This window comes from Schistocerca nitens, chromosome 1 (genome assembly GCF_023898315.1).
Source record: "Schistocerca nitens isolate TAMUIC-IGC-003100 chromosome 1, iqSchNite1.1, whole genome shotgun sequence".
Taxonomy (NCBI): Eukaryota; Metazoa; Arthropoda; class Insecta; order Orthoptera; family Acrididae; genus Schistocerca; species Schistocerca nitens.
Window position 1 is genome coordinate 250,509,658 of NC_064614.1, and position 576,716 is coordinate 251,086,373.

Below are 576,716 nucleotides of genomic sequence, written 5' to 3' on the forward strand. Positions count from 1 at the left end.
CACGCCGCTGCCGAAATCCCACACGTCAAAGAAAGATTCCAGGATCTGGCAAGGGCTTTCTGTGAGAGCTCTTCCAGATCTGGAAATAACCTCATCCACTCCTTGGTCGGTATGTCATGTCCAGCGATAAGCACAAACGCCCAATGACAATCTTCGACGACTAAGTTGAATAGAAAAATCCCAAAAATCTCCAGATCCTAACACTATTCCTTAATCCTTAAAATACCAAACATCTCGCCAACCTCAGGCAAGTACTAGACACCGCCAGAACACCAACACAACACACAGACAGCAAACACAGTCAAAGGCAATCACACATTCACAACACACATTGTGGTGTCAAAGCCAACAGGCTACAAACTCCTCTCTCTATATACTTCCCAAAGGAGGGGAAAGTAAAAGGTGAGAGAGAGTGAACCCGACACTTCGCCTAAAGATGGCAAGTAAGAAACTTGCTGAAACGTTGCTGGAGAACAACGCATTGACTCGTCTGTCAACCCGAGAAGATTTTATCAACTGAATGAGTTGAAAATAAATAAATCGCCAGGTCCAGATGTACTCCCAAATTGGCTTTACAAAGAGTAGTCTACGGCATTGGCCCCTTACTTACAAGGGGAGGCCGCCAATTGTGAAATTCAGATTCGATTCATACTGCGCATAATAAAAGCTCATGGCCAGAGGTGTAATGTGGCAAAGCACCAAGATGCACTTCTCAGCCGTTGTCGAGAAAATCGACAGTTAAAAGAAACCGTAGCTGTGAAATACTCTCTACGATTAATGATTTTCTACAGCGTCGTGGCGCAGCGGTAAGCGCTGGAGTTCGTAATCCGAAGGTCGCCGGATCGAATCTCGCGTCATGCAATTTTTTTTATTATTATTTTTTTGTAATTGAATATTAATGAATTGCTTATGCATGTTGGTGAAGGCGGATCGCTCTCCAATCGTACCGCCTCCATTTTTCCGTTTGTTTAACAGGGTGTACGAAAGCTCTCCCGTCCGCACTGATTTTCGACGATGTTATAAGTTGCGCTAGGGACCGCATCTACCTTCTTTCGAAGTTAGCACGCAACTACGCTGTTATGCGGCGGCTCGTTTCGGCCCATTCAACATCTGTCCTTCAAGTGTAACGAGCGAGTAACGGAGTTTATATTTCATACCTGCCACAGCAAGTTTGTGTTCGTGGGGTCTCTATTCTAATTCGAACGTTTGACTTACGCTATACGTATTCGTTTCGGAATATCGTTTCTACGTTCTCCGTTAACTATACGTGGTTAACATTATGAAGAAAATTAATAACATTTGTGAAATACAACTTTGTTTGCGGAAAACATAATGATGTTCGAACTCGCCAGTTTTTCCACACTAACGACTTTCAACAACTTATTATATGCATAATTGTTGCAACTGATTGCCCGGAATTATATATATATATATATATATATATATATATATATATATATATATATATATATATGTGTGTGTGTGTGTGTGTGTGTGTGTATACACACATTTGAATTACAAAAAACAAATACTAAATAAAAAAAAGTTTGAATGGCGCGAGATTCGATCCGGCGACCTTCGGATTACGAACTCCAGCACTTACCGCTGCACCACGACGCTGTAGAAAATTACTAATCGTAGAGAGTATTGCACCGCAACGGTTTCTTTTAACTGTCGATTTTCTCGACAACGGCTGAAAAGTGCATCTTGGTGCTTTGTCACATTACACCTCTGGCCATGAGCTTTTATTATGCGCAGTATGAATCGAATCTGAATTTCACAATTGGCGGCCTCCCCTTGTTAGCTTGCATTTATAGAAAATCTCTCACCCAATGTAAAGTCCCAAGTGATTGGCAAAAAGCTCAGAAGGGCAAAAGAACGGACGCACAAAATTACAGATTAATATTCTTAACATCAGTTACCTGCAGAATTCTAGAACGTATTTTCAGATTGAATACATTAAATTCCCTAGAGACGGAAAAGCTTATATCCAAGAATCAGCGCGGTTTTAGAAATCACCGCTCATGTGAGACTCAACTCATCCTTTTCTCACATGATATACTGCGAACTATGGACGAAGAGCAACAGGCAGAGTCCATATTTCTAGATTTCCGACAAGTATTTGACACGGTGCCCCACTGCAGACTGTTAACGAAGGTACGAGCGTACGGAACAGGTTCCCAGATATGTGAGTGGCTCGGAGACTTTTGAAGTAAGAGAACCCAGTAAGATTTCTTCAACGGTGAGTATTCCTCAGAAATAAGGGTATCGTCAGGAGTGCCCCAGGGAAGTGCGATAGGATCGCTATTACCTCCTGTCTAGATAAACGATCTGGTCGACAGGGCGGGCACCAATCTGCGGTTGTTTGCTGATGATGTTGTGGTATACGGGATGGTGTCGAAGTTGAGTGGCTGTAGGAGGATACAAAATGACTTAGACAATATTTCTTGTTGGTACTATGATTGGCAACTGGTTATAAATGTAGAAAAATGTAAGTTAATGCGAATGAGTAGGACAAACAAACCCCTAATGTTCAGATACACCGTCAGTAATGTTCTGTGTGACACAGCCACGTCAAGGGCTTATTTTAGTAGTGGTACAAGTCCATTTTTGTTCATTCTAAGATACAGAGTCCTAAAGTTAAATGAGCGCTGAAAAATCTGCAGTTGAGATACTAGAAATATTCAAGCATATAGCTTCCTGCTAGAGATGAACCTTTCTTTCTGTTTGTTTGGATCATTAATTTCAGAAGCATTATAGGCAGAGAAGTGGAGGTAATGGACTTGTGCCACTATTGAAATAAGCCCTTCATATGCAGATGTAGATGTAGAGATGTTATGAAAACCAAATGGCTGCCTACGCTTTCTTGGTGGCTTTAAATCAACTACAAATGTACAGTCATGGATTGATGTCTACTCCATTCCAGGACCAAAAGCGCTCATCTCAAGACTATAGGTGGACATTACTTCTCTAAAATTGATGAATCTGATGCTTATTTTCAATTGCCACTAGATGAACAGTCCCACCAATTCGTGGTCATCAACACTCCATTTGGGTTGTACAGATACTATGGACTGAGCTTAGGAATTACTAGTGCACCAGTAATTTTCCAACGGGTTTTGGAACACAAGACTCAAAACATTCCGTGCACAGTCAATTATCTGGACCATTTGTTAACGAAGTGGCGCTTCAGGAGAGCAACATGTGTCGAACTTACGTCTACTGTTCCGGACACTACAAAAATGCACTATAAAACAACCTACAAAGCTGCAAATTCTTTCAGGAGTAAACTGAGTACTTAGACCAAATATTGAGTCATAAAGGACTTCAACCGACTCAGCAACACATGCCAGCCATTGAAAAAATCCACATTCCTGCGAACTTAAATGTTCTTTAGTCACTTCTCGGCAAAATAATTTATCTCGAAAAGTTTATATCAAATGCCGCCCAGATCGCCAGACTCACTAATACTCTAAGAAAGAAAGGTGTAAAATATGAATGATCATAACAGTGTCAGAAGACTTCTCCCAAGTGGCGATCTATAGCCCATGGAAACGTCTCATCCTAGCCACCAACATATTGGGGTCGTTCTTTCTCACAAACGTTGTAATGAGTATGAACAACTCATACAAGACAAACTATTAATTTCCTTCTTCGGTCCTAAGAACGACGTCCAGAAAAGCAGCGTAATGACTACAACACTAGGTCATCTCCCCCAGCAGTTACAATTGTTCAGTTCAGTATCACCCGACAGCCCAACATGCTAACTTCAGTGACCTGCCGGACTACTTAAGAGGGTGATTCTGCATTTGACTCACAGAAAACATTGTGCAGCTGAGGACATTATTCTCAAACAAGTTACGAAATACATTCGCCCAAGTTGGACAGAGCGCCTCTCTCTCTATTCCCTACCAGAACTTAGCAAATATTTTCTCTAAAACACAAGATCCAGATGGTACAGAGAATACTGATGCTGATCGGACGACAGCAATTGCTGGGTGTTCGTCCCACCATCACTGTATTGGCATGTATTGAACCTGCAGCACGTTCACCAATGGGGGATGACATGCATGAAGGCGAAGGCTCTCGCAAGGCGGCACGACTATTGGCATCTTGCAGGACATCAAGATGAGGGCCTACTCCTGTGAGACCTTTGCGTCAACCCAGTCAGCAGCCCTGCAATGGTTCCAGGCCTGGCCAGTGCTGCAGTGCCCATGTGAGCATGTCCACGTGGAACCTGCTAGCTCTTTCCTCAGGGAGACCTGGCTCATCATCATAGATTCTTTTTCCAAGTTACCTCATGTCAAATACCACAGCAAATATTGGTCGATCATAGTAAGGGCTTCAGAACCAATCATTTCGGTCAGTGGCCCTCAGTTATCATCCATAATCTTTCAGGATTTCTGCGCTGGAATGACATAACGCTCCTGACAATGGCGCCGTTCCATCCAATCTCGAATGCTGAAGCCGACTGGTCTATCCACAAATTTGAGATGCAGATGGAGAAGGTTCTGTCAGCCACAACCAAGGCCAACTTCCTGATCCGTTCCTGGCCTCCTACAGAACCATATGATAAAGGGGCGCACTCCAGTGAAACTGGGGCCTTTTGAGCCCTACTACTTGCCCATTCATGCGCAACCATCGCTGGGCACAGAGGGTTTGGCTCACAGCTTCAGGAGTGTCGCAGGATGATACCAGGTGTCACCAGAGCCATCTGGTGGACGACAAATGTTCACAATGGACGCCAATTGCACCATGCTGGTATGACATGCCAACCAGCTCCGCCCACTTTCAGGTGTTTCCACGGCCTCTGAGGCTCGATACTACTTCAAATGATTCCCTAATCTACATTCCCAGATTCGGCGCCATCAGAGCTAGTCCTCATGTAATGAGACCCTTTTGCACCTCTAGCATCACTGGCTTCCAGCACGGACCCAGAAATTCGAACGCCAGCTCTTGCCGACTCTGTCATGAGCACCGCGGGCCCACTGTAAGCAGAGGACACAACAATACCAGATGTCGAGATGGACTGTGACCCTTTAGCCATCTTGCCCACCCACGCCTACCCCTTATCAGTACAGTGTGATACCGACAGGGACAATTCCGGCGCTATACGCTGATTGGAGGGGGGGGGGGGGGGTAGAATGCTGCATATCTGTTATCCGACAGCCAGGTCGATAGCCAGTGGCGTCCGCTATCAACGACTCTGCCAGCTGCCAGTATGAGGCGCCAGCGGATCTTCACTTGGGCCTAGCCACTAACATCAAGCCGAAGATAAGCCTGGTCACTGGATGGCTGCAAGACACTTCGAATTGTACTGTGCTAAAGCCTCTACTTCACTTACACCTTACTTTCATGATCTGGCTGTATGCTGCATTTCAGCTATTCTGTTCTATGGATTATTCATGGATTTGTTTGACCCTGGACTATCCAGATTATTGTATTGGTATGTTTCTGTTAGAGCTTTAAGAAACCTTGCGTAGAATTTATCTTGAAATTGAGTTGCCGGATTATGCATGTATTTCCGGCAATCGAATTAATAAGACAGCCACCGTGCCAGGTGACCTCCGCCTTCCCACTACACGTGTGGTTATGAAACATTCTCCTCTGACAGTGCCCACCAAAAAAAGTCACTTCGCTGAAATCGTTTCCTTCGGGTCATAAATTTCGCAGCTGGGCTTTTAATTTTCCGGTTGGCGCATTATGGTCTGCTGTATTCTGTTTCCAGTCACCAATAACGACAATAACTGCCCAGTCTCTTCCTTCAGGCACACTAAGACTCTGAGGGCGCGCTCAGACTTTTATTACCTGGCGAGATGTTTCCTTCCCTATCTTTTGATCTTCCCCTAACTTTTGAGCCTCCCCAATGCAGATACATCACACTGATCCTTTTAGGTAGCCCTGAACCTTCACGAGCCGGTATGATGAGGCCCTGTTCTGTTGGAAAACAAAACGCTGTCCATTCTCCCTCGCTATCCTGTGATAGCGCTCTCGGCGACGAGAAAAAAGTCTAAATGCACGTAGTTTACACGAAATCCATAGTACGCTTACATTTTTCGCTACAACGTTAGACCTAGTGACAGTATGGAATATTTAGCAATAACAGATTGAGTTATTGTCTTAAAGAAAGTCATTTTCCTGTATAGATTATTCTTTATATTTTAAATAAACACTTCCCCTATTTCGTCCCTTGGAATGTTTCACAATAAAAATTGTTATGCTTGCAGTATTCTATATTCCACACATCACTCTAAAGAAAAGTAACATATTTTGATGGCGGCCCTAATAAGAGATTCGCACAAGTATAGAAGGTATGCACAAAACTACCCCAGATATAAAATGGAAAACATGCAGCCCTTAATTTAAGAGTAGGCCACTCCGTGCGTCTTTTCACTTCAATAATGACTCTAACGTATTTTAATTTCTTATGATGCTTCCATAGTGACAAATCCTACATAATGATTGCTCTTTTTCCATTTTCTGGTATACATAACTCTTGTCAACTGTACGAAGCAAAATGTTTCGTAAAAATTAGTGGTAAGAATGTGCTTCGTGTGAGGATTAAGATTGTGTGCACAAAGCAGGCCGAAGATCATTCAACACTGAGTCACCTTGTTGAAAACTCTCTGTCAGTTTCTGAGAAACTACTGTCACTATTCTTCTTTCAAGCACTTTTTTTATATACATCATTCCATTCAATATATTTATTTCATTGTCTTGATAGCCGTAGCTGTACGAATATGAAGCACGCAGCAAAAGACAGACCAGCCGTTTTGCCTAAAACTGCGTGTTGGAAACATCCCTCCGATATCTTAAACCGTTTATAGAATATTAATGAGGTCCATGTTACCTGCAGCTTCCTGTATACGGAGTTCTACACGAGGAACCGGGCATACGTTAAGATTTTGACAGTATAAAGGGAAAACATCAAGTATGCCCTCACTGTATTGTCAACGGTTTCCGAGATACAGACGTTTCAAATTCGTCGTAGTACTCTCTCTCTCTTTTATTAAAAAAAAATCGACGCCCCTAGAGGTGCAAATTGGTCACAAATTGATATTCATGCAGGTATCCAAGGAAAATGCAAAACTGTAAACTTTGGCAACCGATGAATGAATGTGTGACGCTGCAGCGCAATTTCATCGCGTAGCTGGCAAGGATAGCAAACAGGGGTCATACCGATACCAGGGCATAAAGGTTTTGCGAGTTTCATTCTGTGTACTTAGTTTGACAGTAACTACGCCTCGCTGACAGGCGCATCAACAATATCGCAGATATCAGCATCTGAGAGAGGACGTGTAGTTGGGCTCAGAGAAGCCGGTTGGAGTAATCGGCGAACCGCTCAACATTTGAATAGGAGCGACGCCACTATTCGACGATGTTGATAGGTCCGGGTGAATCATGGCCAAACACTACGTCAAGGAGCCGGCCGGAGTGGCCGAGCGGTTCTAGGCGCTTCAGTCTGGAACAGCGCGACGGCTACGGTCGCAGGTTCGAATCCTGCCTCGGGCATGGATGTGTGTGATGTCCTTAGGTTAGTTAGGTTTAAGTAGTTCTAAGTTCTAGGGGACCAATGATCTTAGAAGTTAGTCCCATAGTGCTCAGAGCCAGTTTTTGGACCCATCGCGTTATTGACTTGCTCAATTTGTGAAGTTCTTTCTCTTGAATAAATCATCTAATTTTTCCAAAATTGTAATCATTTGTCTGCCTGTACTTGTACATCCCATCTACTGATTTCCGTCCCATTCGGATAATTTCTTCGTGATGAGTCTTTTTTTTCCTGAATGGGCAGAATCGGCATATTACTAGCACAATTATGCGTCACAACGCCAATCGTACTGTGGACAGCTATTTGCATAGTCGTTCCTCAGTTAACGGGCGGTGTACTGTTACTGATGAAGAAGTGATTGAGTAGCAAATCATCATAACGATTAACTGGTATCTGGATTTTTTTTTTTTACAGAAACAGTTGTTAGAGTATATGGACATGGTTCTTTTGGCACTAAGAACTGAAATGCTTCTGCAACGGGATGGAGCCGCTGCACAATCCTAACCACCAGTGGTACGGCACTTTGATTGAGAGTATTGGGGTGTTGGATCGCTTTTGATAGTTTTGAAGTGCCCATCAAGGTCACCTGATCTTTCTCCTTCGTGTGTTATGTTAAAAAGAGAAACGAACGGTCCGAAAATGAAAAACAAAACAAGGAATTTGTTGTCTCTTCACGTTTTAAATGCTTTTATCTTCTTAAAAAATGCTACATTACCTCAAATGAATACCACAACATCTATCTACACGAACTGCGAAAACCACTGACATTTAAGAAGGTACTCATAAATACACTCCTGGAAATTGAAATAAGAACACCGTGAATTCATTGTCCCAGGAAGGGGAAACTTTACTGACACATTCCTGGGGTCAGATACATCACATGATCACACTGACAGAACCACAGGCACATAGACACAGGCAACAGAGCATGCACAATGTCGGCACTAGTACAGTGTATATCCACCTTTCGCAGCAATGCAGGCTGCTATTCTCCCATGGAGACGATCGTAGAGATGCTGGATGTAGTCCTGTGGAACGGCTTGCCATGCCATTTCCACCTGGCGCCTCAGTTGGACCAGCGTTCGTGCTGGACGTGCAGACCGCGTGAGACGACGCTTCATCCAGTCCCAAACATGCTCAATGGGGGACAGATCCGGAGATCTTGCTGGCCAGGGTAGTTGACTTACACCTTCTAGAGCACGTTGGGTGGCACGGGATACATGCGGACGTGCATTGTCCTGTTGGAACAGCAAGTTCCCTTGCCAGTCTAGGAATGGTAGAACGATGGGTTCGATGACGGTTTGGATGTACCGTGCACTATTCAGTGTCCCCTCGACGATCACCAGTGGTGTACGGCCAGTGTAGGAGATCGCTCCCCACACCATGATGCCGGGTGTTGGCCCTGTGTGCCTCGGTCGTATGCAGTCCTGATTGTGGCGCTCACCTGCACGGCGCCAAACACGCATACGACCATCATTGGCACCAAGGCAGAAGCGACTCTCATCGCTGAAGACGACACGTCTCCATTCGTCCCTCCATTCACGCCTGTCGCGACACCACTGGAGGCGGGCTGCACGATGTTGGGGCGTGAGCGGAAGACGGCCTAACGGTGTGCGGGACCGTAGCCCAGCTTCATGGAGACGGTTGCGAATGGTCCTCGCCGATACCCCAGGAGCAACAGTGTCCCTAATTTGCTGGGAAGTGGCGGTGCGGTCCCCTACGGCACTGCGTAGGATCCTACGGTCTTGGCGTGCATCCGTGCGTCGCTGCGGTCCGGTCCCAGGTCGACGGGCACGTGCACCTACCGCCGACCACTGGCGACAACATCGATGTACTGTGGAGACCTCACGCCCCACGTGTTGAGCAATTCGGCGGTACGTCCACCCGGCCTCCCGCATGCCCACTATACGCCCTCGCTCAAAGTCCGTCAACTGCACATACGGTTCACGTCCACGCTGTCGCGGCATGCTACCAGTGTTAAAGACTGCGACGGAGCTCCGTATGCCACGGCAAACTGGCTGACACTGACGGCGGCGGTGCACAAATGCTGCGCAGCTAGCGCCATTCGACGGCCAGCACCGCGGTTCCTGGTGTGTCCGCTGTGCCGTGCGTGTGATCATTGCTTGTACAGCCCTCTCGCAGTGTCCGGAGCAAGTATGGTGGGTCTGACACACCGGTGTCAATGTGTTCTTTTTTCCATTTCCAGGAGTGTACATGCTGTAAGTAGTGATTTATAGTAAAATACTATAAGTAATGATCTTTTAATTATGGTTTCCCCTGCATCTCTTCAATTTCAATGTTCATAAAAATACACTCTCTGACAAAAGAAAGTGAAGCACCCGGAAGACATTGTTGTATGTCAGTGCAACTTTGCGCATGTGCACATCATTGGCGGGCATGTAAATGATTAGAGCTGCAATTCTCTGTGACAGATAGACTGGCCACTAGAGTGTATTAGTGTAGCTTGTTTTTAGTGTTGTTACCAGGACTAGCAGGGAATATAAAGGGAATGAACAGCGTCAGATGTTGTGTAATCACTGCGAAAGACGTGGAAATGCCGCGTACTCGTGTGAGGCAGTGTTATCAGCACCTGACAGGGCTTGAAAGAGGTGTCATTGTGGGTTTCCATTTAGCCGGCTGTTCTAATCGTGCAAATCCAGATTTGTGAGGTATTCGGATGTGACAGTGGCCCAGTATTGGACTGCATGAGAACCTGAGAGTTTGCAAACTCATCGTAAAGATTCTGGTCGACTATGTTAGAACATAGAGGTCCCTGTATTGTGCACCAAGCGCATCGTAACTCCTTCCCATCTGCGCGCGTCATCCGAGAACAAGTAATGGGCTCCGTGCAACACTCTGTATCCTTCCGCACAACTGGTTTAAAATCAGCCAGCTGGGCGAGCAAATTATCGCCCCACGCGTAGACCGCCGTTAAAACCACAACACAAGCGAATGGGTTTGGAGTTTCGCCATGACTGGGAAGCATGGACTACTGAAGAATGGCGTCGCATTGAGTTCAGCGATGAATCACGGTTCTATACTATGCCGTCAGTTAGAACCTTTACGACCAGAGGAGAAATATCATTCTTCCAATACTTTGGAGAGGCACAGTGTTATTAGGCTACTCCTGGCGTCATGGTAGGTTGAGCCATCGGATATGACTTCGGAACGCCGCTGGTGGTGACTGAGGGGCCTCTGACGGCACAGCAGTACGTCACAGACATTCTGCATCCTCATGCAACAGTTTTTCAACGAGACTACGGTCGTCCACACATGGCATGGATCTTTACAAACCGACTGTGTTGTGTTAACGTACTCACGTGGCCAGCAAGGTTCCCAGATATGTTCCCTGTAGAACGTGTGTGGGATCAGCTTGGACTTGTACTCCGTCCCAGCTATACCCAGGATATCAAGAACCAGTTACAACACATGTGGGCCACTTTGCCTATGGAGAGGGTACAATGGTTTTGTAACGCCCCTCCCGACCGAATCAGCGCATGAATCCAGGCCACAGGAAGTATGACGTCATACTACAAGTCGGTTCATACTGCCTAGCTCTTCGTAAATATCACTCGATTTTGTAACTACGGAAGTAACATCATTTCGTTTTCTCCTCCACTTCTGGGCACTTCACTTTCTTTGTCAGGCAGTATATATTTAAGGTTCTCCTTTCAGCAAAATAAATTGCTTCTTGTTCACTATTTCCCACACACATTTAGGTTTTTTTGGCCCTCTTTTCAACTTCTGTTTTACAGCAAAACGTACGTTACACCAGAGAAATAAATACATAAAGGAGGGGTCATGAGTACCACTGACATTTTTTTTACAAGTCATGGAATTTAGCAGGACGTTTGGTTGCTAATTTTGCTTTCCGCTTGCTCTGTTACAGGTGATATTTCAAAAAATTTGTCATCTGCACCTAATAATGGTGTTATATTTTTTGTTTGCCTTACCTCCTGTGAAACGGAACAACATAGGCTTACAATGGAGTTACTGGAACTTGAACATATTTTTCTAAATTTTGTGAGTATTTCTTCTGCCAAAGTGCTGTTTTAATTTCATTTACTTCTTCAAATGTTTTGCTAAGATACAGGGGACCCAGAAAGCCATTAACATTTGAAAATGCACTAATTCACGAAATAATGCAGGTGGAGAGGTAAAACTTGACACACATGTCTGCAATGACATACGGTTTTATTGAAATCAAAAATGAGTGTAAAAACATGCCAACTAACGGCGCTGGATAGCAACGCATCAATGATTCCGCCTGAGAATCATGAATGAAATGAGCTTTAGGAAGAGAGGGAGCCAGCAATCGCGATATGTTGTTTTTACCGGAAAAGAGACTGTTAGTAAAGCATTACTATAGGAATCTAGAGTCCGTTACCGCAGATTTACGATCCTGTCGCCATAAGAAGGGTACTCGAATGGGTAGAACTCCTGTAACAAGTGTCACTATGAAGAAAATGACCACCAAGTCTGAAGCCACAGGTTGTTTAGAGGATCGGTCCATAGTGGGCATCAGACACAAGTCCTACTGCTACTTGGACACTTCAGAGCGAAATGGAGACAGCGGGTTCATCTCTGTATGGTGAAATCAGCACTCGTGAAGTCACATGTCGCACAGGCATTCCACGGACTACTGTTTGGACAGTACTAAGGCATACTAAAAATCCAGTGCCATCATGAACTACTAGCCACCGATTTCGTTACGCGGAGAGCACTTGCGGTGTGGGCATTTCCAGAAATGGGGGAAGATGAAGGTTGGTTGTGGAAAGTGTTGTGGACCGACGAAGTCCATTCCACATTCCGACGGTTTGTCAACACCCTCAATCAGAATTTGAGCTACCGAAAACCATAAAAATGTCGTGGAAATCCCGTTGCTTGATGAGAAAGTCACGGTGTGGTGTGGATTTTCCATATCAGTCGTGATCGGACCCTTTTTCGTCGAGGAAATGTGGGATGCTGCTTTTCAAACTGGCAGCGTGACAGGTGCGAGGTACGCCCATATGTTACAGAATAGCATCATCGCTAGTCTGACTGATAAACACATGCTGGAAGGTATGACTCATATGAGGATCGCGCTTCACCCGATATTGCCACACGTGTGAGAGATCTCTTGCACACATCGTTTGTCGAGGATCGCGTGCTGAGCCGCCACTTCCGTCACGCTTGGCCTCCCAGGTCCCAAGAACTCAGTCACGTGGTTACTGGTTGTCTGCAACTACATCTATATCTGCATGGTTGCTCTGTAATTCACACTTAAGTGCCTGGCAGTGGTCAATCTACTATTGTCCCAGCTCTTTAGGTATGCTAAAAGAAACATCCGACGGCAATATCTTACCTTAGCCACTGATATATTGTACAGTACTTTTCACACCATAGTCCATCGACTACTGGTATTGGTGATGAATGACGGCCGACATGTTGAGCATATGTTATGAAGAACATCGCCTTTGCTAAAAATCAGATGTTATGCTTATTACTGCTTTTGTATCACATGAAGCGTCATCTGTTGGTCATTTTGTGTACTTCTTTTGGTTTCAACAAAACCCCATGTCATTTCAAGCATCTGTGTCAGTTTTTACTTACCTACCTACATTATTCCGTGAAGTACTGAATTTTCAAATGTTAACGAACTTTTGGGTTACACTGTATAAGCTTTATAAAATTTATTAGTAAAACTGATGACCATAATCTCAACTGTATGTTTTTGTTTGTCCAATATTACTTATCTTTTCGGAAAAGAAATTAGTGGTACCCAACGAATAGCGTGTGGAAATATTAACAAGCAGAAATTGTGTTTTTCTTGAAGAGGAATCCTGGTCTGAGGAACATTCCCACTCCTGTAAACCAGGTTCTTGACATTTTCGCCCACCGAGGATTCCGTACGAACTTATTTGTGTATATAGATAGTTCACCCATCCCGGGGATCGAGAACTTCGAAGATTTTCGCCTGTTGTCGATGTCGATACTGGCAAGATATGCAAAAAAAGGAGTCTTAACAGACAGACGGACAGACAGACAGTCGGATAACAAAAGACAAAAAAATGTTTTTTTTTCGTGTGATATAATTGCAGATTATTAATAATCTGATTTTTTCCCTCACTTGTTTCTGTGAAACCTTCCTCCTGCGTTAATTTCATGATTATAGGTCAACGGGAATTACTCTATATGTTTTGATTAGTGAGTTTGTGAGTATAAAAATGTTTCACATTAATGGCCGTATCTTTTGATTACATTGACTTTAAATTTCTTACACCGCCAAGAGACCGCAGACCTAATCATGTGACAAAAGTTTCAACTAGATTTGTCCACCTGTTCCTGAGAAAACAGGTGTTTAATAGTTTGACAAACAAACAGACTGACTGACGGACCACAACGCTATCCTATAAGGGTCCCATTTTTACCGATTGACATACGGATCCCTTTAAAAGTATCCTTTACTGAGTGATATAAAAAGGCGAACAAGCGAGATAACTCATTTTATGAATCTTTGAATTTAAATATATTTCATAGCACTGGCTGGCAATGTACATCTAAGGCATTACTCACCATTGTATTCCAGGCAACTGAGTACCCGGAGAAAAGGATGTGGATAAGATGACGGCCATGCAGAATAGACACGGAATGCCATGATGCAACCTCCACAGCCAGCAGTTATTTTTAAAGAATGAAAATTAATACCATATTATAAAAAAATGAGTTGTTGCTTTGTTTCTGAATGCGCCTGGCGGCTATTGATTCCGTCAACCTAGAATTACATTTATTTACTGCTTTATATTCTGAAGATTGTGTAATGCATGCGGCACTGTGTTAGTGCCCGTAATTTAGAATATATCAACTGTTCACTTTCATACAGTCTTTGCATTTTAAGAAGTGTGACCTAATTGAAGATAAACGTGTGCTTTCAACATGTATTTTTCCTTTGGAACAATGCAAAGTTTTAAATGAAGATTCTTAATTGACGCTTACAAGCTAGGATCCTTTCTAATTTCAATTTTTAATTCAGTTGTTTGAGGAGAGACTCGGCTAGGTGGAACATTAACACTACGTTTTCAGATGTTTATTTAGGATTCCAATAACATACTTTGTGGTGGTAAAAATAGGTTTTCCGGGGGGATTTTTTTTTTTTTTTTTTTTTTTTGGACGAGCAGTTGAACAGAATTCATAGTGTACGAAAAGAGATTATAAGATGAACTGAGGAAATGGAAATTAGATTAGGAAATAACCTTCTAAACGTAGAAGATGCGTTTTGCGATTTCGGCAGCAAAATAACTGCTGATGGTCGAACTACGGAGGATATAAAATGCACGCTTGCAACGTCGCCAAAAGCATTTCTGAAAAAGAGAAATTTGTTAAAATCTAACATCAGTTTGAGTTTTAGGGAGTGTTTTCTGAAAGTATTTGTCTGTATTGCAGACTTATGGACGATCATTTAGAAATAAAAAGTATACCGAGAATATTTACAAATTAGCTATCGATCTTAGGTATTTCGTAACAAAAGATGATCCTAAATTTTACATACGGTGAAAATCGATTTCCATCAGCGACATAAATCGAATAATGAACCCTATCTCTGACATAGAAATCGATATTACAGTAGTCATGTACGAATATGACGAAACAAAAGTAACTCATAAGAGAAAATGTAATTTAAGATCTTATAATGTAAGTAAAAATTATACATAAAACACGAAATTCTACATTTGTATGTATACATTAATAGATATAGTTGGTGTGGAAAACTTAACGACAAAAGTAACTATTGCATGGAACGTCACTGCCAAGTAAAACAGCTCGATGAAACTTGGACCGTACATAGAAAGAACAGCTAGTGTGTGGTACTAAGGTTACTGAAAGAAATACGTAATGAGACAGGCAGAAATGACATCTTTATTCAAAGATAATAATTGCACTGAAATCACTGCAATTTATGATGATCCCGTGGACAATAAAAAAGGCACGGTGTGCCTCTTAATAGGATGTGAGATCACCAGGACCGGTAATGCGTGCCCTGCAACTTGATCTCAAGGTGGCCACAATGTTGGTAAGCAGTTTTTGTGGCAGGGCGTTCCATTCTTCAAAAATGGTTCAAATGGCTCTGAGTACTACGGGACTTAACTTCTGAGGTCATCAGTCCCCTAGAACTTAGAACTACTTAAACCTAACTACCCTAAGGACATCACACACATCCATGCCCGAGGCAGGATTCGAACCTGCGACCGTAGCGGTCTCGCGGTTCCAGACTGTAGCGCCTAGAACCGCACGGCCACTCCGGCCGGCGTTCCATTCTTCCACCAGCGCGGTTGAAAACTGTTGGATGGTCGTTGGTACATTTAACAATTTCGCTGTCCACATAATAGAGTCTTTAAATAGTAAAATGTCATCAATAGGAATTTTCTGTGACTTGTCCAAAGTATTTGATTGAGGAACCATGACATTATGTTACAGAAATTACAAAAAAAATCGAGTAGCATACGAGTGCTTTTAGTCATACCTACAGAACAGGAAGCGAAAAGTTTCCTTATGTGGGTCAAGTGATTTAAATAAGTTTGCCACTTCATCTAACTGGAGTGAAATTACATTAGGTGTTCCACAGGGTTCAATCATGGGTCCCCTTCTGTACTTGATATATGTGAACGACCTCCCTTCCAATCTGAAACAGGAAGCTGAACTGTTTGTTGATGATACAAGCGTCATTATTAATCCAGTAAAAGACAGTTGAAAATGATAAAACATCAACAGAAGTCAGTAGACAGGGTAGACCATACTAAGCTTTTGGGTGTACATATAGATGAGAATCTTAATTGGAAAATTCATATTTTGGATCTTCTAAAGCGACTAGGTTCAGCAACTTTGGCAATCAGAATAATAGCCAATTTTTAGCATATAGAAATTAGTAAGCTAACATACTTTGCATACTTTCACGCTCTGATGTCATACGGAACAATATTTTGGGCTAACTCAACATTTAGACAAAAAGTATTCACTGCTCAAAAGAACGTGGTTAGAATAATGTGTGGGGTTCGTAGTCGCACATCTTGAAGGCATCTTTTTAAAAGATTGGAAATTCTTACAACAGCCTCACAGTACCTTTATTCACTAATAAAATTTGTTCTCAACAACATGGACCAGGTTAAAAACAACAGTGACATTCATGATTATAATACCAGAAGAGAGAAAGACTTACACTATCCTTTACTCAACCTATCTTTGGCACAGATAGCGGTAAAATATTCTGCGATAAAAATTTTCGACAAATTACCAGATGAAATAAAATGTCTGACAGACAGCAGTAATAGCTTCAAAAATAAATTGAAATTATATCTCCTTGACAACTCCTTCTATACCATAGATGAATTCTTGAATAGGAATAAATAAATCTATAAATATAGTATATGCATTTTGTGCCATTTAAGGGAATGGGGTAAATAATAGAAATATTAATCTTTAACTCTGTATTGTAATATATATATATATATATATATACACATTAAAAAAGCTTGTTTCATATGTGTATCATTTCTTGTGCACTTGACACGTTCCACATCATAACGGCTACCGTAGCGTGCGATTGATCAATGGAACACGCCACCAACTAACTAATTAACATTTATACGTGCTATAATACGTCTCCCCAATGTGTCAAACACGTGCTCGATCGGATTTATGTCATGGGAAAGGGTAGGCCAGTTCATTCACCGAATAACTTCTCATTCCAAGAGCTCCTCCGTCTGCGTTTTTCGATGTGTTGACGAGTGAATGTACCGTGTTCAAAGATTTGGAGATCAGTACGCCCCTGTAACATTATGCTTCCCTATACCATAATACCTGGACCAACAATAAATCATGTTCAACAATGTTCCTGGATGCATTACGTGCCGAGATATGGGAACAGGTAATGCATCCAGGAACACTGTCGAACACGATAGTTTTGGTGGTCCAGGTGTTATGGCATGGGGAGGCATAATGTTGCACGGGCGCATTGGTCTCCAAATCTTTAAACACGGTACACTCAAGAGTCGACGTTGTTTTGACACTGCACTTCTGCCCCATGTGCATCTTTTCAGGGGTGCATTTGTTCCTGATTTCATTTTCATGAATGACAATACCGGATCACATCGAAGAACACAGGTGGAGTAGCTTTTGGAACGAGAGGATGCTCCGGGAATGAACTGACCCGCCCGGCACCCCCCCCCCCCCCCCGGCCCCATTTAAGTCCCATCGTGAACACGTGGGATGCGTTGATGAGACGTATTGCGGCACATCGACATACACCAGCGACCTTTCAGTAGATGTCAACCGCGCTGGTGCAGGAATGGAACGCCCTGCCGCAAGAACTTCTTAATAACCTTGTGGCCAGCATGGGAGCACGTTGCACTTTTATCCTAGGTCATTACACAACCTATTAAGATCTATATTCCGCCTTTTTAATGTCCGGAGGATCATCATGAATGCAATGACTTCAGTGTAACTATTGTCGTTGAATTAAGGTCCCATTTCTGTTCGTTTCATTGGGTGTTTCTTTTACATTACCTTCTGTATCATACTGTGGCAGTTATGTCTCTGTATGCTCCAAGTTTCATCGAGCTATTTTATTTGGCAGTGGCACATTATGCGAAAGCTATTTTCGTCCTTAATGGCAGATGTAGGGCAAAAGTGAGAAAAAAATTCGTATTTTTTATTGCGTAATTTATTAGATTGCTTCGTTAAGAATAGCATCGCCACGTTCCCTAAACGAATTCTGGCTAGAAACATGTTTCAAAAAGTTTGTTTGTTTGGGCATCTGCACCTGCCACATTCCCTCTTTCCATGCTGTGATCCACACCTTCTCTACGCTAGAAACTTTTTGTGCTTTAATTTTCCGTTCACATAATCTAAATGAACTACAGATGAGTCTAGAAGGCTATGAGAAAGATTGTCTTTGCTTGTTCCTTTGTGTACAACGTCGTTTTTTTCAATAGTACGTGCTACAAATTTATTTCAGTTTTTAGAGCTGCATTTATCAACCTGTTTTTGCCTGAAACGGGTCGTAACAGAGGGCACATATTCAAAGAAATGAGGAAATATCGAATTTCACGTGTAAAAGGTACAGGAATTTAAATAAGTTTTACAGATGCTGCTCCTAAGTATCAAGAACAATTTTCGACAAACCCACTGAGTTCATCGAAGAATAAAACTAGTGAAGCAATTGATAACGCTGTGTACAGTTCCAAAGACGAGTTATCCAGTGGATTTAGGCTAACTGACTTAGAAGTTCATGCGCATGTGGTTCTTGTCGGTCAAGGGTCTTAGACTGTATGATGACAATGACAGAATTGACATTGTAAATAATATATATATTTGTTGTAAAGTTTGATATTATGATGTTCAGTTCAAGACAATAATTTCCTCCAGCACTACTTCAGACATTAGTCGGGTCCATGCCACGTCGTGTTGCGGCACTTTTGCATGCTCGCGGGGGCCCTACACGATATTAGGTAGGTGTATCAATTTCTTTCGCTCTTCAGTGTGTAATGTACTTTTTCTCAGGACTTATAAAACCTATCATCCTGAAATTTGGCCGGTGTACCAGTTTCTTTGTCTCTTTTTGCCCTACGTCTGTCCTTAAAATTTGCGCACCACTGTATATGCTGGAACAGCTTGATTGTATCTAGGTACAGCTTGAGAAAGAGGGATCGTTCGAAATCGGAATGGGCAAATACAATTAAAAATAGTAGCTCTCGTGGGTTATTATTATTATTGTTATTATGACAGTATACATTTCACGCCGAGAATAGAAGTTTTTGAAATGTGATGGTGTAGAAGAATGCTGAACATTAGAAGGGTGGATCGTGTGACGAATGAGATGTACTGAATAGAATTATAGAAGATAGAAGTTTATGACACAACTTGAATGAAAGAAGGGATATGTTGATAGGAAACATCTTGAGATATCAGGGAACTGTCAGTTTGGTAGTGGAAGGAATTGTGGGGGTCAAGACTGTAGAAGGAGACCAAGGCTTAAATCAAGTAAGCGTCAAATAAATGTAAGTTGCAATAGTTATGGAGAGATGAAGACGCTGTCAGAGGATAGACTAGTACGGGGAGCTGCATCAAACAAGACTTCAGACTGAAGCCTCCAACAACAACCTATAAAAGCGGTGGTCAAAACAAGCAGAATAAGACAGGTCGACATACACTACTGGCCATTAAAATTGCTACACGACGAAGATGACGTGCTACAGACGCGAAATTAAACCGACAGGAAGAAGATGCTGTGATATGCAAATGATTAGCTTTTCAGAGCATTCACACAAGGTTGGCGCCAAGGCGACACCTACAAAATGCTGACATGAGGAAACTTTCCAACCCATTTCTCATACACTAACATCAGTTGACCGGCGTTGCCTGGTGAAACGTTGATGTGATGCCTCGTGTAAGGAGGAGAAATGCGTACCATCACGTTTCCGACTTTCATAAAGATCGGATTGTAGCCTATAGCGATTGCGGTCTATCGTATCGCGACATTGGTGCTCGCGTCGGTCGAGATCCAATGACTGTTAGCAGAATATGGAATCGGTGGGTTCAGGAGGGTAATACGGAACGCCGTGCTGGATCCCAACGGCCTCGTATCACTGGCAGCCGATTGACAGGCATCTTATCCACATGGCTGTAACGGATCGTGCAGCCACGTCTCGATCCCTGAGTCAACAGATGGGGACGTGTGCAAGACAACAACCATCTGCACGAACAGTTCGATGACGTTTGCAGCAGCATGGACTACCAGCTCGGAGACCATGGCTGCGGTTACCCTTGACGCTGCATCACAGACAGGAGCGCATGCGATGGTGTACCCAACGACGAACCTGGGTGCACGAATGGCAAAACGTCATTTTTTCGGATGAATCCAGGTTCTGTTTACAGTATCATGATGGTCGCATCCGTGTTTGGCGACATCGCGGTGAACGCGCATTGGAAGCGTGTATTCGTCATCGCCATACTGGCGTTTCACCCGGCGTGATGGTATGGGGTGCCATTGGTTACAGGTCTCGGTCACCTCTTGTTCGCATTGACTGCACTTTGAACAGTGGACGTTACATTTCAGATGTGTTACGACCCGTGGCTCTACCCTTCATTCGATCCCTGAGAAACCCTACATTTCAGCAGGATAATGCACGACCGCATCATGCAGGTCCTGTACGGGCCTTTCTGAATGCAGAAAATGTTCGACTGCTGCCCTGGCCAGCAAATTCTCCAGATCTCTCACCAACTGAAAACGTCTGGTCAATGGTCGCCGAGCAACTGGCTCGTCACAATACGCCAGTCACTACTCTTGATGAACTATGGTATGGTGTTGAAGCTGCATTGGCAGCTGTACCTGTACACGCCATCCAAGCTCTGTTTGACTCAATGCCCAGACGTATCAAGCCCGTTATTACGGCCAGAGGTGGTTGTTCTGGGTACTGATTTCTCAGGATCTATGCACCCAAATTGCGTGAAAATGTAATCACATGTCAGTTCTAGTGTAACATATTTGTCCAATGAATACCCGTTTATCATCTGCATTTCTTCTTTGTGTAGCAGTTTTAATGGCCAGTAGTGTATGTTTCGTTCCGAATATTGTCGCTCGGAATAAAGGCTATGTACATCATTGAGCTAGAAATAGGGAACAACCTGACAGATGTGTCCAAGATAATTCTATTGATGCATTCTTGTTCCGTGTACTTTGTGCTGCAATGGTACGCCTCTAAGCAAAAGAACTTCCCAATCCCTAGCTTACGTCCACTGGATGTCATGCCGAGAGAAGTGAGCAGTCGTCAGCCTAGCCTCACGTCGCTGGTGACAGCGACAGCGGAGGGCGGCGACAGTTCGGGCGCGCTCGACAGCTTCCGCCGGCTTCCGGGCGGCGGTCGGCGGCTGCGTCGCGCGGCGTCGCGGCGCCGCCGGCAGACAGCAACACCTGCAGCGACCGCGGCCGCGACAGGACCTGCTGCACCCCTTCCGGTGAGTCCACGTGGCGGCCACGCCGCGCGCTAGCTCCAGCCGCGCCTAACACACGTCTCTTTCCACCGCCTCGTAACGCCTGCGTCGTCTGTATTAACGCGCCGATACAACATTACTCCGCTGTTGTGGAGGGATCTCTCGACACGTTATCCGAACAACGAATACGCTGTAGTCAGATGCTGAGGTTGCTGTCTTCGGCTATTGACAACCCTGTACGTTTCAACTCTCCCGTACAATTTTGCAACAGTTCTTGTTCCAGAAGACAGCGCAGCTGAGTGATAGTACTCTTTGGCCGCGGATGGACTAAATTTCCGATTTCATTCACATGACAATATTTCATGAAGCACGTGCGGGAGTTAATCGACCAGAGTATGCGAGAAGTCGGGATTTTCAGTCGACCTACCCCCGAAACATTTAAAACATTGTGCGAGGACAGTACACTATCGAGTATCCTTATGATTTGGAGGCAGTATTCTTATATGATAAGCTGTTCAGGCTTCTGCTAGAACCTGTCTCCAGAACAATTATTTACTTCTGGCCACACTGATGTTAGATATCAGCAATCCTGTTGGAACACTAGAAACGCCTTTCCCTTCTGCTTGCAGAAAAGCATGTGTGACCTTCGTCAATAAAAAATTCAAGGGCACTCTATAAATATTTGCTTGTAGACCTAATTGAAACCAGAGCGAGAACCTACGTGACACTTTTATTCTTAAGCGTCTTTACAAGTTTTTTTCTGAAATGTCATCCTACTAGGAAGATTACTTTTCATTTTTCTCCCCCAATAGTACTCCTTTGGTGAACCTTGTACCTCAGTTGACGTGTACTGGGAGGAATTGAGGCAGCCGTGATAGATGCTTTCAAGGCAATCGTAAACTACCTACTACAGTCACTCATGAAGATGATTAAATATTAATACGAAGCGATCAGAAATTCAGACTAGAGTTTCTTAAGTAACTAAGAGACATAAGATATCCCTGAAGCCAGGATGCAGTAACTAGTTACTAGACTTCACTTTCTAAGATCGACAAGTTCTCATATAAAATGTTGCGGAAGCTGTGTTACAGAGTCGTTCCAGCTCTTAATAATAATGGCGTACAGCAAGTGGGGAAGCACAGCGATAAGAACTATCAGTCGTATTCACGAAGAGCTACCTTAAGATCCCTATTCGACCTCCTGATTCAAATTATTTGGATGAATGCCGATAAGATTCATTGTCCAATGCCTATTTCTTCTTCCAAAACTTCACTACTAATTCGAATGACATCAATTTCAACGGAACATCTCTCCTTCTTTTACTTTCCTAATATTCTAATCATGCAACTGCCGCAACTTTTTGTCACTGATGGAGTCATTAGGACTGTAATATGGTATTTCTGTCTTCGTATAACCACAATGACGAGAGGATAACTGTAGGACCTGCATCGCGAACGAGTATTTTCTCAAATCTGTAACAAAATATCTATAAAATCACGTAATTCCTTCACGTATTGTATCCGCAGAATATGTGTGGCACAGGACATGCCATCCGTACTCGATCACCTCTTAGGTCTAAGTTCCATCGTGCTAAATCTTTCTCCTCCCAATAACTGACATCAATTTTCTTTGTGCTAGATAACAACTAGGAAGAACTAGCTGTTATCGACGAGATGGTCTTATTGACAGATCCACACTCAGTGTAAATTTTGATGCATGATGAGTTATGAGGCACTTAAGATAAGATATGCTGATGGATCCAATCGTCCAACATCTCAAATTAAATTTTTTATGAAGTTGCTACAACTGTCGTACTGGCAGAACTCAGTTTTCACGGGAAACTAACCTCTTCGTCACACCCACGTAAGGGATAGCTGTAATTTGTGACTGTGGGTGATCCGTTAGGTGCCTCCGCATAGTGGGAAAACAATACTACCCCATGTTTCGAGGTGTCACTACTGCTTTAAAACTAATATTGAACTGAAAAGTTAGCAGTAGATAGAATTGGGCAAATTTTCATGGACGAGGACGCAGGTCGTAGCAAATTCAGCGTCTGGTGTAGAATGAGGAAGAATAGATGATTTCCTAGCCATCATACAAAGAAATGATGTAGTTTATAAGGTCAGTAACCCTCGGACAATGTTATACGTAAAAATTCCTAGATTCTGCAATAAGAAGGAAAAAGGAAGACTAGAGTTTAATATCCCGTCGACAGCGTGATCATTAGAGACGGAGCACAAGCTTGCATTACGAAAGGAAATCGGCCGCGTCCTTTTCAAAGGAACCACCCCGACTTTTGTGTGGAGCGATGTAGGGAAGTCACAGAAAACCCAAATCTGGATTGCCGGAAGGTGATCTGAATCGTCGTCCTCAGTAAGTTAACTACTGCGCCACCTCGCCCGGTGGTACTCTAAGAAGACGTACAGAATGTTAATGTTTATAACAAAGATTCGCACCTGAACATCAATAAGTAAATTAAAAGATCTGGTTGTGATACACTGCAGAACTCGTGATAAACCACGGAAGTCAGTCACACAAGTAATATACTTCGCAGTGACAGGTCGAAGAAATATAAGGTGGAAGCACTTCGCAAGTATTGTTAGTGGGGAAAGGAAGCTTTAGACTCTTAAGTCAGCGGACGAAATCTGAGGTAGTAGGTCATCTGTGAAAAAGGAATAAAATAGATCTCTCTGGAGACTTAAACTTGATCACACTGGGATTTTCACCAAATACAATTGACTGAATAGATACTAAATGTTCAAAGAAGAACTGCATAATATTTGTAGGTCTCAGCTTTGTTTTTTTTTTTTTCCACAGAAGAGCGTCAAAGACTGCCTCTGGAGTAGGACTAACGAAAGAAAGCACAACCAAGTCGTTATGTGCATCGCAACAAATGGTATCGAAAACAGAGCCATAGAATGTATTTCTATGCTGAAAATCTTCATCGTTTAAGGATCACGTTGGTACCGTTACAGAAGTTCGTTGCTCTTCAGGATTGAAAGCACGGTCTTCCTCCCCACACACTATCCAAGAATGAAATAGGAAGGGAAATAATTAAGACTGGTCTGCCACGTACCTTCCATTGTATGATGACCTCAGGGATAATTAAGTAAATTTAAATGGATAAGGTGATACCTCACTATATGACTGACGGACTCTCACAGCGAGCTGGAGAGCTGGACGAGGACAAGACACTGGCCGTTTAATTCCTCTGGAGTAGGACTAAGCTGAGGCAATTAACAACCCTGTTCCTGGAATAGAAAATAGGCCCAAAACAAAACAGGAGAAACACTACAAGTCACCCTGGCAAAGCTCCGAGGCTCCGTAAAGAGATCCATTTGAAAAGTGAGCTATTTATGAAGAGACGGACCCGGCCGTTTAAATCACCGGCGCCACCACTGGCGCCCTCAGTTTGTCTCCAGCGACGCGTGTCGGGCTGGACGTGAGAGTGTGAACTCGGTGCCGGAGTTTCGGTGGCGCCACGCCGCGCACAACTTCTCACGGCTGTCCCTGGTAAACGACAGCTGACTGCTTTTGTGTGCGCGGCGCGCGCCGCGCCATGCCAAGAATTCGCGCTCCGGCTTTAAATACCTCCGGGGCGGTTCGCGAGGGGCTCTTCTCTTGTTGCCGCGCGCAGTTCAATGCCCATGCGAAGCAGCCAGACTCGAGAATACGTTCAACGAACGATGGTACTTCTCCGCGACGGTTACAAGACATCTCGAAGAACTCTCGATATGCTCTCGTCTTCTTGAGAAAGTAACTTTAATAATTTTCCAACTGTAAATTACGAAAAGTAAATGACGGAAATAAAAGCACGAATCATTAGACAACAATCAGAAAATATTGAGTGCTACTGCCTAGCAAAAAATTCTACATTATCGCATCGCGACAACCTTGAAGGAGCTGGTTAGTTGCAAAACAAGACCTGGAAATTGTATGTATAGATGATACAAAACATTAGGATCGCAGCCCAGTGGAAGATTGAAAGGTACACTACGGGCCAATAAAATTGCTACACAAAGAAGAAATGCAGATGATAAACGGGTATTCATTGGACAAATATGTTATACTAGAACTGACATGTGATTACATTTTCACGCAATTTGGGTGCATAGATCCTGAGAAATCAGTACCCAGAACAACCACCTCTGGCCGTAATAACGGGCTTGATACGCCTGGGCATTGAGTCAAACAGAGCTTGGATGGCGTGTACAGGTACAGCTGGCAATGCAGCTTCAACACCATACCACATTTCATTAAGATTAGTGACTGGCGTATTGTAACGAGCCAGTTGATCGGCGACCATTGACCAGACGTTTTCAGTTAGTGAGAGATCTGGAGAATTTGCTGGCCAGGGCAGCAGTCGAACATTTTCTGCATCCAGAGAGGCCCGTACAGGATCTGCAACATGCGGTCGTGCATTACCCTGCTGAAATGTAGGGTTTCTCAGGGATCGAATGAAGGGTAGAGCCACTGGTCGTAACACATCTGAAATGTAACGTCCACTGTTCAAAGTGCCGTCAGTACGAACAAGAGGTGACCGAGACGTGTAACCAATGGCACCCCATACCATCACGCCGGGTGAAACGCCAGTATGGCGATGACGAATACACGCTTCCAATGTGCGTTCACCGCGATGTCGCGAAACACGGATGTGACCATCATGATGCGGTGAACAGAACCTGGATTCATCCGAAAAAATGAAGTTTTGCTATTCGTGCACCCAGGTTCATCGTTGAGCGCTCCTGTCTGTGATGCAGCGTCAAGGCTAACCGCAGCCATGGTCTCCAAGCTGCACGATCCGTTACAGCCATGTGGATAAGATGCCTGTCATCTCGACTGCTAGTGATACGAGGCCGTTGGGCTCACGGCGTTCCGTATTACTCTCCTGAACCCACCGATTCCATATTCTGCTAACAGTCATTGGATCTCGACCAACGCGAGCAGCAATATCTCAATAAAATAATCCGCAATCGCGATAGGCTACAATCCGAACTTTATCAAAGTTAGAAACGTGAAGGTACGCATTTCTCCTCCTTAGACGAGGCATCACAACAACGTTTCACCAGGCAACGCCGGTCAACTGCTGTTTGTGTATGAGAAATCGGTTGGAAACTTCCCTCATGTCAGCAAGTTGTAGGAGTCACCACCGGCGCCAACCTTGTGTGAATGCTCTGAAAAGCTAATCATTTGCATATCACAGCATCTTCTCCCTGCCGGTTAAATTTCGCGTCTGTAGCACGTCATCTTCGTGATGTAGCAATTTTAATGGCCAGTAGTATACGTTTTGTAGCTGAGGGCGCGTGACGGGGTAAGGAAGTTTTAGCCTACAACAGCAGCAGAGACGAATGGGGAATCATCCAGCGAAGATACGAGCCACAAGAGGGGAAATCCACAAACGTATGCGACTTTGAAACGAGCAGACTGTTACGACTTTTCGCCTGCGAACGAGCATCTCGGAAACGGCGATATTAGTTGGTTCTTCATAAGCAAATTTCTACGGAAAGTGGTTGAAGGAGGGTCAGACCACGAGTAGGTGACAAGGTGCTGGACGTCCACGTACTAGCACAGAACGTGGAGGTCGGACGCTTGCCCTCTTTGTGAGGCAGGATTTGAGGCACTCTGTGGCAGATCTGAGGACAGTATAATGCTGATGCCAGTCAAGAGGTGGAAAACTTTCCAGACTAATAGCCGATGAACGTAATGCAGAATCAACACGAACGACAGCGACAGCAGGAGACCCTTGACCTGCTTGAAAATCAACATCAGTCAATTCAAAATCATCACAGCCTCCACGAAACACTGATGGACCAAGTAGTATATCAATAATCCTAGCGGTATCAACATTCGTAATATATTGTCTCCACATATGAAACAGTTTTTAAAAACACTGAGGGATAGAATTGCAACACCAAAGAATAATTAACGTAGAGTCTAGGTAACATATTTAAGTGATTAACATTGCAAGGTCACAAGTTAATGTAACCGCAAGAGAAGTCATTGAAATTGTGAAATGCTCGTTGATTAATAACCGCGGTCATGCATAGTGTTGTACCAGTGAAACTTCGTGGCAGATTAAAACTGTGTGCCGGACCGAGACTCGAACTCGGGACCTTTGCCTTTCGCGGGCACGTGCTCTACCATCTGACATACCCAAGCACGACTCACGCCCCGTCGTCACAGCTTTACTTACAATATCCTTTCTTTCAGGAGTGCTAGTTCAGCAAGGCTCGCAGGAGAGCTTCTGTAAAGTTTGGAAGGTAGGAGACGAGGTACTGACAGAAGTAAAGCTGCGAGGACGGGGCGTGAGTCGTGCTTGTGTAGTTCAGATGATAGAGCACTTGCCCACGCAAGGCAAAGGTCCCGAGTTCGAGTCTCGGTCCGGCACACAGTTTTAATCTGCCAGGAAGTTTCAAATCAGAGCACACTCCTCTGCGGAGTGAAAATCTCATTCTGTTGTAGCAATGCCGGATGTCCGTTTCTGGGATGGAGTTCCATGCCAGTTGCACTTGGTCGTTCAATACACGAACGGTTAACGTTGATTGTGGATGACGCTGGAGGTTTCGTCTGATGATGTGCCACCAAGTGCTGGATACAAGACAGCTATGGTGATCGAGCAGGCCAAGGCAACATTCAACACGCTGTAGAGCAAGTTGGATTACAACAGCGGTATGTGGGCGATCGTTATCCTGTTGGAAAACACCCCTGAAATGCTGTTCATGAATAGAAGATCAACTGGTAGAACCACCAGACTGATGCTCCAATGTCAAGTCAGGATGCGTGAGATAGCCACGAGAGTGCTCCTGCTGTCATACGAAATCGCACCCCAGACTATAACTCCTGCTGTAGGCCCAATGTGTTTAATACGCTGGAAGGTTGGTTGCAGATCTGCAACTAGCCTCCTTCTAATCAACACACAGCCATCACTGGCACCGAGTCAGAATCAGCGTTCATCAGAAAACACAACAGACCTCCACCCTGAAATGGCCGGAGTGGCCGAGCGGTTCTAGGCGCTTCAGTCTGGAACCGCGCGACCACTACGGTCGCAGGTTCGAATCTTGCATGGATGTGTGTGATGTCCTTAGGTTAGTTAGGTTTAAGTAGTTCTAAGTTCTAGGGGACTGATGACCTCAGATGATAAGTCCCACAGTGCTCAGAGCCATTTTTGAACCTCCACCCTGCCTTCCTATGAGCTCTCGCTTGAAACCATTGAAGACGCAAATGGCGGTGGTTTGACGTCAGTGGAATGCACGCTATAGGGCGTCTGGCTCGGAGCTGTACTCGAAGTAACCGATTTGTAACTATCGTGTCACTGTGGTGCCAACTGCTGCTCACACTGTTGCTGTAGACGCAGTACGATACGCCAGAGCCATACGCGAAACAATGGTGCTCTCCCCTCTCGGTAGTGCCACGTGACCGACCGTAGCCCCGGATATTCTCGTGACCGCCGCTGGCAGCAATCATGTGCGATGGCTACATTCCTGCCGGGTATTTCTGCTGTACTGCAGAAGGAAATCCAGCCTCTCGTAGACTTTCATACGATCTCGTTCAGGCTCAGTAAAGTATTGATAATAGCTTTTTTGTCGCCTTAGAGGCTTTCTTCACGAACATTGACTCGCCACATCCAGTCTCAAAGGTAACTGTACTTAAAGCAAACCTGATTTATTTCCTCATAGTGGCGCTATTAGCGCCACTCTTATGCAGCTAATGTGAAATTTGCATAGACATCATCTCTCGGACATAGACTCCTTGGTGTTGCATTTTTTTTCCTGTCAGTATGGTTGGACGCCAACGAAACACACAATGCACACGACGACGAGGCATCTCGGCGAATGAGTAACAGCAAAGTGCAAACATAACGTAATAGATAACAGACTTCTTGGGAAGAGGGCAGTGATGTGGATCTAGAACTCCAGCTGTTTGAATGTGATGCTCGTTTTTAGTTTCCTGCCTAATTACAGCATGCCTGTCACGAAATATTACGAGATCGTAAAATGAAGATACTTTTTCGACTCTATTCCCACATCAGCATATTCATCGCATATTAATATATAGTTCAAAGCCAGAAATAAGTAAAGAATTCCTTATACGTATAGACCGGCAGAATTTATTTTGCCCAGTTGGAAGGCGGACTACGGGGGAGACAAGAAACTGCAGGCACGTCAAAGATCCATGTCTGAGATCAAGAATCTTCTTTCAGGTAGTATAAAGATCACTGGAAGAGAGTGTTTCAGTATATTCTTCGACAAAGTATGGAATGTTATATAATGGGTGGCCTGGCGATGTAGTTCGTTGATGGAATAGTGTGTTGAGATTTTTTTAAGCAGTTATATTTGTATGATGTCCTCGGTGCTGGAAAATCCACTGTGAATGAGAGAATAATTAAGTATGATAAGTATTCTATGAATACCTACCAGCATCATTACTGTTGCTGTTGAGAACTTGCGTGAATATCATGAGGTAATATTATTGGGAACACACCATTCAGCGCACTATGTTGACCAAAGGACTTCGCATCAGTGAAATTATCGAGTTTGGTCTGTGGATCATTAAAACTTGTCGCCTAGTCGAATGAATCGTGTTTCTAATTACAACAACCCGATGAGCGTGTCCGGCTAATCCGTCATACGAGCGAATGATTGCTTTGAACACGCATCACCCCGCCGATGCAGGCCAGTATTGTGTTATGGGCGACATCCATTTATGTCCCACGGGACATGTGGTAGTAATTGCAGGCACCATGCCCTCTTTGGACTACGTGTACATTACTACAGACCACCTGCACACATTCATAATTTATGTCTTTCTCGACAGCGACGGCATTTTCCAACAGCATAGCTATACGCGTTTCAAGGCCAGAATCACGCTGCAATGGTTTGAGGAGAGTGAAAGTGAACTCACAATGATGTTTCGGCCTCATCCGAATCCCGATGGAACGCATATGATAAGCTATCAGGCGCCAGATCCGCGTCCACATGACCTGTGCATAGCCATCTGGTGCCGCACACCTCCGCAAACCTACAAAGGACTCGTTGAATGGAGCCTAAAACTCGCTGCTGTACTGCGTTCCATTGGTGGAGCAGCACGCTATAAGCATGTGGTCGTAATGTTTTGGCTCATCAATGCGTACACTCCGCAATTCATTGTACAGTGCGTGGTGGACGATACATCGAACCATATTATCGATTATCTTCCCTATTCCATTCTCGTATTCACTGAGGGAAAATGACTGTCCAAACGCCTTTGTATGTTTTCTAGCCTCTCTTACCTTATTTTCATGCCCCTGTGCAATATTTTGGTAGTATTAGGGCCGCACAGCCTCCTTCGAATGTCCGCCCTCCGTAGCTAAGAGGTCACCACCGCTGACTGCCATGCGGAGGCCATGTTTTCGATTCCCGGTACTGCCAGGGATTTTCCTTGATGGGAGGACTGGAGCACGATGCAGTCAGTCTCGTGAGACCAGATGAGGAGCTACGTGACCGAGCAGTAGCATCTCCAGTTCACGAAAACAGACAACTGGTGTGCTGACACGACGCCCCTCCACACCGCATTCATTGCCGCCATAGGCGTGGGGCGACATGGAGGTCGGTCAGTGCCTGTGGTGTTAGTTCGTTAGTCAGTCAGTCTACTTCGAACGCATGTTCTCCTATGAAACTTCCTGGCAGATTAAAGCTGAATGCAGGACCGAGATTCGAGATCGCATGCAAGTGCCCTACCGAGGCAAAGATCCCAATTTCGAGTCTCGGTCCGGCACACAGTTTCAATCTGCCAGAAGTTTCATATCAGCTCACACTCCACCGCAGAGTGAAAATTTCATTCTATAAGTACTCCTAATTTACCCAACGTGGTTTCGCTATAACTACATCATTCTCTAAAATATTTCCACTCAAGCGCTACTGGTATTTTTGCAACACTTTCGTATCGGCTGCATTGACATGATAATACCGTAGCGGCCCATCTCTAAATTCGTTCGCTATCCAGCCTACTTCTTAAGGGTTCTCAACACTGGAACAGTATCCTAGAATAGGTCACACTAGAGCCCTGTATGCAACTTCCTTTACAAATACGTTGCATTTTCCGAGAACTCTTCTACAAATCTTTTACTCGCCTTCTCTAACACTGATTTTACTTGTTCAGTGCAACACCAAGACGCACTGGATCGTAACCGAAGAAACAATGAGAAGAAATAGCGACATTAGGCTGTGGATAAACCAATAACTTTTTTTAGTGAAAGAGTTCAGAATAATAAATTATTTTGAACCAAGAAAGATTTAAATTTAACGCCTCGTCGACGTTTGATCATCATCGGCTGGGTACTACCTCGGTAGGACAAGTATCATAACGGCATTCGCCTGAGTTAATCTGTGGGAACCGAAATATGCCTATCGTAGGATGGACGAAGAGGAATTTCAACCATATTGTTTCCTAACCTCTGGGCTACCGGTCTCAGTAGACTTTTTCAGTTACTTTAATGACTTATAATTCTGTAACAAGCCTTCCTCTTCTTATGTACAGCCAAGGAAGGTCGGAGCGGAGGGAAAAGACAACAGCAACCTCAGAGGAGAAATAAATTTAGAAGATGTAAATGTGGAGGTAACTTCAGACATAGGAAAATGGGCAAGATAAATTCATACCATAAAAAACGGTTGACTGGACATTTGGAAAAACAAAAGTTGTGACCATTCTATGGTAGTAGAGTTGTTAGTTCAAAAATGTGTGTGAAATCTTATGGGACTTAACTGCTAAGGTCATCAGTCCCTAAGCTTACACACTACTTAACCTACACACACACCCATGCCCGATGGAGGACTCGAACCTCCGCCGGGATCAGCCGCACAGTCCATGACTGTAGCGCCCTAGACCGCTCGGCAGAGTTGTTTGTGATTGCGGCCGATAATTAACTTAAAGAACTGTTTTGAGAACGGTTTCGACCACTCAGTGCTGTATTTTCATGTGACATAAACAGCTGCATGAAAGTAATTTGACGGTGTTGTACTTCAACACAGAAATGGATAAACGAAAGTGTGGGAGAACGTCTTAAGCTGGATAAAATCCGCGCCAGCATCTGAAATTCGAAGCTTTTTAGACCCAATAGCGAACAGAAAAATGTCGACAGCATTAAGACAGTCCTCTTACTGCAAAGCGCAAAAATTGTGTAACAAGAAAGTAGCGTTGTTATTAGCATTTATTTTGGAAATTTGTGGTAAGGTCTTAAGAGGCCAAACAACTGAGGTCATAGGTCCCTAAGCTTACACACTACGTAATCTAACTTAAACTGACTTACGCTAAGGACAACACACACACACCCATGCCCGAGGGAGGACTCGAACATCCGACGGGGGGAGCCGCGCGGGACGTGACAAGGCGCCCAAGACCGCTCGGCTACCCCGCGCGGCCTAACATTTATCATAACTTTTGCGTGACGTCCCTAAATCTGCTGTCTCGTTTCGTGTTATAGCTGGTCCTGCAACACAAGATACTGTAAAGACGACTTACATCTAGTAAAACTGTGAGATAGTCTCTGTCTCATCAATCTGGATGAACTGACATTCAGAGACATATATTACCCTCTTTGACGTAATATGCCACTGGAGTGAATATTTCTGACAAGTTTAACTTACGCGCTCTTGCCCTGACTTGACGGCGTAAAGAAGGGAAGTACAGCGTTTAACGTACAGAGAAAGTCGTCTGATGTCAAGCACAAGCTCATGGACAGTAAAAAAAAGGTAGAAATCAGTTGTGGCCTTTTCAAAGGAACCATCCCTACTTTCGCTACAAGTGAATTATGTAAACTGAGAAAACGCAAAATCTAGACTGGCTGGACAGGGATTTGCATCCCGCTAGTTCTGGATATAAGTCCAATGTTCCAACCACTGCGACAACTAGCTCAGCAAAAGAGCAGCAAAACTTTTGGGACTACAGAAGAGGATACTGACCCATGGTTACAAACTGATGGAACGAGGATAGGAAGCTCTAATATTAAACATTTGTTTTCTTTAATTTTTTTTGTACTTGGCAGCTAAGCTTAGGCAAAAAATGAATTAGAGAGCACATTTCCGGGATGTTACAGGAATAGAATGATCTGAACGACACCCTGAGTAAATTATACACAGTTCAGTATTCCCTCGACAAACATCAAAGGTAATTACCCACGGTAGACTGTGACAGTTCGCCGCGCGTTCTGCCACGGTTCGCGCGGCTTCCCTCCCCCTTCCCCCCCCCCCCCTCTCCTTGTCCGACGGAGGTTCGAGTCCTCCCTCGGGCATGGATGTGTGTGTTGTCCTTAGCGTAAGTTAGTTCAAGTTAGATTACGTAGTGTGTAAGCGTAGGGGCCGATGACCTCATCAGTTTGGTCCCATAGGAAGTTACCAGAAATTTCCAGTTTCTATGACTGATCGTGCCTTCCTGATCCACTCACATGGTTCGCATGCTGATAGACACGGCACTCATAGTAGATCATCATTGACTCCAACGAAGAATCTTTCATCGTTACGTATAATCTTAGACATGGTGCTTCCAGCTGTGTTTTCCACTTGGGTAACGGCTGCCGTCTCGGGTTGATGATGCGAGGAAAGAAACATGGTGGGTGGACCCCTTGATTGCAGCCTAGCTTCCAGAAAACGGTATCGGATGGTCCCACTTGACATTAGGGCGCAACATGAGTGGTAAATAGTGCTGTGGATGCCATATAAGCAGCAATGGTTGCTCCTCTGTTGCCGTGATCTTGCTATTAGTTTGTATACGAGTCAACTGAAACCAGATCGAGAAAGTGCTTCTCTCTTGGGCTACCGGCCCAGCGCATTCGCAGCGCTTTGTCATTTCCAATATGTCGGGCTATTCCTCGGAGGGATCATCCGATATTCCACATGCTTCGCTGAAATTAAGTTAAGAGCACATATTCTGCTCATAGACGACGTCCCAGCCTGAGTATAAATTAGGCCATAAATATGCTCCAGTCGAAACAGAAAGAGCATTACTGAGCAAAAGAGTGAGTTGCTAACGTACTGAGCAGTGTTGTGTGAGAGAACTGAAACAATGATAATAAGATTCTGATTATCTTCTGTGTGACTCTCTACGACACACATCTGGTGTTGCAGCATTCGGAAGACAACCAGGTGGAAAATCTGTGTGTTTCGGCTGCAGCTAGAATCCGAGCTATAAGATCTTTACCTTTTCATAAGTGATTAAAAAGCAACGTCTCTGAAGAAGAGGGAGAATCGCAGCGAGCCTTAGTCTGGCAATCTTGAAGATTTTCATTATCCTCATCCCGAATACTTTTTCTGGATAAGGGTCAGAAATGCAACAGTGTATCATACGTACTGGAAATACATATCTCGGTGGACATTTAAACACTATCATAACCGTGTTATTTGTCTTATTTGTCCCGGCGAACCATTATGGAACACAAGGATTGGAATTATTTTCCCCATTGATATTAAGCTATACCATTTTAGAAACGTGTCTGGCTAAATACCTGTACGAGACATTGCTGCTGTGACTTGTGGAGTAAGGGCGTAATGTGTCCTCTGAAAGTGAATTTGAAATCTACCGTCTCTCTTGTTGCGCATCGAATCTAGTTTCTTCTGGAAGTCTTCAAGCTTAATATAAAACATTTCCCAAATAAGGCTCGTTAGGACCGCTCAATTTATCAACATCTGTAAACATTCATTCAGATAGAGCTTTATTACGTAAGGATAATGGTCACCTATACTAGTATACTGTTCAGAATGTTGGGATCCGTATGGACTTGATTTGAGACCGAAGCAGTTCATAAACAGGCCACTAAAAGTTTAACCGGTAGAATTAGTTAATACCATGGTATCAAGAAGATTTTCTGAAAACTGTGTAGAATATATGGAGGAAAGATTGCGAGATCGACTGTTAAAACGGCTGTTGTCTCTACGTTACGGTTCACGTAAGAACCATAAAAAAGCAAGAACGTACATGGAGGTATACTAGCGGTTATATTTCTGTCTCTGCATCCGCGAGTGGGACAGGGAAAGGAACGGATCGTATGTAAAACGAGCTTCCCTGCATTATACCTTACGGATTACTTGTTATAACGGACGAAGTGGACATTAAGAATGAACAATAACAATCTAATTCGCAATTTTCTCTTAAAGGTTCTTCATATCTGACGAGGCAATAGTGGAAGAAATTTTAGAAAAATGTTGGAACGTTAACTATTTGTTTGGTGTAAGAGTAACTAAAAATTAATAAATCTACAAATAATTTGTCTAAATCGCTCTTTTTTAATCATCTTAACGTAAACATGGAGAAAATTCGTCTATCTGCAAATTGTATCAATTTTCTACATAGTGATTTAGAAAGTTCCTATTTATTCTTGTATAAACCAGATTGCTGACGTTCCAACAAGTTGCCAAAAGTAGACTATGTTCTCACTATAGTGTTACTCTCCCCATTTCTAATCAGATTATAGCAATACAGAGAGACAAGTGTTGCGGACAGGCGAACTTACCGTTTTGCCTTTATATCTGTGGCGACAGCGGAGGCAAGCTTCAGATTTCAATACACATTGATCTTCCTCTTTTCTAAAATTGATGCTGTCGGATGTATAGAGTTTCTCTCTGCCTAGATACTCCTAACGTTAAAGGTAGTTCTCTCCTTGCTTTTATCGGCGAGGTTTCGATGTTTTAAGTGCCTTCTAGGTGGATTCCTGACGTCAAAACATGGTCTTCGTGTAAATCTGGAGAAACGTCGTATTCATTTACCTGCAAACTGTATCTCTCTCCGTTACGAAATTGTTATGCTTATTATGCATGTGTGTGATTGAAGAGGCTATATGAGTACGGAAAACAGCCTAAAACCGCTTCTCGTCATCTACTGGTCAGTTCCACATTACATAGATGGGTCCGGATACGTTTGATCAGCTAGTGTATATCCCCTTCTTAGTAGAGTGTTTGATATCGATAAATTTGCCCTTCTCGCACGAATACATAGTCAAAATAAACGATGCACTCCTAACTGCACTCGTCTCCGTAGCCAAGGGCTCTAATGCGAGCCTATGCGACAGCGCTCGACTCGGAGGTAGCCTGATCGAACGCTCGTGGCAGGCGAAATATTCACAACCAGCATTTGTTCGACAAGAAGAGGAATGGTTGTGGAGTAAAGTTCCTAATCTGCAGACTTTGCACCATTGGCCTGTATTAAATTTCAACCGATCCACAGTGTCTCATGAAGTGAGGGCACATGACACTGTTCATGGTGATCCATCTGCCGGATGTCGACATGGCGCTCACACGGACCTCTTGGTGCTATTCGAGGTATTAGAGGGTGGGCGTGGAGGTCATACTCCTGAAACCAATTCTACCTGTGTCTCCGGGAGGGCTTTAGTGTTGCCTAGCATTCACTGCTGAGGAAGGATGTTCCTCACCCAGGATCGGCACATGTAGTCTGTCAACACAGAGGTGGCTGCGAAGTCGCTGACCATACTGTCCACTGGCCTGCGTCCGACTTTGGCGTGGCCTGATTCTGTCCTGGCACTGCACTGCTGATTCTGTTGTATTTCTTGTGACGCGAGGAACTGCTCATTCCTTTTCCACGCACAAAAGCTACCACCTGCCCATTTTACACTTCGACTTAGTGTCTCAAAGATTCCATGTTGCCTTAAGTGCAATGACCTCGCTACGGAGACAAGCGAATACTTACCGCGTCACGACAGTCCCACCTCGTTCCAAAGACTGATAACTACGTACTGTCCGAAACAGTGGTCTAGTATTTGGAAGGGTCGTTGTTAAATTCCCCACGTAGCCATCATGATTAAGATTTTCAGTGTTTTCGTTGGCGAATGTCCGAATGGTGTCGTGAAACAATTAACTCCCCAAACGATTTACTGCTCTCTCTGTAACGACCTCTATGTCGACGGTAGATTAAAATGAATCCCTTTCCCTTCTTTTGTACTGGAGACTATAACACAAGAAGTTTTTGAAGGTTGTTGACATCGCCTGCTGTAGATCATCTGTTACAGTTTCTTTTGGACATACTCCAATGAAATGAGGGTCATTTAACATGATGCTTAGCACATCTGGCCAATTGGCACAAGTGCTGACATTCCTCTTATACTAATTTAGAATCTAAGAGCTACCCAAGAAAAACAACCTTACAAATTATCGCGTAGATTTATTTCAAAATATTGTCATTTAAATTGGAGATAAGCAGTTACACAGTTTATTATTACAGTCAAAACTGTGTAGTATTTTCGTCGTGCGGAATACTTCACAAACATTTAAACGCTCGAAATAACCAGACAGACTAGTCAGTAGGGCCGTCTTTGAAGCGCCTCGCTCTAAAGACGCCGATGTGGCTTGCAATCAATTATACTTAATATAAATTGCGTGCATTGGCGTGATTCGATATAAATACTAGGGAGTGATTTATAGTGCATTACAAGTTATAATATATATATATATATATATATATATATATATGTATATATATATGTTCAAACGTGTGTGAAGTCTTATGGGACTTAACTGCTAAGCTCATCAGTCCCTAAACTTACACACTACTTAACCTAAATTATCCTAAGGACAAACACACACATCCATGCCAGAGGGAGGATTCGAACCTCCGCCGGGACCAGCCGCACAGTCCAGGACTGCAGCGCCTGAGACCGCTCGGCTAATCCCGCGCGGCTACAAGTTATCAACGTACAATTCGTATACGTGGTGTTCTCTACGAAACATTGTCTTCTCTAGCTGACTGCAGTAGTGTGCCGGCCGGAGTGGCCGAGCGTTTCTAGGCGCTACAGTCTGGAACCGCGCGAACGCTACGGTCGCAGGTTCGAATCCTGCCTCGGGCATGGGTGTGTGTGATGTCCTTAGGTTACTTAGGTTTAAGTAGTTCTAAGTTCTAGGGGACTGATGACCTCAGAAGTTAAGTTCCATAGTGCTCAGAGCCATTTGCAGATAGTGTACTGCGTACATGAACACCGTGCCGGAATGGAGTTTGGTGTTATTTGGCATATCCGTTTTATGAATGAAAACACATTTTCATTGATCAGATGCCTTCCGCTATGACACAGCACGCGCCCGTGTCCCCTGTTCACGATTGCGAACAGACCGGTGATGCGGACCCGTCCACTGTATTAGAATCCGGCTGTATTATTCTATGACTTACCGCCTTTTAGCGGTATTCTGAAGGACGAGTTTTGGGTACAAAGGTTCCGAGCTTTTCAGCTGTAATGTGTTAGTTATATGTTCACTGAAGATGTGGCTTTTAGTGCATCTGAAACATGTGGTAATCCAATACTAAAGGAACCGGCTTATTAATACCCAAGATGACTATTCATAGTTGGCGTTGCCCTATCTACAAGGTTGTCTGCATAGTCATTATCAGTGCACTACCACAAGAGGTGCCAACATGCCAGAGAATAAATTTGTGTCAAATGTCACGAGCCTTTACATGACAGCCTCGTGATGACTGGGTGTTCTGTGATGTCCTTAGGTTAGTTACGTTTAAGTAGTTCTAAGTTCTAGGGGACTGATGACCATAGATGTTAAGTCCCATAGTGCTCAGAGCCTTTACATGACAGAAACTAAACTGAATGTGCTAGTGTTATTTGTCACAAGTTTATGCTCTGACATGTTGGCACATGACTCGTCTGGTAACGCACCAATGATGACCAGGCTATAGCCAAAATGTAGATCTGAAGTAAATTACGGATTCTTGAGAGTGTCTGCTGTCCTCTAAATTTGAATGTACAACGGTCACTGTGGCACACAAGCGTCCAACGGATTCCAGTTTAGTTAAAATACGTAAGTTAGTTAGTTATTCAACTTCTTTACGTTGGGTTCCATTGCCGTAAACTACCACTTGATAGGTAACAGCAGTTTTGCGCCAAGGCTGTCGACTTTATTCAGAAACGAGGGAAATGATATGTTGTGCTCAGCTTAAGATTATTATGGTATGCGATACATGTGACAGTTACTTCTAAACGGTATAAAAACGGGAACAGGAACGTGTTTTTATATTCTTTACGATGTAGTTCATCTGAGATGAATGTGGTTAAAAGTCAAATTAAAAACGTATAAAATACAAGCTCACTTAAAATCACAGTGTGTCCGATATTCACTCACCTTAGATGTTTCTGGCATACCCACTCTTGCAGAATGTAAAATTTTCAACTTCGTAATTGTTAAGATTCTAACTGATCTATAGAATAAAAGTATGGTTGGCTGATTACTTACAACGCTGGAAGAGTCAGCCATCGTGACGACACTTTGAACCCTTCTCCCTAATACATTAGGGAGCAAATAAAATATATCACAAATTTAAGGTGCACCACATTGTTATCATCATTTGCTTAAAGAGATGACAAATCACCTGATAAACTAGTCTCTGGGCTCTGTTCTGAATGTAAAACACATACTTTTAAAATGTGACGTACTGAAATCCGCGCGCCACAACCACTGCACATTGGAGGGTTCTCCCTTCGGGGCAAGAAGTGTTGCGTCATCAAATTGTGCGCAGTCGGTAATCGACCGAGAAGTACTTCATTTCACTTCAGGGGCTGGAATGAGGTTCGAAATGGGCGAGTACTTGATTTTCTCAAGCGTAGCATATTATCAGTTGATTCCAACAACCGTTCTTACTACCGGCTCTTGACACTGTAAATCAACAGCAACGCGCGTTGAAGAGGAATGGCGATATGAACTAGGAAATTTTGAGTACACGTTACCTGAGCTGCTACATTCGGTAATTCACTTCACTGAATTCCCGTGTGCCAGCCGAACGACAGCTCCTTTTCCAGCCTTTTAGGAATGCGTTTGACACACATGAACATGAGTATGTGTGTGCATATGTGGGTGTCACTTGAAAAGAGATTCTGCGATCGAAACTAGCCAGAGATACTACAGCAAAACTCGAAGTATTTGAAAACTTGCACAACCTCGTCGGGAAAATTGTTTTATCATTTAAAAAGTAGTTATTATTAACATTAATAATTTGGACATTTGCAGTGAATTTGTTCATGACCATCTCAGGCTTACCGCATAATGCTATAGAAGAAACCATTACAGTGTTATTTGTGTAATGAACTACTAAGTGCAGCGAAACGTGATTGCACTCATCGTTTGAATATAGCAAAGGTTTTCGCCGCTGCTTACGTACGATACTAGACTGATGTGTCAAATGGTTCAAATGGCTCTAAGCACTATGGGACTTAATATCTGAGGTCATCAGTCCCCTAGACTTAGAACTACTTAAACGTAACTAACCTAAGGACATCACACACATCCATGCCCGAGGCAGGTTTCGAACCTGCGACCGTAGCAGCAGTGCGGTTCCGGACTGAAGCGCCTAGAACCGCTCGGCCACAGCGGCCGGCCATTCCTGTGTCAGCTGTGAATCTGTATCGTCTGCATGACAATGAAAATGTGATTTTGGTTAATGGATTGCCATTGAAATGTGGGGAATATCCAGGAAAGTGAAAGGAAAGGAGAAGGCACGTCCGACAGAACAGATGCCACTCAAATATACACATTTCTATAAGAACGCGACGGCTCCTTGACGTTTGTTTCAATGCGGATGCACTAATACCGTCCGAACTCCTACGGTAATCAATAAATCTGCATTACAGCGTGCGATAAGTTGGAAATTTGAGCCGGTCAGGGACTGTGTCCGTATAGCTCAGTAGTTCCCAAGCTGGGGGTAACTGCCCCCTGAGGGATAAAACGAAATTTTCTGAGGGATAAAAACTAAATGATTTGATTTCGTTTCATAAAAGGATACATTATACATTGTAGGTTGTATTGTGCTTTATTGAACTCGTGCTGTTAGCTTATTTTGGCAGTGAGCTATTATCAAGCACATCTGCTACGTCATGTATTACATATCGTGCTCATTACACGATGCACCACGAATTCCTTCGTCATTCATTCTAACACACACACACACATACACACACACACACACACACACACACACACACACACACACAGGCGAGCTATATATCATTCACCTTTCATCATTTTGAACATGAAAGTGTCTCAAGAATAGTATTTCATTCTATACATTAGTTAGGTGCAAAAGTTGGTGGTAATGTAGGGGAGGGGGCAACAGACGGCAGTGGGGGGGGGGGGGGGGGGGGGGAACTAGCTAACGTCTAATAGCACTCAGGAGTAAAGGTCTAACAAAGGTTGGGAGCCACTGCTAGAGATGGAACGGGCCGGCACGGTATCTCAGCGTGTTCGGTCAGGGGGCTGTCTGCCCTCTGTGATAAAAAAATTGAGTGAGTTGTTCAACGATGAACTTAAATGGGGGTCAAGTGACGTCTGTCCAGACCAAATGATGAGGGAAAAAAAGACACACAAGGCAAACGCTCATGAGAAATGGTAAATCCGAGTTCGAATTCCGGTTCGGCACAAATTTTCAACTTTCGCCGTTGAATTATAGTCTGTCGGTAAACTGAAGAGCGAGCGAGCGAGTCCCCTCTCTGCCTACCCAGCTACGTCACAAGGCGCTTCTACAGGCTGTTTCACAACGTAGTACCGGCCCTGCCGCGGCGCGCGCTTTGAATCTGTGGCGACGCCGTGTACAGATACGTCTCGGCTGCGTTCATTTTTAGACAAATGCATTAAGACCATAAGGAATACAAAAAACTATAGCTTCTTCCGAAACACAATATTATAGAATAAATAATCTTAGGATAAGAATGGAAGTCGGGATTATACTACAAACATAGAACCGAATGCCTGTTTACGTGAATGTATTGTATGTCCCTCTATTGCTATTCGTAAAACGAACCCCATATAATGCAATCAGCCTGTAGAATTTAAGGCTTGTTCTTACTTTGTGTTTCTACTAAAAGGTACAAGTTTTCTTTGAAGGTCTTGCAACACGAAGAGTTTTAAAAGGTAAGTAGAAATTTATAATTTTGTGTGCTGTATTAGTCCGATTTGCACTACTTTTTTGTCACTTTCTTTGTAAACATGTCTCAAACGTATGTGTACAATGTTATGCATATTGTCAGCTGTCAAAAAGTTTACATGTATTTTGGTAGCATCAATGATTACTTGTTTTGTATAAAAACAGATTACAGACATAGAGATTTAGTGTTCTATTAGCATCAAAGGTTTTGCGTGATTTTGAAACTGTCTATAACGATAGGTTTCCTCCCAAGATTATTAGTTTTCCTTCGTGGCAATTCCACTAAACCATGCGGCTTATTTTCGCGTTCGTTCCTTATGCGTCCTATTGGACGAGGCTGACGTTTGCATAAATTGCAGCCGTCTGGTTAGGACTGCTAGTAATAGCCAACAGTTCTTTTTGGGCCGCCTCTTTAATAGACGCTGTAATAACATTAGAGACGATCTAACGCTCGTTACTCCGCAAATACCTCCTCTCCCTAGTATTCTGCACATTTTCTTGCAATGCTAGACGATTATCCATCACTTCCGGAATCGAAATACACTAGTAAGTATAGAAAGTTAACTGACACGGGCAACTAAGATCCCAGGAACAGAAACGACGTATATCACTGCACGCTGATCTGCACCGCTAGACAGGTAACGGGCAACACATTCTGGGTGCCCCTGTAGGTCGGTGGCTGCGTTCTTCCGGGAAAGGTCGCTTCCCCTACCAAAAGCGCTGCTCGCTCTTGAGTTTACAGACAGACTATAGCACAATGTCCTGTGACTCTAGATGTCAGGAACTCTCACTCAGCCCTTTCCTTTCTTTCCCATTCTCTGTTTCATAAAAACACATACAAATTCGTAAAATAAGTGCACAAGTAACTAATCGGGAGTTTTACGCAAAAATTTTTTTTGCTTGACGAAAAAAATCTGCTAACGAAAACAGGTTTAGAAGCAAAGGTTGGAAGATTAGTGAAAGAAGAAGCACTAACGGGATTTCAGTACATCATGGATTCAACAGCTTAAATCGGAAAAGTTATTGTTAATCGAATCCGTTAGGCAATTTTTCTAATGAATGTCTTGTCAACTTCGAGGTCATTAGAGGCAGAAACAGAATTCAGACCAGCCGCCCCCTCGACAGACAATACCACATCATGCAGTATGGAAACTTTGGTCAAGGACAGTAGTTTTCATAGTAAAAACGAGAGGCTGTACCAGTGTAATGTTCTTTCAAATTAACTGTCTCCATAGGCTTTATAGCAGAAAGTCGTCGAGTATGATTAATAAGAATTACTGGCGTATTTGCAGCAATTTATGAATTCTAAGTAACATTACCGTCCCATGAAGGGCTCCAGTGACCGGTACGCTGCCAGTAAATACTGCAGCAGTGTGCGGTCTTTACAGCTTTCGTTAACGCAGTGAAATAAATTTTCGTGGTTCATTAGCTGCGCCAGCCGGTTTTTCTGGAAATAGCAACAGGAAATGCTGCAGAAGCGGACAGCGGCCAACGGCAGACGGGCTCTTTCGCGGGGTGGTGTTGGCGGCGACCGCCCACGGTGGACATCTGCACGACCGACCGCGCCGCACTGTATTTAGGGCGCGCGCCTGGACGTCGTTCAAGCCGGCCTCTCTTCTGTTCTGAACAGACAACAAACACGTGGGGGCGTCCGGCGTGCGCTGCCAGCAGCCGAGTCACCAGCCTACTCATACTTAACCCGCGAAGCCTCGGCCGTACCCCTCTCACCCACACCGCCCACTGGCTTCCCTCTCCTCTCATGCCCTTCTCCTTCCGTAGAGGTACACTCACAGAGCACTCATCTCCGTAACCGACGTCGCTAAAGTACGCTCGTACGACTGTGCTCGTCCTAAATATATTCTTCTTCTGCTTCTTATTCTTCTTGTTCACCCTTGCCTCGTCCCATTCCACTACGAGGTAGCCATTGTTATTTGAGTTGAAGCAATCTTAGTGAAAGTGGATGGCCGGTTGCCCTTCCTGACACCCCCTTGAGAACCAGCTTGGTATCTACCTTGTTGTATGTGGAAAACCGCCTGAAAACGATACACAGTTTGGCCTGCACGCAGACCGTCAACGTTAATCCCACTGACGGATTCCATCCGAGATCGGCGAGTCTCTCCGAATCCCGAAGCGGCGCGTTAACGCTCTAGGCCAGGCTCATCCAAGAATTGCGCCAGGCGGGCGCGCCCGCGCCCCGAGGGCTCCAGGCAGTGTAGTTCAGCGCCCCGCCGCGACCGTGTGTCGCTAGTGTCGCCATAGGAGCTGCGGAGCGAGTGAGACCGCACAACACCGCTCTGCGGTGGACTGTCCCGCGATCAGATCTAACGTAAACAAAATATTCTATTTTAGAATTAATTTTATGTAAGGGATGTAGAGTCTCATTCTTACTGTTAGTAGTTACAAGTAAGTATTTTTTTGTTATACTTCGTGCTACAATTTTTTGTATCCCTTTTCAGAATTTAGAAATCGGATCCTTAGTTTGCTGTTTTGTACGTAATAATTTTAACTGACCAAGTTTGAAAACTTATTAAAATAGAAATAAGGTTAGAAAGCTCTTTAATTCTTACAGTCAACATTGTTAAAGAAGACAATTAACGTTTTACACGTTTTTCTTTTTCGAGGAAACGATTTTGTCTAGGCTTGATACAATATTCCGTGGGACTGCTAACGTCAAAGAATTGGTCAAATTTTTATCGCCAAGGAATGAACGGTTCTTAGTTTTAGCAAGCTTTGAAAGAGAGAAAAAGCGCTCACAAATATACGTGAAACCAAACATTGAGAGAACTTTGGCCGCGTGCTTGTGCAATAGAGGGCATTTCTCTCGTGGAAGACAGCTGTAAAAGTCATCCAAAGTTTTAAACTTAAGAAAGCGGTCCTTCAGGCGGATATGGCACTGTAGGTCAATCAGCTCTAGTTGAAGCATTTGTGAGACGTCCTCTGCCCGAAGGGAAAACGGGTGAACAAATATGTCTATCGGCTGGCGTTCGGGCCGTCCGCACGGCCAGCTAAGCGGCACGGCTTGGCCACTGCAGCAACATAGGAATTCGCCCGGGGCGCTGGCCGCGGGCGATCGCGGGCGCTAGCGCCCCAGGGGCACAATTTGGACGAGCCTGCTCTAGGCTATCCGGGCGGGCCAGTTCGACCTCAGTGTATACTGCAGCCCATTAAATCCCAACATCGGAAACGGCTGCATGTAACATAATTTTACTTATTGGGCTTATATAGTAGGAGAGAGTGTTGTACCTGGAGGACAGTGTACCTAGGACATCTGGAGTGCCCCAGGGAGGTGTGGTAGGTCCGCTGTTGTTTTCTATATACATAAATGATTTTTTGGATAGGGTGGATAGCAATGTGCGGCTGTTTGCTGATGATGCTGTGGTGTACGGGAAGGTGTCGTCGTTGAGTCACTGTAGGAGGATACAAGATTACTCGGACAGGATTTGTGATTGGTGTAAAGAATGGCAGCTAACTCTAAATGTAGATAAATGTAAATTAATGCAGATGAATAGGAAAAAGAATCCCGTAATGTTTGAATACTCCATTAGTAGTGTAGCGCTTGTCACAGTCACGTCGATTAAATATTTGGACGTAACATTGCAGAGCGATATGAAGTGGGACAAGCATGTAATGGCAGTTGTGGGGAAGGCGGATAGTCGTCTTTGGTCCATTGGTAGAATTTTGGGAAGATGTGGTTCATCTGTAAAGGAGACCGCTTATAAAACACTAATACGACCTATTCTTGAGTACTGCTCGAGCGTTTGGGATCCCTATCAGGTCGGATTGAGGGAGGACATAGAAGCAATTCAGAGGCGGGCTGCTAGATTTGTTACTGGTAGGTTTGACCATCACTCGAGTGTTACGAAAATGCTTCAGGAACTCGGGTGGGTGTCTCTAGAGGAAAGGAGGCGTTCTTTTCGTGACTCGCTACTGAGGAGATATTGAGAACCAGCATTTAAGGCTGACTGCAGTACAATTTTACTGCCGCCAACTTATATTTTGCGGAAAGACCACAAAGATAAGATAAGAGAGATTAGGGCTCTTACAAAGGCATATAGGCAGTCATTTTTCCCTCGTTCTTTTTGGGAGTGGAACAGGGAGATAAGATGCTAGTTGTGGTACGAGGTACCCTCCGCCACGCACCGTATGGTGGATTGCGGAGTATGTATGTAGATGTAGGAACACATTATGTTTCCTCGTCGATGTTTCAGTGGAGATTAATTTCAATAAAGCGTTTATCAACTGGTTCTCTTCTTTTCCCTGCTACAGCCAGCGGTGCTGCATGTATAAAACGCATTCGACAAGTATTTATATACCTCGAACATTTCAATACTTCGACACATATAAACAACGAATAAGTATGCTTAATGTAAAGTTATACAAAATCATTACTTTACATTTTTTGGATACTTTGCTCGTCCACTGCAATTCATTGCAAACTCCCGGCTTATAATTTGTATCATAAAAGAGTAAAAATATTATTAGAAATATTTTACTGACTTTGCAGTCTTTCGAGTTATAAATAATTTTTGACAGTCATTTTAAGTTATTTTCAGGCATGTTAAGACCATTTTTAGCCCACTTTTTGTCACTACAGAACCACTTTTACTATATTAGTTCAGGCGTGAAGGGAACATTATACAGAAACAGCGAGTCATAAAACTTCGTTGGTGAAAACAAGGTCTAAGGCGCTGCAGTCATGGACTGTGCGGATGGTCTCGGCGGAGGTTCGAGTCCTCCCTCGGGCATGGGTGTGTGTATTTGTCCTTAGGATGTTTTAGGTTAAGTAGTGTGTAAGCTTAGGGACTGATGACCTTAGCAGTTGAGTCCCGTAGGATTTCACACACATTCGAAAACATGGTGACTAAAAATATAGTTTGGTGATCTCAGAACGCTTTCGATGACCCTAGAACCGTTTGCAACGCGTTCATACGTCAGGTAAAACTGCATTTACTCCTCAAACCGGAAATTACGAGCGTAAGTACGCCCTCTGGATCTCGGTAACGGATAACGATACTGAAAAAAGTTTCGAAGTTCCCCGAGAATATCATCTTAGGATACACGGTAAAAATTTCGAAGATATGACATGAATAGAAATTATAGAGGTGACCATAGCCACAGATGGTACTTTTCGTGCCCAAAAACCACGGTTTTTCAACGTTTTCTCAGAAAGCACCCACGAACAATTCGTGATTTTATAAGCTGCCTAAGGTCCAACCAAGGATACACTTAATACAAAAGATCCGATCGATTTGCTTAATTTGCCTGGGCAGGAGGAAGAACGTAATGTTGAAACTTTGACCCAGTACACTCGCTCTTCCGGTAGGTATACGTAGGATACACAGGATGTAAAATTCCGTCTGAGGCCTGCGATCATTTTTATGTTAATAATTGGCAACCAGTGCTGTATAATCGCAATAAAGTCATGAGATTTTCAATTGATTCTTTTATTAGAACAAGTTACGCATTTCGGGGTTACACCCATCTTCAGACATCACAAACTTCAACTCCTTCCTATCCAACCAGGCGTACGGCCTTGACAACTCAAAGAAAGTGTCGAATAACATATGACTGCGACACAAGCAGTCTTGAAGCAGAGCGTATTATTTATTTTATATTGACATATGGTTTGAGTTGTGCTTAGTGCCACTACTAGAAAAAAACTAACCAACCACTCAGCAAAAAACCTAGCCTATCATAACGGTACGTTCACAGAACAACACCAGCTCCAATAAAATACACTATCATACTTCTCATGAGGGGATAATAGACGCCAACGCTATGCTTCAAGACTGCTTGTTTCGCAGTCATATGTTATTCGACACTTTCTTTGAGTTGTCAAGGCTGTACGCCTGGTTGGTTAGGAAGTAGTTGAAGTTTGTGATGTCCGAAGATGGTTGTAATCCCGAAACGCGTAACTTGTTCTAATAAAAGAGTCAATTGAACATCTCGTGACTTTATTGCTGTTGTACAGCACTGGTTGCCAATTATTTAGGTATACGTAGGGCAGCTAGGCCACGGGCTATCCAAAACATTTGATCCCTTATCTCTGTGATCAACAGAACGCGAGATATGACCCCCTGAAAACTTTTTGCGCGGACCGACTGTTCGCAGTTTTCTATTCGTTCTATTGGAAGTCCCTCCCTCTTCCCCAACGGTGAGTTCACAACCACTGTATTTGACTCAATGAAAGACTGATCTCTTGTTTCGAGTATTGTGATAGGTTAGTAAACATTTTAGTCACGACAAGACTGCGACGCCGAGAACAGTCGGCGCAATTGACTGATCCTCAGCTGGGTGACACTGTAGCCCTGCTAAGGCGTGGCTCGCTCTTCTGAAGATTTCCCCAAGCAGCTGGGCGTGACCTATCGCCTGAGCATCACCGTTGGAACGCCGTGGCAATGAACTGCACAGGTTATTCTGCCTTGCTTGTGAAAGGCAGTGGCGTAATACTCATGCCTGGAAATCCTCATCACACTGCTGAGCATATCGCGGCTGCGGCACAAATTACAAACCATGCTGCATCAAGCATATGGGTTAGAACCATCAGAAATCTTTTGCAGGAAGCTGTTCTATGAGCAAGGCCTCTGCACAGCATAATTCTTCTAAACCTCATCAGCCGGCCGAAGTGGCCGTGCGGTTAAAGGCGCTGCAGTCTGGAACCGCAAGACCGCTACGGTCGCAGGTTCGAATCCTGCCTCGGGCATGGATGTTTGTGATGTCCTTAGGTTAGTTAGGTTTAACTAGTTCTAAGTTCTAGGGAACTAATGACCTCAGCAGTTGAGTCCCATAGTGCTCAGAGCCATTTGAACCATTTGAACCAAACCTCATCACCGCGCAGTAAAGCTTGAAGGTGACGTGTAGGAAATTCGTTGAAACTTTCCCTCAAAATAGCTTTGAATCTGGGCTGATAATTCAAAACGATTACGCCCATGAAATTTACCGAAAACGCCTGCGTACTTACACTGAAATTGTTGTTACAGACACACTGTTCTTGTACAACCTTGTGATTATGATGGTATACTATTTACGATCAGGTAATACATTTGTTAAATTTTACTCATAGGGGACAAGTGCTTCTACATATCCCTTTTATTAGTTCCTTTGCTTTATTTGCGATAGCATCACGGGTGGCAGAGGTAAGTGCCGTAATTCATAACGAATGGTGCAAAATTCGTTCAGGAGAGTTAGCTTGTTCGATTGCCGCATTTACGATGTTCGCTAACGTTCGAGGGAGTAGGCTGTCAATACCCCAGACGGATGCGTGTCTTCTGGCCTCGGCAGGTGTGGATTTCCAGCGCTAGCCGCAGTGACTCACACGACTGTCACTGCGTTCAGAAGGAAAGCCTTGAGCGACCTCCGAGCTGTGGCGGCATTAGTACCTTCGAGACTAGCATCCCTGTGTCTACTTTGAAGTCTAGCTGCCAAACTCCGGCCGGTGTGGCCGAGTGGTTCTAGGCGCTTCAGTCTGGAGCCGCGCGACCGCTACGGTCGCAAGTTCGAATCCTGCTTCGGGCATGGATGTGTGTGATGTCCTTAGGTTAGTTAGGTTTAAGTAATTCTAAGTTCTAGGGGACTGATGACCTCAGATGTTAAGTCCCATAGTGCTCAGAGCCATTTGAACCATTTTGCCAAACTCCTTATCTGGCATCTCGAAGTGAAGTGCCGCACTAGGATGATCTCTCTTATGGCATTCTGCAAAGAATTCTATGGACGCGTCCATGGACCTGACTGGTCAACTTATGTTCTTCTTCTTCTTGGTATTCAGCTTATTTAACACTAACTTTCATAGTTGCTGAGTGCCGTACTCTTTTCCCAGATTAAAAAGACCACACACACACACACACACACACACACACACACACACACATACACACACACACACACACGCACACACACAATTGGTAATAAAGTTTTTCCCTAATGGTATCGTTTCGTTATGACAAGCTGCGTTTTCTCCGATAGCCGGCCTCTGGTGGCCGAGCGGTTCTAGGCGCTTCAGTGTGGAACCGCGCGACCGCTACGGTCGCAGGTTCGAATCCTGCCTCGGGCATGGATGTGTGTGATGTTCTTAGGTTAGTTAGATTTAAGTAGTTCTTAGATCTAGGGGACTGATATCCTGAGATGTTGAGTCCCATAGTGCTCAGAGCCATTTGAACCATTTTTTTTTCTCCAATACGTGCAAATTACGAGTGCTTCAGTAGTCGTCCAAACACGATTTGGGCGCGTCTCTGTCGCATCCAGTCCCATTATGACACTTGGTGACCAACCCACCTGTGGCAACTTATACGGGCTACAGCCACCAGCCTCCAACCCACTGAGGAAGGAAGTTTAGGGTTTAACGTCCCGTCGACATCGAGGTCATTAGAGACGGAACCCACGCTCGGAATGTTTCAAGGGAGAGGAAAGATAATCGATCGTGCTCTTTGAAAGAAACCATCCCTGAAGTTTTCTGGAGCGATTCAGGGAAACCACGGAAAACCTAAATCTGGATGACCGGATTCGGATTTGAACCGCCGTCCTCCCAAAGGCAAGTCCAATTTGCGAACAGCCGCGCCACCTCGCTCTGTCCCAGCCCACTGTGTCTGAGGGTGATAGTCCTCTCGTCTGTTTCCTGAAACTCCGTTTGGCGGGAACGTTAAACATCGATGCTACAGATTCCAAATCACTTTATTCTCCCTTTACACGGAAAACTGAAATTCATGTAACATATGAAAATTTTGTGGCATTGCCATCGTAACTACAGTAATACAGGATACATCTCTATGTATTCGTACAAGAATATGTAATTGGCTTTAGGATATTCTGACTGGACTTACTTCTAATTTACTACGGATTCTGAGATATCCTCATTTCCCAAACCCCTTAGCTGGTTCACCCTAACTAAATTTCTCTCTCCCTCAGAACTCATTACACTATAAAATATCACTTTTGCACACTTATTATTGGCATTGGTAGTAGTACCGCTAGAAGTAACAAAATATTTTCAAATAGTGTAGGCCCACTTCAATGTATTTAGAGAGCGGCATCAATAAACCACCAGAAGCTGCTGTAATGCGTATTTACGAGTGCTTACGGACAACCGCCACGAATTAACATTACGTGAGGAGGAAGATTTCTTGGCGCAAGTATACAACTACTATCGGTTGTAGTATCTGTCAGTTATACATAATTATTATCAGTTGCAGCATCTGTCGTTTATCTACAGAAATGGTGTAGTACAAGATACTCACTGATCTGAAGAATATTATACGAATATTAAATATTAATATATATTAATAACATAATATAATATTAGTATATATTAATAATAAATATTAACTAGCATTAAAGTTGTTAGTTCTTACTACTGTTATTCACACTGTCATTAGACACCTTCAATTAATTTTTAATAATGTTAATACCACTGTATTACCATATTTTTCAACTGAACTGAAATCTACATTTATAACTCTGTAAAACTGATCGTGTCCGTCTCTCTGCATGTTTGAACACACTTCTCCAAAACTACTAGATGAATTTTCGTGGCGTTTACACAGGTAAATAGAGCATAGCTTGTGGCACCTTACAGGCTTTATTTAATCAAAAAAGGAACACGAAAAAACAGATACCGTGATTTAAAGTTTCATCTAAAACGGTCGTATCTGTCTGCCTGTTTAAACACGGTAATCTCTTCCATGGGGTTTTCGCAGGCAATTTGAACATATCTTGGAGCCCCATACAGGCTTTATTTCATCAAAATCGTATAACGGACGAAAAAAGCTGTCGTAAATGAAAGTTTCATCCTTAGACTAACGATACTATATGTGCGAAAGTAACTCAGTGAGTTACGTTTTTACGAGTAACCTGCCGAATCGATTTCGATAAAATTTGATATGAAGATAGCTTGAACCCTGAGGACGAACAAAGACTACTTCAGAAAGCGTGTAGTACAAGATACTTGCTGATCTGAAGAATATTACACGAATTAGAGACAAATATTTTCTCTTTGAAAAAGCTATTGACCCTTGGTTTTTTATCTTTATCATTTTTGTGAAAATGTTTTCATTGATTGATATGTGCTACATTATATGAGTAAAACTAATGAATGCAATGCATATCCCCTTTTCAATGTGTTTAATCTACACTTCCACACTAATTGTTGCATCATTTACACGTTGTATAATGTATAGCTACATCAATAGCACGATGAGCGTTCCTGCCCGTGAGGGCTACTTATGTTGTTCCACATATGGTAGCTTACCTACACACCATCACACGCCATAACAAAACTACTGATATGTGATTGCAGTCGTAAATAACAGCCGTTAAGAAGTAAATATGATTTCAGTAATTGTCAGATTTTTGTTTCCACACTCTCGTGTGGTAAAGTGTTCCCTTCAAATGCTCTTTCACCCTTCTCTTGAGATTAAGCTCTAAATACATTTGGATAACGTGACATAAAACAGTCGTGCTTTTTCATATTTCTGCAGGTTTTCTGTGTGTTATGTTCTTCATCTCTTGTAGGGCGCTAATATGCTGCTATCTCGGTCGTTTCCATTCGATATTTCTGAAAAGACTATTTACCTCGTCCGTCTGTTATCCTAAGCTATTTGTACACTCCTCATGTAAAAATAAACTTAGTGTTTAACGTGTTTTGTACTCTGAGTTCAAATTATGTCCGAGTAACCTGTATGTGACGTAAGGAACCTGAACATAGAAAGACCTTCGGCCGTTTAATCGCTTCGATAGGCGATAAACAGGAGACTTCTATAAGAAATTAGTTACGCGAGCTGGCTAGTAATATAAGTTATGTTGTAGTAGAAATGTCCGATGTCGAAAAGTCATTTTTGGTCAGTCTTTGTTCATGAGTTTATAATCACCCTACGAGGCGCATAAGCGACGTTCCAGCGAGTATAATTACAAACACGGGGCAAGAAGTGTGCCTGGGTTGCGATCGAGCCTATAATGGAGGGTAGCTTCCTGTGTCCAATTTCATGTACATCGTACTGTGGACTTTATGATATGTGTCTACAGGTATTAACTTTTGTGGACTTCATATTTTCAGAACACTCATCGCATCATATCTCCAAATGCAAAACTTAGCTCAGTGAATGGCAGGCATAACAGCACGAAGAGACTTACCTGCAACATATTAGCCCTTTTACTGCGGCTTACCTTTTACGTCCACAAAGGGAGCATTATTATGGCGTAATATACAATTATAAGATGACGAGGTAAGTGGTGCAGTGGTTGGACGTTTGATTCACATTAGGAAGGACGGCGGTTCGAATCCCCGTCCGGCTATCTTGAGTTAGGTGTTCAGTGGTTTCGCTAGATCGTTTGAAATAAAGATCTCGATGGTTCCGTTACTTAAGCTGCGTCTCTGATGACCTCGTCGTCGTCGACAGACGTTAATCCCACTTCCTCTACCTGCCGACATATACTGGCGACAAACGAATATAATGAACTTCAAAAAATGTAAGCTAACTTAGTATAAAAGTGAATTCAATAGTTGACTTTATATGATTATCAGTAAATAGATGTAGCGTCTATACAGTCGTATATGCTGTTATAAGCTAAACAGCCAGTTGAGGAAGCAGAAATTTAGCAACGAAAGTATTGAAACTTTATGCTGTTATATTTGTTACTCTTATGTCTCGACATGATATGGGTGAATAAAAGGCACATTTCACGCAGAAGCAGTAAACTTTTACAGTAGCTTAATCCAAAATTAAAATGGTTCAAATGGCTCGGAGCACTATGGGACTTAACATCTATGGTCATCAGTCCCCTAGAACTGAGAACTACTTAAATCTAACTAACCTAAGGACATCACACAACACCCAGCCATCACGAGGCAGAGAAAATCCCTGACCCCGCCGGGAATCGAACCCGGGAACCCGGGCGTGGGAAGCGAGAACGCTACCGCACGACCACGAGATGCGGGCACTTAATCCAATTTAAGAATGTGTTTTACTGGTTCAGGTTATTTGCTAGAACAGTCTTATTTCACTCATTAATTACAAGTTTTGTTTCCTCTTGTGGGGCGGCTGGTGGAATTTAATTGCTGTTAAAATTTTTGTAGAATGTAGAAATATTTCATTTCCCGGCCGATGCACCATATGTGGGGCGGCTGGTGGAAAATTTACTGTTGTATAAAAATTTTGTAGAATGTACAAACACTGCATTTCCCGGCCGATTAACCATATGTGCGGCGGCGGGTGGAATTATTGTTGTTAAATGTTCCTATTATTTATGCTGTCTTTTGCCGTTCTCAACACTGGCTCTCTAACTACAATATTGGCAACCAGAAAGTGATTAGCAAAACGTGAAGCCTGTAATTAGAATTCCTAGTGCCCACTTCATCTGAGAAACACACTTAGAGCTGCAGCTTATAGCTCTGAGAAATTAGGAGATTGTCTGGGATTCATAATCAAAAACGATCGTGAAAAAAAAAACTTTCTCTTTATTCTGAAAGTCACAGATGAAAAAAAAAAAAAAGAATCCACACAATCTGACTAACAGAGCAGTTCAGAGTCTAATGCGCTGATGCCACTATAACTGTCCAAATTAAATGTTTAAGTGAATGCTCGCCATAATTTGATGATTAGGTTCATCAAACGCCACGCTAAATAATGGTAGAATGTTTGTCCCGCGACGGCACGTGAAAATACGACATACGCAAACTGAAGATAGATTAACATTTCACTCGAAAATGATTTCATGGTTACGCGTATCCCGAGTAACTTAATACGGCATCCGAGGCTGTTTATAGCAATGATACCGACGCGACGCGACTCCCGACACAGATTGTGTGCTATTCAGCATCTGGAGAGAACTGGGGCCCTTCTTCCTCTTGCAGCGTTCTTATATATAAAGCCGCAGTGCGGACGGCTAAGGGAACGCCTGATCAAATGGGCTCTCCCGACTAGCCGCGGTATGCACCACTTTAAGTTACCGAATAAATCATAGCTTCTTTTGCTGATGGCCGATGAAACTCTCAATTTAAATGTGCATTCAGCATACAGGTAAGTAATCATAATAAAAGTTTGACGTGGCTAAGTTAAATATTTTGGGCGAGAGAATTAATTTAATTACACTGCACGCAGTAGACGAGCTCTGAACTTGCCCTTTGGAGAAACGCCATCGCTATAGTTTTATAGTTATTCAAATGAAACTTCTCACATCTTTATGGTTATAGCGGATCTCCATTCTACTTAGATATAAACATCCTAGCCTTATTTATTAGCCTACTTAATCTATCTTGCTTCCTTAATTTTTAAGACAAAAACCAGAAAATTATGAATTTCAACTAAAATCTTAATTTGTGAGATCCAAAGTACTGTTTCTATTAAATTATTATGGAAAAGGAATCTAAATATAAATTTTTAAATCTCTAGCTCTTTTCTGTTGCGCCAATGATTTTTACAGAAAAACGTCCAAATTTCGAAAATGGTTAAAGTTATCGAACTGATATTCAACACATATTAATTTAGTATTACTCCTGACATGCTATAACCGTTTCAGGTTATTCACTTGATTTTTAAAGTATTGCGCAACATTTATGACGTCAGAGCTAGTTACAGCGGACTAGGCTGGCACACAATGTGAATTTACTACGGCGTGAGTAGGCTGCTTCCCTACACTCTCTTGCAACCAGTAACCAATCGAAATGCAATTCGCATGGAATTCGACCAATTTAGCTAATTAATCAGGTAGTAACATGCTGCCGTACTACATCCCTTCAGGCTCAAATTTCATAATTTGACCTTAAAATAAATACACTACACTCTAATAAAAATGGCTCCCACTCTCTCTGTTTAATGTTTTCAACCACTGTCTATGTTTTCAGATTGCTTGTGCTTAGAATACGGCCTTTATCAGTTGAAATAGTTATTGATTTTTCCTTCATGGAGGACCACAGTCTTGTAGAACATTTTGAAAAAAAAAACTCTCGCCGTTTGACTTTAAATTACTATTCATTTATTTCAAACAGTTATGACTTCGACTTTTTAGCCATTCTCAGGCGCTAGTTGAACTGAAAATCAATAAAACGTACAGATCATACAGTGCAGGTATAGTTATAGCTTTACTTGAGCTGTTGTCCTTTCTGGCAGCTAGGTAACAACATCACGCAAACATTTACCTCAGATACCTCGATAAACTGAAGAAAAAAAACTGTCTTTCTCTTGTAGCCCGTAGCAAAAGAAATGTGGCGTCTGATTCTCAGGAAGAAAACACAAACAGTCATAACATTCTTGGCTCCTGACACTGTTCGAAAATATCTTTCTAGGGCGCTTATCTAGGTCAAACCCGCTTGATTTGCTTACTATACCGAAAGGCAGCGATCCCAAGTCCATAAAGAATTCTTTTTTAGAACAAAAAAGGCCACGATCTTATGTGAGATGATTTGCTGTTCTCTTCTGCAGCAAAAAAATAGCGATCATCCATTACTCATTTTACCTTCTCTCAATCTTTGAAGTAGTAAGAGAAATTTCGCTGCATTTCTCTGGTTGAAACATCAAACGTATTATCACTGTCATTTCTTACGTGTTTCGAAAGTCTCTTTTCGCTAACATATAAAGTGGAAACCTGCAGAGGTTGTTTCAAGTGATCAGCTCGATTCATAAGATTACATTGGTAGAATCTCGATACCGAGGACATCTACTCAAGAATAACCCACTTCCTTAGCCGAGATCGCCAATATGTGTTGGATCAGTGGTGCTCCGTCCAAAGGTTGCGTTTGGAACCTGTAAGTGGATGACAAGTGAGTGCGGTATTATCCTTGATCACCACGAGCGCCTGGATAACTGAAACACAGTTGCTGAATTTTCGTAAACTCCTACATACGGTGGACCCATATACTTAGTACTTCTTGGCCTTATGCAAAAAAAAAAAAAAATGGCTCTGAGCACAATGGTACTTAACATCTGTGGTCATCAGTCCCCTAGAACTTAGAACTACTTAAACCTAACTAACCTAAGGACATCACACACATCCATGCCCGAGGCAGGATTCGAACCTGCGACCGTAGCAGTCGCGCGGTTCCGGACTGGGCGCCTAGGGCCTTATGCAGTTGCACTTGAAATATACCAGTATCTACGCAAGTAATAATACCAACATAAATATTTGAAAATTTTTGGGCAAGTGATTTTCTGTTTTCCAGAGGCAGGCTGACACTTATGCTGAGACTACACGACTGGAATGTCGGCACAGTGGAGGCACTGTGTTGATAAGAAATTGGGAATAGTTCTAATTAATACTCCCCAATTCCTTTCATTTTATAATGCTTTACAAATGAGTGAATTTTGTAAGAATACTAAATCGAAAGCTGACACACGCACCGACACACAAATACGCACATAAATGCCAGAGTTATATTATATCCGACTCTGGAATAACTTCTCGCATACTATTAGAGAGCTGAATAATATCTCCAGCTTCAGAAGACAGTTAATGATACATGTACTAAAGCAACAATAATGATTACTATTGTCCCTGTACGTACTTGTTACCCTTGCGCATTCTTCTTTCCAACCACATGTTCTTCATTTCCTAGTATTTTTAGTTGGTGGAGCCACCTTAAATTTCCCTTCTCCAGAACTCGCTATAACAGAAAACGTTTTTAATATCTGCCTTTATCATTATTGTTATTATTGTCATTATTATCGTCATTAGTATTATTATCACTATCGCTGTCCGCCCCCGGTAGCTGAGTGGTCAGCGCGACAGAATGTCAATCCTAAGGGCTCGGATTCGATTCCCGGCTGGGTCGGAGATTTTCTCCGCTCAGGGACTGGGTGTTGTGTTGTCCTAATCATCATCAATTCATCCCAATTGACGCGCAAGTCACCGAAGTGGCGTCAAATCGAAAGACTTGCACGCGGCGAACGGTCTACCCGACGGCAGGCCCTAGTCACACGACCTTTACATTTACATTACTATCGCTAAGAATGGTAGAGCAGTTCTAGAATAATTACTGCCAGTATTAACTTTACAAGTTCATAGTGAGTATTACTTACTCACATTGTCACTATAGACACTCACGTCATTTTAATACTAATTGTCACATTAAAATTGTTATTTCTTAGGTAATTATGATGTGAAAAAGGTACTATATGTGTGAAACCCTGGTCCGCTGTAAGAGAGGGCCTAATGGCCCTAATCAGATCGCTTCCATGGTATTCTGAGGGGGTTGCGCTTTGACTGTGCAGCAGCCCGACTTGAACATATATCAAGTGACAAACTTCAACAATTAGAGAAGTTTTTGAGATATGAGAAACTGCCATGAGGGATTCCTACTTCCCAGGTTGGTGAAAGACCGTGAATATACAGTTGGGCACGTTTCGAGGCCTACGGTAGTTTAACAACCCTAGTGCGAGTGTACGTAAAACGTATTCGCGGTTGCGAATATGGACAACCATCAGCTTTATAATGGAATGACGACAGTGAAAATTTGTGCCAGACCGGGACTTGACCCCGGATTTCCGCCTTATGGCGAGGGGTCGTCTTACCATTAGGCTATCCGAGTAAGACTCACGAACAGACTCAAGCTTCCATCTGTTGTCATTCATATGTCTACAACCTGCGCTCTTGGATTCATTATGTTTATTCCCATAGGGGAGATAGTTGGATTGAAAGTCGAAGTCCAAAGGAACACTGCATCGTATTTCTGAACATCACAGGCACTGTAATATCGTACCTAGTGACGGTGGGTGGCTTAATGCCGTTCCTGTCCCTACCGACGGAATTCGTGCAGCCCTGCTGCCTGCGTCTAGAGTACAGAACATATTCCAATGTGATATCACTTTTTAAATTTCTGTGCACCGCGTATCTGTGGCAGGACGTTGAAATGAGCCTGGTTTTTACTTTGTGGATGAGAGAAATTGCCTAAAAAATCACATCCAGGCTGGGCGGCACACCGATCCTCGTTGTTAACCCGCCGGGAGGACTCGAAGCAGGGGCTGAGCACCTCCCCGAATCTCGGAAGCGACGAGTTAACGCGCTCGGCTATCCTGGCGGGTGCAGCGCGCACTCGGTTGTAGAGGGAAAATTAATATTTACTTTTCAGATATACACTCCTGGAAATTGAAATAAGAACACCGTGAATTCATTGTCCCAGGAAGGGGAAACTTTATTGACACATTCCTGGGGTCAGATACATCACATGATCACACTGACAGAACCACAGGCACATAGACACAGGTAACAGAGCATGCACAATGTCGGCACTAGTACAGTGTATATCCACCTTTCGCAGCAATGCAGGCTGCTATTCTCCCATGGAGACGATCGTAGAGATGCTGGATGTAGTCCTGTGGAACGGCTTGCCATGCCATTTCCACCTGGCGCCTCAGTTGGACCAGCGTTCGTGCTGGACGTGCAGACCGCGTGAGACGACGCTTCATCCAGTCCCAAACATGCTCAATGGGGGACAGATCCGGAGATCTTGCTGGCCAGGGTAGTTGACTTACACCTTCTAGAGCACATTGGGTGGCACGGGATACATGCGGACGTGCATTGTCCTGTTGGAACAGCAAGTTCCCTTGCCGGTCTAGGAATGGTAGAACGATGGGTTCGATGACGGTTTGGATGTACCGTGCACTATTCAGTGTCCCCTCGACGATCACCAGTGGTGTACGGCCAGTGTAGGAGATCGCTCCCCACACCATGATGCCGGGTGTTGGCCCTGTGTGCCTCGGTCGTATGCAGTCCTGATTGTGGCGCTCACCTGCACGGCGCCAAACACGCATACGACCATCATTGGCACCAAGGCAGAAGCGACTCTCATCGCTGAAGACGACACGTCTCCATTCGTCCCTCCATTCACGCCTGTCGCGACACCACTGGAGGCGGGCTGCACGATGTTGGGGCGTGAGCGGAAGACGGCCTAACGGTGTGCGGGACCGTAGCCCAGCTTCATGGATACGGTTGCGAATGGTCCTCGCCGATACCCCAGGAGCAACAGTGTCCCTAATTTGCTGGGAAGTGGCGGTGCGGTCCCCTACGGCACTGCGTAGGATCCTACGGTCTTGGCGTGCATCCGTGCGTCGCTGCGGTCCGGTCCCAGGTCGACGGGCACGTGCACCTTCCGCCGACCACTGGCGACAACATCGATGTACTGTGGAGACCTCACGCCCCACGTGTTGAGCAATTCGGCGGTACGTCCACCCGGCCTCCCGCATGCCCACTATACGCCCTCGCTCAAAGTCCGTCAACTGCACATACGGTTCACGTCCACGCTGTCGCGGCATGCTACCAGTGTTAAAGACTGCGATGGAGCTCCGTATGCCACGGCAAACTGGCTGACACTGACGGCGGCGGTGCACAAATGCTGCGCAGCTAGCGCCATTCGACGGCCAACACCGCGGTTCCTGGTGTGTCCGCTGTGCCGTGCGTGTGCTCATTGCTTGTACAGCCCTCTCGCAGTGTCCGGAGCAAGTATGGTGGGTCTGACACACCGGTGTCAATGTGTTCTTTTTTCCATTTCCAGGAGTGTATTTACCTTCGTGAAAAGAACAGTAAATGCCATATTGTTTCTTAGAAATGGTCCAACGATGAAATTATTTATTAACTGTTGGCCCTCCAATGATATCGAAGTGAAATCACATCCTGTACGTTTTATGTGAATATTTGATGATTATTATTTTTCAAATGTCCATTGTCTGTGCGTCACTGCTAGGGTTTGTCATGAACAGTTTTGTAGGAGCGCTCGTCTGTTTATGAAAGCTTATCAGAGCATCAACAAACAGGAGTGCTGGAAGTCATTCCCGGATCCTTAAATACCGGGTCCGTCACCTTTAGCTTGCACGTGTCAAAACGTGGCGAGCTGCCAAGAGAAATGAGGCGCGCCGCCTGAGGCGAGCGTTTCCGCGGTCTGCTCAGCTGACAGCGGCCGATGCTTCCTGCCTCCTAATGGGGGCGAGACGCGTCACAATACTCCCACAGTCACGAATGTTTATCTGCCACTCGGCGCCACTAAAACTGACGCGGCGCAGGTCTGAAACCAAAGTTAGACAGGAGGGAGGCAGTGGAAGATTGGAGCTGTTCGGGCTCTTAGGATGGCTCGGTTAGTAAGAGATTCACACACAAAACCAAATTTTTCGAGTCCCCGTTTGCCACAAAGTAATAATCTTACGAGAATTTTCATTAAATCTGACACTCCACTGGAGAACTATATACTATTTCTGGAAATATTAAATACGGTTCTTAGACAAGGGCTTCTGCGAATGACATTTATAGCTCGATAGCGTTTTCCGATGAACACCTACTTTACGAACAGCCACGTAAGTTCAAAGGGGACTTAACTTATGAGGTCATCAGTCCCCTAGAACTTAGAACTACTTAAACCTAACTAACCTAAGGACATCACACACATCCATGCCCGAGGCAGGATTCGAACCTGCGACCGTAGCGGTCTCGCGGTTCCAGACTGAAGCGCCTAGAACCGCTCGACCACTCCGGCCGGCAATCACGGTAGTCTCACTCTGATAAACGTTAAGTCATGCTCAATAATTAAATTGAGATTTAAGAACAAAGGGCCTTAAGCATTTTGAATCACACTATTTTCAAATAAGATAAAGTCACTGTCTCCTCCAGTGTCGACAGAGGCTCAACTACTCGCTTTACTTTCCACGTTGCTCAATGCCTGGTGGACACCGTTTCGGCATTTCAAATGTCTAACGTGTAGTATCGAAATTATGCTAACAATAATGTTTTAGGTGTTTCAGCTCTTCTCATTTTCCGTGCTTGCTAAGACGATCTGGAGAGGAATTCCGCCTTATGCAAGACACCGTTATAAAGTTTTTTTATTAACCAAACATATTTCGGATCTTTATGTACTATATTAAGTGCGATTTTTGTTTATTTTCTTTGTTACATAACGCTATTATAAAACTACCAGCATACACAACTAACAGCGTGATCTGGGAAAGAAAATAAACAAAAATCACATTGAAGGTAGCACAAAAAATGCTGAAACATCTTTGGGCAGTAACAAAGCTGTGTAAACGTCGCTTGCGCAAGACAGAAAAAAAGGGCTCTGAGCACTGTGGGACTTAACATCTATGGTCATCAGTCCCCTAGAACTGAGAACTACTTAAACCTAACTAACCTAAGGACATCACACAACACCCAGCCATCACGAGGCAGAGAAAATCCCTGACCCCGCCGGGAATCGAACCCGGGAACCCGGGCGTGGGAAGCGAGAACGCTACCGCACGACCACGAGATGCGGGCCGCAAGACAGAATTCCTCTACAATGTGAGTAGCGCGTAGTGTCGTCTTTATGTTGTCGACAATCATGAGGCAGGAGGGAGATGGTGAAATCCCGTACAGGTATGTAGCCTCCACGTTTCGGACAGTACCAAGGAGTCAAGTGAAGTTAACGTTCCAATCTGACGGACGGATCACAGTCAAGAGCATCACATGCACGCACTCCATGGGAAACTGCGAAGAACTTTTCCGTTTAGCCGTAGCCGATGTGATTAACGCGTGGAAGGGGGGGGGGGGTTCAGTAGGTGATGCAACACATTCTTTCTCGGCTAATTTCGATTGGAAAAATGCAAAATTTGTTGTAGGATATCGTGGAACATCACTGCTTCAGTGCGTATATTTTCTGGAAGTTCCTTTAGGTGGCAGCCATATATGTATAGTCTCCAAAATGGCGTCTGTAATGAAGTTGCGGTCCAAGCAAAAAGCTGTTATTGAGTTTCTTTTGAAGGAAAACCAGAGCATCGCAGATATTCATACGCGCTTGCACAGTGTGTGTTCAAATGTTCAAATGTGTGTGAATTCCTAAGGGACCAAACTGCTGACGTCATCGGTCACTGGACTTACACACTGCTTAAACTAACTTATGCTATGAACAACACACACCCATGACAGAGGGAGGACTCGAATCTCCGGCGGGAGAGGCTGCGCAATCCATGACATGGCTCCTCTAACTGCGCGGCCTCTTCGTGCGGCTGCGCAATATCTGTGGAGACCTGGAAGTCAACAAAAGCACGGTGAGTCGTTGGGTGGTACGTCTGTCATCCTCGCGCTTTGTTCGCGCAAACCTGCCCGATCTTCTGCTTGCCAGCCTGCCGCGCACAACTGTGACTCCTGCAATGTTGGAACGTGCGGACACTCTCATTCGAGGTGATAGATAGATCATAGCCAAACACTTCGCTGCTCAACTGGACTTCTCTGTTGGTACTGCTGATAAACTTGTCCACCATTTAGGATACTCAAAGGTATGTGCCCGCTGGGTTCCTCGCCGCTTAACAGAAAACGGTAAAGAGCAACAAAGGACCATCTGCACGGAAGTGCTTGCGCATTAAGAGGCTGATCGTGAAATTTTTCTGTCGAACATCGTCACGGGCAACGAATCAAGGGCTTCATCACTTCGAACCGGAAACAAAACAGCAATCCATGCAGTATCGACGCACCACCTCTCCTCCGAAGAAAAAGCACAAAGCCGCATCCTCAACCGGTGAAGTCAAGGCGACTGTCTTCTGGGACTCTGAGGAGGTTATTCTGTGTGATGTCCTCCGTCATGGTGCAACTATCAACTGCGAAGTGTATTGTGCTACCCTCAAGAAACTGAAGAAAAGACTTCAGCGTGTTCGTCGCCTCAAAAACGCAAACGAACTTCTCCTTCTCCATGACAGGGCAAAGCCTAACACAAGTCTGCGCGCCCGAAAGGAGCTCACAAAACTTCATCGGACTGTTCACTTTCATCCATCCAATGTTCCGGATCTCGCACCTTACGACTTCCATCTGTACGGCCCAGTGAAGGATGCACTCCTTGGGAAGCGCAGTATGTGGATGATGGGGAGGTTTGTATTGTATGTTAACCGGGGACCTAGAAACGACAAAGAGGCTCCGTCCTCGCACAGCCGCAGTGGTCCACAACCCCACAACGACTACCGCAGTCCACTTCACCCCTCCGCCGTCCCAGACCGAACCCAGGGTTATTGAGCGGTTCGGCCCCCGGTGTACCCCCCAGGGAACGTCTCACACCAGATGAGTGTAACCCCTATGTTTGCGTGGTAGAGTAATGGTGGTGTACGCGTACGTGGAGAACTTGTTTGTGCAGCAATCGCCGACATAGTGTAACTGAGGCGGAATAAGGGGAACCAACCCGCATTCGCCGAGGCAGACGGAAAACCGCCTAAAAACCATCCACAGACTGGCCGGTTCACCGGACCTCGACACAAATCCGCCGGGCGGATTCGTGCCGGGGACCAGGCGCTCCTTTCCGCCCGGAAAGCCGTGAATTAGACCGCACGGCCAACCGGGCGGGCACATGGGGAGCTTACTGATGCACCAAGACGTTGGCTCCGACCTCGACCAGTAGAGTAGCGCCATGCGGGCTTACAGCCCCTCCCAGTAAGATGGCGTAAGCCCTTCGCATTGAGTGGAATTGAAGTTGGAAAATAGGATATTGTTGCCAAAAGAGTGGGGAATAATACGGTGTATTGGAATCGTTAATAAAACCAACCAGCTTTCAGAAACAAGGGGCGCATTATTTATTGATCGCCTCTCGTACTTCTCGTGAATTTACCCTTTATTGCATTCAAATATTGTCAGCGAGCACATAATTGATTGCTTCAGGATAGAAGCTCTTTGGTCTTATAACGTAAATTTACAATAAGAAATCCTCGCCATATAGTTTAGCATACACTTCTGACTACTTTCTTCTAATTTCTTGTGGATTTTAATTATTTTATATTACATTTATTTAATCAAACATGTCAAAATATAACTCAGGTTTTAACTTTTTAATTCCTTTTATTGATTGTTTACATATGCTGACAATCAAAACCCTCATTTATTCACAGCGATATAATGGGTTTTGTAAGGGTCCGCTTTCATGACCCAGTCCCACTAAACGACGCGAAAGCCCTGTAGTAGTTGGTATTAGTTACTTTTAGAGCTTTATGAAATAACTGAGCTATGTCAGTCGAACAGGAGGTTTAAAAACCCCAGTTCATAGACTTGTTTCTTAACCGAGTTGATGTTTTAATTAATAAGTCCTAATTTGAAATATTAATATGAAAACTCTGGTTATTTTTCGCTGACGCTGCGTGGAAAATATTCGATTGCAAATTCTGAGTACAAAAGAAAATTAGAGAAAATCAGCAGAAATGATATTAATAACTTACCAGTAGGGCTCATACCCTGTATATGATTTTAGCTATGTTAGTTAACTAAATGGGAACCGATATCAACGTTTAATAAAATGTGGGGTATCCCGAACCTAAAGACATAGCATAAAGGGCGCCACGGCACAGCAGATAGCTCTGTGTAAGTGTTCCTATAATCTGCACACTCTCACGAAAACAATAAGCGCCGCTCAGTAATTCACTTTGTCCGTGAATCTTATAAACTCCAAACAGCAGACCGAGTTCCCAGGCCAATTAGAATACCCGTGGAAGACCAAAGCACAGTCAACTTACTATACTCCCACGTGCATGTCAGCAGGATATGGAACGCTTAGTCTATAAGTATATTGTCACTCCTATATGTATGCGTCTGAATACTAACGTATGTACAAATACGTACAGATGTAAGACCCAAATCTGGTTCCTACATACTGTTCTCATGTTCTGTTTAGACAGCTCTTATAGATCCGCACAAATATTCAATTCTCTGTCCTCTGCTTTTGAAACAATATTTACAGGACATACGAAAAGACACTTTATTGTTGATTTAGATACGTAGTTATTATTATGGATTGAATTAAGAATATCCCAAACGTATTCCAATGGTGATTTATTATTTCTTATCTTGTTACCAGTATACTACCTCTATGAATCCTGCGTTACATTCGTACCGTTCTCTCGTTCAGCATACTGTGGATGTGAACATTTACTTTATGTCGGCATCTGTCCTTTGTTAAGCCTATGTATCAATGTATTCTGAATTGTGAAAAACGGACTGCAGGATGATATGTCTAGTGTCGAGTCCACCAAATCCAAACAACATGCTTTTCGCGAGTGTAAATTAGTAGAATTAAGCATCACACCCAGCTGCTCAAGGTGGTCTTCAACTGACATGTCTCACATAACTGCTTTCCGGTATCGCTTCTTAAAAAACAGTATCCTTTAGTGCAGTAGCTTTCGTTAAATATGCGCGGTGTTCTACGAATTTGTGCTTCGGTTGCTTCTACGGCAAATACCATCCGGAAGTCTGTTCTAGCACAGCAAGCGATGCAAGTGACAGCGGGAAAGACGATTCTATAGTCTATTCTGCAACAAACAGGATACACAGTTTACGAAAGTTCGTTGTAATGATGTATGTATTAATTAAATTACTACGGCGAAAATGATTATTTTAATTAATTTTCCGTGATATATACTACTGTATTTAATGGTATTCTGTACGATGGAATTGGAAAAAAATATACAGGCAGGGTTTGAGCCCCTACCTCCAGCGTGGTTCCCATAAAACTTTACCAGTGCGCTACGCTCACTTATTCGTAACGTGAATAACGTTAATGGTATTGGCGGCACGTATGAGATTCTACATCGATTTTTCTCGTGAAGTAGGGCGGCCGCATGAAATGCCCCTACTCAGCTACTCAGGACCGCTCCCTCTACAACACACCTGATCCGTGATTAGCAGGTCTGAAGGTCGCCTGGTGAGAGAGAGCTCACGGGCATCGCCGGCGCGGTAGAGCGCGCTCATGCCCTCTGGCGGGACGCGGAAGAGGTGGCTGCTTAGCTACACAGGGAAGTAGAGTATATCGCACTTCCGATTTCACGTCGAATCGCGCACGGGTCATTTGCTTTAATTTTTATTTTTATGATGAAATACTAAATGTTGCCACAAAAACGTCTATTAGTTTGTCAGTCGTACTTTCTTGTGTGATAAATACCATCAGATTTGAATTGCAAATAACTACGATACTAATGGTGTGTAAACAGTGGTTGAGCTCAAAACGGATATATCAAGTCTTTTAAGTGTGTATCGCACAGTATTTGTTTTGCCCGTGGCGGCATCGTACCCTTGTAGGCGCATGCGTGTGATTGTCACGAATTACCTTTGAGTGAATATATAAATTGGTGTAGTGTGGAAATGTGTTTAGATGGGACATTGATTCGATTATCGTTGTGAAGAGTTCGCGGAGCACTATTAGGACCTACAGCGCAACAATAAAAACGTCGACCGGAATACAAGTGAAAATCGGTATTAAACTGAAAATTACAAAATAATTAAAGATGTCGTCTCATATGATTCGTAAATATGCCCAGAATTATAGAAAAGACAAGTCAGAGGAAAGTTCGTGTCGAAAGTTGTTGTGACCAGATAGAACTACTTCCGTCTGGCCGTAACTGTGGGTTCTTTGACTGCTCAGGGACAAGGCTCATCAAACTAGAACACATGAAATACTAGTTCACTTTATTACATAAATGAAAAAAAAAAGATTTACCTGACTTTGACAAATTTCTTGTGTTGTGCAATTTATAACTGTCATTAACTAGCAAAGTGTCACTTGATGCACTCACTAACAAACTTTTCTCTTGCAATTCAAATTGGAGGGAGCATTTACGGAAGTATATTTCATCAGAAACTTTAAGAACAGTCGCACGGCCGAAATGGCAGAGCGCTTCTAGGCGCTTCAGTCTGGAACCGCGCGACCGCTACGGTCGCAGGTTCGAATCCTGCCTCGGGCATGGATGTGTGTGATGTCCTTAGGTTAGTTAGGTTTAAGTAGTTCTAAGTTCTAGGGGACTGATGACCTAAGATGTTAAGTCCCATAGTGCTCAGAGCCATTTGAACCATTTTAAGAACTGTCACCGTCCTGCATGATGATGTTGACTGCCGTATCTGAGGTTTCAACCTGGGCTTAGCTCTTGCTTACTCGACACTATATTGACCTGAACGTGAGGGCGCCGCTGTGCTGCGAGAGAGGAGTGGTCTTCTGGAGTGCCTTCCATTGGTTGTTACGGACTGTAGTGAGCCCTCGCTAATGTCTGTACTATCGATTCGCGTTGCCGACTTTGGTGTTACAGTGCAATCTCTGAATAATACCATAAAAGGGAGCCAAAAATACTAAAAACTGCAGTACCGAAATGGGGGCTTTGGCAGCGTCGAAATGGAAATGAAGAAACGGTGAAAAGCTATTACGTAGATGGCTCGTCCGGCTTACAGCGGCCAGCGACAGTTCTAACTCGTGATTTGCCCATTCTGTGACCATTATACTACTCTGAGTGACCATTGTACTAAAGAAATTGATAATTCAGTTATATATTATTTCGAAACAGTTGTTATGATTTTATACCGACATTTTCACGAAAAATGAGACCTGAAATGCGCACACGCAAGGAGTTTTTTAAATATATTTTTAACGCCCAATCTGTTTACTATCTTATATTTTACTCGCAACAAGTACGAAGTTTAAAGTCTTTATCTTCCACATAAATTCGAAAATTTACTGTACAGGGTGATTTTTTCCGCCGTGTGCAAACTCTAGAGATTGATCGATGAGAGGATACGGAACAAAAAAGGTCTAATGAACTTATGTCCGGAAATGCATGGTTTCCATTCTAGAGACAATTTATTCAAGGATACTTTGTTACAGAGACAGCGGTCTGTTACGCGCTGTACCATGCAGCCACAGTTACATTATGCGTGGTTTCCTCCTAGAGGGTGATGCTGCTCCTCAAATGTCTTGCCCTAGCGCCCGCTCCTGCCTTAGTAACAGATAATGTTATGTCCGATTCCCTTCTCTTCCTGACTCACCTTGTATTGGATGTGATACAGCGTTATACACAATGGTTCCGTATTCGAATAGAGAGTTTGCCGACGTATTGTTTACTTACGGAAAGGCAGATGGCAACGAACGGCGGGCAGCAAGGTTGTGTCAGGACATCTATCCCCGCCGACAACAACCACGGCATTCAATGTTTGCAACATTGTTTCGCCGGTTGTCTGAGACAGCATCGTTTCAGAAAGCAGGAAATCATAAAGGACGTATTCGAAGTATTCGGACACCAGACTTGGAGGAAAATGTGATTAACACTGTGGAACGCGACCGCCGTGTCAGTACCAGGCAGTTGGCCCGCAGTACAGGGTCTTACAGCGTACTAGCAACACATCGGGATCAATTTCTCGTTGGTTTCTTCACCAGATAACCACTATTCCGGGATTTGTGTCATCCATCCTATTCACAGATGAAGCCACAATTGCGCGGAGTCGTATCTTCATTTTCCATCTGTGGGATAGTATGCAGAACCGCCATGGTATGCTGACAGTGAATCATCAACATCGGTGCAACAGGTATGTATGAACCGGGATAACTGGCCACCGTATTTTGGGACCAGTCTTCCTTCTACGTCGTCTAACAGGCCGGAACTATTGGCGTTTCTTGCGGATGACTTTCCTTCCCTACTGGAACAAGTGCCATTGATGATTCGAAGGGTTAGGTGACTGCTACATGATAGTGCTCCAGCCCACTTCGCCATCGTGTCCTCCCTAGTCAATGGATCGGACGACGGGGTCCAGTTACTTGGCCTACTCGTTCATCGGATTTCAACTCGTGCCATTTCTGGCTATGAGGTCATCTCAAAGGTATCGTGTATGCAGAAACTATTCCAGATGTGGAGACACTGGAGCAGCGTATTCATGCCGTCTTTGACACTGTTGGAATGCAGCCTGGCCGATATGAACGTGTGAGACAGGACATGATACGGCGCGTACACGCATGCGTTGAGGCACATGGAAACCGTTTTCAACACATACTGTATCTGTGGCTGCATGGTACAGCGCGCATAAGACCGCAGTCTCTGTAACAATGTATGATTGAATAGATGGTCTCTGCATGGAAACCATGGATTTCCGGACGTGAGTTCACTAGATCTTTTTTGTTCCGTATCCTCTCATCGATCAATCCCTACAGCTTGTACACGGTAGAAAAAATTACCCTGACATCTCTTCCGTGTCTCCTAGCGTGTTACCAGTCGGTTCTGGGATCAGTGTGACTTTTTTCCTAGGAATAGGCGAAATTTTCGGTCGGGAAACGTTTCGTGCTTGAGAACTGGCAGGCGTAATGCTTTGTGCAGCGGAAGAGGGAACATAGTGCGAGCTGGTACTGCCATCCTGGTGATTGGGAGACGGGAGCTGTACAGCGCTCCAGCTGTCAAATGACAGTTATACTATATGATCAAAAGTATCCGAACACCCCAAAAACATACGTTTTTCATATTAGGTGCATTATGCTGCACCTACTGCCAGGTACTCATATCAGCGACCTCAGTAGTAATTACACATCGTGAGAGAGCGGAATGAGGCGCTCTACGGAACTCACGGACTTCGAACGTGGTCAGGTGATTGGGTGTCACTTGTGTCATATGTCTGTACGCGAGATTTCCACACTCCTAAACATCCCTAGGTCCAGTGTTTCCGATGTGATAGTGAAGTGGAACCGTGAAGGGATACGTACAGCACAAAAGCGTACAGACCTACCTCGTCTGTTGACCGACAGAGACTGCCGACAGTTTAAGAGGGTCGTAATGTGTAATAGGCAGACATTTATCCAGACCATCACACAGGAATTCCAAACTGCATAAAGATCCACTACAAGTACTATGACAGTTAGGCGAGAGGTGAGAAAACTTGGATTTCATAGTCGAGCAGCTGCTCATAAGCCACACATCACACCGGTAAATGCCAAACGACGCCTCGCTTGGTGTAAGGAGCGTAAACATTGGACGATTGAACAGTGGAAAAACGTTGTGTGGAGTGAGGAATCACTTTACGCAATGTGGCAATCCGATGACAGGATGTGCGTATTGCGAATTCCCGGTGAACGTTATCTGCCAGCGTGTGTAGTGTCAACAGTAAAATTCGGAGGCGGTGGTGTTACGGTGTGGTCATATTTTTCATGGAGGAGACTTGCACCCTTCGTTGTTTCGCGTGGCGCTATCACAGCACAGGCCTACATTGATGCTTTGAGCACCTTCTTGATTCCCACTGTTGAAGAGCAATTCGGGGATGACGATTGCATCTTTCAACACGATCGGGCACCTGCTCATAATGCACGGACTGTGGTGGAGTGGTTACACGACAATAATATCCCTGTAATGGACTGGCCTGCTCAGAGACCTGACCTAGATCCTATAGAATACCTTTGGGATGTTTTGGAACGCTGATTTCGTGCTAGGCCTCACCGACCGACATCGATACCTCACTTCAGCGCAGCACTTTGTGAAGAAGGGGTTGCCATTCCGCAAGAAACGTTCCAGCACCTGACTGAACGTATGCTTGCGAGAGTGGAAGCTGTCATAAGGGTAAGAGTGGGCCAACACTATGTTGAATTCAGCATTATCGATGGAGTGCGCCACGAACTTTTAAGTCTTTTTCGGCCAGGTGTCCGCATACTTTTAGTCACATGTTGTTGTTGTTGTTGTTGTTGTGGTCTTCAGTCCTGAGAGAGGTTTGATGCAGCTCTCCATTCTACTCTATCCTGTGCAAGCTCCTTCATCTCCCAGTACCTACTGCAACCTACATCCTTCTGAATCTGCTTAGTGTATTCATCTCTTGGTCTCCCTCTACAATTTTTACTCTCCACGCTGACCTCCAATGCTAAATTTGTGATCCCTTGATGCCTCAGAACATGTCCTACCAAGCGATCCCTTCTTCTAGTCAAGTTGTGCCACAAACTTCTCTTCTCCTCAATTCTATTCAATACCTCATCATTAGTTACGTTATCTACCCACCTAATCTTCAACATTCTTCTGTAGCACCACATTTCGAAAGCTTCTATTCTCTTCTTGTCCAAACTATTTATCGTCCATGCTTCACTTCCATACATGGCTACACTCCAGACATGAATTCCTGACACTTAAATCTATACTCGATGTTAACAAATTTCTCTTCTTCAGAAACGCTTTCCTTGCCATTGCCGGTCTACATTTTATATCCTCTCTACTTCGACCATCATCGGTTATTTTGCTCCCCAAATAGCAAAACTCCTTTACTACTTTAAGTATCTCATTTCCTAACCTAATTCCCTCAGCATCACCCGAGTTAATTCGACTACATTCCATTATCCTCGTTTTGCTTTTGTTGATGTTCATCTTATATCCTCCTTTCAAGACACCGTCCATTCCGTTCAGCTGCTCTTCCAAGTCCTTTGCTGTCTCTGACAGAATTAGAATGTCATCGGCGAACCTCAAAGTTTTTATTTCTTCTTCATGGATTTTACGAGGGCAGTTCAATAAGTAATGCAACACATTTTTTTTTCTCGGCCAATTTTGGTTGAAAAAACCGGAAATTTCTTGTGGAATATTTTCAAACATTCCCGCTTCGTCTCGTATAGTTTCATTGACTTCCGACAGGTGGCAGCGCTGTACGAGCTGTTAAAATGGCGTCTGTAACGGATGTGCGTTGCAAACAACGGGCAGTGATCGAGTTTCTTTTGGCGGAAAACCAGGGTATCTCAGATATTCATAGGCGCTTGCAGAATGTCTACGGTGATCTGGCAGTGGACAAAAGCACGGTGAGTCGTTGGGCAAAGCGTGTGTCATCATCGCCGCAAGGTCAAGCAACACTGTCTGATCTCCCGCGTGCGGGCCGGCCGTGCACAGCTGTGACTCCTGCAATGGCGGAGCGTGCGAACACACTCGTTCGAGATGATCGACGGATCACCATCAAACAACTCAGTGCTCAACTTAACATCTCTGTTGGTAGTGCTGTCACAATTGTTCACCAGTTGGGATATTCAAAGGTTTGTTCCCGCTGGGTCCCTCGTTGTCTAACCGAACACCATAAAGAGCAAAGGAGAACCATCTGTGCGGAATTGCTTGCTCGTCATGTGGCTGAGGGTGACAATTTCTTGTCAAAGATTGTTACAGGCGATGAAACATGGGTTCATCACTTCGAACCTGAAACAAAACGGCAATCAATGGAGTGGCGCCACACCCACTCCCCTACCAAGAAAAAGTTTAAAGCCATACCCTCAGCCGGTAAAGTCATGGTTACAGTCTTCTGGGACGCTGAAGGGGTTATTCTGTTCGATGTCCTTCCCCATGGTCAAACGATCAACTCTGAAGTGTATTGTGCTACTCTTCAGAAATTGAAGAAACGACTTCAGCGTGTTCCTAGGCACAAAAATCAGAACGAACTTCTCCTTCTTCATGACAACGCAAGACCTCACACAAGTCTTCGCACCCGAGAGGAGCTCACAAAACTTCAGTGGAATGTTCTTCCTCATGCACCCTACAGCCCCGATCTCGCACCGTCGGATTTCCATATGTTTGGCCCAATGAAGGACGCAATCCGTGGGACGCACTACGCGGATGATGAAGAAGTTATTGATGCAGTACGACGTTGGCTCCGACATCGACCAGTGGAATGGTACCGTGCAGGCATACAGGCCCTCATTTCAAGGTGGCGTGAGGCCGTAGCACTGAATGGAGATTACGTTGAAAAATAGTGTTGTGTAGCTAAAAGATTGGGGAATAACCTGGTGTATTTCAATGCTGAATAAAACAACCCCTGTTTCAGAAAAAAAATGTGTTGCATTACTTATCGAACTGCCCTCGTAATACCTACTCTAAACTTTTCTTTTGTTTCCTTTATTGCTTGCTCAATATAGAGATTGAATAACATCGGGGATAGGCTACAACCCTGTCTCACTCCCTTCCCAACCACTGCTTCCCTTTCATGCCCCTCCACTCTTATAACTGCCATCTGGTTTCTGTACAAATTGTAAATAGCCTTTCGCTCCCTGTATTTTACCCCTGCCAACTTCAGAATTTGAAAGAGAGTATTTCAGTCAACATTGTCAAAAGCTTTCTCTAAGTCTACAAATGCTAGAAACGTAGGTTTGCCTTTTCTTAATCTTTCTTCTAAGATAAGTCGTAAGGTTAGTATTGCCTCACGTGTTCCAACATTTCTATGGAATACAAACTGATCTTCCCCGAGGTCGGCTTCTACTAGTTTTTTCATTCGTCTGTAAAGAATTGGCGTTAGTTTTTGCAGCTGTGACTTATTAAACTGATAGTTCGGTAATTTTCACATCTGTCTACCTTGCTTTGTTTGGGATTGGAATTATTATATTCTTCTTGAAGTCTGAGGGTATTTCGCCTGTCTCATACATCGTGCTCACCAGATGGTAGAGTTTTGTCATGAATGGCTCTCCCAAGGCTGTCAGTAGTTCTAATGGAATGTTGTCTACTCCGGGGGCCTTGTTTCGACTCAGGTCTTTCAGTACTCTGTCGAACTCTTCACGCATAATTGGATCTCGCATTTCATCTTCATCTACATCCTCTTCCATTTCCATAATATTGTCCTCAAGTACATCGCCCTTGTATAGACCCTCTATATACTCCTTCCACCTTCCTGCTTTTCCTTCTTTGCTTAGAACTGGGTTTCCATCTGAGCTCTTGATATTCATACAAGTGGTTCTCTTTTCTCCAAAGGTCTATTTAATGTTCCTGTAGGCAGTATCTATCTTACCCCTAGTGAGATAAGCCTCTACATCCGTAATTTGTCCTCTAGCCATCCCTGCTCAGCCATTTTGCACTTCCTGTCGATCTCATTTTTGAGACGTTTGTATTCCTTTTTGCCTGCTTCACTTGCTGCATTTTTGTATATTCTCCTTTCATCAATTAAATTCAGTATCTCTTCTGTTACCCAAGGATTTCTACTAGCCCTCGTCTTTTTACCTACTTGATCCTCTGCTGCCTTCACTATTACATTCCTCAAAGCTACCCATTCTTCTTCTACTGTATTTCTTTCCCCCATTCCTGTCAATTGTTCCCTTATGCTCTCCCTGAAACTCTGTACAACTTCTGGTTTAGTCAGTATAACGTATCAGTATAACCTTTTTTTTTTTCTAGAAATAAGCGAAATTTTCGGGTCGGGGGAAGTTTAGTGCTTGAGAACTGGCAGGTGTAATGCTTTGTATAGCGGAAGTGGGAACGTAGTGTTAGCCGGTACAGCCATCCTGGTGTATTGGATACGGTAGCTGTGCAGCGCTGCAGCTGTCAAATGACAGCTACTTTAAAGCGAACAACGGTCATTAGCTGTTCTGATTGCTTTCCTTTATTCACCCCCTCGCATTTTTGCGTTCCTTGTTTCTTCGATAAGCTGGAGTAATTTTTCAGTTTCTGGATAGGCTCGAATGCCTGTCCAGTAACAACTGTCGCGGAAATAGACTTGCGCCGAGTGCCACGCCCTTGGGGCCGCGCCGCCGCTGGCAGCGGTGTGGCGCGCCCACGGCACGCCGGCCATCCGTCTGGTCGCCATCTGCTTATTGTCGCGCCGCTCGCCGCGCTCGCATGCCGATACGCCTCGGCGCTGGGGGGGCTGACGCTACTGCTCGAGAGGAGGGCGCAGTTTGGCGACGGGGATCAAATACTATTTTAATCTGGTGAGCGGCCACCGCGGCCGGGCCACACACCACTCACCAGTCGTGCGGCCGACGCCACACGGACGGCACGGCTCACGTGAGTTACTGCCCGCTAGCTGCTACTCTGGCTACTACTCTACTGCTGGCTGTTGTTCCGTCTGTCTGTCTCTCTCTGTGTGTGTGAGTCAGTGGCGTCAGACGTGTCCAGCGTAGGAGCGAATTCCTTCCTGACTGAGAACCGCAGTTTTGTTGGACCAACTTTCACGTCCTTCGTCAGACATCCTTTAAACACGAGCACATATATTGTTATTTTTGGCAATCTGGGAAGGAGCGACGAAATAATTTTTGTTGAGTAATTAAATCTTGCTATTGCTGTCGGGCGTTACTTAGCCTGCGAGGAGACCACAGAGCAATCACAGTTTTGTATTTTTTAGGGTTCCACATCTCAGTCAGTAAAAAGGGAACCATTATAGGATAACTTTATTGTCCTCGTGCCTTCTCTCTGTCCGTCTGTCTGACTATTTAAAACCAATTCTTTCAGCAATGGATGGACGTATCAAAAAAGTCAATCTTCTAAGTGAATAGCTCAAATGGCTCTGAGCACTATGGGACTTAACATCTGAGGTCATCAGTCCCCTAGACTTATAACTACTTAAACCTAACTAACCTAAGTACATCACACACATCCATGACCGAGGCAGGATTCGAACCTGCGACCGTAGCAGTCGCGCGGTTCCTGACTGAGCGCCTAGAACCGCTAGACCACCGCGGCCGGCCGGCCGTTGTGGACGAGCGGTTCTAGGCCCTTCAGTCCGGAACCGCGCGATCGCTACGGTCGCAGGTTCGAATCCCGACTCGGACATGGATGTGTGTGATGTCCTTAGGTTAGTTAGGTTTAAGTTCAAATGGTTCAAATGGCTCTGAGCTCTATGGGAATTAACTTCTGAGGTCATCAGTCCCCTAGAACTTAGAACTACTTAAAGCTAACTAACCTAAGGGCATCACACACATCCATGCCCGATGCAGGATTCGAACCTGCGACAGTAGCGGTCACGCGGTTCCAGACTGTAGCGCCTAGAACCGCTCGGCCACTCCGGCCGCCTAGTTTTAAGTAGTTCTAAGTTCTAGGGGGCTGATGACCTCAGATGTTAAGTCGCATAGTGCTCAGAGCGATTAGAACTATTTTTTGCTTTCCGTTGACCTAGAAGTTTGCCAACAAGTAAGATTTCGCAGTACTACCAAAGAAAAACATCGAAAAATTGGTAATTTCTAATTAATCACACGACAAAAATTTTTCTTTTGTCATTTGTTATCCGAGTTCAAACTTGAAATTAAAACGTTCTCGAAAATCTTGGAGTTCCTGGAACCTATATCTTGCCAGTATCAATGTCGATAATAGACAAAAACTTCGAAATCCTCAGTTCCGGGAATGGATGAACTGTGTGTATAAATTATTAAGTTTTTACAGTGCGCGAGTCCTGCTCGCACTTGGCCTTTTCATGGTACATGAGTGTCGGAGCTCAAACATCAATCTACCAAAGCAGTTCCATGTAACGCTTAAAAATTCTCGACAAATTCGACTTTGAACTTTTCCAATCGGCTTTAACACCCTAAAAAGATTTCGTTTCCCGATAGGCCGTATGGACGTGTGGCAGAATGCTCGTCTGCTAGGGGGGGTGGGCTCGGTTCGATTTCCAGCTGTGGTAAATTTTTAAACAAAGATTCATGTTCCGTGAGCATTTCTGTGGAGCGTAAAATATACAAAGACGAAAAAAATGTAATATTGTTTCAATAAAAATATTTATTAACAATCTTTTATAAATATCGGTAATTAAGAATTTATATTTGCAATGAGAATTGGATTTTTGTGTGAAATGTGTGATTAGAAATAAGAAGACCCGGATTTTCCATAAAATGTCAGTTACATCTTAATTAGCATATATTTGTTCCATTTTATATTTAGAAATGAACGGAAAAAAACGGAAAAGATAATGACCGTAACAAGATTCGAAACAGTGATCCAGCGATTACCAGTCTCGAGGGCTACTATTTTTTTCCAACTTTATGTGTATTACACTTTAGGTTAATGCTCATAGGGCAGGCATTTTGTTTAAAAATTGGCTTCGGCCAGAAATCGAAACTACGGTCCCAATATAGTAACCAAGCTGCCTGTCGAAAAATCGACTGTAATTTAGATTATTAAAGACGCTCGAAAAACTTCAAAGTCATTTTTGTCGAGAGTTTTTGAGCGTTGCATTGATCTACTTTGGTTTGAGTTCTGATCTTCACGTAATATAAATACAGAAAATTACAAAAATCCAATTACCTTGTGGTCTCCTTGTTTGTTCCAATAAACTTGAGAATATAGGACGTTGCAGAAAGATCCATGCGATTACACAAGAGTACACCTTCTGCATGTATGAAGAGAGAAACTTGGGATGAATTTTAACTCACACATTGAAACTAAAGCTTTACCTTGGCGCCAGCTATAAGTGGCCTGTGCAGTTAACTCGCTTACTCGTTTCTTAATCAGTGTCCGTCTGGTCGAGATGACGATAACAAAGTGATAAAAGGAGTTTCGCATTCTCCATTTCGGCAGATATAATTCAGTTACAACAGTGTGCTGTGTTTTCGTAGACAGCACTGTACAGCACCTACTACAGATCAAGACGTTCAACGATGACACCAATTAAGAAACAGATGTTATGAAGAGGAAATCCACAGGTCGCCCCCGTAGAGCGCATTCGATTGAGTTTTACAAGTAGTCCGCAGAAGTCATGACAGTTGAGGGCTGTTCCTCATACGTCTTTCTAGCGTGTTTTACGGAGGTCTTTGCGTTTCAGATTCGCCGGAAGTGCTGAAAATTTCATTTTCAGGAGGCTGGAGTACCTCCGCGCTGGCACTTACATGTAAGAGCATTTCTCAACATCGCGTTGCGTCACCGATCGATGAGCACTAAGGGACCTGCGGGTCTTGCATTACGTTATTGACCTCCATGGTTGCCTGCTCTCACAACGTGTGATTTATTTTTTGTAGCGGTTTATCAAAGACTTAATCTGAAAGTTTCGTCTTCCAACAACTATATACGAACGGGCGTAGCAACAACAGTCAATGTAATAACTTCCAAACACTCTCAGAAAAGTATGGAACGAGTTTGACTATCGTCTGGATGTTTATTGTGCCTCCGTTGGAGAGTACACTGAATATTTGTGAAAGGTAAACAAAAGTCTGACCGAAACGTAATTGTAAAAGATACTCCAGAATTGTCTGTGTTTGCGTCCAAAAGATACTTCTTTCTAAAATCGGATGGTTGCTTTGAAAATAAAAACGCTGTAATCCGGTGCGTAAGTTAAAATTCACCCCTAGTTTTTGTTTTCATTCGTGTAGATGACATAGTCGTGAAATCGCATGACTCTTTATGAAACACTCGGTATTTAAAGGAACACCCCACACGTCATCTTCAAGTGGCGACGCTGACGTAGTCGAATCAACAGTCTTCATCAATACCTGAAGTTCAGAAACACGTGACTGGCAAAGATTCAGCGATACTACATGACCTAAAGGCTAAAGGCACCACGAATGACACACAGATCAACAAGCGAGCATAGCCTCTTTGAAGGAATCAGCTCGGTTTTAACCTGAAACACCGCAACAAAATGCACCTCGATGGCCGGATTGTCGTATCCTGCCCACTCGTCTAATATAGGATGCCTAGGAAGCTGTTTTCTCGGATAGCTAGACAAAATTTCAAGCAAATCTTATTTATGGGTTTTATTACAGAAAGTTAAATTGACAATACTTAACTTTGCGTTTTCACAAAGAGGTGTCGCAGGTAGTTGGGGACATGCGAATAATCAATGTCCCTTGGTATATACAATTTCAGTGCAAGCAAAACACAACAGTTCATAAGTCATGGCTATTTTAACTTTCACAGACTGGAAAACAAGGTAATTTTTATAAAACGCTGTTCGACGGGCAGTATACTGGACTCAATCGTCCGACTGTATTACAATTGCGTGTCAGGCTTAACCTCGAACCGAAATCTTTACCTTCCTCACTAATCCCTTTAGCAGAATGATTGTGAGGGAAGATTAGGTCCACGTTAGAGCTTCTGTGGCCCAAAATTTTAAATAATCAGAAACGTACAGGATGACTTTCCATTCTCATAAAAACATCAAAATCACGAAAACAGCGGGCCTCTTACGACGATAGAATTGCTAGGAAAGGCGGAGAGCGATTGATGACAACAATTTACGAACTGCATAAAGATAATCTGTCAACCTCCTGACACAGACACTTCACCAGTAACAAATTTCAAGAGGTAAGTGCAGAAAACGCCACACCTGGGCGTCTGCGTAATAGTTGAGTCGTTCAATGGGAGACGCGTAGCTTTTCCTTTCGCACTGATGACAATCACAACTCTTAGAGGACCTACATCTCGTACAATAGGTAGATATAGCCAGTAGCAATATTCTCTTCAATGAGACTGGCGGAAATGGTGATAAAGGCATTTGCTTCCGTTTTGGAAACACTCCAGATGTGATCAACACAAGAATGGTGACTGAGGGACCAAGCCCGTATCCTCATATTTGTGGACCGAGCGAGAGGGCACATTTGTTAAGACACTGGAATCTCATTCGATGGGCGGCAGTTCAGATCTTCGTCCGATCATTCATATTTACGTTTTCCATGATTTGCATAACTCGCCGGAGACAAATGTCGGGATGAAAAGAATAAGGCAACTTTCCCTTGCCATCTTTCTCCAGTCTGAGCTTGTCCTCTGTTGCTAAAGATTTGTCGTAAGTGGGGCGTTAGGCTACAATCTTCTCTCCCTGTTTTTCATTTTTGCAGAACGTTTGTCAAACGTTGAAATATAATTCAGTAGCAACGAAGCGTCATACCTGTCTTGGTGACTGTACAGTTGGTCAGTGGACTACTATTTTTTTAATTTGTTGGCTTTTGAGTCGTCCCCATACAGCCAGCTAAATAGCTGAATTTCAATTTTGACGATACGGGACGTAAGGACAGCACAACACCCACTCCCGAACGGAGAAAATCTCCGACCAGGCCGGGAATCCCCTCCGGGCCGGAATGCTATTTATGAACAAAGTGGAGCACGTGATATCATGCACAGCCCTATTTCGACAACCTATGGGGATGGGGCGATGGCGGACATTCTTGGTTCTCATTTCATCCCTCCCAGGCGTTTCCATTAAGAGGATGCCACCACAAAACTTGAAAAGTACCTGCTTTTCGCAGCACTCTTACCGTGCCATTTTTATGTACAATTATGAACTGAGGTTCAATATTTCGGGTGATATTTCTCCACAGTCCAAGAGATCGGTGGTGTGCTGTGCGCAGAAAGGCTGTGTCCTGCGAAGTATGTTTAGCAGAGTAGTTCGTGTGGGAAGTTGGTTCTTGTAAGCCAGCGTCTAGGAATGGATGTTGGTGACATTGATGCTCGTTTATTGTCAAGCACTGAGTTGATGGGCGTTTTGCTGCTCTGTGATCCATCTATCGGCTGTGATTACGTAAGCTATCTGACGATGGCTCTTGCAATCCACTTGTTGTTGAAACTACAGTAGAAACTCTCGCCGTGTGCGGGCGGGCATTAACTTGCTGAAATATAAGCCTAGTATGACTTGCCGTGAAAGGCAATAATACGGGATGTAGACTGTCGTCGACATACCCATGTGCTGTAAGGGGGCCGCCGATGACAACCAAATGAATCCTGCTATGATTTGAAACGGCACCGAAGACCATTACTCCTCCACATACGTCTTCGGCCTGGAATATCATTGACTAGAGAAGAATTGTCTTCATTGTTGTGTCCCGCTTCGGATTGAGCCCCAATGACCCTGTGTGCATCTTGCAATATTTCGGATCCTACCTGTACAGTCATCTTCAAGGTGAGTCAGTGGTTTAGAAGACCGCTTAACGCAATGACATACCGCGGAATAAATGCAACCAAAAGATGATAGAGTCTTTGATGTCAGTGAGAAATTGGCGTTTCAAAAGGGTAGTGCCTTCAATGATTGAGTGTCCTATGCTTCTAATCACTGATCGTTCCCATTGCGAAACTCTGTCTTGTCCTTACTCCACGTTACCGTCAATCAGAGGGTCAGTGGAAGTTGTACCGACACCAGCGCCACCAGAACTGTTCCATTCGTTGAGGCAACAGGCGATATAGCTCTAACAACATAGCGACTACTTCTAAAATATACTGAAGAGCCAAGGAAACTGGTATACCTGCCTAATATCGTGTAGGGCCCCCGCGAGTATGCAGAAGCGCCACAACACTACGTGGCATAGACCCGACGGATCTCTGATGTACTACTGGAGGAAACTGACACCATGAATCATGCTGGGCTGTCCATAAATCCGTAAGAGTAAGAGGGGTGGAGATCTCTTCCGAAAAGCACGTTGCAAGGCATCCCAGATATGCTCAATAATGTTCATGTCCAGGGAGTTTGACGGCTATCGGAAGTGTTTAAACTCAGAAGAGTGTTCCTGAAGCCACTCTGTAGTAATTCGTGGGTTGTCGCTGGAACTGCCCAAGTCCATTGGAATGCACATTAGACATGAAGGGATGCAGGTGATCAGACAGGATGCTTACGTACGTTTCACTTGTCAGAGTCATATCTAGACGTATCAGGGGTTCCATATCACTCCAACTGCACACGCCCCACACCATTACAGAACCTTCACCAACTTGAACAGTCCCCTGCCTACATGCAGGGTCCATGAATTCATGAGGTTGTCTCCATACCCGTTGCCGAACAGGCAACATGTTTCCAGTCATCAACAGTCCAATGTCGATGTTGACGGGCCCAGGGGAGGCGGAAAGCTTTGTGTCGTGGTGTCATCAAGGGTGCACGAGTGGGCCTTCGGCTCCGAAAGCCCATATCGATGTGTTTCGTTGAATGGTTCGCACGCTGACACTTGTTGATGGCCCAGCATTGAAATCAGCAGCAATTTGCGGAAGGGTTGTACTTCTGCCATGTTGAACGATTCTTTTCAGTCGTCGTTGGTCCCGTTCTTGCAGGATCTTTCTCCGGCCGCAACGATGTCGTAGATTTGATGTTTTACCAGATTTCTGATATTCAAGGTACACTCGTGAAACGGTCGTATGGGAAAATCCCCACTTCATAGCTACCTCGGAGATGCTGTGTCCCATCGCTGGTGCGTCGACTATAACAGCACGTTCAAACTCACTTAAATCTTGATAACTTGCCGTTGTAGCAGCAGTAACGGATCTAAAACTGCACCAGACACTTGCCTTATTTAGGCGTTGCCAACCTCAGCACAGCATTCTGCCTGTTTACATATACACTACTGGCCATTAAAATTGCTACACCACGAAGATGAGGTGCTACAGACGTGAAATTTAACCGACAGGAAGAAGATGCTGTGATATGCAAATGATTAGCTTTTCAGAGCATTCACACAAGGTTGGGGCCGGTGGCGACACGTACAACGTGCTGACATGAGGAAAGTTTCCAACCGACTACTCATACACAAACAGCAGTTGACCGGCGTTGCCTGGTGAAACGCTGTTGTGATGCCTCGTGTAAGGAGAAGAAATACGTACCATCACGTTTCCGACTTTGATAAAGATCGGATTGTAGCCTATCGCGACTGCGGTATATCGTATCGCGACATTGCTGCTCGCGTTGGTCGAGATCCAGTGACTGTTAGCAGAATATGGAATCGGTGGGTTCAGGAGGGTAATACGGAACGCCTTGCTGGATCGCAACGGCCTCGGATCACTGTCGAGATGACAGGCATCTTATCCGCATGGCTGTAACGGATCGTCCAGCCACGTCCCGATCCCTGAGACAACAGATGGGGACGTCTCGAAGACGACAACCATCTGCACAAACAGTTAGGCGACGTTTGCAGCAGCATGGACTATCAGCTCGGAGACCATGGCTGCGGTTACCCTTGACGCTGCGTCACAGACAGGAGCGCCTGCGATGGTGTACTCAACGACGAATCTGGGTGAACGAATGGCAAAACTTCATTTTTTCGGATGAATCCAGGTTCTGTTTACAGCATCATGATGGTCGCATCCGTGTTTGGCGACATCGCGGTGAACGCACTTTGGACTCGTGTATTCGTCATCGCCGTACTGGCGTATCACCTGGCGTGATGGTATGGGGTGCCATTGGTTACACGTCTCGGTCACCTCTTGTTCGCATTGACGGCACTTTGAACAGTGGATGTTACATTTCAGATGTGTTACGACCCGTGGCTATACCCTTCATTCGATCCCTGCGAAACCGTACATTTGAGCAGGTAATGCACGACAGCATATTGCAGGTCCTGTACGGGCCTTTCTGGATACAGAAAATGTTCGACTGCTGCCCTGGCCAGCACATTCTCCAGATCTCTCATCAATTGAAAACGTCTGATCAATGGTGTCCGAGCAAGTAGCTCGTCACAATACGCCAGTCACTACTCTTGATGAACTGTGGTATCGTTTTGAAGCTGCATGGGCAGGTGTACCTGTAAACGCCATCCACGCTCTGTTTGACTCAATGCCCAGGCGTATCAAGGCCGTTTATTACGGTCAGAGGTGGTTGTTGTGGGTACTGATTTCTCAGGATCTATGCACCCAAATTGCGTGAAAATGTAATTACATGTCAGTTCTAATATAATATATTTGTCCAATGAATACCCGTTTATCATCTGCATTTCTTCTTGGTGTAGCACTTTTTTGCCAGTAGTGTATCTGTAATTGAATACGCATGCCTATACCAGTTTCTTTGGTGCCTCAGTTTATATGCTCATCTCTCACTCCCCTCCCCCCCTCTCTCTCTCTTTATGTGTGTGTTTGTTTTTGTGTGTGTGCGTGTGTGTGCGCGCTTATGCATATGACATGGGAAAATGCTTTTGTGCGTTCATGAGTCCATACATATATAGTAGCGCGCTTGTTTCAGTTCACTACGCGCACAGTTGCTTTTATTTGATTATAAGCGTGCATATGCAGTGTATGTGTGCGTTTGGAAACGAATTTCTTTCACACCTCTTACGCACCAGTGACGCAACGATGAGATGATGCAGCAAGTGTCAAGTTTCCGCTAAAACATCGGCGCAGCTGTCACACGCTGCCGTAACTGTGAACACTGGCGGCGTTCCAAAGACGCATCGGGACGCTCACAGATCACTGGCCCTGGAAGGGGGCTGGCGGGCTGGCGACTGCTCACGTCCCCAGTCTTCCTCCTCTTACATTGTGTCTCTCAGCATCAGTTTGATAAATTGATTTATTAAACATAAATTGCTCATTAACGCACTTGAAATGTACTGGGTGGTTATAGTTAAGGTGCAGCTACTTACGTAGCTCCGGTGTAGGCTGTAATTATCGTCTGGCAGCAAAACTTGGCTTATACGATAATGCGTTAACGCGGAACCGATTTACGCTGAAAAAAAAAAATCTCAATTTTGGCACGAGGGGCAAATCTGGCGCAGGCATCTCGTCGATGTCTCCGATGCTCATATTGAACAAATTGTGTAAGCAGCGGTTAATAAGAAAATAACATTATGTCTTTCTCACTTAACCATATAAAGTTGATATTCCTGAGAAATACTGAGTCTCGCCTTGATCTACGATAGTAGGGTAGGCCGAAGCAATGAATTAAAAATTGTACCAGCGCCGGAATTCTTACTCAATTGTTTAAGCTGTTCTGCCCACATCCCGTTCCTAATCCTTTACATATCGCAACATTTCTACACGTCTTTCTTGCATTCAGAAAGCTAGATTTGCGCATGATGGTTAAAAATGGAATTAATATTTTTACAGCGTAAATCGGTTCCGCATTAACGAATTACAGTATCCGTCAAGTTTCGCTGGCCATACAATAATTACAACCCACACTGGACTTCTGTGAATAGCTGCACTTTAATTATAACGTCTAGTATAGTTATTCAGTGAACATGTCTCACGCGTAATAACGGAAAAATCGTGCCTTGCTTACAGTCTGAGTATCACTGCACTAACCGTCTTTCCACCAGAGAAAGACTCTGGCTTCCGTATTCGAAGACAGCGTTATAGTATAGTAAGGCAGCCTACTGGATTATCACTGTTGTGACGTTCATGCCTCGACCAGTCATGTCAGATTGACCATAAGTTCATAAAAAATCTCGTGTCAAATCTCTTTTGCCGGAATATAAAATAATATTTTTTACGTCTAATGTCTATACAATTAGCAAAAAAGGACAATAGTGTTCAGAATACGAAGGTAAGTGCAACATTCAAAGTTGCCTACCTCGGTTGTCTGTTTTGAGTCTGTTATACGATCTCTATTACTTGCATCGTTTCCCTTTCCTCCCTCATCTGACTACACTTCCCAGAATGCCAAATTTCAGTATCAGTGTTTAGCCGCCATATCACGGTCTCAAGCACCTGTAATAAGATTCTAAAAGTTCAAAACATGTAGGTTCTCTATGATACCACATGCAATGGCTCTACACCATGTAAGTCTATGTTGTATATGAAATGAAATGATCGTGTGGCATTGTTGGCCGAGAGGCCCCATTCGGGGAAGTTCGGCCGCCAAGGTCGTGTGAGAATTCCTAAGGGATCACACCGCTGAGGTCATCGGTCCCTAGACTTACACACCACTTAAATTAACTTAAACTAACTTATGCTAAGAACGACACATACCCATGCCCGAGGGAAGACTCGAACATCCGAAAGGGAGCGGCCGCGCAGTCCGTGACATGGCGTCTCCTACCGCGCGGCCACCCCCGCTGCAAAGCCGCCAAGTGCAAGTCTTATTTCAGTCGACGCCACGACTTGCACTCCGGTGATGAGGATGAAATGATGATGAGAGCAACACCCATCCACGAGCGGAGAAAATCGCCAACTCGGCCGGGAATCGAACCCTAGACCGCTGCGTGGGAGGTAAGCACGTTACCACTCAGCTAAACAGGCGGACTGTGTTATACATGCTATGGGGTCAACAATAGACGACGCATTGCAACTCGAGATCTCAACCCAGGTTTCAGTAACCTCTTCCCGACGATATGTAGTGACACTCTGTCTGGAGTTTAGCTACTCTTATCGTCTATTCTTCATAGCCAGTCGAAGAATCCTACGATGTTCTCGTGGTGTTGGCTCAAATGGCTCTGAGCGCTATGGGACTCAACATCGTAGGTCATAAGTCCCCTAGAACTTAGAACTACTTAAACCTAACTAACCTAAGGACATCACACACACCCATGCCCGAGGCAGGATTCGAACCTGCGACCGTAGCAGTCCCGCGGTTCCGGACTGCAGCGCCAGAACCGCACGGCCGCCGCGGCCGGCTCGTGGTGTTGTCCTGCTGAAAAGAATCTTGATCGCTCTTCTTGCTAGACTATCGCCCGACCACCTCTGCGAAGTCGATGATGATGGTATGAAGCACGTGATGAGGTCAGTCTCAACGGTACTGCATTCACGGAATGTACAGATGCTTTATTTCCTAGTAGGAACAAACGCTCTACCTCCCAAGAGCAGTACGGACACTTTGAATTATTATGTAACTAATGAAGTATGTTATAGTAAGTGAAAGCTATAATTGTTTCAACAATATAGTAAACGGAGCGAACCACACTCTATCACACCGTAATATAATTAAATCAGAGCAATGCTATAACGCAAGATAGTTGGGAGGAAAGAAACTGACAAGCCATAAGAACAGCGATGCGCCATTACTCAAAAAACAAACCAGAGTAAGATACGTTCATGAGCCAAAACATGATGACCAATGCCAGCGCGACACTGAATGATGCCTGGTGATGTTGGTGGCACGTGACAACGGGGTAAGAAAGTATATAAGCGGGTCAGAGCTGACTGGGGAATTATTCTAGCGACAATACGGATTGCAGACAGAGAAATCAACTGACATAATGAGTTTGACAAACGACAGATTCTTAAGATGCGGCACCTGGGAACGAGCATCTCCCAAATGGCGAAGCTTCTCGGTTGCGCGCGTGCTACTGTCGTGAGAACCTGCACTTCTCATAGCAGAAGGTCGAGGTCGGAGGCTTTCCCGCTCTGTAAAGCAGGATAAGCAGCGATCGGTGACAAATCTGACGACAAAGTGCAATACAGGGAAATACATTATTGAACATAGAGCTCCGCAGTAGGTCATCCATATGTGCTTCTATGTTGGCTCAAAATATCATACATTTCAATTGCAGTGGGCACGATAGCATCGAAAGTGGACCGTGAATCAATGGAAAAGTACCGCCTGGTCGAATTAACAGTGTTTCTTGGTATATCTGGTCGATGCCCGTGACCGTGTACGCTGTTAACCAGGCGAACAGCTGTTCGAAATATGGACCGTGTCATGAATGCAGGCCGGCGGGGGCTGGATTGTGATATGGCGACATTCGCTAGTGCTTCCGTAGGACCTGTGGTACTTACCGAAGGCACCGCGACAGCTGCGGATTGCATGAACATTATTGGGAACTGCTTCATCCCTCCATGCTTCATGCCTTTTCCGACGACAGTCACACCTTCCAGGGGACAATAGTTCACGTTGCAAGGCCAAGTGACGCTACTGGCGTTTGATGAAAATGATAGTGAACTTACGTTGATGACCTGGCCACCAAATTTAACAGATCCGAACCCGATGGACCACATCTAGGGTGCTCACAAAGCACAGGCTGGTTATTTGACGGAATTAATGTGACCAATGCATAGACATCTAGTGTCGAATGCCTCCTTACACCAACTAAGGAACAGTCGAATCTATGCTATGAAGAATCGCTGCTGTACTGCGTTCCAGAAGTGGGACAACAGATCATATTGTTTTCGCTCATTAGTATACGTCGCAGCTACGATTCTGAACAAGGGACATGTTTACAGGACGTTTTATTAGAACAGCTAGAAGAATGTACATGAGTGATCAGTCAAAAGAATTCTGTTTTCACGACAAATTATAGGAGGCCGCCATGGATACGACAAACACTCGAACTCATTACATACATCAAAAAAAGTTTTGCATCACCTCAGTTCCCAGAACTCCTGAAGATAGACGTTGACTGTGGATACTGTATCATAGACACAGTCCATTTCACTGTTCAGAGATGTCACTAAACCCGCCCAAAGATGTGAACAACCATGCATGAGCAGCGCCTATTAGACGGAGGGGGTCCGACAGCCGATCAGTTCCAATCACTCCACCAGGAAGCAGGAACACGGCCCATGTTGTCTGTAGTTCAACCACGCCTAGACGGTCAATACCGCGGTTCGATCGCGTACGCATTGTTACTTTGTGCCAGGAACGGCTCTCAACAGGGTAGTGAACCAAAGCGATGTTGTTCGGACATTGAGGAGATACAGAGAGACGGGAACTGTCGGTGACGTGTCTCGTCCAGGCCGCCCAAAGGCTACTACTGCAGTGGATGACCGCTACCTACGGATTATGGCTCGGAGGAACCCTGACAGCAACGCCACCATGTTGAATAATGCTTTTCGTGCAGCCACAGGATGACGTGTTGTGACTTAAACTGTGCGCAATAGGCTGCATGATGCGCAACTTCACTCCAGACGTCCATGGCGAGGTCCATCTTTGCAACCATGACACCATGCAGCGGTACAGATGGGCCCAACAACATGCCGAATGGACCGCTCAGGCCGCCGTGGTGGCCGAGCGGTTCTAGGCGCTTCAGTCTGGAACCGCGCGACCGCTACGTCGCAGGTTCGACTCCTGCCTCGGGCATGAATGTGTGTGATGTCCTTAGGTTAGTTAGGTTTAAGTAATTCTACGTTCTAGGGGACTAATGACCTCAGATGTTAAGTCCCATAGTGCTCAGAGCCATTTGAACCATTTTTTTGGACCGCTCAGGATTGGTATCACGTTCTCTTCACCGATGAGTGTCGCATATGCCTTCAACCAGACAATCGTCGGAGACGTGTTTGGAGGCAACCCGCTCAGGCTGAACGCCTAAGGTACACTGTCCAACAAGTGAAACAAGGTGGTGGTTCCCTGCTGTTCTTTGGTGGCATTATGTGGGGCCGACATATGCCGCTGGTGGTCATGGAATGCGCCGTAACGGCTGTACGTTGCATGATTGCCATCCTCTAACAGATAGTGCAATCATATCGGCAGCATATTGCGAGACATTGGTCTTCATGTTCGACAATTCGCGCCCCCATCTTGTGAATGAATTTCTTTAGGATAACGACATCGCTCAACTAGAGTGGTCAGCATCTTCTCCAGACATGAATCCTAACGAACATGCCTGGGACAGATTGAAAAGGGCTGTTTATGAACGACGTGACCCACCAACCACTCTGAAGGATCTACACCGAATCGCCGTTGAGAGTGGGACAATCTGGACCAACAGTGCCTTGGTGAACTCGTGGGTAGTATGCCACGACGAATACAGGCATGCACCAATGCAAGAGGACGCGTTACTGGGTATTAAAAGTACCTGTGTACAGCAATCTGGACCACCACCTCTGAAGGTCTCGCTGTATGCAATGTGTGGTTTTCATGAGCAATACAAAGGGCGGAAATGCTGCTTATGTTGATCTTTATTCCAGTTTTCTGTACAGGTTCCGGAATTCTCGGGACGGAGGTGATGCAAAACTTTTTTTGATGCGCGTACTTGTTAGAAGCTAATTCTGTCAGCGAGGTGAAACCGAGCTCAATGTGCGCGATTTACGGTTTTGCCAGGAACATGTTGCAAGGTGACGTCCTATCTGGGCCATGGACTGCAGGTACAAGGGCCACGATATCGGCCTATTTGCATTTTTATTACTGAATTGAAGATTCCCATGGCAACCAGCGAAGTGCACAGATCAAGTTAGGGTTCTCCACGCATAATTATAACTACCACACGCCTATTAAAACGCACAATGAGCACAAGGTGCACTGCATTTAAAATGACGTATTATGAAGAACTTTCCCGCGGCAGAGTTCTCTACCGGAAACCGCTGCAAGTGGGATCGGTGCTGAGCATTCGGGGGGAGATTTTATAACACCCACAGAGTGGGCCGCCCAAGTCGGCATCCTGTGCAGAAGCTTCCCTTTGATCTTACCTTGGACCCGACGCCCGTACCAGACAACGGCGGCGCCTTCCGCGAATTCTGGAAGCGGCGCCGGTGTGGTGCTCTGATGACTGACCGCAGCCAACGGGTGCCTACCGAAAGTAACACTGATTGGACAGCCCCTGGGCATCCACACAGCGATCGGGAATGACGGTGACTGGGTAGTTCGTAAGAAAATTATTAGTCTCGGACGGCCCCTGGCGCCAACTCCTTCTGATACCTACAGAAATTAAGTACTCCCGTTTTGGCTTCGAAGGGAAGCGTAGCCTTTGCTCCGGTCCGTGCAGCGAAGTTTTGGTTTTTCGCCCGGCAGCCCGTACATTAGTTTTGCACATAAGCGATCATCACAGCTGTTCCACATCTCGACACCACGAGGTGGCCACCTGCTGTGGTTTCGACGTTCAGAGAACGTCACAGGGCATATATCTGCAGCTCCGGCCGTATTCAAATCTCTCTTGCCGCGAAGGGCTTGTTGTGAGCCATATATGCAGTTCTGTGCATGCTCAAAGTATAGTTTCCTTCTGTATGTCAACCTTCACGTTGATAGGTAAATCAACTAGAATCTCGTGCTCTCTGTCAGTGATAGAAAAGGTGCCAATCCGTACTGAAAAATGGAAAAAATTAGTACTTTTGTGTTAGTTCTCATTTTTATCTATGCACACTGTGCCACTGTGCACACTGAGGCATTACCTCATCATGCATATTGAGTTGATAATGTGAATACCTAGTAGTAATAAAAATTTCTTTAATTTTCCACAATATTCCTGGCTTTCAGTTAAAAATTGCCTGCCAGTCTCCTCAACCCAGTCATTATTTTCGGAGATTATTCTTGTGTTTTTATTAAATTGGTTCAAATGGTTCTGAGCACATTGGGACTTAACTTCTAAGGTCATCAGTCCCCTAGAACTTACAACTACTTAAACCTAACTAACCTAAGGACATCACCCCTAGCCAGGATTCGAACCTGCGACCGTAGCGGTCGCGCGGTTCCAGACTGTAGCGCCTAGAACCGCTCGGTCACCCAGGCCGGCTTTATTAAATTGATTCTTATTATGTGTGCGGTGTGCTTCCTCACCTAGCATGATTCTTCAACAGGGGCAAGGGATTAAATGTCAGATATTGAGTATAGGAGTCATGTCAGAGGGATTCTTTGTAGAATTCCGAGTTCGCATAATGTACCATCTGTATACTGCCTCACGCTGAAATATACTCGGAGGACGCCTCCCAGTGTATAACAGAATTTTTTTCTAAACCTCTGCGTCTCCAATTTGGACCAAGTGCTCGGCATCTCTTAAGCTCCAAATGATTTACGCCGAGCCACGGTTTGTTGCCTCAGTTCTGACGTCCACACGGATCCCTGTCATCTGTTAGTGGCCAACAAGAGGCAGAAGCGCGGTGTGTGTATTTCCATTTGTCATCCGCTCATGCGACTGTGCAGACTCACAGGTAATAGTCGCTATGATGGAAGGCGTGCAGGTGCGGGTCGTATCAATATAACGTCAATGTGTTCATTAGTACTTCCCGGATATCTGCATACCATCACAGAATTGTTTCGCAAATGGGAACGCTGTAGTGAGGTTTGGAAGACAAAGCTAAGGGAGAGGTACTGGAAGATTGAAATTTTGGCTTAGGATATGCAACGTTGTCGTAGGGCACAGACAATAAGTGTTCCGGGACGTCACATAGTTTTAGTAGCAGAGAACAATTGTTTCCATAAAATTAGCGGAATTCTGCACTGACGATAGTAGTTACGTTTGAACAATGATAAATAACGCGGGAAGAGGACGCAGATGAAGATGATACGGGAGATATGGTACTGAAAGAAGAATTTTATAGAGCAGTAAAACAGCTAACTCGAAACAAGGCCCCGGGAGTAGTCGACATTAAGTCAGGACTACTGACAGTCTTGGGAGAGCCAGACAAGAAAAAACTCTTCCATCTGATGTCCAAGATGTATGTGACATGCGAAATACCTTCAGACTTCAAGAAGAATATATTAATTCGAATAACAAAGGAAGCAGGCGCTGACAGATGCGAAAATTACCTAACAATCAGTCTCATAAGTGATGACTGCAAAATATTAATACGAATTCTTTACAGAAGAATGGAAAAACTGGCAGAAACCAACATCGGAGAAGATCAGTTCGGATTCCGGGGAAATGTAGGAATCCGTGAGGCAATACTGACCCTACAACTTATCTTGCAAGATGGATTAACGCAGTACAAACGTGCTTTTATATCATTTGTAGACTTAAAGAAAGCTTTTGACAATGTTAACGAAGTACCCTGAAATCAGTGAGCGAAATACAGTGAGCGAAAGGCTATTTACAACTTCTACAGAAACCAGTCGAATCGAGGGTGACAAAAGGGAAGCAATGGTTACAGAAGGGACTCCGACAGGGTTGTAGGCTATCCTCGACGTCATTCAGTCTGTAGACTGAGGAAGCAATAAGGAGACCAAAGAAAAATCTGCAGTAGGAATTAAAGTTCAGGGAGAAGAAACAGAAACTTTGAGTTTTTCCGATGGCACTATAATTCTGCCAGAGACACCAAAGGACATCAACGGAAGAAAAACGAGGATAATGGACTGCATTCGAATTAAATCAGGTGATTGTGAGGGAATTAGGTTAAATAACGCGACACTTAATATAGTGGATGAGTTTTGTTATTTCGGCAGCAAAATAACTGATATAACTGATGACGGGCGGAGCAGAGGAGAATATAAAATGTAGACTGGTAGCAACAAGAAAAGCCAAAAACATATGGCTCAAAATTTTAGACGAACAGTTGGTAACAGGTAGGTTTTTTTAAATTAAAATACAGAACGTAGGTACATTTGAACATTTTATTTCTGTTGTTCCAATACATGTACCTTCGTGAACTTATCATTTCTGAGAACGCATGCTGTTGATTGCGTGATTACCTGTAAATACCACATTAATGCAATAAATGCTCAAAATTATGTCCGTCAACCTCAATGCATTTGGCAGTAAGTGTAACGATATTCCTCTCAACAGCGAGTAGTTCGCCTTCCGTAATGTTCGCAAATGCATTGACAATGCGCTGACGCATGTTGTCAGGCGTTGTCGGTGGATCACGATAGCAAATATCCCTCAACTTTCCCCACAGAAAGAAATCCGGAAACGTCAGATCCGCTGAACGTGCTGGTCATGGTATGGTGCTACGACGACCAATCCACCTGTCATGAAATATGCTATTCAGTACCGCTTCAACAGCACGCGAGCTATGTGCCGGACATCCATCATGTAGGAAGTACATCCCCATTCTGTCATGCAGTGAAACATCTTGTAGCAACATCGGTAGAACATTACGTAGGAAATCAGCATACATTGCACCATTTAGATTGCCATCGATAAAATGTGGGCCAGTTATCCTTCCTCCCATAATGCCGCACCATACATTAACCAGCTAATGTCGCTGATGTTCCACTTGTCGCAGCCATCGTGGATTTTCCGTTGCCCAATAGTGCATATTATGCCGGTTTACGGTACCGCTGTTGGTGAATGACGCTTCGTCGCCAAAATAGAGCGCGTGCAAAAAATCTGTCATCGTCCCGTAATTTCTCTTGTGCCCAGTGGCAGAACTGTACACGACGCTCAAAGTCGTCGCCATGCAGTTCCTGGGGCACAGAAATATGGTACGGGTGCAATCGATGTTGATGTAGCATTCTCAACATCGAAATATAAATATATAATATATAATATAAATATTATATTTCAACCTTAAATTATTGTTAAAATGAAAAGTATCATTCTTTGTAAATGTTGTAGATAAAACAAAGGGAAAGAAAACTGTAAAAAGATGAAAAACGAAAATTGTAAGCTGTACGACCTGTTTGAAACTTCAGGTAACAGGTCTATAATTTGGCAATAAATAAATAAATAAATAAATAAATAAAATTCTCAACACCGACGTTTTTGAGATACCCGATTCTCGCGCAATTTGTCTGCTACTGATGTGCGGATTATCCAAGGGCAGCAGCTAAAACAGCTACTTGGGCATCATCATTTGTTGCAGGTCGTGGCTGACGTTTCACATGTGGCTGAACACTTCCTGTTTCCTTAAATATCGTAACTATCCGGCGAACGGTCCGGACACTTGGATGATGTCGTCCAGGATACCGAGCAGCATACACAGCACACGCTCGTTGGGCATTTTGATCACAATAGCCATACATCAACACGATATCGACCTTTTCCGCAGTTGGTAAACGGTCCATTTTAACACGGGTAATGTATCACAAAGCAAATACCGCCCGCACTGGAGGAATGTTACGTGATACCACGTACTTATACCTTTGTGACTATTACAGCGCCATCTGTCACAAAGCGAAAAAAGTGGTCCAACTAAAACATTCCTATTTCTTTACGTACTACACGAATATGTAATAAAATGGGGGTTCTTCTTTAAAGAAACGCAGCTGATATCCGTTTGACCTATGGCAGCGTCATCTAGCGGGCCAACCATAGCGCCATCTTGTTTCCCCCTTCAAGCTAGACGAGTTTCGTTCTTTGTAGTTTTTTCGTTTGATACTTATTTCGTGAGATATTTGGCCCGGTCACTATCAATGGACCACCCTGTATACAGGGTGTTACAAAAAGGTACGGCCAAACTTTCAGGAAACATTCCTCACACACGAATAAAGAAAAGATGTTATGTGGACATGTGTCCGGAAACGCTTAATTTCCATGTTAGAGCTCATTTTACTTTCGTCAGTATGTACTGTACTTCTTCGATTCACCGCCAGTTAGCCCAACTGAAGGAAGGTAATGTTGACTTCGGTGGTTGTGTTGGCATGCGACTCATTGCTCTGTGAACTTTTGGGCAGGCATTGTTGGTGATGTCTTGATAGGGCCCCATGTTCTTCCACCTACGCTCAATGGAACACGTTATCATGATTTCATACGGGATACTCTACCTGTGCTGCTAGAACATGTGCCTTTACAAGTACGACACAACATGTGGTTCATGCACGATGGAGCTCCTGCACATTTCAGTCGAAGTGTTCGTACGCTTCTCAACAACAGATTCGGTGACCGATGGATTGGTAGAGGCGGACCAATTCCATGGCCTCCACGCTCTCCTGACCTCAACCCTCTTGACTTTCATTTATGGGGGCATTTGAAAGCTCTTGTCTACGCAACCCCGGTACCAAATGTAGAGACTCTTCGTGCTCGTATTGTGGACAGCTGTGATACAATACGCCATTCTCCAGGGCTGCATCAGCGCATCAGGGATTCCATGCGACGGAGGGTGGATGCATGTATCCTCGCTAACGGAGGACATTTTGAACATTTCCTGTAACAAAGTGTTCGAAGTCACGCTGGTACGTTCTGTTGCTGTGTGTTTCCATTCCATGATTAATGTGATTTGAAGAGAAGTAATAAAATGAGCTCTAACATGGAAAGTAAGCGTTTCCGGACACATGTCCACATAACATATTTTCTTTCTTTGTGTGTGAGGAATGTTTCCTGAAAGTTTGGCCGTACCTTTTTGTAACACCCCGTATACGTCTTTCTTGGACACACAAGGCCAGATTTACACCTGGTGGCCAGAGTTGGAACTATTTTTTTCAGCATAAATTGGTTCTGCGTTAACACATTAGAATGTCTACCAAGTATCGCTGCCACACGATAATTACAGCCGTCATTGGACCTCCGCTGCAATTTAATTATAATTACCTGGTAATAATAATATGGTTATATTGTCATCCGTTCGGAGAGTGGCATTAGAAGTTCTCGCTGGTCACGGGTCTTAATGGGCTCGGAGTACCGATGGGCAATCACACGGTGGGAGGTGTGGGGGCGTGCGAACTAGGTCGTAGCGAAGCTGTTGGGCCAGTGCGCCGGTGCACAAATAACCTGGCAGCGGCGGAGCGGCCGCGTCCGCTGGCGCCAGCGACAAGTGCGCGCTGTCCGGTCCGCGGCGCGCCATGGCGCGCGAGGTGCTGGGCGCGCTCTCCGAGGTTATGCAGCGCCTGCAGGGCGTACAGGTTAGTCGCTGCACATGCCTGCAACCCCACTGGCCAGACGCGTCTCGCCAGTCCCGTGTCTGCTAGCTTGGAGTGGCGCCACTCGTCTGTTTTCACGCTGTCTTGCTTACCATAACAAAAGGCCGCATGCACTATTGCCTCGAGGCTTGGCAGCCTGTCAACAGTAAAGTCAAGGGACGATTTACCACCAGTTTTTCTTAGATTAGCTTAAGGTACAACGAACAGCGGACGTAATGTTGAGTGTTTCCCATGGAAAAACACTAGGACCACACCAGTTCGAATTTTACGTATTTATCCCAATACGTCACAACCCAGAAGCATGTCTGCGTTTGTGCCAAGTGTCTGATCATAAACTACGTAGATGTAACAATACGCACACATGTGCTCTGGCATCATCTGAAACCGCAATCAGCAAGGTAGACTCATTTTAACAGGTACCGAGATGGCTGTTTACCGACTAAAATGACATAGCGTTTAAGACACTGAATTCTCATTTATGGAGAGAGAACTTCAAATTTCCATTTAGCAACCCTCATTACTTTTTCTGTAGTTTCACTAAATCACTTTAGGCGAATGTTTCGAGATGGTTTCTTTTCCGAAAAGGCCACATAGTGATCGCTGCTACATCATTGCTCAACGAGTGACTTCGAAATCGATGAGATCCTAATCTCTGACCTCACAATAGTTTTACAGAAAACAACCGTTCCTATACGTTAACGAAACTTAAATCACTGAGAGTCACACAGTTGAGAGAAAGCTACAGACTTCGTGTCTGTTGCTGTGACACTCACGTAAGTATAGCCAGATCCAACAGTATAAGAGCTTTGGCGCCATTCGTGAGCAACAAAAAGAAGACACTGCAATCATCTAGACTGTGTATTTCACGCTACAGGCTTCTGTGATGACACATGTTGACAGGTCAAAACTGGGGTCGAGACGTAACTCGCACCCTGACCAATGCCTTTCATGCAAAATGCTCTTACCATCTGGGCTTTCGAACTAAATCTCACATTTAGCCTGTGCTGCTATCGATAACAGCGTAGCATCGTGTCGAGCAAAGCATTACAATGAGTAACAGAGCCTCCTGTTTTTGAAATCTGTCGAGCACCGTGAAAATTTACAACATAAATGGCGGCTGTGCACAGTACGACAGAAGCAATTTAGTATTGTTAGAAACGCTTTCATGTTCTTCCAGTTTCATTCACAATAAAACATTGAAGATTAAAATTAGTATGCATCATCGTGAACCAGCGTCGATGAGTTACACTTATAAGGCAGTCATAAAATATATTTACGTAGCTGTCATTCATAAAAAAATTTCAAAGCAAAATTGTTAGGACTAGAGCGCGTAGAACTCCACCTTTAGCGTTTTCGTAACAATTCTGAGTAGTTTCAGCAGTTCGAAAGTTATACTCGTTGCAATTCGGTAAGTTTATTGCTCATCTGAGCCTCTGGTTTTTAACTGTAGCCACGAAAGCGTTGCGGATTGCAACCAAACAGCAAACATATGCCACACGTTTTTGCTCTGGTTATATCATTGCCAAAGCAACGAAGCATGTTCCAAAAATAATTTTGCGTTTCGCCACTAGCGATTGACTGTGGGAAGGCTGCCAATAGCTGTTTGTGAGAGCAGCTTGAATGTCTGTTAAAAGAGCAGTCTGTTATAAAGGAGACTGCGCAGCCTTCGTTCTTTCTCGAATAACTCCAGTGATGAATAAAAAATAACTCCCGTGAGCTTCATCTTAGCTGTCCAATCTTTACCCAAAATGCATACTGGAGAACGTGTATATTCCTGGAAACCCTACCGCTAATAGAGTCAAGAACCAATTCCAATGACTTATTACGAAATTTCCAACGTCATTACTTCCAAATTCATTGTAAATTTGTATCCTAGAACGTAGATAGCATAAACTATGTTATTTTTCAGATTTCGTATACATGGTGTACAGCTGTAAGTGTCAAAAGTCATGAGATGCTTACCTCATGCCTTTTAAAACACACTTAACACCGTTCACGAGCGGCATTTCAGACTCGCTATCTCTCTCTTTCTCTATCTATCTGTCTCTGTTTCCCTTTATGTCTACGGACGTCTTTCAAACGTACGTTTGATTAAGTCAACTTTGCAGGTCCCCAAGAGCGCGTTTACTACAGGCCAAAAAATTTTGACTTGGGTGCCATCTATGGCTATATTCCAGAGGTGCTCAGCTGATTTCATGTGTGGTGATCTGAACTCACATCAGTTGTTGAAATTGTTCACAGTGATTTATAAATAAATAATGAAAAATTTTGCTGCAGCACTATGCAATATTGTCATCCTGAGCATGGGCTTCATTGATGGGATATCTTAAATCTTTCGAAGGAAGCTGAACGAAGGGTTTCCATTTGATAAATAATTCAGTTTAACAAGAAAATGCAAATCACACATCAAACTACGTCCATACCATTACCAAGTCTTGATGAGAATTGAGATCCTTAGTTCCACGTGAGCCTGAACACTGCAAGGTTACCATGAAATCGCGATACGTTTCCTATCAAGTACGGGTAGGCAGGGCACCAACGTAGGCCTTCCACTTGATCATCCTCGCGTCATTCTGAAATATCTCTTTCGTCGCTCGCTGGACACTGTGACGCCTGCCTGTGAATGCGGATGATTCAGTTGAAATGATAGTGGTCAGAGCCACTACGGAGATTTACTCGTTCGCTATGCTGTCTGTGAGAGAGGAGTAGGATTAAAATCCCCATCTGACTACCCCTTTTCAGGTCTCTTGTCGCTTCCCCAAATCATTCTAGGCGCATTCCCAGATCGTGCTTCCAAAATGTCATGCCCAATTCCTTCTCCCATTCTTGTACATTTGTAGTTAGCCGGCCGCCTTTACTGATCTTGATGTCGATAGACAGTGAAATTTCAACCTTCCTTCCTGCTGCTAAATGGCACCGATGTTAATGTGCGTGCAGTCCTAATGCAGAAACACATGATTGCCTACAAATCGAACCTAGCGATTCCCGCTTACCGTGGTAGAATAAGTTTCACCAGAGGGCTAAAGTCGCGAAAGTTTGCCCGTGCCAATACTGAGTACCTGTATTCTTTACAGCGTCCTACAGCCAGCTAGGTGCTTTGTGACTCGGGGTCCTATACTCTCAGTGACCTTCGGTAACATAGCAACAACTAGCGCAGTGATTCACCTAACCAGACTAAGTTTCTAGCTTAAAATACGATCGCCAGTTTCACGCACGAAAAGGAAGATGCTGGTTTCGAAGCATGCTACACCCGAAAGCATATTGGCGTCTATGTTCCGCTGCCATTAGCGCACTGATCTAGGCGTCAAATATCTCTTACATCTCACTTTCGATGTGCGTTTAACGCGACATCAAGCCGCTCCCATGAAAGCACACGGATGTTCGTCAGACTTCGGTGGAAAGAGATAATTGCAGCGCTGTCCATGATGGTACATGATTCCTCTGAGAATGTACTTTCATTGTTAAATTGCAGTATTACTTTGGCCATGGTATGAGGCTAAGACCTTGCCCCTGCAGAAGTCCCTCATCCTAATTGAGACAATTCTCTTTGTGATCCCATAAACACGTCAGGTAACACTTCTGGAGCACGAAACACTATGCATTTTATGCTCTTACATGCGATGCTAGCACCACTTGACAATATTCATATTACTGTCACAAAACTCTCGGCACTTTATTGTATACACTAAGCTCTAAGACTAATCTTATTATTTACTGCGTGCAGTATTTCCAGAGGCTATAAATACTCTATTCAGATTTCAAGAAAGCTTTCTGACTAAAGCCATACCTCCATATACAGTACAAACAGCTAGTATATTACGGAAGGAGTATGAACCAAGTGCAAGAGGAAATCGGACCTTAGGATAATGTTGCCAGTTTATCGTATGCATATGGCGGTACGTCGACAAATTCATACAACTAGTGGACCATCGGTTATTTCACGAGAAATCCTGCTAAAATTCTGGTACCTATTACTATTAGGTGTTGCAGTTCTCGTAATTCCACTCAGGAAGGTAAGCTCCTCGGACAAAATGTTACACACACCACTAAAAGAGCACATTGTTCTCCTTGGAGAGCTTTAGATGGTGTCAAACTGGGCCAGCCAGCGTGGCCGAGCGGTTCTAGGCGCTACAGTTTGGAACCGCGCGACCGCTACGGTCGCAGGTTCGAATCCTGCCTCGGGCATGGATGTGTGTGATGTCCTTAGGTTAGTTAGGTTTAAGTAGTTCTAAGTTCTAGGGGACTGATGACCTCAGACGTTAAGTCCCATAGTGCTCAGAGCCATTTGAACCATTTTTTGGTGTCAAACTGGTCCCAAGCTGTCAGGAGTATGGAATCAGCGCCTTTGGATGGGACGACGTGGATGTGACAGAATGGCAGAGTACGCCTATCGTGTTTGGAAGTGCCCAGGACCACTGAATGAATGTTAATCAATTTGATGGTGTATCAAAGCGGGCTGTCAAACATGTCTACGAGGAATAGTACACCGCTCGCACCCAATTAAGCGGTCTAAGGCTTCATCCTGTCAGTCGTTGACCAGTATGGTGTGGCAGTAGAAGACAGCATAAGGAAAGCTGATGTTTTAAATATCGCGTTTAAGAAATCGTTTGCGCAGGAGAACAGTACAAACATACCGCTGTTCGACCAGTGCACAGACTCTCGAATATACGACGCACTAATGGGCAATCCTGGCGTAGAGAAACAATTCAAAGAATTGAAAACAAGTAAGTCTCTAGGTATGGTTGAAAGCCCAGTTCGGTTTTACAAAGAGTACTCTATGGCACTGGCTCCTTACTTGCCCACATTTATCGCAAATCTGTCGCCCTGCGCAAAGTTCCAAGCCACTGGTAAAAAGCTCAGGTGACTACTGTATATAGGAAGGGTAAAAGAACAGATCCGCAAAATTACAGACCAATATATTTAACATGGGTTTGCTACAATATTCTTGAATATATTTTGAGTCTGAATGTAATAAATTTCCTTGAGACGGAAAAGCTTCTGTCCACGAATCAACATGATTTTTGAAAGTGTCGCGCGTGTGAAACTCGGCGTGCCCTTTCCTTACACGATGTACTGCGAACTATGGATGAAGGGCAACAGGAGACGCCATATTTCCAGATTTCCGGAAAACCATTTGACACGATGGCCCACTGCACACTGTTAACGGAGAGGTACGAGCATTCAGAATAGGTTCCCAGGTAACTGAGTGGCCCGAAGACTTCTTAATTAATAGAGCCGATTACGTTGTCCTTGACAGGGAGTGTGCATCACAGACAAGGGTATCTTCAGGAGTGTCCCAGGGAAATGAGACAGGACCACCATTATTTCCTGTACTCATAACTGATCTGGTGGACAGTGTGGGCAGCAATGTGCGGTTGTTTGCTGAAGATACCGTGGTGCACGGGAAGGTGTCGATGTTCAGTGACTGTAGAAGGATACAAGATCATTTAGACAAGATTTCTAGTTGGTGTGATGAATGGAAGCTAGCTCTAAATGTAGAAAAATGTAATTTAATGAGAAGAGTATGAAAAACAAACCCATAATATTCGAATACAGCGTTAGTAGTGTCCTGCTTGACACAGTCACGTCGTTTAAATATCTGGACGTGGCGTTGCTAAGCGATATGAAATGAAACAAGCATGTGAAGATTGTGCCAGGGAAGGCGATTTGTCGACTTCGGTTTATTGGGAAACTTCTAGGAAAGTGTGGTTCATTTGTAAATATTGACCTATTCTTGAGTACTGCTCGAGAGTACCGGATCCATGGAGGAGAAGGAGGAGATTTAGTGTTTAACGTCCCGTCGACATCGACGTCATTGCCCTTCCGAAGGAACCACCCCGGCATTTGCCTTAAGCTATTTAGGGAAATCACAGAAAACTTAAATCTGGAGGACAGGACGCGGGTTTGCACCGTCGTCCTCCCGAATGCGAGACCAGTGCGCTAACCACTGCGCCACCTCGCTTTCGGATACGCACCGGATCGGATTAATGGAAGACATCGAAGCAGTTCAGAGGTGGACTGTTGGATTTGTTACCGGTAGCTTCGAACAAGCAAGTATTACGGAGATGCTTCAGGAATTAAAATGGGAACCCTGGAGAGAAGACGACGATCTTTTCGAGGAACAGTATTGAGAAAAGTTAGAGAACTGGCATTTGAAGCCGAATGCAGAACGATTATGCTGCCGCAACGTACATTTCACGTAAGGATCACGAAGATAATACGAGAAATTACGGCCCTACGGAGGCATGTAGACAATCGTTTTTCCCTCACTCTATTTGCGAGTGGAACACTGTAAGGAAATGACGAGTAGTGGTACAGGACACCATCCGCCACGCACCGAATGTTATCTTTGGCAAGATGTACAAAGATGTAGATGTAGAAGTATCACGGTGTAAGGACGATATTCGTAAAAGAACCCTAACCAGCAGCGGCCAGAGGTGAGTATCACGCCCTGTCAATGGCAATCGGTTTCACTCCCGACTAGAATTCGCTGCTGTCAGCGAATGCAGGTCCACCTCAACTATTTTCCGACTTAAAACAGCGAAGGGAAGTGGACAACTGGAGTCAGATGCCACCCAAAAGGCCATAGCTCACAGCGGCACGTGAATGGAACGTCTTTAAAAGGCCAAACAACACAGTGGTCGAGTAGAGTTGTGTACAGTCGTCCGACAGGTCACGATTTTGCTTCTTTTTTTAAATTATGCAAGGAATAGAGTGAGATTATGGGCCAATGAGGCGATAAACCTGCGGTGTGTGGAGGGTGTAATTCAAGCCAGAGGCTGTGTGTAATGTTTGGGGGGGGGGGGGGGTGTTTTTGGTATGGTGACTTGGACCCATTAATACTGATTAACATGAACACGAGCAAGGATGTTTGTTTTTCCATCCTCGGTGACCACTTTTTGCCCTTTACTGTACATCTTTTTGATGAGTATGCTGTAGATACTTCCGTCTTCCAAGATCACAACAGCTTGTTCACAGGATTAACGCATACGATCCCGGTTTGACGAAGACTCAGGCACTCCTTGTTTTTCCTGGCTAAATCAACTGAACGTAATCCCACAGAAGATGTCTGGGACTATTTGGAACGGCGGCTGAAGCGTAGCAGTCAACATCCCCACGTTTTGTAGGAGTACGAGATGTGATCATCCGTAAGTAGCTTCAGCCCCTTAGCATGATCTCCCTAGGATTGATTACTTTGTTGTTGGGCATATATATAAGTACAAAAACCACGCACACAATTTTTATATTATCTTGTTTGCTGTGCACTAACTATTATCCCCATAGAAAAAAATGAACAGGACCCAGGACCATTCGGTGGGAAATTTAAGTTAGTTAAATTTTGTACTGGATTACGTTTTTTACTGGAGGCCACAGTTTTCGACTCATTAAAAAAAATCTCGTTCGAAGGAACTTTTGTACGTTTTTCTTGAACAATTCGAAAACTACGGTCTCTAGCGAAAACGTATCCCAGTACAAAATGCAACTACATTAAATCTCCTACAAAAAGGCCTTGTTCATAATTTTTGTAGGACTAATAGTTTGCGTGTAGCTAGCGAGAGACTATGAAAATTTTATGCATGATATCTGAAGGTGTTGCGGGTTACATAAAAGCCATCGGTAGGTGCAATTGTATCGCCCTGTACAAGCGGCATTCGCTGCGTTACTTCCTTTAAATGAACAACACGTCTTGCCGACTATTGCGCTTCAGAAGCAGCAGTGGCAGCAGCCAACACACCAATGCAAGTCAGCGACGCTGCGCTTCCTGGGGCGTCAATCGTCTCGTCTGGCATCAAAGTGTGTGAGGCTGCGAGCAGTTGGAGCCCGTCACATGTAAACACTCAAAGCTTTCATCCGTCCGCTCTGTGGCAACCGGTTTCAGGCACCCGTTGGACGCACGTTTTGTGTCTGCCTCTCTCGCCAGTCTCGAAATAAGCACAAATCGCTTTCTTCTTTGAACGCGGATGCAGTACAGCTGGCATTTTATCGTATTGCTTGATCCATTTGTAAAGGGCCAAACACAAAGCACAGCGCTGTTCGGACACATCGGGCACGTAGTGTTAAAGACGCCACACTGTCTTACGTTTCCATCATAATGTTGTCGGATTTGATTCGTATTGTCAAAGAAAAAAAATTTCAGAGGTCATCTTAATTGAAACAGTACGCTCCAGAATTAGTTCTCCTACTACAGCCTGAAACACTTTAACAACTCATCTGCTGAAAAAAGAGAAGCCTTATGCAGAATGAAGTGCACCTCGTAGTCAACGGATGTTACGTTTCTCGCACAAACGTGATAAAATATTTGCTTCTGTCCCTTTCTTTTCGATATGAATGCTGAAACACTTCCAGTAGTAAATTAATAGTGGGGTACCTGATAGCGTCGAATATTAGGGTAAATACTGAACGAAGCATTCTCATCCTCATTCTAGCGGCATAATATCGCGGTTACGTTCCACATATCGTCAAAAACTGAGCTGCCTTTCTTTCAGTTTTGTCGATGTCCTCCGTCAATCCTACTGAGTAAGAATCCCATACCGTACAGCAATACTCCACAGGAGACGGACAAGCATAGTGTAGGTAATCTCATTAGCAAATATAGGGCATTTTCTGAGTGAGAATGTTCTGCATACTTGTCGTATCTCACTCTAACAGAGTTTGCGCCGGACGTTCTCAGGGGAATTGATACTCAGGAGAAGCCGCACATTCGTAATTTGTAAACCACATTGAGGTCGAAATGTAACACTATATCTCCATGATATCTGAATGAGCTCGAAAAAAGTGTCCCAGAAAAATTCAGTTTGTGCATTGGCGTCCATAGCGAGCATACTCCTAACAGACTTGTTGGCAGGATTAAGAACCCTAGAAACGGTCTGATTTGTCTCATCTGATATCAGGTTTGACGCGTTGGGTCCCAGTATAGTCGTGTGTCTAAGCCACTGGGCTACCCAAATAATGTCCCCCGGACATTGGATGGCTGAGAAGATTAAAGCGATTGGAGCGACCCTCCACCAGTTCTCCCTGTTGGTTATCGTGTGTGTAAGTCAGTAGCTCAAAAGGCTGCAGCATGGGTAGTGGCAGGAGCTGAGAAACAGCCCTGTGCCTCTCCCCTCTCGCAAGCCTTTTGCTACTCATTGCCAGAATCCTGTCACTCAAATGTTCAAATGTGTGTGAAATATTATGAGACTTAACAGCTAAGGTCATCAGCCCCTAAGCTTACACACTACTTAACTGAATTATTCTAATGACAAACACACACACCCATGCCCGAGGGAGGACTCGAACCTCCGCCGGGACCAGCCGTACAGTCCATGACTGCAGCGCCCTAGACCGCTCGGCTAATCCCGCGCGGCCAATCCTGTCACGTCTGCATTTCCGTGCTTCGTGGCTGTTTTCCGTTCCGTTCTCCCTTCTCTCGCCGTGTGCAATGATTGCGGTGATTGAGTGCTGAGAAGGATTAAGTGCCTTTGGTACCAGCTCAACCCTCAGAATCACAAGAGACATACGAAATAAACGGACATAGCTTTATTAGAGATAAATCGGAAAATGAAACTGACAGTGTCTTTGTGGGATTTGAAAAACAAACTGGAAAACTGCACTGTTGCTGCCAATGGCACACAGGTGACTGTACTCTCTTGGTCGCGCATCGTGCGTGTAAGTACATAAATATGCGTCTACATGGTGTGATGAATGGCAGGTTATTCTAAAGGTAAAAAAATGTAAATGTCGTGTGACTAGGGCCTCCGTCGGGTAGACCGTTCGACGGGTGCAAGTCTTTCGATTTGACGCCACTTAGGTGACTTGCGCGTCGATGGGGATGAAATGATGATGATTAGTACAACACAACACCCAGTCCCCGAGCGGAGAAAATCTCCGACCCAGCCCCGAATCGAACCCGGGCCCTTAGGATTAACATTCTGTCTCGCTGAGCACTCAGCTACCGGGGGCGGACTGTTCTAAAGATAGAACATTGTGATAATGCAGATGAGTAGGAAAACCTGTTCCATAATGTTCCAATACAGCATTAGTAGTGCGCTACATGACGGAGTCCAGTCGTTTAAATATCTAGGCGTAACGTCGCGAAGCGATATGAAATGGAACGGGCACGTCAGATTGATACCACTGAAGGCGACGGTCGACTTCGGTTTATTGCGAGAATTTTAAGAAAGTGTGCTTCATCTATAAAGGAGACCGCGTATAGAACACTAGTGCGACCCATTCTTGAATACTGCTCGAGTATTTGAGGTTAAAGGAAGACATCGAAGCAATTCAGAGCCGTGTTGCAAGATTTGTTACCAGTAGGTTCAATCCACATGCGAGTATTACAGAGATGCTTCATGAAACTCAAATAGGAATCGAGGAGGGAAGACGACGATGTTTGGTTTGTGGGGCGCTCAACTGTGCGGTCATCAGCGCCCGTACAAAGTTCCAGTTTTCACGCAGTCCAGTTTTTTCACAATCCAATCTAACCACTCTGACGAATGATGAAGGCAATGACGAAATGATGAGGACGACACAAGTATCCAGTCCCTGGCTGAGAAAATCCCCAACCCGGCCAGGAATCGAACCCTGGACCCCGTGATCCAGAGGCAGCAACGCTAGCCACTAGACCACGAGCTGCGGACTGGAGGGGAGACGACGGGCTTTCCGTGGAACACAACTGAGAAAAATTTAGAGAAACGGTATTTGAAGCTGACAGCAAATTTATTCTACTGTCGCGTAAGGACGACATCACGAAGATAAGAAAAGTCAGCGCTCACACAGACAAATATAGGCCGTAATTTTTCCCTCGCTCTGTTGCAAATGGAACAGGAAAGGAACTGACTGTACCGGCACAAGTTACCCTCCACCACGCACCAACGGTGGCTTGCGGAGTATGTATGTAGATGCAGATAACTAGTTGCAATATCAAATTTCTTTTCCAGGATTCCAATAATAATGACAATAAAAAGAACTATAAAAATGTTTGGTATTCAGAATTTTTTTAAGTTCCTCCCAGACGGCAAACAAAAGGTTTAAATATGAGGTATGTCCAGAATTTTCCCGGTTTCTGGTAATCCCCTTCACACAGAATGCTCAACGTGAAAAGCATGTCATCTTAGGAAAATAGTGACGTGACAATGACTCACTTTAAGATATGAACAGCTTTTTTCGTTTTCGTGCAAAATGAGACAACACTGTGTAATTAGTTGATCGTGATTCAAAATGAATGAATTTCTTAACTGTCTGTCACGTTTGCGGTGCGACGGCAAGTAAACTTGAAAATAACATTAAATCAAAATTAATGCAGCAACAAAAAATCTTGCCGGCCGAAGTGGCCGTGCGGTTAAAGGCGCTGCAGTCTGGAACCGCAAGACCGCTACGGTCGCAGGTTCGAATCCTGCCTCGGGCATGGATGTTTGTGATGTCCTTAGGTTAGTTAGGTTTAACTAGTTCTAAGTTCTAGGGGACTAATGACCTCAGCAGTTGAGTCCCATAGTGCTCAGAGCCATTTGAACAAAAAATCTTAGGTTCATTACAATCCTTTTCATTAAAAACATGGAAGGACATGAAACATTATACTTGCGACAAAGAACTGATGGCAGTAGGGCCTACTCTCTGTTACGTGCTTGCGATGAAACAGAAACTTGAGAACAGTCTGCCCAACGATGTCTCCAATGATATTATGTCCGACAAATAGGTTTAGAGGAGTTCAGGGTAATATTTTTTTATTATTGTACGATACTGTAGCTTTCGCTTTTGTTGTTGTCCTGTCTTGCACCTTGCAGAAGAATTCTGCAGTATGATACAGATTAATTAGGCACATTTGCTACACTATGTGATCAAAAGTATTCGGACATACCCTTAGCCTTGATGACAGATTCCACTCTCGCAAGTATACGTTCAATCACGTCTGGAAGATTTCTTGGGGAATGGCAGCCCGTTCTTCACGGAGTGCTGCACTGCGGAGAGGTATCGATGTCGGTCGCTGAGGCCTGACACGAAGTTGGCGTTCCAAAACATCCCAGAGGTATTCTATAGGATTCAGGTCAGGGCTCTGTGCAGGCCAGTCCATTACAAGGAGGTTATTGTCGTGTAACCGCTCCGCCACAGGCCGTGCATTATGAACAGGTGCTCGATCGTGTTTAAAGAGGCAATCGCCATTCCCGAATTGCTCTTCAACAGTGGGAAGCAAGAAGGTGCTTAAAGTATCAATGTAGGCCTGTGCTGTGATAGTGCCACGCAAAACAACAAGGGGTGCAAGCCCCTCCATGAGAAACACGACCACACCATAACACCACCGCCTCCGAATTTTAGTGCTGGCACTACACACGCTGGCAGATGACGTTCACCGGGCATTCGCCATACCCACACCCTGCCATCGGATCGCACATTGTGCACCGCAATTCGTCACTCCACACAACATTTTTCCATTGTTTAATCGGCCAACGTTTACGCTCCTTACACCAAGCGAGCCGTCGTTTGGCATTTACCGGCGTGATGTGTGGATTATGAGCACCCGCTCAGCCATGAAATCCAAGTTTTCTCACCTCCCGCCTAACTGTCATAATACTTGCAGTGGATCATGATGCAGTTTGGAATTCCTGTGTGATGGTCTGGATAGATGTCTGCCTATTACACATTACGACTCTCTTTAACTGTTGACGGTCTCTTGTCAGTCAACAGACGAGGTCGACCTGTACCCTTTTCCGCTGTATGTGTCCTTTCACGTTTCCACTTCACTATCACATCAGAAAAAGTGGACCTAGGGATGTTTACAAGCGTGGAAATCTCGCGTAAAGACGTATGACACAAGTGACACCCAATCAGCTGACCACGTTCGAAATATGTGAGTTCCGCGGAGTGCCCCATTCTACTCTCTCACAATGTCTAATGACTACTGAGGTCGCTGATATTGAGTACCTGGCAGTAGGTGGCAGCACAATGCACCTAATATGAAAAAAGTATGTTTTTGGGGTCGTCCGGATACTTTTGTTCACATAGTGTACATATTCATGACTTGTTTTGATATACAAGTCAGTTCTCATGTTAACAAAAAATCACAGCACAGTGTATGCTTATTTCTCAGCAGTTGTCAAACAGTGTAAATCGATAGCCGCAGATAGACTGCAAAAAAAACTTTCTATGATAAAACTGGAAGAGAGCTTAATTACTACGTCAACAATGTATAAATGAATCGGCCTTGTGTAGTGTATGTGAGGTAAAGAAGTGCCACACTTTCTCTCCTTCACGTTCCTAGTCCAGATTTACGTGTGTGTGTTTTCTCTTCCTTATGCCTGTCCATCGTCAGCTACAACTCTCTCCCATTTCCGTGTGTGCAAGCGGCGTGAGTGTTGGCGAGCGGCGTGTGCTCTGCTGGTAAGACGAGGAGTGACGGCCGCCGTGTGCTTGCGTGTTGCAGGCCGTGCTGCAGCTTCGGACCCAGACGCCCCCTGAGCACCTCCAGCAACGCCCCACAACAAGGTAACAGACTCCAGAAAATGCCGTTATTACTACTTTACGCCTCTCGCAAGTGTGAAATCAACCTAATAGCGTGACCCCTGTCTACAAGTCTTGACAACAGCTACAGTTCGCTTGGGAGGAATATTTTTTTTGTTTTGTTTAGGGCGCTCAACTACTAAGGTCATTAGCGCCCAGTCACAAACGTTAGTGCACTAATAGCGTAGAAAAACGCAAGGGGGCAACGACAGAAATTACGTACAAAGACGCAGATAAGGAAAATAAAAGAGTTAGATCTTTTTGGACAAGTCCGTCAGTGTAATAAAACTAAGGACACGAGCAGCTGCTCGAGCGCCATCAGCGAAAAGTTCCTATAAGGCAGACGGCAGACACAGGACAACACGAGAGTGAATAAAACGGGGATAGGACAATAAACATGGTGCACCGTCAATGGATGACCACAGGGGTACTGCGGGGTGGGGTCACCGGACAACAGGTAGCTAAATCGGCAATGCCCAATCCTCAACCTGGCCAAAATGACCTCCTCTCGCCGGGAGGGATCGGTTTGATGGCCCTAAGCTTATTTTCATTGAGAGAGGACCAAGCCTCATGCCACAATGAGGAAACACGCCGACAAAGAACCCCACTAACATCAGTTGATGGGACACAAAAGGAAGCTGTCCGAGGCAGGAGGACAGCAGCCTTGGCTGCAGCATCAGCAGCTTCGTTCCCAGGCACACCAACGTGGCCAGGAATCCACAAAAAAATTACGCGACCGCCGGTATCAGCTAGCGACTGAAGGGACAGTTGAATTCGTTGCACGAGAGGGTGGTCCGAATACGGGACACGGAGACTCTGCATGGCGCTCAAAGAATCAGAGCAGATGGCATAGCGAGAATGACGATGGCGGCGGATATACTGAACAGCCTGATAGAGAGCAAAAAGCTCAGCTGTAAAGCTTGAACACTGGTCAAGGAGCCGGTATTGAAAGGCATCATCTACAACGACAAAGGCACATCCGACGGCAGCAGTAGTCTTGGAGCCGTCTGTGTAAATAAAGACGTTATTAGCGAGCCTCGAACGAAGTTCGACAAACCCCGAGCGGTAGATCGAAACCGCGGTCCTCTCCTTTGGGAGCGAGCTGAGTTCGAGGTGAACGCGAACCTGAGCCTGGAGCCAAGGTGGCGTCGGGCTCTCACCCACTCGAAAAGTCTTAGGGAGGGTAAAATCAAGTTGCTGAATCAGGCGACAAAAGCGAACACCAGGAGGTAACAGGGCAGAAACATACAGCCCGCATTGGCGGTCGAGAGAGTCGTCAAAGAAGGAGAAATATGACGAGTGGTCGGGCACTGACATCTGTCGGCAGGCGTACCGACAAAGCAACATATCGCGCCGGTAGTTTAGCGGTAATTCGGCAGCTTCGGCATACAGACTCTCAACAGGGCTGGTGTAGAATGCTCCAGTCGCCAGACGTAATCCCCGATGGTGGATAGAGTTTAGACGGCGTAAGATGGACGGCCGGGCAGAATGTGTCAGAGAAGCAGGAAACAATAGTGCGGAATGTACAGTTGTTAATTAAATTTCACGTTTAAGAAATTGTTTACGCACGAGGACCGTAAAACGTACCGTCGTTTGACCGTCGCACGGACTCCCGTAAAGAGAACATACACTTATTAATATGCTTCCCTGGCGCAGACAAGCAACTGAAAGAATTGAAAACAAGTAAGTTGCCACGTCCGGATGGTATCTCAGTTCTGTTCTACAAAGAGCAGTCTGCAATACTGGTCCCTTACGTAGTTTATATCTATCGCGAATCTCTCGCTCAGTGCAAAGTCCCAAGTGACTCGAAAAAATATGCAGCTGCCTCCTTTATATAAGAAGGTTAAAAGAACGGACCCACAGAGTTACAGACGAATATCCCCGACGTCGGTTTGCTGAAAAATTTTGAACATATTCTCAATTCGGATACAGCAAATTTCCTTGAGAAGGAAAAGCTTCTGTCCACAAATCAGCAAGGACTTGCTCGTGCGATTACTCTGTGCCGTTTTCTCGTGTGATGGAGGGCAACAGGCAAATTCCATATCCCTCGATTCACACAGCGCCCCACTGCAGACAATTAACGAAGATACGAACATACGGTAAGGTTCCCATACACGTGACTGATTCAAAGATATATTTAGTAATACAACTAAGTACGTTGTACTCAATGTTTCTCCTACTATCTAAATAGTTCATTAGATTTTTTTGAAGGAGGGTTCTTGGTCCTGACAGTAAATATCAGTTTTGGTCAAATTCCCATTAAAAAGTAAAAACTTATATTTGACTAAAAATGAATTTTCCATTCGAAATAAAGAAAAAGAACGCTACAAATTTTCACAAAATCTTATTATTTGTCTGCCATTTCTGTGAAATAACAAGAGAAAGGAAGTTGTGCAAAAGTTATAAATTAAAAACTTAGCATTTCGTTCATAGTTTTTAATGAAAATAGAAAGTAATTGATATGCTGTCAGTGTGTACGTAATACGACTTTATTTTCTTGTAACCCTTGGAAACAGACAATTTAACATGATCATAACGGCCAAGTAGTCGTACTATCCTCGATTACAAAGCAATTTTTTTAGCAGAGTATCAGTTAGAGAATACTGATGAATTTTTTGTAGTATCCAAGTCCACATCACTTCTTGAGCAAAGCAGCGATGCTGAACAGATTATGTTTGCTTTTATTTACCTATTTTACTTGGTATTTTGATTCTGTGCGACTCGAGACATATACTGCAAAAGTCGGAGGAAATCTTACAATTTTTCAAATTTTCTTCGATCTCTAGACTTATTGCTGGAAATAAATACTATCAAAAACAGAAAATCGGTTTTTTCTGAAACCGGTTATTTTCAGCAGATTTTAAAGTCAGGTAGAACTGGAGATGGAAAAACTGGTATAATCGAAAACCGGTTGTTTCAGCGATAATCGCCATCGCTATGTGGTGCGAATTCTGTGTTGAGCATTGTCGGATGCGCAGTTGTTGCGCCTCTTTCTGCTGCCGCGACAAGGGAAACTGCAGCATAGGTCGCCGTGCTGAATAAATATTAAGTGGAGTGCCTTCACTCCCAAACTTGCATGGGGACCATTCAAAAGATCTACTGTCACCTCTGCTTTGGTTAGTATCTAGAAAGAATTTCGCTGAAAATGCAGCAAAAGCAGCGATTTTATTTTCGCCTGGCTTGTTAACCATTTGTAGTTTTCAGAGAAGTGTCACGAGTCGCGAATTTTATGTGAAACCTACATTTCTCTTGTTGCCGTGTTAAAATTTGGTTCCTTTTCCAAAATACAGACGAGTTTACACAATGTCACCTCACTAACATGTTGTGCAGATGCCACAGAGAGAGAATTTAGAAAGTGTGGTTTATTGAGTTTATTCAGTGACATAATTAGGAAAAGTAAAGTCAGTTGCTTATGAAGAAGAACATCCTTGGTAGAAAAATAAACGTCTAATGTCTTCAGTTATGTCATTCCAAGACCCGCAGAATTTCTCGTTTCGCCAGCTACCAATGGCCCTTAAAAATTACGTTCTTTCATCCAAAAAGTCTGTAGTTAGTGGAATAAAATTGAAGATAATGAGGTTTTTGCATAATAACCATACGGCAAAATACTCTCCTATTTGCGAGCTATCATTTTCCAAAATTTCACTTCGATATCTCAGACCATTTATGAAATATGAGGAATATAAATATTTCATTCTAGCTTTATCGCTGGCGCGCGTGCTCGCAAATGATTGTGCTACATCAGATCAGTTTTCTAGGTATTGGTGACAGATAGAGACCTCCATTCCAGTCTAAAGAAAAATTCAATATGTTAGCTGAATTTCATATGCGGTAACATATTATGTAATATACACCAAACGCAAGATCATAGTGACCCCTATTTTTCATTGGAAACTTTTTCGAATTTCACGCAATGTCTCACTTAAATCCAAATATCACGAAATAAAGGGATTTATGTGAAATCGTTTAAGAAAGACTGCAGCGTATGCGTTTCGATTCTGTCATCGTGGCGGATCGAAAACGGCCGAAAGTGGGTAAACAATGTAGGCCTCCCCTTCGAACAAAAGAATGAAATCGCCCAGTGCTTTGGACGAAAATTGATCACTGGGCATCGGCCAGCGTATACTGTGCTGTATCCGTGTGAATACCTGTCTTGCTGCCAACGAGCCCATTTCCAGACGCAAGACACATGACATGGCAGTACGATCCCGTACAGCGAGTATACATCTGTCATCTAGGGCGTTACTAACGCGTGGCTGTTGAGAGCTTGTGTGGTGTTGAGTAAGGCCCTCCTGGATCCATCGATTCCATTTCACATGTTTTAATATCCCGACCAACGCAATGTCGAGGAACAATAAACCGCAATCTTGACAGGCTACGATTCTGCCGCTGTTGGTGCCCGACACTGGTAGACATTTGTTTTTCTTACATGAAGTATAACAAGGTCTCCTCGCAAACGACTAAGGTTCACAGGCGATATCCGTGAAAAATGAAAACACCGTAATCTGTTCTTGTATACGGAATGTAGATGAACTCACTCCTACCAAATATTTGCGACTGCGGTTTTTTTAATCATTAGCTTATCCAGTCATGGGAAACACATTAAGCCAAATTGAAGTTTGTTACGCCGCGTTCATCGTGTTGCAGTTTTAACGGCCAGTAGTTTACTACCGTTACCACTCGGGCAGGGTGGCCAAATACCGTGGATCCCGTCCAGGATGTTTGTCGCGTAATTACGGTCCGTCTCAGCGATTTTTCGTGGGTATCAAATTTAGGATTTTTGCCAGTTGGAACTGACGTGTAATTGCTCTCGAACTTTGATCAAGCCAAAAATTCATAGTTTTAGCACGGGACATCTAAAAATTGCCAGATTGGTACATATTGCTCGTAGTGTAATGTCCATCTATAAATTGACCGACAAAGGCCATACCTTAGTTGTCCGTCAACTCGATATTATCTTCCAGTTTCAAGACGCCCTCACACTGCCAACAGTCCGATTTGTCTCTCGAGTCATGAGCTTAAGAGTTGTTCGGGTCGACCGAGCAGCGAAGCTATCTACGGGTGCATTGCGAGGTGTCAGCTGTGCGTAACTTCTCAACATTGAGGCATCCCTAAGCAGCTGATTACGAAGGCTTCATTCGGGGGTGGGGTCCAGAATAGCGAAAGTCATAAAATGTGAACAGTAGCTGTGCGTTATAAAACGTAAACTTCCACGTCCGGTATTATCACGCTTATTAAAATACTAGCTCTTCAAACGCGGTTTCGCCCGCGTAAGAGTGTATCGCATAAATCTCATTCTCTACTGTTTTACACCATACGACACCGGAGAGGTCGTTACATTTATCTGTGGTATTCAGCCGTGTAGTGTGATCCTTTCCATCTATATCCGTGCTCCACAAGACACCTAACGGTATGTGGCGAAAGGTGCTTTTTGAACAACAACTGATGCCCCTTCCCTGTTCCATACACGAATGGCGAGTGGGAAGAAAGATTGTCGGAAACCCTCTGCATCAGCTGTAATTTCTCGAATTTTCTCGATGAGGTCATTTAGGGAGACGTATGTGGGAGGAAGTAGTATGTTGTCCGACTCTTGGCTCAAATGGTTCAAATGGCTATGAGCACTATGGGACTTAACTGCTGAGGTCATCAGTCCCCCAGAACTCAGAACTACTTAAACCTAACTAACCTAAGGATATCACACACATCTATGCCCGAGGCAGGATTCGGACCTTCGACCGTAGCGGTCGCGCGGTTCCAGACTGTAGCGCCTACAACCGCTCGGCCACGCCTTTCCGACTCTTCCCGGTGCATACTCTTTCGGAGTTACAACAGTAAACCACTTCGTGATGCGCAACGCTTCTCTTCTAGCGACTGCAACTAGAGTTTGTTGAGCATCTCTGTAATGCTCTCGCGCCGGCTGAACGATCCTGTCACGAAATGTACTGCTGTTCGTCGGAACTTCTCTGTCTCTTCTAGTATTCATACGTGGTAAAGGTCCCAAAGTGATGAGCAATACTCAAGAATCGGCAAGCACCTGTTTTGTAAGCCACGTCTGTAGTGGCTCAGTTACATTTCCTTAATATTATTCCTATGAACCTCTGTATAGCATTTGCTTTTGTTACTATGTATTTTATGTGGTCATTCCACTTAAAACCCTCCGGATTGTTTCTCCTTGATATATTCCTCTGGATACTCTTTTAAGCAACTTGTTATCAATGTAGTTGTACAGAAGTGAATTTCTTTCCCTATGTATGCTCAATATATTATATTTATTTACGTTCAGGGTCAACTGCCATAGCCTGCACCAATACTCTGCGGTCCTTTTGCAAATCACTACAGTCTTCTGACGTTGTTACCTTCTTGCAGACAACCATCATCTGCGAATAAACCCATGAATCTGTCAGCTTTTTCTACTAGATCATTTTTACATAATGCAACCGGTTACGCTCCTATCACACTCCCTTGGGTACTGTTCAAAATTACCTTTACATTTGCCGATTTTGTTACGTTAAGAGCGACGTGTTGAGTTCTATCGGCTAGGAAGTCTTAAATCCAGTCGCAAACCTGGTCCGATACTCCACAAGCTTGTATTTTTTTTTCACTAAACATCAGTGCGGAACGGTATCAAAGGCCTTCTTGAAGTCGAGGACACGAAATCAGCCTGACCGGCGTTTTCTACGGTGCTATGGATCTGAGGGAGCTGAGAGTCGCAAGATCTCTATTTGTGGAATCCATGTGCATTTTTATAGAGGAGATTTTCGTTCTCGAATAACTTCATAGTTCTTGAGCATTAAACATGTTCCCTAATTCCACAACATAGTAGCGTCAGCGATATAGGTCTATAATAATGTGCATCGGTCATACGATCCTTCTTGAAAACGGGAATGACTTGCGCTTTTTTCCAGTAACCAGGCAACGTTCGCTGCTCCAGCAAACTACGATAAACTGCTGCTAGTAGAGAGGCAGGTTCTTTCGAATAATCTCTGTAGAAACTTACAGGTATCTCATCTGGTCCTGATGCCTTTCCGCTCCTAAGCGATTGTAGTTACTCTTATACTCCGCAGATATCTGTCACTTCGATGTTCGTACGACGATTGAACAGAGGAACTGTATTACGATCTGTCATGCTGAAATAACTTCGGAAGACCGAGTTCAGCACTTCGGGCTTCCGTTTCCCTGAGTGACTGAGCAGATGATTTAGTTCCGCCTATTGATTCTAAGTAAGGCCGAAACCTCTTAGGGTTTTTCATCACATAGGTTGGCAAAATTTTATTTTCAGTTACTAAACGCTTCTCTCATTACCCTCCTTACGCTCATTTTCACTTCGTTAAGTTCTTATTTGTCAGCTAGGTTTTGACTTCTCTTGAATCTGTGACGAAGCTCTCTTTGTACATGCAGTAGTTTTCTAACATGGTTATTTAACCACAGAGGGTCTTTTCTTAAGACCTATCTCGGAAGATACTTGTCTAGAGTATACTGAACGATGCTTTTGAATTTTTTTCCATTTTTTCTCCACATTTTCGTCCTCACAGTTAATCTCGGAAATGTCTTAGGTCCGAAACACGTTGACAAAATTGCTGACTCGCTACGTCTACATCTGTATCATACTCTGCAAATAGCTGTGAAGTAGATGTCAAAGGGTACGTCCCACGTTACTAGTTATCAGAGCTTTTTCCCGTTCCATTCACATACATAGCACATAACATGTTCGATAAGTCTACAACAGATTGACGTGCTGTACTTAGCCTGATCCAGTCCTCATAGTCCTGAGGGAGAAATATGTAAGAGGTTGTCTGCTCATGTTCAGAAAAAACAGAACACCTTGAACGACTAGAGATAGGACGTTCATGTTCACAGGACATGTACATTAGTATGTTCTGCAGAAATGATCAGCATTTCAGTCACCTCGGTTCAGCATGTGTCCTGTTGCCTACTAGGCACAGGGTTCACCATGGATGGCATCGACGCTTATAAAGCGCGAATGGCGTCCTGTGGTGTAGCCTCGAAGCCGCATTCACGTGGTTTCAAAGTTCACCTGTGGTGGTTGGTATTGGGTCACAGCGCTACACCCGTCGTTTCACCATATCCCACACATTTTCGATTGGCAACAAGTCTGGTGATCTGGCGGGTCAGGGCAAAAGGCTGACATGCTGTGACACCAAAAAGACACGTCTTTGTGCAGCAATATCTGGTTGTGCGTTGTCGTGCTGAAAAATGGTGTCTGGGGTGTTGTGCAGAAAGGGTATGGCTACAGGCTACAGGATGTCATTCATGTGGGTCACACTGGTCACAACGTCCTGGACATGCACCAAGTGTGATTTGTGGTTTTACCAAACAGCACCTCACACCATAAGGCCTTGAGTTGTCGCTGTACGTCTTTTTAGAATGCAGTCAGTGATACTGCTACCCTCTCTGCGGCGAAACAAAAAGCGGCCATTGTTTTCAAACAAACAGAACCTGGATTCACCCGAAAACATTATCTGATGTTATTCCTGTCCCCAGTGACGTTGTTCCATATACCATTGCCATCTAGCATGTTTCTGCACATTCGACAAAGGTTGTAGACGCAGACAGAAGCGGACGACGCGCACGACGGACGCAGATCTGTCCTGCAATGCCATTCGGATGAGGAGTCGATCTTCTCGGGGGGGGGGGGGGGGGGGGGGGCTGTCGGTCTGAGTGGTGCGACTTGACCGATCTCGTTGTTTTCTACGACTTGATCCATATGGCCGTGTTCTACGGCCTTCCGTGAATCATTCTGCACACACCCGTTGCACTGCCGAAACACTTCGTCCCACACTAGCAGCAATTTTCCGGAAAAATCTATGATATTCTCTCATGCCAATAACGCGCCCTTTTTAAGATTCACTGATTTTACGGTACCCATAGTACATAAGTCTACGAGGCACCCTGCACGTCTGCTCAAGTCAGACTGATCCATTACCTTCAGTTTATAGCGACAACGAGAGCCGCTGGCACATTTTACTGGAAGATAGTGTTCCGCCGCGTGCCGGAATGGTTCAAACGGTAATTATTTCTGCAGAACATACTAATGAACATTTCCTCTAGTCGTTCAAGGTGTTCTGTTTTACCTGAACATGAGTTTGCATATTCCTAGAGTCATCATTTAAAGCCTGTTTTCGAAATTTTGTTAGTAGACTTTGTCGGGACAGTGTCCGTCTACCTTCAAGAGTCTGCCAGTCCAGTTCTTAGAACGTCTCTGTGACAGTCCCCCGCGGATCAAACAAACCTGTGACCATTCGTGTTGCCCTTCTCTGTATACGTTCAGTAAACCCTGCTAGTCCTGTTTGGTACGGGTCCATCATCCTTGGCCAGATTTCTAGGTTTGGTGCACTAAGCACTTGTAAGCAATCGCCTTTGTAGACTAACTGCATTTACCTGTTCATTCTCGCGCCCTGGTTGACACAATGAGCAGCACACGTAAAAGACAAATTGCACTTCACGCTTTTAATACGTTCCAATTCAACAAGATACAGGAAATAAATACCAACAGATCGTTTCAGAATATTTTCACTTCTCACCTCCTTCTCATCCCCGTCCCTAGGGGTAGTAGGAGTATCTTACACAGTACTATTACGCAAAAAAAAGACTCACGTATGTACCATATTTGGTTCAAATTTCTCCAGGTGTCTCTGAGTTACGCTTTTATGTCACCCCTTTTCACCCTCCTCACCCAACCTCAGCCGTAGGGGTACCAGAGGGACTTACTGTCATTTTTTTGGAGGTTGAAAGTCTTTGTAGTTTATACCCTCATCACCATCTCCAGACACACACACGCGTAGGGGCGCAACGTCATCAGGACCGTCGCCAATGAGCCTAAGCCTTTTGTGGCTCACCTTGCGTAAAGGGCAGTCAGATGAAAACGAGACAGGTGGAAAAAAGTAATCGTCAAACTGTTAAAACATTTATCCCACTGTGAGACAAGACGGTCAATACCACAATATGTTTCAAATGGCTCTGAGCACTATGGGACTTAACATCTGAGGTCATCAGTCCTCTAGAACTTAGAACTACTTAAACCTAACTAACCTAAGGACATCACACACCTCCATGCCCGAGGCAGGATTCGAACCTGCGACCGTAGCGGTCGTGCGGTTCCAGACTGAAGCGCCTAGAACCGCTCTGCCACATCGGCCGGCCCGGTCAGTACCTTCATGGAAAAAATGTTTACGTTTGTCTACGGAACTATGATTTTACCCAGGCGTGCACCTCTTCGTCCGAAGCAAATCGACGACCGAGAACGTCTTTTTTCAGCGCTCCAAAAAGTGTAAACCGCACGGGGAGGGATCGAAACTGTCTGGAGATGTGCAAGGGCTTCCAAGCGAAACTTCTGTAAAACTTCTACGGGCCAACATGCTGCCAAGGTTGCTTCAACTACGCTGCAGAAGTTTCGCTGGGAAGCTCTTACCCTTTACAATCCCGACCTCTCCCCATGCGATTTCCTTTCCTTTTTTTTTTTTTCTTCAGCCCTGAGGATTTGTTTCGGACGAAGAGGTGCATGCCTGGGTACAGTAGGCAACGGCGAACATTTCTTGGAGAAACCTACTTGCGGAGGTCATCATCAAAGGGGAATTGTAACGCCTATGCAGGTCCGCTAGTGACGGAAGTAAATTTACGTTTTCTGCGCTCCTGCGCAGAGGCTTAACGTCACATGGTTTGAAAATTAAAGAGCAATTTGGGTGTTGTCGGTTTCTGGTGTCCACTATATTGTTATCACTCTACGGTTGAAGACTGATACACAAGTTTTTTCAGCATCGGAATCCAGATACCATTCAGTTTCACACACTCCTCCTTCTGATTAAAATTATCGGCCTATTTAAAAATATACAATCGTTTCTCTGGGTAGCCTATCTCAGTATTGATCGACCCATTTCTCCTCTTCTACAGTTTCCCTTGTGCTCTTTTAGTCGGTCTTCCAACATTCTTTCTGTAGTATCCTCTCACTCGTCTTCTCTTCTTCGTCTTACTCGTGTTCGTTTAGTCGAATGTCTACCGTTATTTTCGTGGTAGCAGCTTACTCCTCTCCACAATACCCGGTATTCTGCAAATTCCTTCTTTCTCCAGCGGTTTGGGACTTTAAGTGTTCCTGTATCTTTCGGATGGATTTGTAAAACAACGGCGATATTTCGTTCCTTCAAGATTCCCCCTACGCGGTCAGTAACATCTTTAACGATCCCTAGGAGAGACTTTGATTTCGCAGACGATTATATATCACTATCTTTACGTGTCGGTCTTAACGCTCTTTTTTATTTCCGCCGAGGATTACTCGTTCCTAAGCAATATGATGGTGAAATATTTCAATGCTGCGTCAAGCAGCCCCAGTTGACAAAAGTTCCTCGTTCTACCCTCTATCGCTTTTGTTAACATTGTGCTCTGCCGTGGATGGTGATTTGAATATCGTCGTAGGTACCTGTTCGTGTGTGTGGGTTTTGTGTATAACGCCTGGCCCAAACTATTATATCCAGAAAATGCAATCTCCCATCGACGTCCTCCTCCATGGTGAATTGAATCTTCCGATTAATCGTGCTGAGGTGTTCATGAATACGACCTAGTTCCTCTGTGTCATGTCTTCTCAAAAATGTATCGTCCATATAACGAAACAAGATGTTCGTTTTCTTCTTTTATTTAGTGGAGGAAGTAAAGAACAGATCACAACTTTTGGAGGCGCTAGTCTTCAAGGAAGAAGATGATAACTTGGGTAAAGTCAATCATATTAAGTTCCGGCATAAAGTTGCTTAGAAGCTCTGCGAGTATAAGGTAAATTGTGAGCACTGGCTATACACTGTGTAATAGGTCGCTTAATGACAATCGTTCCCTTGCTTCTAAAAAAAAATTATATTGCCGTAGTATTCGAGCTTAGTCCATTCTCATAACGTCAAACAAAATGCCTTCATACATAGTGCAGTGTCACATGTACACAGGGTGAATCACCTGAAACTTGCTCCTCAAATATTGAGGAAATGAAAAGCGCTATTGACGTGCGGTTTTCACAGAACGGATTGATAGCCAGGGGCTCGTATTTTTAACCAATACTTAGAAAGCGTATTTTCCGTGAAAACATATACTTTTTTTTAATTGGAACAGTGCCTACTGATATTAACAAATTAAAAGTAGGTTAAATTAGAATGTCAGTAGTGTTTGTTGCAGGACTCTGGTGATAGTCGCTTATATCGTATTTTGAAAAGTTCCCACAGTGAAACTTGTACAATACCTGTGGTAGCACACACTAAGGAGTAATACAAGTCCGTACACTAGTTACTTGGATTCTGAACAGTAACGAGACAATTGACTGTCATAGGTTGTGTTCAAAATGACCACCGGCAGCGGCAGTACACGGTTCCGCGCTTCCAGTTTGGTACGGGACGACTGCTGCACACGTGCTAGCATTTCAGCGGAGATGTCCAAACAGGCTGCAGTAATACGTCGTTGCGTATCATTGAGTGCACTTGGTATGTATTGGCAGACAGCGTCTTTAAGCTTTCCCCACAGAAAAAAAGACTGCAGCAGACAAATCCAGGGATAGGGACGGCCAAGGTCCTCTGCGTCCAGTCCAGCGATCTGCAAACAATTCGTGAAGGCAGGCCGCAATACTTCGTGCACTGTGGGATGGATGGCCATCGTGTTGGTACCACAGGTTCCGCCTAGTCTTCAGAGGAACGTCTTCTAGCATTAGTGGAAGGTGGTCTGTTGAGAGGCTGCGATACTTGTGCGTATCCAGTGTTCCGTCTATGAAAAACGGAAATATGAGCTGATGGTTCACTGTCCCACACAACATATTTACATTCCATAGAAGCTGAGATTCCACCTGACAAAGCTAACTAGGATTGTCAAGAGACCAAAAGTGGATATTTCGGCGGTTTACCTGGCCATGATTGGTAACAGTGGCCTCATCACTGAACAAGAGCCGCGCTTTATTAGCCGAGCGGTCTGAGGCGCTACAGTCATGGACTGTGCGGATGGTCTCGGCGGAGGTTCGAGTACTCCCTCGGGCATGAGTGTGTATGTTTGTCCTTAGGATAATTTAGGTTAAGTAGTCTGTAAGCTTAGGGACTGATGACCTTAGCAGTCAAGTCCCATAAGATTTCACACACATTTGAACATTTTGAACTAAACAAGATACGTGATACATTTGGAGTATCATGTCTTAATCCCCATGTACAGAAGTTAACGGAGTCTCATAATCAGTTCCATGCAGCATTCAATGTACCAACTGCAATAGCTGCAATAACATTACAGGGTGTTTATAAATGAATATCTGGGCTTTAACGCTTTATAATATTTATTATATTAAACTCACAGTTATAAAATGATATGTTAAATGAAAGAGCAACTCAAACATTTTTACCAAGAACCTTACAAATGTTAAATGCGAGCACCATTTGTCACACGGCACACATCAAGTCCATAGCCGAGTTCTTCCCAAACGTTGATAAGTGTGTCTTCAGTGATTGTAGCAACAGCTAATTTAGGGAGGTCTATTGGTAGCGGAGGCATGTACACGCGATCCTCGATGAATCCCCAAAGGAAAAATCGCATGGTGTTAGGTCGGCTGAACGTGGAGGCCATGCAAAGCAAGCCCTGTCATTGAGCCCCTTGCGGCCTATCCAGCGCTTGGGTACTGTGAAGTTCAACCAATCGCGTACTTCGCTATGACAGTGCACACACTGAACATTTATAAGGTTCTTGGTAAAACTGTTTGAGTTGTTCTTTCATTTGACATATCATTTATAACTGCAAGTTTAATGTAATAAATATTATAAAGCGTTAAACCCCCGATATTCATTTATAAAAACCCTGTACTTTCTCCATCTTCTGTCGACACTTGTTGCCTTGTGTTAGGTTGTTAGGCGCTCAGTCCGGAACCGCACGACTGCTACGGTCGCAGGTTCGAATCCTGCCTCGGGCATGGATGTGTGTGATGTCCGTAGGTTAGTTAGGTTTAAGTAGTTCTAAGTTCTAGGGGACTGATGACCTCAGAAGTTGAGTCCCATAGTGCTCAGAGCCATTTGAACCTACACTCTCCATACGCCATGAGCATGTCCGCTTTTTCTCGTAAATCCCGTCGTCCACTCACGACTTACTGCTTGGACTGTCACGCTCCAACTGACTAGTAAGATGCAACGCACCCAAGGAACACACAAACACACTGTAACCAAACATAACAATGTTGTAGCTATCAACGAAGCACTCTTAATGGCACAAATAGGTGTCGGTGTAGAAACTTTTCAAAGTACGATAATCTCGTAAATGACTTGCACTAGATTGCGGCAACAAATACCATTGACATTCTAATTAGCCCTACCTTTTGTTCGTTATTGTCAATAGGCTTTGTTCCATTTACAAAGGACATGTTTGGACAAAAACTACACTTTCTAAGTATTTTTTCAATCTGGTTATTTGCTAACAATACGAACCCCTTACTACCAATACACGAGGGTCAGTCAAATGAAAATCTTAAATATTTTTTAAAAAATTTTATTTGTTGGGCAGAGGTGGTTCAAAGCTGTATCACTTTTCAACATAATCTCCCCCACGCTCAATACAAGTCCTCCAGCGTTTACAAAGTGCATAAATTCCTTTAGAAAAAAAATCTTTTTGTAGTCCGCACAACCATTCATGCACCGCGTGGCGTACCTCGTCATCCGAACGAAACTTCTTTACTCCCATTGCGTCTTTGAGTGATCCAAACATATGGAAATCACTTGGGACAAGGTCTGGTGAGTATGGTGGATGAAGAAGACACTCAAAATGCAGGTCTGAGATTGCTACAACTGTTGTACGGTCAGTGTGGGGCCTTGCATTGTCATGTTGCAAAAGGACATCTGCTGACAGCAATCCACGTCACTTTGACTTGATTGCAGGCCGCAGATGATTTTTTAGGAGATCTGTGTATGATTCACTGGTGACAGTGGTCCCTCTAGGAATGTAATGTTCCAAAATGACGCCTTTTTCGTCCCAAAAGAAAGTCAGCATAACCTTCCCTGCTGATGGTTCTGTTCGAAACTTCTTTGGTTTTGGTGATGAAGAATGGCGCCATTCCTTGCTCGCTCTCTTCGTTTCTGGTTGGTGGAAGTGAACCCAGGTTTCGTCCCCAGTAACGATTCTGGCAAGGAAGCCATCACCTTCTCGTTTAAAGCGCCGAAGAAGTTCTTCACAAGCATCAACACGTCGTTCTCTCATTTCAGGAGTCAGTTGCCGTGGCACCCATCTTGCAGACACTTTGTGAAACTGGAGCACATAATGCACAATGTGGTGTGCTAACCCATGACTAATCAATAAACTTGCTGCAGTGTCATTCAGTGTCACTCTCCGGTTTTCCTTCACTATGGCTTCAACTGCTGCAATGTTCTGTGGAGTCACAATTCGTTGTGCGTGAGCTGGACGAGGAGCATCTTCCACTGAAGTCACACCATTTGCGAACTTCCTACTCAATTCGTAGACTTGTTGCTGTGACAAACACGCATCACCGTACTGAACCTTCACTCGTCGATAAATTTCAATAGGTTTCACACCTTCACTACGTAAAAACAGAATAACAGAACGCTGTTCTTCCCTGGTGCAAGTCGGAAGTGGGGCGGCCATCTTTATACTGATACTGCGACGGTATGTGTGCATCTGCACTATGCTGCCACCTACAGGCGATTCTGCACGCTGTTTGTAGCACGCTTGCCAACTTACAGGATAACGGCGCGAAATTTCGATTTGTTATTACAAGCTTAAGGTTTTCATTTGACTCACCCTCGTAACACATTCCGTTTCCGCAATTTCTGTGGTACAAGTTTTAAGTGAATCATCCTGTATATTCTCAATACTGGTGCTCAGACACAGACTCCAGGAAGGCCGGTCCATTTCAGGAATGTTATTGTCAACAAACCATTCCATCACAGGTGCTGCTTTATGACAGGAAACGTTGACAGGCTGATACACACATTCATTCTCTCCAACATGTTCCTCTACTATAGACAGTATACAAGGCTCTAAAATGTGTTCATATCCTTTCGCTCTTAGCGGTTTCTTAAGCACCACAAGGAGACTAGACCTAAACCACGAGGAAGATCCCCCATACCGTAACACTAGCTTGTTCATTTTCCTTGTTGGCACTACACATGACGGCAGGTAACGTTCTCCAGGAATTCGCCAAACTCAAACCCTTCCATCGGATTGCCACAGTGTATAGCGCGATCTGTTATTCCAAATCACTCGTTCCAGTCATTGGCATTCTTTTTAACTCACGAGTGATTCTTTCCGCTGACTTCACACTAATTAATACGACCATCCTCCGCAATGAAACTTCCTGGAAGGTTAAAACTGTGTGTCGGACCGAGACTCGAACTCGGGACCTTTGCCTTTCGCGGGCAAGTGCTCTACCAACTGAGCTACCCAAGCAAGACTCACGACCCGTCCTCACGGCTTTAAATCCGCCAGTACCGCGTCTGCCAGGAAGTTTCATACCAACGCACACTCCGTTGCAGAGTGAAAAAAAAGAAAATTTCATTCTGGAAACATCCCCCAGGCTGTGGCTAAGCCATGTCTCCGCAATATACTTTCTTCCAGGAGTGCTAGTTCTGCAAGGTATGCAGGAGAACTTCTGCGAAGTTTGGAAGGTAGTAGACGCGGTACTGGCGGAATTAAAGCTGTGAGGACGGGTCGTGAGTCGTGCTTGGGTAGCCCAGTTGGTAGAGTACTTGCCCGCGAAATGTAAAGGTCCCGAGTTCGAGTCTCGGTCCGATACACAGTTTTAATCTGACAGGAAGTTTCATATCAGAGCACACTCCGCTGCAGAGTGAAAATTTCATCCTCTGCAATGCTCGGCGGTTCCTCTAGGTCAGTACCTCAGTTCTGCATGGTTTCGGATTAGCTGCGGCTGTCCTCGTTTCCATGACATAATCACAATAGTCGACTTGTGTAGCTTCTGAAAGATTGAAATTTCCCTGACGGATCTATTAGGGAAGTGACACCAAATGACAAGTTCACGTTCGAAGTCACTGAGATCTCGCCGTTCTGCTGTTAAAGCTTCTCTGCTGACAACAAAGTATACTGGCGGGTCGGTCTCTCGTGATATCTAGTGGCCAAATCCGCATTACACCGGACTGTCCGGAAACTTGGATCAGATAATGTAGCATCGCCTCATCGTACAGATGAGCTACTTTCAGAGGTAGGTCAAACTTTCGTTGTGGAGTACTTACAGTTTTGCTGATAACAGCGAAACTTTTCCCCTATGTTACGTGTAGAAAAGTGTGGCTTTTCAGTGATGCGCCGTTTGTGTAGCAGTCGTTGCTGAACCTGGAGGTTTACACTGTGTTCGCGGATTAAGGCTCGACGCGTCTGGCCACGATGTCTTCTCCTATGCCATACTCTTCATATTAGAGAAGCAATTCACCCAACTTCCGCAGTTATTTGTTGGAGATATTCCAATTCACGTTTACGCTTCCCTCTAGCACCATCGCAGTTATTTCCTGAAGTCATAACACAGTCCTGTCATCCTGTTCTTTCTTCTTGTTAGTATATTTCTTTCCTCGCCAACTCTACGAAGAATCTTCATATTTATTATCGAATCAGTCCAATGAGTTTTCTACATTCTTCTGTAGCACTATATCTTTTCTTTGCTGGTTTTACAGCAGAGGATGCTTCGCTTTCATACAATTCTGTGCTTTAGACTCACACTCTCAGACACTTCTTGATGTGTCGGCAGCTGGGCCAACACCTTGTAGATCGAAGTGGCTGAAAGTGCACGCTAAACTAACGCAGACGGGCGCGAAGTACTGGAACATGAGACTTATTAATGAATAAGAAGAAAAGTACGTAGCTGGAATAAGATACTTAACTTTATTCTCTTGTTGGAATACATCTCTTGAATAGTAGTAAGCTATAAGCACTGATACAAATGGCGCCTTGCTAGGTAGTAGCTATGGAATAAGCTGAAGGCTATTCTATCAGTCTCTCGGCAAATGAGAGGAAGACTTGGTAGGTCTGGTCGCAAGCTATGTCGTCCGTACAACTGGGGCGAGGTCATGTCCGTGTCTTGTGACCTGCCATGTGGTGGCGCTAGGTTTGCGATTACACAGTGGCGACACTCGGGTCCGACATGTACTACAGGACCGCGGCCGATTTAAGTTACCACCTAGCAAGTGTGGTGTCTAGCGGTGACACCACACTTCTTACTCAAATTAAGGTCTACGTTTAATACTAGTGGACTTCCTGTAGCGCTGAGAGCCACTCTTGCCTGTGCTACTCTGCTTCTTATATTCGTCTTACACCACCAGTCATGTGTTATCTTGCTCCCAGTGTGGCAAATTTCCTTAACTTCGTCAACTGCGTGGTCCCCAAATTTGGTGTTAGGTTTATCGTTAATCTCATTTAAGCTACTCTCCATTACTGACGTCTTTCTTTGTTTTACTCTCAGTTCAAATGGTTCAAATGGCTCTGAGCACTATGGGACTCAACTGCTGTGGTCATCAGTCCCCTAGAACTTAGAACTACTTAAACCTAACTAACCTAAGGACATCACACACATCCATGCCCGAGGCAGGATTCGAACCTGCGACCGTAGCGGTCGTGCGGTTCCAGACTGTAGCGCCTTTAACCGCTCGGCCACTCCGGCCGGCACTCTCAGTCTAAACTCTGTGGTCATTAGCCTGTTCATTTCATACAAGAAGTCCTGTAATTGTGTTTCACTTCCACTCAGCATAGCAATGTCTTCAGTGAATCTTATCACTGATATCCTTTCACACTCAATTCTAATCCCGTTCCTGAACCTTTATTTTATTTCCGTCGTTGCTTCTTCGATGTACAGGTTAAACAGTAGGGCAGAAAGTCTGCAACCTTGCGTTACAACTTTTTTAATCGTAGCACTTCTCTCTAGTTTTCTCTTCATGTTGTTCCCTTTTGGTGTTTGTACAGATTGTGTAGGGGCAGTCAACTGAAGACGAAATGTGAGAAAATATAAATAAACTGTTTATTATTACAAAAGTAGTAGCCATAACTATTGATACATTTATCCTATTGTGAGACAAGACGCTCAAACCGTTCACGAAAAAATGGTTTCGGTTGCCTACGGAACCACGGTTGTACCCAGACGTGCACTTTGAAGCAAATCGACGGCCTCGGATGTCTTTCTTCATGGGTCCAAAAATACACTGAAGAGCCGAACAAACTGTACACCTGACTAATATCAGGTAGAGCCCCCGCGAACATGCAGAAGTGCCGCAACACGACGTGGCATGGACTCGATAATGTCTAAAATAGTGCTGGAGGGAATTGACACCGTGAATCCTGCAGGGCTATCCATAAATCCGTAAGTGAACGAGGGGTGAAGAACTCTTCTGGACAGCGCGTTGCAAGGCATCCCAAATATGCTCAATAATGTTCATGTCTGGGGAGTTTGGTGGCCAGCGCAAGTGTTTAAACTCAGAAGAGTGTTCCTGGAGGCACTCTGTAGCATTTCTTGGCATGTGGGGTGTCGCATTGTCCTGATGGAATTGCCGAAGTCCGTCCGAATACACAATGGACATGAATAGATGCAGGTGATCAGACAGGATCTTACGCACGTGTCACCTGTTGTAGAGTCCTATCTAGACGTATCAGGGGTCCCATACCAATCCAACTGCACACGCCCCACACAATTACAGAGCTTCCAGCAGCTTTAACAGTCCCCTGCTAACATTCAGGGTCCATGGATTCATGAGGTTTTCTCCATCCCTTTCACGTCTATCCGCTCGATACAATTTGGAACGTAACTCGTCCGACCAGGCAACGTGTTTCCAGTCATCAACAGTCCAGTGTCGGTGTTGACAGGTCCAGGCGAGGCGTAAAGCTTTGTGTCGTGGAGTCATCAAGGGTACACGAGTTGGCCTTCGGCTCCGAAAGCCCATATCGACGAAGTTTCGTTGAATGGTTCGCAGGCTGACACTTGTTGACAGCCCAGCATTTAAATCTGCAGCAATTTGCGGAAGGGTTGCACTTCTATCACTTTGAACGATTTTCTTCAATCGTCGTTGGTCCCGTTCTCGTAGGATCTTTTTCCGGCCGCAGCGATGTCGGAGAGATTTGATGTTTTACCGGATTCCTGATGTTCACTGTACACTTATGAAATGGTCGTACGGGAAAATCCCCGCTTCATCGCTACCTCGGAGATGCTCCGTCCCATCGCTCGTGCGCCGACTATAATACCACGTTCAAACTCACTTAAATCTTGATAGCCTGCCATGTAGCAGCAGTAACCGATGTAACTAATGCGCCAGACACTTGTTTTATACAGGCGTTACCGGCCGCAGCCCGTATCCTGCCTTGTTACATATTTCTGTATTTGAATATGCATGCCTATACCAGTTTGTTTGGAGCTTCAGTGTATGAAATTCGCATTGGGAGACATTGAGACTGTATGGAGGATTTGTATAGGTTTCCTAGCGAAACTTCTGCGGGCCACTTCTTGCACGGTTGTTAGACTACGCTGCTGAAGTTAAGCTGGGCCCACATGTTGCCAAGACTGTTTGAATTACGCTGCAGAAGTTTCGTTGGGAAGCCTTTAACATCCTCCGTACCATCCCGATCTATCCTCATGCAATTTCCATATTTTTGGTGCTCTAAAGAAAGACATTCACGGCGGTTAATTTGCTCCGAATGAAGAGCTGCACGCCTGGTTACGTCATGGTCCCGTAGGCAGTCGCAAACAGTTTTGCATGGAGGGGTCGCAGGTTCGAATCCTGCCTCGGGCATGGATGTGTGTGATGTCCTTCGGTTAGTTAAGTTTAAGTAGTTCTAAGTTCTAGGGGAATGACGACCTCAGAAGTTAAGTCTCATAGTGCTCAGAGCTATTTTTTTTCCATAGAGGCATTGACCTTCCTGTCTGACAGTGGGATAAATGTATTAGTATTACTTCTGAAATAATTAACAGTTTACTTACTTTTTTCCGTCTGTCTCGTTTTCATTTCACTGTCCCTTATATATTACCCTTCCTTCCCTATCACTTATATCTATTTTTCTGTAAAACTCCAACATCTTGCTGCACTTTACTTTGTCGAACGCTTTTTCTAGGCCGCAAATCCTATGAGAGTGTTACGATATTTTAAAAGTTTTGACTCCTTTATCGAGCGGAATGCCTGAACTGCCCCTCTGGTGCCCTTACGTTTTCTAAATCCAATTTCATAGTCATATAACAGAACGTTTGCTTTCTTTTCCATTATTCTTGTAAAGTATTCGGATAAATGAGATGTTAAGTTGATTGTACCATAGTTTGCGCATTTATCTCCCTTTGGTATGCCAGAGAGTCTACGGATGAAATATTTCCGAAAGTCGGACGGTATATCCTCAGTCTCATAGACTCGCGGATAGCTTTCCAAATATTTATTCTGTATGACTGCTGGGTGGTGGTTGGCAGTGGGGGACAGGGGGGGGGGGGGGGGGTACATGGAGGAGCTGCGGTTTGTGTAGACGTTGCAGAGGCTTTGCCGCCGCCATCCGCTCTGCTTGCCTTATGAGTGTTGGGCTCTGGGTGTCGTCGCATAGGCGGTCGCACACAGCCAGAGGTGGCGCGCCGCTGCTGTAGGGAACACCCAGTCGTAAATAACCCGTCCGGCGCGGCTATTTCGGCAGCACAGCCACCGTCCGGGCTGCGGGACCGTTGCGATCCTTGTCTCCGCACAGAGGAGCTGCTGCTGAGCCCAAAACCGTTATGCCTCCGCGATTAACAGTCAGTACCAAGTTCAAAAGCTCATATGAAAAATAGTGTGGCTAGGTTGATGTCACACACGATATGATGGAGTAAGTGACACGATTTCTAGCAACATTTCCAGGCAGAAATAACCAAATCGATTTAGTTTGGTCCCACGTGACTACAACAGCCAACTTTCGTCAAAAAGGTTCAGTAAATTTACCCACCTGCTTTTCGGCAGAAGCTATTTTTCCGAAGATTCGCCATTCAAGTTCCCTGAGCATCTGTGACACCATTTCGTAGGGATGTACTGAAATATTAGGCTCCTGACAGTGTGTTTCTAAATTATTTCGATGTGTGCTCTACTGCCTGCAGGGTAAGGACTCGGAACGCTAAAGCAGAACTCTAGAATTGGTTCCCCTAGCGTCACGCGTACACCGTCCATCACAGATACCGTTTTATAGGAGATAAAATTATTCAAAACTTCATCTTCTCCAGAAAAGCTAGCCATACGTACGAAATAAAATAACCACCCATTAGCGCGATAGGGAATCAAGAGACGTGCGCACTGGGCTAATATCCGAGAGAAGTGGGGTTAAAATCCCCGTCCGACAATCCTAAATGAGATTCGATGCAATTTCTCTAAACCATTTCACGGGTCTGGTGCTCAAAGAAACTGTCGCCGCTTGTATTTGCATGGAAATGGCTGGAGAGATGGCGCAACGTTCCTCAAATTCACATATTCTGAGTTTGGCTGTCAAACTTTCCCACAATGTCCCATGGAATGAGGAAATGCGAATCGATATCCCTCTGTCAAATGGGAGACCAAGTTCGGCTTCCCTCTGGTGCTGTGCGGGAAAAGTAGGCGATGTGTCTGTACCTCAATTCACTTGCATCCCCTCTACACCTTTGTCATCAAAAAACCAACACGGCACTACGTTCTTCACGTTCTCTACACAGTGGCATACATGAAGAACGCACACGCGCGAGCCAGCTTCACACTTTAATTTAAATATATGGATATGAATAAAGAAAACTTTTCGATTAAGCGCCTCAAGTCTGGGAGTAATGTCGTGCACCTTCGTTGGGATAATTTCCGGCTTCCTGCAATAAGGCCGCAGCAGACTTCCTTACCTATCCTTGTCTAAGTTAACTCCTGGTTCGTTTCTAGCGACAGCTATGACGACGAAGCTCTAAACTGTAACCTTACTTCGAATGCGACACTTAGAAGAATTGTACACTTGGTTTAAGTAAACAAACATCAGTATGGATGCCAAAATCAGACAACAATAACAGATAGAACCTTATACGCTACGCGTGAAACGTTATTTACGTAGACTCTCACTGTTTGTCCACTGCACAGACTCTCAGATGGATATGCATAAATTAGAAATGCTGTTACTTGAGTCGCATAAAACGCCATGCCTTGTTGTAGTTCCTGTTAGATTTTACAATAACTGCAGTGTGCATTAGCCACTGTTCTTGATCATACTTATCTCCAGTTTCACGAAGGTTATAAGGCAAAACATGGAGTACTTTCGAAACAATAGGTATATTGATCATGTCAGTGACAGACAGTACACGCTTACCACTGTTCTTGATCATACTTATCTCCAGTTTCACGAAGGTTATAAGGCAAAACATGGAGTACTTTCGAAACAATAGGTATATTGACCATGTCAGTGACAGACAGTACACACCTCATAAAGGAAAATCGCACCCAAATAACACTGAAACTGATCTCAACGTACTAAGAGACAGAATCTCTTACCAAAAGCTCACAACCGAGGAGAATTTCCAAACACGAAAACCAATAATACAAGACAAGAAAGAATTGAACGAATACACAACACTGCAGAAAAACGCTATTTACGATACTTAATTAATTATACAAAGTCACTTCCTTAAAGACACCCTAGCATTCAGATACTTCCTATTACCCAGAAACATCTTATTCTCAGCCCTGCTCCTCTACCTCCTACACCGAGCGAGGTGGCGCAGTGGTTAGCAAACTGCACTCGCATTCGGAAGGACGACGGTAAATCCCGTGTCCGGCCATCCTGATTTAGGTCCTCCGTGATTTCCCTAAACCGTTCCAGGCTAATTCCGGGATGGTTCCTTTGAAAGGGCACGGCCGACTTCCTTCGCTGTCTTTCCCTAATCCGATGAGACCGATGACCTCACTGTTTGATCTCCTCCCCCAAAAACAACCCTCTCCCTCTTCTCTCTCTCTCTCTCTCTCTCTCTCTCTCTCTCTCTCTCTCTCACACACACACACACACACACACACACACACACACACACACACGAATCAGGTAAGTTCTCCCTTATTTCCTATACCACAAAAAATCACATTCAACATTCGAAAATTAGCGCCACAAATCAATGAACAAGTGAGCGGCGACCATAACATTGCATCTCTCGAAGAGACTGCTCACATAAACTATTCCTAAATCTCATATTCGTATAAGAAAATTTGTGAACTTTGGTGAGGCTCAAGTGAAAGACTGTATGTAATTATAATTGACAACCAAGGCAATAAAGATCTACAATACTTCGGACAACAGAAAACACAACCAGTACTACTGTCACCCTTGTAAAAAGAATTCAAAAGAAATTTCTATTTGAACAAAGAAACAAATTCTTCTATTTACTTTACAAATGACATGCTGTCAAACCATGAACATTCCTAAAATCAACCCAACCTCTGCATTTGCATCTTCGCAATTAATGTACTTTCAGATGCGCAATCATAAAATATTAAAAAGTGCACACGTTATAGTTGTTAGGCATAAAACAGAAAACCAACCAACAGAAAACCAACCACTAACTCCGTATAATAATTTTACAGACATACAACCCACTGAAGATGATCCGTGTGTGTCTAAACATGTTTGATGAGTGGTTCAAATGACTCTAAGAACTATGGGACTTAACATCTGAGGTCATCAGTCCCCTAGACTTAGAACTACTTAAATCTAACTAACCTATGGACAACACACACATCCATGCCCGAGGCAGGATTCGAACCTGCGACCCTAGCAGCAGCGCGGTTCCGAACTGAAGCGCCTAGAACCGCTCGGCTACACCGGCCGGCAAACATGTTTCAGTAATGAAATAAACTCTGTTTGGCAGAAGGTTGAGTTTTAAAAATCCAAAATCCTGTCGTTCGCTTACGATGCTGTTGTCTGATGGTTGGTGTCGTCGGTGGATAATTGTAAGGAATCCAGAATAACGAATTAAATGCGCTGTCTGACAAAAAAGTGAAACATGTAGAAGACATTGTCGGACATCAATGGAAATTTACATACGTTCACACCATCGGCAAGGATGTAAATCATTTCGGTTTAGCCCGCAGCTCGTGGTCGTGTGGTAGCGTTCTCGCTTCCCGCGCCCGGGTTCCCGGGTTCGATTCCCGGCGGGGTCAGGGATTTTCTCTGCCTCGTGATGGCTGGGTGTTGTGTGATGTCCTTAGGTTAGTTAGGTTTAAGTAGTTCTAAGTTCTAGGGGACTGATGACCATAGATGTTAAGTCCCATAGTGCTCAGAGCCATTTGAACCATTTCGGTTTAAATTCTCTGTGATAGGTAGAACGGCCACCACAGTTCATTAGTATTGTTACCAGCCCTGTTGTCTTCATTTGACCAGGTGGTCTAATTGTGTAGTATCCGTATTTGTGGGGCATTCGTATGTGGCAGTCGCCCGAAGTTAAAGTGAATGGAACCGTGAGGACACGCATACGCATTGTCAAGGTTTCGGTCGACCACGTCTTATCATAGGAAGGGAACATCACCGTATTGTACACTGAGCACATAGCAACCAATCCACAACTGTATCTGCCATCTGAGAACAAGCAGCGAAATCCTGCAGCGTTCTGTGTCTGCCTGCAGTCAACAACAGCGGCACTAGGGAATTAACGTCCTACGCGTATGTTACCGTTGACACCACAGCAGAAACGGCTGCGTTTGGAGTGGTACCGTGATAGGGAAGCATGGACTGTTGATAAATGGCGTCGCATTGTGTTCAGCGACGAATCGCGGTTCTGCGCTACCCCAAATTACCATCGTCGAAGAGTGTGTCGGCAGTCATGGGAGAGGTCCCATTTTTCCAATGGAGGCTCAGCGCTGTTACTCCTGACATTGTGGTATGGGCTACGATTTCACCTCTCGGGTGGTAGGGACTGAGGGAAATTTGGCGGCACAACGGTACGTCACTGACATGCTACATCCTCATGTCTTACTTTCCAAGTATTGTGGTGCCATTTTGCAACAAGGCAGTACTCGTACACACGAGACACAGTTCTCTATGAACTGCTTGCTTGATGCTGAATACTCCAGTGTCCAGCCAGGTCCCCGTATCTGTCGCAGAGCGAGGACGTCAGCTCCGTCCCGATCACACCACCACCATGGATAACAAGGACCAGTTACAACAGTTGTGGGCCAACTGCCTCAGAAGATAATACAGCAACTTTATAAGCCCTTTCAGGCCGAGTCAATCCATGCAACCAAGCTGCAAAGAGTGCAACGTCGTAGTGATAAATAGGCCCACTGCAAGCTCGTTGTAAATTTGACTCGATTTTGTAATCATTGAAATAACATTGCAAACACTCTCAACCAGAAAAGTTTCGTTTAGTTTAGCGAATGAAAGGTTGTCACAAAGGTGGAGGATTGTAAAGGCACGTCCATTTTATCTATGTATTTATTTTTTCTTTGAGTTGTCAGTCTTCTGACTGGCTTGATGAGGTCCGTCACGAATTCCTCTCCTGTGCCAACCTCTTCATCTCAGAGTATCAAATGCAACCTACGTCCTCAATTATTTGCTGAATATATTCCAGTTTCTGTCTTCCACTACAGTTTTTACCCCATACAGCTGCTTCTAGTACCACGGAAGTTATTCTCTGATGTCTTAACAGAAGTCCTATCATCCTGTCCCTTCTTCTTTTCAGTTTTTTTCATATATTCCTTTCCTCGCCGATTCTGCACAGAACCTCCTCATACCTTACCTTACCAGTCCACCTAATTTTTAACACTCTTCTGTAGCATCACGTGTCAAATTCTTCGCTTCTCTTCTTTTCCGGTTTTCCCATAGTCCATATTTCACTACCGTACAATGCCGTGCTCCAAAGGTACATTCTCAGAAATTTCTTCTTCAAATTAAAGCCTATGTTTGATACTAGAAGGTTTCTCTTGGTCACGAAGGTACTTTTCGCCATTGCTAGTCTGCTTTTGATGTCCACCTTGCTCCATCAGTCATCGGTTATTTTGCTGCCTAGGTAGCAGGATTCTTTAACTTCGTCTACTTCGTGATCAGAACTCCTGATGTTAAGTTCAAATAGTTCAAATGGCTCTGAGCACTATGAGAGCGCAGTGGTTAGCACACTGGACTCGCATTCGGGAGGACGACGGTTCAATCCCGTCTCCGGCCATCCTGATTTAGGTTTTCCGTGATTTCCCTAAATCGTTTCAGGCAAATGCCGGGATGGTTCCTTTCAAAGGGCACGGCCGATTTCCTTCCCAATCCTTCCCTACCCCGAGCCTGCGCTCCGTCTCTAATGACCTCGTTGTCGACGGGACGTTAAACACTAACTACCACCACCACGAGACTTAACATCTGAGGTCATCAGTCCCCTAGGACTTAGAACTACTTAAACCTAACTAGCCTATGGACATCACACACATCCATGCCCGAGGCAGGATTCGAACCTGCGACCCTAGCGGTCGCGCAGCTCCAGACTGAAGCGCCTAGAACCGCTCGGTCACACCAGCCGGCTGATGTTAAATTCCTCGCCGTTCTCATTTCTGCTACTTGTCATTAGTTTCGTCTTTCTCTGATTTACTCTCAGTCCATATCCTGCACTCATTAGAATGTTCATTTCATTCAGCAGATCCTGTAATTCTTCTTTACTTTCACAGAGGATAGCAATGTCATCAGCGAATCTTATCATTCATATTCTTTCACCTTGAATTTTGATTCCACTCTTGAACGTTCCATTTCCATCATTGCTTCTTCGATATATGGATTAAACAATAGTGGCGAAACACTACATCCCTGTCTTACACCCCTTTTAATTCGAGCATAATGTTCTTGGTCTTCCAGTCTTATCGTTCCTCTTGCGTCTTACACGTATTGTGTATTACCCGTCTATCCCTATACCCTACTCCTATCTTTCTCAGAATTTCGGACATCTTGCACGACTTTACATTGTCGAACGCTTTTTCAAGGTCAACAAATCCATGACTGTGTCTTGATTTTGCTTTAGTCTTGCTTCCATTATCAAAGCAACGTCAGAGCTGCCCTTCTGGTGCCTTTATCTTTCCTAAAGCCAAATTGATCGTCATCTAAAACATCTACGATTTTGTTTTCCATTCTTTTGTATATTATTCTTGTCAGTAGCTTGGATGCATAAGCTGTTAAGTTGATTGTGTGACAATTCTCGCACTTGTCAGCTCTTGCAGTCTTCGGAATTGAGTGGATGATGTTTTCATGAAAATCAGATAGTATATCGCCAGCCTCATAAATTCTACACACCAACTTGAATAGTCGTTTTGTTGCCATTTACCCCAATAATTTTAGAAATTCAGATGGAGTATTATCTATCCCCTCTGCCTTATTCGATTTTAAGTCTTCCAAAGCTCTTTTAAATTCTAATTCTAATACTCCTTTGTATCCATGTTTTTCTTTCAAACTTCTGTAATTACCATTTTTAGAGATGTCCATTACTCCTCAAATGAACTGTCTACTGAGCCATTCATTACGGCTGTATCTATAACCCTAGAGAACTTCAAGATTATCTCTTCATTCCTGTACGTAACAAAATGTTAAGCTCTTTCGCAGGAAAGGATGCTAGTTTTCAGGTCTTTTTTTCATTGAAACGTTCACAGAGAGAAGTAACACTAATCACATTTAGCACTTTGACGTAACCGTCTGCAAAGTAAACATAAGTCGCAGAACGACATTTGAACAGCGGAAGACATAGAACCTGCGGCTACTTCTGTCACTGAAAGAAGTGTGAGTAGAATATAGAACATCAAAGCAAGCAAAGAAGCCACTCAGCACAGGGGAAGTCGGAAACGAGCGCTAGGAGATGTGAGCTGCACCAGAATAGATAATATGAGGCAGCACGAAAGGAAGTATTGGAGGAAAAACGAATCGTTCATTCTACAGTTAAGCAGGTAGAAATGCCTTCATAACGGTCAACCAAAACCATGATGTCGAAAAGGGCATAAAATGTGCTCGACTTGTATAGTGGGACCTTGCATCAGTTTTAGCAGATTTTCTCAAATTTCCTATCACCGGCAACAGTGACAGACCATTCCTGTTCTTGAAAGCACTCTAACTGGGTGTCATGTTGGTACTTCGGTTCACAACCTATGGGAATACAGGCGGTTACAAAATGTATTTAGCGCATTTTCCACCATTATAATGTAAAGTGACAGCAAAATGTTATTCAAACTTTTTTCACGTAGAACGGTCGTGACATACAGGGGTAATCTTATTCAAAAGCCTCAGAACGACAAACGAATTTTGCAGGCAGCAGTGTCACTATCGGTAAAGTCTCCAAATGTCAACTCGGACCCAGTTCTGTCTATACCCAGTTTGCAAATGCAGCATCGCTGCTGTTGACTAGCATTTATGGCGTACGCTGTTAACCGAAAAGGAGCTCTAGACACTCGAATGATCCACTCAGTTTCTATCTAGCCCATCACTAGCCCATGTCACTCACTTCTGCTAGTGCGGAGGCGATCATCCAGAGGTATAGCCCGTCAGAAACCCGACTGTGGCGGGAAAGTTTCATTATTATTATGCACTCTGTTGGCCGCTTCCGTAGCTGTGTGGTCAGCGCGGCGGACTCCGATGCGCCGGCACGGAACTCAGCGTGTACGGTCAGTGGGTTAGCTGCCCTCTGTAATTAAAAAAAACTGAGTAAATGGATAAACGATGAACTTCAATGGGTGTCATGGGACATACGCCCCGAACAAACGCAACGAACGATACCGAACAAAATGAGATTTAAAAAAAAAAAAAATGATTCAAGGGGCCGGGGTTCGATTCGTGGCCGCGATGGAAATTTTACCCGCTCGTGGACTGGGTGTTGTGTTCATGATTATTGACACGCAAATTGCCGAAGTGTCGTCAAATAAAAACACTTGCACTAGGTGGCCGAATTATCCTAGCTGGGGTCTTCCGCCCAATAATTCCATACAATCATTTCATTTTTTGCCCCCTATTGTGCGTTAATATTCAGTGTTATGTCTCAGAACTCTTCACTGTGTATTTCAGAGTGAAAGAGTGTGACACTGCTACGGGCAACAATGAAAATGAAATTGCGTTTATGCGGCAGCGTCCTCTGGCTGGATTTTAAGAGAATTATCAAATATTACATTTTTTAATTGCGCTTCCTTATAGCCATCAAGATAAGAAAGAGTGAATATTTCGGTCATGTTTTGAGACACAACGAGAGGTACTCCCCTCTCGAGGTATTGCACGTGAACTCTGTCCGAAGAGGCCTCGGAAGGCCCAACGGTACAGACCGACCGCCGTGTCATCCTCAGACGACAGGCGTCCTGGATGCGGAAGTAGAGGACCATTTGGTCAGCACGCCGCTCTCCCGAACGATGTCAGTTTTCGTGACCAGAGCCGCTAACTCACAGTGAAGCAGCTCCTCAATTGGCCTCGCAACGGCAGAGGGCACCCGGCTTGCTGACAGCGCTTGGTAGGTCCGTGTACGGTCACCTATCCAAGTGCTAGCCATGCCTGACATCACATTACTTCGATAATCTGAGGAGAACCGGTTAACCACTGCGGCAAGACCGTTGGTAATGCTGAACTTGGTATAAGAAAAATATCCTTAATAGTCAACGTAAAACATTTGATGAAAGACATCTCATTTGACATAATCTTTCAATAGAAATTATATTTCCAATGATATTGTCATTTTGTATAAAATTGAAAGTAGTCATGTTCACATTGATAAATTATAAAATCTGGTACTTAAATTGTTTTATATTGGCTTCGGTGCCCTCTCCGGGCTACGACTGCTGGGACAAGCTTTGTAAGCTACAAAGTTCTGCTTTGAATATCGTAAATAGTAAGGGTTGCCATAACTTACTGTCTTCTGGATTTTTTAAGGTATATAAGCAAACTGTTTCACAATGACAAACCAACATTCACAGAAATACGACTCCCTGCTACCGCACAATCACGTCCCTCTCTTACAACAGTCCAAACAGGTCTCTTCGTTGCCTCTGACTCTTTAAGAGGCACCCTTACAACGACTCATCTCGCCAAATGCGAGGTAGAAGGACAGAGATACTACAGCTGTAAATAAAGAGTCCTAGCATTTATATAGCTGTCGGTGAAAGTATTTACATTTTCATCACAAAACTCAGTCGCAACATTGTTGTAAATAACTGTGTAAAATTAATGTATGTACTTTTTTGTTAATTAACTACAAAACTGTTCAATTCATGCCTAATGAAAGCAGTAGTTTACAAGGTATACCGCTCACATAGAAACCGATTTATACAAAGTTATTATTTTTTAGAAATTGAGTGATCGAGACCCGGTAGGATTCCTAATATCTATTAGCCTTGATTACATTGCATATCTTTTCAAGGCAGCAGAGGATAAAAACCGGCCGGCCGCGGTGGTCTAGCGGTTCTGGCGCTGCAGTCCGGAACCGCGGGACTGCTACGGTCGCAGGTTCGAATCCTGCCTCGGGCATGGGTGTGTGTGATGTCCTTGGGTTAGTTAGGTTTAAGTAGTTCTAAGTTCTAGGGGACTTATGACCTAAGATGTTGAGTCCCATAGTGCTCAGAGCCATTTGAACCATTTGATAAAAACCGTTTTGGCACCTCGGTAGACAACACGCAGTACTTTTGAAAAAGCGCAAAAAGGAGAACTCCATTAGATTGATTTAAGAATTTACCTATGTTTGTGAAATAATTGTTTTTTCGCCGTTGCAGGTTAAAGTCATCGTGGAAGGTTTCTCTAACTACTTGAAATAGGACAGGTACAAAAACTGAAAGATGTAAACTGAAACCTGATGATTTATTTCAATTTCCTTACCAACTGAATCCTATTTTAGACCAAACATCTGCCTTCCAGCATCTATCAACACCCAGTCAAACTTAACATGTCTCTGTATAAAAGTGAATGCTGCTCCTCTGTTGGACCCGACTTCTTTGAAAATATGAAATTGACACACACACTCATGAGCAGTCGCGCCTGTCTATGTGTGTGTGTGTGTGTGTGTGTGTGTGTGTGTGTGTGTGTATGAGTGAGTGTAAAAAGGATCGAGACAGTCCAAAGAAGAAAATAGAAAATGCTAATAAATTTCTCACTTGTCACTTTTAATTTCTACCAGCACTGTTTAATTTCTACCAGCACTGTTTAAGTAAGCAGAGTAGCCCCTAACAAATATTTGCATATTGTGTCATAAAATATAGTTAATGCTGTAACGAATTCTTTTATCAATTTGGATGCGTTTTTTGTAGATCAAATGAACAATACCTCATTCTGATTCCCAAAATGTTAGTCAGATCACAAAAAACTCGTTTGTCAATGTTTATATGTATGAATGCTGATCATTGACGTTAGTATTCTGAATATATATATATATATATATATATATATATATATATATATATATATATATATATATATATAAATTAAATTTGTCACACACTTTATACTATTGTCTATTTAAATATTCGTTTATGCAGCAGACAATGTTATGAATTACACAGGTGTCTTTGCATCAAACCACTGGAGGTGATAGATCATGCCATGCGAAGCAACTTTTGTGTAGAGACAAAATCTTCGCTGATGCTTCCCAGCGACGTTAGAAGTGCTTTAGTCATCGCCGGCCCTGGGACGACGGGGTCTCACCAAAGTAGCAGGGTCTGCTTACCAGGTGTGTTGCATAATACCGAGCCCAAAAATTGCTAGAGTGATTTTCATCAAAAAAAACCTTGAGAATGCAAGGTATTTTAGAAGCGAACCAGGAACTTCAATTTTACTCGACTTTCGTCCTTTCACGAGAAGTAGATGACTGGATTATGGGCAACACGTATTGCAGATACATGCAGCAAGTGCCCACGCTCTGCTGCCACTCAGGGGCACAACCAACGCAAAAGAACACCTAGCGTCACGGAACATTTTGTCTCTAACAAAAGTTGTTACCTATGCCGTGATTCATCACCCCTAGGAGTTTTTTGCGAACATTTTGAACATCCTGTATTTCGCATGTATATGATTTCAATTTGAGTGTTGTCATCTTTGGATGTCAGATTCTTAACTCAGTGTGCGTTATCTTAAATCTTATTATGACATACTCATGAATTTAAAATTCGCTTCAAAAGAGAATTAATGCACGACTGTTTGTGTTACAGCAGGTTCCTGAACGAGAGAAAACCAGAAAGCAGTGACAAAATGGAAGTAACTCCCACAGGAAACGTCGTCTCTCGGGAACATTCCTCCAGCATGGAAGCTTCCTCTTCGGAGGTAAGATATCAAATGAGAGGTGGGAGTGCACTGACAAATATTTACGAGCATCTCCTACTCGAGGAACGAGCGGCAGGTAAACATAGACGTGGATGCAAAGATTGAGAGATTTCTCAAGTGCAAACAAATAATTCTCTGCACACTTGTTCCCGTTCATGCAGCAGTCTCGTTCATGGGCGATTGCGCATATCTTAACAGAAAATTTAGTATTGCACCATCTGCAGAGATGTGTTGTCCCTGTCTACACGGAATTAACATCTTGCTTATCACTTTTAAATAAAACATTATTTAATCTGAAGTTAAAATAAACTGATGTCTTCAGAATCTAAATTATGCACACACTCCGCAAAGCCACTGTACAGCATAGGGCAGAGAGTGCTTCACTGCGGTATTAGCGGTTTCCTGCCCTGTTGCATACGCGTACTGAGCGAAGACAAATTACTGTTTATTCATATCCGCAGGCGGTGTAATTTTTCTAATCTAGTTCTGACGATCGCTACGCGAGAAGTACGATGGAAGTGGTAGAGCTGTTCATACTCTGAAGTTCAGAACAGAAAAGTGGAATAAGTTAAAATGAGTTTTCCCAAAAGACTGGAAGTCCACATTTCTTCAAATAACAACCATCAGCTTTCATTACCTGAGTGTGCTGCATGTATGTTAATAGGGGAAATATAGGTTTGAGGCACGTTAGTGGTCTTCCTGTACACTGATTTCATTCCGTTCTACGATAGCCATTATGCGCCTCCAAAAGCACGCCAGAAGAGACAGAAAACAACTCAGTTAATGCTCCATGTGGTTGACCGCTGTTCTGTCACTTTCATTGCTAACAATAGAGTAGAAAAGACACAGTCTATATTTTTACTTTAACTCTTACTCTGTCGCGGTATGTTTGCGTATGTTCACAACCAACAGAGTAAAACTATGCGCTACCAGAGATTCGAAACTACTCCTTTGTCTTCCATGTACACTAAGCGCCTCACAGCCCACATCATTGACCCAAAATGACCATTCTTCTGCAAGTTTCTGCAGCTGTTACGGCTATCACGCAGAAGAGACGTCAAAAGTTTAGTAACCGTACGATTAAATCCTTTATATACAATAATTTGTGCTATGACATGAAATTGTAATTTTTTTTAAAAAAGAATGTCTGATACCCAATAGATACTATGTACCAAAGACGTGTGAAAGGGACTTCTGGTGGCGTAAAGTACGGCTAGTCTGCTGAATCCGTAGAATTACATTTAAAGTGTTAGTTGTTGCTAGCCTGTGATAAAGCATTTATAACAAATTCCTAACCTCTGATTGACGTCGTTAGCTTTAAAATGCGAGCGTGCGAACTAACGTGAGAAATACTTTTCAAGGGAGTCATTGCAAAAGTTACCGCTCACAAAATTTGCAGTCATTTTCTCTGGAAATGACTGAATATATATTTTTTAAAAGTGAATAATACGTTTTTTAAGTAGTACGGTCAAACATTTGGAAGAATGTAATTTACGCATGGTATTGTAATGGTATACAAAATTTACTGTTGAAATTATCCTCTATGAAGCACTATATTAAATGATCATACAATGAAGGCTTGCGTGACCGGTTGTCTCAGTTGCTGGTGAATTTTCCGGGTTATATGGTCACTGTCCATTAAATTTCTTCGTTCCTGGCGTTAGGACCAGAGCTGCTTTGGATACCTTCAGAGGTGCTCCTGGTTCCTCTGCGTATTGCCACCTGACGAGTCAGAGGTCAGACAGCGACACGAATACTGTGGAAAGGGGACTAGGTAGAAACTTACACGTGATCGGCAGAGGCAATCCAAACTGTCGTCTGTCAAAGATAAAACTTATGTATCGATTCTTTGGAGATACTGTCCATATATCAGGAAGTGCTCTCCGACATTTGATCCGTCAATAGGCAAGAGTCAGCGGAACCAGGTGCACATCTGCAGATAACTTCAGGAACGATAAAGTTGCGTGGGACACGATCACACAGCCCGGAAGATTCACGAGCAACTACATTGAATATAAACGCATGTGGCTGTTTTCAACTTCAAACTGAGAAGAGCTTTAATCCAATAAATCGTATAAACAATATTTTAACGATTCTAAAAACTGTCACCACGTACAAAAGCGGTATGAGCGAGGAATGACTGTCGTCCATTGACAAAATCAGAAGTTCTTAAAAGCTATCCAGAAGAATTTATTACTCTGGGTGAGTTAGAACGTCTACTTCGATCAGGGCCCAGCGTCCAACATCACTGAATTATCTGGCTTAGGCTCTTGAGGAAAAATGGGGTGCCATTCCCGCACAGACGTTCAGACACCTCATTGAAAGTGTCCCCAATAGAGTTCAGGCCGTGATAAAGGCTGTCCGCTAATAGGCGTCCGTATACTTTTGATCAGATATTGTAGATATTACTGCTCGACCAGAAGCACAACATCTGACAAAATGTGTCAAACGACGTTATTGTTGCTCACGCTTAAAATGCCCGTATCAGAGGCTGACGTCGGCACGTTTCGTTCCAGGAGCGCCGCGAGGTGGGCGGCCGGAAGATCCTGGAGAAGAAGAGCAGCGTGGAGCAGAGCGAGAGCTCGCACGTGGTGGAGGCGAGCAGCTCCACGCGCCGCCTCGAGAGCTCCAGCGTCATCCAGTCGTCCGTGTCCAGCGTCTCCTCCTCCGTGTCCTCCCAGAAGGTGGTCTCCTCCTCCTCCGTGGGCATCGAGTCCAGCCAGGTAAAGAGGATCGAATTCTGAGCGGTGCGGCGGAAGAGGCGACCACCGACACCTGCCGCAGCTGACTTCTGTTTCCTCCACCTCACCGTGCTCAGGTGTCAACTAGCTGTAGCGATTTCGTCTTGTTTAAATTCTTCTCATATTTTTCATTCTCTTTGCACAGGCTTCACACTCATCAAGTATATGCTCCGATCGTAACGCACACAACTACCACCCTCTCTTCTATTTTTTTGCGAATGTAGAGAGCCAAATATGGCCACTGGGAAAAATATCGTTGTCTCGGAATTGGATGTACTCATTATAAAACGACATTTTGGCATGAATATGTGACTCAGATGTACGAAACAGATTGAGAAATGACAATACCGCCATATTTCCTAATCCAGTATTGGTAGGAATAAACGAGATACTTAACCAATCGCGTAGATCACTCTTGTAATGCTGACTTTCAATGCTTTTTCGTGATGTGCTTGACATTAACATCACTATCGCGACTCTTTCGAGTAACGTCATAATTGAGCAAACTCTTGAACACTGCACACAATGGCTTTTTTGAATTTTTTTGTTTATGTTGTATGAACCGTGTTGAGTTGCTTTTTTTGAGTTCCCATACCCAAAGACATCTTTTTAAAAGACATGAACCTTGTGATGTACCACTGTGTGAGATTTTTGTGATTGTTTTTGTCCGATTATTAATCTAACAATAATCGATTTGTAGAGAAAAGAGTTGCAACTTGTACTCATTAGTTTATTGCACAGAACTGGAGCTCTGCAACGCGTGTCTTTTTTTTACGAGTGTAATATGTTGGTTGAACATCAAACCTGTGTTCATTTCCCTTGCGTCTTATCGTGTTGACTCGTGTTTCGTGAAATACTTTAGGGTTATACAGACCTTCATGTGTGGTAAATCATTTTTTTCGTGCTAATTCTATACTTCTCTGAAATCTTTCTTGTTTTAGTGTAAAAAATAAATGTCAAAATGGTGATTAATTGATGTTATTGGACTGTTATTTTAAGAAATGTCACCTGTATGCAAAAAAGACGAAACTGCACATTTCATTTCATTTATGAGCACGTTCCCATAAAAATGCAAAGCAGCTCAAGCACATGATTGTAATTAAGTGTAAACACGTGGCTGAAAGACGAATAAAGTTTTGTGTCAAAGTGTTAAACATAACTTCATTTTACTTGCAGAACGTAGCTTCATAATGTTTTGGAAGTAACGACAACGAAATCTTGGCAAACTTCAGTCATTTATTTAAAAAAAGTCTTATTTTTGAAAGAGAAAAATTATGAACACAATTCTGATTTTTTGTGCTAAAAAGCGTTTAATTAATACCATTCGTCTGTAAACCTGGACGATTGTGTATTGCAAGAAGCCAAGATTTCGAATCGAAAGCTTTGGTACATTTATTATTCAGACCCAGTTCTGGGACTCACAGTCGCAACTCTCTTCTCTAAGAGCTTTTATCCTAACTTTCTTTCTTTTCGTTGCTTTCAGACACAAAACAGAATGAGCTTACTCACTAAAATCTTAAGTAGACCTTTCACGCTTACCAAAACTCTTTTGTTATATCTTCCGAAACATTCTGAAGCTCCCCTTTGACCCAACATACTTATCCTCTTTCTTTGAAAGTCAGACAGAATGATTGGAGCACACCACTCATTTACAGGGTGTTTCAAAAATGACCGGTATATTTGAAACGGCAATAAAACCTAAACGAGCAGCGATAGAAATACACCGTTTGTTGCAATATGCTTGGGACAACAGTACATTTTCAGGCGGACAAACTTTCGAAATTACAGTAGTTACAATTTTCAACAACAGATGGCGCTGCAAGTGATGTGAAAGATATAGAAGACAACGCAGTCTGTGGGTGCGCCCTTCTGTACGTCGTCTTTCTGCTGTAAGCGTGTGCTGTTCACAACGTGCACGTGTGCTGTAGACAACATGGTTTATTCCTTAGAACAGAGGATTTTTCTGGTGTTGCAATTCCACCGCCTAGAACACAGTGTTGTTGCAACAAGACGAAGTTTTCAACGGAGGTTTAATGTAACCAAAGGACCGAAAAGCGATACAATAAAGGATCTGTTTGAAAAATTTCAACGGACTGGGAACGTGACGGATGAACGTGCTGGAAAGGTAGGGCGACCGCGTACGGCAACCACAGAGGGCAACGCGCAGCTAGTGCAGCAGGTGATCCAACAGCGGCCTCGGGTTTCCGTTCGCCGTGTTGCAGCTGCGGTCCAAATGACGCCAACGTCCACGTATCGTCTCATGCGCCAGAGTTTACACCTCTATCCATACAAAATTCAAACGCGGCAACCCCTCAGTGCCGCTACTATTGCTGCACGAGAGACATTAGCTAACGATATAGTGCACAGGATTGATGACGGCGATATGCATGTGGGCAGCATTTGGTTTACTGACGAAGCTTATTTTTACCTGGACGGCTTCGTCAATAAACAGAACTGGCGCATATGGGGAACCGAAAAGCCCCATGTTGCAGTCCCATCGTCCCTGCATCCTCAAAAAGTACTGGTCTGGGCCGCCATTTCTTCCAAAGGAATCATTCATTGGCCCATTTTTCAGATCCGAAACGATTACTGCATCACGCTATCTGGACATTCTTCGTGACTTTGTGGCGGTACAAACTGCCTTAGACGACACTGCGAACACCTCGTGGTTTATGCAAGATAGTGCCCGGCCACATCGCACGGCCGACGTCTTTAATTTCCTGAATGAATATTTCGATCATCGTGTGATTGCTTTGGGCTATCCGAAACATACAGGAGGCGGCGTGGATTGGCCTCCCTATTCGCCAGACATGAACCCCTGTGACTTCTTTCTGTGGGGACACTTGAAAGACCAGGTGTACCGCCAGAATCCAGAAACAATTGAACAGCTGAAGCAGTACATCTCATCTGCATGTGAAGCCATTCCGCCAGACACGTTGTCAAAGGTTTCGGGTAATTTCATTCAGAGACTACGCCATATTATTGCTACGCATGGTGGATATGTGGAAAATATCGTACTATAGAGTTTCCCAGACCGCAGCGCCATCTGTTGTTGAAAATTGTAACTACTGTAATTTCGAAAGTTTGTCTGCCTGAAAATGTACTGTTGTCCCAAGCATAATGCAACAAACGGTGTATTTCTATCGCTGCTCGTTTAGTTTTTATTGCCGTTTCAAATATACCGGTCATTTTTGAAACACCCTGTATGTGTATGTAACATCCTGCACATTAACCTGATTATCACAATATGTAGAATGATCTGGCATCAAACATACTAATAATGAATAATGCTTAAACGATATAGTGCAGGCAGTGTTGCAGTCATATGGGGCATAAACCTCCAAATAGTTTTACATTATGAAACCGTCTTCCGACTTTTAATTACAAGCACGTGCTCAAAGTAACTTACTGTAAGCGTGTCGCTTCTTTAGACAAACTTCAATAGAAGAGGATTATTTTCAACAACGAAGGTATGACCCTTAAGCAACTACTGATAGAGGAAGTTGCTGTCAGAGAGTAAGTAGACAGAGCTGTGTCTTTCCGCGGCAATAATCAAGCGACGTCGTGTTTTTTGTGTGGTCATACGAGAACAAGAAATTGGTTTGCTGAACAGCAAGAAGATCCACGCTCCAGGCAAAGGGGACACTATCAGTATGTGACAGCTAATCAGGTTAGGTATATGATGATTTATACAATTGAATAAATAATTTTCTACATTATCCTTATTGGCAAAATTCATCCTTTTGGAGTAACCAAAAAAATATGTTTTAAAAACGAAATGCGGTATTGTTATGAAATTAATTTTATAATTTAATATATAAGAAACTATCAACCTCGATTGCGGTAATGAAACCAACCTTTACGTAGGTTTCAGCCCAAGTAATTGAGCCTTCTTCAGAAGATGTACCTGAATCTATAATATGTCTATGAGGGCATGGTCTAGAAATAAAACAAAAACAGCCTGAATAGGAGTAGTCACATTTTAAAAATGTGGTACATAAGTACTAAGTCAGGCAGTTTTAGTTTTATTTCTAGACCATGCCCTCAAAGACATATTATATATTCAGGTACATCTTCTGAAGAAGGCTCAATTACTTGGGCTGAAACCTAGGTAAAGGTTGGTTTCATTACCGCAATCGAGGCTGATAGTTCCTTATATATTAGATTATCACGATTGCTGACCGTGCAGGAATGTTGAAAATACAAAAATTTTATAATTCTTTAAGAAAGGAACGCTGCGATATAACATTTTTCAATACGTGCAACGAAACATTTCTTAAAAATGCGAAATATGAAATAAAGAAATAATCGACAGTAGATGTTCGATTTAGCTTCAGGTTGGGAAACGGGGACGATGAAGATGTTGCACTGCCGGTTAAATAAGACTTTGTGGAAAGAAAAGAAACTAGATTAAATAAAACAGAAAAGGAGCCTCGTGTTTACAATTCGTAAGTGAAAACAAAAACAAATTTTGGGCATATATTTCGACATAGCAGATTCGAGGTAAATGTCTTCGAAAGAAAAATGATGAGAGAGGGGGGGGGGGGGGGGGAAGGCACGGGGCGGGGGAGGGTGGCAAGATATAAAATAATAATATTCAATATTCTCGAGGCAAAAAAATCTAAATTACCTATAAATGAAGGAACAACATAAAACAGGGACGAATTATTGCCGTAACAAGGCATGGTCTTTACACGAAAAAGAAGTATATGATAGTGATACTGATGTCTGATTACGATTGATTACATTTAGCCACTTTTCGAAGATAAGTACGGTTGAGTAAGGTTGATGGTGTCCAAATAGCATGGGGCAGCCTGTAGAACACTCACAAGAACACGCAGGAATGTAAAGTGAATAAACTCGAGCCACATCCAAAGAACAAAATACACATACTCTCACCAAAACAACGATGCGGTGATCAATGAAATTTCCCACATTTATATTACTAAATGAGTATCCGATTCAAACTGCAGGTTCCCTATCTAACGGCATACATAGGCAACAAAAACTGACTTTCAATATTTCGTGAGATTATTGGCCGAATTTAAAAAAAAATTAAATTCTGTCATAATCTGTTCGTTAAGAGGCGTGATCAGGTGTATACCAAAGGTTTAACACAACAAGACAAGTATTACAGGCATAGGAACTGTGTGTCTGTCTTGAGACAGAGTAATTGACGGTGCGCACGTAACTGCCTTTATTCATCCACTATTCGTGAATGAGAGCACTTAGCGGCTTACAAGAACCATACAAGTAAAATATTTATAAGTTACGCCCCACACAAAATGATAAAAGGAAAAAAGTTTAGCGCTTACCACATTTTCGCTCTTTACACAGTAAGACTTCAGTATCAAGTCTGACGTTTCAAATCATTACTTCTTTACTACTATCTCTACTCGCAACAACTTTTGCAGACAGTATCAATATTTACCGCTGACTGTACCTGCAAAATTACACTGACAGGAAAAAAATCGCAACACCAAAAAATAATTAACGTCGAGTAATAGAATTTCGGGAATATATTTGTCTAGGTAACATATTTTAGTGATTGGCATTGAAGATCACAGGTCAATGTAAGCACGAGATAAGCCATTGCAAGTGTGAAATGCTGGTGCATTAATAACCATTGTAACTGCCAAAATAATTCAAGCATGCAAACGTGCAGGCATTGTGTTGTACAGGTTCCGAATGTCCGTTTGCGGGATGGAGCTCCATGCTTGTTGCACTTGGTCGTTCAATACAGGGACGGGGAATGGTGATTGTGGATGAGCTGGAACTGTCGTCCGATGACGTCCCATATGTTCTCCACTGGTGATAGATCTGACAATCTACCAGGTCAAGGCAACATGTCAACACTCTATAGAGGGTGTTGAGTTACAGCAACGGTATGTGGGCGAGCGTTATCCTGTTGGAAAACATCAACTGGAACGCTGTTCAAGAATGGCAGCCAAACAGATCGAATCACAAGACTGACGTACAAATTTGCAGTCTGAGCGTGGGATAACCACGAGGGTGCTCCTCCTGTCATACAAAATCGCATCAGAGACCATAACTCCAGGTGTAGGTTCAGTGTGTCCGCACGCAGACAGGTTGTTTGCAGGCACCCAACTGGCCTCCTAACCAACACAAGGCCATCAATGGTAACGAGGCAGAACCAGATTTCATCAGAAAACACAACAGACTTCCACCCTGCCCTCCATCGAGCTCTCGCTTGACACCAGTGAAGTCGCAAATGGGATTAGTTTGGGGTCAATGGAAATCACGCTGCACGGCGTCTGGCTCGAAACTGCCCTTGAAGTAAACGATTTGTGACAGTTCGTTGTGTCACTGTGGTGCCAACTGCTGCTCAGATTACTGCTGCAGGTGCAGTACGATGCACCAAAGCCACATGCCGAACACGATAGTTTTCCCTCTCCGCAGTGCCACTTGGTCGAACAGAGCCCGATGTTATAGCGACCATACATTCTCGTGATCACAAGTGCCAGCAGTCATGTATAGTGGCTACATTCCTGCCAAGTTTATCTGCAATAACGAAGAAGGAACGTCAAGCCCTACTACACGACCTCGTCCATACTCAATGAAGTGTTGATAGTGACATCTTTGTCGCCTTAAAGGCATTCTTGAGTAACACCAACTCATCGAGACCAGTCCCAAAGGTAACTAACGCTCACGACCGTTGCAGCTTGCATTCAAAGCAAACCTGATTTGCATCCTCATAGTGGTGCTGCTAGCGCCACTGTTATCCGACTGGCGCGAAATTTGAATAGATATCACTTTCAGATGTAGAAACACGCATGCCAACTTTCGTTTATGTCGTACAACTCCTTCTTGGTGTTGCGACTTTTTTTACCTCAGTGTATATCACTGTACGACACACAGTTCAGAAGATAGCTTTTTGCCTGTAACGGAGTGCAAATTATCGACACTATATTCATGCAGTGTTTTTCATAATGAGAGCACTTAGTGACTTAATTATTTAATCTGTAAATTAATCAGACGTTTGAAGTTGTTTTATACATGGGAGTTCGATTCTTTGAAAAATCGGGATTGGACTGGTACTTACGGAAAACATGTTTCATGTCTGAAACGCCCTGGCGGAAAGAAATTAATTTTTTGCCACTCGCAGTTAACAGCTGTACACGAAAGGAAGGGAATTTCGCAAAATTACAGTCTACTTCTGTCGCCAAATCAGTACCTCCTCAAAATCTCAGCGTACTCATTACAAGCTTTCGAGCCTTACAACGTAAAGTCCTTTCAGGCGCGTCGTGTGTTCTCAGGCTCCGTTGCTTCGACCAGATTACGGTTTTCTGTCACTGAAGCCCCATTCGATGAATGTTCATATGCTTCACCGGCGAAATGGCCGGCGAACGGTCATTCTGATGGAAAGACAGCTTTGCCATCTCTCAGGTGACACAAGCTGCGAAGTTGTCCTACTGAAATATATCATCACGGATATACTGAAGTTAACAACAAATGCTGAAGCATGCCAGTTGTTACAACGTTGGCAGAAGGGTGGACGGCCATTACTGCAGTTTACAACTGCATTTTCTTAAAATGAACGTAGGCCTACAGTCATTTTCACTACTTTTGGAAATGTATCTATTGTTGGCAGCATGCTGCCAGCATGTTAGAACATTACATGCAGTGACATGAGACCTCTTAGTTGTTGACAACTGTGAATGCTATAAATAGCAAGAGAAACATAATCAAACTGTCGAAGGTTTTATTGTAACACGATAACGGCAACGGTGTACCACTTGTTGTCCGAAACAACCAAAGATTTTCTGTATGAGGCAGATTTATGTTTTTACTGGCTTAGCCTCTCGTTAGTCTTGTCGCCCATTGAACGTTCTGAGGATATGGTCTTTCAACAAGAGGCGTATCAACGCCCTTCAGGTTATTATCAGTCGACTTACATGGCAGTAACGTGCCAAGTAATATTTTGGCCACGTATCCAGTGAAACTCGCTTCCACGAGTTCAGCATCAGGCATGTCGTTTTAATTCATTACTTCTGAATTACTAACTCTGTTGGCAACAATCCATATTTACCACTGAATATGCCTGCAAAATTACAATGAAGGAAAACAATCGCAACACCAAAAGATAATTATTGTAGAGTAATTAATACTGTCGCGGTTATCTGGGATATTGTTTGATTATTTTCGTCATTGTTAGCGATTTGCGGCTTTAATTTCCTTCGCCGATAATAGATCACCACTTTTCGTGTCACTTCTGCTGCTGCGTTCGAGTAACACAGGTAAGTTGCACACCACATTTATCTCTGGTGGACTCTAAAAAAAATGATATGGGATACCGAACAGTGCAGCTTCTCAAGGTAAGTACATCATCACTGCCTTCGAGTCAGTATGTTACGTATGTTTAATAAGAGTACATAAGCGGAAGTCTAATTTCTTATATTTATAATAACAGATAATCTAATACAAGGTAAAGCTATGTAGATTTTTACGAGTACACACGAACAACAGTTAGCAAACATTACAACATGCATTTTACAAAGCATTAATTGTTAAAAAAAAACGTATTTTCAACACACTCACCTCAGATAACTAACGTACACGTCACATACTATCTGTCGTACAGTTTACAAAAAATGTTCGAATATCGCACTGTCAGCTTCCTTGTATTTGTGCATTCTTTGGAGAACAAATGTTTACTGTCTGAGTGCCTCTACCCAATCCCTAATGAGGGCAGCAGCGTCAATGATGCGATAAAATAATTCATCTCGCGTATTCACGTATCGCTTGTCACCTCAGACTTTATCCAATTCCATAAATAAAAACCTAATGGCGTAAGGTCTGGCGACCTCGGTGCCCAGTTAAATGAATTACCACGACCTGTCTAGCAATAAGGATTAAGCCCGGTTGAGATGTTCCCTCACTCCTCTGGTAAAATGTGGAGGTGCTCAGCCATGCTGCAAGTACACTGCAGTCCGTACGGCCAAAGGAACGTCCTCAAAATGATCACAAACGAATTTTCCAAGAAATACAAGTTATTCTGTCACGCCATTAGCTCTTCTAAAATGACTCGACCCATCAACATGTTATCGATCATGTCACAACAAACACCGATAGAAAAACGAACTTTGAAATTGGTTTCAACTGTAGCTTTTGGATTTTCCAGCGGCCAACGGTGATTATTACGTGTGTTGTTGATTCCATCTCGTTTAACCCTTTCGTGGGCAAAATTATTGAGTAGTTTTTTTTAATGAATGGAGAGCAGATAGTAGTTAACAGATACGTATATTTATCATTCAGAATATCAAATTTGCTCCAACTGTGAAAGTGAGGTCACACAACAAGGTGGGAAGTATTCTTCTCACTGCCCTTCCTTGGAGTTAAATGACAAAAACAACTTTTTCAATATATGTCATATTTATTTGATGAATTTACTTCTCTTGTTACAATAATTGTTCACAATTACTTGCCATGAAATTTGCTGAAACATGGGTCTATGCAAAGTGGTATTTGACAATATGTACAAACACAGCGAGTGCTGTTTTCTGCAGCTTTGGTACTACAATGACGTCACGTCCAGTAGGTTTCTCCTAAAATGGGTTGATGTTCCCCTACAGCCAAATGACGAAAATCTTCAGGTACTTTACCCCTTTTTGCCAGGACAGGTTTTTGTCCACGCCTTTTTTGGGGTGAGAAGCCAGCGATCAATTGTCTGGCCAGATGGATCCTGTATGTGAGCTGATCATGCTGTCCACGCCTTTTTTGGGGTGAGAAGCCAGCGATCAATTGTCTGGCCAGATGGATCCTGTATGTGAGCTGATCATGCTGTCCACTTTCTCTTTTACTTATTTTCCACAGGATAAAACTGTTCACTGCAGCAACGTCCACCAGGAAATAAAATATTCTGTGCCAACATTTTACAGAACGTCTGACAATAGCATGCCTTTCTCGTAATTGATCAAACTTATCGACACCACCCATTATTTTGTTGTAGTCTGCCACAACTTCAGGACAAGAAATCTCTGTACTAGTACCATCCTTGTTTTTCCTTTTCACTGTGGCTGTTTCTCATGGATCATGAATTGAGGACAGGAACGTGACTGGACGATTATCCATCTGTTTTACTGCAGAAATGGCTCCTTTTGTTTCAAACTGGAATTCTCCTCGTTCCAATTTTACGTTTTCCTTCATAAATTTGGGTAAATACTATAGCTTTGAGGAAAAAATCACAAAATGTCACGCAAACAGCACTGAAAGGCTCCTCTACAGAGCAACACTCAGCTGTACAATGCCTCTGCACGAAGGTACAGCAAAAACGGCGGGAACTTCCGATTGGAAGTAGTACCCTATACTGTTCACTAGGTGGTAGCACCATACAGAGGTGGGAACTGTGAATCCCGCGGGACTAGGAGCGAGTTCATATTAGTGGGAAACATGTTTCCCACTGCTCACGAAAGGGTTAAATGTGGCTTAGTCAGTGTATAGTATTAATGGAAGAAAACGACGATTGTCATTTAACCAGTGACGCAATTCAAGTCGTGAGGCATTGCCGCCAATGTGAAGATTGTGGTACAAGTTTTCCACATGTGATGCACGCCATACACGTGTTCATGTTTCACTGATCCTTGCAGAAAGTCGCCATGTGCTGGTCGCAGGACTCCGCTGCACCATTTCAACAATGTGTTGCTGCTCCTGCATAGGTCGTTGAACATCGCCTTCAGGAGAAAAATGGTAACTTAGAAGAATACCAATTTCACGCAAAGCGCTGGAAATTCTGGTCAACATCTACGATTAGAAATTTGATGTGTCGGAAAGCGCCGACGGTATTCTTCGACAGCAGCAAGAACACTACCATCGCGTAAGTCGTAAACATTCACCACAACTGCGTCTTCTTCATTACTGTGAATGTGTGAAATTTTAGCCAGTGCGAGTACAAACATAGTTAACCAATGGTTCTCTTTGATACACTTTCATTCCCTCTCACTACTTCACTCGCAACGTACCATGGACAACTGCACGCTCAGCGAGCTAGTTTAATGGCAGAAAGACATCGCGAGAAAAGAAGTTGAAAGCGACGAGGTAGATTGAGTTCGAATAAAATATCAAAGAGGTTAGGTGGAAAATACGTATACGTGCGCGCCACTAGCCTAAAAACAAATGTACATTAAATGTGTTCTATCTCGGAAACCATTCGGAATAGGGTACATGTCTAAATGAAGTTTTTTGCTTCAAATGACCATTCTTGTCACCTCTGAGTACTGCCCATTCCCTCTCGGACACCCTGTATACGGGTTTCCATAGTACTAGAGAAAGCGGGAGCGAGAGAGAGAGAGAGAGAGAGAGAGAGAGAGAGAGAGAGAGAGAAGGGAGAGAGAGAGAACAGTATGATCTTTTCAATGAAGTATTTGCTGAGTGCTCGGCGGTCAGAGCCGCCTATTCGATAACAATGACATCAGATCATGTCGAGAAAAATGATGAATATCTTGAAGCTACTACTATACACACTGACATACGCATTGTTGGAGGACCATGACGAACAACCTGCAAACCATAATAACCGAGATGCATTAAGTCCAGTGGGCGACTTATCGGGCGAACCTGCGCCAGTGAGGCAATAGTAATCATAGCTCTTCCACAAATGTTTGAGTATTCCTCGAGATCTAACACATCCATCTCGATGCAGTTGCTATTAAGACTGCATTTAATATGTAACAGGTTAGATCGCCCGTCGTATCCAGTAGCAGCCCCCCTCCCCCTACCCCTTCTCGACCAGTCATCAGTCTGCTTACTGGCTTGATGGGGTCCACCACGAATTCCTCTCTTTGCCAACCTATTCGCCTCAGAGTATCAGTTGCGCCTTACATCCTCAGTTATTTGTTGGTTATATTCCAATCTCTGTCTTCCCCTATAGTTTGAGTCATCTACAGCTCACTCTAATATCATGCAAGTTATTCTCTGATGTCTTAACCCATGTCGTACCGTACTGCCCCTTTTTCTTGTCAGTGATTTACAAACGTTTCTTTCTTCGTCGATTCTGCGGAGAATCTCCTCATACCTTATCTTGTCAGTTAACCTGATTTTCGACATCCTTCTATAGCAACGCACTTCAAACGCTTCGATTCTCTTTTCCGATTCTCTCGCAGTCCATATCTCACTACCATACAATGCTGTGTTTTTTTTCCGCGCGTTGTTCGGGAGTGGAACGTTAAAGAGAGTGAAGGTAGTTCGATGAACTCTCTGATAGACACTGGAGTGTGAATTACGGAGTAGTTATGTAGATGTCGATGTGGGTGCACAGTTTTAGTCCATCCGGAGATCCATCGCTTAACCACCTTTAAATTAAAACACTTTGTGTTCGTAAATGTGTGTCCAGTGCTACCGTGTAATGAGTAGCAATATTAGAAAATAGGTAGGTTCAAAATCCGACTTTGTCCTACATGTAAATGTCTTCTACCACTCATAGCCACTAGCAATTTGCGCCTTTGCCAGATGCTCAGGTTTGAAATGACAGAAGATTTTACTTCCCGCCAATTGTATGGGGCTACAAGGGCAGTCTAAGGACGCTGGAAGATGATTGTTCTCTCCAAACGCCTATGCACAGCATTTCTACCTTTCGTGGATTTGCCATCTGTAAACACATGCTGCCGATTAGGAAGAAACGTAAATGTGTGAGCAGACGTTTCAATACTGGCGTCGTTGAATTGGAACTGTGTCCTAATAAACTTAACTGTCTAATTTGAGCGACTGACGAGTTACTGGGATAGAGGAAACAAGATAGTGAAACTTCCCGGCAGATTAAAACTGTGTGCCGAGCCGAGACTCGAAAGCGGGACCTTTGCCTTACACTGGCAAGTGCTCTATTATCTGAGCTACCCAAGCACGACTCACGATCCGTCCTCACACCTTCAAATCCGCTAGTCGCTCGTCTCCTACCTTCCAAACTTCACAGAAGCTCTCCTGCAGACCTTGCACTCCTGGAAGAAAGGATATTGCGGGAACTTGGCTTAGCCACAGCCTGGGAGATGTTTTCATAATGAAATTTTCACTCTGCAGCGGAGTGTGTGCTCATATGAAACTTCCTGGCAGATTAAAACTGTGTGCCGGATCGAGACGAGAACTCGGGACCTTTGCCTTTCGTGGGCAAGTGCTCTACCGTATGAACAACTCAGGTAGGTAGCAGACAAGGCAGTAGCGGAACTGAAGCTGTGAGGAGGGGTCGTGAGGCTCGCTTGGGTACATCAGATGGAAGAGCACTTTCCCGCGAAAGGCAAAGGTCCCGAGTTCGAGTCTCGTTCCGGCATACAGTTTTCGTATCAGTGCACACTCCACAGCAGAATGAAAATTTCATTCGACCACGTTAAGACACCACCTAGTGACAAAAGCTAACAGCAGATGCCCGATACCTGGTGGATGGGCAGGAAAGTCAGTAACTGCGTGTCAAGTGCACAGATCTGGGGCAACGAGTAGCTGCTAGGACTATGGGACCAAACTGCTGAGGTTATCGGTCCCTAGGCTTACGCACTACTTAAACTAACTTAACGCTAACGACAACACACACACACATGCCCGAGGGGGGAATCGAACCTCCGACGGGGCGAGCCTCGCGAAGAGTTGTAGCAGTAGTACACACGGTTTTTGGCAGAATTAAACACTGAAGGTAAAATCTTCCAGGTTGGTTCAAATGGCTCTAAGCACTATGGGACTTGACTTCTGAGGTCATCAGTCCCCTAGAACTTAGAACTACTTAAACCTAACTAACCTAAGGACATCACATACATCCATGCCCGAGGCAGGATTCGAACCTGCGACCGTAGCGGTCGTGCGGTTCCAGACTGTAGCGCCTAGAATCGCTCGGCCACTCCGGCCAGCCTTCCAGGTTGTTAGGCCTCGTTAGTTGTCCTTCAATATCTTCTTATGCAATCGTCGGTTAGCTGAACCAGGAACACCAGAAGACTCTGAGCAGAGGGGTCTGAACGTCGATTGTGTAGGAAGAAACTGCAGAGGAATATGACGAACCTACATCCTAGAAGAGTTTACTATCAAGACAGCGACCACGAAAGGCTGCAGACTTACATATAATTAAACATGCACGTATGTAACAACAACAATAAATTATTAAAAAGCTATAGAATGTCCACGGGCATTGAAATACGGAACTAGCAGCACCGACACGATCAACATCAATAGAGGCTCAGTGTCCGGGCCCTTCGATTTGTATTCCGTTCAGGTCTTCCGACAAGGCCATTGTCACGTGCTGTCCCTACCCTTCTCCTCAACAGCTAGTGTCACATCTCTAAAGCAGTCAATGTTGACGAGCGCTAATTTATTTCCCCTTTCTTACAATTTTAAGACCATTCCCGTCACCGCCATTACTACTCCAACCGGTAGTTCAAACAAAATTCCGGATGTGTGGTGAGCTACTACTTAATCACATAGCATCAAAATAATTAGTCGATATGGCAAAATTGTCCCAAACTGGCGAACGCGTAGCAGCCGATGCCGAAGGTGAATGTCTGTTCTCTGTGTTCTAGTTAGTGTGTGACTTCTTGTGCACCTTTACGTGCGCCATCGCTTCACGGAGCAAAACAGAAAGGATGCACTGCCGGACATAAATCTCCACTAGTTATTATTGCATAACTGGTACAGCAGACAGCTCAGGAGAGATCCCTGTGCAGGTGAGGTAGAGATCAGGGAAACATTCCTTGCCCTCTCTCCCTCCCACCCTCGCCTGTCAATGGACTGTCTTACTGTATACAAAATATATCGCCACTACTAGGCTTCGTCGTCAGCGTTGCTGTGCTTCACTGTTCGCTGTTTGTGGTATCTCATTTTGAATGTACAGCCCCAATGGGAAAGGGGATAATTCTAGTGAGAAATGGGTGGAGACATCGTATTCCCACTGTATGGAAGAAACGGATAAGAAAACTGTACCACTGGCGTTATCTTAACTGAATAAAACGACACGAGAATCGTAGTGAAACAATGCATTTCAGCTTTAGTTGTGTACTAGTACACAGTAACAGTATTAATAAATTATATACACAGCAGTTACCGATACCGTACACACACAAATGAAAAATTAGACCAATGTTATTCAGAAATCTCGGTGTGCTGAAGAGGAGACAAAGTAATATATTTATATCATTAGAACCTCATTAAGTCACTCATTGCTGCATTGTTGGCGTAATTTCATTTATGTCAATGTCTTTAGAACGGAGTGTACCATTCTGTTCTAGAGCACATCAGAATGCACACGTTACTCACTACCGCATTTATGTAGCACGCCCTGTCCTCAGCGACAGACATTACTTCAAGAGCTTCCTTGTCAGTTTGACCTATGGTACACCATCTTTAATGCTAATAATAACAGTTTCTACTGGACATTGCGAGTGCTGGTGTCGTCTAGCGTGCATTATCCTGCTGAAATGTAGGGTTTCGCAGGGACCGAATGAAGGGTAGAGCCACGGGTCGTAACACGTCTGAAATGTAACGTCCACTGTTCAAAGTGCCGTCTATGCGAACAAGAGGTGACCGAGTCGTGTAACCAATGGCACCCCATGCCATCACGCCGGGTGATACGGCAGTATAGCTAATACACGTTTCCAATGTGCGTTCACCGCGATGACGCCAAATACGGATGCGACCATCATGATGCTGTAAACAGAACCTGGATTCATCCGAAAAAATGACGTTTTGCCATTCGTGCACCCAGGTCAGTCGTTGAGTACACCTTCGCAGGCTCTCCTGTCTGTGATGCAGGGTTAAAGATAATCGCAGCCATGGTCTCCGAGCTGATAGTCAATGCTGCTGCAATCGTCGTCGAACTGTTCGGGCAGATGGTTGTTGTCTTGCAAACGTCCCCATCTGTTGACTCAGGGATCGAGACGTGGCTGCACGATCCGTTACACCCACGCGGATAAGATGCCTGTCATCTCGACTGCTAGTGATACGAGGCCGTTGGGATCCAGCACGGGGTTCCCTATTACCCTCCTGAACCCACCGATTCCATATTCTGCTAACAGTCATTGGATCTCGACCAACGCGAGCAGCAATGTCGCGATACGATAAAACGCAATCGCGATAGGCTACAATCCGACCGTTATCAAAGTCGGAAACGTGATGGTACGCATTTCTCCTCCTTACACGAGGCATCACAACAACGTTTCACCAGGCAACGCCGGTCAACTGCTGTTTGTGCATGAGAAATCGGTTGGAAACTTTCCTCATGTCAGCACGTTGTGGGTGTCGCCACCGGCGCCAACCTTGTGTGAATGCTCTGAAAAGCTAATCATTTGCATATCACAGCATCTTCTTCCTGTCGGTTAAATTTCGTGTCTGCAGCACGTTATCTTCGTGGTGTAGCAATTTTAATGGCCAGTAGTGTAGATTACATGTTGAGTGCCGGCGTAATCCTCTGAGCAAGGGTTCGGCCACGACCTTCTCACCTCATTTCTGGCTGTAATGGCCTGGATCTCCAAGGTACGTTTAATATTATCAAACAAAATACGCCTCACATACGAGCCAAATGCAACACAGGACTGTACTGGAGTGCATTCTTGGCAAATCTCTCCCTAGTAGCAAAGAAATCGGTTTATTTCTACAAACGCGCGGTAGAAGTAACTCGTTCCAGACAGAATCCTAAAAACAATCTGCAGACAAAAGCTCTGGCTGCTCCTTGAGTAAGCAAACGAATAATTTAAAAGGATAACAGCGGATTCTCAAGTGCAAGGGACGTGGGTCAGTAATAGAACTTGGGGGAAATATTGGCGAGCGTCGTCGCGCTTTTGTTGACATGAGCGCCGAGTATAAATAGCGGCGCTCATAAAGACAATGCGCTCGCCAGGGGGCCGGGCGAGCTGCCAGCGCGCACGCCGCCCACGCTGCCCTTCGCTGCGACCTCAGGGACCGCCGCTGTCTCGTCCTCCGGAGACGCTTCGCGAATCTACACACACTTACGTAGTGTGGACTCTGCGCCAGAGTGTGTGGAATTATCATATCTCCGAGCACACGGTGTAAGACGATTAATCCTTTTACTCTAAGTCAAGTAAGCTCAACGGACAAAGTAGTAGTCATTGCAGTACCAGAGCACACGGTTGCTTCGGAGTGCGATAAATGGTGTAGAACGTACCAGCCGGTTGTGCTGAATCAGCGCAGTAAGACTGGTCGACGCTGAGACTTGTCTACAAAGCATGGTGTACCAGTCGCAAGCCATGTAACACGACGTTAAGAAGAGTGATCGTAAAGGGCTCCTAACCATCAGGGAATGGAGAGCAGCATGACGCATTGTCAATGAGAATCGGTTAAGTCGACATGAATTACTGGTATCAGTGAATGCACGACCATCTCAACCAGTTTCCGAACGAGCACTGTGAGGGGACACTTGGAATCACGTAACTTACAAAAGACATTGCTCACAGAGGCATATTAAGTTACACGTCTCCAATAATCCAGGCAACACTGAAATTGAATAGCAGGTTAATTGAGGCATGTAGTGTGGTTTTCTTTCCCAATGATGCGATTTATCGAGTACACTGATGGCCCAATGAGGCGTTTAAGCCGCAGTGTGCGATGGCTTTTGTTCAGGCAGAAGGTGGTCCACTGTGATGTTTTGGGGCGATTTCCGTATCCTCCCATTTAGGTTACCATGTACGTGAATCAGGATGGTTAACTCAACTTTCTCGAGGACCAACTGTTGCCATTTCTTTTACGTCTTCATCATGAGTATGTTCTGGACACTAGAGTCTTCCAGTATCACAACACAGGGTTGCACGTATACATTCCTGGATTGACGGACACTTAGGCACCCTATGGCGCAACTGGCCCACTAAAACACCGGATCTTTAATCACACAGAAAACGGCTACGACTTTTAGGAATAGTGGGTGAAACGTATCAATCAACATCCCCGTAATCGGTAGCTGTAGGGCATCTAATAATCAATGAACGGCTCCAGCTGGACAAGATATGCCTCATGAAATGTGCAGACTCCCTTGCTCGCTGAACTGAGGCGAGGACAGAGGCGGTGTTACCCATTACTAACCTGCGAGTGACTTCATTTTTTGTTCGGTGGGCTTATGCTACGCTTATTATAAGCAGCTAGTCAACACAGTGCATCGGGACTATAATTCGATCTCTAACCCCTGCCTTTCGCGGGCAGAGCGTTGCCAATTACACCATTCGAGCACACGTCACGGATCGACGCAAAGCTTCAACATGTTACTGGCTCTTTCATCTCTTCCCAACTCTGTATACGCTTCCTCATAGCGCTCTAAGCTTAGCACTCCGGGAGATAGGATATGGCGCGGCATACTGTCTATTCACAGTCTCAGAATTTTTCTAAGAATAAAATGTTTTACTGAGAGCATAATATATATTGCCTGCCGGTCCAGAATTCGAAGCTATTTCCCCGGCTTCCACGATCAACACAATATCACTTACAATATTCGAGCATATCTCAAGACTCGACACAAAGCTTCAACCATCAACACTGCCGCCGATTAAAAATGCAACGCCAAGAAAGATAACAAACAACGAAATTTTACTTGTTATGCGTACACGATATTATAGGAAGAATACGTGATTAAAACTATAAGTAATTTGGGGTATACAAGATGCTAAACGCAGTACACAGAGCTGCCACCTCTAGAAGAAATAACCTGGCTGTCTATCGAGCATGTATGACGCTTTAAGGTACGCCACTCCATGCTGCTGCAGCTCTGTTCCACCGTTCATCAACCTTAATGGCTGGCAAGTGGTGCCGTGTCAGTCTCTTAGTAACACATACAAGATGTATCATAGATGAGAAATCTGGTGAACGTGATGGTCAGGGCAACAGTCGAACATTCTCTGTAATGATGCAGTTCAGGACAGCAAAGACAACATGCAGTATTGTGGTATTGTGTTGTCTTGTTTAAAGATGATTCCACGGAGACCTCGCAGATATGGAACAGTCATCGATCTTAATATACAGCTCCCTTCGAAAAAAAAAAAAAAAAAAAATCTGAACCACTTTAAAGACATGGTCAGGTGTCGATGTAACTTTGTGCACATACTATACATACATACCGCGGCTGGTAGGTAAATGATTATTGTTGCTGTTCTCTGTGACAGGCAGAACGGCCACCAAAGAGCATTAGTGTTATTCATGTTTAGTGTTGTCACCAGGCCCAGGCCTGTTAGGATATAAGACGGGCGTGAACAGCATCAGACATTCAGTGATCACTGTGACTGACACGAGAATACTGCGTACAGGTGTGAGACAGCGCTATCAGCACCTGACAGAATTTGAAAGAGGCCCCATTGTCGGTTTCCATTTGGTCAGCTGTACGCATACTACAGCACATAGATTTATGGAGCATTCGGATGTGCCAGTGGCCCGATGATGCAGTCTCTGAAAACGTGAGGGCAGGCTTACTCGTCGTCAACGGTCTGGTGGACCACATCTGATCACCAGGATGGAGGATCGCATATTGTGCACTAAGCACATCGTATCCTTTTCACATCTGTGCCTGCCATTCAAGAACAACTAATGGACTCCCTATCGCATGCTGTGTCATCCCACACCATTGGTTGGATACTAGCAGCATCTGGACCAGAGAATTACCGTCCCTTACGAAGTTTGACGTTAACACCACAATGCAAACGGCTGCGTTTTGAGAGGCGCCGTGTCTGGGATCACGGACTCCTGATAAATGCCGTCACATTGTGTTCAGCAAGGAATCGCAGTTCTGCACTACACGGAAGGCCATTGTCAACGAGTAAGGCGGCAGCCTGGTAAGACATTCCATTCTTCCAATGTTATGGACAGTACAGCGGTGTTACTTCTGGCGTCATAGCGTGGAGAGCTATCGGGTATGACCAGAGGTCACAGCTGGTAGTGATTGATGGAACTCAGTCAGTAGTGCTGTAGACGTCGTCGCACTGTCTATATTAGTACTGCTCTTCAAACAATCTCCAAGTATAAGACATGGCTGTATGATCCTGCACGGCCGAGCAAACAATATGTATTCTCAAGCGCTAGTTGCGTGAGCCTTCTGAAATTGTGCATGTCGTCGAGTATACAGTTCATGCCAGCTAGACGTTTGTTACAAACTACATTCATGATGTGGCTAGGTCGACATACTCGAGCACAAATGGTACAATTAACTGCATTTAAGCGATGCCTTATGGCACTTTGAAGAACCACCGCATAAGTTAAAGCTGAGGGTGTCACTGTTGGTGTTGTCCCGGTTCCGAGTGGTAGCGGCACATAGACTGATGTCTGTTCTTACACAACAGGTGATTAGCCATTGGTGATTGCACGACAAATGAAGCAAAAATTAGGATCAATACTTTATCCAGGATGTCAGCTAACACCATCAGCAGTGACAAGCTGCAAATGGAAAATTTGGAAATTTGTGGTAAGGACGTTGGGATCAAACTGCTGAGGTCATCGGTCCGTAGGCTTACGCACTACTTAATCTGAATTAAACTAACTTACGCTAAGGAAAACACACACACTCATGCCCGAGGGAGAACTCGAACTCCGACGGGGCGAGCCGCGCGAACCGTGCAAGACACCTCAGATCGCACGGCTACCCCGCGCGGCCCTGGAAATGGAGTTCCAAATAACAGTGCTGTTCAACATGTCTCTTCGCACACCTCTGTTCAGCTCACATCCAATGCTGTCGCAAAAGACGCAACTGGAGGAATGAACTGTAGAAATTTGTGTTTAGTAACGTGAGCAGACTTTGCATCGGTAGGGTAGCTTGGAAATGCAGCTTCGAAGAGGGAAGTATCAACTGCCGTCGTGTTTCAGCTAACGACAGCTCTGAATATCACGGTGTGAGGAACCATAGAACAGAACAACCACACACCTCTGGCGTTTGTAAGAGAATAGTGAACAGGAAGGATACTCAAAGAACATCACCCAACTCAACCTTTTGTAATTCCTACAGTGTCGTGAAAATATGCTCTTGTATCAGAATAATGTTTGTTCACACACTTTCTACTTTATCCGATTTTCTCTCAAGATGGTCGTCTAGTCCCGCGACCAGCACTATCACTGGACGTGTTCTTCATTGAGTGTATACAAAAAAGGATCGTGCGGCATCTGGTGCAAGCTACATAACCTGCAACATATCTTAGTCTAATGTGAGAAGAAACAAAAGGATAGTGGAATAATGTCTTTCAAACTGACACCCCTATCATCGTCTTATAAACTATTTCAGATCTGCAGTTAGCTAAAGGTGCTGAAGACACCAACTGGTAAAGACTATGCGTACAAAAACAATGTTATTTTGGAACTCTAGAATTGACTATCACTCAACTAGATTTCAAACCCTTACACACTTCCTATGAAGCCGTACAAAAAATTCTCAACTTAATTAGTTCCACTCATGACCACAATTTGCCACATATCTTTTGGAGATTGTTCCTAAGAAAGAGCTAAAGTCATATTTATTCTCAAAAAGGTACTCAGAGAACAATAATATACCACTCACCTTTACGGACATCAGAGGGTTTTTCTACAAAGTGTACTGAGTCCGACGATGACATGCAGGGAACCAAACAGTTTCCCAATGGCAATCAACACAGATAAAAGGCGCAAAAGATCTCTCTTTTCGTATAAGCCTTGAGCTGACATAGCCCTGTTTCCACTGTTTCTGGATTTCTCAAACTCATTCGAGTCAGCAACGCACCAACTTCTACGAAAGGAAATACTTTTGTAAGACAAACTGTCACTGTATAAAAATTTATCTCGACAGAAAATCAGTGTGTATCATAAACAGTAAACAATCCTTAACGTATAAAAATGTAAAGTTTGATGTGGTAGCTATTGATAACACCACAATGAACCACACTTGAAATGCTGTATCATGTGGGTACTTACACGTTAGCAGCAATAGTACGTGGAATATGAAGTCAATCAGTAAAGCGAACTGCAAGTATCGATTAACTGTTAGGATAAAGGAAACTGAAGTTCACTTGTGGAAGAGTGAGCTTACAAAACATTTTTACGATATAGTTGTCATACTGCTCATTTGCATGAGGTTCCCACCACCTCCAGCTAATAGGACAAATCAAGCACATACAAAGAATGACAGCGTAAATGGTCACTATCGTATTGGACCCAGAGGGACACACTTGAAGAATGACACAAAAAATTGCGCTGTGAAATGCTTTGAAATTTGCAGGAACCGGTTTTAAGGTGGGAAACTACGTGTGTTGTTCTGTCTCCGCGTTCCTCTCTCGTGGAGACTGTACAAATGAAATAGCACGAATAACAACTCGCAGAAAGGTATATGAGGAAATATACTTGTACCATATTTTGATTTCACGCAAAAACTGACAGTGTGAGTGAGTGGTTTGTGTGTGTATATATTTCTTTGCAATGAAGGGACACAGTACCTGAAAGTAGACAGACAAAATATTATTTTCTAATATTAGCACGTAAAAAAATCACAGGGTTTATATTTTCCCATTCCGGTGAGACCACGGAAAGACGACTTCAGGGCAAGAGAAGCCGAGTAACACAAACACAAATATCACATAAAATAATAATGTAAATACTTGCGCTTGGTACTGAGAAAGGTATCTAGCTGTGCATGAAAAAACATAACTGGTGCAGTGTTTTATTATTCAAACCATGAATGACACAGTTCCATGTTTTCAAAAAACATCATTTACGATGAATAAATTAAATAATACAGAGGCAGCATTGGAGAACTGGCATCTCGATACTTACACATACCGTCACTAAATTCAGTGCTTGATCCATAATGATCTGAAGATTTATTAAAGATCAATACTGTACAATAACATATAATTTACGGTATGTTAAATAGGTACTGGGACATCAAAATATGGTACGGTCGCATGGCATGTTCCGTCAGAAATTTCAGCACATGATACCAAAAACAAAAAGCTATAAGTTACTCGAAGCTATATCGTGCAGCATCAAACATTGTTGTTATGGCAACCATGCCATAGGAGTAGGCCGTCCGGCGATAATGATGCGACCAGCATGTGTTTAGGACACTCTCTACGAGACTACGGTGTTGTTTCAACAAATTATGCGATTTCACAGTTTCCGGAGATGATGGCAAACCGCTCCACGCTTTTTCCAAGAGAGATCCACGCACGCTCTTTTGGATTCAGGACTAACAGATAGGCCTCACATTCCAAAGTCTTTGGTATTCCAACATTATCGTCCTCCATGGAAACTAAGTCAGAATCCACTGTAACACGCATAGGGTGTACAGATCCTTCTAGTGTCTTTATACAATACACTAAGACACAAGTCATGGGATAGCGATATGCAGATACACAGGTGGAGGTAGTATCGCGAACACAAGGCTTAAGAGGGCAGTGCATTGGTGGAGCTGTCATTTGTACTCAGGGGAGTCATGTAGAAAAGTTTCCGTCATGCTTATGGCCGCATGACGGGAAGTAACAGCTCTGAAAGCGGAATGGTAGTTGGGGCTGGATGCATGGTACGTTCCATTTCGGAAATCGTTAAAAGAATCCAACATTCAAAGATTCATAGTGTCAAGAGTGTGCCGAGAATACCAAATTTCGGGCATTATCTCTCAACATGGACAACGCAGTGACCAAAGGCTTTCACGTAACGATCGAGAGCAGCGTAGTTTGCGTCTAGTTGTCAGTGCCGGTAGACAAGCAACATTACGTGAAATAACCGCAGGAATCAATGTGGGACGTACGACGAAAGTATCCGTTAGGACAGTGCGGCGATAATTTGATGTTAATAGGCTATGGCAGATAACAGCACGACATCGCCCGCAGAGCCTCTCCTGGGCTCTTGACAATATCGGTCGGACCCTATACGACTGGAAAACTGTGGCCTGGTCAGATGAGTCCCGATTTCAGTTGGTAAGAGCTGATGGCAGGGTTCAAGTGTGGCGCAGACCCCACAAAGCGATGGAAGCTGTGAACAAGGTACTGTGCAACCTGGTGGTGGCTCCATAATGTTGTGGACTGTGTGTACGTGGAAAAGACTGTGTCCTCTAGTACAGATGAGCCGATCATTGACTGAAAATGGTTATGTTCAGCTACTTGGAGACCATTTTCAACCATTATGGACTTTATATGTCTAAAAAACTGTTCGTGATTGTTTTGAAGAACATTCTGGACAATTCGAGCGAATGATTTGGCCACCCATCGAACATTTATGGGACATAATCGAGAGGTCAGTTCGTGCACAAAATCCTACACCGGCAACACTTACGCAATTATGGACGGTTATAATTACAGCATGGCTCACTGTTTCGACAGGGGACTTCCAACGCATTGTTGAGTCCATGCCACGTCGAGTTGCTGCACTACCCTGGACAAAAGGATGTCCCACACGATATCAGGAGGTATCCCATGACTATTGTCACATCAGTGTAAAGCTACCCTGGGGCCAATAATGCTGAGAAAATATACTGTTGTGCCATTGCAGTGGTCATGGTATCCACTGAGATTGTTCTGCATCCACTGTTCTTCGCCATTGGAAGGTTACTGCACTGAATCGGTATGCACCCAGTTATTCATACTGTTTGTGTCAGTAGCGATGCTCAGTACCTCGGTGGTATCTGACTCGCCGGTAGACAGTAATCGGTAGCACGAGGAGGCAGTCAGACACAGATCAGTCGTCGCTAAACTGTTCTGTGGAGAAGCAAGGTAAGCAGAATTTTTTTGTTGACGTAGGAGACTTCCAACACGAGATTTGAACTACGTACTTTTTCTCTCTGCACGTTGTACACTGTCCATCCCTCACAAGTTCAGCGATGCACACACACACACACAAACAACTGATCCCTTGGAAACAGCAGTTTTCTTCAGTGGTAAGATCGAACTTTTTGTGACTCGAATCGCACTTGTTTCCGAAGGCATTTCGACCCATCACAAGGTTACCAACTACTCTTTTCACATGAAACGTGACACGTTTTAGCTATCTTCCAAGAGAATTATACTCTGTACACGCTGATATTGCCTGCAACTGATTACTTCAACCTTTGAATCTCTATCTCTTTCGAGTTTGCGCGTCACAGAGTGACAACAGGAGATGATTCTCCGATTAGTGAACATCGTAACGCTTTGCGAAGACGGTTTAATGGACCAAGTACCAATGCCCTCCATCAGCAGTATCAACCAGATACAGTACTGCAACCGAAGTAAAACTTTAGTTCTTGCCGAAATAATGTCAAGCAATGCGTTCAGTTGTTGACCACGAAGATACTAAGATTATGGTTGAGTTGAGAATTTTTCAGTAACCCTGGTTTTAAATAACTGAGTTGTTCCGACTACTTAAAAGAGTATAGGAGCTTCTTCGGGTATGGCCAAATGACATAAATTCTATCTAGTTCACCTACTGATACAATATTATATAAACACCAGGTCGCCTTACACCATAGCCCTCTCACTATAAGAACTGGAAAAACCTCACCTTCATTAAATGTAAATGATGTATACTCTGATGATGGAAACCGTTATGATTCAGATATAAAAAGGAAAAGGCATTTCCTACTGATACTCTCTGCACCCCATAATTTTATTGTTATGTTGTTTGGCGATATCCATTCTGTTGGCAGTTCTTCTTTGGACCAGATTGTTCGTATTAGCAGACGTAGTCTTCCTACGAGTTTCTCGTCTCCTGCCTGGATCAGCTTGGCCTGTATTCCGTCTTCGCCTGGACGTTTAATCTTCTTAAGCCATCTGATTTGCATTTTGATCTCATCCAGTGTGGATGCGGGTAATCTGGGTCAGATGTCGCTAAAGACTGGAAATCGAACCGTGTTTCGCGTTCATGGCAATTGAGAATCTGATCGAAGAACTCCCACCTTTTGCCGACTTCATTTTCGTTGGTCAGGATTTCGTCATCAGATTCTTCGACAAACTTCTGTCTGGACTGTTACCCTTTGCTGAAATACTTCATCTTTTGGAACATTTCTCTGGTTATTTTCTCTAAAGTCTGCTTCAGCCTCAACGATGATGTCCTTAACATACGCCCTCTTTGCTGTTCTCAGCGTTGCTAGGGTAGCTCTCCAAAATTCCTCAAATCGTGCTTTACGCTACAACGGATATGTCTCCCTCAGTTACTTCCTACTGACTTCCTGCCTCCATCCAAATTTGTCAGTACGTTACCTTCCAAGCCAGATCATCTTACTAGCTGGGTCTCCCTTAATCGTTTCATTTGCTGTGTCAGTCACTGAGCTCCGGGGTGTCTCTCCATATTTGTTCAGGGTCTTCATTGCCATCCCGTTGTCTGAGTGTTTTGCAACGGTTGTTAAGTCGCAGCTGATATTCGATCATTATTACTTCATCTTTGCGCTTTCATCATGGTATCTTACAGCCTACTGTAGTTTATCCCTAGTCCTTCGCATACAGTAAACTTGTAACAAGACTCTGACCAGAAAATGGTCACTTCCACACTCCTCACCCCGCGCCGTCTTAACCCATCTATTGGTACTCATATCTACGGCGATGTGATCCGTCTGGTTTATTGTCCACCCATCTGATGACACCCAGCTTTCCTTATGTACGTCCTTGTGCTGGAAATTAGTGCTGGAGATGAACAGATCTGTTGGTGTGACGAAGCTTGTGAACCCCACAACATCATCGTTGCTTAGCCCATGCAGGCTATGTCTTCCTTTTGTGTCTCAAAATACTTACTCTTTCCCAGTTTTAGTGTTCATATCGCCTATGGGGATCCTCAAGTATTTGCTTTGGGCGGTGTCCATCACTGCTTCGAGCTGCACCTAGAACTCATCTTTGACTTCAGTCATGCTTTCTTCCTTGAGCGCATGACAGCTCACGAAAGTCACCTTGTTATGCTTTGCATTCAACATTAAGACACAGACCCTTAGATTGACTGACGAAAAGACTGAAACATTAGTGACCAAGATCTTGCAGCGCCAGCGGTTTGTGAATACCAGGATGGTTTACGGCCAGGGCAGCCAACAGTAGATCACATTTTCGTTCTCTGAAAAACTGGGGGAACACGAAACAGAGCTACACATTATGTTAGTTGATTTCAAGAAGACATTTTACTGCATACACCGCAAGAGCCTGTTCACTTTGCTAAGGGAGTTCAGGATGCCACAGAAACTCATCAGCCAGGATGAAGATGAAAAACCGAGTAATAGATGACTCTTAAATTGCGACGTTCTCAGGCAAAGACACCCTTCACCCTGTTCTATTTTGCTTTTGAGAAGATCATACGTGCGACTTTTAAAGGTAACTTCGAAGGGGTCCAGTTCGAAATGAAAAATCTGACATATGTGACCTGCATAGATGACATCTTCTTACTCAACAGCTCTGAAGAGGAACTAGAACAAATGAGCATGGCTCTGGTGATGGTCGCCAGCAAATTTGGGCCATTAGTAAACGAAGTCAAGGTACTGGACAATTATAGTCACTGCAGGTGGAAGACCGGTCCTACAAAGAGTACGCTGGGAGCGCTTATCTCGGAGATCCCGTCGTGCGAAGTGGAGATCAGGATACAAGCAGAAAACTGATCCTTCTACAGCCTAACACAAAACCTTCGGTCCAGATGTCTCTCGAGACAGTTCAAGATTCGGCTATATAAAATCTGATCCAACCCATGAGACCTGGAGTGCCCCAAAAGATGACTTTCATCAACTTCTTTTATTTGAGACAAAAGTGCTGCTGAAGAACTTTGGTCCGATGCTGGACTCCAACACGGGAGAATGTAGGATCAGACACAACCAACAGCTAGATGAACTGTACCCAGATGCAAGTGCAGCAGGACTCATCAGAAGCAAGCAGTTACATTAGTTTGGGTATATGACTCGGACGGAAGACGCAAGTGAGCACGGCAGCATCTGAAATTCATCCCCACAGGCAGGAAACTTGCGGAAAGGCCAAGGAAGAGGTGGAGAGATGGCCTCCATGAAGACCAGCAGCCGTCACCGCTGGATGTGGACGAATGGCAGATAGCAGCGATGGATAGAAGACGATGGAATAGGTAACACGTAGCAGCGCGCGTTCCGTTGGACCTGATCACGTAAAAATAAAGAAAATAAAGTGAAATATTTTGTTTGGTCCTTTAAAGAGTACGTAGAACTAGCTTTAGTCTTCACTTTCCTCGTGTCTTCCCAAAACTTGTTCATCCTGTCACTATACGTCTATCGACGTTGTTTTAGTATCAGATTTTTTTCTGTTATTTTTTCAACGTGGACATATGAGAGGCGATTTATATCTTTATATTGGCCGTGTAGTTTCCAGTGCATCAACCGTGACTTCCTTGAGAGCTTTTAGGTATTGGCGAGCCATCGTACTTTGGTCTCTTGGGACCTATTTTTGACATTGAAAATGTTCTTGGTTTGTCGTGAGTCGGCCAGTCGTGCTACACGTAGGTGAAACTTCCGACATCTTTTCCGTGCAATGAAACTAAATTGTTTCAAGGAATACGATCCTTCTGACTTCTGCGCATCCAAATACCTTTTTGGATCTTGGATCTCATGCCTATTACACAAGAATCTCATTTATCTGGCCATCATTAATCTGGATTTCTGGTTTATCCGAATTCATTTTTTTTTTTTGTTCCCTTTCCCTATTTGTGATTTCACCGTTTAAGTCTGTCAAATTATCAACACTTCTTAATTCCTTGGAATGCTAGCAAACGTTCCTGGTTCTTCGAATGCAGACAATAGTGAAGTAGAGCTACATAGACCAAACTCGTCTTCCTCCTCGGCACAAACAAACATAACAGTTCAAGTATCAGGTGGAAGAACGTTCAAAAAACGCGAAGCTTTGGTCTCTTTCACTCAATTAACTGAAAAATGTTTGCAAAATATTTTGCGCGTATCTTTCACAGTTAACTGTATCCATTAAAAAAATTAGGGCTCTGATTCTGTCACCACTAACTGCGCACCACACTCGTGTGCACTATCTAATCGTGTAGGGGCTCCTCATGAAACACAATAGGCCTATCGGCGCTCCAGCACCGGCAGTTTTGTGAATCAACATTCCCTTGTAAATGGAACCAAGCCTAATCAGAATGAGGTTATGATCCATTTCATCGTCAGGCACTTGTTTCAAAACCCATTCACAAAGTCTAACCCTATGCCCGGGATCACAAGGTTTAAGTTCTTGCACTAGTGTTATTTTATAGAGCCTTAGCCCAAGTAACTTAGTAGCTATTTGTTCAGAGTGAGAGAAATCTGAGTTTGCATTGAAAACGTCTAAGAGACTTTTTTGAGGAATTTTCCAGGCCATATGCAATGTCTTCGAGGTGAGCTTCTGTGAGCACTGCACATCGTCGTTTACGCTTCTTGTCATGAATACTTCCCGTTTAACGAATGTATCCACTAATTAAATCACGACTCGGAATTCGAACTCTTGGAAACTTCTGTTCAGACAATCTCTGGACAATACGAGTGGACACCGTATGCACATACCGTGGCGGTTTTGCGTATCATCAACATGGACAAATGCAATGAATATGGATGATATGACACTCTATAGTATTCTGCGGTTGGAATTCACACTGATATTTAGCAGTTGCATCGATTTGATTTTGTAATTGATACTGACAATATTATACACATGTATAATGCAATATTCATACTACAACTTCTCCCGGATAATTCAAAAATGGTTCAAATGGCTCTGAGCACTATGGGACTCAACTGCTGAGGTCATTAGTCCCCTAGAACTTAGAACTAGTTAAACCTAACTAACCTAAGGACATCACAAACATCCATGCCCGAGGCAGGATTCGAACCTGCGACCGTAGCGGTCTTGCGGTTCCAGACTGCAGCGCCTTTAACCGCACGGCCACTTCGGCCGGCTCCCGGATAATTATTTTGTTCAAATTGCACAAGAATTCTTCCACCTGACATAGTGTAATAATGTTGACTGTAAGTTGTGTTCATACCACTAAAATTACAGATCGTACATCAGAACTTTTATAATTTTTGTCTTCGATGGATTTAATTATTATTAGCAAATTGATCATGAAAAGGAACCACAGAATACCACCCGCACACAACACTGACGTATGCTACCAGAAATATTTTTCTCCGTGATTCGTGCGTAGTTTAATTTTGGCCTCATACATCAGCAATGAAATCCTGTTCAACAATGGCAAATGGCTCTGAGCAGTATGGGACTCAACTACAGAGGTCATTGGTTCAAATGGCTCTGAGCACTATGGGACTTAACATCTATGGTCATCAGTCCCCTAGAACTTAGAACTACTTAAACCTAACTAACCTAAGGACATCACACAACACCCAGTCATCACGAGGCAGAGAAAATCCCTGACCCCGCCGGGAATCGAACCCGGGAACCCGGGCGTGGGAAGCGAGAACGCTACCTCTGAGGTCATTAGCCCCCTAGAACTCAGAACTAGTTAAACCTAACTAACCTAAGGACATCACACTCATCCACGCCCGAGGCAGGATTCGAACCTGCGACCGTAGCAGTCTCGCGGTTCCAGACTGCAGCACCTAGAACCGCACGGCCACTTCGGCCGGCTGTTCAACAATAAATACCATTAGCACTGTTCTTAGAATATGCAGTCTGATTCGATTAATTTTTTTTTATAAATAGAGTTCAGTACCATCGGTGCACATTTATTTCTTATACATCGGAGTATTGTTTGCAGTTTCAAGTAATGTAAATTTGCCACTGAGATAAAAGTTATGATGGCGGCCAACAAAAGATAGAGGATTTATTTTTTAATTGAGATTTTCCTTTGCTCAATAAATAATTAATCATTTAAATTGATGCCACCAAAAAAATTATTAATATTGTTTTGCAAATTAGTTTAACACAAACCCTTGATATTTCGACCAGAAGTACAGACGAAGTTGCTATATAATCACAACTAACAATGGCTGCGCTTCTTGCAGCTCAAATCGATTCGCGTCTTGCATCGGCGGCGTACATCAGAAGAAGACGACAAAAGGGTACAAAACAAAAGAAAAGAATGACATAGATTAATAAAGAATGTGAGACAAATATTGTCTCTGTTTTACATAATTATCGTCTTTTTCAGAAATAATTGCATAACTGAATGAATATTATTGAGTTGCGTAAGTTTCTACACGTTCATATTCCACTCGTCACATTATAAGTAAAAATATATATATCGTGGATTTTATAACAACCCTCGTTGTGGAACGGAATAATTCGGTCTTGCCATTGTTGCGTTCGCAGACTTTTTTTTTAGACTCTTGATGTTTGTCTCACTGTTCGAATGACACTGACCGAAAAGGCGCGTAGTGCGAGACACTAGAAGGCGTAGGAGACGCGGCACTAGGGTTGCCGTTCCAATTTATCGAGACCTTCTCGTCCCGACGTACCGATAAGAGCCAATTTTGTCCCGATTTTGCAAAATACTATTACGGGCTTGACTCAAGTACTGAAATAAAGCCACCTGTTAGCTCAACATGTAAATGCAGCCTCAGTTAGTTTTATTTATCTCAACAAGTTTATGTTGACAAGGTCGTCTCACAGATGACGTTGCATGTTTCGTATGCTACATCAACGATGCAAGTACCTTCCACATCTAGCGCCATCGTTCGAGAAAATACCAGACTTCCCCAGTTCGACGGGGCTAGAACTATTTAGGCAGCGCCACGCGGAAGATTCGGGCAGTTCCCATTTGGATAGCGATTTGATAAGACGATTCTTTCTAAACGTAACACAAACAACGAGTGCAAATTAGTATTGTTTGAAGTGTTTACTACGTGTATACGGGGCATGAAGTGTACTTTGATGAGTGGAGTGTTATTGTCGATTGTTTACCGTCTACTAAACTTATCACAGCTTAAGAAAATGTCTAAGAATGGAAATAGAAAGTGTCACTTTTCGGGTGACCACACAAAAGAATGGTCTATTGTCAAGAAAAGACGTACAGATCGAGAAGCTTTGTTTGACATTGGTAACTGTTTCGTGTTAATAACTCACGAAGCTAAGGCAGATGCGAAGTATTACATTTCTACAAAGACTCATACAAATAAATTCTCGGTCGAGCATCGGCATCAAAGCCTGTTTATACATTCATGATTAAAGAAGATAACCTGCTCGTTGCTGCTGCAGAAATAACAATAGCTTATAAAGTTGTCAAACATCATCAATCCTTCAGTTTTCTTGACTGTACCGTGAAACTGAAAGCCGCAATGTATCCTGACTCCAAACTCGTCGCAAAGCAGTCTACAGCCAAGACCAAAGCTACAACGATTGTTAAAAATATTCTCGCACACCGCTTCGAGTCCCAATGGATAAAAAAATTGCAAGAAGCTTCATTTTACGGCATAGTCACCGACGAATTAGAACACAAAGATGAAAAGATGTTTCCTTTAGTTATTCCATTCTTGACTGAAACCGATGGAATCCAACAGAAGCTGTTAAAGTTTGATTCGCTGAATTACGAAGCATCGGAGACGATTACAAAGTTTTGTCTAGACACTTTAAGACAACTGCAAATTGTATTAGAAAAATTAATCGCTTTATGTGGAGACAGTACCAATACCAACTTCAGAGGGCTTCATGGACGCGGGCAGCGGAATGTGTTTCACGAAATTAAAGAAGAATTAGGAAAAAATGTAGAAGGAACTGAATGCCCTGCCCATAGTCCTCACACCCCTATATCAAGCGCTGCTGGATTCTTAAGTGTCGACATTGAAATAATAGCCATGAAAATATTTAATTATTTTTCAATATACAAGGTAAGGACAGAAAACCTGAAAGAGTTCTGCTTATATGATGATGTCAATCATCAGACTCACCTATCTCACTCAAGAACAAGATGACTGTCGTTAATGCCCGCTGTTGAGAAAATTCTTAAGCTCTGGATTCCATTAAAACAACTTTTTGACGCCAAAGACAGACCACCTAAAATAATTTCAGATGTTTTTCAGTAGTCCGATCAGTGAAATTTATTTCACGTTTTTTGCAATCAAACTTGGCTCTGTTTGAACAAAATATAAAAAGCGTGGAGAGCAGCAAAGTTTCGATGATTGAAATGAAAAATACTTCAATCGCCTCTCAAAGATGACTGAATGAAAAGAAGATGTCCAATTTTATTGGCATGTAAACCAAGATGAATTTGAACAAATTAGAGTGAGGACCCTAACAAAGAAATAATTCATTTCGAAATTTGAGGAAGAGGCAATGGCTTTCTATACCACAGCATTTGATTACTTAGAGAATTGGCTATTTCTTTTATTTTATTGGATGACGCTATCTGAAACCCTAGACCGAGTGATAATTGAAAACACATATACCCGACTAAAAATTTTGCAAAGATTTCAGGCGACAGTTGTTTTCAGGAATATATGTATCTGAAAAGCGTTTCAGAAATTAAGCGTGACTCGGAAGAATGGAAGTCTAAACATTGCGTGGAAGAAAGGTGGAGTTGCTTTCTTAAGGAAACCGAAAATCTTGAACGCAGACGACAACTGCTAAAATTACGCGAGTATTTGTTTCCTGTTCCCGCACACAGCACCGCTGTGGAAACAATATTTTCACTGATGTCGGTCCAGTGGCCTGGTGAAACAAATCGACTGCTGCCATAAACTGTGGATCAATCTTACAGTGCCAATTTTGCAGCAAGCTGACTTGCTTGAAATTTTATAAATACGAAAAAGGGAAAAAACTCGATTAAAAAGATTAAATCTTTCGAAATATATGGTGTACCACCTACTTCTGCCGCAACAAGTTCCATGTAATTGAGTTCCCCATTCGCTCTGCCTGCGTGGCTCCAGTGGCCGGCAAACACAACCCCACGCACGCAGTCATCAGATAAGTGGAACACCCTTTATAATTGAATAGTGGGTAGTATAGCAAGGGTACCCAGATCAGTCTGTTGCGAAATCTCAAACCGTGAAAATAATTGGTTGTCTCCCATCATAGGTTAGATATTGGCTCGGGTTCGATTTTTAATACCGTCCTATGTCCAATTTTTGTATCCCTCTCTTGCTCGATTTTTAGGAAACCAAACGTTTCGCGACACCGTCCCTGGTTGGGCCACTTGAATTAGCGCGCGCAACGGCCTGATTGGTCGACTTCGGTGCCAATTAACTCGGAAACGGCGCAACGTATTGGATTTTTTCTTATCAGCTATTTCTCAACACAACTTATCCTGCAACACCCTTGGAAGCTTTCCTGACTGTTTCTGACCACCCTATATGTGACGTGAATCCAGCTGTTGCCTCCAAGCCGGCCGGAGTGGCCGAGCGGTTCTGGGCGCTACAGTCTGGAACCGCGCGACCGCTACGGTCGCAGGTTCGAATCCTGCCTCGGGCATGGATGTGTGTGATGTCCTTAGGTTAGTTAGATTTAAGTAGTTCTAAGTTCTAGGGGACTTATGACCTCAGCAGTTGAGTCCCATAGTGCTCAGAGCCATTTGAACCATTTTTTGTTGCCTCCAAACATCGTGCCATGGTTTCAAAGAGGACCTGGATACGTTCCTGAGGAATTACTCTCCATACGCTTTGCATACAAGCCTACAAAACATCAACAAGTTTTGATGGATGGCTGTGAGCAACAAGCAACCAATCGATGACATCACAGACATGTTTATGAACGACCCTTCTTCCACATTCGTAGTCATTCAACCGCTAATATAGCGTCCTCTGATATCGAGAAGTAATAGTTCCACTTGTTTTCACTTCTCACTTGATATGATCGGTCGTTTGTGCAGCTGTTTCTTATAAAACAAACTTTTCCTTTCACACATGTGACAAATGCGTACACGGTCCCCTTTATTGGCCGCTATTGCAATGCTCTAAAGATACTCCGAGTATGGATTCATCGAGTGCAGTGTTTCCGTATGCAGCGATTTTGGCAATCATTATTATACAATCATGTACGAAACAAGGAGCAGTTTAAAGAACCGCCATAATAATGCAGAGATAGCCACAAGTTCAACGGGTGATAACTTAACCAAAAACATTAGAATACGCAAAAAAACTTACCAACGAAAAACAGAATTTAGTTAGATGTTTAATTCAACGTAGTACTAACGGCTCTGTTGAATGGAGCGCTGGATATGAGTACGCTAACAGCAACTTCTAATATTCTCCTGCCGCAGCTGTTATACTGGAACAATATTTCAAATCCCTTTTGTTACGTAGTAATTAGTTATGCCTCCACTCCTTTACCGAACATAATCATGGACTAGAATCCTGCATCTCTTTCGTAGAGTCAGCATCTCTTTTGCACCAGCAGTGTGTTATGGGGAGTGTTACCTTGCTGAAGCATGCGTTTGAAGACGTATTGTCGGGAAGGATTCAAATGGCTCTGAGCACTATGGGACTTAACATCTGAGGTCATCAGTCCCCTAAAACTTAGAACTACTTAAACCTAACTATCCTAAGGACATCACACACATCCATGCCCGAGGCAGGATTCGAACCGGCGACCGTAGCGGTCGCGCGGTTCCAGACTGATGCACCTAGAACCGCTCGGCCGCTCAGGCCGGCGTCGGGAAGGAGGAGGTGTCTGTACTGTAGAGTTTCCTTGACCTCCTACTCTACTTACTGTGTGTGTTCTCTATAATAGATACTCGTAACAAAACTGGCACCTTCATCGGAGACGATAGAGCTACAGGTAATGCCTTCTCATCATCTTATAATCTGGCAGTCTTTTTCGATGTCTCTCTGATAGTCCTGCGTACCAACCCAATTTCGCTGTTCCTAACATCACTGCAGTACAATCTGAATATCTTAAGTGACGAGAAGATCGCTACAATCACGTTTCAGGAAATCTGATTTCGACGATTTACCAGTGCTTGAAACGCGGATGAATTCATCACTGCTCGATGCTGTGTCTCATTCGTCTTCCTTCCTGCCAACTGTTCATATAGACAATTGCTTTATCTTTTGCTTCCCGGTTTCATATAAATACTCGTTCTGGAGGTTTCTACATCGACATCATACTCCGCAAGCCACCTACTGGGGTGTGGCGGAGGATACATATGGTAATGTACCACTAACTACCATTACTCGAGATGTGTGAGGGAGCAAGTAATATGTTTCGAGACTCTTCGTGGAGAGTGCTCGCTCGTAATTTCAATAGTAAAGTGAAGAAGAACGGCTCTCTTGCAACGTATGCCACTGGAGTTCGTTGGGCATCTCTGTAACGCTCTCGTCCGACTGAACGATCATGTACGGAACGCCCCGCTGTTGTTGGATCTTCTCTATTTCTATTAGTCCTACCTGGTAAGATCCTATAACAATGGTAAATACACAAGAATCGGTCTAATAATCGCCTTAGAAGCTACTTCCTTCGTGGGTGAGTTACGTTTCCTTACGATTCTTCCAACGAATCTCAGTTTGGCATCTGCTTTTCCTACTACTGTACTTGTTTTATGTGGCCATTCCACTTAAGGTCGTTCTGAATAGTTACTTCTAGATACTGTTTCCAGTAATTTGTCACCAATAGTGCAGTTGTACGTTAGTGGCTTTCTTTTCCTATGTATTCGCAGTATATTACATTTATTTATGTTCACGGTCAACTACCAGAGCCTGAACTATTCATCAGTCCTCTGCAGGTCATTCCGCAAATACTGTCCTCTGTCGTCGCTACTTTGTTTTAGACAACCGCATCATCTGCGAACAGTCTTGAAGATCATTGGACGCTTTCTACTACACTCATGCTCATAAATTAAGGATAATGCTGATACATGGTCAAACAACGCTCTGGTGGGCGGATTGCGGGTTTAAATCACCTCGGGATATGACCATGCAGTGCATTTGACCTGCGGTCGTCGCACGGTGGCGCTGGAAGCAGTCCACATACGCAGAGGTGTGTTGGTGTATGTCAGAGTATGGTACAGCGAGTAAGTGTGCAGACGCTTTCAGACGTGCTAATGGTGACTGTGTGTTGAAAATGGCTCACAGAACACATATTGATGACGTTATGAGGGGTAGAACACCAGGGCGACTAGAGGCTGGTCAAACACAGGAGGTCGTAGCACGGGCCCTCCGTGTGTTACAAAGTGTGATCTCACGATTATGGCAACGATTCGAGCAGGCAGGAAACGTGTCCAGGCGCTACAGTACGGAACGTCCACAGTGTACAACACCACAAGAAGACCGACATCTCACCAGCAGTGCGCGCAGACGGCCACGGAGTACTGCAGGTAGCCTTGCTCGGGACCTTACCGCAGCCACTGGAACAGTTGTCTCCAGACACAGAGTCTACAGACGCCTGAACAGACATGGTTTATTCGCCCGTAGACCTGCAAGGTGCATTCCACTGACCCCTGGTCACAGGAGAGCCCATAAAGACTGGTGTCAAGAACACAGTGCATGGTCATTGGAACAGTGGTGCCAGGTTATGTTCACGGACGAATCCAGGTATACTCTGAACAGTGATTCTCGCCGGGTTTTCATCTGGCGTGAACCAGGAACCAGATACCAACCCCTTAATGTCCTTGAAAGGGACCTTATGAAGATCGTGGTTTGATGGTATGGGGTGGGATTATGATTGGTGCACATACACCCTGGCATGTCTTTGACACGGCCCCACCTAGCTGCCATCGTGGAGGTGTACCTCAAAACAGAAGATATCAAGCGAATGGAGTAGCCTGCCTGTTCTCCAGACCTAAACCCCATGGAGCACGTCTGGGATGCTCTCGGTCGACGTATCGCTGCACGTCTTCAAACCCTTACGTCACATCAGGAGCTCCGACAGGCACTGGTGCAAGAATGGGAGACTATACACCAGCAGCTGCTCGACTACCTGATCCAGAGTACGCCAACCCGTTGTGCGACCTGTTTACGTGTTCATGGTGATCATATCCCATATTGATGTCGGGATACATGCGCAGGAAACAGTGGCATTTTGTATGGCTCTGAGCACTATGTGACTTAACTTCTGAGGTCATCAGTCGCCTAGAACTTAGAACTAATTAAACCTAACTAACCTAAGGGCATCACACACATCCACGCCCGAGGCAGGATTCGAACCTGCGACCTTAGCGGTCGCTCGGCTCCAGACTGTAGCGCCTAGAACCGCACGGTCACTCCGGCCGGCGGCGTTTTGTAGCACATGTGTTTCGGGACGGTTTTCTCAACTTATCACCAACATCGTGGACTTACAGATCTGTGTCATGTGTGTTCCCTATGTGCCTATGCTATTAGTGCCAGTTGTGTGGCACCACATTCTGCAATTATCCTTAATTTATGAGCATGAGTGTAGATCGTTTATATATGTCATAAACGGTAACAGTCCTAACGCACTTCCTTAGGGCACTCCGTAAATTATCTTTACATCTGTCAATTTTGTTCCGTTGAGAGCGACGTGCAGTGCGGGACGATGTCAGTTGTGTTCCTGAAGTCATGGGTCCGGCGTCAACCTGAGCGCCGTTGTCTGCTGAGCTATGGACCTCATGGGGGAACAGGGCGAGCTGAGTCTCGCAAGATCATTGTTTACTGAATCTATGTTGATTTTATACAAGATTCATATGTGCAGACTGAAGCGAGGAATGAAAATTTGTACCGAGGCCAAGATTCGAACTCAGGTCTCCTGATCGCTAGGCAGATGTGCTAAGCACTACGCCATCCCGGCGCAGTGGCTTTACACGACAGCACCGACTACCCCAGCACGCCTCCTCCTCAATCCAAACTGCGATTCACGCCTCAGAACACTTCGTATTCCCCCTAAACTCGAACAGCATTGCAGAGGCTCTCCAACTGTATTGGAGTAGGACCTCAGCATCAAATGAAACGAGGGATTCTGCCAGAAACCCAGGCATAGTAGCTTTAACCAAATGAAAAATTAGCGGTTAGTGCATCTGCCTAGTGAGCAGGAGACCCAGATTCGAATCTCAGCCTTGATACAAATTTTCATTCATCGCTTAGTCTGTTTTGGCATCAGACGCCAAATGTGCCATATTGACACCAAATGTAGTGGGTGGGTGCCAGGAGGTGGTGTATTAAAACTCGGTGAGAACTACCCACATGATTTATTTGTTTCCACTGCAGTGTTTCGTTCACCTCGGTCCGCGTCACATGGCCCCGCAATGCTGAGGTAGCACCCCAGCGGCCTGTGCACCGCAACGCTGTGTCGTGCCGGCCTTGTGGGGCGCGGTTGACTCGGCAGTCTGCGTCCCTGCCGACTCAGCGCCACTCGGTGTGAACTGCAGGCGGCCAGCTGCGTTCTTCTTCTCGCCGGAGTGGCTGAGATCATGGTGACCAACAAGCGCCCGCAATCCGACGTCCGTACCTGCGGCCCTCGCCTCGGAAGTCTCCGGCGTGTGTCGGAAGCAGAGACGACTGGCCACGGTAGCGAGCCGAAGAGTGGCCTGCCGCTGGCTGGCTGCAGACCCCACGTCGGTCTCAGAGGGTCGAACCAACGACCCGCTGTGGACTGGGACGCTGGAGGCCCATTGTTGCTGCGTGTAGCCGGCAGTGTGATATGCCCCACCATCCAGGAGAGCTGTCACACATCAATGACTCTCGTTAGAAAACAGCACCTATTTGTTCTCAGCTGTGCGCCTCTGTTAAGTTACGCGACACTCTGAGTCACGTACGTATCACTTAGGTTAGCCAGTGGTCCCCTTCTGCCTGTGACTTGCGTCATGTAAACTGCTGTGTGCGCCCTCTCCGGCAGTTCTAGGCCTCTGTGTCCTCTATTTGCCTTCGCAACCGCTGGTATGCGTAACTTACTGCAGTCTGGCCCGCACCTGGCTGCAACTCATGCTCTGAATATTGCACAAAACTTTTTCCCTATCCTTAACAGTGGTGCCGCTACAATAGATACATATTAGCTGTAGAGACTTGAAAAGGTCTCTGGAACCATATTGTTCCATTTTATAGAAGAGTTTTTCGTTCTCCAAAACCGTCTTAACCTTGAGCATAAAACATGTTCCATAATTGTAAAACAAATTGACGTCAATGGTATAGGTCTATAATTGCGTGCGTCTGTCCTAGATCTCTTCTTGAAAACGGGGAAGACCTGCATTTTTTTGCAGTCTTTAGGTACCCTTCGTGATCCAGCGATCTACAATAAATAACATTGAGTAAAGCCATGCTGATCCTCCTACATAAACTGCCACTATCTACACGTAGTAAAGGGTCCAAACACGGAAAGTACCTACAGCAATATCTTCTGCCTTTTCTCATTTTCTTGAGTGCGTGCTCATTAATTATTTCAAGTCTTTATTGAATCGACGACTTTGGGTAAGTTTCAGGATAGTTTTGATGTGGCTTTAATAATATACTATAGATTATTTTAAAGCCAGATCATCAGACTGGATAATGTTAGAAACGTTATGTACTAAATGATATAGAAGTCAAATCGATTATTTGTCTCAGTCACTTATTTTCTTATTTATTCTAGAAGAAGAAAAAAGTGACGCAGATAATTACTTTAATTTGTCCTTTTTATCCTTTCCTTGGATTATATTCAATAATGATCACAAAATAATACATAATTACAATTAGTTTGTGGTTTCTCTATTTTTTGTCCATGTACACGAAATAGAATTCCAAAAGATATAGCAAAACTGATTTTCGGACACTATTATGAATTAGCATTTGTAGACTTAGAGAAAGCTTTTGACAATGTTGATTTGAATACTCTCTTTCAAATTCTGAAGGTGCCAGTGGTAAAATACAGGGAGCGAAAGGCTATTTACAATTTGTACAGAAAGCAGATGGCAGTTATAAGAGTCGAGGGGTATGAAAGGGAAGCAGTGGTTGGGAAGGGAGTGAGACAGGGCTGTAGCCTATCCCCGATGTTATTCAATCTGTATATTGAGCAAGCAATAAAGGAAACAAAATAAAAGTTCGGAGTAGGTATTAAAATCCATGGAGAAGAAATAAAAACTTTGAGGTTCGTCGATGACATTGTAATTCTGTCAGAGACAGCAAAGGACTTGGAAGAGCATTTTAACGGAATGGACAGTGTCTTGAAAGAAGGGTATAAGATGAACATCAACAAAAGCAAAACTAGGACAATGGAATGTAGTCGAGTTAGCTCGGGTGATGCTGAGGGAATTGGATTAGGGAATGAGGCACTTAAAGTAGTAAAGGAGTTTTGCTATTTGGGGAGCAAAATAACTGATGATGGTCGAAGTAGAGAGGATACAAAATGTAGACTGGCAATGGCAAGGAAAGCGTTTCTGAAGAAGAGAAATTTGTTAACATCGAGTATAGATTTAAGTGTCAGGAAGTCGTTTCTGAGAGTATTTGTATTGAGTGTAGCCATGTATGGAAGTGAAACATGGACGATAAATAGTTTGGACAAGAAGAGAATAGAAGCTTTCGAAATGTGGTGCTATAGAAGAATGCCTAAGATTAGATGGGTAGTCACATAACTAATGAGGAGGTATTGAATATAATTGGGGAAAAGAGGAGTTTGTGGCACAACTTGACTAGAAGAAGGGATCGGTTGGTAGGACATGTTCTGAGGCATCAAGGGATCACCAATTTAGTATTGCAGGGCAGCGCGGAGGGTAAAAATCATAGAGGGAGACCAAGAGATGAACACTAAGCAGATTCAGAAGGATGTAGGCTGCAGTACGTACTGGGAGATGAAGCAGCTTGCGCAGGATAGAGTAGCATGGAGAGCTGCATCAAACCAGTCTCAGGACTGAAGACCACAACAACGACAACAACAACAACAATTATGAATGTTGCACATTAGATACATTTTCTTGATTTTCGGACCTATCCATGCTGTCACTTAGAATACATACTTTAAAACTTCGTGTCAGATGCGACTCTTACTGACCAGTACTCTCTTCGCCATTATTCTAAATGTAGTAATTCAAATGAAACGAATAGTCGAATGTAGTATATCTGATATCTAACAAAAACATTGAGATAGTTTGTTTTTGAGTTGGTGTTCCAAGTAAAAATTCTCACTTTTGTATTGGTAATGAAAACCAAACAGTGAACAGCTAGTGCTGAATAGAAACAACCAGAGGAAAATAACATGTGTGCTTTGGAGAGACTTGCACGATTAGAATGAGGTAATCAAAAATTCGTCTGAAAGAGATTATCTAACATGAATAACTTGAGAAAGTACATTTCTCTCCCAAGTCAAGAAGTATCAGTCTGCTCACATTTTAAATACACAGATGTACTGAACTGCTTGCAAAAAATGGAGAGTACATTATAAACAGACATGAAAAATTACGGATCGACGTCATCTGTTCAGACACTTACTGATCATAATACCATCGAAATGGAGAGTGACATAGAGAAGACCGAAATACTAAAGTTATTTTTCCAAAATTGTTTCACGAAGAAAGAACTTACCACGGTTCTTCCTTCCAATCGTCGCACCAACGTCAAATGATAGATAGCGAAATAAGTGACGGCAGAAAATAAATGCAACTTAAATTGCTCAAAGAGACTGGATCTAATATACATATACTACAATTATACAGGTTAACAATTATTGAACTATATGAAAAAAGTAAATTAATTACAAACTACGGCGTGCGCACACTTTATTCAACATGCAAACGTCACTGCAGATATTCAGATTTAGGTTATGACACGTTCAATACCCCTGCCATCATTGGCGACGATGTTGTGCAGACGAACAGCGAAATTCTGCATGACCCGCTGAAGTGTAGGAACTTCGATGCTGTCGATGATCTCATCAGTGGCTGTTTTCAGCTCAGCAGTGGTTTTGAGGTTACTGCTATACGTCTTGTCTTTAGTATAGCCCAACAAAAAGGAGTCGCATTTGCTTGATAATATAGCGGCCAATCGAGGTCCGTGCCAGTGGCCTCTGGGTATCCCAGAACCAGAATGCGGTCCCCAAAGGGCTCCTCCAGGACATCAAACAATCTCCTGCTTCGATGGAGACGAGCCCCGTCTTGCATGAACCTCAGCTTGTCGAAATCAGAGTCACTTTGGATAATTGGGATGGAGTAATCTTCCAAAACCTTCACGCACCATTCGGTAGTCACCGTGCTATCAAGGAATACCGCTCCGATTATTCCGTGACTGGACATTGCACACGACACAGTCAGCCGTTGAGGGTGAAGAGACTTCCCGACTGCTAAATTCGGATTCTCAGTCCCCCAAATGCGCCAGTTTTGCTTGTTGGCGAACACATCCAAACGAAAATTGGCTCCGTCGCTAAACCATACAGCGCATACTAATTCCCATCATGCCCCGCGGCCAACCGTGTAGTTACGGCGCAAACCGTTCTGAACTTATAACGATTTTACTTCATATACTTCAATAATTCTCACCCTGTACAAAGAGTATGCGAAAGAACTTGCTCCTCTTGTAGCAGCAGTCTGCCATTAAGTCGCTGGAGGAGTAAACTGCTCCTAATGATCGGGAAAAAAAAATGAGCAGACCATTCCTATTTTCAAGAAAAATCTAACAGACGTACAGAAGTATAAGCTTAAATTACTGACGACAGTCTATTATAGAATTTTAGAACGCGTTTTATGCTCTTATTATGGCTTCTCTGGTGACCGGAAATCACCTCTGTTGGAATCAACATGGACTCCGCAAACAACGATCACGTAAAATCTAGCTCGCTCTTCGTACACGGACCTAGAAAGGAGTACTTTCCAGCGCCCAAGTTGATGTGTGTTCCTTTGCTTCCAAAAGGCGTTCAGTACGGTTCCTCTGTGTCGTCTGGTGAATACGAGAGCACGGTGATGTGTACGGGTCGTCTGAGTACAAGGGCTCGCACACGTATTAGATTTTGATGCTGCGAGGTGGGCGGAAGAACTGTGACAGTGCAAACAAATTATTGACACACAAATACGAGTATACACTTCATTGCACTGCAGTAAATAACTTAAGTTGTACAGCAACTCGTCGGATGTGCTTGCGGACAGATACAAGTAAGAGTGGCCTGTTAAGGCCTGAGTCATTGAATACAATGTAAATAAGACTATGTCCGTCCTGGCCTCCATACTGTCAATCACTAAGCCCCTATGCGAAGGTTTAAGGCTACTTCACTTGTAGACTAAGTCTCACAGGCTGCTCTTCATTACGAACTGTAGTTACGAACTGCAACCCTGGAACTCCGTACTAGAACTGTCGTAAGCTAATGCCGAACATGAACCGTCCGTTTCTGCGTGTGGTCACCGCTTATCACACTGCGGAAGTCATCTCATTGGCAGCGGCGAGGAGGTTGCTGATTAGGCCGCATGTGTGGTTGGCGGCGAATTTCAAAGCGCCGCCAGTGGCAACACTCGGAAACTATCTCAGCGCCAACTCCGGTTGCGTCCATTGGCGAGGACACAACACACGGAATATCAAATCAACTCCGATAGTGGACTCTAGAGCTTTTAGCAATTAGAACTGTGGGTGACATTCTTAACAGAAAGAAATACTTAGACCTAAAATTTCTAGGGTACTCCAGGGAAAATTTGTAGAACCGTTACTGTTTACAATACATACACTACTGGCCATTAAAATTGCTACACCAAGAAGAAATGCAGATGATAACGGGTATTCATTGGATAAATATATTATACTAGAACTTACATGTGATTACACTTTCACCCAATTTGGGTGCATACATCCTGAGAAATCGGTACCCAGAACAACCACCACTGGCCGTAATAATGGCCTTAATACGCCTGGGCATTGAGTCAAACAGAGCTTGGATGGCGTGTACAGGTACAGCTGCCCATGCAGCTTCAACACGATACCACATTTCATAAAGAGTAACTGGCGTATTGTGACGAGCCATTTGCTCGGCCGCCATTGACCAAACGTTTTCAATTGGAGAGAGATCTGGAGAATGTGCTGGCCAGGGCAGCAGTCGAACATTTTCTGTATCCAGAAAGGCCCGCACAGGACCTGCAACACGCGGTCGTGCATTATCCTGCAGAAATGTAGGGCTTCGCAGGGATCAAATGAAGGGTAGAGCCACGGGTCGTAACACATCTCAAATGTAACGTCCACTGCTGTCAATGCGAACAAGAGATGACCGAGACGTGTAACCAATGGCACCCCATACCAGTATGGCGATTACGAATATACACTTCCAATGTGCGATCACCGCGATGTCGCCAAACACGAATGCGACCATCATGATTCTGTAAACAGAACCTGGATTCATCCGAAAAAATGACGTTTTGCTATTTGTGCACCCAGGTTCATCGCTGAGTACACCATCGCAGGCGCTCCTGTCTGTGATGCAGCGTTAAGGGTAATCGCAGCCATGGTCTCCGAGCTGATAGTCCATGCTGCTGCAAACGTCGTCGAACTGTTCGTGCAGATGGTTGTTGTCTTGCAAACGTCCCCATCTGTTGACTCACGGATCGAGACGTGGCTCACGATCCGTTACAGCCACGCGGATAAGATGCCTGTCATCTCGACTGCTAGTGATACGAGGCCGTTGGGATCCAGCACAGCGTTCCGTATTACCCTCCTGAACCCACCGATTCCATATTCTGCTAACAGTCATTGGATCTCGACCAACGCGAGCAGCACCGACACGATACGATAAACCGCAATCGCGATAGGCTACAACCCGAACTTTATCAAAGTCGGAAACGTGATGGTACGCATTTCTCCTCCTTACACGAGGCATCACAACAACGTTTCACCAGGCAACGCCGGTCAACTGCTGTTTGTGTATGAGAAATCACTTGGAAACTTTCCTCATGTCAGCACGTTGTAGGTGTCGCCACCGGTGCCAACCTTGTGTGAATGCTCTGAAAAGCCAATCATTTGCATATAACAGCATATTCTTCCTGTTGGTTAAATTTCGCGTCTGTAGGACGTCATCTTCGTGGTGTAGCAATTTTAATGGCCAGTAGTGTATAAATGACATAATGGATAATAATGGAAACTCCATGAGGCTGGTATTTTATGTAGAGAAGTCGTAACGCTAAAAAATTGTTCCAAATAACATGAAGTGTCAGCTCTTGGTGTTGGGACTAGCAAATGACCCTCAACATAAATAAATTTAATGTATACCGCATAAGTAACCGAAATGATCTGTCATTGTATGAATACACAACTACCGAACAAGCTCTGGAAGCAATCACAACCATTACATATCTGAGAGTTTGCGTATGGAATGGTTTAAAGTGGAACGACTGCATAAAACTTATCATACAAATAGTAGATGCCAGGGAGATTTATCGGAAGAATCCTCACGAAGTGTAGGCAGCTTACAAAGCCGTCGTTCCACGATACTTCGAAAATGCTTGTCAGCCAGGGATCCGTACCAGAGAAGACTGGTAGAGGATACAGAGAAGTCCACAAGAAGTGCGACGCCTTTCGTCACAGGTTCGTTTAGCCAGCATGAATCCGTCAAGGAGATGCTCAGCCAGCTTTAGCGGCAGACGCTGTAACAGGGGCGTTCTGCATCACGGAGTGGTTTACTGCTAAAATTCCGAGAGCCTACGTTTCTAGTCAACCATACATTGCTTCTTCCTACGTGTATCGCGCGAAAAGACCTTGTAGGTAAAGTCAAGGCGATTTGAGCTCAGACCGGGGCTTATCGGCAATCGTTCTTGAACAGGAAAGCGTGAAAGTGATAGACGTACTCAAAATACCCTCCGCCGTTTACCATAAGGTAGTTCGCAGCGTATAAGTGCAGATGTACTAGATGATTCGCGATCGCACACCCATGCAGCCGAATGTGCTGAACACATCTTCCTAAACGTTTCCTACATTACGTGGTCTGCCACTGATTACGTTCACCAGCATGGTCAGAACGCGAAACTTAATCAGCTGTGGTTGTCGCAGGACGAGCCCCTGGACGACAATGGCAACCAAGTGGCTGAGGCGCCGCCGCCGCAGCAGCAGCAGCCGCCAGCAGTCACCAGCTACTCCAGGGAGGTCACGCAGGAGAGCTTCGTCCGCCAGCAGGACGGACAGGTCGTCGAACAGGTAAGTGCTTCCCTTTCTGCCTCATTATCTGCGCCACCCGTGTCATCAGATCAATATTGGTGCATACAGGCAGTAGAAAACAAAGATCAATACCCAATTAAACCGAGTGGACAAAAATCAAGGGACGGGTTGTCCCATTTGAAAATGTGCTGTGTGTGACGTCCGAACATTGTGCGGCCGACAGCCCGAGTGTAGGCTCTATATCTGAGCGGTCTATTACAGATAGCTGTGTTGTAATTGTCGCCAGTCAATCGAATTTGAACGTGGAAAGATAAGCTGCACAGTCGCATTAGTCACAGCATATCGGATACACAAGAATTCGGGTTTCTGTGCACAACAGTGTCTTCGGTGGGCCTTCAGTATCGCTGAAACAGTCTTTCTATATGTGTAAGTCACATCACAGGACGACAGTTACCTCGCCACCGATTTGCATCTTGGGGGTCAGGAATCCATTTCTACCGTCACTGTACTAAGACAACACACAGCATAGGCTTCGTTAGCCTACGACAGAGCCGTGCGCCGTTGCCTTTCTACGACTTTTGTCCACTCAGGTTAATACGGTGTAGGACCTCGTTTAACAACCTAAAATGGTTAAATCCTCCAGCATAGCGATGCCTAGAGGAGGTCAAACAAATGTGATACTCGCATTATTCCTTATGTAAAATAAGTTCTTTGAGAGATGCTGAAGAACCATAAATATAATTACAATTGTTTTTATAATACAGACCGTGCAATAGGACATTTCGGGTCGTGTCCAAGGAGGGACTTTTCTTCACACAAGACCCTTTCAGCTATTGAGAACAATACCTGCGCTGCCGAATACATATGGCCACCTGAAATGGTTCCATGCACCTCCAAGCGAGGTGGGATAGTGGTTAGTACACTGGACGAGCAGTCGGGAGGACGACGGTTCAAATCCGCGTCCAACCATCCTCGTTTAGGCTTTCCGTGATTTCCTCAATCACTCCAGGCAAATTCCCGAATGGTTCCTGTCACAGAGCATGCTGACTGCCTCCACCCTTGAAACAATCCGAGAAATATAAACTTTCTTCGTTTTCATACACCTCTGTGGCTGTATTTCGTTTCAGTGTGTATCCACAAAACCTTCCGAAAGCTATGACTGTTCACAACATTACAGAACTTCCGTCATGTTTCACGGTCCGAAGAGAGTCTGGATTTCACCCTTCATATTGAGTTGTCACTAAGTAAACACATGTTCGCAGTATGTAACAGCATGAAAGTCGACTCATCGGACGTATTTTCCTATTGGTCGGTAGTCCACGTTTCGTGTTACACGCATCGCTGTAGCTTTATCCTTGCGTGTATCTGGTATACGGGAGACCTACTGATGTAGAACAATGAGCAGTACGCTACATTATTAGACGGGAGGGGTTTGGGGTGGGGTCGGGGTGATTCACACCCGAAATGGATCAGTGCACCTGACAGTCTCCTACGTTCTGTCCAACTACAGCTGGCTCCCCTCACTGTCGCTGTCTCCCTCTTGCTTCTCTTATTGCTACTACCTCATTCATTCCTTCCCACTGCTGCTGTCTCTTCTCACTTTCACTCTTGCTCGTTGTCATTGTCATATACTCTCTCTCTCTCATTGTCACTGGTTCTCAACCACATTCACTTTCTCCTTTTCTTTGTTCCTCTCCCACAGGCATTGTCTCCTTCACTGTCTTCTACTGTTACTGTGTCCTTCTCTTTCTCTCAAACTACCATTGTCTCCTTCGCTTTTTCTATACCACAATCACTGTCTCAGATGCAGAGAATGGCTGCAGCGGTAGCTGAAAGTTACAATTTCGGCCATAGCATCTGTGATTGGCTCTGAGGCCGCCTCAGTATGACCATCACCTAAAGCTTTGTCTGCTGCAAGCGCAGATGGAGACAAATTGTTCCCTCTCTGGAGCTCTAAGATCAAGTCCCGACACGCTTGCCTTAGAAAAAATCTTGCTAGTTCTGGCAGCACTGGATTTTCGTTCACCAATCTCTGTGGGGCTTCCAAGTTCTGTCCAAAGAAAAATTTATGAAAATATTACCAGTCTCCTCCTTCTTAAAAAATCTGCGGTGATTAACCCGTAACATACATTTCTCCATCAGAGCAGGTGAGAAAGCAAACAAACCTCTCCCACTACTAGGTTGTTTCCACGTTTGTCCCATTGATAGCAGCTGCACGTAGACACTCGGGAGTTGTCATTCCTGCTACAAAAATAATTTTGGTGAGCCAATTCTGGGCTGTCTTACAAAACATAACATCAATTAATGCTAATCTATTTTGAGTGTGCCAGATTCCTCTCGTGCTTTCCTATTCCCGTGCAGTTCACTATCTTTTCAGAACGCGTTCTTGTAGCTGTCCTCACGTTGCGAGTTTACATCTTGCCGAGTTCTGCCTCCCGTCCTCTGGTGCGACTGTGCTCTATTATCCCAAATAGCTCCTGTCGCCCAGAGCATACCTGCCAGGAACGCTGCCTTTTAACGAAAAACAGTTTTAGGAGGCGCTTGCTATTCTACCCCTTTGACCCTCGCGTTGTCGCAGTCAGCCAGCAGACTCAGCTCACAGAAAAATTGCACAAATCCTTCACCACCATATACAAATAAAATGAAAAAAATACTTATTATATTTACAACCATTGGTGTTTGTTTCAGTTACATACATACTTTCATGTATCGCTTGTGATTTGAATTGACATGGTAGTCTAACGTGAGTAGTGGGTTATTAATAAGATTATGGAGAAGCTTTGGGAAAAACTGTCCCGTAATATTCCCCACTGCTGAAAACTTTTCTTCTAGTCGTTTTTCACCTTTTTACCCTTTGGGGGAAGTGCAAGAAAACTTCCGTTCTAAACTGCTCTGACGTTACCTATGAGATGATCAGACTGACGTAATTTGTCACAATCTAACACCACACATGAGGCTGAAAACAGTCACGTACTAATACAAACAAGCAGTATCTCAGTGAGTCGAGCAGTCCCGTTTCGTTTTTGCCGGAGCTCATTTTGCTATGATTCTTAAGCCGCAAAACTGTATGATAATGTCTAGAGGCTCCCCTGGCAGAATAAGGACGAACGTGGAGGGGGTGCTGACAACAGGACGAATAACGTATCAAGTGAACAGGCGGCTGCTCTGTATTTTTTAGTTCGCCAGATGTAAGGAAAGTGATATCCAGCTTCAAACTTACGATACTTGACCTTTTTTTCAGGGAATATGCAAATATGTGATTTCTCCTGACCACCTGTTAAAAAGTCAACACGTTCTGTGGCCTGCGGCCAGATATTTTAGCGGAAGTAAGAACCATTTATACCTTTCATATCTCATGTAACCCTGTTTGACCGCTGGCCGCTGTGGCCGAGCGGCTCTAGGCGCTTCAGTCTGGAACCGTGCGACCGCCACGGTCGCAGGTTCGAATCCTGCCTCGGGCATGGATGTGTGTGATGTCCTTAGGTTAGTTAGGTTTAAGTAGTTCTAAGTTCTAGGGGACTGATGACCTGAGACGCTAAGTCCCATAGTGCTCAGAGCCATTTGCACCATTTGAACCGTTTTGACCATCGCCGATGTTGCATGGAATCCAATATGCAGATTTAATCTTTGGTTATGTATAAGCTGTCTAAAATTAGACACTGACGATTACGATACCTTAAGATTTGGTAGATATCATCGTAAGCTGCTAAATATAACAAGACAATGCTAAACAAATCCATTAAAAAAATCTCGTAAACAGATAATCTACGATACCTGGTGAACCTTCTACACTGAGGTGATACAAGTCATAGGATGGCAATACGCACATATGCAGATGACGGCAGTGCCGCGTACACAAGGTGTGAAAGGGCAGTGCATTCGTGGAGCTCTCGTTTGTACTCAGACGATTCATGTGAAAAGGTTTCCGTCGTGATTATGGCCGCATGACGGGAATTAACAGACTTCAAACGCGGCATATTAGTTGCAGCTAGACGCATGAGATATGCCATTTCCGAAATCGTTGGAGAATTCAGTATTCCGGAATCCACAGTGTCAAGAGTGTACCGAGAACAGCTGTAATTGCTGAAATGTATTTCTCATGACGACCATTTTCGACCGTCAGGGCATTTTCAAGTATTTCACGCAAGCCACTTAATGTGTAAACCAGTTGTTGAACATTTGAGAATGGACTACTCACCGAAACCAGTAGTGATGGGAAATACACATCTAGAGCTGTGTGATCTATTCAGAGTTACTACGATTAATTCAACCAGGTTTCGAGAATGCTTCCTTTGATCGTGGTAGCTTTGGATATGTAGATCTAGAACCACGCTAGACACTTTTGCTAAAACCAAAGTTAAGTCCTATACCTGTTTTACCCCAAGGCAATATGAAATCCATACTGTGGAAGAAATTTAGAGAAAAAATATATTTAATACTAAACCAAACACATGAAAAGTGCGACACCCCGCCTCGAAAGTCCACACGAGAGTTCAGATGCTGCCGGGTGCGCTTCTAATTCTATCTTCTCGGGCTTTTGTCCGCGGCTGAAACACGATGCGTCCCTATAGAAAGCAACAAATCCCAGAGTCGCTCCAAAGCCAATGAACGACTCCTCGTCTGGCTGCTTCAAACAGTCTGACGGTGTTTGGGTTAGCAACGACAGCAGACCAAATACCTCGACGCGGTGCTGGTACTTTCAGTCGCTCAAAGACACGGCGCTCGTCACTGGAACAGGAACGCTGTGACTGTTTATTTTACAGCTATAAACAACAACATGCTTTACACCAAACACATCTCTGACATACATGTGCGACTGGAAAGAAGAGTACGGAATTCGTATAAAAAAAGAGCCTGAGGAAGTAACCCATTCTCATGTACGTGCTGGATGTCTCTAAGAAAAAAATGAAAGTCAATACGAAATCAAGATAATTGGCTCCAAAGCTTGTACTAAGGTTCTTCGTTACTTGCGCTCGATAATATGACTGTTTGATCGCAGAAGTAATAAAACATGTATGGATGAATGAACGGTTAGATAATACACAATAGTTACGCAATAAAAATATTTAATTTTACCTACCAACAATTCTTCTGGTTGTAATGCCACAGATAAAGATGGTGTCTTGATAATAACAAAAAAATTCGTTATTCAATTCCTATGTAATAAATAATTCAGCAAGTATTCCTTGCAATTATTATTATTTTTCATTCATAAATGTACGCAAAAATAAAATACATAAATGAGTCGTAATATAATGACCCTGGTATAAACATCAGTAGCGTTAAAAATGAAAGGTTAAAACCAAGTTTAAGATATATTATGATAATAACTGCGAGCCAGGATTCCTTATCTCAAATTTATACCTCTTTTCTGAGCCTCTGTGGCACCGTCACGGGAACATCTCGTGTATATGTAACACACTGGCGCATTTGACACCACATTCTGTTGAAATGAGAAATCAACGCTTAGGGCCTATATGAAATTTCACATTTCCGCTCATTTTTCTGTGCATATTGTGCTAGAACGGTTCAGTTTTTCAATCCCTAAAGCAGTCAATGAATTGGTGTTACATCTGTTTTCGGCCATAATTTATATTTTTAAGTTTCTTTGAATATTCCGTCCTAGGAAATACTTCGTTAGCTTGCATCATCACCTCTAACTTGCATTGTATACTGTTCATGTATTTGCAACAATATCATTCCCGAGTCTCGCATTTACAGTTACGTTGATTCAAATTATTCCTCTATATACCTCGAAATTAAAGTCATCCGGTGGAACACTATCTCGAATGGCAGTTGACATCAAATCAGAAGCTACGGAAGTCTTCCCTCCTGCCGGAGGTTCGAGTCCTCCCTCGGGCATGGGTGTATCTGTTGTTCGTTGCGTAAGTTAGTTTAAGGTAGTTTAAGTAGTGTGTAAGTCTAGGGACCGATGACCTCAGCAGTTTGGTCCCTTAAGAATTCACACACATTTTTTTACGAAAGTCTTCACTGCTCCAGTCATTAAAGCAAGTTCAAATAAACATTTGGATAACACAAATGGTTAAAATTCACCATACCTCTACCTTGTAAGACTTACTCAGTCAACAACACATAAATGATGCGACCAAAAAGTTGAAAATGGGAAAAGCATCTGGACTAGATGGAGTATTCCCTTATTTTATTCCACAGATTGGAATACGTGGAAGAATATGGTTCACGAGGTTTTTTTAATATTTTAAACACTGGGAATATTTCTGCTGACTGAGGCACACTCCGACAGTTTCGAGACTGGATTAAAAAAAAAGTGACAAGTCAAAATGGTTGTTTTAACACTTCAGATACTCCACATATCCTCCCCCACTTGAGTTGAAAGTACAGAACCTCCATGCAATTATGTGAAACTGCGCCACATTGGTTGGAATGTCGAGTATGTAGAGAAAGCGTTGCCCAACCATGCGAATTTCTGCACTTCGTCGTTTTGTGGTAGGTTATTATTGATAATATCAAATCTTGTCAGATGTGATGATTTTTTCCAGAAAAAATTTCCACGTTTAGGATTTCAAAAGAAGTCGCCGCATACGTCCACGCCTTGTTGTTTTTGTTAAGGAGTCAAGATCTGTGGGTCAAACTTTGCACACACTTTTCTCTTCTTCAAAAGATTCTGGAGAATGTCTTGAACACTTGATTTAGTACCGTTGATCCACTGCGATTTTTAACACAAGCACATTGACACATTACGGTCACTACGATCGCACGTCCACTACTTAACACCACCTGCTCACAACTGTAGGGGCGAATGAACATCAGTTAACTCAAGCGCCGATCGTAGTTAATTGCGTTGATGGCGCTTATACTGCAGGAATAAAATCAGCCTCGGTATATTCTTGATTGACGCACTGATAGTTCATGTCTTAATGATATTTAAATGCGGAATGGAGACTATGCATCAAGCTATAGACTTATACCATTATTCAGCTGTTTCATACTCCTTGAATGTTTACTACTCAGGAGTAGAACACCAGCTTTAGCATACCAAATATATTTCCAAGCAAAGCAAGCTGTTGTGAACAGGTGCTAGCACTAACATCTTACATCGAATCTGGATTCACCTGTAGCTTAACTGTCTACAAGCTACACGTATGGTACAGTATGTCTGGATGGACCCTGGCTAAACTCAAAACGTGTGCACGAAGCAAAAAACTGACCACTCTAATTAAAAATTTCCAGCACATCGCAAGAATATCTTTCAAAGCAAATAAAGATTACCCCGAAGTTCCTACATTAATGCCAGTGATATTCAACTTGAATACGACTGACTTGTCTGACACAGCTACCGTCGATTTCTGTTCCCGGCCGAATCGTTCTGTCTATATGTGAAGGATAATCTCAGGAACTACTGAAGAGATTTTGATATAGTTTGGGGGTAATAGATTGACTGATTCACGTTGACGGTTTGTATATACAGGCTGCCCTAGGAGGAATAGTCAGTATTCATGGAAATGAGACGAACGATAATTCGAAGCGAGAATATCTAGTGCGCCGACCGCGGTGGTCTCGTGGTTCTAGGCGCTCAGTCCGGAACCGCGCGACTGCTACGGTCGCAGGTTCGAATCCTGCCTCGGGCATGGATGTGTGTGATGTCCTTAGGTTAGTTAGGTTTAAATAGTTCTAAGTTCTAGGGGACTGATGACCACAGATGTTAAGTCCCATAGTGCTCAGAGCCATTTGAGCCATTTTTGAGAATATCTAGTAAATGTAGGCTCTAAAATGTATAGCTTCAGAGCTATGTGAACTTCTTTATCTTCGATGCTGTGAAACAGAGCTCTTCCACCGCAGCCTCTCTCTTTCCATGTTTCAGGCATTAAAATGCTTACCATAAGAGCTATGAGCACTTGTGTTTCACAGTAGCAAAGATTTACAACTGCTGATACCTCTTAAGGTATGCACTTTAGAGCTTAAGTTTACACCACATATTTTTTCTTGTTTTGGTCCACACTAAAACCCCTCAAAATATGGAAAGCAAAGAGCTTGCAGTAGAAGTCTGTTCCACAATATCGAAGATGAACAAGTGCTCCTAGCTCTTACGGTATGTTTCGAATGATTGTTCCTGGCATATCTATGACAACTGACCATTCCTTCTGGGACGCACTGTATATTTTGTTACCTCTAATCAAACAAGTCGAACGACTGTAGGTACTTGGTGGTACCCGTGCGAAGCACGGCAGGTCGCTATTGTTGTGTAGTAATGATCTGGAAGACAGTATCAATAATAACGTCAGACTTTTTACAGATGATGCAGTTGTCTATAATGAAATCAAATGTTGGTAAGATTAGAAAGAGATGCAAAGATTGATAACTTGCACTAAAAGTTCAGAAATGTAAAATTTGCGCTTCACAGTATACAGAAAAGTAGTATCCTATGGATCCAAAATTAATGAGTCATAGCTGGAGTATAAAGACCTGGTTGCAGTCTGAAGAGGTGTGAAATGGAATGATCATATAGGCTCAGTTGTAGGTAAAACAGGTGATAGGCTTCGGTTCATTGGTAAAATACTGGTAAACTACAATAAGTATGCAAAGAAGATTGCTCACAAAACAATCGTACTACCAATCTTTGAATATTATTCTCGCGTGTAGGACCGTTACATATTGGACTAACAGGGGATACTGTACGTGTGCAAAGAAGGGCAGCACGACTGGTCATAGGTTGGTTCGATCCATGGGAGAGAGTCACGCAGATGCTACAAAACCTAAAATGATCAACACTTGAAGATAGGCGCCAACTGTCACGCGAAAGCCTACTTACCAAGTTTCAAGTAGCAGTATTAAGTTAGGAATCTTGGAATATACTACAGCGCTCTGCATATCGCTCTAGTAGAAACAGTGAAGACGTGATTAGACAATTACAGCGCGCACAAAGGGAGTTAAGCAGTCATTCCTCCAGAGCAACAAGCGCGATTTGATTAGGAAGAAACCTTAATATGTGGCAAAAACAAAAGACCTCTGCCGTACATTTACATTGTTTTCCAGAGTATAGATGTATATGTAGACTGATCACTCAACTAGCAACGAAAGGTAGATATACGCCATCCAGACATCAGTAAGTGAACATTAATATGAGGTGTGTCCACCCCTCGCCTATATGACGACTTGAACTCTGCTGAGGACACTTTCAACGAGATGTCTGAATGTCTGTGGAGGAATTGCCGCCAATCGTCCTCAAGAGACGAAACCAGAGAAGGTAGTGATGTTGAATGCTGGAGAGTCGAACGAAGTCGACATTCGAACTTATCCCAAAAGTGTTCCATTGGGGACTCTGGACAGGAGTGTCCATTTCAGAAATGTCACTGTCCAAAAACCATTGCCTCTCTTATGCTGCTCTGTTACAGGCACATGTCATGCTCATTCAAACAATAATTATCTCTTCAAGAGCCGAAAGCACAGAAGGTAGCGATGTTGAATCCCAGGGTGTGGAACGAAGTCGACGTTCGAACTCGTCCCAAATGTGTTCCATTGGGGACTCCATTATCTCTCTCAACTGTTCCTCTACTATATGCAGTATAGAACAGTGAGCCTATCCTCCACACTTGGCGTTTTCTTAAGCGCAATAAACGGATCATACCCTAATCACGAAGAAAAACCATACCGTAGTACCACCTTCTCTGTACCTCACTGCAGGTACTACACACGACGGCAGGTAACATTCTCCAGGCATCCGCTAACCCGGAACCCTTCCATCGGATTGCCACAGAAGACAGCGTGATTCATCACTCCAAATCACTTGTTTCCAGTCCTCCACTAACGAGTGGTGTCGCTCTTTACACCACCTCAGGTATTGCTTAGAGTGACTACAACAGACCTGTGTTTTATGGAGAGCCACTCAACCGTTGTATCCCATTCTTCTCGACTCCCTACGCACAGCCATTGTGCTAGGTGGACCACTCGTAGCATTTTGGAACTCACGAGTGATTCCTTCCACTGATTTCAAGCAGCTTTTTACAACCAACCCACGCTATGGTCGACTGTCCCTGTCAGTCAGTACAAAACGTCTGCGTGTTATTGGTTTTGCTGTGATTGCTCCTTCGCGTTTCCTCTTCTCAATCACATCACCAGCAGTCGAATTGGGCAGCTTCAGAAGCTTGAAATGTCCCTGGAGGATCTGTTACTCAGTTGACATCCAATGACTAGCCCACGTTGGAAGTTACTGAGCTCTCTATTCTACTGTTGTTGTTTCTCTCCTGACAACCACAATATTCCCCATTTCCTTTTATACTGGCGGGTCCGCCTCTCGTGACACTTAAAGTAGTCAGTTCTGCCTTACACATGGGTGTCCGGATACTTTTTTTTCAGCTAGTGTAGGTCTGTAATCCAAGCCACTAAATTTTGAATTTTGTATGCTTTTATTTTATTTGTACATAGCTTCTGTTCTGTCACGCTAATAAATAAATTCGTCAAAATAACTTTTTTTAGTTTGGTACGTTGTTCACTGTTTTAGCGTAGTACATGAGTGTACAAGATACCATAACAATAAAACTAAATGATCAAGTTCTGACTGATAATTAGCAAGCTGTGAGTACTTTTAACAATCACATTTTAAATGTAGCAGCAAAAGTAGGATTAAATTGTTCAGTTGAAGAAGCAAGAGAATATATTAAAACTCTCAGTCCAAAAAACTTAAACAACCGAAAGTAGCACCAACATCCTTCACTTAAAATAATAGAATTCTAAAAATTCTAAAAACATAAAAACTCATATGGTGTTGATGATATTTCAAACAGAATTCTGAGGATTTCTTCCACTTTAACAAATAATGTACTTAGTGATTCATATAATTCATCACAAGCACAAGGAATTTTTCTAGACAAATTAAAATAGATAATTATTAAACCTTCATAAGAAAGGTAACAAGAAAGACTTAAACAGTTATCGTCCAGTTTCCTTACTGACATTATTTTCTAAAATATTCGAAAAAGTAATGTACTCAAGAGCAGTCTCATACTAAAGTAAGGGCAATTTACTTAGCAGATCAGAGTTTGGTTTTCAGAAGGGTTGCTCGACTGAGATTGCTCTTTATACATTCATTCACCAACTAATAAACTTAAACAGTAACATATCGTCAGTTGGTATGTTTTGTGATCTTTCCAAGGCGTGTGATTGTGTAGATGATCTTAGACTCTTACAGAAACACAAGTTTCACGCAACTGATGGTTTTACACAAAGCTTGTTTCGTATTTAGTTCTGTACAACAAATACAGTCAGCAGATGAACAGGAGTCAGTGAATAGGGTAGAATGCTCCAAATTTTTGGGTATACTTTTTGATGAAAACTTGAGCTAGAAGACGCATATTACTGAGTTTCTCAAACAATTAAGTTCATCTACTTTTACTCTGCGGATAATTACTGATATTAGAAACAAATTAATTAAACTCCTGTCACATTTTGCATATTTCTACTCAATAACCTCTTATGAAATAATTTTCTGGGGTAATTCATCACTTAAAAAGAAAGTACTGATTGCACAAAAGCGAGTAGATAAGAATAATATATGATGTTCACCCAAGGACGTAGGTACTTCTTCAAGGATCTGGGTATTTTAACTGAGCCATCACATTACATATATTAGCTAATGAAATTAGTCATAAGTAATCCGCCACAATTTCAGAAGAACAGTGAGGTACATATCTACAACAGTAGAAGGAAAATGACATTTATTATCCATTATTAAAATGACTCAGAGAGAAATTCAATATTCGGCAACAAAAATTTTTATCATGTGCCCAATACCTTACCATGTCTGACACATAGCAAAGGAAGTTTTAAGTCTAATCTAAAATAATTTCTCCAGGATAACTCATATTCCACTGACAAATTCCTACTTAAAAATTGGTTGCCAATAAACAAATGTTAATGTTAACCCTAATAACATATACATATCCTGTTAACTTCTCGTTCCACATCGTTTCGATAAAAGGACCGTTCATCTTAGCCACGGAAGATGTAACTAACTATTGGGTTAGTGCATAAGTTCGTAGCGCTTTTCCTTCAACCAAAGATACATATAAAGAGATTTTAGTAATCTGTAAAATGTTCTCCTTCACTATTTACAACAGTCTGACAACGCTGGGATAGCTTTCCGATTTCACGATCGCATAAATCACGTGGTTTTGATGGGAAGGACTCGACGAGCTATAAAGAACTTTGTACAGGGAGTTGGGCTCAACCATTCCTTCCTTTTTCTTATGTTAGAATAAGGACACCATATCTCGTCAACAGTAACGGTACAGGATAGGAATGGTCGGTGTTGTTCACGAGCCAGTTGATGACGAGCAAGCAGAGATACACATACGGCCACTCACTGCTTTTTGTGATTTTGGCTTTGTTCATGCGGTACCCACACATCAGATTTCTGAATCTTCCCCACTGCATGCAAATGTCGCAATTTGGCGTAATGATCACAGTTCATCACATTTGTCAGTTCTCGAGTACACAGAAGTGGATCATTGTGGATTACTGTGTTTAAACGATATTCATGTACGCCGGCCGCTGTGGCCGAGCGGTTCTAGGCGCTTCAGTCCGGAACCGCGCTGCTGCTATGGTCGCAGGTTCGAATCCTGCCTCGGGCATGGATGTGTGTGATGTCCTTAGGTTAAGTTAGGTTTAAGTAGTTCTAAGTCTAGGCGACTGATGATATCAGATGTTAAGTCCCATAGTTCTTAGAGCCATCTGAACCATATTCATGTAATCTCGAAAGCCTTCCTGAACGTGGAAAGTCACTAACGTCAAGAAGATCCTGCTTAAAATCAGAAAACCACTTTCTTGCCGAACTCTGTCCAATGACATTATCCCCCTTCAGAGTGCAAAGTTTTTCTGGCTGCCTTCGCTGCTGTCACCCTTCTATTGAACTCAAACAGAAGAATATGTCGAAAATGTTCCTTTTCCACCACTTGACACTCCGATTTCTAACGTCCACAGCTCCAAAAATGACAACATGACAATATGCAAACCCGAATAGCAACAGTGAACTTCAAATAAAAGATGACAATCGATAAATAAACCATAGGAAGCGAAGTACCAATAAGCAAAACAAAAACGCTACGAACTGATGCACCAACCTACACTACTGGCCATTAAAATTGCTACACCACGAAGATAACGTGCTGCAGACACGAAATTTAACCGACAGGAAGAAGATGCTGTGATATGCAAATGATTAGCTTTTCAGAGCATTCACACAAGGTTGGCGCCGGTGGCGACACCCACAACGTGCTGACATGAGGAAAGTTTCCAACCGATTTCTCATACACAAACAGCAGTTGACCGGCGTTGCCTGGTGAAACGTTGTTGTGATGCCTCGTGTAAGGAGGAGAAATACGTACCATCACGTTTAAGACTTTGATAAAGGTCGGATTGTAGCCTATCGCGATTGCGGTTTGTCGTATCGTGACATTGCTGCTCGCGTTGGTCGAGATCCAACGACTGTTAGCAGAATATGGAATCGGTGGTTCAAAATGCTGGTACTCAACTGCTGTGGTCATCAGTCCCCTAGAACGTAGAACTACTTAAACCTAACTAACCTAAGGACATCACACACATCCATGCCCGAGGCAGGATTCGAACCTGCGACCGTAGCAGTCGCACGGTTCCGGACTGCGCGCCTAGAACCACAAGACCACCGCGGCCGGAGGAATCGGTGGGTTCAGCAGGATAATACGGAACGGCGTGCTGGATCCCAACGGCCTCGTATCATTAGCAGTCGAGATGATAGGCATCTTATCCTCATGGCTGTAAAGGATCGTGCAGCCACGTCTCGATCCGTGAGTCAACAGATGGGGCCGTTTGCAAGACAACAACCATCTGCATCTGCACGAACAGTTCGACGACGTTTTCAGCAGCGTGAACTATCAGCTCGGAGACCATGGCTACGGTTACCCTTGACGCTGCATCACAGACAGGAGCGCCTGCGATGGTGTACTCAGCGATGAACCTGGGTGCACAAATGGCAAAACGTCATTTTTTCGGATGACTCCAGGTTCTGTTCACAGCATCATGATGGTCGCATCCGTGTTTGGTGACATTGCGGTGAACGCACATTGGAAGCGTGTATTCGTCATCGCCATACTGGCGTATCACCCGGCGTGATGGTATGGGGTGCCATTGGTTACACTTCTCGGTCACCTCTTGTTCGCATTGACGGCACTTTGAACAGTGGACGTTACATTTCAGGTGTGTTACGACCCGTGGCTCTACCCTTCATTCGATCCCTGCGAAACCCTACATTTCAGCAGGATAATGCACGACCGCATGTTAGGGATCCTGTACGGACCTTTCTGGATACAGAAAAAGTCGACTGCTGTCCGGGCCAGCTCATTCTCCAGATCTCTTACCAATTGAAAGTGTCTGGTCAATGGTGGCCGAGGAACTGGCTCGTCACAATACGCCAGTCACTACTCTAGATGAACTGTGGTATCGTGTTGAAGCTGCATGGGCAGCTGTACCTGTACACGCCATCCAAGCTCTGTTTGATTCAATGCCCAGGCGTATCAAGGCCAGAGGTGGTTGTTGTGGGTACTGATTTCTCAGGGTCTATGCACCCAAATTGCGTGAGAATATAATCACATGTCAGTTCTAGTATAATATATTTGTCCAATACCCGTTTATCAGCTGCATATCTTCTTGGTGTAGCAATTTCAATGGCCAGTAGTGTATTAATGTTCCATCTTCTCCTCGTAGGAAGCGCAATGAATTTGAAATTTGTGTCGCCAAATTTTTTAAGATGGCGTTGTATTTGTTGGCAGCACTCGTCAGTATCGCAGCAGGAAACCAGCAGCGGTGGCGGTGACGAGGGAGGGGGAGGGGGAGGAGGCGGCGAGAAGGAGAAGACGGTGCAGCTGGAGCTGGAGGCGCCGCCGCTGTCGCCGCCCGCCGCCGGCGAGCCGGACCAGCCCCGCCAGGAGGCTCAGCAGCTGGAAGCCCAGCAGCCGGAAGCTCAGCAGCCGAACCAGCAGACAGCTCAGCAGCCAGAGCAGGAGGCGCCGCCACTGGAGCAGCAGCCGGAGCAGGCGCCACCACAGCCAGAGTCGCAGCCCGCAGAGATCCACCAGGAGAGCATCAAGAACACGCTCAAGGAGATCATCTCGGAGATCGAGGAGGCCGTCGTTTCGGAGGTCGCCTCCGACAGCACTGCCGCTCCACAGCAGGTACTACCCACTTCGTGTAGGACATTAGTATATACCAAAAACTTCCTCAGCACATATCACACAGTAGCTTGAGGGTTCCGCAGCTCAACTGTAAAAACGGAACCCATTGAAACATCCCCTTAGAAAAATTTATGAATTAATGTACTGGTAAACCCCTTACGTTATTTGATTTTCAAACAGCTGAGCAAAACTGAACGTACTCAGACATTTCTCTCTTTACTTATTCTGATCATCACTAAACTGACACAATATTTTTTGCGCAACGCAATCTGACTTCCAATAATCCCTACAAAAGAATGGCCGTGACTAACAATAACCTATACCTTTCATGAATCACTTACCTCACAAAAAGCTTCGTTACTCGAACTACAGCTATACAGCGAGCGGTAATACTGCCAGCTAAATAAAAGATTCTAACTACTGAAGACACTAACTACTGATAGGCATAGTTAGCAAATGAAAGATTTTGATAGAGAACAAACAATGTATTTACCTTAATAATGTTCAAAAGTCATCATAAATATATCAGTTCATGACATTCAGTCTTACAAATTTCGTTTTTCTGACTGACGCACGTCCAGATCGTCCGCTCTCAAAACTCTGCCATCTCTCTCCCCACATCCACCACTGCTGGCGGCTCACCTCCAACTGCCCAACACTACAATAGCAAATATTCCAACAATGCAAACCAGCCACAGACTGCACACAGCACAGTCAGTGATTTTCATACAGAGCGCTACGTGGCGTTACCAACATAAAAACCTAAACAGCCTACTTACACCATACAGCATCAATTTGTTGTCTGTCTATCTGTCAGTCCGACTGTTAAGAACACATTTTCTCAGAAACGAGTAGACGTACCAAGACGAAATTTATGTCACGTACTAAGATATGTGGTCCCTTGTCGATCTAAAACTTTTAAGCTCCTATGTCAAAACAACCAAAAGATACGGTCATTTACAACACATATTTCCATACTCGCAAACTCACTCGACAAAATCTGTAGGATACTTTCCGTTGACCTAGAATCATAAAATTTGGTAGGAAGCAAGATTTCACAATGCAAGTCAAGAAAAAAAAATCCAAAAATTGTCAATTCGTAATCATATCAAAGAAAAAAATATTTTTTTGTAATTTTATGTTATTTGATAGTCTCTCTGTCTGTTTGTTAAGGCCCCTTTCTTGTCAGGAACGACTAGACGTATCAAGTTCAACTTTATGTCCCACACTAAGGTATATGGTCCCTTTGTGGTGTAAAAATGTAAATCTTGTACGTCAGTGCAATCAAAGATACGTTCATTTACGACATATATTTTCAGACTCCAAACTCACTCATCGAGACGTATATGGTACTTACCATTGATCTAGGATCATGAAATTTGGCAAGCAGCAAGGTTTCGCGGTATAAGTAAAGGAAAAATTCCTAAAACACTTACTCTCTTATTACAACACGATTTTTTTTTGTATTTGTTATAAGTCTCTGTGTCTGTCCATCTGTCAAGGCCCCTTTTTCTCTGGAACGGGTAGACGCATCAAGTTGAAATTTATGTCGCATACTGAGATCCAGTGCTAAAAGCAGAGTAGAGATCAGATAAGTGGAAAGAGTACACTGAGGGGGAAGACCTGTCGTGATAAGAGAAAAACAGGAGTCGATATAGAAAAGATAAGGGATCCAATGTTAGAATCAGAATTTAAAAGAGTTTTGGAAGACTTACTTTCGAATAAGGCAGAAGGGTTAGATAACATTCCATCAGAAATTCTAAACTCATTCGGGGAAGTGGCAATTGGCCTTATGGGATCAAACTGCTAAGGTCATCGATCCCTAAGCTTTCACACTACTTAATCTAACTTATGCTAAGGACAACACATACACATGCCCGAGGGCGAACTCGAACCTCCGACGGGGGAAGCCGCGCGGACCGCGACAAGACGCCCTAGACCGCGCGGCTAATGGAAGGGAAATCAAGACACATTCACAGAATTTGTCGACCTGGAAAAAGCGTTCGACAATGGAAAATAGTGCAACATGTTTGCTTTTCTCTGAAAAATGGGGATAAGCTATAGGGATAGATCGGTAATATATAATATGTACAAGAATCAAGTCAGAACAATAAGAAAATGGTTCAAATGGCTCTGAGCACTATGGGACTCAACATCTTAGGTCATAAGTCCCCTAGAACTTAGAACTACTTAAACCTAACTAACCTAAGGACATCACACACACCCATGCCCGAGGCAGGATTCGAACCTGCGACCGTAGCAGTCCCGCGGTTCCGGACTGCAGCGCCAGAACCGCTAGACCACCACGGCCGGCAGAACAATAAGAGTGGAAGACGAAGAACAAAGTGCTCGGACTAAAAAGGGTGTAAGACAGGGATATAACTTTTTGTCCTTACTGTTCAGTCTATACATCGAAGAAGCAAAAACAGATATAGAAGTAATGTGCAGGATCGGAATTAAAATTCAAGTTGAAAGGATCTCAATGATAACATTCGCTGGTGACATTGCTATCAACAGCGAAAGTGAGGAAGCATTACAGGATCTGCTGAATGGAATGAACAATCTAATGAGTACAGAACAGGGATTGAGAGTAAATTTAAGAAAGACGAATGTAATCAGAAGTAGCGGAAATGGGAACAGCGAGAAACTTAACGTCACGACGGGTGATCATGAAGTTAAGAAATTCTGTTACCAAGGCAGCAGAAGGTCGGAGCAACGAGAACATAAAAACCACACTAGCAATAGCAAAAAGGGCATTCCTGGCCAAGAGAAGTCAACTAGTATCAAACATAGCCATTAATTTGAGGAATAAATTTCTGAGAATGTACGTTTGGAGCACAGCATTGTATGGTAGTGAAATATGGACTGTGGCGAAACCAGAAAAGAAGAGAATCGAAGCATTTGAGATGTGCTGTTACAGAAAAATGATGAAAAATAGGTGAACTGATACGATAAGGAATGAGGAGCTTCTCCGGAGAATCGGCGAGGAAAGGAACATATGGAAAACACAGATGAGAAGAAGGAATAGGATGTTAGGATCTGCTAGGACATCAGGAAATAACTTCCGTGGTACTAGAGCGAGCTGCATAGGGTAAAAACTGTAGAGGAAGACAGAGACTGGAATACCTCCAGAAAATAATTGAGGAGGTGGGTTGCACACAGAGGAGAATTCGTGGTGGCCGCATCAACATAGCAATCAGAAGACTGAGGGAAAAAAACACTAAAGTCTATGGGCCTTTGGTGATGTCATAAATTTAAGCTTCTACATCGATGAAATCAAAAGATACGGCCATTATTGTCCGGTGGTTTGATATCATGCTAGCATCGGTATCAATAATAGGCGAAATTCGTCGAAATTCTCGATTCCTGGGATGGATGAACAGTCTGTATACAAATGAGGTTTGTGCGGACCTCTAGGATTAATGCACCCCTACTCGCACTATTCCGAATTTTTAACAAAGAGGAACAATAACGACGCGACAAAATCAGAGCGTCGAGACCCACTTCTTCAACTCTTTCTCGTTCCTTTTTTTTCTGCAGTGATCACGATGACCTTTAGACGATATAGGGTGTCCCATTTGTCTTGACAGCCCCTAATTACTTTTTGTCCTGAAGCAAAACAAAAAATTTTATCAGTCAAATGTTGTTTAGCAGCCAGTGGGAAGTTAACCAGCATGATTGCCTTTCTTGTAACTTTATTCGTTACTAAGATATACCCAGCAGTAAACCCTTTTTAAACAGCAAGTTGCATTTTTTTACTCACTAACCCATTTCCTAACTGTCGTATCGGTAACTAAGGTGGCCAATAAATACAATCATATGTCTACAAAAAGGTAACACACTAATACATTTTTTTTAAATTACCTACATTTAGTAATTGTATTATTCATAACTCTGAATGCTGTAAGTTCTTATGAGGCACTGTGTTACATAACAGAGAGTAATGTGCTTGATAGAACCGAATAGTGTTGAAAGCTAGTACACTTATACAAGCCGGCCGGTGTGGCCGAGCGGTTCTAGGCGCTTCAGTCTGGAACCGCGCGTCTGCTACGGTCGCAGGTTCGAATCCTGCCTCAGGCACGGATGTGTGAGATGTCCTTAGGTTAGTTAGGTTTAAGTAGTCCTAAGTATTGGGGACTGATGACTTCAGATGTTAAGTCCCATAGTGCTCAGAGCCATTTGAACACTTATACGCTGAGGTGACAAAAGTCATGGAATACGTCCTAACATCGTGTGGGAGCTCCTTTTGCTCGGCGTAGTGCAGCAATTGGACGTGGCCTAGACTCAACTGGTCATTGGAAGTCCTCTGCAGAAATATTGAGCCATGCTGCCTCTACAGCCGTCCATAATTGTGAAAGCGTTGCCGGGAACTGACCTCCCGATTACTCTCAATAAATGTTCGATGGGATTCACGTCGGGCGATCTGGGTGGCAAAACCATTCACTCAAGTCGTCCAGAATCAAACCAATCGCCAACAATTGTGGTCCGGTGACATGGCGCACTGTCATTCATAAAAATTCCATCGTTACTTGGGAACATGAACCCCATGAATGGCTGCAAATGATCTCCAAGTAGCCGAATGATCGACTCAGTTGGACCAGAGGACCCTGTCCATTCCACATAAAGAGAGCCCATAACATTATTGAGCCACCACGCGCTTGCACAATGCCTTGTTGACAACTAGGATCCATGGCTTCGTGTCACACTTGAGCCCTACTATCACCTCTTTCCAACTGAAATTAATACTCATATACCCAGGCCACAGTTTCCCAGTCGTCTAGGGTCCAAACGATGTTGTCACCAGCCCAGGAGAGGCGCTGCAGACGGTGTCGTTCTATTAGAAAACGCACTCGCGTCGTTCGTCTGCTGCCCAAAACCCATTAATGCTAAATTTCGCTGCAGTGTCCTAACGAATACGTTCTTCGTACGTCCCACACTGATTTCTGAGGTTACTTCACGCCGTGTTGCTTGTCTGTTAGCACAGACAATTCTACACAAACGCCGTAGCTCTCTACATCTACATCTAAATTGACACTCCCCAAGCCACAGTACGGTGCGTGGCGGACAGTGCCCTTTACCACTGCTAGTCATTTCCTTTTCCGTTCCACTCGCGAACAGAACGAGGGAAAAACTACCGTCTATATGCCTCCGTATGAGCCGTAATTTCTAGAATCTTATCATCGTGTTCCTTAAGCGCAATGTATTTTGCCGGCCGTAGAATCGTTCGGAAGCCAGCTTCAAATGCCGGTTCTGTAAATTTTCTCAGTAGTGTTTCTAGGAAAGAACGTCGCCTTCCCTCCAGGGATTCTCATTTGAGTTCCCGAAGCACCTCGGTAACACTTACGTGCTGTCCGAACCAACTGGTAACAAATCTAGCAGCTCGCCTTTGAATTGCGTCGATGTCTTCCTTCAGTACGACCTGGTACGGATCCCAAACAGTCGAGCAGTATTCAAGAATACGTCGCACCAGCGTCCTATATGCGGTCTCTTTAAGGGTGAACCACTCTTTCCTAAAATTCTCCCAATAATCCGAAGTTGAGCCTATTACAGTTTTCACATGCCCCTTCCGTCTCATATAGTTTTGAAACGTTACGTCCAGATATTTAAATGACCTGACTGTGCAAGCAGGACACTAGTAATACTGTATCCGAACACTACAGGTTTGTTCTTCCCACTCATCCGCATTAACTCACATTTTTCCACATTTAGGGCTAGGTGCCATTCGTCACATCAATTGGAAATTTTGTCTAAGTCGTCTTGTATCTTCCAACAGTCACTCAACTTCGACACCTTACTATACACCACTGCATCATCAGCAAACAACCGCAGATTGCTGCACACCCTGTCCGCCAGCTCATTTATAGAGAGCAACAGCAGTCCTGTCACACTTCCCTGGGGCACAACGGACGATACCCTTATCTCTGATGAATACTCGCCTTTTTTTTGTGTCACGTGGTGTTTACAGTTCCTTCGGCTTCGCCGAATATACGTGTATTTGTGTGTGGTTTGGTTTTGTTATTCTCTGTGATTAATTTTTATTGACAAAAACAAATCGTTGGCTTTGGAGGGCATGGTCGGTAACAATAAGGCCTTGCGGCCCCCGACCATCCTCGATTTATGAGGCGTGGGTTTTAGTTGTTTGGTTCTTTGCAGTGGGTGCAGCGGGTGCTGCTTCCCACTGCTTTTCTTTTGTAGAGTTGCCAGTCGGCCGCTCGGCGAGATGTGGTCGTCGTTCCGCGGCGGCCGCCGTGCTCGTTGTTTTCCGCCGCTTGCCCGCTGGCTACGGGCGTCGTACATTCGTTGGTCTGCAGCAGGTCTGCGTCTCACTTTAACATTTATTCTCAAACCATTTAGTCAAGTGTGGTTTACTCTAGTTTACTCTGTGTAGCTAAGGGTGGTCGCGCAGCCGACAGAGAGTAGGGAGTGGGCTTAGTCACTACATCTTAGATTTAGTTTGGGTCCTACGCTAAGTTGCTTGGGTACAAAAACGGTAAACCAAGGGTATCTCAATTTACATATTTATCTAACGCTATTGGGTTTCAACAAGGGAGCACAATCAGCTAGAAAAATTTAACTACTAATCAAGGCAAAAACAATTTAAACATGAATACTCGCCGTCGAGGACAACATACTGGGTTCTATTATTGAAGAAGTCTTCCAGCCACTCACTCATTTGTGAGCTTATTCTGTACGATCATACCTTCGTTAATAGCCTGCAATGGGCCACCGTATCAAATACTTCTCGGAAATCTAGAAATATGAAATCTACCTGTTGCCTTTCATCCATGGTTCTCAGTATTTCATGTGAGAAAAGAGCAAGCTGAGTTTCGCACTAGCTATGATTTGTAAAACCATGCTGATTCGTGGACTTAAGCTTCTTAGTATCAAGAAATTTTATTATTTTCGAACTGAGAATTTATTCAGGGATCTGCGGCAAACAAAAATTAGGGACATTGGACTGTAATTTTGCGAGTCCGTTCTTTTACCTTTCTTATATACTGGGATACCTGCGCTTTTTTTCCAGTCGCTTGGGACTTAGTGCTGGGCGAAGGATTCACAATAAATGCAAGCTAGGTAAGGGGCCAATACCGTAGAGTACTCTTTTGTAAAATCGAACTGGGATTCCATCCGGACCTGGTGATTTATTTGGTTTTAAAACTTTCAGTTGTTTCTCTACGCCAGGTAAGCTTATTTCTATGTCGTCTGTCCGAGGGTCAAATGACGGTATGTTTGTCCGGTCCTTCTGTGCGAACGATTTCTTGAACGTGAAATTTAAAACTTCTGTTTTCGTCTTGTTATCTTCAACTGCCGCACCAGACTAGTCAGCAAGAGACTGAATGGAAGCCTTACACCAACTTAGAAATTATACATACGACTAGAATTTGCTCGGGTTCTCTGCCAGATCTTTTGATAAGGTGTGATGGTGGTAGTTGTTGTATGCTTCTTTTCACAGACGCAAGAATCTCTTAATAACCTTCGCTTGTAGTCAATTGTGCGTCCCATTTTGAACCTAGAGTGCAACAGCCTCTGCTTCCTCAGCATCCGCCGAATTTCGTTATTAAACCATGACAGGTCATTTCCACCCTTTATCCACTCTCTTGGCAGGATGAGTATATGTCGGGACGGAGTTCGTGGTTCGGGAGAGGGAGACGGTTGAAATTTATTTGGGAGAGGACGTCAAGTGTGTGCTAGTGGAGAATTGGTGGGGTGTGTAGGTAGGGGCGCGGCAGCGCACTAGGAATGGAAAGGAGAGGAGACACAATAGGATTGGTGGTGTCGATTTTGGGGCTGGTGTATGTTATTCGGAGTTGTTGAATGTGAGTGAAAAGAGGTGGGAATTTGATGATTTGGCAAAGGATTTTTGTACGGGAAAGTAAGCGGATGCGGAAAGCGAGACGGAAAGCATGAAGTTCGAGGATCAGGAGGGACTTACAAAACTTGGATGGGGCGAAGGGGCGAGCTCTAAATTGCGACTGCTTAGAAGGATGCGTCGACCAGTCAGTCTCGAGCAGTGACATCATGTGGATTTGCGTCATCGGCTGGTGTATACGCGTGGCGCCTCTCATCGGAAACAGTGAGCGATGGAATGGCGTCCTCGCACGGCGACGCGTTGGCGGGAGGTTTGAAAGTGCCGACTCTCGCGTAGCAGTGAGGCGGCGCGGAGTGCCGGGTGCGACTGACGATGGTGCCGACGATACTGCACTCGCCACAGGACCTGTTCAAACACTTTATCATACTCAAACATTCGCGTGAACACGACGTTATTAAAAACGTAACACAAAATCGACTTCGAGTCATCTGTACAAGCACACAGTACAGTGTATCCGGCCTAATGTATCTCGTCCGCTTTCCGGAGCCTACAGTAAACAAATGTTAACACAAGGGAAAAGTCGCGCAGGTCATTCAATCAACCGTCTGCAGTTGAAGTTTGTGTGAATACAATGTACAACAACACAGAGAAAGTAGAAATGATACTCATCTATGGGGAATGTAAGATAGGAGAATAATATTTTCTTATGTTCAGTGTCTACTGTACCACTTTTAAACGATATGTTGTGCACAGTAAAGGTATCATCATCACTTTTCTTTTATTGTGTTTGAAGGTAAACGAAATGCTACTCAGGCACAGGGACTTCTACAGACAGAGATGTCCTGACAGGAAGCTCCCTGAAGGATGTTTTCATGTCTCGTTGCGACGTTTTAGGAAACGGGTTTCAGGAAACCCAGCTTATATTCTCCATAGATGAGCAGCATTTCCACTTTCTATGACGAGATACGTTTGAAGTTCTCTAACGCTATAGATACAGCAATAAGGAATAGCGCAGTAGGCAGTACAGTTGAAGAAGAATGGACATCTCTAAAAAGGGCCATCACAGAAGTTGGGAAGGAAAACATAGGTACAAAGAAGGTAGCTGCGAAGAAACCATGGGTAACAGAAGAATTACTTCAGTTGATTGATGAAAGGAGGAAGTACAAACATGTTCCGGGAAAATCAGGAATACAGAAATACAAGTCGCTGAGGAATGAAACAAATAGGAAGTGCACGGAAGCTAAGACGAAATGGCTGCAGGAAAAATGTGAAGACATGGAGAAAGATATGATTGTCGGAAGGAAAGACTCAGCGTACAGGAAAGTCAAAACAACCTTTGGTAACATTAAAAGCAACGGTGGTAACATTAAGGGTGCAACGGGAATTCCACTGTTAAATGCAGAGGAGAGAGCAGATAGGTGGAAAGAATACATTGAAAGCCTCTATGAGGCTGAAGATTTGTCTGCTGTGATAGAAGAAGGGCCGGCCGTTGTGGCCGTGCGGTTCTAGGCGCTTCAGTCTGGAACCGCGTGACCGCTACGGTCGCAGGTTCGAATTCTACCTCGGGCGTGGATGTGTGTTACGTCCTTAGGTTAGTTAGGTTTAAGTAGTTCTAAGTTCTAGGGGATTGATGACCACAGATGTTAAGTCCCATAGTGCTCAGAGCCATTTGAACCATTTTTGATAGAAGAAGAAACAAGAGTCAATTTAGAAGAGATAGGGGATCCAGTATTAGAATCGGAATTTAAAAGAGCTTTGGAGGACTTACGGTCCAATAAGGCAAAAGGGATAGATAACATTCCATCAGAATGTCTAAAATCATTGGGGGAAGTGGCAACAAAACGACTATTCACGTTGGTGTGTAGAATATATGAGTCTGGCGATATACCATCTGACTTTCGTAAAAGCATCATCCACACAATTCCGAAGACGGCAAGAGCTGACAAGTGCGAGAATTATTGCACAATCAGCTTAACAGTTCATGCATCGAAGCTGCTTACAAGAATAATATACAGAAGAATGAAAAAGAAAATTGAGAATGCGCTAGGTGACGATCAGTTTGGCTTTAGGAAAAGTAAAGGGACGAGAGAGGCAATTCTGACGTTACGGCTAATAATGGAAGCAAGGCTAAAGAAAAATCAAGACACTTTCATAGGATTTGTCGACCTGGAAAAAGCGTTCGACAATATAAAATGGTGCAAGCTGTTCGAGATTCTGAAAAAAGTAGGGGTAAGATATGGGGAGAGACGGGTCACATACAATATGTACAACAACCAAGAGGGAATAATAAGAGTGGACGATCAAGAACGAAGTGCTCGTATTAAGAATGGTGTAAGACAAGGCTGTAGCCTTTCGCCCCTACTCTTCAATCTGTACATCGAGGAAGCAATGATGGAAATAAAAGAAAGGTTCAGGAGTGGACTGAAAATACAAGGTGAAAGGATATCAATGATACGATTCGCTGATGACATTGCTATCCTGAGTGAAAGTGAAGAAGAATTAAATGATCTGCTGAACGGAATGAACAGTCTAATGGGTACACAGTATGGTTTGAGAGTAAATCGGAGAAAGACGAAGGTAATGAGAAGTAGTAGAAATGAGAACAGCGAGAAACTTAACATCAGGATTGATGGTCACGAAGTCAATGAAGTTAAGGAATTCTGCTACCTAGGCAGTAAAATAACCAATGACGGACGGAGCAAGGAGGACATCAAAAGCAGACTCGCTATGGCAAAAAAGGCATTTCTGGCCAAGAGAAGTCTACTAATATCAAATACCGGCCTTAATTTGAGGAAGAAATTTCTGAGGATGTACGTCTGGAGTACAGCATTGTATGGTAGTGAAACATGGACTGTGGGAAAACCGGAACAGAAGAGAATCGAAGCATTTGAGATGTGGTGCTATAGACGAATGTTGAAAATTAGGTGGACTGATAAGGTAAGGAATGAGGAGGTTCTACGCAGAATCGGAGAGGAAAGGAATATGTGGAAAACACTGATAAGGAGAAGGGACAGGATGATAGGACATCTGCTAAGACATGAGGGAATGACTTCCATGGTACTAGAGGGAGCTGTAGAGGGCAAAAACTGTAGAGGAAGACAGAGATTGGAGTATTTCAAGCAAATAATTGAGGACGTAGGTTGCAAGTGCTACTCTGAGATGAAGAGGTTAGCACAGGAAAGGAATTCGTGGCGGGCCGCATCAAACCAGTCAGTAGACAGATGACAAAAAAAAAAAAAAATTCGTTGGCATCCATTGCACTCACACATACCTTTAGTTGACGCTTGACTGAATGACCGGAGTGCACTTTTCTTGTGTTTCCTTTTGTTTACGGTCAATTCAAACAAGAGGATGAGTTGCGTTATAATGGGTAACTGAGGTGTACTAGTACAGGAGAATCAAAGTCAGTTTTGTATTACGTTTCTAGTAGCATGTTTACAGGAATGGTGCCGGGCTTAATGGTTTAGGGAGCATCTGGAAAGCGCGAGGTCGCAGAATCGAATCCCAGTCGGCCTGCGAATTTTGGAGTTTGCGTTTTAACCTAGCCTCAACCTTTTGAGGAGTTGCCAGGACTTCGGATTCCATGTTGAACTGTAAATCCCCTTCCCCCGGTAGAATAACCGGAGCAGGTTAGCGACACAGGAGTCGCTGAAGTAGCGTCTAATTGAAAGACTTGCGCCAGGCCAGTGTGCCACATGAAATTATTATTATTATTATTATTACGTGAATGCTACACTCTGACATGTTTCTGAACACATCTTAAGAAGAGGAAGCTGATTACCGAATAAAAAATATGGAATATTGAAAAATGCGAACTGCTGTTCATATCTTCGTAACGAACAAATATACAAGAAAGGTAATCATGCTGGTTAATGTCCTCCTGGTAGTTAAACAACGTTTGCTGAAAGTGTTTTTTTATTTTGCTTTCGGGTGATCAAGATAAATGAGACACTCTTTAGATTGGAGCAGTGACCGAAAGACGTACCTTCACACTGACCATAGTATAAGAGTGCCATGTAACACCCCCTTCTATTTTTTTCGATATATGTTAACCGAAATTGGCTTACATCAGTCCTGGCAATCGGACGATTGTAATCCAGGTCATTAACAGAGGGAAATCACACATCACTGGCACTTCTTCTCACCGTGCGCCTGAAAGTAAAACATTGTCGACTTAACCAACCAAGTGAGCAGAAGCTCCGAAATAGTACGATCCATATTACTGATGAAGATTATTGTTCCACAAACAAAAAAATTGCATGCATGTCCAAAGGAACAGGCACTGAGGCGACTACAGCTGTTATGAAATACATTAGATGTATTCGCAATTTCTAGGACAACCGTCAGCTGTAGAATGAAATGACGACGATGAAAATTTGTGCTGGATTGAGACTAAGACCCGTATTTCCCACTTATCGCGAGCGGTCGCCTATGTCGTCAACCATATGTCTATAACCTGTACTCGTACATCCATTATGTATATTCCCGCACAGGTGAGACATTTTACTTGAAAGTCGCTTCCCCGGTATGCGTGCATGTCCAAAGGAACTTTGCATTGTAATTTAGAATAACGCAGCCACTGAAATATCGTATTTATCCTCCGACTGCAGGCGGGTGAATTTCAAGTAAAAGATGTCTCGCCTGTAAGGGAATATACATTGCTCGCCATTAAAATTGCTACACCAAGAAGAAATGCAAATGATAAATGGGTATTCATTGGACAAATATATTATACTAGAACTGACATGTGATTACATTTTCACGCAATTTGGGTGCATAGATCCTGAGAAATCAGTACCCAGAACAACCACCTCTGGCCGCAATAACGGCCTTGATACGCCTGGGCATTGAGTCAAACAGAGCTTCGATGGTGTGTATAGGTACAACTGCCCACGCAGCTTCAATACGATACCACAGCTCATCCAGAGTAGTGCCTGGCTTATTGGTGAGAGATCTGGAGAATGTGCTGGCCAGGGCAGAAGTCGAACATTTTCTGTATCCAGAAAAGCCCATACAGGACTTGCAACATGCGGTCGTGCATTATCCTGCTGAAATGTAGGGTTTCACACAGATCGAATGAAGGGTAGAGCCACGGGTCGTAACACACCTGAAATGTAACGTCCACTGCTCAAAGTGCCGTCAATGCGAACAAGAGATGACCGAGAAGTGTAACCAATGGCACCCCATACCATCACGCCCGGTGATACGCCAGTATGGCGATGACGAATACACGCTTCCAATGTGCGTTCACCGCGATGTCGCCAAACACGGATGCGACCATCATGTTGCTGTAAACAGAACTTGGATTCATCCAAAAAAATGACGTTTTGCGATTCGTGCACCCAGGTTCGTTGTTGAGTAGACCATCGCAGGCGCTCCTGTATGTGAAGCAGCGTCAAGGGTAACCGCAGCCGTGGCCTCCGAGCTGATAGTCCATGCTGCTGCGAACGTCGTCGAACTGTTCGTGCAGATGGTTGTTGTCTTGCAATCGTCTCCATCTGTTGACTCAGGGATCGAGACGTGGTGCACGATCCATTACAGCCATGCGGATAAGATGCCTGTCATTTCGACTGCTAATGATACGAGGCCGTTGGGATCCAGCACGGCGTTCCGTATTACCATCCTGAACCCACCGATTCCACATATATTGGATCTCGACCAACGCGAGCAGCAGTGTCGCTATACGATAAACCGCAATAGCAACCTTTATCAAAGTCGGAAACGTGATGGTAAGCATTTCTCCTCCTTACACGAGGCATCACAACAACGTTTCACCAGGCAACGCCGGTCAACTGCTGTTTGTGTATGAGAAATCGGTTGGAAACTTTCCTCATGTCAGCACGTTGTAGGTGTCGCCACCGGCGCCAACCTTGTGTGAATGCTCTGAAAAGCTAAGCATTTGCATATCACAGCATCTTCTTCCTGTCGGTTAAATTTCACATCTGTAGCACGTCATCTTCGTGGTGTAGCAATTTTAATTTCCAGTAGTGTACATAATGGAAGTACGAATATGGGTTATAGACGCATGGTTGACGACATAGGAAGTTTTGAGGTGGCGGTGAGTCGTGCACGGATGGCCAGATGGTGAAGCGGCAGCTCGCGATAAGCACGAAATCCGGTTTCGAGTTCCGGGTGGGCACAAGTTTTCGCTATCGTCATTCCATTCTACAGCTGATGGTTGTCCACATTCGCAATTGTGAATACACTTAAAATGTTTTATAGAAGTTCTGTTTCCTTACCTTTTTTTAGTTCGTTTAACTCTGGACACGAGTCACTTTAGTTTGTCCAACTCTGGAGACGAGTCACCCTCACACTGGAAACACTAAAATTTGATAGCTGATTTCATATGCCTATATTAATAAATCTTTACCTCTGACGCGAAAAAAAAGATCATAAATGATACTAGCGTTCGGGTGTGCTCGGGCATCCTGCTTCCACAAGTGATGAATAAGGGTACGATTCGACCGTAACAAGGCACGATCGGTATTAGCTCAGTTACAAACACATTACGCAACAGAATCGCATGATAAAGGAAACAAAATACCCCTCATTTCAGTTGTACAAGGGCATTCTTCGGGAGGAACATAAGCTCAGACTTAAGCACAAATGACATATCAACGGAACGAGAGACAATTTTAACATGAGTTCTGATGAGTTTCTCATTATTTTTTCCTGGTTTTGTGCGTCAACAGCATTTGACTAATGTTACGTTGTTGTCAATATCTTCTGCTTGGTTTCAACTGGTGCTCTGCCTTTCGGCCAGTGTGATCCTTCCTCCATTCGTCCCTATCGCTTGGTAATCTTTTCATCTCAACAACCAATCATCAGTAATCTTTCACAAATACTGCTCATTGTTAGCCCATACGGTTTTTTTGCTCAGATGCTCCAGAGTACTAAATCGAAAAACAATTGTGCGTAATTTAGCATACACCTTACTTACATATCGCCTCTTCTGATAACACTTTCATGTAAGGCTTCTAGCCTCATTACTTTCTCCTGTTTCACAAGTTACCTGTTCACTTATTTTTTTAATACATTCCCATGTCACCACAGTTGCAATGTTTAAAACAGCTTTTTTTCTTTTTTTTACAATATCTAGTTCCACTTTCATAGAATACAGTGGTTGAGATTTTCTCTCTCTGGAACCTTTCTCTCCATATCATGTGGATATCTAATACCTGTCGACTTATTCTGTTAGCGAATGCTTTGCAAGTGCCAATCATTTTCTCATGTGAAATGTCACGTTTTTACATCGAGTACGGTACGAGTATTGTTCAACTATAGTACCTTCTCAGATAGTAGTAGCTGCAGAACAACCAGTCGTTTGCAGGTGCTGTGTACAAGTGTACATGAGTCACCTTAGTGATTTGATAAAATGCCAAGACTTCATAAATTTATTCTTCGGATGCGTTCTTTGCTTCCGTCGTTTTGTGCAAAAGTGTGTCCTAGGTAACAGAATTCCTTCACTTTTTCTGCTGTGTCTTCTCCCATTAGATATTTAGCAAATCTAGTCTCTTTTACAAGATTTCTCATCACGTTTTTGTTTGATTTGCTCATATTTAACCCAAAATCTGCGATAAGTGGTTTTGTCTATTCCACTCTATAATTTTCCACTATTACGGGTTAGAAGGGCGATGTAATACTCAATCGTTTCGTTCCCTAGTACCTTCAGTTACTGCTACAGCACTTTCATTTGCATTTACTTTTTACCCCCTTTTATTTCTTGTATTGCGAAATTATACAGACCTTAATTTGTTATTGACACCTCTTAAGTTGGTTTTCTAGATGTCTGTTTCGTGCACTCAATAAAGAAAAGAAACGTAAATTTTCGTACATAATTCGCTCTCAGATGACAAAGTTATGATTCTTCATCATAAAATGAAAATGTCGTGACTTCCTCATGGATAAATGGGCAATATGGTTACCAGTACTTGGTATCAAATGACACACCACTCTTAGGAGTAAAATATAATTTTCATTTGTCTATTATAGGAGCTAAATAAGGAAAAAGTAAACGAAACGATAACCAATTATCGAAGATTACGAAGGCTTCACATGCTGTCAAGTGGAGGGATCTGAGATTTATGGACGTAAGAAGACACAAATTAAAAGTAAAATGGAACATAGTTCAAAGTTTCACATAATCTTAGACATAGACATTAGCTATTGCACTATTCGGTCAGATCACTTTTTCCTGGCCCTCTTCAGGTCAGTACATTTTAAGAAATATCACTTCTCCTTCAGTCCGGATTAATTTCATCGTACACTTTAGGTCTCTGTTTTTCAGTATTTTGCCTATTATACAACTGATCATCAAAAATACGCAAATACAGCAAATCTCACAACAGACGAGACAAATGTATCTGCATCAAATACTATAAGATGATTGAAACAAATTAAGATTACCAGAACTTTTCCCTCATGTGGAGCCATAATATATTACCAGTATATGTCAGTCCCACATTTTCTCATTATGGTGCCACACACGTCGCGAAAAGATCTTTCCACTCAGCTGGTTCCATGCCTTTAGCCGCCTGTCGATTCTACCTGAGTTCTACCACACAGTGCATAAATATAAAATAAATATATTCCTCGTGCCTCAGTTTAATGTATCACAGTTTTGGTCATAAATAATGCACTCTACATTAGTAATCTGTAACAAACTACATTATTGAGCATTCTGTAACATTCCAGCTTCCTCAAGAGAAACCTTTGACCTTTATATTGTTCTGTCTATCCCAAAACAAGTCCTACATTTATTTAAGATTCCTGGTGTGCGCATTGTGATGCCTAAGAGCATTATTATTAGAACAGGGCACTTCTTGCTGAAACAGCCTAGGTATTTAGTCTGGATTTTAAGGCATGAGCTGTATTATATGACACTTCATTCGAAGAATGAAGATGAGAGCTCTCTCTCTCTTCAAGGTTTCTGTATTCAACTAAATCCGATCAAACATCAAGACATCAATATGTAGACGGAAGACAAATATGCCAATAATTTGTGAAACAATGATTTATCATTTATATTAGCTGGCCTGTCTGCTTACATCTATACAATTTGCTTACATGTACACGTTTTCAAACGATTATTGATTACTTGGATTATATGTAACAATAGTACCCCGGATTTAAAGTTTCTTGTCTTCTACTTAATCAGGCTAACAAACTGTGCATTATTGTACCACTGCTGTTGTTCGCATGTCCTCGGTGTTTATCACCGTAGCTTCTTGAAATGCTTACTACGATCTATGATAAAACAAGCGCAATTTACGGGTAGTTGTGAACTTAAGTTCTTAACCCTTTCAGACCTGGTGGTCACAATTGTGTAGATAAAGTTTGTTCACTAATATTTCGCTGACAAGAAATGTCAGGTGCATCCAGACCCACTGTGGACATTTCTGTATGTTTCTTTTAGCCATGCTCCAGCAACTGCTGCTCTCTTGTGAGCAGTCTGTGAACCACATAGTAAAATATACTCTCTGGTGTTGTCTCTCTGTGGGAAGCCATTATTCGTTGACTTTATTGCTATAATAGTCACATTGTGGGTTTTGTTTATGAATGTTTTGTGTGGTTTCCTTCTTTTGGAAACATTAGACATTCTTTCAGTGAAATTTTCAGCAGTTTCATTCAGTTCATATTTGTGTTATGTATCAGGTAAGATTAATGTACACATTTGTGTACAACAGGTCCTTGATGGTGTAAAATAGGAAAAATAACCTAAACTGTGTCTCAGCTATATTTGCATGGCTATGGTCGTTATGTGTGGTAATTTTTCCATTAATTTCAGTACCAACAGCAAGGAGGAGAATAAGTGACCTATACATATGATTTTATTTCGTATTGCTGGTTTTTGACCTACAAATATGGATAAGGAATATCTTTCTGTGGAGAAAGATTGGGACTTGATTATGGGCATAATTGAAAATGGTGGCGTTTCTGACATTAGTTTGAGTGGAGATGAGGATGACAGTGTACCACTTATTGAAAGGCAAACTCCACAAATAGTAAAACGTGTTGAAGCAAATAAAGTGGGCGTGAATGATGTGTGTAGAGACATTATATCTGAAGATGAAGATGGAGAGGTGGTGGATGCTGAAATGAACTTTTTATGCAATGAAAACTACCCAGAATTGAATAACCTGTGTGACAACATAATGGTGACACCTAAAGAATCCATAAAATGGAAACGAAAGCCTATAAGTACCATTGCAGAAACATACAAATCTCCAAATTATGAAGAATCTCTCTTGTGTTCTCCAATGCAATACTACAAAAGATATATATCAGATGATTTGTTCGCTAGCATGGCAGCCCACACTAATGTTTATGCATTACAACAAGGCAAATCCTCATTCAAGCAGACAACTCCTCAAGCACTAGAGATGCTATTTGGTTTGCATATATTGACTGGCACCTTGAAATTTCCCAGATTATGAATGTATTGGGATAGAAGCCAGAAGGTAAATGTGTTTGGGAAAACATGTCACGAGACAGATTTTTAGAATTATGAACAAATTTACACTTGGTGAACAATCTGGAAAAGCCGCCTGAAAATAAAGATAAATTTTACAAAGTCAGGCCAATTTACTCAGCCATTTGAAAACGCTGCAGTGAACTTCCTATAGAAGAGAATGTTCGTGTCTGTGAAGGAATTGTTCCTTTCACTGGGAAGTTTTCTGCGAAGCAGTATGTCAAACAGAAACCAACTCCATGGGGAATCAAAGTCTTCATGCGAAAAGAGTGGAATAGTGCATAGGTTCCTTTTGTATCATGGTGCTACAACTGAACTAAATACTGCATACTGTAAAAAATTTGGATTAGGTCCTGCTGTTGGTTTAGAATTTTCTGTTCCACTCTCAAAAGGTAAAGGTCATAAATTATACTTTGACAACTTCTTTTCAGCTTATCATTTGTTTCAAATTATGAAATCTCAAGGCACCAGTGCAGCAGGTACTGTCCGGCAAAACAGATTTGGAAAGAACTTGCCTTTTTTGGATGATAAAACAATAATGAAACAAACCAGAGGTTGCTGAGAAGAAATCGCTAGTGCTGATGATATTACCATGTGTAAGTGGTAAGACTATAGGCCAGTTGTATTGTGTTCAAACTTTGTTGGTAAAGGCTCAATGGATGAAGATGAGTGTTGGGACAAAAAACATCATAAATATGTGAAAGTATAAAGACTACAGAGTTTCCATCAGATCTCGAATATAGCCTTTCCGTATGATTTTTCATGCTGTTGACTTTGCCAGCGTGCAAAGTTGGTTGGCATACAGATGAGATGCAGACAACCCGTCTATCCCAAAGAAGAAGCAAATGGACCTTCTTTCCTTTCGTACCAGGATAGCTGATAGATTGATACTGTGCCAGAAGAAAGTGTCTGAAAAACAGAGGGGGTGTCTGTCTGATGAAGGACTGGCTTCAGACATGAGAGTCATACCAAGAAAAAGAGGAGAATTATGACCCGCTACAGAGACACAGTTTGATTCCATTGACCATTTGCCTCTGCGTGATGTAGGAGCTCCAAGTCGCTGCAAATTTCCAAAATGTACAGGGCGTCCTAGAATCCAGTGCAGAAAACGTGAAGTACATTTATGTCTCAAAAAGGACAGAAATTTTTTTAGCAGTTTCATACGAAACCCTAAAATCAGTGTTTTGACCATTGTTGTTTAAATAAGAACTGTAATTTGGAATTATTTTTATTGTTTCTTCTGTTTTAAAGTGAAATAAAGAGTGGCATACTTGATCCATAATGTACGACATGAAGCTCGAGACCTGATGAACACAATTGTGTACATTAAATATCTAGAAAACTACAGATTATATGAAATTTTTTCTTAGAAAAATGTTGTCAGGAGACTCACCTGAATGTAAAAATGATGTCAGATATTTTTTTTAATAAGTAAACAAAAAATCAGGTCTGAAAGGGTTAAATCAGCAGCTCTAATTATCTTGTTAGCACCGAAACGAACATCCGTAGTACAAATGTCACTGAGGTCAGTACAAAATAGTATATGTGCTATTTGTTCACTTACGAAGCCCGCCTCAGCTGCACAGTATGTTATAAGGCAAAGTTGTCAGATTTCCTTTGCACTGTCCTAACATTCGTCTAAGTCTTTTCGTTTCCTAACGTGCACTGGAATTAGTGGCGAGGGCTTCGGTAAGAGTCTTAAAGTGTACGTCAGATTTTCGATAGGACGTAGCTTTCTCTAATTTTCTATAACATATGAAATATCCATGTTACATTAATATAGAGGTTTAAACACTTTAGGATATTGTGTGTTATCAATTGACTAATTATTTTTGAGATTTTTTCCTTTACAGGCGAGAACCTACCAGATATACAAGAATCTCAGTTTTCTCAATACCACGGGTCATTGAAGTGAATTGAACTGGCTAGACCTATCGATACACTATAGTCTCAATCCTTAAAACACTCTTTTGTACACATGTACTACCGTTTTTATATATATTTCACTACTACTGTTTACTTCGTAGCTTTTAGCTTGTGTCATACACAAAATCCGTGGCTTGTTTGATGAAATCTTCCGTTCTTCTCTATGCGTGATCTACCACAGCATACATCTTCGATAACCGGCGTTATGTATTCGAATCCCAGTCACCGTTGTCCATGTCTTACTCTATGGTCCTGCCTGCATTTTCGATTCAAGTATTTCTTAAGGATTTAAATATATTCGCTACTTTGGCAATATAATCTAATGTTTCCTTGATTGTTTCATCTGTCTGAAATGGCAAAGTTGCAAGCAGTTTATCTTTAAGGGTTTTATATTCTCCGATTCTCCTCTTTTCATGTTCGTTTGTTGACGTTCAAGTCATTATAAAGACGTGTCCAAAGAAATCTAACGCCAGATACACAATTCATTGACTGTAGTAGACTTCAGAATTGCTTTATGGACGAGATATCTTGACCAATGATGCCATTTACACTTTTTCACTGAAGAAAACTTTTGTTGCCTGGTTAATTTACTATAAATGTCTTTCATGTTTCATCTGTCTTTTCCTTCTGAAAGGTATAATTTCCTTTATTTTCCTTTTAATTTTTCCTCTTGCTATTTATGTTACTCTGTTGCGAGGCTTACAATAATGATGTCTTTCTTCTGAGTTTTCTTAAGCCAAATTCGTTAATAAATGTTCTACTAGCTCCACGTAACAATTCTTTGTTTCCTGCAACTCTAGCCATATTTAGTATATTGTTGGTAAACATTTATATTTTCTTCTGTCTTATTTCCGTGCTGTTCCAGTACGTACACTGATTCTTCAACAAAAAGAAATTAGTGCCACTGAGACTTTTTTTTCTTTCCTCTCTCTTATTAATAGCTCCATCTTTCTCTCAGCTCTCAGTTTTATTAAAAAAACTCAGTATGTATCAAAATCTAAGTTATTTGCCTGACACTGTGTCTCAGGATACAAAATTCTAATCCAATTTACTTTACATGATCTCTCAAGCCGCGCTGGGTAGCCGCGCGGTCCGAGGAGCTTTGCCACGGTCCGCGCGGCTCCCCCCGTCGGAGTTTCGAATCCTCCCTCGGGCATGAGTGTGTGTGTTGTCCATAGCGTAAGTTAGATTAAGTAGTGTGTAAGCTTAGGAGCCGATGACCTAAGCAGTTTGGTCCCATAAGATCTTACCACAAATATGTAGACTTTTCGATCTTCTGTGCCATACGTAAGACACAGATTGCTTACCAAATAAATACACTATTTTTCTATAATGTCGGTCATCTTAATTACATCCGTATCAGATATTTACAACATAGGAATAGAATGTAAACAAGTTTGAATGAAGTAGCCTATGTTCTCCCCCAGCTCACTTTTCCACTTCCTCGTAAACACTAGCAAGCACACACTTGCTTATTAGATTATCTCATGAAACGGTAAACAGCACTTGTGAAGTCTGCCTGTATAGCACGATTCATGGAGAAAATTTTTCAATCGTCTCTATAGCCCATCGTTCGTAGTAATATTGTCAAATGGATACAGTCAAACTGGGACGATTAACATTTATTCTTCAACATCTTGTCTCAACAAGAAGTAAATTTTTCTAATTTGAAAGTAGTACCGGATTCGACGACTCAATCTCTACCTATGCTCTCTATAAATTAATGTGCAGAAAGGACTTTTTACATCACTATTTACTACGATCTTATCTGATTCCACTATATATAACGGAGAGCGTAAGAATAACTGTTTATTTGCTACTTGTTATTAGTGCGATTTATTTTCATTGTCCCCAAAGAATACTATAAGATTTCGTTTTGAAAACAGGACATTGGAATTATGAATTCGGTTTTGGAAAGATAATAGCCGTCTTTCTTGTAGGATATGTTAGTTTGGATTTTACATTACTTCTGCTCCATCCTTCCGCTAGTGCAAAATGGCTGTGACAGTTCGTGCTTTCCTTATTTCTTGATATTCCCTTTCAGTTCAAGCATATACATATAAGCAGTACTCTAAAGTAGGCTGTACGGGTTTTCTGTAAAGAATTTATGTTGTAGGTATACGCAAGTTTCACGATATCCAATCACTGAAGTGAAACTGGTTATTTGAGCGTAAGTGATCGTTCCATCTCATCCTCACACATTATTACATACAAGTATTTGTATTTGTACACCGTACTCACTCCAGTTGCGACTCAATAATAGTGTAATCAAAGGCTAATACATTTTTCTATGCATCTACATACATACTTCGCAAGCCACCGTATGGTGCCTGGGGAAGGGTACCTTATACCATCATTAGTCAATTCCTTTCCTGCTTCATTCGCAAATAGAGCGAGGGATAAATATATATATGCCTCCGTATGAGCCCACTTATCTCTTATCTTCATGATCCTTACGCGAAAAGTACGAAGGTGGCAGTAGAATCGATCTGCAGTCAGTTTCAAATAGCGAATCTCTAAATTTTCTCAGTAGTGTTCACGAAGATTCCCCATAATGTTCGAGTGTTGATCGGGCCTAGCGGTAGCAAATCGAGCAGCCACCTCTGAATTTTATGTTTTATGCATTGCATAATTTCATATTTCGCTACATTAAAACATAGCTATCTTTACCTTAAATTGGTATTTCGTCAAGATTTGACTTATATATTGCTACTAATTTACTAGGTAAATTTTGCCATATATTATCGCGTCATCTGCATGAATTGTGACATTGCAGCTAACACAGTGTGCTAAATTTTTATAAAACTTATAAAATACCAAATCAAAGCACAGAGGTTATTATGAATAGCAGAGGAAGAAGTTGATTTAGTTCATCAACGAGAATTCAAGCATAGCGATTACGCAGCTGTCACTGACGCCGAACAAATTCAGCTTTCCCTCTGTACCTCGAAGTCAAACTATATCACCTGCATTATTCGTCTTTCCTCTGTTTTATTGAGCTGCATCAAACCAGTCTCAGGACTGAAGACCACCACAACGACAACTGTTTTATTTTGACAGTCATTAGCTGCATCCATTCAGAACCCAGATACAAACTCGAATAAGCAGAAATGTCTGTCACTACAAGCACTAACAATTTGCTGTTATGCTAGTAGTGGCATGTTAATTTACCGTCGCCACTAAGAAATATTTAAAGTACAAGTAGGTCTATTGTGAAAACTGGAACGATTCCAGTTACTTTATCAGTATAATAAACATGTCCTCGTATCTTCGTTGTTCTCGTAATGACATCAACGTGAAGTCCATCGAAGTGTCTTCTAACAGATAAAGACATGCTTCCTTAAACACCCCTGTGGTATTTGTAATTATTGAAACTGCAGCCTAGTTCGAACATAATGAGCCTGTTAGTGATACGAACAAAGTATGTTGAGGTTTATGTTAGAGGCATATTTTAAGTGATAATCTCCATTTGTCGCTAACAGGACTTTCTGTTACTGTTGCTGACCTCTAATTGTATGGTAGGCAGCAACAGCCTCATGTTGTTGCTCTGTATGCCACTGATATTAAAGTGCCTATATTTTATTATTTTAATTAAGCGTCCTCCTCCCTACAGTACTCGTAAAGCTCACTGACTGGTCCCAAAGACTGGTGAAACTGACAGAATTACATGCTGGAGAGATTGCTGTGTCTACAGTTTGGAATACAACAGTTCACTACGCACATATAAGTAATTGTATGGAAGAGGAAAAGCCCGTTCAGCCGACAGAGTCACGTGCCCCGTAAGACGGTAGATTTGCTCAAGTTTTCGTGCTGTACGTTTATTTGGTGTGTGGCGATCACTCGATAAAGGTGGACTGATCTGACTCGGATCTACTTCATGACGAGCCAATGGTAGGATAGCAGCTAGTCAGTCACGCTGTGAATCAGCAAATATCACTGGAGTATCCAATAGAAATGCTATGCGACTAAGAAAGCGGTTCAGTAATGTGTACGACGAAGATCAAGGCGAGGTAGACCACAACCAGCTACAACCAGAGATGATAGTAAACGCTTGCTCACAGCCACCCAGAATAGGTTGCAGAATGTAACTCTTCTGTTTTGAATCCGACAAACAGTAACATGCATATTATATATTCATATATTCAAAATATTCTCAGTTGTTTTTGTGGGGTGGTCTCCACGTATGTAAACCCATCGTATATGACCCATCTGTAGTATTCCCTAGTCCAGGAAGAAATTGGACGCAGACAAATCGTGTATCGGGGCCTATAGAATGATGCTTTATTTCATTCTCTTACAAACTGCGGTTTAGTGTCAAGCCTAAGAATCGCCTCTATCTCAGGAGATGCTTCCACGTCATTCGAAACCGTCAGTTATTAGCTATACGGTACTGCTCACAAGACCAGAATAATGATGGACATGTGTTTGTGTCCCACGACTGTTCCAGAACTGGACTCTGATGTTTCTGAGGAACCGCCAATGAGAAGCGTATCAGTTTTGGCTGTTCGCTCCTAAACATGTAATATATCAGGTCATACTGTAACTTGCCCACATATAAAAACATACTGAATGACGGACTGAGATTCATTGGAAGAATCCTAAGGAAATGCAGTCCGAAAACAAAAGAAGTAGGTTACAGTACACTTGTTCGCCCACTGCTTGAATATTGCTCACCGGTGTGGGATCCGTAACAGATAGGGTTGATAAAAGAGATAGAGAAGACCCAACGGAGAGCAGCGCGCTTCGTTACAGGATCATTTAGTAATCGCGAAAGGGTTACGGAGATGATAGATAGACTCCAGTTGAAGACTCTGCAAGAGAGAAGCTAAGTAGCTCGGCACGTGCTTTCGTTGAAGTTTCGAGAACATACCTTCACCGAGGAGTCAAGCAGTATATTACTCCCTCCTACGCATATCTCGCGACGAGACCACGAGGATAAAATCAGAGATTAGAGCCCACACAGAGGCATACCAACAATCTTTCTTTCCACGAACAATACGAGGCTGGAATAGAGGGGAGAACCGATAGAGGTACTCAAGGTACCCTCCTCCACACACCGTCATGTGGCTTGAGGAGTATAGATGTAGATGTAGATGTAGAATTCAATCCTTACGTTCACATAGCGTGTTATACCTCATTGAATCCCCTAGGTGGCATGCTATTGTATATAATTATAATTATAAAATCTGAACTTTTCAGCAACTTTTTAGGGAACATACTGTATCTTAAAGCATTTGGCTGATAATTTACTGGTTCTGCAATTTGATGTACATCGATATTTTCTCTTAAAGAAAAGTCATAATTGCAAGGTGAACAAATTCCACACCGAAATTAGTTCCGTTATCTGTGGAATTTTGATTGGAACTATAATTTTTACAGGCCAAACCGACGACAGCAGAAGAGACAAAACCACCGATTTCGGGCAAAAAGACTTTGGAGAAGCAAACTTCGACAACGTCCTTGGAAGAAGGTTACTATTATATCAACAAAGAGGTAAGCCAGCCTCGAAGTAAAGGCCTTACTAAAGGCAGCATGGTCTGTACTCATACCATATATCCGTTATGTCGAAATTTCACATTGTTATCCAAAAGTTAATAGTATTTCCTTGTCCATTCATATGTCTGACAATTTCAAACGTATTTGTAACTGACACAGCATTCAAATTTCTGTTTAATTTGTTACGAATGTTATGTTTTCATTATCATCATTTTAGAAGAGTGTCACTTTTAAATTATCCAAAAAGGGAACAAAATACGGTTTGCTATGTATGTTTTCAATTTTTGTGTTGCTTATCTCTCCCTTATCACCTTATTCCCGTAGTCCCGCACGGATTGCATGGTATGTGTATTAGCTTCCAAAAGGTCCTCTTCATCTTCCCAATTATGTAGTGTCAAGAAAGAGCAAAAAGGGTTGGTAATAAATTGTTTTCAAAGACTACAGAACAACTGAAATCCCTTAAGTTCTTTTACGGCTGGACTCGAAAAATACAATATGAATTTCATTGGTAAGAAATATCCAAGAGGAATCCTGAGCCCAGTTCGTCTAATATATTAATCGAGGTGCCGAAAATAAATTGTATACAGAAGGTACTGCCTCCATGTGAGCTAAAGTCACACAGTATATACCGAATTTTATATGGTCTTCCTTATTTCAATTTATGAAGTCTCGGTCAACCTTGGACGACTGCTTATTTATCTGAAAACAACGAAGTCAAAACTTTTTCACATTCTAACCCACTCCCAATTAAAAAAAAAAACCACACACACAACGTTATAGGCCTTTAACCAGCTATGGCGAGAATTTGAGAACAGTCATAAATGACTGGGGACTAGAATTCTGAAGTCCAGGGAACTACGGAGAGTGAAAGGCTGTCTACAGCTTGTACAGAAACCAGACTGCAGTTTCTAAAATGACATGAAATGAAGCAAAAATTGACACGAGTGTGAGACATGGATGTAATCTATGTCACATATTATTCAACATGCACCTCAAGTGGTAAAGAACACTGAGCAGAAAACTTGGAGTGAGAGTTCAGGAGGCAGAAACGAAAGCCGCTAAGATTTGTCTATGACATTGTCATACTGCCACAGGGGGCAAACGGCTTGGGTAATCAGTTGAAAGGAATGGATAAAGTCTAAAAAAGGTATTGCGAAGTGATTAAGTGAGATGATGATGAGGAATTAGATTAGGAAATGGGCAAAAGTAGCAGACGAGTTAGCTGACCGCAGTAGAAGTGGGGAGGATATAATTTGTATACTTCCAATAGTAAAAGAAGCTACATGTTAACATTTAATATAAATTTAAGTGTTAGGAAGTCTTTTCTTAAAGTATTTGTCCAGAGAGTAGCCTTGCATAGTCTTCCCATAAACTGAAGAGCAAGGAGGCGTGCATCCACTTTGTCTACGCAGAGAGAATAGAAGAACTTACAAGTTGTTTCACAAGGTTGTAGCAACCTTTCCGCAGTGCGCCTTTGCAACCAGCACGCATACACGTCTTGAGGTATTTATTTTTCAATAAATGCATCAACACTGTACGGAATACAGCCATTAGTAACTAATATAACTAACATAAGGAACTTTCACGAAAAGAATCTTACGTCAATCGCCGCTTACTGCTGCACGGTGAGAGACCGGAAACTAATTCTTATTGTTCGTGTACGGCAGTTGAAGCGTCTTTTCGGCAAGGCTTTCTTCCTACACCATGAGGGCTTTTTGCCTTTCAGTTTACAGACAGATTAATTGCAAGGGGCATACCGAGGATCTGAGCTGGGAGAGGGTGCAACTCATGCAAGTTTTGTGGTGGTGGCGAAACAGATTTGTGACAGATGGCTCTCGGTACACAAACTACCAGTAAATATCCCTGACCTCCTTTCCTTGGGTACACTGTTGTCAGTGTGCGTGTGAAACGTGGAAGACAAGCAGCTCAGACAAGAAGAGAATAGAAGCTTTTGCAGTGTAGTACTGCAGACGAGCGCTGAAGATTCGATTGCTAGATAAGGTAACTAATCAAGAGGTGCTGAAGCGAATCTGGGAGAAAAGATATTTATGGTACAACTTGACTAAAGGAGGGGAGAGATTGACAGGGCACGACCAGGTGCTCTAAGGGATAGTTTATTTGGTAATGAGGGGAAATGTGGGGAATAAAAACCGTAGAAGGAGACCAAAGTTCGCATATAATAAGTAGCCTGACATGTATGTAGGTTGCAGCTGTTCTACGGAGATGAAGAGGCTTACACAGGATAGACTATCGTTGAGAGTGTAACGACACAATATACACTGCCTGACATAAAAGGTAAAGCACCCTGAAGGGGAGGAGGAAACTAAATGGAACTTCACGGATTGAGAGGGTAAGAGTCCTCAACTCCGTCCGAACAGGCCTCTGGAGGCCCAACGATACCAACCAACCACCATGTCATACTCACAAGGGAACCTCCCCATTGCACCCCCCTCAGATTTAGTTATAAGTTGGCACAGTGGATAGGCTTTGAAAAACTGAACACAGATCAATCGAGAAAACAGGAAGAAGTTGTGAAAAACTATGAACAAAATAAGCAAAATATACAAACTGAGTAGTCCATGCGAAGATAGGCAACATCAAGGTCAACCGGAGTCGAGGAGCGCCGTGGTCCCGTGGTTAGCGAGAGTAGCTATGGAGCGAGAGGTCCTAGTTTCAAGTCTTCCCTCGAGTAAAAAGTTTAATTTTTTATTTTCAGTTTATGTGACAAACTCTTATGTTTTCATCACTTTTTTAGGAGTGGTTATCACATCCACAACAAAACCTAATTCGGGCAAGGTAGAAGAATCTTTTTCCCATTCGCCAAGTGTACAAGTTAGGTGGGTCGACAACATATTCCTGTCATGTGACACACATGCCGTCACCAGTGTCGTATAGAATATATCAGACGTGTTTTCCTGTGAAGGAATAGGTTGACCTATGACCTTGTGATCAAATGTTTTCGGTTCCCATTGGAGAGCCACGTCCTTTCGTCTACTAATCGCACGGTTTTGAGGTGCGGTCGCAAAACACAGACACTAAACTTATTACAGTGAACAGAGACGTCAATGAACGAACGGACAGATCATAACTTTGCGAAAATAAAGAAAGTAAAATTTTCGGTCGAGGAAAGACTTGAACCAAGGACCTCTCGTTCCGCAGTTACTCACGCTAACCACTTTTTTTTTTTTTTTTTATTTTTTTTATTTTTTTTTTTTTTTTTTTTTTGTCGGGCCTCCTTCCTCCCCTACAGCCCGTCCTTCCGCTCGCCATTTGTGCCTTCTTCGGCTAGCTTCTGTGCTATGTTTGTTCCATAAGAGATAGTTGACCAACGAAGTAAATGTGTACAAGTGAACAAAATCCCTTCTTTTGGAGTTGTGGAAAGAAAATAGGTCCGCTACATTCTTCCATCATTGTGCGGTAGCGATTTTTATAGGAGAGCCAGGCGTACTTCAGCCCGCTGGCGTCTCAGGGTTGCGTCAGCAACCTATTAGTGCTGCTACACGAGGGCAAAGGGTAAACGAAATAGCCACCTTCTTGGCGCAAAAGGAATGAGAAACTTAATAGAGAATTTCATAAAAAATTTAAAAAAAAATTAAAAAAAATAATAAAAAAAAATATCGTTTAATCGTTCTTCAGCTCTGTCGGTAGGACAAAGTTCGGTTCAAGAAATTTGCGTAATTTTCTTTGTATTTCTTTTGTCGTTCGAGCTTTTGAAGTTCTGTCATCAGGTACATCCAATAGTCTTCTGCACTCGTCGTCATAGCCGTTGAGATGTAATGGACTGTCAGTCCTTTGAGCCAGTTGGCTGACCTTCTTTTGGTGTTAGGATATGGCACGTCATCTGGCAGAAGGACGTGTGTCGGTGTGATGGTGTTAGGTGACGTGCGGAGCACACGTGCTAGTTTTTGCCTGAAGAGATTCCACACGTCTTTCACATCGTCACAGACGAAACGATGTTCTTCGGTGTCGACGACATCGCAGCTGGGACAGTTTGGTGTGTGTGCCAGACGTATTGCGTGCAGTTTAGAGTTGGTGGGGATTTTTCTATTGACTGCGAGGTACCACGTCGATCGCACATTGGATGGTAGATGGGGGTCAGATATGTTTTCCCATATGTTTTTCCAGTTATAATGTCGAAACTTGTTTTCTATTCGATTGCGCAATTTTCCTCCCAGCAAGGTGTTGTAAACCTCCTTAACCTGATATATGTCCTTCTCCGGTATTCTATGGCGTACATAGCTGTATTCCACAAGAAAGTGTTTATAGTGGTACAGCTCGTGGGAAATGTGATGCACATCGATTGGTGGATCTCTGCTGACTGGGGTGATTTCACGTAAGAGATGAGCCACTAAGGTCCGCGGTGATCGTTGCCACTGTTTATAAGTTTTGCTAACGTATAGCGCTTGCGCTTTAAGGTAGATGTCTGTTAGATGTAGCCCTCCATTGCGTGTCGGTAGCGTCAAGGTATCATATGAAACCTTAAATATCTGACCTCTGCTGACAAAATAACCAAGCGCTGCTTGCATTTGGCGTGCTATGGTGCGTGGCAGAGGAAGCACTTGAGCAACATAGTTTACTTTGGAGGTTAAATAGGTATTGGCTAGTTGCACTTTTTGTATTGCATTTAAATTACGCAAGCTGTGTTGTTGTATGCTTGCTCGTAATGTGGCAAGTAATTTTCTGTAATTGAGAGCGGCTGTGCGGCGGATATTATTCGTATATTCTATTCCAAGGCATTTTAGTTTTTCCACAGTGTTGATACGTCCGGCGGCTCTGATCTCTATGCCCCTACCAATATTCATAATACCAGATTTATTGCGGTTGAGTTTAGCTCCTGACGCCAGTTCGTAGGTCGCCACAACTTCAAGTACTGTAGCCACCTCGCTTTCGTCAGTCACAAGTACCCCTACATCGTCCGCGTAGGCTTGACATATGATCTTCTGTCCGTGTATATGTAGTCCACGGAGTTGCCGAGTCAGGGAAACTAAGAGAGGTTCAAGCGCAATCGCGAAAAGCGTCATGGACATGGGGCAACCTTGTCTTACCGAACTGTGAATATTGATCGGGTGACTGAGTTGTCCGTTGACACTGATTCTTGACGTGCTATTCGTCAGTATGTTTTTCACGGAGGCTATAATTTTCTGTGGGAAGTGCATGGAATGCATACACCGGAACAGGTACGAATGATTAACTTTATCAAAAGCTTTTTCAAAGTCAAGCGACATCAGGGCACAGCGAATGTTGCAGGCTTCCGATATCGCTATAATGTCTCTGTAGTCGCATAAGGTCTGAAATATCGTTCTATCCTTTCCCACACTTGTCTGGTAAGCTCCTGTCACTGTACGAATAACTGAATTAAACCTTTGCGTCATGATACGGGCGAAGATTTTATAATCACTATTGAGAAGTGTTATGGGTCGAAGATTCTCCACAGTTTTGCCTCTTGGTGTTTTGGGGACTAAGACCACTGTACCTTCACAGAATTCCTTCGGAAGGTCAGTGTCGGCATTTAGTATTTCATTGCAGACGAGTGTCAATTTAGCAATTATCTTTTCGCGAAAAGTTTGATAAAATTCAGCGGGTAGCCCATCTGGTCCAGGTGATTTATTCTTTGGACTCCTCGAGATGGCATCTTCGACGTCTTCGTCCGTTATTCTCGCTGCGAGCACATCAGCTTCTTCTGGAGTGAGTCGCTCTGTCGTCCTAGCAGTGAGAGCTTGCTGCTCTGTTTCATCTGTCTGTGTATTGGCCAGCAACTCACTAAAGTGTCGATGGATCTCGTCTCGTATTGCAGCTTGATCTGTCAAGAGTCTCCCGTCTGAAGTTTTGAGTTCCGTCAGAATTTTCCGTTTTTGTCTTTTGTTCTCTTGGAGGATGTGGTACATCGATGTTGTTTCTTCTCGTGTACCGTTCTGCAAACGCGTTCGTATTTTACAGCCTTCGAGATGGTGCCTCTGCAGGGTGAGCAATTTTGCTTTTATTCTGTTGATTTGCCCATAGTTTGTTATGATTGTAGCATCCCGAACGCACAAGTCTCTCAGACAGCTGAAGTAAAAGTCTAATGTCCGCTTCCGCCAGGCGACTTTTTCACGGGAGTAAGTTTTCATTGTCTTTATGATTGCGGGCTTCGCGCAGTTGAGCCACAATTCAGCGCCGTACCATACAAGTGGAACTTCCTTTCACATTCTGCCCAAGTGGTGTGGAAGGCGGCGTGACATCCAGGATCCGAAAGATGAGCAACGTTTAGCTTCCACTGACCTCGCGCCCTGTAAGTGCCTTGTTTCTCTAAATTTATCGTACATATGTACGCGATATGATCAGAGAAAATAGTGGGCCATAGCTCGGACTGTAAAACGTGTCGCCTTAAATTGGACGTTGCGTAAATCCTGTCGATACGACTGGCAGAATGGCTGGTGATATAGGTGAAACCGAGCTGATCACCATGTTTTAGTTCCCAAGTATCTAACAGATGGAATTCTCTGACGATGTTCTCCAGCTCCGGAGATTTGTTAAAATTTGGCGTCTGATCTTTGGGATTCAGCACGCAATTAAAGTCACCCGCAAATATTATTTGTTCAAATCGCACCGCGAAAAGGGGGGCGATGTCCTCCTTGAAAAATTCGGCCCTGCGGCGCTTGTTTCCGGTTCCTGACGGGGCATAGATGTTGATAAACCTGGTGTTGTTTATCGTGACAGCGAGACCTCTACTGTTCGGCAGTTTCGTCACGTCTGTAAGTAGGATCCCCTCTTTAGTCATAATCGCTGTGCCGAGGCTATTGTCATTGCCAGGATTGATGACGGCGTTGTAGCCAGTGATGTCGTCCAAACGGATAGCCGTTACTTCTTGCAGCATTAAGATGTCAACATCAGCGGCGTACAGAAAATCTTGGAGATTTCTCAGATTGAGGGTGCTGCTAATTTTATTTATATTCAAGGTCGCAATTCTGTACGCTTGCAAGGACGTCATGTGGACTATACCGCGTCAGGTGGGATACTATTTGCCAGGCGAAGTGGATTTGTGCTCTACTTAGAAGAAGTCGGCATCATCATCTTCTGCACGAGCGTCTTTGATGGTGGTTTGTTGCCGGGTGGACACATCTTGTCGACGGTCGGGTGCCGTCCGTCCTGAACGTTGTGGTATGTCAGCCATCGCTGCATCATGGTTTTGCTCCTCGATGTCATCCGCCCAATCTCGCGTGCACGTAACTTCCCGCGTGTCCGTTTTTGGTACAGGTGGAGGGTCCTTCGGACTAGCTGTACCGTCTGGAATGTGGATTCCACGGTCGGGTTCAGTGTCCTCATTTCGGGTCTTCTTCTTTGTTGTTCGATCTTCCAGAGGAGTTGCCTGTGTCGTCTCCGCCAGTTCTTGGCCTATCTGTTTCGCCTTTTCACGCAGGATTGGCGCGATTTCTGCTGCTCCCTGTCGGGCTATTCGACGTTTCTTCCGTTTCTTCGGTGAAACAGTTGTAGGCTGCTGGTCATTATCCTCCGACGTGGCAACCGTGTCCTCTTTTTGTTGCCCGACTTCTTCGAGTGGTTTGCACATGCCTTCTTCTGCCGTCTTAGCCTGGTCTTGTTCTGCACGTCTGTCAGTTTCCTCGTCTTGTGAGTGTGCTGGACCTGTAGCTGCTGTGCTGCTAGTATCCATGGCTACGGTACCATCGGGAACGTCGGCATAAGCAACGACCGCCCTGTCGAAACACATGTCTGGGGCGACGTCACTGCGAATTGCGGCGGCGTACGTCACGGGTAGCGTGGCCATCTGACTAGGCGGGTCTCGCTCCCCAGTCGGCAGTTGCGTCACACGCCGTTGAACACACTGCGCGCGGACGTGTTGGGTCGAACCACAACCCGAGCAGGTTCTCGGCTGCCCATCGTAAATGATGATCGCTCGATATCCACCAATCCAGAGATACGATGGGATATGTTTCAGCATGTCAATCTTAACTTGCCTGACTCCATTTAATACTGGATACTTGTGCAAGCTAGACCATTTTTCGGCGACATTGCTGATAATGGTGCCATAGTCTCTCAGTTTGTTGTTAATCTCCTCGGACGTTATTTCAAAGGGGAGCTCAAAGATTCGAACCGTTCTTATTCCCATTCCGGCACGCGAAACCGTGACCTGCCCTATGTGTCCGTCTGAATGTTTGAATTTTGCCACCCCACCACATGCTTCTACAATTTGGTCGCACTTGTCAGAACTGGATAACTTAAGGAACACAGTCGGACTGACAATCGACAGGTGAATTCCAATCAATTCATCCACTTTGACCTTAAAAGTTTCTTCGATAAATGCTTCAACTTCGTAAGATTTCGGTCGGGAGTAGTTCGGATCGAAAATCAACTTCAAAGTATCGCGTCGCGTTGTCTGCTCCATTATGTCATTCTAGAAATGTGATCGTGGACTATAACTAACGCAGAATGCGCGCACTCACCACACAGCGCCGGCCGCTCGCAGCGACGATGTAAACACCGCAACAGCCGCTCCGCACATCCGCACACCACGGCCGCCGGCGGCGGAATGTCTTTTCCCATTCGCCAAGTGTACAAGTTAGGTGGGTCGACAACATATTCCTGTCATGTGACACACATGCCGTCACCAGTGTCGTATAGAATATATCAGACGTGTTTTCCTGTGAAGGAATAGGTTGACCTATGACCTTGTGATCAAATGTTTTCGGTTCCCATTGGAGAGCCACGTCCTTTCGTCTACTAATCGCACGGTTTTGAGGTGCGGTCGCAAAACACAGACACTAAACTTATTACAGTGAACAGAGACGTCAATGAACGAACGGACAGATCATAACTTTGCGAAAATAAAGAAAGTAAAATTTTCGGTCGAGGAAAGACTTGAACCAAGGACCTCTCGTTCCGCAGTTACTCACGCTAACCACTGGACCACGGGGCTCCTGAGTTCATGTTGTCCATGTTATTGTATATCTTGCACATGGACTACTCAGTTTGTATGTTCTACTAATTTTTTTCATAGTTCCACACAACTTCTTCCTGTTTTCTCGATTGATCTGTTTTCAGTTTTTCAAGGCCTATCCATTCTGCCAACTTATAACTTAATCTGAGGGGGCTGCGATGGGGAGGTTCCCTTGTCAGCCGATAGGTGTCACTGTATGCAAACAGGAGAGGCATGTGGTCAGCACACTGCTCTCCCGACTGTTGTCAGCTTTCGTGACCGGAGCAGTTACTTCTCAGTCAAATAGCTCTTCAATTGGCCTCACAAGGGCTGAGCACACATTGCTTGTCAATAGTGCTGGGCAGCCACGGACGACCACCCAACCGAGTGCTAGCAAGCCAGACAGCGCTTAACTTCGGTGATCTGGCGGGAACCGATATTACAACTGCGGTAAGGCCATTGACGATGCTATTTCAGTGATTACAAAATCGACTCAGATTTACAAAGAACTTGACAGCATGCACTCACTTACCAGTATCACGTTGAACTCCCTCTGGCTGGGATGTATGCTCTTATTCGGTTGGGAAGGGTATCATTAAGGTGTTGTATCCTCATCTGAGGCAAGCTGGCTGACAACTGTTTTACCTGATCCTTGATATCCTGGATAGTGGCAATGGGATTCGGTTGAGTTTCGAGCTGGTCCCATACATATTCTGTCACAGCTGTTTGTGTCGAGATGTTAATAACGGTTTACACAAGAGACTATTTCTGCAATCTGACTGCTGCTATTCTTCTGTCAATGATTCAAGATGATATACGCAGTTCTCATGATGGGGCAGGCACAGATGTGAAGAGGTTGTAATGTCGGTGGTGCACAATATGGTAACCCTCCTTGTGGTGGTCAGGCGTGGTTAACTGGAATCTTGATGATAGGTATGCTTGCCCTGACATTCTAAATACAGTCCAACATCTGACCACTGTCGCATCCGAATGCCCCAAAAATCTGTAGACTGCACGATTCCACCAACCAGCCAAATGGGAATGCTGCTTCATTCTCTGTTAGGCGCTGATAGCACTGTCTGCCACGAATATACCGTATTTATGTGTCCTTCACAGTGACCACTTAACATCTGACTCTGTTCATGCCCTACACACTGAGGTGACAAAAGTCATAGGATACCCTCTAATATTGTGTCGGACCTCCTTTTGCCCAGTGTAGTACAGGAACTCGACACGGCATGGACTCAACGATTGATCGATGGAAGTTCCCTTCTGAAATATTGAGCCATGCTACCTCTATAGCCGTCCATAATTGCGGAAGTGTTGCCGGTAAAGGATTTGTGCATGAACTGAACTCTCGATCACATCCCATAAGTGTTTGATGGGATTCATGTTGGGCGATCTGGGTGGCTAAATCATTCGTTCGAACTGTACAGGTTGTTCTTCAATCGAGTCGCGAACAGCAGTGGTCCGGTGACATGGCGCGCTGTCGTCCACAAAAATTCTATCGTTGTTTGGGGACATGAAGCCCATTAATGGCTGCAAATGGTCTTCATGTAGCAGAACATAACCATTTCCAGTCACTAAACGGTTCAGTTGGACCAGAGAACCCAATCCATTCCGTGTAAACACAGCCCACACCATTATGGGACCACCACCAGCTTGCGACGTGTCTTGTGGACAACTTGGGTCCATGGCTTCGTGGGGTCTACGTCACACCCTAACCCTACCATCAGTTTTTACCAACTGAAATCGGGACTCATGGAACCAGGCCACAGTTTTCCAGTACAACCGATATGGTCATGAGCCCAGGAGAGGCACTACAGGCGATGTCGTGCTATTTTCAAAGACACTCGCGTCGATCTTCTTCTGCCACAGCCCATTAACGCCAAATTTCGCCGCCCTGTCCTAACATACTTTCATCTTGCGTCTCGCATTGATTTCTGCGGTTATTTCACTCAGACTTCTTTGTCTGTTAGTACTGATACCTCTACACGAACGCCGCTGCTCTCGGTTGTTAACTGAAGGCCTTCAGCCATTGCGTTGCCCGTAGTGAGAGGATATGCCTTAAATTTGGTATTCACGACACATACTTAGCACTGTGAATTTCGGAATATTGAAAACCCTAACGATTTCCGAAATGGAAATATATAACTGCCCACGTCGTGTTGTGCCGACTCCACTGTAGCTTGAATGGATTTTTAAGTTTATTTTATATGCCCGACTTCTAATTTCACCACACAAGTCTCCAGGGTTGAACAGTTATTGCCCGATGACGACACGCAATACAGTTTGTTAAAGCGGAGTTCGCCGTTATTAATTATGTTTTTAGATTTAATTTTATTACTCGTACAGAGACTCAACGTTCCTTTGTTTAACAGCGCGTCGTCAAAATAAGTATGAAATGCTAATACATAATGTCGACTATTGAGTTAAAGTTCGTACTTATTTTGCCATTTTAGAGAAACCTTAAGCGCTTCTACTTCTATAGTCTCAGTATCAAATGTTCACTAATTTCAATTTACTTCCTATCTCAGTTCAGTATTTAACACAAATTATATATCAGTGTCATTTCAGAGATATTACGTCGGTTCAACACTAACGGAATAACACGTAATTGTCATTTAAAATCACGTTTATTAATAACCCTTTTTATTATGACATAAATGTTAATGAATGATCACTATCTAGGAGGAAACAGGGATTGATCCTAATCATGAGATAATAGCTTTTAATGAGCCCGCAATCGTTAATTAAATAAAAAGTCACGTTCAAGGATGATATGCGAACAACTTTCGTTACGTTCGTTTTCAGGTATCTGTCAAAACTAATCCTGTAGCCCACAATTCAAATTAACACTGACGTTAACCCCTTTTGTCGGAACATCGAATCGCAACTATTAAGTGAAAGTTTATTATAGTCCCCGAACTAATAATTTCTTTCAGATACGCGCACGACCGAACAGCAGAACGGAACACAAACGACTTGTTTTAACAACCGAACAACGCAATGACGTTACATTACGACAATGTCCGCCCAATGAACATATCTTTGACTTTATCTTTTCTACTCTGCTGTATTAAATTATTCCTAATTACAATTTATTCAGCTATTTAACGAAAACATGTAACAAAAATAAAATAAATTTATCCTATCATAAAAGATCCGTTATACATTCCACGTTCAAAGTCTGTTAATTCCCGTCAGAAACCTTTTCACATGAATCGCCTGAGTACAAATAACAGCTCCGCCATTGTCTCTTACACCTCGTGTACGTGATACTACCGCCATCTGTATATGTGCAAATCGCTATCCCATGACTTTTATCACCTTAGCGTATCCCCGTCAGGCCTGGTAAAATAGTAAACACGGAGAAACTGATGATCTTTGGTGGCCACTCTACCTGCCAGAAAGAACTGTAGTTGTAATCATTTACAGACCTGCAGGTGGTGTGTACATGTACGAAATTAGACTGATATCTGACCATGTCCTATGGGTGCTTAACTTTTTTTGTTGGGCTGTGTAAATGAGCCAGGTATTGGAAGCGTAGACCGTGATCCTGAGCTGTGTTTCCCACGTCCCTTTCCCCTGCTCCCCGTGCCTGGACCCCCTGGGACGGGATGGCACGCTGAATGCTGAGTGTTGCTCGCTGTTGTGGTGGCAGGACGAGCTGATGGATGCGCTGACGCTGCCACCCTGCCTGCGCAAGGGCCGCCGCCCCCTGTCGCTGCCCGCCGGAGCGCTGCTGCACCTCTGCCAGAGTGTCAAGGTATGTAGCTACACCCGCCACCGCATGCTCACATCGAAGATGCTGATCATACATTACGAATTCTGTTCTTCAGTTCAATAACACAGACCACTGACAAATAATAAACACTATAAAAAATATCATGTAGCAAAAACATATACACTACTGGCCATTAAAATTGCTACACCAAGAACAAATGCAGATGATAAACGAGTATTCATTGGACAAATATATTGTACTGAAACTGACATGTGATTACATTTTCACGCAGTTTGGGTGGATAGATCCTGAGAAATCAGTACCCAGAACAACCATCTCTGGCCGTAACAAAGGCCTGGACATTGAGTCAAACACAGCTTGGATGGCGTGTACAGGTACAGCTCCCCATGCAGCTTCAACACGATACCACAGTTCATCAAGAGTAGTGACTGGCGTATTGTGACGAGCCAGTTGCTCGGCCACCATTGACCAGACGTTTTCAATTGGTGAGAGATTTGGAGAAAGTGCTGGCCAGGACAGCAGTTGAACATTTTCTGTATCCAGAAAGGCCCGTACAGGACCTCCAACATGCGGTCGTGCATTATCCTGCTGAAATGTAGGGTTTCGCAGGGATCGAATGAAGGGTAGAGCCACGGGTCGTAACACATCTGAAATGTAACGTCCACTGTTCAAAGTACCGTCAATGCGAGCAAGAGGTGACCGAGACGTGTAACCAATGGCACCCCTTACCATCACGCCTGGTGATACGTCAGTATGGCGATGACGAATGACGCTTCCAATGTGCGTTCATCGCGATGTCGACAAACACGGACGCGACCATCATGATGCTGTAAACAGAACCTGGATTCGTCCGAAAAAATGAGGTTTTGCCATTCGTGCACCCAGGTTCGTTGTTGAGTACACCATCGCAACGCTCCTGTATGTGATGCAGCGTCAAGAGTAACCGCAGCCATGGTCTCCGAGCTGGTAGTCAATGCTGCTGCAAACGTCGTCGAACTGTTCGTGTAGAGGGTTGTTGTCTTCCAAGTGTCCCCATCTGTTGACTCAGGGATCGAGACGTGGCTGCATGATCCGTTACAGCCATGCGGATAAAATGCCTGTCATCTCGACTGCTAGTGATACGAGGCCGTTGGGATCCAGCCCGGCGTTCCGTATTACCCTCCTGAAACCACCGATTCTATATTCTCCTAACAGTCATTGGATCTCGACCAACGCGAGCAGCAATGTCGCGATACGGTAAACCGCAATCGCGATAGGCTACAATCCGACCTTTATCAAAGTCGGAAACGTGATGGTACGCATTTCTCCTCCTTACATGAGGCATCACAACAACGTTTCATCAGGCAACGCCGGTTAACTGCTGTGTGTGTATTAGAAATGGGTTGGAAACTTTCCTCATGTCAGCACGTTTTAGGTGTCGCCACCGGCGCCAACCTTGTGTGAATGCTCTGAAAAGCTAATCAATTGCATATCACAGCATCTTCTTCCTGTCGGTTAAATTTTGCATCTGTAGCACGTGATCTTCGTGGTGTAGCAATTTTAATGGCCAGTAGTGTATTTTAAAAACAACCATCTTCCCTGTTTCATCAACTGCCATGACGTTAATTTTCGCTTGACGTGATTTGGCAGCATGTTTTCATCATTGGGTAATTACGCCTGACTGTATGTGACACATTATTGGTGATCAGGCTTGGCACCTCTTACACCTGGCTGCTGTGGATGCCAGAGCCAGTTTCCAGTATGTAGGAGAAGGGGGCACTGTTCAACCTCCAGATGATGGTCTGGTTTTTTCCGTGAAGAATGAAATGATCGTAAGGCACTGATGGCTGGGAGTCGCCACATGGGAAATTTTGGTAGCAGAGTTGCAAGTCTTTTCACTTGATGCCACATTGTGTGATTTGCTTGTCGATTATGATAAAATATGAGGACAGCACAACACACAGTCCCTGAGTGGAGAAAAAGCTCCGACCGGGTCGGGAATCGAACTTGGATGATACGCCTAGATATAAAACAATTTTCGTGGAGCTGCTCGGAGCTTGTCACATTCAGGAGTCGCCGACAGCCCTCAAGGGTGTAGGAGGCAAAGAGTAGGCCATGTAGAGCGGAAGTGATGATTTAAGAGTGCTGTCAAGTCAGCAGCGAATGATTCTCAGCGATCCGTTGTTCTGCCAGTACGGCAAGTTTTGAAAGAGTACGCACGTGCATTCCTGTATACAGACCTGGAATTCTTCTTAATCCGTTAGTTCTCTTGGCGAGTGATGCGCTATAGTAAATGTGTGCGTGCTACATAGTAAGAGGTCATTAGCTGGCTAGGGATGGTTTTTGATAAAAGAGCCGTAACTGGTGAGGTCTAGTCGAAGCCAATGAACTACATTTTTTTTGCTGTGTAAACTCTTAAGTGCTGTGTTTTTGTGTGATTTTATTCCAGCTTGAATTTTAACCATTATGCTGTAAGGTTCTGAAGGTGATTATCAGCGGGATTAGCTAGAAATCAGCTGAAGGTGGCAACGATTTTCAGTCTAGTGATATGATTCCGGAATCTTTCTGAAAGTAGTATATCGCTGCAGGGTTTTTACTAGTGGTACAAATGTAGTGACAATTTTAACCCTGTCTCGGGGGTCAGAGTGAGGTAAGCAACCCTTATTTAAATTTAGTAATGCAGCAGTGGAGACCATTAATCCGAGACCGTCAATAAACATTTGCGAGTAAATTTGCGGAGCAAGAGGGCGTGTAATTGGGCCCGCGTTTTGCATTCCGCTTAAAGCATGTGCATCGGCGGCCACGAGTGGCTGTTTGTTCGAAGCCTCTCTAACTCCGAGAAACGTTCAGCATCTTTCATGAGCACGATGTTTTTATTTTTTTTTGTTATTTGTGACAGTATGGTGGTTAGGTGGCGATATTCCGTTAGCCTTAATGGTGAAACTGTTTCTTCGAAGTATACAGGTCGGGAATATATATAGCTGCCGGTAGTGTGACACAGTTCTTTAACAGACGGGAGATTGTTTCTATTTGTATAAAATTTTATTTGTCAGAACTCGGAAGGTCTCCAGTGATTGGGTAACGATAATCCGGACCTAGCAGAACCTGCAAGATTTTGAGAAGGAGAGCAGTGGTAAGTGGTACGTAGGACCGAGTGCGGGAATCTGGGCTACAAGTATGGATGCCGCTTGCCAGAAAACTCCATTGCTCCAGTTTCTAATGACGTAGCGAAAGACACAACCCTGGAAAAATTTGCACCTGGATATTTATCTTTACTGATGACAGCAGATTCCGTCTCGGCATCATTAATGGTCGTGAGTGCCGTGTCAATCAGCTGAGAGGCTGAAAAGTGCAGGATACGTGAAGAACGTTCCCTGGCTCATTCTGTTCTATCGTTACAATCCCGGGCACAAGAGCTCTTTCAGCAGGGTAACACCTAACTTGCTCTCCAAGATAATCATCAACTTCATTTGCAGGAATTACTACCAGGCCTCTCCATCACTGAGCATGTGTGGAACATGTTGGGGCGATCTGTAGTCCAGTTGCCACAACAGCCATGTACTTTGCAACAACAGCTGGCTGCAGAGTGCATTACTGTCTCACAAGAGACATCTAACAGTTCTATGATCGTATCTACATACTGTTTCGAGACAGCATTGTACTGAAAGGAATCTGCCCAACAGTACAGTCTATCCATAGACATGTGAGCCTGTCACTACGATCATATACACTTTACGACATGTTTAGCTTGTACATAAAACTCAATTCATGTACAACCAGTGCTTAAACGTGTGGGTATTCACAATGTCACTGTAACGTTACACTATAAAGACAGCCTCTGACGTGGTATAAGACATGGCATGCAGTTAGCGTATTAGTGGAAGAAATGAGTTTCACAACTTGCTCTATGCCCGTTATCTCAGTGATTCATCATCAAACAGATCGGACATTTATCAAGTTGCATCCATAAGCTCTCTTGATTTTACATAAACATGCACTGTTTTTAGACTGTCTCCTATCTACCATAATATGTAATCTAACACTGTGTGGCGATAGCGTCCAGACAATCAATTTTCCTTAACTTCCTTCCAATGAGTAAATAAGAAAATCACAACTGCTAGAAAAACTACCAAGTAACATTAGCAAATTTAACACTCAAAGAGCGCGAATACATTGAAATAATTACACACAGGCTCCATGTAACAACCAAATTTAAATTCACAGATGGACACATATATAAGGTGAATGCTGTGTCTAATGTGACAAAAATTGGGTGGATTGTAGAAAAAAGCTTTTTTCCTCTTCTTTGTTATCATGATGCATAAATACCTTCTTACTGACTGAAGAACAGAATTTTCAAAACGGAAATTAATATCGCATTCTGCTCATAAATTTTGTATGCGACTTTGCATCTGCTAGCTGAATTCACATTTCTACCTCCAGCTTCATATTTAACTTGGTAACAATACATACACTTAGGAAAGCTACTTTAAATGTGGTAATAAGATCCATTCTAATACTTAACACAATTTTTGTAAAGGCACTTAATTATTATCCATATTGACACAAAATATTGATAGCATTTCACCAAATACTTTTAATTATGTAGTATACCATTCTGTTTTCTAAATTATTTTCATGTAAAAATTGAAATAATTGAACAAAAAACTTATAATAATAAGTGTTCCTACGGCAATTATACAAATTCGTTAATATTACTGTGATGATGAACACATTACTTTTACACTGACTGAAAGCCAAGAGTCGAAAAATCTAAGTAACGGAGTCAATCACTGGTAAAAAGAAAAGTTTATAATAACAGTAAACGCCCATACTACCTTTCCACTGCATGTACATTACTAAAATAATACGTGTTTATTACTATTAAGTGGCTGTAGATTAAAGTTACTGTCAGCGTAAATTAAATAAATGAACTATGTGAGTTAATAGTTTCATTAGAACCAAATTGAACACTGCCATCCACAGATTTCACAGAAAGAATTATAAATATTTTGTTCCCCAATAATTCTCTCTACTTAATTATTTAACTTTGAAAGTGTGTGCAGTGGTAAAACTTTTCCTTGATAGTTTCATTTCCTGTAAGCTGTGTGTATGTTTATTTTACAATCTTTTAATGTAAGGCGCAAACTTCAAAAATAGTTTATACAAGAAGTAATTTGGATATCTATAAACAATGTATTACCTGTTCAGGCACAAATTCTAATGTTCCATATTTTAATTTAAAAGACAACTTGAAAGTGAAATATTTTGAAGACATTCAGAGAAAATGATGAGTGCACTAATATATATGATTTTAATTATGGAGTTACTTGTTATAAATGTTCTATCCTTGGGCGAAAATATATGTAATTAAAATGAATTCTGCAACAAATTAACCATTCAACATCTTTGGATATTGTTATTATAATATTATGAATTACAGAGCAACACTAGGGAACAAATAATCCGAAAAAACTCTTTGTTTTAAAATACAACTATCTTTCGACAGCTTTGATGCCGATAGTCTCTTGGTATCATCCTAATCTTGCTATTTCTTCATCATTTGAAGTCGATGCTCTTACATTTGCTGTGTTTGCAACTGAAATTATTAGATGTAAGGTCCGCCTTTTATGCAAAACAAAGACAAACACAGACAGAGGTGCTGAAACATGTTTGGTTCATACGAAAGAACAGTGTTTTGTACGATAGGCGGACGTTGCATCCAATAACTTGCTACCTCTACACATCTTGTACCACCAGTGTTGCCTATAGCCTTTCGTGTATTTTAATTTTTGTCTCCCACCATCACATTTCATCCTCTACTCCTCACTGTCGTGTCAATGTCGTTCCAATTGTTCTACAAACTTGTGTCTTATTCTCAGACTAGTTTATAGCAGGCATCTTTCCTTGGCTACACTTTTCTCTAACTATTCACTTCGTACTTTAGATAACCGCTTCCTTTTTAATTATTTTCAATGGCAGCACATTTCAAAAGGTTCAGTTTTTTCACCTGCATCTACTAATGAAGACTTTACAGCAGTGATCCTTTTTCTTCTTTTAGTATGGGTCACATCTGGTTACTTTTTAGTTAGCGTAATTGGTTAGGTTGGGTGCCAAGTGTGTTAAGAGTTTGTGTGCAGCGTAGCGTTGTATTTGTTTTATTGTTCATGATGATATTATGAGAGATGGTAGAGGACGAAACCCGGTATTAGCACATAGCCTGCTTCTCTTGAACAGCAACGACAGACCCAGTTCTTCTACAGAAGAGTCTGCCCAGTTTTGATATTTAGAAAGTCGCTAAACGCCTCTCCAGTACTCTTCGGCATTTTCTTCTTTGCTCTGTTTATAATTAATCTACATTCTGTGTTAAGCAGCAGTTTCATATACTAATAATTGTTTTATGTCTTCATTCTTTCGAGCAGTGTGGCTATAACTTATGCGAATTTACTCATTGTACCCCACTGAATACATTCTCTTTCTGAAAAATTATTGTAAGTTAGTTGGCGCACAATTATTTAATGTTCTTCGTTAGTGATGGACGTCACCCACGATCACAACAAGCAGTACTGCTGCACATCAAGTTTTATAGAGCAGATACTAGAGGACATGGTTGGTAGAAGCAGCTATCCTAGTGATACAGTCCCCGTAACTTTAGCGAAACATTTTGTAAACTTAATTCTTCACATCACACGATATGTATACATGGCAGATGATTTTTCGATTTGTCATGTAGCATAATTAATTTAGCAAATGGAGTAGTGCCTGACGTCAGCACATGATCATCAGGAGGATAGGTTGTCAGTTAAATGCATCAAAACAGGGTCTGTATATAGTTCTCGTAAAAGGGATATATTTTACTACATCAAAATGATTAATTATTTGTGATGTATCAAAAGTTGTTTACTTTACTTATCGTCCCTCTGTCAGATGGTGAGACACATTACACGAATTTGCACTTATAACTATGTATACATTTTCTTATCCTGGCTTCTCATATTCCACGTCCCATGATGCGAAATATTCAATACAAAATTACCTACTTTATGAATAATTTTTGCGCACTTTTTTCCAAATTACCTTCCATGCTTTCATTTAAATAAGCAAAACATTGCAATAAATTTATTCGTAATGTTAAATTTTCATGTTGCAGTTGGTAAACGTTTGAAAAACATCCCTCACACCTCTACAGTAAGGAGAGTGCTGTGAGAAACACTTACAACAAATTTCAGAGTAAAAATTAATCCAAAGCTAATAAACCTGGGAAAGAGAAGAATCAATGTTAAACTGCAATAATACACCAACGTAAAATTCATGAAAGCACAAAAAGGCTAAACTACTTTTAAAACCATTTTCTATGTTTGGCGTAAGCAACAATAATGTTTCAGAGTTGATTGTGATGTTTTTACTGTCTGTGCCAAGTATAGTCCTACATAAAACACACAGTTGAACCACGCAAAAAGACATATACAGGCTTTTATTGGCTGCTTAAAGTACATTAATATTTGGCTGCCACCCTTGCTTCAGATCCCTACTAATAAGCATGCCGGCGTGTTGCAGATAGCACAGGAGCTGAACCAGGTGCTGGGTGGAGAGACCAAGGAGTCAGCACCCAAGGTAAGCCACCAGCTCAACGGCGCGCTCCCCGCACGCTTACGTATTAACAGTAAGTCTAATTATTTTAAAGCATCAGGCGCCAGGTAAGGCATGCTGATTCTGTAATCAGCTGTATTATAAGTGAATGCTGCTGGAGGTACGAGGTAAGTAAATTCCTCTTATTCATTAATTATTAACAACACTTAAGGTGACATCGACATCAGAAACACATGTCTCATCGAGACCTGATCAGGAAATTACATATACAAACGTGGCTTTAGCTAAGAGTTGAGGATATAGCGATTACGCCCATTATTTGAAAACACGCGAATTTTAATCTCCAAGTAAAAGTCAACCAGGAACATGAAAGCTTTCTGACAAGGTATACAATTCGTACAACAAATGGAATTGTTCCTCAATTAGACCAGAGTCATATGAGTAGTGCACAGCTCTCTTTTAATCATGTGACGAACTACTATTTGGTCATGTCCATTAAACAATAGCAATTCTCCTTTACATTTGTCACACCGTCAGAGGATCTCATTTTCAAACAAAAGGTGCAAATTATCCGATTTAAACAATTTTCTGATACTAAACGAATTGTGATTGTTGGACAGACCCGTCACTGCCCACTTGTGTAAGGCTTTAAGTACATACTGTTATATGTTTGATATTAGTTATCGAAACAAGCAACTACAAATTTAATTGAAAAATAGCAGTCTGACGCAGCGTGCCGTAAGATACCCTTCCTGTTTAGACCTACAAGTGCTGTAGTGATTCATCTGAAGATGACATGTTAAATAAATCGAAACCGGTAATCGCCAAAAAAAAAATTGTAGTTGTGATCGTGGTAGATAACAAACACTATGTTAAAATAAGAAGTGATCACGAACTTCTCGTAAACACAACATCATTTTGCAGTGAACGGGATTTAGGGGCTCTTTACGTAAGGAGTGTAGTCATATGACTGTTGTTATGGTTGCAGTGAAATGTTTTGCGCAAAGTAGCTGACATGGCCGCAAAATTGTAGTTCTAACTCTGTTGCCATGTAAATGTTGTGTAACGAGAGGAAAATGCGGTCTTGGCTTCCCGATTTAGTACATTTTCCACCTTCCGTTCCATTTATCTCAAATGGTCTTTAATACAATGTGTCAAAGTAGATTAGATTAAACATTACGAGAATTTAGTATGCAGACGCCTTATGAGATACTACGAACTATTTCGTATCATTCAATTACTGCAGTGCCTGGAAGTATCTACTGACATTAAGCGATTTGTAACGAAAAAGTTAAATCCTGTAAATAAGCGTGTGTAGAAAGCACTCAGTTCAGTGCGACATTTTGTTTTCACATGACTTGTTTTAACGATATTTGCGTTGCTGAGCGCACACGAATTGTCTACAGCGGCAAGTAAATCATCTTTAGACTTTTCTTCACTTCCAGATATCAGGTAGCGATATATAACTCCAGTATGTGTATCATTAAATTAATATACTTGAAAAAAGAGACAGCATTGGTCGTATATTTTTTACTATTGCAAAATCGATTTTCTGTCACTGAGTGACCATCTTCAGTGCTATATTATATAACTTAAATTGGGATGCACTGTTGTCACTAAGCTTACGGCAATCACATTTAATAATCACAATTAATAATAGTCACGCTTACTAAAATATCTGTTGATAAAGTATTTGACGAGGTCTGTTGTTTAATAAATGTTTTATGTACAGGACGAGTCACGTAGAACGTAACATCCCTTTTATTTCGTGGACCATTCAAGATATCGAAATGAGGCTTCCGACGAATGATGGTACGCAGAGGGACGGGTAATAGTGATTTATAGTTAATCCATTTAACTCTTGTATCAACTGATATTTTGAAGCGAATACGGTTTTTATAATGGATCGGTGTACTGCTTTAATAGCGACTGAAACCTCCCGAAAAACTGAATGATATAAAGTCGGTGTTGAAAAATTTCGCAAATACCCAAGAGATACATTAAAACTGAAAGGTGAGACTATGGAATTGGTAATTGCGGAATAAACATCTTTAAAAGGATGGCAGCGCGGCTATATAAGGACTGCAGCAGCGATCATTCGACTGTCATCACTTCACAACGGGCAAGGAGCACTCGGGCGAAAACTTGTGGGTTTCAAATCACTTGAGGCGGCTGGAAGCCCGAGAGAATTTTATCAAGCGTTGTATCACTCTACTCATATCTTTAAAAAGTATAACGTTTTTTCCAAAATAAAAATTAAGAAAAAGTACTTGATTCAATGTTTCAGTTGAAACAAGTTTTAAGAGTACTGACCATTCAATAAAATTACGTGCCTCTCTTTGTACTATCGTTTCACAGAAATCTCGATTCGGTGTATTCAACCGTTCACAAAATAAAAAGAGTGCTACTTCTTACGCGACTCGCCTTGTGTAAGGGGAAAAAAGTAAATAAACCGTTTATTATTTCAAAGGTAATCGCCGTAGCTGTTGACATATTTATCCCAGTGTGAGACAAGATGGTCAGTACCTACATGGAAAAATGTTTGCGGTTCTCTGCGGAAAAGTGAGCGTATACAGGTGTCTACCTTTTCTGCCGAAGCAAATGCCTGTCTCCACGCGATTTTCATATTTTTGGAGCCCTGAAGTAAGACTTTCGTGGCCGTCGATTTGCTTCGGACGTTGAGGCGCACGCCTGGGTACAATCATGTGTCAGTAGACAATCACAACCATTTTCCCATGAAATAAAGGTCTCGTCTCACATTGCGATAAATGTATTAACAGCTATGGCAATTACTTGTGAAATAATAAGCCGTTTACTTACTTTTTTCCATCTGTCTCGCTTTCATTTGACTTCATATGCATAGTCGTTTCTCCCTCACTCCATACTCCATGCATGAATAGAATAAAATCTTTCAAATGGTCTACGGAACACGTAACTAACATCTCCTCGATAATGAGGCAATTAGGGACGGAGGATAAGCTCTCATTGGGCAAGGATATGGTAAAAAATCAGACTTGGCATTTTCAAAGTTTCCATGTGATATTTGTCAAAGTGAGGTTTGCAAGCACGGAATACCTAAATCTAGATGGTCTGATGGTGATTTGGGTACCCGGTCGTTCCAAATACAACTCCAGTGTCTTAACCGCTAAGTCTGAACTTAAAGAAAAATGTCTAAAGCCACAAAGGCAGACGACTCATATTAGCATGGAATTCCGTAACAGTGTGTTATGATCAAACTGCATCACATTGAATCGAACGTTGAAAACGAGATACCGAGGTAGCGTTTGAAGTGATCCCCGTGTAAAAGCTTTTGGAGATAACGGAAGACTGCCATCTTTCAGTTTGCAGTTGTGCCTGCAATTAATGTTAGCTCTCGACGTTAATTTGAGCAAGCTACCTGTTAATGACATTGTCTGTTAAGCTAAAGTGATGAACTACTCTAGCGAAAAGAAACTTTGACTAGATCTGATTTGCAACAATTTTTATAGCAAGGAGAAGGTGTTGCACACCTAATGATGGAGAAAATTAATGAAAAAGAACGCAGAATTACTTATTATAGCTCAAATGCGAAGGCAAGCAACATTTAAGTATGGAAGCACGTTTTCCAACATGTGATAGGCAGCCTTTCCAGAAGAGAACACCACGGCACAAATGACTCTATCGAATGTTAATCTGTTTAGAGATATGCTAGTGCTTCAGAAACAGTCCAGAGTTTCAGCTGCAGTACGCTGTAGTAAATAGTAAAATATCAGTCCTCAAGTTAAGTATTTATGTTGCAATTAAACACAAATCTTTTAGTGCGTTACATACGCTTTGGAAAGCAGCTGTTCAACACAATAATAATCATTTCATTCTTAAGAGAAACGCAGAAGAATATTAATCAATGATGGAGAACATTTAACTAAAATATACCTCATGTTCGGCTACTATGTTAGTTGTCGGCGATTGCTTTCTGGTTACAAAAAAAGAAAGCAATGCTTCGTAAAAGTAGCGAAAGTAGCAAAACAGTTGTCTTCGATGTTAGATGTTACGATGTAAAAATTTCGTGAGTGCGTGTGTATTTTCACTGGCTCCTTATTTTAACGAAAGGAAACGCCTATTTAGAGAGCCTAACACACCATTGTACAGAGCTTTAATGTGCATAAGAGACCCTATTTAGGCTCTCTACCATGCACCGAACAACGGTTCCATCTGACGACGATTCGTGCTACTACGTAGTGCACGTCATAGCAAGCGTTCCAAACTCGAACAGCATATCGAATTATTAGTTATTTATTTCCAATGATGAACGCCATAGACCTCACTTGCGTTGGTTGGTTGGATGGTTTGGGGTATAAAGAGACCAAACTACAGGGTCATTAGTCCCCTCACTAGTGTGATCAATGATTAACATCCTCAGCAGAATACGCTTGTGTTATTTGGAGTGGTAAGATGTAATTAAGAAATAGTGAGATGTATAGAAAATTCACTATTAACATATATCCATATTTCATTACATATATTAAATAACACTGTAATTGGCTAAATAGCCAAAAACTACAACAAATAAAAGAGCATGTAGTGGTACTGACCTGTTTGATTTCTGCCGCTTTCTGTCAAAGCTTCACGGTTGGTTAGGCCTCATGTTATTTTCCTCCCTTCATCTCAACAAAACGACACGCAGTATTAAATTTCCTTCGTATGTCTACTCAAAAACTGAAAAATATTTATATTTCATCCTTACTGTATTTTCGTTGTAGAAATAAGTGAACGAAATCAACGGCACTCAGTACCCTTTTTACCTCTTACTTCGCTAGCCAAAACAGTTATATAACTGGAGAGTAATTCCGCCTTTTGCAAGACACCGTTTTATGGTTTTGTTATTACCAAAACGTGCTTCAGCATTTACGCTCTATTCTCAGTGGTATCTGTTTTTATTTCCCTTCTGAAAAAAATATTTTTACATTTTAATGTCCTCATTTTTGACCCAAAAGTATTTGCATTTGTAAAGGAATGATTATTAGATGCCAAATATTTTACATTCGTTTATGTGTGGTATACCAGGTAAGATGTACGTCGCTGAGTTGAGACGAATGTTGTTCACTTACCCTACGCTTAAAGATACTAAATTTGAAAATAATACGTTGGTTCACATACCTCACGTGACGCAAGTAGTTGTGTATGCTGCTAGCTTTATAAATTATCTGCTACACATTCTACTGCTTGTCATCTGCAAACAACGAAATTGTTTCTATTTTTCTGTTTTGCGTTCACTTCAGGGCGAAAATCGCGATATATCCCGTTAGCTACCGTGTTACTAAAAGTTTTATGTAATGTTTTGGTTTTTCTTTATATAATTTCACAGTAAAGCACAAGTTTTCTGCAACTATTTCACGTGTAGCTACGTTGTTCATTTGTTTCGATTCGAGCTAAAACATCCGAAAGATGATTAAAATCTATGACTCTTCCGCTCATGGAACTTAACGAGTAGTCATATATTTAATAAAGGAACACATCGATCTAAAAATCTGCTGTTTCTGGTGTACATACTGGTCTGCCGTGCTGTAAATTTACCTGTGATAAGGAGCGAGAGGTATTATGCTTGTTTTTAAACTAATTAATGTATTAGATAATGACATTTGGATGAAGAGATGCCAAACTGACATTAATGGTTACTTTAACGAACGGATCGCTGATACAACCTGTATTTTAAATATTATTTTCTGATCGATCTTTTTGAATAATTAAATTGACACACTTCTTATTGCAGCGGTATATCCACTCTGATCACTTCTTGATCAACACAGCAGTCTCTTCCAAGAGTTTATCCAGAAACTGCTTCTCTAAATGCTACTTTATATTGTGATCGGGACGAATAAATTTTTAGTGAACTATTACGGATATCGTATCTCCATAACCTGACACAGTCAGGTGTTGCAAGTGTAATTTATGAATTCTTTCAAACTATTTTCTGAAAGCCGTATTGTGAAATATCTACTATCCTTTTCTCGGAGCAGATGATACTGAATGTTACTCGCGGAGGGTATTTTTATTTTGTTATTTCGTTTATATAAATAAATCCATTCTTCTCATCACATTATTTCCGCTATCACTGAAACTCGCCATAGGCTAGAAAGGAGTTGGCGCGCGGAAACTGGCGCCCCGGTGGTAGCCCGGTCAACGAAGGCCAAAAATGGTCGATATATATTTCTTGCATAAATGTTATTAGTAACTCATACCTGTACTGGGTATTGTTAACATAGGCCTACATTGTGGGAAATAAACATCCCCGGGGCGTGTCTGCGCACTCGTCGCCAGTAGCTCAAAGGCTCCCTGCAGAAGTGTCGGGTCTTTGTGAAACATGCTGTAGTAGCTTCTTGTGAGGTAGTGGGGTAGATAGGAAATCATTTGCTCGCTCTTCAGTCTGGACACCTACGTAGGAGGGAAGTGTGTGACCACAATTCGGCGCTCTACCTTCCCTCTCGTTTCTACCCTCCACCCCTGCTTCCCTCCACCCTGTTACATCCCCAGAAAACAGTTTGTCCCTTAATGCGGCTCTACTGCAGCTAGATGCTGTACACGTATCTAATATCTCTCGTTAACCTATTTTATTTAACAATAAGCACTAATTTTATGCCATTAAAATACTACCTTCAATAATCTACGATTTTTCCGCCCCTGCAACGGGGAAACTGTTGGTCCTTTAAATACATGAAGGGGCGATATCTTTTGCGGGAAATTTAATGTAGTTACAGGGAAACATTTTTACTAAAAGCAGCTGTCTTCGAGTTATTTAAGAAAAACATAAAAACGTGACCTTTAAACTCCCCCACCCTATGGTTGCTAAGTTGTACGTTTTTCCCTTATTCTTAAGCTGTTTTTACCGTTAATTTGGCCTTATGTTTTTTATTTTCCCCTACAGCACTTTCTTCCATTTTTTAATATTCGGCGCTGGCCTATCGGAGAACCCGACAATTCTATCCCTTAACATACATGTAACAAAAATACACATTAATTTGATTATATTTGTTAGTATCACAGTTCGGTTATAAATTTTAGGGTATTCTATGTTTAGCTTGGTACTTCTGTAGATGTCTCGATCGTACAATCGATAATGTTTCCGATATACTTAATTTCTGATTCTGATGTTATACACATCTTCGTAAAGTTCATTGCATTGATAGTTTCTTGGATCTATACAGTACATACCCTAGTTCCCTTAATTTACTTTTGTCCGAGAGTCATAATCGGTTTACCACCGAAGAGGAAACGCTAAACAACAGCAGTACAAAACATGTACTTAAAGAAATGGGAAGATACTTTCACGTGGGTTAGATCTGGTTCAGTTTCTGATAAACGTGCTTTTTGTGTATTGTACAGGAATGAATTCATCTTTTCACCTGAAGGACAGTTTGATCTCAAGCAACATGCCCAGCACAAACGACATCAGTTAAAGAGGAAAGCAAGTAGTCAAACCACGAAAGTGTCTAAATATTTTGTGAACACTAAGAAACCTGAAGCCAGTAGTGTCACAGCTTGTCTGTTAGGGCTTTTGTACCACACAGTCAAACATAACCTGAGCTGTGCAAGTTTGGACTGCAGCAATAAATTGACGTCATGTACATTCACAGATTCAGAAACAGCTGTAACACTTCCTGTGGCAACACGAAGGCACAAATGTTAGAGAAAAATGTATTAGCACCTACAAGTGCCAGTGATTTTGTCAAAATTCTAAGATCTCCTGAAAGTAGTAAATTTTTATCAGCAGCAACAGATGCTTCCAAACAAACGCAACAAAAAGATGTTCCCATTTCGTATAAGATGCTTTGAACCGTTAGCAGGCGTACAGAACAAACTGTCGGCATTGTTTTAAGACGTAAATGTAAGTGATTTTTGATCAAAAATGGCATTTAATAAGAGGATGGATCCATGAGTCATTAAAAATATGTCCATGAAAAATTTTCTTTTTTTGTGAAGAAAGTGGCAACCCTACCCCACCGCCACAAAACACCGGTCGGGATGTTCATGGCACTCTGTCCGCCTATGTTGTTGTTGTTGTGGTCTTCAGTCCTGAGACTGGTTTGATGCAGCTCTCCATGCTACTCTATCCTGTGCAAGCTTCTTCATCTCCCAGTACCTACTGCAACCTACATCCTTCTGAATCTGCTTAGTGTATGCATCTCTTGGTCTCCCCCTACGATTTTTACCCTCCACGCTGCCCTCCAATACTAAATTGGTGATCCCTTGATGCCTCAGAACATTTCCTACCAACCGATCCCTTCTTCTGGTCAAGTTGTGCCACAAACTCCTCTTCTCCCCAATCGTATTCAGTACCTCCTCATTAGTTATGTGATCTACCCATCTAATCTTCAGCATTCTTCTGTAGCACCACATTTCGAAAGCTTCTATTCTCTTCTTGTCCAAACTATTTATCGTCCATGTTTCACTTCCATACATGGCTACACTCCATACAGATACTTTCAGAAAAGACTTCCTGACACTTAAATCTATACTCGATGTTAACAAATTTCTCTTCTTCAGAAACGCTTTCCTTGCCATTTCCAGTCTACATTTTATATCCTCTCTACTTCGACCATCATCAGTTATTTTGGTCCCCAAATAGCAAAACTCCTTTACTACTTTAAGTGTCTTATTTCCTAATCTAATACCCTCAACATCACCCGACTTAATTCGACTACATTCCATTATCCTCGTTTTGCTTTTGTTGATGTTCATCTTATATCCTCCCTTCAAGACACCATCCATTCCGTTCAACTGCTCTTCCAAGTCCTTTGCTGTCTCTGACAGAATTACAATGTCATCGGCGAACCTCAAAGTTTTTATTTCTTCTCCATGGATTTTAATACCTACTCCGAATTTTTCTTTTGTTTCCTTTACTGCTTGCTCAATATACAGATTGAATAACATCGGGGAGAGGCTGTCCGCCCACTGTACAAAAATTTGTGACCACACGAATTTATTCCCCTAATTTTCCTTCGCTGACAAGCTACTCCATTTTATTTGACGTGTAGTACGAGGCCAGATGCAAAGATCAACACTAGGATCGTATCTGAATTGTTGAAACTGTTGCTGTGGTACTGGAGGACATTAGATCACGAGTTTACGAAGTGGAGATATAGCTCCTGTAAGACGTGTTTAGTACAAAGTTCAAAGTGATATCCAGAGTCTCTGAAATGCTTCTTACTACAAGCACTTACCCACAAAAGAAAGGAGACTGTTCAAAGCTACAGACGACAATCAATTGCTTTTCACGTTCCGATATCTGAGCTGCAAAATCAAGATTCTCTGTTTCTAACATACAACTAGATCTTTAGAAAATGGTACCTAAAAACTATGGGCGGAGGGATCTTGTAATGCGCTATCAGCTTTTGAATCAATTCTATAGTGGTTTCAGACGGTTTGAAGTATCCAGTACGCGAAAATAAGCAGCAAATCTCGAAACAGTTCTTTTATCCAGTTTGTGTTCAGTAATGTGGACGTCCATGTCAACAAAATTTATAATAACCAAAACCAGTACCCATGTAGACAAATATATTGTCGTTTACTTCATGTTATTCTGTTTGTTTTATTGTTTGCAAAACTATTATAACTATTATCTTGGTGCATATGATTTCTATCAAATTGATAAATGCCGATATTTAATCATCAGTTACGTTTTTAGTTACTTTCTTAGACTTTTCGAAAAACCACTTTGATGCTCTACAACTTCCCTCTTATATAGTTTTGCGTCCGACTGATCAGTTCTCGGATATTGCAGGTATGATATAGAGACATAAACGCAAAAAGGGTGAGAGATTATCATATTGCGTACTCTAGCCACTCCTCTCATCGTTGCACCTTTGTTATAACTGATGCACTACGGAATAGTACCCCAGCGTAGTGTCATAAACAAAGCTTCATAGCATTTGACTGCAGTAGACGCAGTAATGTTTGCTTTCCTGTCGCGGAGAGAGAATGACGACGTACAGAAAGTGGAGAGGCCCGACAGACAAGTCGTTAGCTTAGGCGCGCCGTCTGTGGCTCGCCGCACTATAAACGAACACTTAGCCGTAAAAATAGCCGTTTAGTTGTTATTAATTTTCGCAGTGTCTCGCTCTGTCAGTTCTTTATTTAGCTGTGAACGAAGAGTCTGAAATATTGTCCTGCTGTCTTGTGTCGGTGGTGGGGTCGGGGCGGGGAGGGGGGGGGGAGGGGTAGGAGCTGTTATAAATGGGTGAAGCAGTTGCGGTGTTTCTCTCTGCTTTGCAGAAAATGCGGATTGCATTGGTAGTCATCGTAGAAGAAACAGCGGCTTCAGACAGTGCATTCTATTTGGATTAGGGTATAGAGATTCATGCAGGGAAATCTTTGTTCATCATAAATATCTCACAGTCTACTCACTGTATCTTTACAAATTAATTATATTTTTTGTGACACATCGAAACAAAGCAACAAAGTGCTCTGATATGCATGCCTATAATACAAGAAATAAAGACTGCTACTACAGACAATGAACAAAATTAAAAACAACAGACCATAGTCCATGCATTAGTGGTCAAATATGGTACAACAGATTACCGAGCTCTAAGGTGCCACAAAGGGAACTTAGTCAAAGTGAAACTGAAATATTTCTTGATTGACAAGTGTTTATATTCTTTAAGTGAATATTAATATTAAATTAATATATATATATATATATATATATATATATATATATATATATATATATAGTTGTGTAAAATCTGAATATTTGTAATAGGTACGATGTAACACCCAATATTGTGCCTTATTAGGTACAATGGTACATTTGTATCGTGTATATGTAATCACATATGTATATATGACTGTACTAAACTTCTAAAAAAATGCTATGACGTTTGCAAAAGACACCAGTTGGTGTCTCCATGCAAAAAAATACAATAAATAAATAAATAAATTTTATATCAAATTACTTCAATTACAGAATACTTTAAAACGCTGTTCTACAATTACATAACTAGTCTACCACTATGCATCGAAAGTTAATAGAAAAATCAATATGTTTAATCATCTGAGAATCATTTGTAGCAGAAAATGGTTTTATATTAATGACAGCAATGAACGATGTGGGACGAAATGTTAGTGGAAATACAGGAAAAAATTGTCCACTTCAGTAGCTGGATTCCATGTTGACTGCCATGCGGGGTCGGGTTCGATTTCTGGCTGGCTAGGAGATTTTATCCGCTCGGGGAGTGGGTGTTGTGTTGTTATCATTACTTCCTCATAATCGACGCTCAAATTGCCGAAAAAAGTAAAAAGACTTACACTAGGTGGCCGAACAACCCCAGATGGGGTCTTCCGGTCAGTAAGGTCATACGATCATCTTATTTCACTGGAGTACAGAGAGTTACAGAAATGAATGCAAGCAAATTGGGAGCGCAAGACCAGGTTGAGAGTAATTGAGAAAAGATAAAATAATTAATTGCTGCTGAGCTGTAGCATACAGTCTTCTTAGTTCTTCAACCGTCCGGTCGGTAGCACCAACTCTCCATGCTTTTCTGCCTTCGGCCTTCCTCCTGAGATCGGCATAGGTGGTGCAGCGGGTATCCTCCATTATCTAGTTGATGTATTCCAGTCTTCCCTTCTTCTGTCCCTTCAATAATACTTGTAATGATACTATCACGTCTCGGCAGCTGGCCGACCCATGAGTCCTTTCTGTGTCGGATAAGCTTGAAGAGATACGGCTTCTCTTCATCCACTCTGTGGAGCACCTCTTAATTTGATAACTTGTCGACCCAGGAAATCTTTACGATTCTGCGGTAGCTCCACATTATGTTTAATCTTCATTATCTATCAAAGTGTAGTGCGTAGTGTCGCTTACATGATCTTGCGTACGTAGCGTGCGGTTACCAGCATGTCAGTTGGCAACCAGTGTAAGTTGGGATATTAACACATAACAATCGATTAGATGTTTACAAAGGTGCATCTGAGGATGAGACGTGAACTCGAGAAATCGATGCTGCAATAAAACTTGTAATACCATAACTGTAGTCTGAAGCTAATTTATATATTGTAATTACAGTTTTTTTCCTCAGGAGTGTCCATGTTCACTTCAGTACAGCAGCCTATTCCAAAGTAACGTCTTTATGAGGTCTTTCCCAACATCGTCTATGCAGCTGAATGTGGATAGATTTCTTCTCTTCTTAAAAGCAGCATTTACCCTGTGGATTCGGCGTATAATATCCTTCTCTGATGTCCCAAAAGATGTAATTTTACTTCTTCGGCAGGCGAAAGATTCGATGGTCTCCAGTCGCTCATTGTCAAGTGAGCATTAGGCAGCGAAGTTTTGTTGACTCACCACTAAGATTAGATTTTCAGATGTTGTTGTTGTTGTAGTCTTCAGTCCAGGGACTGGTCATGTAACTCTCCATGCTACTCTATTCTGCACAAGCTTCTTCATCTCCGAGTAACTACTGCAACCTACATCATTCTGAATCTGCTTAGGGTATTTATCTCTCCGTTTCCCTCTACGATTTTTACCTTCCACGCTTCCCTCCAGTACTAAATTGGTGATCCCTTGATGCCTCAAAACGTGTCGTACCACCTGATCCCTTGTTCTAGTCAAGTTGTGCCACAAATTCCTCTTCTCCCCAATTCTATTCAGTACCTCCTCATTAGTTACGTGATCCACCCATCTGATCTTTAGCACCCTTCTGTAGCACGACAGTTCGAAAGATATCGTCCATGTTTCACTTCCATACATGGCTACACTGTAAACAAATACTTTCAGAAAAGACTAGCTGACACTTAAATCCATATTCGGTGTTAACAAATTTCTCTTCTTCAGAATCGCTTTCCTTGACATAGCCAGTCTACATTTTATATCCTCTCTGCTTCGACCATCATCAGTTACTTTGTTCCCCAAATAGCTAAACTCATACAATACTTTAAGGGTCTCATTTCCTAATCCAATTCCCTCAGTATCGCCTGATTTAAGTCAACTACATTACATTATCCTCGTTTTCCTTTCGTTGTTGTTCATCTTACGAGGGTTGGAACTTTAATAGTGGGTACTATGTATTTACAGCTCGTACAAAATAGATACGTGTTTCAAAGTTTTAATGATCTTCAAAGTAGTCACCAGCATTGTGTATAACCCGTTGCCAGCGGTGTGGAAGTCGAAGGTTGTGTTCCAAAAATGAACAGCATAGAGACTGAAGTGGTGACACTTTCTGCAGGACCTGACCATCATTTTGCAGGACAATGCTCAAGCACGTACAGTACAAGATGTTACTGATTTGTTTGACTGATGGGGCTGCTAAGTGCTATACCACCTACTGCACTTCTCTGACTTAAGCCCTCGTGAGTTAACTCGATTTCTAAACTGAAGGAAACACTTCACGGCATTCGCTTCAGAAGTGCTACAAATTCGTCGGGCAATAGACAGCGCCGCTCGATCTGTCAACACAACTGGCACTGCTAAAAGAGTGTCCTACGACTATCCTTATCCAAAGCTTTCTCTAAGTCTCCAAATGCTAGAAACAGTTTTTCAGATACAAAGCGGAAATACGTACGTAACTCAGCAATTATGTTTCCCCCGCTTTTCAAAATTGGTTTAAAATTTTCGTTGGAGATCTCTCTCTATTGTGTAGTGCAATCGTTTCTGTATTTATCTTGAAATTAAGTTCATCTGTTAAGAAAAATATATTATAATTACTCGAATGTTGGCAACGACGGAATCTTTCGAATTTATAAATGGCTGAAGGACAGCAGGGCTCACAAAATGTCATACGTAATTATGTGTATCAAGTATAGAGCGAATGACTTCTAATTATTAGCTATCGGCGCTGGACACATGACTTTTTCGTGTTATTTACTAAGTTATTATTAAGCCATAGTTCTAACGTGGGACAAGTCAAAGTCTGTCATCGTACTGGACACAGTAAACAAAGATTATTAATCAAAAGAAATATCTTCTAACAATAATACTCTTTGTCTCTTTCCTTTTCGTCTCTTTCTAAAGTAATGCTTAACCCTGTCTATTGTAATTTTCACTTCGTAGGACAGAATACATAAATCGAGAGGTTTACGATTATGAGCAAAAACGCTCTTTTCACACTGACCAGCTAGGCTCACATAACAATCTCAGTTCCTCTTCTTTCTTTGTCGTTTTCTATTTTGCCAGTACTCCTTAATCTTTTACCCATGCTGTTTTCCCTTTCTTTTGTCTATGTTGTTCTCAAATTCGTATTTATTATATTTACTTATATCTTGAAAAATCTTCTAAATTTATTACTTTATTCTTAAAATGGTTATTTTCTGTTAATTCTCCATCTTAAACGTTGTTTCTTTCTAATTCGCTTATTTATTTCGTTAGCTTGTTCTCTTTCATTCTGTAGAGGTGACCAAAGTAGATCACTTGCCATTACTTCTGGTATTTTCTTTATGTATTAGCTGATCTTCTCGTACTCCTCTGATCTTACAACTGTGATATACTTTAGTTCTTATTTTATAGATATGCGTTTCTTGTTTTAGATATTTTTGTCAAACAGTTTGATCTTTCAGTTTTATTAACTTTTATGGCTATTTCAAATTTTCCTAGTCTTTTCTGCTGTATGATTTTTCAAGATTTTTTTATTGTCCAACTCGCTCTTTTACCTGTTAGTGTATCTATGTTTTTTGGTGCACTTTTTTTAAAGTATTTGTCATGCATTTTGTTTTTCCAACAGATATTCTGAGACTAGTTGTGTTCACTGTTTTTTTTTTTTTTTTTTTTTTTAGAAAATTTGAGTAACTGCTACCGTCATATATTCTGAAAATACAGCAAAATCGTCTGCAAAAGCCAGGCAGCTTATCATTTCATATAAGTTTCTTCCCAGATATACTGGTTCAGTTTTGTGGTTATTTAGCTCCATATTTCTTATCATGTTTTTAAACGCAATTAAAGGTAAAGATGATAAGTCGCTCCCGCGTCTAACACCAGTTTTTATGAATGAGGTATATTTCCTAGAACGTCGGTTTCGACATCGTATTTGTTAGAGTTTCACGAATTTTGTTTGGTTATTCTGCATTAACATCATAATCCACAATGAATGTGTCTGTTGCATCTCTGTCCACAGAATCACACGCTGTCTTGAAACCAATAAATATTATAGGTTAACTGGTTAACATTCTGTTGAGTGAAAGATCTTCCCTTCCAAAAACCACATTTCACTCTCGCAGTAGTGTAAAATTTCTTCAACCCTGTTCAAGAGAATTTGAGAATTGTTGATACTATTTCGTATGCCACTGGCAGAAGTGACGCTGTCGCGAACTTTCCCACTACGGACTTGGCGACTCGTGACGTTAACGTGATGTTTCCGACCACAAACATTTTAGCCGTCACTTTTCCGACCTCCAAAGAAAGCCGCTACAGTAGCGGAGGCCCTAGTCGAAAATACCACGGTGCGAAACTGGTTGATGTTAGCCATGGCTTTTTCGACTGCTTTTAATACCATTTCTTCATATTTTATCCAGGCTTAGGACTGGCTGTGGTTATAGTAAGCAGACACGTTTAAATTTTTTTCATTTTTTTAAAATTTTTAATCTGATTAAAAAACGAAAGATTAAATTGCTGCAAGTGAAACTTACAATTGCAAATATTTGGCTATTTTTTCCAAATACGTCGCCATTTCCAAGGGTATGGTTGGGCAGAACCCTACGGGTACATCTTAAATTGCTGCGTGTGAAACAAGCAGCAATAACATTTATATTCTTGCTTTTCACAAATATTTCGTTGCTCATTTCCAAATTTGTTGCAATTTACGAGGGTGTGGATTGGCAGAAACCTAATGACGATACTTCCCTCGGCTGCCGCGTAAAGGTAGCCACTCCAGTGGGGAAGGGTCTGTTCAGAAACGTCACGGTGCATAACTAGTAGTTTAAAGTCACTTACTCTTGTACAAAAATGTGTGCATTATTCAGGAACACACATTTTCAATAACTTGCCAGCAGCCATAAAAAGCTTAACAACCAATGAAATCCAGTTTAAAAGAAGCCTAAAGGATTTATTGGTGGCTAAATCCTTCTACTCCATTGATGAATTTCTCAGTAGAACCGACTGATTTGTGTGTGTGTGTGTGTGTGTGTGTGTGTGTGTGTGTGTGTGTGTGTGTGTGTGTGTGTAATTACAATCTAAATTCTGCACCATTTCAGTTGCAGTAATGTCTTCATTGTAAATAAGTATTATAGTAGTTCTATTACATGTTTATTACCTTATAAATCAAAAAAACTTTTTTATTTTAAATTCAGTTTATTAGTGTTTGTAAAATGATTCTTTCATATAGTGTACGTTAAAAAAATGACGATTATTCCACTTTGGACCTGTGGAAGGTACATTAGCTTATTTGTTTCAGTTGTAAATATTTATCATGTAATATTGTTTTTCTGGCATGTTCTACGTCCTTGAGGACCTCCTTACTGCGGATCAATTGGAATGAAAGTAAATCTAATATAATCTTAGTCAGAAGAGCCACGGTACCTGCTGCACATACAAAATGACTGGAAACGCCACGGTCAGAAAGTCCATGGAGCAGAAGTAATACTCCTCTGTAACTGTTGACATTTCTCTGACCTCCTCCCCTAAAATATATTAGTAATAACGTTTGTGGTAAATTTGTTTTATTTTCGTCAATGATCACAAAACTTTTGGTCCTAAAAAAATGGCTCTGAGCACTATGGGACTCAACATCTGAGGTCATTAGTCCCCTAGAACTTAGAACTACTTAAACCTAACTAACCTAAGGACATCACACACATCCATGCCCGAGGCAGGATTCGAACCTGCGACCGAGGCGGTCGCGCGGTTCCAGACTATAGCGCCTAGAACCGCTCGGCCACACCGGCCGGCCTTTGGTCCTAAGACTACCGGTTTCGATCAGCAATGACCATCTTCAGATCTACAGAAAAACATGAGAAATGAAATACAACTAGTGGTCAGATTACATCCTAAAACAATAAAATATGCCATAACGAAAAATGATAACTTTCATAGATGCGGAAACATGCGCTTAAAATACGACGAGGCATTCCTGTTTTATAACATTTTCTAATGTAGTAAAGCCATAAAGTGTCGTCGCAAAATACACATAAGATCAGCTTAATGCCGTTGCATATACCGGTATTTAAAACATAGTGTAAAGAAGGCCACATGCAGGTGGAGTCATGGCGCTACTATTCATAACAAACTACAGTACAGTAGCGACAAAATACGTTTGTGCTGTTAAGTTCGTTTGATGTCGCTACTATAAGTCTAGACGTAATCGCCCATTATAAAATTATACACAATGCAAAACATGAGGAGTACAATAGATAAAGTCTATAGTGGTCTTTCGAAATGTGTCAGTTATTACGATGACAAAAAGTAATAATTAAAAACGCAAATAAAGTTAAATTTTTAAGTGTTAAAAGGGAATGGTTAAGAGGTAACTAGTGATTCTGAGATGCTCTTGTGGTATTTCGTCTCCCACATTTTTCTGCAAATATGAAGATGGTCACTGCTGACCGAAACCGGCAATCCAAGGATTAAAACTTTTGTGATCATTGACGGAAATAAAAAAATAATTCTTATTTAGTGGATCACTGTTTCACTACGCTTTCATGTCTCTGCTTGTGAAAAGCTTTTGTGTTTTTATGTCTGTCAATTTCCAGATTTCACAGTTAACTTTCTGAGAATAAAGTAGGATGTAAACTAAGAGTTGCAAGTGATTATACAGATATTATAAGCTACGTATAACAGAGGATACGTTTCACGTGATGACCTGCCCATGTGGATGTGCTTGCGGCCCGGTCGGTAACATTCATGTCAAGTAAATGCGCACATTGGCTGTACCTCCTGGAACAACAAATCCGACACGGTAAGTGGGTCCACAAGGAGAACTGGCAAACAAAAGAGAGACAAGGTTGGGCACTAATGGGAAAGAAATGAAAACAAAAAACTTTTTTTACTTCCCAAACATAGATGGAAACGAACTGAAGAAACATAAGCCCAGTCATTTACACGTTCACTAGCCACAGTCTGTAGACAGACATATTTTCACATTGGTGGTGCTGGCGAAATACTGTTAGTGGCGATTGCACTCTTCGATTTCATATTGTGTAAGTTACACGTTGTCAAAGTTGTGAGAGTTTATTTTATTTGCAGCATTGTTGGCGTAGAGCGTCTAAGAGATGATTAAATTTGACAATAAAGATTATCAGTCAACGCTAAACTGTCAACAGTCCATAATGCTTCTTACACTAGCCGGTGGCTGCGTCAAGGCGTAGTGGCAGTATCTCCTCAGGGCTCCTACTGAAGGGCTGACTGTTGCTGTCATAGTTCTTAAATAACTTGTATGACACATATACCTCTCATATGTTCAAACACACTGTTTTCGAATGCCACCAGTAAACCCCCGATTCTTTAAAGCATCGAACTCCAATGTATAAAACACCTTCAAACGCCTGATTACTTTACGAATGAGGTAATGTGTATTGGACGTTAAGTATGTAGGCGAGAAAAACTTTAGAAATGGTTTGAAATTACGCTTAAAGTTTGTCAGAAGTTATTATGAAACGCTGGGTGAATATAGTATAAGTAATTTGCGCTCCATTTTAAGCAAAAGCAAGCTTTTCACGTATCTCAATGTTTATAACGTTACATCTCCAGAACCACGTGTCGTACAGTGATATAATTGTGCAGGTACTTTACGTGGTATATGAGGAAATTGACTGCAAACTGTGTTGCTAATATAATTAATAGTAGAGAAATAATCAATTAAAACGTCGTGCCTGACGCTGAGGTTTACAGTATTAGCGGCTAAAGTGTAGTAAACGATAAACTTTTTCTTTCTGTATTTTATGAGGGGTATCAGCAAGAAAAAGTTTCTAAAAGATTTCAAATTCTGTGTAAACTTTGTTGGAAGTTTGGTCTCGCGGTCGCGTTCTTGCTTCCAAAGCACGGGGTCCCGGGTTCGATTCCCGGCGGGGTCAGGGATTTTTCACCTGCCACGAGATGACTGGGTGTCTGTGTTGTCCTCATCATTTCATTATCATTCATGAAAGTGGCGAGATTGGAATGAGCAAAGACTGGGAATGATAACCGCGCAGTTGAGCGCCCCACAAACCAAACAGCATCATCATCAAAACATATACGGTTCCTACCTTTAATACTGGTCGTGCTGTATTAAATCTTCAAAGTAAGATTATACCTCTTCATGAGCAGATTATGACAGCCGTTTAAATTGTTAATTTCGGTGAATAATTAAATGGAATATTGAAAATAAAATTTTCTGTTGCCCCTGGAAGACGTTAGATACACAACTTGCAAAACAAGACTGTCGTCGAACGTCGACCGTTAACGATTTACGTCTAATGTCTACGGATAAGTGCCGTTGATTCGGAGCTGCATTTAATATTGGCTTGTTTAAACTGACGTAAGCTACAGTTTAAATAAGGCACAATCGAACTTCAACCCATTGTCTAACAATAAATACGTAGTGTGAAGGTCATATGAAAGGAAGACTCACTAACTTCCCTACTTTTTTTGTTTCATTCTCTCCCATTACAGGTACATAGGTTGAGTTATGATTCATTGTATAATTTGCATCTTTTCAGTCAAAAATACCAGATGAGCTATTAGGGGAAGAAGGAGTCCCAGTTGGGAATGTTTAAGAAAGGATTTCTAGTTCCAGAATTTCACTTACAACCAAGAGAAACATCCCCTAAACCTTGGTCAGAACTGGGGATGGGAATGATTTGTTATTTAATTCTGGGGCGGGTGAAACCCCAGTGTATGTGTAAATGTAAGGGCGTACGAAGTAAAGTCGATGACTTCGTCGACAGGCGCTGTGTAGCCATGTCGCTGCTGACCGCGAGCGAAGTGATCGATAGCGATAATAGCCAACATTCAGATCGTTTTCAAACTTCTTGCTCAGATTCTCCTACGGCTAAAAATGCTCCGTGCCTGTCTGCTTTGAAGTATGTACCAAAGAGAATGGGTTTGTTCTATTCACACTACCTTCTGTATCAAAACTGACCCAGATCTGTCAACACAGAGGAATCAGAAATACTTTTTGACTGTCGTACATCATGAAATGCTTGTGTTGTAAAGCACGTGCGGAGAGGTTCGAGCACAGTAATAGAATGCGAAATCTGAAGCTGACATAGAACTCTGCGTCGTAGCTAGTTTCAAACAGCTGCAGGAACGATGTTGGAGCCATCTGGCAGCGAATGTTGGCTCGATTTGCAGAGCTGCAAATACGATATATTTCTGTTGACTTCTCACACCCGCTCGATAACAAATATCTAGCAAGTGGTGAGTTTAAGTGAACGCTGCACGTATGCAGTGATGCCAGCCAAGTGTATTCTGTGCCAAGTGCATCCAAATTGTGTTCCGCGAAAACACAAACTAAAAACAAAATTGTCGTGAAGAAGTAAAAGTCGGTTTCACAAAAAGCGACTTACTTGGTACTAAAAAGTCAGCTTTCCGAGTATTTTTTAACTGGCACATTCATCATACACACTGTGTGACCACCTTTAAGATTTATTAAGTTTGACAGCTATTGTTTTTCGCAGTGAATGATGATGATTATGTTTGATTTGTGGGGCGTTCAACTGTGTGGTTATCAGCGCCCGTACAAATTCCCAACCTTTGCTCAGCCCAATCTCGCCACTTTCATGAATGATGATGAAATGATGTGGACGACACAAACCCCCAGTCATCTCGAGGCAGGTAAAATCCCTGATCCCGCCGGGAATCGAACCCGGGACCCCGTGCTCGAGAAGCGAGAACGCGACCGCGAGACCACGAGCTGTGGACTTGATAAATGCTCAATGATAAACTTTTCAATCTATTCACCCATAAAATAAAGTAATACGCAGTCCTGGAGCAGTTAACGAACATCAACTTCGTAAACAGCAAATAAGAATTAAATCATAAAATCTGAAAAAGAGCACAACCAGTTATAACCGCAACTGTCACAGATGAGTTAGTAGTGTACTTAACTGGTGATTTCCAATCACTAATTGGCAGCATATACAATTTTTATCCGTTACAGCTCACTTTGCTGTCGTCAAGTTCGACCCCTACTAAGTAAAAACAATAACTAAATTGGCATAGGCATTGTAGGACGAAATAATTTCTTTAATATAGAGCGTTCCCCCAATTAACATCTCGTATAGTAAGAGACTGCCGTATTATTTCCGTATAAGATAATAAAGGATTTTCAAAAGTAACCGACGTTAACGGTGCACATTTTGTTCAGCTCGTAGACATTTGGAAAAGTAAAATTTCAAAGTCGTCAAGAGGTGCTGATGAAACAAATCTTTGTTAACTACTGATTCGAACACCCTATGATCAGGTGTCATAAAATTATTTATGTCAGCTTGTATCACAACGTTCTTGCTGTGGTGTCGAATAAATTAAAAACAGAACTGCGCCATTACCGTCGGTAGTAAAATGCTTTATACAGTCAGTAGTAAAATGCTTGCTGTAGTTAACTAATATTCGTACACTATCCTTACCACATTCCATCCTCTGTGTAGAGTACGCTCTGCGTATTGATGTACTACTAAGACAGTGGATAAGTGTCTAGTAACAACAGAAACGAATTGGCGATACCTAGATATTTGTACTTCGACAATGGCCACCCCGTTTCTCAGTATTTTGCAAGTCTTTACAAGTTTGTTCTAGAACAGTTTCTTTAAGTACTGCACACATTTCGATAGCATCGCGAGTGCATTACTACATGTATGATCCTGCTTACTTTTAAACTGACAACGAAATGTAGCAAACAGAAAGCCTCATACATGAGCGAAGTTAAGATAAGAATGAATTTCATTATGGTACTGAATGTCTGCACTCCTAATTTACAGTGCGTGAGATGACTAATTAATAGACTTTTGTAAATGGAACTTGATTCTCACTTACTTTTTATACACGGTTCAGCCTCATTAATGTGACCACCACCTATGATCGAAATCAACGTGCGATAACCACTCACAGACGGCAGGTTTATGGACCCTACTTTTTTGAGGAAGAAACCATAACAGGTGGCAGCGCTATATAATAGTGGAGCGTATGTAAAGCGTGTCGGGCGAATGCTGAAAACAGTGCAGTCGTTGTCGTAATGCGGAAATAGAGCGATTTATCTGACGTCCAGAGGAGTCAAGGGTGGAAACATTTCCGAAACGGTTACGTTTGCAAACTGTTCATATGCCACTATGGTTAAAATACAGGGTGTCCCAAAAAGAATGACCCGACTTTAACTTGTAATAATATTGAGACAAATGTCACTAGGTAACTGAAGCAGCACTAGATGTAATCGGCATGGCCTAGAGTTTCAGAAAATATCCGCTAGATGTCGCTACGAGCGGCTGACCTGGAGCGTGCAGCCAGTCTCGCGCAATGTGGCGTCCGCGCAATAGAATGCGTATTGTGTTATTGAATTTAGTCGAACTCAATCAATGATCGCAGTTCAGCGGGCGTTTCATATTCGATTTCGTGCTAAACAGCCATCACCAAAGAACATTAGACGGTAGTATAAACAGTTTGGAGAAACAGGGTGTCTCTGTAAAGGCAAAAGTCCTGGCCGGCCACGCGTTCCTGAACAAACAATGGAACAAATCCGACGAGCATTTGGGCGGGGCCCCCGCGTCGTGCTAGCCGAGAACTTGCGTTTCCACGCATGACAGTGTGGCGTGTGTTACGGCGTTGTTTACCCCTCAAACCAATCGATTACAACTGGTACAAGCTCTTCGAGATACTGACAAAGTGAAGCTAGTGGACTTCAGCAATGCTGCTCTAGAGGACATGGAAGATGTCATGGTTGATATTCAGCGATGGGGCAACTTTCCATATTAGCGGTAAAGTTCACCGTCATAATGTGCGTATATGGGGGCTCGAAAATCCTCATGAAACAATTGAACACGAACGTGATTCACCAAAAGTGAATGTTTTTTGTGCTGTTTCGCAAAGCAAGGTTTATGGACCCTACTTTTTTGAAGAAGAAACCGTAACAGGACAATCATCATATCTTGAAATGCTACGGACCTGGTTATTCCCAGAACTTGACTCTAATTTCATGTATCAGTAAAATGGAACACCACCGCACTGGCACAACAACGTGCGCAGTTTCCTCAATGCCAACGTGCCTCAGCGTTGGATAGGGCATACATGACCGCGAGACCAGGCTTTACACTCTCGGCCTCCTAGGTCCCCTGACCTAACACTATGTGATTTCTTCCTGTGGGGGTATGTTAAACATTGTGTTTACGTTCTTCTCGTTCCTCTCTTACCTCGTGAGAGCTTCAGTGACAGAAGACACCTTACACTCAGTTTGGGATGAATTCGGCTATCGGCTAGATGTCGTCCGTGCTGCCAATGGAGGTCATATTGAACATTTATGATGGATTTTTATAAATTTCTGTCTTTTCTGAGTACTTTAGTATGCAATTTGTTTGTGTTGAGCCCTTCTTCCTAATAAATAATTCTATTTAAAATTGGGTCATTCTTTTTGGGACTCCCTGTATAACATCCATGGCAAAATGGCCAGCGCTGAGGCAACCGTGGCGCACCAGGAGCCATAGATGACAGGGGTGAACGACGGTTACGGAGATGAGTGCGGGCGATTAAGGTGCAACTGTTGAGCAACTGACTGGCCAGTTGTCTCTTCAACGACCTTTGCTGCGGGAGGGCTTGGTTCACAAAGCCACGGTGACTACCGTTCATCGCCGAAGAAGGCTGGAATTTACACGTCAATACCGCAACTGAACCTCTACAGAGTGGTGACAGGTGACCTTTCCAGATGAATAACGTTTTATGCTCCATCGCACAGAAGGCCATTGATGTGTACGGCGCGAAACGTCTGAAAGCAAACAATCTGCAACAGCGTTATGGTCTGGGAAATGTTTTAATGGCATTCCCTGGATGACGATGTCATTCTGGAAGGCACAATGGATCAACGCAAGTATGTATCTGTCCTTGGGGACCATGTCCACCTCTACATGCAGTTTGTTTTTCCTCTGCACGATGGCATCTACTAGCAGGACAATGCAACGTGTCATACACCTTGCAGTGTACGTGGGTGGTTCGAAGAGAACCAGGATGAGTTTACCGTACTCCCATTGCCGCCAAACTCTCTGAATTTAAACCCAATCGAGAATCTGTGGGACCGTCTCGGTCGGGTTGTTCGCGCCATAGATCCCCGCCGAGAAACCTCGGCAGCTGGCCGCGGCATGGCTCACATCCCTATCAGTACCATCCACAACCCCATCGACTCTCCATCTGCACGTCTCGTAGCGGTCGATGCTACTGAAGGTGGTTATTCAAGCTTTTAACAGGTGTTCACACTAACGTGTCTCGAGAGTATTATTGGGTGAAACTGAAGTAAACTAAAGATTACATCATTAGAAGAGCAGTCATTCCAACAGTGTTGTCTATTTCTGCCCCTGTTCGCAGAGATCCGTGCATGTAATATCGCTGCCCTCAAATCGCTTGGATCGACCCCGCTTCACACGAGCGATTTGCAACGCAATTTCAACCAGAATTACGAACGCGACTGTGTCGAGACGTTCTGTTACGGAAAATGGACTGCTACGTATAGCAGCTGTGGCAGTTGATCTCCATAATTGCAAAAATCAATTTAAAAAGCTGTATTTGTGATTTATCATCTTTCCGTTGTGCTAATACAGTGAGTTTTTGTTTATTATTCTCAGTTCTTTTTCCATTCAGTACTTTTATTGCTTTTCAGTCTCGATTTGTCTATACAAACGTTGTCAATATTAGCATTGCTGATTACCATCACTCTTGTTCAAATTAGTATGAGAGAGAGTTATATGATGTGACAACGGACTTCAGCATGTCTCATGATAGATTTGCCCTCAAAATTTAAATTAAATCTGAACATTTAAATGAAAATATACAATTAGTATTACGGTATACCATTCTATTTAAAAGTTCAAAACGTTAGTAATCGTGTAATTGTTTCACAAATAACTTGAAACCATCCGATGAAGCGCAGTGTATCGCGATTATTATTATCAACTTCCCATCAACTCTGCTTCTACAACACGAGCTTCAAACAGCAAATCACTGCAAAATCGGAGGGTATCTTTTCTATTAATTCTTGACATAAATGGCAACTGCGGCCTCGACTTCACTTCTTAGGGTGTTTCGTGATCCCTGAATAACTAGACTATAAATTCTAACGAAAAGTTATTAAACGTTAACAAAGAGAAACGAAACAAAACTACACTATTCCAACTAACATTTATTTCGTAACGTGTACATCCACTGCTTGGTTTATCACGAATACACGTATCAATTTTGATTCATATAGGCTACTATTCGTTTTCCGCGGGAACACCATTTTTTTTTATTAATTTTGAGATTGGTCTGAATTTTACATATACCGAAAAAGCATTAATGTTAAAGATGGGAAAATACTCAATACCAGTGGCGCATGGAAAATTCGAAAAAAAGGATGAAGCGAATCACCATTGATAAAAAATGTATAATTGCGCTGCAGCTTGCGCAATATACTTACAACCAAAAATTATAAACTTTTTTAAAATTTTATACAGTGAAAAAGTTTTGCAGTGGAACCCTCTTTCTAAACATAACGAAGACTTCCTATTAGTCAATCTGTCGGCTACATTTCTCTGGCGGGGCAAAGACTGATAATCTTATCAGTTATCATTATAGCATTTTGTACATTTTTTTAGAATATTACATTAAGGTACAGACATGTTCACCTGTAAATTAGGATACAGCGAATATTTGCCCCAATCACTGTTTTGCTACTGCTACAAATGTTGTTTCGTGATCAGTCGCACATCTCACGCACATCTCACAGACAATTGCGGGAGCTGGAGACCAATTAATTGTGAGACAGTACACTTTTCGACGAGTTTTAGTAGACTTTCGGAATAATACATTAGTTTGAAATGTGAGTAGCATAATCGTATTGACTACCGTACATGATTTCAAAAGATTTGTGTGAGACACAATGAAGTATGAAATCAAAGGATAACAAAGAAGTTACATTGTTATTTTTATATGGTTTACTGAAGTCACTGAAATCACGCAAGCGGTGAAACCCAATGACTGAAACGATAACATGAAGATAACGTAAGCAGACCTCCGAAATGACAGCAGTGATTTTACGTAGCTTATAAAAATATGGGAAAAGAGGAATATGTATTGGTGGAAAGAGAATATAAAGTATAAGATTTGCTGGTGGCATGGTATTAGTGGCACAAAGTGATCGGACAGTGAGTAACATGCTGAAAGATCTGGATGAAGCTCGTGTGGAATATGGGATGCAAATAAACACAGCAAAAACAAACATTATGGTCATCAGTATAAGACGCTGACTGTCCAATATTAAAATCGGACAATCTACCACTAGCCAAGTAAGTGTATTTAAGTATCGTGGAAGCACAATAACTGAAGACTTGAGATGTCACCAGGAGGTTCAATGGTTCAAATGGCTCTGAGCACTATGGGACTTAACTTCTGAGGTCCTCAGTCCCTTAGAACTTAGAACTACTTAAACCTAACTAACCTAAGGACATCACACACATCCATGCCCGAGGCAGGATTCGAACCTGCGACCGTAGCGGTCGCGCGGTTCCAGACTGTAGCGCCTAGAACCGCTCGGCCACTGCGGCCGTCTCACCAGGAGGTGAAAACTCGAATTGCGAAGGAGGCATTCAACGGAAAGAGAAGACTTTTATGTGGCAAATTAGATAAAGGTCTAATGAAAAGGCTTGGCAAATGTTTTGACTGGAGTGTGGCACTATATGGGGCAGAAACACGAACGCTGAGACGAGAGGATGAAAAAAGGTGAGAAGCATTTGAGATGTGGGTGTGGAGGAGAATGGAGAGAATAAGCTGGAATGAAAGAGTGAGTAATGAAAGAGTATTGGAAAAGGTTGGTGACAGGAGATATCTGCTGAAGGCTATTAGAGAAACGAAAACGAACTGGTTGGGACATGCATTGAGAAGGGAGAGCTTACTAGCAAATGCTTTGGAAGGACTGGTTTGTGGCAGAAGACTGAGAGGAAGAAGGAGATACAAGGTGATAGACGACATAAAGGGAAGAAGAAATTATGCAGACCTGAAGAGGATGGCAGAAGACCGGACAGCATGGAGAACACTAGTGATGATGATGATGATAAAATTACTATAAATTTTAGTCATATTTATTAAGGAATAACTACAGGCTTATAAAATACTATACATACTAATAATATTTAAATTGTATTTCCACAGATGGAGATCCTTTTTTCCCTTTCCGTAAGTGCGTATTATTTCCTGGCCTTTGTAAATCAGGATTTATTTGTTATCCCTTAGAAATTTGTAAAGATTTCTAAGAAACAGTGTTAAGCAAAGACGTGATTTGTTACTTACCTGCATGCTAATACAATTCGCTTCTGTTTTTCTTCTTAGTGGAATGAGAAATACACTTCGATATTCCTCTCTGTTTTCGTGTCTATGATTTACTGGGGACGCGTCAAATTGCGACATGGGCCAAGGTGCATACTCACTGGTACATTGTCGACAGAGAGGCATTCAGTCACCTATTAATCCGCTGGACTGACTTTTATGCTGTACTCTGTTCTGAGAGAAGCAGGAAGTAGCTCATAAACATGGCACCCAGACGACCGTAACCTTCTTGTAAGCTACGATCGTCTCTCATTCACTTGTATCGTGCTCTTATTTTCTTTTTATAGCGTACAGACAGCTACATCACGTGATAACGACGTGAAGAAACTATAGTCACATAAATCCTTACGTGGGTCTTTACGGTGCAGTCCTTTGCTGTGTTGATCGTTATATGTAGTCAGGGCAAGTGAAGAAATTGTATACTAAGTATAATATTTCACAGATCTTCATGTCAGTCTCCTAACCAGGACAATAGTTCCTACATGTACCGTTGTTCCAGCAAGCACTTCACTTGATCTTGCTGTACGATAATGCTTTTCTGGGCCACCTTGTGAAAGAAAAAGAATAACTTCAGTCTTTCATTACTAAGCGTTTTAAGACGATTGCGACCTAATTAATTTCTAAGCATTGCAGACACTATATTTTATTTTTCACAAAAAAGTGACGAAAGGTTAAGACTATTTGTATATGGTCAAGTTAGTATCTTCCTATTCACTTAAAAATAACAGACAGCTAGTGCGTTTGACTTATTGTCAATTGGTACCTAGAGGTTGACGTCACATTGCAAACAGAACAGTTGATTTTTTATGGATTCATTACCGGTTTGGTACATCCATTATTATCATTATTAAAATCTCTCATAAAAATCTACAACCATAACGCAGCCACTGAACGGAATATTAGTATCTATCACATAATTATACTGGTTGAAAGAGCCGCTAGAATTACTTGACTCTTATATGTGTCAGTAACCCGAAAGAGTGCTATGTCGGGCACACAGCTCACGTTCAATAAGAACGGCACCTGAAGCACGAAATTTAACAGACTGAAAGCGAATTCTCTCTGTGCTGTTTGCACCGAGGTAGTGGTGGGAAGTCCAGGAAGTGAGGCGTTCTCGATTCCATTGAGTTCTCGGTGTTCTCGGGAACCGACGTCTCTGTTCTCGGTTTTCATTTCTCTCTTTTTCGGCCTCGCTTCTTAGCTCGCTGATGTGTCCTTCCCGTTAAACAAAACGAGACCAAAGTTCTCGGATTTGTATTCGTTTCCATTTTGTGCCTGCCGCCCGTTACTGCCAAAGTTCTGGCAACGTCAGTATTTCGTACGCTTTTTATACAAAGTAGAACTTTATATTGGAAGATGTAATAAAAATGTGATACTTTTTCTTTGTATAACAACCACACATAATTACTCTACGAAATGATCCGCAAACTTTCAAAAATGTTTTAAAATTCAAGATAGTGAAATATTCTGAAAACAAGTTCTGATGAAAATGCTTAAGTTATTTAAAGACTAATGTTGGGAGAAGAAGCAACAGCGTTTTCGGACCTTTCGAAAATACGAATAAATGCCGCCAAGGATTGGCACGGAGATTGAATAGTAGGCTTTTTGATATTCTATGTACTGCCTAGCCATTCAAAAAAAGCTGAAAGATGAATAACCGAAGAAACGCGAGTGAGTGGTTGAGAATGCGAACCTCAAGCGGCCGAATGCTGTTTGCTTGCGTTCACCTGCCGCTTTCTGAGATAGACCAGCAATCAAGTTAAGATATCTGGCCACTGGGGAACAAAAATTGTAACATATGCATTATTTGTAATAAAGAACATCGACTATTGCTGATAACACTTCTGCTAAATTAATAATATAGATCCAGAACCTTCCACGCTGTGACGCCACTTCTTAACCACGTGCGTTTTCACGTCTCGTAAGAGGACGGCTGAAGACGTGATTGGTCGGCCCAAGGGGCAGCACACTGCCCGCGAAATGCAGGGGTCGTGGTCGAACCCTTGTCCGGCATACTGCTGTAACGTATCAGAGACAATGGTACCCAAATTGTTATCTAGCTCCGTAGAATTTATTCAGCAGGCGGGTATAACCACTCAGCATTCAATAGTAGTCGTTTCGGAGCTCGTTGCGTATGTATCTTGCTTTAATTGTTTTCTTGTATTATTATATTCCTATTTTACTGATATGCTTTTCTTGCTGAATTTATCTCCTAGTTAGTATTACTTTGTCGTGCATGGAGCTATTGACTGCACCCTCGAGCGGCATAAAACGAATGTCAATATGTTAATACGTCTGTTCAGTTCCTGCAGAATAACACAGGAAAATGATTTTTTGTTTTCTTTTTTCTAAAGTAGGCTTGCATTGTTTCCAAGGAAACGATGGAAAAGTATAGAAAGAAAAAAAAAATAAGTAACTATTCATGGATTGAGTGGAACCTGTTTGTTACATGTTTCGTGTGGTTGATACTTTCTCTATATGAAATTTTGTTTTCTTAACATAATTCTTGAGTAGCTGACTTGTTTCTACCAGAATCCGTGGGATATTTCATGTTTTTATTTTTCATTTTACTTAAATGACCATGTCGCAACCAAAATTAATGGGATAAATCTTTTTTTAAAGTTTGTAATTTCACTAAGTCATAGTGAAAATCATATTGCACGAACAGAAATATGTATGTTTGATAACATATACCGCAGCAACCCAGACAGGTGATTTCGCTTGTTATAGTCTACGTGAAATAGAAAATACAATGGTGGTAGTTAGCGACCTGGCTATTCATTAACTGAAAAACGCACGAATAGCGAATTATAAGAGTGTTCCGCTTATTAGACAACATATGCTTGAGTTGTTGACAGCAGAGCAGTATTAATATACGAGCGCCGACTAGCACTGACAGTCTAACAAATAAGTCACTCGTTCGACGTCCTTTTTTCCGCGAGTCAGTAGGTGGCGGGTATTTATAGGTGGGCAAACGAACCAAAGTGACTAATAGATTAGTCCACCATGTCTGACGTGCTATGTTCTCCGACAGCCAATGGAACGTTCAGTTGCTCTCTGGAGGTTGTGTTTAGAAAATATTTCTTAGTGAGAGCTCTTGAGTATACATACTCCCTTCAAGCGCGAAGCAGAAAAAGACGGTATGATTTTAGATGACTTCACTTCTCGTGGAAGTAGTGCACCTGCTCCATGCTTGTTCAGCTGTTGTAGTCTGAAACTGGCAACGCCGCTATTACTATCCTTGCTTCACTGCTTGGCCTGTCTTCGTCGTGACTCATACTTTTTATTATAGATCGTTGTTTTGGCGCGATGTTCCACACTGTTGTAGGGGACTGAAACACCTAAAGAATTACTGTATTTTCTTGCAAAAACGGGAAACACTCCTTGTTTTCCTTGGGTTTAGCTTCTTAGCGTTTGTTATACTGATATTTTAATATCGTGTTTGATCTTGTATGTAAGGAGACAATGAATGAAGGAGTGGTATAGTATGCTATTTCATATCCAGTGCGTGGGTAATGCAATGAAAAACGTATATCTTTAATACATCGGTTACTTATAGTAAGACAAAACATGATCTGTAAGGGAAATCAGCGAAGAAAAAGCAGAGCCTAGGGCACTGAGTATAGTTTCGCAATTTACTGTAACAGATGTGTACCACACAGCAAGACAGTCCTTTTTTTTAACATAGTTCCGATATTCAGCGAAAGATTTTCGAGCTAATCACCTAATCATAGTTCTGCCTTTTTGTAATCTGTTTTAGTTGATATTAAAATAGGTTTTAAGAATTATCGTTAAGTATAGACATACCGTACTAGCTCATGTCGACGGGAAAAAGAAAGGCAAACTTCTAAACTTGGCTGGGATCCTGCATTCAACAAAATTACTGTTTTACTTGTTGTGGGCATGTGGTGTTTGAAGAACGATATATTGTACCACATTGACCTGCTGCACAGCATACAAGAATGTCGCTCGGCGTGTCTCAGTGAAGACGTCGACGGTTGCTACAAACATTTTAGCAGCGTATCAGTCTTGATGTGTTGGCCCATCTCAACGTTGCTGCGTCCCAGATTGTCGTAGTGCACCACTGTGTCAACAAATTTCCATATATTTCGACAGAGCACGTGCTCGTCTTTGGTAATATCATGTTCAAGTACCATCGTGTCAAGATGATGAGAAAGTACTCCGTCTATAATCGCAGAATCTTAGCTACACCAATGAGCATTTCATCCGAATGCCTCAATAAGAACAGAATTACAGTTATTTGGATAATGAGGTCAACTGCGAAGCGTATGATTTCAACTGTTACTTTGAGACACAAAGATAGACTTCGCTTCATTGGTAGGAACTGGGATAATGCAGTCAAATGCTTACAAAAATTTCTGAGGTGCTTGGCACCCACACCAAACAGTAGAAGCAGGGGATATTTAACATAGGTCATAGGAATGTTTGGCCCTCAGGAGAACTGAACTGGGAGATTGCGTAGGTACATTTAAGATTTAACTGTATATAAAAACGAAATGTATTAATTCATACAGGCGCTAGATGAATGCGCCAAACATACTAACTCATATTAGGCAGCATTAATGCAATCTGAGAGGGCAGGGAAAAATTAAAAACGCTATATCTTCAAATATTTTAACACCACCTCTCTTGTTTTAATATTTGCAGCATAGCTCTTCTGTTCCCCTCCGCCGTGGTGTACGAAAGTATATTGTTCTATATGTGCCTAACAAGCAAAAAGTGGATAGCTCGTGGAAGAAAAATGTTTTATTTCTACGAGTTTCAAATATACCTGTTCCTCTCTAGGTGCATCACGAATTATCTTCGGAATGCACGGAAATAATCTTCAATAAGACGACCGCCGCATCGTAATCGGCATTGTCGTACTACGAGAGACAGGAATTAATTATTATTAATAGGAAAAAATAACTTCCGAAGTTCATTCTTCTTACTTCATGTTACACAAGGTTCAAAGCGGTAACTATCGTTAAATCCTGCATGGTGTTTGTGTGAAGGGGAAAACTTTCGAGTGTGTAAAGGAGAAAGCTTTCGTCAGCAGTTGTTGACAGTGCTCGTCAAATTAATTGTGTCTTTATAAAATGCTCGAAGAGAGACGCCTACTTACAAAGTTTCAACAAACTGTGTTAAGTGAGGAATCTAGGAATATACCACAACCCCCAACGGATTGCTCCCGTTCCGTAAGGACAGAGGAGACAAGACTAGAGTAATAACAGCGCGTTTAGAAGTGTTTATTCACTCATCTTCACGCGCTCTATACGCGAATGGCACGGGAATAAACCCCAATAAGTTGTAAATGGGAAATACCCTCTGCTATGCACTTCACAGTCATTTGCAGAATACAGATGTAGGTGTAAATGTATACCAGATTTTGGTTTCCTAAATATCAATTTTCTACCACTTTGAACGAAATGGCATAATTGAGCTGAGTCCCATTTCTTATGTTACTATTTCCGATGCAGCGGACTAACGCTGCATTTAACCAGCCATTTTGCAAAACGTTGTCAGTTACGTACTTATAAAATAACTGTTGGGGCAGAAATCAGTTTCGTATTAAGGAAATAAGTTTTGGTGGCAATCACACGAGTTCAGCGTTGCATACTGAGCAAAGTCTTAGTGAAGATTATTCGTCGTCGTCCTTCTCCGGTCTGTTAAGAAATGTCATGTGTTGAATGATGGTCATGTACTGTGTTCGTGTTGTTACGGAAGAAAGGAAGGGACAGGGTGAAATCCCATGCCGACACAGAGCCTATTCCTCCTCAACTGGGACGCAGGAAGGAAGAAGTAGTATCACGTGCCCTCATTTCATTAGACTCGTCTTCACAAACATAGCACTACCTCCTACATCGTTCTGCTAGTCAAATACTCGCCATGTAATTTTATCCTACCACCATGATTCTAAACGGCTTCTTCCATCTCAAACATACATGCATAAACGTGCGTTAACGATCTAGGCTAGTCACCTTGCACAAAATTTCCGACATTCTACATCGTTTAGTCATTTCTGTTTCTGTACTATATTTGTTTAAGCTCTCCTACTTTGTGCCTCGGTTGAACTTCGAGAAAGACTCACGCGTCTTCTCGGTATCACGCTGTACAACGTTGAACTGATGACTCAGATATCGATTTCAAATGTCGACGACCCGACCGGGCCTGCGTTGTGTAAGCTGTTGTGTTCGGATGCCGACGTCGTTAGCCGTCCTGTCTTACCGCCAGCCGCGTGGCTCGATGCCAGCAGATGGTCTTTACTAGCCTTCTCGAAATCACCGCTTCGGAACACGTAAGCCATGGTAACGGCTTTGAGCAACAGTAATGATTAAATAGTTCTGTTGCTCCTCGAGGTGGTCTCTGATTTCGAAAGAATAAATATCTCGAAACTTCCTGGCAGATTAAAACTGTGTACCCGACCGAGACTCGAACTCGGGACCTTTGCCTTTCGCGGGCAAGTGCTCTACCATCTGAGCTCCCGAAGCACGACTCACGCCCGGTACTCACAGCTTCACTTCTGCCAGTACCTCGTCTCCTACCTTCCAAACTTTACAGAAGCTCTCCTGCGAACCTTGCAGAACTAGCACTCCTGAAAGAAAGGATATTGCGGAGACATGGCTTAGCCACAGCCTGGGGGATGTTTCCAGAATGAGATTTTCACTCTGCAGCGGAGTGTGCGCTGATACGAAACTTCCTGGCAGATTAAAACTGTGTGCCCGACCGAGACTCGAACTCTGGACCTTTGCCTTTCGACTGGCAGAAGTGAAGCTGTGAGTAGCGGGCGTGAGTCGTGCTTCGGTAGCTCAGATGGTAGTGCACTTGCCCGCGAAAGGCAAAGGTCCCGAGTTCGAGTCTCGGTCGGGCACACAGTTTTAATCTGCCAGGAAGTTTCATATCAGCGCACATTCCGCTGCAGAGTGAAAATCTCATTCTGGAATAAATATCTCATTTAGATGTGTAATACGAAGGCCATTTTTTCAACCTCCGATCGGTCGCGAAATTAAAACCACAATGAAAATCTGGTGAAGCTTTGTTCAGATGTGTTGCACATTGTCTCCAGTATACCCTTCTATCGCGTCATGTCGCTCTTTTCACTTCTGAAAGCATAGTGAGTACGTAAAGTCTTCTACCAAGTGTGATAGTGAGCATGTGAAGTCCTCCATCAAGTGTGAAGTCCTGCAGAGCGGTTGCGCCTGATTTGATGCAGCCCACATAACGTAGCTATCATTCGTTGCCTTCTTTGTGACAATTCTCGGCCAGATACTGCAGGTGCAACGAAGAGGCCCCCTACGGCGTTTTCTGTTGGAAGTGTTTGATCACCCACCATTCAGCCAGGACTTAACTCCCTCTGATTTCTCACGTCAACTGCTGGGTACGAGGGCAGTATTCTGGCACAGACAACGAGGTGCAGACCAGTGTAGGGAATTGGCAGAAATCACGGGCGGCTGCCTTCTATAATTAGGGTATTGGAAAGCTGGTACCACTCTAAGACAAATGGTTAAGCCGAAGCGGCGACTACGTAGATAAGTAGCTGATAGATGTAGCTAAACGTTGTAAATAAAACATGTTTTCTTTTCATAGTGGTTTCCATTTCATGACAGTGATGGAACTAATTTCGTAATACATGTGTCGAATCTCCTTTGTCATGTGATTTGTCCACACCAGTGAACATTACCAGTAATTTTACACCTAGAGCACCACTGTAACAACAGAATTGGGGAGGGCGAGTCGTTTGTGGCTTGGGGAGGGGCGGGTGTTGAACTGCAGTGAAATCAAAATGACACCAGTCATATGTGAAAGTGGGGATAAAGTGATGCTGGGTTCAAGACGAATACTAATAAACGCTATTGTCTTTGCAACACATTTCGTCTCGTTTCTTGGACTATTGGTGACTCATTTCTTTGAAATCAAGCACACGACAAAGATCACTAGAGTTAATGCAGTGACTGACGACGTCCGTATATTTCTGACAGATTAAATGAGCGTCGTCCTCTGTACTCAACTCATGTGTGACATGAATTGCTATGTACAGTTGACTATGCTTCTCGACTAGGTAGTTGCCTGTTGATTATACGCATTTTTAATAAATTCGTATTGTATACAAAATTTCCCTAACAAACAAACACTAAGAGAGATCACAAACAAAAAACTTGAACGACTTATGTCCCAATTGATTTATCTTCGTATTCAAATGGCATGACACATGCCTAAGAATTTATACGCCATGTGGATGAGCGTTGTATTACGAATACTTTCGAGCACGGATGATATGATTGATGGCTGGGATAGGAGAGGGAGTGATGGGCAGATGTGAAGCATACTATTTTTCTCAGGTTATCTTTAGCTCTGGGTTCCATAGTTCGAGATTGACAGTAGCTGGAAGTCTTCCAGTAAACAGCGTTCAGTTTGTTCGCTTTGTCTTTAACTCTGGGCTTGGTGAGTCTAAACTGGCAGACGTCGGAAGTCCTTGGCGAAAAGCAGTACACGTTTTGGACTTTGTCTCCCTTTGAGAACAAATTATGTGATGGCGTAGCAAGTCTTATGACTGTTAATTGTGAAAGGTTGTCTGTCGTTGCTCAGTGTAGAGTGTGCATTTTCTGAGATTTCAGATCACACGAAATATTTAAGCGCTCCCAGAATGAGATTTTCACTCTGCAGCGGAGTGTGCGCTGATATGAAACTTCCTGGCAGATTAAAATGTGTGCCGGACCGAGACTCGAACTCGGGACCTTCTGCAAGGTTCGCAGGAGAGCTTCTGTAAAGTTTGGAAGGTAGGAGACGAGATACTGGCAGAAGTAAAGCTGTGAGAACGGGGAGTGAGTCGTGCTTGGGTAGTTCAAATGGTAGAGCACTTGCTCGCGAAAGGCTAAGGTCCTAAGTTCGAGTCTCGGTCCGGCACACAGTTTTAATCTGCCAGGAAGTTTTTTATTTAAGCGTTCATTACATCTGCAGTACATTTTAACTCAGTATACTGAGAAAGATGTGCACAGTTACTATTTCTTAGATTAGGTTAGCAGCAGTGTGAGCGAATGGGTGTGAGGTGGTGGGTGGGTGTAGTCACTGACACCACGCCTCTCTCCACGCGTCGTTCTGTAAGTGGAGCTAATACCATATATTGCCTGCACCATTCTCTGACAGGGCTGAAGAAAACGTAAACAAACAGTACTCGCATATTTTATATTCAATAAATGATGTTAGTAGCTTTATCCTCTTTTGTGTCACAGCACAAAGTGCTTGTGCCACAAGATATGGGTTTGGAATTAACGAAACTTGTGCTTCTCGAGGAGAATTATTTTTGTTCCTGTATCCTGATCTGCTAGGTCCGCTCATAATGAGTCTTTGCTCGTACTGCTTTCAGCCCTCATTTTTGTGGACAGATGCAGCCAATTTACCATATCTGCAATCACGGAGGTCGGAAAAAGTCTGAAAAGCTTGTAAGGCTATTACTGGGTAGGTTGCGCTGAGAAATAATTGTTAAAAAAATTCGATACGTTTGCGCCGTTTCCGAGTTAATTAGCATTGAAGTTAGCCAATCAGGCCGTTGCGCAATTTTAAGCGGCCCGCCAGAGTCTGTGTCGGCAAATGTGTTCATTGTTTAGTTTCCTAAAACCGAACTACAAAGCGATACAAAAATTGGACATGAGATGATGTAATGATCGAACTCAAGCCAAACGCCGAGCAGTCTCGTGCGTTATCATCTACGCTATAAGAGCAGCTAGCACTCATTGTATGTGGCGGGCCGCTTGAATTTGGGCGCGCAACGGGCTGACTGGCTAAGTTCAACGTTAATTAACTAGGAAAAGGCGCAACGAATCGATTTTTTTTCTTAAAAGTTATTTCTCAACACAAGCTACCCTACAACACCCTTACAAGCTTTTCAAACTGTTTCTGATCACCCTACAGATGGATTGCAGTTTAACATACACCCTGACCCAAGGACCAATGTGAAAGTTTTGCTTTAACAAATCATGTTGAAAGGTAAAAGCAGAAATAGTTGACAGTAGAATAAAAGCAATGACTGACTAGACATCAAACCCACTACTTCAGGATTTTTAGTATGACTCTTAACGGCTGAGCCACACACAAGTAATGAAATCACCGTATAATATTTGGAGTAGTGACTTGTATCTACGTTGCAGTCACTTTAAGAAATTACTTCAGTGAGGTTAAAAGTCATAAAGTTATTTGTAGTATCTTCACACATTTTGATTCCAGGTGCGTGACACTGTGATTGATGCTCGTTCTCCCAGCATCGAGAGAAGGCAGGATCTTCGAATACGTTCAGAGAAATTATGTGATGAAATGTTTGTTTGAGCGCACGACAGCCATGTCTGCAGCTCCGCAGTGAAATGAAACAGGCTCTGTTACTAGAGGACCTGCAATTGCACGTCTTTTTCTTTTTGTTGTTGCGGTGTTCTTACTTTCTTCGGCTGTTGAAAGTTTGACTTTTTTACGGTTATCTTGATAGGAGTAATTCGCATTGACAAAGCTTAACCTTCCATTACAGGGGCCACTAATCTGCCACCGGTAATAGAGGATGAATCTTTGACAATGCAAGCAACACTTTAGAAAAATATACACTCTTTACAATTGTGTATCTTTATTGATGGCACATGACCTAAATGGACAGCTTTTTTACATTACACTTCTGAAATAAGCTGTAATAAAAACATCTATGGTACATTTTCATCGTTGTTTCTTAAAGTATCCGGGAAATAGTTACGATCTCTTCTCCTGCCAGCAGACGAGTATTATGGCAGTATGCTTTCCTCGGCACTTATGTCTATTAAGAACTAGCCATAAGGTAACTATTACTAATTTAGCCATCAAAACTACTTATTAAAAAAAACTGCCACCTAGTATTACAAAAATCTGTTAATAATGAAAAGAGAACCTATAAAAACAAAAAAAGTGTGTGTGTGTGTCAGAGAGAGAGAGAGTGATAGAGAGAGAAGATAGAAAGAATAATACAAAGGAAAAAAGAAGAAAATTTATTGTTATTGCAAACTACACACGATGGGAGCATAAATGACAATTTTTGTCTGATCTAATGCAATCCAAGTGGCTAGCGTACACTACGTCCAGTTTCTGTTTCGCACTTGCTTCAGAAAGCTCGTGGATCCGGAAGCAAGTGGAGGGTCTACAGGAGCTCAAATGGCTCTAAGCACTATGGGACTTAACATCTGTGGTCATCAGTCCCCTGGACTTAGAACTACTTAAACCTAACTAACCTAAGAACATCACACACATCCATGCTCGAGGTAGGATTCGAACCTGCGACCGTAGCAGCAGCGCGGTTCCGGACAGAAGCTCTTAGAACCGCTCGGCCACAGCAGCCGGCGGTCTACTGGAGTGTTCCCATTTTTACCACCGGTGTGGTGGGTTAAATACTGGAGATCCAGCCTCTCTTTCAAATCAGACTTCGGACCTAAAGACGACTCGAATGGAAGACAACTAACTGTTACTAAATCTATTTCCCTCCATTCCTTTCCGGGCATCGAGCCGTTTCCTTTCCCCACGGCACTCCTGCCCTGGACGCCCATCAGCTGTTCACTTTGCTCTCTTTTGGCTGTCCATGAGAAAACTGTAACTATTTCGTTCAAGGGACCGAATTTCTCTTGATTTCACAACGCCTCGTAAACGGGAGTGTGCTGGAGCTCCCGCCAAGGGCTCATAAACTAGATATTCCAGTACGACATGGTCGTATATACCAGTAGCTCTCATGTGCTGTCAGTTGCTACCGATGACCAGCAGTGGGCTCAACATGAACCATTTGGGGTCTGTACTTCACATCTGAAAAGAAGCAATATGAGTGCCTTCCAGTAGCAGAAGAGCTCCATCTATGTTATCACAAATGCATCGTACGCTGTCTAATGGAGATTGACTTACCTTTATAACTCCCAAGTATATCACTTTTGTAGCTTCCTTTCCTTCGTTCTGTAGATGGCTACTCTTTGTGTGGCATGCAATTATAGAGTAGGACTCCAAACACTACCTTAATGCTTTAATCTGTGTGCCATGTGCGTCCATCCTGCATGTTACACCTGCACCATCTACGTCTCCTACACGTACATTTATACTCCGCAGGAGGTCTTACGATTTAAGGCCGAGGATGCTTTTTGTATCAGTGTCACTTCACCCTTTTTCTGTTCCAGTAGCGTATGGTTCACGGGAAACACGACTGTTGGTAAGTTCCGAGTGAGAGCGAATCTTTATAATTTTACCCTCTTGGTCTTTACACGAAACATACATTTCCCCTATCAATCCTATGTGATACGGATCTCAGCCTGACGACCAGTGCTCAAGCATTGGTCGAACAAGTGTTTTATGAGGGTGAACTGCATTTCCTGAGGATTCTTCCAACGAATATCAGTCTAGCAACTGCCTTACATACGATTGCTTTTATGTGCTCGTTACACTTTAAAATGCTACATTCACATGCTCATAGATATTTTGTGGATAAGACTGCTTTCAGTGATTTTTCTGCAATCCTATAACGATAAAGTAATAGGTCCATCTGCCTGTTTATGCGCAGTACGTTACATTTGTTGATGCTGAGGGTCAGCTGCCGCTCCCTACACCAAGCCTCGGTATTCTGCAGACCTTCCTGCATTTCGCTACAATTTTCCAACATTGCGACTTCTCTGTGTATAACAGCATCACTCGTGAAAAGCCTCATGGAACTTGCAACGCAATCCACTCGGTCATTTATATATTTATATTGTGGAAAGTAATGGTGCAGTAACACACCCTTGGGATACACTCGAAGTTACTTTTACGTCTGAAGATTTCACTCCGTTGAGAATGACATAATGTGTTCTTTTCGTAGAAACTCTTCAGTCCAGTCGCACAGCCAGCCTGATACTCCGTACTCCCATATTTTGTTCATTAGGCACCAATTGGGAACTGTACTGAACACCTAACGAAAGTCAAGGAACACGACATCAACATAGGCCCAGTTATCTACTGCTTTCTGTTCTGGATCTCGTGGACGAAGAGGGTGAGCTGGGTTTCACACGATCGTTGTTTTCGGAGCCCATGTTGATGCCTACAGAGGAGATATTCACTCTGCGGAAATTCAATAATATGCTAGCACAAAACATGTTACAAAATTCTACAGCAGATCGATGTTAGAGATTTGTAGTTTCGTGCGTCTGTTCGACGACTCTCCATGAAAACCGTAATGACGTGTGCTTTTTCCAATCATTAGGAACTTCTGCCACCAGCCTCATACCATGCGCCCACACTGGCACCATAAATCACTATGGCCGCTGACATCACCTCGTGACAGAGATGAGATCAAATCTTGTTTCTGCAATGTCAACAGTCTTGTTCGTTACATACAAACCTTTCTAGTATGCTGCATTTATGTGGGTATTAAAATTTAATTTCTCAGGTGCACACCGAGACACCTACAGGTGAGATCTTTGAGTATGGGCGCATCATCCCGATTACAGATTTTCGGCTGTAGCTTCTTCGTTTTCTACCATCATGATCTAGGCCATAGGCCGTTCCATCTTTTAAGTATGCAGCCATCTATGTCTTCCTATGGATCCTGTACCTAAAGGCCTAAAATTTAAGGCTTGTTTTGGTAGTCTAGAATCTGGCGTTCTTTGTAGATGCTGTAGCCAATTTTGTTGATTGGACTATATCTCACGTATAGCATATGTCCCAAATTCTGCTCTTATGTCTTCGTTTCTTAGTCTATCTAATATTATTCAGGCCTTCACTCCTCTAAGAAATTTAATTTCTGCTGCTTGGGTTCTACTTTCTTGCTTTTTAGTAATTGTCCTAGGTTCACTTTCAAATAGTAATGTTACTTTATAAAACTTTATTTCTCTGTCTTTTCTCAATCTATTTCTCAATGTTCTACTGATCGTTCCGCATCTCATTTGAGACTTCTGCAGTTTGTTGTCAATGTCGAGTTCGTTCTGGTAGCTTATAATATTTCCCAGGTAACTGAAATGACTATCTTGTTCCATGGTTTTGTTTCTTATTATGATCTTGGCCCTGACCTGTTTTGTCCCTTTGAAAGCCATCACTTTTGTTTTTTGAATGGATTTCTTCCTACCATATTCTTTAGAAACGTTGTTAAGTTTGTAGATAGATCTTTGTAGCGAAGTTTTGCTATCCTGTATAAGGGCAGGGTCGTCTGCAGAAAGCATTGTATTAAAAAATATATTACGTGATAATCTTGACCCTGGATCAAATTGTTGTTTCAATGTTTCAATCATATCGTCAGTGCATATATTAAAAAGTGTGTGTGATAAGCTACGTCCTTGTCGGACGCCTTGGTTTATAGGCATTTCTTATATAGCATGGTTAGACTTTATTCTTATTTTTGTACCTCTATATAGGCTTTCCATCACCTTTATTTTTTGCTGTGAATATCCTTTTCTGTATAATACGTTCGATAAAATTTTGCTGTCTGAGTGATCGGACGCTTTCTCTAAATCTATTATTGCGATTTGTGTTTCTGTCTTGACTTCAGCTTGTTTCTTTGTAACTTAGCCTACCTTTTATCGTTACGTAGATTGATTTCTGAGGTATGATGGGAAGTTCATTGATTCTGCACTATTTCTGAACTGTGTCCACCAGTACTTCCACGTTCGTTTCTAGCGGTAATCTACTCTTGCCTTTGACTAGTCGCAAGAAATGCTCAGTGCACGCAGGTACGTCCAAAGCTTCGCTTCTTTCTTGTAGGTTGTCCAGAAGGAATCCTAGGTTAATGTATAGTTGTCTTCCGAAGAATCCGAGGAGAATGCCAACAGGCAACACGTATTCCGACGGTTAACTAGCGGTTACATATCGAGATATCTCGCGGTATCGTTTTTCGTCGCGTTACGTAAAAAGCGCCGACCGGGGGTGGGGGCGGCGGGGCGCGGTATTTTGGCCAGCGCTATTCCTGGCTCCGCGGTGGGCAGGCGAAGCGAGCCGGAGGCTTCGGCTCGGTCAGTGCTAGAGCTGCCGCTGCCGCTGCGGCCGCCGAGGTATGTGAGCCGCGCAGCGCCGCGCCACCAGCACAGCCGAGCGGGACGTCGCGACGCCGGGGGCAGCGCCGCCGGCCGCGCATGCGCAGTCGCCGCCAGCGTCCGCACTGCAAACACGCCGCGCGCCTACTAGGCTCACCGGCGCGGCTGCGGGAGCAGGTGGTGGGGGGCCCGCGCATGGGGAGTGGGGAGCGGAGGGGCGGCTCGTAAAACCTTAACGGCCCGTGAACGTCTAATTTGACATCTTTAGAAACGAAGCTGATAGAACTGACGTAGCCGAAGATCTCGCACTTTATTAAGCTTGCACTCAACAGTCCTCAATACTGATGAGGTAACAGAACACTGATGCAAGAGTTTAGTACTTTCTGTTTTCGTTACCCAAATTCTGAAGTAGAACTCACTGTCAAACACAAAGCTTGCCTGAATGCATAACATCATTCTAAAATAATTTTCCGCTTTCAGAATTCTTGATGACATTCTACCACATAATCATTTCAATTTTCTTACGATAAAGAACAAACATACCGCTATCGGACATGCAGAGTCTAACTTACGACATAGTAGCTTTTGTTAGACAGTTGTAAAAGACGTAAAATCCAAAACATTATTCATTTAAGGTATTCGATTCATATGAATTTACCGGAGTAACAAAATTAGTAAATATAGTTTTTGAAGTACTTAATTGTTTGTGTCGAGGTGTAATACAGCACAGTTCAAAGAAGTGTTGACTTGTTCTCATTCGATAGTACACATCAGTGTTCAGAATTCGGTTATTAGAAACTGACTTGATGCTTAGAAAGAAGTCACCAGACCCTCACTCACGGGAATACAGCGGCCATTTAGTAAACGATTTTCTTTTCTCTTACATATTTCAGCCTCAGCTCACACACATGTTATCATTACCGGTTTTGACGACTTACAAAGTCATCAGAGGGTGTGTTTGAAAAGGAAGAAAAATTAGAATAGTAAAATACTACGAAATTAAATTACAAAATTAAACTAATTCTACATATAGCTAAACTCACTGGAATTTGTTAAACAGTAACTCGTCACAGTACAACTGGACGGCGCAGCAGTGTTGTTGACAATGTAAGCACATCTGTACCCTGAGTGGGGACTGAAGGCTAAAATTAACCACGTAATAGCAAAGATCGCTGAAAATTATTGTTACCACGTGATCTGGAGTAACGGTATAATGTTAACCCTTTAAAATCGCAGATACAAGATTGAAATGTAGTAGTCGACACCGGTGATGATACCATTTACGTGACTTGAGGCTGAAATATGTAACAAAGAATCGCTAGAACTACGGCTACACGCTGTAATGCTTGTGTAATACTTTTCTTCCCATTCTTCAGTCCTCCACTTACTCTTCATGTCTCTTTCTTTCTTATTTCGCTACAAATTATTTTGAAACTGGCTGCGGTGTTGAACTATCTCGCAGCAAGAGAAATAGATACTAATTTCACGATCGACTTGCAGAAAAGATTGCCACATGTTTATTCGTTAAAGATAATTTCGCCTAAAGAAAGGAAGTAATTAATGGTTCGTATTCGAAACAGTTTGGGTATCCCTTTGCAAACAAATTACACCAGGCCACTACAGACAGACAGCGTCGTGGGACGTAGGCTGCGGATGAATTATTTTGTTTGGCTGCCACCACTTCCTCCATCAGGCTGGCCAACCTCTGCGCAAATAAACGGCAGAAGATTGTGGGGGCGACGTTAGGGGTTAGGGGAGGTGAAGCCAAAGAAAGTGGGGAGGGGAGTAAGGAGGGGAAGAGGGCGGGGGCCCGCTAGGTGTCTCGAATGTCCCGCTCGGCTCGACTCAGCCCTTTGGAACTGGAACAGTGCCAACACTTCACACACCTGTCGTCTGCGAATCGCCGCAGCTACGGCCGGGCGTGCTCTTGTGGTGCACATCACTGCTGTCTTACTACATATCGCCAACAAAACAGCTGGCGGGGTGTTCCACAGCATACGACGCACAGCTTCTCCGATATCGTGGACCTCAAACTACTCAGCTGGTGCAGATGCTGACGCTGACGCTGAAATATATTTTTTTATTCGGAATATTTCGCGTGTTTGTTGGATCAGTCTCTGTCTCCCACAAACTCAAAACTTGCGAGAAAGTTCCAGTTCTGAAGAGACTACGGGCAGCATTTTAGAAGTCACGTTCTAACGCAGAATTTGTGGATTACTAACCCTCAAAGCAGCTACAACAGTGTAACAGAAAACGTCACTGTCATTTCGTCTATAGTTGCCTTTGGAAAAATTTGACTACACAGACGTTGGCTTTCCAAAATGAAATTCCATACACAGAACTTATGAACAAAAATTTTGAATCAGAAAGTTCGCAAAACTTTTCTTTCTGGCCCGCAGAAGGAAGATTGTGCACAGCTGTTATTTTGTAAAATTGTGTTATGCTCTGCTTTTCAATATAACTAGGTTTGAAACACCATTCACTCAGAAGTTCGCTGCTTAATGTGTTTTTAATTTACTGTCGTTTATAGATTACAGAACCCACTACATAGTAAAATCCGAAGTAATTACTTTCAGACTAAATAACCTCTCCCTTTAGCCACCTGAAAATTTAAGATGCAATTATATTCGAAGAAATTTGCCCATTTCGAACAAAAACACCTATGTACCATGAATTATTCATTTGAGCTTCTTCTCTTGATCTCTGGAAGGCGAAGCAAGATTTATCTATTATTTATCAAAAACTTTTCAAATTAAAATAGATGTACTTTCCTGTTGTTCATCTTGCACCGGATGAGGAAAGATACGGTGTGACAAGGAAACCCAGTATTTTTCACGTTTACAAAAAAAAAAAAAAAGTTATTTAGAACAAGCCCATTTTCCTGATGCATTTGTACTAAGTGGCTCTTATTTAATTACTTTAGGCGATTGCTTTCGACTACGTCCTAGTAGACTCAATTGTTGACTGCTTACCTCTTCTTCTACCTTCCATACACCATGGCAATCTTGGAGTAAGTATCTGCGAGAGTATACTTCAAAACTGTGATACCTCTCTGATCCGAATTCAAAATCATGCCATTAACTCAACATGAGTTACATGTTTTAAACCCTCTTAGATCTTAAACACAAGCATTGCATCTTGACGAAACTGTTACCTGACATATTAATTTCAAATATTTAAAAATCCATTTAAAATATACTTGTTTTGCCAGCATCCAGACCAACTGTGAAGCAAGCTACACAAGAGCAAATTTTGTCGATTGACTCATTATCCACACAGCTGCTGCTAGCAATCCGTTTATTTTTTATTTATTTATTTATTTATTTTTGTCGTATAGTCCTTCAGCTGTTTCTTATTTCAGCATACTAGTTTTTGACAAGAGAAACCGGACAATACAACAGTTTCCAAAGTTTTTACAAGAAAATTGATATTTGGGACAATGGTTCTTTTCGCTACACAGCTGGAGCAATGTGTCTGTCAACAAGCACCTGAGAACTGGTTGTATCAATCACTACATCATATAAGGAAGACCGTGTTATAATTCATTTTGGAGGCAGCAAAGTGTTTTAGCAGCATTCTTGCCACCAGCAATCCTCTTACTCGCTCATTTAGGCAAATCGGTGAGACGAGTGTTTTTTAAATACACACCACCAGCGTAGAACCGTTTACAAAATGTGAGTCAAGCAACAGACCTCACAAGTCTACTAGGTTTCACACAGTGCTTACGCGTTCATTTGTAACGGCTATCAATCTATTTCAGCATCAGACTTTGATGTCTGGCTCCCCACCCCCTCCCACCATTTTTAAAGAAAATAACGAATAGTTAGTCCTCTGGCACACTGAAATCTTTGAAATCTTGTGATGGATACCGAATGATAGTGACGTTTTCGTTGCAATTTTGTATATTACTGCTATAGAACAGCTCTAAGTTGCAATCCAGAATAGCTCGTATCGCACGCCAACCAATGCCTTACGTATAAGGAGCACTCACCGATTGCCCGAAAATATGAAAATAATTTAAGTCGGATTGTATGTGTTAGTATTGCACTCAGCAACTCGTAATAGGCCATCACTCTCTGAGTAGCTGCATCAGTTCCTACAGCCAGGTAACTTGAAATCTTCGCGAGACTACTCAAAATGGCTATCAGTTCGCACCAGTTGACCAAGGAACACAATTACCGTAATCAGCCCACAGCAGAAAAAATTATAAGTCCAAATTTTCCTGAGCACCAGATGCGTTAGCATTAGAGTACAAGTTGAGACTAGGATGTCGTCCAGGAAAGGTGTAAGACATATCCACGAAATGTTTCGCTAGTACACTCTAAGAAGCTGAACAATACATCTTTATTTGGCAGCAAGATTGTGCGCCGCCTCACTGGCATAACTCAGTACGCGACTGGTTAAACGATGTTGTATCCGACCGGTGGATTGGGAGCAAGGGGCCGGTTGACACAGCATTTTATGCATGACCTCCACGTTCACACACGATATGACACGATCATGTGTATGTGCCTCCGACACTAGCTGACCTATCCGACTTCAGAAACAGTGTTATTGCAACAGTTAGTCGTGACACATTGATCAAGGTTTCCGAACAACTCGCCTATCGACTCGATGTGTGGTCGGTGTTCTCACTGAATATTTGTAAGAAAAACTGTTTGAGTTGTTCTTTCATTTGACATATCATTTATAACTGTAAGATTAATATAATAAATATTATAAAGGGTTAAAACCCAGATATTCATTTATAAACACCCTGTATAGTAAACAGCGGACATGTCAACACCAGGGCATAAAGACTTCACGAATTTCATTTCGTGTACTCAGCTGGACAGTAACTGTGCATCGCAGACAAGCGCATGGGCAGTATACAGGGTGAGTCACCTAACGTTACCGCTGGATATATTTCGTAAACCACATCAAATACTGACGAATCGATTCCACAGACCGAACGTGAGGAGAGGGGCTAGTGTAATTGGTTAATACAAGCCATAAAAAAATGCACGGAAGTATGTTTTTTTTAACACAAACCTACTTTTTTTTAAATGGAACCCCGTTAGTTTTGTTAGCACATCTGAACATATAAACAAATACGTAATCAGTGCCGTTTGTTGCATTGGAAAATGTTAATTACATCCGGAGATATTGTAACCTAAAGTTGACGCTTTAGTACCAATCCTCCGCTGTTCGGTCGTGTGTATCGGAGAGCACCGAATTACGCAGGGATCCAAAGGGAACGGTGCTGGACCTTAGGTACAGAAGAGACTGGAACAGCACATTACGTCCACATGCTAACACATTTTTATTGGTCTTTTTCACTGACGCACATGTACATTACCATGAGGGGTGACGTAAACGTACACACGTGGTTTCCGTTTTCAATTAAGAAGTGGAATAGTGTGTGTCCCACTGGAAACGCGTCGACGTATGTGGTATCAGCATGATGGTGCACCTGCACATTCCGCAATTAACACTAGGCTGACCCTTGACAGGATGTTCGACGGGCGTTTCATAGGACGTGGAGGACGCATAAATTGGCCAGCCCGTTCTCCTGATCTTACACATCTGGACTTCTTTCTGTGGGGTACGTTAAAGGAGAATGTGTACCGTGATGTGCCTACAACCCCAGAGGATATGAAACAACGTATTGTGGTAGCCTGCGGCGACATTACACCAGATTTACTGTGGCGTGTACGACATTCATTATGCCAGAGATTGCAATTGTGTGCAGAAAATGATGGCCACCACATTCAACATCTATTGGCCTAACATGTCGGGACACACTCTATTCCACTCCGTAATTGAAAACGGAAACCACGGGTGTACGTGTACCTCACCCCTCATGGTAATGTACATGTGCGTCAGTGAAAAAGACCAATAAAAAGGTGTTAGCATGTGGACGTAATCTGCTGTTCCAGTCTCTTCTGTACCTAAGGTCCATCACCGTTCCCTTTGGATCCCTACGTAATTCGGTGCTCTCCGATACACACGATCGAACAGCGGAAGAGTGGTACTCAAGCGTCAACTTTAGGTTACAATATCTCCGGCTGTAATTAACATTTTACAATGCAACAAACGGCACTGATTACGTATTTGTTTATATGTTCAGATGTGCTAACAAAACTAACGGGGTTCCATTTAAAAAAACGTAGGTTTGTGTTAAGAAACATACTACCGTGCATTTTTTTATGGTTTGTATTAACCAATTACACTAGCCCCTCTCCTCACGTTCGGTCTGTGGAATCGATTCGTCAGTATTTGATGTGCTTTACGAAATATATCCAGCGGTAATGTTAGGTGACTCACCCTGTATACGCAGATGTCAGCGTTTGTAAGAGGATGTGTAGCTGGTCTCAGTGAAGCTGGTTGGAGTAATTGGCGAATCGCTCGACATTTGAATAGCACGTTCGGCATGGTTTCCCACTGACTGGAGTAGAATTGTCTTCAGTGATGAGTCCCACTTCGAACTGAGCCCCGATGACTGACGAAGACGTGTCTGAAGCCGCCCGAGACAGTAGTGGGATACCAACCTGACCGTTGCACCCCCTACGGCCCGACAGCCGGGAGGCCATTTCTTTCATAGCAGGACCTCTTTGGTTGTCATTCATTGTCATTCAGGACACAGCGGTATGTCGACGATATTCTACAGCCCATTTTGTTGCCCTTCCTGTCAAGCCATCCTGGGATTACATTTTAGCAAGATAATGCCCGCCCGCACACGGCGAGAGTCCACTGCTTGTCTTTGTGGTCGTCAAATCCTTCATTAGCCAGCAAGGCTGCCAGATGTCTCCCCAGTTGAGGGCAGGAACTTCCAACCATCTCAGGGTTTTGACGATATAACGCGCCAATTGGACAGAAGTTGGCATTATGTCCCTCAGGAGGATATCCAACAATTGTGTCAATCATTGCAAAGTGGAATAACTGCTTACATAAGGAGCAGAGGTGGATCAATGCGTCACTGATTTGTACAGTTTGTGAACCTCTTTCTCTTGAATAAATCATCCAATTTTGCTGAAATTGTAATCATTTGTTTGTCTGTACATGAACATCACACTACCGATTTCCGTCCCACCCAGGTAGTGCCTTCCCGGTGCGTTTTTTTTTTCCCACATGGCAAAAGTTGCTGATCAGATAGTCACAGTTTGTCAATAGAATTCATTTCTACCATTCATTTATCATTAAAATAAAATTTCTGTTTTCATAATTACATAAATACTGCCGACAGCGTGACATTTCTCTTGTCAGTTCACTATAAACTGTATAGAATTTGGCAAGCTGCCAGCTTGGGTTGATTAAAGCTATTATCTGGAGAATTTGAAGAAGAGATACGGGACTGAATTTCTACTCCATGAAAAGTCTCTTTTTAAAAAAAATCGGTGTAAGAGTTGAGGGAATATTACGTAGCCAGTGAGTAATTCCTCCGCCGAACATAAGTTGAGTAAAATACGTATACATCGTTCGACACTTTTTTGACGAGACTGTCCTAATAAATTAATTTCACAGAAAGTGGTTAATAGTCTTATTTATTTGATTAAAGCATGCGTTCCTCTTATCAGTGTAATGAATATGAAAATCTACCGAATACTGGAACGGTCTTTGCATTAGCCTCCCCAATGAAAATAGTATAAAATTATGACTGTTTTTCCCCAGGATAAGTTGTAGGCGAACAGCCGTTCTGTTATAGGCCTAATATAAACAAACATTTATTTTGGAGGCTAAATGTTTTATATTGTTCTATGCTATTGGCTTTCAGTCGGCATATTGTGCGGAAAAATCTAGAGGAGGCCGTTATCCAGCAGCCTGTGTCAAACATTTGATGATGCTGATTATTCGTGATGTAATCCGACCTGTTTTCGAAGAATTTCGAAACGAGTAAATCCATACAGCGACGTGGACGCCTTCAACGACAATAACGCATGTAGTTTTTTATGTTGCCCGATTAAATAGAATGCTATTTATTCACAGGGACAGGCAACTCGAAGTTATAGCAAACTCGTGCTTAATGACTACAGAAGTACGAAGATCATTCCAACCTCCCAACATGCGTGGTGCAACCTCGTTACTTCTGTATATGTCATGCATTCACATGACCCTATGCCACCATAGAAGCTGCAGGAACCGGATCCCTTCAACATGCCATGCGCGACTACGTGTAGTGCGAGAGAACAAATGGAGCGTTTTGAGTGGCACTGTTACAGGAAGGTAAAGGATGCTGCTGGGTGGCATGACTTCGCGTCAATGAATATTGGGTCAATATTGTCACAGCAGGCCGTCGTATGTGAACTATATTAAAACCACAGAGAGCAGTTTGTCCAGAGTAATCTCAAGAAGTTTCAAGAAGCTTCAATGTCACATTACGGACTACAATAATATGAACCACCTTAGTAGTCGAGGTGCCTGCTAATCTGATGCTGCTTGACGTGGAGTTAGCAGGTGCGAACACTGGTGATAGCCGAAGTTCTCGTCGCCAGAGTTTCGCCAGCAAGAGAAGCTGGCTGACAAATTCTGACTGTAAGTCAGTTCCCTGAGTTCAGTTGCGGAACATCCGCCCGCTGCTTCTCACACGTTCTGGGCAAGTGATGTTTTGGAGATGTTGTTGTTGTTGTGATCTTCAGTCCTGAGACTGGTTTGATGCAGCTCTCCATGCTACTCTATCCTGTGCAAGCTTCTTCATCTCCCAATACCTACAGCAGCCTACATCCTTCTGAATCTGCTTAGTGTATTCATCTCTTGGTCTCCCTCTACGATTGTTACCCCCCAGATGCTCTCAAATGCTAAATTTGTGATCCCTTGATGCCTCAGAACATGTCCTACCAACCGGTCCCTTCTTCTTGTCAAGTTATGCCACAAACTCCTCTTCTCTCCAATTCTATTCAATACCGCCTCATTAGTTATGTGATCTACCCATCTAATCTTCAGCATTCTTCTGTAGCACCACATTTCGAAAGCTTCTATTCTCTTCTTGTCCAAACTATTTATCGTCCATGTTTCACTTCCATACATGGCTATACTCCATACAAATACTTTCAGAAACGACTTCCTGGCACTTAAATCTATACTCGATGTTAACAAATTTCTCTTCTTCAGAAACGATTTCCTTGCCATTGCCAGTTAACCATTCAGTAAAACTGCATGCCCTCTGGAAAAATTGCGGCTGTAGTTTCCCCTTGCTTTCAGCCGTTCGCAGTACCGGCACAGCAAGGCCGTTTTGGTTAGTGTTACAAGGCCAGATCAGTCAATGATCCAGACTGTTGCCCCTGCAACTACTGAAAGATAGATTCATAAAATGATGACGGTAACCTTGGCGCTCTGTTAGTACTGTGTAAAAGGAGGTTATCATTTGCCACCTTCATCTTTCACTGTCTACCCTTCCTCTTTCCTTACTCATCCCACAATAATACGAACAGTACACTACACTGCATAGGTGTCACAGTTGTCTGCACGTTGCAGGTGTATATTAGTGGGGCGGGGAAGAATATTGACAATGAGATTACAGTGAAATCCAGACCATTAGCTGCTTACAGGCGTTGATAAATATCAACGGGGACAGTTGATGTGTGCCCCGACCGGGACACGAGTGCGGAATCTCCTTCTTACATGGCAGACATTCTATCCGACTGAGGCATCGAGGACACAGAGGAAAGTGCGACTGCAGGGACTTATCTCTGGCACGCTCCCCGTGAGACCCACATTTCCAGCTTACTGTCCACACACTACATTTTTAGTGCCCCTGTCCACTATACTCCCGGTCGGGGCACACATTTTCAGCTGTCCCCGTTGATATTTATCAGCACCTGTAAGCAGCTAATGGTCTGGATTTCATTGTAATTTCATTCTTCGAGAGCTGCAAGATCGCCAATAGTATCTGTACTTTCGGACTTGTGAAAGAACAGATCCCATCTTCATACAGAATTTTGACAAGGTCGTCAGGGAGTTTAATATGCCATCGATAACAGACATAGCTAATTAAGGAAGCAGTGACGATGCCGCTTCCCATTGATCGAATTCGACTTTCGACTCCTATGCAATTGGTCGTGACAAAGCCAGGGTATTTCTGCTACTGAAGGAGTGTTATTTGCCCCGCAAATTTATCACGGAGGAATAAACTGTCACTGTCATTCACGTGTTGAAGAAGACTTGAAGTGGAGTAATAGCACTTCGCTGATCTGAATAACTTGCCACCTTCTAGACTTTTAAAGTTGTGCTCTCTGCTTGTCCATACTACTTATCCAATAAATTAATCTGGAGGTGATGATTTTCTAACCACCAAAAGTGATATCATTGTTGTAAGGTTGCGTTCTTGATGTTCTTATATTCAACAAAAACGCCAGAAATAATAACAGGAAATAACAATAATCCTACCACTGCTGGCTATCTTGTGCAGATTTACTGGTTCTACATTTGCTGTCTGGGTATTTATTTGACTTCACTTGCACCCATAGACTGAGCTGGCAGTGTCGCCAAGAACCGTGACTGATAAACAAATCCAGAATTCCAGTAATAAATATTATATAGAGTACGTTTAACATGTTCTAAGAATATAGTACGCACTTTAAGTCAATGTCACAGATTTCTGCCTTCGGAGTAGACAATAGACAATGCCATCGATAACAGTCACGTTTGACAGTTAGGTATTTTTCCAGCAGTGTTGGAAGTAATTCTTCCACACCCAAGGACCAATCTTCAGTAGTCTATGGATGTGAGGTGACAAGGATCCGAGTATTTGCTGGACAGGACTACGTACGATATTACTTGGCATTTCTGCGAGGGATGCTAGGAGCACAGGCGCACGATACTCACTTAGCACTTGTGCTGCTCCAGAGGAAGTAGTAGTATTGGGATAATTCGAATTGGTTAGGAAGTTTCTTCTTTTAAGGGCACAGAGCAGGCAGGACAATTAGCATCAACATTGCATTCACAACACCTACGACAACTGCGGCTGACAGGGTGCTGTATTGTTTCCTAGCTAAGGTTGGCAACGGATGAAAACAATCCGTACCGCTCCTAATCATCCGACTTCCACCGATTACTCCGCTTCCAGAAACATGTTACTTGCATTGCGCGTACAGTATGCTTCCCTGTAGACAACAATCAGTGTGGTGCAGTACGAGCTATTGCGGGTTGCGCTAGTTGGCGACCTCGTGTGTTGAGTGTGGCGGAGTTTCTGCAGAGGAGGCGAGGCGGCGGCGATGAAGCTGAGCGCGAGCCGGAGCGCGGCGGACGTGCTGCGCCAGGGCCCCAAGCTGCTGGGGACTCCCCTGCCGCTGCGCCGCTCCGCCAGCGCTGCCAACTGCGTCATCGACAGCAAGCGCGGCTTCAAGCCCTCGGACCGCTACGACCCCCACAAGCGGGAGTTCCTCACGTCTCTCACCGCCAAGCTGCTCCACATCTCGCTGGTAACTTCAGTCGCGGCATTTGCATTGGTCACCACATTTCACGACTTCACCCCACCATATTCAAAACAATGACAATTTGTTATTATACTATTACGCATAACTTGAACATCCCTCAGAGTTAACTAACAAGTCAAGGCATCGTAAATGAGCATTTAGCAAATGACAGTGGCGAACTAGAGCAAGTATTTAGCTTTTTGTTCAATACTCAAAACCCATTTATCTAATATGCTATTGAATAATATTGCTATAGCGAAATTCGCAGTTCATGAACGACATTCTAAATCTTCTGAGAAACTTGGAAAAAACTGAACCAAATTTTTTGGAGAGAAGAAAGAACTGCAGTAAATATGAAGGGCAAGGTTCGTACCAGTGCATCTTACATCCCGTTTAGCACATGAACCACTGTTTGTTAACACAACGAGCGTTTTTATACGAGCACAGTCAGGACTGCTTTCCTCTGTTGAAATAAACTGTGTTTGTTTTTGTATCAAGGGAATGAAATGGGTACAGTTACTTGTGAATCATCGTGTTTCAGTGTCTTTACATATGGGTGTCCACAATAGGTGACTAAATTTGTATACAGGATTGTCAGAAACAGTCTCAAAACTTGTAATGGTGTTAGAGGGTAGGCTGTATAGAGAAATAACAGTTAAGAAACAATTCCATACGTTACGCCGTTTCCGAGTTAACTGGCACTGAAGTTAGCCAATCAGGCCGTTGCACGCGCAAATTCAAGCAGCCCGCCAGATACAGTGGTTCTCATAGCGTAGAAGCTGCTCAGCCTCTGGCTCGGGTTCGATCCTCACTACCGTCTAACGTCCAATTTTTGTATTGCTAGCCCGCATCTCGTGGTCGTGCGGTAGCGTTCTCGCTTCCCACGCCCGGGTTCCCGGGTTCGATTCCCGGCGGGGTCAGGGATTTTCTCTGCCTCGTGATGGCTGGGTGTTGTGTGATGTCCTTAGGTTAGTTAGGTTTAAGTAGTTCTAAGTTCTAGGGGACTGATGACCATAGATGTTAAGTCCCATAGTGCTCAGAGCCATTTGAACCATTTTTTGTATTGCTCTCCTCTTCGGTTTTACGAAACCATATGAAGAACACGTTTAACGAAACAGCCTCTGATGGGCGACTTGAATTTGCACGCGCAACAACCTGATTAACTAACGTTAATACTAATTAACTCAGAAGCAGTGCAACGTATCGATTTTTTTCTTAACATTTATTTCTCAGCACAATCTAACCTGCAACATCCTTACAAGCTTTTCAGACTCTTTCTGACCACACTAATCGTTATTTAACAAAGAAACTCTCAAAAAGCCGTGCAAACTGACAAGATATATATATTTTTTATTATCGATACGAGTTAAGGGAATTCAATATGCCATCTTGAGGCCCCGTATGCACCTCTCAAAATTTATCGATATTAGCATATTCGGGCCATCTGCCTCTGGATGTAATGAATTCTCAAGTGCTTCCTTCGAAGACTCGACTACAACTCAACAGGGACCCTATATAATGTCTGGAGTATCGTCTCCTAGCATAATGCTATTCATGTCTGCCTAAAGATACTGCTTCGGTTCCCATTCATTGGAAAAACTAACAGAACCCTCAGAAGGATAGTTCCTACGGAAGACAAAACCAAAACAATAATAGATAATGGAAAAGATACGTACCCAAGATGAAACAGAAATATCTGGTGGGTACTAGTAGGATATCTGCTGATTTGGACTCAGATAACGATCTTATCTCGAAGTCACTCCCGTTCTTATGACGCAATTGTGCGTGGCACATTCGAGATCAGAATGTAAGCTGATAACTGTCACCTATCCCCTCCAAGCTCACCCTCATCTTGGACAATTGTGTGCCATAAACATTGGGGCAAAATTAATGTCGCCGTCTCCTTTCTCTCTCTAGACCAATTGGATGACTTAAATCAAGTTCACCTCCCTCTCCTCCTTTTGTTACTACTCCAGCTGTGTGAGTTTCGTCATTCAGAGTCTGCGCACCTCACTGAAAGGATCATGAAGTGACAGCAGTGATCAGCCACCAACCCCAAGCAAAAAGAATAAGAAGCCTGTCACAGGCGAATGTAAGTATTACTAACCCCTTCTTCTCATAATTAATTGCTATTTACAATTTTGTTACATACTTGATCCATTTTTTCCTATTTTCAAGATCGTCAACCAAAATGTAAATATAAGGCTTTTAATGTGTAACAATTACCACACTGCATTATTTAAAGAAATACACTCTTGCCACATACCAAAGTGCCTTATTTAAGCAAGTAAACTACTGCTGCAATGAGCTTTGGCCTGCATTGCCGATGCTTTCAAAAAAAAAAAAAAAAAAAAAAAAAAAAAGGAACAACATAGTGTGTTAAAAATAACGGCCACAAAAGAGATTTTAGACGTTATACAATTTCCACAGAACGATATTTTAACAAATACACCGAAATCTCATATTAAACAATTATCACAGTAAGAAATTATAACAAATACACAGATATCCCAGCACAGAAACACATCGATATCCCATGTTATGCAATTAGCACAGTGTGATAATTTTAACAAATACATCAATACCCAACATGAAACAAACAGCACACTGCAATAAATAGACGTGAAGTATACAAGAGCTCCCACACCTGTATTATTAGTTTGTTCAAAAGCAATGATGTCACTATGAGGTTACCTTAGTGGAGTATCACACTGTAGAATCATAGGAGACTTGTAAATAATGATGGAAAAATCCGATTATGTACACTCGCAACACATCGCTAAATTTACACTGTAAAAAACTACCATCACCGCTGACATTGGATAGGAAAGGTAGGGGAATGCTCTTCATTTAAAACAAACTAAAAATGCGATATGAAGACCACGTGTCATCGTCTCCTATGGCCACGGGCGAGTCTCCAGACTGCTGACGAAAGTTCGATTGCCCTGATGTTTTCAGCTGCCATGTGCCTCTGTACCTTGCCTATATACGACATAACAGCTTCTGGTCAGAGAACTACAGTTTGGAAGGGAGAGAGGGACGAGAGAGAGGGAGAGAGAGAGAGAGAGAGAGACTGAGACAGCCCACAGCTGAGCGTTCACACAACTGAGGCTAGACTGGCATGCTACAGAAACAGCTAGAAAATCACAGACACAGACTGCAGGTTGCTGTCGGTGTCCGCGAGTGGTGGCTGTTTCTGATATCGTAGTGGTCTAATCTCAGTTGTGTGGCCGCTCAGTTGCGTTTTGCGGTCCCACAATGAGACTATTCCCCATCTCTCTTTCCAGCAGCATTATCTATCATGTTTAGTCGCCCCTTCTGATGGCTTCCGAGAAACCAAGATGATATGATGCACACAAGTTAAAGCATACGGGCTACAGATTCTTAAGTAGGCGTCCAGACCTCTCTCTCTCTCTCTCTCTCCAACAAACTGTGGTCCATGACCAGAAGCTGTTATGATGTATATACGCGAGGTACAGAGGCGTCTAGCGGCCGAGAGCGTAATGGCAGTCGAACCTTCGTCAGAAATCTGTAAACAATGACACATGGGTCTCCCACATCGCGTTTTCAGTTTCTTTTAAATAAAGTACATTTTCTCTACAATTCCTATACAGTGCCCATGGTGGTGGTAGTTGCTTAGAGTGGAAATTCAGCCATGTATTTTGAATGTTCATACTCGTATTTTTCTGTTGTTATTTCCAACTCTACTGTAGTGGTATAGGGTCATATTCCTATAAGGCAACTAGTAGTGCAGCGGTGAATTCCTTTTAGACTCGGTACATGTTTATTGCAGTGCGCTATTTGTTTACTGTGGGACATCAGCATATTTGTTAAAATATCGCACTTCGCTAATTTATTTAAAAAGGAGTACCGATTTAATCGTTAAAATATTGAACTGTACTAATTACTGAACGTGAGGGATCGGTGTATTTGTTAAAATATCACACTGTGGAAATTGTTCATCATTTAAAATCTCTATTGACATCATTATTTTTAACACACTATCATGTCACTTTTTAACACAATTATAATGCAGGGACAAGTTCCTCATAACAAGAGTTTAAATAATGTACTGTGGCACATAGTAAGAATATATTTATTTAAATAATGGACTTTGGTTATTGTGAAACATTTAAGGTCTGGTATCTACATGCATCTTTATTTGATGAACTTGGAAAGCGGCAAAATAAATCCCTAAAAATGTAACAAAATTGTAAATGGTCATTGATTATGAGAGGAAGGGGTTAGTAACACTGGCATTCGACTGTGACAGTCTTCTTATGCCTTTTAGTCTACCTGGAGACGGTAGTTGTTCTCTGGTGGCGCTTCGTAATCCTTTCACTAAAGTGCGCCGACCCTGAATGACGGAATAGTAATAAAGTACTCGAATAGTAATAAAAGGGAAATCGATTTAAGTCATTCAGTTGGCCTAGGAAGACAAAGGAGTAAGGTGAGGGTGACCTTGATTTTCCCGACATTTTTATGTCACGCAGTTTCCCAAGATGGATGGGCGACCTCGGAGGGGACACGTAACGGGTACCAGGTTATATCCTGACCTTGAATACACCACATGCAATTGCCCCAGAGACATAACGTGACTTTGGCATAAGATCGTTGTATGAACTCAAATAGGCATGAATATTCTACTACTAGTAATAAAGAACTATTAGACTGAAGACAAAAACTGAAAGCTGACATAAAATTAGATAAACGGTTAGGCAGAGCAGAAGATTATGAAGTAAGAGAGAGAGTGGTGGGTCAGGTACGTTAATTTGAGGATATGAAGAAACAAATTACGTGAAATGGGGCCATAAAAATATATAAAAGCGAGAATGAAAAAAAATATGTACGGCATAGATGCAGTTATGTGTTGATGGTAACTTTCTGGCGTCAAACTTGAGAAGAACTGGTGTTGTAAAGGTGATCCCAAAGGAATAACTCTGCGATGAAATTAATTAATTATTTCTTTTATGAGCAATATCCCAGGAAGGCGGCGTTTAAATTGAGTGCCTTCTACATCTACATCTACATTATTACTCCGCAATTCACATGTAAGTGCTTGGCAGAGGGTTCATCGAACCACAATCATACTATCTCTCTACCATTCCACTCCCGAACAGCGCGCGGGAAAAACGAACACCTGAACCTTTCTGTTCGAGCTCTGATTTCTCTTATTTTATTTTGATGATCATTCCTACCTATGTAGGTTGGGCTCAACAAAATATTTTCGCATTCGGAAGAGAAAGTTGGTGACTGAAATTTCGTAAATAGATCTCGCCGCGACGAAAAACGTCTTTGCGTTAATGACTTCCATCCCAACTCGCGTATCATATCTGCACACTCTCTCCCCTATTACGTGATAATACAAAACAAGCTGCCCTTTTTTGCACCCTTTCGATGTCCTCCGTCAATCCCACCTGGTAAGGATCCCACACCGCGCAGCAATATTCTAACAGAGGACGAACGAGTGTAGTGTTAGCTGTCTCTTTAGTGGACTTGTTGCATCTTCTAAGTGTCCTGCCAATGAAACGCAACCTTTGGCTCGCCTTCCCCACAATATTATCTATGTGGTCTTTCCAACTGAAGTTGCTCGTAATTTTAACACCCAGGTACTTAGTTGAATTGACAGCCTTGAGAATTGTACTATTTATCGAGTAATCGAATTCCAACGGATTTAACACACTGGTAGAATCGTACTTAATGCTATCGAGACTTTAACTGTGCGCACTAACGGAATTTATAGGGAAAAGTTTAGACGCTCATGTACTGCATTGTCATTGGATGCCAGTACCAGCTCAACCCATACCTCCATTTCCAGAAAAACTGCCAAAATGTAGGTTTCATTCATTGCACTACAGGTAATTACGCGCAAGCACAAATGATACCGTTAGGACAGCACCAGACATGCGGCATTCTGCGAACGCCGAGCGAATGCTCGACGGATGCCACATAGGCATGGCACTCGCCAGGGTGTCAAAGAGTAATCGCCAGATTGTGAGCGCATTGAACCAGGTCGGGCTGTTGGCGCCATGGATCCTCAACTGAGATAGTAGATAGTGTCGGTAGTTCCATGCGGCTTTTCGCGGATGATGCTGTAGTATACAGAGAAGTTGCAGCATTAAAATTCCAGCGAAGTGTAGGAAGATCTGCAGCGGATAGGCACTTGGTGCAGGGAGTGGCAACTGACCCTTAACATAGACAAATGTAACGTATTGCGAATACATAGAAAGAAGGATCCTTTATTGTATGATTATATGGTAGCGAAACAAACACTGGTAGCAGTTACTTCGGTAAAATATCTGGGAGTACGCGTACGGAACGATTTGAAGTGGAATGATCATATAAAATTAATTGTTGGTAAGGCGGGTGCCACGTTGAGATTCATCGGGAGAGTCTTTAGAAAATGTAGTCCATCAACAAAGGAGGTGGCTTACAAAACTCTCGTTCGGCCTATACTTGAGTATTGCTCATCAGTGTGGGATCCGTACCAGGTCGGGTTGACAGAGGAGATAGAGAAGATCCAAAGAAGAGCGGCGCGTTTCGCCACAGAGTTATTTGGTAAGCGTGATAGCGTTAGGGAGATGTTCAGCAAACTCAAGTGGCAGACTCTGCAAGAGAGGCGCTCTGCATCGCGGTGTAGCTTGCTGTCCAGGTTTCGAGAGGGTTCGTTTCTGGATGAGGTATCGAATATATTGCTTCCCCCTACTTATACCTCCCGAGGAGATCTCGAATGTAAAATTAGAGAGATTCGAGCGCGCACGGAGGCTTTCAGACAGTCGTTCTTCCCGCGAACCATACGCGACTGAAACAGGAAAGGGAGGTAATGACAGTGGCACGTAAAGTGCCCTCCGCCACACACCGTTGGGTGGCTTGCGGAGTATAAATGTAGATGTAGATGTAGAGCAGGTGGCAGCGGCACAGGAGTCATCATGGCTCCACATCTCTGACGGTAGTGTCCAGAACCTCACTGTCTCTCTTACTGCGTGTGTCGCACCTGTCCACGCTGCAGAAGGTGGTTATTGAGGCATCTCACAAGTGGTCACATTAATGTGACTGGATAGTGTATTTCTGACAGCGTCAGGTCAAGTTGCTCATTCATGCTTTCGGTACAAAATACTTTCTGCAGTGAACAATAGAACCCTTAATCTGACTTCCCGTTTGTGACACTGTCTAGTTTTGTTCTTTGCATCTAATCCCATTTTCCATTCCTTGAGCATGGCTGAGGAATCTCAGAAATTTCTCAACAACTGACATTGATTCTACCAGTGGCAGACACGTGGCTTCTAATTCCGTTATATTATAGGGCAATTTAAAGAAGTGTGTCTTAATGTTAATTAAATCCTGCTGCATATTTGTTCATTCATATGCTACTTGTCCATCTCTGATACATACGGCATCATCTCTTGAGAAAATATCAACTACCTACAATGAAGAAGTACTTACTTTATAAATTAAATATTCATGTATTAATTTTGTTGTAATGTACTAGACATCAGTTTTATTTCACACCAACTTAAGGGGGGTAGGACGTCAAACGGGCCTACTTGGAGCAGGAGAGGCATCTCAGGACATTTTAATTTCCAGTGTCTATACTTTTACAAATAAATTCATAAAACTTTGTCAGCATCACCAGGAAGGATTCAGGATTCACACCCATTGCAGTGGAAGTTCGAAAACATAACAAAATAAATTTTTTTTACGTGCGAAATTTCATGATGTTTTTCACTTACTAATGGCTGCATTTGTTGCTATAGGTACACGTTTCTTCATAAGCTAGAGAGATTATTCGATGAATTTTGCACAGCATACATACCATACTCACAGGTGTTGAACCTCTAGAATTTATTTAATTTATGAAAAAACGAATGAACTGCTATATTTTAAACTTCATGTGTAGAAAAAACACAAATTTTATAGTTAATTACCTCATTTTTGACCACAGTTTTTAATAGATTTGGAAAATTCTAGAGTTTCATACACCTTTAAGTATGGTTTGTATGCTGTGCAAAATTCATCGAAGAATCTCTCTTACTTATGAAGAAAAGTGTACCTATAGCAACAAATGCTGCCATTAGTAAGTGAAAAAATGATGAAATTTCGCACGTAAAAAAGAATTACTTCGTTATGTTTTAGAACTTCCACTGCTATGAATGTGAATTCTGAATCCTTCCTGGTCATGCTGACAAAGTTTTATGCATTTATTTGTAAAAGTATAGACACTGGAAATTGAAATGTCCTGTGGTGCCTCTCCAGCTCCAAGTCGGCCCGTTTGACGTCCTACTCCCCATAATGGCATCAAAATTATGAGTAGAACACTGCAGCTTCCAAACTAGTACTCCATCTAGTAAGGATGGGCTGAAGGGGTAACGGTAACTCAGGTAGAGTCTCTTTGTAAGCAGCTACACGAGCAGGCGCTTTTCAAAAACAAAATATCTTTTTAAAGTAACTAATTTATTTTTGCAGCTGAGGAGTCGTTAAAACTGATATATTCCTAAATTTTACACATACCTTTTTAGTTGAGGATATCAGATTATTGACATAGTCATAATTGGAGCGTATTGTTTCTGCAACACTTTGGAGACCAACAGCAAAATCTGATGCGATTTTTTTTTGCGAGCACCCTCCACACCGCGCGATGGTTTCTGTCCGTCAGTACATGAGGGTTGCCTGGTCTTCGTTTGGCTGCAGTTGTTTCGCGTTTCCACTTTACAGTCACGACACTAAACAGTCGACTTGGTAAGCTTTAGAAGGGCTGAAATCTCTCTGACTGATTTCTCAGGTGATATCCATTGGCTAGTCCGCGGTCGAAGTCACTAATGTCTCCTGACCGATCCAGTCCGCTGTTACTGCCTCCATATGAACAACAATACACTCCCTGCCTCCCTGTATACGGCGAGTCCGTGTCTCGGGACATCTAGCACGCCGGCCGAGGTGCCCGAGCGGTTCTAGGCGCTACAGTCTGGAACCGCGCGACCGCTACGGACGCAGGTTCGAATCCTGCCACGGGCATGGATGTGTGTGATGTCCTTAGGTTAGTTAGGTTTAAGTAGTTCTAAGTTCTAGGGGACTGAGGACCGCAGAAGTTAAGTCCCATAGTGCTCAGAGCCAGCCACATCTAGCGCAATTAATAGTATCACAACTGTTGTATGGTCATGGAAAAATAATTGCTCAGTTAATTCCGCATTACTTGGGTGTGTCCGGATACTTCTCATCAGACAGTGTGCACTGTTCAGCCAGAACATTCTGACCACCTACGTAACAGCCGGTATGTACACCTTTAGCACAGATAAAAGCGGCGACACGTCGTCGCATGGAAAGAATGACGCCTTGCTGGGTCGCTGGAGGTAGTTGGCACCGCATCTGCACACATAAGTTACTTACTTCCCTTAAATTTCGGGGAGGGGCGCGATGAGCTCTGACACCACGTTCAATCACATACGAGATGTGCTCGATTGGATTCAGATCTCATGGGTTTGAGTGGGGGGGGGGGGGGGGGCAGGCAACACATCAATCAGAACTCGCCACTGTGTTCCTCGAACCACTCCATCACAGTCCTGCCCTTGTGAGATGGCGCATTATCTTATTGAAAAATGCCGCTGCTGTCGGGAAATATGATCGTCATGAACGTGGTCTGCAACTAGTGCACGATACTCCTTGGCCGTCATGGTACCTTGCACAAGCTGCACTAGACCCATGGATGCCCACGTGAACGTTCCCCAAAGCATAATAGGGCCACCGCCAGCTTGTCTCTGTCCCCGGCACAGGCGTCAGGGAGCTATTCTTCTAGAAGACGACGGATTCGCGCCCTCCCATCAGTATGATGAAGTAGGTATCGGGATTAATCGGACCATTCAACGCTCTCCCACTGCGCCAACGTCCGGCACCGATAGTCACGTGCCCATTTCAGTCGTAGTTGCCGATGTCGTGGTGTTAACATTGGCACTTGCATGGGTAGTCGGCTTTGGAGGCCCATCGTTAAGAGTGTTCGGTGCACTGTGTATTCAGACACACTTGTACCTGGCTAGCCTTTAAACCTGATGTTAGTTCCGCCAAAGTTCGCCTCCTGTTCTGCTTTACCAGCCTGCTCAGCCTACGACGTCCGACGTCTGGGCGTGGTTTCACCTTGGTTTCGCCACTTGTTGAAGACTCCTCGAACACAAGTCGTGCAGTTTCCGAAATGCTCCTGCCGAGTCTCCGTGCCATCACAATCTGCCTTCGGTCAAACTCAGATAGATCGCGCGCCTTCCCCATTATACACAGGGACAGCATACTCACAGATGCTACGAGCACTGTGCGTGTGTCTGACTAGCCGTCATTCCTCGCCAGGTGACGGTGCTATCTCCTGGACGAGTTTAGATCAGCGGAGACAACATTGTACTTTCAGTAGTTCCACCTCCTTTCTCCTTCTGGCTGGGATCGGAGCCAGCAGCACGCAGGTGTCCTTGGCACACAAGCTGCATAAGAAGAAACGGAAGCAGATGGAGCGGTTACGCAATGTCGCGACGTCTGAGGGAGCACGCATGAGTACGCTACGCAACATAGCGGACTGCGTGCGTGGGTGGAAGCAGACTGGCGCCTTGCCCGCCTGGGCCGACAATAGTGTTTGCGACATCGTCTGCCTATGTTGCAGCCGCGGGCAAACGAGTACCGTCCACCGTAGCTCTCTTCGCCGCAGCACCATTCTATAACCGATACACTATTTCTAAACAGAATAGGAACTTACCACTAACATCTCCTCCACCGCGTGTACGAAACAGCTTCAGATGTCTGATTACTTTAAAAATGAGTCAATGTGTTGAATTTTTGTCGATAAGCATGTAAGCTAGAAAATGTTTTGAAGAGGTTCGAAATTATGTTAAAGTTTGTTGCATTATCAAACACTGAATAAGTGTGAGTCGGAAAACTCGCACTTCATTTTGAGATAAGCTAGTTTTACGCGCATCTCAATGTTCATGGTGTCGTATCTCCCGTATCCTGTGTCGTAGACTGATATAATTTGGCAGGTACATACAGTGGTATATGTGAATGCTGTCTACAAAATGTGTTACGAACAGAAATAATAGAAAAGAAGCAATAAATTAAAACGTCATGTCTCATGCTGAAGGTTTACTGCATGAACAGCAAAGATATAATAAAGGGTAAACTTTTTTTCTTTCATTATTTTGTGGGACGTGTCATCGAGAAAAAGTTTCGAAAAGGTTTAAAGTTATGTGTAAAGTTTGTTGGAGGTCGCTAAGTGCTGCCGGCCGGGGTGGCCGAGCGGTTCTAGGCGCTACAGTCTGGAACCGCGCGACCGCTACGGCCGCCGGTTCGAATCCTGCCACGGGCATGGATGTGTGTGATGTCCTTAGGTTGGTTAGGTTTAATTAGTTCTAAGTTCTAGGGGACTGATGACCTCAGAAGTTAAGTCCCCTAGCTCTCAGAGCCATTTGAACCATTTTGAACGCTTAAGTGCTCTCATTCTAAAATTCTCAGTGAAAATAATTTGCGTAATTTGCACGGCGTGTGTTACACTGCCTCACGACATATACACAATTTCTTACTGTAACACTTGCCTCACTGTTTAAAACCTTTGTTGTTGTTGTTGTTGTTGTTGTGGTCTTCAGTCCTGAGACTGGTTTGATGCAGCTCTCCATGCTACTCTTTCCTGTGCAAGCTTCTTCATCTCCCAGTACCTACTGCCTTAAAACCTTTAACATAAGCTTATACCCGTAAGGAATAGATTAAGAAAGCATTTTAAATTTTTAAATTCGGTGGATAAAAAGTAAACTCCTCCCGAACAGGCCATGAACGCCCAGCGGTACCGACCGGCCGCCGTGTCATCATCCGCCCATCGGCGTGACTGGATGCGGATATGATGGGGCATGTGGTCAGCACACCGTTGTCCCGGCCGTGTATCAGTTTCCGAGACCGGAGCCGCTACTTCTCAATCAAGTAGCTCCTTAGTTTGCGTCACAAGGGCTGAGTGCACCCCGCTTGCCACCGGCGCTCGGCAGACCGAATGATCGATCACCCATCCAAGTGCTAGCCCAGCCCGACAGCACATAACTTCTGTGATCTGCCGGGAACCGGTGTTGCCACTGTGGAAAGGCCGTTGTCAAATTCGGTTGATAATTATATAAAATACTGAAAATCAAATTTATGTTGCTTCTGGAAGCCGGTAGATAGGCAATTTTCAACTGAGACCTTGCAGCGTGCACCGTTTTAGCAATTAAACAACATGGATTAGATATCCATTATGACAGTTACATTTGTAGATCTCTCCTCCGTTGCAAGTTGCTGTCGGAAAACACAGTAACGTCATGATTCTATTCGAGCAGAATTTCACTTTGTATCGCTATATAGTTGATTATACTGGAGGAAATATCGACACAACAGTTCGCAAAAAATGGACGGGAAATAGCGACACAGGAAATGATTTCATAAAAGTGTTTTGAAAATTCATTAGATTCACTTGAGTTGGTAGCTGATGGTTGCAGACACAACATAGTTGTTACAGTTTTCTGCGGAAATCATTTCATAGATGCTGGCCACCGATGGGATCGTGTATACAATCGGAGTGCACCCCCTTATCTACATCTACATTTACGTGGTTACTCTGCTGTTCACAATAAAGTGCATGGCAGAGTTTCCAATGAACCACCTTCAACCTGACTCTCTACCGTTTCACCCTCGAACGGCGTTCGGGAAAAATGAGCACTTAAATTTTTCTGTGCGAGTCCTGATTTCTCTTCTTTTATCGTGATGATCATTTCTCCCTATGTAGGTGGGTGCCAAAAGAATGTTTTCGCAATCGGAGGAGGAAACTGGTGATTGAAATTTCATGAGAAGATCCCATCGCAACGAAAAACGACTTTGTTTTACTGATTGCCACTCCAATCAGCATCAACTAAAGCCTGAAGATGGTCACCGAAACTGGTTGCCATATGATAAAACAACATCTAAATTACGCCTGCAGGTGTTTCATTTTATTACGTACTTGTTAAGAGATTGTGTGATCAGCATAGACGGCAGTGGAAGCTCTGCAACGTCGTCCCATTTTGGCCACAAGGAGTTCTTGTGATAGGGCGTGTCAGTGCTCTACTAGCGCGCTTGACAACTGCTGGCTGATCGTTGGTGCATGTTGACGTTCTGCAATACGTCCCCCTAACGCAGCCCACACGTGCTCAATGGGGTTTAAGATGGGGAACGTTCAGGGCAGTCCATTCGTCGAATATAGCCTCATTTCAAGACCTCCTCTGCTTGCACAGTTTGACGCGCTCTCGCATTGGCATCCATGAAAATGATGTCAGGGCCGAATGCATCCCTGAAAGACGGATATGAGGAAGGAGTACAGTGTCACAATAACGCTGACCAGTGAGTGTACAATGTTCAAAGAGTTGGAGGTCAGTATGCCCATGTAATACACTCATGCTCGTAAACTAAGGATAATTGCAGAATGTGGTACCACACAACGTGGCACTACACAAAACTGGTGCTAATAGCATAGGCACATAGGGAACACACACGACACAGATCCGTAAGTCCACGGTATTGGTGATAAGTTGAGAAAACCGTCCCGAAACACACGTACTACAAAACGCCACTGTTTCCTGAGCATGTGCCCCGACATCAATATGGGATATGATCACCATGGACACGTACACAGGCCGCACAACGGGTTGGCATACTCTAGATCAGGTGGTCGAGCAGCTGCTGGGGTATAGCCTCCCATTCTTGCACCAGTTCACGTCGGAGCTCCTGAAGTGTCCTAGGGGTTTGAAGACGTTCAGCGATACATCGACCGAGAGCATCCTAGACGTACTCGATGGGGTTCAGGTCTGGAGAACAGGCAGGCCACCCCATTCGCCTGATATCTTCTGTTTCAACGTACTCCTCCACGATGGCAGCTCGGTGGGGCCGTGCGTTATCATCCATCAGGAGGGAGCCACTGCACCCGTGAAAAGGCGGACATACTGGTGCAAAATGACGTCCCGATACACCTGATCTCTTACAGTTCCTCTGTCAAAGACATGCAGGGGCGTACGTATACCAATCATAATCCCACCCCACATCATTAAACCACGACCTCCATACAGATCCCTTTCAAGGACATTAAGGGGTTGGTATCTGGTTCCTGGTTCACGCCAGATAAAAACCCGGCGAGAATCACTGTTCAGACTATACCTGTAGTCGCCCGTGAACATAACCTGCGACCACTGTTCCAATGACCATGTACTGTGTTCTTGACACCAGGCTTTATGGGCTCTCCTGTGACCAAGGGACAGTGAAACGCACCTTGCAGGTCTCCAGGTGAATAAACCATGTCTGTTCAGTCGTCTGTAGACTGTGTGTCTGGAGACAACTGTTCCAGTGGCTACGGTAAGGTCCCGGGCAAGGCTACCTGCAGTACTCCGTGGCCGTCTGCGGGCACTGCTGGTGAGATATCGGTCTTCTTGTGGTATTGTACACTGCGGACGTCCCGTACTGTAGCGCCTGGACACGTTTCCTGTCTGCTGGAATCGTTGCCATAATCTTGATATCACACTTGTGGCACACAGAGGACCCGTGCTACGAACTGCTGTGTTTGACCAGCCTCCAGTCGCCCTAGTGTTCTACCCCTCATAACGTCATCCATATGTGTTCTTTGAGCCATTTTCAACAACCAGTCACCATTAGCACGTCTGAAAACGTCTGCACACTTACTCGCTGCACCATACTCTGACATACACCAACACACCTCTGCGTATGTGGACTGCTGTCAGCGCCACCGTGCCACGACTGCAGGTCAAATGCTCCGCATGGTCATACACCGAGGTGATTTAAACCTACAAACCGCACACCATGTATCGGCATTATCCTTAATTTATGCCCATGAGTGTATTACCCCCACACACCATACACCTCGGCCACCAAAACGATTATGTTCGACAATGTTCCTGGTTGCCTTCATATGGTGAGAGGTGGAAATACTTAATGCACCCAGGACCATTGTCGAACATCATCCTTTTGATGGTCCAGGTGTTACAGCGTTGGGAGGCAAAATGTTGCATGGACGTACTGAGCTCCAAATCTTTGAACACGGTACTTTCCGAGCAATGTTATTGTTACACTATACTTCTTCCCCATTGAGTCTTTATAGCGGTGCAGTCAGCCCTTACTTCACTTTTATCGACCAAATCGAACTGCGTAGGTGGAAGAGTTCTTGGAACTAGAGGATATTCGGCAGATGGACTGGGCTGCCTGTTCTCTGGAGCTAAATCTCATCAAATAAGTTTGGGAAGCAGTGGGCAGATGTATTGCAGCACGTCCACATTCACGAACGACCACCCAGCAGCTGTCAAGCGCACTGTTGGAGGAATGGAACGCCGTCCCACAAGAACTTGTTACCAGTCTTGTGACCAGCATGGGAGCACGTTGCAGACCATCTGCATCCCTTCATGTCTGAAGCCTTCCTTTACAGTGATGGCATCTTCCAGCAGGATAACTGTCCGTGTCACAAGACCAGAATCGTGCTGCTGTGGTTTGAGGAGCATAACAGTGAACTGACGTTGATGTCTTGGTTACCAGATTCGCCTGATCTGAACCTGATGGAACATATCCGTTACGTTTTTGGGCACCAGCTCCGCGCCCACGAACTACTGATCTGTAATTTACAGGAGTTGCGTGGTGCTACAGACTTCCGGAAACTGCCAAGAACTTTCCGAATTCACTCCACGCAGAATAGCTGCTCTACTGCGTTCCAAAGAAGGACCAGTACGCTATTAATTAGGTGGTAATAATTTTTTGGCTCCTCAGTGAGAAGAGTGAGAAATGTATGTATCACATCTTAACGATTTAGTTCGTTACTTATAACCAGAATTTGTGCCACCTAGCATGAACAGAGTCTTCGATATCTCAAACTGTTTGTAAGCTTTGCAGTCCTTGCCACTGGTATCCATTGATGAAGTATCCATTGATGGACGCTTTGTTTCGGTGTTTTGAACGGTTTCGTCAGAGGCTAAGGATGGCCTTCCGTGCCCTGACTCGTCATTGGCAGAATTTTTCCTTCTCATTCTTGGATATTATGCTCTTCATAAGACTTTATCCACAAACAGACGTCGCGATTGACTTCAATAGATATTTCGCCTTTCGCATGAAAAAAGCAAATCATAGTATCAGAGGGGAACTCTGCGTTGGCATATGTACTCAATTTACAATTGGTAAAACTGAAGTCCTAAGCAAACAACTCTGCAATACTAACAACTAGTTTTATGAGACTCATATATTAACTTTGCAGAGAATCCTCGTAATATGACAGTTTGACGTATCTGTAAATAGTCTTCTCGTTTTTGCTTGTAGCTTTCCTCGCCTGTCGAGGAAAACTTTGGAAGTGCAGAAATAGCTTATTCTGTCGCTTTCAGAGAATTTTGTCAGAAAAGTCGTGTTTTAAGTATGTCTGCGTGATGCTGTGACTAACACTCATGTCGCATAGTCCATTAAATTTCGGGCATGCAGCTGCGCAAATAAAATTTCCTCCACTGATATTTCGGCCGCGTATCGTCCGGCCATCCACAGAGTGAGTTACAGTCACAGTCTTGTGACTCACTCTGAGGATGGCCGGACGATACGCAGCCGAAATATCAGTGGAGGAAATTTTATTTGCGCGGCTGTATGCCCGAAATTTAATGGACTATTCATTACGCTGCGAGAAGTTGAAAATGCACTCAGGTCGTTATTTTTCGGTTCACTCGGTTGTTTTTCAGGAAATAAGTCTGTAGTTTCGGCGTGTCCTATCAGCGTTTGTCCACTATAGACATTTCGTCCATAATTTTAATATTGGCAGCATTTCAGATAACCTTGCAAAAACGTTAAAGTCTCGCAACTCGTAAGTACAATACCAATAGCATATCAAAATTTTTATTCAATAGTAAAGAGAAATTGCAGCCCTTGGCACGGAGTAGTGTGTATAAAATCACATGCAAACAGTAAGGAAAAGTAAATGTTGTTCTATCAGACACAGCTGTGGCAAAGAGGCCATTTGAACATGAGAGGAGGTAGAGATCGAGGAAGAAGGATTCAACCCTTGCTGATCATCTTTTACCAGAAAACCATTCATAGGATGTGGAGTGTGAAGTTTTACATTCTGTTAAGGAAAGCAGAAATACTGGAAATCTACAAACACGTGACACAAAATGCCAGCTTTGTCTTAAATGATCATTCTCAATTGCCTCTTTTCCTTTTCTTAAATTAAGTTAATGTAATTATTTGTATGTGACGAAAATGTATTGTTTTCCAATGTAAGCCCTCTGTCATTTTTTTATCTGCTGTACAAATAATATCTGTGTAAGTCGCAGATCATATTTATCTATGTTTACGACGATCAGTTGTCATCTGAAGATTGCCTAAGAAGACGAAAGTCAGTTCGTGACCAAATCAATATAATTTCGCAGAACGTTAAGAAGTGTTTCCGTGTTAATATTATTATCATGTTCTGCCAAGCATTGACGGAAAATTCAGTTAATTTCGCTCCTGTTTGACTGATGGTGTTAACTGCTGTGGGCACAATTACAATCGCTCAATCTTTCTGATCAAATAATGTTACATTCATATATAGAATACATTGTGCCAAAATATTGTGTATTTCATTCCTGATACAAGAGACGCTGTAAGATTATTGCTTACTCCGAATATTTTTTGCCTTTATGCATGATGTAGAAAGTGCATTACACAGCGTTCGTTCTTGTTGCCTCAGTGTAGATGTCCATATCGACGAGAATTTAAACAGGACAAAGCACATCTTGGAATTCCTAAAACAACTTAGTTCAGCCACATTTGCAGTTGAGGGGGGGGGGGGGGGGGATAAATCAGTAAGTTGACATATTTTACATATTTTCATACAGTAACGTTATATGGAGTAATGTTCTGGGGTATATCACCATTAAGAAAGAAAATCTCGGTTGCTTAAAAACGTGCTGCAAGAGTAATTTTTGGTGCTCGCCACGATAATCTTGTAGATACCCGTTTAAGGCGTTGGGCATTCTGACTGCTGCTATACATTGTGTTTATTCCCTCATGAAGTTTGTAGTACATAATCCACTGCAGTTCAAAAGGAACAATGATATACATAATTACAATACCTGAAGGAAAAACGACGTTCATTACTCCGCATCAAGGTTGTCTTTAGCACAAAAAGGCGCAGAACGATGCAAGAAAAGTTTTTGATCACTTAATATAAAAGGTCTGACAGACAACAAAGTAAAATTTGAAAACAACCATGAAGAAGTCTCTCCTTGATAACTCCTTCTGTTCCGTAGAAGAATTTCTATTATTGTAGTGTGTAAAAGGTCGTGGGTAGGAATTACTAACTCACTTCTGTATGTCATTTTTTTCTTTTTGTAAAAAACACTCACGCTTACAAATGTTCAGAATGTAACCAAAGTCTATGTACAAATTAATCTGCGATGTGAATCTAAAATATTTCTTCCACATCATTACGATTTATCGTACAAAATGATCCATGGAAAGTAAAACTAACTAGTTGTATGCTGCTGAAGGAAGTTTCGCGTACATTATGCAACCCATGATGTAAGTGAAAACGGACCAGCTCACAGAGAGTCACATACCCAACGCACGATAGAATTTTCAGGCCTCACTGACCAGTCGCTATCTGATATCAGACGAGTTCTTGATACGTCATCATCAAAGCAATGTCTCGACATTCAAAAAGATGAACGGTTATTTACGTACATCGGGCTTCTGTAGCCGAACAAAAAGCTTAAGATATTTCTGTAATCAGACGATTCGCCGTCTGATGTAGGGTTTAAGCGTTTAGGCTTATAATCGAGACTACATAAGCCAAGTGGAGCATCCTTCTTACAGAATGTAGTATTAAGAGAGATTTAATTTTAAAGCATCATGACTTACACTTTGTGGCACATTCTGTATTTATTCTTATACAGTCTTCGCAGCTAAATGTAAGGTAATTTGTTTTCTGCTACAAGCGTTTCGCTTCCTTTATTTGCGAAGTATCTTCAGTGGCCTGTTCAAATGGTTCAAATGGCTCTAAGCACTATAGGACTTAACATCTGAGGTCATCAGTCCCCTAGACTTAGAACTACTTAAACCTAACTAACCTAAGGGCATCACACACATCCTTGCCCAAGGCAGGATCCGAACCTGCGGCCGTAACAGCAGCGCGTGGTTCTGGACTGAAGCGCCCAGAACCGCTCGGTCAAAGCGGCCGGTCAGTGGCCTGTAACAAATATTCCTTCTCTGCTTATAATAAATCGTAAGTAACACCAGACGATAATTTAACTTCAGGTAACTTGTGCTACGAAAATTGTTCCTAACGTGAAAAACAAGAGTAAACGTAATATAGTAACATATTTGTAACTATCATATAACGCATTTATTATATTCAGATAACAAATATGTATTCCAGGCCACTGAAGATGCATCGCAAACAAAAGAAGCGAAACGTTTATAGCAAAAAAAAAAAAAAAAAAAAAAAGAAAAAGAAAAAAACAGTTTTTCATTTAGTTGCGAAGACGAAATATACCTCTATGAATTTTGAGGCAACTAAGGAAAGACGGAAAACCGGAAAAAATGACGACTTCATTATGTATTTCATACAATACTACTTCTTCACAAACCACTGCAAGTATATCCGTTGATATCGGAGTTATTCTGGTGTAAATGTTAATGTGCCGTTTTCTGGCAGACTTTCAGCGATATACATTACTTGTGCGGACAGTTGAGGCAAAGAGGTATCAGTTTACTAAATCGCAGGATAAAGTACATTGTCGCACCAGCTGATGTCTACTGTAATATTTTTATGGCGCGTATTAGATAAAACCGCAACAGAGACAAAGCTGCGTCGTCTTTAAATAGCACATTGTAAAGAGCCCTGCTCTTTGAGGGCCACGCGCCTGGAGCCCACCCACAAAACAGACGACATATCTGCAACGCGTGGAGAACAATGGCCTGTTTCATGCGCTCCAAACCATTATGTTCCTCTTAAATTAAGTATTGGCTGCGCCCCAAGTGAGAGAATTAAGAAGCGTTTTCCTCCTTCCTGGAATAAAAAAGCAGCAACATTAGCCCCCGCGGCCGTGTATTTGTGAATCTGGCGGGCTTTCAGCGACGCTGTGCGCCAGCCATTACGCTCCAGGTCTCTTTTTCCTCTTTTTTTTCTTTGGTTGCTCGGCTGTTAGCCGAAACGATGCAGAATTAGACGCCGCGCCTCGGGCCACTGCTGCACGTGTTTACGTGGCGACAACCAAGTCGCACCCGGCTGCCTGGCCTCACAGCGGGTCCGAATCTCTTAAGTAGATTGTTCTCGCTCGAGCGTACAGACCAGGGATGGGAAAAACCGACCGGCTAAAACTGCTACCGGTATTTTGGTTCTGAATAATCGCTATTTTTCGGTATTTGTTTGGTCTCCGTTATAACGGGTATTTTTTATCTTTTGCTAATAACCGAGTAAAAAAACCCGAAATATCTATTAGCCATACTATTAAACAAATGTTTTTTTTTTAAAAAAAGGAATAATTTACAATTGTAAAATTTGCGTTGGTTTGAAATACTGTATTATAAAAGAAAATCGAGAAAGTGATCAGTACTAGCAACGCCGACAGAAACAAGCAACAAACACGTGGCATAAGAATTTTTGCAGCAGTGCTGAGACAATGATGTCCCAGTTCCCATGTGTCGTGACATAGGGCACGGGTGTACTTGAACGAACAAGACTTGCCTCCACCTGATCTATACGGTAGTTTCTCCCTGTCGTTGCCAGACATCCGTCGAATTGCGGAATGGCACCAACCCTAGCCTGGAAATATTTTTACTAAGTGACGTTGCAATGAAGTAAAATGCTTCATTTGCTTTCAAAGATTAAAGACTTGTCTGCCATTTCTATGAAATAATCAAAAAAGGAAGGAAACTGTGGCAACAGTAATAAATTAAAAACTTCACAACAATTCATTCATAGTATACAGTAAAAATAGTACGTAGTTGATCTGCTGCCTATGCCTATATAATTGAAATGAATATGTCTGCTTGTAGCCGTTGAAAACGGACAAATTAATTCGAGAAACAGAGTTATTCAACTTCAGTTTTCACCCTTTAGCACTGACTGTTCATAATGCCCAAATAGTGGTGCGATCCTCGATTACAACATGATTTTTTTAGCAGACTTCTAAAAATTGGAATCACGAGGAAGATACTGCTGATTTTGTGTAGTACTCAGCAACTTACTTTTCGAGAGAAGCAACGAACGGTGTATTGAAACTGCGAGAGTCAAAAATTTTCAATCTTTGTTCGAGTTCTACGTATATTAGAGGGAATAACAGGAATAAAAAACCGAAAATCTGTTATTTCAACAACGAGTTATTTTGAGCGGTTTTAACAGCCAGATTAAGCTGATGTGGAAAAACCGATATAACCGAAAACCGGTTGTTTTAGCGATAACCGCCATCCCTAGTACAGACTAGCATATCGTTCTTAGACTCTTGACGATATAACTTAGTTAATATTAGTTTTAATTATTCCCCATCTCAGCACCGTAAGCTAGCCTTATGAAGGTCATCGGTGGATGGTCCCAGATCTATTAAACAAAGATTTAATCAACAGATGCCACAGCTGTCACAGCTATTTCTTTTGTGAACGTTTTTGTTCGAAGCTTTTCAGCTAGCGACTGGTACAAAATTTAAGGCGTTTCAATAGCGACTTACAAACTCTGCTAACGACATTTTTCGCACAAAAGTCAGAAAAATGAATAGAAAGGTTTGGAGCAAGTTTCATAGGTTCAGATTCTGAAACAGCCAACGTTAAATCTTTTTATGAAATTTATTCACAGTTTAGGACTCTCTGACTTTAGCTGCATTAGGTCCTGGAATAGTGCTCGGATAGCCGAAGTTGTCAAGGCAACTTCTCGCGACAAGCGAGGATCCGGGTTCGAGTCCCGTTTCGGCATTTTCATGTGTCACCGATAGGTAATGTCTTCATAACTAATGCAGCTAATGTTAAAGATTCCGCATTTGCGAATAATTTTCAAAAATTTAGAACAGCTGCAAGATCCTGACCAGTGTCTGTTTCTTCAGACATTGTTAAGAGTAAATTAAATTTTTTGCCCACGAAACACGAGTGTTAAAAAAGAGGGAAGTGGGGAAAACCAGATATCAGAGGAAAAGCACTGAAAATCTACGAAGTTTAATCGTCAGCAGCGTAGCCCTAAAATGTCAACTATAATAGCGAATTCATTCGAGTGTCCAGTCTTATATTAAAATTTAATTCTTATGCGACAGATATTCAGCTCTTCCTTACTACCAAAATAATATCCAATAGATACGAATCACCTTGCATTCTCAACAGATGATCTGCTCCTGTAAGGTCACTGGCTCTTGCCTTTTATGCTCCTGTATTCGTTTACCCAACTTTTTATACCCCCGTTATTGCTTGCTATTAACAATACTTAGCAATTACATTTAAAAAATTTCCGAAGTAGAAACTAAGAAAAAACGCTGTTGGTCATAGTAGTCGTCACAAACAAGCACGATGGAGTTAGATTTTTCTAGATTACTCGCTTGAATTCGACGTTAAAAAGTGTAGGTATGCGATATAGTTGAGGAATTTGTCAACAATTTTTTTAACGGTGCTTGTACTTAATTTTGGCTTACACGTCTATTTAGGACAATAATTTTTGCTAAAATGAAAGATTAAGCTAGGTATACTTTATTAGTAGGCTACCAAAAGAGTGATGTATTGTAGTTTCTGTTTAAAATAAAATCGTGTGATACGAGAAGAGATTTGTATGGAGATATGCGTGAACAGAAGAGTATAGAACTAATGATGAAATGCAGGTTCTACATTTTCTTTGGTTTGTTAGTTCCATTATTTAGTGTACTACTCTTTTAATTCAAAGTAGTCCACTTATTGCATCAGTAAAAAATTGGACGTATCGAAGACCATCAAATGATGAAATACGTTGCGCACATGCAGACTATTTTGCAGGTTGGTCAAAGTGATTATTACGAATTTTTTGATCGTTGCTTATGAAGATTACGATCGTATCTGTGTCACAAAAATCAATTCTGAAACTCTCTGGAAGTGTATTAATGAGTTCAAAATCAGGAATTCTGTTCACATCTCCGGCAACAAGACACGAGCAGCAGAGAGTTTGGCTTCTTCTTGTGCTGTTTTTAACCGCGTTTTGTTAAAATCTTGGCACTCTCACCCAAGAATGTGGTCGGCAGAGATTTGACCGTTCCGCGCAGTGGCAGTCAGGATTCTGAAACACAGCGTTGTTCAATCCTGGTGGAAAGCGCATATATCGTTTATCACCTATTGTTATAAATGCTCCTAGGCAACTGTAGCCGACCTGTAATTGTGCTCTTGACCTTTCTGTTACAGCGTCAGCTAAGGCGGCAGTTCAAAATGGTTCAAATGGCTCTGAGCACTATGGGACTTAACTTCTAAGGTCATCAGTCCCCTAGAACTTAGAACTGCTTGAACCTAACTAACCTAAGGACATCACACACAGCCATGCCCGAGGCAGGATTCGAACCTGCGACCGGAGCGGCCGCGCGGTTCCAGACTGTAGCGCCTTTAACCGCTTGGCCACCACGGCCGGCTAGGCGGCAGTAACAAATGGTTCAAATGGCTCTGAGCACTATGGGACTTAACATCTGAGGTCATCAGTCCCCTAGAACTTAGAACTACTTAAACCTAACTAACCTAAGGACATCACACACATCCATGCCCGAGGCAGGATTCGAACCTGCGACCGTAGCGGCCGCGCGGTTCCAGACTGTAGCGCCTTTAACCGCTTGGCCACCACGGCCGGCTAGGCGGCAGTAACAGCGTGAGCATCGTAATTGCCTTACGGGGAAAAGGAAACTTTTTGCTTGGCCAAATGAATCATGCTTTCTGTTGCATCACATCAACTATTGTGTCATCATATTAATATTATTGCTGGGCGCTTGAATCCCTTTGTGACTGATGTTTTCTCCGCAGGAAATTTCATTTTCCAGTACTAAAACTGTTCTGGGTGCAAGTCGACTATTGTGCTATAACTTTTTGAGTAACATGCTGATGGTGTAGCTCACAAATGTGGGAAATTCAGCCCTGTGAAATATATCTGGAATGATCTCACCTTCCCTATCGTTGTTCACTATACACTTCCTTTTTGCAACGTCACACTGATAAGTAGGCTCATACTGCCACTTCCTTTGTAAACTTGTCTCGATTTTGCGATCAGTGAAACTACATCACAGCGCATGAACTTCCGTTTCGTTCTCCCCTTCTGGGTGCATAATTTTCTGTATCAGACAGTGAAATATGGAATTGTTCACCCATACTTAATTTTTAAAGTGATAAGGATTATTCTCACGGACTTCGCGTAATAGAGGCGTAATATTTCCATAGCGTTCTTTGTCCTCGCGCCATCTTTTTTTTAACCCTATTTGTTTCTCTTTATATTTTTCTGTGTTGAAATAAACGTATAATCCGGCACAAGAAACTGCACAAGTTTGTAACTTTGTTGGAAACTACGTACTGCCAGACGAGTGTACATTCCAAAGCCACAGTTTGGGATTGTGTTTGTTTTCTCTGTACGCGAGCTGTACGTACACAACAAGCGCACGCTCCTTAGTATCGGCACTCTGGACTGCGACTCCGTAACTGGCAGTTCAACTACTGTGGAGAACTTTATAATGCCAGCTCTTCCGTCTGGACTTTAATGTGAAGCCCAAACGAGTAGTCAGTACACTGTTCTGCCCCACAGCTTGATGGAATAGACGATGAGGCTTGGCACGTTTTAGGCAAGAAAACGTCATGAATCTTACTAAATAAAAATCATTTAGTTGACTTCACGCAGACATCTCTACATAATTGACACAAATGATTGAAGCCCTCTCAAACGACCACTCTGCATCTGGCATAGTATTAAACTTTAATAGTTTGGGTGCGTTCCAGCCATGTGCCTATAAGTAGAACGTCAGCTACTTAGCGATTTTTACAAGAGGTAAAAAAATTTTATTGTCCATTGTACATTAATTGACAATTCATATCCAGACAATAGGTGCACTGTTACTAGAGTCTTATATTTTGTGTCTATGTTTCCTTCTTTTTCTCTTCCTGTGTTTTCAGGTGCACTAAATGTTCTCAGGCAGTGTCAGATATTACATGTCTTCTTTGGAAAACAGAGGCTTATTCTCTCATGTGTAATATGAATCCCTCTGAACAGCCTTCCAGTTCAGTTGTGTTTTGCGCCTGTTAGACCTATCCTACATTTATCTCAAGTGATTATTCGTGATTCATTTTAAGCGTAGAAATGCCATTCTAGAATTTATTGAAGAGTGTCTCAGTGTGTTCACACGTTATGAAATGAACGTATTATATGACAAGGGATCAGCAGAGCTTCACATATATAAAAGTGACAAATATGTCCTGTATATTTCCCTTATTCGATGTCGATATAAACCATGAGCTCTTCCTCGGCAATTCCGGTTTATTCTAGAAGCCGCACTGCAAGCTTCTTATCTAGTGTAGTCTTCTCAGTTCTCCCTTTCGTAGAGAATGCCTGTCATAGTTTTTGTAGCGGCTCTGAGGACTATGGGACTTAACATCTGTGGTCATCAGTCCCCTAGAACTTAGAACTACTTAAACCTTACTAACCTAAGGACATCACACTCATCCATGCCCGAGGCAGGATTCGAACCTGCGACCGTAGCGGTCACGCGGTTCCAGACTGAAGCGCCTAGAACCGCACGGCCACACCGGCCGGCCAGTTTTTGTAACATGATATACAGTACATTCCTTTTACATACTTATAGTAATATCTTTATACTCTACTTCAGAAAGCAGCCTTTTGTCTACGAGCAGCATGCGAGTTTCAATCCATGTGATATGCTGCCCAATACACAACCGCTACCGCCAGTTTGCACTGTAAGGGTCACCCTCTGCTAGGCTGGGAACCCCTACTGTTTTGTCAGGATGCAGACGGAGGACCTGTGTGGCGTCAGTAGACACAATCAAACAATATTCAATATAATTCCTTTTATTACTCAGATTACAAGTCGTTGCCTTTCAGTTGATCGATGAAAGAAGGAATATGAAAATTTTCAGGGAAATTTTGGAATAAATACAAGTCGCTAAGGAATGAAATAAATAGGAAGTGCAGGTAAGCGAAGATTAAATGGATGGATGAAAAATGTGGAGAAATCGAAAAAGAAATGATTGTCGGAAGGAGTGGCTCAACAAATAGGAAAGTCAAAACAATCTTCAGTGAAATTAAAAGCAAGGGTGGTAACATCACTGTTAAGTGCAGTGGAGAGAGCGGATAGCTGGGAAGAGTACACTGAAAGCCTTTATGAAGGCAAAGATTTGTCTGATGTAACATAAGAAGAAGAAATAGGAATCGTTTAGAAGAGATAGGGGATCCACTATTAGTATCAGAACTGAAGAGGGCTTTGGAAGAGTTAAGACCAAACAATTCGTTGCCAAAGAATAGCAGTTAGCGTGGGTGCATGAACAAGGCACCTTCTACGGAGGCCCATATGCAGCAACGTTCGCTGAACGGTAGTTGAGGAGACGCTGTTAGTAGGCCCCTGATTCATCTGGCGATCAGTTGCTCGACAGTTGCACGTCTGTTCGCCCGTACATATCTCCACAGCCGTCGTTAATTCCTGTCATCTGTTGACCGTGGTGCACTAGAGTTCATCAGCCATTGTTTTGGATAGCCCCATTTTGCCGTGCACGGTACACTTCAGTAACGGTATACTTCAATAATGTAGCCGTTTCGGAAAGGCTTCCGCCCTTGGGCCAAAAGCCAGTACTTATGCTGTTCTGAACGTTCGATAAATCGCTTCGTTTCCCCATTACGACAAAATTGCCTTGTTTTCCTCGACCCTCTACACCTCTTACGTGCCGTCCACTGCTGTCTGTGAATGGTTATTGCACGCTGACGTCTAACGTAGGCGGTGGTCACATTAATGTGACTACCGTGTATACAGGGTGGTCCATTGATCGTGACCGGACCAAATATCTCACGAAATAAGTATCAAACGAAAAAACTACAAAGAACGAAACTCGTTTAGCTTGAAGGGGGAAACCAGATGGCGCTATGGTTGGCCCGCTAGATGGCGCTGCCATAGGTCAAACGGATATCAACTGCGTTTTTTAAAAATAGGAACCCCCGTTTTTTATTACATATTTGTGTAGTACGTAAAGAAATATGAATGTTTTAGTCGGGCCACTTTTTGCGCTTTGTGATAGATGGCGCTGTAATAGTCACAAACGTATAAGTACGTGGTATCACGTAACATTCCGCCAGTGCGGACGGTATTTGCTTCGTGAACATTATCCGTGTTAAAATGGACCGTTTACCAATTGCGGAAAAGGTCGATATCGTATTGACGTACGGCTATTGTGATGAAAATGCCCAACGGGCGAGTGCTATATACGCTGCTCGGTATCCTGGACGACATCATCCAAGTGTCAGAACCGTTCGCCGGATAGTTACGTTATTTAAGGAAACAGGAAGTGTTCAGCGACATGTGAAACGTCAACCACGACCTGCAACAAATGATGATGCCCAAGTAGGTGTTTTAGCTGCTGTCGCGGCTAATCCGCACATCAGTAGCAGACAAACTGCGCGAGAATCGGGAATCGCAAAAACGTCGGTGTTGAGAATGCTACATCAACATCGGTTGCACCCGTACAATATTTTTATGCACCAGGAATTGCATGGCGACGACTTTGAACGTCGTGTACAGTTCTGCCACTGGGCACAAGAGAAATTACGGGACGATGACAGATTTTTTGCACGCTTTCTATTTAGGGACGAGGCGTCATTCACCAACAGCGGTAATGTAAACCGGCGTAATTTGCACTATTGGGCAACGAAAAATCCACGATGGCTGCGACAAGTGGAACATAGCGACCTTGGCGGGTTAATGTATGGTGCGGCATTATGGGAGGAAGGATAATTGGCCCCCATTTTATCGATGACAGTCTAAATGGTGCAATGTATGTTGATTTCCTCCGTAATGTTCTACCGATGTTACTACAAGATGTTTCACAGCATGACAGAATGGCGACGTACTTCAAATATGATGGATGTCCGGCACATTGCTCGCGTGCGGTTGAAGTGGTATTGAATAGCATATTTCATGACAGGTGAATTGGGCGTCGAAGCACCATACCATGGCCCGCACCTTCACCGGATGTGGCGTCCTCGGATTTCTTTCTGTGGGGAAAGTTGAAGGATATTTGCTATCGTGATCCACCGACAACGCCTGACAACATGCGTCAGCGCATTGTCAATGCATGTGTGAACATTACGGAAGGCGAACTACTCGCTGTTGAGAGGAATGTCGTGACACGTATTGCCAAATGCATTGAGGTTGACGGACATCATTTTGAGCACTTATTGCATTAGTGTGGTGTTTACAGCTAATCACGCTGTAACAGAATGCGTTCTCAGAAATGATAGGTTCACGAAGGTACATGTATCACATTGGAACAACCGAAATAAAATGTTCAAACGTAGCTACGTTCTGTTTTTTAATTTAAAAAACCTACCTGTTACCAACTGTTCGTCTAAAATTGTGTGCCATATGTTTGTGACTATTACAGCGCCATCTATCACAAAGCGAAAAAAGTGGTCCAACTAAAACATTCATATTTCTTTACGTACTACACGAATATGTTATAAAAAATGGGGGTTCATATTTAAAGAAACGGAGTTGATATCCGTTTGACCTATGGCAGCGCCATCTAGCGGGCCAACTATAGCGCCATCTGGTTTCCCCATTAAAGCTAGACAAGTTTCGTGCTTTGTAGTTTCTTCGTTTGACGCTTATTTCGTGAGATATTTGGCCAGGTCACGATCAATGGACCACCCTGTGTACAGAAGGAATGTGCTGTCTTCGCAAATCTCATGTAACTCCATAGAAGCAGACAGCGCAGTAATTAGATATTTTCGTCGGTGGCACTCGAAGACTCGTATTTTTAAAAATACTTGCGATGGCTGCCGAGGATCGGGAAATGCGGCCAGCGCGGTGCTCAGAGGTCAGCCGCGCGGAAAGGGAATTGGCGTGTCATTTACTACGACCGCGTGTCGGCCGAGGGCGGAGTTATTCCTGGCTGCAGCCCCGGGACGGGGACGGGAGCGCCGCACGAGGACATCCGAGGGCACTCGACGACACCCGAAGGCCGGCGGCGGCTGCGGGGCTACCTGTCGACTGCGACGACGCCGCCGGACCAAACTGTTCTGCATGCATGCTCTGCCAGTCATTGCAAAGAACATGACAGAAAGCGCTTCGTATAGTACAGGTTTGGTGTAAGGAAATGACCACTTACATGCTTCTATTACCCGCACTTTCCTTCGCGACTTTTATGTGGTCGATATGAAAACATTTGAAGGATATTAGAAGCTTATGCTGTGCAAAACAGTTCTTCGGACTTTGCAAGGAATCACAACAAATTAGTCACCCCAAGAACACATATTGCTAATACCGTGTAATGCGATCTCTAACCATGACGAAAGAAAAAGATTCCAGAGGTTTCTTCACGTACTTTACATCCACATGAAGCCACTCGTTGATGTGCTCACACTTCCTTTATTAGGGTCATTGCAAATTTTGGCGGTATACATCTGAGCAAATTAGCTTACCACGCCTATTTTCATTCTCAGCTTTCGTATGGCATCATATTCTGGAGTAACTCATCATTGAGTAAAAGAGTGTTCATTGCACAAAAGCGTGTAATCAGAATAATTGCTGGAGCTCATCCAAGATCATCCTGCAGACACTTATTTAAAGAGCTAGAAATCTTCACTGTAGCCTCACAATATATATATTCACTTATGAAATTTGTTATTAACAATCCGAACGAATTCAAAAGTAATAGCAGTGTACAATGCTACAACACTAGGAGAAAGGATGATCTTCACTACTCAAGGTTAAATCTAACTTTGGCTCAGAAGGGGGTAAATTATGCTGCCACAAAAGTCTTTGGTCACTTACCTAATATGATCAAAAGTCTGACAGATAGCAATATAGCATTTAAAAGGAAATTAAAAGAATTTCTTAATGGCAACTCCTTCTAATCATTAGATGAATTTTTGGATATAGTAAGTGGGTAATTTCCCAACATCACAAAAAAAAATTAAAAATATTGAGTTTCATGTAATATTTTGTCTAATGTAATATCTTGTATAGTCACCTTTTATTAACCTGACACGTTCCACATCATTACGAAGTGTCGTATTCATGATCTATGGAACAAGTACTAATCTAATCTAATCTTGTAGAATTATTAAACTGCATAGATATTGTTTACCACGTTTAAGCCGCTCTTTCAAATAGTCCCAGAAATTTTCTACTCGCTTTCAGTCAGCTACAGTCTAGTTTCTGTGTATTTGGCCCATTGAAACGCGCAGCTTTATGTGTCGCCGGGAATCATAGTCTTTAGCGAAATACCCGACTCCAAACGTCCAATGCATACAGTTTTCTTCGCAGTGTTAGCTCAGAAACTGGTTGAGACAGACCTGCATTCACTGACAGCAACAATTCCAGTGACGATTGAAAACGATTCTCACTGACAATATGCATCGGTTTGCTGCAGAATTGTTGGACTTATTACCATTTCGAATATCATAAATTTCTACGCACTAATCAGCACGGATTTAGAAAGCATCGCTGCTGCGAAACGGCTTGCCCTTGTCTCACAAGATTTCCTCCGAGCCATGGATGAAGAGCAACAGACAGATTCCATATTCCCAGATTTTCGGAAAGCATTTGACGTGGTGCCCCACTGCAGACTGCTAAACGAAGGTACGAGCATAAGGGATAGGTTGAAACACTTGTGATGTGTCTCGAAGACTTCTTAAGTAATAGAACCCAGTACGTTGTCCTCCACGGCGAGTGATCATCAGAGGCAAGTGTACCGTCAGGAGTGCCCCAGGGAAGAGTGATAACACCACTCTCATTCTCTGCATACATAAATGAATTGACGGATAGGGTGAGCAGCAATCTGTGACTGTTTGCTGATGATGCTATGGTGTACGCAAAGGTGTCGTCGCTGAGTGACTGTACGAGGATACAAGATGACTTTGACACAATTTATAGTTGGTGTGAAGAGTGGCAGGTCGCTCTAAATGTAGAGAAATGTAAGTTAAAGCAGATGAGCGGGAAAAACAATCCCTTAAAGTTCGAATACAGAATCAGTAGTGTGCTGCCTTATACAGGCACGTCAGTTGAGTATCTAGGCATAAGTTTGTAAAGCGACGTGTAATGGAACCAGCACGTAAGAATGGTAGTAGGTAAGGCGCATGGTCGACTTCGGTTTGTTGGAGGATTTTAGGAAAGTGTGGTTCATCTGCGAAGGAGACCCCATATAGAACACTAGCGCGACAAATTTTTGAAAACTGTTCAAATGTTTGGAATCCCCACCAAGGTCGGACAGAAGGAAGACATCGAAGCAATTCAGAGGCGGGGAGCTAGTTTTCTTACTGGTAGTTTCGATCACCACGTGAGTATTACGGGAATATTTCATGAACTCAAATGGGAATCCCTGGAGGGAAGGCGACGTCCTTCTCGCGGAACAGTATTGTGAAAATTTAGAGAATCGGCATTTGAAGCTGACTGCAGAACGAGTCAACTGCCGCCAAAGTACATTTGGCGTAAGGACCACGAAGATAAGAGAAATTGGGGCTCATACAGAGGCACATAGACAGTCGCTTTTCCCTTGATCTCTCTGCTACTGGAACAGGAAAAGGAATGACCAATAGTGGTACAAGGTAGCGTCCGCCACGCATCGTACGGTGGTTTACGGAGAGAGGTGTACGAGGGGACGTTAGAAAAGTCCATGCAAAGTCCGAGAGATGGCACCACCGGTGCATATCCAGGTAATGTTTAGTTAGTAGCATCTTTGGAAAGAACGCTCACCAAGTTTCAGCCATATTGATCTATTTCTTTGTGTTTGGCATTCGTGTGAATCAAGGAAGTCGAGTGATTGTCAAAAAATGGACGAAAAAGAATTTCATGTGGTGATTAAACATTATTTTATGAAAGGCAAAACACCTCAGGAGACTAAAGAGAAGCTTGATAAACATTACGGTGACTCTGCACCTTCGATTAGAACAGTTTATAAGTGGTTTCAAAATTTTCGGATTGGCCATATGGGCACAAGTTATGCTGAACGTTCTGGACACCCTGTGGAGGTTACGACTCCAGAAATCATTGATAAAATCCATGATATAATGATGGATGGCAGAAGAGTTAAGGTGCGTGAGATTGCTAGTGCTGCGGGCATCTCAAATGAATGGGTACATAATATTTTGCATAAACATTTGGACATGAGAAAGCTATTCGCAAAATGGGTTCCGCGATTGCTCACGCTTGACCAAAAACCAGAATCGTATGAAGTGTTGCAAGGATGGTTTGCAGCTGTTCAGGAAGAATCTGCAAGACTTCAAGCGTCGTTTAGTCACTGTGGATGAAACATAGATACATTACTATGCTCCTGAGACCAAAGAAAAATCTAAACAATGGTTTACCAAGGGAGAATCTGCACCAAAAAAGGCGAAGACCATTCCTTCGGCCGGAAAGGTTATGGCGACTGTCTTTTGGGATTCGCAAAGGATAACCCTCATCGACTATCTGGAAAAGGGTGAAACTATTACAGGTGCATATTATTCATCGTTATCGGACCGTTTGAAAACCGAGCTGCAAGAAAAACGCCGGTGACTGGAGCGCAGAAAAGTCCTTTTCCATCACGACAATGCGCCAGCACACACATCAGCAATTGTGGTCGCAAAATTAATAGAAATAGGATTTCAACTCGTTTCACATCTCCCCCCCCCCCTATTCTTCAGACTTGGCTCCCTTGGACTGCTATTTGTTCCCCAATTTGAAGAAATGGCTGGCGGGACAATTATTTTATTCAAACGAGGAGATGATTGCAGCAACTAATAGCTATTTTGCAAACTTGGACAATTCCTATTATTCGGAAGGGATCAACAAATTAGAACAGCGTTGGATGAAGTGTATAAGCCTAAAAGGAGACTGTCGAAAAATAAAAAAATGGCTTACCCCAAACACGTAAGAAGTTTTTATTTTTGCACGGGCTTTTCAAACGCCTCTCGTATGCACATGTAGATGTAGGCACGGTGTGACACTCGCCTAACACCGCTGTCGGTTGGGATCGCTATACAGCTACTGACACAGCACTGTATCACAGAGCTACGTGTGGTATACCATTCCTTGTAGACACATTGGGCAGTCTGCACCAACTTGATTCACGATAGTTCGTTTCTGGCGTTCTGTCACATCTACACTTAGACCCATCTTATTACGCTGATTCCACACAACCGACTGGCGTATACACACGCCTTCACTACCATCACTTAGGCCAGTATTACACTATCAAATTTCTTTGTCAAATATCTTTGTCAAAGATATTTGATGGTGTCATAGGGAACTTTGTCAAATGTTGTCCAATATTTGATCAAATCTAGGACCTCGCTGTAGATTAGATCAAAGAAGTCGCTTGTCTTCTGTTCACTGCAATATGACATGTCACCACATGGAGCGCTAGCATCACTGCAGCGTTCTGTCGCCTGTAGTGTTTTTATAAACATTGCCGGTAAATATAATTGGTGTGTGCCGACAACTACAAAATTAATAGAGATGTATGAAGCTGATGAGGCGCTTTACAACGTGAGGCACCCTGAATACAAAAATAGATTAAGAAGATTGGAGACCTGACCTGACCTGACCTAACCTAACCTAACCTAACCTAACCCAACCCTCTCCTGTAGCAAGGAATCGGAGGGTTGCAGTGAGCCTGTCTTCTGCAGATGTAGCAGTTCTTAAGTGAGTATTGTGCTTTGTGATATGAGGATACACTTCAATGAGCACATACTGAAATGTATGCACATCCATTCTTAAGTAATTGATGTACAACTTGACGTCCTCCATTATAAGCTCACATAACAAGTTTTGTTGAATACTTTTATCGTGTCGTCGTAAAACCTACGGCTTCATCCAGGTATGTTTCCTTTTTTTCCCCCGCTTCTCTTCCGCAATGTGCACACAGTGTAATTGTGGTACATGCAACTGCTGCGGTTGTTGTCAGCCATCTTGAACTTGGACGAAAAATATGATGACAGTGTAATACCCCTTCTAGCGCTACGTCAAAGATCTTTGTCAAATATATTTGACGGAATATTTGATCACATCTTTGATCAAATCTTTGACAAAGAAATTTGATAGTGTAATACCGGCCTTAGGTCAGCGGTAGTCCGCCTGGTATCAGTTCCAAAGCTACCGATCTCCTCTTTTAAGGTGGTTCCTACTATTTTGGCCGGTGAACGTGGTTGTCCGCTATGTGTTAAGGGCCTTCCGTTATAGATTGCAGACACTTCAGCGGTGCTCCTGCGACGTTTCACCCTGAAACCTTCACCGTGACAGGACAGACATGCTGGTACAGTGGCGCCAGACGAAGATCACAGATGGCTAATTCTCCATCTTTCTTTCGTGATGAACACAACCAGATTGTCTGTTAACGGAAGGATAGCAACGACGTGGCACCTGCACCAGCAGCGTTAGGGCAGTACGGTGTGTTAGAACACCTTCAGTAGCCAGTACGTAAGCAGCAGCGTGTTTTAATTTTGACATAATCTGCATAACTTTGCCTTTAGCTTTTAAACTTATTTGACTTATATATCTAAGGATGTTCCATGACGAGTGAAATAGGTACTTAGTTTGAAATTAATACGATTGTGTCGGCTAATGAATTATTTTCAGTATTAAAGAAAGATGACACTTATCTTAGATGCTCTCAGCCGTCAATGAAACAGAAGAAGTTACTTTCATGTTTCTTTTTCCCCTTTCCTCTTTACGCTATTGTACTGTCTGGTATACAGGGGTTGGACAAAAATGTGGAAACAATACGAGAAATGCTTGCTTGAATATGAATGCAGTTGCTAGTCCAGCCTGTAGGTTGTGATGTTCTATCCGACCAAGAACGGCACTTGTACGGTGTCGCCAATACGTGGCAAGTGCCTATCGTGGTCAGAAGAGTTTTTTTTTTTTTGGGGGGGGGGGGGGGGAAGAGACCAAACAGCGAGGTTATCGGTCTAATAGGATTAGGTAAGGATGGGGAAGGAAGTCGGCCGTGCCCTTTCAAAAGAACCATTCCGGCATTTGCCTGGAGCGATTTAGGGAAATCACGGAAAACCTAAATCAGGATGGCCGGACGCGGGATTGAACCGTCGTCCTTCCGAATGCGAGTCCAGTGTGCTAACCACTGCGCCACCTCGCTCGGTAGAAAAAGTTTGTGTAGTTGTGATTGCATTATGTCGGAGCTAAGTGAATTAGAACGTGGGCAAATTATTGGTGCTCAAAAAAATGTTCAAATGTGTGTGAAAGCTTATGGGACTCAACTGCTAAGGTCATCAGTCCCTAAGCTTACACACTACTTAATCTAAATTATCCTAGGGACCAACACACACACCCAGCCCGAGGGAGGACTCGAACCTCCGCCGGGACCAGCCGCACATTGGTGCTCTTACGGTGGGTACTTTTCTAACCAAGGTAGCTGAAGTGTTGGTGTTTCAAGAGAAGCCGTATCAAAGATTTATTCTACATACAGGGAAAGTGGAAAATCATCATCTGCTAAGTCACAACGCAGACGGAAGTATGTGTTCAGTGATCGTGACGGACGGTCATTGAAGAAGATTGTGACAAAAAGTAAGACGACATCAGCTGCAAAAGTCACTGAAGAACTGCATGGTGCACTCGCGAACCCTGTCAGCACCAAAACGAAAGGGAGCTCGATAAGCAGAGAATTGGACGAAGAACTGGAATCCCAAAAGCACACATCAATGATGCAGGTGCCTGTAACAGGAAAGCATGGTGCCAAAGCCATAAAACCTGGACTATCGAGCAATGGAAGAATGTTATTTGGTCGGATGAGTCATGTTTCACACTGTTTCCAGCTTCTGACCGAGTTTACGTCCCAGGAGTGAAATATAGCGCCGGTTCGGTGATGGTTTTGGCGACTGTATCGGAGTATTCCACGGGCCTCATTCCAAGGTCGCATTATTGCCAAGGAATATGTGATCATTTTGGCCGATTAGGTCCATCGCATGGTACAATGTTTGTTCCCCAATGGTGATGCCGTATTCAAAGAGGACAGGGCCCCTGTCCACACAGCTGGCATCGTCAAAGAATCGTTTTGTGAGCATGAGGATCAATTGTCGCATCTGCCCTGGGGACCACAGTCACCAGATTTCAATGTTATTGAGCCTTTGTGATCTGCTTTGGAGAGAAGAGCACGTGATTGTTATCCAGCTCCATCCTAATTACCTGAACTTGCCACTATTTTGCAGGAAGAATGGTATAAGATTCCCTTGAAAACCATACCGGACCTGTATATATCCGTTCCGAGACGACTGGAAGTTGTTTTGAATAGCAACGGTTTTCCTATACCGAATCAGGCATGGTAATTCCTCGTGTTTTTGGTATTTCCACATTTTTGGCATTCCCCCCCCTGTACGATTGCAAGTAAACATTGTCGCTCATCTGGCTGAAAAATATATGATTATACCGGGCTTGTACGACCGACTTCCACTACAGTAGATTGCGTTTTTGCGTCTACTGAGCCTAAATCCAGTATGCAGGCGCCCGACATACAACTGGTTTCTTTCCCAAATGTGATTTGAATTTCCACAGTCCTTTATCATTAGCTTCGAGGCCTCTAAATAAACCGAATTATTCAAGGCAAATGTGATACGACCTCTAGTATTCATAATACACACAACTGACCAACGTAGGTAGCTCTCTGAGGGTATTGATTGTGGAACGTGCAGTTGAATGCAGGAAGGTAGAAGGTAGATGATCAACTCATGGCGCTATGTCTGTCGGCTGATACACTATCTGATCAAAAGTATCTGGACACCTGTTAGTGGACATTAAATATGGGGTGTACCCATCTTTCGCTTTCATGACCGCTTGAACTCCGCTGAGGACACTTTCAATGTGGTGTCTGGATGTTTGTGGAGGAATAGCAGCCCAGCCTTGCTCAAGAGCCGAAGCTACAGAAGGTAGCGATGTTGAGCACTGGGGTCTGGAGCCAAGTCGACGTTCCAACTCAACCCAAAAGTTTTCCATTGAGTTCAGATCGGGACTCGGGCAGACCATTCCATTTCAGGAATGCTGTTGCCCACACAACCATTGCCTCACAAATACTGCTTTATGACAGGCGAATTGTCATGCTGGTACAAAAATCATCGCCTATGTATCGTTCCTCTACATTACACAGTACACAATACTGCAAAAGGTGTTCATATCCTTTTGGATTTAACGTTTTCTTAAGCGTAATAAGGGGACTGCACCTAACCACAGAAAACACGCCCATACCGTAACACACCTCCGTACTCCACTGTTGGCAGTAGACATGATGGCTAGCAAATTTCTCGAGGTATTCCCCAATCCCAAACACTTTCACGGCTTTGCCACAGGGCATAGCGAGATTCATCATTCCAGATCGCTGTTATCTGGTTATCCACTGTCCACTGACATCACTGTTTACACCACATCAAGAGTATCTTAGCGTTGAGTACAGAAATGTATGGCTTATGAGGAGCTCCTCGAGCATTGTACCCATTCTTTTTAAGTCCCTACGCACAGTCATTGAACTAGCTGAACTGGTGCTAACACTTTGGATCTCGCGCTTCCACTGATTTTATGCGATTTTTTTAGACCTACCCTCTGCAATATTCGACGGTCCCTCTCCGTCACTATATGAGAACTGCCCAGCCTTAGTTTAGCTACGGTTATTCCTTCGCGTTGCCACTTTACAATCATATCAACAACAGTCAACTTGGCCATCTTCAGAAGGCTGAAATGTCCCTAATGGATCTGTTACGTAGGTGACATCCAATGCCTAATCCGCATTCGAAGTCATTGAGCTTTCCTGACCGACTCATTCTACCGTTACTGTTTCTCTATTGACAACACAATGATCCGAACCTTCTTTCGTACTGACGGATCCGTGACGTCTAGTACTCCGTCCCGCGTTACATAGGGGTGTTCAGATACTTTTGATCAGATAGTGCATATTACTCATAAGCAGGCAGAAAGAATCGATATTGTTCGATTAGACAATCGATGATTAACTTTTAGAATCAATTGCAGCCACCAACTGTCTAGTATGGACTAGAATCAAATAGCTCTTAGCACTATGGGACTTAACATGTGAGGTCATCAGTCCCCTAGAACTTAGAACTACTTAAACCTAACTAACCTAAGGACATCACACACATCCAGTCCCGAGGCAGGATTCGAACCTGCGTCCGTAGCAGCAGCGCGGTTCTGGACTGAAGCGCCTAGAGCCGCTTGGTCACAGCGGGCGTCTAGTATGGACTAGAATTTGCTGTACCAACAGTTACCCTAGTGAAGTTGTTCCGTTTGATACAACTAAACATGCTTGTACGGATGTTGAAAATTGACGTTTCCTGGGCTAATGAAGAGTTATTGATATAATTAGCTGACGTAGTCCCTGTACGAAATTATGTACGTGCGGTGTACCAGTTTCATCATATAAGATACTAGTTATAGCGTCCACTTGTCTGTTGAGGGGTGATTTGTATCATCGTGCGGCTCATGTGCCTTCTTTGGAACTATCGTGGGCATGTCCTCTTCCGGCGGCAGCGTGTAAGGCTGTTGAATATCTCGGGCGCCCTGCAGAGCTTCGCTACTCGCAGACCGAAAAAGTCACCCCGTCTCGTCGGCGGAGAAACGAACCGTTCTTACAGTAGCGTGTACCTTATGTTATCGGTTATTTCCAGTTGCAGAATTCGCCATTCACTCTGCGTCTCTCACGCATCCGCTTCTGCAATTACCATCCCGTCACTGTACCGACTTCATTTAACAAAGACTAGACACGGTAGTGTCGCGACAGCAAAAGAAAGTAAAATACACTTTAGACTAAAACAATGCTATGAAAAAAATTGACATGGAGCGAAATTGGTGCCACAAATGGCTGACTATGATGTATGTAAATAATTATGGTTTCATCTAATACTGCCGAATCACTGTTGAAACTTCATGAGCTGAAATAACAATTTAACGGCATCCAATAACGGAGGTGTTGAACTTCTTTATGGAGCTTTGCATGCCGAGTGGTTCTGGGTAAGCCGCGCAGGATTAGCTGAGCGCTCTAAGGCTGGTCCCGGCGGAGGTTCGAGTCCTCCCTCGGGCATGGGTGTGTGTGTGTGTGTGTTTGTCCTTAGGATAATTTAGGTTAAGTAGTGTGTAAGCTTAGGGACTGATAACCTTAGCAGTTAAGTCCCATAAGATTTCACACATATTTGAACATTTTGGTTCTGGGTAAACTGCACAACTCATTGATACTTCCAGGTTAAAACAGAATGGCCAGTTATCGTTCGACCACGAGGTATACATGTTCACAGGGAGATGCCTAGTAAACGGTTTGCGGGAAAGTGAAGTTACCTCCAGGTACAGCGAAAGAAGAGTTGGAGCGTTCTCGTCATTATGTACTAGGACGTTGTCGAGATGGAATACAACATTAGTGATGTGATGAAAGTGTGTTACTAGAATAACGTTGGCACAAGCATGTTTCCCTGCAGGAATGCAGTGTGAGGTAGTCTTTACTGTTGGAGCACCTAACAGTTGTAGCCGTTGAGGTTGTCACTGATACTGCATGACGCCCCAGAGCATCATGACAGTTAGCTACACACTGTAACAATCTACACCGCATGCTGGAACATGATCCTGACTCTTTTCACGTAAACTAGCACTGCAATTATTAAAAAAAACATATTGCAGTTGCAGATAAGGTGTGGTGCAATTTCTACGATATCTGTAGAACATGTGAAAAAAGCAATATCTAAAGTAAAATGTTCAAAACTTCTGTGTTCGCATTGATAATAACTTGAATTAAAAATTACATATTATAGAGATTCTTAGACGCTCAAGTTCATCAAATTTTGTGAGTATGTGGTTCCGGATTTCAGTATCTAAAAATGTGCGAATGTTTCTATTCACTGACATCAACTGACTTGACATTCTGTTATACAAGGTGCGTCTGAAAAGTTCGGTGAATGGTCTCAGGAAATACAAAATACCATTATTGACCTTCACAACACTTCTGACATCGGTTGTAAAGCTGTTGAAAACTGTCAGCAAACGCTTCTTGTGGAATCGCTCGTGGCATCGTGGTCACGGTTTGTTGGATATCTGCAACGTCCGTGTGCTGAACTTTCCCGCTCTACGCAAGGTGACAAATTCATTATTTTATATCTCGGAGCTTCATCTCCGCCTCTTGTAGGTAACGTACTATCGATTTTGCGGCTGTTCTCACTCATTAATATTTTAGTGCTTGTTGGTAAAGAAATCTTCAGTTTTGCCGTGTTTTTCCGTAGTTTATTTTGATGTGGAGCTTACTTGGAACATCCCAAAATGATATGGTCTAAATCTCCATTGTATTCTGGAAGTGGGAGAGTCAATCACTCCATTCCTGCAAGGGAACATGCTTGTGGCAACCTTATTCTAGTAACTGATGTTACATATCTCCTTGGGAGATTTTTCTGACTGTACCCCGATTTTGTTGGTATATTGCACTGGAACGAAGCGAACAAAAAGCCCTTTTCTGCTGCGATATCTGCCACTTTTGTTCCCATTGACCGTGTGCCTCTTTTTTTTGAAAATTGAGAAAGTCGGAGTATGGCAGCTGTGTAAATATCGGGTCGTCTTCTTTGAAGCTTTCTTTTAGAACGTCTACTGCTTCATAACGCCGAATATCTGAGTGCCCTTCGGAGAGCAACTTCAGACGATTTCTAAGTGTAGGGGTAGAGTGTGCTTCAAATATCATCGACAGATCAGAATTTGGAAGCCTTTTGTTGCATCGTCTACACTGTTGGCCTAACGTACTGTTGAATAGGTATATATGGCCTCTTGAGAACTGACTAAAGGTAATCTCTGAATGCAGGCTCCGATCGAAGCGTATAGCAGTTTATGCTGTAGAAACTTCCTTTTGGTATGATATATAGAAGTAAATAAGGTCTTATTTTATTTATAACTACTGTAAGAAGTTATTAGTTATTCGCGCTACCTGTAGTCAAGTTTGACTTAATATTTCATGCGGTCTCAATAGTTGTGATAACTTCCCGACAGTTTCAGTCTTGGGAGTATATAAAGGTCCCAGTGAGCAAGATGTCACAACAGCTACGGATTTGAGTTTTCTATTTTTTGCAATTTCCGAAAATCTATTTCTTGCAAAATTCAGTGTCTTGTTGATGCTGTTACTTCCATCTCAACGCTCTTTATGTCGTCGAACAACCATGCTCTTCTGAGCAGCATTAGCACCGCAACGCTGAGTTCGAGATAATATGGATGATGTTAAAACTACTGGATTCATCTACCATCGTCGCCCGCTAAGATGGTTTCTTCCAGATCCTGCGTCAGGCAGAGTGTATCCGTGACATACTGCGCTCGTATATTACGATTTGCGCAAATTTGCTGCAGGACGGCGCATTTCTGTGATAACATCCTGATGCTTCCAGCAAAAATCAACAAAAAAGAAGTAAAGATTTAACAACTCTATACTAACAGGATCTTCCATCAAGCTACCTTCCATTAGGAATGTGGATGCACTCAACGACTGTGATACGACTTTCAAGACTTGAATATGACGTTCAAGACTTGAACGAACCGGCACAGAAGCCCAAACAGCAGATGACTGACGTACCAGGACGTGCATTGATACCGCGAAATAGTGCATTGCTAAAGGCTAGGCACTAATTGAAATCTAGATTTGCCTAATAAAACCTAAAAGAAAAGGACGACTGATTGCTGTACTCTGTCATCTGAAAACAGGATATTCACCAATGTTTCTTTTTAATTGGGTTGTCACATTTAGGCTGCTTCCCTGGCAGAGATTACTACATTACAGTGCATACAGACCTGGAGGTTGATGGTTCGAATTTCGACTGTTAAACAGGTTTTCACTGACAGAATCTATAAGATGGGTAAAATGGAACTGAGCGTTTGGCGATATTGGCCGGAAGGCCCCTTGCGGGGCAGGTCCGGCCGCCTTGGTGCAGGTCGTATTTCAATCGACGCCATACTAGGCGTCCTGCGCGCCGGATGGGGATGAAATGATGATGAAGACAACACAACACCCAGTCCCTGAGCGGAGAAAATCTCCGACCCAGCCGGAAATCAAATCCGGGCCCGTGGGACGGCAATCCGTCACGGTGATTACTTTTTCTTTCTTTTCTTTTTCTTTTTTTTTTTTTTTATCTCATTTTGTTCGCTTTCGTTCGTTGCATCTGCTCGGGGCGGACGTCGTAAGACACCCGTTTAAGTTCTTTGTTGATCGATTAACTCACTTTTTTTTTTAATTACAGATGGCAGCTAACCCTCTGAGCACGCAGCTATCGAGGTGGACTATGAGATGGGTAATGACGGGTTATAGTTAAAGAACGTACGACAGTGTCCTAGCAAAACTGCAAAACTCTCTGCAGTAGCTTAAGGATGCTTCATAATATGATAATAATCTGTCCCTGGGACATTCAGCGCGGCGGACCATTTACAAGTTGAGAAAAAGAAACACGCCATGAGTATCATTATCATGTATCTATTTGTTTTGGAAGGGAACCGTGTGTCTCTCACTGTCAGACATATATTAACGAACAATTCTTGAGCACGTAACTGGTGGCAAAGGAGCCAGTGGTGGAAAAAATTGATTCTATGTCAGGGCACAGTGGTTGACGACCAGTAAACAAGAAGGCATTACGAAATCTAGTCGGAGACTACCGAACTCATGCCTAAACCGGTCACTAATTTACAAGTGAGTTTCCTTCAGAAGCACACGCTATATGTTTTCTGACTGACGGTTTCGCATCTCCCGTTTAGAGATTTGACGCAGATGGAGCATTCATTAGATTTAAAAATGAAAAGAACTGATCTGGTCTGCAGAAATACCGTTGCTTATCTACATAAGGCGACTGATAAATATTTTGAAGAATTTCTCTTATAACGTCTGGAAATTGAATTTCTCTAGCCATTGATTAATGTGAGTTGAAAGGATATTGTCATAAACATTCTAAAATTAAATGTGATGCACAGAATAAATTCCATGAAGTATTATTGCTACACTGTTTGTCGTTCAATAAACTCAGTTAGTTACACTTATTAATAAATAAATGTACACGATAATGACATAGGCTGAAGCAATGAATTAAAATTTGTACCAGTGCCAGGATTCAAAGTGGGTCTCCTGCTTAATAGACAGATGCACTATCTGTTGCGCCACAGTGGCTCTGCAGATACGCATGTATTCCAATTTTCAAGAATGCAGTATCTTTAACGTATTATGTTAACTGCCAATCTACTTGTAAAGTTGGGATGGCAAAAACTGCTGGTGCATAAATTGATAGCGCATGTGCCTAATAAGCAAGAGGCCCAGGTTCGAATCCTGGTGCTCGAACAAATTTTAATTCAGCCTACATCATTATTGTAGAGAAAGGTGAGACTCCACATGTCTCAGGAACATCAACTGTATATGATTAAATAAACTTCCAGTTACAGAAAAGGCCTTGTTATCAGAATGGCAGTTTATTAGAATTATATTTTATATAAAGCAAGCTGGTACGGAACATAACCTTGAGGCTACTACATACCTTTTGTTTCTGGATGAATCAGAACTACCCCGACAAACTTTAAATGGTTGTACAGGGATACCTGCTTTGTGTTTTAGTACAAGGGGCCAACTTCCTCCGGCGGCTGGTTACACAGTACCAATGTAACAATGAACCATTTTGTTACTCCAGTTGCCTTAGTAAAAAAGACTGATACATGTAATAGCTGAAGCGCGTAATGCAAAACACAGGATTCGGTTTCTCGTATGCGATTATGAACTCATAACTAACACTGTCGGGAAAAAACCTACACGGAAACGAAGAAACGAGCAGTACTGAGTGCAGTCTTGAGGACAACGGGTTAAATGAGGCATTACTGTTGTTTAAAAAAAGCAGGCACCGTGAGCGAATGAAAACAAGACACACAATGCATATCGTCGACATTTGCATTGATGTGCGCTATTTTCAGCGAAATACAGATACAAAACTCACTGGGGCAAGAAACCAAACGAAATGCAACAACTCTGTAACGAGCTGCCGGAGACCGTGGTTTCTTGATACCAAAGTATTAAGAAGGTACCTCTGTGCGATCTCGTGAAAGTTTGTCGGTGAAGTTCTGGTGCACCTTGTATACTTACATTTTGATGTAAAATGTCTTGTTCCTGTTGCTTTTATAACCTAGTCTGGGTTCAGAGCACTTCGCTTTCAGTTTACCAGGAAACAAAGCTCTCCTCTCCAGAGAGTACTAATATAACTGACAAACTAAGAATTATTGTCGAACGGATGTGTACTTAACATGCATTACTACTAAACAGTAAATTTAAAGTTGGTCAAAATGATAAATCCATTGCTACTCCTTGGCACCCCATGTGCTGAGTTAATATGGCATACGTTAGAAAGGAATCGTGAAGGGGAAAATCTCCGGCGTAACTAACATAAATCAGCATATTGATAGCTGTCCAAGCCATCAAGTACTCTTGTATTCCGATTTTCAATAATGCAGTATGATTAACGTATTACGAAAACTACCATCCACCTGTAAATTTATGATAACAAAAACTGCTGGTACGCCAAAAAAAATTAAGTTTTGAAGCACTTTGTGGCTAGTAGCTTTATGAGCGTTTTTAAAGGAAGAAACCCACTTCGATATGATTCAACGTAAAGACGTAAGTAAGATCGAGAACTGAAAAACAGCGTATAAACATTCCCGCAATATCTGAAACACGGTGACAAATGTTCATCAAATTTGGTGTTAAGGAAGTATTTTTCACCTCCGTATATTCTTTTCTACCAAAAAGGGAGCAAATTGCCCCGTCGACAGACGTTTCCAGAGCGACATAGCAATCGCTTAGCAACAAGGAGTCAACTTTAACGAACGTTTCCAACCGGGAGTTAGTTTAACGTCAAGACCTTTGGCAACCCATTATGATTTCTCATAAGAGTTTGGGTCGAGGCAAAACATAAAGGGCCTAGTCTTGAACGATGTTGTAGTAGTGGTAATGAACACTTTGGAGATCTAGAGTAATCACTGTTCTACATGCACGCTTTATCTGCACAACAAATTGAAATTCAGAGAAGAAAAGACTGTTGCGGCAATACTACAGGCGAGACCATTACTTGTAAAGCTTTTGGGCTTTTTCCCAGAAATGATGATCCGGCATGATATGCAGGAGCGCTTCTGTGAATGATGGAAGAGTACGCTGCTGGTTGGCTCATACTTGGGAGCTGAATAGCGTAGCTCTCCAGGATGACTCGATTGGTAAGAGAGTTGTCTAATAAATGCAAATATACAGTTCGAGTTCCGGTCCAACACACTTTTAATCTGTCAGGAAGTTTAATTAGAGCCAGTGTATAAACTCTTTCGTAATGTGAGCAGTACACTCCGGAATCTAGAGACTTTTGTCTAGTAGCGTGGACTGGTAATAGAATTACGCTCGCCCTATTCGCGGGCATGGATTTTTTGTTGTTGCGCCATGTCTCAACGGGCAGAGGAACAATAAAGGCTGAGCAAAACGAAGATTATTAGCAGATGGCGCCTTGACACGGTAGCCTCAAGAGCGAATGGGTGCCGCAGCATCATAAACTAGGCGTCAAGAGGCAAATCGATGAGCTGAAGTTTCGTCTATTTTTAATAAGCGCCGTGGCGCCCGATGCCTGTCCAGCAGCAGGCTGTAGGATCGCGGCCGCCATGAGGGCCGGTCTGCCGCTCATCCTCGTGTGGTCTGACAGTGAGGTGAGTAGTTTCTGTTGCTGCTGCCGACTGGATCAAGTTTTGGAACGCATCGGAAGTATGACCGTAACAGATGTCACGTGGTTTGCACGATTTCACTCTGGCACACTTATGTTAAACTCGCGATTGATTATAGCAACTTTCTTCGGTGAATTCAGGCAGCGATCCATATTGTAAGAAAAATGGAACGTATTTCCTAAAAAAGTTGGAAAGTAATACGTGAAGACGAGTGACGCGTAAAGCAAAAACAGAACGTGTGCTCCGTTTTCCTTCGTTTATCCACTGACTTACTTCTCAGGAGGTGAAGTTGATACTGGTACCGGTAAATGGGACAACTTTAACACATGGCCGACGTGGCACAACTTTGCCGGCTCTAAAAAACGTTTATATTTCGTGTAGTTCCTGAACAAACCAATAGAGGCGCCACTGTGTACATCAACAAGAAGACATTTAACAATGACAGCTTTGCTCGTTTTCAGCATTGTAGTGTGTGTATATATCTTTACCGGTGGTTTTGTCTGACTGTTGGAGATGATTGATTTTTTGACAATCTAAAAAAGTATCTCTCTATGCTATGTATTTACAGCTGAGCAAAAACTGGTTTGAGTAACAGAATCACTTTTAGGTCATACCAATATCCACACGTATCTGTGATTGAGGCAAAGGATTTTTAAGTGATAGGTAATGGTACTGGACACTGGATGGCTAATGCGCAACAGAAACGAAAGTATCATTCTGTAAGAGCCCTCAAATACCTTTTAAAACTATTACCACGGCGTCCTTAGTATGCAGAGCCATTTTATCAGATAGCGTAGGACACACTCTCCAGTTGTTCACTGATCGTGTTGTTAGGCTACCTGCAGAAAAGTATCGTAGCAGGATGGTTGTAAGGAAGATCATAACGATATAGACATTACCGGTACTGTATTTCTCTTGACCTATTCTAGTGCACTGATAAACGGTGTAGGGATGACAGCAGATATCGAAGGAATCCGGGACGTAACTTCACGTTTTTGGTGTAGACCATTGGGTTGTAACAGAGATTCCCAGGAAATGTAAATGTGATTCTTTCAAAGAAAGATGATGAACTCTCAAAACCAAGTTGGGTAAATTTTGAGAACCAGAATTCGTGCAGACTGCGCAACAGTTCTCTATCACCAATTTTACGTCTCTCTTACGGATCATGAAAATAACAGAAGAAAGATTTTAAGGCGGATACAGAAACAGTCTGTTTTCCTCATCCCATCAGTGAATGGCTTGAGACAGAGAGTGACTAAAAGAGGAGCAATGACCCTTCTGTCATACACTGTACAGTAGCTTCAAAATGTAAATATAGTTGTGAAAGTTCATCCGATATTCAACCCAGCTTAACCAATAGTTTTGTGCAGAGAATAATCTGCAGATTATAACTTGCCTTTTCGAAATTTTATAGGTTTCCCTCCATGGAAATAACTTGAAGAGTTTTAGTATTTTTGGAAAATACTCTAGGAAAATTTACTTTAGAATGAGGTTTGAACTTCTGCTGATGCACATTCAACATATGCATGATGGTAATTTGATGAATACTAACCTAGAAGCCTCACAGTTCATTGTGAGCATCTTTATGTAGCTTTGTGAGATAGTTTAGGAGATGACAATTCAGAACTGTGACACCAACAGAAACGCTCTTGAAAAATGTAATCACTTATTTGATGTCTAAACTGCTGAAGTGATGTCATCAAAAGAGTTGCACGAGGAATTAGCTCGATTCCTCAAGCAAATACTAGACAGAATAAGCTTAATTTTTCTATTAATTTGAGAGAAAGGGCCAAAGAAATTAGACAGACAGTAAAAACTTGCAATGGCGAGAAAGTTTAAGTGGCTGGGAAAACTGTTGCATCAGAAGTGATAACTATTTTATTCACAACTGAAAACATTATTGCAGGAAGATAAGTTGTACCAAGTCTACTCATAATCTGGACTCTAGTGATTTATGTTTATCACAAAATTTCTCTGTAAGCAAAATTTACATTGATGAATGTTAAAAAAATCATAAGAAAAGTACGTACCTTCATGTGCGAAGAATGACCTTAACAGTCAAAGTAGTTCCAAATTGAAGCTCATTTCTTCCTGCTGTGGAATGGAATTTTAAAGAAAGCTTTTGCATCAAAATGGCATAAAAAGTTATTAAAATCTCATGAAAGCAGTTGTTTGTGCCATTATTTTGTGCTATGGTTTATTCTCAGTGTTTATCCTCAGTTTATCTTTTCTCAAATTAATGGTTCATTTAGTAAAAAATCAGAAATGTTTTCCTTTTGGCCAGCATGCATCAGTGTCATTTGAAGGTAATAAATACTGCTGGTTCTGTTGGTTATTATCTTTTTATACATTAATATTATTATATGGATTATAAACAAAAAACAGTAATTAATTAGAAAATATTCATGGTGAATTTAGTTTATTCTGTATTCAATATAAACCATTCTTGCACTCATTATTAACCTTTTCTGTTATAAACAGCATGTAAACCCATCTGTAAGAAATAAATTTAACTTTATGTGTACCAATTGACCCGAAGACATACATGTGCCCGTGCTCCAAATAGTCTGCTTGTACTTTCTAATGTGTACTTGCAGTATAAAATGATACACTAACCTGTCTTACAGAAAAAGAAAGTATACTAATACTTTCTAAAATTTGTTTTTTCAGTGTTACTGTCACTATAAACCTATTTATAAAACGTTCATATCAGCAGCACAGCTCTGTTTCAAATTCATCTGCAATTCATTACTGTTTATCTTAAAAAAGCTTAAATTATTTTTTACTGAAATTGCCACAAGTATAAAGTCAGTAAAATTTATTACTTGTTAATTTAGTAAATGACAAAGTCTGTGTATACTTTGTAGGAATCTCTGTATTTAATAATGTTTCATTATTATTCTTCCTTATTCTATTATGCAGTCACCACAGTGTTGTTTCTTCTTTCAGGATGAAAATTCAACAGATGGTTCACAGCACAAGGCTATTGATTTGGAGAAGCTGTTTACACCAGCTTCTGATTCAGGAGAAGTCACCCCTTCCCGACACAGTAAGCAGTAAATGTAGTGATATAGCAGTGGAATTGCTCATTCATAAAACTGTTTTGAGCGGTATTTTCTATATATTTTGTCACTCTGTTAGAAAATTGCAGTAGAATAGTGTGTTCCCTTTTATTTTTGTTTCATTGGTGTCAGAGATTGGATGTTTCTGTGTCAGTGTTCAAGTTGCATAGTAACATTTCCACGTTTTTCAAAAAACCCAAGGAAAACTGTGCAGGTACACAATGACATAAGATGTTTACTTGGAAGGCAATTGTAAATTTGTTTTACAAAATAGTTGTATTGTCGATGGGTACGATATAGAACAATTGGTTACATGTGATCAAATAGGAATGACAGAATTTCTAAATCAATGCTTTCCCATTAATTACATTTCCCAGAAAACATTAACAACTTTTACAAGTTTTAAGTTCATTAGGAAAGATAGAAACATTAAAATTAAAGCAATAAGAATTTGTTCATTTTGTTTGCAGGTTATCAACTATTTCTAACAAAAAATTAAATGTAGTGCAAAAAGCGTTTACATACATACTTCATTTTAAAGTGTCTAGGAAACCCTTTTTTTTCCTTTCAGGGAGAATGTATGCATCATCCAGCTTTTATTCCCCAAACCACCCAACAGTTGAAGATCAAGTGGAGTTAGCCAGGCGCATATCAAATTCTCTCAGTGATATTAGCAATCAACAAAGCAAGGGCCAGTCCATGTATGTAAATCGTAAGAAAAGATCAGTTAAATGGGTCCATGAAGGTAAGATTTCCTGTTCTCATGTTATTCCTCCACAAAAAGACCATGTGTCATTTATCAAACTTATCTATAAATTTTTAATAATTTTAAAGCAAAAAGTTATAACTGCAGCTACTTAACATTAATTTAATGATGTAACCACATACCTATGGTATTACATGTTTGACATAACCTTGGCAGTGAAATATTATTTCTTGTGAAGAGTTTTATTCATCTGACCATTAGTACTTTTATGTATCAGGTGTCTACTAATCACTAAAATGTGATCTTATTTGAGTACATTTGTAATTTAAGGTCATGAGTAATTTCATGTCACAATTTGCTATATATACACTGAAGTTCAGAATCCAAAGACGATAATAAAAAGAACTAATCTTCTGTGTCAAGAAAATGAGCTCTGAGAACACCAAAAATAAGCTTTAGTAATGTAATTAAAAATCTGTTTTAAATAATCGTTATTACATTTTATGTAAAACACGTTTTTATGTCTGGTTTAGAACTTCCAGACAGACGTTTTACAAGTTCTGGAACCTTCAAAATTTTCTTGACAGGCTTTGTAGGATACTTGGATCATACATTCAAAAGCTTGTTATGCGAAAAAAATACTAGGAAGGCTCAGCACCCAAGTTGTGTTTTTGTTGCTCCTAAAATACTATATATAGCCCTACTGGCTACACTGCTGCCAACTGTAGACTCACAACAGGAAGAGGAGAGAGTCAGAGAGAGGAGAAGGGGTTTTCCCCAGTGGTGGTAAATAACATTTATAGCAAAGCTATTTCAGAATGCCTGTTGCTTTGTCTGGGCCTCTTAGTGTTCAACACTCTGTGAAATAGTTCAGTCAGACACACAGTGCAGTGAGGAACAATGTAGTGGACAGTGATGACAACACGTGTGGGATGGATACCCTGCATAGGGCCACCTCCACCACCTGGTACCACCACCTATTTACCAAAGAGAAGGCAGCCCTCATCAGGAGAAGGTACACAGATCATATTGTGAGTGGTGTATTTCTCTCTCTGCAGCATAAAATGTTGGGAATACATTTGAAGAAGTGAATAACAGGCTGTTATGTGGTAACATTCAAAAATATTTATGTTTAAGATATGTGAATTATTTTATTAATTGTTTGCATAAAAACTTTAATGCTTGTGGTGTGTTGCAAGATTATAATGTACTAACATTAAAACATACGGATTCATAGCATCATAAAATACTGCATTTCTGACAACTAAAAGGCCAAAAGAGTAGCTGAGGGAGGAATTACACTTTTCAGTCAGACATATTCTACCCTCATTAGTTTTCTAATAGGATTATCCTTTTCATAGTATCTTTTTCAAAGCTTAGATGTTTTCTTGCACCGTGTTTGTTTCTGACTGAAACGGATATGGCAAACTTGGTTCTTTACTGCAACATCACATATATTTTTGGACATTGCTTTCCACTATATAATTAAATTCCAGAAAAAAATAAGACATGAAAAAACACTGCAGCTGCAAAGACTGATTTTGAAAATGTTTCTTCCTTTGGTACACAACAGCACAATAGCAGTGCACCTTCTATTAATCAGCTTATAATGCAAGTCTTCTTTTCTGATTCTTCACACAATGCATTTTACTCTTTTTACTCATAAATGGAGTGGCAGACCTCTGAAGAAAATTAGTGTTTGTTGTTTGGTACATACCCAAATTACGAGCTGTTAATAAGTTCATTTTAGCAGTTATCATATTATTACAGAATTAACCTGTTATTCAGTGTGGAGCAGAGTTACTCAATATATAAGTGTCAATTTCTAGAGAATTCCTATAGCACAATGGTCTATGATTAAGGGCCCAGTTTTAATGCAGATTTCTTACCTTCTGGCTGACAACAAACAATGACAAATATAGGCATCCATACATACAAGTTGTGCTTATTGAAGGAATTGTTGAAAGGCACAAGAATCATACTTGTTTTATTTTATGTATAATTTTACTGCTGCTAATCATCATACCTTCTGGTCATTTTCTATCATTTTTTACAGTAAGTGATTCAAAAAATGAAATACGGTAGATGAGAGATTAGTGTTCTTGGTGAAAAGCTGTGTGATAACTTGATACTCCTTTCAGTGACATGGTGCACATAGTCAACTGAATAGATAGTCTGTCCTCAGTTTCTTGTAACTGTAATACGGTTAGACATTATAGACACATAATATGGAATAACAATCAGATCAACATTCTTTATGTGTGTGTTTTCCTCCTGCATTGTGTTAGTTCCTAAATTTTGTTAACCAGTGAGCCATATTGTTAAATTTGTAATTATTGTATTAATTTGTAATCTATGAATCTACTGCTTGCACAGTATGTAAGAATGGCTTATAAAATCCAAAGGTTTACTTTTTTTCATAGTGTTTGTCTTGTACATTCAGTTAATTCACATGAATTAATTGCTCAGATTTTTCATTAATTTATTTTGGAATAGTGGTGTCCTTTGTATGTTTATATTTTGATTGGGAGTGTGTTGTGGTAAAAGTAAGCACTATTTTTTTTTTACACCTTGTATTATAATTTTGTATGTCCATGTTAAATGAAGCAGCACAATTAATGTTTACTTGCATGATTGTTTAAAATATATATATATATATATATATATATATATATATATATATATATATATATATATATATATATATATAGTGCAGGAAGAGTTAGTATTAATTTTCTGAATGGATTTTTTTGTGACTGTCTTGTTGGTAAATTAGCTGTGCCCCTGAATGCTTTCTTCTGTAGTTTCTCCACTTTTTAAACATGGATATCTGTAGCATATCCCATATTGGGATGCAGTGTGATAGTTGTGGGTAAATTGGATCATAGCACATTGTAGTATATCTGCATTTACTGTTTTTGATGTCTGCTCATTAGGAATATATTTGTATTTGTTTTATAAGCAGATTTTATTTATGTAGTCATTCCCTGTCATGTGCATTACATGGCTCAAACATTTAGAAGAAAATATAAATCAACTCAGTGAGAAATGTTGACACATGTACACCAAAACATGTCATTTGGGACAAGTGGTGGAATAAACCTTCTGGATTGTTCTGTTTACATCTGGTGCTATGCTCTAAAGTGTATGCCAAATGGTAGTTTTTATTATATCATATATTTTAGTTTCTTCTTGATCCATTCATGGATGGAATGTGGGGAGAGTAACTGCTTATATGCCTCTGTATGCAAGCTGTTATTGATCTGATTTTATTCATACTGTGTCTCCTCAGGAGAAGTGCAAAGGAAGCTGATGAATGTTTGCAGCTTACGTTCTAAACACTGCTTCTTAGAGTTTTTAAAGTAGGTTTTGTGAAATATTTGAAACATTTCTTTGATAATGACATGAGATTTTTAGTATTCTCACCACATTCTCCCATAGGCAATCTTCTGACTGTTTGTGCTATCTCCTGTTAATCCAACTTGATATAAACCTCACACTCACATGAGGACTATTCTGCTACATCTGACAGAAATGTTTTGTAGGTAGTCACTTTCACAGAAAAGTGGCAGTTATCCTGAATCCTATCTATACACTGAACTCCACCATTTCCTTTATCTAGAATAAATCGTATGTGATAATTGCACATCATACTCTTACACAGTCATGGTAACTGAATCAAATTGTAATCCTCTGATCTTCTATACATTTTTATCTTTTGTGAAGTAAACGTTATTTCATTTCTCTATATTGACAGCTAGCTGCCAGTGTTTATATCAAGTTGATAGTTTATTCATATATGGATGGATGCTGATCCAGTATTTATCAAATACTAGGAAATTTGATAAAAATTTACTCTCATCTCGCAGAAAGCTACGACTTTATGTAGATGACTCTATGTAGCTGTGATTCATAAAATATTCTCTTTCTATCTTATGTTCATCTAATATCTGCAGACTTCAATAACGGATGACATATTCTCTAAGAGAATCTAGTTGTTCAAAATCACACTTGATTACTAGTTTGAATCATATACAGTGATCATCTTCAGGTCTGAAAATAAAATAAAATGAAATGAAACATTAAGAAATAATTATATGTTTAGACAACATAGATAGAAAATAAATTTAAAAATTAAAGGCATTAAAATTATACTTACATAGTAAAATTACAAGGATTAACATTGTCTAAAATATAAAATACATAAAACATTACCTGATGAATCAAGAGTAGTGAAAAGTCATGGTTCTTCAGAAAGAAAAACATAAAGTTTTACAATAAAGGTAACAGCACAAAAGTATGCTTGTGAGTGGATTCCATGGCATCAAGCGAGATACTGAACCCACTTTTGCAGGATTCAAATCCATAGCGATGAATGATGTGTAGGGGAGGGAGGAAGGTGGGAGGAGAGAGAAAATACTGGTATGTGCACTATGAAAGCATAACAGAGAACTGTCTATTAAAAAGCAAACAGATAATGAAACTTGACATTAATACATGACACAGCTCATTTAGATTAATAAATAAAATAAAATGCTGAACTAAAACGTAGTGCGTGCACAGTTTCCACCAGATGGCATCTGAGGTGTATTGGGCTCATGTACACTGAGCTCGATCTGCTTGCGGCCTTGCTGCAAGTCAGCGAGTCACCAGTGAGTGCAGCAAGCTGCTAAGGTATTGTTCTGCCAAGTGGGGCTGCAAAGAAGGTTGTGAGCTGCTACTGACTGGGCTGTCTAAGTACAGAATTCTTGTAGTACACTGAATTTTTGTAGTCAAACAGGAGATTAAGACTTTATCTGGTTCTTTCAGGTGATGTCCATATGTTTAAAAAGTATCCCTTAAATACTGTGTCTTAAGTTTCGAGATGTGTATCTATTGGTCTGACAGAGTGTTAAGTTTCATTCACATGATCTCCAAATGCTGTCTTATTATTTCATCATGCTGTGTGTTCTTTAAACTGGGTCTCAAAAGATCTACCACTCTGATCTATGTACTATTTGTGATAGTTATTGCACTTTATCTTATAGACTCACAAAACACTAAATTTGCAGCTCAAATTTATATCTACCATCTTTTATCCTAAATCAAAGAGTTTAACTTATGCAAACTTATTCTTAAACTTGTATATCAAAATTGTTGAGTTATTGTTTGTGGCACCCTTGCTCCATATTTTACAGGCAAGTGCTTTGATTTTTGCACTTGATGTTCATTTTTTAACATAACAGTCTGTTCTTCATATGTGCTCTGTTTTAATTTTTTGAAACATTTAACTGTTTGTGTTAGTTGATGTAGTAAATCTGTGTACAAATGTACCAATCAGTGAAACCTGCAATTTAATTAAAAACAGCTACTGGTGCACAAAAGGTATCTGTAGGAGAAACAATGGAGTTAATAGAATTGTTGTAACTGACAACGGCTTACAGTTACTCTATTTTTATGGTAAAATTTACCACCAATCGATCTAACAGTGAGCAACGCCCTCGCTAGTATTATAGCAGAAATATTCGTGAACCATAGTGAGCAGAAATTTTTCAATGAAAATCCAAAGTTTGCTAGTGAAGTAATATACTGTCATCCATGTGTGGAGGATTTCATCTTATTACTCAAAGGGAATGTAAATGAAATCGTTAAAGGTGTCATGAAGCTTAATGCTTTTCATCCCAAGACAAAATTGCTGTTGAACGCAAATGCAAGAGGTGATCAGTTTCCTGTATGTAATTTCGCTAAATAAGATGGTAAGCACAGATTCAGCATTTATGAGAAACTCGCTTGCTAAGATCTCATTACATCCCTTACATTCTGGCATCTCATTGTATATAAAATCTCACATTTTTGCTCCTTAATTAACAGACTGCTTGAACTACCATTTTGTGAGCAAGATAGGAAAATGAAATAGCCATTCTTAAACAAGTCTCTGTGAACAGTGGTTACATGCTTGAAGTAGTTACTGAAATGTTTCAGAACATGAAAACAGAGCACATGTAGAGAACAGATGTTAATATTTTTAAAAAATGACCGTAAGTACGTGAATCAATATATATGCCTGTAAAATGAAGAGGGAAGATGTCAGATACAATAACACAACAATTTCAGAAAACAGATTAAAGAATAAGCTTTTGCACAAGTAAAAACTCTTTGATTTAGGTTAAAACATGATAGAAATAAATTTGAGTTGCAAATTAGGTGTGTCAGGAATTTATAAGATCAATTGCAATGACTCTCATAAACAGTATATTGGTCAGAATGGCAGAAGTTTTGAGATCCAGTTTAACCCCATAAAATAAACTCATGAGTTACCTCGTTTTTATTATTTTGGCAGAGACTTAAAAGCCTGAGTACACTTGGGCAACTCAAGAACAGACCTTCAGAAAAATAAAACTCTTCTTATGTCAATTTCAGCATTGATAGTTAGTTAAGCGTTTGGCAGCAAGAGAGCACCTGGCCCAACATTTGTAGCCTGGCTGCCGTCTTACACTTGTAGCATGGCTGTCATGCTTTTGTTGAGGTGGTTGCTGCTATATATTGTCTTTATTGTGTGCAGCTTTGGATACTCAACAACAAACCACACGCTTTCAATCTCTTTCCTGTATTGATGTCTAGGCAATGCTTTCAAAAAGGATGTCTACTGTGATCCTGAGTTTGGCATGGAATTTAGCAGCTCAGAAAGTGAAGAAAAATGTGATGTTACTGTATTAGGGACTGAAAGTGATGACAGGTCATCAGTTGAGTGACAAGAACTCTTCATTGTTATGAGATAAATACATTCAGTGAGCTCCAGCTCCTCCAAGATTTATGTTCACAGGAAACCATTATGAAATACATGGTTAGGCTTCGTAGCTACACAGAAACTAAGAAATGACTTCAAGTTTCAGGGTGTTTCAGTGAGTGGCCAGCACACGAGTATGCTCAAGAGTTTATTATTGGTGATCTTCAAAAATTCTGTAACTCATTATTTTGCTTTTTAAATGCTACCTTTATATGTCTTTATGTAACGTCATTCAGGATAGGATGTTTTCCTTAAATAAAAAACAATTTATATATATTTTTGGGAACATAATTTGAAAAAAAATTTAATATTAAGGGGTTAAAGAACACAGTACTATGAAATAATAAGACAGCATTTGGAGATCATCTGAATGAAACTAAAGTCTCCATCAGACCAACAGAGACACATTCTTGAACTTTTACACATGGCATTTAAAGGACATTTTTTAAACATTTTAAACATATGGCCATCACCTGAAGGAACCAGATAAAGTACTTAATTTCCAGTGTAACTTCAAGAATTCAGTGTGCTTGAAGAACTTTGAGGATGTACTTAGACAGCCTGATCAACAGCATTGCAGGACTTTCACTACAGCCCCACTCGGCAGAATAAGACTTAGCAGCTTACTGCGCTTGCTAGAAGTTGGCTGAGTGACATCATGGCTGCAAGCAGCCCAACAGACTCCAGATGCCATTTGGTGGAAACTGCACATACTCTATGTTTTAGTTCAATGTTTTTTTTTGTTTACAAGTATAAACAAGATGTGACACTTATTAATGTTTTGTTATTTATTTTCCTTCTTAATTCCAAATCATTTGCATTACCCCTTTTACACACTTTTTTGTTGTATTTTAATAATACATATACCAGTATTTCCTCTCCCCTAACATCTTCAACCCTCCCCTACACATTATTCATGATTGTGGACTTGCATCCTGCATAGTGGGTTCCGTATAGTGTTTCATACCATGGAATCTGCTTACAAGCATAATTTTGTGATGTTTCCTTTGTTGTACAACTTTGATTATGTTCTCCTTTCTGAATATTTGTGACTTTTCAGTACTGATAATCAATCCGGTACTCTTTTAGGTATATATTTTAAACATATGGCAATCTACGTAATTTCATATGCAGGTACAATTGTAACATGTTTGCTTTGAAATATCTATGTCATTTAAAGTAATAAAACAAGAGAAAGTGTAGGATGAAATAACAACAATATGGAAAGGACAGGCTGACACTCAGCACATAGAGGTGCCATTGAGTCACAAAAAGGCACAATGAAGAGGACTGCCAAAGTACTTAAGCTTTCGGACAAAGTTCTTCTTCCGAAGTAGAACACATGTGCACGTGCACACACACACACACACACACACACACACACACACACACACACACACACACACACACACCCATCCACACACACACACACACACACACACACACACACACACATCCACATCCACATAAACACCACTCACACTCACATGGCCACTGTTTCTGGCTGCTGTCATGGCAGCCGGGCCCAAAGAAATAGTTATTTATTAATCTTTTTTAGACCTTAAGATGACCATTGCTTATGATCAAAACTAGTAATAAAGTGTGAATCTGTGGAATGTAATGACTGTAATGATATTTTTTTAATCTACAAATTTATGTAAAATGTCAAGTGTCATTATTCTGTTTATTGATCTGTAGCAGTTCTAATCTTTGCAGCAACTATGACTTACACAAGTGACAAAATACAGATAATATTAGTTTCTCTGCTGAAAAATAAATTGTAGAAAGTGACGTACTGATATAGTAAATACTACATTTCTTGTTGTTTATATCACACAAGGTGTACAATCTGTTTCTTTTGCTCCTTTGTTATTGTTCTCTAAGGCATTACTCTACTCAGTGTCCATTCTTTCTCTCCCTTCCTGTGTTTTCTTATCACTGTCCAAATTGCATATGCTCTGAGGCATTCTGGCCGAAGCAGCCGGTGATAGTGGTCATGTGTGGGTGAGGTGTATTTGCTTGTGTGAATGTGTGGGTATTTTTCTTTCTGAAGAAGGCTTTGGCAAAAATTCTAATGTGTAACAGTCTTTTGTCATGCCTGTCTGCAACTAAACAGAAGCAATCTACCCTTTTCATAATTTTGTTGATATTCCAACCTGGACTTTGCAATATGCGTGTTTATGGCTGAAGTTTCTCAGTATTACCATAAGTAAGCCTTAGCACAACTTCATATCATATCACAAATCAGAGAAAATTTAGTTTAAATGAACATCAAGGTAATGCTAGGATTATCTTTTCTGTAGCATTTATTCATCATACATTCATCTGTTTATTTATATGATTCAGTGGCTGTAATTAGCTGTTAACTGTTGAGATTCAAATTTAATGAGAAAAGTGCACTCCGATTGAGCATTAGTATACAAGTTTAAGCAAATTTTATTCTTTGCTATAGTCTTTTACAGTTTTTGTTCTTCTCATATATACTAAAATATGATATTTTTTACATCCTTGTATGCGTAGAACATACTTACACCCTTCAGTCGGTTCTTGGAATTTGTTGTTGGTACATATTTTATGATGGTACTCGTGTATTGCGAGTCTTGTTGTTACGTGTCTCTGGTTCCTGCAGTCTCTGACCCAGCTGTCATCCAGCATGGCTGGTGTGTTGTAAAACTCTTACATCTATTTCCTTCCTGCGGAAGGCAGCCAGTGGGGTAATCTGATGTTGTCTATGAAATAAGTCTCCTCCAAGAGTTCATATTTAAGCCGAATTGATTCTACTCTTATAAACTGTTTCATTAAGATCATCTTGACTTTTTCTGTTCTTTTCATACCCTGACCCTTAATTTTTCCCACATGATATCTATTCCATATATTATGACTGCCGCTTTGAATAGTGGCATTGTTGTGCTTGTTGATATAGTGGTAATGTTAGGGATATCATATGAGATTTTGATTGCTGCTGCTGCTCTTTCCTGAATTTGTATGCCAAAAGATATCAAATGCTGTCTGTAATGTAATTTCCAGGTATTTATACATCTCTACTAATTGTAGTTGTTCACTGTATGGAGTTATAATGTCCTAATTCAAAATCATACTTTGTTTGCCCATCAGCCCTCATTGTTTGCTGTTGGGATGTAGTTATTTAATATGTACTTGTGTTGAGAAAAAAGTAGAACAACATTTTAAATAACTGGACACTTTTTCTGTGATGAATGTGCAGCTTCACTTTCTTAAATATTCCACTGTCACAGAATTCTGCGTCCACCTAGTTATTTTGTAGTTTTAAATAACTATGGAAATAGTTTTTATTTGGAATTGTTTTATAATTAACATTTGATAGTACTAATAGTAAAATAAAAGTATGCTCACTGAACATTGTATTCAGTGGTTTATTTTAATTAAAATGTTCATTATAATTTATTACAAAGTTTCAGGAAATATGCTCTAATATCCACTGCTCAAAACTCTGAATTAAAATAAAAAAATTAATTAAATATAAGTAAAAATCAAACAAAATACAAACCAACAATTTCAGAAAGCTACAAATTATTTGATACAAAATTTACTGCAGTTTTTCTCAGTATTTCCTGGGTATCCTTTTGATTTACTGTAATCACTGCCTTGACTTTGCAAAGCATGGAGTCTACCAATTGTCAGAGATATTCTGTGTGAACATTTTGAGCCTTGAATTCATGATGGCTTCTAGCAGCTCCCTCTCATTACTGAAATTCCATGATGAAACCATAATTTTTAGTCTTGATCACAAGTTCTCAATCAGGTTGAGGTTGGAACTTTTGCCAGCCCACAGTTGCCACACTTATTTGATGTTCAGCAAACCATTTTCTATTGATTCTATTGCTGTGCTGTGGTCTCTTCCTGAGAGATACACTGATTGTTGTTACCTTGAAATCTAACAGAGGACAGCAATTTCAACACTGAGACTCCTTCTTGGTACTTCTTGGTATAATGTTGCCCTGTGATACTTATAGACATTCAGTGCCATGTTGCATCATGCAGCCCCACACCCATGACCTTGATGGGATGCTTGATAGTGGCAGTGGTGTACTCAGGCAACAAGTCTTTGCCCGGTTGACAACAGATGTACTTAATTCCATTACTTCCAAAGAAGCTGATCTTAATCTCATCATTCCAAATGCCTCTAGCTCAGTCTTCTTGTGTCCACTCCCTGTATGGGATTCCTTCACACCTCTCCTATTCTGTCAGACCCACAGTTTACACAGCATCATGGTCCATCCTTATGCCACTCCCACTTTCAACTCCTTGCCATAGGATTCATAACCCCATGGATGACCCAGGTGCAAGACTTCTCTGATTCGCCCACCCAGCATGTCCTACTCCAGTCCTGCCACAGGCTTATTCTATCCCATCAGCAGGAGGGGTACCAGTTAAAGCAGCCCAACATACACCAGCCCTGCTGTAATCACTTCACAGCATTTTATGTGGGCATGGCCACCAATCAGCTGTCCTACAGAATGAATGGCCATTACCAAACTTGACCACCTAGTGGTGCAACACGCTGCTGAGCACAACATGCTCAAGTTCAATGGCTGCTTCAAACTGTGCCATCTGGATCCTCCTTCCCAACACCAACTTATCTAACTATGTAGATGGAAGTTATTCTCACAACACATCCTTCATTTCTGTGATCCTCCTGGCCTCAGTCTCTGTTAACAATCTATATCCACACCTTCCACCCAACAGTTTCCCCTTCCTCTGTCCTGTCACCATGTCCCAGTCCACACCTCCATATCGTATTCATCGTGTGCCTACGATGATACCTGGAGGATGTGCATGGCTTTAAATTTATATGGTGTGATGTAACTGAAAGCGAACATAATAGTCACCCTCCAGCTGGGCAAGCATGCAACCTAGAACATTGCATGACTCATCACCCAGAAGGGATTCAGTTTCACACTGTCACTTTTTGGTCCAAATAACACAAAACTCATGTGGCAGGCAGAATAGTCAGTTGTACTGTAAACTTGATGAACATGCAATTATACAGTGCACCCACATGAAGAATTAATAAAATAATGATAAAAAATCCAACGGATAAATAATGTAGACAAAATGTGCTGAATTAAATAATAACTTGCTGTGTGTATTAGACCTAAAGAAAACCTGAAGAAATCGTGTACAAACTGCGGCCATACAATTATGTCATGAATAAAACAATGGTTAGCAAGCAGAGTCATAGGCAAGGTTCTGCCATACCGCAAATAAGTTGCTCTACCGTTCACACATGGAGTCTTGAAAAGTTTAGTCTGATATCTGAAAATTACACAAAAGTCTGAAATGCACAAATTCTAAGCAATCTATACATGTCCAGGCACTCTGACCATACAAAATAACAGCAGACATACCAAAAACCATGAATGAAACACCAGTTGACATCTGCAAAACAACCACTCTACTCATTCTGCCTGCTTATTTAGAACCTTGGTTATGCAATCTGCTGTATACAAAATAAAGCTTCTTTATTCTGTTTTACTGTAATATTTACAATTTTTTTTGTACTCCATTTAATTTATATACAGGATGAACATTAATAAAACCAACAAACTGTAGGGACAGATTCCTGACTGGAAATGGAGGAAAAAATGTCCTATGAACATGCATCTGAAAATGCATCATTGCCACAGTAGATGGTGCTGATGAATGGAAGTTGCTCTGACCACATGCCCTCTCTGTAGCCCACAGATGACAGTTAGGCAGATTGGTGATGCCAGGGATGGTATGATTGCTTCATCAGTAAGGAGGACTGTTCACAGAAATCCCATAATTATGATGATCTGGTGCAAAAAATACCATCAATATCCTTCCCATAGAGGGAAATCCATTGCTGATAATCCTTGCACTCATTGCAGCTGATAGGAACAGCAGTGGTTGTCATGCAGGATACATATAATTGTACTTTGGCTTACACCATGTTGGTGGACCACTTGCCTGGAACTTGTACTAGGGTTTGTCTTAATATCCTGTAGAACTCAGTCCTCCAAATCTAGTGTGTGCCAAGTCAACTCCCTCCCTGCATGTTCTTCTGTCTGAAAGGATCCATGATCACACAACTGCCCAAAAAGGGTTTGAAATGTTGGATGATGTGGTTGGTGTCCATGAGAGCACTTGTTTTGGTATAGCCGTGCTGCCCCTCTACCATTTCCATCTGTTTGGTCATACACAAACACCATCTCGGCGTGTTCCCAAAGTGAATACCAGACCATTCTCCTGCTTACAGTATGCTGCATCAATCACACAGCCTGCAACATACAAGGAACACATGGCACATGGTAGAGGAACTTTCATTCATCAGCACTATCTAACATGACAACGATGCATTTCTGAATGCATGTTTACAGCACCTTTTTCCCTCCATTTACAGTCAGGAATCTGTCCCTGCAGTTTGTCAGTTTTATTAATGTTCACCCTGTATGTATAAAATAAACATATTCACAATTTCTTACATATCTCCATCACATTCATTATTTGAATAGTTGTAGGTTTTTTACAAAAATTATGTAACTAACACTTGTACTGAGCATATGGTCCAGCTCAAGTCAAATACAAGACTGACTTCTGCACAGTGTGGCAGCCCCATGCTCATAAAACCTAACTTTGTTAACAATAATAATTATAATGAGATATATTTGCACTAATAATTACTGCATGGTACTTATTGCAAAAGGAACAAACAGCTGTTAATAATTTGTGTACATGTGGAGAACTCTGTTTTGACCAATGTTTCAATAACAATAAATAATAATTTGCTTAATAAATTATATGTGCTGTAACTGCATCACGAAGCTCTCTCAATTTGTAGCTGAGGTCAGTACCTTTTCATTGGTGTGCTATATGCGTCCTTAACTTGTATGGAAATAGTTGTAAGTAATAAATATTCCAACAGAAATGGTTCTTAAACCATAAGTTATGTGACTTTGAGGAGGACTACCATTCAAACCCACATCCGGCCATCCAGATTAAGGTTTTCCATGATTTACCGAAATTGCTTCAGGCAAATGCTTTGATGATTCCTTTCAAGGGCCATGGCCACTTTCCTTCCCTATCCTTCCCTAATCTGAGCTTGTGCTCCATCTCTAATGTGTGTGTGTGTGTGTGTGTGTGTGTGTGTGTGTGTGTGTGTGTGTGTGCATCCCCAAGCTCATAAAAGTGCTTTTCAAACACTAATCTTCTCCTCCTTTTGTATGACTTTGGTGATAATTTTGTTAGAATCGAGAGCTTCTGCCAATTTTAAAAGTGTCTACCATTCCCATAACATACTTGTAAGTAATTTTAACAGTTTATGTGACTATATAGTTTTTTCTACCTAATATTTCAGTTATTAGTCCGTGGTGGCTTTAATTCCTTATTCATGTGGGATCTCATGTCACAACACCTTCACCATGACACACATCAATCCCTGGCCCTAACCTGCTCCGGTGGCTGTATATGGCTGTATGTCACATGCCTTGTCCTTGCACCTACCACCCATCCCTCCCAAATTCCTAGCAACTAAACCTGCTGCCTTCCTCTGAGCCACTAGCTACCCATCCCCAACCCCTCCTCCTGCTTCCTGCCTCTTTCTCTCTCTACCTACCCCACCCAACACGACTCCTACTCAAGACATCTGCCAGACTGACATCTCTGCATCGTGTGCCCATCCAGCACAATGTGAGGACACAAGTGTGTGTGTGTGTGTGTGTGTGTGTGTGTGTGTGTGTGTGTGTGTGTGTGTGTGTGTGTGTGTGCATCCCCAAGCTCATAAAAGTACTTTTCAAAAGGCTAGCAAAGTTTTCATTATCATTTGTATGTTCTTGTTGACAACTCAGTGCTTACACACCACAGTGAGTGGTCTCTGTTACTCTTCAAGCTTTCAGTTTTAATTTGCTTTACTGTACTTAATTTGTTGAGTTTAGTTTCGTTATTACTGAGCAAGACAGATATGGTCAGGTCAATGAACTGTAAATATGTTGAGAATGTCCTATGCTAAGTTCATTTTGATACAAATGTTGTTCTGTGGTATCCTTGGAGGCAAACTTCCTCAGTAAATAATGGCCTATAAACATGTTATGATCCATTTAGTCATCTCCACCTCCTGGTGACATGACATGACGGCCCTCCATGCACTCTTTGATATTGTTTTGATCCTCCTCTTCAAGGTCACTCCAGTGCTTTCTTCTCCTTGTTTTTCCTCTGTTCTTCTGAGCAAAACAGCTTTTTCGAGAAAGTTTTTTGCTCTTATGATATGCTCAAAATATCTTAATTTCATCTGCAGTTTTTACTGTCTAATGATAATCACACTACAGCTCGTAGATGGTATGTACTGTTTGCTTCTCAGTACAAATCACTAATTACCTTTTCAGTAATTATATATGTGATGTACATTCTTTCAGACTTATCTGAAAGAAAAGAAATCATTTTGATCCTGCAGCCATTGTGAATATCAATAGAAAGGAATAATGACATTCAGCTGCTAGTGGGCATTAATTTATATCAATAGGGAAAGTTGAAAATTTGTACTAGACTGGGATTTGAACTTGGGTTTCCTGCTCACTAGGCAAATTCTCTGACCACTAAGCCATCTGGACAGCCAATAGGCATCACAACTGCACAGACTACCCTAGCACACCTCTCGTCAGACTCAAATTATCCACGTGCTATTGACATAGTGCCGCAGCTAATTATCCTCATTACTCTTGGCATTTCGCCAATTCCCATAAGAGTTCAGGCACGGTATGCATCAGCACTGAGTGGATCACTGGCCAGCCTCGCCTTAATTATGTATGTGCTGTCTGTTCTTTGGGACATGTCAGTGCAGATGCATACCACGCTCAAACTCTTATGGTAACCAGTGAAATGCAACAAGTAATGAGCATAATGGGCAGGGGCTCTATGTCAGTAATGTGTGGATAAGTTGAAAATTTGGGCCTGATGGGAGGCATGCAGTGTAGTCCATGCAGTTGCGATGACCACAGGGTGTCTGGATGGCTTAATGGTCAGAGAATCTACCTAGTGACCCAGGTTCAAATCCCAATCCAGCACAAATCTTGAACTTTCCCCACTGATGTAAATCAATCCCCACTAGCAGCTGAATTTCATAATGTCTTTTTCAGTAATTGGCACAAAGTTAATTTATTTCATCAAATCTCGTGAGGTGTGTTTCACTTCTTTATATCTTTGATAAATTCCTTATTCACACAGATTTATGTTGCTATGAGTGAAACTTGGTACTCTACTAAGTGCCGTGTGGTATGTCATATTGATTCTTGTAGTTCTAACACACCAATCTTAATTGGTGATTCTGAGCTGTGTGGGGTGATCAGTTTAAAATTACTGCACTATGTTTATTATACACCACTGCTCACTGAATAAATGACAAACAGTGCAGCAAACTAACTGACCTTTTGAATCAAATCATTCTTTTTTTTCTCTCTTTCTCACATGCATATGCAGCAAATAGATGAATGTTGAACACCAACAGATTTCTAGAAAAGGATAATTAATTGCTGTTTGTGGTGTGAGTGTATGTGTGCATGTGTTTGTGTATGGAAGAAAGAAAGAGGGAGAGAGAGAGAGAGAGAGAGAGAGAGAGAGAGAGAGATGTTCATTAGTTTACTGAAGAAAGATTGTGCGTAAGTTCAGCAAGTAATCATGCTAATTTGTGGAGCTTGACTGCTGCTCAATATACCTTGTCTTATCATTGAGTGCTTTTGTATTTCTAACCCCATCAAGTTATTAACTCACCTGTTCTTCTAACACCATAATTCTTGCTGTAATGCTCTGTTACCCTGAAGGTATTTTCTGAGGTCTCACTTCTTTGTGGTCTTCACCTTTATTTTAGAGTAATCCTTTAAATTCTGCTTCTACAAAGCACCACTGTTGGTACACTGTAAAATGCCAGTTTTTATTCCTAGTCTTTGTCAGTTCACAGATATAACAATACCTTTTACGAAAAAATATGGCATTGGATAGCTTTCAGGTACTTTTATGTAACATCTTGCATTGTTTCATCATAATCTTCAAAGTGATTCTTCTTCAGTTTCCCTGAAAGAGTTAAAATAGGACAAACAATATTATGAAAAGGATATTTGCTACTCACTATATACCAGAGATGATGGGTAAGGAGGAAGCTGTGATGGGGAGGTAGGGATAGCAAGTAGGGGTGCGGGGCGATAAAAAGCTGCTTATGGGAGCATGCTGGGATGATGTGGAGAGAGGGATAGAGCAGTTAGATGTGGGTGGGAGCTTAGACAGAAGGTGGGGTGGGGGGGGGGGGCAGGGTGGAATAGGAGAGAAGTTAGAAGACTGAGGATGTGTTGGTGGAATAGAGGGCTGTGTAGTGCTGGAATGGGAACAAGGAAGAGGCTAGATAGGTAAGGACAATAACTAACGAAGGCTGAGGCCAGTAGGGTTATGGGAACATAGAATATACAGGATGAGCACAAAGTCTTGCCCTGATTTATAACAACTTATTACAGAATAACTGTTTGACATGGTAATTTACATTTGGTGCCTTTACATGGGTTAGTGTTACTAGCTTTTTTTTTTTTTTTTTTAAGACCACTTACATTAGTAAACCTCAACTCCCTTGGTAGCTCGGAGAATGTTGAGGCAGTATTCCAGTTAACACCAGGTGTTTCATAACGTGTTCTGTCACAGTACCCACAGCAGCTTGAATCCTAGCCTTCAGTTCATCGAAGTCAGCAAGTGGTGTGACGAAGACTCTGTCCTTGATATAGCACTAGAAAAAAAAGTCAAGGGGCGTAATGTCCGGAGAGCGGGTTGGCCAGGGTGGTGGACTGTTCCTTCCAATCCACCGATCCGGAAATGTTTCATCCAGGAAATTACGCACTATCAAAGCCCAGTGGGGGGGTGCTCCATCTTGCTGGAAAATTATCCATGGTTGATATTCTTCTAGGCCTAACTGAGGGGCAATGAATTGTTGCAAAACGTCTAAGTAAATGTAAGTGGTAATAGATTTTTCTGCAAAGAAAAACAGTCCAAAAACCTTGTTATGCATGAGGCCGCACCAAACATTCACTTTTTCGCTGTCTTGCTGTAACTGTACAGTGGCATGTGGAGACTCTGAACCGCATATACGGGCATTATGCCCATTTACCATTCCACTGACATGAAAAGTGGATTCATCAGTAAAGCATATGCGATTTAAGTAATCGTTAGTGCCATCAATGCTGATGAGAATCTCAGAGTTGCAAATTCAGCATGTTTTTTTTTTATTTATTTATTTATCTCTTTTTCCGGTGATCCATGTTGTGACAGTATCACAGGATATGGAACGTGTCAATTTTTCAAGCTTTTGGCCAGAATTTATGGTAATACATAAAACAAAACAAAAACAGTAAACAGTAACTTAGGTCCCACTACAAAAAAAAAATACATTTTAGAAATAGATAGAGATTACAAAACAAAAAAACAGTAAACAGAAACTTAGGTCCCACTACAAAAATACATTTTAGAGAGAGATAAAGATTACAAAATAATAAGTGTTACAGAGAAATAAATATTGCAAAACATATGTTTACAATAAAAATATTTGGTATTACAAATACAAATTTGGGCATACATTTGCAATTTACAATACAAGAGATGTTAAACACTGTAGTTCAGGAACTCTTCTAATGTATAAAATGATCCTTGCAATAGGAACTGCCTTAAGGTTTTTTTAAGCAGGAGATCATCATCTACCAAACACTTAATTCTTGAAGGTGTTAGCAGCAAATCATTTGGTTGCAAGGCCTGCACAATTTTCTTTTTGTAAGCATGCAACCTAAGCCTTTCATGAAGAATCTTCACCACACTTACTTGCGGTATTGCGGTATTTGAAGTTCACATGATGCTTGATGAGTTGATCTAGACGGACTCCGTTGAAACGATTGCTGAACACGATCAACAGTTGCATCACTCACATGAGGCCTACCACTTTGAGGACAATCTTCAACATTGCCTGTTTCATTAAACTTTGCATACGATCGCTTTATTGATTTAACGTCAGGAGATCTGCATCCATAAGAGGCCCGAAATTTACACTGAACACTGATGGGCGATTTTGTTTCGTGAAACCAAAGCACTCATTGCACTTCCTCCAGCTTCGGCACCATTTTGCCAGCAACTGACGTCACCTAACAGACCGCATCGCTGTTATGGAGCAGTAGTGCCATCTATTGCTCACAACAACTAATAACACCAACCTATGTAACAGCATCAAATGTAACTTATTATGTCAAATGGTTATTCTGTTATAAATTTTTATAATCAGAGCAAGACTTTGTGCTCACCATGTATTGTAGGCAGGGTTCCTACCTGTGCATTTCAGAAATGCTGGTGTGGGTGGGAAGGATCCAGGTGGCACAGGCTGTGAAGCAGTCATTGAAATGAAGAATGTCATGTTGGGTAGCGTGCTGAGCACCAATTAGTTAGTGGCCATTCGTGCACATGCACACCTAGTTGGTTGTCATTCATGCATATAATACAGCACAGTAATTGCAGCTTGGCTTGGAGATCACTTGAATGGTTTCACAGGTAGGTATTTTGGGATTTTTTGGTAAGTTCTTGTGGGACCAATCTGCTGAGGTCATTGGTCCCTACGCTTACACACTATTTAATCTAACTTAAACTAACTTATGCTAAGGACAACAAACAAACCCATGCCCAATGGAGGACCTCCGACAGGGGGAGCCTCACAAACCATGACAAGCCACCTCAGACTGCGCGGCTACCCTGTGCGGTCCACAGGTAGGATAGGTGAAGTTTGTGATTGGACTGGAGTAGATGGTGGTGGGAGGATATATGGGACAGACTTTGCATCTAGGTCTGTTACAGGGATATGACCCATGAGGCAAGGGATTGTGGGAAGGATAGTAGGTAGGACATTTCTCATTTCAAGGCATGACAAGAGGTAGTCAAAATCCTGGCGGAGGATGTTATTCAGTTGCTCCAGTCCTGGGTAGTACTGAGTCATGAGGGGAATACTCCTCTGTGGCCAGTTGGTGAGACTTTGGGAGGCGGTAGTGGGAGGGAAATTATGATCCGTGAAGGACGTAGTACGACCTTGGGTATATTTTGAGAAGTACCACTCGTCACTACAGATGCAACGGCCACGTGTGAGCAGGTTATGTATGGAAGGGAATTCTTGGTATGGAGTAGGTGGCAGCTGTTGAAGTGGAGTTACTGCTGGTGGTTGGTAGGTTTGATATGGACAGAGGTACTGATGTAGCCATCTTTGAGGTGGAGATCAACATTGAGGAAAGTGGCTTGTTGGGTTGAGTAGGATCAGGTGAAGCAAATGGGGGAGAAGGTTTTGAGGTTCTAGAGCAATGTGGATAGGGTGTCCTCACTCTCGATCCAGATCACGAAGATGTCATCAGTGAATCTGAACCAGGTGTGGGGTTTGGGATTCTGGGTGTTTAGGAAAGGTGGTCCAAAATAGGTTGGTATAGGATGGTGCCATGCGGGTGCCCATTCCCTGGATTTGTTTGTAGGTAATGCATTTGAAGGCATTACATACCCACTCCCCACTATCCTTTGCACCTCTCCCACAGTGGTATTTCACAACCCACCAAACTTACACAACATCCTCATCCTTCCCTACGCAACCACTGCTCCCAACCTCTTGCCTCATGGGTCACATCCCTGTAATAAACCTAGAAGGAAGACCTGCCTCATACATCCTCCCTCCATCACCTACTCCAGTCCAGTCACAAACATCACCTATCCCATCCAAAGCAGAGCAACATGTAAAACCAGTCATGTGATCTTCAGGCTAAGCTGCAACCATTTTGCTGCATTCTATGTGTGAATGACAACCCACAAGCTTTTTGTGCGCATGAGTGGCCACCGAAAAACTGTGCCAAGGAACAGCTGGACCACCCCATTGCTGAGCACACTGCCCAACATGACATTCTTCATTTCAGTGACTTATTCACAGCCCTGGCCATCTGGATCCTTCCCACTTAACCAGCTTTTCTGAAATGCGCAGGTGGGAACTCTGCCTGCAATATATTCTACCTTCCTGTAATGCTACTGGCCTCAAACTTCGCTAGTCATTGTCCTTACCCATCTAGCCTCTTCCTTGTTCCGATTTCAGCACTACTTGGCCCTCTGTTCCACCAACACATCCTCAGTCTTCTTACTTCTCTCCTTTTCCATCACCCCCCCCCCCTTCCATGCCCCCCACCACCCACCCGCCTTCCGTTTAACTCCCAACCACACCTAGCTGCCATACCCCTCTCTCCACCTCATCCCTGTATGCCCCCCACCACCCACCCGCCTTCCGTTTAACTCCCAACCACACCTAGCTGCCATACCCCTCTCTCCACCTCATCCCTGTATGGGACAGGTCATAGGGCATAACATAACATAGCTATTTATAGTACCCACCCCTAACCTACTGTCCCTCCTCCTCCCCACCCCAACCTCCTCTTTACCTCCACCACCCGGTTGCCTCTCCCACCATGCACTGCTGCTTTCAGTCTGGCTTCAGCTGCCAGGGACTGTGGTTGTGTGTGTGAGAGTTGCATTTGCACCTGTGTGTGTTGTTTATTTTCATCAAAGGCATTGTTGTCCAAAAGCTCACTTTCCGACAGTCTTTTTTGTTGTGCCTATCTGCGACTCAGCATCTCTGCTGTATGGTGAGTAGCAACTACCCTTTTCATAATACTGTTACATTCCATCCTGGATTTTCCATTGTTTAAAATAGGACAAAGCCTGTTCTGATACCCATTTCTTCCATAGTACAATTATATAGTTGTTTTGTGTGCTGAAAATAAAATAATTTGTATATGTGTGGCTAACCCCCATTTTCCAAAACATTTAGAAACACTGATTTTGCTTTTAATCAGAGTTTGCTCCATTATGATTGTTTCCTTCTGAGATAAGGAGCCTACCTTCTCCAAAGTGATTCTTCGACTTTCATAATTGTTGGTCTAGCTTCTCATGCAATACAAGTTGTAAAGATCACATGAGACAGGTCATAGGGCATAACGTAACATACAATACCAACAGAACAGTAAATAGATACTCATTCTTACAATCAAAGTCTTATCAGTATACATTTAAAGTACAATTACTGTTGAGTAATTCTTGTGTGAGGTAGAAACAGTGCATGCTCTATTAGAAATGTTTTCTGTTCGCTCTTTAACATTGGCATTGAATCTGGAATACTTTTTTCCTTCTTCTGGCATGTTGTTGTGTAATGTGTGGCCTGGATGAAATACACTTCTCTGGTAATAAGATATACTGTAAAATTTTTGGTGGATATTTGATTGTTCTCTGATTTGTATACATTCTTGTTTTGCTTCAATTTGCAAAGTTTTGTAAGTATTGCCTTATTAATAAAGGTTTCAAGGATATATAACAAAGGAACATTTATGACACCAGACTTAGTACAGTGAGGTTCAGGAGATTCCATTTCTTTAGAGTCACAAAATATTCTTAATATTCTTTTTTCACTAGTTTATAAACCTTCAAGGGCATTCTTATTAGACCACTACTTCTATTCAGCCACAGAATTTTTGGACCATTTAAAGTACAGCAGACCTGAAAAGCAAGAATGCGCAAAAACTGCTGGTAAAGCAAGATTTTATAGAATTAATTTACTGTACTCTTTCAGTATATTTTGATGTTATATGTAGTGTGTGTGTGTGTGTGTGTGTGTGTGTGCACCTTTGCCAGTGTGTGTGCTCATGTGTAAATGAGGTCCCACAATCTGTAGAGATTTTCTGGGTGAATAAAGAATTAGAATTTTGTATTGTAAATACATTTACACCATTAATAGCATTTCCCTAGAAACTGGTCTATGATAAAGAATAAATAGAACTCTGCATAGTATGCATGAATCACTATTAATTTACTTGTACATGTCTGTATTCTCAGAGCACAGCACATTGCAAAGGGTAAACACAGTTCTGTGTCATCAATAAACACTTCCGGGCTAAGTTGCCGTGGTCAATCTGTAAAACTTCTTCTCCCTAACGTTTCGTTCTCAACTACGGAGAACATCTTCGGAGGTGAGTCAACGTTTCGTTCTCAACTACGGAGAACATCTTCGGAGGTGAGTCAACGACTCACCTCCGAAGATGTTCTCCGTAGTTGAGAACGAAACGTTAGGGAGAAGAAGTTTTACAGATCGACCACGGCAACTTAGCCCGGAAGTGTTTATTGATGAAGACGCCGGCCGTGAAAGCCTACATGGAATGACAGTTCTGTGTGTTTCTTTGAAAAGTTACTTATATCCTATCTCATTTCTTGCTGGTGAGATGGTGCATGTGTTCTCTCTTGCACCAGAATCCACTTTTTTTAAGATTTTACAAATGGCAGCTAGGTGGCACTGTTGGGATATAACACTGCTACTGTTTTAAAATTTGTCATTTGTTACTATTAAAACAATGGCAGCTCAGAAATTCCCCACTAATTTGTTTACAGTGAACATTTAAAGAAACAGTGTTGTAAATAAATGGCATTTCCTCACAAAGTGTTTCATTAGATTTTTTTTTTTTTTACAATCTTCATTAAGTGTAACTAAGCAACAAAGACTCAGCTCACTTTGTTCAGCTTTTGGTAATCACTCACATTCAGAAAAATGCTGTTTGTGGTTGATTTGCAGAATTTCATCATGGTCGTGCTTCCATCAGTGATGAATTTCATGAAGATTGACCAAAAGCTGTTATTTTCCCAAAAATACATTGATGTTGTGTGCAACGTGATTGAAGAGGACTGGCATGCTACTTACTGTGAGATAGAGGCATCCTTAGGTGTATCAAAGACTGCTGAACGTGCAGTCTTGCATGAATGTTTAGCTGTGTGAAAGAACTGGCCTTGATCAATTTCCCACAGTTTGACAGACCTAGAGAAAAATGTTCATGTCAGTTAGTGTCAGGAAACGCTCAAAAAATTTGATGAAGGGAAATGCATAATACATATACTACATTGCAGCAGTAGCTGAAACTTGATTATATTCATACAAGCCAAAAACTAAGCAGCAATCAACTGACTTGGTGTTCCATGATTAATTGAAACCAGCAAAAGTTTTTGTTCATGATGCACTTCCAAGAAAATGATTGCTTGGCTCTTTGGTTACACTGAACATCTCGTAGACATTGCTTTAGAGGATCAACTGTTAATGCTGAGTGATGTACAACAATTTGTCTCATTTCCTGTATTCACCTGATTTATTGCCTAACGACTTCTTTTTCTCCTCTAATGTCAACAAAAAATGTGTGTTCAGTGAATTTCATGACCTCTAGTGGCTGTTGAATTCTTCCAAGGCCATGTTTTTGAGGCACCAACATCAGCATAGAAAACATTATCAGATTTGTTTTGAGTGCACACAAATATTGGTGAATATTAAAGGTGATCATTTTAAAAATAATAAAACCATTTGTACCATAAAATTTTTTAGTCATTGTTTTTGTAAAAACTTAAAACACACCGATTTGTACCCTGTGCTGAGATCCTTGCAGGATGCTGTTGACTGGGCCACCTGAAATTATTTTTTTATTATCTTTTTTTAATGAGATTACAACTCTTCTGTGACCCCCACCTTCATAAGCTTTTAGGAGTTGTCTCTGTGCTTGTAATTGTTATAGCACAGTTGCAATATGTTTATCGTAGCTACTACAAGTACCTAGAAACAGTGCATCACTCAGTTAGACTTTTAGTTGGAATTAAGTAACTATCTATCCTGTCTGTCTGATATACAGGGTAAATAAAAACAAGCATAATTTCTTATCAAATTAACAACTTCACTTTCTTGCTTTGATTTGTAGTGGTGAAGTTGAATATGTAAAGAATAATCAAACTTCATTGGACAAATGTAACTATCGAGAAACGCACACTTCCCGTATTTCTGATTGTATAAAGTACATGTATGTCCTCAAATTTGTGTGCGTATTTATTCTACCAAATCTTATTGTTAATTAATGGAGAAAATTCTTGATACTTTGTTAATGACTCAATATTTTCCTATTTCCCCATAGGACAGGGTGCAGGCAAGCTCAGTTCCAGTGAAGAATACTCCGAAACTACTGATGAGAATTTGTCATTCAAAATACCAAATGTGGGTCCACAGGTATGTCTGATTGCTTGTAGACTAAAAGGAATGCGTATAATATAAATTAACAAAATATGAAATAAAAAATTCAAAAGGTATGCCACTATGAATATGAGTTAGTGATATGAAGAATACCACAATGCATGTCTAATCTTTCTTAGAAGCACATACAAGGGAAAGCTGCTTCAGAGTTCAGTTGTCATTTTTGAACACCTGACATACTGTGGAAATCGATAGAATCTAAAAATAAAATTGTGTTGTGTGGCCAAGCAGAGCGTTACTTAGCAATGAGTATAACAATGTGCTATGCCTAGGGAGAGGAGGGGGAGGGGGGGAGTTATCAGTTGGTTTACTCTTCTCCACAGACAAGAAATACAAATTTATAACATATAAAAGTTGTCACAGAAATCTGAAAACAATTGAAATGGTAATTTACTGAAAAAAATAACAAAATACAAGGGTTGCCCAGAAAGTAATGCACCACTTTTTTTCTTCAACAATTCTTTACTGAATATAATGAGAATTAAACACATTTGATCTAAACAACCTATTTTTCCACATAATCTCCATCCTGTTCTATGGCCTTCCTCCAGCACAAAACCAGTGCATGTATGCCCTGACGGTATAAATCCTTGTCCTGGTGGCAGAGCCAGTGCTTCACTGTGTGAATTGCTTCCTCCTCATCATCCTCAAAATGTCTTCCATGAAAGGCAACCTTTAATGGACCAAACAAATGGAAGTCTGAGGGGCCTAGATCAGGGCTGTAGGGTGGATGGGGTAATACTGTCCAACCCTGTTTTTTGATGCGTTCCATGGATCACGATCTTTCCAGAGAAAGCAGTTGCTTTGAATTTTTCCTTCTGTGGGGAGTGGAAATGGTGCCATTCAATCAGCTATCATTTTGTTTTGGGCTCAAAGTGGTGGACTCAGGTTTCATCACCTGTCACAATCTGGAAGAAGAAGCACTTCCCCTTCCCTTCAAAATGTTGCAACAAATCAAGACAAATGTTTTTTTTTTGTGCAATTTTTGATCCACCATTAGGTACCATGGGACCCATCTTGCACACACTTTTGAATATCCAAGAGTGTGGATAACTGAATCCACACTTCCTTTGCTGATTGACAGATGTGGTGCCAACTGCCGAGTCATAATGCTTCTCTCCTTGCGAATGACTACATCAGCTCGCTGCAAAATGTCAGGTGTGACAGCCGTTGATGGTCTCCTCGACCACTGAAAATCATGGAGCTCTGCCGAACTGCCTTCTGATAATCTCACCCTCCGTGCCCAGCAACTAACTGTACTTCTGTCGACAGCAGATGCTCCATAGATGTTGCACAAGTGTTTGAGAATTTCCCTGCAGTGAGAAATTCAATGATGGCACATTGCTTGTAACCCACATCACCTGCAGATGTAATTTTGAAACTATCCTGCAGATACATTATCTGTTGGAAATGACAGAACCTTGGGGCGCTCACTCAGGAGACTTCAGATAATACAAACATAACGTTTTGCATTCATAGCATTGTTTTCGGCCGAGAAAAGAATGTGGTGCATTACTTTTTGGGCAACCCTCATATAAACAAGTAGTAGTAAAATGAACTGTTTCATTTTTGTTATTTCACACATTGTTTATTGTGAGCTGAGATTGCTTATGGTTGAGCATAACAGAAAAAATGAATGTTGGCCATTAGCTCTCCTCTGCCCATCTTTGGTTATAATATTTCTGAGTGATAATTGTAAATAACATTGTGATAACATTGGTGTACCACTGATGCTGACAAATGGTACAATACCTTTTTTAAGTTCAATGAGCTGTGCTAAGTTTGCCAAAGGCACGAAGAAAATGTAAAGAGTGAAATCATTGTACAGTATGGTGGTGGTGGTGGTTAGTGTTTAACGTCCTGTCGACAACGAGGTCATTAGAGACAGAGCGCAAGCTTGGGTTAGGGAAGGATTGGGAAGGAAATCAGCCGTGCCCTTTCAAAGGAACCATCCCGACATTTGCCTGAAATGATTTAAGGAAATCACGGAAAACCTAAATCAGGATGGCCGGAGACGAGATTGAACCGTCGTCCTCCCGAATGCGAGTCCAGTGTGCATTGTACAGTATGTCTCTTGTTAATGTGTGCAGCAGAATATGTTGAGAAACATAAACCCTCTGACAAAAGTGTTTCACATAAAACAGGTTACAGACTGAGACTCCTGAGGTAATCCTATTTGTTTCATATAAGATTGCACAATTCCCAACAGCTGTGTAAACATATTTTACAATAGGAAGGACCTGCGGTGGTTCAGTAACCATATTAGAAAGTTGTTATGAAAGCTAAGAGAGCTTAATCATACATTTATGGGAATTCAACAAAACAGAACTGAACAAAGCCAAAATGAGCATATGGAAAGCAACGTGAGAAGTTTTCAGTGGATTCGAAAGTTAAGTTCTGATGACCTGGCTGGAAAAAAAAATCCTAAAAAGATTTGGTCTCACATAAATGGATCAAAATCACCTGTCGAGTTGCTCAGTGATCACACTGTCACTGCATTGGAAGATGAAAGCCAGGAGACCATACATATTGAATCTGGTGTCTGAAATTGTTTCACTGAAGAAGGTGGTGTTATGGGGCAGGATGGACCAAGCATTGTTGACCCTGGAATAGGTCACGATTACATGCAGAATGGTAGGCTGGGCAGCAGGTATGAAGAACCAGTTTCTCACCCATAGCGAAATCATAAATGCAGTAGCAACTATGTGATCCATTCAGCAGAATTCATAAAGCCAATGTAGACAGCATCCTAGTAGCCTGCAGTGATCATGGGTGGCATGGATGACCACAGCAAAACAAGGTTTCATGTGGGGATGGCCACAGTAGCTTTAGTCAGCAAGGCACAGTGATATGTCACCTTGTACGGTATGCTTTATCAGATGCCAATGCAACACAGCCAGCCGAACACCATTCATGCCACTGGCAGTGTCATACTCGAACAAGCTTAGACCCTGGGCCAGGCAGTTGCGTAGAGACAAGGCACGCTGCGCCTTTAACATGGTACCGCAATGAAGGATGCAGTGTCAGTGGCCCTCAGATGTGGGTCTGTGGCAGCAGGGTGTTAGCATGCAGGGCAAGTGGTGGCAATTCTGGTACGAGTGACACATGGACATGGACTGTGACCAAGGACTGCTGGGACGCACCCTGGTGTCAGTTGGTATCAGCCAGCAGCAGGCCCCAGCTGGAAGACACCATTTCAGCTCCTGGCAGCATTAGGACTGGGTGCGGCTGCGATGTTCACCTGCTTTAGTTCTTCATTGACTGTCCTCGGTGTCAACGTACAGCGTTGCTACACTGGCTGAAAAATGGGGGGTGGAAGTTCAACACTGACTACTTTAAATGATGTAGCTGACAGGTGCACATTTGCATTTAACAGTTCTTTACTTTCACAGTTCACAACCTCCAAATAATACACAGTTATATGGCCAGTGCACTATTGTTTAACTTTCGATAAGTCTCATCAATAGCTTGCAAGCAAACAGCAACATACTGCTACAATAGTTTACTTTTGAACATCTACATGCACTAAAAACCTAACCACATAGTTCTTGCCACATAATTCGGTACGTATTGAACAGACACTGTCATTGTTTTAGCACGCAGCCTATTACACTTATTTCACAGTTAAGTGGATGCATTGTTGTTAATCTAACCAATATAGATTTCTCGCCTGAAACTCGGCCATGGACTGACTGTCTCAGGACCAAAAATCAGGCCCTTATATATCATCATAATAATAGGCACTGAAACTACACATTGTTTGATGTTTAATCTACAGAAATTACAATTAAAACTTGTTGTTGTTGTTGTGGTCTTCAGTCCTGAGACTGGTTTGATGCAGCTCTCCATGCTACTCTATCCTGTGCAAGCTTCTTCATCTCCCAGTACCTACTGCAACCTACATCCTTCTGAATCTGCTTATTGTATTCATCTCCTGGTCTCCCTCTACGATTTTTACCCTCCACGCTGCCCTCCAATGCTAAATTTGTGATCCCTTGATGCCTCAAAACATGTCCTACCAACCGATCCCTTCTTCTAGTCAAGTTGTGCCACAAACTTCTCTTCTCCCCAATCCTATTCAATACCTCCTCATTAGTTACGTGATCTACCCACCTTATCTTCAGCATTCTTCTGTAGCACCACATTTCGAAAGCTTCTATTCTCTTCTTGTCCATACTAGTTATCGTCCATGTTTCACTTCCATACATGGCTACACTCCATACAAATACTTTCAGAAACGACTTCCTGACACTTAAATCTATACTCGATGTTAACAAATTTCTCTTCTTCAGAAACGATTTCCTTGCCATTGCCAGTCTACATTTTATATCCTCTCTACTTCGATCATCATCAGTTATTTTACTCCCTAAATAGCAAAACTCCTTTAATACTTTAAGTGTCTCATTTCCTAATCTAATTCCCTCAGCATCACCCGATTTAATTTGACTACATTCCATTATCCTCGTTTTGCTTTTGTTGATGTTCATCTTATATCCTCCTTTCAAGACACTGTCCATTCCGTTCAACTGCTCTTCCAAGTCCTTTGCTGTCTCTGACAGAATTACAATGTCATCGGCGAACCTCAAAGTTTTTACTTCTTCTCCATGAATTTTAATACCTACTCCGAATTTTTCTTTTGTTTCCTTTAATGCTTGCTCAGTATACAGATTGAATAACATCGGGGAGAGGCTACAACCCTGTCTCACTCCTTTCCCAACCACTGCTTCCCTTTCATGCCCCTCGACTCTTATAACTGCCATCTGGTTTCTGTACAAATTGTAAATAGCCTTTCGCTCCCTGTATTTTACCCCTGCCACCTTTAGAATGTGAAAGAGAGTATTCCAGTCAACATTGTCAAAAGCTTTCTCTAAGTCTACAAATGTTAGAAATGTAGGTTTGCCTTTTCTTAATCTTTCTTCTAAGATAAGTCGTAAGGTTAGTATTGCCTCACGTGTTCCAACATTTTTACGGAATCCAAACTGATCTTCCCCGAGGTCCGCTTCTACCAGTTTTTCCATTCGTCTGTAAAGAATTCGCGTTAGTAATTTGCAGCTGTGACTTATTAAACTGATAGTTCGGTAATTTTCACATCTGTCAACACCTGCTTTCTTTGGGATTGGAATTATTATATTCTTCTTGAAGTCTGAGGGTATTTCACCTGTCTCATACATCTTGCTCACCAGATGGTAGAGTTTTGTCAGGACTGGCTCTCCCAAGGCCGTCAGTAGTTCTAATGGAATGTTGTCTACTCCCGGGGCCTTGTTTCGACTCAGGTCTTTCAGTGCTCTGTCAAACTCTTCACGCAGTATCTTATCTCCCATTTCATCTTCATCTGCATCCTCTTCCATTTCCATAATATTGTCCTCAAGTACATCGCCCTTGTATAAACCCTCTATATACTCCTTCCACCTTTCTGCCTTCCCTTCTTTGCTTAGAACTGGGTTGCCATCTGAGCTCTTGATATTCATACAAGTGGTTCTCTTCTCTCCAAAGGTCTCTTTAATTTTCCTGTAGGCAGTATCTATCTTACCCCTAGTGAGACAAGCCTCTACATCCTTACATTTGTCCTCTAGCCATCCCTGCTTAGCCATTTTGCACTTCCTGTCGATCTCATTTTTGAGACGTTTGTATTCCTTTTTGCCTGCTTCATTTACTGCATTTTTATATTTTCTCCTTTCATCAATTAAATTCAATATTTCTTCTGTTACCCAAGGATTTCTATTAGCCATCGTCTTTTTACCTACTTGATCCTCTGCTGCTTTCACTACTTCATCCCTCAGAGCTACCCATTCTTCTTCTACTGTTTCTTTCCCCCATTCCTGTCAATTGTTCCCTTATGCTCTCCCTGAAACTCTCTACAACCTCTGGTACTTTCAGTTTATCCAGGTCCCATCTCCTTAAATTCCCACCTTTTTGCGGTTTCTTCAGTTTCAAACTGCAGTTCATAACCAAGAGATTGTGGTCAGAATCCATATCTGCCCCTGGAAATGTCTTACAATTTAAAACCTGGTTCCTAAATCTCTGTCTTACCATTATATAATCTATCTGATACCTTTTAGTATCTCCAGGAATCTTCCAGGTATACAACCTTCTTTTATGATTCTTGAACCAAGTGTTAGCTATGATTAAGTTATGCTCTGTGCAAAATTCTACAAGGCGGCTTCCTCTTTCATTTCTTCCCCCCAATCCATATTCACCTACTATGTTTCCTTCTCTCCCTTTTTCTACTGACGAATTCCAGTCACCCATGACTATTAAATTTTCGTCTCCCTTCACTACCTGAATAATTTCTTTTATCTCGTCATACATTTCATCAATTTCTTCATCATCTGCAGAGCTAGTTGGCATATAAACTTGTACTACTGTAGTAGGCATGGGCTTTGTGTCTATCTTGGCCACAATAATGCATTCACTATGCTGTTTGTAGTAGCTAAACCACACTCCTATTTTTTTATTCATTATTAAACCTACTCCTGCATTACCTCTATTTGATTTTGTATTTATAACCCTGTATTCACCTGACCAAAAGTCTTGTTCCTCCTGCCACCGAACTTAACTATTTCCCACTATATCTAACTTTAACCTATCCATTTCCCTTTTTAAATTTTCTAACCTACCTGACCGATTAAGGGATCTGACATTCCACGCTCCGACCCACAGAACGCCAGTTTTCTTTCTCCTGATAACGACATCCTCTTGAGTATTCCCCGCCCGGAGATCCGAATGGGGGACTATTTTACCTCCGGAATATTTTACCCAAGAGGACGCCATCATCATTTAATCATACATTAAAGCTGCATGTCCTCGGGAAAAATTACGTCTGTAGTTTCCCCTTGCTTTCAGCCGTTCGCAGTACCAGCACAGCAAGGCCGTTTTGGTTAATGTTACAGGGCCAGATCAGTCAATCATCCAGACTGTTGCCCCTGCAACTACTGAAAAGGTTGCTGCCCCTCTTCAGGAACCACATGTTTGTCTGGCCTCTCAACAGATACCCCTCCGTTGTGGTTGCACCTATGGTACGGCCATCTGTATCGCTGAGGCACGCAAGCCTCCCCACCAACGGCAAGGTCCATGGTTCATGGGGGGAATTAAAACTTAACTCATTAAATTAACTAAATACATCAAAAAATTGCTTCTTTTACAGTTTCTTTTGCTACAAGAGTTAGGCCGAATTATTTGTTTAAATGATGAAATTAACAGATTTTGTTATGCAAACAATAGTTTTGACAAAACGAATAGTTTTGCTTCGTCACATGGCCCATAGACCAGCAGCTAGTGGAGGCAGTGGCTAGTTGTAGTATAGACTGGATGACCGACACCGCATCGATGGCTTTTGTGGGGTACTTCTTGCTGAAGGCAGTGGTTGAGGACAGATACCGTTGGGTCTTGATGGCCAGCATTTATAGTGGCCAGTACTGCAAGCAGGGCTCACATTAGATTTATTAGGGAAAGGTGATGCTTCCCATCACTGTTGTGCTATCTTCAGTGCCGGAACAGAGGCTTTCATCATGCCAGTTCATCACCTTTTTCGGCTCTGGTACCAGAATGTGGTACACAACCTGCTGGCTCACCTCGGTGAGCTGAGTTACGAAGGTGGTGGTTTAACAGTTGTAATACTTTTCAGTCACTGCACAAAACCTTAAAATGGTGGACATTGAGATAAGTTATCTCAGTATAGAAAATCCACCGACAGAGGAAAGAAACTGAATGTGAAGAGATAACTGTATGATATCATAAATATATTAAGCAAACAAACTTTCTCCCTTCGCATCAGCAATTTATTGCAGGTTGCTCAAGCATGCAGGATTTTAAGAGATTGGAAAAAAATCATTCCATATTTTAAAACTATTAGAATAGAATAGAATAGAATAGAATATTTTTATTAGCCTTTCAGTATTTTTCATACAATTGGCTTCGTCAAAGTTTACAGAGGGTTTTAGTTTCAGTACGATATTCAAATAGTTACAGAAAGGGGAGAAAAGGAACTAAAGATCTTTTCTTCAGCATTATGTAATCGCGATGTGATTGACATGCGTAATCACACTTCCATACTTATCAAGAGGTCCGAAACGAATAATACGGTCTGCTGCCATCCTGCAGCATGGGGTTCGCGCCTGAGCCTCAGGACGTGTGCTAGCAGCGCATGTCGAGTGTTTCAAGCGTCAACTTCGCGTCTCAATATCTCGGGATGTAATGGGAATATTGCGATGCAATCAATGCTATTGTGTATGTGCTTTGTCGTGCTATGGATTAATGAAGAAAAAATATAGGAGGTCCATTTAAAAAAACATAAGTTTGTGTTAAAAAACACATATGCTTTCGTTTTAGAATGTTTCCAAATATGTACATTCATGGGCCCCAGCCCTACATTGATACTGGTGAAAGTCGTTTTCCAATAGCTGTTATTGTTCCAGAGATATTTTGGGTGGACAAGATAGCTGGGACACCCTATATATATATATATATATATATATATATATATATATATATATATATATATATATATATATATATATATATATATATATAAAAACAAAGATGATGTGACTTACCGAACGAAAGAGCTGGCAGGTCGATAGACACACAAACAAACACAAACACACACACAAAATTCAAGCTTTCGCAACAAACTGTTGCCTCATCAGGAAAGAGGGAAGGAGAGGGAAAGACGAAAGGATATGGGTTTTAGGGGAGAGGGTAAGGAGTCATTCCAATCCCGGGAGCGGAAAGACTTACCTTAGGCGGAAAAAAGGACGGGTATACACTCGCACACACACACATATCCATCCACACATATACAGACATCTCACAAGCAGAGATTTAGATGCAGATGTTGCTAATCCAGTGGAATGGTGACATCAAATGGACATCTCTGAACAAGTAAATGACCTTATAATATATAGACAGCTTCATAATAGTTTTCCCTCACTTTACCAAGACACATCAGAATATATAAAATACTATTTGGAGTGTAATCCTACACATTTAATGCACTGCATTTATGTTGATAGAAAACTGAGTCAAAATTGGTTTTAAGTAGTTTTAAAATTAAAGCATACAAAAGTTACTGGTATTGCTTTTATTTGACTGAAATAAGATAAATAAATAAACTAAAAACATAAAAGAGAAATATGTGATATTTCCACCATGGGAATTTCATTGATGTATTAGACTGGTTATGGAGAACATGTGACATTTTTATGGATTTACCCTATATGTAAAATCATTGTGTGCCATTAAAATAGGAGTTCTGATTTCATTAAAAATTGTTTTATTCTCTTTTCACCAATTATAGAGTCATTTTCAGATGTGTGTTACTTTTCACAATAGAATAGTAAAATTAGAAGAAACTGCCCATTGCAGTTGAAGAAAAGAAAGTGTACCATATTTTCACTGAAACTGATGTGGTTACCTTGTGAGCCTCTTTGTGTGCAAGTTTTATTTGAAAATGTTTGTCATAGGATATATATGAAATGGAGGTTATTGTTAATAGATAGTCTTATTACTCACTTCTATTGAACACTATTTTCCTGTTAAACATGGATAATTGCTTATCAGTTGCATTTAAGCCTGTTTGTGAAAAAAATCTTTAAATAAATATTTTAACAACTGAAAGCCACTTTTATGTTTGCATTAGGAAATGGTGTTTAAGGAGCCGAGTAAAACACCATTGAAACTTGTTATGGATCCCAGAGGTCAGGTGCAAGATTTGGCAAGTCTGAGACAACAAGGTTACAACATTGAAACTGGAGCTCTTAGTCCTGACATTTGCCTTGATCTTGTGCGAGATCTCAATGCAACGAAAGGGAAAGGTAACAACCAGCACATTAATATAACACTTTATTCAACCACAGATTGTGTTCCATAAATCCCATCATAAAGGAGAGCCTTTAGGGATGTGGAATGAGCCAATTTATAATCAAGTTAACAGGTAGAAGCAGCCACTGCAGGATATTTCTGCAAAGTTTGAATGCAACAGGTTACGACTATCATTACTCTACTCACACCAATAATTACAAGAATTAATTAATTATATATTACTATAATTAGGTATAAGTATATTAGGAGAAAATTAGCCACTTTGGAAGAAACTCATTTCAGACAACTCAGATGCTGTTTTTATCTAATATTTCCATCAAATCATTTGTGGAACATTGTATGGAACACTATCAAGTGGCTGTATAAAGGCAGAGACAAGATCTGTTTAGTGTTAACATTTGAATGACGCAGAATTGATGCCCCTAAGCTCAAAACTGCCAGTAAACCATTATACTAATTTGTTTTTTAGTGCCTGGGGATTTTTAATTCCTGCCAAAACTCTAGTGGGCAACCTAGTGCAGAATTTTGCACCACAATATTAAACACCATTTTGAGCCTTTGATAGCCCTACAATATGGGGTGTAATGCAGATGCTCTGATTAACTTCTTAAGGGGTAGTAAATGGTGTCTTGTGGGACAGATTGAGGAGAGGCACCCATGTCCAGAAATGTCATGTAACAATGGTACAGAGTGTTGAATTTATAAGGGAAACATCTATATTAGGCCACCCCTTCAGCAGGAAATACGATTTTTAATTATGACAGACTGCTGGCCAAATTCCTCGCAATGGACCTGAGAGTATTAACAATGTTAGAGTGCATCCACACCTGCCACAACAACACCGTAGAGACTGTTAAGCACAGTGTAGGCAGAAGTGTCAGTCTTACATGTCACTTTTGTTGCTGAAGGAGTGGTTTGGTGGTAGACATTTTCCCCTGTAACTTCTGTGATCTCTAGCAGCATTCGATGATGTACCCAGGTGTGGGTACCTAGTCTCAATTTGTTTCTCAAGAGACCAGATACAAACCCTAAAAATCTATTAATGAAATTTTGTTATATCCAGTATATGGGAATTATTTGCAACTGTAGAATTATGGTTTTGTATTGCACAGTTATCCTAAATTCATTCTTGCTTCAAAAATTAATATTAGCCATTTTCTTTTGAAATTAACATTAAAGAATAGCTTTCTTTGCTCTTTTCATTACCTAGATTCATACCAGTTTCAAGCATGTATTACCTTCATTCACATAGGCTTTCAGTAATGTGTTTTACCAGGTGTAGAAGTATGAAACCAGAATTTGGTTGCAATAATTACATGTCTCTTGTTTGAAACTGATAAACAATATTTTGTTCAAAATAATCTCCATTGCTATTTATGCATTTCTTCCATCTCTCCAAAAGGCTATGAATGCCATGCCAAAAAACAATTCTTCTTTTGAAGTGAACCAGTCAGCGAGCCATTCAAATTCAATTGTTCTGCAAGTTCCTGTTGAGTTTGAGTATCGTCTTCATCCAATAATGCCTGCAATTCATTGTCTTCAAATTTTTTTGGTGGTTTCCTAGCGCTTGTCATTTCTCACGTCAAAATCACCACTTTTTAATTTTTCGAACCACTAAAAACACTGTGTTTTCCAAAGAGTATGTTCACTGAAAGCTTCAACAAGCATTCAATGTAATTCTGTAGCAGTTTTCTTCAAATGACAACAGAGAACCAATGCTGTCCACAAATCATAGTTTGTAGGCACAAACTCGACATGTTTACAGGTTTGAAACAGATACCGAATATTGGAACTTGGATTACTGTGTGTTGACATTCATTGTCATCCGTCACATGATGCAGATGGTGCTGCAGACGCGGTGTCACGGGCCCTACACTGACAGCTAGCACCAACTATAGGGAAATTCCGGTTTTATATTTCTACACCTGGTATGCTTATGTATAAGGGAAACTTTGCAATTTGTATTAAAATCTTGAAACTGAAATGGCAATAGTGAAGAACACATCTGATAATTTGAAAGTTTCTCTTTGGGTTAATACAGAGAGCCAATAGCTCTTCAATGTGAATGGTCAAAAGCCAGAATTAATGGCAGCTCCATGTTTGCTGTCAACTGTAGCTTTGGTGTCTTGGAGAACTGCACTGGATTATGTCTATGAAGTATCTTCGGCTATCCACAGTCAGTGGTATGGTATACATTGAGTTCTTCAAAGAAAGTGTTTGGTGACCAAGGTTACTTAATAATTATATTGAAGAGGGCTTGGAGAAGCAGATATGAGAACTGTTAAAGAATAGCTCAGACATCTTTTGCTTGCTAACTGCTGACTAGAGTAATATATTGGAAAATATGGAGAAAAATTGAGGAGGCACTAGATAAAACTAGTTTGTGATTAGATTAGGACATGAGGGCAGTGATTCTGACTATGTATAGCAAAACAGAAGGAAGAACAGAGAGTCACCACTGTTTAAATTTTAAATTTGAGAAACCATAAAGAGAACTGAAAACTATTTCTAAAAAGGATGCACTGAAACAATGATGAAGTTTACAGATGGCTTTATCATCGACGTAAGAAAGACAATAAAGGTGGAAAGGAATGGAGCAGAAAAGTTACTTATCACAGAATTTGGGCTAAGGCTGAACAAAAAAAACAAAAGAAAAAGTTGTGAAAGGAGCCACAAAGAAGAATATTTAGGTGCTTAACATCCATGTTTGGGAAGACACAGCAGAGGAACTGAAAAAAAATTTGAAATCTAAGGAATAATTTTACACAAGAAGAGAAGACATCAAGAGCAGTTTAGTGCAGTGCAGAAAGTTTTCTTCACCCAAATATCTCTACTGGTATAAAAACAATTAAGATAGGACTAATAAAATCATTTCTGAAACTGTGAGTTTTGAATACAGCAGTATACAGAAGCAAAAATTAACTACAGGAAAACCATAGTAGAAAGAACTGGAAGTACTGGAGAGATGTAGTGTAACAGAGGGTCACGAAAAATTTGCAGTTGGGTGTGGTAGATGTGCAGATAAGAAAATACCATTGCAAGATCAGAACAGATAGATAATGGTATTAAAACAAGTCAAATGGCACCTGAGTTAAAAATGTGAGAAGAATACAGAAGAAACAAACAGTAAAAAAAGGGATGCTAGCAACAGCTTGAGCTGTAAGTCTATAACAAAATAAAAAATGATATTACCAAAATTATGAAGACATACTACACACAAATGTGAACATTATTAACATTTTGATCAGTCCAAGATTAAGCCTTAGCTGGGCCACATTGCACTTTGTACAGTTGAAAAATCGCACAGACATTTGAGTGATGTTAATGTATGAACTTGGATGTCCTGCATATTTGGTGGCATAAACCTCAACATATAGTTGAAAAGTTATTTGTTACCAAAAGTTTTATCGTGAGGCCAGACATCATCTCCCCAGTCCTTATAGGTTTTTTTAGAACAAAATGTAGAAGTTTTGTCAAACATTGATAAGGAAAGGGAAAAAAAGAAAGAATCCTCTCTTCAGCATCAACGCAATTACTTGAAAAATTGGTATGTGTTCTGGCTGTAAGAACAGTACATGAAAATTTACAAAAACTAATCTTATGCCACACAAACAACTAACTTGGATTTGGCTATTATTATATTGTGTTAAGTCGGCTTTAGACGTCATAAAAACTAACTGTCAGAGTAACAATATTATAATAATATTTCCTTCTCATAATATTGTTACATTCCATCCTGGATTTACCATCAGAGTAAGTAATATAATGAACTGCTTTTTCAGTTCTGTGCTGTCTTTCAAGACCTAGAAAAAACAATCTTTGACAGACTGGTATAGAACATCACAGCAAAAAGTATTCTCATAAATCACATTCCTTTATTCATCTTATACCTTGTTTACAAATTGTATCCTTGGTAGGGTTCACAGGATGTGTGTGTGTGTGCACAAGCACGCACATGCATGTGTGCAGGCAATAGTGGGGGTGGATTTCATTAACGATAGATGTTTTTACATTGGTAACCATGCGGCATCAAATGTGCAATACTTGTAAATTAATTATTTTAATTTCTTTTTGAGGTGTCCCTGTCTTTGTATCATTTGTCTTTGTGGATTTGTTCCTCATGTACCCACCCATTTTTGATATGATACTCAACTGTCATATTTTGTTCTTAGCTGTATCAAATGACACTTATATGCAGTTTTCTGCTTCGTTTTTGTCATTGCATTCAACATAAGCAGCTCAAATTTGAGGAAGGGGAATAATCCCTCTCACTATTTCCATATTTTTTGTACTGTGCACCCCCCCCCCCCCCCAGTCCTTCTTTTATCCAACTATTACAAACAGTTTTTCTCTGGTTCTAATTTCTATCTGTCTATTGCATTAAGCTACATCAAATAACCTAGCAAATTTCAAGTGTTATAATACTCCTCTGTGACATTGCAGGTGCTGAGCTCTTTGCAAAGCGACGAAAGAAGTCTGAAAAATGGGTGGTTGATGAAACTACTGTGAAGAAGTCCAGCACAAGCAGCACAGCTACTGATTATATTTCTTCATCAAGCACTCTGCAACGCCAGAGTAGCATTGGGACTCCCAGTCAGCTGCCACCAATTGTTCCATCATATTTAGATACATCACGTGTGCAACATGCACAAAAACTGAATGAGATACAGGTAACCAAAGCATCAGAGATCCACATCAAACGATTTACTTGAAGTGCTGTGTGCACATTTTTCCTTAGCCTGTTTCAGTAGTGTTGGGAAGGGTAAAAGGAAGGAAATTGTGTGCCATTCATATTCTGCCACCAGGTGATTGATGTTGAGAATGGGGTAATCTCAATCTTCCTCTATCAAAACAGCTACAAGATAAATGAGATTTTCATTTTGTGCTTTGTAACACGCATTTACAAACTTAAAACAGTGACACAAAAGTAACAAGCAGTGAACCAGGAATTGCTTCATTATTCGCACTAGAATGATGTAACTTGTTACTTTTTAATTGCTTAGATTGGTAACATACTTTCAAGAAACACAACAGACCCAAGGGCTTCAAACTGTTATTGACTGAGATAAGAAATCTGAGAGGTCAATGAAAATAATGTGCATACTGTACTAATACATGGGACAGTAAAAAACTCAGCAATATGGCTGTGATGCTCATGACAAATTAATGTGGTGTGAAGTGGTACAAGACAACTGGTCTTATCAGTCAGCAGACAGTGAATTTTCACGTGTTATGGGAAACAGAAAAGATATATCAGCATCTGACAAAGGAGAAGTCATGAGGAAGAAGTAGATAGGGAGAGATAGAGAACGAGAGTTATGTTTGATGAATATGCATACTGTAGGAGAATATTCATAAGGGGCTTCACCTAGATTTTGTAATGTGATATGTTGCTTTGTAAATTTACGTATCCTTTATTCTGTATATGTTTCTTAGTACCCACAGATTTTTGCTTACTCCAGGAAAATTTGTCTCACTTCCAAAAACATCACCCATACACAGTAAAGAAATTGTGAAGATTTTCTGGTAAATGGCTTGCTAGTGTTACTTTACAATAGTTATTAAATTGATTATTCACTGTTTACTAAAATGATTGTTCCAAGTCTGAGACTCAGTGTCAGTGGCATAAAACTTTTGAACCTACTGTTGGGTGAATTTTTATAACAATAAGGGCTAGTTTGCAGTCCAAAACATTGTCTGTTTTGGAGACTTGCTGCTTATTTAAAAAAAAAAGGGTACTAAGTTAGGCATGAAGTATTCAGTTTTACTAGTGTGATACGAAAACATTGACATAATTTGGCCACTATTTTTAATTAATGTTGACAGTGTAGATGTAGCATTGCAAGAATCTTTACAGATTTCTGCTTCCAGTCTTCATTTTCAGTAGCTGCCTAAAGCAGTTTCATCTTTGTTTTTGGGAAGTAGCAATTTTTTCTATCCCACTTTGCCTGTTATTATGTGCAGAAAAATAACAAGCTGAAATTAGAAAGGAAATCTGATGTCAACACACTATTCACTACCTTTCACATGTCCTTCACCGTATTTGAAAACTGCCTAAAGTGTTTGTCAATGGCAGCACCCGAGGATAACTGATAACATAGCAACATAGTGGCCATTGCTTATTTTGGTCTAATAAAAAACAAAGGTCAATGAAGTCAGACAACCATGTTACTCTTCACTACTAGTTCTCCCAAGGGACTAAATTTTTCTGCATTAAACAGATTTCATTGTGCTTTAAAAGAAACAAATGCATGCAATGTATGAGTATTTTTTCCAGGCCTACAGTATTATTTTGTGTTAACTGATTTTTCATGTTAAGCATTCTCATGTTTCACTGTATATAGAGAATGGGCCACTCAACAGAGATACAGGATTTTGGGTCAGTAGAGGTGGCAGTAGTGCTGATATTTCTTACTCTCCTGTCCGCCAAGTACGTGCACTTCTCAAGCCAGCAGCAATATAAATTGACTAAGTAAAGCAGTTTGCTATAATCGGGACCTTATATCTGAGACCATTGTAACCAGTAAAGAGTATACTGAATAACCAAAAAGTCAAAGTTGTATCTCCCCCTCCCACAATTTGTTGTTGTCACTATTATTGCCAATGGTAAGGTCTCTTTTTTTCAAAAATACAAGAGTAAGATTTACAAAAAACTTTTTACTTATCTTCTTTTCTTGTAGTTGGCACCAGTTCTTCATGTCTAGGGGCTGATTCTTGAAGATGAAATTTTTGACATTTTAGGTTCTCATGGTTCCAGTTGACATAATTAACTTTGTAGAATGCTTGCACTGTATTTTTGTTTTCACGATAATTTATTGTCTCACATTTTATTGTATCACACTGTCTTTTGAATTTGTGTTCTTCCAACATACAAAAACACAATCGATCACATCAGAGGCATGCCCACTACTCCTTCACACTGCGGTAATAACAATATTCCAAAGGGTTTAAAATTTTCTTGATAAATGAATTTCTATTAATTTATAAATGAATCCAGAAATAAATGTAATAAATAGCACCAAATTGTGTAAATAATAATAGAAATTTTAAGTGTGCCAAATATTTCATAATCTCAAATGTTTCTAAAAAAATAATTTTAACTGTACATCCAGAGCTAGTACATATTGATTGTGACAGCAAAAATAAAGTAATTTCTTTTCATAGATTTTAGCTTGAAATATAGCATCTTGTCTACAAAATCATATGATTTTTTTTAGAAAAACAGCTGAGATAATATTTACCTGTTCAAAATTCTAAAATATTTCTGGTGTCGAATACTTCTGTCCAGGTAAAGCAATGCTAGGGGAGGATGTCCCTTTACATGAGACAGTAATGAAAATTGTAAATATTGATTTGTTCATGTCTTCTTTTCAACTATAAAAGTGTGAGACTTGTTTTATCAACAGGAGCGGTTTACTCTACCAAGGCTTCGCCTTGTGAAATCTCCATGGGAAGCTGCTCTGGAGACTGGTTCCGTGGATGCAGCTTTCCAGGAACTCAAACCACTGCAGTCATGGAGCTTTTCTAGTGCTCCAACACCAGCTGCACCTGAGCCAGTTCTGAGTTCAACATTTGACAGCTACAAATCAACAACACCACAACCTGTATCAGCTGAACCAGCATTTACTCCTCTTACACCCTCTACCGGTGTCAGTCAGCCTCCAAGCCAAAGAGTTTCTGGTCATGAAAAGGACTTTCTGTACAAACCTAAGGCACCAAGAGGATGGAGCGGTGCACAACACTCACAGCAAAGTTATGGTAATCACATGAAAGATTTATTTGGAGTGCTTTTATTTAATTATTTTAAATATTGCATTTTGTCCAGTAAAGCTTTAATCGTGTATTTGTTACTCTGGTAAATGTATGTGATTTTACTAATGATGATACACTCGTATAGCTGCATGACTGTAATATCTTCGATGCATGTGTTTTATATTAGTTTTCCTTCATCACCAGCTAATTGTAGTATGATATTCATAATCACTGAAACACAAATCATAGCTAAAACAGCCAGTAAATACCCTAGAATACAGAACATACTTTGTAAAGGCAATTTGTGGAGAGCAACACCAGTTAACAAAAACCTATTTAAATATAGAAACGTATCAGTGCTATTTTAATTTATTCTTGTTTTTCAATAATTTCATTTATTCTACTTTTTTGTATTTATTTTCTTGATTATTGAGCTCTTTACTACTTCATTTTCCTTAAAATAACAAGAGTAAAATACTTGTAGAACTCGTTTAGTTAGTTAGTTCAATTTCTTACCAATTGTATGAAAGATCTTAGTTGGGGATAGTGATATTTTGGATTGTTTTAATGCAGAAATTTCATTGTTAATGCATGTGAAATGCATTAATTTTGTAAACCCTGTCAACTTGCATTGTTGTGGAGATGAAGGCTTTTTGTCTGTTGAAGTGTACATGTCCTAACATAGTTAAAGATTTGTAGCTCTTTTTTTTCCACATTTCCGTTTTTTATCTCTTCCCTCCTTTTTTTCTCCATTCACCCTTTTTGGTCCAATACATATTAGAATGCTACTGTATAAACCTTTGTGGCAGTTTGAATAAACATACAATTAAGTAATCATTAACTACGGAGCTTATACTTAAATGTACAACTTGAGATTCAATATGTTGTGCCAAACAGACATTTTCCAGTATGTTGTCAGCTCGTGTTACAAACCAGTTTAATTTAAGAACAAGACAGAAACAATTTTCTTCTTGAGACTTTGATTTTAATAATATCCATAGATGATGTAGCGAGTCATGCTACAAATCAGAAATACCTTAAGCATTGGTTGGTAGGAGATTTTCCTTATTGCCATATTAGAAAGGCATTCTTTTTCATAAAAGTGGAAAGGGGCAAGTTTGTTTCTTATGTTTCATTTCTTCTGCATTTATAAAAAGCTGTCTGTAATTTACCTTGCAGTATATTAGTTTATAGTTATGAGGATCAAGAAATAAATGTAACCATGGATAACAGAACTAACAGGAAAGTGAACATGAAGGAGTATCTTGTATGGGGACAACATTTTGTAACAAAGAAGAAGACATAGAACATAGGTTTCATGTAGGAGAACAGAAGAACCTATAGGTGTGTGAATGAGGAAGAGAAAAAAATTATCATCTGATACTCTTTATGAGCATAATCCTTTATTAAGGAAATCATAAGACTTTAACTTTCTACATGGTAGGAGCAGCAACCATAGAATGAATTCTTCTTGTAGAAATGGTAAAACAACCAATCAGTTGCAAATTTGAAGGTTTATTAAAACCCATTTACCATGGTTTCAACATTTATAAAAAGTCTAGTCTTTATCTGTGGAATAAAACAACAAAACTTTTGCTGGAGCATTCTTACAGCCCAAGAAGGATATTTCATAGTCTCTTACTATTTTCATTTGGTATTATTGCTTAGAAGGTAATTTATCCAGTCATAGTAACGTGTGTAATTTCTTCTTCTAGTGCGCCTCACTTACACATTGTTCAATTTATCTATAAAATCTCGTAGCTTGGTATAAAATGATAGTTGTCAAGAAGATGGATATTATGTTCCATTGTTATCATTCTTTCATAAAAATAATAGAAGAGAATAAAAAGAATCCAGATTGTGAGCTTCTGAAAAGGATTCCATGGTATGTGTAACTTGAATAAAATTCGATATTAATATATTGTTGTTGTTGTTGTGGTCTTCAGTCCTGAGACTGGTTTGATGCAGCTCTCCATGCTACTCTATCCTGTGCAAGCTTCTTCATCTCCCAGTACCTACTGCAACCTACATCCTTCTGAATCTGCTTAGTGTATTGATCTCTTGGTCCCCTCTACGATTTTTACCCTCCACGCTGCCCTCCAATGCTAAATTTGTGATCCCTTGATGCCTCAAAACATGTGCTACCAACCGATTCCTTCTTCTAGTCAAGTTGAGCCACAAACTTCTCTTCTCCCCAATCCTATTCAATACCTCCTCATTAGTTACGTGATCTACCCACCTTATCTTCAGCATTCTTCTGTAGCACCACATTTCGAAAGCTTCTATTCTCTTCTTGTCCAAACTGTTTATCGTCCATGTTTCACTTCCATACATGGCTACACTCCATACAAATACTTTCAGAAACGACTTCCTGACACTTAAATCTATACTCGATGTTAACAAATTTCTCTTCTTCAGAAACGATTTCCTTGCCATTGCCAGTCTACATTTTATATCCTCTCTACTTCGACCATCATCAGTTATTTTGCTCCCTAAATAGCAAAACTCCTTTACTACTTTAAGTGTCTCATTTCCTAATCTAATCCCCTCAGCATCACCCGATTTAATTTGACTACATTCCATTATCCTCGTTTTGTTTTTGTTGATGTTCATCTTATATCCTCCTTTCAAGACACTGTCCATTCCGTTCAACTGCTCTTCCAAGTCCTTTGCTGTCTCTGACAGAATTACAATGTCATCGGCGAACCTCAAAGTTTTTACTTCTTCTCCATGAATTTTAACACCTACTCTGAATTTTTCTTTTGTTTCCTTTACTGCTTGCTCAATATACAGATTGAATAACATCGGGGAGAGGCTACAACCCTGTCTCACTCCCTTCCCAACCACTGCTTCCCTTTCATGCCCCTCGACTCTTATAACTGCCATCTGGTTTCTGTACAAATTGTAAATAGCCTTTCGCTCCCTGTATTTTACCCCTGCCACCTTCAGAATTTGAAAGAGAGTATTCCAGTTAACGTTGTCAAAAGCTTTCTCTAAGTCTACAAATGCTAGAAACGTAGGTTTGCCTTTCCTTAATCTTTCTTATAAGATAAGTCGTAAGGTTAGTATTGTCTCACGTGTTCCAACATTTCTACGGAATCCAAACTGATCTTCCCCGAGGTCCGCTTCTACCAGTTTTTCCATTCGTCTGTAAAGAATTCGCGTTAGTATTTTGCAGCTGTGACTTATTAAACTGATAGTTCGGTAATTTTCACATCTGTCAACACCTGCTTTCTTTGGGATTGGAATTATTATATTCTTCTTGAAGTCTGTGGGTATTTCGCCTGTCTCATACATCTTGCTCACCAGATGGTAGAGTTTTGTCATGACTGGCTCTCCCAAGGCCATCAGTAGTTCTAATGGAATGTTGTCTACTCCCGGGGCCTTGTTTCGACTCAGGTCTTTCAGTGCTCTGTCAAACTCTTCACGCAGTATCTTATCTCCCATTTCATCTTCATCTACATCCTCTTCCATTTCCATAATACTGTCCTCAAGTACATCGCCCTTGTATAAACCCTCTATATACTCCTTCCACCTTTCTGCCTTCCCATCTTTGCTTAGAACTGGGTTGCCATCTGAGCTCTTGATATTCATACAAGTGGTTCTCTTCTCTCCAAAGGTCTCTTTAATTTTCCTGTAGGCAGTATCTATCTTACCCCTAGTGAGACAAGCCTCTACATCCTTACATTTGTCCTCTAGCCATCCCTGCTTAGCCATTCTGCACTTTCTGTCGATCTCATTTTTGAGACGTTTGTATTCCCTTTTGCCTGCTTCATTTACTGCATTTTTATATTTTCTCCTTTCATCAATTAAATTCAATATTTCTTCTGTTACCCAAGGATTTCTATTAGCCCTCGTCTTTTTACCTACTTGATCCTCTGCTGCTTTCACTACTTCATCCCTCAGAGCTACCCATTCTTCTTCTACTGTATTTCTTTCCCCCATTCCTGTCAATTGTTCCCTTATGCTCTCCCTGAAACTCTCTACAACCTCTGGTTTTTTCAGTTTATCCAGGTCCCATCTCCTTAAATTCCCACCTTTTTGCAGTTTCTTCAGTTTCAATCTGCAGTTCATAACCAATAGATTGTGGTCAGAATCCACATCTGCCCCTGGAAATGTCTTACAATTTAAAACCTAGTTCCTAAATCTCTGTCTTACCATTATATAATCTATCTGATACCTATTAGTATCTCCAGGATTCTTCCAGGTATACAACCTTCTTTTATGATTCTTGAACCAAGTGTTAGCTATGATTAAGTTATGCTCTGTGCAAAATTCTACAAGGCGGCTTCCTCTTTCATTTCTTCCCCCCAATCCATATTCACCTACTATGTTTCCTTCTCTCCCTTTTCCTACTGACGAATTCCAGTCACCCATGACTATTAAATTTTCGTCTCCCTTCACTACCTGAATAATTTCTTTTATCTCGTCATACATTTCATCAATTTCTTCATCATCTGCAGAGCTAGTTGGCATATAAACTTGTACTACTGTAGTAGGCATGGGCTTTGTGTCTATCTTAATATATTAAATTAAAGAAAAGCAACCACTTACCATCTCTAATTAGATATACATCTACCAAGATTCAGCATAGACAAGTACAGTTAGTATATAGGTGTGATAAGCTCCAGAGACAAGGTTAAGATTGGTTGGTGGGGAGAGTAAATGGACCAAACTACAGGGTCATCAGTCCCCAAGATTAAGGAAATGTGAAGTCAGTAGAAAGAAGTCACGTGACGTAATAATTTTATTGTATCACTGACCCAATTTGATGTTTGTAAATGTGGTATTTGTCACCGAACACCAGGTCTAGATTCATGTTTTGATTTATTTTATTTTCCCAAACTGTAATTAATTTAATCAAATGAAATTATATGGTTCCAGGGATCTTTTCAAGTCTCAGATATCTATGACATATGTATGCAGGCTGAAGCTGCAGATGAAAATTTATACCAAGGCCAGGATTTGAAACCAGCTCTCCTACTCATTAGACAGATGTGCTAACCATTACAGCACCTTGGAATAGTGGATTTGCACAACTACATGGACTACCCTAGCATGCCTCCATTCTCAGTCCCATTCGTGCCTCAGCCCACTTGATATTCCGTCTAAACTCAAACAGCAGTGCATTGCTGAAGTGCTAGTCCAATACAGTTGAAGAACTTCTGCAATACCAAGTAAGTTGAGGCATGAATGAGAATTTGGATCGAGGAGGGAAGTGTGCTAGGGTAGTCCACACAGTTGTTCAAAGCAACTTGGCCAGCGTGGTATCATGGTTAATCCATCTGCCTAGTGAATGGGAGACCTGGGTTCAAATTCTTGCCTTGGTACAAATTTTGATGTGTCACTTCAGTCTGCATACATACATCATACATGTAATTTGTTTCTTGACATTTAATGTCAACCTCTTTGCATTAACCAAGGGTGGACATACTTTAGGATTTAATCAGTAGTTGTATGCAGCAATTGCTGTGGCACACCTATTATCACACTAGTATCATCTTTGAGTAGTGCAGCATTGGCTGTAATATTCCAATGCGTGAATGTCATTTATATAGACATGGAATAATAAAGGACACAGACTGTTGTCTTATGCTACTCCTGTTTCCACTTTTTTGCATCTGATACTAAATTGATTTTATGGTTGTAGTAAGCTGTCATCAGTCCTACACTCTAGGTTCTGTTTTGGAGGTATGATTCAAACTACTTCTTTCTTCCAATTTTTCTAAGAAGATGCCATGACTGAGAATCATGCTTTGGAGATTAGTTAGTTTGTTAGCTAGTTAGTTATATAGTTTGTTTCATGATCCATGGATAATTTTGCACATTAAATCAGAATGATGTGGAATGAGTCATTTTACATTCCATCGCAAATTAATTTGTCAATATGACTACATGTTGACCAATCATAAGTCGTTTTTTTCTTTTTTTAAATACAGGTGTTACTAATTCCTAACAGCCACATTTTACACACTTATTATAATATAAATTCTCCTGTGAAATAGAAGGAGTTGTCAAGGAGAATTTTTTCTGTTTGTTTTTAAATTTTACTTTGCTATCTGCCAGACATTTTACATCACTGGGCAAGGAATCAAAAAAATTTGTTGCAGCACTGTGCACCCCTTTTTTGTGCTAAAGACAACCTTAATGTCACTTTTCCTCCTGGTATTGTAATGATGTACATCATTGTTCCTTTTGAACTGTAGTGGATTATTTACAACAAACTTCATGAAGGAATAAACATACTGTGAAGCAGTAGTCAGAATGGCTAACTCCTGAAACAGAAGTCTACGAGATGAATGTGGGTAAATACCACATATTATTTTTACAGCTTGTGTATGAGCAATGAAGACTTTGTTTCTTAACTTTTAAGTGGGCACACAGTGTTTTTCGTAATACAAGTGGGCACGTGTCATAGTTTGAACACCTGCAAGGAATAACTATATTTATGAGATTGGTGGAGGCTAAAGAAATGAATTAAAATTTGTGCCATGGCTGGGACTTGAACTTGGGTCTTTTTGCTTACTATACAGCACAGCACTAGGGCAACAGTGCTGCTTAAATGTCTCAAGGAAATTTAATTATAAGAGCTATATTTATGTTACAAAGGTAAACATATATGACCAAATCACAGTTTAATGAAACAACGATAAACTATACTTATATTAAATGTCTAAAGCATTGTTTAACTAAACAATAATAAAATAAACTTCCATCATATCACTCTGTTGCCACAGACAGTTGTTACCCCACAGTACTGAACCACTTGAAACATTAAACAGCACAGTTGCATCAGATCCCAGCCAACCGCTTATTTGATTACTAATTATCTAATACACAACAGCCCAATTGTGGGATTGTGCTACCAGCTTGTAATCTGGGTCATTTTGTTGCATGGATCATAAATTTTTTCTCATTCAGCTCATCATTTATTTTATATTGCTGCTGCTCACTTGCACACATGTCAGCACAATTTATCACTGTGTTAGATGAAGCATCATGACGGAGGAGGTATGGGCTCACTACTGTGAATCAACAATGGAATGATGCAAAACAATTTTATTTGCAGTGGTGCACTTTATGCATAGGTGCGCCCACTCGAGGGTTAAAGATGAGCTACCCCAGAACATTATACCGTATGACATTTCAATGAAAATATGTCAACTTACTGATTTGTCCCTCAGCAAGATTTGTGATGATTTTAATTGCAAATGTGGCTGAACAGAGATGGTTTAGGTGTTCCAAAATGTGCATTTTTCAGTTTAAATTGTCATTAATATGGACATCTAAGAATTTTGAAGTTTCCACGCCATTTGTTATTTCCTCACCATGTGTTGCATCTACCATTGTTGTAGTACTAGATAAGCAGAACTGAATATGTTATGTCTTTTTTAAATTGAGGGTGAGATTATTTGCAGAAAACTAGTCAATACTTTTACGAAAATTGTTTACCAATTCTTCTGTTTCTGTGTCTAAATTTACTCCTACAGTTGGAGTCACAAATGACGGTGGTCAGGTTTAGGCTTGATCAGTGCACCTACATCAGACATTCTCTGACAGCCAGTGGGTATTTAGTAGTGTTCTGAGCACCCCGCTGTGAACGTCGTACCTAGTGCGAGCATCACACATGATCATAGCGAGTTATTTAGTGAATTTGTATTTTGTTTGCTGCAACTTCTCATGGCTGATGGTGGTGCTAAGTGACAAATTCTGTACAAGCAAGCAAGAGACATAATTTGAAGGCTACACACTTTCATTAAGTGCAAAGCACGTGTATGCACGTACAGCAACTGTTACTTGGAAGAATCCACCTCCATGCCTCTACCTTCACGAAATACCGTCCTTCAGGGATCGCATTGTGGAACAACACTATTGTGTCTTTCCTAGATTTCGGGTTATTTGATAAGTGTAGCACATTGCTGTTATTTCTGTGTTTCTCTTGCGTGGAAGCCATGCTGATTTCTGTTTAGTAAATTAGGATCATTTAGATATTTGTTGATTCGGTGCTTCATATATTTCTCTAATATTTTCGAAAATGTTGGAAGGAATGATGTTATCACTATTTTTAGCTAAATTATAATTATATTAATACCTTCAGCTGCTAATGGACTTTGATATATATCAACGGGGACAGGTGAAAATGTGTGCCCCGACCGGGACTCGAACCCGAGATCTCCTGCTTACATGGCAGATGCTCTATCCATCTGAGCCACCAACGTCACAGAGGATAGTGCAACTGCAGGGACTATCTCTCGCACGCCTCCCACGAGACCCACATTCTCACCTTGTCAGACATGTCCAAAAGAACAGACACCGTATCCATATAAGTATATAGTTCTGGCAACACCGGCCATGACCTTCTTCTTCTGTGCAGATGCACACATATTCCCCGAACTCTTACAGGAATTGGCAAGAATGTCTTCGATGAGTAATGAGTGTGTTGGGGTGGGACACTACAAATCTTGTGTGTGGACATACAAGGTGAGAATGTGGGTCTCGCAGGAGGCATGCACGAGATAGTCCCTGCAGTCATGCTATTCTCTGTGTCCTCGGTGGCTCAGATGGATAGAGCATCTGCCATGTAAGCAGGGGATCCCGGGTTAGAGTCCCAGTCGGGGTACACATTTTCACCTGTCCCCATTGATGTATATCAACACCTGTTAGCAGCTGAATGTATTAATATAATTTTAATTTCGTTCTAGATGGCTGCAGGTCATCAATGGTGTCTGTTCTTTCAGACATGTTCAAAAGAACAGACACCATATCCATATAAGTATATAGTTCTGGTAACACTGGCCATGACCTCCTTCTTCTGTGTGGATGCATACACATTCCACGAATTCTTATGGGACTTGGTAAGATGTCTTCGACGAGTAATGAGTGTGTTGGGGTGGGACACTATGAATGTTGTTTGTGGCCATACAAGGTGAGAATGTGGGTCTCGCAGGAGGCATGCATGAGATAGTCCCTGCAGTCACGCTATTCTCTGTGCCCTTGGTGGCTCAGATGGATAGAGCATCTGCCATGTAAGCAGGAGATTCCGGGTTCGAGTCCCGGTCGGGGTACACATTTTCACCTGTCCCCATTGATGTATATCAACACCTGTTAGCAGCTGAATGTATTAATATAATTCTAATTTTGTTCTAGACGGCTGCAGGTCATCAATGGTGTCTGTTCTTTCAGACATGTCCAAAAGAATAGACACCATATCCATATAAGTATATAGTTCTGATAACACTGGCCATGATCTTCTTCTTCTGTGCGGATGCACACACATTCCCCGAATTCTTATGGGACTTGGTAAGAATGTCTTCGATGAGTAATGAGTGTGTTGGGGTGGGACATTACGAATGTAGAGTGTGGACATACAAGATGAGAATGTGGGTCTCATAGGAGGCGTGCACAAGTTAGTCCCTGCAGTCACGCTATCCTCTGTGCCCTCGGTCACTCAGTTGGATAGAGTGTCTGCCATGTAAGCAGGAGATCCCGGGTTCGAGTCCCGGTCAGGACACACATTTTCACCTGTCCCCTTTGATATATATCAACACCTGTTAGCAGATGAAGGTATTAATATAATTCTAATTTCGTTCCAGATGGCTTTTTTTTTTATTTATTTATTCCATGTGGTCTGATGGTACACAGTGTGTTGCAGATGTCGGAAAATATCATTTAACATTGTTAACATATATTAACGTAGGCCTATAGTATCCTAATGTATTACATTGCTCAATGTTTTCAATTTAACACAAACAGCAAGACTACTGTTCTAAGTATTCATTTACAGAGTAAAAACAGTGACACAACAAATATGACTTCACGGCTTTGCTAAATTTTATGTTGTCTTCGATGGACTTAATACTAGTGGGAAGATTGTTGAACAGTTGGAGGCCCATGTGGAAAACTCCCTTTTTACACAGTTGGGTGTTTGTACATATAACATGCAGGTTTGCGTTTTTCCTGGTGTTGTGTTCATGTATTTCATTATTTTTTACGACTCTGGGGTCAGTTGGCACTGTGTGTTTTCTGAAAAATTTTAGAGTCTCAAGAATGTAGAGGCATGGCAGCGTAAGAATTTCCAACTTTCTGAAGATGGGTTTGCAGGAGTCTCTGGGTTTGCTCCCAGTAATAATCCTCATTACTCTCTTCTGGATTCTGAATGTGCTCAGAGCAGTTGGAGAATTTCCCCAGAATATTACACCATATTTTAGGTGGGCTTGTATGCAAGCGTAGTATGCACTGGTTAATGTTTTCAGGCTAGCACATGTTTTCAGTACACTCAGTGCATAACAGCCAGTACAAATCCTGGCATTTACCTTTCCTGTATGTGTATTCCATTTCAGGTTATCGTGAACCCACAGACCTAGGAGTTTAAAAAGAGTGTCAGTATCTATTGGCTGGTTATTTATAGTGACAAATGGCTGAGAGGAATTTGCATTTTGTGTTGTGTGGAAGTTCATGGAAGCTGTCTTTTTGGTGTTGATAGTTAATCTGTTGATTTTTGCCCAGTTGCTGAGTTGATCAGTAGCCAAGTTCACAACTTTTTGCACAGCCTCTGTATTCTCCCCATTGAGGAGTACAGTTGTGTCATCAGCAAATATTATTGTTTTGTGTGCATCAACATTTAGGTCATCAATGGTGTCTGTTCTTTTGGACATGCCCAAAGTTATAATAAGGGTCAGAATGTTCTTTGTACTTATTATAATATCTAGATTTAGCTGTTTTAACTGCTTGTGACTATGATTTCTTATCAATATTTCATGAGTGACAAAGTATAAATTTTAACACTTCTGTTCTTTTCTCCCATATACGTTCAGAAATAATAAAATGGATAATGCTGTGCAATTACTAACACGATATGCTGAGGAGCTGTCAGTGACATTAAATGTAAAACCTGTCAACTTAAAAAATTAATCATTGCAGTGTCAATATCCCTAATAATAAACTCTAGGGAAGTATTAAATAATGTTAATAAGTATATTCATTATTATGTGGCATTACTTAGACTTTTGAGTACTTAACAGAATTTTTTACTGTAATTTTAATATGAAACCCAGAATAAGTAATTTACTCAGAAACAAACAAGTATCCAGACATTTCCATGTCTGTCAAGCTGACCTACACAATGTTCTCAGAATATAACCAGTATTGTGCTTAAGTCCTCTTTCTTATTTCTCACACCCAAAGTCAATGCCGCAAAATTTCTATACAGTTTTATATGTTGTGATAGAATGAGAGAATAAATATTGATGACAAGGTCATTAGAGGCAGAGCAGGGACAGGGAAGGAAATTGGCTGTCTCCTTTTCAGAGAAATTATCCTTGCATTAACCTTACTAATTTATGGGAGCCCCTCAGAAAAGGTTTCACTGCAAAGGTTACTGTGTGGAATAGCTGCACGAGCTAGAAACCACTTTCACATAAATCCAATTTATTTCTTTTCTGATCTCTCTTAGATATGTAATACATATGATGCATGATCAAAAAGTAACAGGGATTTTTTTTAATTTTGCAGGCTTTATACTTCTGATTTTCAAAACTTTTTTTTCTTATCTCATTGGTACACATGTTCCTGATATATTTGTATTTTCAGATGTTTTGAATATTTACTTTATTGTTGATAGTTGAAAAGGTTATTTGTATTTTTTAGTGCTTGGTGAATTTTTACTTACAGAAAAGATGGCTCAAAAAATTTGCATTAAATTTTGCTTAAAAAATGGAATAAAGTGCAGCACCACATTCAAAATATTGACTATGGCTTTAGTGAGTCTACTATAAGTAAGACAAGAGTTTATGAGTGGTATAAACATTCCAAAGAGAGTCAAGAAGACATTGGAGACCACAACTTCCCTCATTGCCCTAGCACATCAACTACTGACAACAATTTGGAAGAAGTAAAGAAAATGGTTCTGGAAAAATCACCATCACAGAGGTTGCTGATGATGCTGGCATATCCTTTGTCTCATGGAAAGCAATGTTTTTGTATGCTTTGAGCATGAAATGAGTAGCAGCGAAGGTTGTTCCGACATTGTTGAATTTTGACCAATAAAGACATCAGTCAGACATTGCTAGGAAATTGCTGTATGAATTCAACAACAACGCAGAACAAATGGGTATATGGGTATGACATCAAAACCAAGGCCCAGTTGTCCCAGTGGAAACTGCGTGAAGAGCCAAGACTAAAAAAATTCAACAAGTTCAATCGCATGTGAAGGTTCTTCTGACTGTTTACTTTGATTACAATGGTAGAGTGCATCATGAGTTCCTGCCATATGGTTAAGAAGAATACTAACTGGAAGTTATATGGCATTTGCATGAAGCAATTGAAAGAAAACAATCAGAATTGTGGCAAAACCACTCATGGAAATTGCACCACAATAATGCTCCCGTTCACACTTCAAAGCTTGTTTATGGTTTTTTGGCAAAAAGCGAAACTTTATGTTGCCTCTGTGAATATCTAACAAACATTGCCTCCTGTGACTTCTTTCCATTCCTGAGGCTGAAGAGAGCCATGAAAGAATATCATTTTGTTACTACTGATGAGAGAAAAACAGGATCGCTGTAGGAGCTGAACACAATAATGAAAAGCAAGTTCCAGAAGTGCTTCAAATGTTGGAAAAAGGGCTGACACAAGTGTATTATATCTGAGGAAGATAACTTTGAAGGGCACACAGTTGATGTTAATGAATAAATAAAAATACTTTAAGAAAAACAAAATTTCCCATTACGTTTTTATCACAACTGTTTTCAAAGCTTTATGATCTAAAGCATAGGGCATAAGCGCCAAGTAACAATGTATAAACAGTTGATATAGAAACATCTAATTCAAAGATATATACAAAAATTTTCATGTAGGAACATGAAAATTCAATCCCGCTAAAAGTTGTCTGTTCTACGATTGTCATAACATATCTGAAAATCCTTATTCCCATCTTTCTAAAGAATATCTTATCTTTTGTGAAAACTATGTAGTTCAAAAACTATCTTTATTCAAGACTGTATGTGTATACAATGTTAGGATCTTATCAGGCAATGTTTTCAAAGATGCAGTCTCATCATATCGTAGCTCTAATTTTTCTGATTCCAACAATACATAATTTATCTTAATAATATGTTAGTTAGCGAAATATTTCAATTAGAAAATTGTTTCTAGAATATTTTTGATGGGCTTTTGTAAGATACACTCAAGAACCACCTCATAAAACAGAACCATCATTTCTAACAATTTAAGGATGTTGAGCCAACTGTTAACCAAAATAGGTTCTCTGTCTAACATGTATCTGTATACTACACCTTTTTTTCCACATCATACATACATACTCTGCAAACCACTACACAGAGCATGTTGGAGGGTACCTATTACCATTGCTAGTCAATTCCCTTTTCTGCCCACTGACAAGTGGAGCAAGAGAAAACTACCCGTCTATATGCCTTGGTATGAGCCCTAACTTCTCTTATCTTACATTTGTGGTCCTTACACAAGATGTAAGATGGTGGCAATGGAATCAGACTGCCTTCAGTCGCATAAGCCAGTTCTCTAAACTTTAGTGTTTCATGTAAAGAATGTTGTCTTCCCTCCATGGATTCCAATTTGAGTTGATGGTGCATCTCCGCAATACTTGCATGTTGACTGAAACTACCAGTAATAAATGTAGCAGCACACCTCTGAATGTCTTTGACATTTTCCTTTAATCTGATCTTGTTGGGTCTCAAACACACAAGCAGTACTGAAGAATGAATCACAATAGGATTCTATGTGATCTCTTTTATAGATGAACAACAGTTTCCTAAAATTCCCACAATAAACTGAAGTCGACCATTCATTTTCTCTACAACTGACCTTATACACTCATCCCATTTTGTATTGCTTTACAGTGTTACACCTAGATTTTTAATCGATGCTGTATTGCTTTACAGTGTTACACCTAGATGTTAGTCGATGCAAGCAGGATTACACTGCTTTCCTTGGTATTTTGTTAGGCTGGCATCTATTGTGGGAGGATCACCTTGATCTTTGATGTCAAAAATTAAGAAAATCAATCAAAACAATGAAGACAATAGCACAAGTTCTTAATCACGAGCAAATGAGTATTATCTACCATTCTTTATGGACACTGCAATGGTTAATTTTTGAAGTTGACAGGTTTTACATTTAATGTCACTGACAGCTCCTCAGAATATTGTGTCAGTAATTGCACAGCATTATCCATTTTATTATTGCTGAAAGGAGTGTTTAACAGAGCATGTTTTATATGTGAGGAAAGAATAGAAGTGTTAAAATTTATACTTTGTCACTCATGAAATATTGATAAGAAATCATAGTCACAAGCAGTTAAAACAGCTAAATCTAGATATATAATAAGTATAAAGAACCTTCTGACCCTTATTATAACTTTGGTCAGGGTTCACAACTGTGTCATTAGTGTTTCGTCCTCTTCCCATATTCATCAACATAGCGAAGAAAGCAGCTTATTTTTGAACATAAGGTGTTGAAATGTAAATCTGTGAGAGAGGTTGCAGCTGTTATTTTATGCTTCATGGTTTATGTTGTGCTGTGCATTCCTGATCCTTTGGAGTTATGGTGGTTTACAATGATTTCTCTCATTCCTTATATCTGTTAGAACATGCTTCATGAGAGAAAGCATCCACACTATGTATAAGACAGTTACACAGAATTCTGGGGAAAAAATGTAAGACCACAGTGTGAATAGCTAAATGTTGGCTACCGTTCTTCAGTGGAAGTAACCTGCAGTCATGACAACATTACTGACAGCACACAAGTCAATATCTTTAGAAAGACACATTATGTGGCTCAGCATATTAGTTGATAAGATTTCAATCTGTAGCCTGAAGTTTTGACAGTTTAACTTCCAACTTATACTAACACTGTTTAATGTGATTTCCAGCTATGGCAACATTAAGTTGTCAACTGTATAAAAGTAAACAAAAGAATCACACTTTGTTAAGCATCCCATAGTAACCCTTTTTCTGGGAGAACCAGTTCTTTGGTGAGAAGAACGCAATGAATACCACTATAATAAAATGCATTGGTGTTCACACCAGCCTGTTAACTAACTTTTATTCATGCTTAATATGAGATTTTTATTTATTCCGTGAGATAGTGTTGTGTGGATTCATGTGATGTTATTATTTAGTACACATAGTGCAATTGGAACATGCATTTTTTTATTTATCACCTAGGTCATACCAAGACCCTGGCCTTTACCCAGTGCATATTGTAGCCACAATCTAAGACAATGTGAAAAATTTTACAGAAGGTGGTGTCCTGCATGATTTGCAATAAACTTCACCAGATATTTAAAGTTTGATGTATGCATGTGTAGGAAATATCAATATTGGAACTTGGTAGTGATGTGAAGTGTGTCTAGAAATTGATTTGTGAATTAACAGTGTGATTTTGACACATGATAATACCTTATTTTCTGCACACAGATCTGTCTAGCACAATTTTGAAAACAGTAAAATAACAAGCTGGTTAATTGCTAAAATTAATAAGTATTTTATATCCCCTTTGTATCAATATAATGTAAATGTCATAAAACATTGCTATCATTGCCTGCATTTTTCCGTAAATAAATTGCTTTATAATTTAAGGATACTCTCTTTCAATTCATCACTCCTTAGCCAGAATTATGGCTATAATATAGATTTAATTATTATTTTTGCATAGATATATTCCATGTGAGAGGTGAGTGATAATTTCAGATGTTTTAAAATACTTAGTGCCAACAATTCATAGTGATGACAAGAAAATCCCAGTAAATTATTACTAAAGTTGATGCAAGAATATTTATAGAAAATTATTACTAACACACTAAGTTTTCTTAATTAAGTGCTGTACAATTTGAAATGCCATTTTTTTTTTTTTTTTTTTTTTTTTTTTTTTTTTTGAAAGAATATTGCCTCATAATTTTACAGCACCATTGCTGTAGATGTTTCACATATGGAAAGTTGGAAAGAAATATTAACTAAATGTTACTCATTAAGAAGAACTGTGTAATCATTTGCAAGAAAAATTTTATTTTATTCTTCTACATCTCAAGAGATAAGGAGGTATTATAGATGAACGTAATCTTTCTTTCTTCCTGTCACTACTGTTTTCTTTTTCATTTTCCTATGTCTGTTACCTTTGATTCATACTTATGTGCCACTCCATGATAATTACAGTTTTTATGCAAAAAGAAATACTTCAGTTGCTACAATATTCACAAAAAGTGACATTACTAACATAAGAAATTGTTCTTTTTGAAGGACAAATAACTGCAACAAAGCATTTGAAAATTTTCAATTTTTTTTCTTTTTTACCTGTGCCAATCAAAATTAAAGACATGTGGAACAATGATTATGTAAGTCTACATTTTTCTCAGGAACTGAAATCAATGTTCATGTTCCTTCTCATACTCTCGTTTTAAAAAAACAGATGTAATATACTTTAATTTCTACTATATGTAATGTGTAACACACTAATTTTGAAAAATCTGAAACAAAATAACACTGTGCAAGTCTTAAGGAATATAACTTGTCATCAGGTCAGTCCACCACTACCGCTACTACTGATGCTGCTGCAACTAACATCTTAGGCATGGAGTCTAGTATGATACCTACTGGTAGTACTTTCAGTGCCTCATCATCTTATGCCACTTCAATGAACAAGGAACAAGTAACAGAAACTGTTTCTTCAGTTCACAACATAAGTAAGAAAACTGAGAAACAAGTGAAGAAAGAGGAGAATAGTTTTATTACTACAGCTGTATCTGAAGACACATCATCTCTAAAACAATCTTTAAGTGAAATAATCAAGGGTGAGAAAGTTTCTTCAAGTAAAGTGGCTGAGGAAATGACAAGTGCAAAATCTACCGAATTTATTGAACAAGGTATAAGAGACGCAGCTACATTTCCACCATTGCAGTTCAGACAGTCATCATCGGCAAAAGAGACCGCAAAAGAAAATATTATTGAGTACACAAATATCCATAAGCAATTAGATACTGCAGAGACAGAGAGTGGTGTGTTGTATGAGTCAAAACAGCCTGTTAGAACTCTTATAGAATCATTTGAGCAGAATACAAGGCCACCATTTAAGTATAAACAGGTTCAGCCAGAATCACAAGTGGCAGGAATTTTACAACAGAAGCAAGAATCAAAGCCACACCCAAGTTGTTATTACATTGCAAATGTTGCAAATGTGAAATCACGAACATTTGATGTGCCACTACAACAGGGCATTGAAACAAAAACAGAGGGTGCTTCATTTTCATCTCAAATAACTGAAAAAACACATATCGAGTCAAGCTATGAGCAGAAATCAGAAATGCGTACGAGTACTTCTTTTTTCTCACAACAAGGTTCATCCGCACAGCTCACAGAGCAAAAAACGTCAGTACCAACGATTCCTAAGGCCCAGCCTCCACAGCACAAGACAGTATCATCCACAACCGGATCTGTCCAGCAGCTTCTAACAAAAACAGCAGGCAAGACCTGTTTTTTTGTTTCACTCCAGTTTTTTGAGTAGATAGACCCATTTTTGACTGCTACTTGTGATTTAGTATTTCCTATTAACATAAATAACTTTTAGATGTAAATAAATATTAACAAATTTGATCAGTGCCTTCCTACTGATAGTAGCTATATATACATATTTAATATTTGCATGCTGACATATGTGCATTTGTGATGACCATAAATTGCCATTCAGCCATGTTGAATCTTATTTCTACAAGAGACTTACTCAGTTCCAATGCACTATTTTTTAATCTCTGCTTTGTTGCTGACAATGGCATCTCTGAGGCACGCAGGCGACAGTGTTTCATTATGTGAAAGATTACAGTCCTCTTCAGGCAGCACTTTATCAATGTTGATTTTTAATTCAACATACAGGGTCAAGATTGGAATACCCATTTCATCATCAGTTGTATCTGGGAAAGCAATCACAATTATATAGATTCAGTTAAATTCATCCATGGATAGCCACTAACAACTGATATCCAGTCATACCATTTTACCATGCAGGTAAAACCACATAAGATCACGCAAAAACTTTTAAAAAAATCCAAACTGAACATCTGTGTAGGTTTTGTATCTGTAAGGAAGTTTTCAAATATCTTTGTGATTTGAATTACATGGTAAAGTGGTATGGCAGGAAATGGTCAGCTGATAGCCATATATGGGTATATTTCTTTGGTTCAGTGCAGATGTGATTGATATCACAGATACATCTGATGATGGAATGATTGTTCTGAAACTGAGCATATACATTGTATGAATAAATAATATTTCTAAATGTGCACCCTAAGGATGTTTGTAATCTCTCATACAATAGTCTGTATAACTTTTTTTTAAAAAAAAGTTTTAAAGTAGATTATATTTGTTTCAGTTACAGTCAGTTATCTTAGTTCTAAAGTGTAGTACGTGTTAAGAAACTAGTATGGAAAAAAGTATGCTTTTCCTCAAAGTGCAGGCTGTGGAATACTGAAAGTGAATTTATTTAGCATTTGATGCTCTTAAACTATTAGAAGTATATTAACAATTACAAACAAATAAATAATGAACAACCAGTTAAATAAACACTAGGAAAAACCAAAGGCCACTGTCCACATATCCCAACAACTCAGTTTCTTTATAATCAGCATGATGTAGTTCTTCCAGGGATCTGGCAAAACTACAGAATAGTCAGCTCTGAACAAGATGTGCATCTCTGCATCACCTTCTGCAGTCACAGCTTGGGGCTGTCCCACATCTGATTTAGTTCAGTTTGCACCAGGTGATGCATGGGAGTTGACATTTGGTTTCCAACTTGTAGGAAGCCTTGCTGTGGTGAAAACTCCAATTTCCAGGCAGCCACAAGATGACATTTCTGGTAACAGGCTCATGGCAGTTCTCCAGGCTGGTTGACAAGACTTCAGTCAGGTTACAGAACGTTGCTGAATGATATTGTGCTAGGAGACAAACTAGTTTTTGTATATTCTTGGTCATGACTGACTATTTGCTCTGTTTTTACATGAGGTAGAGTGATGTTGGGCTTAGCACTGGGAGCCACTGAAGTAGCATATGCAGAAGCATACTATATACAATCAAATGGCCTTTTCACTTTTGCAACTGTTTTCCAAAGGTGGTGTTGGTAGGTGAATGGCCTATCCAAAGTGATCCCTAATACTTTGAATTCCTGTCATGTTGTAACACACTGCCTCAGAATATTATCAGTGGACAGTAGCTGCTTATTTGTTGCTCAGAATGAGTGCTGCAATATCTGTCTCCTCAGTACACATGTCTTCTGTCAGCATTTTCATCTGTCTCTGACAGACATTGAACCACCATATAGATTATACAGATATGCATAATTTGTGATACACAGTTTCTGGTAGGCAGGCTAATTTTGGTTTGTGGAATTTACTCTTCATATGTTTGGAGTAAACTTGAAACAGGTAGTTAATCAGCATATTATTCAATAAGGAGTTGATTTTTAAGTATAGAATTTCTGTAGAAGTGTCTCTGTTCAGTTTGTGTCATATGGTGTGAACAGGTCGAGGAAGACAGCAACAATCTTTTTTCTTTTTTCTCAAAGGCAGTTTCCAAGTACGAGGGTGGTTTGAAAAGTTCTTGAAATCACCACAAGAGGTCAGTGCTAGCGCAAAGAGTTGTTCACATGATGTTCATTGGACTGTTGTCTGTAAACACATGCCACGGCAGTGCTCTTGGAAGAGTGGTGGTGTGGCTCTGCTGTTGTTCCCACATAATGATTTGCATAGATGGAAAAAAATTGAGATTCGAGCAGTGATTAAGTATTTCGTAAAGAAAGATATGAAAGCAAAGGACATTCATGCCAATTTCCAGAATATACTGGGGGATTCTGCCCATCCATGTTCAACTGTTGCCAAGTGGACAATGAATTTAAATTTGGTCAGGAGAGCTTAGATGATGATCCACGCAGTGGTCGACCGAGATGTGTCACTACTCCAGAAATCATTGCGTAAGTGCACAAATTGGGCATGGAGGATTACCGATTGAAAGTGTGTGAAATTGCTCATGCTTGTCAGATGTCATTAAAAGGGTGTAGCACATTTTAACTGAAGGATTAGAAATGAAAACATTATCTGCAAGATGGGTGCTGCAACTCTTGATGCGTGCCCGCACACATGTGCCATTGCCATGGCAAAATTACACAAACTAAGGTGTGAATTGTTGCCACATCTGACTTATTCACCTGATATGGCTCTGTCATTCTTTCATCTCTTCCCAAAAATGAAAATTTTTCTTGGTGGACAAAGATTTACTTCAAACGAAGAATTGATAACTGGAGTTGACAACTATTTTGCAGGCCTGGAGGAATGCATTTTTGAGATGGGATCAAGGCATTGGAACATCTTTGGACCAAGTGTGTTAATCTACAAGTAGATCATATTGATAAATAAAAAAAGTTTCAGTGATGCAAGTACTTTTTTCTATTACGTTCCGTGAACTTTTCAAACCACTCTCGTACATGGGTGAGGTGAGGTCCTCATCATTGCAATCACAAATGGGGTGGAATTCACCTTATTCTGCTGGGATTAGCAGTCAGTGACATGCTATTCTGTTGAGGATCAACTTAACAGTGTGTATGTGACAGAAAGTAGTCTAATTGTTCTGTACCTTTTTGGAAGATCAAGGTCTTTACCCAGTTTCAGTAATTCCACAATTTTAGTCTTCTTTTAGACTGTTAGTAGTGTACTTGTCACAGAGTCACCTTTTGCCTGTAGGAATCTAAAGTTCTGATACAGAGGAGGAGAATCCCATTACAGCTTTAGTAAAGAACAGAAAGATGTTCGAAATTCTATATCCTGATGTCTGTGAGCTTTCATTTGTACAATAGTAGAAGTACCATTGTAAGTCAGAACTTGATTAAATGGCTGTTACATAATTTACACGACTATGGAACTTGCAGAGTCCTGCTCATTTCTTTTGTACCTACAGCAGTAGTTAGATGCTTCAGGCCATAAATCAGTGAATATTTTATATGGTAGGAAGAAAGTAGTGCAAGGTACATTTATTTTTTTGAAGGGGGCTACGTGCAAAGAGGTGGGCTTTGTCATTTAGTACTTGATTTGCAGATTAGAATAGATGTGTTTTCCATTCCAGGTAACAGAAAATGGTTGAGTGCAAAATCCTGTTTTAATTACATCTCATCTTTGAGCATGTGGCTGCCATTGGTCCATTGTTAAGTACTTCAAAATTTTATTTATGGCTGTCATGATCCATTTTCAATGCTGTTTATGGCGTATTATGGACTTTTCGTACTTTTCAGTATTTTTCCTTCCTTACTAAAGAAGGAATTTGTTTATTTATTTATTTTTTTATTTCTTGGAAGACCCTGTTGAAAGTATTGTAATTAACAAATCGAGGTACACACTAGCAAAAAGAATCATCTGTTAAAAACAGCATTAATAATTAACTTGTTAAAGTGCTATACACCATATAAACTTCCTTAGGCAAAGTTTAAAATAAAATTAGTAGAAAAGCTGCTGCTTTTGAGTGCTGAGGAGTGGGGAGAGGAGAAGAAGGTGAGCAAGAAAGACTGCTGCTTCACTTACATTAAACAGCTGCCTGTTTATTGATGTGTCGGCAGCTGGACCAACACCTTGTAGATAGAGGTGGCTTAAAAGGCACGCTAGACTAACGCAGACGGGCGTGAAGTACTGGAACAGGATACGTAATTAATGCTATGAAGAAAAGTACGTAGCTGGTATAATACTTATCTTTAATCAATCATTGTGGTACATCGCACAAAGGAGACTTTAATTACAATCACTGTAAGGCTAATGGCGCCTTGCTAGTTCGTAGCCATTAACTTAGCTGAAGGCTATTCTGTCTCTCGGCTAATGAGAGAGAAAGGCTTCGTATGTCTAGTCGCTAGCTCTGTCGTCCGTACAACTGGGCTGAGTTCGAGTCAGTCTCTCGAGACCTGCCTTGTGGTGGCGCTAGGTTTGCGATCACACAGTGGCGACACGCGGGTCCGACATGTACTACAGGACCGCGGCCGATTTAAGCTACCACCTAGCACGTGTGGTGTCTGGCTGTGACACCACATTTATCTCCTGCTGTCTTTACAGATACAACTACTTGTATGCTGCTTCTGGGGACTAGTAGGCAGATTAAAAATTTTATGCATTTTTTTCATATCATGATACATATGTGCAGAAAATCACTGTACTGCACATAGTGAAATAGATATCTATAATGGAAGGAATGTGAAGGAAGCAGAAAGAGACAACACAAGAAAAATGCCTACACCAAACACTAGAGACAACACAAGAAATATGCCTATACCAAACACTATCAACTGCTTTCCAAATTATGCCATTATGATCTTATATTTCAGTATGTTAAACTTTAAATTTCCTTGCTTCAGACATAAAGAAAAACTTCATGTGAAAGAGAATTCAATAAGATTGTAGAGAAGCAGAAAGAGCAGGGCATCCAGCTACAGACACAACTGATGCCAATATTGAGTATCAAACACGTGACTACTGATGATGTTGCAAACCGTATGCAGATCAGTCATGGTTCTATACATGAAATCATGCATAACCAGCTCAACTTTCACAAAGTCTGTGCAAAATGGGTTCCAAAGCAACTTGATGAAGAGCATAGGCATAACTGTGTGAAAATCCGCCACCTACTAGACCATCAGGCTAACAAAGGTGAGATGTTTCTAAAACAAATGATTGATGGAGGTGATCCACTTGAATATGTGTTGAAAGGCTACCGATTCAGCTCTGATCAACAGGTGAAGGAAGCAGTGCAATTGTGGATTGCTGTGCCACCAAAAGGCTTTTTTCAGAAGGTATCAGAAAGATAGCGTCTTGGTAAACCAAGGGCATTGAAAAGCGGGGTGAATGTGATGACAAATGATATCATTCAAAATTGTGAACTCTTGTTGTACTAAAATTTTATTTCTGTGAGGAGCCACAACTTCTAATTACCTTAAAAAAAAAAAATGGTCCGTTGTAGGCTATTCTTGTTAGTCATTTATTTCCACTCTGATAGTCTGAATTTTGCTAAAAATTAAATGAATGCATTCGCACATCCAATCCACCATGCAAACAAACAGTGATTGGTATTCACCTGTTTGGGGTTATGTAGTTCAGGTCATATAGCCCTCTCCCCTTTTGTCTGCGGGCAAGTTATTTATTTCTAGATGCGACAGGGATTTCCCTGGCAGAGACATCATGTGCCCTATGCATACATTCAAGCGGTGGATAGCTAGGTGCATTGTGGAACATGGTTTTTTTTATTCAAGAAATGAATTTGGTGCCCCCTGAAATTGCTGTCCAGGGCAGATAACCTGGCAGTTTGCCCCCCCCCCCCCACCCACCCCCCCCCTCCGCCACCCTCCCCCACTAGGTTCGGGCGTGGTAGCAGCATCATAAATGTGTAGGTCACTAGATTAGTAGTGTAACAAACAATATTCACCAAGCTGTGAACTACATACAGATAGTTATTTGTTCTGTTCAGTCACGGGAAAATTTTCATAATAGTAAAATTAACATACTCTCAAAACAAAGGTTGAGGATACACAGTTGTGCATAAAACAGCACATATTCCAGTCTGAGGAAAGTGACAACTAATCACCTGAACTGAGTATGTGCAAAGAATGATGGTATGACATTTGGTATTACCCTTTTTGTGGCAAAAACTTAAAATGGACATAGCTGATTCCTTTCTTGTCAGTGAATGGTGCTTTATTACAATTTACTGGTGGTTAAATTGTTATATTTTTATCCCATACAGTTGGCTAAATGGAACTACCAAGCTTATAACGACAACTTATTTCTGCAGAACTAAAACCTGGTAGTACTGTTCTCAGGTGACTTAGCTGGGTGCATTCGTCTTCGCAACATGATATTTCAACAGTGTACCATCTAGGTATTAAAATCCAGGGAGAAGAAATAAAAACCTTGAGGTTCGCCGATGACATCGTAATTCTGTCAGAGACAGCAAAGGACTTGGAAGAGCAGTTGAACGGAATGGACAGTGTCTTGAAGGGAGGATATAAGATGAACATCAACAAAAGCAAAACGAGGATAATGGAATGTAGTCGAATTAAGTCGGGTGATGTTGAGGGTATTAGATTAGGAAATGAGACACTTAAAGTAGTAAAGGAGTTTTGCTATTTGGGGAGCAAAATAACTGATGATGGTAGAAGTAGAGAGGATATAAAATGTAGACTGGCAATGGCAAGGAAAGCGTTTCTGAAGAAGAGAAATTTGTTGGAAGTGAAACATGGACGGTAAATAGTTTGGACAAGAAGAGAATAGAAGCTTTCGAAATGTGGTGCTACAGAAGAATGCTGAAGATTAGATGGGTAGATCACATAACTAATGAGGAGGTACTCAATAGGATTGGGGAGAAGAGGAGTTTGTGGCACAACTTGACCAGAAGAAGGGATCGGTTGGTTGGACATGTTCTGAGGCATCAAGGGATCACCAATTTAGTATTGGAGGGCAGCGTGGAGGGTAAAAATCGTAGGGGGAGACCAAGAGATGAATACACTAAGCAGATTCAGAAGGATGTAGGTTGCAGTAGGTACTGGGAGATGAAGAAGCTTACACAGGATAGAGTAGCATGGAGAGCTGCATCAAACCAGTCTCAGGACTGAAGACCACAACAACAACACCTTGCCATCTTCAGGTAATACGTGACATGTCCAGAAAGTAAGTACTATACTGGGAAAAAACTCATAAAATTTTTTTTAACTGAAATTTATTTGTACAAAAAAGAATATATCTTAACCTCTTTTTCTACAAAGTTGCCACCATTTTTCAGCCATTTGTCATATTGGGGAACCAACTTATCAAAGCCCCCTTCATAGAAAGAACCCACCAGTGCAGCGAGCCACTGCTGAACACTATTTTATTTTGCATCGTCATCACTGTCAAAGTACTTTCCTCCAAAATCACGCTTAAAGTTCATCTTCGTGTGAGATCAGGGCTGCATGTTGGGTGCTTGAAATTCTCCCAAACAAATTGTTGAACAAGGTTTTGAATGACATCCACAAATGAGGATGTGTGTTGCCATGAAGCAACACAGTGACTCAACTGAATGTTTTGAATTACATGCCTTCTGACTACCACTTGTTCTTGAACTTGAAGCACGATTTCAGAAAAAGGTGCTTTGACAGAAATAACAATGCAAAAAATGGTGTTCACCATTGGCTGTCTTAGTGGCGGCACCTTTCTATGAAGAGGACATAGAAAAGTTGGTTTCCCACTATGACAAATGTGTGCACAATGGTGGAAACTACACACATCAAAAAACAAGTTTTGCATCACCCCAGTTCCCAGAACTTCTGAAGATAGACATTGACTGTGGATAATGTATCACAGCCACAGTCCCTTTGACTGTTCAGAGAGGTCACTAAGCCCGCCCAAAGGTGGAGGGGTCTGACAGCCGATTAGTTCCAGTCATTTCACCAGGAAGGAGGTACCTGGCTCGTGTTGTCTGTAGTTCAACCCTGCCTAGACCGTCAATACCGCAGTTTGATTGTGTCCACATTGTTACTTCACACCAGGAAGGGCTCTCTACAACGGAAGTGTCCAGGTGTCTTGGAGTGAACCAAAGTGATGTTGTTTGGACATGGAGGAGATACAGAGACAGGAACTGTTGATGAAATGCCTTGCTCAAGCCACCCGAGGACTACTACTGCACTGGATGACCGCTACCTATGGATTATGGCTTGGAGGAACCCTGACAGCAACGCCACCATGTTGAATAATGCTTTTTGTGCAGCCACAGGTCGTCGTGTTACGACTCAAACTGTGTGCAATAGGCTGCATGATGCGCAACTTCCCTCCCGACATCCATGGCAAGGTGCATCTTTGCAACCACTACACCATGCAGCACGGTACAGATGGGCCCAACAACATACCAAATGGACCGCTCAGGACTGGAATCATGTACTCTTCACCAATGAGTGTTGCATATGCCTTCAACCAGACAATCATCAGAGACGTGTTTGGTCGCAACCCGTTCAGGCTGAACACCTTAGAGACACTGTCCAGTGAGTGCAACAAGGTGGAGGTTTTGGGGTGGCATAATGTGGGGCCGAAGTATGCCACTGGTGGTCATGGAAGGCACCGTAATGGCTGTATGATACGTGAATGCCATCCTCCGACCGATAGTGCAACCATATCGGTAGAATATTGGAGAGGCATTCTTCTTCATGGACGACAACTCACATCCTAATCATGCACATTTTGTGAATGACTTCCTTCAGGATAATCACATCATTCAACTAGAGTGGCCATCATGTTCTCCAGACATGAACCCTATCGAACGTGCCTGGGATTGATTGAATAGGGCTGTTTATGGATGATGCGACCCACCAGCCACTCTGAGGGACCTACGCCGAAACGCTGTTGAGGAGTGGGACAATCTGGACCAACAGTGCCTTGACAAACTTGTGGATAGAATGCCATGACAAATACAGGCATGCATCAATGCAAGAGGATGTGATACTGGGTATTAGAGGTACTGGTATGTACAGCAATATGAACCACCATCTCTGAAGGTCTCGTTGTGTGGTGGTGTAACATTACGAGTCAAGATAGCTGTAACAGAACTTGAATAGCGTAAAGTTATCGTTAAAAATGCACGCCGCGCAATTTGTTACGATTTGGTCGGTCATAATAATAGTAACATGCTTTTGAATCCCATTAAAATATAGCGGCGATACCTGTTTAGTGTTATTGGAAATAATATGTAGTAAATTAATGAGTAAGATAGCCGATCCTATAAGAAGAGATAAAATTGGGCGTATTAAGGTGTTTTGCTTTATATCGACTAAGCCGATGATACGGTGTCTTTTTTTTCCGTTTCCTCTTAGAAGAAAAACAAGTAAAGAAGTGCTAATTGTGCACTGTGAAAAACATAGGGGCGAATTTTAAATAGCTACGGTGTATAATCAGACTAACAAATGGACATTTAGTTACGCGAAATCACGGATAGCGAAGTGTGGTCATTGAATTAAGTACACCTACAGGGCAGTCAATTCCGGGATAAGTCTATTTGCATCTCACAAGGGACGCGGTATTGAGACTCGCGGAGAGCGGGCTTCAATTTATAAAAAGGAGAAAAGCTGTATCATTATCATTAACTGTTGGTGTCAAGCAACCAAAACTGTTCATCAAAGGGTTTCGGTGAATGAGTGGTGAATGCAAAATGAAACTGTGAACGAAGTTATGTTAAATAAAACAGAAGAGACAAGACAGTTTGGTCGTATCTGTTATTATTCCATAAACTGTAACATTTCTTTTCATTGTATGAAGCCTTTATAGAAGATCGTTATGACAATTTGTTTTGAACGTATCTCGTTACGAGTTAAGTTTTGGGGACCTGGTCAAGAGGGGATAGTTCGTAGATCCTAACTACTGCAGCTATTCTGGAATCAGGTGCTACCGTGACCGTTGTGTGTTGTCAATGGCTTAAGGTCATCATATCTCATGTTCTAAGATTGACGCGCCTTTCCTCTTGGTATAACGGTGTCTCACGGTAACAACGACAACGCCTACGACAAAGGAAGATACGGTAGAAGTGGCGCCACAACGTGTGGCTCGATCGAGGAGGATTGCTGCATCGAGTCGTGTGTCATCTGGATTCATGAACCCTAGAGTTGGAAAATATTGTAGCAGCCAGTGAATCTGTTCAGTGAGAGAGGTATTCTTCAATAATCGCTAAAAGTGAGCGATACTACCAGGTATGATTAAAATAACAGTATAAATATAAAAAAAAAGGAAGTTGAGACTTGTGATTTTGGTAGATAAATATATATAAATACATAGTGAAAATAAGTTTATGTCTTGGTAGTGAATAATCATGTCAAAACGAACGAAAAGAATACATGATAATGTGCAGTTGAGTAGAGTAATGAGTAGAGAGAGAGAGGAAAGTGAAGAGGATATGGGTGATGCATCCCATGAGCTCAATGTGGGACAGGAGACATGTACAGATAATAATACAGTTATTGATTTAGAGCCGTCAGGAGATTCAAATACAATGATAAGTAAGGTAAGCAGCGTGGGAGAACATAAAGATCTTGAGGTTTTGGAAGTAGATCAGCAAGTTGATCCTCAAAATGGAAATATTAATCAAAAAATATTTGATATGCTGGTATCAATAAATACTCAAATGGGTGTAATGAATGGAAGACTTGGTTCACTAGAAAAAGATAATAAGCAATTAAAAGAGGACAATCAAAAGTTAAATGAAAAATTTGAGGCCAAATTTGGTTCATTAGAAGTTAAAATGAATTCTTTGGAAAGCTAACTGAACACCTTTGATTATAAACTGGAAAATAGTAAGAAAAAATTAAAGGCGGGCTGGGAGACTCAATTAAATGCGAAATTTGGGGAACTAGATGTAGAGTTTTCTAACACCTTAGAAAGGCAATATAATAATTTAATGGGAAAACTTCATGACGTAAAAAAGAAATATGAGGTAGTTTCGAAGATTTATGATGGCCTGTCCAATAGGATGGTTAAGTGTGAAAGCAGCTGTTTCAATGCTAGCACACAGGTAGAAGAGCTTTCGAAACAAATAGTCGAGTTTGAGTCCGATGCTCATAAGGGGATTGACAAGTATTTAGTAGATCAAACTAAAAGACTTGATGAAGATCTATCTGAATGGATAGAAATAAAAGGAAATGAAATTGTAGACAAGGTTAAGGCTACTATTGGATCCCAGCCAAATGAAAATATCAATGAGCACCTAAGTAGAAATGATGAATTAATTAAGCTCTTCACTAGCGAAATTCAGAAAATAAAAGACAAAATAGTTGATGAGTTACCTAAATGTCAAAAGGAAACCAATCATAAATTGGCAGAGTTAGAACGAAAGTCATCACAAAATTTGTTGACAGAGGACGAACGTTCGGAGAATAGGTCGAAAAACAACCGAACATGTGATAATACGAAGTACAATTCTGGTGAAAATTTGCATTGGGAAGTTGATGATTCGATTGGTAAAGATGACGATTCTTTTGGTCAGCGAGGATATTTGTCTTCTTTAAAGGTGGAGAACAGCATTTTTAAAAGTAGACAATTCCCAACATTCTCCACTGAAAAGAACAACCTGCATCCGAAAATCTTTATCAATAATTTCAAAAGAATATTTCCACGTAGCTGGTCAGAACACGACCGACTTCAATTTATAGTATCCAAAATTACCGGAGAAGCCGCATTATGGGCCGCCGAAGTAAGTGAAAGTTGCCATACTTGCGCTGAGTTTGAACAACTTTTTTTGGCTAGATACTGGTCGTCGATTAACAAGGGAAATTAAAAAAAGAGGTTTATCAACCTGAGTATTTTAACAGTAAAAGAAGTACTTTAAGGCAATATTTTGAAAAGTACATAAATAAGACACGTTATTGGAGGGATCCAATTTCTCACAAGGAAGTGATCAGAGTTTTGAAGGGAAGGTTGCCCATAAATATATGTGAAAAGTTAATAAATGTTCCTGACCACGATTTAGAACAATTCTTGTTGGTGATTGACTCTATAGATATGATTATGGAAGATGCAAGACAAATGAGTAGTAATCAAATGTCGACTCACACTCATAGTAATACGAATAATTATAATAATAATTTAACATATGATAATAATAATAATACCGAAAACCAGGTCAAACCCGCATCACAGGAGCGTGGACAATCTTCGTCCTATGGTTGCAATAAAAACAATGATTATAATAAATATAGAAGAGATACTTACTGTGCTAGAGGTAAACCTCGATATGGTGACGCGAATGTGCATAGTAGTGATATTAATAAGAGTAACAGGTACCCAAGTGATGAACCCAATTGTATTCGACCTAGGGAAGATAATTCGAAGCATAATGTTCATCGGCAGGATGGAACAAATGCCTCGAGTCCTCATCCAGCACAAGGAGCTATACCAATGGACGAAGGAGCCTCCAATGTGCGACGGGGTGAATACCATAACTTGGATCATACTGTACGGATTGTGGAAGTTCATGAACCCCCAACGATGACTCAACGAGATAGATTAAACTAATACCAGTCACCAAATGCCTTCCTAGGATGACTGGAAAGGAGAAGGAAGGCAGGCATCAATTTGAACTGAGAGTATTAAGGGACAATAATGATCAGGATATAAGGAATGAATTAATTGAAGAAAAACCTGAAGTTTCTAATAAATGCAGACAAATTTTACAGGCAATAATTCCAACAAGTATAAATAATGGTGATGTTGAAATATTAATTGATACTGGAGCGACTATTAGGGTCATGACACTGGATTGTTTAAAACAGATAAGCCGAGGGGTAAAAATGCCCACTTTTCCTATCACAGGATGTACTGTGTCTGGCGGGTTCAGTGCAAAAATGCAAAAAGTTGTGAAACAGGTACATGTCGACATTACAATACAGGGGGCTCAAATAGAAAGTACATTCCTGGTTGTTCCTAAAATGACAGTACCATGCATCTGGGGTTTGGATTTTTTATGTGAGACCGGTGCAATCATTAATTTAGAGAAAGGTGAATGTATATTTAATTCCAATGGTAATGTTTTGACAGCCACCCTTAGAAAGGACCAAGTAATTCCAAATCAATTGTGTATGAATCTAATGGTAAAATATGTCAGTATTGATGATGAAAATGTGTATGATATCTGCCTTATTGAATGTTCTGAAGAAATGATGGATAAAATGTCATTGCAGGAAAAGGTGTTAGAATCAGAATATTTATCTGTTATCCAAAGGGACGAATTGTACTACTTGTTGGAAGCATATCAGTCGATTTGTAGTAAACGTCCGGGTATAATAAAAGACTTTGAATACCATATAAAGACGTATGCACATAAACTCTTTTGTCGTACTTCCTATTCTATCCCACGGACAAAGAAAGAAGTAGTCAGAAAGGAAATCAATAAAATGTTAGAATGGGGTATTATTGAGCCCTCAGATTCCGAATATTGTAACCCTCTTGTGGCGGTAATTAAACCCAATGGTGACATCAGATTGGTGTTGGATGCCAGAGAGATCAATAAGATCATTATACCTGTACAAATGCGACCGGAGAACCTAGAAGAGTTAGTACAAAAGTTTTATGGTGCCCGCTTCTTAACTTCTTTGGATATGCGTAGTTCATATTGGCAAACTAGAATATCGAAAGAATCTCGAAAATATACTGCATTCGTTTTTCTGGGCCGAAGTTACCAGTTTACCGTCATGCCATTTGGGTTGAAAATAAGCGGTGGTGTTTTCATATCGACATTAGATACCATACTGGGCAGAGACCTTTTGAATGAAGTTACTTTATATGTGGATGATTTACTAATTGCTTCTGAAACTTGGGAGGAACATTTGGACTTATTAAGAAGAGTTTTTGCGAAATTTTTGGAATACGGAGTTACTGTGAATTTGAGCAAATCCAAGTTTGCTCATAACCAATTGAAATTTCTTGGACATATAATTACTCCTGAAGGGATAAAACCAAATCCTAAAAAGATGGATGCAATTAACAGATGTGCTTATCCAAAGAATAGAATGGAATTAAAGTCATTTATCAGCTTAGTTTCATTTTTTCGACGATTTTTACCTAATCAGTTAGGAAGCCAAAACTGTTTGTTATGGCTGTTAAGAAAAAATGTCATGTGGGAATGGAATTCCGAATGCACGCAAGCTTTTGATAACATCCGCAATGCTTTGACTAATGCTCCACTGTTACATCATCCGAGACTTGATCAAGATTTTTGTATTGCTGCGGATGCTTCTGAAACAGGATTGGGTGCCACTCTTTTCCAGATGGACAATCCAGAAGATATCAGTACCATCAAAATAATTGGGTTTGCCAGCAGAACACTCTCTAGCTGTGAACGTGCGTATTGTACTACTGAATTGGAAGTACTGGCCATGGTCTGGTCCCTTAGAAAGTTTCGCTATTTTGTATATGGAAAGAAGATCATTGTATTCTGTGACCACAAAGCTTTATCTTTTATTTTAACAGGAAGGATGTTCCATTCACGTTTAACCCGGTGGGCCTTGCTACTGCAAGAATATGATATTACGCTCAAATACATCAGAGGGAAAGACATCATAGCCGATGCTCTTTCAAGACTACCAAAATGAAAGAATGACGACGAGTGTGAAGAACAGACTATTGACTTTAAAGTCATGAATTTATCAAGGCAATATTGTGAGAGGCAGATTTCACAGCTATGTCGAAATCTTCCACAACTGCAAGAAGATGATAAGTTGTGGAAAGCCATTAGACATGCTGTTGAAAGCAAAACGCTAAGTCACTCTCAAGAACAGTATCAATTAAAATCCGGAATATTGTATCGAAGGAAGGATGAAGAAGATGTTTGGAAAGTTTGTGTTCCAAATTAATATTTAGAATCACTAGTATGGTACACTCACTTGAATTGGGGTCATTTTGGTGCCGCTAAATGTACAGCCAAAATAGCACAATACTGCTATCATCCAAATTTAGGACGTCTAGCTACAAATATTCTTAAGAAGTGCAAAATATGTCAGAAGGCAAAACCCATAAACTATTGTCGGAAGATAGAATTACATCCGATCATCCCACAACAACCTTTAATGTTGGTGTCATGTGATGTCTGTGGCACATGTCCCCTGACACGTGGATGGTTCAAATATGTTTTGGCTTTCTATGATCTCGTTTCAAAATATGTGAAATTATATCCTTTGAAAAATCTCCATGTTCGACCCATGTTACACAAATTTATCAACAACTATATAACTGAGCTCGGCAAACCTATAATGATCTTGACAGTCAACATTGCTTATAATACAAGCAAAGTATGGAGAGACACTATGAAAGAATAAGGAATCCAGCACATTTACATCTCAAGATTTTACCCTTGTGGAAATCCAGTTGAGAGAATCTTCCGAGAGTTGAACCTATTTTTACGGACGTACATACCCAAACAACATTATAAATGGATCGATTGGATTTATGAATTTGAGAAAGTGTATAATGACTTACCACACTTATCGACAGGTTATTCACCTAACCAAACAGTATTTGGTGAAAGTATTGTGCCAGAATGGATGAAGAAATTACCTGCGATAGAACAAAAGATTACCAAGAAAGAAGATATGGTGAAGAAGGTCTATGAAAACCTGAAGCATAAAGCACAATTGAGAAAAACCCGTTTTGATAAAAATGTGAAGAAAGTAGTCACATATGATGTAGGGGAAGAAATTTTATTGAGAAATCACCCAAAAGCATCAACCAGGAAAAGACTGAATAATAAATGGCAATATTTATATACAGGTCCATACAAAATAATGAAAATATCTCATGAAGGGAGCTACCTCCTGGAAGATTGTGATACTGATGTAATTAAAGGCTTGTTCCCTCACATAGACCTGAAGAAGTATTATCAATAATGAGCAAAATATAGATTCAAGAAACACTGAATGATACCAAGACTACACTCAGAGTGGACTAAATAAAAGTACCAGTGGATAAATACATACTTATACTAACTTACAAAGAAAATTAAAGAATGTACCGACGATTTCCATGAGATACCTTCTTGGTATCAGCAACAATGACAATGCTGAAATACGATTTATCCTCTCACCGAACAGCGAGGATGGATGATTTAAAAGTGGAATTAAGAGGAAAAGAAAAGGACCAAATCCTCTCTGGTTAAACAAGTGGCCTGATAAGGGTTTTGGCCTAGGATGCCAATCGTCGAACCCGGCTGTGGTCCCTGCCTTGCACAGTCGGTTGAAGAACTGAGGGCTTCATCCAAGAAAAAAAAGTGTGGTGTGAATATGAAGTGATTAGTGCAAAGTGTTTCTAAGACAATCTATAAACAAATGTGGAATTTAGTTATGGGCATTTTGTCTAGGCCCATTAACTCAACTTAAATATTGTAGAATGTATGCACTGACTTGTTGAGTGAATCTGAGAGTGAGTGTATTCGCCGAAACAGTACACAAAAAAATAAGCCTGTTCTGTCTGGAACCCTCTTCAAGACATCACAGTCTGGGGGGGGCCGTGTAACATTACGAGTCAAGATAGCTGTAACGGAACTTGAATAGCGTAACGTTATCGTTAAAAACGCACGCTGCGCAATTTGTTACGATTTGGTCGGTCATAATAATAGTAACATGCTTTTGAATACCATTAAAATATAACGGCGATACCTGTTTAGTGTTATTGGAAATAATATGTAGTAAATTAATGAGTAAGATAGCCGATCCTATAAGAAGAGATAAAATTGGGCATATTAAGGTGTTTTGCTTTATATCGACTAAGCCGATGATACGGTGTCTTTTTTTTCCCGTTTACTCTTAGAAAAAAAAAAAAAAAAAAAAAAAAACAAGTAAAGAAGTGCTTACTGTGCGTTGTGAAAAACATAGGGGCGAATTTTAAATAGCTACGGTGTATAATCAGACTAACAAATGGACATTTATTTACGCAAATTCGCGGATAGCAAAGTGTCGTCATTGAACTGAGTACACCTACAGGGTGGTCAATTCTGGGATAAGTCTATTTGCATCTCACGAGGGACGCGGTATTGAGACCGTTTTTTTTTTTTTTTTTATTATATCGCGGAGAGCGGGCTTCAATTTATAAAAAGGAGAAAAGCTGTATCATTATCATTAACTGTTGGTGTCAAGCAACCAAAACTGTTCATCAAAGGGTTTCGGTGAATGAGTGGTGAATGCAAAATGAAACTGTGAACGAAGCTATGTTAAATAAAATAGAAGAGACAAGACAGTTTGGTCGTATCTGTTATTATTCTATAAACTGTAACATTTCTTCTCATTGTGCGAAGCCTTTATAGACGATCGTTATGACAATTTGTTTTGAAGGGATCTCGTTACGAGTTAAGTTTTGAGGACCTGGTCAAGAGGGGATAGTTTGTAGATCCTAAGTACTGCAGCTATTCTGGAATCAGGTGCTACCGTGACCATTGTGTGTTGTCAATGGCTTAAGGTCATCATATCTCATGCTCTAAGATCGACGCGCCTTTCCTCTTGATATAACGGTGTCTCACGGTAACAACGACAACGCCGACGACGAAGGAAGATACGGTAGAGTGGTACAACATGCAATGTGTGGTTTTCATGAGCAATAAAAAGGGCAGAAATGATGTTTATGTTGATCTCTATTCCAATTTTCTGTACAGATTCTGGAACTCTCAGAACTGAGGTGATGTTTGTATATAGAAAAGTATTTTAAGAAATATTCCTTGTAAAAGTAAATTTGAAAAAAAAAATGTTTTTATAAGTTATTTTTTCTAACGTGGTATTCACTTTCCGTACATGCCTCATACATGATAAACAAGTGTTTTGCTATTGCTACATGTCATCTCCCCCCCGCTCCTTCCTCCACTACAAGGTCTCACAATGCATTGAGTGGAGTGATGGGTGATGGGTGGACAGCATCACCGAAAGCTAGCCATGAACCCCCAGTGCTTCTGTAGCCCCCATAGGGTGCGTAAGTGGCACTTGGCTGATGCTTTGATTTTAGTGAGCTAAAGCACTGAGTCCCAAGCTTTGCTTAGGGTGTAGCCTCTGTCTCTGTTAATTCACCACTTGAATTTGAATAGCCACTTTCAGAAGATAGTCACAGAATTGCAAGGTCTGTCTTAACACCTCAGTTTCATGCCTCTTTGAGCCCCTGTAATAATGCAATGTTCTACAACCACAGATTTTGTAGGTTTCTTAAGTTCAGCGTGTCTTATGTGTTCATTGCCTCTTTCTTTGACTGTCCACACAGCCTGACCGATGTATGCCTCACCACATTTACATGGAATACACTGTACACCTGGTTCACAGAGCCCAAAATAATAGTCCACCATGCCTTAATAGTGCACACATTTGTAGAGGTGAATGGAAAATGCATTTAATGTTACATCAAACCAGGATTCTGCTGATGTTATTGGATATTTTCTGGCGTACAGCAGATACACCATTGTCTTATCCCCCTCCTCATGTTCTATTTGCTGGGACTGTACCTTCTGCCTGAAGACAAGGTGCATACATCTCCTGCGATAGCCACTCTTCTTGAATACATGTTTAAGATGGTTGAAGAGTATGCAGTACTCCCCTATGCTGTGAAGTATGATGGCAGATTGCAGCATGGAGATACACATCAGTGTGGGTGACTTTCCCATCTACACTGTGTCCCATAGTGCCATCCTTTTTGCGCTTCCCAAAGACATTCACGATTTCCTTCAACAGGGTCTGGCATAGAAGCTCAATGGTCGTGTTCTTCATTCTGCTGATTAGATCTCCCTTCACTTTTCTGTGTGCTGGATCATCAAGTAGATTGTACATTTTGTGATTGTACTCTTGCATTTCCTTTGTCTTCAGGCAGAATAACTATTTCAGGTCATTCTGTATTTCTCAAATGGCAGCTCTTTCTGCTTTCATGTTGTTCATACCTGGTGGAAAGGCTCTAGTGAGTGGATGGCACATTTCCTGGTGTTTTTCTTCCACATCTTCAGTGATGGGTGAGGAAATTACTTGTTATATACCACTGATGGAAATCTGCAACAGGTACAGCAGTCAGTGTTGGTGCAAAGTTGAGTCCCTTTTCCACAACTGATTTCCCACATGATCAATCTCTTTCCCCATGAAGTTGATTACGGTTCGTCATTGCTCTTCTTGCAGTTGTTGCTCTCTTACTGCTAGCCATTTGAACCTAGAGACTTGTTTGGCAGTAATACTGCTTCAGGATCAGTCCACATGATTCCAAGAGACAGCATCAATCCGTTCCAAGAACTAGGTGAGAAAAAACAAGTCATCTCTAAGTGGAGTGTGAGTAATTCCTTAGATGGTGTGTCCAGTCACCAATGTGTGTATTAGATCCTTTCAATTACTAGGACCAGACTACTTCTTCTTGTGATCTGATGGGTGGCCACAGTTTTTATATGATTTCTTCGTGAACATTGTTATTATACAGTGGTCACGGCACCTCACCAGGAAGGCTAGAGAGCTGAGTAGAAGCTCATTACTGTCAAGAATCTTATTCAGCTTCTTAAGTCTCTGATATGTCTCCTCCCCATAGAGGAGTCTGATGTGTGATCGTAAGCTTTCCTGGCAAATTGACTGTTTGTGCTGTTCTGAGGCATCCAGGCAAGTGCAGTCATCTTCATAACATCATATTTCAGCAGTGTATCTTGCCATCATAATCAGGTGATACCAGTAGAAAGAGTGTCTTCACTACATCCCACCTCTTTTATACTGTGATGTCTCCCCACCCTTTCTCCCATTACCTGCCCCCACAATGTGTCAGGTGGAGTGGTATGGTGATGGCATCACTGAAGGCTGGGCATGAACCTTGGTTTCTCAGTACTTTTGTAGCTCCTGTCAGGCACAGAACAGACCCTTGGCTAATGCCTTGGTTTTAGTTGCCTCTGTGCTGGGTCCCAAGCTTTGCTTAGGGTGTAGTGAATGTCTGTTGGTCAACCTGTTGGCCACTCAAATTTCAATAGCCTCCTTTCATTTCTTAATGCCTCATTGGGTCTCCTGCATCCATGCAATGTACTGCAACCACAGATTTTGTAAGTTCCTTAAGTGTCTTCTGTGTTTCTTGTATCTTTCTTTAATTGTCTGCACAGTCTGACAGATGTACACCTTACTGCATTTATGTAGAATGCAGTCCCAAAACTGTGGGGTCTGTCTTAATACCTCTATTTCTTCATAGTTCATTGAGTCTCCTGTAGCCATGTAATTTTGTAGGTTGCTGAAGTTCAGTGTGTGTCTTAATACCACTGTTTCTTCATGCTACATTGGACCCATTGCAGCCATGTAATGTTCTGCAATTACAGATTTTGTTAGTTCCTTAAGTTCAGTGTGTCTTCTGTGTTCCTTGCATCTTTCTTTGGTTGCCCGCACAGTCTGCTCATTGTATGCCTTACCACAACTACATGGAATATGCTATACACCTGGTTTATGGAGCCCCATGTCATGCCCGTATTTGAGCTATCTTGGCAGGCTTTCTTCCTCCAATATTGCACAGACTAAGCTTTGCTTAGGATGTAGCTGTTGTATTGATGAGCCTGTTGGCAACTCAAATTACAATAGCCTCCTTCAGGACACAGTCCCAAAACTATGAGGTCTTTCTTAACACTTTCATTTGTTAATACTTCATTGAGTCCCCTATAGACAGGCAATTTTGTAGATTGTTTAAGTCCAATGGGTGTTCTGTGGTTCTTGGATCTTTCTTCAGTTGCCTGCACAGTCTGCCTGATATGTGCCTTACCCCGTTTACATGGAATACTGTAAACACCCAGTTTACAGAGCTCCAAGCCTCCTTTCACCATACCTAATAGTGCATGCATTTTCAGAGGTGGATGGAAAACACATTTTATGTTACATTGAGCCAGGACTCTGCCCATTTTATTTGATACTTTGCCAGTATATGACAGATAAAACATTATCTTATCCTCCTCATCGAATTCTGTTCGAAAATACAGAACACATTTAATGTTACGTGGAACCAGGATTATGCCCATTTTATTCCATACTTTGCCAGTGTACAACAGATATGCCATTGTCTTGCCCTCCTCATCATGTTCTGTTTGCAAATAGAATGTGACAAGTAGCATAAGACAACGACATATCTGCCATACACCAGTGAAGTCTCAAATAAAATTGGCAGAATCCTGGCTTGATGTAACATTAAGTGCATTTTCTGTCCATCTCCAAAAATGTGTGTACTATTAGGTGCTGTGAAAGACAACTTGGGGCTCCGCAAACCACATGTTTACCATATTCCATGTAAAGGCATACATTTGGCAGATTGTGCAGGCAATTGAAGAAAGATCCAAGGAACACAAAACACACACTGAACTTAAGCAACTTATAAAATCTGCAGTTGCAGAACATTGCATGGCTACAAGGACCTCAATGAAATATGAGGAAACAGAAGAGACTGTGGCTACACACAAGCAAAGTTTGGGACCCATTGTAAAGGCAACTAAAATCGCAGCGTTGAGCAAGAGCCACTCACATGCACGATGGAGGCTACAGAAGTACTGATAGACCAAGGTTCGCTCCCAGCCTTCAGTGATGCCAATCCTCCACTACTCCATCCGATGCCTCGCATAACCAAGTAGTGGGGAAGGGGTGGGGAGAGATTACAGCACGAAGGAGGTAGGATGTAGCAAAGATGTATCATGTGAAGATAACAGCATGGTACACTATCGGAGTATCCTGTTACAAAGACGACTGCACATGGCCGGATACCTGAGAGCAGTACAAACAGTCAGTTTGCTGGTAAAACTTAAGATTGGACTGAAACAAGTTTTACATACATATTCTTGATTTTGTGGCTTATTGTTACAGATGTATCTGTAGAATGAAGTTTCAGTAAAATATTTTAGTGATCAAATGGAATGAAAACAATATGATATACATTTAGACAACAGCGGGCACAATCTTAAACAGAGACAAATGAATGATAATTGATATCTTTCAGCATAGTAGCACTGATTTTTCAAATAGGATTTATAATGTTGCACGAGTGATGTAGTTATAGCTTTATGTAAGAGTTCTGTTGCCTTTTGTAGGTAAAAGTTTGGAACTGCACGTTGTTGATTAATAAAACAATATTTCAACCCAACATTCAAGCTTCTGCATGCAGAGGCTACATCTATTTTTGCATTTTTTGTATTACTACTAATTGTAACAAAATATAGCTCCTCAAACTAAAGAGCACTGTTTTGATAAAATATCTTTGTGATCTTACTGGGTTCGTCTCATCATTTCTGCAGGACCTTTTCTCTTTGTGAAATGAATGCTCAATAGACAACAATTTGCCTACTGAGATATCACATCATGTCTTGTGAACCAAATGACACCTCAATAGTCCCTAACATCTTTCCTACAAAGCAATAGTAATAATGCTGAAGAAACTGTGAATGGGATGGAGAATGCCATGTAACAATCAAAACTATGTTTCTATATTACAACTTTAACAAATAGGTGAACATATTATGTGGAACTTTTTAAAAATTAGGAACTATATTTTATTTATGTATTAGCCATCCGTTAACAATAAATATTTTATGTGTGCTGTCCAAAAGATGTGCAGACTATGTGTTCGGCCAGGTGTCATATATGGTGAGTCAGCATGTCTAGTGAAGAAAACAACTGATCTCTGTTAGTCCTGGTCCTGCTCACAGTTTCAATCTAGCATGCTTCTTGTTTTTGTTTGTAATTTGTGAAGAAGAACTGTTGATTGTCACATACTTAGACTGTTTATTATATCTATACTTTTCAGTCAGTGTGATAATGTTTCTCATCCTTACAGTGAAGTAGGTTTTATCTATTCATACTCTAATATGAAAATCTTCTTTAAAAGAAGAAATATGTTGTATATATTTTATGTTACATGTGAAATCAATGCTGGGGGTACTGCAGATGAAAAGCTGTCATTGAATGTATTAAATATTTCAAGCTAACGCAATATAAATTAATGTCGTGATTTCAAGACTTGCTTCAAAATACATGAGCAATATAGAAACATGTATCTGTTAGCTTCAATAACTTCCAAAATACATATTGAGGATAACATAATTTTTTTCCTGATTTTGTTGTTGTTTAGAACTATATTAAATCTTTACACATAAGCTGTCCCAACTTACTGTTTATCTGGTGAAATATAAATATCTTAACGTGAAAATATGTCTGCTCACTTGCATACTTTCAGTCTCAGCACCAGACTACCTTTGTGACAAGTATCCGTTGAGAACAGTCCATGTGCACCATGTGCTGCTGGATAGACGACTGTAGGACAAGCCTAAAATGATACAAGTTTGTGACACTGCCTCTGTAAACACATTTACGCAGTAATGATATCCTCAATTTTCAGCCCTCATGAAGATTCCAGGAAGTAAAATTATAACAGCTAAAATATGTCAACAGTATGGTTATGAACTTTTTTCCCAGGAGTGCACCCAGAAATCATTGCCATTCAGATATGGGTCAAAACAACAAAAAAAATCTGTCAGCTCAAAGCATCTCTGAATAGTTTTGTGTTATATGGAAGTGATGTAGCTCTCCAAAATAAATTTTTCTATTTGATGTAAAGCAAGTTTGCTATGTAGAGTGGAAGTTGGGCCAATTTGTATGGCAGTGACCAGCCATTTCCATGTGACATCGAGAAATAGTAGCAGAGCCTATTGTTTTTTTGTTAATACACACTGATATGTGTGTTAGTTCTGTCTCAGGTTTCTTAATTTCATGCATGATACAGCATTTTACTGATTTTGCACTTCACTCCGCTTTTTCTTTTTCACTGATAATGTTAAGCACATATTCACGAGTTTCATGAGCTTGCCTTCTGTTATTTCTTTAAGATACCTGTCAGCTATAGGGTGGAACAGCAGCAGTAGTGGCTTTGATAAAGTGCAATGTAGGCACTGCATTCTGCTTTAAGATATTCCTTTGTGGAAATTTCACAGAGCTGAAAATATTGATCACATTTCTGGGTATTTGGGGAAATTATGATTATATTTCTGATTACAGTTTTCACATTAAGCCACAGCCCAGTCGCATTACTAATCTCAAACAGAATAATAAAACTTGATAGAACAGAAAAACAAAGCGCAACAGCACAAAACTTACTTGCTTCGGCACATAAGAGCATGTGCGAACTGAATGTAGCTTATCGATAGTGACAAAATTTGCAGAACGGAGGTAAATCTCATGCACAAACATTGGGTTCCCTTGACTGATGACATTTGTGCTGTTAGTTGTGTAATGTACATCTTGCTACTAATTCACAGCCATGTCAGTGTGTTACAATACGTTGGTTGCTGATCAGCCAAAGTGTAATATGTAATTTGTTACTGTATTCTTGTATTTTATATTAATGCATTGAATGTGCACCATTTGCTGGTGAAATTCTTAATTATCTTTGAAATTCTTAATTTTCTTGTGCATTTCAACATTAGTAAATTGTACTTATTTAAAACAAGAGCAAATTGTCAATTAATGTTACCTTCTGCTTTCAGTGCCTCCAGCTCCAGTGTACAGTTATGAGCCTTCTATTGAGATTGTTCAGGAACAGCCTCCTGCAGCCAGATTTTCATTCAAAACGCTGAACAATTACAACACAGCACCCAGAGGCTGGGGCCAAGGACTTGACTACTACAGACCAGTCACTTTTGCACCTACAAGGATAGGTTAAATACCACATGCCAAAACAAACTCATTTCATTGAAATCACCATGCTGCTCATAATTTCCTTTTTTCAATAAAAACTTTTAAAAATGCAAGTTATACACACTATTCACATCAAATAATGTTTATGTAGTGTACCTGATGAAAATGGTTAAAGCAAAACTTTCTGAGATGTGCCAAATATTTTGATGAGTGTTGTACAGTATTTCATGTACACCATGAGTCTTACTTAGTAAAATACAGAAAAAAATTATTACAATATTGATTTGTTACTGTTGCTTCCTCATTCATATTTTCCTATATGTAACCATTCTGTGGACACAAGATTCATTAGTGGCCATTCTACCCATTCTTTTGCTGCTTACAACATCGGTCATTACAGCTTAAAGAAGAGCTTCAGTTGGAAACTTCGTAGATTCCATGTTCTTTCAGGTTTGCATATATTTAGTTCAATAATTACACTGATTACTTCGACCGCCCCCGGTATCTGAGTGGTCAGCATGACAGAAGGGCCAAGGTTCGATTCCTGGCTGAGTTGGAGATTTTCTCTGCTCAGGGGCTGGGTGTTGTGTTTTCCTAATCATCGTCATTTCATCCCCATCGACGCGCATGTCACCAAAGTGGGGTCAAATCGAAAGACTTGCACCCGGTGAACGGTCTACCCAACGGAAGGCCCTAGTCAGACGACATATACATTTTACTGATTATTTCTGACTACAAGTTTTACTAAAAAAATCAATACATGTCATAGGAGGAAATGGCACAATTGGTATAGAACTTCTTGCTTAATTAAACATATGACTGACAGCCTATTCTCGAGTAGCCACCAAACTATGGCTGTAATTTTTGGATCATAAAAATTATCCCAATAGCATACAAAAATCAGATGAGCTTATTTTACAGTTCACCACAAAAGAAGAATTACATTCACTCTTAATTTTGTTCTCTGTGCAGGCTGCACATTACCTCAGAACAGCGTCTGCTCGATGTCCCTTCACTCGGCAATGTAGATACTTACAAGATGATGTAAAAGCAGCGTTGATAAAAAAACTCGATCTAATATCTACAATTACTGAGGATGCACAACACTAGTAATGAAAGAAAAGTCTGTAGAAAAACTATCATTCAATTTTATTGGGCAGTAAGAAAATGGATTAGCTTCTGGAAAATAATGTCCGAAATTTCCACACAAAAATGTTTATTTTGTCTGTATAGCCAAAGAAGTGGTACTATTCAGTCCACATTTAAACTATTGGCTATTTTCTTCCAGCTCACAATTCATATACACATTTCATACACACAACAGCCAGAAATCTGTCCACACCCAACCGGAACTAAACAACAGTTTCACAGTCATTAATTTCTCCACTATCTCAGTTATTACATTCAGTCCTTCTTGTGGATTTCTAAAAAAGAAATTGCTCACCAAAACTGCTCATTTGTTGAATACTGAAACATTCCACGCAAATACTATGAAGGCCAAATTTTCACACGCTAATATCTTTCCAACAAAAAAATTCCAATACTTCCAAACTTCACAAAACTGTCCGTAAATGCAACTGCTATTATGGCCACACAATCTGGATGCAAGGACCCAAATATTTCTTCATTTTACATGTTATTTTGACTCGTACTAGTAACATGACCGTCCACGTTCAAAGCTAGTGAATGACTCCCTCCTTGCAGCCTCTCCCAGTATAACTATCTGGTAACGAGCGGGAACCATCTCAGTTCTGATTGGCTGACCATACTCACTGCCAATCAGAATGCTCAATGCCAAAACTGGCCTGCACCAATCCTTATACACATATGCATTTAAGTCATTCTGACATACAAATATTAAAGTAATGTTAATTAAATGAAAACAAAAAGGCAATAATTCTGGAAATATTCTTTAGATACTGATTTTACTCCAGCTGACTTTCTGGCTGCTCTGTTACAATAGCAATCACACCTATACATACGTCATCAACAAAGTGAGTAAATTCCCTAGGATCATTTTCCCACAACAGGCTTGTGTAACTCTTGCAGATTACTTAAGACGGTATATAATGCAACATTGAAATTAAACCAATGTCCCACATATACAGTCTCATTTACTCACATTTACTTCCACAACCATATTAGACACAAATAATAACTTTGTCTGATTTTTATATTACAAAAATGAAAAATAATTTTAGTTTTAATATGAAAATCTCAATAAATTATTTCTGCACACTGAGAGTTTGATTTATGTTTCCCAATTATACCAAAAGATAAATTATCAAATTTCCTAACTGAATTTAGTTCTCTAAGTGTCGGTTTTTTACTTTTTATTATTTTTATTTATCTCCGAAACTATGATAGTTACAGTGTTAAAATTTTTATACAATCTTCTCCTGAATGACAAAAGGTAGTGCGCCGATTTTGAAAATGATTGAATTATATTTAATATCATTTATTTAGGTTCAAGGTGGCATGAATATACAGTCGCTCGAAGTGACATAGGAGCCGTTCTCACCCTGCAGTAGCAGCAGGTGTATATGACTCATAGGTAGGACACAACTTGCAGTCTCCTTCACAGCCTCTTTCTCCAATAATGCAGGCTGTACGACAGTGTAGCTTACAGCAATAATTGTTATCGCGCATTAATTCGTGACATCACACATGGCCTAAGAACCCAAAATTTCTGCTGAATATATTGTATGGTTCTTATTGCAAACAAAAGCTGTATCTTGAACTACCATGACACTGTTAATCAAACTTGTTTTCATCAATCAACCAAATTACATTGAATATCAAAGGCTAGGACTGAATAGCATACAATCAAATTAATTTACAGAAAATTTCCATCTTTCTCCAAAATCACATTTTTCTCAAAATTAAATTTGCAATATATTTACATTGAACTTTTCTTGAAATTACAATCTTCTCCGAACGAAAGTTCTTAAATCTTTCATTTTGACTTTAAGAAAAAATAGTAATTGTATTACATCGCTTATCAGCATTCAAAAAATTAATAAAATACAATTTAGGCACTGTGTAGGGTGTCCTTTCCTGAACCTTAACAGAATATATTCACTTCGATATGGGGGTCATCTCATTTTTTTAAATTAATTAATTTATTTATTTATTTATTTGTACCTTCAAAATACATTACGTCTAAGTATCCATGGTTAATATCTACATCCTAACCTAACACACATATATACTTTAGTCAGCAATTGCTGCTCTCAATTCAAAAGCAAAGAACTCCATGAAAAATTTTTTGAAAACTTTACTGTCCTCCACAATTTACTTCTGCCTTTTTCTCAGAGAAATGCATAGTCCATCAGAACTCAACATCTTATATACAGTAGTTAAATTCAGTATTAATCACCTCAGAAAAAAGTGAATTAACTGTCCCTCAAGAAATCAACAGTATCCAATATTGGCACTACTACTGAAATCTTTTTCCAAAATCTGTTTTAATCATTAAGCAAGTTACTGTTATAAATTCTGCTGACTATACAACATCGTAAAATATCCAGAAAAGTTATCTCTGACACCATCTGTGGCTCTGAAAAACATCATTACACGTTACATAAAGAAATACAAAATTATTGAGCATTGAAAATCATTCAGTCCACCTCCTGCAGTACTGCAGCTCCTTCTGCATACATCTTACAACAAAAAAGAGAAACAATTTTATGAAATCACTGAAATATTACTCACATGTTACATAATACTATTTACAAAGAATATCTATTCTATAGAAAAGTCCTCACAAAAATCTCTGAAAAATATCCTTGCCATCATCTGTGGCTTGATCAAAGTTCTCACATTTATCCTATATACAAAATTTACCATATTGTGGTAACAGACTGAAAATCCTTTACGCCAGCTTCTGTGGCTTCCAACAATACACCTTAGACACACCTTTTATAAAGTATATAAATTACTGACAAATACTACCAGTAGTCCTTGTATAAGAATTTTGAACATAACTCATGCTACCACTGTGGCTCTGTACTTCTTGTGCACAATATTCAAGAAAAATACAAAAAGTCCTTATAGTAAAGTACTGAAACTACTGGCCAATTACTGTGGCTCTTTATTGCACATTACTGAAACTAACTCCAGCCAATTTGTGTGGCTCTCCACCACACCTCATTCACTATATTCAAGAAAAAATACTACTGAAAGAAGCCAACCTCAGTGGCTTTCAAGTCATCTCAAATACAAAACTTCTTTTTACTCATTAGGCAGACAGCCTCTGAACACACTACCTTTACAACAACATTTCTACCAGTTACATAAAACTTTGGGAAAATTAGACATCCTAAGCTCACCTCTGTGGCTTTCAAAACACATCACATTTTAGACTTTACTTCCTTGAACAGGCCCTCTATTGCCTCAAACACATTTCTTACACTGCAACGTTTTTACAGGTGCAAAAACTTTTGTATTACTCTTCATATTACTGTGTGGTCACCTTAAAGTAATATTTTCTGTCATTAATAGGCAATTCTCTCATCTAATTAGTCATTTCTTAGTTTCTACTGGGACACTCACTCACTGTATACTTCGTACTACTTTAGTACACTGTTTACTGATAGGGAAGAAGGAATGACGATAGTCAAAGTTCTGAATGAACAAGAGGATGATTGATAACAGGAAAAGAAACGGAAATAGTATTTGTCAATAACTCGAGCACGTATTGTTCGTCATACACTTAGCATTGCATAGAGTTCAACACCTTCTGAGACTTCTTAGTTACTGTTATTTAATTGATTCTTCAGTACATACCTCTTTAAATCAATAATGTTTCTTAAACCTAGTAATTTGTGTGACTTGACATACTCTAGTCTGCAAGCATTGGCATGAGGTTTGGCAACAATCCTAAAAGGTCCCACATATTCACCAGTAAACTTTTTCGTCTCAGCCATAAGCTTTTTTGATTTCTCTTTGGTTTTTACAAGCACCAGGTCACCAATTTGAAATCTAGTTGGACATGCTCTCACATCATGTCTCCTTTTCCTCTCCAGAGCCTTTTTTTCTGATATTTGCTCACGCTAATTTTTTCTTATGTTCCATTGCCAATTGAGTAAGATTATGGAACCCTGTCAGGTCAAATAAGAGATTATTAGACCTCCTGGCAGATTAAAACTGTGTGCCAGACCTAGACTCAAACTCAGGACCTTTGCCTTTCGTGAGCAAGTGCTCTACCAACTTTGCCCGCGAAAGACAAAGGTCCCAAGTTAGAGTCTCGGTCCTGCACACAGTTTTAATCTGCCAGGAGGTTTCATATCAGCCCACACACCGCTGCAGAGTGAAAATTTCATTCAAGAGGTTATTACGTCTAATTCCACACATTAAAACTACTGGAGCAAAACCAGTGGCTTCATGTTTTAGATGGTTAATCACTTCTTTGAAATTTTCTAAGTAATTGGTCCAAGCAGAATGCTTCTTGTGACAGTATGGTCTACAGAGATGGTTTAGTTCTTTCATGATCGTTTCACACATATTCCCCTGTGTAAAATAGGCAGAAATTTTTGTATGTTCTATGTTTCTTTTGCTTAAGCATAATGCAAATTGCTTAGAAATAAATTGTGGCCCATTATCAGATAATACTGCTTTTGGCACCCCAATGTTTACAAAATAGTCTTTCTCTAGTTTATTCACAATTACTTTAGCATTGGCCTTTTTAATAGAATAAAATCTCACGGACTTAGTAACACCATCTATTAGCACAAATACATACTTGCAACCTCCCCTTGAAACTGGCAAATGACCAAACAAGTCCACAGCTGCTAAATCCAACCTATTCTGAGGTTCCACTGAATACATTTTCCCATGAATAATTCTATTATTTGCTCTCATCTTTTGACACCTGTCACAAGATTCTAGTCTTTTCTGTGCTCTTAGCCACATTTTATCAAAAATTACTACCACACTTAACTTTGCAACACATTTCTGGGCTCCATAATGTTCATATTTCCCATGTATATAATCAATAAGTAAGCCCATGTGTTGTTCTGGAAAGCAAATATGCCAATTTTCATCAGTGTTCTTTCTCCGCCTAAAAAGTATGTCCTTGTATATCTGGTAATATTCTGTTAACTTAGGAAAGTCAGGATAACCTAACCTGCTTTTTACCAACTTAAGATTGTCATCTTGGTTTTGTTCCTGCCTGAGATTTTTACAAATACATTTCATTGGTCCCTCTTCCTGTAACTGAATGACCGCCAGCAAAACTTCATCGCAATCCCGTGTTCCTAAGAAATCTCCATACTGCTCGTTCTCCTTTACATACTGAGATAATGCTTCCGCCACAATGTTTTCGGAGCTTTTTATGCGTTCTATGCGAAAATCAAATTGCTGGATACACATGGCCCACCTCCAAAGTCTGCTTTGTTTAAGTTGGCACATCTGTAGGTTACGTTACTGCACTATGGTCACTGAAAACTAAAACTTTATGGCCCAACAAGTATTGCTCAAATTTCTGTAAACCAAAAATATGGTTAATGCTTCTAATTCTGAAATGCTATAATTCTTTTCAGCTTGCTGCAATGACCGACTAGCAAAAGCTATTGTTTTATGTAGCTGATTTTCTTCCACTGTTTCAGTTTGAAATAATTCTACCCCCAGACCATAACCACAGGCATCAGGTCCAAGACAAAAGTGCTTGAAAAAATAAGGATGGTTTAAAATCTGACTATTCACCAGTGCCTCTTTGAGTTCTTCAAATGCCCTTTGACACTCATTAGCCCACTTATAGGGTACATTTTTCTTTAAGAGTTCCCTCAAAGGCCAAACATACCTTTAACTCTTTCCTTGTGGTCGGTGCTGCATAATCTCTAATGGCTTTTATCTTTTCTGGATCAGACATTATCCCATTGCCGCTAACAATATGTCACAGAAATTTAATTTCTTTCTTCACAAATTCTGTTTTGTCCAGTTTCAGTTTCATTACACCTTTTTTAATTGCATCTAATACTTTGTCTAACAACATACAGTGATCATTCCAAGTAGGAGTTGAGATTTATACATTGTCCACATAATCAGTAATTCTCCTAAGCAGTTGGTCACCTAGAACCTGGGACATTGCCCTAACAAACGCACAAATGCCAATGTTTTATCTAAAGGGCACAACCTTATAGTGATAACATCTCCCCTCAAACAGGAAAGCTGTGTACTTTCGAGATTCTTTTGCCAAAGGTAGGTTCCAGTAACCACACGTTACATCCATGGACATAAAAAATTTAGCACCTTTAAATTTTTGTAATAATTTTTCTATGTTCTCAGGCCTATCACTTTCTGGCAATATAGTTTTATTTAATGCTTGGGTGTCCAAAGCAAACCTAATGGTACCATCCTTCTTAAGTACTACAACCAATGGGTTATTATACACACTAATTGCCCTCTCTATGATTCCCCATTCGAGCATTTTCTGAATGATATCTCGAACTGCCTCTTTATGTACTTCTGGAACAGCAAATGCCTTTCAGAAAAAATGTGCATCCTCTTTTACAGTCAAATAGCACTCATAATTCCGAACTAGTCCCAGCTGGTCTGAAAACACTTCACAATGATTGTTTGAAATTTGTCTCAAATCATCCTTTTGTATGTCAGTCAAATCCATTATTTCTTCTAATTTTTTGTCGATCCTAATACTGACATTTTCTATCTCAGAAGGAAGCACTTCCTTTCTTTCACCATATTCATTATAGCCTTCGATCAATGTAGCCACCCTGCAGTACCATATTGGAATGTCACTTTGTTCTTTGTTTACACTTTGTCTTTTTCCAATGAATAGAATAACTACAGGTTTTTCATGTACTCTAATAACCACATCATTTGTCCCAAAATTAACCCACCCTTCATATTTGTGTAAGAAATCAACACTTACCAACATTTCAACACTGAGTCCATTAATAATCAAAAAATTTAATTCTATTTGTACTCCACTTATGATTGGTAGCAATATTTCCTGTTTAACTACCTTCTTACTTTTCCCAGTGGCCACCACAATTTTCAGCCCTCTCACAGGCATTATAACAATTTGCTTGCTTTTAGGGAGAGCATTCACAAAATTCTGGGACACTGCACAAGCTTAAGAACCAGTGTCAATTAGACAAGGAACCTTTCCTTCAAACACTGTCACCTCAATTATAGGTTGTCCAATATATTCTTCTCTGACTACAGACTCAGGTTCATCTAGTAAATCCTGCAGTACTTCACGCCTATCAAAACCTACTCCTTCTGTGGAAAGTAGACATCCTTAACTGGGTCCTCTTTCACTTCGTTAGTAGTGGCAGCTTTAACTATCCTGTCCACTATTGATAAATCAAAATATTTCTCTAGCTTCTCACCCTCTTTAATAACCTGTAATTCCGCAACCCTCCCCAAGATGTTGTCAGAATTTTCAAATTCATTTACTCGTTCCTCTTCTTGTGACCCTCCTTCCTCACTATTTGAAATTACTTCATTCAATCTATATACAATCTCCTCTGCTCTATTATATTCTTCCTTGGGTACCTACACAACTGTTACCCCAATAATAATGCTACTTCCACCGTCTCTGGTAGGCCTCTCATCTGTTTTGCAGTGCTGAACCACCCCCATCTCCTGATCTGAATCTTCACTTTCTGTACCTAGTTCCCCACTAACATGGTTCCTACGATTTCTATTTTGACTTTTCCTTTCACAAGATGCTATTTCATTTCCCAAACAAACACTTTGTTACAGTGCCACTCTCCCCTGCCTGACTGTTTTCTATAATACCCCCCCCCCCCTGCTGTTTATTTGGTGCCTTCTTTACAAAGGGTGTCAGTAGTGGGTTTAACTTACATGATTTCAGTCTGTAAACGCTAGTGCCATTACAGACTGCTTTCAGTTTCTCTCCCATGTGATGTCACTGCCTCTGATGTTTCTGTCACCTGTTGGGCTGCGCCTACCCATTCCGTCATCAGACTGCAGCTGACGGCAATCAAAGTATTGTACTCAGTCATTGAACTTATTTCCAACAGAGCCCCCTCTCCCCCTATATCTGTCTCTGTAACTGTTTGTACGCTGTATGCCTATTCTGTTTACATTAATTTAAGCTCTATTGTCATTTGGTCTAGCAGGAGGCCTAAAATCTCTCCTAGTACTTTCTTCCTCTTTTAAAATATTTTACACCCTTTCCAAATAATGGATAAACTGGAAACCAGTCAATGTCATCCCTGGCGGCCGATATTATCTTGTTCCTCCAATACAATGGCAACTTGTTTTCAATTCCCATATTAATTTGTTCTGTTTCAACCTTGGCATTTAAATATGACAAAGTAGTTACCCATTTCCGTACAAATCTTGTAATGACCTCTCTCTTTGGATCATACTTTTCCCCTGACCAAAATTTATTTAAAACCTCCATTTGTTTCCGTTTTCCCCAATACTCTTAAAAAAAGGCTTGCTTATATTTCGCTAATTTATCGTATTTATCTGAGGCCAAGTTTCCTCAAATTCTTGCCTCTCCCATCAAATATGAAGTAATGAATCCAATCTTCTGCTTATCACTCCATACTTTTGGCAAAACCTCATCAAAGTCACTCCAAAATTGTTTAGGGTGAACATTTTTACTGGGATCGATTCGTAAAAACTGGCGATGAGTAACATAGGCAATTTCAGATGAATCTACAACAGTGTTAGATACTATACAGCCACTATGGTTGTTAGCCTTTTGCTCTACTTTTGTTTGCTTTCATGCTCACAGAACTGCTCATTCACGCCTGTACTAAACTGTTGGATATTAGTTTCAATGTTAGTAATTTTACTCGCTATGTGCACACCAAACTTCGCACATACATCTTTTCCATCTTTGATTTGACTCTCTAACATGGTGTGACTTTCCTCACAGTGCTTTTCTACATGATAGACCTGTTCATTAACTTTGGCTAATTCTAAACATAACTGTTGCTTTGACTGTTGGTTTACCTCAGCAACTTGCTCAGTCTGTGTAGTTAGTTCACTTTTCACTGTCACAATAGCAATATTACATTCTTGTCTGACCTGATTAATGTCACTTTTAACATTGTTACTGAACAAAGTCATATCATTTTTCCAAGAATCTCTCAAATTCGAAATTTTATCCTCCATTTTAGCTTCCATTTCTACTGACAAGTTAGTAAACCCCTGATCAACTACAGTGTGTAACTTATTTATTTCCAAACCTAATTTATTCATTTTGGTATCCATAGCCGTACCTAATGTATTCATTTTGCTATCAATGTCATTACCCATTCTATTAATTTTTGTGTCAGTATCAGAACTTACTGAACATTTAATATCTGAACCTATCTCCTTTATATGTTTGAGAATATTTACAAACATATCTGAAACACTATCTTTTGGTTGACAAGCCCCTGACAATGGCTCCTGTTTCATTTCTTTAACAGTAACAGGTATATATTTAGCATTGGCTTCCACCATGCTCAGTTCATTATCTACACCATAGTTAGACGATATTGACTCAGGTAAACCACTGTCCTCTGTTCGGGATACATCAAAACTGAAATTACCTATAATTGAATCATCTTCGTAATTTACATTACCTAAATCTACCTTCAGTTTCTCATCTACAATTTCGTGATTCCTTTCAGCTATTCTGCTAAGTTGCTTGACACACACACACAAAACTTTAAGTAGAATACTACTTATCCATGGCCTCGTCCGGTTGACTGCGCAGCGAGATGAAACAGCAGGTCCGTCTTCTGAGCTCCACTTACGTTTGACCAGATTACAGGCCACCGGTTCTGCCATGGCTCCAACTGCTCCAGATGCTGGTCAGCTGCAGCTGCAATGCCATCTCTCAAAGTTCTGTGGTCACCAACGTAGCCTGCCACCTCGTTCCACTGGCTGCCAATTCTTGACGAAAGTTCATTTGCACACGTGTCAATTATCCCAATATAGTTCCTTTTACACACGCATGTGAAAACATCACGAGTTCAATGGACACTGCTGCTCTTATAAAGTTCCTACACATCTGAACTTCACTATTGTTTTTCCCGGCCGATAAAGCACCAATTGCGGTGGTGCGGGGTTTTGTTCTCTGTGCTGGCTGCACATTAAAATTAAGAAACACGATGTCCCTTCACTCTGCAACGTAAATAATTGCAAGATGATGTAAAAGCAGTGTTGATAAAAAAAACACCATTTACTGAGGCTGCACAACTCTAGTAATGAAAGAAAGATCTGTGGAAAAACTATCATTCAATTTTATTGAGCAGTAAGAAAATGGATTAGCGTCTGGAAAATAATGTCCAAAATTTCCACACAAAAGTGTTTATTTTGTTCTTATTGCCAAAGAAACGGTACTATTCAGTCCACATTTGAACAATTGGCTATTTTCTTCCAGTTCACAATTCATACACACATTTCATACACACAACAGCCAGAAATCTGTCCACACCCAACCGGAACTAAACAGTTTCACAGTCATTAATTTCACCACTAATCTCTGTTATTACATTCAGTCCTTCTTGTGGATTTCTAAAAAAGAAATCGCTCACCAAAACTGCTCAGTTGTTGAATACTGAAACATTCCACGCAAATACTATGAAGGCCAAATTTTCACACGCTAATATCTTTCCAACAAAACAATTCCAAAACTTCCAAACTTCACAAAACTGTCCGTAAATGCAACTGCTATTATGGCCACACAATCTGGATGCAAGGACCCAAATATTTCTTCATTTTACATGTTATTTTGACTCGCACTAGTAACATGACCGTCCACGTTCAAAGCTAGCGAGCAACTCCCTCCTTGCAGCCCACTCCCAGTATAACTATCTGGTAACGAGCGGGAACCATCTCTGTTCTGATTGGCTGACCATACTCACTGCCAATCAGAATGCTCAATGCCAAAACTGGCCTGCACCAATCCTTATACACATATGCATTTACGTCATTCTGACATACAAATATTAAAGTAATGTTTAATAAATGAAAACGAAAAGGCAATAATTCTGGAAATATTCTTTAGATACTGATTTTACTCCAGCTGACTTTCTGGCTGCTCTGTTACAATAGCAATCACACCTATACATACGTCATCAACAAAGTGAGTAAATCCCCTAGGATCATTTTCCCACAACAGGCTTGTGTAACTCTTGCAGATTACTTAAGATGGTATATAATGCAACACTGAAATTAAACCAATGTCCCACATATACAGTCTCATTTACTCACATTTACTTCCACAACCATATTAGACACAAATAATAACTTTGTCTGATTTTTATATTACAAAAATGAAAAATAATATTAGTTTTAATATGAAAATCTCAATAAATTATTTCTGCACACTGAGAGTTTGATTTATGTTTCCCAATTATACCAAAAGATAAATTATCAAATTTCCTAACTGAATTTAGTTCCCTAAGTGTCGGTTTTTTACTTTTTAGTATTTTTTTATCTCCGAAACTATGATAGTTACAGTGTTAAAATTTTTATACAATCTTCTCCTGAATGACAAAAGGTAGTGTGCCGATTTTGAAAATGATTGAATTATATTTAATATCATTTATTTAGGTTCAAGGTGGCATGAATATACAGTCGCTCGAAGTGACATAGGAGCCGTTCTCACGCTGCAGTAGCAGCAGGTGTATATGACTCATAGGTAGGACACAACTTGCACTCTCCTTCACAGCCTCTTTCTCCAATAATGCAGGCTGTATGGCAGTGTATCTTACTGCAATAATTGTTATCGTGCATTAAGTCGTGACATCACACTATTTCTTTACCCTAAACTTATAAACAGTAAGTGAAACACTAAGAGGTACACTTATTACTGAGTGTTTCACTAGAATGATAGGACCTTCAATAACATTAATAATGTGCTAATTTTTGCCACAAGAGTTAGTGCCATTTGACCCAACAATTTTGCTATTCACCAAGAGCAGGCATTGTTTGCTGGGGGAGCCACAAGGTACACTTTGTATTTTTTATTATTACCTGTTTCAATCGTCAAATGAACAAGAGCATCATCATCAGAATATACAGTTTGAAGTTGGTTGACAATATTAAAGATTGCCTTTACAGTTTGCTGACAGCTCTAAATATTAATTTGGCTGTACTATAGTACTTAAACTTACATTTAAAGTATGTTTAAAGTACAGTAGTAAATGATGACACTGAAATTGGCAGCACCAAGTGCCAATGTCAGTGTCATCACTTATTACCATACTTTAAAGATAAGTTTAAGTAATATAGAACACCCAAATTAATCTTTAGAGCTGTCACCCAACTGTAAAGGCAATCTTTAATACTGTCAACCAACTTTAAACTGTATATTCTGTTGAAGCTCTTGTTCATGTGAAGAGTGAAACTGCTCATAATAAAAAATGCAAAGTGCAATTTTTGGATGTTTTCAAAAATTTAATTCCACTATTGCTACCCATGGCTGAAAATGAGACAACTTAAAGACAGGAAAAGTGTCGGATAGCTTTTCTCAGCCAAGTCTTGTTGCTAATCAATGGTATCATTAGATTTACAAGGATGGTGTAGTAACTGCACATGCTCTGTACAAAAATTCATCTATTATTTATATGCTTGTCATCTTTCACTGTCAGTTGATTTGTACATCTCTTAACAAGTTTTACATACAGAGAAATTATTCCCTGTATTATGCATTAAAACTGTAGCCAACCTCACCAATCTCTCTTATTTCAGCTACACCATTGAATTTAAACCAATTAAATTCAAAACATATTCTCTTGTATTCAAAAAATCATATTTAAAGAAGAAAAAACAGCTCATAATAAATGTAATTAATGTACTGTGGTTCAAATTAGAAAATGCAATATATACCTCATGGAACATGAAAGGACTCAAATTTAGAGAATTATTATTATTGTTGTTATTTATGATGCGTTCAGCTGCCATTCACTTTATTTTGTGTATGATTGTACAGTTTTGGTCTTAGGCTATTTTCAAGTATTTCATGGATGATTCTTTAGTAGTACGTTATGCCATGTATGTCCTCGCTCCTATGACTGCATGTAATCCTCATAAAGAGCTCTAAAACTACTGCTCGAAAGTAACATGCTAATAAAATAGCGAGAAACCTGTGTAATTTATTTCATGAGCATTACATGCAGTCATAGCAGCACAGACACACATGGCACAATATACTACCAAAAAATGATCCATAACACACATGAAAATGGCCTAAGGCTGAAACTGTACAATCATACATAAAATAAAGATAATGGCAGCTGAAGGCATCAAGAAATCATTCAAAAAGTTATCACAGCTGCAGACCCAATCAGACTGAAAATTGGAGATAAGTGTCCCAAGTTTTAAAGGCAGCCAAAGAAATTAACCCCTTAAATGGATATTTTATATGTATGACCCTTTGACTTGAAGCACACGTTTTTCTCTCTCATGAAAATATTTCTTTGTGGATATTAAATTATGATCCAAAATTAAAATGGTTTGAGAATGAACAAAATAATTGAAGGAGTCAGTTTATATTTTATTTCCACTTAATTACAGATTGGTTTCTGTGTGAGATATTTTAATACTCGATGCTGTGTAGAAAGGAACTTCCTGTATGTCAATAAGATATCTTTTTTCTAATGGTTCTTCTTGTGTATAATGCACACCTCCTTGTTACTTTTTTCCTATATTTACTTGGCACTAAGTCCAAACACTACCTGACTAAAAAGACAGGTTGGTTTTGGTGTTTTAGGTGGACACCCAACAGATCATATTTTTAAGAGACAGAATTCAGCCCAACTGTTCATCAAGACTAATCACAAATTCCATTCTACCTTTTTAATAATCACTTTTTTTAAATGTAATGAACATATGCACTGAAGCATGCGTGAAAGGTATTATGTATGCAAGCTTTTGGAGGCAGTGACTCCTTCTAGCAGAAGGGCTGAAGGGGATGAAGGAGGTGAAGGGAAAGTCCTGGTGATGTAGGGGTAGAGCTTGGAAAAGTCACCCAGAACTCTGTGTCAGAGGAGACTTACTGGACAGGATAAGAAAGAAAGGCTAATCAGTGGGGACTTCTCTGGACAAGACTTGAAAACCTGTGAGTGTAAAGGTGGAAGACAGGGTAATAAGCAACACAGAGATTGATGCTAAAACATTGTGCAAGAGTTAATAAGAGCAAAAAGTTAAGTGCAGTGTATGTGACAGAGGTTGGAGGGGACCACAAAAAATAGCTCAGAAAACAAAAGATGTAGAAATCTAAAACAAGAGTGAAGAAAGAAATAGTTACTGTGAAAAAATGCTGAGACCAAAGAAATTAGCCAGCTGGAGTGGCCGAGCAGTTCTAGGTGCTACAGTCTGGAACCACGCGACTACGGTCTCAGGTTCGAATCCTGCCTCAGGCATGGATGTGTGTGATGTCCTTAGGTTAGTTAGGTTTAAGTAGTTCTAAGTTCTAGGGGACGACCTCAGCAGTTAAGTCCCATAGTGCTCAGAGCCATTTGAACCAAAGAAATTAACGTAAATTCCGTCCAGATGGGGGCAAGAACCAAGGATATGTGGTAACACCACTTCCCATCTGTGGAGCTGTGAGAAGCTGGTGTCTGGGGGAAAAAACCAGATGGCATGTGTAGCGAAACAGGCACCGAGGTCATGTCATAGGGCACAGTTTGTAACAGGATATTGTGTGTTGCCAGTACACACCCTCTGCCAATGCCCATTCATCCCAACTGATAACTTGGTGGTAGGTATGCTGATGCAAAAGGCCAAACAATGTTTATGTAACAGCTGGTATCCAAAGCCGTATGGACTCAGAAAAGCCTCCTGCAAGCAAACCATGAAAGGTTGGCATAGTAGTTGTTGGTAAGTATAAAGGTGATTAAGATGAGCAGGACAGATGTCAAAGGTTTGAAATCAGGTGGGTTGTGACTGAGGAAATGTTCAGGAGCAGACAGATCTTGCTTCTGGGGGATGTTGGTAAAGAGGGAGGTGGCATCAGTAGCAACAAGCAAGGTGGGTGGTGGAAGTAGGATGGGCATGAATTTCAGAAGATCTAGGAAATGGTTGGTGCCTTTGATATAGGGAGGAAGTCTTTGTACTATGTTTTGGAAGTGTTGACCAACTAAGGCAGATATACATTCACCTGGTGCTTTAACCCTCGAGTGGACTAGCCTGTGTATTAAGTGCGCCAACTGCAAATAACATTGTTGTGCTCAGTTCAATTGTTGTTTTACAATAGGAAGCTCCTACCTATACCTGCATGATTGTTTTAGATAGCACAGTGAGAAGTTGTGTTATCATAGGTTCACTTGAGTTACAATAATTTAAAATAAATCACGAGTGTGTCACCTTAGCGTACAAAGTACGCCACGCACCTGGTCATGTAAGTAATTTTTCCTTCACTTTTATTTCGTTCCTTTTTAATCAAATCGAAAGATAATACGTCACAACAGATATATCACTGTGCAGGAGAGGTCAAAGCTGAGAGACAACGAGCTTGATTGAGGCTGGAATGAGGATCCAGAGATCAACTCTGTACCTGACAACAAAAATGATGACGACTCTGAAGAAGAAGAGGAATTTATCACACGAAGTGACCACGATTCACATGATGACTGTGAAGAGCCACTCTCCTCTGGTGAGGACAAAACATGTAAATGGAATAAAATATGTCCTAATGTGACTTTGAAAACAAAAAGAAAGAATATTGTGAAAATATTCCCTAGGCATACACATGTTGCCAGAGGGGTCAGAAGTGAAACAGAGGCTTTATGGACAATACGTAGCCTGGAAATGATGAAATTGTAAAATACACAAACAGATTCATTCAATCTAAGAAAGAATGTATACAATATTCCAGAGAAAGGGTGTTGTTGGGATTGCCGTATCTCATCGGGACTAAGAAACCAAATCACACAAATGCCACTGATCTGTGGACAGCAGATGGTACTGGTATGGAGATTACGAGAGCTGTGATCAGATACGGAAGATTTCTGTTCCTTTTACAGTGTATCCATTTTGGCGACAAGAGGACAAGGCAAGAAAGAAGAGTAACTGAAAACTTGCTGCAATAAGGCAAACACTGGGTGCCTTTGTTGTGAACTGCAAGAATGCTTATAGTGTAGGACAATTTGTGACAGTAGACAAAAAGTTGCAAGCTTTCCGGAGTTGCTGTTTTTTTGTTCAGTATATCCCGAACAAACCAGTGAAGTATGGGATAAAGATTCACTAGTAACATTAAAGTATATTGTGGAAAACAACATAAAGGACCATATGATGTTTCTAATTCTTCCTGTGATATTGTAGGAAGGCTCAGGAAGAAATGTTACAATTGATAATTGGTACACTAGCTATTCCGTAGCCAACTCCCTTTTGAAAAAGTTACTAACATGCATCGGCATGTTGAGAAGAAAGAAATGCGAGATCCCACAAGAATTTTTACCTGGGAAATGTAGAGCTACCCACTCCTCTTTATTTGGTTTCAGAATGATATGATGTTAGTTTTGTATGTGCTAAAACAAAACAAGGCAGTTATATTACTTTCAACTATGCACGATTTTGGAACCATTGACAGGTAAACCAGAGATAGTTTTAGATTACAATGTAACAAAGGGAGAAGTAGACAAAGTCAATCAGCTGGGAGGTGCATATTCCATCGCATGGGTGACAAGAAGATGGCTGTATGGTCTAATGGAGATAACAGGAATCAATGCTCAAATAATTTTTCATGGAAATGAGACAAATCCAGAAAAGAAGAGAAGAATTTTCTTGAAAGATTTAGCACTGTCTGTTATGAAGCCTCAAACTAGTGGAAAGAGCTAATATTCCTTCACTTCCTGCCAACATTGCAACATTCCTCGCGAAATACAAAGATCAACCTGTTGAAAGTACCGAGGAGTCTACCACCAAGAAAAGAGGTCAGAGTGTGACATATGGACAAGTGAGAAACAAATCTACTTCCATAAGGTGTAATTCATGCCATAGCTTTGTTTGCAAAGTACATGTAAAAACAGTGCATATAAGCCTTTCTCCTTTTACACTGCAATGAAAGCGTGTTTTTGTTCAGTATGTGCTTAAAAAAGTGTTGGAATAGATTGATATGACAGCTGCAGCAATAGAATAATATGAATGTTTCCTATTTGTTTAATCATAAAGTAAATTAGTGATGTAATATAAGTTTATTGCATTGTTGTTTAAATAAATAAAATTAATCTGTGATTAAGGTCATACATGTTTCCCTTGGAAGCATAATGACAGCTTTTGACACCGTGTGCCCGCACATGTTATGACATTGGCGCACCTGCTCAAGGAATAAAGCCGGCAACTATGAGATGGCCAGGATGACTGAGTTTGCAGATCTTAGGAAGAAGGTAAAAGGTGAGGGTGCATGGTTTGGGTGGGGTAAAAGTTGTATGGATTGAGGTGTTAGTCCTTGTGAGGGGCCTGAGATGTTAAGGAGAGACTGAAGGTCAGTTTGAATCACAGATATTGGATCTTGATGGCAGATGCTGTATGTAGAGGTGTCAGACAGCTGGCGCAGACCTTCACTTACATACTTCTGTCAGTCAGATACCACAGTGGTAGATACCTTGCCTGCTTGGAGGTTAATGGGGGAGTCATCAGCTTTAGGGAATGAAGAGCCTGGAGCTCTGCAGAGGAGAGGTTAAGGTCATATTGTAGAGGTCTGAGAAAGTGTTGTGAAGCAATGCTGGATGTCAGGAATTCTTGGAAGGCTTGTAAGGGATGATTTTGAGGTAATGGTGGTGGATCAAGATGGGATCATGGTCTGTACAAGGCAGAGTTCAATGTCAGGTTTGCTGTAGGAAGGGTTATGGGATTGAGCTGCAAAGTAATATGTACAGTTGACATTATGTGTGAAGAAAAGAATGTCCTTTACCAAAGCAGCAGCATTAAATGCAGGTTTAGGGCTGAAAGTGAGACCCATGGATAACAGAGATAATTCAGGAGGGGAGTGTGCATTAAACAAGAGGTTGAGAACACTGTACTGTTGTGACCCATTTTGTGATTATGAGTTATTATTAGTCTGGAAGGTACTGATGGAGGCTGGGGGGATGTTAAGGATGTTGGTGAAGCTCGGTTTGTAGGACAGGAGTGGTGGTTGATGGTGTGGCTGTTTAGGGAGCCGTAGAGAGACAGGAAGGGAAACATCAGTGTTGAGCTAGTTTAGGAGAAGGTGGGACAGCTTTCTGAGGTGAAGTATAACATGTTGTTGCAATTTGAAGTTTGCTTGGCGGGTGATACCATCCAAGCAAATATGAGGGGCAGATAAGTAGAAGAAAAGAAGTCTAGTGTAGTGAAAATTGGCCGATGAGGCATGTAGGTCACAGATGAGCTAGGCAAGTGTAAGAGATTGCTGTATTTGGAACTGTAAAAGAGGCTGGTGAAGAGTAGGATTAAGTCTAGAAACATGGACTTTTAGTGTTAGGTCTTTGGGGGTAACTCAAAGGTACAAAAAGATTACAAGAAACAGAAATTGAGACATTAGTTTTGGTAATGCAAAAGCATGTTTTTGAAAAGTAGGGGTGTAATAACTGATGGGATTCATCATGCTGATAGAGGAGGTTTTGGGGTGTTAGAGGTGGTGGAGGTGTTAACAAAGAGAAGCAGAGAGTGGGAAAAAATAGAAAAATGGAAGAAAAACAATGAAAACATTCAGAAAAATCCATGCAAAAATCATGAGAACATACGAGGGTTAACAAGAGGTAATGAGTGCACGAGAAATTCTCGCCAGAAAATTGCCCTATATGTCACAAAAAAAGATTGGAAAAAATTGATAGGGAAAGTCATGAAAACCAACAAAAAATTTCAAAACTGCAAAAACAGAAAGAGGAAGTCATTGGAGAAAATCTAAACTACAGTGCCTGGCAAATGAAGTACTGTAGCAGACGGCAGTAAAAGTTGATCAGAGCAGTTTGGTGAAAAACACACAAAAATGTGAAAGAATTACATACAGACAAGGTAAGTGGAGGGTGGGAAAGAACATAGCTGCAAAATTTCCAAATAAATTGGCAAAAGATGATTGGGAGAAGGCCCTGCAGTATAGTGAAACATAAACAAATTGTTACAGGCAAATTCTTTAATAACAATGGAACTGTTATATGCAAATTCATAAATAACAATGGGCCCATCTATGTGCATGGAAATCAGTACTATAAAAGCTGCAGGGGCACAGTACTGGTTAATCAGGGGCACAGTACTGTTTAATCTGAGTGATTCAGATAAATAAATTAATAGCACCTTAGGTAGAAAACAGACGACAGTTTGAACAAGATAAATGACAACAAAGACTGACAGGAGGGCTAGGTAACAAGGAATTATGGCCACATGGGGTAATATAACAACGAAAATAATCGATTTTTGAAAATATAATGTATTGAATAGATAAAAAAATCTACACACAGAGCAGCAGCAGAAAAACACACATATAAAAGGTACTGTTTATGCAAGCTTTCAGAGTCAGTGGCACCTTCTTCTGGCAGAATGGGAAGGAGGAGGGGTGGAAGGAAAAGTTATCCAGAACCCCAGATCAGGAGAGACTTACTGGACAGGATGAGAAGGTAAGACTGATTATTGGAGAGACCAGATGAGATTTGAAACCTGTCACATAAAGGTGGAAGACAGGGTAATATGCAAGACAGAGATTTCTGCTAAAACATCGTGCACGAATTAATAAGAGCAAAAACCTAAGTGCGTCGTATGTGATAGAAGTGGGAGGGGGATGGCTAAAAATAGACGGGACAAGAAATGAAAGATGTAGAAAACTAAACCAAAGTCAAGAAGGAAATACTTACCATGAATAAACACTGAGCCCAAATAAATTAACGTAAACGTGGCGAGAACCAAGGACATGTTGTAGCACCAGTTCCCGCCTGCGGAGTTTGAAGAAATGGTGTCGGGGGGAAGTATAGAGATGGCACATGTGCTGAAACAGGTCCCGAGGTCATGACTATCATGTTGTGCATGCTCTGCAACAGGATATTGTTTGTTGCCAGTATACACCCTCTACCTATGCCCACCCATCCAAATTGATAATTTGGCGGTAATCATGCTGATGTAAAAGGTTGAACAGTGCTTACATAACAGCTGATATAAGATGTGTTATATCACAGGTGTCTCTCCCCTTGATGGTAGGTTTTTCCAGTTACAGGGCTGGTATAAGTGGTGGTAGGAGGGTGCATAGGGCAAGTCTTGCATCGGGAATGGTCACAGGGACAGGAGCCTTAGGGTAGGGTGATGGGTGCAGCATAGGGTCTGACAAGGATAATATGGTGATTGAGAGGGCAACGAAAAGCTGTTCTAGATGTGGTGGACCTTATTACAAGGTGTGATTTTAGGAACTTTAAGCCTTGTAGTAGGAGTTGGTTAATAGGTGAGAATGGTGGTGCATTGCAATAAGGAGTTCGGATCTGAACAAATACGTCTGCCTTGAATGCCAAGGCTGTATGGGTGGGAACATTTGATATGGAAAGGATGGAAACTGTCAAAATGTAAGTAACATTGTTTGCTAATAGGTTTAATGTGAGCAGAAGTGTGAAGCTGGCCCTTGGGGAGGATGAGATCAACATCAAGGAATGTGGCAAGGGATTCAGAATAGGACCATGTGAAACTGAATTGGGAGAATGTATTCAGAGAGTCCAATAATTTTAACAAATCATCCTCACCATTAGTCCATGTAGCAAAGATGTCACTGTACCTAAACGAGACCAGGGGCTGAAGGTGGCTTATGGATCGACCCATGAAAGAATGATTGGTATAGGGAGGAGCCTTTATGGTTTCCGTGGCTGTACCCCTGATCTGTTTGTAAGTCTGCCCTTCAAAGGTTAACTGGTTGTTGGTAAGTATAAAGTTGATTAAGGTGAGCAGAAAGGATGTCATAGGTTTGGAATGAGGTGGGTGCTGATTGAGAAAATGTTCAGCAGCAGGCAGAAAATGTACATGGAATATGTCGGTGTAGAGGGAGGTGGCATCAATGATGACAAGCAAGGTGGGTAGAAGGAGTGGGATGGGCTTCAATTTAAGACAGACTATGGAATGGCTGGTGTCCTTGATATAGAAGAGAAGTTTTTGTATTATGTGTTGCAGGTGTTGATCAAGTAAGGCAGATATACGTTCAGTTGGTGCTTTGAAGCCAGCAACTATGGGACAGCCAGGATGACTGGGTCTGTGGGTCTTAGGACGGAGGTAAAAGGTGGGGGTGCATGGTTTGCATGGGGTAAGAAGTTCTATGGATTGGGGTGTTCACTGTTGTGAGGGATCTCAGGTTTTAAGGAGGGACTGCAGGTCAGTTTGAATCACAGGGATGGGATCTTGAAGGCAGACACTGTATGTAGAAGTGTCAGACAGCTGGTGCACCTTCACTTGCATATTTCTGTGAGTCAAGTACCACAGTGGTAGATCCTTGCCTGTTGAGAGGATAATGATGGAGTCATCAGCTTCAGGGAACGAAGAGCCTGGAGTTCTGCAGATGGCAGGTTAGTGTCATTTTGAAGGGACCTGTGGAATAGTTGTGAAGCAATGCTGGGTGTGAGGAACTTTTGGAAGGCTTACAAGGGATAATTTTGAGAGAGTGGTGGTGGATCAAGTTTGGATCATGGTCGAAACTGTTCAAGGCAGGATTCAGTGTCAGGTTTGCTGTTGTAAAGGTTTTGGGATTGGACTGCAAAGTGATATTTCCAATTGATATTTCATGCTAAGGAAAGAAGACCCTCTGCCAAAGCAGCAGGATTAAATGCAGGTTTAGGACTGAAAGTGAGACATACTACCACTACTGAAAGGGAGAGCCAGCTGTGAAATGACACATCATACACCAGCTGTTATGTAAGTAGTTTTACATTGACATAACTACCAGCTAGTTATGAGTTACAATGAATGGGCATAGGCAGAGGGTGTACACTGGCAGCACACAATATCCTGGTACAGAGCCAGACCTAGTTTCTCAAAACTCCGCTGGTGGGAACTGGTACTACAACAGGTCTTTGTTTTTCTCCACCCACCTGACTTGAATGTGCATTAATTTCTTTGGTCTCAGCATTTCTTCACAGTAACTATTTCTTCCTTCACTCTATTTTAGTTTTCTGCATCTTTCATTTTTTGACCTGTCTATTTTCCGCTGTCACCCTCCCACCTCTATTACGTACAGTGCCCTTAGCTTTTCACTTTTATTAATTCAAGACTGATGTTTAGCTGTAATATTTGTCTTACACATTACCCTATCTCCCACCATTAAGCTCTCAGGTTTTCAAATTCATCTGGTGGAGTCCCCAACAGTCAACCTTACCTTCTCATCCTGTCCGGTATGTCTCCCCCGGGGTTCTGAGAAACTTTTTCATACTCTACCTCTTTTCTTAAACTTCTCCAGTCCTTTTTCTTTACTCCTCTTCCTTCCCTTTCAGCGCTACTGCCAGAAGATGGAGCCTCTGGCTCTGAAAGCTTGACCTTTTATATGTCTGTTCTCTTCCTGCCATTGGTAAGAAAATGTTTATTTATTCAATATATGTATATACATAAGAATAACTTTCATACAATTCAAAATATTTTATGCCAAATCTACTCCAGTTTGAAGGAATAAGTAGCTCCCATCTGGGACATCCTTTCCAGATCAGCAGTTTTGCCCTTCATTGTGTGTCAACTGATATGAATTTTCGCCTTAGATGTTCCATAGTCAGCTGTACTCAGATTTTTGTTCATGGTATCTAAATGCTCGTATAGTGTTCTGTATGCAAACTGGAGAAATTTAAAAAAATATGTACCTTCTTTTCATTCCTAGGTTTCCTAATTACTTTTTAAAAAATATAGTTTGTTTTCTGGCTTATGCAGAATTTCCTATAGAATCAATACAGCAGTTTTTGTCCTCACTTCATCATTCGACATATCTCACCATCTGCAAACATTACATGTTGTTGTTGTTGAATGGGGATGAGAAGCTATTTGCTGAAGTCAATTCAAGTTTGTTTTGCAGATACTCATACAAAAAACACTGAAAACAACTCATCACATAATTCTGTATTAATGGTACATTTATAACAATCTTACCAAGAAACCAAAAGTGATAGTGAGCTAAACTAACATGTTCTAAAGCATACTGCAGCTTCTATTGTAGGTATCTAAACATGACAAAAACTATCTTTCTCAATCTGTATAGAAATTTTATATTATGATACACATCTTTCTTTTAAATCATTAAAATCTTGGAAGCACATAATTTGAATTCAGAAACAAACAAAACAGTTCATGGCAATCCACTCACATGACAGCTGCTGCTTGCATGATTGAATGTTGTATAGAACATCTAGGACTGTGCAAGAGCACCTGAGAACAGAAATTCTTTAGAACACTGACTTCAAAAAGGCAAGAGAATCATAGCACATAAAAAAGGAGGGGCACCTCCCTGGGCAATTAGTATTCAGTGAGGATGAGGAGTTATGCTGCTGAAATTTGTACCAAAAGACAAGAGAAACTGTTGGCATTCTTGCAGTTGCCTTCATTTGTATTTAATTAAGTGTCAAAGTGAGGTTGCAGTACTACTGCTGTGGATTCTTTGTGGGTGTCTTTGTGTCTTAGTGTTTGAACATGTGGTTTACAAATTTGAAATAAAACATAAAATACACACAGTGCAATCTCTTCTTTCAACCTAAAACTATCATAAATGTAACAGCTTATGGGCCCAGTTTCGTTTAAGCACCTCAAGTTAATTAATGACTTGAAACACTGAGGAGAAGTCAGTGAAAAAACAACAGCACATTCTTTCAGTGAAAATTGTGTTGTGAAACTTTCCTCTGAACTGCATTAGTGCAAGTAAGCATTAAAATGAATGATTTCTTGCCCACCACCAAATACAGTAGTCAGAATTGGAGGCTAAAGTTTCGTCTGCTGAGTTTTGAGTAAAGTACAGGCCACTGAGTTTCGATATTAGAAACATCGAGAGCTTAGTTTTAGGTTAAAACATCTGCATTCAGAACTACCTTTTAGGCCATACAGTGTATTCTGAGATAAAGTTCCACAGAAATGGATATGTAAAAAAATATTAAGCCACTAACTGGAGAAGTGGATTGGTCAATAAGGAAAGGGAAAATAAGAGACTTGCTGGATTACCATGAAGGTGTGTTGGGTGCCATTGTTAAGAAATTAGTGAAGCCCAAACCACTAGAAGATGGCACAACAGACATAGAAGTTAAAAAGCACAAAGAACAGTCAGAATTGTATCGAAAGGCAATCAGTTACGCAAAGTGCACTATAACTAGTGCAATTATCGATAAGTGTATCAAAAAGTTATGGACAAGGAAACTGCCAGTGATACATGTGAGGCTTTAAAACAGCAGTTTGAAGCTGCGACCAAGGACCAGTTGTTCACAATCTGCACAGACTTTTCTCTTTTAGCTGGGTACCAGGTGAAGATGTGTCTACTCACATAGCAAAAGTGAAACGTTTGTGGAATGAGTTAAACAGTGGACGTAAAGCTAAAATTGAAAGTTTTTTACCAGACTCAATGCTAGTTTGCAAGAACTTGCATATTTTACCATGTGAATTTGAAAACTTTCAGTCAAGTTGTATGTTGTTGACACAAGATGAGAACATTTGACAAATTAACAGTACAGTTATGTATGTTTGAAAGAAATTTCATGAAGAATACCAACGGTGACAAAAGACCAAAGGAAGCATTGACAGTAGATGTAAGCAAACAAGAGTCTGACGACAAAGGCAAGTTTGTTAATAATTAGTCAAGAAGAGTTGACATTTGCAATTATTGTAAACAGAAGGGTCACTGGGTGAAGGACTGCAAAAAGTGGGTTTCTGATGGAAAACCAAAGAAAAATAGAAATAAAAGCCAGGAAGGTTGTGCAGCTGCTATAGCGGTCGGCATGAAAATAGTGCTTCGAGGTCATCTCACTGTCTTACAACTTTGCCAGTTTCTCTAATAGTGATAATTTCATATGTTCACAATAATTTTTTAAAAATATTGGGCAGCTCTATTTTTAGTCTAGAATATGACAGAGTACTTTCCAAAAGAAAATTCTCACTAGCTGCTAGGAAAAAATGAAAACTAACATTACAAGAAATTTTTGAGGAAAATAAAATTATTCTGAGATAAAAAATAAAATATTATAAGAGGTGTGAAACTGTGCCGACTGCATAGCGAAAAATTTTGTCACTGATGAATTTTCGTTCTGAAGGACTGTGAAGAAACTTCCCACGGGAAAGTTGTTAAGAAAACTGCAAAATTTTTTTTTGGTATCATTTCAGACATCATTATTGTATCGTATTACATACAGAGGCAAATTACTTCTGCGATATTCTGTGCGCAGCAGCGCACGAGTCATTGTGGGCTCTTGCCAAGAGTTTTGTTCAGACGGCTTGTATAATATGACCAAGAAAATTCCCTACTTCCGAAAAATATTTGACTGGCAGCTAATACATATTCTTCATCATTGCATCCATCACTAAAAATGCCAATACACGCTATATAAAAGTAATTGTAGTTATTTTGAAGCCAGTATTTTCACTAAAGTTTAGCAAAATATTTGTTTGAAAGGTTTTGTGGAACCCTAGTTTTATCTAGATTTGCTGTAAGTCTATTACTCTCAGCATGCAATACGTGCTTGGTACACAAAAACCTTATTCTTACTACTGCAATGTCCCTGTCTTATGTTACAAATTTTGTCCATCATTGTAGTTTCTGAATTAAAAACCAAGTTGGCAGAGAAGACAGTGCATTGAAGTGACTGGCCAGAATAATCAAATTTATCACGGACATTACCCTGTATTTCTCTAGCCATCGGATACCATCCTCCGACACACTAAAGTAATACAATTCTACCTTCTAGCTTTTTGTAAAAGGCGTCAAATATCATAGGTTTCTATGCTCTTCTCAGAGAATCAGAATAAGTGCTGGGACTTATCAGACGTTACTGCACTGTTTATATTTACAGTCAATACAGAAACACCACAATGTTTTGTCATTTTATGAACCACATTACGCTTACTACAAAACAGCCAGTAAATCCTTCTATGAAAAATAGGAGTTAAATTTTGAATGTACAAGTAAACCGAATGCAGTAAAATTATATACAAATGTAAAGACATTCGATACAGGTTTTTAGGAAAAACTGATGTCAATTAATTAATGCAGAATTGACAATCTTATTTTAATTGACAGTTACTGTGGAGTAAACTAATCACCACCACTTGTGATAAATTTATGAGACGTCTACTGTAAGGGAAAAACATTCGTAGTATGTCCTCTATAACTGAAATGAATAGACAAACATTTAGATCAAGTCAGCTTTTTACATAGATGGCACTTACCTAAACTGAAGGATCTTCTGGCTCTGTGTCTTTTTTAGCCATTGGATACTCTCCTCTGTTGCAATAGCCAAGTACAGTTCTACACACGAGCTCTTTGTTAAAATCATCAAAGTCGGTTGATTTCCGTTCACGTTTGTATCCCTTTCTTGGAGAATTGAAACACTCATTCATGTCTGGAGATTCTGCCAATGACACAGATTTGCTAATATGGCCTACAGTTAACTTGGAAACACCACATGCTTTAGCAATAACTTTATGAATTTGTGCAAAATTTAAGTTATTCCTTGCTTCTTCATTGTCAGCCAGATCAGTAAAAAACTTGAGTACATTCGATATGATAATTTTTGATTGTTTACGAATGTCTTTCTGCCCTTTATGCACACCAACCAGAGGAATACTACAAGTAGGCCATTGCTCCTGCATTGTTGTTCACCACCAAACAAACGTCAAAGCACCTTTCTTAAGACAGTAAGACACTGAGATCAGACATGAACACTCAAAATAGCACGGTAACACAGAGCTTTCAGCTGCTCTGACCTACTGCACCGCTAATGGTACCTACATGGCAACAAAGCTGAGAGGCGGGCGAATCACAGCTCCTGTTGGCGGCAGGCAGCATACGTGACCTTGAGGGCTCTACTTTCATGCTGGCCACTATAGTGCTGTGTTGATGTCTGTGTGTGAAGTGGCCTATTCAGTTGAAGAAGATTCAGCAAAATGGTCAGTCGACAATGGAGCTACAAGGCAAGTAACCAACTCTTCAAAGTACTTTACAGTCTTTTTAAAATTTGGCACTCCACGTGGTGTAAAGACAGCAGGAAAAGAAACCCTAATGGCAGTGGGAAAAGGTAAAATTAAGTTATCGTCACTGACTGATGGTCAGCCCAAGAAGAAGATGAAGCAAGCCCCAGCAAAGACGAGTCTGTAGAATCGGAGACTGAAGAGGATTGCTGATACCAGAGAAGAGGAACTCCTTGCTTAGCCTCATCATCAGCTGCGAAACCAGTCAACATTAGTGAAACCCTCATGACTGAAAGACTTCGTGATGTTCACTGAAGAGATGGAAAATCAAATAAATGAAGAGCCAGCATCATAAGAAGAAGCTGTAAACATTACACAAAGCATACACTGGAAGGAAGTTATGAGAAATTAAATGAAGTCATTACAAAATAATCAAGCATGGGAACTGAATACTCTACCAGAAGGTGCAAGAGCTATACCATGTAAGTGGGTTTTTTGTGTAAAGACTAATCCTGAAGGAAGTATTGGGAAATCTAAAGCAATGCTTGTTGTCAAAGGTTTTAATCAATGATATGGTGTAGATTACAGTGAAACATTCAGTCCTTTTCCTAAGTTGAGCACAATTTGTTCAGTGTTAAGTGTTGCTGCAGCTGAGAAGAAAAAGTCTGCAGGGGCCAGATATGGAGTGTACAGAGGATGAGGCAGCAGTGTGATTTCGTTTTTTGTGCTATGGTCATGCATCAGCAGGGATGAATGTGTGGGTATATAGTCGTGATGCAAGAACCATGAATTGTCTCACCAGATTTCAGGCCATTTCCTTCTCACATTTTCTTGCAGGCATCACAACACATCTTGATAGTACAGTCAATTAACAGTTTGTCCCTTTGGCACAAATTCATGATGAACTAATCCTTCAAAGTCAATTAAAACTATTAGCATGGCTTTGACATTTGACCTATAGTGAAGATTGAACCTTGTTCTCAACATCATAACTGTAGACCCACATCTCATCACCAGTTCTTAAGCAACATCTTGTTCTCATTTGTGCAATCTGAAGCTCTTCACAGATTGCGGGGTAAAGGTCTTCCTTGTCTTCACTCATGAGCTGTGGGATGCAATTGCCAGCAACACAATGCATTCCAAGATGCTGTGTTAGGATTTTATGACATGATCCAGCTGAACTACAACATTCTTATGCAACCTCTCAGACAGTCAATCTTCTATTGGTATGTTCAGTTTCATTGGTGTTCCTGACATGGGCATCATCGGTAGATGTCAAAGGGCATCCTGAATGAGGGTCATCTTTAACTTCTGTCTGGCCATTCTTAAACAATGTGAACCATTTATAACACTGTGTGTGGCTTAAACATACATCACTATGGGCCTCCTGCATCATTTGGTGTCTCTGTAAAGATTTTCTTAAGTTTCACACAAAATTTAATGCAGATATTTTGCTCCTCTAACTTTGCCATCTCAAAATTTGCAAACTGTGCAACACAACGTTCTACTCACTACAGACAGCACTGAACAATAACTAACAGACATTCAAGAATGAGACTTATGGCAGTTACACATTATACACAGGCATATGCAGTGATACTAACTGTATTTTGCTCCAACACACCATTGATGGGAAATTATGAATGTTTTGGAATTTTTTGAACAGACCTCGAATGCTAGATGCCAGAGGGTAGGTGGTGATGAATCTTGAGGGGTTAGCTATGGTCGACCATGGGACCTTGGCCAAGGAATGGGATAACTAGAACAAGGATAGCCATTGGGATGAAAGGTAAAAGGGGCTTGTACAGCAGATGCCCAAGGGGATAGTGTGAAAATGTAAAATTTTCAGATAAACTCGTTGGAACAAAAAATTAATGCTGAAATACAAGGGGTTAGTACAAACCAATTACCTGAGTAAATCATTGCACAGCTGTTCTGAGTGTGATTGATCTGGACAAGGTAATTCAGTGAAGTGCAGCTTCACCAAGACATTCATCAGTTATTCAATAGAAGCAGTGAAAGACTGTTAATCATTGTGCGAGGTATCCTACAAGAACTTGGAACATCCTTCTCTCCAGTGTTGGCTTATGGTACACAACTGCCAGGGAAGACTCCAAATTACCTATCCCAAAATAAAACAAATACTACTGTAGTGAACTAACTGAAACTTCAAAATTTGACTTATCAGGGAAATGTGCTCAATATGTAGTAATCTGAACTAGTATGCTCAAAAGTTTTGAAATGGGTAACTAATCAAATGAAACAATTATATTTACTGAATAACACTTCCTAATGGTAATAAAATCAATAGAAACATTTTAAAATGATTTTATATGATCCTGGAAAAAATTATGATAATTCATACATAAAATAGAAATACATTTCTTCTTCACTAAGGGTAGTCTGTTAGAAATCAATATTAACACCTGATCGTGTTATACACATAGACTTAATCACACATGGAATTGAAATGTTAGAAATTTTCTGTGGATAAAACTTTCCACTAACATCAGACATCACTTATTTTATGCTTCACAGCTAAAAAACAAAGTACTGATCACTGTGACCAGGTCCACAGGTTCTCACAAGTATCAGATAATTAACAGAATTAAAGCATTATTCTAACTGAATGATCATTAGATCAAGTCCATCTTTCTTCTTTGCATACATACTACACTCTACAGAATTCACAGTCTACATACTCACATATACATATATTGTTGGATAAAGACAATCTGTTCTTCATGTACAGTATCTTCTAAAATCTAACTTTTCTTCCTGGCTTTGGATCATGAGAAGCAGACTGTAGTAGGGACTATGGGATGTGTCTATTAGATGCCATTAAGTCATCTGGTTGATTTCTTCATCTATTGCTCTTCTTTGGGACCAAGGCACAGGTTAAAAGCTGTGGCAATATGTTTGGCTGGGAAAGATATCTAAATGACATGTATAACAATAGGTAATACCTGGCTTTTCCTCAAACACTGTGGAATATTGCTGAAGCATGTCTGCTAATTCCTGTCTCTGTTCACTTGTCAGGTTTTCTGGTTCCCATATCTTACTGTCACTTGATCCTCCATTGCAATTATATTAATCATATGGACAGAAAACTCAAGATCTTCAGTATTGGTTCATAACAAGACAGAGCTCTGACTCCATCTGCAGTGCCAGCCATGTTCATCTTCCTTCTTAAATGAAGTGTGTTAGGCTCACTTAATGAAATTAATACACATTAATTCGAAATGAACTTTGTACCTACTTAGTTTAGAATAGGAGGTCCAAACACAATTAACTGTTGCTTGTTGTGCCAGTAGGTTATTAAATAGGGGACTATGGTATACATTCATTAGCACACTTCTGAAAATGGCCAGAGGATGCTTTGCCAAAATATTGTATCATGAAACTGCTGACATCTGGCAGTTTTTCCAGAAATACATGGATCACTCTGTACACTGGATAAGTTTTAAAAGTAAATTATATATTTGTCAAACATTTAAAGGGTGAATAAATGGGTCTGAGGCAACTTGCTTTGAAGGCTAGGTGGCCTTTATTATGAGAGCAACTGCAGTAGCTCACAATTCAAGAGAATGAGCAAACTGATTTTCAGCTAATGCCCAGAAGCAAACGAAGGGCACAAAAGGGCAAGTCATAATGATCCCATTTCTATGTAAATAATCTTACACTGAAAGCTACCTCCTTTACCTCTTGGGTCAGAGATATTCCAGATAATTTTTGGAATTAAACTGCATCCCTATAAGCAACTAAACTGTCAGTATTTCGACTGATCTTGCAGTGGTCCTCTTTAGGGAGGTTATAATGAAGTGGCCTAATTTTCAAAATTATTTTATTCAAAATGACACTGGCCATGGAAGCATGTGAACATACAGGGTGATTATAATTCAAGTTAAGCTTTCAAACCGCTGTAGAAATAACACCACTGGTCAGAATGACGTCAAATTGCAATGGAATATTATCGAAGAAGGGGGAAAACGTATGGCAGAAGAAAAATAAATAGTTACAAAATATAGCAATAGATGGTGCTGTAAGCATCATACTTTAATAGTGGTCACTACAAATGACAAATGAATCCTACAACAATGCCTAAGGTGTACATCTGACGTTAAACAAACTGTACTACTCAGTGTGCATGGATGTGCAGGTGTGATAATGTTAGTTACGTAAGCCCATCTACCACGGCAAGGTCATATCACATTGGATGGGAAAATCGGTTTTTAATTGTCCTGAGGCCAAAAACTGCATAAAAAGCATCAACCACATCGGTTTTTAATTTTCCTGAGGCCAAAAACTGTGTAAAAAGAATCAATCACATCAGTTTTCAATTTTCCTGAGGCCAAAAACCACTTAAAAAGCATCAATCGAAATCAAATCTGATTATTAATTTCTGTGTGACTGGCACAACACATGTTCAGTATGGTGGCCACCGTTTTCTGCAACAAGTTGAAATCGAGAAACAGCATGTTCCACAACTGATCAAAGTATTTCTGAGGTCACATTCAGAACGTCTTGCACAATGTGTGCCTTCAATGCAGCTAAGTTTGCAATCAGAACACTGAACGCATCTTTCAGATACCTCACCGGCCAGAACTCACACGGATTAAGATCAGGTGACTGGGACAGCCAGGCTGTAGGGAAATGGCGGCTGATAATGCTAGCATTTCCAAAATGGCACTAGCATTTCCGAAATGGCACTTCAGCAGCTGCTTAACTGGATCTGCAATGTGTGGAGGTGCACCATCTTGCATAAAAATGGTCCCATCCACACATTCATGCTGTTGGAGAGCTAGAATGATGTGGTCACACAAACAACACTCATAGCTCTTACCAGCAACAGGACAGGTAACAGTACTGGAAGCACCTGGCTCTTCGAAAAAATATGTCCCTATGATAAATGATGCCGTAAACCTGCACCACACTGTGACCTTTTCAGGATGATGTGGTACTGGTTGATTTGCATGTAGGTTTTCCATTGCCCATATTTGACAATTCTGTGTATTGACATATCCTATCAAATGGATGTGACCTTCATCTGTCCACAAAATCTTCTTGTCCACTTCCATGTGAGTAAGAAATTCTATAGCAAAGGTCTCTCTTGCTGGCAGGGTCAATAGGAAGCAACTCATGTACTTGGGTAATTTTGAATGGATAGCAAAGAAGGATGTTTCATAGTATTCTACGCACCGTGCTCTCAGGTATGTCTAATGTTCAGGGAATTCTCTGTACACTACTTGTTTGGACACCACCACTTGTCTCCTCCTGCATTGCTGTGGCCACTGCTTCCACTGACGTTGAATCAATTCATTTCCTCCCTCTACCAGGTTGCACACCAAAAGAACCCATCTTTTTGAATTTCTTAAGCATTTTCCCCAGACCCACGGTAGTCATGAGACCAATGCCTTTTTTCAAACCCTTCAGTGTCCAGAACTTCTACATCCACATCTACATGGTTACTCTACAATTCACACTTTAGTGCCTGGCAGAGGGTTCATCGAACCATTTTTATACTACTTCTCTGCCATTTTTCGCTGGCTCTTTTATTATTTACTTTGTTTTACTATTACTCATGTAACAACTCATATATTAAATGAAATATGTTACTACGAAAAGAGCCCCGAAATACGTTTTAGTGATGCTGTGCCGTGACTTTCTTGGGATCATTAATTTTCAACAAAAAAAAATTATGTTCTTATTCTTCTGGATCTGGCTTTCTATTAAAGGAACATTTTTTCATTACTGTAACTCACTATAAAGTTCAACATATCTTCCCTACTTTATAGTTATTGAAAAGGTTAATGAAAATTACTTTGTTATGAATACTGATGTTACAGTTCGCAATGATTGTTCAACATCAAAATTTTGCAGTGTATTTTTGTTAACAGTAAAACACCAATAAGTACCACGACTAGCACAAGAACATGAGACTATTATCAGAGAAAAAGACGTTTTTACTATAAGGTTTGCCAGACCAGAACTAAGCACAGCAAGATTTCTTTTATGTTATGAAGGTAAATTATCTTTTTTGTACTGTTAGTAATATATTATCAGCAGCCCGCTTCAACCTGCAAAACACATCATAAAATCTGCTGCTCTGCTCTGCAAGTCCGAAAGCTCAAAGAAATAATTTTAATTCACTATTACCTTCCCGCTTCTTTGCGGTATGATAGATTTCATTTAATGCAGTTTGAATGCGCCGCGGCAGCGGCTCGTTCATTCGTAGCGCAGCTCTTCACCACGAATAATATTTAAATAACTGAAAATGTCTTACAGGGATGGGATAATATACCAGGCAAGCTTATTACAAATCATAATGCAAGGTTTCACTAAGTAACTCTATTCAAAACATTTAAATATATTAATTATTACACACCTTTACAATGAGTACGTAATGGCGTACGTCTCTCAATCTTGACAAAAGAATGCTACGCTATCATACACTATCACGTCACAGGCTATCCTACTCACGTAACTCCAAGAAGACAACAGAGAAATTAATGTTCATTCTGTATTATTTATACTAGTCACACATTCTCATCTTTGTTTGATATTTAATAAGTATTGTCTGTGGCGGTTTCAATACTCGCCGACACAGATATTATATAAAATAAATAAAAAAAAAACAGTACGTAATTTTATACAAGAACAAAACATGACACACAATGTTTTCTCTTTATTACATAATATGTCTTTTGCTAAGAGACGTTACAATGGCTCCTGGCAGCAATTGACTAACGTTAAGAATGTTCGGCAATATGCTGCCACTAACGTCCGTTTTGTCCTTGTTTGTCAGCTTATTTGGAATATTCACTGTTCACTTCTTTGCTCTTTTGCACTATAGTTTTAATTACACTCTTTATGGTTTTCTCACACTTTGCGAGGTGACCGTAAACCTAGTCCCAGGGTCATTACAGTTTTCTGGCTCCCCCATTCGGGCTACGTGCGGTCAGAAAACGTGGGAAAACTGCGCCGGAGCCATGGTCATCTCGCCTGGTTTGTCTTAAAACGCAATTTGATTGTTCATCAAAAAAGGTTGGAATCTATCCAATGTTCACAGATAACAAAGGTTATTTATGACAAAATGTTAAACTTTTAGTCTCCTTGTTAAAAATGTACCTTCTACACTCCTTCACATTTGTGTTCTGTGTCACACTGAAAGTCAATCATTGAACAGTTTTACAGTAGTGTAATGGATTGTCTCTACACTTACTCACGACAAATGTTCTACCATGGTATGTCATTCGTGTCAGTTTGCTTCACTAATGTGACGAAAACATGTAACAGATATCACCGAACAAATGAATATTTTGAGTTTATACACAGTAAACTAAAGAAAAAAAATGTTTGTCACGTAATTTCGTGTCCAATAAATCATCTTCATATTAGTACATTAACAGCGTAGTTGGTAATGTTTGGTTGAATGTCAACAATGTCGTATGGAGCGGGCGGCGCGAAGCAATTGTTGCGTAGCGTCGTCTGGAACGCGGCGTGCCAACGACTGCTGGGGTCAACGATCTGCTCGCCGTAACAGCGACGGATTGTTGGGGTGGCGCCCGCGCAGTCATGAACTGTGCCGAACCATTCACCAATGTCGGTGTGTTGCAGTTGTTTCCCACGACCGGCTGGCTGGCGGCACGGCACCCGTCTCTGCTTCTCCGCATGGCTCCCCGTCACAACGCATGAAACAAATATTCCACAACGGTGTACTGTCTTTAAGGATACAGATTATTTGCTGTGGAAGAAAATGCAACTTGGTTAAAAGCATTTATTGTTCAGTAAGCCGTCGTTTCGCTGGTATGCACAGGATGTTTTGGCGTGATAACGGGTTTCTTGTGGCTTCACAAGTGAATCGCAATGTGACACTGGTATTTAGGGTTCGTCACACGCATGTTGTACTACACAGTTTCATCTGTTCTCACGGTCGATACGCTGCCAGAGCGTCTCTCAAAACGCGAAAATGTTTCGGTTCACACACTCTAAATGTTTCCGTCGAACGATGTTTGTTTGAATCGACTCCGAATGGATCACTAACTACCGTTTTTACACACAGTATATTGTTCGTTGAGCACTGCACTATAACAGTTAGTCACTCAACACTTGACTTATACCGACGTATATATTGGTGCAGATACAACAGTCATTTTCTGTCCCTGCTACACACAATATTCCGTCCTTTCCTAAATTGTTTATGCACACAGTTTATTTTTAATGCATATCAACTGTTCTTAGCATAATCACTCTCATCTACATTGAGTCCATTGTGTTTACCATGTCATTACACACTTTTAGTATTACTACTAGGCATATATGGCTCTTTTTCTTTTTGTAATTAGAAAGTAAATTGAAAGGTGTGTGATTTTTTTTTTTTTTTTGTACATAGTTTTCTTTTCCTTTTTCGGTGTAGCTTGCCAGGTTATCACCCATCTAGCAAACAGATTTTACCATGTGCATGACAGCTGGACTTGGGCATATTGCTCAATAAATACTTCATTTAGTACTAGTAAATTTTATTTTTAAATGATCTGTCCTACAGGACTACAGTGTAGTTTCCGCGTTAATTGACTTGCTTTGCGTACCGCGTAATTAATATTCACGGACATGTACCAAGTACACAGGCTTCAATTGAAGCATCAATACATACAAAGCATAGGTTACATGGAACGGGTTTGTCTTTGATTGAATTCTGCTCCAGTGTCGTTCTCAGATCACTATTGGCAGTAACGTTACATCACATAATTGTTTCGTACTACAAAGTCAATTTTTGGCCAGTAGAGACTCTCTCTCAGGGTTCCTTAATTCTAACACAATTACACCTGTTACATTACTATATGAGATGTCATCATTAAATGTACTTACTTACTACAAATGAAAAATGATTCAAGAACATAATCATTATTTTATCAACAAAAAGATTGTTCATTGCTTGATGAGCATATAGTATTTTAATGACACTAATTGTCTGTAAACAAAGTCTTCAATTTGCATGCTATTGCTCAGTTTACTGATTCTACTTTCATGCTATGCTTACTTATTTATGTTTTACTTCCTCAAAATTTTAAATACACACAAATTCTTTCTTAAAGCTCACATACTTATACTCTAAAACACAAATGAAATCTTCTTACTGCTACTATTTACATCTGACAGGTCATTGAATAAATAATTTTACTATCCCACTCTAACCTCTTTCAAATCTCTCTAGCCACTACTTCTCTCCTCGACCAAGAGATGGAGTAAGATGCGCGACAGAATGTGTTGTGGGGCATCACCTCTATGTGATAGTGGTACCTCTTGACTATTCCTGGTCGATCGGTAAATACCATGGTACATTCCGATAGCAGCTGCGTCAACTGTTGCTTTTGTATGTTGCTTAAACCCTCAGATTCCTGCACTTTGGTTTGAAATGCATCAACATTTGTTTCAAATTTTCTATCTTCCATACTTGGATAATAGAGATCTGTCACAGGTGAATAATCATTGAGGTGTAGTACCCAGGGGTTCCTACATTTGATATTAATTCGGTTGCAACATGGCACAAGTACCTCCTTCGATTTCATCGTAGACAACTCAATCCTCCTACCTTTATTAACTGTGCTTAGTTTTCCCGAGGAGAGGTCGATCACTGTGTGCCTCTCACGGAGAAAATCTACTCCCAGAATGCAGGCCACCTTTAACCCTTTAACAATGAGGAACGAGCTCACTATGGCTTCGCCCTCGTTACAAATCTCCACCTGCACCTGGTACTTAACTAATTGGCTCTGTGCACTTATAGCTCCAGACACCTTGCAATTATTAACTGGGAAAGTCGGTATGCTACGTCCTTTCCCCAGCGCTTTAAACAATTCTGTACTCATTACACTCACTGAGGCACCTGTGTCGATGATTATATTCACTGCAATATCATTGATTTTCGCTTCTATTATGGCTTGCACATTTTCGTTGCTATCTTTCTTACATTCATGCGGTTCGGTCAGTAAATCTTTATCCATACTGATACCGTCATTGTATCGCAGCATATGTATTCCAGGCATATTATTGTCATTCGTGTTGCTCTCACTCCACCCTTCGGCCAGCAATGGAGAGCATATCGTGGCCGATTCTAGTTTGTTGGATGGCTTGCTTGCGAGGTACTGGGACGGCTATTGTCCGCGACCTTTACTATGTGTACGTTTTGATTTGTAGACCGCCACGACTGCGCAATAGGCGCATTTTGCAGTGGTGGTCTGTTGTTATCATACCGGTCATTACCCTGCCGCTCTGGGCTTGGTCACTGATTCTGATTCCAATTGCGATTACTGTCACTGTAATTGCTATGCCACTGACAGGGGACTTATGACCTAAGATGTTGAGTCCCATAGTGCTCAGAGCCATATGCCACTGACCTCGCGCATTTTTCCAGCGGTTGGTCCCTGGCAGTCCAGAATCGTACCGGTCGTCAAATCGACGCTTTTTATTATGGGACGGCTGCCCATACCCGTTCTGACTTCTACCATTATTACCATTTTGCGAATGCTCTTGCCGCTTGTTACCACCTCCACCATTTCCATGGTTGTGGTTTTGTGCACTATTATTTCTGTCATGTTTACACCCTGATCCATTGTTCCGTGAGTGATCACACACTGCTTTTGCGTCTTCCTGGATTAAGTCTATTGAATCTAGAACAGACAGGAAATGTTCCATGTTGCTCTCTGGTACGTGTATTAATTTCTCTTTGATATGAATGGGTAACTGTGATTTCAGGAGTCTTATTATGTCTCTTGGTGAGATCGGCTCATCCCAGTAGCGCGTCTTGTTTATATACTTCTTGAAATACCGTCTCAGATTCCCAAGACGGGTTGAGTACGGTTCGGGATTGTATACTTCTTTTCTTAGCCGCTCTTGTATACAAGGCGACCAGTATTTCGACAAAAACGCCCTTTCTAACTGTCCATACGTCATGCAGCTGTCCGCTACTTCCATAGCCCACAACGCTGCATCACCCTGAATGTATGACATTACGTACTGAATTTTCTGTGCTTCGTTCCACACACTAGGCAAGATATTTTTAAAGCTTTTTATGAATACTACTGGGTGTACTGACTTCCGTTCAGTAGTAAACGTTTGAAACTGCCTATTTTTGATCAAACTTTCCTCAACCAATATTTTTGGACTATACTGGTTTGCTCCTGGGACATAGGCTGTGTGCTCCGAACCGAAGCTACAGCTCTTCGCATTATCGCCTAAAGATTCACCATTGTTGCGTCGCGTATAAGTTTGTGCGTTCCAAAAACATTGGCTGTTGGCGACATGGTTTCATTTTCAAGATGTTTGCTGCTTTGTGCTAAACCCTTTTCCAAGTCGGATATCCGTTTGCTAATATTCACTTGCCACTGCGGAATATCCTCACTGAGTATTTGTTTGATGGTTTGCACGTCGTTCTGTACCTGACTATTTACCGCGGTACTGAACGATTCAGAATCTCTATCTGCCATGGCTGCTTGTACTTTAGAATTAATATTTTTGTCGATCTCACTCTCCTTCGCTTCTAGCCATGAGTTGAATTCGGTTTCAATTTTAATCGCTTGTTCGTTCCACTTCTGCTCTACAAGCTGTGTGGAATCTATTTCTAGCTTTTCTAATCGGTTGGCTAAGACACCTATCTCGTCTACCATGTTAGTGTTTGCTACTTGCAGGTTGTTGACCTGTACAGTAAACTCCTGCACGGCCTTAGGTATCGACTCATAATTCAGTTTCATACAGGCAATCTCTTTTTTCATAATTTCTAATGATTGCACAAGTTGCTGGTCCCACTCAGCTAGCTGGCGATCCCGCTCAGCCTGCTGGGCAAGAAACTTTTCCTCTAGCTGGCGATCCCACTCAGCTTGCTGTGCAAGGAAATTTTCCATTAGCTGGCGATCTCGCTCAGCTTGCTGTGCGAGGAAATTTTCCGTTAGCTGGCGATCTCGCTCAGCTTGCTGTGCGAGAAAATTTTCCGTTAGCTGGCGATCTCGCTCAGCTTGCTGTGCGAGAAAGATCTCAATTTTTTCGTCCTTTTCAGCTTGTTGTTGCGCAAATTTTGACTGGTAATCCAGCACGCGCTCTAATATCGTCTGAAGTGAATACCCACCAGGCAGATTACCACTCTCTGATTCCTGCTTTTCTGGGGGTGGTGCAATTTCTTTATCTACATCTCCTTGAGCACTGGTGGGCGGTGGCACCACTTCCTGTGGCCCTGCCCCCACATTTTCGCATGGTATATCCTCAAAGAGAGTACTTGTACTGCTTAATGCACCTGTTTCTACATTTCCTGCACTAACTAATGGCTGTTTCTCAGTATCCATATTGCTCGGACGTTGACTACCCAATTTAACCATATTCATAAATTACCTACTCGAACACAGGATCTGACAGTTTTGCCACTTGCACACAAAATATGTTAGTTTATCTACAATGCATTGCACACTAAAAATTACTATCTACACTCAACTTTGCCCTGTCATAAATACTAACGTCAAACTACGCACACCACTAGCAATATGAGATCACTTCACTGGAGTTAAGCTTCTACAAACAGGACAACTACACAGTAGTCTTACCTTTAGTTTATCTGATTTCAGGGTTTGGCTGCCCCCGGATTATGTAGTCGTTACAGTTTCTCAGTACTATCAGGATCTTTTCCTCTGACTCGCTAGCAGTGGCGCGTATTTTTCATGAAAAAATTTTTGTACATTCATTAATACATGGCATTAATCATGAGACACATACATACATTTAGCACTAAATACATACATGTATATAACAATAGACAATGAAAGAAAACACATAAAACATTATTATTTTCGTGGCCACTGCAAATTCGGGCCCCGCGTTTTTGGGCGACAGTTTCTCTGGCTCTTTTATTATTTGCTTTGTTTTACTATTACTCACATAACAACTCATATATTAAATGAAATATGTTACTATGAAAAGAGCACCGAAATACCTTTTAGTGACGCTGTGCTGTGACTTTTTTGGGATCATTAATTTTCAACAAAAAAAATATTATGTTCTTATTCTTCTGGATCTGGCTTTCTATTAAAGGAACATTTTTTCATTACTGTAACTCACTATAAAGTTCAACATATCTTCCCTACTTTATAGTTATTGAAATGGTTAATGAAAATTACTTTGTTATGAATACTGATGTTACAGTTCACAATGATTGTTCAACATCAAAATTTTGCAGTGTATTTTTGTTAACAGTAAAACACCAATAAGTACCACGACTAGCACAAGAACATGAGACTATTATCAGAGAAAAAGACGTTTTTACTATAAGGTTTGCCAGACCAGAACTAAGCACAGCAAGATTTCTTTTATGTTATGAAGGTAAATTATCTTTTTTGTACTGTTAGTAATATATTATCAGCAGCCCGCTTCAACCTGCAAAACACATCATAAAATCTGCTGCTCTGCTCTGCAAGTCCGAAAGCTCAAAGAAATAATTTTAATTCACTATTACCTTCCCGCTTCTTTGCGGTATGATAGACTTCATTTAATGCAGTTTGAATGCGCCGCGGCAGTGGCTCGTTCATTCGTAGCGCAGCTCTTCACCACGAATAATATTTAAATAACTGAAAATGTCTTAAAGGGATGGGATAATATACCAGGCAAGCTTATTACAAATCATAATGCAAGGTTTCACTAACAAGGGAACCTCCCCATCGCACCCCCCTCAGATTTAGTCATAATTTGCACAGTGGATAGGCCTTGAAAAACTGAACACAGATCAATCGAGAAAACAGGAAGAAGTTGTGTGGAACTATGAAAAAATAAGCAAAATAAACAAACTGAGTAGCCCATGCGCAAGATAGGCAACATCAAGGAGAATGTGAACTCAGGAGCGCTGTGGTCCCGTGGTTAGCGTGAGCAGCTGTGGAACGAGAGGTTCTTGGTTCAAGTCCTCCATCGAGTGAAAAGAGTCTTTTTACCCATTCGCCAAGTGTACAAGTTAGGGTGGTCGACAATTCATTTCTGTCATGTGACGCACATGCCGTATAGAATATACGACGCACAGTGTCGTATAGAATATATCAGATGTGTTTTCCTGTGGAGGAATCGGTTGACCTATGACCTTGCGATCAAATGTTTTCGCTTCCCATTGGAGAGGCACGTCCTTTCGTCTTCTAATCGCACGGTTTTGTGGTGCGGTCGCAAAACACAGACACTAAACTTATTACAGTGAACAGAGACGTCAATGAACGAACGGACAGATCATAAATTTGCGAAAATAAGGAAAGTAATGTATCACTCGAGGGAAGGACCTCTTGTTCCGCAGCTGCTCATGATAACCACTGGACCACGGCGCTCCTGAGCTCAGACTTTCCTTAATCTTGCCTATCTTGCGCATGGACTACTCAGTCTGTATATTTTGCTTATTTTTTTCATAGTTCCACACAACTTCTTCCTGTGTTCTCGATTGATCTGTGTTCCATTTTTCAAGCACTATCCACTGTGTCAACTTTTAACTAAATCTGACGGGGGTGCGATGGGGAGGTTCCCTTGTAAGTAACTCTATTCAAAACATTTAAATATACGAGGGCAGTTCAATAAGTAATGCAACACATTTTTTTCTGAAACAGGGGTTGTTTTATTCAGCAATCTTTTAGCTACACAACACTATTTTTCAACGTAATCTCCATTCAATGCTACGGCCTTACACCACCTTGAAATGAGGGCCTGTATGCCTGCACGGTACCATTCCACTGGTCGATGTCGGAGCCAATGTCGTACTGCATCAATAACTTCTTCATCATCCGCGTAGTGCCTCCCACAGATTGCGTCCTTCATTGGGCCAAACATATGGAAATCCGACGGTGCGAGATCGGGGCTGTAGGGTGCATGAGGAAGAACAGTCCACTGAAGTTTTGTGAGCTCCTCTCGGGTGCAAAGACTTGTGTGAGGTCTTACGTTGTCATGAAGAAGGAGAAGTTCGTTCAGATTTTTGTGCCTACGAACACGCTGAAGTCGTTTCTTCAATTTCTGAAGAGTAGCACAATACACTTCAGAGTTGATCGTTTGACCATGGGGAAGGACATCGAACAAAATAACCCCTTCAGTGTCCCAGAAGACTGTAACCATGACTTTACCGGCTGAGGGTATGGCTTTAAACTTTTTATTGGTAGGGGAGTGGGTGTGGCGCCACTCCATTGATTGCCGTTTTGTTTCAGGTTCGAAGTGATGAACCCATGTTTCATTGCCTGTAACAATCTTTGACAAGAAATTGTCACCCTCAGCCACATGATGAGCAAGCAATTCCGCACAGATGGTTCTCCTTTGCTCTTTATGGTGTTCGGTTAGACAACGAGGGACCCAGCGGGAACAAACCTTTGAATATCCCAACTGGTGAACAATTGTGACAGCACTACCAACAGAGATGTCAAGTTGAGCACTGAGTTGTTTGATGGTGATCCGTCGATCATCTCGAACGAGTGTGTTCGCACGCTCCGCCATTGCAGGAGTCACAGCTGTGCACGGCCGGCCCGCACGCGGGAGATCAGACAGTCTTGCTTGACCTTGCGGCGATGATGACACACGCTTTGCCCAACGACTCACCGTGCTTTTGTCCACTGCCAGATCACTGTAGACATTCTGCAAGCGCCTATGAATATCTGAGATGCCCTGGTTTTCCGCCAAAAGAAACTCGATCACTGCCCGTTGTTTGCAACGCACATCCGTTACAGACGCCATTTTTACAGCTCCATACAGTGCTGCCACCTGTCGGAAGTCAATGAAACTATACGAGACGAAGCGGGAATGTTTGAAAATATTCCACAAGAAATTTCCGGTTTTTTCAACCAAAATTGGCTGAGAAAAAAAATGTGTTGCATTACTTATTGAACTGCACTCGTATTAATTATTACACACCTTTAAATGAGTACGTAATGGTGTACGTCTCTCAATCTTGACAAAAGAATGCTACGCTAGCATACACTATCCCGTCACAGGCTATCCTACTCACGTAACTCCAAGAAGATGACAGAGAAATTAATGTTCGTTCTGTATTATTTATACTAGTCACACATTCTCATCGTTGTTTGATATTTAATAAGTATTGTCTGTGGCGGTTTCAGTACTCGCCGACACAGATATTATCTAAAATAAATAAAAAAAACAGTACATAATTTTATACAAGAACAAAATATGACACACAATGTTTTCTCTTTATTACATAATATGTCTTTTGCTAAGAGACGTTACACATTCCACTCTAAAATGGCAAGTGGGAAAAAGGAACACCTAAATCTTTCCGTTCAAGCTCTGATTTCTCTTATTTTATTATGATGTTCATTTCTCCCTACATAGGTGCATGTCAACAAAATATTTATGCATTTGAAAGAGAAACTTGGTGATTGAAATTTCCTAAACAGATCTCGCCACAAAGAAAACCACGTTCATTTCTCCCTACATAGGTGCATGTCAACAAAATATTTATGCATTTGAAAGAGAAACTTGGTGATTGAAATTTCCTAAACAGATCTCGCCACAAAGAAAACCACCTTTGTTTCAGTGACTGCCATCTCAACTCGTGTATCATATCAGTGACACCCTCACCCCTATTGCATGATAACACGAAATGGGCTACCCTTCTTTGCACTTTTTCTATGTCCTCCGTCAATCCTACCTGGTAAGGATCCCACACCACACAGTAATATTCCAGTAGAGGATGGACAAGTGTAATGTAGGCTGTCTCTTTAGTGGGTTTGTCACATCTTCTAAGTGTTCTGCCAACAAAGCACAGTCTTTGTTTCGCATACCCCAGAATATTATCTATGTGGTCTTTCCAATTTAAGTTGCTTGTAATTGTTAAATCGTAGGTATTTAGTCAAACTGACAGCCCTTAGATTTGTGCGATTTATCATATACCCAAAATTTATCAGATTTATTTTAGTACCCATGTGGATGACCTCACACTTTTGTTTGTTTATTGCCAATTGCCACTTTTTGCATCATACTGAAATTGTCTCTAAATCATTTTGTAATTTTGATTGATCATCTGATGATTTTACTAGACGGTAAATTACACCATCATCTGCAAACAATCTAAGGGGGCTGCTCAGATTATCACCTAGATCATTTATGTAAATCAAGAACAGCAGAGGACCTATGACACTACCTTGTGGAATGCCAGATATCACTTCTGTTCTACTCGGTGATTTACCGTCTGTCACTACATACTGTGACCTCTCTGAGAGGAAATGACAAATCCAGTCACACAACTGACACTCTACTCCATATGCATGCAATTTTATTAATAGTCACGTTTGAGGAACAGTATCAAAAACCTTCTGGAAATCTAGGAATATGGAATCGATCTGAGATCCCTTGTTGACAGCACTCATTACTTCACGGGAATAAAGAGCTAGCTGTGTTGCACAAGAACGATATTTTCTGAATCCGTGTTGGTTATGTATCAATAAGTCATTTTCTTCAAGGTGATTTTTAATGCTTGAGAATAGTATATGCTCCAAAATCCTGCTTCAAATTGATGTCAGTGATATGGGTCTGTAATTCAGTGGGTTACTCCTATTTCCTTTCTTGAATATTGGTGTGACCTGTGCTACTTTCCAGTCTTTAGGAACAGACCTTTCATCAAGAGAGTGGTTGTATGTGATTGCTAAGAAAGGCGCTATTGTGTCTGCACACTCTGAAAGGAACCTGATTGGTATACCATCTGGACCAGAAGATTTGCCTTTCTTAAGTGACTTGAGTTGTTTCGCAACACTTGAGATATCCACTTTTATGTCACTCATGCTAACAGCTGTTCTGGTTTCGAATTCTGGAATATTTACTTCATCTTCTTTCATGAAGGAATTACAGAAAACTGTATTTAGTAACTCCACTTTAGTGGCACCATCATCAGTAACATTTCCATCACTATCGCGCAGTTACAGTATTGACCGTTTTTTGCCACTGGTATACTTTACATACAACCAGAATCTCTTTGGGTTTTCTACCATATTTTGAGACAATGTTTCACTGTGGAAACTATTAAAAGCATCTCGCATTGATGTCTGCACTAAATTTCAAGCTTTCGCAAAACTTAGACAGTCTTTGGGATTTTGCATTCTTCCGAATTTGGCATGCTTTTTTTGGTTGCTTCTGCAATGGTGTTCTGACATGTTTTGTGTGCCATGGTGGATCAGTCCTGTCTCTTATTAACTTATGCAGTATGAATCTATCTATTGCTGTCAATTTTGTATCTTTGAATTTGAGCCATATCTGGTCTACACTTAGCTTGGAAGGAATGGATACTCTCTCTTAGGAAGGCATCAAGCGAATTTTTATCTGCTGTTTTAAATAGATATATTTTGCGTTTATTTTTAGTGGTTTTGGTTGATATGGTTTTGAGCCTCACTACAGTGACCTTGTGTTCACTAATCCCTGTATCCATCATGGTGCTCTCTATTAGATCAGGATTATTTGTGGCTAAGAGGTCAAGTGTGTTTTCGCAACAATTTACAATTTGTGTGGGCTCATGAACTAACTGTTCACAGTAATTCTCAGAGAAAGCATTTAGTACAATTTCAGAAGATGTTTTCTGTCTACCACCGGCTTTGAACATGTATTTTCGCCAACAAATTGATGGTAGATTGAAGTCTCCACCAATTATAACTGTATGAGCTGGGTACTTGTTTTTAATGAGATTCAAGTTTTCTTTGAACCATTCATCTATTATATCATCTGGGACAGGGGTCGGTAGAAGGAGCCAATTATTATTTTGGTACAGCTGTTGAATATAACCTCTACCATGAGGATAAAATCAGAGAGATTAGAGCCCACACAGAAGCATACCGAGAATCCTTCTTTCCACGAACGATACGAGACTGGAATAGAAGGGAGAACCGATAGAGGTACTCAGGGTACCCTCTGCCACACACCGTCAGGTGCTTGCGGAGTACGGATGTAGATGTAGATGTAGATGTACCAATAGTAGTTCACAGGAACTATCTATTTCAGCTTCACTACTACCAACAGACACAAACACACCACCACCTGCTTTATTTAATCTACCATTTCTGAACACGGTTTATGCCTCTGTAAAAATTTTGGCAAAATTTATCTCCAGGTTTAGCCAGCTTTCTGTTCCTATAACAATTTCAGCTTCACTGCTTTCTATCAGTGCTTGAAGCTCCGGTACTTTTCCAACACAACTACGACAATTTACAACTACAATACCGACTGTTGCTTGGTCGATTCTTATCATTTCTTTGCCCTGTACCCTTTGAGACTGGAGCCCTTTTTGATCTTTCCCGAGATTGTCTAACCTAAAAAACTGCTCAGTCCATGCCACACAGCCCCTGCTACCCAAGTAGCCACCTCCTGTGTGTAGTGAGCACCTGACCTATTTAGCGGAACCCGAAACCCCACCACCCTCTGGCGCAAGTCAAGGAATCTGCAGCCTACACAGTCACAGAATGGTCTGAGCCTCTGATTCAGACCCTTCACTTAGCTCTGTACCAAAGGTCTGCAATCAGTCCTGTCAACGATGCTGCAGATGGTGAGCTCTGATTTCATATTGCTAGCAAGACTGGCAGTCTTCACCAACTCAGATAGCCACTGGAAACCAGAGAGAATCTCTTCCAATCCATAGCGACACACATCATTAGTGCCAACATGAGCCACCACCTGCAGAATGATGTGTGCGCAGTCATAATTCTTGTAATACAGCTTTACAAGCAGAGCGTGGTCCTGCATTGAGACAGTCATGGCGAAGGTTGCAAATGCAGGAGGAGGAAAAGCTGTGTAACCGGCGTGTTTATATCAACTTCAGTATGTTGTGCGCATGACAGGTGTTTTCATTAATGTATTCTGACACATACAGCGTCATCTATTGATCAATTTTGACAATATTTTTTCTTTTCTTCTGCCATACGTTTTCCCCCTTCTCTGATAATATTCCATTGCAATTTGACATCAGTCTGACCAGTGGTGTTATTTCTACAGCATTCTGAAAGTTTAACTTTAGTTATAGTCACCCTGTCTATAAGTTCCAGAGTTGTCTGCATTTCTGCAACCATCAATGGTGCTTTCTCTACCTCACATACTATTTTCAGCAGCAAGACATCAATTTTGACTCTACCTACCATATGGGCTGTCCATCATAAGTTTGAAGGTGGCTGGAGCATTACACAATCCAAATGGCAAAACTTTAAACTCGCAGAGACCATCAGAAGTTATGGAGGCAGTTTTTCCCTGACTTGTCAGTAGCCTGTCTGTATATCCATAGCTGAGAAATATTTTGCTCTCTCTAAGCAGCCTAGTGTGTTATCAGACATTTTTGTGAATTTTTTTTCTGTAGTCTGATGTTGACACTGAAATGCCATATGACACCCTTCTTCTTCATAAGGACCACATGAGAGGTCCATGGTCTCTCTGAAGGTTCAATGATGTCATCTTGCTGCATCTTTTCCACATCCTGACAGATTATCCATTGTTCAGCCAGAATCGTTCTACACGAGTGCCAGTTAATGGAACATGCCAGTGAAATGCAACACATTTATTATAGACACATAGAACTGACCAGGTGAATGGAGAGTGCAGCTATTTACACAAACACCAAATAATCCAGAGTTCTGGTATTTATACAATCATTACAAACATATTTCAAGAATTTTCCAGAAGTGATAAATATTAAATAACCTACAATTGCTGGTGACTGGGTTTGAACTACTGATCCAAAGCATGCTGTGCAGTGACACAAATGATTAAGCCACACTACATGCATCACAGCTCGTGACAGTATGCTATTTCCAGCAGGAATATGTCAGTTTTGGCTCTTACCTTTCACTATTAAAGTCCTTCCCATGATAAATCAACTGCCTTATGTCTTATGATAACTGAGAGTATTGTATCGTTTTTACTACCAGATATTAACTTTTTTAAGCCACTCCATTATTTTGTACTACATTTCAGTTGAATGAGACAGGAGGTGTGGACTACATGAGACTCACATGTTGACTGTAACACAGTGACTGACAGAAGCCCTTTTGTATACTGTTACTCTGACTTGAGTGCATACAATATTTATCTTTGTTCACCTACTTGAATAAATGGTGCTGGAAAGACTACTTAGCAGGCAACTTTCTTGAAGTTCTTTGCTGTGTTTATCAAAGTTTGGAAGTTGTAAGACACACAAAAAGTGTCTTATAATTATTACTGAATATGCTGTGGTTCAGACACATAAGAAAGGTAATCTACTCAGTGTTACTCATCAATTAAACGTAGTTTATTCATTTAAAATGGTTCAAATGGCTCTAAGCACTATGGGACTTAACATCTGAAGTCAACAGTCCCCTAGACTTAGCACTACTTAAACCTAACTAACCTAAGGACATAACACACATCCATTCCCGAGGCAGGATTCGAACCTGCGACCGTAGCAGCAGCGCGGTTCTGGACTGAAGCACCTAGAACCGCTCGGCCACAGTGGCCTCCTAACGAGATAATGTTTGAGAAAAGGCCACCTTACTTAATTAAAGAACTTGTAGAGATTCCAGCTTGTAAAAGCATAACAGCAGCTGAAAGAGAGGAGGTAGTTAGAAGAACTATGGAAGATTATTACGAAAAAAGAAAGAAATGGCATGACAAACAAATAAAAAACACAGAATTCAAAGTTGGAGATCTAGTTTTGACAAAAAGTTACACCAAATCTAAAGCACTAAACAGAGAAATAAAGAAATTTTTTGATATTTATATAGGATCATTTGAAATTGTTGAAAATCCACATCCAAATACATATAGACTTGTATATCCTAAGTCCAAAAGATTATTTGGGCTCAGGAATGTTCCACAGCTGAAATTATACAGACAACCTTGATCACTCATGTAACATCACAAGAATTGTTCTTCCTCAGGACGTTGCAAGCTCTTTTTGGAATTTGGGGGTGGCGAACCCAAGGCTCCAAGCTGGTGTGACTATTTTCTGTTTCATGTCACATTTTCTCTTACTTTTCTGTATAAACTGATTATCTTTCACTATCCATGCCATCCAAGAAATTGATAAGTCACTGCTTAGTTAATATATGAATAATCTCATTGTGCTGGTAACTTTATACTCTCATTATGCTGATAACTTTGTAAAGGTTGAGAAAATAAGAAAAGAAAGAAAAAAAAGTATTGGTCATCTCCAAATTCTTTTTGGGCTATGGCTGCCTAGAAAATGTAACAATATTGATTCACTGTTAAATATGAAAATACTCTATATTATGATCTTGTCCCTCTTACTCAATGGAATAGCTGTATTCTTGGCAAAAGGACTGAGGCAGAAGTGTTTGATTCCCAGGTTCTGAAATTCATACAATTTTTCTTTTAATGTTATTCCTAATGCCTAAATGGACATTATGGCCAGTCATTTGAAAAGTTGTTTAAATAATTTTCTCATCTTTAATTCAATGAGATAGAGATGATGTTTGCTACTTGTCTGGTATCAGTGTAAACTATACTATCTGTTTGATATAAGTTTATGGTGTTATGCAAATTACTTTTAATGTTATATCTACACAAATCTGGAAACTGCTTAGCTATATATATCTCAAGTAATACAAAATTTTTGCTCAGTCACACTGCAGATTGTAGCAAGCATATAATTTTTCTATCGATGTGTTTATAAGCAAATCCATCTGGATTCTAAATATTGTAATCTAAGATTCCTCTAAGCAAATGTTGGCCTATAGTCTGATGTGAAATACTTAACAATAACTGATTTAATTTTATGTTATGTCACTTGTGTGCTAATGGTCACAAACATATACCATGTAATGAGTAAAGATTTGATGCTTGTCCGAAGCTCATGAGAATTGATATTCACAAGTATAGCCGTTATTCTTGCAGGCATCTGCTCTCAAATGGACTCTGGATTATTCATTATTCACTACCTGACAAGGAAAAGTATAAATCATACCTTTGGAATAACTGAACTAACTATTTTGTCCCAACTTTTGATCTGTTCAAATGTAACCTGTGGTAGTCCAGCCTTTGTCTTAACCTATGCTGGAACTTACCTTTACCGGTGCCCTACTATCTTTGCTGTCTCATCTGTTGTTGCTACATCATGTCAAATGAGGTGACGATCAATGAAAAATATATCAACTTATGAATGTGCAGTATTTGTTCTGGGAACAACCTGCTGTTACTCAAATTTCCAATGAAAATTGGACTGTATGGATACATATGGCCATGCGGACCACTGTCTCAGCTAGATGATGCAAAAACAAATTTTACAAATGGCTACATATAAGCTACGAGAACATGATGGTTTTGACAGTTTTTGTGGGTAAATCCTTCTATCCATCCTTGTAGTTTCCTGAGCAGAAATATTCAAGTTCAGTTACTCTGAAATCTTAGGTCAGTTTCTAAGGAAGTAAGAAAGTTAGCCACTCAGGTAATAACAGTGGTTATGTCTTGATGTAGTTTAACAGTTGAAAACTGACGTGATTTGCCCATGAAAGTTGAAGTCTGCAAAGCTGACAACTAATTCCTGTCTGGCAGGAAAATAGAATCTGGGTTAATTTTTTTTAATGAATAATTGAATGTAACAGACAGTTGCAATAAGAGAAGGAAAGCTGCCACACACCATATACCAGAGATGCTGAGTCACGACAGGCAGAATAAAAAGATTCACACAATCATAGCTTTTGGCCGTTAAGGCCTTTGTCAGCAGTAGACACACATACACACACGCACACGCACACGCACACTCATGCGTGTGTTTATGTGTTTCTACTGCTGACAAAGGCCTTGATGGCCGAAATATATGATTGTGTGAATCTTTTTATTGTGCCTATCGCGACTCAGCATCTCCACTATATGGTGAGTGGCAAATTTCCTTCTCTTATATTGTAACAAACAGTTAGGTAAATTAGGACATGACATTGGAGCACTGTTTTCTGCTAAAATTTGCTTCCTTTGACTAAGGAACATATTCTATAAGTTGATTGGCAACTACTCTTACAAAAAATTTTGTACAATGATATACTGTCACATGCAACATGGTTCTCAGTAACAACTCATTATCAATGCTCTTTGTCTTTCAAAAGAAATATAATTACTTTAATTAGATTTACAACTTATGGGAACAAAGTTAGAACTAGCAGTGTATTAACATATATTATACCATGTTATACTGTTACATGCAACGTGGTTCTCTGTAATCACTCATTGTCAAGATATTCTCAAACTTACTTCTGTTTGTTTATATAAGAATTAAACTTGTACATCTCAGACCTGCATCATACTTAACTTTAAAAATGTGACAATTTTTTTTGTCATTTTCACACTTTACTTTATGGCATTTAGCAAATATATGAATGCATGAGAAAGTTCTTCTCATAATGTGAACATTATCAGAGTTGGATGATCTGCCCAAAGAGGCATTTCACTTTGTTTACTTATTGTCATGGGATATGCAGTAATTCTATATGATTAGATTAGATTAGATTAGATTAATACTAGTTCCATGGATCATGAATACGATATTTCGTAATGATGTGGAACGAGTCGAATTTTCCAATACATGACATAATTAGGTTAATTTAACAACATACTTAAGTTAATATAACAACTTTATTTTATTGTGTTTTTTTTCTTTATTTTTTATTTTTTTAAATTTTTTTTTTTTCTTAATTTATATCTAAAAATTCCTCTATGGAGTAGAAGGAGTTGTCATTCAGAAATTCTTTTAATTTCTTCTTAAATACTTGTTGGTTATCTGTCAGACTTTTGATACTATTTGGTAAGTGACCAAAGACTTTAGTGCCAGTATAATTCACCCCTTTCTGTGCCAAAGTTAGATTTAATCTTGAATAGTGAAGATCATCCTTTCTCCTAGTATTGTAGTTATGCACACTGCTATTACTTTTGAATTGGGTTTGGTTGTTAATAACAAATTTCATAAGAGAGTATATATACTGAGAAGCTACTGTGAATATCCCTAGATCCTTAAATAAATGTCTGCAGGATGATCTTGGGTGGACTCCAGCTATTATTCTGATTACACGCTTTTGTGCAATAAATACTTTATTCCTCAGTGATGAATTACCCCAAAATATGATGCCATATGAAAGCAATGAGTGAAAATAGGCGTAGTAAGCTAATTTACTAAGATGTTTATCACCAAAATTTGCAATGACCCTTATTGCATAAGTAGCTGAACTCAAAACGTTTCAGCAGATCATCAATGTGTTTCTTCCAATTTAATCTCTCATCAATGGACACACCTAAAAATTTGCAATATTCTACCTTAGCTATATGCTTCTGATTAAGGTCTATATTTATTAATGGCGTCATACCATTCACTGTACGGAACTGTATGTACTGTGTATTATCAAAATTCAGTGAGAGTCCGTTTACAAGGAGCCACTTAGTAATTTTCTGAAAGACAGTATTGACAATTTCATCAGTTAATTCTTGTTTGTCAGGTGTGATTACTATACTTGTATCATCAGCAAAGAGAACTAACTTTGCCTCTTCATGAATATAGAATGGCAAGTCATTAATATATAATAAGAACAACAAAGGACCCACGACTGACCCTTGTGGAACCCCATTCTTGATAGTTCCCCAGTTTGAGGAATGTGCTGATCTTTGCATGTTACGAGAACTACTTATTTCTACTTTCTGCACTCTTCCAGTTAGATATGAATTAAACCATTTGTGTACTGTCCCACTCATGCCACAATACTTGAGCTTGTCTAGCAGAATTTCATGATTTACACAATCAAAAGCCTTTGAGAGATCACAAAAAATCCCAATGGGTGGTGTTCGGTTATTCAGATCATTCAAAATTTGACTGGTGAAAGCATATATGGCATTTTCTGTTGAAAAACCTTTCTGGAAACCAAACTGACATTTTGTTAGTACTTCATTTTTACAGATATGTGAAGCTACTCTTGAATACATTACTTTCTCAAAAATTTTGGATAAAGCTGTTAGAAGGGAGATTGGACGGTAATTGTTGACATCAGATCTATCCCCCTTTTTATGCAAAGGTATAACAATAGCATATTTCAGTCTATCAGGGAAAATGCCCTGTTCCAGAGAGCTATTACACAGGTGGCTGAGAATCTTACTTATCTGTTGAGAACAAGCTTTTAGTATTTTGCTGGAAATGCCATCAATTCCATGTGAGTTTTTGCTTTTAAGCAAGTTTATTATTTTCCTAATTTCAGAGGGAGAAGTGGGTGAGATTTCAATTGTATCAAATTGCATAGGTATGGCCTCTTCCATTAACAGCCTAGCATCTTCTAATGAACACCTGGATCCTACTATATCCACAACATTTAGGAAATGATTATTAAAAATATTTTCAACTTCTGACTTTTTGTTCGTAAAGTTTTCATTCAATTTGATGGTAATACTGTCTTCCTCTGCTCTTGGTTGACCTGTTTCTCTTTTAATAATATTCCAAATTGTTTTAATTTTATTATCAGAGTTGCTGATTTCAGACATGATACACATACTCCTGGATTTTTTAATAACTTTTCTTAATATAACACAGTAGTTTTTATAATGTTTGATAGTTTCTGGGTCACTACTCTTTCTTGCTGTCAGATACATTTCCCTTTTCCGGTTACAAGATATTTTTATACCCTTATTAAGCCATGGTTTGTTACAAGGTTTCTTACGAGTATATTTAACTATTTTCTTGGGGAAGCAGTTTTCAAATGCATTTACAAAAATGTCATGAAATAAATTATATTTTAAATTGGCATCAGGTTCACGGTACACCTCATCCCGTGAACCTGATGCCAATTTAAAATATAATTTATTTCATGACATTTTTGTAAATGCATTTGAAAACTGCTTCCCCAAGAAAATAGTTAAATATACTCGTAAGAAACCTTGCAACAAACCATGGCTTACTAAGGGTATAAAAATATCTTGTAACCGGAAAAGGGAAATGTATCTGACAGCAAGAACCTTATTTCTATATTTTCATCTTTATGTACTAAATATGTTTGAGCTGCAACAGATATCAGAGGAACAGAGTAATTCTGTACCTCGCTTTAGTTTTTCCTTGTTTATGTATCAGTTATGTCAGAGGTAATTAATTATGTTGGATCTGACCCAGATATTAGAGGGACTGCTTGTAAGTCAGCTGGTTGTATCTAGCATTTGTTACTTGAATTAACCAGCTTCTTGTAAGTCAGCTGGTTGTATCTAGCATTTGTTACTTGAATTAACCAACACAGTGTTAAATATGTCAATTACTCTGTCTTGCAGAATGATAATTGTTTACCCTTCGTTGATCAGTTAATAGGGAGTGTTGGAGTTAATTTTCGGGGACTGGGAACGTGAAGTTGTGGCAAATCCATTCTGTAGGGAATGCCAAACACACTTCTCCCTCCAGCGCCACAGTGAAGTACTGGAACAGTAGGGGAACTGGGGAGGGGGGTTCCAATCTTTGGGGTCTGTTATCTTTCCTTCTTCAGCTCCAGTACTCCAAATCTTCAATTTCATTTCTTACTTCTGAGCAGAGTACCAAACTGTCCATCCCTCTATCTGTACCCATATGTCTCTAATGCTGAGACGCTTCTCATTTACCGTGTCAGCTTTAATTAAGTGACTAAAGCCTATTTTATAGGAGGATCCGGGTAACAAGCAAGCATTTCTGCATTATTAAATGTAACTATGCTCTGTTATTTATTTATTTATTTCATGTTCCGTAGATCCAGTTAGTGAGTCAATCACAAGGATGTGGAACGTGTCAAATTGTACAGGTTTCAATTTAAACTTACAATAAATACAAGGGCAATTCAGTGGCAAATTGTACATAGTTTGAGTAAGACATACTATAAATACAGTACTAGATACAATGTCAGCTAGATAACATAACAACCATTTAACAGAAAAAGGAGTTTCAAATAAAGGTTAAAAATAAGAGCACAAAGTTAAATCAGATATTAGGCCTACAAGAGTAAATACAGGTACAGCCAATCTGTTGTTACCAAAAGTATGATAATGTTCAAATGCTCAATAAAATCAACTGAACTAGTTCTAGACACAATAAGTTTAGTGATGGTATACATTTTCTTTCAAATATTCATCCACAGTATAAAAAGATTTCTCTGTCAGGTAATCTTTGAGAACTTTTTTAAATTTTGGCAGTTCTGTATGAACACATTTGATTTGTAGTGGGAGAGCATTGAACAGCTTAATGCTGGAGTAGTAAACTCCTTTTTTGTACCAGAGTGAGACATTTCATTTAGAAATGTAGATTGTTTTTATTTCTGGTGTTATAGCCATGGAATTTACTGTTGTCTTGGTTGGCAGAATAATTTTTGCACACAAAGGTCAGCAAAGAAAATATATACTGTGAGGCAGTTGTTAGGATCCCTATCTTTTGAAAAGAGTGCCTGCAAGAGTGTCTTTGATGGACCCCACACATTATTCTGATTGCTTTTTTTTTTTTTTTTTTTTTTTTTTGTTGGACGGTGAAAACTTTTTTTGCAAGTGGTTGGTTCCCCCAGAATATGATAGCATATGACATCAATGAGTGGAAGTAGCCAAAGTAGGCAACATTAATGGTGTCAACTTCAGCCGTCACATTTCCACTGGCACTCCTCTTTTTTGTTAATATTGAGCTATGTTTTCTGTGAGGATGCAACAAAATAAAATTATTTATATTGTGTTCAAAAATTGTTTGTTATTGCAATTTGTCTTGACATGTTAACAAGTTCCTTGTGACCTACACTCACTTTACAAACTCACCATCCAAAGAAAGTGGGATATGTGGCTACCAGTGGTCACATAATATTGTGCCTGAGAAAACAGCAGCAGCTGCAGCTGGCTTCATGGCATTCACCATATTACATTAGGGTTACAATGTTCTTCCCAAGGGCTAGATCCTACAACTATTAGCTTGGGATTATATTTACTGTCTCAACCAAATTTATTTAAGCTTACACTAATGAGTTTATTTTTATTCTTTTCATTTGTTTCACTAGACTGAAAATAATTTCAAACGGATTGCATTCAGTATATAGGGTGTTACACAATTTATAAGGGACCAATAGTGGGAAATGTGAAATAAAGTTTCTGTAGTACTATGAATCTTGTAGTATAAATGAACCAATGTATTTTGGAAAACATCTATTGATTAGAAGAGTAAAAACAAATACTGTTAACTGAAATGTGGCTTCTCTACTGTAGAGTAAATGTTCAGCGTGACAATCATCAACTTCATTACTTAATGTACAACAATGAACCATTTTAGTCTGATTCTCTATAAGATTCTGCAGTCCCCTCTGATGGCATCAAATGCTGAAAAGATGTGCTCAATACACTCATAACTATAGATGAATAAGTCAAAAGGGGTGAAGTCAGGGGAGCACACAGGCCAAGGGCTTGAGCATCCCTTCCTATTACTCTCTGTCTGAAGTTGTCTGCGAGATGAGACCTAGCCTGACTGTGCTGCAGCACCAACATTCTGAAACCACAAGCTACTGCACAGTTGCAAAGGAACATCCTCGAGAAGTTCAGACATGGGATTGTCCAGGAAGTTCAAATAACACGTGTCATTCAAATGATCTGGTAAGTAAGGTATGTGGTCCATTAAGATGATCCCCAAAAATTGCAGCCCAAATATTCAGTGATAATCATGTCTGTCAACTTCTCATACATGTATTGCATGCATTTTCAACAGCCCAGTGATTGCTGTCCAAACTAAATTTCTCATTTCTGGCCACAGGTTCATTGCACAAAAGACTCAAAATGTCTTCCTCTACAACCTCCCAAATTTTTAAACGTCATTCTGTAACACCCTGTATAGAAGTGCTTACCTGCAATAAGAGCAATAATGATCAGCTGTTTTAATTTATAATCAAATTACAGTTTATTGTGTGTACACAATAAGGCCACACTTCCTCCAGTTCTCAGCATTTACACCAAAGTCTACATTATAATTGACAATAGATCTTGTCTGCATGCTCCTGATGTTCATTTGTGGATAAAATACATTTGAAGACATCGTTCTTGGCACAGACTCTATTGGTGGGAAATACTTATCCTCTGAATGAGCAGGATATTTGCCAAAGGTGCCAGCTTTGCAACCACCATCCTGGGAAACACAAAATGTATCAGTCCACAAAATTAAAAAAAATATTATGCACAAAAAAGGAAATAGATGTAAGTTTATGTTAGCTGATGCTTCCAACACTTGTTGGTGGAACAGTGTAACAATAAATGAAAAGCACGGTGTTGTGCTGGTTCTGTAGGATTAATCCTGTAGCATTTCATTTAGTATATGTATTTTTTTTAAAGTTATTGACAAAAAAGAGATGGGGTGTCTTAATGTGCACACTGCAACTGACAGTGAAAGTAAGTGTGCACAGTTTTAGAAACAGTGTCTTACTACATCAACAGTAAGATGTTGGTGAAAGTAATAAATGACCAATCACAGGAGAAGAAACACACAATGTCTTACTTTCTGTAGGCTGGAAGCATCTATCAATATCCACAGAAATATTGGAAGCACAGAAAATTAATCAGCAATTGTAAGGTTAGTTTGGACAATATACGGCTTTCATTAGTAGCAGACTCTCGTCTGTTTCTAAACAGAGATTAATATATCATGATTCAGCAAGGAATCATACCACTGTGCATCTTGCAAATTTTCTTGCACATAAAGTATTGTCAGAAGTGATAGTTACATGAGCAACAGATAAATCACAGCACTGATGAAGAACCAGCTCTGCTCATGAGCAAGAGCCTGAGCAGGCTCCTAATTGATACTCTTCAAAGATGGAGGAGAAAATAAGTCAGAACATACAAATGTATGTGAAAATATTAGTTGTGAAAACTGACTAGGTAGGATTAGTGAGAGATCACATAGCTCAAGATTTTTATTTCACACTGTCATGAACTATGTGTTTATACAATGAGGTAATAAGAGAATATTGGAATATTGGAATATCGTGAGACACTGAATCAACTGTGAAGGTTTACAAACTTTCATATTATTATTTTGCTGTTTGTTAATGTATACAGGGTGGTCCATTGATAGTGACCGGGCCAATGATAAGTTCACAAAGGTACATGTATCACATTGGAGCAAACGAAATAAAATGTTGAAACAGACCTATGTTCTGTATTTTAATTTAAAACACCTACCTGTTACCAACTGTTCATCTAAAATTGTGAGCCATATGTTTGTGACTATTACAGCGCCATCTATCACAAATCGAAAAAAGTGGTCCAACAAAAACATTCATATTTCTTTACGTACTACATGAACATGTAATAAAAAATGGGGGTTCCTATTTTAAAAAACGCAGTCGATATCCGTTTGACCTATGGCAGCGCCATCTAGCGGGCCAACCATAGCACCATCTGGTTTCCTCCTTCAAGCTAGACAAGTTTCATTCTTTGTAGTTTTTTCATTTGATGCTTATTTTGTGAGATATTTGGCCCGGTCACGATCAATGGACCACCCTGTATATTTGGTTCATCTATTCCAGGAGTTTACAGCAAACGTGCTCCACAAGTGTGTTGAATGCAGACTAGTGAGAAATGAGTACTGTACTCCCTCCACCATCACAGGGAATAGAGCTGGGATATGTCTGCAGAATTATATAACAGAGGAAATTGACCCTGACGGAAATTCTTGGAGAAATTGAGACTGTTTTACATTCCTTGGGCCATTCCAGACCAATTACTTCAAGCTGCAGATCTGTGTGAACTGGGTACAGGAAGCTGTTTCATTTTCCCATTCAGTTGTGCTACAACTTCTGATTCATTCCTGAACTTGTAGTGTCAGAAGTATATGAGGGGCAGAGTCAGGCCAAAGCAGTAATTTGAATGAGTTATTAATAGTGAGTTGTTCTGAGGCAGTCTGACAGTATAGTCACAGCTTTTTATGAATAAATGAAGAAAATTAAAAGATCATGTGTGTTGAACACTTATTTCAAAAAGTAGATACAAGTGATTTATGTAGGAATGCAGTGCAATGCAAAAAAAAGATGCCTAGGAGTTCTCCGGTGATCATGTTACTTGTGGAGAATAGAGAAGAAAATTGTAGAATTTCTTCCTTTCTGTGGCATGCCATGCCGTCACCTTCTGTCTTGCAATGAAACACAAGCAACTGACCAGTTTGAAGCTGGTAGCATGTTATTTCATGGATGAACAAGCAAGGAACAAAAGCAAGAACAAACTTTTCAGTTAGCATCACAATAATAACATGATGTATCCTATCTTTCCAAAATGAAGGTAGTTTGCTGTTTACTGATGTGTCAACTGTCCTGAATGAACTCATTCCTTATAAATGTCACCACTAGCAGACAAAGACCATCCCATTCTGATTGTCGCATATTTTGAACACTTGCTTCCACATATATCAGATGTGTTGCACATTTTCAAACTAGCGAAGATATGATCACAATTAGTGTAGATAAACATTTTGAATTGACAGATTCTGAACTAAAAAAGCTAGACATTCAAAAGTTAATCATTCTGTTTGTGATTCATCAACTTAATGGTAATCTGGACACTTTCTTCTACTACAAATTAACTTAAGTCCTGGAAAGTGTATGAACCCCGAAAACTATCATAATAATACATGGAGATATGAATATTAGCACAGATATTGAGGGCAAAATGTGTAACAACTTCCTAAATGTATCTGAACACTTATTGTGTGGCACAAATGGTAAAAACTGATTATACACTGATACATAAAAGATCAGCAACAGTCTGAGACCATGGGCTTACAGATTTTGATAGGGAAAAATGTAAAATATTTATATAAGGTCTTGGTCTCTCTGATTATAACTGTCACATAGTAAAGCTAATGTTTTTTTTTCTAGGGCATTGGCAAATCAAACTTTGGATGAAGTATATAAAAAAACAATGAAGATGCTAAGTTCTTTAACTTCTATAAATTATTTAAATTGGAAAAAAAAGTAACCTCTTTAATAACAGCAGCTAAGGAAAACAGATGAATAACTGTGGATGTCAGAATATTCTCCAAGACACATTTACCTCCCAGTTCATTACAAAAATACTACTTTAACTCACAGTTTCTAGACACAAAAGCATTTACAGAAGGGTACAGCTTGCTGCAAAAATATCAATCAATAATGGGATAATATATAATAAGAAAATAAAAGTAAAGTAATCTGATTTTGTAGGTATACTCTGGTAGAATACAAATACTCTGGAATAAAAGAGACCACTCAATAAAAAACAGAAGCATTGGGTCATCAACAGGAACAATTTGAGCTCCCAAACACACACACACACACACACACACACACACACACACGCACGCACGCACGCACACACCTATGCTTCTACATGGCACTGGCAGAACGAGCAGTGTTACATTGCTCCATTTTGACAGGTGGATTAGGTTGGAGCAGGGGTTGTGTCAGGAGAGATGGATAGGGGGAAAGAGAGGCAAGAGAGAGTGTGAGGAGTGGGGGGAAGGGGGGTGGTTAGTGGCTCAGAGGGAGGCAGCTGGTTTGCCAGCTAGGTAGAGATGGCAGGTGCATGTGTTAGGCATGCAGCATACATCTGTCAGGGCTGGTGCAGAGTGGCACATGTTGTGGGTGACTTGGGGATGTGAATTGGCAGGGTGCGAGAGGGCAAAGGAAGGTGAAATTGTTGGGTAAAGGGTGTGGCACTAGTGGGTTACTGGAGATTGAGGCCAGGACAGTCGAAGGAGTTAAGGATGTATTGCAAGGATAACTCCCACCTGCATAGTTCAGAGAAGCTGGTGGTGGAGTGAAGGATTCAGATCTTACAGTTTTTGAAGCAGCCATTGAAACTGAGCCTGTTATACTCAGTTGCACATTGTGCAGCTGTGTAGTTGCCTTTGTTCTTGGCAACAGTTTGGTGGCGACCATCCTTCCTTGTGGACAGCTGGTTGGTAATCATAGTGATGTAAAAAGCTGTGCAGTGTCTGCAGCAGAGATGGTATGTGATATGAACGATTTCAGAGGTAGCTCTGCCTCTGATGGGATATAATAAGCCAGCAACAGGACTAGAGTGGTAAGTGCTGGGTGGATGGACTGGGCAGGTCTTGTACCTTAGTCTTCCACAGGAATGTGATTCCCTGAGGAGAGGAAAGGGGTTGGGAGCAAGAGTGGCGTAAGGATGGACTAGGATGTTGTGTAGATTATGTGGGCAATGTAACACCACTTTGGCAAGGTTTGGAAGGATCTTGGGTAGGATATCCCTCATTTCAACGCATTATGAGATACAATCAAAGCTCTGACAAAGGATATAGTTCAGTTGTTCCAGTCCAGGATGATACTGGGCAATGAGGGGGTGTTGCTTTGTAGTTGGTTCTAAGAGGTGGTGGGAGGATTGTCTGCAACCTCAGGACAGGTGTTTTCCATGATTTACCTACAACACGTCAGGCAAATCACTCCTACAACAAGACCATAGCCCCTCCCCTCTCCCAACAATAGTAGCGCTCCATCTCTATCATCTTGATGTGAGAAAGATGCTGGGCTATTAGCATTGTTTCTTCTTTCCTTCCTTCATTGACTGCATGTTACTTAAATTAATTGTTATGACTGAAATTGTACAGGAGACTTCACAAATGTAACTTATTTGATACCAGTGTTACCCAGGAAACCAAAATACCATGAGTATGATACCAATATTAATCAAATTCAACCAGTTATATGTCAACCAGTTCCTCCACACATCATATTCCATCCAAACTTCTGGAGATGAAAAGACAGCAAATGTGACCTAGTAACAACAAAAATTATAGATTTGACATTAACATAAATTATTTCGAATTATTTTAACATGTCAACACCTTGTCAACCACATTCTCATTCCAAGTGGTGGTAAAGGTGTCTTATCTACCCTTTCACAATTCCCAGTGGTTTTTTCCCGGTTTTAAGCCGTATTCATAAAACGTTTTTCTCCAGGCATTTCAGAACTGCTTACATGTCACCACTTCCCCCTGCCCCCAAACCCCAAACAAGGTGCTAGTGGTGTCTTACCTCAACAGCATTTTTGTTCCTAGACCATGTTTGGTTGAAATCTCTCTGTGCATTCCAGAGTTACAATAACATGTCATCCCTTTCCTCCCCTGATACCACTCCATCCCTATGCGTGCTGTGGTATCTTAGCTCACAGTATCTTTTACCAGATAACAAGTGATATTTGGATCAGGTTCAATTGCAACTGCTCTGGGCCTCCTGGAGTTAAGCATACATGTCACACCTTTGTCACCTCTACTCCCACAAATATCCCGTATCTCTTCTTCCATCCCACTAACCGACCATTGCTGACAATAATTGCTGGATCACCATTCATAAGTTTGTTCAGTTGCAAAGCCTTTATTTGAATTAGTGTACCACCAAAGAGTACAACTTTTAAATTTCCTGAGTAAACTACAAGAAAATTGCTTTGTCAGTTTTATCATATGATGACATGGTGGAGTTTTGGGATTGTTCCAAAGATTTTTCACTAGTTCTGTTACAGAAGCTTCTAATTTCCCACCCTCTTTTTTCCCCAGTCACTGATAGTGGCTCTCCCAACATCAAATACAGTAGCCAATTTGGTAACACTTTCACCAGTGTCAAACTGCTTAAGCACTTCCACTTTTTCTTTTAATGTACCATGTAGGAACTATGTTTTTGTTTGCTTGACATTGTATCTATTTTGTGTATAGAGTATTAATTTACAAACAAAAAGCATGACCACAGCATTGTATATGTCTTCCGAATTTGTTCTGTATACTGTCTATAGAATATCCATTAACAATCGATTAACAGTAGCCAGACAAACTGTGCTTTAACTACTGTTAAGCTGGTCAAACCTATTTAAATGATATTGATATGTGGTTAACTATGTATATGTATCTTTGAATGTGTTTTACATCTTTGTCCCTACATGCTGTTACCAGTCGTTTCGAGTTCATTTACTTGTGTGTGTTAGCTAATATGTAGCGAAGTGTACCAGTGAGAACCATTACAATAAGTTACATAATGTGCACAAGTTTATCATGTTCTCAATATCCATCGAACCTCAACAGGTTAAGGGCCCAGATACACAGATAACCGACTGTTAAAAGTATCAGGAATCACTGATTAAAACTCACGTGTTGTGATTCAAAATCCAGTGTGCTGTTGTTCACAAAGAAGAATCGTTCAAGGTGGAAAATATGGTGATGAATTATCTAATTAATGTGCTGAATCTAAAAGGATGTGATTACTACAGAGATTGGGTGTTTGCTATTGAAAATGTGCTTATTCTCAATGGATTAGTTAAGTGTGTCTCAGAAGTAGTTTCATCAGAAGATTCGAAGGACAAAGTGAAGATAATTCTTATGATTGATGTCGTTGTTGTTGTGGTCTTCAGTCCTGAGACTGGTTTGATGCAGCTCTCCATGCTACTCTATCCTGTGCAAGCTTCTTCATCTCCCAGTACCTACTGCAACCTACATCCTTCTGAATCTGCTTAGTGTATTGATCTCTTGGTCTCCCTCTACAATTTTTACCCTCCACGCTGCCCTCCAATGCTAAATTTGTGATCCCTTGATGCCTCAAAACATGTCCTACCAACCGATCCCTTCTTCTAGTCAAGTTGTGCCACAAACTTCTCTTCTCCCCAATCCTATTCAACACCTCCTCATTAGTTACGTGATCTACCCACCTTATCTTCAGCATTCTTCTGTAGCACCACATTTCGAAAGCTTCTATTCTCTTCTTGTCCAGACTGGTTATCGTCCATGTTTCACTTCCATACATGGCTACACTCCATACAAATACTTTCAGAAACGACTTCCTGACACTTAAATCTATACTCGATGTTAACAAATTTCTCTTCTTCAGAAACGATTTCCTTGCCATTGCCAGTCTACATTTTATATCCTCTCTACTTCGACCATCATCAGTTATTTTACTCCCTAAATAGTAAAACTCCGTTACTACTTTAAGTGTCTCATTTCCTAATCTAATCCCCTCAGCATCACCCGATTTAATTTGACTACATTCCATTATCCTTGTTTTGCTTTTGTTGATGTTCATCTTATATCCTCCTTTCAAGACACTGTCCATTCCGTTCAACTGCTCTTCCAAGTCCTTTGCTGTCTCTGACAGAATTACAATGTCATTGGCGAACCTCAAAGTTTTTCTTCTTCTCCATGACTTTTAATACCTACTCCGAATTTTTCTTTTGTTTCCTTTACTGCTTACTCAATATACAGATTGAATAACATCGGGGAGAGGCTACAACCCTGTCTCACTCCTTTCCCTTTCATGCCCCTCGACTCTTATAACTGCCATCTGGTTTCTGTACAAATTGTAAATAGCCTTTCGCTCCTTGTATTTTACCCCTACCACCTTCAGAATTTGAAAGAGAGTATTCCAGTTAATGTTGCCAAAAGCTTTCTCTAAGTCTACAAATGCTAGAAATGTAGGTTTGCCTTTTCTTAATCCTACTTCTAAGATAAGTCGTAAGGTTAGTATTGCCTCATGTGTTCCAACATTTCTACGGAATCCAAACTGATCTTCCCTGAGGTCCGCTTCTACCAGTTTTTCCATTCGTCTGTAAAGAATTCGCATTAGTATTTTGCAGCTGTGACTTATTAAACTGATAGTTCGGTAATTTTCACATCTGTCAACACCTGCTTTCTTTGGGATTGGAATTATTATATTCTTCTTGAAGTCTGTGGGTATTTCGCCTGTCTCATACATCTTGCTCACCAGATGATAGAGTTTTGTCATGACTGGCTCTCCCAAGGCCATCAGTAGTTCTAATGGAATGTTGTCTACTCCTGGTGCCTTGTTTCGACTCATGTCTTTCAGTGCTCTGTCAAACTCTTCACACAGTATCTTATCTCCCATTTCATCTTCATCTACATCCTCTTCCATTTCCATAATATTGTCCTCAAGTACATCGCCCTTGTATAAACCCTCTATATACTCCTTCCACCTTTCTGCCTTCCCTTCTTTGCTTAGAGCTGGGTTGCCATCTGAGCTCTTGATATTCATACAAGTGGTTCTCTTCTCTCCAAAGGTCTCTTTAATTTTCCTGTAGGCAGTATCTATCTTACCCCTAGTGAGACAAGCCTCTACATCCTTACATTTGTCCTCTAGCCATCCCTGCTTAGCCATTTTGCACTTTCTGTTGATCTCATTTTTGAGACGTTTGTATTCCTTTTTGCCTGCTTCATTTACTCCATTTTTATATTTTCTCCTTTCATCAATTAAATTCAATATTTCTTCTGTTACCCAAGGATTTCTATTAGCCCTCGTCTTTTTACCTACTTGATCCTCTGCTGCCTTCACTACTTCATCCCTCAGAGCTACCCATTCTTCTTCTACTGTATTTCTTTCCCCCATTCCTGTCAATTGTTCCCATATGCTCTCCCTGAAACTCTCTACAACCTCTGGTTCTTTCAGTTTATCCAGGTCCCATCTCCTTAAATTCCCACCTTTTTGCAGTTTCTTCAGTTTCAATCTGCAGTTCATAACCAATAGATTGTGGTCAGAATCCACATCTGCCCCTGGAAATGTCTTACAATTTAAAACCTGGTTCCTAAATCTCTGTCTTACCATTATATAATCTATCTGATACCTTTTAGTACCTCCAGGATTCTTCCAGGTATACAACCTTCTTTTATGATTCTTGAACCAAGTGTTAGCTATGATTAAGTTATGCTCTGTGCAAAATTCTACAAGGCGGCTTCCTCTTTCGTTTCTTCCCCCCAATCCATATTCACCTACTATGTTTCCTTCTCTCCCTTTTCCTACTGACGAATTCCAGTCACCCATGACTATTAAATTTTCGTCTCCCTTCACTACCTGAATAATTTCTTTTATCTCGTCATACATTTCATCAATTTCATCATCATCTGCAGAGCTAGTTGGCATATAAACTTGTACTACTGTAGTAGGCATGGGCTTTGTGTCTATCTTGGCCACAATAATGCGTTCACTATGCTGTTTGTAGTAGCTAACCCGCACTCCTATTTTTTTTATTCATTATTAAACCTACTCCTGCATTACCCCTATTTGATTTTGTATTTATAACCCTGTAATCACCTGACCAAAAGTCTTGATCCTCCTGCCACCAAACTTCACTAATTCCCACTATATCTAACTTTAACCTATCCATTTCCCTTTTTAAATTTTCTAACCTACCTGTCCGATTAAGGGATCTGACATTCCATGCTCCGATCCGTAGAATGCCAGTTTTCTTTCTCCTGATAACGACGTCCTCTTAAGTAGTCCCCGCCCGGAGATCCGAATGGGGGGATGCCATCATCATTTAATCATACAGTAAAGCTGCATGTCCTCAGGAAAAATTACGGCTGTAGTTTCCCCTTGCTTTCAGCCGTTCGCAGTACCAGCACAGCAATGCCGTTTTGGTTAATGTTACAAGGCCAGATCAGTCAATCATCCAGACTGTTGCCCCTGCAACTACTGAAAAGGCTGCTGCCCCTCTTCAGGAACCACATGTTTGTCTGGCCTCTCAACAGATACCCCTCCGTTATGGTTGCACCTACGGTGATTGATCCATCTTTAAATGTGCACACAAGAGAAGCAAATATGAAAGTGGACTTGAGGAAGAAACTGAAGTCAGTGTTTGATGACTCTGATTTTGCAAGAAGAATAAATTTATTGAGAACACTGATATCAACAAGTCTAGAGAAACGTGATTCAATAACGAGCTATGTGGACCAGATAGTAGATAATGGTCAGAAATTATGTGGAACAGGTTTTGCTATTAATGGATGGTTCAGTACTGCTAGCAGGATTGCCAGAAAAATATTCTCCCATGATAATGGCAATTGAGGGCTCAGGTATTCCAATCACAATGGACACGATCAAAAGTAAGCTTCTTGGCATGGAAGAAGAGGTCACCACGACTAGTAGTGCTTTTAGGGCCAGAAGTTGGCTACTGATGATAAAAAATGTGTTATGCAAGAAGATATAGTGAAAAATGTCAGAAGATCACAAAGGCAGCCCAAACCAAATAGAAGATTTGATGATTACAAGGTTTATTTTTCTGCTGGAACTTCAGATCAGCTCGAGGATCCAACAACCGTGCAGGATGCCCTTACCAGAAGAATGGAAATGTGCAATAAATGAAGAGATACAGGCATTTGAAGAAAAGAAATGCCTGGGAAGTAGTAAACGTACCACAAAGTGCAAGTGTTGTGCAGTGTAAGTGGGTGTTTAAGAAAAAAATCAACAGTGATGGTGAAGTACAGCATCACGTTAGACTAGTGGCAAAAGGATTCGCTCAGAAAACTGGAGTTGATTATGATGAGTCCTTTTCTCCTGTGGTAAGGCATTCAACACTTAGACTTCTAATGGCTTTATCCATTGAACTAGATTTGAACATTGCACATCTTGATGTTAAAACTGCTTTTTTAAATGGTATTCTCAAAGAGGATATTTTCTTACAACAACCTGAAGGATTAAATCTATATAATGATAAAAGAAAGGTTTTGAAGTTAAAAAGGGCTATGTATGGTTTAAAACAATTATTCAGAGTATGGAACGAGAGAGTAAATTATATCTTAAGCTGTCTAGGTTACAAAAGATCTGATTTAGAACCTTGCTTGTTTACAAAACATTATTGCTTAGTTACTATGATAGCTTTATATGTGGATAACTTCTATATTTTTTCAAATGACTCAAGTGAGACTGAATTTTTGAAACATAAGTTAAGTTCAGAGTTCAAAGTAAAGGATTTAGGACTGGCTAAAAATTGTTTGGGCGATGGAAATCAAATATGATAAAGCTATTGGAGTATTAGCTTTAAGTCAAGAGAACTATATTGATCAGTTACTGAAAAAGTTCAACATGATAAATTGTAAAAGTGTAAAGACTTCTGTTGAAACAAAGCTTGATTTTCTAAATGAAAAAGAAACTAAAACTAGTGATGTACCTTATCAAGCCCTAATTGGTAGCTTAATGTATTTATCAGTACTTACTTTCAGTGTGAGCTACTTAAGCCAGTTGAATAATTCTTATATTGAAAAACATTGGATATATGCTAAGTGAATTTTGAAATAACTGAATGAAACTAAGAATTATGGTCTAAAGTTTAGGAAAGGAGATTCAGAATTATGTGTTTATGTAGATGCAGATTGAACCAATTGTCCTTTAGACAGAAAATAATACACTCTCTTTATTTTCAAACTATGTGGGTCTGTAGTGTCATGGCAGAGTGCTAAGCAAAAAACTTGCTCTTTCTAGCACAGAAGTTGAATATATGGCTCTTTCAGAAGCTTGTCGGAGGGCTATTTATTTAAGGAACTTGTTACATGAACTGATAATCCACAATAAGTATGTCACATTATTCAATGATAATCAGAGTACAGTGAACTTATCTGTAGATACTTCCAATCATAAAAGGTCGAAGCACATTGATGTTTGACATCAGTTTATAAGGGAAGCTGTGTCCAATAAAGTTGTAAAAACTGTTTACTTACAAACAGCTGATATGCCTGCTGACATAATGACAAAGGTATTGAAAAAAAGAAAAACATTGTCATTTTTTGGACTGTATGGGTCTAGGTATTTTTTAAGAACATCATTTAAATGTTTTGAAGTTTGGGTGTTAAGCTGGTCAAACCTATTTAAATGATATTGATATGTGGTTAACTATGTACAGGGTGGCACACGAAATGTGTTACCAATTGTTTCTTTCACAATTTAAGAAGCACATTAGATATCCCACTGGGATCTCTACAGCAGTACCAGCAGAGCTTGGAAAAACAAATGAGTTACGAAATGATGTGTAATTCACAATACTGCCACTAGGAGACTAGTAAGCAGCAGTGGTTGACAATGGAAAAATAATGGAAGACTGACGACACAGCAATGATCGGCAATTGTGTTACTTTTTCATGAAACGAAAAGCCTTGTTGTGACTCAGAGGCGTTTTTGACAACAGTTTAACACACGATGGGTCCCTTGCAAGAAGACTATCCACAGGTTGTACAATAAATTTGTACAGGAAGGAACAGTATTGGAAGTGAAGCGACCTCGGCCTAAGCCTGTTTGATCGCCGGAGAATATTGAAGTGGTACGAGTTGCTGTACAGAGAAGTCATGGGAAATCGTGTAGAAAGGCAGCAGTGCAACTGGGAATATCCAGATGCTCCATTCAATGCATTCTTAAAAGTGACCTCCATATGTACCCATACAAGATGACCTGTGCACAGAAGCTCACTGAAGAACACAAGCAGCAGAGACTACTGTTTGCTCGGTGGGCGGAAGATAGGGAAGAAACTCTCAACAACGCTTGGTTTTTAGACGAGGCGCATTTTCATTTAGACGGTGTGGTTAACAGACAAAATGTACGCTTTTGGGCCACTGAAAACTGACAAGTGCTTCATGAACGACAACATTATGCTCTGAGGATTACAGCGTGGGCAGAAATTTCCAGTCACGGACTTATTGGACCCTTTTTCTTTGACGAAACTGAGCATGCTTCTCAATAGCTTCATTCCACAGCTTCTTGCTACTGCCTTGCCCTTCAACACACAGTGGTTCATGCAAGATGGAGCAAGGCCACATACTGCAAACACTGTGATGGTGTTTTTACACGAGCATTTCGACATGCGGATCATTTCACTCAGGTTTCCAGGTCTCTTCAATGACGGACAAAATTGGCCCCCCAGTAGTCCAGACCTCAATCCATGTGACTTTTTTCTTTGGGGGTACCTAAAGGAAAAAACTTTTCTGAAACGTCCACATGATTTAATGGAGCTCAGAAGACTTATTCTTCAAGCTTGCAGTCAAATTACGGAAGACACATGCCATAGAGTAATCACTAACTTCAGTGTTTGTTTGAAGGAAGTTAGGAAAGGAAATTGTGGACATATTGAGCATGTGCTGAGTTAGAACAAATCTCCATGGATGGATCTTCATTGTAGTATATGTTCCTTTCAGATTGTATTGACAATAAAGTTTATATTCAAAAACAAAATGGTAACACATTTCGTGTGCCACCCTGTATATGTATCATTGACTGTGTTTTACATCTTGGTCCCTACATGCTGTTCCCAGTCATTCCCAGTTCATTTACTTGTGGGTGTAAGCTAACATGTAACAAGGTGTACCAATGTGAACCATTACAATAAATTATATAATGGACAAGTTTATCATCTTCTCAATATCCAAGGACCCTCAACAATTACCCTGAACTAGGTAGCAACACAACTACATGCAGTTAGCTATGTAATTCTCTTGTTGTAGAGTACAACTTTGCCACTTCCTCATGTTGCTACCGCTACATTGCCACTGTCTCACATCACTAGGCTACATTTCCTTGTGGCTGGTAATCCTATATAGTAACTGTATTTGTATATATTCAGTGCATTTCCAAATTCAAACAGATAACACCCCCAATTAGTTTGCAATACTGGTATTCTACTGTATTAGTATGGAAGAAAGGATTAAACATTTTGAGGATTGTATAAGCACTCCATTGTAGCTGTTACTCATAGTTGTGCTTGCATATGAGTAAAATGAAAAGAAATGTGTGTTTGGTTTTACTGGCTTGAAGACCCAGTTCAGGATGTTTGGCCAACTTGTGCAAGTCTTTTTATTTGATGCCACTTTGGTGATTCGCACATTCATGATGATAATAAAATGATGATATGGACAACGCACCCATCCAGGCTCAAATGGACAAAATTCAACGTAGCTGCGAATTGAGCTCAAAACCCAGTGATCAAGGGACAGCTACACTAACAACAAGAACATAGCTGTAGACACATGTCATTAGGTTTGTTATGATGAGTGGTGGTGACAGTACTAAAATAAAATGTGGCTTTCTGAAATTATCAAATAGTGTTAAACTGACATTACATAATTTACAGTTCAGTGTGGCACAAATTTTATAATAACTGTAAGTGCAGTAATGTTAGCTACCCTCAAATGTCTGCCTGTGATCTGCAGCTGCCCTTGCATACTACAATCAAATGCAGCCTCATTAAAAGCCTCCCATGTTCTACACGAAGAGGCATGGTTGTACTCATTATGTTGCATTATATTACATAGAATATATCAAACAATTAAAGTTTTTTTTTTATAAAAGTTATGAAGTTCAAAAACCAAAGAGCATGTAAGCAACAAATTAAACCCACATACAGCTTTGAACAAAATACTTTATTTTTCCGACTAGGAAAAGAAAACTAACTGAACTAACAGTCAAAGAGTAAAGGCTTAAATCTAATGTTTGCTGGTCTTGCATGAAGTAAACAAAGTACACATCAATGGCAACTCCCATGTTTCCACACAGCCCCCCCCCCCCCCTTAAAGTGCGGAGCATCCAGGATAACTTGTCTCCCCGCTCTCGTACGGATGACTTGTTGCTGCGAGGATGAGGGAGCCAGCATGAGCTGTTGCATTATGGTTCCATGTCCTCTTGGCATGGGTTCTTCTGTTATATCATGCATAGTGAGTTCCAAACTTTGGTCATTCCCATCCTATTCAGTGTCATCATACTCCAGTTCTGGTTATACCCATGCTGGTTTTACCTTTTCTGTGGGCACTCTAATAGTTTTGTTGTTCTGTGAGATGTCCATAGTATGTGTGTTGCATCGTACTATTCAGTAAGGTCCAGTATATGGAGATTGTAGTGGCACTCTGACTGAATCTGTGAGGAGCATGACATGTGTACAGTCTGCCAATGCCTTATGCACGAAAACTGATCACTCACCATGTCTAGATACTATAGGGCTTCTTGTTTTTTCAACATGCTGACGGATTTCATGTGTCAGTGATGAGAGGTTTGTTGGCATTGGTTAAGTGGTGGCAGATACATAATCTGCAGGGATTCTCAATGATTCCCCACACACCAATTCCACTATTGAGGCACTGATGTCCATCTTGTATGCGGTCCGTAATCCAAGGAGAACCAATGGCAATGCTTCTGTCCAGCTTCTCTGATGACACATGAGAGATGCCTTCAATGTCCTGTGCCACCTCTCCACCATATTATTGCTTGCTGGATGGTAGCTTGTTGTATGGTAGTGCTGGAACCAACATAAATTAGCTAGCTCGTTGAACAGACTAGACTTGAACTGGCGACCATGAGCTGTTGTGGTATGAAGGGGGTACCCAAAGTGATCTAGCCATTGAGAGACAAATGCCTCTGCCACCATTTTTGCGGCTACGTCAGTGATTGGAATGGCCTCCGCCCATCTCGTGCATTTGTCTACCATTGTTAACAAGTATTTATAGCCATCCAAAACTGGGAGTGGACCCATGAAGTCCAGATGGACATGGGCAAATCTTGCTGATGATACTGTGAAATTCCCAATTTACTCATGAACATGCTGTCCTACTTTGCAGTGCTGACACTGTAGACATGTGTGAGCCCATTCCCTGGCATCATTTTTTATTGATGGCCAGATGAAACATGCTGTCAGTAACTTGATCATGGCATTTGCCCCTCGGTGTGCCAGGCCATGAACACTGTCAAATGCCACCTTACGAAATTGTTGTGGAATGTATGGACATTCTTGATATATCACACCATAAGCCTTCTTCCTGGCATGAGTATCGGCTGTTAAGTGTAACCCTTTCGTGTGATCCATCAATAAATTCTGTGGAACCAGATCCGCTTCCTGCAATGTCGTGAGTTTGTCATAGTTTATTGTGCTGGTCACACTGCAAACATGAGAGAAGTAATCTGCAACCAGATTCTCTGCACCTCTGATGTGCCTTATATCCGCGGTGAATTGACCGACAAACTCTATGTGCCGGAACTGCCACAGTGAGCACTTATCGCTCACGTCACTGAAAGATGACACTATAGGTTTATGATCAGTGAAAACTGTTACTGGCCTGGCTTCAATAAATGGGCGCAAATGTTTGACACTTTCATATGCTGCTATAAACTCTCTGTCATATGCACTCCATTTTGTCTGTCAGAGTTGCAAAGGTAGCCAATGTCCATCGACTTGTTGTTACAAGACTGCACCAACTGTGACCTGGTTGACGTCTACAACAATACTCAATGGTGCTCCAGGTATGGGGAGTGCGAGCGACACTGCCTCCTCTAAGCTTCTTTGTAAGTCGACAAATGTTTTGGTCATTTCTGGTGTCCATTGCAGCTTTTTCTTTCCTGTGGTATTCTTGCCAGCCAGGGCATTCATAAGCAGGGTCTGTGTTTCAGCACTAATTGGTAAATGACACTGGTAACATTTACCATACTGAGATAATGCCTAAGCTGTTTGTAGTCTGTAGGTTTGGGTAGGCTACGCAACATGTTGATCTTCTCCGGTAATGGCTGTATGCCATCGGCGGAGACTATATAGCCAAGAAAAGTTAATTGACTCTTGCTGATGATGCATTTGCACTCATTTAACACTACTACATATTAGTCAAGCCTCTGTTGTACCTTCTGAATATGTCTATCATGTGATTGCATATCCTCTGAGACTACCAAAATATCATCCAGATATGCATAACAGAAAGGCAATCCCTGGAGCACATCATCAATGAATCTTTGCCAGGATTGGGCCACAATTTTGAATCCAAATGGCATAAACAGAAATTTGAATAGCCCAAAGAATGTGATCGCTGCCATCATTGGCATGTCAGCCAAAGCCGCAGGAATCTGATTGTATGCCTTACGACAATCCAGTACTGAGAATACTTTCACAGCTGCTTGAGCATAGGTAAACTCTTGAATGCTTTGTATGGGGTACTTTTCCAGGATTGTTCTCATGTTCAATCAGCCATACTCAGCACAGGGATGCCATGAGCTGTCTTTCTTGTGTACCAGGTGGAGAGGGGACACTCAAGAACTGTCAGACTTTCTAATTATTCCAGCCTGGACCATTTCCTCAAATATTGCTTTTCTCTCCACTAATCACTCTGGGGATAATCTGCGGACATGTATTGATACTGGCGGACCTGGGGTGGTGCTATATAATGCACTATACAGGGTGAGTACCACTCCTCTGCTGTTCGATCGTGTGTATCGGAGAGCACCGAATTACGTAGGGATCCAAAGGGAACGGTGATGGATCTTAGGTACAGAAGAGACTGGAACAGCACATTACATCAACATGCTAACACCTTTTTATTGGTCTTTTTCACTGATGCACATGTACATTACCATGAGGGGTGAGGTACACGTACACACGTGGTTTCAGTTTTCAATTATGGAGTGGAATAGAGTAAGTCCCGACATGGCAGGCCAATAGACGTTCAATGTGGTGGCCATCATTTGCTGCACACAACTGCAATCTCTGGCGTAATGAATGTCATACACGCCGCAGTACATCTGGTGTAATGTTGCTGCAGGCTGCCACAATACGTTGTTTCATATCCTCTGGGGTTGTAGGCACATCACGGTACACATTCCCCTTTAACCTACCCCACAGAAAGAAGTCCAGAGGTGTAAGATCAGGAGAATGGGCTGGCCAATTTATGTGTCCTCCACATCCTATGAAACGCCCATCGAACATCCTGTCAAGGGTCAGCCTAGTGTTAATTGCGGAATGTGCAGGTGCACCATCATGCTGATACCACATACGTCGACGCGTTTCCAGTGGGACATTTTTGAGCAACGTTGGCAGATCATTCTGTAGAAAGGTGATGTATGTTGCAGCTGTTTGGGCCCCTGCAATGAAGTGAGGACCAATGAGGTGGTCGCCAATGATTCGGCACCATACATTTACAGTCCACGGTCGCTGTCGCTCTACCTGTCTGAGCCAGCGAGGATTGTCCACAGACCAGTAATGCATGTTCCGTAGATTCACTGCCCCGTGGTTTGTGAAACCCACTTCATTGGTAAACAGGTAGAACTGCAATGCATTCTCTGTTAATGACCATTGACAGAATTGCACTCGATGATTAAAGTCATCACCATGTAATTGCTGATGTAGCGACACACGAAACGGCTGAAAGTGGTGACGATGCAGTATGCGCATGACACTACTTTGACTCAGCCCACCGGCTCTCGCAATGTCCCGTGTACTCATGTGTGGGTTCATGGCAACAGCAGCTATCACACCAACTGCACCCGCTTCTCCTGTGATGGGCCTGTTACGGACCCGTTTGCATGCTGTGACCATACCTGTTGCATACAGTTGGCAGTAGATGTTTTGCAATGTGCAGCACATTGGATGTTCTCTGTCCGGGTACCATTCTGCATACACCCTGCAGGCTTCAGCTGCATTTTGTCGACACTCGCCATAGATGAGTATCATCTCCGCATTTTCAGAGTTCGAATACACCATTGTCACAGTTCCTACAACACTACACTATCACAGGTGTCTGGTAACATGGTGTACTACAGTTGGTCTGCTTGCGGAGACGAATGCAGAATAACAATAGCAGCAAGCGCTACATGCGGACACTGCGACAGCTAGACCAAACCACAACAGTGCACTACAGCCACACTCGTAAACACGGTCGTCATCGTAAACATGTCCCTGCAGATGCTGCTCGCCGACCGTGGCCCGTGTTTGTTACAACACGCAACTGAACGTCAGAGGTTTCAAGCATCAACTTTAGGTTACAATCTCTCCAGTTGTAATTAACATGTTACAATGCAACAAACAGCACTAATTACGTATTTGTTTATATGTTCAGATGTGCTAACAAAACTAATGTGGTTCCATTTAAAAAAACGTAGGTTTGTGTTAAAAAACATACTCCCGTGCATTTTTGTATGGTTTGTATTAAACAATTACACTAGCCCCTCTCCTCACGTTTGGTCTGTACTATCGGTTCGTCAGTATTTTATGTGGTTTACGAAATATATCCAGCGGTAATGTTAGGTGACTCACTGGAGTCTTTATGGCTTCTTGTGGGGGAGACTGTATAGCTGAGCTACTGACTCCTAAAACAGCCTCTGCCACACTGCACCGAAAACCTTTTATCATGCCCCTATTTGATCCGTTAGCACGAAAGTTATTTGTCAAGTCCATGGTGAGTGAAAAATGAGACAAAAATCTGCGCCTAAGATCGGTTGTAAAATATCTGCTACTACAAAATTCCACTTATAACAGCTAAATAAACCAATATCTATTACAAGCTCTTTATAACCGTACATGTTTATACTTGAATTGTTAACTGCTATCAGTTTCAAAGGCTCCCACGTGTCCTTCTTAACAGAGGTCAGGGCTAGCAAGGTACTCACTTCCGAGCCAGTGTCTACCAGGAAGTTGAGGCCTGAGAGTCTATTCACCACTTGTAATCTGTGCAATGTTAGCTTACACTCCCAAGGTGATGCAGAGTGGTATAAAGGTGCAGCATACAGAAAGCCTTCAAGTGCCTTATCTTGATTGTGCGTGTTGCTGCCAGCAACTGTGACCTGGTTCCTCATTCCTATACGGCGCCGTTCGTGAGCTCCACAGACCTTGGCACCTAGAGCGGGCGCCCTCTTCATTTAGGTATCCACAAGATTTTGTGCATCTGTAGCTAGTGGCCCGAATCATCTGTGATACCAGCAAAAATTGTTGGTGTGAGCTTGATCCTGTTTGGTGTGTGACCTCTTCATGTTACTGGTGAACCTGGTGGATGTCTGCAGTTCCAAGTTAAGTAGCCAAGTAGTCATATTTTCCATCACATATTGCAGTTTCCTGATCCCCTCAATGATGAATGGTTTTTGTCTGTAACCTGTGGCTGCACAGATGAACTTCGGTTCTTCTAACCCTTCTGATGAGTCATCAGTGGCTTCTGTTGCAGAGGTGGCAGGTGACGTTGCTACAGACGCTACGATTGTCAACCGTAGAGTAGCAACAGCTCTGTCAGCTATTTGCAGTTGCTTGTCAAGAGACTGTCCTTCATATACAGTCAACATCAGTTGAACTTGATGAGGAAGCTGCTGTCGCCAGACATGTAGTAACAATTCATATTTGTTGACTATAGTGCGTAAATGTCCCCAAAATTCAGATGAACTTCTGTCCCCACATTTCTCCTGAAACATCACCTGGGAAAGGCTCTGTTCAGGTAATTTCATGCAGTGAGCAATCAACACCATTTTAAGTGTGGTGTATGATTGTTGGAGTGGCGGATGTATGATCGAGGCTATCGCTGTTGCCCTCTGATCTAGGTTGCTAATTGCGAGAGTGAATTTTTCGCGGTCTCTGGTTATGCGTTGTTGCTTGAATATATTCTTTATTATTGCAAACCATACATCTGGTTGCATAGGCATGAATGGAGGCACTCTTAACTGCAACCGTGGTGCAGCCGATAATGGCACTTTCTTGCATGAAAAATCTTTGGCATTTGAGTATGCTTGTGGTGTGGCTGCTACTACTCGAGTTTGCAAATTCATGGAGTCTCTTTTGCTATCGTTCTTCGGTATTGTAAGCTGTCGTATCTCAATGTTTGTTGCTTGCAAAATTTTGTTAGCTTCTTCCACCTTTGGCAAAACTGCTGCACAATATTAAGTAGCAAGAATTTTCTTACTTTTCACGGGGTCACCAATTATGTAGGCAACAAATTAAACCCACATACAGCTTTGCACAAAATACTTTACTTTTCTGACTTGGAAAAGGAAACTAACTGAACTAACAGTGAAAGATTAAAGATGACTAACTGAAACCCTCAGCTGCCGACAGGTGTTGTTGATATACCTCGATGAGGACAGCTGAAAAAGTGTGCCCCGACCGGGACTCGAACCCAGGATCTCCTGCTTACATGGCAGATGCTCTATCCATCTGAGCCACCGAGGACACAGATGAATAGCGCGACTGCAGGGACATATCCCTTGCACGCTTCCCGTGAGACTCACATTCCCAACTGTAATGAGTGAATGGGCAAATGTCTATAAGGTACTTTACATATGTAGTACTGTGGACAGTTGGGAATGTGAGTCTCATGGGAAGCGTGCAACGGATAAGTCCCTGCAGTCACGCTATTCATCTGTGTCCTCGATGGCTCAGATGGATAGAGCGTCTGCCATGTAAGCAGGAGATACCGGGTTCGAGTCCCAGTCGGGGCACACATTTTCAGCTGTCCTCATCGAGGTATATCAACAACACCTGTCGGCAGCTGAGGGTTTCAGTTAGTCATAATTTATTCCAGGGAAAAGCTGTACGGTCATCAACAGCGTTCTGTTCTTTCAAGAACAGTTACTGTCTTCATATATATCGTTAAAGGCCACCCAGCCATTGACCTTCGTCTGTGCAAATGCGCACAGGTTGCCCAAACTCTTACGGGAATCGCCAACGCATGCACGAGTAATGGGTGAATGGGCAAATGTCTATAAGCTACATTACATACGCAGTACTGTGGACAGTTCAGTGTCACGGGAAGCGTGCAAGGGATATGTCCCTGCAGTCGCACTATTCATCTGTGTCCTCGGTGGCTCAGATGGATAGAGCGTCTGCCATGTAAACAGGAGATCCTGGCTTCGAGTCCCGGTAGGGGCACACATTTTCAGCTGTCCTCATCAAGGTATATCAACAACACCTGTCGGCAGCTGAGGGTTTCAGTTAGTCATCATTTATTCCAGGGAAATTCTGCACGGTCATCAACAGCATTCTGTTCTTTCGAGAACAGTTACTGTCTTCATATATATAGTTAAAGGCTACCCAGCCGTTGGCCTTCGCCTGTGCGAATGCGCACAGGTTGCCCAAACTCTTACGGGAATCGCCAAAGCGTGCACGAGTAATGAGTGAATGGGCAAATGTCTATAAGGTACATTACATATGTAGTACTGTGGGCAGTTGGGAAAGTGAGTCTCACGGGAAGCGTGCAAGGGATATGTCCCTGCAGTCGCACTATTCATCTGTGTCCTCGGTGGCTCAGATGGATAGAGGGTCTGCCATATAAGCAGGAGATCCTGGGTTCGAGTCCCGGTAGGGGCACACATTTTCAGCTGTCCTCATCGAGGTATATCAACAACACCTGTCAGCAGCTGAGGGTTTCAGTTAGTCACCATTTATTCCAGGGAAAAGCTGCACGTTCATCAACAGCATTCTGTTCTTTCGAGAACAGTTACTGTCTTCATATATATACACTCCTGGAAATGGAAAAAAGAACACATTGACACCGGTGTGTCAGACCCACCATACTTGCTCCGGCCACTGCGAGAGGGCTGTACAAGCAATGATCTCACGCACGGCAGAGCGGACACACCAGGAACCGCGGTGTTGGCCGTCGAATGGCGCTAGCTGCGCAGCATTTGTGCACCGCCGCCGTCAGTGTCAGCCAGTTTGCCATGGCATACGGAGCTCCATCGCAGTCTTTAACACTGGTAGCATGCCGCGACAGCGTGGACGTGAACCGTATGTGCAGTTGACGGACTTTGAGCGAGGGCGTATAGTGGGCATGCGGGAGGCCGGGTGGACGTACTGCCGAATTGCTCAACACGTGGGGCGTGAGGTCTCCACAGTACATCGATGTTGTCGCCAGTGGTCGGCGGAAGGTGCACGTGCCCGTCGACCTGGGACCGGACCGCAGCGACGCACAGATGCACGCCAAGACCGTAGGATCCTACGCAGTGCCGTAGGGGACCGCACCGCCACTTCCCAGCAAATTAGGGACACTGTTGCTCCTGGGGTATCGGCGAGGACCATTCGCAACCATCTCCATGAAGCTGGGCTACGGTCCCGCACACCGTTAGGCCGTCTTCCGCTCACGCCCCAACATCGTGCAGCCCGCCTCCAGTGGTGTCGCGACAGGCGTGAATGGAGGGACAAATGGAGACGTGTCGTCTTCAGCGATGAGAGTCGCTTCTGCCTTGGTGCCAATGATGGTCGTATGCGTGTTTGGCGCCGTGCAGGTGAGCGCCACAATCAGGACTGCATATGACCGAGGCACACAGGGCCAACACCCGGCATCATGGTGTGGGGAGCGATCTCCTACACTGGCCGTACACCACTGGTGATCGTCGAGGGGACACTGAATAGTGCACGGTACATCCAAACCGTCATCGAACCCATCGTTCTACCATTCCTAGACCGGCAAGGGAACTTGCTGTTCCAACAGGACAATGCACGTCCGCATGTATCCCGTGCCACCCAACGTGCTCTAGAAGGTGTAAGTCAACTACCCTGGCCAGCAAGATCTCCTGATCTGTCCCCCATTGAGCATGTTTGGGACTGGATGAAGCGTCGTCTCACGCGGTCTGCACGTCCAGCACGAACGCTGGTCCAACTGAGGCGCCAGGTGGAAATGGCATGGCAAGCCGTTCCACAGGACTACATCCAGCATCTCTACGATTGTCTCCATGGGAGAATAGCAGCCTGCATTGCTGCGAAAGGTGGATATACACTGTACTAGTGCTGACATTGTGCATGCTCTGTTGCCTGTGTCTATGTGCCTGTGGTTCTGTCAGTGTGATCATGTGATGTATCTCACCCCAGGAATGTGTCAATAAAGTTTCCCCTTCCTGGAACAATGAATTCACGGTGTTCTTATTTCAATTTCCAGGAGTGTAGTTAAAGGCTACCCAGCCATTGACCTTCGCCTGTGCAAATGCGCACAGGTTGCCCAAACTCTTACGGGAATCGCAAAAGCGTGCGCGAGTAATGAGTGAATGGGCAAATGTCTATAAGGTACATTACATATGTAGTACTGTGGACAGTTGGGAATGTGAGTCTCACGGGAAGCGTGCAAGGGATATTTCCCTGCAGTCGCGCTATTCATCTGTGTCCTCGGTGGCTCAGATGGATAGAGCGTCTGCCATGTAAGCAGGAGATCCTGGGTTCGAGTCCTGGTCGGGGCACACATTTTCAGCTGTCCTCATTGAGGTATATCAACAACACCTGTCGGCAGCTGAGGGTTTCAGTTAGTCATCATTTATTCCAGGGAAAAGCTGCACGGTCATCAACAGCATTCTGTTCTTTCAAGAACAGTTACTGTCTTCATATATAAAGATTAAAGACTTAAATCTAACGTTCACTGCACTTGCATTTAGTAAACGATGCATGCATCACTGGCTACTCCCACATTCCAACAAGCAAATAACTTTTTCAAAGAGTAACTATTGTTCCAATTTCATGTTATAGTCTTAAAAACAATAAATATCTTGAACTACACACTTTTTAAAGTAGCCTGTATTTGTTCTCTGCATTTCAGCTATTTCCAGACCAGATTTTATTGAAATTAGTTCAGTGGTTTAATCATGAAGGCATAACTGGCAGAGTTTGCCATTTATAATATTAGTATGAAAGTATGGATGTTACACATATTATTTATTTACCTTTATTCTCCAAGAATGATCCCACAATGATATAGGATTTGTCAGTGTAATAAAATGCAAATCAAGAGGCCAAAATATACAACACACAACATACACAAAGTGCTTAAGAGGATAGAACATGTAGCCTACGGGGACAGAACAGGAGGTTGGCCATGACCTGGGTTAATGGACCACCCAGCATTTGCTGTGTGATCCAGAAAAATCATGGTAAACCCAAATCAGAATAGCTGGACAGAGCAATCCCTTTCTCCTGAATATTAGGTCAACATCTTAACAGCTTCACTGCCTCATGTGATAAGTCCCTGTTGTATAAGTTCCTTGATTTGCACACTATTTGTTTCATGTAACTTGCAATATACAATATAGTTTTGTTCTTAAAGGATATGAAGAGTCCAAAAAGAATGTGAGAAAGACACTGATGAATTGAGACTGATTATTATACGTAATGTCAAATGCAGAAGCTACATATGAACAAGTACTATGATAAGAAATTAAGAAAAACAACTAGTGATTCATGGTACATTACCTGTGAGCAAAACCTGATTATGGGGGAACTGCTGGTATTGGTGGTAACATATTGTTCACAATTATCTTAGCATGAACTTTAAAGAAGTCTTTGTATCTTATACTTGTTACTATTTAAGGGGGGTAGGATGTAAAACGGGCTGACTTGGAGCAGGAGAGGCACCACAGGACATTTTATTTTCTACTGTCTATACTTTTACAAATAAATTCATAAAACTTTGTCAGCATGACCAGGAAGGATTCACGATTCGCACTCATAGCAGTGGAAGTGCAAAAATATAACAAAATAATTTTTTTTAGATACGAAATTTCATCGTTTTTTCACTTACTGTTGGCTGCATTTGTTGCTATAGGTCAAATTTTCTTCACAAGTAAGAGAGATTCTTTGATGAATTTTGCACAGCATACAAACCATACTTACAGGTGTATGAAACTCTAGAATTTTCCAAATCTATTAAAAACTGTGGTAAAAATTGAGATAATTAACTACAAAATTTGATTTTTTTCTAAACATAAAGTTTAAAATGTAACAGCTCATTAATTTTTTCATAAATTAATAGATTCTAGAACTTCAGACACCTGTAAGTATTGTTTGTATGCTGTGCAAAATTCATCAAACAGTCTCTCTTACTTATTAAGAAAAATGTACCTATAGCAACAAATGCAGCCAATAGTAAGTGAAAAAATGATGAAATTTCACATGTAAAAAAAATTATTTTGTTATGTTTTTGAACTTCCGCTGCTATGAGTGTGAATCCTGAATCCTTCCTGGTCATGCTGACAAAGTTTTATGAATTTTCTTGTAAAAGTATAGACAGTGGAAATTAAAATGTCCTCTGGTTCCTCTCCTGCTCCAAGTCAGCCCGTTTGACGTCCTACCCCCTTAATGTAAGTGTTGGCTCCAAAGACAATTTTCATTTGCTTTCACAATTTTTTCAATGTAGTCTAATTGCCTCTTCTGACAGTGATTGTTTATGGTTTGTCTGTTTTTAGTTGCCCATGTGTTTTATGATGAATAGACTTGGAACTAATACATCTCAAGATCTCTTAAGAACTATGACAGCATCACAAGTAAAACTGAATTAATGAAAATCCTGAAAAACACTACTTACAGCATTCCAAGAACCAGCTTTACGTGCTGAATCTGGGAATTTACTATAAAACCCCTACATACTGCTCCCATAGGGGTTATAAGGACAATATTAGATTAATAACAGTGTGCACAGAGGTGCTCAAGTGATCACTCTTACTCCACTCCATATATAATTAGAACAAGAGGAAGTCAAAATAACTGATGCAATGGGATGTATCTTGTGCAATGTACTTCACACAAGTTTGCAGAATATGGATGTAGATCTAATACTTTTGTTTCATTGTCATCACTGTCAAATGTTAATTAAAACCTATTCCAGATAAAAACTATTTCTATATTAATTTAAAAACCCAAAATAACTAAGTAGACACAGTTATAACAGTAAAAGTACATGAAAGGGAAGTAGTAATTAAGAGGCGAGTAACACAGAATTGTTTTTCACTTGGTACAGTGAGCAAGCAGTAAAACAAACTAAAGTTAAATGAGAAAAGGGTATAAAAACTCAAGGAGAAGAAAATATAAGGTTTGATTTGGCAAAGCAAGCATTTATGACTAACAATACATTTTAACCAACAAATATATGAATACAGGTGTCAGGAAATCCCTTTCAAAATCATTTGTATGGAGTACACTGTTATATGGAAGTGTGAAATTTGGACTCTGCATAAATTAGAAAGGAACTGAGTTGAAGCTGCTGAAATGTAGATGTGGTGAAAAATGACAAGGCTAATCTGAATTGAGAGAAAAGCCAACCTGCAAATCTTAATGGAAGTCAATGAATAGAAAAGATTGGCAAATGAAATGGAAAAGAGAAAAATAAAATTTATTGGGCATGTCATCAGACACATCACTTTCATTATTAATATCTTTGAAAGGAAAGTGCTAGGGAAGAAAGGAGGAGGGTGGCCTAGAAAGAAGTATTTGGAAGACACTGGAAAAAGAATAGGATGTGACAGTTACATGGAACTGAAACAAACTGCCATAACATAAAAGAGTGGTTGTGTTATTAAGAAATCAACCTTTAGAGTATGTAGGCTATGTATAGAGTTTGCTGATGATATTGTAATTCTGTGAGAGATCCCAAAGGACTCAGAAAATCTGTTGAATAAAATGGACACTGCCTTGAAAAGAGGTTAAAGAAAAACTTAAGTAAAAGTAAAACACAGGGAATGGAATGTGCTTAAAGTAAGCCAAGTGGTGCTGAGGGAGTTAGTTTATAAAATTAAATGCTGAAAGTAGTAGATAGGTTTTGCTATTTGGGCAACAAAGTATCTGATGACAGTGAAAGTGAATTTTCTTTCAGGAGCATTGACGGTGGAAGTGAACTGGTTATAAATGTAGACTGGTAATAATAAGAAAGCTTTCCTGAAAAAGAGAAATCTGTTAACACTGAATATCAATTTAAGTGTTAGCATATATTTTCAAAGTATTTGTTTGGAGTGTAGTCTTATATGTAAATGAAACAAGGATGATAAACAGTTCAGACAAAAAGAGAACAGCTTTTGAAATGTGATGCTGAGGATTATACCAATAGAGTGAGAAGCTAATTACCAGTACTGAACCGAGTTGGGAAAATAAAGCCTTATGGCGCACCTTAACTAAAAGGTGGGATCGATTGACAGAGGACATCTTAAGACACTAATCCACCAAGAATTAATTTTGTAAGGGAGATAAGTGTGTGTGTATGTGCAAGTGGTGGGGGTGGAGAGTAGAACAAGGTTTGAATATCATAAAACGGGTTCAAAATACAGTAGGTGCAGTACTTAGGAGGATATGAAGTGATATCCTTAGTATACATTAGCATGGAGAAAGACATCAAACCTGTCTCTGGACTGATGACTACCACAGCAGCAACAACTACTACTATTCTGTCACCATTTGATACATTTTTGTATTTTCTATAAATCATCTTGAGCAGAATATTCCTTTTTTCAGTACACAAAATTTTAATAATTGGACACAAAATTATTCTGAAACAATGGAAAAATTATCCAGTCACTATTACAGCTCTTTCAGGTTTTTTATCAATAGGCATTGATGAATGTTTTGCTTCTCTTGTTGCCTAGTCTCAATGAAGTTTAATTTACCATTGATCTTCAGTCAGTAATGGATTGTCACGTCAGTGGGTGTGCTGTCATTGGGTTCCATATGGCCTTGTTGCCAAAACTTGTCTCTAAAAACTCTTCTAATCTAACATCACACTGTACTCAGAATAACTAAGCCATAATTTGCAACAAGATGGTTAATGAAAACATGAGAGATTGGACATAACAAAAATTTCTTGTAAGATACAATGAAATATACAAAGTTGCCTGTAGGTAACTGGCTGAACCTTTAAATAATAAAAATCAGTATTAACAAGAATTATCTTTCTTTATGCTTAAATTATAGCACCTGATTTATTTTGGTTTGAACAGCCAGTGATTGTGGTAGAAAGGTGTTAGCTGCCAGCCTCCATTCGAGAAACAGCACGAGAGTAGTTCATCTGTTCACTGCATTACTTGCTTCTAAGTAGAAGAAAGTTACATACACTGACAGAAAAAAGATCACAACATCAAGACAGAGTTTCTAAATCTGAAAAATGGTATCTATTCAAATTTTGCACCAATTGCACAAGAGTGGTGCTAGTAGCACTACTAAGATGATGCAAATCAGGTTTGATTTAAACACAGGCTGTAACAGCTGTGAGTGTTAGTTGCCTTTGAGACTGCACGTGGTGAGTTGATGTTTGTCAAGAATGCCTTCAAGACAACAAAGACACCATTATCAAAACTTCACCGAGTTTGTAAGAAGTTGTGTAATAACACTACAGGAAGCTGGATGTTCTTTCAACATTATTGCAGAAGAACTTGGCAGGAATGTAGCCACTGTACATGATTACTGGCAGTGGTGGTCATGAGAATATATGGTCACAAGAAGACTGGGCTCCAGGTGGCCAAGTGGCATTATCAAGAGGGAAGACCAGCGTGTTCAGTGTATGGCTCTGTCACATTGTACTGTATCTGCAGCAGCAATCTGAGCAGCAGTTGGCACCACAGTAACACAATGAACTGTTAGAAATTGTTAACTTTAAGGATAGCTCCAAGCCAGACACCCTGTAGTGTATTTACCACTGAGCCCAAACAACAACCATTTGGGACTTCAGTGGTGTCAAGTGAGCTCATTGGAGGGCAGAGTGAAGGTTTGTAGTGTTTTCTGACGAAAACTGGTTCTGCATCAGTGCCAATGAAGGCTCTGTGTTGGTTAGAAGGAGACCGGTTGAGAACCTGCACCCAGCCTGTCAACATGCTAATCACAATGGGCCTACATCTGGAGTTCTGGGTTGAGATTTTGTAAGACAGCAGAAACACTCTCATGGTTATCTCACCCACCCTGACTGCAAAACTGTATATAAATTTGTGCTTCCATTCATGAACAACATTCCAGTGGGTGTTTTCCAACAGGATAACACTCATCCACAAACCACAGTTGTAACCCAACATGCTCTACAGAGTATCAACATTGTTGCCTTGGCCTGCTTGATCACTACATCTGTCCCCAGCTAAGCACATATGGGACATCATCGGACGACAACTCCAGTGACAGCCAGAAGCAGCACTAACTGTCCCCATATTCACCTACCAAGTGCAACAGACATTGAACCCCATCCCACAAACTGACATCTGGCACCTGTACAACACAATGCATGCTTGCACTGAACATCCTGGTCATTACACTAGTTACTGAGAGTCTTAGGCCACTACACTTGGTCCATTCATCAGATAAATATGTTGAAAAGGTTTGTGCTACAACAATACTTCTATTCTGAAATGGAGTGGCATAGCTTAACGCATAGCAAAAAAGTTTCCACAACAGACACTAGCTTGATAAATTGTTTTTTGGTGGGGTACACTGACAAATCTGATAGTGGCATTTAGCCAGTTTTTTGTCAATTGCCTGCATAAATGTCCAGGTGGTTCTCCATCCCTACCTCAGTAAAACAATAGTCAAACAGTTAAATCATGAAAATGCGCAGAAGGAAGCTTAAATGAGTCTCCAGAAGATATGCAACCTCAAATTGTGTTTAATGGTATGAAAGACAGTGCATCCTTCCATATGGAAAGAATTGTCATCTAATGACTTTTTCTTTCTCCATTTGTAATAATGTTCTCTGAATGAGATTTAGACAGGCCTTCGTTCCCTCTTCATTAAACCAGAGGAACTATTTTGACTCTTCTTTTGATTAAACACTTGAAATGATGAAAGTGTTCCAGCTAATGCAGCATAAACATTTAAGGATAATTTTACATCCCTTAATATAATGAAGTTGTTAGTTTCAGTTTGAACTTGCATATCAAGATCAATGATTCAAGCATCTACCAAGTACTGAAAGGTACAACAAAATTTGCAAAGAACAGCTCCTGTATGGAAGGCTGCAGTCTCAGTGTGCATTCCCAAATTGTGGATGAAGTCAAAATGGGATTAATGTCGGAAACCATTGCTTTTATTTTTTTGTATGTATTATTACCATAACAGTAACAAATAGCTAAGTTTGAACAGTTCATGGGAATGCAGTTACAAAAAATCTTCCACATCGTATTTAAGGCACTAAGCAAACAGAGTATACACCAGGAGCAACTTAAAGCTCCCAAGCAATAGCTCAGACCAAAATGTATTGTTCAACTTAAATTCTGTGCTTTACACACTCAGATTATGGGGTGTATTATAAAGATTAAAGCTAACAGTTGACAAATTAAGTATCACTAGTTGCAGTTAATGAACATACACTATTATTATGTCACAAACCTCTCTCTCTCTTACCTTTTTGCCAGGTGAAGAGGGAATAAAAACACCAGTTCCAAAACCTTTGGCTATTTTTGCTACTGGTTCAGCATATGTAGGACCAACTTCCTCTTCAGGAACAAAATATGGGTTTGGATCAAAATACTGAGTTCGATGAATTGTTGACAGGAAAGCAGGTCTTTTATTGACTACCATATGTTGTATGTATTTATTCCTGTAGTCCTGAAGTTCTCCACGATAAAGGCTCTCTCTGCAGTACAAAAAGTTGTATACAGTTATGGTATGTACATACATATTAGATTCCTAAACAAAGAACAATCACAAAGATGTCAGTCAGTTTAGAAAAAAAGAAAAGAAATTGGCTTGAAAGTTGAGTATGTTTTTACCCTAGTAATATTGAACAGATATGTTATCTACATTCTACTTAGGTCACAATCTACTTCCATTGTCTGCACATAACAGACAGCTCCACGCAATTGAGTTGGGTGGCAGTTAGTGTTGGTAGATTTACTAGAGTCAGTTAGTTACCTAGTTATTTGCATAGATCTGGATTGAATTTGTGACCATTCACTAGAACGTGGAACATGTCAGTAAGTTCCTCTGCACAAACATGCCTACATTTAATTATTCACATAGTTGTATTTTTACATTAATCTTTATTTACAATCAAATTAAATGAAAGGAACCCACCCACAGGCAGACATCATCTGTTGAGTACAAGAAGCAGTGAAGCAGAAACGGTTTCAGTCTTTTTTTATTTTTTTATGTTTCTTTTATTTACTTATTTTTTAAACACCTGCAAGCACAAGTGAGGTGGTCACATATTTTTTTATGCCTGCATATTTTTCTCCTAAGGTACTGGAGAAAGATTTAGTTGTAGACAGAGTACATTATTTCTGTTCCTAGTACTATACTTCTGAATGCTATAAATATTTTCAGGTTGTGATGATTCTTCACAACAAACTTCGTAAGACAGAAAACTCATTGAAAAGTTTGCATGAAGGCATCATTCACCAAATGAATTGCTATGGAGGTTTAACTGAATAAGATCAGACTTATATAAAGCTACTCAAGCAGTTAAATATTGGTTCTTCTATTGTTCATAGACTAAAACAAATTTCTAACTGAAGGGAAGCCAATAAGAAACAGTGAAGTAAGGACAGCCAAGAGCTATGACATACTTCAGAGATTAATATTTGTTGTTATGTGCTACAAGCAGTATAGCTGTGATTCAGCCTCAATTATGGTCTGCCCCTCTAGCAGTAATGTGAATTGAAGGCTCCATGAAAATAGTATGTATGCAAGGTGGCCAGAATGTGTCTAGTGCTCACCAGTAGTCACAGACTGGAACATCTGCAGTGGGCACAGCTACTGTAATCTGGACTGCAGAGCAAAGGAAGTTCATTCTTGTGATGACTGAGTCCTAGCTTAGGTTCCAAAACTTTTTGATTTTGCGAAAAAATATCCTTTATCATCCACTGAATATCTATAAAAGGAATTACTGCAGATGAGGCCATGGCTGTGCAAGAGATAGCAGATCTTTGGTTAGAAAGAAATGATATCTATGTCTTTCCATGTAGAACTCTGACGGTGCAGGTCTATGGACCAATTTTCTTCTCTTCTTTGTATGTATCAATGATGATGATTGCACTATTTAATTTTCTTTCTGTTTGCAAATGATTCAATTTTCACTCTGAAAGGAGAAGAATGTTGTGTAAAACACTTAGCAACTTCCATCAAAAATTGTGTGCAGATTATTGATGAACCACTAACTCGTTCTGTGATAACTTTCTAGGCACGTACTTTTCCAGAAGCACTGAAACTATCTAAGAAGGTGAGAGTAAAGACATAAATAACTATAGGACTACCACAATTACATCCTGTTTCTGACTACCACAATTACATCATGTTTCTCTAAATTACTTGAAAAAATTATGCACAAAAAAACTGATGGGCTTCACAGATTAAAAAATGTACTGAGTTTATCCCAACAAGGGTTTATAAACAATAAATAAACAAAAATAGCAGTATATGACTGCATTACTATGATACTATATCTGTCAGATGCAAAACAACCCACCATGGACATATTTCTATCAAAGGCCTTTGACACAGTGGATCACAAAATATTACAGGAAAAAATTGAACACAATGATATCAGAAGACTCACAAATTATTGGATTGCATCATTTCTAATCAGTCCCATGTAGAAAGTCAGCATGAAATACAATAACAAACAACTCAGTTGAATAACTGAAATCCTATTTAATGGTTAAACAAGATGTGCCATGGCACAGGGCTCAGTATTGAAGTCTCTACTAATCCTCCTTTATATTAATGACTTCAGCCTAAATGTACATCACACAAAACCATAATATTTGCAGATGACAGAACTGTGCTCCTCACAGGGAAGAACTGGGAGGCAGTTCAGAAAACTGTGAATTTGGCTACTGAACAACTCACCAACTGGACTACAATCAACAGATTAACCGTCAACACTAAAAAGGCAGTTTCCATGAAATTTCACACCACACAAAATGAAAACCCCCTCTCAGCCACCTGTAATGATAAATAACCAACCAATAGTTACTAAGACTATATTCAAATTCCTGGGTCTGTGGGTACAAGATAATGTGAAATGGAATAAACATACTGAAATGTAAATGCCAGAATAAGTACTGTGCTGACTGCCATGAACTAAATGTGATGAAACCATATATTAGCCAGAAAACAGTAACAATGGCTTACTATGTATACATACAAGGACCATCTAAAATTTGGTGTCACAGTATTATGAAAAGGATAGTTGTTACTCAGCATATAGCAGAGATGCTGAGCCTTAGGTAGGTACAACAAAAAGACTATCAGAAAATGAGATTCTGGCCAAAAAGGCCTTCATTGGAGATGGAACAAAGAAAACACACACACACACACACACACTCATGCAAATGCAACTCACACAAACATACGATCACAGTCTCTGGTGGCCTCCTAGACTGTGGTCATATGTGTGTGTGAGTTGCATTTGCATGAGTGTGTGACTGTATGTTCTGTGTTCTATCGCTGATGAAGGCCTTGTTCGCCCAACGCTCATTTTCTGACAGTCTCTTTGTTGTCCTTATCTGTGACTCATCATCTCCACTATATGGTGAGTAGCTACTAAACTTTTAATAACATTGTTAAAATATGGTGTGGTATTCTGGGGAAATTCTACAACTGCTCTCAGCACTTTCAGAATCCAGAAGAGAACCCTGAGGACCATTAATGGAAGCAAACCTGCAAACCCAACTTCAGGAAGCTGGAGATCCTGACAGTGCTTTTTATCCACACAAATACATTCTCCAGACTGTCAAATTTTTAAAAAGCACACAATTTCAGGTGAATCCACCCTCAAGAAAAATAGTGAAATACACATCAGAATTAATTCAAATGTGCATGTGTTACTAGCAAACACTCAACATTGTCAAAGGGAGCATTCCTCATGAGGTTCCAACTGTGCAACAAGTTTCCCAAATGTATAAAGTCTACTGAAGATAATATTCAATTTAATAAAGCCATAAAGTTCTCTTTGCTGTGTCACTATTTTTACTCCATAAAAGAGTTCCCAGAGATATAATCTTGCTGGTTATCTTTAGGTGCAAAACATAAACAATTCAGTGAAGCTTAGTCAATCTGTTGCAATGTATTATAATACCATGACCTACCCACAATATACAGGGTTATTACAAATGATTGAAGCGATTTCACAGCTCTACAATAACTTTATTATTTGAGATATTTTCACAATGCTTTGCACATACATACAAAAACTCAAAAAGTTTTTTTAGGCATTCACAAATGTTCGACATGTGCCCCTTTAGTGATTCGGCAGACATCAAGCCGATAATCAAGTTCCTCCCACACTCGGCGCAGCATGTCCCCATCAATGAGTTCGAAAGCATCGTTGATGCGAACTCGCAGTTCTGGCACGTTTCTTGGTAAAGGAGGTTTAAACACTGAATCTTTCACATAACCCCACAGAAAGAAATTGCATGGGGTTAAGTCGGGAGAGCGTAGAGGCCAAGACATGAATTGCTGATCATGATCTCCACCAAGACTGATCCATCGGTTTTCCAATCTCCTGTTTAAGAAATGCCGAACATCATGATGGAAGTGCGGTGGAGCACCATCCTGTTGAAAGATGAAGTCGGCGCTGTCGGTCTCCAGTTGTGGCATGAGCCAATTTTCCAGCATGTCCAGATACATGTGTCCTGTAACGTTTTTTTCGCAGAAGAAAAAGGGGCCGTAAACTTTAAACCATGAGATTGCACAAAACACGTTAACTTTTGGTAAATTGCGAATTTGCTGCGCGAATACATGAGGATTCTCTACCACCCAGATTCACACATTGTGTCTGTTCACTTCACCATTAAGAAAAAATGTTGCTTCATCACTGAAAACAAGTTTCGCACTGAACGCATCCTCTTCCATGAGTTGTTGCAACCGCGCCGAAAATTCAAAGCATTTGACTTTGTCATCGGGTGTCAGGGCTTGTAGCAATTGTAAATGGTAAGGCTTCTGCTTTAGCCTTTTCCGTAAGATTTTCCAAACCGTAGGCTGTTGTACGTTTAGCTCCCTGCTTGCTTTATTCGTCGACTTCCGCGGGCTACGCGTGAAACTTGCCCGCGCGCGTTCGACCTTTTCTTCGCTCACTGCAGGCCGACCCGTTGATTTCCCCTTACAGAGGCATCCAGAAGCTTTAAACTGTGCATACCATGGCCGAATGGAGTTATCAGTTGGTGGATCTTTGTTGAACTTCGTCCTGAAGTGTCGTTGCACTGTTATGACTGACTGATGTGAGGGCATTTCAAGCACGACATACGCTTTTAGGCTCCTGTCGCCATTTTGTCTCACTGCGCTCTCGAGCGCTCTGGCAGCAGAAACCTGAAGTGTGGCTTCAGCCAAACAAAACTTTATGAGTTTTTCTACGTATCTGTGTGTGTCGTGACCATATGTCAATGAATGGAGCTACAGTGAATTTATGAAATCGCTTCAATCATTTGTAATAGCCCTGTATATTAACAATATTAACAAATTTCATCAACATCTGTAACAAAATGTGTACCATCACATAACATGGATTAAATAAACAAATAAAAAATCAATAACATCAACTCTTTACTAACACAGATCAGATTGTTGCTAAACTGCAACAAAACACAGTGAACACACTTTCAGACACAGAAACTGCATTGGAGAAAATGATTATTATTGCAAAATGATCAGGTAATCAATTAAGCAATTTAAATTCTTGCACTTCAAGAGAGGGTTTCTCTAAAAATCACATTCAGTTATCAGATATAGAAACTGAATGCTGTTTTCACTATTAGAATTGAACTATCAATGGTAAAAAAGTAATACTTGTTCACTTTCACTCTATTATTTCTTAAGGTATTGATATGCCTTCACTCATGACATGTGCAGTTTCAGAGAGCATGCATCGATACTGTTCATAGGCGTGCTTATAGAGACCACCTGGGTCAGCCACTGGTGCCCTCTGGTGAGGCCCCAAAGGAACAGCATTATTTAAGTGATTGCAAACGAGTGCTCAGCCTGTTCTTTATGCCTTGTTACTGATGTCCAGTTAATTTGTTCAGTGTTACCCCCACCTATATCTTATGTGTTGCTCTATAAAGTACTATGTTCTATACATTGTGTTTGTTCTTGCTATAACAAACTTTGTGACAAGTGAGAGTTATGTTTTCTCCACGTGCTAGTGTCAGTGCTAAGTCAGCCAACAAATGTCTTGATGGGAGAAATACTCCAAAGTCTCATCACCCAGTAGCAAGCTGTTGCAGAACAGCAGCAGGCTCTCACTACATTGCAATCAAGTGAGGTCTACATGTTCGTGGCTGGTTACTCTCCTGTTAGTGCAACCATCGCCCTTTCCATTATATGATGAACCAGCTGAAGACTGGGCTCCTATGAGACATGGTTATGCCAACATTACCAGATTTTTGTGTGGGTGATGCAAACCTGTGTAGGGCTTTCTTTCTCTCATGGCTTTCACAGTGCATGTATCAGTTGTTGTGCCAACTTGTGCCTTGGCAAGAACCAGCCAGCTTATCATTTGATGAAATGTACAAGCTTCTCTCAACCTGATACAGTGACAGGATGCCTATCACTGTGATGCGCATAGAATTTTACTACTGTCAGAAATACCCAAACCAATCTTACATATCCTGGACTTCAGAATTACATGGGTTGAGCAGTCAATGTAAATTTGTAACTAGTACCCATCTTGAATCCTACACTGATCACATCGTGTGTGATGTTATTATTTGTCAGACCTCAGATAGGGAAGTCTGCAAAAAAGCACTTCAGTGTGAGAATCTGACACTTACAGATGTGCTCAATATAGCACTGTCCCTTGAAGTGTCACATGCCACAGGTGATCATAGTGCTGCATGGGGGGAGGTATTGGAAGTTGCTCAGTCAACCCCTGTTAGGCATGCTGCAAGTGCTCAGGATGATGGGAAAGCTATTGCAGAAGTACAACCTTCAACTCAGTGTCACATTGGGCAGCATCAATAATGGCCACAGCAGCAACGGGCAGTGTGCGTGATCTAAATTTTAGGCATTTTACAAGTATTGAAAGAAAGGCAACACTGCATCATTGTGTAACTCCTCTTCAGATGTGACAAACGCTTTAGTAACCATGGACATAAACTGTATCTCTACAATGACTGTCTCCCACACACTGTTTATTGACTTGTGCATGTTTAATAAACTGCTAAAAATGCAAGTGGGCACAGGAGCTGCAGTGACTTCAGTAAAAGCACAAATGTAGTGGACTTTGGCTTCTTTCAACTCACTCAAGTTTCACAGGAGTTGATTAGTTACAATAAACAGCAGATTCTAATCCTACATCAGTTCTCCACACCTGTATCCTACAAAGCTGTTGTTTGTTCTCTCACCTTCCTTACTGTGGATCATTTCCATACCGCAGACCTGTTTGGGTTGGATGCATTTAACGCTTTCGGTTTTTTCCATTGCCAATGAGGTAAATTTAGTGTCAGATCAAGTTTCATATCAGCAACTGAAGTCCCTCTGCTCTGAGTTTTTGTCACTGTTTTCTCCTGGGCTCGGTTGTTCTACTGGTTTTCTGTCCCATGTTACCATGAAAGAGTCTGTCTGCCCTCATTTTTTTCAGGTGTGGCAGGTGTCTGTTGCATTGTGCAACTCTGTCAAGGCCAAATTAGGCCATTTGACTTTGCTCAGTGTCATTCAGCCTATTTCTTCCAGTGAATGAGCTACACCACTGGTCATCATTAAGAAGCCAATGAGTAAGCTTTGCCTGTGTGGCAGCTTCAGTGTCACGATTAACGCACAGTCCTCAACAGATACATATCATCTGCCTACCCTGATGAGTTGCTCACAAAACTATCAGGCCGCCACCATTTCTCCAAGATTTATTTGTTGGAAGTGTACCTCCAGCTCCCCTTGAGTGAGGCCCCAAGTAACTTCTCATTGTCAAGGCACATTTCGGCCCATACCAATATCAATGCTTGCCTTTTGACACTGCTAGCACACTCACAATTTTATTTTTTATTTATTTTTTTTTATTTTTTTATTTTTTTTTTTTTTTCCAGGCGTCAACTGAGTATCTAGTTTTTGAGGTTTCTTGCACAAAGGTCAAGCCATTGTGTCACCATGTTGATGTAACTGTGGTTTTGCGACGACTGACCTCTGTTAATGAACTACATGCATTTCTAGGTAAAGTTGCATGTTACCATAAATTTTTACTGGATGCATCCACTGTTGCTCACCCACTACACATGCTTTTGCATAAAAATGTGACTTTTTCTGGTCCCCAACTTGTGACTGAGTGTTCAGTTTGCTTAAATCTAAGCTTCAGTCTGCCTCTTGCCTGACCACTTTTCAGCCGGGTCAACATCTCGTGTTGGCTACAGGTGCGTCTCAACACGGTCTCAGCACAATTGTGGCGCACAGTACTTGGATTGATCCGAACAACCCATTGCTTATGCTTCTAAGACCTTAATTCCCCCTAAGCAATGGTATTCTCAGTTTGAGAAGGAGGCTTTAGTGACAGTGTCAACCCTCAAGAAATTTCACACTTTGTGTATGGTTCTAAGTTCCATTTAATCATGGCTCTCAAACCATTGGTTGCACTTTTCAACATTTTGGCTTCCATGCTAGACAAGGCAGTGCATTGTTTGCAGCAGTGGTCTCTCTTCCTCTCCTGTTATCATTATCAGATCCATTACTGGCTGATGGTGCAACATCCCCATGCCAATGAATTATCTCACCTTCCATTCGAGCTGGACCCAGTGTTTGATCAGGATGAGTTGCTTTGTTTCAGTTCAGATACTGAAGCCAGAATGCAGTCGATGGTCTTCCAACCACTATTGTCATGATAGCAACGGCTGTTACTGTGGATCCTGTACTCAGTTGGGTCCTGCAGCACAGTTTGACAGAAAAAGTCCTGAGCCATGTTTTGTTTCCCTTGTGTAATTACTTCTCCCTCCAGCACTGCCTTTCTGTGTTTGATGGGTTTCTCTCGTTAGATGTGCTCCACAGTTTGTGATTCCCACTTCCTTACACCATAATGTACTGAGGCTTCTTCTGCATATTGGTCATAGGAGGACCTCTTGCACCAGAGCTTTGGCCTGCCAGCACATGTATTGGCTCGGCATAGATGAGGACATTACACGGCTTTCGCTGCTTGCACTCACTGTGTTCAGCAACAGGCATCCCCGCAGTCATCTTTTTCGTCCTCCCAAACATTGTAGTGCCTTGGGAGCATCTACATGTCGATTTTGCTGGGCCCTTCTAAATCAGTATTGGCTCATTGTAGTGGATGCCTATCCCAAGTTTCCCTATGTGGATTGTTGTCTATCCATGTCCTTGGTGGCCACTATTTTGGCCCTGTCTAAGTTTTTTGTAATTGAGGGACTTCCATATACTGTGGTTATTGATAATGGTCCCAATTTGTTTCTCTAGAATTTGGATCTTTTTGTCAGGCAAGTAATATTCAGCAACTCACAGCTCCCCCATTTCATCTTCAATCTAATGTTGAGGCCAAACACATGGTTCTGATGCTTAAAACTCATATTTGGAAGTATGTATCTGGCAAGTCACTCCTTCACCTGCTACATCCGGCATCATGTCCGTGGGCATTGCCGGTTCTATGAGAGTTCCAGCTTGGTAGACCTGTTTGGACTTGAGGTTTTGACTGCCAGCCAAACTGGGTTCTTACAATCATTGAGTGTTGCCAGGGTTGGCACCTGTGGATAAACCACACTCCTGACTGGTGGATGGTCTGTCACTTCGACCTTCTATGGCTGCGAATCACAGGGCTTGTTCCCTGTGTTCTAGATGGTCCAGTTCACAATACAGAGGTGGTCACCACATGGCCGTTCACTGTCTGGGATTTCCTGCTTCCTTCTAGACTCCTCACCTGCCTTCGTCAGTGCAGCCCCCGATACACCTGACACTGCAGCTGTGCTTGTCGAAGCCTCATGCACCGACCGCTGACCTCAATGAGAATGACATTATGGAGATGACATCCCTGGTCCTGCTTTATGGCCTCTTACAAGTAGGGGGTAGCTTGCCAAGATGCTTCCTCATCCCTTCCAACCCTACTCACTGCTGCCTGCCCATCACCTGCTGCAGCAGGCACCATTGTCGGATGATGAAATGGATTTCAACACCATCATAGTTGTCATCAACAGACTAGAATAGGAAGAGAGGTGCCTGGAACCAGATTCCAAGTCACCCGACAGCTGAGAAGAAGCCAATGCATATGTTGCACAGGGTGAAGGTCAGAGACAACACAAATTTGTCTGGAGCCATTACAAACATCATAAAAAAACCATGATGATGGAAAGAACACACCCAGCAGAAATGGACTGTGTTTCTACTGTGGTGAAGCAGATCACATCAGCAGGCAGAACCCACATTTCCATGGAAAACTAGCAAGGCCTGTACTGTGCAGACAGAATATTCCCAAGAAACTTGCAGACTCAAAAATGATACAAACAGCGAAGACTCATCAAGTGCAAGTGCAAAAAAAGATGATGAAATAGTGGTTATGACAGACCAAAGCTGGAGGAGATGCTGATGGAAGGTGTGTGAATTCTAGATTCAGCATATGACTAGTCAGCAAGAAATACCATGAGACAAGGTAACTTTGGAGAAGTGAAATTGGCTGATTGGAAAGTTACTAAAGTGACTGGTAAGGAAAGTATTATCAGGGGAGCAGTAAACTCATGTGGTGGTAATTCAGTGCAATTAACAGAAGTGCATTTTGGTGGAAGTACTGGATGGGAACTTGTTGCCTGTTAAAGAAATGGACGATAAAGGAATGTGCATTAAATTCAAAAATAGTGACATTAGCATGTATATTGGTGAGAAAGGAGTGTTGAGAGGAATATCATTAAGCAATTATGTCTGTTTAATGCAATGTGCATATCACAAAGTGAATAAAAGTACACTCATGCTCCACAGTGACAAAACACATCAACAAGTGAAAAATGAAGAAACAACCAGATGGGCAGAAGTTTAGTGGCAGCAAGAACTTGGACACAGACAAGCATTACTAAGTACAAAGAAAAATGTGAAGTGTGTGTGCAAGGAAAAATAAGAAGCCAACCTTTCAAACCAAGTCAGACTATTACTGAAAATGTTCTAGTACTCATACATAGTGATGTAGAGTATATTAGACAGACCTCATTGTGTGGAGCACATTACCATGCTAATTACCTGAATGATCAATGAAGATATTTGGTAGAAAGTGCTACAGCAGAAAAGTGACATGTTTGAGTCTTTTGTGGTCTTTAAGGGGTATGCAGAGTGTGACAGGAAGGAACCTGCAAAGTTTCCATTCAGACAATGGAATCGAGTACATCAATAGCAAATTAGAAGAGTTATTCATGGAAGATGGCATATTACAATGGAAAAGCACAATTTACTATCTTTCATTAAATGGAAAAAGTGAGCACTTGAATCAAGCACTTACATTCATGTGAGGTGGCTACTACACCAAGGTGGTTTGCTCAACAACTTTTGGGAGGAAGCTCTGATATTGGACTGCTACATCTGAAAAAGATGCCCAACAAGATCTCTTGGTGCAAAAATCCATATAAGTCTGGAAGCAGAAAGAACTTGTTAAAGAGAACTTGAAAATACTCAAAATGTTTGGCTGCAGAGCCTTGACAAGCACACTGACAATTGGCAAACACTGTGAATGAGCAGAAGAATGTGTTTATCTTGAAGTGGAAGTGAGGTCAAAAGGATATCACAAGTGGAGCCCTGGAAAGAGAAAAATCCTTTTGTGAAGAGGTGCATCCTTTGATGAGAGAATATTCCCTCTGAAGGCAACAATAAACAAAGAACCGTGTCTTCCAGGGGAAGTAAACACAAAGCAAATGACAACAGCTGCTCCACAAAACAATGAGATGACAGTAGACACCAATATGGTGTGATTGAGCTTCCCAGATCTGTCAACAGATGGTGATAACACACTACTGAGGAATTCAGAACCAGTAACACATGATGTAGTTGAGTCAAGAGATGTTCACAGGGATGCAGACCAATCCTGAGTCAGAGAAGAAGACAGACACGATACGGAAGGTGGTTTAGTTACCAACAGCTAAGATAGTGATTGGCGAGAGGAGTTCAATCAATGCTGGAAAGTGGAATTTCCTGTGCAAATAGCAAAATGGGGTTACAACAGTCTTCACATCTGGTGAAACCCAAAAAGTGTGGTTTGTGTCTCTTTGTATGATTTTTAGCTACCATGTGTCAGCTGAATCTGTCTGATCCAATCTCAGTATAAGAGGCTTTAGCCTCAGATCACAGGGATGAATGGCATACAGCCATGGAGTTGGAGGAGCCTAAAACACTGCAACACATGGCAACTTGTCGACCCATCAAAAGCTGATCATGTAATTGAAAGTAAGAGAGTATGCACAACAAAGTGAAACAGAGAAAGTGATATCACTATATTTAAAGAGTGGTTACTAACTCTGGGGTATAGCCAGATATTTGAACTACATAACAAGGAAAGCTACAGTCCAGTGATGAGATGAAATAGCTTGAGGATTTGGGTACCTATTGCTGTTCTAAGGGAAGGAAAATCAAGTTGCTTGTCTGAATACCCGCATAAGTGGCATTGTTTTCACGAAGCAAGCATGATGCTTGAGGATTTGGATAGCTATTGCTGTTCTAAGGGAAGGAAAATCAAATACATTGATGTAGAAGTTGCTTATCTGAATACCCCCGTAAGTGGCATTGTTTTCATGAAGTAACCAAAATTGTTTGATGTGGGGAATAAAGTGTGTTTATTGAATAAGAGTGAGGATTATCTTCACTAGGGTGGTAAGGATTGGAATGATTTTTTTCTGCTCTGTGATGGTATAGTTTGGTTGGAAATGGGTCACTGTGTATTCTTTTCTAATAATTTGATCATTGGGGTTCATGCTGATGATGTTGCTATAACAGATGAAGAAGAGAGGATTGCAACTTTCAAGAATGTTTTGAAATCCCAATTAACATGAAAGATATTGATGACATGTTGTTTATTCTAGGACTTGAGACTGAACAGACTAAAGGACAGGTGAAATTAAACCACACTAGCTACATACAGCAGCTGCTAAGATAATTTAAAATGTGTGACTACAAGGGCATAGCTACTCCATGTAATGTCAACTGTTTTGAGAAGAATAGAATGACAAACCATTTGACCAAAAATTGCACCAAAAGACAGTGGGTTGTTTGGCAGTAGTATCTGACCGAGACAGATGCAGCAACAGGGAAGTAACCGCTTTTGTGACATTTACGAGTTCCTAACCAGGAGCGAATTTTACTATACCATCTGTGTGCTTTAATAGTTTAGTTCCTTGAGTTTCTGCGTGTAAATTTAATATCTAATAGCCACAGTTCTCGCATTTTCATTTGCGTCGGAAATTAAACTGATTTTGTGACTTATTACAAGTTCCCAATCTGAGGAAAATTAATTAGTTTCACCTTGGTGCTTCTGTATTTAGGTTTTTGAATATCTGTGTATTACTAGACAAAGTTTGTGGGTTTTCATCAGGGTCTAAAGTAGAGTTGTGCAGCACGTGCCAATAGTCCGTTTATCTGCATAGTTTAGTTTTCCACGGTCTTTAGTATGGACAGGGACTGCAATTTTTGTCTGCGGATGTGAGCCGAGTTGGTGACACTTTGCTCTCAGCTTCAGGCTGTGATTGCTTCGATTACACAGCTTGAGGCTGCAGTGGATGGGAACCACTCTTGTGGGCCAGCCTTGGGGATCCAACAGACGTCCAGCATGTCAGAGACCTCTGATTGGTCCTCACCGGTGGCCATCCCAGTTACTGCTCGCACTGAGGCTGACCCCTACCCTGTGGTTGAGTGGGAGGTCGCCCCAGGGCGAAGCAGGCAGTGAAAGACTTCCCAGGTGGCTGCACGTAATGCCTCCCCGGTTTGTCTGACAAACAAGTTCCAGGTGCTGTCTATGGCTGACACTGTCACTGAGCCAGATGCTGTCACCTGTCCTATTTCAGAGGAAATCACTCAGCCTGCAAGATCTGGGCAATCACAGAGGGTTGGATTATTGGTAGTTAAGAGGTCCAACACAATGCGCGTTATGGGCCCCTTAGGGCTTTGGCTGACAAGAAGGGTAAGAAAACCAATGGACAATTCGTGTGCATACTGGGTGGAGTCATTACAGATGTGGGAAGGGTCCTCTCGGATGCCATGAAGAGCACAGGGTGCAGCCAACTGCAGGTGGTTGCTCATGTCGGTACCAATGATGTGTGTCACTTTGGATCAGAAGAGATACTCTCTGGTTTTGAGTGACTAACAGAAGTGGTAAAGGCTGCCAGTCTTGCCTCCAAGATGAAAGCAGAGCTGACCATTTGCAGCATAGTCGACAGGACCAATTGCAGACCTCTGGTACAGAACCAGTCTAAGGTAAGTCTTTCCACTCCTGGGATTGGAATGACTTCTTACCCTCTCCCTTAAAACCCACATCCTTTCGTCTTTCCCGCTCCTTCCCTCTTTCCTGATGAGGCAACAGTTTGTTGCGAAAGCTTGAATTTTGTGTGTGTGTTTGTGTTTGTTTGTGTGTCTTTCGACCTGCCAGCGCTTTCGTTCGGTAAGTTCCTTGGGGGACACCAAATGTTATTCTTTCCCAGCTGTTCCTTCCCAGTTGGATGAACCCTGATTACTTAATACATGCCTCTTTTTCTCTTGACATTCTTTGTTTACTATCTGAGATATAGGATTTGAACAATTTTGCAGCATTTCCTGTTGCACCATAATATTCTAATATACTTAAAAGAATATTTTGATTTGCACAGTCAAATACCCTTGACATACTAATAGCCTGTAATTTATTGTCTAATGAATTAAGTATATTCTCACTGTTTGTGTAGACTGTGTAGACAGCCTTCACATTACAGTAACCTTTAGAAATCCGAATTGTGAGTAGGATAATATTCTATTTGGGGTTAGATGTTCAAAAGAAGATGACTGTTTACACTGATCAGCCAAAACGTTATGACCACTGCCCACTGGAACATCGTATGCTGCCTATTGGCATCACAGGCATGTGACATGGTAACATAAGTATGTAAGCGGAGCAGACACAGATGGTGGATCACCTTAGCAAACATATGGGCTGAAATGGGGAAATCTATTGAGATAAGTGACTTAGACAAAGAGCAGATTATTATTACCCAGAGCTTGTGAACAATTGTCTCAAAAACAGTGAAGCTGGCCGAAAATTCATGTGCTACTGACGTGAGCATCTATGGAAAGAGGCAGAAGGACATTGAAACTACCAGTAGGTGCTGAATGGTAGGACATTCATTACTATTCACAGAATGTGGGGTTCAGAGGCTTGTCTGCAAAGTAGGATAGATGGTGTTCTGAGGCATCTATGCCAAAAAAGCACAATGCTGGTGCATGCGCAAGTGTTTTGGAGCACGCTGTTCAACATACATTGTTGAACATTGATCTCCACAGTAGACCACCCCCACGTATTCAAATGTTGACTCAATGACATTGTCAAATATGATTGCAGTGGGCAAATGTTGACCCAATGACATTGTCAATTATGATTGCAGTGGGCACGGGACTATCAAGATTTGATTGTCTATAATTGGAAACATGTTGGCTCTTCAGATGATTCACATTTTCGCTACAGTAGCTCAACGGTCATCTCCACAAATGCCATCATCGGGGTGAATGGTGGCTCAAAACATGCAGCACGCCACAGCCACAGATACAGGCTGCTAGGAGCAGTAGTGTGCTATGGGAGACAATCTCCTGTGCTTACATGGACCTGTGGTAGTAATCAAGGACGCCAATATGTGTACTGAGACCACTGAGTAAATTTGTAGTACTCGATTCTGTGTTGGCGAAAGTAAATGCAATGAATCTAACAAAAACAGTCGAAATAAAATGTTACTAATGGATGGGGGCAGGAAAAAGTTCTTACTATATGCAGACAGCCATGAGGAAAGCCTTTCAGCTCCCTTTCATTATGCTCTACATAGAGTCTATGTTAAGAGCATTCTGTTTTTGCAAAAGTTAAACCTGGATTAACATTAAGTGTTGTAGTCGAAAAACTAATAATAAAAATAAACAATCTGAAAAAGGATGATCACATTGTAATTATAGGCAGTGCCAACTACGTTTACAAAAATGAGAGCAAGAGCCGGCCAATGTGACTGAGTGGTTCTAGGCGCTTCAGTCCGGAACCGCATGACTGCTACAGTTAAAGGTACGAATCCTGCCTCAGGCATGGATGTGTATATGTCTTTATGTTAGTCAGGTTTAAGTAGTTCTAAGTCTAGGGGACTGATGACCTCAGATCTTAAGTCCCATGGCGCTTAGAGCCATTTGAACCATTTTTGAGAGCAAGACAGCACTCAGAATGTAGAGGAAGTTGTTCCCAAAACTGTACAACACAAATGTCACATAATAAACAAACCAGTGTGGCTTGATCTCCCCCAGTGGCCATGTGTCAACAGTGAAATTGAACTACAGAAGCAGTGTAAAAAAATTTAATCATGTGCACCTACTGGATATGAGCAAAATAAAGGGTGAAGAACATACCAGGCATGGACTCCACTTAAACAGAAATGGAAGGCTCACATTTGTGAACCAGGTACTGGAACCTCTTAGCAACTGTATAAAACTGTGTATACTATCATCCTAGACTACAATCAACAGGTTTTTTTATGCGCAAGAAGCAAAATAAAAGTGTGGAATTAAACCATACCAGCCAGTCAAAAGCAGAAACCAAAACAAAGCCTGTCCAACACCATCAGTAATGAAAAGTGACAGGGGTGGAAGAGCCAATATTCAAAGTGACAATTTTTTTATGAGATCAGGTGCGACAAGAAACATAGCAACACTCTGGTTAATTTTTAAGTAATGTGTGCACAAACATACCCTGTAAGAGAGAGCCTGTAAGTAAATCAAGCATCAATCCTTATCTATTGAGAGACATTAACCCCCAAACACTGTAACTTAAAATCTGTTATGAATGATACATTATCTATATTACATCAAAATATCAGGAGCCTTAGAGATGAAATGGAGCTTTTGGCTCTCAACATAAATGAAAATCACTCCCTAGCCTAAGCGTATTTATTGTGTTTCACAAAGCACCATGTAAAGACTGCCATGCTGATGCCTCAATTGAGGGTTATGACCTACCTGATAGTTACTGTAGAGCAAACAGAGAGAAAGATGGTGTTCCAATTTATGTCAAGGTGGGTATCGCTCATAAGTCACTTAAGTATGTATTGTGGAGATTTTCCTTTTGGAGCCTGTGGATCTGAAATTTTTGCTGATAATGGGTTGGTTGTAGTGGTGAGAATATATAGGACTCATGCAGGGAAAATTTGTGTTTTCTTAAAACAGTTTGAATCAGTTTTGTTAAAAATATATCTAAAGGATAAGCAGTTAGTCATTGTGGGTGATTTCCCCACTCGAGTGACAGATACCAGTGTAAGCCTTATTGACAATGTCACAGTACTGTAAGTTAAATTCTCAATGGTCTGACTTACCATTATGGGCAGTTTGTTACCCTTTATGACATATGTTTGAGCATTAAATGTATTTAAGTAAACCAGTTTTAGGTATTTCAGAACTGTCAACATGGACATGTTAGAAAATTTCAATAACCTCTTGCAGCAGATTGACTGGAGGCCAGTATATAAAGAAAGAAATGTTAATACTAAATTAAACGTACTCACAGATAAATTCATGTCCCTCTTTGAAGCAGTATTTCACAAAAAAAAACTGTAAAAATGAATCCCCAGGCTTGCAAAATGAAAACTTGGATTACAAAAGGGATAAAAATTTCATGTAAGACACAAAGAAAGGTATATACATCACAAAGATGTTCTATGGGCCTGCTGTAAAAGAACATTATGTATCATATTGTAAAATACTGAAAAGAGTTGTAAAGTACTGTAATACTTTACACATTAAATCTGGAACTGACAATACAAACAATAAAATAAAAACCATCTAGGGATCTATCAAAAGGAAGCTGGGAGGAAAAAGATGATGTGTTTCTATAACAAAATAAGATATTGTGGTAGTGTGATTAAAGAAATTGATGCAGTTGCAACTGTCCTTAATGAGCACTTTCTAACAGCTTCTGTGAAAACCGGTTGCAATGGCTCAGTCAATGAAGCTATGGACCTTCTGAAAGACTCTGGATTGTACAAAATAAGTCAAATGCAAACAGCCCGATTTACTGTCAGTGAGGTGAAAAGGATCGTCACCAAAATTCAAACAAAAAATACATCTGATTTTGATAATATTTCCTCTAAGGGACTTAAACATTCTCATTATGCCATCTGTGTAATATTTTGCCATAAATCGAATGAATCCCTTCAACAAGATATCGTCTCAGACAGAATAAAGTATGCAGATGTGAAACCATTATTCAAGAAAGGGGATAAAACTGATGCTTCTAACTATTGGCCAATTTCCCTTTTGACAAGTTTCTCCAGAGTTCTTGGGAAACTTATACATAAGAGAACTGTGTGGCACCTGAACATTCACAAGGCTCTTAGACTTTGTCACTTCAGATTCCAAGCAGGCCTGCTAATTGGTGGTGCTATATTTTCATTTATCAATGATGTTTTAGAAGCGCTGAATGATAGACTAGCTTCAGTTGGTATATTTTATAATTTAACAAAGGTCTTTGACTGTGTGAATCATGAACTCCTCCTTTCAAAAGCTGTCTATTATGGTTTAAGTGCACAATGGGCATGTGGCTTTGAGCATACCTAAATGATAGAAAGCAGAGGGTATTGCTTAATCATGGAGATTGCACAATAGTGTCATCTGGTTGGGGAACATTAAGTACAGGAGTGACACAAGGTTCTGTGCTGTGGGCCCCTTACTCTTTCTTATTTTTATTAATGACTTTCCACACTGTACAAAACCTACCACCAAATTTACTGTCTTTGCAGATGATACAGCTCTTTTATTTGAAATAACACTTGGCAGTGACATTGCAACATCTGCCAACTTTCTGTTCAATGATCTCTATATATTGTTCACCTGCAATTGCCTGACAGTACACTCATTTACATAGGTCTCAGAAAGTGTAGGATAACGTAAGTCTAAGCTGTAATGATCAACATATACATCAAGTATATACTTGTAAATTTTTGGGTCTTCACATCAACAATAAATTAAATTGGTTGTGCCATATTCTGGACTTGAGAAAAAGACTTTGTTCAGCAACTTATGCTCTACGTATTATGGCAGCAGTTGCAAATACTGACACTGTTAAGGCTGCTTATTTTGTCTATTTTCATTCATTGTTGTCATATGGCATAATGTTTTGTGGAAATCAACCAAGGGCAAGTAAAGTATTTGTCATTCAGGAAAGAGCAATCCGAATTCCAAACGGAGTGAATAGAAATCATTCATGCGGAAATCTTTTTAAGCACAAAAAATATTAACAGTGACTTCACAATATATCCTACCCTGTATGTGCTTTTTAGTCAAGAATCTACTCATGCACAAAACCAAAGGTGACTATCACAACCATGGCACAAGATCAAAATACAACTTGCATGTGAATGGAAAAAACTTGAGCCTAGTACAAAAAGGTGTACACTACTCAAGCAAAAAGGTACTGAATGCACTTTCTTTGGACATAAAAAATCTTACTTGTGTAATACCACAATTTAGAAGTAAATTAAGGCTACAGGGTACTTATAAATGGTGGAAAAATCGAAATTTTTTAATGACTTTATTAAATTCTATAGTTTTTCCTGATTACATTGATATATACATTATAGGGTTTCAAATGAAAAATGACCTATATATACCAAATTTTAAAGTTACGGTCATTTATGCTGCCATTGAAAAGAACTGTGAACTTTCTGTTTCCAGTGATTATACGTAAGATACATTGTTTATGTCGGTGACATTGGAGGTTTCTAGTGTCTGTAAATGATTACCTTTGCTAGTATTTACTTTTGGTTCACTGAAGCAGTTTGTTCAAGTGTTACTGAATTTTTGTTGCCCAGGTGCTACACATATCTGTGGAAGTACATATCCTTTGGTGTGTAATAAATACGAACTATGCCACGCATCAAGAAATTCAATAAAAGGAAAGTCCGTGGTAACTAGTTCACAAAGAAAGCAAGCCACACTGTTGAAAGTAACCTATGTATCAGTTCTTCAGGAAAGAAACTCCCACATGGCACGCCTCCTGATGATTCAAATTTTTGTGTTAATGATGACGCTGTTTGTCGTGGATTTGTTGTTGTTGATGTGGGCATCTTATCTTTTTAGATAAAGGAAGTGGTGTAATGTAAAGAATGTGATGGTGTAGGCTGTGTGGAAATAACTGTACAACAAAGTAGCAGGAAGAGTTTACTGTCAAAATTAGTTGTTCTGTGTAGATCCTGCAATAAATCTACCTTTAAAATGACTTTGAACATTGTGCATAATTCATATGATGTGAATTTGAAGTTTGTGTATTCAATGCGTGCAATAGGAAAAGGAAAAAAGGCTGCTCAAACGTTTTGTGGTTTGATGGGCCTTCCTCCTCCTCGCAGTAGGTTCAGCAAGTACATAGAAATACTTTCAGGTGCCTTGACGGTTGTGTCTAAAGCATCTATGAAACATGCAGTAGAAGAAACTGTAAATATTAGTGGAACCAGGGACACTGCTGTTGCACTTGATGGAACATGGCAATGTCGAGGACATTGTTCCTTGAATGGTGTTGGAAGTTCTACTTCTCTGGAGAATGCAAAAGTTGTTGATGTTGAGTGCTTATCTAAGTACCGCAACACCTGCCATGGTAACACTGAAGGAAATAGTGAACATCAGTATTCTAAGAATTGTGATGGTTACAGTGGAGGTATGGAGTGTGGTGAAGCTCTACAAATATTTCAGAGGGCGGTGCCCATTTATAACATTAGATATATGAAGTGCCTAGGCAATGGGAACTCCAAAGCTTTCAATAAAATTAATGAGTTCAATGTTTATGGTGATACATTGGTAACAAAACTGGAGTGTTGTGGATGTGTGCAAAAGTGAATAGGTGCTAGATTGAGGAAGCTATGAAGTGAAATGAAAGGAAAGTTGCTATCTCATGGAAAATCTCTGTCTGGCCAAGACAGATTGACAGAAACTGAAACAGACCTTCCTCGGAGTTGTTATGGACTGGCCACTAGACGAACTCCACTTCTGAATGATATTACAGCAATGAGGAAAGCTATATGGGCTACCTACTTTCATAAGTTGTCCACAGATGACCACCCTGTTCACAGACATTGCCCGATAAGAGCAGATTCGTGGTGTGGTTACCAAAAAGCAAGAGAAAGTAGTCAAATATACCATCATAAGCATTCTCTTGCTGAGCCTATTATGAATGAAATAAAACTAATTTTTAGAGACCTGAGTGATCCTGTTTTGCTTAGTAAATGTCTTCATGGAGGAACTCAGAATACAAATGAAAGTTTCAAACATTGCGTATGGGAAAGATTACCCAAGAATGTTTTTGTAAGACTAAATACATTAAAAGTTTGTGTACTAGATGCAGTGACATGTTTCAGTGATGGAGTGATAGGAGCCAGCTGGAGTGGCCGAGCGGTTCTAGGTGCTACAGTCTGGAACAGCACAACCGCTACGGTTGCAGGTTTGAATCCTTCCTCGGGCATGGATGTGTGTGATGTCCTTAGGTTAGTTAGGTTTAAGTAGTTATAAGTTCTAGGGGACTCATGACCTTAGAAGTAAAGTCCCATAGTACTCAGAGCTATTTGAACCATTTGAGTGATAGGAAGGTTGGAAGTCCTGAGAAATTTAGGCATAAAATGTGGCTCTATTATGGAAGATCATCTGCTTGCATGTGACAAACAATGGGTGCATGAAGCTGAAAGATTCGCTCTTAAAGTTACCAAAGGAGCAAGAAGTGCTAAAAGGAATGCCAAGAGGAAGACTGAAGATGAAGAAATGCTGCAGGATGAAGAAAATGTTTCAGGAATGTTCTGAGGCACAGTTTAGTTGGACTCATATCTTCATTCGCAGTTTCCTGCAAGTTGTATTTTTCGAATTGTAGCGGGACTTTGAATTTCGCCGCGCTACACTCATTCCCTCAGATAAAAAATATCCCGTCGCAGCGGTATGAGCGCTCGTTGGCAGAGAAACTACTAATATTGTAGCCTTTTTTTTTTTGTTTTCTATCCGTTTCTTGATTGTCTCTTGATAGCCGAAGCTTAAGGCAGACGTGATCTGATGAAGACGTTAAAAAAACTTATTAGCTAGTCTTGATCTGATTTTAATGTGTAGACATATTGTGGAAGTAGCAAAATAAATTAAATTGCATACAGTATCAAGATGATTTTAATTGGTATAAATTGGTGATTCCTGGACGATTGCAAGATTTCGGAGCAGACTTTTCACGCAGAATTGAAGGAGATTTTTGAAGACCTGGACGCCGCTCGAAAGAAGACATGTTAACCTGGTAAAGAATGAACTCAAAGCTACACCATTTCCCCCTGTCAGTTACATTTTTGTTATTCTCTCTTTCTTTTCAATAACTTTTGTAGTGGAAATTAGTTTAACTTTTGCTCAAAAACGCCACAAAGACCACCCAAACAATAGCTTTTCCGAATCACGAAGTCCGATAGCTTTTCTGTAATATGAAGTCCGATTTGCTTTTCATTCTTTCCCTTTTTTCACGGTCATTAAAGATTTAAAGAAAAAAACATTTTCACTTACGATTTCTTCCCACATTTTCAACCTTTTTTCTTTTTCTTTTCTTCTCTCTTTTCTTTTTTTATTAACCACTACAGAATTCAGGTACAAATATTTTCTAAAGTTTATAAAGCATTGCTCTAATTTTTCTTGTAACTTGCAATAGTCCATACTTATATGGTAGACCTAAGCTTTATTGCAGAATCAACTAAATTATAGAAAAAATAACATTTTTATTAGGAAAAAAATTATAAAAATTAAAATGTAAGATGTGATATTTTTTACCCCCATGAACCATGTACCTTGATGTTGGTGGGGAGGCATGCGTGCCTCAACGATACAGATAGCCGTACCGTAGGTGCAACCACAATGGAGGGGCATCTGATGAGAGGCCAGACAGACGTGTGGTTCCTGAAGAGGGGCAGCAGCCTTTAGCCTTTTCAGTAGTTGCAGGGGAACCAGTCTGGATGATTGATTCGTCTGGCCTTGTAACACTAACCAAAATGGCCTTGCTGTGCTGGTACTGCAAATGGCTGAAAGGAAGGGGAAACTACAACCGTAATTTTTCGCGAGGGCATGCAGCTTTCCTGTATGGTTAAATGATGATGGCGTCCTCTTGGGTAAAATATTCCGGAGGTAAAATAGTCCCCCATTTGGATCTCCAGGCGGGGACTACTCAGGAGGACGTTGTTATCAGGAGAAGGAAAACTGGCATTCTACGGGTCAGAGCGTGGAATGTCAGATCCCTTAACTGGGCAGGTAGGTTAGAAAATTTAAAAAGTGAACTGGATAGGTTAAAGTTAGATATAGTAGGAATTAGTGAAGTTCGGTGGCAGGAGGAACAAGACTTTTGGTCACGTGAATACAGCGTTATAAAAACAAAATCAAATAGAGGTAATGCAGGAGTCGGTTTAATAATGAATAAAAAAAATAGGAGTGCGGGTAAGTTACTACAAACAGCATAGTGAACGCCTTATTGTGGCCAAGATAGACACAAAGCCCACGCCTACTACAGTAGTACAAGTTTATATGCCAACTAGCTCTGCAGATGATGAAGAGATTGATGAAATGTATGATGAGATAAAAGAAATTGTTCAGATAGTGAAGGAGACGAAAATTTAATAGTCATGGGTGACTGGAATTCGATAGTAGGAAAAGGAAAAGAATGAAACATAGTAGGTGAATATGGAATGGGGGTAAGGAATGAAAGAGGAAGCCGCCTGGTAGAAATTTGCGCAGAGCATAACTTAATCATAGCTAACACTCGGTTCAAGAATCAAAAAAGAACATTGTATACATGGAAGAAGCCTGGAGATACTGACAGGTTTCAGATAGATTATATAAAGGTAAGACAGAGATTTAGGAACCAGGTTTTAAATTGTAAGACATTTCCAGGGGCAGATGTGGACTCTGACCACAATGTAGATTAAAACTGAAGAAACTGCAAAAAGGTTGGAATTTAAGGAGATGGGACGTGGATAAACTGACTAAACCAGAGGTTGTACAGAGTTTCAGGGAGAGCATAAGGGAACAATTGGCAGGAATGGGGGAAAGAAATACAGTAGAAGAAGAATGGGTAGCTTTGAGGAATGAAAGGGTGAAGGCAGCAGAAGATAAAGGAGGTAAAAAGACGAGGGCTAGTAGAAATCCTTGGGTGCCAGAAGAGATACTGAATTTAATTGATGAAAGGAGAAAATTCAAAAATGCAGTAAGTGAAGCTGGCAAAAAGGAATACAAACGCCTCAAAAATGAGATCAACAGGAAGTGCAAAATGGCTAAGCAGGGATGGCTACAGGACAAATGTAAGGATGTAGAGGCTTATCTCACTAGGGGTAAGATAGATATGGCGTACAGGAAAATTAAAGAGACCTTTGGAGAAAAGAGAACCACTTGTATGAATATCAAGACCTCAGAAGGGGACCCAGTTCTAAGCAAAGAAGGGAAAGCAGAAAGGTGGAAGGAGTATATAGAGGGTTTATACAAGGGTGAAGTTCTTGAGGACAATATTATAGAAATGGAAGAGGATGTAGATGAAGATGAAATGGGAGATACGATACTGCGTGAAGGGTTTGACAGAGCACTGAAAGATCTAAGTCGTAACAAGGCCCCGGGAGTAGACAACATTCCATTAGGACTACTGATAGCCTTGGGAGAGCCAGCCCTGACAAAACTCCACCATCTGGTGAGCATGATGTATGAGACAGGTGAAATACCCTCAGACTTCAAGAAGAATATAATAATTCCAATCCCAAAGAAAGCAGGTGTTGACAGATGTGAAAATTACCGAACTATCAGTCTAATAAGCCATGTCTGCAAAATACTAATACGAATTCTTTACAGACGAATGGAAAAACTGGTAGAAGCCGACCTCAGGGAAGATCAGTTTGGATTCCGTAGAAATGTTGGAACACGTGACGCAATACTGACCCTGTGACTTATCTCAGAAAATAGATTAAGGAAAGGCAAACCTACGTTTTTAGCATTTGTAGACTTAGAGAAAGCTTTTGGCAATGTTGACTGGAATACTCTCTTTCAATTTCTGCAGGTGGCAGGGCTAAAATATAGGGATCAAAAGGCTATTTACAATTTGCACAGAAACCAGATGGCAGTTATAAGAGTCGAGGAACATGAAAGGGAAGCAGTGGTTGGGAAGGGAGTGATACAGGGTTGTAGCCTGTCCCCGATGTTATTCAATCTGTATATTGAGCAAGCAGTAAAGGAAACAAAAGAAAAATTTGGAATAGGAATTAAAATCCATGGAGAAGAAATAAAAACTTTGAGGTTCGCCGATGACATTGTAATTCTGTCAGAGACAGCACAGGACCTGGAATAGCAGCTGAACAGAATGGACAGTTTCGTGATATAAGATGAACATTAACAAAATCAAAACGAGGATAATGGAATATAGTCAAATTAAATCAGGTGATGCTGAGGGTATTAGATTAGGAAATGAGACACTTAAAGTAGTAAATGAGTTTTGCTATTTGGGGAGCTACAAACTGATGATCATCAGAGTAGAGAAGATATAAAATGTAGACTGGCAATGGTAAGGAAATCGTTTATGAAGAAGAGAAATTTGTTAACATCGAGTATTGATTTAAGTGTCAGGAAGTCATTTCTGAAAGTATTTGTGTGCTGTTTAGCAATGTATGGTAGTGAAACGTGGACGATAAATTGTTTAGATAAAAAGAGAATAGAAGCTTTCGAAATGTGATGCTACAGAAGAATGCTGAAGATTAGATGGGTAGATCACATAACTAATGAGGAGGTATTGAATAGAATTGGGAAGAAGAGAAATTTGTGGCACAACTTGACTAGAAGAAGGGATCGGTAGGAAGGACATATTCTGAGGAATCAAGGGATTACCAGTTTAGTACTGGAGGGCAGCGTGGAGGGTAAAAATCATAGAGGGAGACCAAGAGATGAATACACTAAACAGATTCAGAAGGATGTAATTCTCAGCTAAGTACCTTTTTCACAAAACATAAACTGCTTGTAGATTTGCAGAATGGCTTCAGAGAAGAGCTAAGTACAACCACAGCAGTTACACAGTTCATCCATGAAGTTTACTTTCTGTTGGGCTAGAAGATGCAGACTGCAGGTATATTTTTGGACTTGACAAGAGCATTTGATACGGTAAACCATAGGGTACTTTTTAAAAAGCTAAAATTTTATAGTATTGGGGATCAAGCCATGAATCTTCTAACCACATACCTGCTGAATCGTAAGCAAAGCACTAAATTGTCATACAAACTAGATAATAAAATCATGAACTCCCAGTCCACCAGTGAACCTGTATTACAAGGTTTACCACAGGGCTCAGTCCTTGGATCCTTTCTCTACCTTATTTATATTAACGACATTGCGCAACCCATTAACTCCCATATTGATAGGTATGCAGATGACACATCGATGTTATTCTATGGGAGAGAATCTAATGAGCTAGAATCTCTTGCTACTTGTGGTGTAACAGAAGTAACAAAATACTTCAATGATCAGGGGCTCAAGGCGAATGTCAACAAATCTCAACTATTGACAATTAAAACAGGCAGTTCTCGCCACAACAATATGAATAGTGTGTGTAATATCTCTGCAACAGAAAATGGTAACTGTAAATTCCTGGGTGTGTATGTGGATGAAAATTTGCGGTGGACATACCACATTAATTTCATATGCGGAAAAGTCAGTAGTGCCATATATCTCCTCAGCCAGCTCGCAAAGATAGTTCCTAGCAAAGCACTGAAATTAGTATATTGTGGAACACTTGACCCTTTCTCAATTATGGAATTGAACTGTGGGGCTGTGCAGCTGATGTACATTTAAAAAGAATACTACTACTACAGAAAAGAGCAATAAGCCGTACACATGGGATAGGACATAGAAATTCATGTCGTGAAGTGTTTGTGCAGCACAAATATCTGACAATATATTCTCTGTACATCTTCAAAATAGCTGTACTCTTTATAAGTCAACCAACAGAAGCTATCAAGGGCAGTGATGTACGTGATCACAACACTAGAATAAACTGTAACTATTTCCGTAACAGAACAACATTAAAAATGGCTGATAGACGTCCATATATCAGTGGTTTGATTTGGTATAACAAACTACCAAACTCTCTAAGGACATACACGCGAAATGATTTTAAAACAAAATTGTAATCTTTTCTAATAGAAATACGTTTATATTCTTTCAATAAATTTTAAGACAGTGAATGTAACATGAGGCATTAGCATAACAGTTGTAATGTGATAAATGTAAAAAATAGACATAAGAAGCAACAGCTACAGAATATAGTGTATTTTGTAAGTGTAAATATAACCATAGTATTAAGTCTGACATTTGCAAAAGTCATCATTACAATGGCTCCACGCAAAGAAAATGTAAATAAATAAATAAATAAATAAATATCCTCATGATCACACGTTCTTGATGTCACTGGAACACAAATATAACAACACACTTTTCAAATTCTCTGTTTAATCAAATAATCTTTCAATGATTATTTTTGTTGTATTCCAATCTCCTCCCCTGCCAACAAGAATTTCGTTACATGTTGCAATAGCCTCTTCAACATGTTAAACCAGACCCCAGGCATACACACTGATGCACTTGGTATATCTTCACATTCCTTGCTTCTGTTTGCCTATCAGGGACCATTATTAGCCACACATTTGAACTGCTAACAATTAACAGAGCCATACTATTCTGCATTGGGTTCCCTCGACACAAGCCACAGGAGATTTTCCAACAGGCAAAGTGCATCTCGCTGGATGAGTTTCAGTTTCTGTGGAAGACAGCACCTTGATGGTTAGGGAAATATGTACATCCTGAGTTCTCCCTGCACCTATCACTGACAAGTGGGTCAATGGTGATGCATCCTGTATTTCCTGTAGAGGAGACGGTATCCACAAGAGACGACAGTACGTATTTACTCGAATCTAAGCCGCACTCGAATCTAAGCCGCACCTGAAAAATGAGACTTGAAATCAAGGAAAAAAAAAAAAAATTCCCGAATCTAAGCCGAACCTGAAATTTGAGACTCGAAATTCAAGGGGAGGGAAAGTTTTAGGCCGCACCTTCAAATCGAAACAAAGTTGGTCCATTGTAATATGAGACACAATTTAGGTCGAATGAATGACGATACAGCTACAGTAGTTTGGTTCGAGTCGTAAGCTTGCTATGCGTCAGGCGCTCCGCCCGTATTTATATGGGTACCCTTCCTTTTTCACGTGCTTCATCTGGTTTGAATCGATTGCTTATTTTGCTTTGCTCTGATAGTGTCGTTTTCTTTGTTATAGGTGCTTACGTCACTAAGCTGAAACTGCATTACTGTACTGTGTGATGCATTGTTTGTCGCATTCTGATAGTGCGTGTTTACGGCCTGTCGCCGCTCGCGGCATGGCTTGCTTTTGTGCGCGCTACCGCCGCTTACAATTTAAAAAAAAAAAAAAAAAAGAGAGAGGAATCGCCTCATTACCGAAACAGTGGCAAGAGACTGCTATTTTTTGTTACTTACCCCGGTGCTTTCTTTGATAATGATCAACAAGAACCAAATAATAGACTGCGTATGATAGAAGATGTTCTGAACGAGAGTGTAGCGAAAATTTTTCTCCGTTTTTAAATCTTTGTCTCTTTAGTACATTACATTCTGCACAGAAATTAGAGTCATCGTAGATTTAAAAATCTAGTTAGTTGCCGTGCTTCATTTCTGACTGTATCACTATTAGGCATAAGAATAATACGAATATAAACATGACACGATACGTATACTCTTCCGCGTTTACTGTTGTCTCACTCTAATTTCGTAGTTTATTAGGCAGACAGGATTTAAATGAGATAGCAGCAAACACGAAAGAATACATGGCAAAATGTTTATATTCGTATTATTCTTATGGTGAAGAGAATACTGCATGTGATTCACAATTCATCAAGTTCCTATTAGCAACTATCTCTTCTCACAGGTAGGAAAAAATTCAGAACGTAGAGTTGGCCATATTGACAAACATCCCAGTCTTGCCAGTCGGATTTTCGTAGTACATTGAAATGCTGCTACATTCGAAGATGAACAATACGGAATTTGTATTTACTTCGTTGGATAATGTATGAAAATGCAGTGGTCAAAACTCGGGGCGGAGAAAAAAAGCTCATTTCCACCTTTTTTTAAAATTTATTTATTGACGCAGAGGTTTTGGCGCCAGTATTTATCTTTGTGCCTACAAAGCATACCTGTGTAGCGCTACATATATTCAACAGCAGAAGTTAGTTGTGGTGGCACTTTCCAACATTTTTCAGAACTTCCGCTTGCTTTGCACTCAATTCTAAGCCGCAGGCGGTTTTTTGGATTACAAAAACCAGGAAAAAAGTGCGGCTTAGATTCGAGTAAATACGGTACTCGAGGTAACTTCGGTACCACTTGTACATGTCACTCATCAGCTCTCCCAACAAAGCCATTCACAGCTATTTACAATTTCTTGACAGTAATCACAGCAATTTCCATCTGCATACAGTCAGCAACTATGTCATCGCATGCTTGAGAACAGCATGCACAGTGGGGCTGTATAGTGGCTGGTGCAATGTTTTACAGAACAGTAAAAAAATAACTTGAAGCTAAGCTTGATGGTTCTCATTTAATTTCTAAAACTGTACACTATAAGCATTACCAAAACTTATTAGCATCTGACAAAGAGGCTTGCATTAAATGAATCATATTCTTTTAACAATGAGTGGAGTAAATAAATTATAATTTTCTAAGTTAGATGTGATAGAAGAAAACTAATGTTTATTTTTCAAGGCATGCTCTACTATATTTTGAAAATGTTTTATCATATGAGACACCAAAAAAAGTCTTGGCAATTTGTTAAAGCATATATAGGCCTACCGCAGAAAAACTGATGAAAATGACATTTTCAGCAAATAAAAGATGAAGAGTACATTGTTCATTCAGCCACAGTAGCTACTGTCAGTTGATTATTACTCACATGTATTCTGGATATGGCGAAAATGTAATATCGGGATAACCTGGTCCACCCTTCTTCGGAGGCTTCGAAAGCATATTCATTGGCTCCTTTACTCTTGGAGGCTGTGCTCGTTTTAATGGGCTGAAAGCTGCAACAATAAGCATCACATGAAAGTAAAGTTGAAAAAATAAATTTAAGCTCACAACTTTCCTAGCAATTTGAGTGCCAGGCTAGGACACAAACCTGGAACATTGCTATTGTGAGCAAAGGTCTTACTTGCTGAGCGATACAGGCATGACTCATGACTTGCATTCTTAGCCTCATCTCAGCCATTGCCTCTGTCCTACCTTCCAAACTTCACAGCGCTAGTCATGTCGAGGTGTGCAGGAAGGATTCTGTGAAACTTTTGGTCATTATTCCTTGAAGCAGCTTTGTAAGTTTCCTGTAAGAGTGCAGAAATAGATCGTGCAAACATTCACCTTCCTGCACTGTATGCACATTCCCGCATCTGCTGAATCTGCACATGCCAGTTGTCAGCTGCAAATGCAGCTGCCTGTACAGAATAAAAATGGGACCTTTGTGCCAGCTGAGTGTTGTGTTATTACCAGCTGTAGCTCATCCACATCACGTTTGCATTGGTAGGCTGGAGTATATGTATATATCATGTTATGAATTAAGTTATGTAAAAGAGCAGTGGTAGGGCAGTTTGTTGAAGAGTTATGGACACCTCAAAGTGATCACAAACCAGATTGTCATACGTTCAAAACTTGGTCAGGAACCAGCTATCATGACGACAGGCAGCAAAGCACAGCATCTGGTATTTCACCTCTGGAGTGAAAGCTCACAGAACATGAAACTGTAAGAAGGGGATTGCGAGGTTGAAGGTGGACAGCTTTGGAAGGAGTATGTTACAAAACAGAGGGGACAGAAGGGGTATCACTTTTTTCATCTCCAAGAAGCAGTAGTTGCTACAAGCTCCACCATTGATGGTAGTTCTAAAGGTCTGATCATTAATCCAATTTACTGTGGACAAAATGTCCGTTTCCTATTTGATACACAGCTCAAATTTCTCCAATATAATGCCATTGAATTGAGGAAGACAGTTGGTGGCAGCCAAGCTGTAAAATCAAATATTAAATGGCAACCAGGTCCACAGTTACAGAAAAGTTGTGATTAACTCTGAGATAGGCCAAGAAGAGTATGTGGCAAGTGATAAGGAGCAGAGAGAAATGCTAGAATGGTATATTTGCATTAGATTTCCTGGCAGCTAATGTTTACATCAGTGTAGCAGAAAGAGAAATCCAATTTGAACATAAAGATTATGGTTTCAATGGAAACTCTGAAGGTCAGACCCAAAGGAATGGTTAGTGCTGCTGAGGTAATGTGCAAAACTGAGTAGCAAAGAAATTACGCCATTCCAAGTTGATGTACATTTGAGTGAATGTGAGCACATCCCCCTGGGAACAGAAAAAATTATGTATATTGACACAAAGATGTCGAAGTGCAAGGAAAGTAATTTGTTGTTGACAGAGCCATCAGTAAACAGTAACTTGCTAGACCAGAGGCACTGCTATGTGGCAAGAATTGTCAGTGTCATTAAAGAAGAACCAAGTGGGAAATTTCATGTTCCAGTAAGCATTGCTAATATGAGTAATGCAGAAGCAGAGCTACCATGAGAAATTATTGTGGCAACAGTGTCAGACATAGATCCACAAGACATGATAGAAGTACCTACCAAGGAACAGGATGTGCAGATAGTAAATTATTGTCAACTTAATGATAGTATGAAGAAATCAAATGATGAAACACTTGAAAGAATCAAACAAGAGCTGCTTACTTAATTAAATCATTCATCATTGTAGGACCTGGAAATAATTTCACCAGTTCTACTTAGCTCTTCTGATAATTTCCAACAATGGGAGTCCATGTGAGTGCCAATTCAAGGTACTTCAGCAGTCTGAGAAACTACAAGAAATGTGAATGGATTGAATAGGAAAGTCAGAATGTGTTTCACAACTGGCGGGGAAGTGTAACTAATAAATACACAGTGTCAATCCTGGAAACAAGATCAAAAATTTGAAGTTGTTGGTGGGATACTGTAAAAGAGCATTTGCTAAAGGAAACCATATCACCATACTTCAAGCCCTATGCAAAAAAGTGTTAAAAGAATGTCGTGATAAGTCTTTGGCTACACTCAGTGCGAAAAATGAGCAACTAACCTACAAATAGCACAAATCTATTGGTGGCCGAGCCAGAAAGCCAGTGCTCAGTTATGTTCCACATTGTGACACCCGCAACAAGCAGAGTGATGTGGGCAAAACCAAAGCACCTTTGCAGAACTCCCAGAAACAAGCACATCTTTTGCATGGGTAGGTCTTGATATTGTAGGCCCCTACCAAAAAATGAATGATGCAAATTGTTATATTTTGGCTATTCTGAATCATTTCACGAGAAATCCATTAATGACACAAACCCCAAACCAAAGTGCTGAGACCATGGTGTGTCTATTTGTTAAAGACTGGATTTTGAAATGTGGTTCACCTTCTACTATAATTAGTGACCAAGGTTCCAAATTTTACTTCTGACTTGCTACAGCAAGTACGAAGGTTACTGAAGATTGACAAGCATATGAAAATGCCAGCTCACCCAGAGGGGAATAGTAGAGTGGAAAGACTTCATCAAACCCTCATGAAAATGATAAGTCACTATGTTGGCAGTAAGCACAATTCGTTTGACACCTACATACCATACACACTCAGCACTTACAATATGAAATTCCACATCAGCATGCTACTCAGCCATTACAAAATCATCTATGGGAGACAAATGACCTCACTGTTTGACTTTGCAACATCAACAAGGGGCCACAGCAATGAAGACATCAGGGATTTAGCTGGCAAGCTACATGAAGTATGGGAGCATGTAAAAGGTTGAAACCAACAATCATTTCTCCAGAATGCTGCTCAACTTGACTGTGGAGCAGTTATTTCTAAATATAATGTTGGATACTGTGTTTATTTGAGCAATCTCATACTGACAAAATGTCACTCATGAAAGTTTAAATTGTATTTGAAAGGACCATATAAATTCACTGAAATTATCTTACTCATTACATTACAGGTCCAATTGCCACTTTGCTCTAAGATAATACTGATGAATGACATAAAGCCATATTTGAGCTGGCCAGCAACTGAAACACCTGATGAACTGGGAGGAAAATCCTGAGACAAACCCCAGAAGCAGCTGAGACACCCACAGAATGCTCCAGATGGTGATCAGCCAATGACTCTTTGATACCAAGATCTGCTGTTCAATGCAGACCAGCCAGGACACTGTTGGACGAGCCAGTGTGTGGGCATGAGCAGCCTTTCAACTTGCTATCTATCATGCCCAAGACAGCACTAAGCACGTGCTAATGCCAGTATTACACTATCATATTTCTTTGTCATAGTTGATATGTCAAATATTTATGTCAAAGCAATTTGATGTTGTAATTGGGAACTTTGTCAAATCTCGCATGTCATCTTATACATCTGATCAAATCTAGGACCTCGTTGTAGATTTGATCATAAAAGTCATTTGTCTTCTGTCCACTGCAGTGTGAAATGCAACCGCTGGGAGCGCTGGCATCGCTACAGCTATTTGACGTCCCTGTAGTGAATTTGTAAACATGGATTCAGACCTGGTGTGTTCCTTCAACTGCTTTTTTTTTTTTTTTTTTTTTTTTTTTTTTTTTTTTTTAATAAACTTGCATCGACTAGGGTGGGGTGGAGGGGGGGGGGGGGTGTGAGCATGGGGCACAGTGCATGCTATTAATTGTATGTTGATGGGCAGGTGGCATATGCTGCAGGCAACTTCATGTCCACAATCACACCTACAGCCATCCACCTCTACATCCAGAAACACTCAGACAGCTTTTCAGAAAGCTGGAATAGAGAATGTGGTCACACTCTAAAACAAAAAAATCTTTCTTAGCCTTCCATTCTACTTTGTTTATTTTTGAACTCTGGATGCCACAAGTTAAAAAGTGCTTGATCTGTTTCATACTTTTTATTAATTTTGTAGTTGTTAGGACACTAATTTCATTAATTAAATTATTCAAAAATAAAAATAGTTCTCATTGCCCATATAGTGTACTAAATATTTATTTACCTTCAAACATTCTCCCTTCAGTGCTTTATAAATCATGTCATATGTTTCTGTAATTATTTTGGTTAATGTGCAATGTGATATTCCAGTGCTGTGTTGTAAACCAGAGTAGCTCTCTCGTGCATCAAGAAACCCCAGTGTCACAGTTTGCCTGTCTGCTGCACAAATAGCATTTCTCAAGAGAGAATTCTGTTTTGTAATACGAGAGGCTACTTTACTGAGAAAATACTGAAATATGCTCTCATCCATTCATAAGTAATTTATATGTAAGGCTTGACATCCTCCACCAGCAGCTCTCGTAACAAATTTTGCTGAATGCTTTTACTACCTTGACGTAATACCTACAGCTTTATCCAAGTATGCTTCTTTTTTTCCACTGCTTTTCTTCAAAATACACACACAGTGCAATTGCGGCACCAACAACTCCAGTGCATAATAACAAGTTGTCAGCCATCTTGAAATTGGATGAAAATCATGACGACAGTGTGATACCGCTTTTTAGTACCACGTCAAAGATCTCCGTCAAAGAAATTTTATGAATAGTTGATCATATTTCTTTGTCAAAGAAATATGACAGTGTAATACTGGTCTAATTGTGGCACACATCACTTACAGATAGTGCACAGGTGTGTAAGTATGCATGTGTAGAAATGAAAAGTATGTTCATCCTTGTAAGCAACAAGCTGACAACTGAGTCAAATGTAAATATTGTCTTATCTTGCAGAGAACTATTCAACTTTCCTGACATCATTATGTTATGCTTAAGTATAAATATTTTATTTTTTATATATCACCAGTTCTTATTTTGTGTTTTGTCTCTCGGTCAGGAGCCTTCCACATCAATCTGACATTCTTTTTAGCCACAAACAAGTATGGCAGCAGAAGAGAAATCCCAAAACATACATTAATGCACTAATCTTTTCGAGTCATCTTCCATTAACCATATGATATAGGACCCAGAAATCTCATGGTACCATACTCTGGTTACAGCTAAAATACACATTTATGACCTACTAAAGGGAAATTGATCGTATTTTAGATCTTTTACCCCACAACAACTTGTTAGACGTAAGCAGAAATGATTTGATTTTGCTGGTAATATTTAAAACTGTCTTTTGAACCTTAACTAACAAGGACTTGGCTGAAGTTAGTAACAATTCAGAGTAGTTAGGAAAAGAAGTGCACTATAATATTGTATAAACATTTGGTAATATTACACAACACACAACAGGCAGTTACCAATAATCCCATTGCCTTTGGGAAGGTTGTTAAGCAGTTCATTGCTGATTTCAGTGATATTGACAACTGGACCACAATTATCCAGAAGAAATTTCTAAAAAGAAATCAACATCTTGAATGCACATGTATAACTAAATACTCTGTTGTTTAAAATTACCTACAGTCTGTCCACTGCATTAATGGATGCTTCTAATTTGATTTATGCTATTGAAACTAGTGAAGTTAATCACCTAAATAGTGTTTTGTTACATCCTAAAGATATTTGTCATTGTTTTTAGCTGTGAAAAGGAAACTAACTACCCCCATGACAATGGTTTTACCTGTCAATATGCAAAATTTGTGTTCCTACAAACAATTGAGTGATGATGATGCCCTCATGATGAACAATGCATTGACCCCTAATTAGCTGGGCCCAAATATTGCTCTGAAGTCTATTGGGTGTATACTTATCCAGTATTTTCGGTGCCATTTAGTATCTCTATTTGGTTCCACCTACAGGCATACTTTTTGAGAAGCTAGGACTGAAGATATTTCTTAGCTTTGTCACAAAATATTTTAGTGAATGTGAACTTACAAAAAAACTTGTTTCGCCATTGAATATAGTATTTTACAAGAGCTTTCTATACAGTTGTGAGAGAGGCCTCTTCATGAATGTTCAACCTTGAAAATACTGTCCCAAGAAACTGGGGGCACTGAATGCACCCTTCCTACGATGGTTCACAGATGGTATCATGTATTCTTTCAACTCAATAGTTGACCTAACTTTCATGTGCAACAAATCTCTCTCTCCCTTCAGCAAACAGATGCAAGGAACTGGTCTTCTGTTAGACGCAGGAACCTGTGAACCGTTAAAGCAACTTTTTTCACATAAACCACATACCCCAATGCACCTTATATGCAGAAAGCAAAGTACCTGTAACCCCCATTTTACTGTATTGCACAATAATATCTATTTATTTCAGCCAATGATTGTATTCAGTGTTAGTTTAAGTGGAACAGACAAATTGTACAACCAAATAGTCAAGGGATAAGTGCTAGTGGTAATGATTTGAATGTAGTTCAGGCTTTCAACAGTCTTTACTAGCTTCAACAAGCTATGCAGAGTACTTTTACAGTTAACCATTCAATTGAGTTAGCAACAACTTTTCTAATCATTTTATTATGTTTGATCACCTTTGGTTTCTTTGGATTTAAGCGGTCAAGGCCCTCTATGCCTCCTGAGCTCAAAGCCATTACTGTTGGTAATATTGTGGTTGACTTGTCACCTATTACAAATGAAGTACAACAATTCAGGTGCATGAGAGTACCATCCTCTGCCAGGATATTGGAATTAATATGGTAGATAACTGTTATTAAATGAGCCATTCTGGTAGCTCATCTGAATAGGGGAAGGTGGTGTATGAGTGTTGAAACAGAGTATGCAAATATTCACCCTTCAACACTGTAAGCAAATTGCCAAGTCCACTAAATCTGCACGCACAGATCGTCAGTCACAAATACAGCTGGCCATGCAGAGTAACAATGGACCATTTTGCCAGCTGAGTGCCATGTCATCACCAGTCACAGCATGCCTGCATCATTTTCATATTGGTGGGTCATCAAGGTATTGAGCACTAAAGTGTATGTATTGTTTTATACAAAAAGTTATGTTAAAGTAACTGGACTACAGTATTAATCACCTGCCCCCCTAATGACCCCTAACACCATCATCACTCATCCTGGACCACATCCATTATATTTCCTTTATTTTAACAAATCCAATCATAGTTTCCCTTTTAGATGTTTCTAATTTATTCATAACAGGTAACATCTCCTGCGTATTAAAGTTCCCCTTTTCAGTTTTAGTTTCAGCCCCATTACTACCTGAGTATGTGCTTCAGAAACATTTTCTGTTGAGGCTACAATTTCTTGAGCCACATTCTGCTCCTCACTTTCCACTAAATCACTCATCATGTATCCTTTGTTCTTCTTAGAACTCCTAACAAAACAATGTTTAATTGCTACTACTAAGGCCCCTCTTATAGATAAGAGAGCTTTGAATTACTTTCTGTACGTTCTTGTGCTCTCTGGATGATGTAGCTGGTTGAGGAATGTGTGGGTGTCACAACCATGTATTGAACTTTGGACCCCATGTGTGCGCCACTTTGCTGCTCCTGCAGTGGCTTGAACTGCTTCCTACTCACTCCCAGGGTGCAGCACTTTCTGCCCAGATACATGGCTGGCCTCACCACAACCACTGGTGCTGCCTTGGACCTTTTTTCCTTGCCTTGCACTATTGATGACTATTCATGATATTTAACTTGCAACATGTTCATAATCCTGGGATATGAAATTAAATTTGCCATGAAAAAATCTTATGTTCCATGACATGCACTTTTCACACTCCAGACTGTGCACAATTATAATTCTGTGTTGCTACTTGAAACCCACTTCTATTTCAGTGTTCACTTTCTGCACAATTGCAACATTTCAGTAAATTGTGACACTGTTTGTTTTTCATATCTGCACCACAGGTATCCTAAAAATGCCTCCCTTATCCTCAATACACGTTATTTCAAAAAATTCTCTCTTCCACCTTCTGTAATGCCAAATAGCATCCCTGTCCTAAACATAGGTTTTTCAACAAATTATTTCCCATAAGGGATGCCATATTGCAAGAGCCTCCATGGCCATATTGCAAGAGCCTCCTTCATACACTTAGGTTTAGAAGTGGGCGATGATTTATTTCGCTGTGCATTGTGCATATTTGTAATGATGGTTTTCTAAAAAATTAATATTCTACACGTGGTTTGAGTTACCCCAAAATACAATTCTGTACCTTATTACTGACTCGAAACAGCTGTGATATACTACTTTTCTTATGTCCATGCTGGTAGTGTTGTACAATATCCTCATTGCAAATGCTGGGATATTTAATTTATTTGCAAGGCACTTTGTATGTAAGTCCCATGAAAGATTTTTACGCAATTCCATTCCTAGGAATTTCACACATTCCTAGGAAGTTCTTGCAAATCCTCGGTTTTGTGCCTCATCTGAATATCATTCAACTTTGTTTGTTTTGTTTTAAACTGCCTTAACTGAGTCTTTTCCATGTTTACTTTTAAACTGTTCAGATAGGACCAGGTATCTAATTTTTCTAAAGTATTTAATAAAATTTGGGGAATTTGGTCACTACTGTTACTTTCAATAATTAAAGATGTGTCATCTGTAAATAAAACTGAGTGACACTCAATATTAAGTGGTAGATCACTTATGTAAAACAGAATGTAACCTAAGATAGAACCTTAGCGTACTGCTTGTGAAATGGTTTTCCATTTTAAAATATAAGCTCCTCTCTGATGATATAACCACTCTTTGTCTTTGGCCATTTAGGTAGAACTTAAACCATTCTAATACAATACCTATAATTCCAAATTTTTCCAGTTTACAGAGTAGCAAGGAGTGGTTCATACCATGAAAACCCTTTAATGGGCTACAAAAAATTCTTGTGGCCTGCAGTGAGTTGTCTAGAGAGGAGCTAATTTCTTCTACAAAATAGTTTACAGCAGATACTGTGGTTTTACCTTTTTGAAATCCATACTGATTTTTTGAGATTACTTTAAATTTTTCTATGAAATTTTGAATTTGTATGCTGTTTACCTCTCCAAATATTTTTTTTATAATGATGGAAGCAGAAAGATTGCGTGATAGTTTCCCATATGTTCTTTTTGCTTTTTTTGAATAGTGGGTTATCTACTTCATACTTAAATGTGTCTGGAAAACAACCTTCTTGAAGGGACAGGTTAACTATTGTAGATAATGGCTGTGCAATTATTTTAGAGATTGTCCTTAACACTTTCGTTGATATCCCATCCCATCCTGCTGATGCTTTACTTTTTAGTGACAGTATCACCTTTTCTATATCTTTTACAATATTTTTGCTAAATGTACAGAAACGTTCACCTTCAAATTGCTCAGTGTTACAGAAATTTATCTTATCTGGGTAATTTTCTATGTTGATGTTTGATTTGTTTGCATTTATAAAGAAGTCATTAAATAATTCAGAAATTTGAACAGTATTACAATAGTTTTGTCCTCTATCTTGATTTCATAATTATCATGGCCTCGAGCTGTGACACCTGTTTCAACTTTGATCACTCATGGATGTACGTCTTTTTTAAACTAATATCAGTGTCCAATGAGAAGTTCAGGCAGGCAGGTGCTAAAGAGGTCCAAAACTCAGAAGATTCTTTCAGCAGTAAAGTAAAGGATAATGTTGTCATATTTAACCAAAATATTGGTGGATTAAAGAAAAAAGTAGATTCTCACAAAAGCAAAGTAAAAAATAATGTTACCATCTTTCACCAAAATATTCCAGGATTGAAGAATAAAGTAGATGAGCTCCTGGTCTGTTTAGATGACATTGAATCTGATAATGTAATAGATATACTATGCATGTCTGAGCAACACATTGTGTCTGATATGGAAAAAGTAAATGTCAGTGGTTATAAACTAGCTGCACATGTGAGTAGAGAGAATGAGGTGAGAGGAGTAGTTGCCATATATGTCAAAAGTTATCACTGTGTAGAAAGCTTAGATACAAAAAAGTTTTGTCTAGAGCAACATATAGAAGCATGTGCCTGCCAACTTAAACTAAAGGAGGGCTCTTTTATAACTGTAACAGTATATAGGTCCCCTTCAGGATACTTTCATTTATTTCTGGAATACTTAGATGCCTTGTTGTGCTATCTGTCAGATAGGGGAAAGCAAATTATTATTTGTGGGGACTTCAGTGTTGATTCACTGAAAGAGTGTAACAGGAAGAATGACCTGGAAGTCTTGCTCAGTTCTTTCAGTTTGACATCTGTCATTGATTTTCCGACTCGGGTAGTAAAGGACAGCAGTACATTGATAGATAACACTTTTATAGACCAAGATAAGTTTAAAAACATAAATTCTTGTCCTGTTGAGAATGGCCTTTCTGATCATGGTGCTCAGTTAGTTACAGTATATGACATAGCTCCGTTCAGAAAATTCAAAACTACCCTCCAAAGTTGTGCGTTCAATTAATGACTCAATAATTAGAAATTTCAGGGAAAATCTTCAGCAGTTAGACTGGGATGAGGTGTACAAGGAACCCAATGCTAATTTAAAATATAACTTATTTCATGATACACTTGTAAGAGAATTTGAAAACTGTTTCCCCAAGAAAGTAGTTAAATCTAATTATAAGAAACCATACAAAAAACCTTGGCTTACTAAAGGAATAAAAATATCTTGTAACCACAAAAGGGAATTGTATCTAAAACAAGAAAGAGTAATGACACAGAAACAGTCAAATATTATAAAAACTACTGTGCTACATTAAGAAAGGTTATTAAAAAGTCCAGAAGCATGTGCATCATGTCTGAGATTAGTATATATATATATATTTTTTTTTTTTTGTGAGGCTACAGTGAAGATCCCTAGCTCTTTAAATAAGTGTCTGCAGGATGATCTTGGATGAGCTCCAGCAATTATTCTGATTACACTCTTTTGTGCGATGAACACTCTTTTACTCAATGATGAATTACCCCAGAATATGATGCCATAAGAAAGCAGAGAATGCAAATAGGCATGGTAAGATAGTTTACTGAGATGTATATCACCAAAATTTGCAATGACCCTTATAGCATAAGTAGCTGAACTCAAATGTTTCAGCAGATCTTCAGTGTGTTTTTCCCAGTTCAGCCCCTCATCAATGCATACACTTAGAAATTTTAATATTCTGCCTTAGCTACCGATTTGTGATCAAAGTCTATATTTATTAATTGTGTCATTCCAATTACTGTGTGGAACTGTATATACTGTGTTGTTTCAAAGTTTAATGAGAGCCCATTTGCAGAGAACCACTTAATGATTTTCTGAAAAACAATGTTTTCAATTTTATGAGTTAATTCTTATCTCTTGGGTGTGATAGCTATACTTGTATCATCAGCATAAAGTACCAACTTTGCATCTTTGTGAATACAGAATGGTAAGTCATTAATATATATTAAGAACAGCAGAGGACCCAGGACTAAAACTTGAGGCACCCCGTTCTTGATTGTTCCATTGTTCCCATTTGAGAAATCACCAGTTTTTTTGCATATTGTGTGAACTGCTTATTTCAGCTTTCTGCGCTCTTCCAGTTAGGTATGACTGAAACCATTTGAGCACTGTCCCATTCATACCATAGTACTTGAGCTTATCTAGAAGTATTCCATGATTTACACAATCAAAAGCCTTTGAGAGATTACAAAAAATCCCAATGGCTGACTTCCGGTTACTCAGAGCATTTAATATTTCATTAGTGAAAGTATATATAGCATTTTCTGTTGAAAAACATTTCTGGAAACCAAACTGACATTTTGTTAAAACTTCATTTTTACAAAGGTGTGAAGCTACTGCACAATACATTACTTTTTCAAGAATTTTGGATAAGGCAGTCAGAAGAGAGATTTGGCGATAGTTGTTGACCTCAGATATATCCCCTTTTTTATGCAGTGGTTTAACAATGGCATGCTTCAGTCTATCTGGGAAAATACCCTGCTTCAGAGAGCTATTACATATGTGGCAAAGAATCCAACTTATCTCTTGGGGAAAAGCTTTTAATATCCTGCTGGAAATGCCATCAATTCCATGTGAGCTTTTATTCCTGAGAGAGTTTATTATCTTCCCAATTTCAGAAGGAGAGGTGGGTGGATTTCAGTTGTATCAAATTGTGTGGGTAAGGCCTCTTCCATTAACTGCCTTGCTTATTCTAATGAACATTTAGATCCTATTTTCTCTACAACATTTAAAAAATGATTATTGAAAATGTTTTTGACTTCCGGCTTGTTGTTTGTCAAGTTTCCATTCACTTTAATGGTAATACTGTTATCCTGTACTCTTGGTTGCCCTGTCTCTCTTTTAATAATATTCCAAATTGTTTTGATTTTGTTATCAGATATATATATATATATATATATATATATATATATATATATATATATATATATATATAACAGAGGGAAACATTCCACGTGGAAAAAATATATCTAAAAAGAAAGATGATGAGACTTACCAAACAAAAGCGCTGGCAGGTCGATAGACACACAAACAAACACAAATATACACACAAAATTCAAGCTTTCGCAACAAACTGTTGCCTCATCAGGAAAGAGGGAAGGAGAGGGAAAGACGAAAGGATGTGGGTTTTAAGGGAGAGGGTAAGGAGTCATTCCAATCCCGGGAGCGGAAAGACTTACCTTAGGGGGAAAAAAGGACAGGTATACACTCGCACACACACACATATCCATCCACACATACAGACACAAGCAGACATATTTAAAGACAAAATATGTCTGCTTGTGTCTGTATGTGTTGATGGATATGTGTGTGTGTGCGAGTGTATACCTGTCCTTTTTTCCCCCTAAGGTAAGTCTTTCCGCTCCCGGGATTGGAATGACTCCTTACCCTCTCCCTTAAAACCCACATCCTTTCGTATTTCCCTCTCCTTCCCTCTTTCCTGATGAGGCAACAGTTTGTTGCGAAAGCTTGAATTTTGTGTGTATATTTGTGTTTGTTTGTGTGTCTATCGACCTGCCAGCGCTTTTGTTTGGTAAGTCTCATCATCTTTCTTTTTATATATATATATATATATATATATATATATATATATATATATATATATATATATATATATATATATATATATATACTTATGAAATTTGTTGTTAACAATGCGAACAAATTCAAAAGTAATAGCAGTGTAAATGGCTACAACACTAGGAGAAAGGATGATCTTCACTACTCAAGGTTAAATCTAACTTTGGCTCAGAAGGGAGTAAATTACGCTGCCACAAAAGTCTTTGGTCACTTACCTAATAGCATCAAAAGTCTGACAGAAAGCCATATAGCATTTAAAAGGAAACTAAAGAATTTCTGAATGGCAACTCCTTCTACTCATTAGATGAATTTTTGGATATAGTAAGTGGGTAATTTCCCAACCCCCACAAAAAAGTGTCATGTAATATTTTGTGTAATGCAATATCTTGTATTGTCACCCTTTATTAACCTGACACGTTCCACATCATTACGAAGTGTCGTATTCACGATCTGTGGAACAAGTACTAATCTAATCTAAACTGACTATAATGCCTTTTATTTGATTTCACTATCCAAAATAAATCTATCATTTGCCTCTTCTTTTGCTGCCTTTACAATTTTTTAAATATATTTTTGTAATTTTTTACACTGGTCACAAAATCAGGATTTTTATTATGTTTTAGTTATCTATATAGCTCTTTTTCTTGCACTAGAGACTTTTATTCCTTCAGCAATCCTCTTTACATTATTTCCTACTTTTTTATGAAGTACAGTAAGTGGTATAAGTGACATACAGTACAAATGGTCATTCCTTCTCATCTGAGACTGCAGAAGGTAAGTTAACCCTTTTATACATTAACTTAGAGACTCAACACTTTGAACTCCTCCCTAATTATTCTGTGTCTAGCTCTTGCTGACATAGTCCTTTAATTAATACAGTCTGACACATATAACTTCAATAAGTATAGAAAATCTAGAGCCTGGGTGACAAAGAAAACAGGTCTGGACTGCATCTTAATACTGACTGGAGAGATTGGTGCACAAGAGAAATCTTTAGTACACTTTGTATACTTTTGGAACTATTGGTACATTGTCAGCAGAATAATAATCATCATTTGTTTTGTGATATAATTAGTTTACTGCATAGTCATAGATAGGCACATACACTGCAGTCTCAGGCAACTGAAACCACACTGTGTGGTTTCAGTTGCCTGAGACTGCAGTCGTGTGTGTGAGTTGTGTTTGCATGAGAGAGAGAGAGAGAGAGAGAGAGAGAGAGAGAGAGAGAGTGTGTGTGTGTGTATTGTTGACAAAGGCCATTGTCTGAAAGCTTTAAGTGTGAAAATCTTTTTATTGTGCCTATCTGTGACCCAGCATCCCCACTATATCGTGAGTAGCAACTTTCCTTCTCAGAATATTGTTAGATTCAGTTTACTGCATAGTGACACTGTAGTAGCAAAGCTTTAATGACTAGCATTTGATATACCAAAAGTGGATTCCAACAATTAATATTTAATAAGGAAAATGTCTTAGCTCTGGGCCTAAATGTTATTGGGTCCCTCGTCATTCAGAATAGTATTATGTTAGTAACAGTGTTTCTGTGTGTGTTCCAAACTGGGAAACCACCTCTTACTCATCACTATAGTACTCTACATCCATCATACCGGAAGTAAATGAAGTCGATTCATTTACTAAGTGGGATGCTAACAACTGCTTATCTGCTCTTTCTAGTAAGAATACTCTCCTAGCCTTCTTGACCGACTTTATAACTTTCATAACCATAATCATGATCACTAATCCCTGTCTCAACACTGACACTGTCGATGAGGTATGCTCTGTTCGTGGCTACCAGATCTAAAATATTTCCATTACACATTGGCTGTCTATTTAGCTGCTGAAGACAGTTTTCGGATAATATGTTCAAAAGTAGTTGTCTGTACCACCTGTAATGAATCCATAGACATCCCAGTCTATACTAGGTAGGTTGAAGTCACCTCTGACTAATATAGCATGATCCGGATACTTCTGCGATACAGAATGTAGACTCTCTTTGAATGATTTTAGAACTGTCACGGTGGAACCTGGTGGACAGTAATAACACCCTACAATTAACTTTATTTCCCCTAGCCCTGTTAAACATGTCCAGATAACTTCACAATCACACTCTACTTCGACCTCAGTAGACACAATATTTCTGTCAACTGCAATGAAGACATCTCCTCCTACGCTGTCTAATCTGTCTTTCTGATACACATTCCAACCCTCACTAAATATTTCAAAACTTTCTATCTCAGGCTTCAACCAGGTCTCAGACCCAAGAATAATTTATGCGCCACACACTTCCTGGAGGGCAGTAGATCCAGGAACTTTATACCAAACACTCTGAAAATTTACTGCTAATATCTTGATAGCTGAAGTGTCTTTACATTGAGCGCATCCTGATTTCCCTGCCTGCACGTCGACTGGTGAGTGTTCATCAGGACACCTCGCACTACTGCCTAGTGGGTCGAAGGCTTCCATCCAGTCAGTCACTGATCGGTCTGGCCTGGCAACGGAAGGCAGCAAAACAAAAGCTGAAATTTTAAATTTAGCATTTGAGAAGTTTTTCATGCAGGAGGATCATACAAACATACCGCCGTTTGAGTCTCATACAGATTCCCGTATGGAGGACTTAGTGATAGACATCCCTGGGGTTGTGAAGCAGCTGAATGGGTTGAAAATAAATAAATCGCCATGTCCTGATGGGATTCCAATTCGGTTTTACAGAAAGTACTCTACTGCATTGGCTCCTTACTTAGCTTGCATTTATCGCGAATCTCTTGCCCAACGTAAAGTCCTGAGCAACTGGAAAAAAGCACAGGTAACGCCTATATATAAGAAGGGTAGAAGGACGGAACCTCAAAATTACAGACCAATATCTTTAACATCGGATTGTTGCAGGATTCTCCAACATATTCAACATATTCTCAGTTCGAATATAATACATTTCCTTGAGACCAAGAAGTTGCTGTCCATGCATCAGCACGGCTTTAGAAAGCATCGCTCATGCGAAACGCAACTCGCCCTTTTTCACATGATATCGTGCGAACCATGGATGAAGGGTTTCAGACGGATGCCATATTCCTTGACTTCCAGAAAGCGTTTGACTCAGTGTCCCACTGCAGACTCCTAACTAAGGTCCGAGCATATGGGATTGGTTCCCAAGTATGTGAGTGGCTCGAGGACTTCTTAAGTAATAGAACCCAGTACGTAGTTCTCGATGGTGAGTGTTCATCGGCGGTGAGGGTATCATCTGGAGTGCCCCAGGGAAGTGTGGTAGGTCTGCTGTTGTTTTCTATCTACATAAA

The 576,716-nt window shown here is 41.2% G+C and overlaps 1 protein-coding gene across 15 annotated transcripts; it reads left to right on the forward strand.

Annotated features, from left to right (window-relative positions):
- Positions 1–21,430: 21,430 nt before the first annotated feature.
- LOC126247140 (synaptopodin-2) lies at positions 21,431–442,397 on the forward strand. Of its 15 annotated transcripts, none has more exons than XM_049948459.1 (17): positions 21,431–21,538; positions 110,202–110,263; positions 143,341–143,452; positions 145,969–146,175; positions 192,827–192,970; positions 207,709–208,110; positions 233,697–233,810; positions 246,389–246,493; positions 254,009–254,065; positions 356,664–356,763; positions 357,348–357,521; positions 382,260–382,351; positions 392,013–392,187; positions 396,638–396,864; positions 399,601–399,952; positions 416,493–417,434; positions 441,970–442,397. In XM_049948459.1, exons 3-17 carry the CDS (start codon positions 143,381–143,383, stop codon positions 442,143–442,145), a joined length of 3,339 nt encoding a protein of 1,112 aa, XP_049804416.1. In that variant the 5' UTR covers positions 21,431–21,538; positions 110,202–110,263; positions 143,341–143,380; the 3' UTR covers positions 442,146–442,397. The 15 variants fall into 15 exon arrangements, with proteins under 15 accessions (XP_049804416.1, XP_049804417.1, XP_049804421.1 ...); XM_049948460.1 differs by having other exon boundaries at positions 143,344–143,452; XM_049948461.1 differs by lacking the exon at positions 21,431–21,538 and adding an exon at positions 24,929–25,027.
- Positions 442,398–576,716: the final 134,319 nt, after the last annotated feature.

Excerpts from the sequence above, each read along its gene's own strand:
- LOC126247140 (XM_049948451.1), top strand. The coding sequence starts at position 96,570 with ATGGGCAATCACACGGTGGGAGGTGTGGGGGCGTGCGAACTAGGTCGT. Across the intron at positions 192,971-207,708 it reads ACGGACAGGTCGTCGAACAG|CACTCGTCAGTATCGCAGCA; the intron begins GTAAGTGCTTCC and ends ATTTGTTGGCAG. Across the intron at positions 208,111-233,696 it reads GCACTGCCGCTCCACAGCAG|GCCAAACCGACGACAGCAGA; the intron begins GTACTACCCACT and ends TAATTTTTACAG.